At 39.2% G+C, this 472,975-nt stretch overlaps 5 protein-coding genes and 1 long non-coding RNA gene across 9 annotated transcripts; 3 read left to right on the top strand and 3 right to left on the bottom strand.

Moving 5' to 3' along the window:
• The first annotated feature begins 20,275 nt into the window (after positions 1–20,275).
• Positions 20,276–278,763, top strand: TNNI3K (TNNI3 interacting kinase). Its single transcript, XM_010989036.3, has 25 exons — positions 20,276–20,776; positions 21,370–21,478; positions 31,907–31,992; positions 33,095–33,192; positions 50,119–50,229; positions 101,256–101,354; positions 105,155–105,293; positions 111,000–111,144; positions 111,231–111,335; positions 113,285–113,379; positions 113,996–114,145; positions 126,784–126,870; positions 127,807–127,863; positions 128,811–128,903; positions 128,987–129,044; positions 129,167–129,361; positions 130,086–130,190; positions 181,750–181,802; positions 182,127–182,179; positions 186,014–186,146; positions 199,144–199,253; positions 223,578–223,637; positions 226,676–226,845; positions 274,958–275,037; positions 278,240–278,763. The coding sequence occupies exons 1-25, from the start codon at positions 20,737–20,739 to the stop codon at positions 278,314–278,316; spliced, it is 2,508 nt and encodes an 835-aa protein (XP_010987338.1). The 5' UTR covers positions 20,276–20,736; the 3' UTR covers positions 278,317–278,763.
• Positions 155,027–166,506, top strand: LOC116156927 (uncharacterized). Its single transcript, XR_004140881.2, has 3 exons — positions 155,027–156,527; positions 166,161–166,181; positions 166,271–166,506. It is a non-coding gene; the product is annotated as an uncharacterized LOC116156927 (long non-coding RNA).
• On the bottom strand, positions 204,347–218,087 carry LRRC53 (leucine rich repeat containing 53). Its single transcript, XM_031465398.2, is given in 5 exon segments — positions 204,347–204,567; positions 204,570–206,714; positions 209,356–209,871; positions 214,747–215,562; positions 217,929–218,087. Coding segments are annotated over 5 exon segments (3,759 nt in total). The 5' UTR covers positions 218,017–218,087; the 3' UTR covers positions 204,347–204,373.
• A 16,938-nt stretch (positions 278,764–295,701) lies between the features above and the next one.
• On the bottom strand, positions 295,702–400,595 carry ERICH3 (glutamate rich 3). Of its 2 annotated transcripts, XM_064493450.1 has the most exons (16): positions 400,432–400,595; positions 371,254–371,347; positions 368,620–368,745; positions 364,900–364,971; positions 362,925–363,053; positions 361,415–361,471; positions 358,122–358,280; positions 353,623–353,841; positions 343,490–343,670; positions 335,987–336,173; positions 330,002–330,303; positions 322,910–323,101; positions 314,354–314,803; positions 305,166–305,294; positions 298,578–300,941; positions 295,702–297,889 (listed from the first exon to the last, which is right to left on the bottom strand). In XM_064493450.1, exons 3-15 carry the CDS (start codon positions 368,692–368,694, stop codon positions 298,594–298,596), a joined length of 4,500 nt encoding a protein of 1,499 aa, XP_064349520.1. In that variant the 5' UTR covers positions 368,695–368,745; positions 371,254–371,347; positions 400,432–400,595; the 3' UTR covers positions 295,702–297,889; positions 298,578–298,593. The 2 variants fall into 2 exon arrangements, with proteins under 2 accessions (XP_064349520.1, XP_031321252.2); XM_031465392.2 differs by lacking the exons at positions 361,415–361,471; positions 400,432–400,595 and adding an exon at positions 399,998–400,152.
• A 32,765-nt stretch (positions 400,596–433,360) lies between these two features.
• CRYZ (crystallin zeta) lies at positions 433,361–455,328 on the bottom strand. 2 transcript variants are annotated; one of them, XM_031465401.2, is made up of 10 exons: positions 455,218–455,328; positions 450,513–450,543; positions 449,945–450,068; positions 448,753–448,905; positions 445,141–445,304; positions 440,646–440,697; positions 436,555–436,704; positions 435,110–435,211; positions 434,919–435,014; positions 433,361–434,468 (listed from the first exon to the last, which is right to left on the bottom strand). In XM_031465401.2, exons 3-10 carry the CDS (start codon positions 450,053–450,055, stop codon positions 434,304–434,306), a joined length of 993 nt encoding a protein of 330 aa, XP_031321261.1. In that variant the 5' UTR covers positions 450,056–450,068; positions 450,513–450,543; positions 455,218–455,328; the 3' UTR covers positions 433,361–434,303. The 2 variants fall into 2 exon arrangements, with proteins under 2 accessions (XP_031321261.1, XP_031321259.1); XM_031465399.2 differs by lacking the exon at positions 450,513–450,543.
• A 19-nt stretch (positions 455,329–455,347) lies between these two features.
• Positions 455,348–469,620, top strand: TYW3 (tRNA-yW synthesizing protein 3 homolog). Of its 2 annotated transcripts, none has more exons than XM_010989040.3 (6): positions 455,348–455,615; positions 458,037–458,117; positions 459,469–459,567; positions 459,785–459,856; positions 462,156–462,289; positions 469,049–469,620. In XM_010989040.3, the coding sequence occupies exons 1-6, from the start codon at positions 455,442–455,444 to the stop codon at positions 469,275–469,277; spliced, it is 789 nt and encodes a 262-aa protein (XP_010987342.3). In that variant the 5' UTR covers positions 455,348–455,441; the 3' UTR covers positions 469,278–469,620. The 2 variants fall into 2 exon arrangements, with proteins under 2 accessions (XP_010987342.3, XP_064349519.1); XM_064493449.1 differs by lacking the exon at positions 455,348–455,615 and adding an exon at positions 455,687–455,759.
• The last annotated feature ends 3,355 nt before the right edge of the window (positions 469,621–472,975 follow it).

The following is a 472,975-nucleotide window of genomic DNA, read 5'->3' as shown; positions in this document are numbered from 1 at the left end:
CAAAAATCTGTTGCCTTTCTATATACTATTAACAAACTATCAGATAAATTAAGAAAACAATTCCACTTATATCAAAAAGAAGAAAATGTCTAGGAATAAATTTAACCAAGGGGATAAAAGGCCTGTATATTTAAAACTATAAGACATTGATGAAAGAAATTAAAGAAGACAAAAATAAATGGAAAGATTCTGTGCTTACAGATTGGAAGAATTAATATTGTTAAATTGTCCATACTACCCAAAGCAATCTACAGGTTCTGTGCAATCCCTATCAAAATTCCAAAGCCATTTTTTACTGGAATAACAGAACAAACAATCCTAAATAGAACAACCAATCCTAAAACTTGTATAGCACCCCAAAAGATCCCAAAAAGTCAAAGCAATCTTGAGAAAGAACAAAGTTGGAGGCATCACAGTCTCTGATTTCAAACTATATTACAAATCTCTAGTAATTAAAATACCATTGTAGTGACATAAAAGCAAGCACATAGGTCAATGGAATAGAATAGAGAGCCCAGAAATAAAATCACATATATGTTTGATTAATTTATGAAACAGAGCCAAGAGTATACCAGTGAGAAAAGAACAGCCTCTTTAATAAACCATATTGGGAAAACTGGACAGCAACATGCAAAAGAATGAAAGTACTCCAGTATCTTACATTATACACAAAAATTAACTCCAAATGGATTAAAGACTTGAAGTAATACCTGAACCCATAAAACTCCTGGAAGAAAACACAGGCAGTAATCTTGACATACATCTTGGTGATGTTGTTTTAAATCTGACACCAGAAACAAAAGCAACAAAAGCAAAAATGAACAGTCAGGACGACATGCAACTAAAAAAGCTTCGGCACAGCAAAGGGAACCATCAGCAAAATGAAAAGGCGACCTACTGAACAGGAGAAAATATTTGCAAATCATATATCTGATGAGGGGCTAAAATCCAGAATATATGAAGAACTCATAAAGCTCAGTACCAAAAAAATCCCTGATGATTTGATTAAAAAATAAGCAGAAGATCTGAGTAGGTATTTTTTCCAGATAAGACATTCAGATGGCTAAAAGGTACATGAAAAGATGCTCAACATCATTAATCATCAAGGAATTACAAATCAGCACCTCAATGAGCTATCACCTTTTCCTGTTAGAATGGCTATTGTCATAAAGAATGTGAATAATCAGTGTTGGAGATGTGGAGAAAAGGTAACTCCTGTGCATCTTTAGGAATATAAGTCAGTGCAGCCACTATGGAAAAGCAGTATGAAGATTCCTCAAAAATTAAAAATAGAACTACCGCGTGATTCAACAATTCCTCTTAGGGATATTTATCCAAAGAGAATGAAAACATAAATTCAAAAAGATATATGTACTCCCATGCACATTTCAGTATTATTTACAATAGCCAAGATATACAAATAACTTAAGTCTTCATTCATGGATGAATGGATAAATTTAGATTTATATATAAAATGGAATACAAAATTGAATAATGTGGAATACAAAACAATAACAACAAACAACAAAAACCCAAACCAACAACAGCAAAAAAAAACCCAAAAGAAAACCAAGCTCTTAGATACAGAGAACATATTGGTCGTTTTCAAAGGTGGAAAGTGATGGGTGGACCGCATGGGTGAATAGAGTCAAAAGGCACAGGCTTCCAGTTATAAAATAAATGTCATGGGGATGGAATGTACAGCATGACAACTGTAATTAATAATAGTGTATTGCATATTTGAAAATTGCTAAGAAAATAGATCTTTAAAGTTCTCATCACAAGAAAAAATACATAACCATGTGTAGTGATATGTATTAACTGGACTTATTGTAGTGATTATTTTGCAATATATACAAATTTAAAATCATCATACTGTCTAACTGAAACTGATATAATGTTGTATGTCTATCATACTTAAATAAAAATGCACAAAAATGGAATAAAGGAGTAATAAATGCTGCTGATTTCCTACTGCATTGATATTGCAAGGACAGGGAGTTGAGGGGGAAAATGTCTGTGAATTAGTCATTGTTATCATCCACCTGTAACGCAGCTTGATTATTGACATTTGTGTTTAAAGATGTTCAACCCAAGGGCATTATTGCTCATGCAAAGTAAATGACTGAAACTAACAGACTTAATGTTTCCTTCTGGGCTGACTGGACAAATAGTCTATCTTTTGAAGCCTCCGGCTGCAGGAATCTAGTAGCCTTCCAAAGTATAAAGTTCAATCATTCAAACAGAGCAATTCATCTCTGATTATTGCAGACTGATGCAATCCATCTGCTACTGTCATTTCCTAGCTCTCTGTGCCAAAATTATATTTCTTCAATTGCGTTTCAGTGCATCGCTGAAACAATCAAAACTCTAATGTCTATATTCTTTGGGCACTGTTTTATGGTGTGTTACCGATCTGCTTGTTGAATCTCCAGCCTCCTTAAAGGCTCTTAAAATCTTTGCTACAACCAACATTTTGTGGCTAAGTAATGTGAATGATTTTTAAATTTCTTTTCTTCGCTAGCATCAACTCTTCTCTCTGCTGATCATTCAGATGATTCAAATTAGTTTTCATTTACTGCTTCATTGTAAGAGAGTATCATGTTGCCCTGGAAAGAATTAAAGCATTTACATATTGAGGCAAAAGTCTTTCAAACACAACTTTGGAAATCAAATCGTTTCATTTGCAGGTTGAGAAGTGTTGTACTACTCAATGAAGTTTTACATGATTGGTTTCTTTTCTATTATTTTTAGCCCTGGGGTTTAGAAAAGTAGATTATATTCACCAATGTGCTGTTCTTCAGAGAAATTTAAAACATTTTTAATAAAATCTACAACTGGAAAACTTTTACTTCACAAAGAAATAATTATGATCATAGCAAGTGGTCCAAGTGCAGATTTTAAATGTACAGGTGCACCGACAAGGTCATAAATTAACTTATGAAATTCACTGCTTATGTATCACAGGGATCAATTTTTAATGAAATTTAATAATAAAGATCACCACTCATTATAATTGCTTAAAGTTAATGGGGTTTCTAATTAACCATTATCCAGTCAAATAAAAAACTGTCTATGGAAGCCAGTCTATGAGAAAAGGAGAAAGTGTAGAAATTCTTTTTTATTTGTTGCAGCTGCTAATATTTAAATACAAAAGAAATATTGCGATGGTTTCAGTAGAGAAGGAGCAATTTGCAAATTTATACATTTTTCTTGTATCTGAAATCTATCTCCATATCTTTAGACTACAACCATGCTGTAATTTCCCCAAAAATAAAAATTAAGAAATAAACAACAAATCAGAACTTTTTAAGCCATATTATTTCATTGGGATACAGTCTATTTTATATTTTCTTTACAGTGATTCTGAAGTTTCTTCTACTAGCCATCATAATATATTCAACACCAAATTCTATATTTGTATATCTACCTGCCTATTTCATATCTCTTCATCACTGAAAGATATTCAATAGGCATCTCTATTTAGGGAACTATTATCAATCCTGATGATATATTCCATCTAGATAATATCACAATCACTAAACAGATTGCTCAAGGCAAAAACCTAGAAGTCATCTGTGACTCACATCTTTCCCTCATCCTTTTCACCCAATTCTTTAGTAAGCAACAGTCTACACATTGAAAACATAATCAAAATCCATCCACTTCTCTCGACCTTTATTTAAGCTACCATCCACTGTGACCTAGGCTAATGCAGTATAGCATCTTTTCTCTGTGCTATAAAATAAACCATCATCTGATTTTTATAGTTGTGCATCAAGGCAAAGTTGCAGACAGCCTGCAAAAGAGATATTTTTAAAGATCAGGCATTGAAAGGAAAAAGAATATTGTTACCATCTCAACCTTGCTACATTGATTTGATCTGTATTTATATCTCATTTTGCCTTTTAGGATGATTCATACTACTTTCTAATATTCTATGCTTCTTTTTCTGTGAAATATTGCTCAGTTCTAGTATGCAGTCTTTACACCACACACATTGCTGTTTTTTGTCTTTTGTATATTTACTGCATGTAATCAGATGTCAGCTGGAATTTTGCATCCTCTTTAGATAAGACAATATCAGCTTAACCATTCTAAGCCCCATAAATGTCCAAACCTTCTCCCAAATATCTGAATTTTTGGAGAGTATATATTTTCATGATCACCTTTGGCCTTAAGCTTCCACTTCTAGTGACTTAGTTCTGTTTGGAATGTGATTTTCTCATGGTTTTATGAGTTAATTGACTCTTTTTTTTTTTTTTACTATGTAATTCATTTTTAGTCTCAGACTTTCCCTCTTTCCCATACCTACCATCTCACCCTACCCCTCCAGAAAAAAAAAAATTGACACACAAGTTGTACATTTAGCAAATCTCTCTGATGATTGTGGCTATAGTGGGAGTGATGTGAGGAAGGAGAATAAATATCAGACCAATTAAAACACCAAATTCAATAACTGTTCTTGTTGTTAGAAGTCCTTTGGCATCTTCATCACCAAGAATTTCTTACTGGCTATTTTATTGAATCTAAAATTATCTCTTTGACAGTTCTCTCTCTGTTCCTGGAACAATCCCTTGCCAGTCACTATATATGTATATGAATTGCATAGATTATCTCTGGGAAGTTGAATCTTTTTCATTCTAGTAGGCTGCCCAGTTCTGCTCTCTTCCAGACCATGCTCCAAACACAAAGCTGATCTTCACATATTCAGACACATAAGGCCCTTTCATTACCAAGATACTTTCATTAGAAAGCTTTATAGATACAAATTTCCCCCTGTTATACATGTTCTTTGTTTAACTTTGAAAAGTCAAGCATTAGAGGAACTAGTACAACCAAAAGTATCCCTGTTATTGGTGACTGACTGGCCACATGCCATTACTGTAACTGTTTTCTAAATAATGGCCTCTAATGTTGTATATTATTGAATGATGATTCCTGTGGTTGTGGCAGGAGGCTAAACCTAAAGGATGCTATGAATAGTATCATATGGAAGAGTTTTTGTCTTTAGAAACTGAGATACCTTACTCTCATCAACTGAACGTGAAGCGTTTTATTGCCTACTCTCATGAAATCCGAATGCTCTGTAAGGCTCTGAATCTTGTCTGGTCTTTGCTTCAGTATTCTAGTGACTCCAGAGAAGCTACAAGTTCTGAAGTGGGTTCTAGGAATATACTAGATTATTCCTGAAGTTGCCTACCCTCAAATAAGCATATACTTTGAGTTTTCTAAATCACCATCATTCAGCAATCAGATCATTAAAATGTGATTTCTTTGTAACTTTGCATTCTTACAAACAAGGATACTTGTCAAGCAATTCTCTCTTTTGTATGAACAGTTTTCCCCCTCTACTGGGTCATTCTCATCAGTACACAAAAATGCTATTATTTTCTAACTAAAAAAAAAATTCTTTCTTGACTCCACTTCTTTTAACTTTTACTTTGTTTCTCTGCTACCTTTACACTAAAATTCCTAGATTAAATTATCTAAAGTTTAATTCTTTAGTACTATTTCTCCCATTCACTCTTCAGTCTAGTTCAGTCTCTACTTCCCTACTTCCACTCCACTGGACTTGTTCTTTTGCAGATTTCTAGTGCTCCTACTATTGATAAACCCAGTAATATCTTTGTATGATGAAAGATGGTAACTAGATTCATCATGGTGATCATTTTGTATTGAATCACTTTATCATACACCAGGAACTATCAGTGCTATGTAAGTCCATTATACTTCAAAAAAAAAACAAGCAAACAAACTGATTATATATAAAAATCCTAAGAGTTCTCATCATGGGGAAAAAATATTTTTCCTTCTATGTTGTATCTATATGAGATGATGGATGTTCACTAAACTTATTGTAATCATCATTTCATGATATATGTAAGTCAAATCATTATGTGTTGCACCTTAAACTTATACTTTGATGTATGGCAATTATATCTGAATAAAACTGAAAGAAAAACAATGCAGTATTCTTTCTCGTTCTCATCTTCATTCCCATTCAGCAGCATTTGTCTTAAGTGCTCACTCCTTCTTTGAAATGTATTCGTCCTTTGGCTTCAAGGAACCGCACACTACTAATCCTTTTCCTAACTCATTGATCCTTCTTTTCAAGTCTCCTTAACTCGCTCCTCATCATCATTCTTACCTCATTCGTACCACTGGAAGGTCACAGATCTTTGTGTTTAGATTTCTCTACCCACATTCACTCCTTTGGGGTATCATTCATTATCATATCATCTATGTGCTATCAACTATCCAATCACATTTCCGATTATCAAATTATAATTCTCAAAAATGTTAAAAATGTAATCCTATAAATTGTGAGCATGTATCAGAATGCCATTTAATTCACTGATGATTAATTCGGTAGAATGATAAAGTTATTGTTTCAGATGTTGCAAGGATGAAAGTGTTTATACAATATTAGAAATGGCTTTGCTCGATAATAGAGTGAATTGTCTTATGAGATAATAAGCCTCCTAATACTTGAAGCAGTGAGAAAAGTGACTGGAAGACAGTTTCCCAAGAAGTTCTTGTTTTAGGTAAGAGGTAGGATTAGATAATGCCTGCTTGTTTAGTGTCCTGGAAAGCAGATGCTGAGAGGGACTTTATAGAGTGCAGTACATTTTTTAAGGAGTGCCCTTGGGACCAATTGTGCAAGGAAGGGAACAGAAGCAAGACTGAACAGAAAGGGAAAGTCAAGCTGTAATGCAGGCCCAATGACCATCTTGATTGATTAATCCCAGGAGGAGTTGTGGTGTTAGAATGGCACTTTAGTGCTAGCCTGATTTGAACCTGAGAACTCCTGATTTATTTTACACATCAATTGTCATTGGATACGGCCATCATGGAAAGGAGTATTTTGGGCAAGACAGCTCTCTGTAACTGAGGCAATCTGTGAATGGGGCTGACAGTCAAAAGCCACCTACTGACAACACTCCCAGGAGCTTAGGTAGTAAGTCCTTCCCTGAAGAAAAGTGTGGGTGCCTCATCACAGTGTCCACTACAGTAACCCATAAAGTCCAACCCAATGCCAAGATTCTCTTTTTATATGCAACTATTTTAATAAAACATTGCACTAATTCATGTTGAATTATGATGACTTCCAAACTAAGCATGCAACATTATACACAACTTAAGTGGGCTCAATCAATGATGAAAGAAATAAACTATGCTTTAGTAGATATGTCAATCATTGATTTATAGCAGCAAATTTTTTATACTGTATGTCACAAATCTACATGATAATCCCAAGTGCCAGATTTTACTTTTGACTAGCTGAGCAAGCTAAAATATTCATAAATTCATATGAAGCCAGATGGCTTCCCACTGAATATGCATTTGAATGATTCCTGTACATTATTTATTCCAAGAGGTGCACAAAATACACTATCATCATAGCAGGGACTCCTAATAAGTTTGTTTCAGAAAGAAATCAAGGAATAACAGATGTCCAAAGTTAACCATATTTTGGGTTGAGCTTTGAGTCCATGTGTTTTTGAGGATTACTAAGAGCAAAATAAATATAGTTACTTTCTAGCAATCTCTGAAGTATCAGGAGGTTTCAGCAAAAGTGGCTTGCATTAGGTGAAGAGAGTTAAATTTTGCAAAGATTTTTAAAAATAATTTGCTTAGGTGACTAAAACTTCGAATATATAACATTTAATAAAATTGTTAACCAGTTAATATTAAATTGATCAATATATTTGAAGGGCATATATATTTTTCTTTTCAGCTTGAAATATCAAATGTGAATTTAAAATGAAAACACAATTTAGTCATTGTTTCTTGAAAATATTTTAGGAAAAATGAAGTGAAAAATTTCTGATTTTTTTCTTATTTTTTTAATTTATAGAGTTTTCTTTTCATTGATGTCTGCTTTTCTCTTTTCAGAGTTTCCTATTCTCTAGAGAGATAGTTATCATTGTCATCTCTCTCATACTGCTACTCTCTCTTTTTCCTTTAAATACGGTAAGCAAGCACAGTTGTTCTGTAAACTGTGTTTGGTAATTCCGCTAGCTGAAGTCAGTGGAGATCTACTTCTGATGCTTGTGTTTCAGCTCATGTTACCATGCTTTCTAGTATGTCTGATTAACTTTGATTGTTCGCTACTCATTGTCCTTGGTAAAGTATCCGTGGAGCTTCCCCATGGCCTAAGATGAATGGAACCTCCTTCAGGGGCTTTGCATTTGCTTCTGTCAGGAGACTGCAGAAGCATTACCAATTAGTAACAATCTTAAACTAAGTTCAACTGGAGTTCTTTAGCCTGCCACAGTCTGCATACCCACAGGGCAAATCTATAGTAGAGAGCATATTTGTGGCCATAATTTCTCAGGGACCTAATTTTACTTTCTTTCTGTTTTCTCCTGTTTGGTTCCATGCCAAAGCTGTCTGTTCCACAATTCTTTTGGTCTGGAATAGGGTATGACATATTTACTTCTAGTTGATCCTTAATCTGAAGGCATATTTTTGGGTGCGTTCCAGCTTAATATACCAAAGATCACCTATAAAAATCATCAACATGTGGGAACCCTGAGCCATCTCTGATTATTTGGAACCTAAGACCAAATGTATGTTTTTGGCAAATTCCTCAAGGCAAAAACTTATTCCTTATTCCACTTATATTCTGGGGTTCAAGCTTTTCCCTAAAATGGTTTGTATAGTCTCTGTTATTATTTTTATTTCTTCAATGTTTTGTGATTATTATTTTTATATTTTATTTAGAATTTAAAAATCAGTTATCTATTCTCATTTATATGAAACACAAATTATAAGTATTTTATTGGCTTATTATTCAACGTTTTCCCTACTGATGGTATATTTTTGTTAGTAGAAGGCATGGTGTATTAGTGGAGGAGATGGTACCGGTGATGATATATTTTTATAATGGATGTTATGATCATAGAATGTAATGATCATGGAAGTGCTAAATTTAGGAAGAGAAAAAAGGTATACATTTAAAACCTCATCCATTTTAGTCCACATTAAAGAAATCATATAATGAGGTAAACAACCCAGCACCTAGCATAATGCCTGGTATGGAGATGGTAACCCATTTTAAATCTTTTACAGAGGAATTCAGAGAATGCATAAGCAGACAGGAGGTATGTCCAATGTATATGCTTTGAAGTAGGAAATGCACTGACATAGTTCCCTAAAAAGCAAGGTTATAGTTTCAAACAAATAATATAGAGCACTGGTAAACCTGCTGTGATTTCAAATTATCAAACGTGTTGAATGTTAACTACGTGTCAGGGCCTTTGCTAAACACTGGGTATATTTTTCCTTGCTCTTAGGGTTTTCCAGTCTAGCAAATGATAAGATAGGGAAAAAAGCCATTGCAATAACTTGTGATCAGAGGAGCTACAATAAGCAAACTACAGGGTATGATGGGAGCAGTCAGCATAAGGCACTAACAAAGCTACGTGATCAGGAGTGGCCTCTCTGGGAAAGTGACATTTATACTGAGACCTAGAGGAAGAATAAGAACGGCCTGTTTATGTTTCTTTGGTTGTTTCTGTGGTGGGTAGAGGAGAGAAAGAGAATGTACTTTAGCAGTAGGAACAGTGTTTTTGTATATTGGCAGGAGAGAGTGCCTGAGCATAGGAGGGTCTCAAAGAGGCCCAGTCAGAAGTGTGTGTGTGAGAGTGAGAGTGGCTTGAAGGAATGTCTAAGCTTTAGGTTAAGTAACAGTCTTTTTTTTTTTTCTAATATTTTTATTGAAGTATAGTCAGTTTACAATGTTGTGTCAATTTCTGGTGTACAGCACAGTGCTTCAGTCATACAGGAACATACATATGTTTGTTTTCATATTCTTTTTCACCATAAGTTACTACAAGATATTGAATATAGCTCCCTGTGCTATGCTATACAGTATGAACTTCCTGTTAATTTTATATATATTAGTCAGTATCTGTAAATCTCAAACTCCCAAAGTATCCCTTTCACCCTCTTTCCTCTCTGGTACCTGTAAGTTTGTTTTCTGTCTGTGAGTCTGTTTCTGTTGTGTAAATAAGTTCACTTGTCCTTTTTTTTTTTTTAGATTCCACATATAAGTGATATCATATTTATAAAAATGTCCAGGCACCTTCTTAGAAATAAAATGCTGGCCAAAAATACGATCGATGATCTCTTTCAGAGAAGACAGGAAGTGATGTATTAGCAGCAGCAGCAGCAGTGGTGATGTGTGTGATGGAGGAGGGCAATTGTCCCGATATTTGGCTACCTACTGACAAAGCTGACTCTAGACTCTGTTAGAACATTAAAAAATAGAGAAGTAAGAAAACATGGTGTCTCCCCACAGATCATTTCCTAGTAAAACACTATAAATTAAGGGAAAGTGGTGATTCATGTGACAAATGTGCTTAACCATAAGTAACACATATTGAACTGTGTACAGTTGCAGCAAGAAAAAACTGGGAAAAAGGAAGTTCACAAGCAAATTAACACAGTACAAAGTTTCACAGAAGCATATTAACTTTAAACCTGAAAAAAGGTAATATTAATTTCAAAACTTTAGTTTTGTTTTTTTTTTGGTGGAGATGCTGGGGAATCAAAACTTGAGTTTTTAATCCATATTTTATATTCTCTTTAAACACGTATTTCTGGGAAATGTCTTTATTTAGACATGAATAAGCTACATTTTGTCTTTACAAGACTTTATTATCATCTGTGCTGAACCAAAATTCAGGTGACTTTCTTATTGATACAGAGATGACACCACATATGATGTTATTATATCAATCTGATTTAAAAAGCAAAAAGAATGTGTTTATGTAGTTAGCTACGCAGTAGAAAAATAACATCAGTAACAACCAAAGTACTTATATAAATGCATATTTTATAGCCTGTAATCAGACATTTGCTAAAGCACTGAAACAATCTTGAAAGTTTTCCAGTAAGTAAAAACAGAATATAATTTTCTAGCTAAGCATAGAGCTCAATATATGGCAAAGTATAAAAACTGGACAGTGTTTTAGCTTGGTTCCCAGCGCTACCGCTAACTCACTGTGATCTGCATTAAGCCAAACGTTAAAATACATGAACACCAAAGGCCACTGGGCGATGTAAGTGTGCAATGCTTTGATAAAAATTACTAGCAAGTCTTTTGCAAATGTCAATTAGAAAACACTTCATAAATGGGTAAAAATGTGCTGCCTGTTCAATTATGATGTCTAGAAAAATTTCATGGAGTTATTAAAGGAACATTTAGAGAATATGTACAATTCCTATCTTGAGCCACGGCAAATATATTTCATAATCCACTTCTGTATTTCCAAGAAAAGTTTTCTTTCTTTGATCGTTATTTCTTTCATTAATGAGGTAGGTGTCCAGCATTGAACACTACATTTCAAATGTAACCTCAAGAGACTTACAACATGCAAAATTGTTATCATCCTCATTATAAAATGATGCTTGTATTTAACCCACTCACTTTCCTTGGTGTTTCTTGCCATAATATACCATGAATACCTACATGGTTTGCATATTCCTCTCACGATAGACACAAGCTTTTGCCACTCCCCAGGTGCTCCTCTCCTCTGATAATTATTGTTTTCTTAGCTTTTCTAAGTTCTCTTGGTTAGACTTTTTGTTTTCCTTTTGAAACTCTTTTTAGCTATCTGATTTGTATTTTCCATCACGGCTACCACATACTTTCTCTGACATTTGTTATTTATGACTTTGCCTAGCTTAATCTCATCAACTGTTAGTCTCAAAAAAAATCAAGATTACGTTTAAATTACTTTGATCCCATCAGTTTTGTTTAATTTGTTTTACTGTGTAGAGCAATAATGATTTTAATGAACATCATTTTAATAATTTCTCTGAATTCTCTCAAGTGATATAGTGATTTAAATTGTGTCCATGCTCTCAATTTATCATGTGCTCAAGCTTAAATAGTTATTTATATTACAAGATTTTTAAAATTCCACAAGAAACAAGACCTATTTAAGTCATGCTATGTTCAAAAATCCTTCTGGATCCAGCCCAATGTAACCCTTTCCTCTTCTTAACTTATATAGCAGTGTGTTTTTGCACCATTCATTGACACTCATCAAAAGCTACTTTATAGGGTAAGTGATACTTTTGAATGTAAAATTAGGTTATATTCAGCAGATACACACACACACACACACACACACACACACACACCAAGCAGATACCCTGCTGCATATTTATGTTGTAGACAAGCTGTATCTAAATCACTTTTGGAGTTTTGATTTTCTTCTAATTCAAGGGCCTAACCCCAGTCGGTTCTGATTTAGTTGACCATAAATAGATCCTAGTAATTACAGTTTTTTTTTTTTTAATAAAAGCTCCTTGAAATTTTGGCTTGTATATTATTGCTAGAGCATCACCTACCTTGTATAAAAGATTAATGCTAGTAACTCCAAGTAGTGCAAAAGCTTCTTACAAATTAGGTTAATTTTTAAAGGGAAGATGAAGAAAATAAAGAGATTAAAAATTGTTGAAATTATCTTTGCATGGAATTTAAAAATGCTTTAGTGTTTTATGTACAGAATTGGCAATGGTTTCATCTGTACTCCCTTTACTTCTGTTCCAGACTCAAGCAATGTTTCCCTTAGTGAAGGGATTGATTCTACTCAATTTAGTTGGTTCAATCCAATTCAGTTTCGTTCAGTTTATCTCAGTTCAATTCAATCCAAAACAATTTAATTTATATCTATATCTTTCAGACACAGTGCTAGGCTGTTGGGAATGCAAAACTGAATATGACATAATTCCTTCTCTTAAGTTTCTCACAGCCTAATAGGAGAGGCAAATGTATTAATTCTATCTTCTGTAATAGTTGCTTTAATAGAAACAGATGTTGCATTCATATAGGCTTAACTTAGAGTAAGATTTAATGTTATCATTTTGTTTTATCATTGCTCTTGAAATATATAATGTATGTATATAACATTTGCATATATTAGTATATATAATCTGTATGTACACACATATATAATTGTTGTACATACTTGCCAAATATACATACATTTGACCATCAAAAAAAGGTATAACAACCACCTTTAATAACATTAAAGAATGTAGCCCTAATATTTCATCTTAAGATGATTTTGTGAATTAGTACACGTCCAGACTCAATAGAAATAAATGAGAATTACAGAATAGTTCAATGATAGGAAATGTGGGCTTTAAAGGATCCATAGATGACTATTGTGATTAGTTAGTAACTTAACCATTATGTAGCTAAGTGAGATAGAGGCCTTTCAGCATCATGGGAAATAGAAATTTCAAAAAAAAAAAAAAACTGTGGAATTAGTTTGTTAAACCCCAATTGATAGCATGCATTCATCTCTCACTCTGGTATACCTAAGGCCCTCACAAGTTCCAAATGCTTCATAACCCTTCAAGACAGGCTCCGTCATGTTTTCCCTGGCTGCATATATGAGGCAGGGAACTATGGGGACAATTTTAGGTAACTATTTGTGTAGTCAAACCTAGACCTCAACTTGGAAAACTCTGGACAGCAGTTAGAAAATGGTGTCACATAATAAGCCAGCTTAACAATTAGACTCAAGACTTGGAATTTAAACCTAGTATATTCCACCATGACTTAACAAACCTAAGCATGTAAGACTCCCAAGGGACATCATTTGCTTTATATCTCAGGAGGTTGTGATTTTATTTATTTTTTAACACTTTTTTTTTATCGAGTTATAGTCATTTTACAATGTGTCAAATTCCAGTGTAGAGCACAATTTTTCAGTTATACATGAACATACGTATATTCATTGTCACATTTTTTTAGGAGATTGTAATTTTAAATGGTAAGGTTTGATTGTGATAAGAGTGGGGATCCTTGGCCATGATGGAGGAGGTGCTTCTAATAATTTCTACACTTTATAATTTGGCAAAAACCTCTCTAGAATTGTTGAAAAAAATTTAAGGATTTTGTGCTGAGCTAAATCTACTAATTCACCCCCCTCCCCCGCCACACACACACACACACATACACACACACACACTTTAGTATGGGGCTCAAGTGAACACAATTGTGTGTTCAGGAGACAAAGCAGAGTACTAGATGCAATGAGAACAAGGAGAAGGTGGCATGAATAGTTTATGATGTTGTAAACACTACTTTGGCAAGGTGCTAACACCTAAATTGAATCCTGAAGTGGGAATACAATTTTTTCATGGGAAATATGGGTAAGAATGCTAGAGGTAATCACTCTCCATATTACCGAACTGGGAAAGTACAATACACACTTATTCAAATGTATCGGTAACTTCTAAAAATGACTTTACATGAAAAAAAATCGTCCTGAAGTTTACAATTATAGTCTATTAATAACCCATATTAAAGAGAGGAGTAAAATTGTGAAGAAAACACAAGTAACTTGTTCACAAATTCTAACTGAAAATACAAAATTTTATACATAGTTAGATTATTAAACTTGAATACTGGATGGGAAAGATGTATGATTTGGATGCCAATAAAATAAGATATAAATTGATTAGTATATATGTTGAGTATATAAAATTAGAAAGACTTAACTGAAATTTATTATCAAAAGTCTTCTTGGCAGTAAGGATATACTGAAACATTACATGCTATAAGAAGTCCTCTAATAATTGGCTTCAGAGACAGTAGCCCCTGCAAGAAGAAGTCGGAAAAGTGTGTGGACTTACAGTGACTTTCTGTTAATTCACCCAATCAAATCCATTAATGGAGCTGTGGGTAAAAGTTGACTTATTGGTACCCCCAACAGTTTTATGCTAATTTAACCATTGCACTCCTTTTAATTTATATTCAGGACATTCAAGATTTATATATATATATATATAAATGTTATATATATATAACATTTCAGCTGTGAAGGGAGCCAGCCTAATTCCACAACTGTAGTACAACATGGATGGAATACATTTTACAATTGTGTCAGTGGCAGTTCTGATTGGTAGGATACTGAGCTGGACTTTGTGAACAGAAGGGAGATCAAGAACCTTTGAGTATATATCCAAAATTTGATGCCATTTCTGACACTCACATGATATCGTATGGGAAGGAGTGGGGCATGAGATTCTATGGCATAATAACCATTATCATTATTCTTCCGCTGGGAAGATATATGGGGAGATGTAACAAAAATGATGATAACTATGCGTGGACAGACTGCTAACTGAGATTGTTTCTGTTTGGAGGGACTAAGCAAGGAACTGGTCATGTGGAATTACTCAGCGGGCTCTCTAACAACCACAGATCCATTTCTTTGAAGTAATTTGTCCCACCTACATCAAATTAGTTTTCTTTTCACTTTGAGGAACAGTAGATATTTTATAAGTAAACAGAAAACTAACTCAATTAAGTAGAAGTAACTACTTTGTTTCCCTTCTCCACCTGTTTTCCTCTTTGTTTTTAAATGACAAACCTCAGACATAGAAATGTTATTTGCTCAAAGACAATAATTAATTATTAATTGAATTATAATTACAACACAATGTTAGTTCCTTAGCAGGCCAGCTGACTCTTAGGAGGAGAGAAAGAAGAATGAAGAAGGAATGGACGTGGCCTGAGTCATGAAGTTTAGATTATTCTGATGATTTTAATGCTCAAAGAAAATTTTCCCAATTGAATCTAGGCTTTATTGGATATACCTTCTCATTATGAATCATTTATGTTTCTATTATAGGACAGATACAGTTGCCTATTTACTTGCTTATCCCTGGCCGCTGGGAACTCTTTGGAGTACTTAGTACAGTGCATGCTTATTGAATGAATAAATGAATCAGTCAGCCAGTGAAGAGCTGAACTGAAAATTGAAAGAAGCCCTATCAATTTGGGAAGGAAAGTTTTAGCCAATGACAGAGATATTACTCATTGCTGCTTAATTTATATTCATTAATAGACTTTACCACGCGTTCCCCCAGTAACAAAGGAAGGTGCAGGAAAGATTAAGATCTTTGCATTTTCAGTTGTAGTATTTGGAACAAAAATAGCAATTTTTTTCTTTCTTTAATATACTCTCACAGAGATATTGAGAAAACCTATTTAAATCACTTTATTGTTGATTTTTTTCACATTCACTTTCACTATTATATATTCTTAAGTCCCATTCATTTTTGAAGATTAATCTGAATATTACAACCAATGTTCAGATTCATAATGGTGATTTTTAGTTTTATCCAACATAGTATAAATTTAGATATTCTAGTGGAAAAGAAAGAAAACTTGTTTGACAAATAAGATTTTTACAAATTATGCTTGTCTAAATACAAAAATATATTGTTTAAAAAGAAATTAAAGAAAGTTTTTAATTGAGTAGGTGTAGACATCTTAGTGCTCAATTTTTCTTTTAGATGACATTTTTTCAATATAAGTAATTTAATGTTTATTAAAAAGAAGGAAAAAACTAAATATATAATAATTAGTAATTCTGGCTTATTGTATGTAAAGCAATGATTCTTTTAATTGCTTGTCAATCAGATGCAACACATCAAAAATTTAAACTTCCCTTAAACTTGGGCACATCTTAATAAGAACTCATACACAATGGAAGAGTGGTCTAGGTCTTAAATATAAATGGATTCACACTCTTACATGTGATAAGAGTTGTTCTAGGTGTATCAGTTTGATTTCATGGGATACATGTTCTTTATAGTTTCTCTGTTGGAATCATAACAGTAGAAGTGTCAAGGTCAAATTTGTATTTTTCATCTTGAAAGCATCCTTTTAAATATTTATTAAGAGACTAATATAAAATATAAATAGCAGATGCGCAAGTGTAGATTGGGATAAATAAATCATACAAACTGAAAATAAAGAAAGTCAAAAAGAATATAAACAGGCTTATTGAAGGGAGTATAGAACATACCTATGTATGTGCTGAAGTGGTCTGATAAATCAGTCGAAGAGAGGAAGGGATTAACATTAGATTTAGGCAATTCAGTAGAACACAAAGGCTGGTTGAAAAGGAACAGTTGAAGAAATAAGGCAATTACTAAATCTACCCTGACATTTTGAATGAAAAAAAAATACAAAAGCAAGTATAAAAGAAAAAGTATTTACTATTAGTTATGTATTGCTTAGAGAAGGCTTTTCCTTATAAGTTACAAATATTCCTTGAAAAGCACAAGTGGTCTTATTAAGGAATTACTATTCTTGGTATTATTTATTTATTATTTTTCATTTTCTTAATTTTAAAAAATTAATAGACCTTTTTGTTAAAACACTTTTAGATTTACAGGAAACCTAAGCAGAAAGTATGAAGAGTTTCCAATAACTCCTCCCACTGCCTACAGTTTCTCCTATCAACATCTTACTGTGATTTGGTACATTTGTTACCACTGATGAGCCAATACATTATTATTAACTAAAGTTCATAGTTTACATTAATGTTTTAAGGTTCTGTGGGGTTTTCTGAACCAGTACAGTACATACAGAATAATTTCACTATCCTAAAGATTCCCTGTGCTCCACCTATTTATCCCCCACCTTCTCCCTGCTACCCCTGGCAACCACTCATCTTTTTACTGTCTCCATAGTTTTCCCTTTCCCAAAATGTTGTGTGGTTGGAATCGTATAGTATGTAGCCTTATCTGACTGGCTCTTCCACTTAGCAATATCATTTAAGTTTCTTCCATGACTTTTCTTGGCTTGGTAGCTCCTTTAGTTTATTGCTGAATGAATTTCCATTTTTTGAATGTACATGCACATTTGTTTTTTATCCATTCACCTGTGAAAAGACAGCTTGGTTGCTTCCACTTCTGTGATTAACATTTACAAAATGAGACTATGCACGCACAGCCCAGTCTTTTATTGCCCCAGTGATTACCATAGGATAGAACCCTTTGAGAATCTGAAACCATCTTTTTCTCTTTATTTCAGTTTTCTCTTCTCTCTTCTGTTACATGGAATTCAAAGGATCAAAAACCTTCTGGTAAGTAGGCATCTTACTTTAAGCCATCTTAAAACAGTGCTCCTCGAATATGTTTCATGTAGCATTCACATTAGAATTATTAAAGGTGCCTGTTAAAATTCAGATTCCTAGGCCCTAATCCTGAGTTACTGAATCAGAATTTCTGGGTATGGTGCCCTGGTTTCTACTTTTTTTCACAAGCCTCCTCAGGTAACATCTACTCTCACTAAACTTTCTGAAGGTAAGCACTTTTGTAATTAGGTTGTATTTTTGATAACATATGAGATAACATGCTTTCTACACTTCTGGAACTCTCAGAACTGGGAAGAGTATGATTCAATTTAGAGCATGTGAACAACTCAAGGTAGAGAGAAGTAATTTTTACAGAAATGTGCTGAGTTGAGGGGGGGAATATTTCCTGCTTCCACGTGGATTCCCTCCAGCATTCTTTAGGAAAGAAAAGCAAGGTCGTTACCCTGGATTATTTACTTACCCCAGCTTTTTCCTCACCCAGGAGGCACCCAGGAGGATTACTTGCCCTCAACCCATGACCTAGACCCACATTCATAAAAAGGGCTTATAGATAGTGTTCCTTTGGAATTAGGAAATGCAATGACATTTAATATTTTAGGTATTGAGATATGCATTTTCCACATTTGTATATCGTTATCTACCTTTTTTAGCAAAATATATTCCCTTGGGGTCAACTGAGTTACTGATTGGATTTTCAAACTCATAGTAGAAATTATAGTTTTAAAGTCAAAGCCTTCAGTTGTAAGAGCCAGCCTTTCTGAGAGGATAAAAAGATTTTTGAAAATTAAAAGGAAAATCTTAAAAATCCATACATTAAACTTACATATCAAAGAGGAAATTGGAAAGACAGTGCAAGATGATATAAGAACTAGCTATTCCTTCATTGATAGGGGCAACACACAGACACACACACACACACACACACACACACACACACACTGGTGCAGGATCTGAAATAGTAGAGAGAAAAAAGAAAGAAGATTAGGGAAAATAGGCAGATTTAGATGTCCTCAAGAAGGAATAGAGCCCTGACTCCCATCCCTGTCCCTCCGGATTCAAGGTGTAAAAACCATGAATTTTAGGGATGTCTGAGAGAAGGGAGAGCTTATGCCTTACCTCCCAAGATATACCCCTGAGGGACTGCAAGCCTCTTAAAAAAAGACTATCCAGTATGATCTTCAGGACTGTACCGACTACTTGGTCTTAGTACCAAGCACTGAGGAAGTCAAGTGCCTTGGCCGATGGGCCTGAAGGCAGCATGTCTGGGGAAAGCAAAGACTTTCCAACCTGAAGGGACAGAGATCATACAAGTGCCGAGAGAAAGCTGGTGTGGTAGAAGATATCTGGCCTTCAAACAAGGAAAATGTAGAGTTCATGGGTCAAGTAGCCAAAGGCCCCCACAATGTAGCAGACATCAAGGGCCATGGCAGCATATACTGAGGAGTGGTAAGGAGAGTTAATTCCAGGGAAGGACAGAGATGTCCACCAAGTCAGGTACCTACTTCTCTGACTATGTCTGATCAGTATGGGGACCCTCCCTCTGGAACTTGGATTAACTTTGCTGAGAAAAAGTTGGGGGGAAGACTAAATTTGTTGAAGCATTTGCTTAAAAAAGAAACAGTTCTTTGAACATTCAACTATATATGAATGTGAAATCTATACCTACCATTACATTAAAACTATACCTCTGGAGTTGCATCTCAAGATTGAAATGTATATATTCTAGGTATAATTACATTATCCAGAAGAACTATATAGTTAAAAATCAAGATAACTTTTCTTTGGGAGTTTTCCATTTATTCTCCATCATATTCTGAGTTTATTTATATCACTAGAAATACACATATACAAAGAGAAATGACCCTGTGAAGTAAGTGGAAGGTGAATGAAAGAGAAATTATGGGAGATTTATCAGTAATAATATATAACTTGGACTTTAAAATCATATAGACTCAAAACTAATTCCAGATTCCTCCACATACTAGCAAATCTGGATTTTCTCATCCATAATATGGGAACAATATATTCCTTGCAGGATTGTATGAGGTAAAAATGACAAAATGCATATAAAGCACTTAGTCTAGTGTCTGGCACACTGTAAGCATTCATCTTATTGTTTGTAATCTTATTGTTTTTGTCTGTTATTTTATGAATTGCTATTTGAAGAACTCTGAGTCTTAAATTCTGATCAATGATTCTTATGGTCAGTATGTTCAACAAGTAGTATAAATTAATTATGGTCTATGTTGAGAATTTCTTCTTACAGACATAATTTTATAGCTCTAATATATGCCAAATTTACATTCATTCGTAGCATGCCATAGGATGTGGGTTTCCATTATTTACCTACTATAGAGACAGATTCTGTCACTGGTCACTCTTTTCCAACGGCCATTACTTTGGCTCGGGAGAAAATAATCCTGAAAGAAGATCTAGGTGGTTTTCATAGCTCTTTGTGAACCTCAGATGTAACTGAATCACCTTTTCGGTTTACCGATTAAAGAAATGTCCCGTGAAAGTATGTAAGAGTAGATAATCAATTGATGGAGTCAAACAATCCTATGGAAACATTTACTATTTATTTTTGGTACAGCTCTTTTAAACAGACTGATTAGTTCCCTTTATGATTTCACCCTTGAAAGCACAAACTATTTTGTTCCTTGTCATTGTTGCATGACATTCCATTTGGCAGTCAGCTTATTTTTAGCCAGACTATCAAAGTATTTTTCAACTGGATTGTCACTGCACTTGAACTTGGAATCTTGTAACCTGAGGAATTGCACTGGGGAAAAGAAGAAACTTCTAACAAATGGGAAATTATAAATCTAGACCAACTCAAACTTGCACTGGTAATTATTTTTATATCTTTAAATATAATATAGTTCAGTAGTAGTTATAGATAATTAACATGTCATTAGAATATCTGTTAATTTTTACACAGAGGATAAGACAACATATATGAAAGTGTTGAGATTATCTCAAATTATTTTTCTCTGAAAGATCTTTAGAAAAAACAGAAAATTTCTTATAATAGTATATTAGTTCCTAGGTATAATGTTATAGAAAAAATTTTGGAATGCTGCTGAATATAGGGATTTTAAGATTACATCTTAAGTATCTAGTATTTAAAATCTAAAAACTCTTATCTAGCAACCAGAGATTGCTATAATTATAATGCAATAAAATCAAATGAAATAAGTCAAATATATTCTTCCATGTAAATATATTATCCAATATCAAATGGGTTTTTAATTACTACAATTCAATATGATTGCATTTTAAATATAAGCATCTGCATTTTAAACTCACAATCAGTAATTTAAATAAAGTGTTATAAAATTCAGAGTAAAAAACAGCATTTTAATTACTTGTATGTTATGATCTGTGTCTACATTTTACAAAGCTCAGCTATGAATCAATCCCATTTGTTTCTCTCTGCTAGATGAATGGAAGAAGAAAGTCAGTGAATCTTATGTTACTGTGATAGAAAGATTAGAAGATGACCTGCAGATCAAAGAAAAAGAACTTACAGAACTAAGGCATATATTTGGGTAAAGTTGTCAGAGTTATTATTTCTTTGTATAAGTGTCTTCATTGTTGATCTACTTTTTAGATATATCTGTATTTAAAAACACAACCCATATAAACTCAGGTATAAATGGTCATGTTCTAAGCCTTAGAATGTAAGGTTTTCCCTTCTTGATCATTCATATAGCCCCTAAAATGCAAATATCTTCTCTCCTCAAAATATGACTTCCATGTTCCCATCACTGAAGTTTAAAAAGAGGAACCTAAGAGCTAGCCTTTAAATACAAACTGTTGATCTGAGTAATCTTGTCTAGAATTAGATCATTCTTGCAAGCCATGCCAGCAACAAATAATTAGACTTCTCTTCCCAGATGTTGGTAGAATACTGGCCACATCTTTCTTCTTGGACTGCTAGGGTAAGTCTGATTTTAACAAGCCCTTTGGTCTTTTTGACATTGAAAGGCTGTCCCTTAATGAAACTGAGTATCATTCTGCCCCTGAACAATCATGTAACAGTGTGTAACACTGGCTTCAGGCTTTTGGTGAGTTTTGTTCCATGATAGCAAGATAAAAATAATCTGGCATAGTGTGACAACCTTGTAAGACACAAAATGTTCAGAAAAGTGGGGCAGGGCCTCATATATACAAGCAACCTTCTGGAGAAATTGAATCTGTCATGAGAAACTAGATGTGTTTTGGAGGGTCGATTCAAGCTAGCTGCCTCACTAAGAGAAGAAGTTCCACGCGGCCATTTAGCCATGTCCACTTGCAGCTGTGCCATTCACGTAATGTGCTTACGACAAAGAACCCTCTCTGTTTCACTTGGAAAGTAAGTGTAAAGCAATGACCAAATGGTATCATATTTTTCAAAACAAATTTCAGATATAGTAAACGTGCAAAGCTTCTATACCTGGCAAATAAAATTATTCATGTATAATATAGTTTTTAATGAAATTTTCCAGTGGATTAATAAGGCCTTCATAAGTATTCAACTTACCATTTGGGAAATGGTTAATTCTCTGTGTTGTTTTGCCCAAAGTGATTAACTCAGCTTTGACACTTGTGATGAGATACCCTGGGCTGACTTGCAAGTATGATCACATGCCCACTTATGGGAAAACATTTGAAATTCCTGTGGAGGTATGACTGCTACTTTGGTATAATAGATTTATATATATATATATACAAATTAATTTTGCTGGGCAAGAGATATGAATGTAAAAGTGAACCATAAACCCTCCAGCTCTTATTGACTTACATAAATATGGTGGATGAAGTGTGATTAAACTGAAGAGATTTCCCTCATTTATAAAGTTAAAACCTTATTTATTTATTTATTTTTAATTTGGGCAGTATCGTGTGAATATGTCAAGACTAATTTAAACAGACATATCCTTTTAAGAATTAAGCTGGAGATGTTTCTTCTCATATCACATCAACAACAAGCAGCCGTTCTACAGGTCCTACTATACTACTTACTATTTGTGACAGATGTGACCTCCTTTTTGCTGATTAGTATTGGGGGTGAGAGGCAGGAATCAGTGTCAGGGAGATTATAGTTCAGAATGTGTTGTGCCAACTATATTCAAGGTGTTACTCCAGACACATCAAATACAAAACATTGTTTAATCCTCACCATGACCCTCTGTGATAGATAATATTAATTCTGGTGGGTAATAAACTAAGGTGTAGAGACAGTCAGATCTTGTCAAGATCATATAGTCAGTGAGTGCTGGAACTGTGACTGGTACTGAGGTCTGCCCGACTCCCTAGAAAGAGCTCTTCCTACTACACCCTGGTTCTTGCTCCAAGAGTTCACAATCTGCTTGAGGGGAAACATATATAAATAACTCATAAAAGACAGTATATGACAAGTGCTAAGTGGAAGGAAATGCAGGATGGTTTTCAAATATAAAAAAAGAAGATTTGATATCTTAATTTATTCATTGGTTTTGTAAAACATTCCAAATAAAAGTCATAATTAAGTAAAGATATATAAGCAAGAATGGATGAGGACCATGGAAAGTCTACTGGAAGCAAGAAAAAGTAATGACCATTTTATCTAAATTGAGTAAGAAAGCTATGTCAGTCAGTGTAAGGGTTTTGCAGTCATACATAGTTTTAAATTTGGTTTCTTTTATTTACAAATGATGTATGTATCTTTGTATTTACTACTGAATCTCTTTGAGCCTCATTTGTAGCTGTAAAATGAGGTTAATAATAGCAACCTCACAGTACATTTGAAAAATGATGTCAAGTGCTGTGTAGAGGACCTAACACACAGTAGGTACTGAGAAATTGGAGCTTCTATTATCATGATTGATTGGATTAAAAGGCAGTTTGAAAGATTTAAGACCTTATTATCAAGTAGGAGTAACAAATAGTTTATTAAAAATTAAGAAGTGAGGTTAGAATAAAGTCTTTTACATCAGGGACTTTTTTTTTAAATGTAAAATGTTTGAACAATTCAAAGATGATGTCAAAATCTGAAATATAACTTCTAAAGATTGTGGTGAAGAGGGATTTGAAGAATTTTCAGACAAGACTATTAGGAGGCTCATCAAAATAGATGTCAAATTCCCTGAGAATAATGGCAGACATTTTGAGGAGACGGGTAGCTTGGTGCTAAAATCATTGAGAAAGCTGCAGAAATGTCTCATTAGCAAGAAACGATAATTAAGGAGGCTGAGGAAAGGTTTACCCACAGCCTAGAATCACGTTTCTCCAAGGGCTGAGGATCTCCTACAGTAAAGTAGCCAGCAATTCATGCCGACATTTTAGACTCCAGGATCCCACCCTGTATCAGATGAAATCAGGATCTCTGGGGATGATTTCTAGAAACCTGAATTTTTAACAAGCTCCCTAGGTAATACTTTTGCATGCTAAAAAATGATACTTCAGCTAAAGTTTGAAAACTACACTTCTAGAAAGATATCTCAGTTGCACTGAGAACTCTGCCTGAGGTGATATCAGTGAACATGAGAACAGAAAGCAGGCAAAGGGTATGGTCTAGAGAGTCAAGGGAACAAAACAAACAGCCCAAACCAGAGCACGCTGCCTTGTCTGACTCCATCAAGGCCGACAGCATCCCCGGGAAAGAAAGTCAGTCCTGCCTAGGGCAAACTTCTGAGGGTTTTCTTTTCTGAAGGATAAAATGATGGATGACAAGGAAAGAAAAGAATGGAGCACTGAGAATATAAATTGTCCTACTCATTGGCTTACATACCAAAATTTAAAGAGTAGTTGGGAACTTTAAACCTAGTACTATATGAGATCACATTTAATTGAATATCTACATTTTAGGTGTTAAATACATCTTAGAATCTTTCTTTTTCATTTTTATTCATGCCTTATATAGTGTATGGAGTACTTCAATGATGACAAACTGTGTCATGCTGCTTGACGTCAGGCTTTCCCTGAACGTGTAGACAGCGAGGAAACAGTATAAAATGCCTAAAAAGAAGCATTTAATATTGGGGTCACAGGTAGAGGATCACTAGTGCAAACATAGGTTTGTCTGTTTTGTTTTGTAGTTTTGTTGTTGTTGTTATTGTTTTTGATTGTTGGCAAGTTTCTTTATGGCATTCATGCTGGATACTAATCCCATTCATTAAAAGAGATTTCATGTAGACATCATGAAGCAAGGCTTATACCTCCTCAAATACACAATCTTCTGGTACAGATTTCATCCACAGCATAGCTCAGGAACAACAGAAGTACTAAACTTAAAAAAGACAAAAAGCACTAAACTGTTATCTTGCTTATACCAATTTACAGCAGTTTTGAAATAAGAGCTTGATATGGCAATGTGGAGGAATAGAAATTGAATGTTGCTTCCTCTTCCACAATAAAGTCACATTCACTCATAACTGGGTATTTGTTGAGGTAATGAATAGGAGACTGAAAGAGATGAAAAATAGAGAAGCCTGAAGAAGGAAAGACAGAATTGCTACATTGGAATACACTGTGTGACTTTTTTCCTCCTCTGGGCTGTCTTTGATCATCATGATTATCAATATAATAAAACTTACTACCTGGTACCGGCTTTATCCATTTACAGGTCTTTCTATACCACTAGTATATGTGTTCCCTAGAGTCTTTGTCAATTTAGCTTTATTTATATTTGCATTTATTTGTAATATGTATTTCTATAGCACTTGAAAGGAAAACAGATTAGCTACTTAGTGCCTACCATATGCCAGGCATGAGACTAGGTGTTTTAATATGCATTAGCTCATATAATCTGAAGTGTACATATGTAAAGTGCTTAAGCACAGTGACTGTCACATGGTAAATACTCAAAAATGTTAGTTAAAAACTGATCATCATTGTTTATGTTAACAACCTTCTGGGGTACCTATTGCAATTGCCATTTTATACCTGCAGAAAATGATGCTAATCAAATTAAACTGGCTTGAGCTGGTTAAATTAAATGGCTTATATAGTTCGGCTGGGATTGTACCCAGCTGTACTTAATTTCAAAATGTGTTTGATCTTCATGATCTTAGTTCTCTCAAACTGGGAGGGGGAAAGAAGGGTGGATAAAAATTATCTTTGAAAATGTTTGTTTTCCCCACACCACTCTGCAGTCTTGCCATGTTCTTTTCATTAGCACTGTCCATAGGTATGGGCATTGGAGAATATGTTTTGCACTCTCACTCCCACCCCTTGGTGATACATGTACCTTTCCGTGATCTCTGACAACCACTTACACGATGACTCTCCACATCCAACTTTTAAAAGGCTTCCAATTAAATTATTTTATTTCAATATGTTTTAATTCTTAAGAAACTTTAAGAACTATGTTTTGCTCATTTCGTTGTCAAGCCTACTTTTTATCTGTTTAATCTGTAATATGAAATTTAAACCTCTATGAGTAGATTCCAAAGAAGTTATACTTTTTCAATGACGTGACTTCAACATAATCAAAAGAACCCTATTTTTTTTTGTCAATTTTAATCTATTTTAGCATTGAGAAGAAATATCTTGGTCCCTAAGACTAATATCTCACTTTGAAATTGATTAGATTTCATACGTGAACAAAGATAGTCAAAAGAATGCTCTGTTCCATGGCAAGGCAGTTGCAATATTTAGATGAACTGAAGAAAAGAGAAAAAAAAAAGAAAAAAAGAAAGAAAACAATGAGGGAGGTTTTCTGAGATGTACCTTCCTGCTTATTTTCTCCCTGAAGTTCCTCTGGGCCCAGCAGCCATCCACTGTACTTATTCTCCAAATGAAACATCTTCTAAAAAAATCTGCATTTTTCAGAACCAGTTGTGAAATTTAGTTATTATAAAATGAATAGCTCCAGAAGCACTGGAGGCTGACCTTACCTAAGAAGAGTGAACTTCTCTATCAAGGTGCTAAGTAGAATATTGAGGGAAGACATTTCATCTCACAAAATGAAAACTGAATGAAAATATTATTTGGCATGTTTGATTAGTGCATTGCGCTAATTAGCAATACTACAAAAAACAAATAGCAATATCAACAAAAAGACTTCAAACCAAAAAGCAGAGAATTCACCTTGCACCAAGACTGTCTGTCTCTCTGTTTCTTTTCTTGCTTGTCTAGGTAAAACTAGTTATGAATAATAATTTTACAGGAATATCTTGTAAAAAACCTTATGAAGCAGCTTGATTGCCACCTCTCTCTGTCGCTGTCTCCATTTCTCTCTCTGTGTGTCTCAGCCCCTCTCCTCTCTTGCTCCCCCTATCTCTCCCTTTCTATCCTCCCTCTGTTCTTCCCTCCCATCCCATTATGCTTTCATCTTTTTTTTCTACTTTCTTATCCCCCTTCTCAAATGCAAAGCAAAACAATGAAAAAGCTAAAATCATCAATATCAATGCTTTCATAAAAATAATTATTATAGCAGCTAATATTTACAAAAGTCTTACAAGTTCTTACCCATTTAAACCTCACAATAACCCTATGAGATCAGAATTATTATTGTCCCAATTTTACGATCCTTAATTATTCTGACTCTCCCTGCCTCCGTATCTCAGTAATTGTTTACAGTATGAATGAAAGAATGAGTATACTTCATGTTGTTAATTTGCATATTTGATTTGGGAGATATTGGACAAATATGTTTCTAGACACTTCCTAGGGATATAGCTTGGGAATAGATCTTATTGAAGATTTTTTTCTATTTCTATTATTTGAGGGGAAATCAGCAACAGCTATCAAGAGCTACACAAAAAGTTACAACCAGCCATTTGAAACCTAAATTATCAGTTTGGGAAACTAGATGATCTATAACAAATCCTTACCTTCTTTTACCTCTTTGGTCTTTACCTAAATTTCAGCCAGTGAATTAACTTAAAAAATATTATCTACCTATCTGAACATTTTGGACAGAAGTGTGTTATTCTTTGGCCAAATGCTCACATGCTATGTTTTAACCAATTTCCATTTGTGATCATGTCAGATATCTTCTTAAAAGGATGAGGTCATGAGAAGCTTAATTGGATCACAAAACTGCATACTTTTCTGGATAAAAGGTAGAGGCTAAGAAAAGAGTTCATTACGCTACAAGAAATAAAGTAACCTTTGGGTACAAAACTACCATTTTTAATGATTAAGGACAGAATTTACTATTAGAAATATCTTCATAATAGTGACTTCATTTTAATTAGGATCTTTATTCATGCTCCAGCAAGCACTATGAACTCATTAGGATATGTTAAGTTACAATATGACATGGCAGGTGATGAAAAATGTAAGGGAAAATTAAAAAATAAATTGAGCTTAGGGTATTAGAATACGTAAGTGATGTTCATTTGGCAGTGAATTTGACATACACAGTTCCTTTAGAAGAGGCAAAAGAAGAGAAAATGAAATCTCTCTCCTAGGAATGATTGCTTTAAAATCTTGTCTATTTTAATTGCATGTATCAAAACAGAAACATTTGACTAGAAGTCAACAGGAAGTGAGAATTAGGATTCAAATATAGCTCCAAAGTAACTTTTATTTAAAAATTGCATTCCAGTTATTAAAGTTAAGATAAAAAACTGTTACTATTAAAATTGCACTTGACTGCCAAGCATTGTGGGAATCTATTCTCTATTCATTTTGTTGGCATTAATAGAAGTTGCATGTGTTCAAGGAGAATAGAATTCAAGAGGAGAACATAAGTAAAGACTGCAGTTCAGTTTTGACAAGGAGTTCTTTAGGGCTGTGTACTGATTCACTTATGAATAATGGTCAAGTCTAGCATAAGATTCAGAGAACAAAGGAATTGTTAAATAAAACGTCTCTAATATAATTTATGCTTTCTATTTTATTTGTATAAACAATAGACATTCATTTAGTATCATTTTTAATAAAGCTGTGAACTTTAACATCATATATATATATATATTTTTTTTTTATTCAGTGTTTACTTTCTTTGGAAAACTGATTGGGACATTAGAGATCAGGACTAATGCTAAGGCCAGTTGTAGGATTGCATCTAGCATGCATAGTCCTAAGACTGACACACTTGCAGGATCTAGGAACAATGAATAGTTTATAGCAAGTAGTTCGTTGAAAACAACTTGAAATGAGCATTAAGAACAGAGGTGGACCACACAGTTGGTATTCTGTAGGTGGTGTGTGCCACACTGAATGTATCATCAAACTTAGATCATGGAATGAGAAAGCAATTGAGTCCACCATCTGAATAAAATGATTTTCAAACAATCTTTTTTCCCCCTTTGCATTTGTTGTTCTTTTAATACCTCCAATGTTGAAAATCAGTTCCCCATAGTAATGATGCTGCTGACCTTGTATTACAGAACTGTGATTCTAGCAGTTGCTGTCAATCAATGATAGGTGCCAGGTGTCACAACAGTGAACTTGGTGGCCATTTTTAAAAATATGTAAAGAAAAGACATTTTCTAGGCACCTGAGTCACTGTCAGCGTAAAACGTGTGTATCTATAGAATTGGTTGTCAAAATCAGGACATTTTACAGAGTATCAATTGTGAAAGGCCAAAAAAAGTCAAACGTGGTTTAAAAATTGTGCTAAAATTCTCTTAAGAATTAGACTACAAAAGGCAAGTTGTACCTTAACAGTGAATTTGGTAATGACAGCAGTGTTAACATAACACGTGCCATGTACTGTCATAAGCGCTTAACCTCATTTATTCTTCACAACAATACAATGTCATATGTATCATTTTAATCATTTTACAACTAAAGAAATAAGGCCTGAAGAGGTTAAACAACTATCCCAAATTGGAGGGGGAAAAAAATTACTTAAAAGGCAGAAAGCAGAATAGGATTTCAATCCTGGTGCAAATACAAGGACCAAATTTTAAGAATAACCTACATGGCTGAAATGATTTTTTCCACTTTTGAAACATTAGGACATGGCAGGTACTGCAGTATAATATCAGAGATACACATTGAAAAACTACTTTTCCTCAAGGGTTTATTGCTACAGAGGTGCTCCCAAGCTTTTTCTTCTTTCTGCATTTGCCATTCAGTTCATTATAGATACCTCAAAAGAAAGTACTTCCTTCTCTCTTTTTCTCTTAGGCTAAAGGTTAAGTAATTCTTTACATTTAACAGAAGGCTTCCCTCTCCTGCCCCATTCCAAGACTTTGTTTTCTGCCTTGTGTTCTGACAGTGTGTTTCATTTGCTGGACAATGAAAGGACCAAGTAAGAAAAGCCAAAGCAGCTCAGAACTTCTGAGTCACTGCCAATCACCAGCCTCAATTGCTAGTTACAATTTTCTTCCTCTTTTTATTTATGCATGCTAATTTCCTACAAACCTGAAGAGAAAAATCCAATCTACCTAGTTCCAAAAGCAGAATTCAGCTCTTCAGAAAACCTGTACTGTTTGAAATCATAACCACGGAGAAGACCGCTGTGAATGCACTTCCAAGTCCGGGCTGCCGAGTGCACTTGGTTTAGCACTGCCTATTTAGTTTAATTTCTCCAAGACACCTATAATACAATTTGACTTTGAGAGTTTAGAAGCCGGGCTCAGGCAAAGGCCACATATTTCCAAGAACTGTGTTATTTTATAAAATTAATGCACATACCATAAAATAGCTGTATCATTTACAATTAGGCTTATTTTAGGTAGACATTTAAAAACGGCATTTTCATTAGACTCATTTTTTTCCATTGTTCTCTGAGCTAGAGGAAAGTGCAGACAGAAATGGATCAAATTCTTAACTATTTTTCATGAAGTCCTGGGCTCCTTGATACATTATATTATCATCATTTGTAAAAAAAAAATAATAATAATAACCTGTTGAAGTCTATTGTACTTCTGCCTGTGGCATTCCAAAGCAAGTGAAGGTATGTTTCTCAATAAGCATAGGCTATGGACTTTGCTACAGGGAAGCTGAACCTGGAGAGCAAGAGGGTGGGAAAGTTCTGGAATATTCCCAAGCCTGTGGAAACAAACCACTGTACTTGCCATTGCTAATGAAAGCATTTCACTGAGATCCTTCCAGAGCCCTAGATTTAGAGGGGTTTGTTTTTAGCAGCACCCTGGAGAATAGTACCTTTCCTTTTCCTATTTTAAAATTCTAATAGCTTTTGAAGTTCTTAACTGGGTGCGTTGATGATAATGTTCTGAATTTATAGTACCTTTCAAGAGTAAGTACTTTACAAATGAGATGAAGGCTCATTCACCAAAGGTGGTGCTATCTCACGAAAGCTGCTGGAGATTTAAATAGGCAGGAGGCAGCTTGAAATTAACCTGGGAAGCCAAAGATATGATCGCATTTCTACTGAAATATGTCCTGGGAGTACCCATGACCTCAAGAGGTCAAGAATTTTAGCTGTACATTCTTTTTCAAAGGCTACCTATGGCTCTCTAGGGCCCTCCTGGGGCAATGGTCTTTGTTCAGACAAAAGCAAGGATTTTATTAATTGAATCACTAACATTCCTTTTCTTCTCACCTGGGACTGTATCACAGTACCGTATCAGAGTTGAGACCTTCTTTATCTGTGAAATCTGACCCAGTCAGAGTAAGAGGAAGCTTTGCTTCAGGCAGAATTTGTAATGCAGGGATTGTATTCCTTTTTCCCAGTCTCTTATCAATTGCTACTAATTTTTTTTTTTGGAGATAATTTCTTGAATTTTTCCATAAATATTATATGAGATTTTGATTGTGAGGAAAATGAGTTTACTTTCAAATATCTGTTTTCTATTTCTATATAAATTATAATTCTCAAGGTGCCCAGAAAAGTTCCAGTTATACATAGAACATAGAACTTGTATGAGTATTTAATTTAAACTTGGTCTCTCAAACTTTTAATATTATTTTCTCTTGATTTTAATCTTCGTCTAGAGGTATATTCAAAATTATTTTCTAGGTACCAAAGAATCCTAGAAGAGATGTATTTCTGAATTTGTAGTAACTAGATTTCCTATTATAATTTTTCAAATGAAAAATGATAAACTAAAAGATGGAATTTGTGATCATCTGTAAAATATTTTTTTCAGCTCTGATGATGCCTTCAGTAAAGTCAATTTAAATTACCGCACAGAAAATGGTCTGTCTCTACTTCATTTATGTTGCATTTGTGGAGGTGAGTGCTTGAAACTCAATACTTTATAAACTAGTTATATGTATATATGGTTAGTGATTTGAGCTGCTTAGTAGTCTATGAAAGAATTCTGTTCATACTCAATTTTCTCTTTTGCTTTGCCCCTGGACCCTGATAACCTTCAGTTGAAGAAGTAACTACCAGGCAGATATTCCAATTGATTTAGCTCTGAATTTAAGTTTTATTGTACTCCTACCTTGAACCGAGTTCCTTAGTTTGCTTGGAAAAAATTTTTTAAAGCATTTTTCAGTATTGGGCGTGCCAGTCAGGGACTAGGTTAAATACAGAAGCACTGAAAGCATTCCTCAAAATATCATCAAGCAATTGCTTCACAATCTGCAATAAAATATGTGGAAGGTAAAAAATGCCAAAGATAAAATCTCAAAGTGAAGACTGATAAAAGTGAAGATTAAGAGTTTAATTTACCTCATATCTTGTTCTGTTTTGTTCATTAATATATCTCAGGTATTTAGGATGGTGCCTGGCATATAGTAGGTACTCAATAAATATATGGAATTAATGAATGGGTTTTTATTGTTGTTATTAATCCAAGCTGGTATCCTTTAAACTCAGTTTTTAAAAGAACACTAACATTTAAGTATTGACTCTAAACATATCCTTTAACCACTCCTCCCAAACTAAGCAAACTCTGCTTAACATGTCTTCCTCCCAAATTTAAACATGCCTTCCCAACCTTAGCCATTTCCTCCAGATTCCTCTACTGTAAATAAGCTGAGGAATCCTGTGCAACTAGATGTTTATCTAAGCTTTTTTCACAAATAGTTTATTAAGGTGAATTTTTTCATGTTTTTTTCTGTTTTTTAAGCATGATGAGAGCATCAGATAAAAAATGTAACACAAATGCATTGAAATACACAGCACTGATACAAAGCTTTATGAGTGTCATAAAATGCTCACTATTACATAAGGCTGTCAATGATTTAAAAAACTTTACAAATGGCAAGCAGACCAGGAGTCTGATATTTTTATGTATCAGTATGACATTTATCATTAAGCTAAAGAGAGATTTTTAAGTCACTTAGTCTATCCCAACAATTTAACTTTTTTTCATCTTCTCTCTAAGGCAACAAGTCACATGTTAGAACCCTTATGTTAAAAGGTCTCCGCCCATCTCGACTGACAAGAAATGGATTTACAGCCTTGCACTTGGCAGTTTACAAGGTACAACAATTTTGTAGTGGAACCAAGGATGCTGTAAATGTTGTCTTTTTTTTTTTTTTTTTTTTGAGAATTAGTAATCATGGGAAATATTCAGAGTGATCAGAGCATTATATTCCTAGATAGACTTCTAGCTAACTCTTTGTTGAGCAGGTATTATCAGAACACATCCTTTTTATTGCTTTCTATATTTATCTGATTTAATTCTCAGAAGAACTCTGTGAACGAATAGTATTATTGTCTGCAAGATTACGTGGTCAGCTAGTGGTCAGCCAGAATTTAAGACCTGGCGGATTGGTACTTTTTCCAGAGCTCCTTCCATGACGAAGCTGCCCCTGTGCAAGAGATGAGGTTGCATTTGAGGAGGAAAGAAGCACATTGAAGCTGCATTTTTCCACATGTTTTCCTTAATAAAAACATCTCTAGAGTTCCCTTTAGTTTCCTTTTATTTCTCCTACTTTTGCTTCTATTGTTTGTTTCCTTGCATTAATCCCTAGTTTCAATATAATCTCAGTATCTATCAGAGAGTAAATATAAAAGTGGATTGGAAAAGCTGGGGCACTCGGTGTTACAATAGATCCTTGAAGTTGTCACAAATATACATTTATATAATATATAAATTATATATTATATAAATGTTCATTTTCTAATCAAAGTAGGTTTCTACTTACTCTGCACTTATTAAAAGCTAAGTATCACACGAGGTTTTATATACATTATTTCTTAAACCATTAAAATAACTTAGTGAGTTGCATATTAGTGTTGATAGAAAAGGAAATTGAAGATTAAGGTTGGATTTCTAGTAAATGTTAGAATAATAATTGGAATCAAGCACAGTTGGCTCTTGTTATATTGCGTATTTCGTTCCTTCTCAATCTCATGAATCTGTAACAGGATTTTATTTCAGTTTTATATATTCAAGTGTGATGGTGGCAAGGGCGGGGGTGGGGGCAGCTGTTCGCTTGTATATGGATGGCTTTTACTTTGCACTCCAACCCTCCCCCAACCTTTAGAGAGTTTATCATTGTGGGGAAGAGAGCCACGTTTTCCTGTGGTTCAGTTTCACATATTCCTGTGATTCATCATGCAAATATTCTAATGCTCATCCTTTTCCAAGCCCAGTCAATACCTAGTCAATTTTTCTGATTCCTTCTGAGAGAAAGAGTCAGGGTAAGTGCTAAATTGTCTTTAAAACCTACTAATCATCCTACAAAACTTGAATGGAGGCTGAGTTCAGGGTGTAGCACACAGTGTCTGATGCTGGCTTTTCTGCTGGATGGCAGGAGGTGAAAGCAGACGAGCCCCAGGGAATAGGAAGCTGGTGATGGGTAGTCACGGCAGTACTGTGAAACCATGAATTCTGAATTGGACTGTCGAGAAGATTCTTTCTATATTAATCCATTTTCCTAAGACTTTGCGTGACACAGCCACACAAATGGGTTCTGAATGATTTAGTGCTACAATCTTTAGGGAATTTATTTCTACCATCTCTGTTTATCAAAACAAAATTTCCACTTTTAGAGTTCCCTTTGCTCTAGTTCTTCTGTTTTGTTGTATTTTACAGGAGGATAGATGGACTATAACTTTTTTTAATAGCAAGTTTAAACAAATTTAGAATCTTAGGACACAAGGTGGGTAAAAATCCTTAAGAAGCGGTAATAGAATGCATGATTACTCTATTTCTTAACAAAGATAAAAACAAATTAAGTACATCACTTCACTTTAAACACAGAAACAATACAGCCATTTATCCTACCATTGGATTCGTTCTAGTTCTAACTGTCCCTTCCGGGACAACTGCAACAGGCATCTGGTTCATTTTGAGCTGCAGTTCTGTTCTCCCACATATTTTAATGACTTTCAATTTTAATATTTCAAACAACAAATTTCCAGACTCTTACAAAAAACTCCTATGTACACTTTATCTAGATTTACTGATTGTTTACATTTTGTTCCATCTCTGTTATCACTCTATTTATTTTCTGAATCATTTGAAAGTAAACTGAAGACAGCATTCCCTATTGCTACTAAATACTTCTATCTTTATTCCTTAAAAAAAATGAAATTCACTTACATAATCATAATATAATTATCAAAATCAGAAAATGTAACATTGATACAATATTATTTATCTAATCCACAGTCCAAATTCAAGTTTGGTCAGTTGTCCCAGCAGTGTCATTTACAACTGTTTTGTTGTTATTGTTGCTGTTTAGCATTTAATCCAGAGTCATACTTTCAGTTTTCTTGTCTCTATAATCTCCTTTAATCTGAAGGAGTTACTCTGCCTTTCTTGCCTTTCTTAATCTTAATATTTTTGACACAAACAGAAATTATTTATATATAATGAATAATGTAATTTCACATCTTTTTTTTTTTTTTTTTTTTTTTTGGCCACATTCAATTACACACCCTCAAATGCTGGGCCTGCCTCAGAGCTGAGTATTTTTACCAGTGGGGGCATCCCTGCTTTCATTAGTAAGAACAGAGCAAGTGTTTAGCTTTTCAGTGCCATGTGGATGGTTAGCTCTCATACTTCTTTGGTTTTTTGATGTTTTTGTTTTATTTCTTCTTAACGGGTTAGATTAATTGAGGTATAATTTATACATAACAGAATTAACAATTTTAAGTGTACAATTTGAAGACTTTTGAAAATGTATGTAGTCACATACCATCATTGGTATCATGATATAAGACTTTTCTGTCATATACAGAAGTTCCCTCATATCTTCTTGCAATCAGTTCCCTCCTCCATCCTACCTGGCCTCTGGAAACCACTGATGTTTTTTCTATTCCTATAGTTTCCTCCTTTCCAGAATTTTATATGAATGCAATCCATTCCATTTTCTTTTCTTTTATAAATGATTTCTCCTAGCTATAATGCTATTGTTAATGTGTTTAGTAATTAATTTCTTTTATTGGAAAGTTGTATTCCCTTATAAAGATATGCCGCAATTTGTTTTACCATTCATTTGTTGATGGACACGTGAGTGTTTTTAGTTTTAACTGTTATATATAAAATTACTATTAACATTCTTGTACAAATCTTTGTTTGAACATATGTTTTCATTTCTCTTGGGCAATATCTAGGAGTGGAATTGCTGGATCATATCATAAATGCATATTTAATTTTAATAAGAAAATGCCAAACTCTTTATTTACCAAAATGGCTATATAATTTTCCATTCGCATTAGCAATGCATGAGAATTCCAGTTGTTCCACATCTTTGCCAACACTTGGCATACCTATTACTCTAGGACATGGTCCTCATTTCTGAATATGGTTCTTATTTCTAAGGCATGTATTGTTGGAATCCTACCTGAATGCCCAAGTTATTCAATAAAGTCTCTCCATTCTGGCTGGCTGAAATTCTAAAATCTCCTAGTACTACATGGCCTCTGATATCATAACCATTCACATTTCAGCCATAAATCAGGTGATCTTTTCTCCATCCTATTAAGTCTCTGTCTATGTCTATACAAATCAAAGTAAGAACCTATATTGAATCTCCATGCAGACTTTAACAGTTTTCTCTCTGTGAAGCTTCTTTTTTATGCTCTGTTACCTTATTCTTCAAATTGCAACCATTTTGTAATCACAGAAAGCTGATCTCCATTGTCAACTCAATTAGACTGCCCTTCCACCTTCTCCTCTGTGACAGAAAACTATCTCAGGCAGAAAGCCAGGGAAATCATGGAATACAGTGGGGGCTTGCATTGTATCTTTCCCTCCTCCCAAGGTCACAGTTCTGTCTTCATGTTCTTCACTACCTGGGACTGTTTATGTTATATATTTTGTTCCATTTTATAGACTTGACTTGTCAGTAGGGAAGATGCATACAAGTTATCCTGTTGTGCTTCCATCTATTTTTAGATTGCTTCTAAAATGATCTGCATAAGACACAAATCTATGAAGTCAATGTTCATTTAAAACCTTCTATTGTCACCCATTGCCTATGTAATAAAATTCAAACTCCTAAATAAGATTAAAGATTCCCTAGTTCACAGTTTTGCTGGACTCACCTTCCAGACTCTTTTCATGCTGTCTCTGACCTCCCAAACCTAATGGTTTTCAAATTTAGTAAACATGAGAATCATGTGGTAACTACGTATTTAAAATGAATACGTCCCTCTCCACCTCACTCCAGTCTAATTTGGTACATCTTGGATAGGCTGGGAAGGTAAGTTTTTAGCAATCAGCCTGGACAATTCTGATGCAAGCAGTCTAAGGCTACATGCTGAGGACCACTGTTCAAGTCTTGCACTCCAATTGTGGCCGGAAGATCAAAAGCATCTGCCTCAGTTGAGAGATTCTTAGGACTGAAGAGTCCCACTTCCCATTCAACCAGAATGTACTTTTTTTTTTTAAATTTTTTTTAACCCCAGATGACAGGTTTGCAGGCTAAAGTTTGAAAGGCACTGTTCTAGATTACTCCAGTCTTTAGGTTGAGCACTTTCATAATTCAGTATTTTATTCAGTATTTCATAATTCGTAATTTTATTCTTATAATTTCTTCTGCTTAAATATCTTTTTCTTTCTTTTCCTGATAGGAAAGTATTACTTACTTAAAACCAAGATAAATTGAACCTTCTTGAGCTTTCTTGAATTCCCAAACAGATTTTATTGTACTCTCTTTGGGGTTTCAATTACAAATTCACATTCTTTTTTTATTTCAGCACTTAAAATTTTTTGTATTTTGGGTTTTTTTTTGGATATTTAACATGTTAGTCCGTGAACTTTGAACATTGGAAGTAAGTCTTTTTTTTTTTTTTTCATTTTGATTCCTCAGTCTATAGGACCTGTAAAAGATTTTTGATAAACACTCTTGAGAAATTGAGTATCCAAACATTTGTACAAACAATGCTTGATCTTTACTGATACAATGAGCCTTAATAAAGACCTGCTAGCTTAGAAGCTAGACTACTCATGCTCTGTCTCAGCCCTGAGCCTTAACAGCTGTACATCTTTACGCAAGTTGCTCTCTCCCTCTCTCTCTCTGAAATGGAGCAAATAGAATCACCTCTTTCATTGGGTGGTTTACAGTTTTAAAAAGGACAAACCATATGCAGTAATTAGCAAAATACCTAGCACATACTTAATAAAAGCTAGCTATTATTGTTGAACTTTTATTGTAAGAGACATTTATTGGAGAAACCTAATGTGTCAGTCATTTTACCCAGAAAAACTAAAAGAAAAGGACCGTGTCCTCTCGGTTATTGTGTTCTGAAGAGATGAGAATATGTAATTCTAACAATGTCAAAGCAGTGAAATCTGTACTTAGACCAATGGACTCCAAACATTTTTTACCATGTGCCGTATAAAATTAACACCTCAATATGCATATATTTGTTTATAAATTGTAATCACAACAAAAATCATCAGAAAATAGCTCAAGGCAAGGTACACTCTTTGACAGTGTTAAACTTTGTGGATATAAATCGATACTTCAAATATCGTGTTTTATAATATAAAAAATATTTTGACAAATTTATATTCAAAGATAATTAGATTGTCATTAGGTTTACCTAGAATTTAGCTTACACAAAACTCAGATAAGTAGAAATAAAAATGACAGTTCTTCCATTTTTCTTTTCTTCTTCTTCCATTAGTAATATATACTTGATCTGTTGTTTCATCACAGGTATTTTTTGAAGACAACCTGCCAATATTTTAAGGATCAATTCAGTTAGAGTTAGATATTAAAATCTGTAAATTCACTGAATGTGGCTCACATATGCTATAATGTACCCTCATATACTAAATGCTAAAAAACAGTGAGGGGCCACTCTCAACTTCTCTCCCTTTGGAATTCCAAGTATTGATTTATTATACTTTGGATACTGTATGTAACAGATAACTAGCTTATATAATCACTGAGAGCACACTGCAAATTTCATGTTAAATATTAGCACAATTTTTATTATCTTTATATATAAATAAATATAAATGGAATTTCTAGTATTTTCTTCTTGTGCCCTAATGAATTTCCTTACAAGATTTCTTATATTTGTTATATTTGCATTCCACTTTGGGGCACACTTCTTTAGATGGTATCTAAATTGTACTCCTGAAATGGAACACAAGCTTTGTAGGGAAAAATGAGATTTTTATGGTTTCAAATATCTTAAATAAGAATGTCAATGACCAAAATAGTATTAGACCATCTAATTTAACCTCACACATACCTCTCCTTCAACATACAGACAACCACTTGATGAAGTTTCTTCAATGAATGAAAAGTAGCATTTTGACTAGTCAACTTTTGTTTTAGCATTTCGTATGATAAATGCAGATGTTGAATAGTCACTATTCCATCTTACACGTTTCTGGCAAGATCTCATTCCAATCATTCAGAAGAAGTCATTTTATATATTTATTACAAAGGGGAAGGGCAAGGAAGGAGGGAGAATTTAATTCAAGCTTATGTCTGTCTGGATCACTAGACCTCGGTTCTTATTGCTACATATCATGCCTATCAGAAAATTCTATTTTCTATTACTGGTGATTCATACCCTGGAAACCACTATATGTTTTCTCCTGACTTTTTCCTTTCTTAGCATATGTGTCTGATTGCAAAGTTGAGCTTTTTTTCAACTATCCTAAAGTCCAGGACCCAAAGCATGTGTTTCATAGTTTCTAAATTCTCTATTTAGATCAAATTTTGCTACTGGTACTTTTGAATCAGACAGTTCCTTGTCGTGGGGGGTTTTGTGTATTAGAAGGTGTTTGGCAGCATTTCTAGCCTCTTTTCTCTAGATGCCAGCAGCCACTTCTCCCAGCCCCAACTGTTTCGCCAAAAATGTCTTCAGACATTGCCCCTGGGAGCTATCATCCCCATTTGATAACTGCTAATTTACAGGATAAAGTAAATTGATATATATTTTTAAATTCAAGTAGCCTTTTTATTTGAACAAATAAAGTGTCTTCATATAAGATTGCATTTTCCCCAAATGGGAATTTGTCAAGATAATAAATTAAAAAAAAAAAACTATTCCCCAAAAAGTCTCACTTTTTGCATACTTAACTTCCAGTTGCACTGCAACTTTTAAACACTGTTTAATAATTGATCCTAAATTTAAGGAACTAGGGATCATTTATACCCACAAATTAGAGCAATTACTAAGATGGATTATTTTTTTATATACTCACATTTCTTCTTAGTAACCAAATATTTCATAATCTCTTTCTAAATTAACATGTTCTCAATGAAAAGCTAATGGGATACTCACTAAAGATGTTAATTTATCCTTCAGTTCTATATTGGACAGCACTATTTCTTGGCGAACCTTCCCTGACCCCTCTCAAGTCTGGATTAGATACCCCTCCAATGTACTCTCTTAGCATCCTGTACTTACCTTATTGTACTGTGACTGACTATTTCATTACCTCATTATTTTGTTATATCTTCCTCTAGATTAGGGGTCACGATCTCCACATGCTTCTAGGAATGAGGCAGGTAACATAAATGAGTAAATGTGTTAGATAATACAGCAAAGTTAAATGGGAACTAGCGCTCAGACTTAGTGACAAAAAGTTGTGAATATTGTAGCAAATTAGAGAACTTATACCTCATGTAAGGGGAGTAGTCAATATTCTGCTAATCATTGCTGTATAGGAATGTTAGCCCAGTAATGCCCCAAATTTCGGAGAATCAGAAATTATGTGAAGTTTCCTGATATTTATTCATTGGCCATTAATTCAGATTTTAGTTGTAAATACATGCACACATGTACAGTACAAACCATGTACATCTTTTCCTGTTGAAGCTTGTTTGTAATCGCTGATAGACATTATGAGCACTGCCAAGTCAGGGACTGGATCCAAATTGCTTATCATCTTATTTTGAGCACTTAGAACAACTCCTGGTGTATGTTCATCATAATCCTATTGCACAAATAAATGAATGAAGTTATAATTCCATGGTGACTAGGAAGAAGAAAAGTACTTCAAAGAAAGAATCATGTTGACACTGGACAAAATATTGTCCTATTTTGGCCATTAAATTGAAAATTAAGAAATTGTCAGATATCTCTGTAAAGGGATATTTTAGTGAATTTGTGGGAGTAGAAAGTATAAAAATAGATTGAAAATAAACAGACTTAAAATGGAAGGAGTGATTATTAATTGCTCTTTCAAAAGACAAAAGATTGGGCAGTGTCTTGATAAGTGGCAGGATCACAGAATGATTTCTATAATGATGTTTTTCAATCTTTTTTTGAGGTCTTAACACTTGGATAAACATAAAAATTCAGTCTGTTTAAATATTTTTCAGTTAAAAACATAAAATCTAAGTGAAAGCAAATTAAAGAAATTTTTTCAATTTGCTTTTTCAAACAACACAGATTTGCCTTTTCCCCAACTCTCAGAGATTCTGATTAGAGCCTCCCTGTTAAATCACCACTATATTACTGAAAGAGAGAGCAAGTACATTCAAAGGGCAACTGGAAGCATCCCGCAGGAGGAAAGTGATTATGGGAAACTGGAAAAGGATCACAGAGTTGATGAGAAAAAAACAGGTCAAAAGCAAAATTGGAGACATTACTCTGGGAAAAATACCTGTACTGAGTGTACTCCTTCTCTCTCTTCTTTCTTTTTTTCAAAATTTCAAGGAAAGTCAAGTATTTCCATCACACTGAGATCTTTAATAATTGATATCTTTTGTGATGATAAATTCAGAATTATTTCAGCAAGAGGCATGTAGGTGTGAGCTTTCATGAGCAGTTATTTTTATACTGACTAATGGATCCTTTCATTGGAGATGTCTATGACTCATGAGGCAGCTCTAGTCCATTAAATTTTTATGCCTGGAACTAAATACATTTCACGCTGAAGCCCCATGGAGTCCCTTGTCCTAGAAGAAACCTTAATGTTCTTTGAAGACTACAAAACTGCTTATGTTACTTCTTTTCTTTACAAACACAAACAGGCTGTAAAAATTGCTGTGCTGGGTTAATTGGGTTGATGAAGAAAAAACTACTTAGATAAGCACATTATTAAAATGTTTATTTATACATCTCTATTTTCATACTCAGAAATTCGTCGTCTTTCCAAACCAATTTCAATTCTGCCTTGGAGCTTGATGTGACACTTCAGGGAACACTAGAATATCAGAGTTGGATAGACTTTACAGAAAACAGTTTAGCCCAACTCTGAAATCTTATAGGTGAAGAAATTGAGGTATTTCATGATTCAACATTTTTGGGGACAGAGTAGACTAAGGAATAAGGTGAATATTCTCATAGTTAGGTCAGTCTTGGAGGCAATACATTTAACATAAATATATAAAATTATACTTGCAAGGATATGGGGGTGATGAACATTTGCACATACATTATCACATTTTATCCTCATTGCAGTTCTGTAAGACAGACACAGCAGGTAGTAGATTCTGTGAAGGGCTTGCACATGAAAGGCAAAAAATTGGGAGTAGAAGGGTAGTTGGGGATGGAGGGTAACATATCTTATTGAGAAATGCGTTAGACTCAGTCAGAAGACCCACGTTCAAATCCCAGCACAGCTTTGATTCTAATGTACACTGGAAGAAAACATTTTATGATATGGTGTACCAGTTTAGTTCTTGAAAAGCAGGCTCTGATAGGGATTTATGTGGAAGTGATATGGTGAAAGGAAGAGGAAGGAAGTAGGGTTGGTCAGGAGGAGCTGTCAGACCACAGTGCAGCCTGGCTCAAATCTCTGCTGCCCAGTAGGAGCTCCAGAGCAAAAAGTGCCTATCAGAAGAGTGTCACATTGAGTGGAAATGGCTAAGCCTTTTACCACCCTCTTTCTCAGTCACGGACTGAGAGCCACTCTGAGAAAATGGTAGTCTCAGCTCTCATAGTGCAGTGAATCCTGAAAAAGCTAGTTGAGGGAGGCAGCCAGCTCACCACACTCCTGGCACACTCGTCTCGAGGGGAGATATGAGTGACATGTCTCTACATCTGCCAAACATGGGCAAATGCTCATGATTTTATATTAAATGAAAAAGGGAGATTACTTGCCTCTATGTGCAGTATGAGCTCAACTGTGTACCTGATCAGTGATAATAAAAATTGTGTCAAACATTGTGCTAAATTCATTACATTATTTGATTTAATACTCACAACTCTATGAGACTGATACTATTATTAACTTCATTTTATTAGAGAAAAAGAACTCACAGAGCAAGAGGTTGAGAAACATGTTCCAAATGTAGGAAGTGGCCATCCGCATGCAAATACAGGTTTGCTTTGCTGTGCTAGTCTGTGCTCTACTTTTATGAAGGCACATACCTGGGAAAAAGAATGACAGGAAATAAACACACACATAAATGATAATAGTGATTATATGGTAAGACTATGGGTTATTAAATTGATTTATTCCTTTATTTTCTGCATTTTCTGCTATGAGGTATTTTGGTTATCTATTGAGGCATAACAGACTACCCCAAACTTAGTCCTCTGATACAGCAATCATTTTGTTATTCTCATAGATTCCCCTTTCAGAAATTCAGACAAGACACGGTGGGGATGGCTTAATTTTGCTCCATCATGTTTAAGGCCTCAGCTGAGAAGACATGAATGACTCGGAGTTACTCCATCAGCTGGGGAACTGGAATCCTCAGGAGGATTTACACGTCTGGTGCCTGGGCTGGGGTGACTGTAAGGCTGGTCTTAGCTGAGTCATTTGATCGGAGAATCTTTATGTGCTATGAACCCTCTTCATGTGGCCTGGGTTTCCTTATAGCATGGCTGCCTCAGGTTAGTCCGACTTCTGACATTGTAGCTCAGAGCAAGTTTATCAGAAAATAAGGAGGAAGCCATGTGAACTAGCCTTGGAAAAAGACAGCTCATTTCAGCCATATTCTTTTGGCCACAACCCACCCAGATGCAAGGGGAAGGGACATAGATTTCACATCTAAATGGGAGAATTGTAAAGGAATATTTGCCATGTTTTAAAACTTCTGGAGGATGTATTTCCATAATCAAAAGAAAGTGTATTTTATTTTATTTTATTTTATTTTATTTTATTTTATTTTATTTTTTACATTTTTATTGAGTTATAGTCATTTTACAATGTTGTGTCAAATTCCAGTGTAGAGCACAATTTTTCAGTTATGCATGAACATATATATATACATTGTCACATTTTTTTTCACTGTGAGCTACCACAAGATCTTGTATATATTTCCCTGTGCTATACAATATAATCTTGCTTATCTGTTCTACATATGCCTGTCAGTATCTACAAATTTTGAAATCCCAGTCTGTCCCTTCCCACGCCCCACCCCCTTGGCAACCACAAGTTTGTATTCTATGTCTATGAGTCTGTTTCTGTTTTGTATTTATGCTTTGTTTGTTTGTTTGTTTGTTTTTGTTTTGTTTTTTTAGATTCCACATATGAGCGATCTCATATGGTATTTTTCTTTCTCTTTCTGGCTTACTTCACTTAGAATGACATTCTCCAGAAACATCCATGTTGCTGCAAATGACATTATGTTGTTGGTTTTTATGGCTGAATAGTATTCTGTTGTATAAATATACCACGTCTTCTTTATACAGTCATCTGTTGATGGACATTTAGGCTGTATTTTAGACATTATACAATCCCAGTTTAATCTTTTATTCTGGAAAAGAATTGGCAAAAAACCCTTGTGTGTAAATATGTGTATATACATATATACATATGTGTGTGTGTGTGTGTGTGTGTGTGTGTATATATATATAATATATATTAATATATATATATATATTAATGTATGTTTTTTGGTGGTAGAGAATCTGAGCTCTCTGACACTAATAGTTACTTATCCTGGCTTAATCTGTAGTAACAATCACAGAGCTAACAACAGGCAGATAGTAGAGCTGTATTAGAGTTTTATGCATAGGGCAAAGTCAGAGTTACTACCACTACAAAAATTTTTCATCCATTACATAAATCTTCAGAGGTCTATTGTACTCCCAATTCTATCTTTTCAAGGAGATAGCTGGACTGATTTTTTTTTCTCCAATCCTCACTCTTCCACACAAGGATTTTCTTTTGTTTGAAAATAATAAATATTGTATACATTAATGCATTATTGAGGCTTACTTACCCCACACTTTAGAATCCTTCTATGTTTCCCACTGAATAATAACATTGCAAAGTTGGTTAGATGGGGAAAACCTGTCAGTTCCCCAGAATACTGTCTAATGCAAATGTCTTTAAAAAAAAGTGTTCAAAAGTCTTTAAAAAAAAAAAACTTGCCCTTAGACACTTTTTATATATTGTGGAGTACAAGCAATAAGTGAGATCAGCTTTATAATATTTAAAATTTGCCTAATATCTTTATTTTCTATAAATTTCCTTTCCAGGAGATATGTCCTGTATTACTGATTTTTAAAATTGTTCCATTAAAGTATAATATTCCTGTAGGGTAGGGGAGAAATATTTGGGACTTGTCAGTTAAATACAACAAAATACAAAAAAAACAAAAAGTATATTCTCTCAACTATTTCCTTGGGATTTGAACCAAGAAGAGATCAGTGAAAGCACTATAGAAAGTCAAAAGTGAAGCATGGAGTCAAACAGACCTAAGTCTGTATGTAGCTCCAACACTTATAGCATGGCTGCCTCATGTGCCTCCAACACTTACAAACTTTTTAAGGTTCTGTAAGTACTTTAAATTCTTGAGCCTGACCATCATCAACTATAAAAATAGAGCTAATATTTTTCTCATAGGTCAATTGTAAAGCTTGAAAGAAATTATGTAGATAAAACATTTTATATGGTACATAGCCCACAGTAAATAATTTATAAGTAGCAATCATTGTTTTGATATATTTTAGCATAGCTTGGTAAGGTAAGAGTTCTATTTTTATAGTAGTTAATAAAAATATATTTAGATCAATCAGAGGTCAACTTGAGAAGTCCAATCAAGATATTTTAGTATCTAGTTTCAGGATAATTTAGTACTTTTTACTTTTGATCACACTATTTGCCTATTCTGAAGGAATACTTTCTCTTGAGTTCCACAAATTCTGGCTAAATAAGAAAAAATACAGACAATTGAGGAAAGGATGAATGTGTGTTTATAAGAATCTGCCTGACAGATAAATATTTCGTATGCTCCATGATTTTTATATATTTTTTAAAATTTAGCCTAGTATGGTGCTTATCATAAGGTAGATATTCATTAATAAATATTTGTTGAATTAAAGAGTATCCATCTTTCTACTGATTTGTACAAGTTCTTCATATATTAAATATACAAACCACTTGTCAGTTTTATACATTGTGAATATTTCTCCAATTTGTCGTTTATCTTATAATACTGTGTTTTTCTAATACTTTCATTTGCTCAAATTTATCATATTTCCCTATATTTAAAAAAATTATTTTATGCTTAAAAATATTTCTTCACCTCCTTGCATTTAAAAACCTGTCCATCTGCAGGGAAAAATGTTTTAGGATGATGTCTTTCCCATTTATCTCAGAGACTACTCATATCTTTAGCCCTCACCATTCAAATTAAAGGTTATTCATGAGGTTGGAGTAAATTCCTGTGAATTGCTTATTTCTGGAGAAGGCAGAACTAGTAGACATTTCCTAATTTCCAGTACTGGTTCAGAGTTTTCCTATGTTTTATTCCTTTGATTATTTCCATGGGTAACTAGCAAAGCAGACGTCAAGTATGTGGAGGAGGTAAAGTAAAATGAGAAAGATAAGAGAGTCATCTTATTTGGAAGTTTCCACTCACACTGAGCCCCAGACTCCCATGTCCATTGGTAATGAGCTTATTGAGTATTGTTTGGGCAGGTACCTTTTAAGTGCTGTGTATGCTTTATCACAACAATTGTGGATATACAGTTTATATTTTTTTTCGAATTGGGTGGATATGGTTTTTGTTCCCTTTTTTGATAACCAAAGAAATTAGTGTAAAGGAGTTATGTAACTTGCCCTAGTTTACATAGTCCTTAACAGAGCTGGGACTCTAACTAGGGAGGCTAATTCTGGTACGCACAGTCTTAACCTTGCACTATAAGTATCTCAACTTTAACATGGAGAAACAAAACATTTTAATCCTACCTCAGAACCTATCTTTTCCTGATTCTTTTCTATCTCAGTATCATGTCATTCTCCTGCAAAATATTGCACTTGGAAAAATTTGAACACCCAATACAATGCCTGCAAAGCCCTACCAAGTCGGGTATCTCTGACCTCATCTTGCACATTACTTTTCTTTTTTTTTTTTTAATCCTTATACTCAATGCTAGCCTTAAATACACTAAGCTTATTTCCATTTTAGGACTATTACACTAGCTACTCCCTGTCCTTTAATGCTCATCCTTGAAAATGTGACTTGGACTTCCCCTTTTTGGTATTTATCATTTTTCTCAAAGTCCACCTCCTCAGTGAAGCTTTCCCTGACTACTCAATCCATGTTATCATTTGCCTGTTTCATCTTAAAACCATTGGTACTTTATGACACTATAATATTTTCTTATTTGTTTATTTTCTCTCTCTCCTATCACTTATACACACATAAGTTCCATGAAAGCAGGGCTTTAACTATCTTACTGCAGTGTCCCCACTGCTCAATGTTTCACAAACATATGATATGAGTATATTTATATACTCAAGAAGTATTTGTTGAGTACATCAAAGGCTTACTGAAAAGTAGAATGATGTGGTCAAAACTGTGTGTAATAAAATGTATCTAATAGCAGTGTGGAGGAGGGACTGCCATGAAAAAAGGCTTAGTCACCTTGCCTAATTAGGAGGCTATGTAAAATGGAGGGTGATGTTAGAAATAAGAAGAAATATGAGAGGTACTAATGAGTTCAACCCAGCAGAATTTTGATACTGACTGAGTTGAAGGGATTCAAGGTCATTTGGAACAAGAAAGCACCATTAATATAAATAAGGAATGCTAGGAGATGACAGATCACACTGGGAAAATTATGAATAGTATTTACAAGAGCAATTTTTAATTTTTAATTTGGGATGCCATTGATATATGGGGTTTGGACTTAGCAGAGAAGTCAGGACCAAAGATAAAGTTACCAGATTGTGTAAGAATTACCAAAGGGGGCTTTTAGAATGAGAAAATGACTTAGGGCTAAACTAAATGACCCAATTTTTGGAGACAAACAGAAACAAAGGAGAGGAAAAGAGAGGGAAACCAGGAATATATGTTTTAGGAAAGCAAAAGAGACATGGATTTCAAGAAGAAAGAGATGATCTGACTATACAGAGGGGGAAGATGATTGACATTGGGTTTGGTAAACAGAGGTTACCTTCTGAAACTCAGGAGGTGATTTCTGAGTAGTGGTGAGACTTATGTCTCAGATGATTTCTTTTAATAATATAAGGCAAGGAAAAGGGGAATAAATGGTCCTTACTGTGAAGGGATAGTGTTAGAAAAAGCAAGTTCCAGTGTTTAAGGAGTATGATCAACTTAGTTGGAATTTATGCAAGATTTGGGTGTATGTACCTAGAGATTACTAAAGAAATGAGGTCAGAGCTGTCAGCAGTGAGTGTCAACAACTTTTTCTACAAACTTTGAAAATGAAGACAAGGATATAGATAAAATTAGCTTTGCTTCAGTGGGGAAAAAAAATGGCATTTTTTTTAGAACGGAGGAAACCGAAATCTCTAGACTGAGCAGAAGGAGCCAATGAAACAGTAAAGGAAGATGAAATCATTATTTAACTTTCTTGCTAGAGCAGGTATACATAGGGGAAGATTTGGAAACTATAACATTAATTTTGCTATTTGAAGTTCTTTGCCGAAGTTTTTTTTAGCCTTTACAACTTCTCCTAGACCTTAACTTATGTGCAACGGTGTTAAGAAATCAAACTTTGCTTTTTATGGGAGGACTTTTTTAACCAATAGTAATTTAAATTATACACACACACATACATACATATATATATACGTATATATATGCATAAATGCAATGCCTACCCCATGAATATGACTTTTTTGCAACTGGGTGTGTTTGAGATGTTGATGGGCCAAGTGTTATAGAAGTTGTGGTTTGAATTCTTCCTTTGAGGGAGAGAGTTAAATATGAAGACCTTTCTTTGTATTCCAGTTAAAATCTGGAGTTTTGTGAATACATGACCCTCCACATTACTCTTTTGAGTGTTCTGATTTATAAAATGAGGTTTATAATAGTATTTTTTCATAGGATTGGTTAGAGGAATATTTTATTTTTTATTTGTCTTTTATTTATCAATAACTATTTTTGAAGTCCTGCCATATGCCAGGTTTAAGTAAGTCAATGCTCATGAAAGGTTAATTACATTATAAAAATTCAGTGGATGCTAATTTCTATCAATATGATTAAAAAGTTCCATGTCTCTGCAAAGACAGAAATATAACACAAATAATAGTATGAAGAAAGTAAGGGTTACTTTGGTCATTAATTCTAACTTAAATGCTCAAATAGTGCTTCAAAGATTTTCATGGAGTGATAACATTTTAACAAATCACCTTGAGAAAGATACCACCAATTAATTATGTTTAGGGCCCATGACACTATGTGTCATTAATTATGTATAGAACCCATGACTCATATGTATTAGAGAAGCAGTTCCTGAACTCTACCATGAAATGGTCCACTACAGCCAGTTCAATACTGCAGCTGCTGGAGATAGTACACTCATTGGAGTGACCTACGTCTAAGAGTGACTTGAGTTTGCAAGAGCCTCACCACAGGTAAATGCCCTTTCTGTCTTTCATGATCAAGTGCTGAAGGGTTGACTGTAACTGTGCAGCCTGTCATGTGTTTCAGTCATCTGAGAGCTGCTTTCTGCTATCTCATGCGTACTTACACCAGAAATCACACTTAAGTTTTCTGTGAGCGCCTAAACTGACTGCCAGTCAGGGAATCAATACATCTTGTTGCACAGTGTTCAAACCTCCTATTAAGAGAAAAGTAACACTGAAGATGTGTTTCCTTACAGGATAGTGCAGAACTGATCACTTCCCTGCTTCACAGTGGAGCTGACATACAGCAGGTTGGATATGGTGGCCTCACTGCTCTGCATATTGCTACCATAGCTGGTCACCTGGAGGTAAGTCACACCTTGGTCCCCTGAGAAAACAAATTTGCCGCTTTGGATTCTCTTTTCCAACTGTTTTCAAATGCTGGCTTTTGAGATCCTAAGAGTTGATTTAATTTTTAACTACTGAATGCGCACATTTCTTTGGGGCATCAAATAAAGCTATACAAATGTCTTTTGGTAGTCAAGTCAGTCTGTTTTGTAACAGTGTAATCAGACATCAATTGATGGACACAGAGACCATATAGCAGTGATTAAGAGCATAGATTCTGGAGACAGGCAGTCCAGTTTCCTCCACTTGCTATGTTTACCTCAAGAAGTTACTATACCTTCTGATATCTCTGTTTACTCCATTTAGAAAATAGTAATAGTAATAAGCCTATTGTATGATTAAATTAGATAATCCATAGGAAGCACTTTGCAGATTGCTTCAGAGTAAGAACTCAGTGAAAGATTATTCATTCATTCACTCATGCATTATTTGATTTTTTAAGCATCCGTTGTGTACCAGTTACTGCATAGTTGCTGAGCTAACAGTAGCAGATAAGATAGGTAATTTTTTCTTTTAGTTTAGTAGACGAGAATGAGACAGACAATAAGGAAAAACTATCATATAATGTCAATAATAAGTATTACAAAAATAATGAAATGAGGTAAAATAAAAATAGCAAAAATGGGCACAATTTTAAATAACCTATATAGTAAAACTATGTATAATATATATAACAGCACATGCAAAGGCCCTGAGGCAGAAGATAGCTAAGTGTATTTGAGAGGCATGAGTGAGCCAAAGTCATTAATGTGGTTTGAGCTAGAGGTGTAGTGGTAGAGATGTGGTCAGATGGGTGGTTACAAACCAGACTGCAGAGTGCTTTAAAGGCCATGGGAAGGACTCTGGATCTTATCTTAATTTTAAATTGTTGAAATATTAATTTCATATATGTAAAGCACTTTAATTTGTGTTATTTAATTTAATTCACAAATACTCATGAAATAATTTTTATTATCACTGCCCTTAATAGATATAAAACCAAGGCTCTTGTACATTAATTGTCTTTACAAATTACAAAGTCATTGAGGAAAAAAGGCCACATCTGGAATCCTGGTCATTTTACTCAAAATTCTATGATTTTCACACTCTATTATACTAACCACATGTAAGCTCAACAGTATGGTAAATGAGAAGTCTTATTAAGTATCTATTTCTCCCTTTTAGTCATGTTGCAAGTTAAATTGTACTTTCTTCACTAACACACATGCACATATACACATATGCACACAACTGTGAACAAGTAAGGCTGCATACAAAATCATACATAAAACCTATAAAACAAGTGTGGATCATCACTTTTAACAGTGTCACTTCAAGGGGCTCTTACGTTCAATAAATGTTAACATATCTCAGTGAGAGTGAAATAGTTTCCATCATGTTAACATTTTCACCCTTTACTTTATCATCTTATTTCCCAGAAAATAAATCTTTTGATGATATTCCTTATAAATATAAGTGAATTTATCTTACTTATGAGGAGAGGAGTTACTAAATGTGTTACTAAATCCTATTAGAATCGCTTAAGTATAGATGTTTTCCAAAAAAAGGAACCAACTAAAGTCAGTGATAAAGCAAATGAAAGGTAAACATTAGAAAGTAGAAGAATTGATGAGGTAGATATTAAGTACCAGTGAAACACATTCAATCTCTTAATGCCAGGAAAATCATAGAATGTGTTTTGCAACACTTTTTGTCTAATGCTAAGCTGGTTACATTTGTGAGTGATAGAATCACAGCAGGGCCAAAAGCAAGATGGTTAATAGATTGGTCTCTTCATCTCCTGTTCAAATAACTGCTTTCTTGCTTTGTAAATCATAGTATGGAAGGAACTATCATATCCATTCTACCAGCCTCGGGGCAAACTTTTCAAAAATAATTCCAACTTGTTCTCTACTCTTGTCTTGCCCTTCTCCATGGGTTCGTTAACATACTTCATTAACTGTGGTGTAACATTTAATGACTTTTGTAGTCAGTCATGGATATAGCATAAAACAGGTGCATATCCATTAGCCTTTTTATCTTCTTATCTAATGAACTAATTAAGTTACAGATCAAACCATAAAGGAAAATGGTATCCAAAAAACTAGAAACATCATATTCAAAATGCAGATTTTTTCTTTGAATTATTTATTTCAAAGCTATTGATTGCAACAAATATACACTTTTAATATAGTTTTCCGTCACATTCATTCATCCATTTAATAAATATTTTTGAGTCTCTCCTTTTTCCATAGTATTATGTTAGAACATGGAAGTGATACAAGAAAATGTGAAACAGTTTTCCCCACTGAAGGCTTTAGAGTGTAGCTGGACACACAAAATGAACACACAGAAAAATTTATATAACCAATTCAAAAGTAAAATAGCAATATATTCCTAAGTATGAAAGAGGAAAGAGTCAAAGATCAGAACGGGTTTGATAATTAGGAATAATTAGAAATGCGATAACTACATAGCAAGGAATGGCAAAGAACACAAAATTAGAAGTGTTAGGATTTCACTCGGAATTGAGATCAATGTGAACTAGAAGAGTTAGGGAAGGATTTATGAGAGGTGGTTTGAAATTGGGCTGAAGTTTGAGGAGTGGTAAGAACTAGACAGAGAATAGAAGAGGAATCATGTCCAAAAAAGAAAAGGAGAAATTAGCTGAGCACGTTTAGGAGAGAGTGAAAGAATAACAGCATGAATCAGATTGTGAAGAGTGCCTGTAGGATCTGAGTATTAGGAATGGACCAGACTAAGGAGATTGAAAACAGAAGTCCAAGGAGTTCAATTCAGTAAGCAACTGTTACAGTTGACAGTGTATGCCACACAAGACTAGGTGGTGTGGTAGATAAACAGATAAGAATACGGAAGTTCTCACTCTTTAAAGACACTTACAGCCAATGGGATTTTTTTCCAATAAGAAATGAGGAACCATTGAGACGTTTTGAGCAAGAGAATGATTGGAGACATGATAAATAACATGTTGAAGTAAATTTCTTTGACCTCAATATTTAGTATGGATTCCAGAGTGATGATATGATGATTAAACAGACAAAAATAAAGGATTGGACAAAGGATTCAATTTTGAGGAAAAATCAATTAGCTCCAGACATGTTTATTTGCTGATAACATCCAAATTTTCAACTGGAGATGTTTGTTACTTGTTTAGGAATATGCAACTAGCATTCAGTGGAGAGGTTGGGACTTAATGTTAGTTTTTTTTGAAATTATATGTGATATTTGAAACCATAACAATAGCTGAAATTTGTAAATTGGGTCTAATACATGTCCAGAGACTAAACTCAAGAGAGCATCCACAGAGACTTTAGGAATTACTGAACAGCCGCTGAGGAGACGAAGAATTGGTCAGAGTGGTATGAGGGAAACAAGGATTTTGTAGTACCACTATAATTAGGGGTATAGAGAATTTCAGTAGATAAAGGATTCTGGGTATCAAATGGTGCAGAAAGGTTGAGTACAATAGAGTGAAGTACACATATAGTATTTACTCACTGTACCAAAAACTCAGATGCTTTTTCCAGTCCTACCTTTTACTCTTGATTAGCAGAGATGGTGGCAATGGATCAGTGGGAGTTTCCTTTTATTAGTAGTCACTTTCACTGCCCACCTTTTCCTGTGAAACAATAAAGGATGCTAACTCTGACAGGCCTCTTTGTCTACACATATCAAATTCAGACCCTCCATTAGTGTCACAAGTGTTTGTCCTCCCATAATTGTGAATTCTGTTATGCAATTTTACAATAAAATTTACATTGACTAGGCAGCTGTCTCCTTCAATAATGGAAGAGAACATGTGCTGTGGACTCCTAGACATGCTGACTGCAGTGTGAGACTCAGATTTAGATTTACTGTGCTTTAAAAAGCAGGCAAATATTGGTTGTCCTGGGTCTCTCTACTTCTCCCTGGCTGATTTATCCATCTATCAGCACATACGCATATGCTGCTTTATACAAGGGCTGACATCCTGTCAGCAATCAATAAATGTGCATTAAAGCCTTCTCTCCCCTTTGAGTCCAGAGGGCACATGAGTCATATGCTCCCTCACGCATGGAAAATGAAAAAATATTAGCTAACATTTGGTAGTTCTCTATCATTCACATGCATTCGGCATTTGGTTCTCCTGTGAGGTGGTTGCCATTAGACTCAGTTTCACAATGAGGAAACTGAGGATTAAGAAACTGAATGGCTTTTACAGGACCACACAAATAATAAATAAATGAAATGGATACAGTTCAAACCTGGTTATCTGACTTCAAATCTGCAATCTTGTAAATCAAAGAACAATTACTCCCTTATGACTTTTATATGTATTGCTAAAATAGGGCTTACAGCCATAAGATGCAGAACAATATTCAGAAACCAAACAGAAACAGAATGTGTTACTATCTAAGGCCCAGATATAGCTACAGATAACAATTAAAGCAACATTAAATGATTCAAGTATAACTTTATATGACACGTAGTATCTGGGCATCAGAACCCACGGAGATACAATGCATGTATGTGAGCTCAGTACATACACACACACACACGCAAGCACCCCCAAGTGTACAGCACTTCATATTTAGTCAAATAAGTTTAAAAAGCTGTTAAGCTTTGGTGTTTCATGCAGTAGCCTCTACTGTTATCAGAAGACAAATCAATTATCTGTAGCTTTAGACAACTGACTAGCAAAGAGAAAAGCATGTCTGAGATGATGTGATATATACTGTGTAGGGGTTGTGGAGTTTTATTTTTCACAGAAAGGCATAGTTTCATAGACACTTTGTGCAGGTGATAACATTATTTTCATAGTTGAATTTTTTTCTATCCTCCCTTACCCATTTTCAGATTGTAAACACTTATCCAAGCACTGTTTCAGAAATGCTTCCCAGTAATTTCAGAATTTATCTCCAATTTCAAGGAAATGTTGATGTTGTTCCAGTTCATTCTTAACTAAATCATCTGAATGTTTCAGGATAGAGTTTTGTTTACCAAGAAGCTTCTGACTCTTAAGTTATTTCTTTTAAAATAGCTTGAGTTTTTTTTCCCCAAAGGCACAAACAAGTGAATCCTTGGAATTATAAAATGTGGTTTCCTTCTCTTTATTTTTTAAAGAGGTAGTGGAGAGGGTATAGCTCAAGTGGTAGAGCACATGCTTAGCATACACAAGGTCCAGGGTTCAGTCCCCAGTACCTCCTCTAAAAATAAATAAAGAAGTAAACCTAACTACCCCCCCAAAAGTAAATAAAGAGCTAATGTGCTCATACTTTTTATGACTAACAGGGATCAGATCTGCCTCCAATTTATGAATAGACAGTAATCCCTTATGAACCTCATTTGGAATCAGACAATTGACTTAATCCTCATTTGGATTTTAATCCTCCTTTTCCAGATGAAAAAAAAAATTGAGGTCCAGAGAAGTTAAGTAACTTGTCCAAGGTGACAAAGCTAATAAATGGTAGAGCAGGTGTTTATATGCTGTCCAGTGTTGGATCCAGCTCTCACTCACAGTGCTACAGTGCCCTTCTCCTAATCCAGACAACAACCTCGCAGCTCACCTGACCAGAATTTAAGTTGTGGAAATGGTAGATAGAAGCTTAGAATTTAAATATCAGGGAAACATGCTCTAGTCTCAGCTCTGAATTATCTCAAAGACTAAGCAAATCAAGATATTCTGTGTGCCTCTTTATATGAACCCCATTCTTCTAAACTCTAATCTTTAGCTCTGGTGTTTATGGATTATATTTTTAAACAGCTCTGTTGAGATAAAATTCATATGCCACATAATTCACCCATTTAAAAGAAACAGTTCGATGTTTTTTAGCTAATTCACAGTTGTGTAATCATTACCAAAATCTAATTTTAGAACATTTTAGAACATGTCACCCGAAAAGGAAACCCAATATCCAATAGCCATCAGCCCCATCCACCCTTCACCCAGACCTAGGTAACTACTAATCTGCTGTCCATCTCTATAGATTTGTCTACTCCAGACCTTTCATATAAATGGAATCATATAATATGTGTTTTGTGTTTGGCTTCTTAGCATAATGTTTGCAAGGTTTATCTGTTTCAGTAGAGTCGGTTTATATCAGGATTATGTTATAATTATATGTGCCTTTATTTAGCAAAACAGCAAAATGTATATAGTTCAACCAGTTGTGTAACTGCAGTTCTTTTCAGCTGTTTCTCTATTTTCATTATGAATTGATGCTGGAAGAAAATTTTCAACTAAAACATCAGGTTCTCAAACTATATTATGTAGTCACAAGCGTGTGCTCTAATTGTCAGTTTAGAAACATTTCCATTAAAGAAAGTGGCCAAGTAGGGCCTGTTCCTGAATGGGAGTACCACCTCTTACATGGGCGCTAGACAAGACCCCGGTTCAAAATGATCAATTCCCCTGACTATCGTAGGCTCATGCTTCAGATTTAAAAGCAGTTATAAATTTTAAGGCTCCTCTGTGAAAATGCAAAATGCCCTGGTACCTGAGGTTAGCTCTTGTGGTTAAAATCTTAGCAATCAGTTCATATCCTAAAACTTTCTTAATTGAAATATGATCCACTGACCAGCAATGTAGGATCATCAGGGAGCTAGTTAAAAAATAGAATCTCAGAAAAAAAAAAAAAAAATCTCAGGTCCTACCTCAGACCTACCTAAAATCAGCGTTTTAACAAGATTCCCAGGTAATTGATATACATATTCAAATTTAAGAAGCACTTCCCTAAAAAGGAGTTAGGAGAAATTAGATTTAAAGGAGATAACTAGGAGAAAGCAAGCTTGAAAATATGAATGAATAATTAGAAAGAGATGCCCTTCATTTGTTTTATAGTTTTGCTTTTGGCTGACCCTTATTCAAATGTTTTAGTAACTTTTAAAGCAGCATTCAGGACTTACTCTAGAGCTCAGGATTGTTATCACTCACTCTGCATAATATATGCCTAGTACTATGTCACATAGTAGGCACTCCATGTATATTAACCTCTCTTTTCCTTTCTGAGGAGCAGTATTTAACATAAGAAGATAAATTTAAATGTAATGGAGAGACAACATAATAATTATAAATAACCTTGTTAAAAAATAGACTAAGGATTTGAATTGACATTTCCCCAAAGAAGACATACAAATGGCCAATAAATACATGAGAAGATGTCCATCATTAGTCATTAGGGGAAAGCAAGTCAAAACCACAGTGAGACACCAGTTCCTATCCAGTAGGATAGATAAAATAGAAAGACGATAACAAGGGTTGGTGAAGATATGAAGAAATTAGAACCCTCATACATTGCTGGTGGGAATATAAAATGGTGCAGCTGCTTTGCAGTTTAACAATTCCTCAAGAAGTGAAACATAGAGTTCGTATAGGACCCAGTAATTCCACTCTACGTGTATACTCAAGACAGATAAAAACTTGTACATGAATGTCCATACCATTATTATTGGTAATAACCAAAAAGTGGAAACAAATGTACATCAACCAATGAGTGAATAAATAAAATTTGGTATATCCATACTATAGCAATAAGAAGGAACGAAGTACTGATAACATGCTACAACATAGATGAAACCTAAAAATGCCACTGGCCTGTGAATACTGGTAGGAGGGGTGCAGTGGACTTAACTATCTTTGAAATCCATGATTATTCATGTTTATATGTGTAAGTGGGCAAAAGAGTATGTGAATCTTATATTTTGATAATTATTTTCAAAAAGCCTTTCAAAAAGTGGATTTGCTTACCTTTTACAGTTTGAATACCTGCTTTCTTTTGCATAAAATAGCAACATCTATTTTCTTCACCAATTTAAAGAAATAATGAGATCTTGTTAAATATCAGGGATTGGGTTTTTTTAATTGATAAGCTATTGATTCTTTATATGCCTTATCTTATAGACTGCCTATTTTTGTATTAATTTTTTTTCTTACTGACTTGGAAGAGATCTTTGTATATTGAGGAATTAGGCTTTGTCATATCATGGCAGATTATATTTTATTAGTTTCCTCTTTATGTATTTTTTATATATGTCTTCAAATTTATGTGGCCAGATTTTCAGTTTTTTGCTTTGTCTGCTTAGAAAGACTACTTGGTCCTTTAAAGACTGTGTAAAAAGACATCACAAATACGTACTTCAAGTACTTTTAATTTTGTGCTCCCCCCATATATAGATTGTATCTGGAATGTCTCTCAGTATAAAAGATGAAGCAGGAATCCAGTTTTTATTTTTATTCCTGAAAGGTTCTCCAAGTGTTTAAACAAAATGCATTGACTACTTTATGTTTTCCCCTCTGTCTTCTATGTAGGTCTATCTGTGTATTCCCATGCTAATAGCAAACCCACCTCTTTTACTAGTTAGTGTATATTTTGGTTAGTTTTAATATCTAACAGTGAAAATACTCCCTTGGCACTTTTTTTCTTTTTTCTTTTTTCAGAACATCCTTGACTCTTCTCCCATTTTTAATCTTTATATGAACTTCAGAGACACAGTAGTAACAAGTATGGACTACAAAGCCAGACTTTCTGCATTTAAAGCCTAGAAAACATCTACCATTACTAGCTGTATGCCACTGTGAAAGTCACTTATCCTGTCTGGTTCTCAGTTTTCTAATTTTAGAAAGTGAATTATATTATTGCTCATCTTATTGGCTGTTTTTGTGCATATGTGTGTGTATTAAGTGACAACATATGTTAAGTCTTAGGCACTGCCTAGAACACAAGTGCGAAGAAAGTTAGCTAACATTTTTTAATTTATTCTATTTTATTTCTAGTTTTACTGTTATTTGGTTTTTTTTCCTAAAGAAAACAATGTGGTGGTATCCTAACTAGGATAAATTCTAATTTATAGATTAATTTAGGCAAAATTAATGACCCCATTATATTGGGTCTCCCTATTCAAGAGCAATGTATTTCTTTCTGTTTATTTAAGCTTATTTTTAGGTCTTTCTGCAGAATATTCTCCTCATGGGTTTATTAAAATTTATTCCTAGATATTTTATCTTTTTGCCACTAAAGCAAATGACAATGTATTTTTTTAATTTGCTGTAGTTTGTATATAGAAAACTTACTGATTATTGATTTTAAATTTTATAACCATTGAACTTACTGATTTACCTTATTGCTTCTAGTAGATATCTTAGGTGAATCTTTTGGGTATCCCTGGTTGACAATTAAATTTCTGAGATGTGGTCATTATTTTGCTTCCTTCCAATAACTAAACATCTTGTTTTTCTATTTCCTAATTGCACTGGCTGATGCTTCCAGAACAGTTGTCATTCTTCTGTTGAATGGTCTTGTACTCCTAGAATGACACAGTTGGTCATGGCACTATTCTCTTAGCTTGCTACTGAACTTGTTTTGCTAATATTCATAGTGAGGAAAGTCTATGTTTTTCTTTTTTATATTATTACATTAGTTTGCTAGGGCTTGCATAATAAAATACCACAGACTAGATAGCTTAATAGCAATTTCCCTTCTCCACTTTAGAAGCTTAAAGTTCAAGCTCAAGGTGTAGGCAGGTTTTCTTTCTTCTGAAGCTTCTCTCCTTGACTTGCAGGTGGCCGCCTTTTTGCTGTGTTTGCACGTGGCTGTATCTCTGTGCGAACATATCTGGTGACTCGCTCTGTGTGTCCTAATCTCCTCTTCTTATAAGGATGCCAGTTGTATTGGATTTAGGGACCACCCTAACTTAATTAAGTCTTTGAAGATCCTACCTTCAAATGTAATCACACTTTGAGGTCCTAAGGTTTAGGGTGTCAACATATGGACTTGGTGGGGTTCAGGAGGGATCCCATTCAGTCCATAGCAACTTGTCGGTTTTTGGAATAAATGCTGTGCTGTATTTGTAAATAGAGCTTAGAGACTCTCTCTCTCTCTCTCTTTGTCTGTCTGTCTCTTTCTGTGAGATTCTGTTGTATAACTCTGTATGATTTCACAGTATGTAGCCCTGCTGTTACCTTATTTCTGTTTTCTCCAAAATTTTGCCAGCAGACAAACAAATCCTATGTGAACATCATGGGCTACCACAATTCAGATAAAAATCACAGCAAGGGCCAAATATACAGGTCAGTGCACATCGTTGTAAATCACTGCTCACACATTGCTCCAGTGATTGCCATCAATGGCTGATGGGTAGTCTTATCACCACTTGTTGGCATTAACGTTAAACTTGGTCTGAATGGTCATCTGCAGTTCCATGATGCCAAAGTTTGAGAAAGCTTCAGGTCAAATGTTTAAGTCTGAAATTAAACATACAGTCTTAAATAATTGAAACATGATTAGGAACATTACCTCTTCTGTGGCATTCAAAAGTGGTTTTCTCAGAAGTTGAAATCAGAAACTCTATGCTCCAGTTACTGAATATGCCCTGTGTTACAGAATACTGTTTGTTAAAGGCAAGGCAGCAGTCTTTTCCTGTCTAGGCTTCTAGTCTGGAGATTGAGATAAGATCATAGATCATGCATCATAATCAATAAATTTATGGTCTCAGAAGCAAAACCCTAAGCATGTATCAGTTATAAGAGTGATGTAAGGAGACACTGGATGAGTGTCACTTTTTTGGCACTCAAGTCTCTGCCATAGATTCTATTAGCTATTATTAAGCATTAAGTATTGCTTTGGGGGTAAGGTAAAAAAGCATAAGCAGGAAAAGCTTTATAGGCTAGTAAAAATGTAAATGAGATGTTCATCAGCTTGCTGGAAAATGATGAAAGAAACATTACTTGAGAAATTAGATTCAAAGATTATTATTAATCAAATCAATCTGAATTAGATATCCATTTGCCTTGATGCCATCACTTCTATGCACTGAATTGATTTCAGCACCCTAGGTTCTTCATACAGTAAGATACATAGATAGATAGATAGATAGATAGATAGATAGATAGAGATAGATATAAAGATATATATAGATATGTATAATGATTTTATATATCATATATCATTTATATACAAATTATGTTATGCAATGTGTCAGCTAGGCAAAAATAATTTCTCCATTAGTTATTTGTAACAGTTGATAAGAAACAACTATATATTTTGATGCTTCTGCACCTAACTCTCATTTTCTTGCTACACTCCCTACTAGGTATTTGAAGGCTGAGTTATGAATCATGGTTTCCATAGTTTGTTCAAGTCACATCCCCAAGAGTTTCAGAGCTTCCAAGCTTCCTATGTCTGAGGAAATTATTACTCTTCTTCCCGTAAATTAGGAAGACATTGGAAGATCACTGTTTTCTACCTGACCTTCGAATCCAGTAATACATAGATAGCAGTAGACTGTGGATGCCACTTTCTCTCAGGGATGATTCATTCTGGATTGGTATTTAGGAAGTAGCTCCCTTTAAGTATTTTATCTTCTCTGAACATTGTGTGAGTTATTCTCTTTGATGGCTCCCTTTGGTGGGTCTCCAAAAAGACCTTTACAAACTTGCTAAGGTTGGGGCAGTGGGAGCGAGAGGCTAGAACTTCCACGATTGGTCCTAAGCAGCTGCCATCTCTCATAGCATCTCTTTTCTGAGGTGCCCCTTAAAGGCACTCAGCATCTCTGCCTCTTATCACATGTTCTTGCACAATTGAGTATCAGACCAATATAGCTATTAACCATGGGTCAATTAAGGAAGGCACATAAAGCCTTCTATTGGTACTCTGAGACACAATTCACGTGTAATCCCTTGAAGCATCTTTTAACCTTGCTCCTTCTTCCTTTTTCCTGTGCCCAGAAGCAGGCTACTAACTAACTCCCTTATCTCTACACTGAGCGTAATTACTGCAGATCTCCACACCTGGACAGGTCCTGACAGAAGATGAAGAATCATTCTTGTAATCCTTTCCTGAAAATGTACACATTGACTGTCCAGGAAACATACGGAAAATTCTAAACTAAATAAGATAAAGGGCAACGGATGCAAAATCTTTGGTCTAGAATTATCAAGGATATTCCTAGGAGTGGTCAATGTGTTGCTTCAGGTTTGTCTGCATTCACACTGTCATTATCCTCCTGGCTCCCCTGTAATAGGATCCTGATTTATAAGGCTGTCTCCCAATCTTTTACAGTGCATTTCATCCTAAACACTCGTGAGAAGGTCCTGGGTGCTCCAAAGCATGACTTTGTTAAGAAAAGTTGTTCCTCTGACCAAGAAATTTGATGATTCCACAATACACCCAACAAGGGATTAAGTGGCAACGACCCAGCTCTCCTAACTTTCCACCATGGGTCCTCGTATTCTTCGTTTTGAAACCCATGCTCTAAATTAAATTAAACGCCCCATTTATATGCCCTGTGCTTTTTAACATACCATAGTCTCTTTATAGTGTGCCTCTCTTTCCCATCTGCAAGGTTCAGATGAAAAGCCTCCTTCATCAAACTAATGGGTTCCTCAAGCTTAAGGTGTTTCCATGCTCTCAACAAACAGCGCTTTATACCTTTCTCATGGGTTTAATGCTGCCTCTTTTATAAAGTTGTTTTATTTGATCATTGTTTATATTTTCTGGAGCATAGGAACTGCATGTTAAAATCTTTATAGCCCTCACAGGGTCAAATTTTGTACTTTTGCATATAGTATAGGTTTTTAATAAATGTTTGTTTCATGGCTAAATTAATGATTATCCAAGTTTTGTTTTAGAAATTATACAGAATGAGTAAAATTATTTCTCCTCTCAATAAATGCAGAAGAGATTATAATGATACCTTTCATGAGGAAAGTAGCTTACAAAATCACGGGCGATTTTCCTGAATACCTTCATACAAATCACTCTTACAAGATCTATAAAATGAAGTAAGTAGACAGCCTATGCAAACGAAATGAATGATCCAGTTTTGTCTCTAAATTTTTTCTCTGCCCATTCAATATATCTTTTGGCATATTTAAAATATAAAGGAGGAATTTGGACTTAACCTAATGATGAAGCTTGACCCTAGTAAAATTGAGTAGTAGAGTTTAAATTTAATTCTACTCCACAAAACCAAAATCCAACATACTCATAAGGGAGTATTCATTGTTAGATCTGCATGTGTCTCTCGATGACTTGGCTGAATTTTCCTAATCTCCATTCTAATCAATAATGTTGTCTCCAATCTAACATGAGAATTGTGCTCTCTGGCATAAAATCAGTTACTGACTCACAACCCTGCACTGTCACACTGATAGTTTGTGATCTATTTATGATCTGTCAAGATAAACAAAGATCTTTGGATTATTTATATCTGCTTTCCACCCCCTCCCCACTAATCTCATACTTAGAGAATTACTATACATCTAGTTCCTTTCTAGTTTGATTTTACATCTTTCAGTACAATTGGTTGCCAAACTGAATACACAACTTCTACACTGATGATGCTGAAAAGGATTGAAATGTTTTGTTCCGATAAGGGAACAGTCAGTTGGTTTACATGGTGGCACCCCCATGAGCAAGTGTGGTAACACAATCCTGGAAAATCCATTCAACAAGCTCTGGAATTATAACATTTTATTGTAAAAGGCTCTGGATTTTTTTTTTTTTTTTTTTAGCTTGTTGTCTTATTCTTTCTATCAGATAGTTGCTTCTAACTTTTCTGGGTACCTCCTGTGAGGCTCCTGTGAATCAGGCTAACTTAGAATTTCCAGCTAAGTAAGCACTTTTTGAGCACTTCCACAAATGAGCTATATACCAGGTATGAGGTTAGAGGGACGCACAGGATGCATTCTTTGCTTAGGATATTTTGCCATCCTACATTCCTTTCTTTTTGTGAGAGATCAAGTCTGAGCCCTTACTGGGGCTTCTGGAATTGTTGGCATTGTGTAATTTAGGTAACTAAGCCTTTCAAATCTCTGTGAGCTTACATAGCATTTGTAACTGAACAAAATCCAGTACTGATATATGAGTAATAAATTTGCCTTTGAAATACTGCTGTCAAATCATGATGAAAACTTTCTGCATTTTAGGCCATACAATTTTGCATATGTTATGATCCAGCAAATCCATTTCTAGAAATGTATTTTATGGAAATAATAAGAAATTGAATTGCAAGGGTAGTCATGCAAAATGAGTAAAACAATCCAAATGCCCGGCAATAAACACTGATTAAATAAAAAATGCATATGGACACAATGGGATACTATGCAGTCCTTAAACATGACATTGTATAAGATTACACATTGACATGGAAAGAGGTAAACAAGGGCTTGTGAAACATATAATGTTATTTAAATTTAACTTACTGCATTTAAGTGAAACACTTAAATTAAATTTTAAAAAATTCTTTTTAGTTTATTACTAGAGTAGATACATTTTCTTAAAAAGTAAATCTTTACAGAGATGGCTACACAATTAATGATTACACAGGTCTCCCCACTCATTGTTACCCAAAGGTAACTGCTATTGATATTTTGATGAATATTCTTCCAGATTTTTTCATATATTTTTTTTCTAAAAAATGGAATCACACTAAATGCTTCTAAAGCATCTTTTGCTTATTTAAAAAATACTTTAGACATCTTTCCAACTATGAAATAGATTCTTTCACTGTTTTAATTTTATTTTTTTATTGAGAAAAATATCACGCACATAAAAATATATATATAAACATATAAGAGCTTCTTCATAAGAGCTTTGTGTGACCTTCTGGTTTCATCTCCTTTCCCTGGAGCAATCACTCTCTCTCTTCGACTTACGATAGTCATGTACATGATATCTGTTATGATAAATATTCTCTTGCTTTCCTAGACATTATGTATGTGTATGTGTAAAACATCATGAATTATATTGTTTTTAATTTTTTGTGCTCTTGAACATTATGTAAATGGAATCACACTCATAAAATTTTTGAACTTTATTTTGTTCAACATTAAATTTGTAAAGTTCATGCTAATTTGTATGGCTGTGATTTATTTATTTTCCTACAATTTATTTATCCAATTTACTCTCGATGGATATTTGAGTTGCTTTGCTATTTTAGACAATGTTGTATGTTAATTTTTATAATGTTTCCTGGAGTATTATCACAAGATCTTCCCTGGGATATAAGATCAGAATTGTTAGGTTGTAGAGTATGTGAACATGCAAGGAATTGAGCTAGTTTGCAGTCCCACCCAGTGGATGACTGAATGTATGAGCGTTCTCTTGCTTCACACTCTCACCAGCACTTGTATAGTAGACTTGTTTTTTTCCCCCACGCTTGTGGGTGTGGAATACTTATTACATTTTTATTTTAATTTGCATTTATCTGATTAGTTATGAGATTGAACGGTTCTTATATGTATGTGGCTATTGGAGTTTGTATCTTTTTGTGAAGTGCCTTTTTGTATTTTTCTATTGAATTGTTAGTCTACTTTAATTGATTCATAGGAATTATTTTCAATGTATTATGAGTAATAGCAATAACATTTATGCATATATAAAGGGCTTATTATGTGCCAGGAAATATTCTAAGCACATTGCACAAATTATCTTGTTTTGTCTAGGATCGCCATTATTATTAGTTTTGTTCTGCAGATTAGGAAAACTGAGATACAGGCAGGTTAAATAACTTGACGTAGGTCACACAGCTAGTAAGTGATGTAGGTGATACTCAGTTCGAGGTTATATGACTTCACATCCATGGTTTTAAGCACTGTTCTACACTGCCTCTCCTTTCTCCTTTTGGGTTATATGTGCTACAAATGGCTTCTCCTAATTTATGGTTAATGCTTGCATATAGTGTTCAAGTGCCACCCCCAGGCCCAATTTCATGAAGCTGTTATCTCATATTTTCTTCTTAAAGTTTTGTGGTTTGCGTTAATATTAAATGTTTCACCCATCCAAAATTGATTCCAGTTTATGATGTGAGATATGAGTCCAACTTACCTTTTTTCTATGTGCAGTTGTCTCAGCATAATTTATTGAAAAGCTTACATTTTCCTTATTGATGATCTACAATACTAACTGTGATATATTAAGTATCCATTTAATTGTGTGTCAGTTTTCGGATCTTTATTCTGTTCAGTTGGTCTGTTTGTCTATTCGTGGAACATTATAATATTATCTTAATTGCTAGCTATATAAAAAGTCTTAAACATTCTAGCCAACTGTTCAAACATCATACAAAATTGCTGGTAATGTTTTTACTTTTCTAAAGCATCCATAGTGGTATAGTATGTTCTTTTTCATTCCTGATAATAGTTATTTTGTTCTCTCTTTTTACTTGCAGTCTTATCAGAAATTTAGCAATTTTAAGTCTTTCCAAAGAATCAACTTCTGGCTTTGTTGATTTTCTCTATTAAATGTTTGTTTTCTTTTTCAACAGTTTCTGCTCTTCCCTTTCTTATTTTACTTTCAGATTTATTTGAGTTAATTTTTGCTATTTGCTTTCCAATTCTTTAAGATAGATGCATAGCTTAACTCACTGAGTTTTACCCTTTTTTCTAATACCTTTTAAGGCTATACATTTCAATATTCTATTTTGACTATATTGTTCAGGCTTTGATAAGTCATATTTTATTATTATTTAGTTCAAAATATTTTTTAATTCAACTCTGAATTCTTTTTGACCCACGTGTTATTTGTTTTCTGTTGTTGTTGTTTATTTTTTATGAGCAGGAGTAATTAGGTTTATTTATTTATATTTGGAGGAGGTACTGGGGATGGAACCCCGGACCTCGTGCGTGCTAAGCATGTGCTCTACCACTTCAGCTATATCCTCCCCCCTTGAGCCACCCATTATTTGGAAGTAAGTTTCCAACTTTACAAATGGTACTTTTTTAATATTAAGTAATTATAGTTTATTTTGGATGTACTATTTTACAAAGAGAATCTTTATCTTTTGGAGACAAATGCAGATTTTTTTTAATTTTTATTTTTTATTGAGGTATAGTTAGTTTACAATTTTGTGTTAATTTCTGATGTACAGCATAATGATCCAGTTATACATATATATATATATATGTATATTTCTTTTCATACTCTTTTTCATTATAGGCTACTATAAGATATTGAATATAGTTCCCTGTGCTATACAGTAGGACCTTGTTGTTTATCTATTTTGTATATAGCAGTTAGTATCTAGAAATCCCAAACTCCCAATTTATCCCCCTTTTCTCCCCTGGTAACCATAATTTTGTTTTCTATGTGTATGAGTCTGTTTCTGATTTGTAAATATGTTCATTTGTCTCTTTTTTTAGATTCCACATATATGTGATATCATATGGTATTTTTCTTTCTTTTTCTGGCTTACTTCACTTAGTATGACAATCTCCATGTCCACCCATGTTGCTGCAAATGGCATTATTTTATTCTTTTTTTTTTTTTTTACCTGAGTAGTATTCCATTGTATTTATATACCACTACTTCTTTATCCAGTCATCTGCTGATAGACATTTAGATTGCTTCCATGTCTCGGCTGTTGTATATAATGCTGTGATGAACATTGGAATGCAGGTGTCTTTTGAATTAGAGTTCCCTCTGGATACATATCCAGGAGTGAGGTTGTTGGATCATAGGGTACATCTATGTTTAGTTTTTTAAGGAATGTCCATACTGTTTTCCATAATGGCTGCACCAAACTACAGTCCCACTAACAGTGTAGGAGGGTTCTCTTTTCTCCACACCCTCTCCAGCATTTGTCATTTGTGGACTTTTTAATGATGGCCATTCTGACTGGTGTGAGGTGATACCTCATTGTAGTTTTGATTTGTATTTCTCTGATAATTAGTGATACTGAGCTTTTTTTCATGTGCCTATTGGCCATTTGTATGTCTTCATTGGAGAAATGTTTGTTTAGGTCTTCTGTCCATTTTTTTTTTTACTGAGTTCTTTGCTTTTTGCTATTGAGTTGTATGAGCTGTTTATATATTCTGACACAAACAAATGGTACTTTTAATTTACCTTTCTTATTGATTAAGTTAATTTGCACTGTGGTCAGAGAGTTTCATCATTAGGTTCCCAGTATTTGAAATAATACTAAGTGTTGCCACATGGACCAGTATATGGTGAATGTTGTGAATATTTCATGTGTTCTGTAAGTGAATTTGCATCCTGGAGTTGTTTGTTATATGTTTTGTATGTGCCAGTTAGGTCAAGTGTTTGTGTTCTTCATATATTTTATATCCTTTTTTTTTTTTTGGCTTATTCTATTAACAACCTATTAAAATATCCCACCATTATTGTGCATCTGTTTCTTAACATGCTTATAGTTTCCTGGGGAAATGACCCTTTCATTATAGTGAATTGAACTATGTCTCCAGAAATTCTTTGCTTTACCCATGAAGTCTAATTTTTCTCATACCAATATAGCAATACCAATGTTTCCTGCTTAGAATTTACTGGGCATGACTTTTTTATCCTTTTATTTTAAGCCTTTACAAATATTATATTTTAGAGGTATCTGTTATAAATAGCATATACTTGAATTTTATTTTATCCTACTCAGATATGCATTAATTTAAAGAATAATCCATTTGAACTGAGTGTTATTACTTACACATTCAGCATTAAATCAATGTATATGTTTTGTACTTCCATTTGTTCCATCTTGTTTTATGCCAAAAATCAGTTGTCTGTATTTGTGACAGTGTTTCTCTATTTTGTCCTACTGTTCTATTTGTTTCTTGTATGTCAAAACCACTATGTCTTCATTGCTGATATTTTATAATGAGTTTTGATATCCAGGAGTATAAATGTGATCATCTTTTTCTCAAGACTTTTCTTTGCCACTTGTGGCCTTTTACATCCATTATAAACTTAAAAATCAGATTATCAATTTCTGTGATGCTGCCTCCGTGGGTTTCTTTCATTTGTTTACTTTAATCTCATATTCAGAATATACTCACCAATATATACTCCTCCAATTTCCCTGTAGAAACCATATTTCATTTCTACATCATGCTCAGATTCCAGGATCCCATCAAATAAATCAGATCCAAGTGTGAAGGAGGTGCCTTGAGTTTAGTGTCTCTACTATGATTTATCTCAATCTGAATTCCTGTGAACTAAAGAGACACGTTATCTGCCTTTCATACACCTAGCACACAGTGGTGAACTAGGCAGAGATGATCACAATAGACATACCTGCTTAAAAAAGTAGAAAATGGAGGCACACAGAAGGTAACCAGATATTGGTGTCCCAAAGACTCAAACACCACAACACAGGCAGGGAGAGCAAAGAGTAATGAGTGACTGTAGTGAGCTGTGAGAGCTCTTGGTCATTTATAAAGTTTTGAAGGTAAACATTAAAGTAATTGTCATGCACATGTGTGTGTATGTTGCGTTTACATATAAATGCACAACTGCAAATTGATTATTATAACTTTTTTCATGCTACATATTAGCTAATTTTTTTGTCGTTCTATTTTGGGAGTTAAATCGTCTAAGTTTTTAGAAGTATCATAAATCTGGAATAGATCAGGTCCTAGGTATTTGGCTAAATCATCTTCCACTGTAGGTTTCCTTTAAATCCTCAAGTCATATCATAATTTTATACTTATCAAGTCTGAGCTATGAAAACTGAGGCTCTTCTCCCCTATGCTATATAGAACATGCTTCCCTGTACTTTATATGGGAGATGCATAAGGGAATAATACCTAAGATCATCAAAAAAATAGATAACTCATGGCTAATGAAATTCCATAAAATATTTTCATTGTTTTCATTTTAATTCTGAAGGAATCAGAAAGTGCCCATCTTGGCTAATAAAAGAACATCAGTATCTCTTCTAACAGTGACATAAATAAGACAGCAACTGGCAGATTTATTATTGATCTATGTTTAATTTAAACTTGTTTTTGGAATATAGGAAAAGCAGTGAAAGGAAACTGACAGCTTCGAAGAGATATATGGTCTGAAACTCTGTACTACATCATTTATTTTAAATTAAGACTTGATATTATTCTTTCTGAATTATATCAGAGTGAAGTCCTGTTCTTCAGAGGGGGACGGGGAAACAGAAATAAGAAACCTCTTGAATTACTGATTTGTGAAACATGTCACAGTATTTGCCACCACAAACGCATCAGCCTCTAACCTGAGGTGTGCTGACTGGCAACGGTCTTATGTGTTAGGATGCTTATGGTTACTGGCTTTTGCACTTCTGTGAGAGAATGTTGAAGTTTTTTTTTCATTTAGATAATTTATCAATGTATATGTGTATAATCCTGTTTATCTTGCTATTTTATCATGCTGCATGTGTGAGCCTAATATTTTACAAAGTTACCAATCATATCAGTAGACTTTAGCAATTTTGAAAGAAAATTTTGATACATTTCCATCCTAAAAATACGTCATTAGCTAAACTACTGGAAAGTAAACCCAGATTAAATCACCAGTCTATGAAACAACTTTCATTGAGTGCTTTCAAAATACCAATTATTTTCTAAGCACTTTACATGGATTATCTATTTATATTCTCATAATAACTCTTCAAGACAGGTGATATTATTATCCTCATTTTATAGATGTGGAAACTAAGTCACCCTATTTGATGTGGGAACATCTAAAGTGGAAGAAACAGTATAAACAAAGTTACAGAGGCAAGAAATCTCATGGTGTATGTGGGGGAATACAAGCAGTTCTGTTTCTAGACTTAGAAGTTTAAGATAAGGAGATTCGGAAAGATGCTGCTGGAGAGATGGGCAGTGGCTCCTTTATGGTGAGACTCCTTTGTCATCTTATGGGGTGGGAAGCCAGTATTCATATTGTAATAAATTGAATTATGTGCTGATACTGACATATAAATAAATATATTGAGTTAAAAAAGTACCAAGTGACAAACAGAAAAATTTTATTATTTTTCTTCACATTCCAAAAGCTTCCCATACTTTCTAGCTATTTTTATAATTTAGAATATTTGTTTCCATTTTGAGTTCACTCTTGTGGCTGTAGAACTATCTTTTTACCTCTTTACCTAATAAATTTTGTGGGCAGGATTAAATTGAATCTGTTATAATTTATAAGAAACAAAAACCTAAGCAACTTATTGGACATCTAGGAACATGATAAGAAACAGAAACATTTCAGAAAAGACTTACTTGGCCAGAGATGCATTAAATCCAGCTCTGGACCACAACAATTGCTTTTGTATGAAAAATCAACTTTAAAAAGACCTAGAACATGCATGAATTTATATATTTCAGAGCATATTTAAATAGCTATATAATTATCTCAAGTTTCTAAGGGTTTTTCTTTAAATACAACGCATAGTTGACCTCTAGTAAATGTTAGTTACTATTCCTGATGGAAATTCCTTGAGTGGAATTGCAGAGTTATCATTCAGTATTAGATCTGAAGATTGAGTCACATAAAGGATTTGTCAGAGGGCAAAGAAAAGTCAGGAGAGTGCCTGGAGAGGAACCTAGAGCACTAAAATCTTCAACCCAAAGCCTTGGAGCCCTGTGTCTAGTAAAGACCATACTTCTACTAAGAAAGGACATTAGAACTGAGCATGATTATTCATAATTCCTATCCCAGTTTCTGGCAGACACCAGTCATAAGGCAGTATACTGTTGGTTAAAAGTGTGGGTATGCTCTGGAGACAAACAAACTTAGATTTAAGTCTCAATTTCACTTTTTACCACCTGGTTGGCCTTGGATGGGGAGAGGTGTGGGTGACTGCTTTACCTCTAATGCTTGATTTCTTTCTCTCTAACCTAATCATAATTTCAGGATATTTACTTTTTATGTGGTGAGGAATAAATGTAACTAAAGAGCCTAGTACCATAACTGGCATTGATATATGCAGGTTCTATTTCCTTTATTCAATATAAATACACTGAAAAAGTGTGGTTGTGCTTTTCAGTGGAGATGTATATAGGAATTCTGTTAAAGATATGACACTCTGTACAATACACACATACTCCGTTTGTTTTGTTTTGTTTGTAAGAATACTTAAACATGAGAACCTCCCTCTTAACAAATTTTGAAGTGCACAAGACCATATTGTTAACTATAGGCGCTATATTGTACAGCAAATTTCTAGAATCTGTTTATCTAGCATAACTGAAACTTTAGATCTAATGAACAACTAACTCCCCATTTCCCTCACCCACTGGCCCCTGGCAACCACTATTGTGTTCTCTACTTGTTAGAGTTAACTTTTTAGATACCTCATATAAGAAAAATTATGCAATATTTGTCCTTTTGTCCTTCTGGTTTATTTCACTTAGCATGATATCATCCAGGTTCATGCATGTCGTTGGAAATGGCAAATTCTCTTTCTTTTTTAAGGCTGAATAATATTCCATTGCATGTGTATACCAAAATTTTTTTTAATCCATTCATCTCTTGATGAACACTTGACTAGTTTCCATATATTGGCTATTTTGAATAGTGCTGCAATGAATATGGGAGTGATAGTATCTCTTTGAGTACTGATTTCAGTTCTTTTGGCTGCATATCCAGAAGTAGGATTGCTGAATCATACAGTACTTCCATTTTAATTTTTGAGGAATATTCATACTTCCATAGCTACTCTGCATTTTATATTTCTGCCAACAGTATACAAAGGTTCCTGTTTTTCCACAACCTCACCAACACTTGCTACATATTTTTTTTTTTAATAATAGCCATCCTAACAGGTTTCCTAACAGTCTCGTTGTGGTTTTCATTTGCATTTCCCTGATAATATTTAGCAATTTTTATATTTCTGTTGTCTGTTTGTATGTCTTCTTTGGAGAAATGTCTGTTCAAGTCCTTTGCCAATTTTTTTAATTAAACCGTTTGTGTTTTTGCTATTGAGTTGAGTTCCTTGCATATTTTGGAAATTAGTCCCTTATCAGGTATATGGTTATTTTCTCCCATTCCACAGGTTGCATTTTAATTCTGTTGTTAATTCTGTTGTTTCCTTTGCTGTGCAGAAGCTTTTTAGTTTGATGTAGTGCCACTTGCCTGTTTGTGCTTTTGTTGCCTGTGCTTTTGGTGTCTTATTCAGGAAACTCTAGGAAGTCTCAGGTATTTTATTGCCTGATTGTGGTGATGATACCGTGAGTGCATATGTCCAAACTCATCAAATTATACACATTAAATATACACAATTCTTTGTATATAAATTATACTTCAATAAAACTGCTTCAAAAATAAATTATGTATACATTTCTCTCTTGTCTGTGTTAGTAAAGAGTGATACAGAAAATCGAGAGTAACCTAGATAGTTCTAGAAAAGGTAAGAATAGAAAAGAGATCATCAGCATCAGTCATATTGAATGCTCAAGTGGAGAAAAGTTCTAACAGAGGTGAGTTCAAATTCACAGAATAGTCACAAGTTCCCAAAACAGAGTCGAAATTGAGTGCAGAGAATTGACCTTCTGTGTTCTGGGAGATGAAGTCTTTGGATGACCCTAGTCTGGCAGAGCTACTCACCAAAATCTATGTTCTTTCCTTCTTCCTGGATGTTCAGGAAGACTGCATTTCCCTGTCTCTCTTGCAGTTTGGTTTGACCTCACAACTGAGCACTCAATGAAAGTACACCATTTCCAGGTGTGGCCTCCAGAAACCTCCTTAGCTGCTCCTCCATACACATTTCTCCTTTCTGTTGGCTAGAATGAAGTCAGCTCTCAGAGGAACCTTGGAAACCGTTTAGTGAAAATAGCATAAACTTCTAAACTATGTAAAGAGGTCTATTATGCCAATTTGTTTACCTGTTGATTATTGGTAAATGATCAAGAAATGAACTTCTGTTGGGTTTGAGACATAAATTTGTGGATCCATTTATTACAGTAGCTAGTGTTACTGTTTCGTAGTTACTAATTATAATGATATGGTAATGAGATATAAGGAAAGTTACAGTATACTGAATTAAGACATCTGTTGTTCATTTTTGTGGGCCTCCACAAGAGGAAGCGTGGAGAAAGGAGTTGAAAGTGGTAAAGTGATGGAAAAAAGTTGAGGACTGTACCTCTGGATTGTGTTTAAGTCAGATCGTCATCTTTGACATCGGTTCTCAGGCAGGATACAAGTGGTTAGATGTTCTTTGAGAGCCAGATTAAAGTGAAAGCGCAGTAGAAGTCTACTGCAGGACTCGCGGGAAGCAGACTCACACATTAAAGATCAGGATGTTTATTGGAGCATGCTTTCGGGATCAACACCTACAGAGAAGGGGAAAAAGTAGGACTGAGCTGGGGAGAAACTAGACTGTGATACAGTCCCAACCAAAGCTCAGTCAGTCCCACAGAGAGCTCTGAAGCTGGGATGATCTTTGAGAGTTTTTCAAGTTGGAGGTAGGATGCTGAGCTTTTATACTGGCAAGGTAACCAATCATTAGATTCCAGTTACAAGGCAGCTCTCTTTAGCCCAGAGAAATCTCCAGAGGGGACAGACAGCTGAGGGCTATGCTGTTGGCGCAGCTGATTTCCCAGCAGCTTGGGTAATATATTCCTCAGACATTACAAAGCTTCTTATCTCAAGTGATCAAGACCCTGTTTAATAGATTAATTGAAAAATCATTAGTAAAAAGAAAGAACTTACATTAAAATGCATACCACAGTTGAACATTTTGTTTTAATTTAACATATAAATACAGATTTGTTCATCATTCTTTTGGTATGAAATCTTTACTTGAAATGCAAAATACCAACTCTTTTTCCTGCTTAAACAACACTTGTAATGGATCAGCTATAATTTATTGTTTTAATTTCTTTTGAATGAAGTAAGAATTTAAAGACACATGCAATTTTGTGAGAAACTACCAAACTGTCTTCCAGAGTGGCCATGCAATTTTGTATTCCTGACCACAGTGTATGAGAGTTCCTGTTGCTTTACATTCTCACCAGCATTTGGTGGTGGTTTTGGCCATTCTAATAGGTGTGTACTAGTATCTCGTATTAGTTTACATTTCCCTAATGACATATGATATGGGGTATCTTTTCATATGCTTATTTTATGTCTGTGTATCTTCTTTGGTGAGGTGCCTGTTAAGGTCTTTGGCCATTTTTTAATTAATGGTTCATTTCCCTATTGTTGGGACTTGTGCCCTTTCTATATTTTGGATTAAAGTTCTTTATCATATTTTTTATTTGCAAATATTTTCTCACAGTCTGTACATTGTCTTTTAATTCTCTTTATATTGCCTTTCACAGAGAAGTTTTCCATTTTAATGAAGTCCAGTCCTTTTTCATAGATTGTATCTTTGGTGTTGTATCTAAAAAGGAATCTTTATACTCAGGGTTATCTAGATTTGTTCCTAGGTTATCTTCTAAGAACTTTATAATTTTATTTTTATTTGTTAAATAATAAATTCATTTTTAGTTAATTTTGTAAAGGATATAAGGTATGTGTCAAGATTAGTCTTATTTTGCAAGTGAATGTCTGTTGTTCCAGAACTATTTGTTGAAAAGATCATCTTTGTTCTATAGTATTTTCTTTGCTCTTTTGTCAAAGATCATTTAAGTATATTTATGTCTATCTGTATTTGGGCTCTCTATTCTGTTCCATTGAACAGAATATTTTTCTATTCTATTTGTCTATTCTTTTGCCAATAACATACTGTCTTTTTTATGGAAGTGTAGTTGGTTTACAATGTTGTGTTAATTTCTGGTGTACAGCATAGTGATTCATAGTTATATACATATAATTGAATATATATTCCTTTTCATATTCTTTTTCATTATAGGCTATCACAAGGTATTGAATCCAGTCCCCTGTGCTATGTAGTAGGACCTTGTTGTTCATCTAGCTTATGTATAGTAGTTAGTATCTGCAAATCCTGAACTCCCACTTTAACCCTCCTCTCCCCCCATTTCCTCCACTGGTAACCATAAGTTTTTTTTTTTTTTTCTATGTCTATGAGTCTGTTTCTGTTTTGTAAAGAAGTTCATTTGTGTTATTTTTTTAAGATTCCATATATAAGTGATATCATATGGTATTTTTCTTTCTCTCTTAATATGACAATCTCCAGGTCCAACCATGTTGCTGCAAATGGCATTATTTTATTCTTTTTATGACTGAATAGTATTCCACTGTGTGTGTGTGTGTGTGTGTGTGTGTGTGTGTTTATACCACAACTTCTTTATTCAATCATCTGTTGGTGGACATTTAGGTTGCTTCCATGTCTTTGCTATTGTAAATAGTGCTGCTAATACCACACTGTCATGATTACTATACTTTATGGAAAGTCTTAAAGTTGAGTAGCATCAATCTTCTAACTTTGTTCTTCAGTATTGTGCTGGCTATTCTGGGTCTTTTGCTTCTCTATATAAACTTTAAAATCAGTGTGTTGATATCCATAAAATAATTTACTGAGATTTGATTGGAATTACATTAAATCTGTAGATGAAGTTGAGAAGAACTGGTATCTTGACATATTGAGATTCCTATCCATGAACATGGAATATCTCTCCATTCACTCCATTTATTTAGTTCTTTAATTTTTCTCATCAGAGTTTTGTAGCTTTCCTCATATATTTGTATATTTTTCGACTTATACCTAAGTATTTCATTTTTGATGCTAATGTAAATGGTACTATGTTTTAAATTTCAAATTGCATTTGTTTATTATTGGTATATAGGAAAGCAATTGATTTTGTGCATTGGCTAGTATTCTGCAACCTTGCATAATTGTTTATTAGTTTCAGGACTTTTTTGTTGATTTTTTTAGAATTTCTATTTAGATGATCATGTCATCTGCAAACAAAGAGAGCTTTTTGTCCTCCTTCCCAAACTGTACACTTTTATACCTCTCCTTTTTTTTTTTTTTTTCTTACTGTATTAGCAAGGACTTTCAGTACAATGTTGAAAGGAATGGTGAGAGGGGACATTATTGCCTTGTAACTGATCTTAGTAGGAAAACTTTGATTTTCTCACCATTAATATGATGTTAGCTGTAGATTTTTTTTGTGGATAGTCATTATCAAGTTGAGAAAGATCCCCTCTATTCTGAATTTCCTAAGAGTTTTTTGTCATAAATGGGTACTGAGTTTTGTCAAATTCTTTTTCTACATCTCTTAGTATAATCAAGTGGTTTTTCTTTTTCAGTCTGTTGCTGTGATGGGCTACATTAATCGATTTTCAAATTTTGAACCCAACTTGCTTATCTGGGACAAGTCCTACTTGGTTGTGGTGTATAATTCTCTTTATGTTTCTTTGGATTTGTTTTGATAATATTCTTTGAGGACTCTCTTTTTGAGATATGTTGGTCTATAGTTTTCTTTTGTCTTTTTTTTGGTAATATCTTTGGTTTTGATATTAAGGTAATGCAGCCCTCATAGAATGAGTTAGGAAGTATTCCCTTTGCTTCTATTCTCTGAAAGAGATTGTAGAGAATTGGTATAATTTCTTCCTTAAATTTTTATAAAATTCACCAGTGAACCCACCTGGCTCTGGTGCTTTCTGATTTGGAAGGTTATTAATTATTGACTCAACTTCTTTACTAGATATAGACCTATTGAGATGATCTATTTCTTCTTGTTTGAGTTTTGGCAGATTTTATCTGCTAAGCAATTGGTCCATTTCATCTAGGTTATCAATTCTTTTAGCATAGAGTTGTTTATATTATTTCTTTATTATTATTTTAATGTCCAAGGGATCTGTAATGATGTCCCATCTTTCATTTCTGATATTAGTAATTTGTACCCTCTTTTTTTCTCAGTTAGTCTGGCTATGATTTTATTGATAATATTGATCTTTTCAAGCAAATAGCTTTTGGTTTTATTGATTTTTCTTCATTGCTTTCCTGTTTTCAATTTCATTTATTTTGTTCTGATTTTTGTTATTTCTTTTCTTCTATTTACTTTGGATTTAATTTGTTCCTTTTTTAAGTTTCTAAGGTAGAGTTTTTTAATCCATTCAGCCACTTAATATATTTTACTTGGATAATTTATTTATATTTAATTATTGATAGGTAAGGATTTACTATTACTATTTTATTAATTTTTTTCTGGCTATTTTGTAGTTCTTTTATTCCTTTCTTTGTCTTTTGCTCTACTCCTTTGTGATTTGATTATTTTCTGTAGTGGTATACTTCAGTTACTTTCTCTTTATCATATGTGTATTCACTATAGAATTTTGTTTTATGGTTACCATAAGACGTACATAAAACATTTTATAGTTATAATTATCTATTTCCAGTGATAACAATTCAACTTTGGTCACATACAAAAACTGTACCCTTTTACTCTTCTTGCTTCACATTTTATGTGTTTTGATGGCATGATTTACTCCTTTTATATTGTGTATCCATTAACAAATATTCATAGCTATTGTTATTTTTAATATTTATGTCTTTTTACATTTATACTAGAGTTATAATTGAATAACATGCCATCATTATAGTAATCAGAGTATCCTGTATTTGACTATAGACTTACCTTTACAAATGAGTTTTTTACTTTCATATTTTTCATGTTACTAATTATTGTCCTTTCATTTCCACTTGAAGAGCTCCTTTTAACAATTATTTTAAGGCAAGTCTGTTGGTGATGAACTCCCTCAGCTCTTGTTTTGTTTTGAAATTCTTTATCTCTCACTTCTGAAAGACACTTTTTCTTGGTAAAGTATTTTTGATTTGCAATTTTTTTCCTTTGAGTATTTTGAATATATATCATTCCACTCTCTCCTGGCTGAGAAAATTTCTGCTGAGAAACCTTCTAATAATCTTATGGGGGTTCCCTTATATAAGTTGGGTTTCTTTTCTCTTGATGCTGTCAAAATGCTCTCTTTGTGTTTGATTTTTGACAGTTTTATTAGAATATGTTTTAGTGAAGTATTCTTTGTGTTGAGTATGTTTGAAGGCCTCTGAGCTTCGTGTACCTAGATGCAAATATTTCTCCCCAGATTTGGGAATTTTTCAGCCACTATGTATTTAAATAAGTTTTCTGCTTTTTTCTTTCTCTCTTCTCCTTCTGAAACTCCCATAATGTGAGCATTGTTTCATTGGTTTTTCTGATGGTGTCCCATAAATCCCATTTCCTCATTCTGTTTTGTTCTTTTTGTTGTTGTTCCTAACTAGGTAATTTCAAATTATCTTTCTTCATAGTCACGTATTTTTTCTTCTACTTGATCAAGCCTTCTGTGGATGCTCTCTATTGCATTTTTCATTTTATTCACTGTGTTCTTCAGCTCCAACTTCTGTTTGGTTCTTTTTTTTATAAGTTTAGTCTCTTTGTTGAACTTCTTATTTTGTCCATGTATTATTTTCCTTATTTCGTTGAGTTGCTTATCTATGTTCTTATAGCTTGCTGATCTTCCTTAAAATGATTTTTTAATTTTATTTTTATTGAAGTATAGTTGAATATAGTTCCCTGTGCTATATAGTAGGTCCTTGTTGTTTATCTATTTTATATATAGTAAAATGGTTTTTTAAAAATGTTTGTCTGGAAATTCATAAATCTCCATTTCTTTGGAGTCAGTTACTGGAAAATTATTGTGTTCCTTTGATTAGCAAATGTTTCCTGTAGCTTTGCATTGATGTGTGAACATTTGATGGAGCAGTCACTTTTTCCAGAAATTATGGGATACTTTTGGTGGAGAAAGATCTTCATCCACCAGCAAGTGTGAGGGTGCCAGCTGGATGTAGTGTGGCAGTTCCAGCTCTAAGGAGGGCTCATCAGTGTATTCTCATTTCAGCTCTGTCAGCTAAGGTAAAAACTGATGAAGTTTATAGGGATTCTCTGCAGCCAGTATTGCGGGTGTCCACGGTAGTGGTAATAACCATTGGGGTCTTTGTTGGCAGAGGCTGCTGGGGTCCTCTTGATCTCTTTTTCTCCCATGGGAAAAATTTGTGGCCAGGGATCTCCTTCTTGGTATCAGTTCTGGCTCATGGGTGCACTTATGGTTACAGTGGCATGTCTGATGTGTAGACACCTGTAGGGCAGCCACAGAGCTGGGATCTGGAGCCTGGGAGCCCATGGAGTGACAGTGGAGCTGTGGTCTGGAACTCAGGTAACAAGGAGCTGATAGCAGCTCTAAGACCTGGGATATGAGCCTTCTAGTTCTGGCAGTGACTCTGCTGTCCTAGCAGAGCAACAGGTGCTTACATAGTGGCCATAAAATTTGGCTAGAGATAGCCATAGTTGCTAGGCATGTGCCAAGCAACTATGGCTCTGGGGTTCAGAGTGCAGACACACCTGCTGTGGCTGTGGCCTTGGAGTCTGAGGCACAGGTGTGTATGGTGCTGCCACAGGACTGGAGTGCAGGTGTGTGTAGAGTAGCTGCAGCTCTCGAGTCCAGAGCATGTGCAGGATTGATGAGAGTGGCCATCCCAGTCCACAGGGGTGCAGCGGAAGCTCCTTATTGGCCGGTATGTAGCAACTTCTTCTCCAGGGATCTTCAGTGACAATAGCTGTTGGGTACCTCAGTAACAAAAGCTGCTGATGTCCTCTGTGGAGCAGGCTGCTGGGTCCACGCCAGTGAACACTGTGGGGTCCTCCACTGTAAAAGCCCTGGGGGATCTGTGGCTGCCATCTGCTGTAGAGGATACTGTCTTCAGAGCAAAGGCTCCTGGGATCCTCTACAGTGCAGGTCACTGAGGACCATGGTGGCACTCACTGTGTGGCTGCCATAGCCCTCACCCTTCTTTGTTCCTAGCCATCTCCAGATATCTCAGCTATCCCTATCTTCTCAGAAATCCTTTGTGTGTGATTATTCTCCATTTTTTGCTCCATTATGTTGCTGCAGGTTCTTTATTGGACTCTTGGACCCTCCCAGGGCTATATTCCTTCATGGATAGAAGTTGAATTGTTGTCTTATTGTTGGTTGGACAAAGGCTGGTGCCTCCTACTCTACCATCTTGCTGTTATCACTCTCAGATGCTTGTTTACTATGCTGATTCTGCCTTACCTCTAAGGATATAGCTGACTACCTGTAGCATGATGGGAAATCAGTTCCTTCCTGTGTAGCTCACAAGTATCTGCCATGCCTCCTATTTGAATTTTGTGACATGACACCCCTTGCTCACTTAGTTTCAGTGGTGGAGTACCTCATTCTGGCCAAGTGCAATAATCACTATACTTCACTGCACTTTCCCCTTGGTACTTAAAACAGGGCTAACTTTTAGACAGCTCTAAGTCACTTGTTCCCCGGTTAAACATTATTTCTTTTCAGAGTAGAGATTTCAAATTATAGATCCACTTATTGCTGGATAAGTTTAATTTTTTTCCACAATTAACCTTGAGATGTAAGATTCATTGCCTTTGAACTGTACTATATGGTAAAGTTAGAGCTGTTTGATATTTGAAAACATAATTTTTAATTACTTCTTCCACAAATGAGGAGCAATTTAGGAGTTAAAGTGAGTTACACTAACAAGTTTTCAATTTTCATAACCAGACAAATTAATTCAGAACTTGTAGGTTTCTAGCTGTCAGGAATAAAAATCTGTCACATACAATGGAGGGTTTTTAAATTATTAATTAATTTTCCTCTTAGTGAAAAAAGTGGTTAGTCCAATTTTAAGTCCCCTTGGTTGCAGTGAAGTAGGATTAGATATGCTACACCCCCTATTTTTATGTGAAAATAACTAGAAATATACTAACGCAGAAGAATATAACACCTGAAACATGGCAAAAGTAGATGCAAGCCCTTCTTTCCACAGTAGACTCCCAGGGTACTTTTTATGAAGGTATCAACAGCAGTAAATTGTTTTTAGTATGATTAGGAGATGTCTGTCATCTGGACCAAATTTGAGATTTCTTTGTTTTAGGGACATTTTATCATGTGAATGGGAGTGAGTCTTGCCATAGGTCTGAAAATGAAATTTTGGTCTCTTTGTTTGAGCCTCTCCCTTGAATACTGAAGTTTTGTGTGTAGAAAATCCCTTGCTTCTTATCTAAAGTTCTTTGCCAAGTAACAAGTACCATTTATTTTGTGCAGGTAGTATGTATTGTGAAGGAATTTACAAACTTCACAGCCTTCTGACCTAGTCATGAGTATCTAAAACACAAACTGTAAATATTTGTATGTTGCCTCTCTGTAACTTTGTAAAATTAACAGCCTTTGATAACCTCTGTAATTTCCATTTCATATGGTAAGTATTAACATCCTGTGAGTTTCCTGTTTTCTTGCTCTTTTAAAAGACGAACAGCTTTTCTGGGGATAGTGGATTATTATACTTCTTGGGTTGGAATTTACATATGTTTATTAATCCATATATTTTTTAAATTCATGAAGCATATGGTCATAAAAATGAAATCTGGGGAGAGATATAAATGCAGAAAAATTGTGGAACTTCTCTTTTATAGATTATTTAAAAATAGGATAAATTACCATCAATCTCACTTGTTGTAAGCAGTCACCTGCTTAAGAAGCCAGCAACTGGAGGTCTTTCTGGCTTCTCAGTGATTGTCTATCCTGAGACATACATGTACTACAGTGTATGGCACTGGCTGGGTTTGAATCCAGACAAACACATTTGTATAAGATAAAAAGCTTATCATAGAATATAATCATGGGGTTGCCACAGAGATGAGTTAAGGGCAAACAAAACATAAGGGGGGAAAAAGGATGTCTTGTACTGAGGTTATTTATGACTTGTCTTTGCAGGCTCACTAGAAGATGATGATGAGGTTTTTTTCATTTTCAATCCAAATAAACACAAGGAATTTAAATTAGGCAATAAGGAGGGATTAGATCAAGAGGTCAATTCCTGATTATTCTGGACTATTTTCTAATTGGTAAGGTGTCCAAGCTAACCCTTACCAAATGATCTTTTTAGCCATTTCTATCTTCCTCATCATCTTAATTGGAAGGTTAGGAAAAGAATAGATCATGACATCTGGCCTCTTCACTAGTCAGTGATTAAATGTTCCATATAGAGGAGAAGGGGAGAATCTTAATTAAAATGAGAGTCAAGGATCCTGGTATATTTCTCAACTGTGCTACTATCTCCTCTATTATTTTTCCTGTTCCCCTTGCCCCAGTTTCTTACCTTCAACCTTCCTAGTTCATCCCATTGTGCAACCTGCGCTCTCTTTGGAAGACTCAGTTTTGCTCTAGGACCAATCAGGTCCTAAGCAGACAGTATTCAGACAGCCTCAGCCACATTTTACCTGATCCCTTCCTGTGACATTGAGAATGGTTCACTGTCCTGACTGTAGAGCCTGGGATTCCTCTAGCCTTTATATGTTTGGAACTTCTTTCACCCTTCCTTTGGATAGCTCCTATGCAGTCTTCTAAGCAATATTTTAATACATTATCTTTTGTCTCTTCTTTTGCCTCATAACACTAAATTTCTCTCTAGCATACTTACTCTCATTATGTTAATATCATATATTTATTTGTCTCTCACCCAAGACAATAAATTCATCAATTCCAGGACCAGGCATCTCTCTCTGTCTCCTATGTTTGGCACAGAGTAAGCATTAGATGCTTGTAAATAAATAACTGGTTGACTCAGTCTGAAGTGCCCTGGAGTCAGTTTCCTCACACCATTCCCATGTCTGGCCTTCTGTTTAGACTCCTCCTTTCCCATATTCATCTTGTCAGACTTCTTCCTAAGCCTGGTGTCCTGGCTGCTAGAGGCTCACTGAGGTTAACAGATTGCCCAAAGGATAGCCATCTGCCTGCTGGACTGTATTAGTGCACTCAAGACTCCCAACTACTGGGCTTTCTCCACAGATTCTGTCCTCAGAGTTGCCCCATTGGAGCTAAACTTCCCTTGCCTTTAGACATGGCACCAGGCGTGATTTGGATCCACTGCCACTTCACAGCCTGTACTGTCCGGGTAGGAAACTGCTCTTTCTACACTGTTGATAGGGTTGATGCTCTAAACAGAATGCTGGAAAAATGAACACTTATGAAGGATTTACTTTAGTCAGGTCTTTTGCTTATTTTATTATTACACCATCTAATTTAATTCTTACATAACTTTATTGATGAGGAAACTGAAGCTCAACGAGATGAACTAATTTGCACCAAATCATACAGCTATTAAGTATCAGAGTCTAACATCTATCCCAGGCTGTTCGACTCCAAAGACTGAGTTCTTAGATCAATTTTCTGTAGAGCCAAAGAGGGAAGACCTTTGGAAAGATTATCTCAGGGAAGCTAACAAGAGAAAGTCTGTTGCTTATGTATATTCTTCAAGATGTCTACTTCTAAATGTGGCTCTTTTTTGAAGATTGTTCTCAAGATTCCTCATCAGTAAGGTAAATCTTTTGAACATTATCCTTCCTATTTTTTATCTGTTTTTGGTGAAAGGATAGAATGTTAAGTTAAGGGTGTATTTCAAAGAGACTATGGAAAAATAAAACACCTTGTTTTTCAAAACATTTCAAGGTGTTTTCTTGATTGATTCTGATTGGGTCTCATTTTTCTATAGCACTCAATTTTTTTAACTTAGTAACAAAGAAAATTTTGTTAAAAATATTTGCAACATTTTGTCAATTTTTTGGTCTCATTTGTTGCTTTATCATTTGCTTCAGCTGCTGTCTTGGTATCTAAAATTTTCTTCTTCTATACATTGCTTTCTTCTTTGTTCAAAAATTTTATATTATTGCTCTGTTTAAAGATTAGACTAGTCAATTTTTTTCATATCTTTACTAACTACATAATTTTTAGGTCTCAGTGGAAAAAAAAAACTGTGGAGTCCCTTGTTGAAAAATAGGAATAATTTCAAGATAGCAACAGTAAATCATTAAAACAAGCATAGGATCATTTTAAGCATGGGGTCCCATGTGACTATATAGGTTGTACACCAAGATGTTGGCCCTACTTCTCATACAATTTCATAAATATTGATGAAAATGCTTTAGCAGGAAAATTATCAAAATCATAATTAAATGGAAGACGGAGAGTGGAAATTTTCATATAGAATTGTTTCTGTTCTCCCTAATTTGATTAGAATTGAGGGGGGAGAAGCATATTTAGTTAAGTAGCAATAATGATACTCCACAGCCTCTCAAGCTGTGTGTTGTATTTTGCTAGAGCTTAGAAAAATTATTTGGGTCACTTGGTTTATACTTGGAAGATAAGAACAATGAAAGCAATTTTAAATTTGTGTTTTAAGCCTCTACTTCATTGCGTGTCCAATCATGAAAGAGTCACAAGATGTCTTCTACTAAACCCCCACTATCTGTGACCAAAACAGAAGCATATGGAAGGATATTTCTGGAAAGAAGGCACAACTCAGTGAAACGTCTCTCTTAGATGAATGCTGCGTATACTCCATGATTTGCATACAAAGTGTTTATGGAAAGAAATTAGGTTTTGTTTTGATTTGGTACTGGGAACTTGTCACATAGTGAAAGAGAGTGCATAACAGCAATTTTACAAATAAAGGTGTCTTTAGAAAAGAAAATGTAATCAGAGACAGTGAAGACTCCATTATTGGCCTAGTTTAAATACTATTCCTAAACCTGGTGTTTAAAAATTTCAGCCCTGCAAAGAACCACTAGAGAATGAATAATGTATTTAGTGTGTATTTAAAATGTATCAAGTATTCCCAAACAAAATATATTGTTATTGTATATTTCAGTCAACTAATTAATGCATACATTTGTACATTGCAGTGTTGGTAAACTGGACTGAGACTTGATTGGTATATACTGTAGCTTTGACTTTCTCAGTATATTTTTGACAAATATGACCAAGTTTTAGTTTCTTTTTTTAATTGGATCTGTAAGAAAACAGGATGGCTTGCCCCATTATTATTGCTTTCCTAGAGGCAATTTTGAAGCTATGATTATGAATAAACTTCTATTATTAAGTTTTATTTCCCAGAAGTCGAGGAAAAAATCCATCATTGGTTCTCCCTTGTGTGAATTTCATAGTTTCTGGCAATATGTAAACCTTAAGAGTTCATGTTCCCTGTTTAGACATTTTAAGGCTTATCTTGACTTTTCATTTGCTATTCTACAGATTTTTCTTCAAGGATATTTATAGTACAGAAAATGAAAAAATTGACTAGGAAAGAACAAATCTAGTCAGTAAATGCTTATTGAACATTTACACACAAGAATATAGGCGAGTTGTGACAGAAATTGAAAGAAGTATAAAATATAGCTTTGAATGTTATGTAGGAGCTTGAAATCAGTTAAAGAAATTTTTAAAAATGGAATATAATAATATATATTCATTCTTTCCTCCAATCAGTCAACAAATATTTATTGAGGGACTAACAGTTTCCAAGACCTGTGGTCGACACTGGTAATTTAATAATGAGTAAAATTACATACAGTTCCTAGCTTTACAGAGCTTACAGTCTGATGGAAAACACAGGCAATCAAAGAATCACACAGACATAAAATTGCCACTCTGATAAGAGCTATGATGGTCAACAGGGTTCTATTCCTAAAAGAAGGTGGTTTGGTCTCCCTTCTTCTTCCCTTCCCCCTCAGCCTATTCTGACAAGGCAGGCTGAGTGAGCCTTTTAAAGTGTATTTCATTTAGAATTTGGAAAACTGTAGTTTTCACTCTTTTCTTATTTATTCTTTTCAACCTTAAATTCCTCAGACATACCAGACATGCTCTTGCCTCTGGGCCTTGGCACTACTCTTTTCTCTGCCTCTTTCTTAGTAACTGAATATCTTACTTCTTTATCTTAAGATCCTGGTTGAAATGTAATTTTATTCAACAAGGTATTCCTAGATGTTCTTATTTTAAATGAAACATCAAATCTCTGGTACTTTCTCTAATCTGTTTCCTTTTTTATTTCTCTCCAGCACTGATCACTATATAACAGCATATCATTTGTCTACTTTGCTTTACTGTCTCCTGTGCTAAAATAGAAGTTCAGCCAAGACACAGCCTTTGTTATTGTTGTTCTTCTCTCTCCATTGTCCTCAGTTCCTAGCACAGGGCCTGGCCAGTATGTAGTGGACACACAATTAGTATTTGTTAAATGAGTTTGTCCGTAGTCATGGAAGTTGAGAGAGAATCTTCAAGGGACTGATAATTCGGCTTATAACTTAAGGACCTAAGTAAATGTTAACCAAGTAAAGAGAAGAAGAAATAATGATGGTAGCAGTGGTAGTAATAATGCTTAGCTATGTACCAAGTGTTTTACATACATTAAATCTTAATCCTTAAAACAGCCCTTCAAGGTAGATATTATTATCTCCACTTTATGGATGAGAAGTTGAGACACACAGAGAGCTTTCCAGGCAGAGGAAATAGTTGTGTAAAAGCATTCTAACTGTAGGGAATAACAATGAGAAGACAGTAAAAGAGTATGTGGATGGAGCTGAGAGAGCTAGCGGATGTGGTGGAAAAGGAAGAACGTGGAGAAAATGGTTAGGGGCTGGATGACCAATGGACTTATTTGTAGGGTGACAGTGAATTTTGACTCCTCAGGAAAGTCCCAGTTTATGCCTGCTGGCCTGGTGTAATCATGTGAACCCCCTTTTACCCTCAGAATCTCCCTGGGTTGGATGATGGACTGAGTTAAGAAGTTCTGTCTCTCTTGTAAAAGCGATGAGAAGCCAATAAGAAGTGGTAATGTGGTCAGATTTCCATTTGGATAAAATAACTCTAGTCACAATGTTAGAAACAAACTGAATTAGAAGAATTTACACAGGCAGATATATTTGGAGGCAATAATCTATAATGATTGCCTGGGTGTCGGTGGTATTAGTAAAAATGGAGAGACGAGAACAAATTCACAAAATATTTAGATCGTAAAATTAATTAATTTGGTGATGGGTTATATACGAGTGGGACGTTAGGAGAACATGGTATCAACAAACACTTCTAGGTTTCTGATGTCAGCAGCTGGATAAAGGATTTCTAGTTCATTGTCATAGGGAACAATGGAAGAATATCTTCTCTGTATGTGTGTGTAGAATGGGAGGTGGAGGGTTGAAGAACAATAAATATGAAAATTTTAAATGTTACTTACAAGATAAATGATTAACTAAAATGTCTAGTCAGTGAGTAGGATCTCATTGTTTGGATATGCCACAGTATTTATCCACCTATTGATGGACGTTTGAGTTGTGGATTTCCAGTTTTGGGTGATTATAAGCAAAGCTACAATGAAGATTTCCATACAAGTCTTTGTATAGACATGTGCTTTTATTTATCTTGGGCAGATATCTAAGAGTGGAAGGAATGGCTGGATCATTTGGTAGGTTTATATATAAATTTTTGAGAAATTGACAAACTATTTCCAAAGCGTTTATACTTTGACAAACAGTTGTACTATTTCACATTCCTACCAGCAGTGCATAAGGGTTTCGATTACTCCATATCCTCACTAACACTTGGTATATTCAATCTTTTTCATTTTAATCATTCTAATAGGGAATGAGTAGTGTCTCATGGTGCTCTTAATGTACATTTCCCTAGTGGCCAATGAGTTAAGCATCTTTTCCTATGCTTATTTGCCCTTTGCATATCTTCTTTGGTGGAGTGTCTGTTCAGATGTTTTGTCCATAAATGTTATTTGGATGAAAAAGACTTTATTTCACGATTGTGTTTAGAAGATATTCTCACTATAGTTCTAAGTTACAGGTTTTTTTTTAATTTTAGTACTTTAAAACTATTACTCTACTGTCTTCTTACTTGCATTACCTCTGACAAGAAATCTGTCCTTTTTATTTTTCTCCCTTAGTGCATAATGTGCATTTTTTTCTCTGACTGCTTTTAAGATTTTCTCTTTATCACTGATTTTGACCAGTTTAATTAAGATTTTGTCTTAGCATAATTTTCTTATTCCCTGTGTTCAGGGTCTATTGAGTTTCTTGCACCTGTGAGTTTGTAGTTTTAATTAACTTTGGAAAATTTTCTGCCATTATTTCTTTAAGTATTTTTTTCTGTCTCCCCTCCACTTACATGCACATTAGGCTTTTGGGTGTTGCCCAAAACCTCAGTGATGCTCTTTTCATTTTTAAAAATTCTATTTTCTCTCCATATTTCGTTTTGTAGAGCTTCCATTGCTACATCTTCAAGTTTACTAACCTTTTCTTCTGTAATAGCTAATATACTGCCAATCCCATTAAGTGGATTTTTATCTTTCGTATTATAGCTTCTATACCTAGAAATTTGATTTTGGTCATTTTTATATCTTTTGTGCCTCTACTTAACTTTCTAAACATATGGAATACCGTATTGATAACTATTTAATTATCCTTGTTTGAAAATTCTAGCATCTGTATTAACTTGGGGTCAGTTTTGATTGATTACTTTTTCTCTTCATTATGTTATATTTTCCTGCCTCTTCACATTCCTATTAATTTTTTATTGGATTCCAGATAGTATTAATTTTATTTTGTTAGGTGCTAAATATTTTGAATTTCTGTGAATAGTCCTTAGACAACCTTTACATCCCTACTGGAATGCTGTTAATTTACTTAGAAACAATATACTCCTGTTCGGTCTAGCTTTTAAGATTTGTTTGATGGGAATAGAGCAGTGCTCGGTGCAAGGCTAATAGTGAACTACCGAGGGAAGTCTCTCGTGTGTGTTTTACCCACAGCCGCATGAATCATAAGGTTTTCCAGTCTGGGTGGTGAGAACAGGCATTATCTCTGGACTTGTGTGAGCACTGGGCATTATTATCATTACTCCCTTTGTTGGTTCTTTTCCTAGTCAGCAGTAGACGTTTCCTCATAAATGCACACTGATCAGTGCTCAGCTTTATCCTCTAGGGGGTCCTCTGCAGATCTTTGTATTTCTCTCTGTGTGGCCCTCTTATCTCTGGTACTCTGTCTTATGATCTCTAGCCGCCTTAGCACCTCTGGACTAATCTTTTTTACTCTATATTGGATGCAACAGGGAGTGTCTAAGAAGTTGTTTTTTTTTTTTAATGCAGATTTGTAGTATCTAGAGGTTTTGATTCAGTAATTCTGAGGAGGGTATCTGTAATAAATTCTTCTTATAAGCCTCAGTGTGACTCTAAAGCTATCAAGATATTTAATCACTTGTCCCAGGGATTAGTTCAGTAAACCTACAGGTCTAAAAAGATTGCATGAGGTGAGTAGACTTTGAATGAGATTTTAAGAAATAGTAGAATTTGGCAAGGATGCTTTGCACTGGGCATGGATTGGATGATCAAATATATCTGAGGTATGAATGAATTGATTGATCTTTCCTTTTCTGCTTAGCAAACTTCTACTTCAGTTTCCAAGGACACTCCCCCTCTATAGGTTTCTCTATCTTTTCCAGACCAAATTTATAACTTATACCCTCTTTGTTTAGTTACAGTAGCCCATATATTATTTCCATCAAGTCCATGTTTACTTTATATAGTTATTTTGTTTTGTTTCTTCCACTAACCTGTATATTCCTTTTGAGCAATTGATTTTGATCCCCAGAACCTACCACAGTGCTTAGAAAACCTGGGTGCTCAAAAATTTTTGCTGATTTGACCTGCTGCTCCTCCTTTAATATTCACAAGTGGGCAGTAGGTAACTATTTTACTGTAAAGTCAGTTGTGACCTGGATCTTTTTAGTAATAAACTGAAAGGCACAGCAGTATATTTAGCTAACTTTTATGGCATAAAAAATTACCCCAGGACTTTGTGGCTTAAAACAATAAACACACATAATCTTGCCAGTTCTGTATCTCAGGAATCTCAGGATGCCGTAGCTGGTTCCCCTAGCGTAGGGTCTCTCACAAGGTTTCAAGTGGGGCCGTAGTCATCTCAAGGGCTGAAATGGAGACAGTCCACTTTTGTGCTCACTCATGTAGCTGTTGGCAGGTCCTCTCTGGCTGTTATCCAGAGACATCAGTGCCTTGCCGTGTGATCCTATCCGTAAGACATCTGGCTTCCATCAGAGAGAGTGATGGAGAGATCAGGGGAGGGCAAGTAAGATGAAGTCACAGTCTTTTTGTAACCTAATCTTGGAAGTGACATTCCATAACTTCTGCCATATTCTATTAAGGAGAGGTGAGTCATGTCAGGCCCACACTCAAAGGAACTACTTAGCTTCATGTATATCAATACCACTTGTATTTTTATCAAAGACAGTAACAAATATAGAGAGAGATGGATTTATACAAGGATTATGTGTTATGTCTGAAAGATACAGGCTCTGTTAACCCAGGAAACTTGGCACGATGCTAATAATGGTGTTTGGCCCAGTCTTTTCTTAGAAGCAAAGAGGATCTAGCAAGTAGGTGTGGTGGCAACTCTATTCTCCAAGAACTAACAACTCTCTTTTGTTGAACAGTGATTTCCAGTACACGTTCTCTGGTTGTGTAGCATTCCAGTGGTGACTCAGAGGTCATTCAGGGAGAAAGGAGAGAGTACCGAGTCCACGCCCCCTACAACTAGGTGCCATCCAACCCAATTCCATCATAGTGCTTATACTGAGTACTTATGACGAGTTCATCAAGTAAAAGTTTGAAAAACTGTTTGAAATGTTTGAAAAATTGGGTTCCTAGAACAGTGGTTTTTGGCTCTAGTGGTATATGGCATAGTCGTCAGGCGTGTGGGCTCTGGAACATGCCAGCCTGGGTTTCTTTTATCCAGGTTCTGCCATTTCCTACCCACATGAAGGCATTTAAAAGTCTGGGCTTGAGTCCCATGCAGTTATTCCTTGGCTGTATCCACTTCTGAAGCCAAAACTACTTGGGCAGATTTGATAGTGTGTTTCCTTTCATTTTCATTGGTAGGCTTCTATTATTAGTTACCCTACATTTATCTTAGTTTAACATGACCCATGGAGTGGTTAATACATTTACCACCATCATTCCTACTGTTTTCTGTCCTGATAAAAGGTCTCTGACTGGATGGTGTGTGTTCTTCTTTTAATAAGCTTCTTATCTAGAAAGAAAGGCATCTACAATTGATTACTACACCTGTCAAGGCCTAGTGTTTCACAGTCAGTTAAAATATTTTTACAATGGTAGATTTACCAATATCATTGTGTCAGTTTTTCCAAGTTATTGCAGACTAAGGTTTTCAATTATGTTGTTAAATAAAGAGCCCTAGGATATAACTGATTCTCTACATCAGCTGTTCTAAAATGAATTAAGGTAGTGTCTTGCAGTTCATCAAATAGTGAGTTTTCTGGCTTAATTAATGAGGAAGCTCAAAAAGGGGAACACTAAATATTCTATATATTGTGTTTATAACAGAACTAACCTTTGAGTCTGAGCCTTAACTGTTGATGTTGTCTTTTAATTCTAGTTGCTGAAAATTAATTGACCATTGAAATAATTTTTTAGTATTCTTATTATCTATTCTTATCTAAGAACTAAAATCTTTATGTATTCCATCTTATGTTCTGTTAGTTGACTACACCTCACCTTCAAAGTGTAATTTAGAAGTTGATTTTTTTCAAGTAGAGACCAATCACTTGTTTTCCACAGGTGATTTGGGCTGGAGAACAAGAATCAGGGGAAAACCCTTTGTCAGATGGTACTTGCAGCCCTCCATAATTCTGCTGTCCAAGGTGTGTGCAGTGTGCAGAGAAACATTGATAAGAGGGAGCCTAACTCCTACTACAATTTTCAAGTCCCTACAACTGCAATAAAGTGAAAAATCTTGGGCCTTTGGCAAGCTATAAAAATATATCTCATAAGAAAAAAAAATTGTGGCTTTTGAAATGCATAGAACATGATGTATTCATAACACAGTGAACATTGAAAACCTGTTTTCTCAGCCAAGGATTTTAAAATAAGATCCTCACATAAGGAAATGCTGCAAAAAAGTATATCTATATGGAAAAAAATAGCACAGCAAGATGATGATTTGCTAGAAGGCTTAGAAAAATTTGCCCCTCTTTTCTTAAAAATTTTTCTTCCATAGACTTCCTTAATAGGCATCCTTTTGTTCTCTTTTTCCTTCTTGGATGACTTCTCTTCTCCCTTGCTGACACCCCTTTCTTCCCAGTTTTAGCCATGAATATCCCACAAATATCAGCTCTTACCTTACAGAGGTGATATTATCTCCTTGCTTCAATTATTACTTCTAAAAAAATGATACCACTTGTATCTCCAGCCTTGACCTCACAGCTTCTCATCACTCTTCTTCATCCACCAGTTTTCCTACTTAACATTCTCGTTTCCTAAGAAGTGATACATTTCTATAATCATGGGAATTCTTTTATTATATGCATACAAGTTGATATATTGTTAAGCTCTATTTCTACAACTTAAGAATATGGAGCATCCCTTTAATTTTGATATTATCTTGTGGAATCTTTTTCTGAGTAATTTTCAGACATGAGATAATTTAATTTTAACATGAGATAATAAGCAAAAGATCACATAAGAGAACCTCATTTCTGTGACAGCCTGAAGAAACTATTTTCCAATAAGTTTTTGTACTCAAGTATTTAATTAGAGCTATGTCAGGTTAAAAAAAAAAAGTTATTACAAAAGTATTCAGCCAGTGTTTCAAGTAAAAACCTCTGTAACTACATGATAGAGAGTTTTCATCTAACAATTGTAATGGGTTTCAAGAAGTGAGTATATATACATACTTAAAAATAAAAAATTCTACAGAAAATAGAGCATAAAATCAAAAGATGTGCTTATTAAATCCAGAGCAAGTTCTTCCATCTAAAATGCTAAGTAATATAAGCCCTGAATACAAATAGATATGCAATTGTTGGTATTTCTAATTGGCATAGCTGTTGGTTGTTGTTTGAAAACTTGAGAATTATGTTCACATCTTGATTGAGGGCTTGGCCCCAACTGAAACAGCTTTGGTGTTGGATAAGATCACAGTGAATGACCAAGGGGAACTGGAAGAAACTAGGCGATGTTCCTACTTCCTAAATTCATGAAGTAGACAAAATTTGGTCCTCATACTCACTTTCCCTTATAGACTTCCTCTTTTACAGTCCTCATTTGTTGATAACTTTCATCATCTCTCCCCATCCCCGGTCCTCCAACGTGCTGAGTCATGTGATTCTACCATCTTAATGTCTCTAAAACCCATTCACCATCTCCAGGCTGCTACTTCTATCTCAGATCATTTTTATCCTTCTCTCTTTCTTTTTAGTTTACTATGAGACCCTGCCACCTGATCACTGCTCTTCCGGTCTTGCTCTGTCTTCAGTCCACTTGCTATACTATCACTAGAAGGCTCTTTTTAAGATTCAAATCAAAATATACTTTACTCCTACTAAAAATCTCTTAGTGAATCCCCATATGGAAAAAATTTAGGAAAAAGTCCTAAACTTCTTCTCATAATATGTAAGGCTCTTCAAGATCCCTAACATACAACTTCTACTTGGAATAAGTTTTATCTTTATTTTTTTCAGTCATCTGCAAACAATTACAGTCTTACTGTTATACTGCCTATATAGCTGTCCTTGAAAAATCCTTGAAGAGCAATGTCAACCAAGAGCTACATCTTGTACAAGACTATCTGAGATGGCAAGAAGTAGCTAGCTGGCCCCAGATAACACACAAAAAGAATAAAAACAGGATGGGGTAGTAGTGTGCTTTGGACTCCCATAGATCTGAGTTTAAACTTCACTGCCTTTTCCTAAAGCACCTGTGTAATTCTTAACTTTATTGTTCCTATTTTTTAATGGGGCTAATAATAATTCCATGGGATTGTTGTGAACATTAAATGAGATATTTTCCTTTAGCTCGTAGATATTCTCAAAGTACACATTCAAAAAATATTAGTTCCCTTTGCCTTCTAATGCTTCATTCGAAAGAATAAAAATCAAAGGGCAAGTGATATAGATGAGATCAATGTAGGGAACTATATAAACCCAGGGTAAACATAGTTGGGAAATAGAAAAGAAATGTATAATTGGACTGTCAGTTGCCAAATAACAGAGCCGGTACTGGAGGAAGTCTGGGAAAAATACTTGTATCTGGAGAGGGAGGTGTGCATGTGTGTGTGTGTGTGTGTGTGTGTGTGTGTTGTAGCAATAGCAGCAGCTGTAGTAACAGTTGTAATAGAATCAACTAGCGGATGTATAAGCCAAGGTAGCTGATAACCACCACTTACTGAACACTTACCCTTCTGTGCCAAGCACTGTGCTGCTTTACATGTATTATCTTAATTATACAAGAGAATTAAAGCAGACAAAGGAGATCAAAAGGAAACACAAGTGAGGAAAAGGCAACACTTAAGAAGCAGTTAAGAGGTGAACAGAGTCTCCTCTGCAGAGGAGAAATAAGAAATCTGCAGAGAGGTAGCAATCACATTCAGTGGGCGTCAGTCAGTCTAAGGGAAGATAGGATCTTAAGGAGCAGACAAACAGTAACAAATACTGGAGAGATATTAAAATAAGGAAAAGGCCAAAAGTGTCCAATGGAATGGGCAGTTAGGAGACTTTTGATATCATTTTCCAGAGAAATTTCCCTGGAGTGGTGAGGCTTGAAGCCAGAGTGTAGTGGGTTGAGGAGTGAATAGAAGGTGAGGGCATGTGGACAAAAGGTGTAGACTATCTCAGAAGAAGATCATCTGGAAAGTTTAAGAGAGAGGGCGATGGTTTGAGTGAGGGGACGCAATTGAGAACTAGTTATTAAAAATCAGAACTGATAATAACTGAAAAATATCCAATCTACATCAACTTGCATGTTAACATCTTTGGGATCATTTTGAATTCATGAGGCATAAACTTTGGAAAACATTTTCCTTTAAAAGTTTGCTAATACAGATTTCCCACTGAATGGAAACGGGTATTATCCCCAGATAGCTTCCCTTTCTGCTCGCTTTAAGTCTCAATAATAAACATTAGATAAAAACATACAGAAGAGAAAACTCTGGCTTTATGCAAACTATGAACCCTAAGGGAGACATCAGTATGAATTTGAGGAAGACTCCAAAGAAGTCACAGGAAATGAGATATCACTTAAAGCAAAGAAAAATTTAATTTCAAAGTGTAGATGTTTGTTGAAGGTCTACTAAGTATAAGACACTATATTTAATTTTGGTAATTTCAACTTAGATTGATTGCCGTCTTATTCCATGTAGAATTTACCTTATTCTATTTTTCTTCCATGGGACATTTAGTTCCTATTGATAATGGTCATTTTTTTCTTCTTCATCACTGCCAATGATTTTCATAAGATGAAGGTCAGAGTGGGAGCTAAATGGGACCAAGTCAATAAATTAAAGTCATCCTTTAGGAGAAACATTCAGCCTGCGAGGACAATTTGGGTCTTTCCTCTTCTAGGCATTGCTTTCTAAATCTCTGGAATTTTAAATGATAAGGTCTGACTATTTCAGTTGGAAGTATTAAATCCCAGTGCCTCAGGTGAAAAATCTTTTTAGCTGGAGTGAAAACTTCTCACCCTTCATTGAGACAAGTCTAAAACATGAAAAAAAAATGTTTAAAACTTTATGTAATACCAGTTTACTTACAGTGATAATTAATGCAAAGATTGAATTGTGAGGACAAATAGTATAAGCATTTAGAGAAAGAAGTGATCAATACTCTAAAGTATTTGTGGAAGATTCTCAAAGAGAACCAGAACAGAGCTTGGCCTTGAGGCTGGGATGTTGTAGGCAGAGAAAGAGAACAGAGGCTTTCTAGGAAGTAAAAACAGAATGTGTGTGAATACATGTTTAAATTACAACCTGGAAACTGAAGAGACTCTGGTTCTTTTCATGAGTCAACTGGCAAATAAAAATACCTTTAAAGGGTAATGTAATAGTAATAGTAATTCCCTGCCATCAAAATAAAGATCTCTGATCCATTTTGTGTTCCTAAAACAACCACTTGAGGGATGGCACTTTGTGGTGCTTATCATTCCATCAATAAAAGATATCAAGGTACCAGCCCATATTTGAATCTTCTTTCTTTAATAATAATAATAATACTGATATATATGTCAGCATACAAATCTAAGTATGATATAGACAAAACAAAAAGACAGCCTACAGAATGGGAGAAAATATTTGCAAACAATGCAACTGACAAGGGATTAATTTCCAAAATATACAAGCAGCTCACACAGCTCAATATCAAAAAACAACCCAATCAAAGAATGGGCAGAAGATCTAAATGGACATTTCTCTAAAGAAGACATACAGATGGCCAACAGGCACTTGAAAAGATACAACATCACGAATTATTTGAGAAACACAAATCAAAACTATAATGAGGTATCACCTCACACTGGCCAGAATGGCCATCACCAAAAAGTCTACAAACAATAAATGCTGGGGAAGGTGTGGAGAAACAGGAACCCTCTTAGCCCTGTTGATGAGAATGTAAATTGGTGGGGCTACTATGGAGAACAGTATAGAGGTTCCTTAAAAACCCAATAATAAAGTTACTGTATGATCCATTAATCCCACTCCTGGGCATATATCTGGAGAAAACTCCAATTTGAAAAGACACATGCACCCCGATGTTCACAGCAGCACTGTTTACAATAGTCAAGACATGGAAGCAACCTAAATGTCCATTGGCAGATGAATGGATAAAGAAAATGTGGTATGTGGAATACTACTCAGCCATAAAAAGGAATGAAATAATGTCATTTGTAGCAACATGAGTGGACCTAGAGATTATCATACTAAGTGAAGTAAGTCAGTCAGAGATAGACAAATATCATATGATATCACATATGTGTGAAATCTAAAAAAAAGTGACACAAACAAACTTATATACAAAACAGAAAGAGATTCATAGACATAAAAAACAAACTTATGATTACCAGAGGGGAAAGAAGGGAGGAAGGATAAACTGAGAGTTTGTGATTGGCTGATACAAACTACTATTTTCAGATAAGATAAACAACAAGCCCCTACTGTATATACTGTATAGCACAGAGAACTGTATTCAATGGTTTGTAATAACCTGTAATAAAAAAGAAAATGTATATATATATGTATATATATATGACTGTATATATATGTGTGACTGAATATGTATGCTGTACACCAGAAACTAATGCAACATTGAAAAAAAACATGAAAATAAAGTGAAAAGTATACAAAGAATTCTAAGTATGATAAAGTTCATTTCTTTAAAGAGTTTAAAGATTATTAAAATATCCTTTTTGTGATAAGACTTGTTCCTGGTATACAATTTCACTAGTAGTTTTGTTATTGTTTTTGAGGCAAAGAATCAGAGCTATGTATTTACTCAAAAAATTTAAAACAATAAAACTTTATGTCCTGTAAAAATCTTAAGGAGCTAATGTAAGTAAAACTCCAGCCACAGATCCTGGCATGGAACAGGCCCTTGGGATTTGCTAAAGGTTAATTTGAAATGAATAATCAAAAGCATTTGTTGAATTGAATTGTTTAAAATTTCTATCACATAATTAGATCCCTACTATTTTTTTTTTTTTACCATTTAAGCCATTTTTATTTTTCTGGATTTATTTTTTTATTGACATATAGTTGATTTATAACGTGTTAGTTTCCAGTACACAGCAAAGTGATTCAGTTCTCTCTCGCGCTGTATATGTAAAGAGAGACACATATATGTATTGTTTTTCGTATTCTTTTCCATTATGGTATATCCTAATTATTAATGTTTAAATTCCCTGATGATTGATGGTAGAGATATAATCCTATTATTTTTTAACTAGAAATACAGTCAAATTCAATAATTACTTGAATGCCTATTATGTACCTAGCATAGTGGTGCGTAAAATAGACAGTTTGTGACATCATGGGGCTTTGTGTAGTGGAAAGCATGTGAAGTTGATTGGGAGTTGGGATTGGAATTGCTGGGAGTTTGGGATTGGAGCTGAGCCTCCAGTTCCATCAGCTCTTTCAGGTTCTGTAGTGGGGGAAGCATGGTTAAAATGATCTGATAGACATAGGTTCCAGCCTAAACATTAATATGAGTCCATTGTCTTAGCCACATGACAGGCACATTGGTACATCACAAGCATTCCATTATAGTCCTGTAAGATTGCTAGGGAACACACTCCCCATCGTGACTCCAAATATCATAAGAATGAATAAATGCATTCAACTCATATAAGTAACATGTGAAATTATTCAGATAATTCCAGTGAACATTGCTCTCAATGGTTAAATATTTCCTTGAATTTTAAAACAAACTAAATAAAGCCTACAGTTCAATAATGACTCTGTGTGGTTTCATTAAAACTTAAATTTTGACAGTTTCTCGGAAGGCCAACACTTCATAATTAATGAATGCTCAGCCAAAGGATTGACCTTCTGAACGACTGGATAAGTGCAAATTTAGGAGGGAAAAAAAAATTGCTTTGGACTATTTGTTGAAGCCTAAGGGTCGTTATCTTTGAGAATGAAAGTAAGTTCTGGAACCAAGCCTAAGAAATTGGCTCTCTGTGTTAACATTTGAGAGTCATTTTTACAATAAAAAGGCATGCTGTCTACTTTGTTTTATGCTATATTTAAAATGAGAGAAATTGTAAAAAGCTTCATTTACCTTGATCGTTTGTGACCTCCTTTAAAGGTTCCTAAGATTGAACTCCCAGGCACGTGACGTTTAAGATACCAGGCGTTTGATATAAATGGCTCCAGCGTTCATTTCTGAGCTCAGTCTACAAAGCTTCTACTGACAGAAAGTTCCTTCTTACCTGAGATTGAGGCAGTTAGTTCATTTACTTAAAGGTTAGTGTTAATGAGATCAAGGTCACAGGAGAGGCCTGATGGAAACTTCAAGTCAAACAGACCTAAATTTGAATTCCAGTTCTGCTTCTTACTAGTTGTATGACCTCAAATAAGCTACATAGCCTCCCCGAGGCTCAGTTTCTTCACCTTTAAAATGGGAAAGTAACACCTACCTTTCTGTGTTTTGGGGTGAGACAGAGACACTCCAGTTATTTATGCAGTTGGTTCAAGGACTGATGCGTAATATGCCCTCAATAATGTTTTTTTGTTTTAGTTTTTTAATAGAAAAACAACTCACTGTACACATTGTGTATTCTATTGATCGTTAGTCAGCAATATCCAAATATCGGCAAAAGCATTGTACGGAATGCATATAAACCTATACACCTGCTTATTATACTTTTGAGCCCACCAGAAATTCAGATATTACAACAAGAATTCCTTGTCTCTTTGATAATTGTATGACAATTACAGTCAGTTCTAATGCGATCCCAGTGACTGAATAAATTGTGAGAATAAGCATGTAAAATAACATAGTTTTAGCTCACATGTGCTCAATAAATTGTGTGCTGGTACATGGATACATGGATGACTGAATGAATGGACTATTTAAAACTGTGGAGCACTCAGAAACAAAGCTTGAGGTAAGAGACTAGGGATTTACTTCCCCGCCGACACTGACTTGCTCCATCACTTTGAGAAATGTCTTAATTCCTCTGATTCTCAAATTCTTCTTAAAAACCTAGTAGTTTGTTGTGTGTCCATGAGCTGCTCCATTTCTGAAGGGCTATGATTTAAACAGGCAAGAAAAGTTGATTTAGGAGGCAGTTTGTGTACAGGAACAGAAGAGGTGTTCCCTGAGCTCTTAGATCCCGTCCTCACGTTTTCTCTTCTAAGTCTATCAGACTTTTGAAAAGTTTCCCAAATGTAGGTTATTTTATCAACTGAAGAATAGAGAATGCATTAGGAAATTATTTCAATCAGTTTTCCAGAGAAGAGGGACTTAGAGATGGGAAATCTGAAGGGTCAGTCAATAGCTCCTGGTAGGTTTTTTTCTTTTCTTCCCCACTTGTTCATTCATTCATGCAACAAGTGCTTATTGAATAATTACTGTTTCCATGGCAACATGCCAGGGTAGGATTGTAAAGACGAATTTGATATTCTCTTTATCCTTAAAGAATTTGTTCTTTAGGGGGGATGGAAAAGCATGCACGTACATGTTAAGTGTTCTAAATGGCATGAAAGTTATATGAGATTTAAAAAGAAGGTAGACTTAATTTCAGCAACTTGGTTGGCAACAGAGGAAGGAAAATTAAAGAAATCTTGGAGGAGATGGCATTTAGCTTGGGTTTGGACATCCGTAGATTGGGCAGAAGAGAAATTCTGACAGAGGAAATAATGAACAAAGACTCAGAACAGCAGGAAATGGAGTGCAGTTCAATCATACAATTGGCTTTATGAAAGAGAGTTATGGGAAATCCATTTAAAAGGATGCCATCAGATTGAGAGGGCCTTGAATGCCATAGTAAGGGGGTTGGTTTTTATTTTCTAGGCCAAAGCAAGCCATTGCAATTTTCAGAGACGGGAGAGGGAAGAAAATTGTGTTGTAGGATGTGACTCCCAAAGAACAGCTGTGCATTATGGTTGTAAAATGAACTTCGATGGGCAGATGTCCCCGGTGAGTCTCCTAACCCAACTCTCGTTCTTGTCCAGGCTGCTGACGTGCTGCTGCAACATGGAGCTAATGTCAACGTTCAAGACGCAGTGTTTTTCACTCCGCTGCACATCGCAGCACACTATGGGCACGAACAGGTAAGTCAGTAGCATTTCCAAAGCCTGGGGGATTACTTAAGTGCTCTAGGCTTTTCTTGAACTGTCCTAGCTTCAAAGAAAGGATATTTAAGGTATCTTTTGAATTATTTTTGCCGTCTTCCTCATCAGTTCCACCCTTGTGGAGCTTTTGCAGATCCACAGAAACATTGCAGCTGCTGAGTTATTCATTTTTACTGACAAAGTACACAAGAGGCAGGAGAGTATACTGCTAAGTGTGCAGCCGTAAGAATCAGCCTGAATTTGAAAAAAATGTCTAGCTTTTTGACCATGTGTATGTTGTATAATATCCCTGACCCTCAGTTTCTTGATATATAAAGTGGAGAAAACATTAATAGTACCTATCTCATAGGGTTGCTGTTACCATGAGATATTAAAATTAAAATGTTTGGCAAGTTGCTCAATAAATGTAATGAATGCCACTGTGATGATGCTAATGACAGTAACAATAGAACAAATCATAAAGGCCATTCCAAAAGTTCTCTGAAAAGAAATGACTTTCAGAATCTAGGTTTCTTCTTTTCTGCTAATCTGGGATGTGGTAGGCTAAAAAATGTCTACCAAAATATGTTTGCATTCTAATCTGTGGAACCTGTGAATGTGACCTTAAAAGAGACGTTGTAGATGTGACCAAGTTAAAGATCTTGAAATGGAGAGATTATCCTAGATTATCTGGGTGGACCTGATGAAATGACAAGGGTCCATAAAATCGGAGTGAGTAATAGGAAATATGACAATGGAAGCAAGAGATTAAAACGATGCAAGAAGGCACCACAACCTAAGGAATGCAGGTGGCCAGCAGAAGCTGGAAGAGTAAGAAATGAAAGCCTCCAGAGGGAATGTAACCTGCCAACACTTTGATTTTAGACTTCTGACCTCCAGAACCGTGAGATAAGAACAATGTTGTTTTTTTTTTTTTTAACAATGTTGTTTTAATCCAGTAATTTTGTGGTAATTGCTACAGTGGTAATGAGGAGCTAATATATGGAATAACCTAGATAAACTGAAAAATAATCACTAAGTGTGCTTTAAATATATAATTTGCTTTAAATATATAGTTGGACAATAGGTACATATTTATAAAATTTGATAATCTGTAATAAAATGATAACATGTATAGAACACTTTTAAGTCAACAATATATCTTTATTCAATAAATAATTTCATTTGACCTTCATGACAACCTTATGAGCTTAGTAAGAGTTACCACATGAGTGAGCTCACATTATGGGACAGGCACTGTGTTAAGACCTTTATGTGGACTTCTTTTTTTCCCTAAGTTTGCCGCAGTCCTAAAATTAGCTGTTATTTGCCCCTCCTTATCAGCGTTGCGCACTGATAAGCACATTGAGCTTACTCAGGTCAGGTAGCATGCCAGAGTCACGCAGCCAGAAAGGAGAAGAGCTGGAATACGTAGTCAGGTCTGTCTGATCCCAAAGCCTGTATTCATTCTGTTGTACCAAAGAGCCTTTTATTATCCCTCTTCTACCAGTGAGACAGATCATGAAGTCCAGGCCATTTACTTAAGTGGTGGAGCTAGAATTCAAGGGCAGGTGCTATCATCCCAAAGTCCATTGATTTTAAGCATCAACATATTGAAAGACAAGATCTTTGTGTGCTGCTTTCAAACACCATCTTTTAGCTGTACCCAAGGAACTCGATAGGACCAAATAAAACAGAAATACAAATGCAATTGGAGAACCAAAACTTAGCTGCTCTTTTAACATCTCTTTTTCACTCTTCCTCATTTAATATCTCTAGATCTCTAGTCTCACTCAGTTGTGCAGTAGAATCACACCTTTTTACCTTCGTAGAGGTCATGCCGTTGCACTGCCTGAGGATCCCAGGTTGAAAATCAAACTTGCTTGTGTCTCTGTGCTGTTCTCGTCATTGTGCCTTTATTTCTTTGCTGACTGGCATATGCCCGGACACTCTCAGACCTGTGAAGCGTGACCTATGGCTAGGGAAGATTGCTCATTTCATTGATGTGCTGCTCAGAGTGCACTGGAGTGCACTGGAGAGCTGTGCACTGAAAGTGCTTTTGAAAGTACGGAGTCCAAAAAGCTCAGGTGATGAAAAAACTCCCAACTTTCCTGACTTCAGGCACAGACAGGATGTGCCCAATGCATGTGATTCGTAGTGTCATCCTCTTGGATGATTAACCTCATCACCCAGCAGAAACATAGAGCGTCTATGCATGTGGTGTGGAGTGCTAAATTTGTTTGCTTTCCCTGAGCTTATAGTCACAGTCTTGTAAAATTATGCTAAACTGTGGAGGGCCCTTTTATGATAAGAGACTCACTTTCTGTGCGCAGAGGCAGCATGGAAGTAATTTGTGGTCGCTATTGTCATTGGCTGAAATATGCTGACAGGAGAATGGTGCATTCGATATAGAAATGTGCCTAATGTGCCAGGTTCCTTGCCGTTTGTTTATTTACTTATTTTTAAGTGGAAGAGTAGATGTCTCGTACCGAGAGCAATATTTCCTAGGTATATGATAATAGTGCTTAATAGACAATCGATTTCAAAGATAGTTTAAATCTGTCCATTATAAAGTCACATAATCAGAATTTATGAAGTCTGTAAGTGGAAATATCTGCTTAGGAGTGCAAAGTTCTTGAGACTAAATGTCTACTGTTCAGATTTCTCCTGAATTAAGTATCGGTCTGTCCATTAGTCGACCAAGGGGTAAAATGCACATTTTCCACGTTGGTGCTACCACTTCTGCCATCGTTTATTGAGGATCAGGCACTTTTCTAAATGCTTCATGTGTGATAACTTATTTAATTCTCATGAAAACTCTGTGAGGTAGAACTAATATCATTCCCATCTTAACAACAAAGAAACTGAATTTCAAGAGGCCAAATGATTTATTCAAGATGACATTACCAATAAGTAGAAGCCTGATTTCCAATCCTTGTTCTTTACCGACGACACTCAATAGGACGCCTCCCCACATTCCACCCAACTAATTTTTTGCCTAGAATTGCTATCAAATGTATGCCACGTTCTTGAAAGGTTTTTCCCCATGATATATTTATTTGCTGCCACCTTAATGCTGAAACCTCAGTGGTCAAGACATTTGAAGCGTCCTCCCATAGCTGTTGTTTTAATGGTACAAGTGCATCCTAACTTATCTCTTGGGATCCCTGTGATGACTTCTGAAATTCCCAGGGGAGGCAATGTCAGGTTTAGAGAAATTATTTGGAAGGCTCCTAAGGGAATAGGTAAATATTTTGAAGAAATCCCGTAAATTACCTGAAACAACCCCTGCAAGCTCCTAAGTTGTGGATTACTTCATTTCTCTCTGGCCTTTTGGATGTGAATCTCCGCTGGTTTGGGAAAATGCTCAGGGCTAGTGAAGCTATATCCCATTTACTCACAAATCCAGAAAAGGACCCAGAACGCCAGTAGCAAGATGGCAGTTGGTGACCTATGCATGGAGTTGCTGTGAAGATCAGTAATCTAGGAAACAGTGCTGGCTTTGGCCAGAAGGAGACTTTAGAAAAGATTGTTCAGAGAAGATTATGGATGACTTCAGAGAAGACTATTTATGTACACTGAAGACCCAAACCTGAAATTGTCCCGGTTTTGGATTTCTTGTTAGTTGACATAAAAATAAATTCCTTATTGTTTAGGCTGGCAGAGTTAGGATTTTCTGTTATTTTCAGGCAAAAGTTATCTAAGATAAGGACTTAATGACATGTCTTCTTCCATATTGCTAAAAGTATTGCCTTATTGTTTGACATTTGTTACTAATTTCAAATGAATGGATCCTTTAGGTAACCCGCCTCCTTTTGAAATTTGGTGCTGATGTGAATGTAAGTGGTGAAGTTGGAGATAGGCCCCTCCACCTAGCATCTGCAAAGGGATTCTTTCAGATTGCAAAACTCCTGGTGGAAGAAGGCCACAAAGCAGATGGTAAGATTATGGTAGAAGAACTTTGCTGTCTCTCAATTTATATATACTTTTTACTTCTACTTAACTTGTTTACTAGAGGATAATCTTTAAGCTGATTAATCCTGTACTCATATACTAACTTGTTCCACAAGTTATAATTTATTATTTTTAATGTATTAATTAAACGTGTATGTTAACCCTTCTTTACATAGTTTAGCTCAACTCTTACTGTATTGGGTGCTCCAGTAAAAGTAAAGGGGTTTTATTAAATTATTCCCACTTGTTGTTATTCACTAATCTTTTTTTTTTTAATTGTGGTAAAATTTACATATAGCAAAATTTTCGAATCTGAATGAATATTGACTTAAGTGAATATTTACTTGTGGATACACCTTTGTAAAAGCCACCTAGATGAAGATACAGAATATTTTCATCTGGAAAGTTGAAAATATTTTATCTGGAAAGTTGAACTCTGGAAATTCCTTTGTGCCCACTTTAGTAAATAGCTTTCACCACCAAGGTAGTCAGTATCCTGGCTTCTGTTGCCAGAGGTTAGTTTTTTCTGTTATTAAAGTTAATATAATTTTGCAACTGCCTTCTTTTGATCAACAAGATGATTTTGACTTTTATCCATGTTGTTGCATGAATCATAATTTGCTCTTTTTTTTTTTTTACTACTGAAGATTATGTGAATTTTCCATAATTTGTTTATCCATCCTCCCTTTAATGGAAGTTTGAATGTTTCTAGTATTTGACTTTTGTGAATATAGCTGCCAGAAGCATTCTTATTCAATTCTTTTTGAGGATATATGTCCTAATCTCTCTCGGGGGAGTGTGTAGGGGGTATATAGCTGGATCAAAGGGTATGCTCATGTATAACTTTTTTAGGAAATTTCAGATAGTTTTCCAAAATATAATTTTTCACTCCCACAGCTACACATGAGAGTTCCTGTTGCTCCCCACATCCTACTTAGTATTTGATATTACTGTTATTTTTAATGGAAATAGCGCTTAGAGTGATCTGGTTGAGGGAAAAAATAAACTGTAGAAAACACAGATTTTAGATGCAGTTAATAGAATAGGATTTCCTGCAACTTTTTGTTTTTTTTAATTATAAAATGAATTTTGGAAAATTGATTGAAAGTATTGAAAAAGAATTCCTTTCTCTTTTTTTCCCTCTCTTTTTCACAAACTTTATTTTTTGACACAGATTCACTCAGAGTTACATCTTGTCGTTAAATTCTCTCAGGCATATCCAGCATTCTTCCGTTGACCCCCAAGAGACCTAATTAAAAGCCCAGCTGTAAGAGCTGCTGGCCTTTGCAGCAGAAATGATGCACATTTCCAAAAGCACGAGGTTGTCAAAGCTCTAGAACTGACATTGCCTTGCTTCAAAATTTAGATTGATACTCAGTTAATAAAACTAATCAATATTTTCACCGACATGTAAGGAGAACACAAAGGCTCCCAGAGACAACAATGGCAAGAGGCTAGGACATTTCTGTTACCATGTTGGAAACAGAGCCATCTTATTTGGTAATGTTTGACAAACACAGTTTGTATCATTTTCTGAGCCAGTATGCGATAACTCAGGAACCTTCTCTATGGTATTATCATAAATAACCTGTGTTGTCAGGATGCAAGGAACGCTGTTCCTCGGACCTTGTTTAAGCAGTCTCTTTGATTCTGTTGGTTTAGAATAGGCAGAGGTACACCCATTTGAATCACCGAACACATAATTGTTTTTGAAACTGCCTCGCTCTTCCAAGGGGTCAAGAACTAGTCACATTTTCCCTTTATTATCAGTGTCAACCCCAGCTTTTTATTCCTCTGCACAACTCCAAAGCTCAGTGGTGTCAAAATGAGTGTCATTTATGATCAGCATGTCTCCAGGATCAAAGGACTCTTCTACAAAAGGCACTGAAATGTGTACTGTGCCCGTATTCCCCATACACACCAGCCTCATATGATACAATTTTTAACATTTTCTTTCTGACTCACACAAGCACTATGTGCCTCCTGCTCAATCATGTAAAAATCAAGAGACAACATGACTCAGATTTTTAAGTATTTTTATTTTCTTCCAATACACATTTGATACTGAAGTCCCTCTTGCACTTCAGCCAATTGCAGAGGATAAACCAGAATATCTTTTGTGCTAATGGACACTGCACAAGATTTATTACCAGTGAGTTCACTTATTCCAAAATGTAGCTAAGCCTCCAGATGATTTATTTTAGATCTGGACCTTGCCTGTGGTTAATGGACACAAGGGTAAGAGTAAATGAATGACCCCAGAAGAGCACAATTTGAAATCTAGAATTTATTGTATGTTTCCGTGGTAACAGAATGTCACAAATGAAAATAAATTCGGGTTACAGAATTAGCCAAAATGGGATTCTGAAAGCATGTTCAGCGTGCTCGGGAGACTGACCTATTTAGTCATGTATGTTTTAAGTCTCTAGTCTTCTTCCTTGTACATCACAGGGCAATGAAAAAGGAGAAATGTGATGCTTTTTGAATGAGATTGAAAAGGTCAAAATATTCCTAGACTCCACAAGAAGAAACTAGAGATACAGTTCTTACAATTTATGATTTTAATAAAGTTAAAAATGGAAAATTTTAAATTCAAAACTTATTAATGTTTGTCACCTGAATGTTGAATACTGTAATTATTTTAATGTGGAATGAGGTATTAGAGAAAGTCACAAAAATTTCTAGGGCACGGTCAGTAAGGAGAAGTAATTTATTTTTTAAAATATGTCTTATCAGATCTATCACGCAGATTTGTTATTGAAAGGTTTATTTAAGACACGCTTGGGAGTTGTTTTAGAGAGCTAGTGGGATGTGCTTACATTGCTGAGTTAATATGGAAATGTTTATTTTATCTTTAAGAGCAATAAGCAGAAAGAAACAAGAAGTAGCACCCATCTACCTACCCACTCTTCCAATCTTTCTTTCAAAAGACATTACTGAACACATACTCTCTTCAAAGTAGAAGACTAATCACCATGTATTTTCTGATAATGACTTACATGTATTCCTTTGCTTGAAGTTCTCTCTTATTTAAATCTCTCAATAAGGTATTAAGTTAGAGCAAATAGAATATCATTCATACATTCAATTTTCCTCAGATAAGATACATGATAATGCATACATTTTTTTCTTTGCAAATTGGCCCAAGGCAAAAGCAAGATATCACAAGGACTGAAGCAGAAATACAGATGTATATATGTAAACCCCATGTCTGATCCAGATTTTTCCTGGCTTGTCACTTTGGTTGATATTTATATCTTCTTTGATGGGAAGAATATCTAGGCCACTGCAGGTAATTCACCAAGTAAATAATCTACTTTGAAGTGTATTGATTCAACTAGAGAAGAGTAATGTTGGGTGGGGTCAGGGACGGCCAAAGGAAAATTATGAATTAATGGAATATTGTGCTGCATTCTGCTTTACAATGTCTCCTCTGAACCTCAAGAACTCTTACGTGACCTCCTGATGCCCTGGGCTCCCGACTATTCTCAAGCATTGACTCATGCTATTGACTTTCCCTGGCTTTCAACAGAATGTGAACAAAGGAAAAGTATCTTTAAAAGGAAGACAATCAAAACAACCAGGCGCATTCTTCTGAAGGAAGTGTGTCCTTCTGAGCCACTCATTAATAGAAAAGATTCAAAGGTTTATTTTTCAGTAACAGCCTTGGGAGGAGGAGTTCAGTAACTTTGTTAAAGATTTCCCTTTGGCTTAAGATCTTGCAGGATAGTAAAATAATAATCATTGTCTACAAATATAGTGGTTATAAAGCCTAAATCAATTTTCATTAAATGCTAAATGATGATTATATTTGCATTTTTAAAAATAAACTATTATCTTGCTTTTTTCCCCCTTCCTATTCATCATTTAAGAAAAATTATTTCCTTCAATTCTTTTGTGTCTATGGGTAATTTCTGTTACAGCTATATTTAAGAATGAGAATTAATGGGGCTTGTTAAGGACTATTATTTTCTATTTTGAATAATGCACCCTGTACAGATGGACAAAGTAATAATGTAAACAAACAGCTATAGAGCAGTTGATCCAGTTATTTTTAGCTTTAAAAATTGTGCTAAAGCAGATCCAGAATACACCAGTTTGGTGTTCATTTATTACTACTCCAGGCCTATAATTATTGACTATTCAACTAGGTTGTAAATCATCTGAGGGTGTAGACTCTATGCATTTGTAGCTTATTGGCCTTAGCACTTAGCAAATTTCTAAGAGGGAAATTAGAAAAAAGGGAGGGTAGACTGCTTTATTAAGTGTCTACTATGTGACAGGCATCACGCTGGGTACTTTCCAGAAATGATCTCCTTCAAATCCTTTCAGCATTCCTGCAGCAACAATAATATTGTTACATTCATTGTTACTGATAAGAAGTCAGTATCTCTAGTACTGAGCACGGTGCTTGGTGCAAACTGATCATTTAGCAGTTGTCAAGGAATGACTATGTGTCAGTCAAGTGTTCTTATTTGTGAGAATTGAAAACTAAATCCTGCTAATGTAAGGACAAAAGGGATGTATTAAAGGATGTCAGTAAGCACACGGACTCTTCCCTAGGACAGGGTAGAAAGCTGGGTTTGGAATTCTCACAGCAAGAAATGATGTCCAAAAATTACACAGCAAAACTAGTCCTTCGAAGACACTCCTGCTAGGCACACACACACACACACACACACACAACCCAATACTTGTGTTTCTGGCATCCAGTCTGTTCCTGGAATCACTACCACTGGAATTGAGTTGGAGCTACTCCACCACTGCTGTGTTGCCAAGATTGGACAGACTCAGCCTTTGTGTGTCATCAGATCTGACATTAGAGTCTGATATAATGTGTCAGTTGGAGGAGCCGATAGGAAAGTGTCCAACCAGGCACTGTCAAAAGTGAAAGGGCCCTGCTAAGAACTCTGCTAGGATAACAAGCCAAAACTGGAATGCATGGTCACCCTCTACTAATGCTGTGCTCTAACTGCAAAGGAGGCTTGGGAAGCACATTGGCAGCCTCAGTGAGAGGACGTGATCTTGGCCTCTAGTCAGCACTTTCAGTATAGGGATTGTCAGAAGAGGTTCTAAGGCTGGATGGGACAGAGAAGGTCAAATGTCCACTCCGGAGTGAACAACGGGATGTTAGATCACTGTCTAAGGTAATACAATGAGCGGGGTCTGCCTCACTCTAAAGCTTGTCATTTCATAGTGCCTAGTAGGACATTTCTCAGGTTGGGGGATGTCAGAACCTCCTAACTAGCGTTGTAAACACACAGAGTGCTAGGCCCCACCCTAAACTATTGAGCCCAGATTGGGGGTGAATTGTGCTCTGTCCAGCATCTGAAATTTTTAATATCTTCTGGGGGAGATCACTTTGAAAGGAGATACTTGTGGAAATAAGGCCATGAGTACCTTTTACATACTTCATGGTTTCCTGAACTATTCCATTGTGCAAGGCAGATTTGACTAGATGCATTCTATAGATTTATGGGAGCTAGAAGAAAGCCTGCTTAATGTGGTAAATGGCTATAGAATAGAATTATAACTTTTTAAATTGTTGTGCTTAATTTCATTTATTATTATCATTAATTGGCAAGTTCCAGGAGTCTCTGAGGCACTTAGAAAAATCCCTGATACTACACATGAGAAGGCAGAGAGAGAGGATTTCAGATAGCATACCTTTTCCTTTCTTGCTGATGGCAGTGAATGCTCAGGACAATGAAGATCACGTCCCACTCCACTTCTGTTCTCGCTTCGGGCACCACGATATTGTGAAGTACCTGCTCCAGACCGATTTAGAAGTTCAGCCACATGTTGTTAATATCTATGGAGACACCCCTTTGCACCTGTGAGTATTATATGCAGTTCCACGGGGACTCCAGTTATACTGTGTATACCTTCTTACTATGCTCAAAATATTTTCTTTACCTCTAGGGCATGCTACAATGGCAAATTTGAAGTCGCCAAGGAAATCATCCAAATATCAGGAATAGAAAGTCTGACTAAAGAAAACATCTTCAGTGAGACAGCTTTTCACAGGTAAAAGAATATTTAAGTGCAATGGCCACTAAACTTAGCTAACACCCTACGACACCTGCAGTTGTGTACATGAAGCAAGAATGAATAGTGGCAGATGTTACAATCAGAGAGCAAGAGCAGAGGGGAGGCAGAGGACAAGGAGCCTAAGCTAGATGCACAGAAGAAAAGGTAGAGGCAGATGCTGCAGTCAGTACAACAGATGGGGCCAGAGCCAGATGCTGCCTTCCTGGCAGCAGCCACAGAGACAGGGACTGATGTTGCCAAGGCAACGAGCACATCAACATCTGTAAGCATATTGCTTCTATTCCACTTCACTCTGCAGAAAGCTGCCAAAAGGGGCAGTGCCCATAATCCTCCTCCGACAAGAATCTCATTACCAGAATTCATCAACATCAAATGTGACATTTTTTCCTTACCACTTAAACCTTATGTACAAATGTATCTACCTATCTAAGACATCCATCTGTCAGCCTGTAACAGCTTAGTCAGGGTGGCCACTGAGATACCTAAGAAGGCATTTGCTCCTTGCTAGGAATCCATGAGAGTCCTTTACAGTGTGCTCTGGAAAAGCACACTGAAGGAGCAGCTGGGTTTGGAAAAGTTGCAACAAAGAAAGAAGGAGAGAGGCAGAGACAGAGAGACAGGGAGAGAGAGAGAGAATGGTAGAAAGGAAGAAAGAGGGAAAATTTTGCTAGAAGCTCAGAGGCATGACTCCCTAAAATGTCCAAGAAGAAGGCAGATGTTTCATCAAATTTAAAACTCTCACTTTTAACAGATTGTTTTGCTTATAAAAGTAAAAATATAGTAAACCTTGAATGTAAGACCATTTACCCATCATATTACAGATTTTTTGGCTAGTTTGCAACCTCTAAAAATGTAGTCAAGACTAACATGTTGTTTATGCAGTGTTTGCACTGCCCTGGTAAATAATAGAAATGAGGGTCTCATTTTTTTTTTCATACTGAACTAAAATTAAGCCTGTGCTTCTGTATCAGGCGTCAACTTGTCAAATTTTACTTGGATTTCCATATTTTTCTTATCAACCAAAAAGGTCAGCCAAAAGGGAGATGAAGTAAACTACCACTTTTGGAGCAGCAAATATATGCTGGATGATTGGCATCCATTATCGCATTTACTCCTCATAACCATTTTATGAAGTTGGATTTACTATCCCTCTTTTACCAATGAGAAAATTGAGGCTCCAGAAAACTAAGTAACTTGCCAAAGAGTCTTATGGCTAGAAAATCATGTATTAAACACCCAACTAATTCCACATCCTGTTTATATACATCTTCATGTTCTAGTACCAAAATATTTTGTCTGTTTTCTATGCACTCTGTTACAGAACAAATGCAAGAACTCTTCAGATCATGCCCCCAGTCAAAGTGGATGAGTGGAATTCGTCCCTGAGGGGGACAATTGGAAGAACTGATATGTGCGGTTACTAAGTGTCCTCTTTCCCCATTAGGTCATGCTTGTTAAGGCTGACCCCTCAGGCTAGTTTTCAAATCTTTTTACTACTCTGTGCACACAGATTGAAACCAACTATAATCAGAGGGTTATTGTCACCTCCAGAAGATTGTCTATATGAGAGGATTAGTGAAATGAAGTTCTGAAGGGTGGAAATCCAAGGTCAAGGTGTCAGGTTTGGGTTCTTCTGATGCCTTTCTCTTCGGATTGCAGATGGCTACCTTCTCCTGTCTTCACTGGATTGTCCCTCTGTGCATCTGTGTACTAATCTTCCCTTCGCATTAGGATACCAGTCACATTTGATTAGGGCTCACCCTAGTCATTCCATTTTAACTTAATTACCTCTGTAAATTGTACCTCTTTAAAATATAGTCACATTGTAAGGTTATGGGACTTAGGGCTTCAACCTATTAATTTGAGGGACAAACATTCAGCCCATAACAGAGGTTCTCTAATTTCCCTATGTTGTATTTTTCCAGTGCTTGTACCTATGGTAAGAGCATTGACCTGGTTAAATTTCTTCTTGATCAGAATGTCATAAGCGTCAACCACCAAGGAAGGGATGGGCACACAGGTAAGACTGTGATGAGAGCGTCACCATTTTCTGATGCATAGCAGTGCTCAAGAATAGTCGTGTGCTCAAAGGGCGGGGGTGGGGGGTGTCAGTGGGAGTAGTCAACCCCAGTGAGGAGGAATATTTTATCAGTGACATGGTTTAGAATTCATAGTGCATGGTGACAATAAAAAGCAGAGTGACTTTGGTCAGTTTCATTATTGTGCTAAATTATCTATAGTCTGTGCATCCACGATGGTCTTTACCAGGAACAGACTGACCACACTGCCTTGCCCTTGGTTCGCTGCTCAAGAAAAACACGTGTTTGTGGTCTTTGTTCTTTGATTTGTGCAAAGATGCTAACATTTCTTCTCATAATTGCAGTGGATGTAGAAATACTAGAAGTTGTATTAAGCAAAAAGTAGTCTATATAGAAGATCAGCTAGAATAGGATACTTCTTTTCCTTAAAGAAAGTCTTGTTTGCTCAAAGATAGAATTAATTATTTGTCCAAGAAATCAACCCTCGCTTTATATGTCTGGCAACAATGTTATTATGTGGTAATGACTGTCTTTTGAAAATGGGGGTTCAGTTTTCCTCTTTTCTCCTTTCACACTTTTCATTCTACTCTATTATAGGATTGCACTCTGCTTGCTACCATGGTCACATTCGCTTGGTTCAGTTCCTCCTGGATAATGGAGCCGATATGAATCTGGTAGCTTGTGATCCAAGCAGGTCTAGTGGTGAAAAAGATGAGCAGACATGTTTGATGTGGGCTTACGAAAAAGGTATGTTTTTCATCATTGCATCTCTGCGGTGATAACATTGAACTGTGTGCACAGATTTTATCCAAACATCAATAAGTTTTTTGCTTGCATGACTTGCACCCTCCCATTTCCTCTAGAGATTGTATCTGAGTCACTGGGGACTTGGATCAAAGAGTACAGTAGACCATCAGTAGGGAAGGCAACTCCTGGGCTGCAGGTGAGCTGAAGGCGTTCTTGGCATTGGCGTTTTGAGAAGAGAAGGAGCTATCACAGTTCTAGGCACTGGAGAAACAAATTGTGATAGGTAATGATGGTTACTTCCTTACAGTAAATGTCTTTACCTCTTAGATAGAAGTCTTTACCTCTCAGAAGAACCTTGATGTGGATTCAAAATGTTTACAAACAAACATAGTGCAAAGAAAGAAAGGGAATATTTATCAGCTCTAACCCTGCTAACAACGCCTGCAATAGAAACAGGAATGGAGCCAATCTTTAGTGCTTAAGTATGAATCTACTTGAGCTCAAAGTGGTGAAAACTTGGGCTCTGACATGAGAACACCTGGGTTTAGATCAAGCCGTGTTGTTTGATCTTAGGCAAGTTATTTCTTCTTGCTGAACTTGAGTTGCTTCATCAGAAAAATGAGGGCAATACCATCTCTTACTTCATAAGACTGTAAAGAACAAATGAGACAGTGCATGCAAATTTCTTACTATAGTGGCTGGCACAAAATAAATACCTGATAACTGGCATTTCAGCATTAATAGCAGTAGTTCAGAAATAACTATTATTAATAATAAGCTCTTTATTTTAAGGGAAAGGAAACCAGAGACAATCAGAAGGTAAAACAGCATCTGTGTCACTGTTACTAAGCTATGTCACACCTTTAAGTGAGCTCTCCATAAACACAGGAACTCCAACAGAATTTAAATCTGCAGGTGACATGGAGCAGTATGCATTGCCATTGAAATCAGAGAGTTGCAACTACACGTGCTAAAATGTATCAGATTTTGTTGCCTGTGTTGTCTTATTAGGAAGTTTAAAGTATGTGAAGAAGTATTCTTATCTCTTTAAATGCTAGAATCTTAGAAGACCATACTTAAAAGGAGTAATTACTAAACTGGAAGATTTCTTAGGCTACCAAGCTGATCTAAAAGGTTTTCTGCCTGCAGTAGTACGTGAAAGTCCATTAATGAAAGGAGAGATGAAGTTTGATGGATAGAAATAAAGAGCTAAGTAGACAAGGAAAAAGAAAAAAAACGTACAGGTCTGAAGACTGCCAGTGAAGAAATGATATAGGAGTTACTTTACTAGAGACAGTGAACAGACATGGAATAGCAAGGAATGAGCTAGATACAGGCCTGTTACGTTTTTTGCTTTTTACTTGAGTATTGTATAAACACACACACACACACACACGTTTGCACATTGTAGCTGAATGAGTTTTCGTAAACTGAATTCACTCAGCATCCTAATGAAGAAACTGAGCTTGGTTGGTCAGCACCCAAAAGCCCCACTTACGTTGTCTTCCAATCACTCCCCAAAGAGGGCACTGCGTTCTTGGGGCACAGACTACCTTTGCCTCTTTCTGACTTTAAATAAATGAAATGTTGTGGTATGTATGTCTTTCTGTCTGGCCTCTTTTGACCAACAGTTTGTGAGATTCATTCATATTGTTGCAGGTAGTTGTAGATCGTTCATTCTTGTGTGGTATTATGTTTTTAATTATGTCATGATTTATTTATTTATTCTACGGTTTCAGGGCACTTGGATCATTTTCAGTTGGGGATTACTAGAAATACTGTTTGTAATAACCATCACGTGAATATCTTCTGATGAATATCTGTATGCATTTCTGTGACACATACATGCCTTCTAGTCTATATAAAAGAAAGTCCAGGTGGTTTTATAGTTGCATATCAGTTGGAGAATCTTAACATATTCTAAAGCCTCAGGAGGCCTTACTAAGTTCTAGTTACATTGCATTTATCCAAGTGATGCTCAGACAGCGTCTCTCAAGAAATCTTGAGTTTCAGAGAAAGACTGTTTATAAAGCATTAGTCTTCTGGAAGACAGCTCAGAAGTAGCTGCTACAGCTTGCTCTTCACAGGGGTCGGCTTTGTTTGTTTTTAGTTGATTGAGAGTGATAGTTGAAAACTGGTTTTACTTTTTTTTTTTTTTTTGTGGAATTCCACACTTTATAAAACAGTAAATCATTGTGTAAGCTACTAAGACTTCCTACCAGACGACAATAACAGAAATCCTTTGGCTTAGAGGACTTACCCGCTGGTCTCTGCAACATATGCCATGCTTGTCGGCCTTATTTGTTCAGCTAATGTGCCAGGCATCAGTGCCGCATTTCATTATTACTATGAATTTTAACAAATTGAGTGTTACTACTCAGGAGACAGATGGATGTTTTGCATATGTTCTAGGGCAGAGCAAGTCAAACCAACGAAATAAAATTGTTGCTGTTTTCTCTTGCTAGAGAAATGTTGCATTGTTTTCCTGTGTTCAGGGAGGATTGAAATGGCCTTGTTAAAATGTTGCCAGCAGGGCACTGTCTCTATTTCCCTTAGATAAATAAATGCTTTTCTTTCTCCTTCAGAGAGGGAGCCACCAAATTAACTGATGTGGCATACTAAGGATTTTCCTGGGCAACTAGGAGATGGAGTTGAGGATGCACTGAAACCTTACTTGGAGTTTCTTTCTTTATGGAATAGAGATGCTGTAGACATGGCCCTGTCATGGTTTACCCTGTGCACTACCCAATCCTAGGTGAGAAAGAGCAGAGAGAGCTTCACAACCAGGGTCAGCTGATTTGAAAAGGAATACTTTAGGATGTGCCCCAAAGCTCATCCTAGTCTACCCTCTAAATAGAAAACCTAAAGGCTTTCATAACAGCACTCATCTTTGAATGATTCTAAGGCAATTTTTTTTCCATCCCAAAAAAAATGTTTAGCTGACACTAGCAGCTTTTCTGATGCAGCACGTTCAGAAGTGCTTTGGAATTCTCAAAGAGTTATCTACTCTCTTTTGAAATACCATTGGAAAAGAGTTTCCTCACTATGGCTCCCTGTGGGATCAGGTATGAAGAATACTTCCCATTTACATAGCCTTTTTAACCCAAAGATATCACAGTCAGTCCTGGAAATAATTTTCCTGGTGACCCTGCTTCTATGCAGAAGCCTACTGGTGAAGTTTCAATATTTTTCTGCTAGACTGCTCAGAGCTCCAATTTTACAATACTTAGAGCATTCCCTCTGCCCAGTCTGTCCTCCCTCTTCTTTTCTACTATTCCGTCTGAGAGTAGCCATAGCTGTCTCACTCACTTGGATTTATTCTGCCCTTTCCCTGGGGTACAAAGGACTTGTATGAATCAATTTAAATTGGCCAGAAGAAATAGCCAGCAGCCTGCTTATGTTCAAATCCTCTGCCCTAATCACCAGTATGGAAAACCCACTGAAAAGATCTACACGTAATCTTACATCCACTGCATTAAAGATGAAACTGCCAGATTGAAAAGATCTCAGCCAATTAGAATTGAACACATAGCTCAATAGTGTGTCTGGCAGTTAGATTTGAAAAGGCTGCCTTTGATAAAGAAAAGCACTCCTTTATGTCAGGCTATTTAGGGTCAGAAAATAACCCAAACTAGAAACAGAACTAAAAACTTCTTATTTGCTTCAGTACTGACACCAGTTAAAGTAATTTACAGAGGCTCCTATCCCAATATCTAATTACCCAGAATACAATATTTGTATACAGCAGAACCATTCTAATTCACAGTGACAGGGAGCTGCAGTTGGAGAATTAGTGAGTAAGTGAGCAAAAACAATAAAAATCAAGGCTTCTGTACCATGATATATACTTTGTTCATTCCTTTTGACAAGTGTAGTGTGGTGTGAATTATTTATAGTAAACGCACCATAGTGTATTGTCTGAAAGTAATGAACTCTTACAGTTGTAAGTTTCTACAGTTTCCAGCCAGTAAAAAATAACTAAGTGATAAGGGTGAGGGAGGAGTAGAAGGAAGAAGAGGTGGCTTCATTAAATCTTCTGATAAATCTTCATGGATTATAAACTCCCAAGCTTCTCCTGTATTGACTTCTTATCTGTTGGGAGCTTAGTTGCTTAGTTTAATGAACCTAGTTTAGTGTGCTAGAGGGGAGTAGAGGGGAACAAACAAAAGATTTAGATGGTATTTCAAAATCTGTGTGTAATTTTGTGTATTTTGGTTACCTTTCTACATGGTAATTAATGCTCTTTTTTAAAAACAAATAAAATAATACTAATTCTTTTTAGAATGGGAAGAACTTTTATTCTTATAGGGGGATAACACAAAAATATTTTTGAGACATAACTGTGTAATAAGCTACACACATTAGCATAGTAAAAGAGAACTTCCATTTATTGATCACCTATTACGTATGCATATGAATATGTATATGATTTAATTATCAAAAATAACCCTTTAAATTGGTACTACCTTTTGACTACTGATAAAAAGTCTGAGACTTAGAGGCACTAAGTCACACTAGCCCCACACACAGCTCTTAAGTGGAGAATTGGTACCACAAAGAGGTCTGTCTCACTGCAGAGTTCAGCCTCTTACCACCTCACTCTAGAATCAGATAGATCTAAGTTCCAATTCCGTCCTTACTACTTAATGACCTTGGGCAAGTTATTCAACCTCTGTAAGCCTTAATCTTCAAATTTAAAATCAGTAAATTAATAACCACTTTACAGAATTCTGTTGAGGGTTAGGGATAAGGTGAAAATGTCTGTAACATAGATTCTCAATAAAAATGGCGGTATTTGTTATTAAATGCCTACCAGAGGTCCCATCATGCTCCACATAACTCCAAATCTCACAGTCTTTCCTAATTTACAACATGCTTTAGTCTCCAGTAAGAAATATGACCATACTGACATATTAGGATAATGGGCACCCTCTATAAACCTCCTAGTGAAACATTTTGTTCCTGCCAAACACCACTGGACGAGCCCAGAATATAGAAAAGCTTGTGTTCTTTTGTTGTATTTATACTTCTTATTTATAACTTAAGTAATACCATTCATTTTAAAGCTTCAGGATTGCAGCAAGATCAATGAAGTTTTGAAAATCACTAATCAAAATATTATGAAAGCAATTTAAAATCTTTGTTCTAATCTGTATGGTTGCATGCAAATGTGTGACACAATATTTTAAAATTTTAGTACAAATTTCCGAGTCTCGTTATTACAACAGGGTTTCCCCCCTCAGTCACAGAGATGTATCAAAGGTACAGTGGCCATGTTTTCAAGTCACCAGACCAGCTGACGTGCTGGATCCCTTTACTTGGAGCTCTGAGGAGTCTATAAAACTCAGCAAGTCCAAAATGGGACTTAAGCTCTTTATCGTCCTCATCATTCAGTTTCTCCTATCATATCCCTTATTTATTATGTCATTTAATGGCATTGCCATTCCCTTAGTCACTTGAATCAGAAATCTGCACTGATATTTGACTATTTTTTTCCCTCAACCTCCCTTCCCCCATATCCATGCAATCAAAAAGTTTGGTTATTTTACTTCATACTTCCCTTAAGAATCTATCCTTTCTTCCTTATTTTTCCTATCACTATTTCAGTTCATAACCCTATCATCTTTCTCCTGATTTGTTTTAATAACCTCATAACTACTTTTTTTTTTTTTTTGTCTTCAGCATCTTGTCTTCAGCATCCGTTTTCCAACTGTAATCTGAAAGATCTATCCAGGGTGTCAATAGGGCCACATCAGTCCCCAGCTTAAAATCCTTCACTGACACACGATCACCTCAAGGAAAAAAGTCTCAGTTTATGATCCTGGCACACTCTGTGCCCTTCCTACCTCTCAAACTTCATTATCTAGTCACTCCTGTCACATGAGTGACCCCGCATGCTATGATCATCATCACATTCATGAGCTCACTAACCTTCACTGGGAGTTCCCTCTTGTGCCAGGCATGTTCTAAATGCTTCATAAGCATTAACTCATCAAATCTATACAATAACCCTGTAGGGCAGTTACATGATATGTGACGTGATAGTTATACAAAGTCACTGGCTCCTCCCTACACATATCATATTATTCCGTGTTTCCAAGCCCTTTCTCCTGCAGCCCTCTGTTTCTCTGCATCCTCCCATCCTCCCTACCCAACTCTGCTCTTTAAATTTCTGATTCCTACTTAGGCCTGCAAGACTCAGTTTATGGATCCCCTCTTCCAGAAAGTCTCCCCTGACATCCCAGCCTAGCCTTTCTTTATGTTTTGTGGTGCCGCATATGCATCCATATCTCCGTGTTTACCACCTCACGGTGACACACTCTCTCCTCTACCAAACTTTAAACCTTTTGAGAACACACATTTGAGCTATTAATCTTTTGACTTCCAAAAATTTAATTCAGTGGCTTATTCCTAATAGATTCCCCATTTGTTGAAGTGAATTAGAGAATGAGCAGATATTTCAGTCATAACATCCTATTCCTTGTCTCACTAAACGGCATCTGATCCGTCATAATATAGTTGATCTTTTCAAGAATACTAATTACCACTAGAAAACAGAATTTTTCTCTGTAGGGATTTTTTTAAATATCATAGGTTTCTTATTAACAGAACAATCCTGATACTCAAATTAGTAGACGGAAGATTTTAAAGGATGCCCTAAATAAAGTTCTTCTTTCTAGCCACTGGAACTGCGAAAATTTTCCTGCTGGCTGGAATGCTTTTCTTCTCCTTTTCCTCTTAATCAACCCATGCTCATCTTTCAAGTTCAGCTTAAAAGACAATTCTTCAAGGGACTCTTCCCTGACTCCTCCAGCCTACTGTAGAATAGAAGCATTATGCACATTCACAGCATCCTCTACCTTTCCTTCCTAGAGCTTGGGTAAATAAAACTTGAGTGAATATTTACATATATTTTTTTTTCTTTTCTACTAGACAGCAGTCATTACAAGAGTAAAGAGCATTTGTTTCAACATTATACTCGTACATTGTACCATTCATTCATTCAAAAAATGTATTACAAACCTAATGCGTGTTAGACACTACGCTAGAAACTGAGGTAAAATAGTGAGTGAAACAGACCGTGTCTCCCTGCTCTTAAAAAGCTTGCATTTCTAGCAGAAGAGACAGGTCATAAGCAAGGAAACAAATAGGCACTATCAGATGATAATGAGTTCTATAAATAAAAATAAAAAGGAAACACAATGGCGAGTGAAAAGTTCAAGAACGCTATTTAATACCAAGTCTCAGAGGGCTTCCCTGGGAACATGTTGCTTGAGCTGGGCTCTAATGGGCACTCAGTAAATATTTGTGGAAGAGAAGGGAAGGGAAAATACAGGCCAAACAGGAAGGGAGGAAAGGAGGAAAGAGGAGTGCTAAATGACTTGGTTTGTATATCATGTCCCTTTGACATAAACATTCATCCTTGTGGGATTCTGACCTCAAGATGAAGGAGGACTGGACACCTTCCTGTCTGGGCCTGGTGATCAGGGAGAAGAATCATGCGGGAAGGGGGAGGTATGTTCCCTTTCTTGTGATATGAAATTAAAGCATCTCTCAGATTTAAGTCCTGAGAAGATGTAGCAAGTCTGGGATTTTTGTTGCCTCTGATTTAATTGACAGCGTGTGGGAGCAGGACTGTCAGAAGTAAAGTGAGCCATGGAAGGGCAAATATCAGGGGCCCTCCTCTGATCCCACTTTTCAGTGCTTCTGGAAAGTGGATTGTAACATGATAGAAAGGGAAGATAGCACTATATTGAGCAAAGTCTCATCTGTGTCATTGCTGTGAAAGTTTTGTTCTTTGAGGCAGGTGTAAAGAATGGCCCAGACTGCTTCTCTGATGACCTGGGCATGTGGTACACGTGAAATCAATAAGAATTTCTTGGCTTCTGTGATTGAGACCAAATCTCCTGTTCTCTACTTAATAATCTTGGACCCAGAGGGCCTCAGGGTCACAAAGTCTGGAGATCTTAGAACTGATGTCATTCACCATTAATCTCAAGCAAGTTTTCTTCTATGTTCTTAAAGTAACTTCTCACAGCAATGAACAGCATTCATTGTTTCTAAGATGCAACAGTGGGGACTGAGAGATAACCTTAGAGGGAAATAATGAAATTTGCACATTTCCTGCTTGAATAATCAAGAGTCCTCTGTTGTGTACATGACCACAACGTAGATAGTAAACTGTCCACGTGACAGCCTTTGGATGGACTTGCAGACTTGAAGAATAACCTAGGTTTTAAAATAAGGAGCTATTCAGAAAGTTGAAACCAAGGAGGTTGGTGGGGTGGGAACCACTTCAGATGTTAAGGAGTAAAGGAACACAAGAAGAAGACAAGTTAAAGGGAAAGCGTAGGCTCTGGGGGAATACAGACAGGCCTGGAGGAATGAGGATCAGGAAATGCAAGTGACATCAGGCCAGCAGGAGAGTCCTATTTGCCAAAACCCTCAGGGGCACCAATAAATCATACTCTGAGAGTGCAAATCCTTATAATAACTGCATTAGGCAACCTCCTATTTGGATAAAATACTTGGATGTAGCAAGTAAATTCTTAGATAAAGGAAGACACTGTATTTAATTAGTAGAAGTTTGATTATCTCTGGATGTGTTCCATTACTGTGCCTTGGTTATCTGGGTATATCCATCATCAAGAGTTTGGCTTAAAAGTCCATTTAGTGAGTCCTTGCAAAGCATTTTGCTGCTTAGCCCCTCACAGCCAAGTATCAGGAGGCTGGGCCCTGGTGGTTTACAGGTTTCTTTGCATACACTGGTAGTTTGTCAGAGCAGCAACAGCAGAGGAGAATTTCCCAGACATGTGCGTCTCAGCCGGTAGTTAGCAGGAGGTGGGAAATCAGGCGGAGATGCCTTCCAGAGCCGAGGGGGCCTCTTGGCATTTCCCTGGCAGCCTCATGCTTATCATCAGCCAGAACCCGGCACTCATTAGGCTCGTGATGAAAAGCATCCTAAAGAAAATGCCAGCAAATTGTGCCACAGTACTGGCAGGAAATTAAAACTGCTCAGAGCAAGTGGAGCCAAGAGAGCTGTTGAAATGAAAGGTAACATCAAGGGTGTGATCACCGACTCACACAGGCGCTCAGGATTCAAGATGCGGCTTTCTGCTTCACTCAGGAAAGCAGGAAGCCCTCTCAGCTGTCAGCCACAGTCAGTCCAGCAGAGGGGCTGAGGCAGGCGGGGAGGTGCGTTCTGTGAATTAAGCTTTGTTGTGTTTGGGTAAATTTGGGTAAATGCTTGCGGTTTGGGTTATATTGTTCCCCCAAAGGAACTTACAAGAAAAACGGAAATAAGAAAAAAAAAAAAAGGTTTCTTTCTTCCTTCCTTCCTTCCTTCCTTCCTTTCTTTCCCTTTCTTCCTTTCTTTCTTTCTTTCCCTTTCTTTCTTTCTTCCTTCCTTCCTTCCTTTCTTTCCCTTTCTTTCTTTCCCTTTCTTTCTTTCTTTCTTCCTTTCTTCCTTCCTTCCTTCCTTCTTCCTTTCTTTCTTTCTTTCTTTCTTTCTTTCTTATCACAAACAAAGATCAAATTAAGTAAAAGAACAAGTCCCGAGGCACCACAGGTCCTGCTGAAGTCGGGGCAGACTGTATGGAGAGGAGTGGACAAAACCTTAGAACCTAAGCGTCTCAGGGCATTTTAACTCCAGAGGAAACTCTCGTCGGTGGTGCTGGTTTATCCTGAGGCTAAGACGGCATCAGCAATGGGGAAGAAAGAGGACCAGCACCAACAAGCAAGCAAAGCACACTGAAATGTTCATGCCAAATGACGGTAGTAGGCAGGGTGACGGCCCTCACAGAGGCCCAGGTCCTAGTCCCAGAAGCTGTGAGCATGCTGCCTTACATGGCAAGTAGCAGAGGGGCATTACGGCTGCTGAGCATCTGAAGTAAGAGAGAGAGACCATCCTGGATTATCCACATGGGCCTGTTTAATGACAGAGGTCCTTAAATGTGGAGAAGAAAGCAGGAGCAGAAGCCAGGGTGACACCACATGAGAAGGACTCAGCCAGCTAGTGATGGCTTGGAAGTTATAGAAAGGGGGCTTCAAGCCAAGGAAGGTCAGTGGCCTCTAGAAGTCGGAAAAGGCAAGGAAACCAATGTTTCTCTAGAACCTCTAGAAGGAATGCAGCCCTGTCAACACCTTGATTTTTAGCCCAGTGAGAACCATGGTGGACTTCTGACCCCCAGAACTACAAGATAATAAAGTTGAACTGTCTAGTCCACTAAATTTGTGGTAATTAACAATAGCAACACTAGAAACTGAATATATCGGTATTTCGAAAATTTATCTGAAGTTCCAAAAAGGAGTTTCCACGTTTGTTTACAATTCTTGGGGCAAAATAGTAAGACAAGAAAGCAGTGAAAATACCCAAAACTATCCACGTATCTATGTGTTAGGATGGTTAGGCACGTTACATACATAATCTCACTTAATCTTCGCAACATTCTTATGAGGATGCATCATTAGTTCTAATCTGTAAACAAGCGTATTTTTAAACAGTGAAAACAAATCATGTCCTTCAATTCATTGAACTCCTCTAGTAGTCCCCATTATCATCTGGGGGGGGACAAAAGCCAAGCTCCTCATCCTAACCTGTAACACTGTGAAGCCCCATGCCAGTAGTGTCGGTGTGGACTGCCGGTCAGCATCATCCGGGGCTTTGTTAGAACAGCGTTTCTCAGGTCCCACTGCAGACCTTTTCAGTCAGACTCTCTGGGAATAAGGCTTAGGAATCTGTGCTCCAACATGCACTCCAGGAGATTCTGACACACACAGTAAAATTTGAGGAGCACTACTGTGCATGATGTGCACTTACTTCTCCAGCCAAGTCTGGTACCACTCAGCCTTGCCCGTGATGATCTAGCTACACTGGCCATCTCTCATTTTCTAAGCATGTCATGTTTTCTCCCATTTGGGGATCTTGACATTATCCCTTTATGCCTGTTAGGCTCTCTTACTTTAGAAATATACCTGTTGGCTTACGTCGTTCCTGTTTTGAGGTTTCCCTGATTGTGAGCACGTCAAGAGTCCAGCGAAAGAGTACTGATAGGTTTGGCTCCCCATTATTTCATCATAACCTACGTCCATGATATGAGAAAATCACAGATCCACCAGTCATAAATAGAAAGCTATAGATGATAAGAAAATGGACACTAGTTGTTAACTCTGTAGATTTAAGTTTTGCTACAGGTTTTAACAATTTTAATCACAATTCTTTTGGTTTTTTTTTGAGGGATCGAGACTTGGAATGTTACATTTGAAAAAGCTCTTAGTGCTGACACGTATCTCAATTATTCCATCTTATGATTTTGCATGGCTGTATTAATTTTAATTCTTTTTTGAAGGGAGGATTTAATAAGTAGGCACAACTCTCAGTGTATACTCTATACATTAGCCAAGTTTATTTGCAACAAAAAAAAAATATCTTTGAATCCTTTGTGACTGATAAGCACTTACACTCTTTCGATTTCTAAAGTTTGCCATTTTTACAATGAATTCTGTTGCATTTCACAAGTCTCTTGGCAGGGTCTTTAAGTTGACTTTGCTTTCCTCTTGTATAAATTAGCTACACTTAGATTATTTTCACAGTTTAAGCATAAAATAGTATCAAAGTTTAGTTCTATTGAAAATCTTTGTCTCCTCAGAGGAGCATTTAGCATTTTTATTCTTCACAATAATAAGCTGCAACTGCAGTTAACAAACTCCCAAAATTTGGTGGTGTTATGTAATAGAAATTTATTTCTCAGTCATGTAACAGTCCAGGTTGGCGTGTCTGGTTGGTGGATGGCTTTCTCTCTTCCCATAGCACCTCAGAGCCCTCACTATCCAGCCAGCAGATGCAGAGAGTAGAAAAAACTCACCTGTTTCCCGGAGTCCACTCCTGGAAGTGACTTTTGCCCCTCTTTCCTTGATGAGAATTTGTCCCAAGGCCACAGCTGGATGCAAGCGGGAAAGGGAATTGTTGCCCTGGGTGGGCAGCCATTCTCAGTGACAGAATCACTCTGTGAATGGGAAGTACAACTACTGGTAGGCAGCCAGTGGTCTCCTGCCACAAAAACCAGTGTAAATTATCTTGATGTCCTGCTCTACTGCACTTGCCAACCAAATGTAATGCTGAATCACAGCAAACACATCTCTCCTTCCTGGCTATCATATGTGCTTTTCGTCCTTTTAATGATGCCCTTATATGCTCCCATAACACTTGATATTTACTAATTTACAAATTCTTGTCGTTCTTATTATTTGTTCAACTACTATAATTGTCTTAAGAGTAGGGCCACAGTTGCCTTGTTCATTGTATGCCCCATACCCAACATAGTGCCTAGATAATGCCTCACATACAGTAGAGTCTTTTTTTTTTTTATTGAAGTGTAATTGACTTACAATATATTAGTTTCAGGTGTACAATTGAGTGATTTCATATTTTTATACATTACAAAATGATAGTAGAGTCTTAATGAATTATTTTGACTGAATGAATGAATGAATGAATGAAGGCTGTTCCTATTGCAACCTATTACCTTTAAGATTCATTTTATGTTTCAAGCTACCTCTGGTTATTTTTGGATTAGGCTGTAAGCTGAATAAGTCAAATGAAAATTAAGACCCTTTGTCCTCTTTTTCTTTTCATAAAGGACATGATGCAATTGTCACACTCCTGAAGCATTATAAGAGACCTCAGGATGAATTGCCGTGTAATGAGTATTCTCAGCCTGGAGGAGGTACCCCCTTTCTTATTCAATTATCATTGTTAGTTCAATATTGTGCCTAAGGTAAACCCGTGTTTCTATTACCATCGTTCTGGAGTTAGGGGGAAGGGCATGTCGTATTAGCTTTACTTTAAGAAAATTTATGTCTGGGTGAGTCTGAGAATAAACACACCTCCATTAGGTTACTTTCTAATTCGCCAATCTGCAGCTCCCCCAAGTGTCACACTGCCTGGGCTAGTTGTTTTTGAGGCTGGTGCATGACTGGGAGGGTCTGGGTAAGCTGAGCGCAGTCATTTTCCATTTCAGTAATCTATTAAAGCCAGACACAGAATACTCACATACAGACACAAATTAAATCTCCTGGAGTCTGCCAGACCTTAGGCTTTTATTTTTAATCATTTTAAGTACTCTCTAAATAAACACTTGCTGTACTGTTTGAGTATCCAGAGGAAGACCTGGACTTAAACTATAGTCTCAGTTTATCCCTTCCCACCCCCTCCCCCCACTGGTAACCATAAGTTTGTTTTCTATGTCTGTGAGTCTGTTTCTGTTTTGTAAATAAGTTCGTTTGTCTTTTTTTTCTTTTTGGAGTTTGAAATTTGCAGATACTAATATATATAAAATAGATAAATAACAAGTTCATACTGTATAGCACAGGGAATTGTATTCAATATCTTGTAGTAACTTATGGTGGAAAAGAATATGAAAATGAATATATGTATGTTCATGTATGACTGAAGCATCATGTGTACACGAGAAATTAACACATTGTAAACTGACTATATACTTCAATAAAAATATATATACAAAACAAAGCAAAAAAACTATAGTCTCATTTGGTTTTCTTAGCAATTTTATTTTGTCACCTGCTTCTCTTTATAATGTTTAACTTTTATGCAGAAAAAAATGTTTGCTACTTTTAACTCTATAATATAATTTGATTTCTAGATGGCTCCTATGTGTCTGTTCCCTCCCCTTTGGGGAAGATTAAGAGCATGACAAAAGGTATTTAATATGGGACAATTGTTATAGTTTATTACTAAGAATACTACCTCAAATATGATAACTTACAATTTTGTTTTATATACTATAAATGATGACTATTTTGCTAGCATAAACAATACTATTAATAGACCATTTTTTCTATAATTAACCTCATTTGCTATGCTATTTTTCACATGCCCTCTCAGTTCATGAAGGTATAACAGTGAAAATTTCATATGGGTATTAAAAGATCAAATTCTCATAGACATTTTTATTTTTATTGAAATATAAATTATAATTATAAATATCTTTTAGAATTGGCAATATATTTGTCTTAGGGGAAAAATCTGAAAAATAAATTATTTTTTGAAAGATCTCAAATAAGAAATACTTTGGGAACTTTTTTGAATGTATGCTACATGTAGAAATTAATACTGTTATATCAAGAAAGTAAAAAAAATGGTTCAACTGTAAATTTGTATTTAACTATTTGGAATTTGAAGTTTTAATAAATTATTTTTGGATTTGGATGTTTCTTCTGAACGATTTTTAGGCTTATTTCCTAACTGGCATCTCTTTGAGGTTTAGTTTATGATATTCAGTTAAGCCTATTGCGATAGGTTGCAGGGAATGACCAGACAAGACTCTTTATCATGATGCGATATGGACTAGATTCCAGGGTTGCCACATCCTACAGACAAGCTACTTGTTGATCAGATAGGAACAGACCCTTAGCCCTGATAACAAAAATCAGGTAACAGAGACAGAGAACTAACTTTTAAGGCAGACGGATAGGGATCATTTGTGATGAGGGTTTAGTATGTCTAAGTAGCCAGTGACAGTTGGAAAGTTAAACGTTACTAAGGAATGGTGTTTTCGGTTAAGTAAAGTATAAATATGTGTGTGCATGTGTGCACATCCACGTGTGTGCTTTTTATCTTAAAAAATACAACAATTCCTGTTCGCAGAGAAGGCGGATGTGCTCCTCCTAAGGGCTGGGTTGCCCTCACATTTCCATCTCCAGCTCTCAGAGATTGAGTTCCATGAGATCATCGGCTCAGGTAACCAAAGAAGACGCTCGTCTGTTTTAGTTTAATGAGCTCAAGATAATGTGTGTTTATTTATTTCTCTTAAACAATTTCAGGTTCTTTTGGGAAAGTATATAAAGGACGATGCAGAAATAAGATAGTGGCTATAAAACGGTAAGCAAGCAAACAAGAAATTTGAGCATCCGAGTAGAGTTGTGAATTTTGAGAAGCATATGCATGGTGAGTCCCCTGTTCTGGTTCATCTGTTGAAGATTTCCTGTTGCTGCCATTTCCAGTTACCGAGCCAACACCTACTGCTCCAAGTCGGATGTGGATATGTTTTGCCGAGAGGTGTCCATTCTCTGCCGGCTCAATCATCCCTGTGTCATTCAGTTTGTGGGTGCTTGCCTGAATGATCCCAGCCAGTTTGCCATCGTCACTCAGTACATATCAGGGGGCTCTCTGTTCTCCCTCCTTCATGAACAGAAGAGGTATGGCCCCTGGCTCGTCATTTTACATGTCAACACCTCATAGGCTGTCTGCTTAGATGAGCCTTATCCTGCAGAAATCTCTGAGTGCTAGGAAACATGGTGCCTTAAAGATGGGTAATAATTTATGCCCAGTAATTATGTTTTAATGAATAGAAATACTTCTGTGCTTTTTAAAAAGGAATTCAGTTAAAGATAACAAACTTAAGGAATTTAAATTAGTAACTGAGCTTATATAATAATTAGGCTAAATTTGACATAGTAGTAAAGCCAATATGTGTAAGTGCAGAATAAAATAGTTACCAGGAGGTCACAGTATTTACTTATAAAAGTTTTAAGAAAGAGGGGTCTAGCACAAGTCTAATTTGAATTCACTTCCTAGATCTATGCATAAAATAATTGGAATGTGTTTTTTACTTAGTGATGAAAGTAGATTCCATTTTTATGTTGTCACAAAGATAAGTATGATATTACAACATTATAAAATCAAGTAGAATATTTAAATAAGAGGGACTGATATCTGAATTGATCTATAATTAAGCATTATCTGATGTGGAAAAGCTGTTTTTCCAGATTTGTTGAATTTCTAGCTTAACCTTCAATAAAGCAGAAAAAAAGGCTGAAATGATACAGAATAACATATCACACACGCTATTGATTTCTTTTAGAAAGATACGGTATTGGCTTTGACCATTTCATCCTCATTAAATCTATTTTTAAATTCTAGGACTCTTGATTTGCAGTCTAAATTAATTATTGCGGTAGACGTTGCCAAAGGTATGGAGTACCTTCACAACTTGACACAGCCAATTATACACCGTGACTTAAACAGGTATTCCCCCCCCCCTTTAAAATAATGAGCTTGTAATTGTGTAACTGTCTAGGAGCCTAAGACAGATTTTAGTGAAGATATATTTTAGATTTATTGCAGATCAGAGTTTTCTACACTGTGGGTAAGGGGACAGGCTACCATAAGCCTAGGCGATAGAAAGTTTTGTCATTGTCTTTTACAGAAATAGAAAGCAGTTTAACTGCCTCTCAGGGATCTTTCAAATCTATGAAAAATGTCCAGAAAGATAGTGATGTCTGTAAGATTCGCCAGCCAGCTAGCTCTCACGTCAGTAAAGTCAGATCAAGGATTGAGATCAATTACTGTTACAGAATGTCATGTCTCATACAAAGTCAAGTATTACGGGGGGACCTAATATAAAATTATCTGAAACGCTACTTTTGTGCTAACATTTTAGTATTTTTCTGATAATAATAAACTCAGCCAAAACACAGCAGCTCAATTTACCTGCTAATCATGTGAAGATGTTTTCATGTGGAATAGAGACTTGAAACAAATACAGAATGGAATGTTTCAATGGAGAAACCCCAAGGGTTTTCTTTTTTTAAAAAATAGTGAATGCTTTCTCTAAGCAAAGTCTTACAGGAAGGCCAGTATACAAACTGGAGCAGCTTTGGGTGAAGACAGAGTATAGGGTAGAGAATTCTGTTCATTTACCATTTCCCACTGACAAAGAGAGAGATCCTTGGGCCATCTCTCTGGAATCCCAAAGGTGCTGAGGAGAACAGCTAGAAATCCACTGATCTGATAAACCACTAGTTTATGAAACAAGCCAGTTAATCAAAATCAATAACTTCCATTTCATGATTGTCAGTAAGGTTTGTGTAGGTCCCATATATGGTCCTATATACAAAGTCCACAGTTTTGAAACTACTAAATATTGATTAATTGCTCCATTAAGTCATTTGTATGACAACTACTTGGGCATCTGCTAGGTTTAAAGCCTTTAAACATGGCACAAAGCTTGCAAAGTGGAGCTGCCATAGACTCCATTCTCGAGGAGCTTTCAGACTCCGCTGGAGGAGAAAGATACCTAAATATATTTTAGGTATGAAATAACAAGTTCTATTAAGGAATTAGTGAAATTTTTTCTACAGAATTTCGGAGAGAAGAACAGTAATTACTTCTGAGGTATTTAGAAACAACTTCATGGCGGAGGTGACATTCGAGCTTGATCTTAAAAGATCAATAGAATTTGGAAGAGTGTCCTAGGCTTAGGGAAGACAGTAAGAAAATAGAGATTGGAAGTTAAAGGTGTATGTAGCAACAATGAAGAGTTTCACTTTAGTGCATGAAATGTGTAAGTGTATGTAGTGTATGAAGCGGATTATTGGGAAAGACATTCAGAAAAATAAATTAGAACGAGAGCACAGAAATTAGTGAATGCTACAGGAAGGTAGTTTAGACTTGGTTCTGTACGCACGAGGGAGGCACTGAGGATGTGTGAGTGAGGAACCACAAATCCAGAACTGTGTCATGGAACGATTAACCCAGCACCTTTGTAAAGGATCAGCTTGAAGCAAGGACGAGAAACTGGTGAAGCAGTTGTTAAGGCAATCTAGACGAGTAATGAAAAGCAGAATTTCTCTAGTGGCAGTGGAAATGAAAGGAAGAGACAGATATGAAAGACAGGAGAAATAAAATAAATTAGGTATCAGATATGTGGTTAAATCTTAGATATTGAACATAAACATACATAGGACTCAATCTTGATAGTTTTTAAATAAAATTCATTTCTTTCCTGTTATTATTTATTTTCTTTATGTCTCTTTTAAAGATATTTATGTTAACAAACGTATTTTTTCCTTTGGGTTTCAGTAACAGTATGTAGGAAGCAGATTTAGGTGATAAACTAGCATAATTCAAACTGGTGATTTGTGAGTTTTAGGAGCATTAGTTTGTCTTCCCAACCATCTTTGCCTGTGGTATTCAAACAAATGAGTGATCACTGAAAGTTTTCTCTAGCGCAGCTCTTCATCTGTGGAGCAGTTGAATGTGTGTTCTGTTGCCCTGTGAGTAAGTGTAAGTTGTTACTGCCAAGTTATAAAGCAGGACCAAACATATAAATGTTGATTAAAGTGAAAATAGAGCATTTACTGTATAACAGATTTAAGTTTATATTTACCATTTTTTCTGTCTCTAATCCAACCTAAATGTTTAAATTGTATCAAAAAGACTTCAATTTTTTATGAAACACTTTTTCCTAGGTGCCTTCCATATAATAGAGTACCAAACTAGTGCATTTATTATTTCTGGGCTATTTTTTACTGATCTTTAATCTGACAATAAAAATTCAGTTTTTCAGGTTAACACAAATACATCATGCCTATTGCCCAAAGGAATGAAAAGTCTTTCTCCTCAGAGGGCTTTCTGCAATCTGGTTAGGTATAGAAAACATATGCCCAGGAAGCAATTTAATTGCCATTTAAGGTAGAAAATGATTAAGGGCCAAAATGATTAATCAGCAGTTTTCAAAAGCTTTCAAGTAAATCAAAGATCAAAGTAGAGTGGAAAAGCTTCCTGGAGGATATAGAGCTAAAACTAGACTTTGAAGAATAGGCATGTATCTTTTCTCAGCCTTCTCATAGCGTACTAATCCTTGCATTTGCACGATGCTTGCCAAGTCCCACTGAAAGAGGTAGAGGGAAAGATGAACATAAGGGGATGGGGGGTAGGAACTCAGACACTGCATTTGTATTGAAATGACCTGTTTCCATGTTTCTCTCCCGGGCTAGTCTGGCCATGTCAGGGCTTCAGAGCAGAGATCCTGCTCTCTTCATCTCAGAGTTTCAGAACTGAACCTAATATCTCACACTGAGGTGTTTAATCAGTGCATTTTTAACCGAACCAAATTTTTGAGGCATTTCTATGAATGTCACTTCAGAAAGCAGTGCCCTATTTGGTACAAGTATGGCTGTTTGTAGATAGAGTCTGACTAACTTACCCAGTACCTTCTATAGTTCTAAAGGGAAAAGGCTGTTTGGGTTTACAGATCAGCCCACAGGAAGGGGACACTTCTCTCTTTGGTGTTATGGTTGTTGATTTATTTGAGTGAAAGGGGAAAGTCTCTGCCTTTTCCCTTGTAAGTTTCTTGCCATGTAAATCTGCAAGTTAATCTCGATCTTCAGTGTATACTGAAGAGAGGTTCAAGGAATAATTAAAGGAGTGCTTCTTTCCAGTGACGAGGATGAGAATTTATTTAGTGCTTACCATGTGAAATAAGCCTTGTTGTGCACGCTCTCATTTAATTTCAGAACAATTCTATATACAGTTGTTATTATCTCCATTTTACTGTAAGGAAACTGACTAAAGCGATGAAGTTCACAGCTACATCCTTACAGTGTTATTAACACTGTGTTAGGCTGGCCCAACACCAACAAAACCAAGTCAGCACAGAGAGATAGAAGGAGGCTGGTGATATTGGATGAGCATCAGCCATATTGATCAGCCTTGCTCTTTGTGCTTCAGTCCTTATCAGGTTCAAACCATTTCTCATATCATCTCCTTGTGCTTCTGTGTTTCTGCTTTATTTCTTTTTCTACACCCCAGGTTCTGCTAGTATGAAGCAGAGGTTGCATGTGAGGCACATAGATATGTTTACTTTGGCCCACAGTGTTTAAATATTTTTTTAAAATGTATATCGCTTTAGGCAGAAATGTACTTTTCAATTTGTCACAGACCCCACCACCTACCAACTTACCAGTTTACACCTGGTCCAATTTGTATTTTCATTTTGTGGCACTGAAGCTTGCAAAGCTTGGTTTTACAGCTAAACACTCTTCACACTTTTTACTTAATATTAGCAGCTATCTGTGTTTTCTTGAGAAAGTACAGTTTCTGAATTATTTGACATTGAAACCAAAACATTGTTGCAAACATACATGGATCAAATAAATGGTCTTTCCCCTGTAGAAGTATGTAGTATGACAACACTGTGAGCAATGAAATAGTGATGATTCCAACAGAGTGGCTCTGGCACTCCCAAGAGTCATGTAAATGAAAGCATCTTGTAAACTGCAAAGCACCATACAAATACCATTTGTTACTGCTCTTAATCCCTCACTTGTTCCTTTATATGTCAGGAATGAAAAAATACCCCACAATATTCTCATACGTACAGGTATTTCTTTTTATATAACATAACGAATTAATTGGGGGTCTAGGTCTAGGTCTAGATATAGAAGGACTGTTTTTGAGTATCAGCTTATTCGAGTGACTTTAAAGAAAATCATTAGTGATAATTTTTAAAAAGCCAACTTACTGATGATGAGTGACAGATAATTTAAAATGACAACACTGGGCTAAGGGCTAAAAGAATTTTGATTTTGTATATGGCTTTAAATTAGTGAGGATTTCAGAAAGTATCAAAGAAAAAAATTGATTATAATTTTTAATAATTGTTTATAAGTTGATACATGCATTTCACCACCCAACTCATCCTCGTCTTCTCTGATAGGAAATCCACCCTTGCTTCCCAGTTCCCCAGGGGCCAGCTTTGTCCCACATGTTGTTTGGTTCAGGTTCCTCACCCTGAACCAAAACAGCAGGTCCCCCGCCCTCACTTACTCTCCTAACGTCTCTGAGTCCTGCATTGTCCTTTGTACTCTAGTGGAAATAGCTGAAGTTTCTTTCCTCCCAGGCCCAGTTAAAATGTTCTTCCTCTGTCAGCTGCCTCCATTAGAACGTCTCATTTAATTTTGGCTGCATCCACTAATTCTAAAAATAGTGCTCTTACTTAACACCCCATTAAGTAAATTCCCTTAGACACATACTCCCTTTAAATTAAAACAGGTACATTTAAATCAGAGGGAAACGTTCATTCTGCCCACACTGTCATATTGCTCGCACAGACCTAGTGACACCTGCCATCTCTCACGGTAAGTTCCACCAGAATCTTTGCCTCAGTCGTCCCAGTCAGACAGATCCCTGAATCTCCCATTTTAGAGGTAGATTCTAAGCCACTATATGCCATTTGAAACAGTGTGCAAAATAAATGTATTTGTATGTAAAGAGAACATAGAAAGTCAGGGTTTGGCCCCAAACAGGAATATTCTGTGATACCAAATTCACCTCTGATTTGACATAAAAAAACTACTGCTTCACACCAGAACCTGGCCTCAGGCTTTCTTATTCCAGTGATTTTTGTGGTGAAGCGGTTCACTCTGCTGCCTCTCTCCTCCGTACAACGCAGCCACACCCTAGGAATTCCCAAAGCCAGAGGCAGGACTGCTTTCCCTGTGGCGGGGTTGCCCTCTCTCACCCCAGGGTGGAGCTTGGCGGGGGAGTGATGCCCACCTTGACCGGCTACAGCCTTTCCAGGGCTCCCCTGTGACTGGTAGCGAACTTGCTGGCCTGCAACCTTCTACTGTTGCTGGCTCCCCACATTGTCATTTTCCGTCCTTCAGGGATACGGCCTGTATAAAGTCAGCTTTCGAAGATGTCAGCAAAGGCTTTTCTCTGTTCAACCTCATTTCTCCTCTGCTCTCATTTCTTGGAAGGCACTGCCAGTGCTCCACTTGGCACCTTGTCGATTTCCTAAGCAACTAACCTTTCAGTAATGACGTGAATGCTTCCTTGTGGTTATCTGTGCATTTCTCAGTTCATCATGTTCAATCTTTGCTTGCTGAGATTCATTTATGTTGTTGTGTTCTTAAAATCCTGGAGTTTAATAGAGTGCAGCCTGACTAGGGACCCAGAGCCAGAATTTCTAGCTAATAAATGAGGAACAATCTTAATAAGTGGATATTTATTTTTCCACTGATTGAATTTGCAACAGCTCTACCTTGAATTGGGCCTCGATAAAAAAGAGTTGCAGATAATTGTAAACTTTCCTGCCTTGTTTAATATTTTCCATTTCTTAATCCTCCTTGTCAGCCTTGGGAGGAAGCAACTTTTCCAATAATGTTAGTCTTCTTTCGGGCTTGCAGCATGGACAGCTCTGGGAATCTGTGGTGTGGGTCACCACCCTACTGGAAGGTCCCAGGATGAACCAACTGAGGTTGCAGGCTATGGAGCCAGACCATACAGATTCACACGCCAACTCTATCACATCTTCCCTCTGTCCTTCGGCAATTTGTTTATAAATCAGTTTCCTAATTTGCAAGATGGCAATAATAATCCTTACTGGGTTTAATTAAATATGAAAATACATTAGTTATTATTGTCTTTTCTTCTCTTCTTTATTTTTCTGAAGGAATATATTCACTACTTAATTTTCTTGGGTGCCCAAGTTTCTTTACTGAATTGTTTCTAAAGGCCTGTCTCTCCTTTTGGTTGTATTATCACAAGCATTATTTATAATATCTCAGATGGCTAATTTCTTGTCATAAAGATCTAAGAGCTAACTGGATTGTTTCACTGGAGATCTCTTTATATGTGTGTGTGTATATATATATATATATATAGAGAGAGAGAGAGAGAGAGAGAGAGAGAGAGAGGGAGAGACGGCCCATGGAATTCTAATCTTGTATTACTGCCTTCATTGAGACCTCTCTACATGGCTCAAATTTGCAGCAGTGATTCAGTGTGATGCTCTCATTGGGTTGATGCAGATCTAGAACAGCACTGGGATAAAAACATAGCTGAGGGTTCGTAGGGTTATTTGATTATCCAAGATCCTTCTGAGTGATTATTCTTCCTAGGGCTCCTTCACAAAACTTAAGCATACAATTTAAACACCTGCCATTCAATCATTCAGTGATCATTTTTGTGGAACATAGTGGCAGAGAAGGGGAAGCATCATTTAGAGGCATATCCCAGAGTTCACGCCATGTAAAAAGTCAAGTAGGAGAAGCCCTAGTTTTGCAGAGGATGTGTGGAGCATCTGTGTAGTTAGGCATGTTTCCTTCCTGGTGCCCAGTTAGCTCACCCAGCTACTCAGCTCGGAAATTGACCTTCTCACTATAAGGAGCAGGGAAGAGTGTTTTCAAAGTTAGCATTGAGAAAGTTGCCGCCTGCTCCTCCTTCAACATTCAGAGAAAAGAAAGAATCACATCATACCTTCTCGATTCCCAAGAGGTGACCATTTTTCTCATTTCTGTTTCTGTTCTCATGGTGTCACTGTTACTATACCACTTGACTTCTTTCTGCCTCAGGTTCCTCATTTGCAAGTGGGGATAATGATGTCCATGTCTACCTGTCCATAGAGCTATCCTTGCAATTAGTAGGGGTGTCAGGACAAAGGTACATGGACCACTTTAGAGAAAGACTCTGCATGAGAAATCAGTATATCATTTATATTAATCACGTGGAACCGAGTTGCCAGGGAGTCTCGGAATAAGCTTCTTTCTGTATCCAGCTGCTGGGTCTGTGCTACTTGTAGAGCGGTCTGAATTTTCTCCCTCCCACTAAAAGCAAAAGGTGTCGTAGTTACCAAACGGCATGGGCACAACCCACTCCTTTTCTGAAGGGCTTACCATTCCCTTGACCAGCCTGGAGAGAAGAGCATGCAAGCTTCCCGGAATGATTAGAACTCTTTGATCCTGGAGCCACGGTCTTTGTATCAATTACATTTAAAGGCTTGTATGTGAAGAGCTGTATTCCGTGGCTAAGCCCTCTTTTAATGGCTTTAACAACCTACAGAAAGCCAGTGAAAAGCATGCCTGGAGCCACAGATGAAACAGCGTTAGAGCGCTGATGATGTCTGGCGGCTTTTCTTTGGGGAGGGAATTCCCCTTCTAAATTCTTAAAATAGCAATTGGCTTTCATTAAACCTATTCAGAGTTAAGGGTCTGAGGATCTCGAGTGACCCCTTCCTCTGGGAATGGAGCACATTTTCATAGGCTTTTTCCTGCCTGTGGTCCCTGAAAGATTTAGCCGCTGGCAGGCCACCTGAATCGCTGGGATTTGTAAAGGAAAGGATTGATTACATGCTCCATCTAATTCTTTCTCTTTCTTTGATTTCTTTTTTTTCCCATTTCATACAAAGAATGAGAAGGATATTCTGAGTTTCCTTCTACTGAGACATGGTTGGCCTTAAGGGCAGACGTTTTCGCATTGAACTTTCATTAACCTCGTCTGGGCTTGACAAAGTTTCTTCTATTTTGCTTCCTAAATATGAGCCTAAAGAGCTATTGTTTGCCAAACTTGTTCCCCAGCACTGTAAGCAGGAGAGAGAAAACAAAAGTTTGGGTGTTTCTGTTTTGTTTTGTTTGGCTTTCTCCACAGAATTGCATCTGTAGTCTCTATCTGAAAAGGTAAATTTAGCATAGGCCTAAACACGTGCGATTCATTCTGATGGGAACAGCCACCGCTGCCACACTTCCCTCCCTTCCCTCCTCCAGTGTCACTTTTCTCCTGGCTAATTCTCAGTCCTTCTTCCGAGAAGCACTCCTCTGTGTTTCCACAGCACACCGTGCTCCTGCTTATCTCAGGACAGCACTCTTCAAATTGCTCGTGTCTTTGAATACATTCCCTGCCACTCACTCAGGACAGGGGCTGTGGATTTTGCACTTTATTTCCAAGTGTTTAGCACAGTGACTGGGTCCTAGTAAAAATTCAAGTAAAAGTTGTCAAAGGCATGAATGAATTAATAACATCTCAAGGAACATAAGAGTATCATATATTGTTTCTTTGTGCCAGGCATTGAGCTTAGTGTTTTCATGTAGTAGCTTATTAAATACTCATAACTCTGTATGATAGCCTTTTTAAAAAGATAAAGTGCAGAAAGGCTTAAAGAGACTAAGCAAATTATCAAGGTAATACAGCTGGTAAGTGACAGACTGAGATTATTACCCACACTATCTATTCATAGAGTCCACGTCATAGAAATATATAGGCGTTTAGTCCTGCAGACCAGGAGCAGCTCTGATTGAACTGCAAAGCAGTACTTGAAAGAGTTGCCTTACCAGGGGAGGTGTAGTTTGTAGAATTCATAACAGAAATGAGAAGGTAGTTTTTACTTAATATTGAACAATTCAGTAGCATTTAATAATATGAAAGTCTTTCTTTTGCTTAATTAAGACTGCTATTCCACAAGTCACTTTCCCTGGCTGTTTTGTGCTCTGGATGATTCTTTGCATGCTAGTCACTACAGCCTGTCCAAAAAAAAAAAAACAGTGGAGACAGCGAGAAAAGAAAATATAATCAGTTGTTTGACTGCTCTGATTTCCTAATTTACACAGGTGAAAAGTTAGCCAAACAAACTGATTTTGCCGTGTAGACAAAGCCAAAGACTATCTGAGGATTCTCAAGAAAAATACAATCCCCTGAAATTCTAGTGATTTCTAGTCACTACTGACCATGTAGATTTGAACCAATGCCTGCTTTTTTCTGAATTGATTGATTTTCCTTCTCACAGGCAACATTTTATTTTCTAACCTGCAGCATTTCTGTGCCTGACTGGAATATTTTTGCATTTGATTAATGTTTTCATTTGACTTTCAATGAGGTCTCAAAACAGTTTGGCTTGTCACAGTCAAATTATTTAAATATCCTCTGAAAAGAGTATGTGGGAACTAAAATCAGATTCATGTGAACCTGAAAAACCAGTGGCGACATTTCCTGAACTTGTTATATTTTTATCTCTAAATTAATCATTTCACAATTTGTTTTATGTTGATGCTCAGCTTCTTAAATATAGTGATTATTGGATCCCTTAATGGAAAAGTTTTAATTTTTAACTGACCTGAAGTTACTCTCTGGCAAGGATTTGTGTTCTTTGTTTGAATAGTCCTTTTGATTTCAGCAGCACAAATATTTATGCCTTATACTTATATTAAGATTTCTTTCCTTTGGGTTTTTTTTTTTTAAACACAAATACCTAAGTCATCCTTTTCACTTCTCAATTACTCTTTGATCCCAGTTGATTGGAATTGTCCCAACTATGGGTTCAAATACAGTCAGCACGCTCTGTCTATGTTTAACTTATGCCATGGGAAGGAAGGCACACTTAAGAGTACATACCATCAGATTTCATTTATGTGCAGTTTTAGAAAATGCAAACTAATCTCCAGTGTCAAAAAGCAGATCAGTGGTTACCTAGGGCTGGGATAAGAGAGGAGTGAACAGCGAGGAAAGTGAGGAATTCTATTGCGGTGACAGATATGTTTTGTACCTTGACTGAGACAGTGGTTTCACAGGAGTATGTATCTCTTAAAACTCACTGAAGTGTCATCTTTAAAAAGATGTGTTCTTCCTTCTAATGTGAATACAAATAAATTGTCTAATATAGGTCGTAAATATTAAAAGTTCAATCCTTAGAAAGAGATAGGCAAAGACATATGAATCGGAGCCTTTCTAATCATGAACAAAAGGTATTTATTTGCCCTTTTTTAAACCTAAAAAGAAGAAATAAACATTTGTCAAATAATCTCACTGAGGATATCAAAACCAATTCTAGCTAAAGGAGAAGAATCAACATAACCTAACTGGAAGAAAAAGGGTTTACTCAGAGGCCATCACTGAATACAAATCTGTATCACACTAAGGTCGAGTTAGCTGTCTGCAGATGTTAGCGTTCAGTCTAAGGATGGCAGACATTGACAGGAAGGGAGCTGAAAGAGTGTCTTTGAGACTCTGCACTTACCCTCTATTCACTCTTGCCAGTTCTGGTCTGATGCAAATGATATTCAATACCAGAATTTACTCCTCAGCTGAATGTGAAAGTGCATACATTGAGTGGCAAAGAAAAGGCCCAGAGTGTCTATATATCATCAGAAAAACTGGCGGGTTGAAGATATTAGATCTCAAAAATTGCAAACTGACAGTTACAACATCTGGAAAGAAAAAACTACCCTAAGCTCATTAAAAGCACGTGCTGCTAGATGTGAAGCATGAAACTATGGATCACAGGGACGCAGCCTGAATGGCTTCTTTGGTTTTCAAAATGTCATTTATGACAGAAGACATCTATGGAATCTATGAAAATTGATGCTGTGATTCAGAAAAGATACAATGAAAGAATTAATTTGCAAAGATCATGGAAGTGACATTACATAAACAACATAAATCATGTGCAAGAAATATAAAATCAGACTTCTTGAAAATTAGAATTGTAGAACACTTCTATCTGAGTGTCAACAAAGGAAAAAGTATTTGCTGAATAACTGGTTAGTGAAAAATGTTGCCACGTACACTCTAATCTAAGGTCAGCGTAGCCCAAATTCAGAAAACTGGATTGAACAATTCAGAATTAGTTGGGAGAAGGAAAAGAGCAGTGTGAACGTTCAAGCTTCTACAGTGAACACAATGAAGGTGTTTGTGATAAACTGAATATTCTCGTTATGACTATAAATGTATATTTTTCTATTTTTGCTTCATATTTTTCAGAGTATTTTAAGGAAAAATAAGGGTTTTTTTTAAACTTTTTTTGGTAAATAAAACCTATTACAGTAGGAACTAAGAGAATATACTCTGAGTGAGAAGAACACCCCCAAAAAGAAAATTAATTAATTAATCTAATTAAAATTTTTATTTTGAGCATTTGATCATGAAGTGCTGTTAAAGCCATAGATTGGTCAAATGCTTGTATAACCAGCAAGTTTACACAACTTTAAGCACAAGAAGTTTCTGCTCTGGAGGCCAACACTCAGAACTGGGATTTGCTGCAAAAAGAAGACCTTTGAGACTTCTCAAATTAAAGCTCTTCTCTCAAAAGTTGGGCTTGGCTTGCACATACTAGCTTTCAGTATCATTTCTTATATATATATAAAAAATTTACTATAGGTTTGGGCCAAAAATACAGAGGCTAAAACTTAAGGTGGCAGTTTTAAGAACAGTTTAGTATCAAAGAGATCCTATATCTCAGGTAAGGCAGAAAGACTGTGCAGTTTCAAGCCAGAAATATCAAGGCTTAATCTGCCATTTCCTAATGCTGTAATGGTTAACAAGTTATTTCTAAATATCAGTTTCTTCATTTATAAAACAGGGAAAGTAGCTACCTTACAGCAATATCTGGCCACAGTAGACATTAAATAAATTTCAGCTCTTGGCCTTTTACCTAAAGTGGTTCCAGAAGTAATTTACTTCCATGTATGTTTACCAAAGTTCCAACGCTTATATATTTAAGACAGATAAGAGTTACAGAGAATACCTCTAAAGAAAAACACTTAGTAATTATTTCTCTGCCTTCTCACTCTCCCTGTCCCACCCAACCAAAATTTCTGATGATCATAACAGTGCTTTGCTCTGCACTCATCAGAGAGAGGGAGGGAAGGGAGAGGAAGAAAAATAAAGTTAAAACATCCCAGGCCAGAAGTAATGAGGGTCTGAACTGAAGTAACAGCAATGAGAAAGCAAAGGAAGGTAAGAATTAATGATCTATAGTAGAGGTGAAATTGACTGTACCTGGTAACTGATCTCAAATGAGGGTGAGGAGGAGGAAGGATTGAAAGATATCAAGATTTCAGCCTGGGTGGCTGGGTACATGGTGAGTCGCACATTAAGATGCAAAGATATTGAAAATGACTCCAGCCATGTATGTTTGAAATGCCAGTGAAATAATCAATTTCACTTTATATAAAATTCCGAGGAATGTGGTTTAGGGCATTTAGAAATTGCCTGAGTGTTTCTTCCCTCCAGACACCTTCTCTGATCCACATCTCCTCTCCGATCAGGTTGGGTGCTTCTTTCTGTGCTCCAGTGGCACATGTTTCCTTCCTTATCTTAGCACTTCCTTCCTTTGGAATTGCCTTTTTCATCCTGCCACCTCTGTTAGACTGTAGTCTTGGCGTGGGCAGAGACCATGGCCATTTTGCTCATCTTAGTGCCGTTATACCAAGCGTAGAGCCTAATAAGAAAATACCCCAAGACTGTTTGTTGAATGATTAGTAGCGCTTGGAATCTTTGGAAGTTATAAAGGCACAGTTGTACATTTCAAAGAGGCAATAGCTGTGGCTATAGGACTAATTGACTTTATTGTCGGTAAAGAGTCCAAATAGAAATAGCAACAGGAATAAGACCTGAGGTAGGATGAGAAGCCACTACAGAGGGAGAGGAATAGTCACAGAGATAAAGGTAAAAGGGAAAAAAAATTAGAAGTTGTCAGAAATGTCAGGTACCTCAAAAAGTCCAGAATGTCTGGACAGAGATCAATGACACTGGAGACCTTTGAAAGGTAATGGTCGGTGGAAAGCATTGACAGAGAAAAAAAATTAAGCATGTCTATTATTATTTCAAAACTAAGAAGGACAAGTTTAAAAAGAATGCAGAGGACATCGTAATGATCCCTACAATCACTGGATTTTTTTAATTCAGTGTCTTCCTAAACGATATTGATCAGAATTCTAGTTAAATGAGGTATGCCTTAGAAAAAGGCTCTGATAAAAGAACTGTGGGTAAAGTTGAGTATTATCTCCCACTTTTAGAGATGCAGAAAATACGTTAGAAGTTCTGTAGTGATTGTTCAATTTCAACAAAGCATTTCATCAACTTCTTTGACAACTTACAACATACTTATTAACATTCCAGATGAAATAATATTCCATGGAATGCAGTTTGAAATATGCTGCTTTGATTGTGTGACTGCACACAGGTTTATATTCTCTAATTTTGAAAGGTATAATAGTGGATACTGTCAGTGTTTAAGTCAGAAATCTGAGTGGTTCAGCTGACTCTGTGAAAGTGTTGTATTTGAATTCCATTGAACCGCATCTTGTAGATGACATTGTACACTGACATTCCATTGTACATTGACTGTGTACCTGCTGAGTAGCTCAGTGCTCAGTGCTGAAGATATAGGATTAAACAAGATGGCAAAGGTTCCTGGTCTCATGAAGCACATAGTGCAGGGATGTGGGTGTGGAGGTGGGTAGGCAGGAGGACACAGTAAAATAAATAAGCGAGATAATTTCAGATAATGATAAGCACAATAAAACGTGTAGATGTGATAGAAAGATAACAGAAGTGGAGAGACTAATTTTGATTGTTGGTCACGGTAGACCTCTGTGAGAAGGTTATATATTGAGCTGAGATCTGAAAAACACAAAGGAGCTAGCCTAGTGAAGATATGAGTGGAATATGAATCAGAGAAAAAAAACAAGTTTTAGCAAGTGAAAAATTCCTAAGTAGGAATTTTAAAACTGTTATATATATGTGTGTGTGTGTTTGTGTTATAGATACATATTTATGTTGCAAATATATATTTTATATATAATGTTATACTACACGTTATATATACATGGAGTAGTAGAAGATAAAATCTGTGTTTCACTAAAGCCGGATGGTGTATGGTCTTATGGGCCATTTGGAAGTTGAAATCTTATTTTGAATGTGATAGTAAGCCACTGAGATACTCAAGCAGGAAAGAAATGTGATCTGATATATTTGCTTATTCATTCAACAAATATTTACTGAGTGTATACTGTGTGCCAACTCTTTTGGCAGGGGATACTGCAGTTACCAAAACAGATCCTGCCTTTATAATGTTTACGTTTTGGTAGATGAATGCTTTTAACGTAGAATATTCTAAATGTGTTGTGGAGAATGGAGCGAGAGTGGAAGCAAGGAGAGCGGTTAGGAGTCTACAGCAGTGTTCCAGGTGGGACATGAAAGTGAATGGGGCTAAAAGACTAACAGTGGAGATGGACGGAGGGAAGTCAGTAGATTTGGTATGTTTTTGCAGGTAGAGTCTACTAGAGGTTGCTGTTGGATACCTATGGGAGGTGGGAGAAGAGAAACAGTTGGTAGACACAGATGCCATTTTTTGAGATGTTAGTTGTAACGTTAGTTGCAAAATAGCATTTGGGGAGCAGAACCCAAGAGGTCTTTGTGGCCATTTATACTTAGGGCGCTACTTAAGAAAAGACCTTAAGAAGGCAGTTGCAAATGCAAATCTAAAGCTCAAGAAGAGATCAGTACTTTGGATATTTATTTGAGAGTCTCAGCAAATAGAAGTTTTGTTTTGTTTTGTTTTTTAAGCTGTGGGAATTGATGAGATCCTCTAAGGAGAGAAAAGGGAAGAAAAAAAAAAAAAAAAGGAGAAGAGGGCCTGAGACAGAGGAATAGGTGCTATCAGAGAAGGCTGGAAAGGCCTGCCAAAGAGTAGATGGAAAACTCAAGAATAGAGTGTCATGGGAGCCAAGGAAAGGGCTTGCTTCAATTAGGAGGAAGCTACCAGATGTTGAATGCAACTGAAAATTTAAGTAAGATGAGAACCAACTAGTGACCGCTGGATTTGTCAGGATGGGAGTCACAGGAATACATGCCAAGAACAGTTTTTATTGATTGGTAAGGACCTATAATAATAAATGCTACCATTTACACAGTGTTTACTGTGTGTCAGCTTCCACCCAAGTGCCTTATATGTTTTACTTAATAGTAACAACAATAACTATGAGTTAGATGCAGTTTTTATTTCATTTTACCATGGAGGAAACTGAGGCACAAAGACATCAAATAACCTGCCTCGTAGTTACTAAGTGACTGTGCTGGGACTTGAACCCAGGCAGGCTGACTCTAGCATCTGTGTCATTTCTACTTTACTAGATTACTTCCCTAAAACCTCATTAAAGTGGCTTGCGAGTGATAATGGAAGGCAGAGCAGTAGAGATAGACTTTTCAAGAAGTTTTGAAGTGGGAAATTGAGCAATTGGATCATAATTGGACAGTTCTGTAGGTGAGGGAGGGTTTTTGGAGATGGGAGCCAGCAGAGCATGTGTGCATGCGGATGGAAAAAATCTGATAAAATAAAACTCGTCATTTGGATAAAAGCATCTAATTGTGTGAACAGAGTCCTGTCATTTGGCTCAGGGGCTGGCAGAGTCAGGGGCTCAGTACAAGTCTCCTGAATTACAATAAGTTACTTAAACCTGGCGAGTAACAGAACTGGGATTTAACCCCCATCTCTGACTCCTGGTCTGGTTCTCAGGCCACCAGACCATGCTGTCTCAGAGCCCTTAGTCCAGTCTTCTTCCCATCTAAAAAGTCATTTTCCTCTGATGCTGTCAGTAGTCTCACTGTTTTAGATGCAGAAGTCCCTGTTTCAATTTCTTGCTGGAATGGATTCTCCACAAATAAGGATAATCCTCCATTTCATGTTTACTCACTTGGTTGACCTCCTGTATTCCAAGCGCTTCCCACAACAGGCTTTGCCGTTTGTATTTTCTGAGACTTTCAAGTAACTGGGAGTTGGTATTATGACCAAGTTACCTCCTGAAATGCATAATTTTCCTCCTTTATCAATTTTGAAACAAACAGATGAATTGCAAAGGAGCTACATTAATGAGATGTTTAATTCAAGGTTTTAATTTTGTGAGTGTTGGGAAGCATAATTAAGGTTCAGGCAGTACATAAGTGTCTTCAGAAATACAGGAAATAAACTATATTCTGTATCTGGAATTTTGGGAACATTTTCTGCTCAAATACAAATCTCTTATAGCTATCTTCCTTTGTTATACAGGCACCCTGGGCAGAATAAGCAGAACCTGTACTCCTCACAGAGGAGGAAATAGATAAATAGCGTGGTTGTTATTGTACCAATTAGCAGAAAACAGTATGCTGGGGGAGAGGTAGAGGTGCAAGTGAGCGGGCACTGATTTTATACTTCTTCTATTCTCAGAATTGCAGGGCAATTTTCTTTAATTTCATTTTAGATGATATCTCAGATAATTCATGCAGTGAGGAGAGAAAGGAATAATGAATTAGAAGGGGATACAAATAGGATGGTAAAGACTTCTGGGGAAAATGTGAGCACAGAAAAGATTGGAAAGCTTAAGAAAAGTTATTTGTAAGCATTTCTCTGGATCAGCATATCACACAATTATTAAAAAAAAAGAAACAAAACTTTACAGAGACGTGGTGCATCCATCAAGATGGATGAGGGAAAGAAAGTACATTTATTTTAGATGGTGGAGAAAGAGCTACTGGTGTTCAAGCTTCCAGAATGGCTACTTCACATCAAGAAATGCAAATGCAAGTTTCCAATGTAATTTCTGTCTCTTAGGTGATGTCTAGCACACAAGCCAATTAGAACAAAATTAAAATGAGTCAAATAACCAATACTCACAAACTTGCCTATTTCTACTTTTAGAATAGTATTTTATAGCTTCAGGATAAAAACAGTAAAAATATATTGATTGATTGAGTGAGTGATGCATTCATTCAATAAATATTTATTGGGCTTCTGTTAGGTTGAACCATATGAAATTGCCCCTTTTTTGGTCAAAATGGTTGCAAATCAACAATATCATATGATTCAAGGTAATATTATCTTTAAACTAATGGAGAAAATTTCTTTTATGATTGAAATCAACCAATATGCATTTACTAAACATGGATTATAGATTCAGGACTGCATCAGATGTTCCAAATCAGTGGTAACAAAGATATTGAGTATGAGAATCCCTTTTAGTATTAAAAGTTAGCCCTCAAAGGGTGCTGTTCTATCTTTAGAGTTCATCAAGTGAGAAAACGCATAACCAAGCTAGCATAAAGTTAACAGCACTTACAGACACTTTTTCTTTGTTTTATTTGTTATAGTAGTGTTGCATATACTTGAAAAATAGTAGCATACATATATATACACATATATATGTAAACAGTACATTTATATACATATATGTACATGCGTGGTATATATTATTAATCTCTAGACTAAGTTTAGGACAAATTTGTATCATTAATCTGTATTAGACAGACTTTTTAAAGTTGCATTTTGCAAAAAACCCGACTCAAACTGACTTAAGCAAAACAGAAAATGATTTATGCTTACATAACTGAAAAGGCCCAGAATAGATGTGTTTTAAGCATGAATTTCAAACGGTATCATCAAACTTGTTTTTTCTCCATCTGTAGGCTTTTTTTTTTCTCATTGGTTTAATTATTCTTGGATTTATTCTTGATCTTCACCTAATGGCCACAACTGCACTGTGGAGCCGTCCTCGATTTCCACATTCCCAATGCATGTCCTAGAATCGTGCATCCTTGACTCTGATTGACCTTGCTTTGGACTCATGCTTATTTCTGAGCCAATCACTGTAGATGGGAGAGTGTTGATCTAATCGGTCAGGTAATTCATAAATCACTCCTAGAATCTTAGATGTATGTACTCTCATGAACTAAAAGGCAGCAGAGAGAAATTCTTCAAGGAAAATAAAGAAGTGTGAGTGTATGCTGACCAAGCAAAACCAACAGTTTTCCAACTGTGTGACCCCTATGAAATGACTTCACTGCCACTAGAGACCGTGGCACATGAGTGTGACATCACTGCTCTAAAGATTATACAATGAAAGATGTATAACCTTGCCTTATTCTTACAGGTAATTGGCTTATTCACTTATCCAGCAAGAATTAATTGAGAGTCTGTTGTGTATTATGTTTTGTACCAAGGGATTCAAATTTGATTATGACATAGTTTCTGTTTTCAAGGAGCCTTGACAAAACTGATGAGTGATAAACCAAGTCTTGTGAAAGTACAGAAGAAAATGTAACCAACTTTGTACAGAGAATGTGAAAGAGTGCACAGGCACAGTGATGCTTGAGCTGGGACTCGAAGGAATAGGAGTTTTCAGCCAGAACAAAAGGAGAAAATAAAACAGCAGTAATGAAAATAGCCAGGATAGCATAGTGCCTAAAAGGGATACCTAGATGATTATTGCTATATGAGTTGAGAGAAGGTGGTGCATGAGGGTCAGGAGGGGAAACTGAGTGCTCATATCATCTACACTGCAGTGTGTCACGCAAACACCAGTGGGGTGAGGAGGGTCGGGAGCAGTTTAAAACATTATGGGGACTTGGAGAAAAATCCTGTACAACATCTCAGACCGCTGCTTGATAGTGCAGCTTTTCTCAAGAGCTGTTTAGCAGTAGAGAAGCCAATTAGAAGGAGAGGAGACAGGGGTTCACCAGCGCCCTTTGATGAGAGAGAGAGAGAAATGGGGAGAAATTCAGATTATTGCAGCAATGTCTTTGGGAGCAGAGAACTGAACCGTCTTAGTTTCTCAGTTTATAAGGAAAGGAGAAAACATCAGAAAAGTTTTGCGTGATTTTGGTAATCTAAAAGAGAGCTGACCTTGATAGCACTTAGAAATAGGAAGTCAAGAATATTGAAAAGTTTTTAAAAGTCTTAAATTCAAGATTCACTTTCTTACTTTTCAAGGTTGGTGATGAACCTTATACTAAAAGTCAGTTTTTAAGAAGCTGTTCCGAACTGGCAAAGGGACTGAGTGAGCAGAGCCCCTGTGGGGGTTTTCCTTTGATACAGCTGTGATAGAGAAGATACATTTCCTTCTATTCCGCATTCAAATCCATATGCACACCCACATATGATGCACTGAATGCCATATTTGTTGATTTTCCAGGTCACAGCAGTTCTGGTACTTTGTACACTTCTTTGTGATGAACTAAAAAAAGATTTTTTAAATGCATTTCCAGTGTCAAGAACTTTTTTTAACTTTTTATTTACCGGTTTTAATACTTAACCATGTAATTCAGCCCTTTGTTATTCACAAGTGGTATTCAATCTTTAATAACACTATCAATGAGAAGGCATGTACCTGTCTGCATTTTGTAACAAAAAGGAAAATATATAAATAGCTTGCCATTGTTTGGTAAATTCTACTGCTTAGTTATGGGAAAGCTGAATAATCCATACTCCATGTGAACAAGTTAGAAAAGAGCATTTAATGAGCTACAGAGGGAAGTGTTTTCAGAGTACAGCACTCATTTTCATAAATGTTGCTGGAGAGGCAATTGCTCAAATATAATTCTCCCATTAGGAGGTTAAGAGAGATAATAATGGCTTAACACAGAAGGAGATAACAAAAGAAATAAGATGTCAAATATGATCAGATCTGTCTTTGCCGTATGAATTCAAACAATAAAATTGCTATATAATTATTGTAAAACTCTGCTTATTTTATTTTTCAATATTAAATTCTTTAAGCAAGGATCTGCAAAATATATCTGGACTTTGGATCATCCATAATATTTGCGTTTGGAGGCGAGCTTGTTAAACAGGAAAAAAATGCAATTTTGCATCTATCCTTATTAATACCATCCTAAATCATATTAATAGAAATGATACAAAGTTCAGATTGGTATGTATTGAACATTGAATGATAAACTCAAATTGGAATAATCTGAGTGTTCTCATCCTTCATAGTTTTGGGTTTCTTTGTTTTTTGAATAGCTAACTTCTGTTCCATCATAAAGAGTTATCCAAGAATAGATAAATGAAAATAGCGCTGGGTTGTGTGACCTGACTCCTTATGTCAAATCTTGACAGTCATTATGTGACTCTTGGAAGTGATAGAATGGGGCAGGATTAAGAGGATATTTCAGTAGGCAACCCAGGAAGCCTACAGCCTGCCTTGATGGTGACTTTATTGCTCTTTCTTAAGAAGTCCTGGGGAAAGTTTAGTACAGAGAACTCTGACAAAGCAAGGAAGAGTAAGGAATTATTAGCTCAGAATTTGGCGCCCAAACCCACTGAAAACTTCTTTTTCTTGTCTGGATCATAAGGAAAACTCATTTTCTGCCGATTCTAGAGATACACTGAAGTCTTAAACCGTAGTGGGTCAGATCCAAATCTGAACCCCAGTCATAACCCCTTTCCTGCTCCATGGATTAGTCTTGCCCCTTTTTTAGCTTTATATGTTAGACTCATAGACACATTTTTACATCTGGCTTCTTTAGTGCAATGTTCTTTTTGTGAATTCATCCACTTAAAATATAGTATTCTGTTCTACAAATACACTTATTTTTCCATTTTACTGTTGATAGATAACTGGGCTATGCCATAGTGTAATATGCTTCTCTGAACATCTTTTACTTGTCTTTTGGTGGTCATACGCATGCACTTCTGTTGGTTATTTATTTAGGAATAGAACGGGAAAATCCCCAAAGGAGGAAACTGACCTCACAATTCTAGGCTCACGTCTCTGGGTTTCCTTCTCCTCCTGATCTTAGCCCCTTATTCCTGCACTGGTATTTTTATTTTTTAGCTGTTTGTGCCTTCAAATAGATTTTTTTTGATGTTTTGTATAGCTCCTCTCAGAACAAAGTTTGATGTGCTATTACCACAAGTGGAACTCTCAAGGCACATCCTCTTTTAATTTATTTGATTAAAAAAATTTTTTTAATTTTAATTTATTTTAATTTTTAAAATTGTCTTATTGAAGTATAGTTGATGAACAGTAATATTATGTAACATACAGGTGAACAATATAAGGATTCACAAGTTTTTAAAGTTATTCTCTATAGTTATGATTTTAACTTGTCAACATCAAGTTTCAGGTTCAATTCCATATAGCAAATAGGATTATATTTTGTTCTGAATTTTCTTGGTTCTGAAGTAACATTTGTTTCTCTCCACTTCTGTATTACTGACACATTTTTGGATATCTCATTGCTAATTTAGTTAGGCATTGCCAAATGTATAGTGGGATTCAATAGCCACTTGATCAATAGATTGAAAACAATAGCAAGTTACCCCGGGGTGGGAGGGAAGAACACTGTCCTGGCTGTAGCTATCAAAACACCTGCATGACAAGTGACAATGAAGCAGTAGCTTTGTTTACACGATGCCAAATATTTAGATTTCGGGAAATTCCTAAATAATCTGCTGGGTTTTCATTCTTATATGAGTCTTTGGCATCACATACAAACCACATGGAAATAGTGTTTCTTCTTAAGAAGTCTTGTGCATAGTTAACGAGGAATGTAGTTGAAAGACTTGGCTGAAGTCCATGCTAATTACATTACTGAGGATGATGAAAAGTTAGCCGAGTATTTGTTTTTAAAGTGCCACTTCTTTTGCTTCATTTTGCCTGCATCCTATTCTCATTACCATCTTTAGGGTAAGGAACTGAAAACTGTTCAGTCTTCGTTACATGTTACCTACTTAGGAGTGTATGTCGGTTAAGAAGCTGGTCCCCGTCCCAATATTCTACTATTTGAACTAGATTGGCCACTTCCTACCCATGCTTACACCTTAGTTCTGGTTCTAAGTCAGGCTATTTGGATAAGGATTATAATAAGCTAATGCCTCTCAGCTAGGAACAGAGGTAATACGTATCTGAGTCACCTGGAAAGACTTTATTAAATATGAATTATTACTCCCATCTCTTTTGTCACTCCCGAGGATGTATCAGAGTCTATACCTCCCATTGCCACTAACCTACTGAGATCTGCTGCTTTAGGAAAATATTGCCTCAATATTGTGATCTTACTTGCTTTTCTCCCCCCCCTAACTATTGCTCTATCTCTCTATACCTGTTCAATTCCATCAGGATCGATAGCTTAACTTTTCATATCCAGTGTCTTTTAACTTTACCTTTTCTTTCTAGAAACTTGATCTCTCAGATATTTGACAGTGCTTGTGAAAATCCAAGTGCCTTGTCTAATTCTCTCAGCCTAAACCAGCGGTTCTCAGACTGCCGTCTGGAGGGCTTATTAAATCACTGCTCCCCGGGTTCCATCCCCACGGGCTCCAGTGCAGTAAGTCTGGGTTAGGGCAGAAACACTGCATTTCTAACAAGTTTCCAGGTGAGACTGATGCTGCTAGTTTAGGTCTCACACTTTGAGAGCACCGAATCCTAACCACTAGACCACCAGGGAGCGTCTGGGCTCACACTTTGAGAACCCTTGGCCTCTGTTGACCCCCTGACTTTGATTCACTCTAGCAAAGTTCAGTTCCCTACAGTTCATCCCCTGTATGACTCTCTTATCTGTGTTTATAGCCCACTGTGCTCCTGCTAACCAAACTCCTGATTCTGACTTGGGTTTTTCCAGGCCCTGAAGAGCAACCAGAGCTCTGTTAACCTAATTTGATTGATTTATTCATTCATTCACTCACATTTATTTATTCATTCATTCACCCCATCATTCATTACATTTTATTTAATGCCTAGTATGTGACATTGTTTATACGTGAGCAAAATACATCTTTTATTATTAATGAAAGTTAGGGTTTAAGAAGGAGAGATCATTGAATAAGCTAATAATGTCAGTACAATAAGTTTTATGATAATAAGCATTGGGTTCTACAAAAACATGCAGAGGAGATCTCACCCTGACTTCACAGGAGCAGAGGAGGCTTTGGGAGAGAGAAGGGGCCTAGGCTGAGCCTTGGGGGAAGAGTTCGAGTTACCCAGTTGATCAGTAAAGTCAAGGCACCCAGAGAGGGTGGGACATATATAAATAACTGGGAAACACTTAAGAATCTCAATGTGGTTGGTCAAAGGGTAATAGATATGAGTCTGAAAAAGAACATGAGACTGAAGAATTAAGCAAGGGCCAAAATGCACAGGATTGTTTAAGCCAAGTAAACTAGTATAGAGCTGTGGGGAGTCACTGAAGGATTTTAAGCAGGTAAGTGATCTGGTCTATGTTAGAATTAGAAAGTGATGAAAAATACTACCCTTAGGGAAATAACCAATGATCTAAGTGAATAATGATGAGAAAATAAACCAAAATAGTGAAAACTGATATGTAGTGAACCAGAGAGATTTTGTTTAAAACTGTTGATGAAATAGCACTTCTACAACTTCATGACATAAAGAAGTGGTAAGGACGATCCCACTGTCTTACGGCAGAACCAGTTGGAACACCAGGAGGGAAAACCGAAGAGGTTAGCTAGACAAAAGAATGAGGGTTAAAGAAGTTTTCATAGGAACGGAAAGAAGGAAACATGATTTCTTATGATCAACTATCGGGTTCCCTATAACCATTTTTGAGTGATGTTAGAATAAACCAGCTGAGGTGGTATTATTCCCTCATGATTTTCAGAAAGTCAGTTGAGTGCTAGTCTGAATTTTTTACATCTGAAAAATGACCTTTTGCTTATATGCGCATCTTCACAGTTAGTTATATTCATTCATTAATTTCTGCTAATTAGTTGCTGCTGTAACAAACAACCACAAATTTAGCAACTTAAAACAATGTAAACATATTACCTCACAGTTCTATAGGTAAAAATCTGGGTTGTTTTGGCTGTTTGTGGGGACAAAAATATCAAGGTGTTGATCAGTCATGCTTTTACTGGGAGACTCTGGGAAGAACCCACTTCCAAGGTCATCCAGGTTGTTGCCTGTGGTTGTAGGACTGAAGTCCCTGTTTACTTGCTGTGTATCAGTTGGGAGCTTCCATTAGCCCCTAGAGACCTCTCCCCAGAACTTGCATGTTGGCCACTACATCTCAGAGCCAGCAAGGTACGTTGAATCCTTCTCATGCTCGGTATCTCTCTGACTTTCTCTTCTGCCTCCAGGCAAGGAAAATTCTGTACTTTTAAGGGCTCAGGTGATTAAATTGAGCCCTCCAAGTTCGTCCAGGATCATATACCTGTTTTGAGGTCTATAACCTTAATTACATCTGGAAAATCCTTTTTGTTGCATATAGTTAACATATGCACAATTAAGGGGATTTAGGGTGTAAACATCTTGGGTAGCTGTTCTGCCTACCGCAATTCCTGTTAGGCCTTTCCATTTATTAAAATAAGCAGAAATCATAGTCCAGTATGATTGACCTATGCCATTTCCCATTTTCATTGTAGCATTTCTCTGCTTCTCCCCTCACTGGCACAAAGAACTTCGAGCAATAAGCCATATCAAGCTAAGTGCTTTAAAATTTCCTTTCTTTCTTTGTTTCTCCTCCTCTTCCATCACTCTGTTAGTCAAAGATAGCATCTTTAGTATCAGTGAAAATGCGTTTCTGTCAGAGCTATCCATAATAAATCAGTGTTGAGCTGAGCTCTTTTTAAGCTAATGAACACACAAGACTAGCATGTGTATTTGAAGACATGATACTTGATGAAAGCCGAAGTTAATGAGATTATCAGTGAAGATTATTTTGTTCATATTTTTGCCATCCCCTCCCAACTGAAAGTCAATATTGCATGACAAATAATTCAGCTATTGATGATGTGGTTAATATACATTAGCAAATCCACCGGGGCTTCTAAACATGCTGTTAATGCAGAACTCCTTGGAAGATGTAATTGTATAATATCCTTTATTGCAGTTATTATGCTACTTTGCCTTCCAGCAGGGATTTCTGCTGTATCAGATCCACAGAAGTGTAATTCTGATACCTAATGTGAAAAGGAAATGTGATGGCAGGTATCAATAAGAAATTAAGTTAGTATTAACTTTTACTAAAATTTTGCTGAGGGAACCATTTTTTTAGGTCTTATGATTAAAGATTTGCATTTTTGCAGTTGGTGCAATCACAGGTTTTATTGTTATTTTGTTTTTCTAGAAGTACCTATTGGAGCAGACTTTAGCTGGATTCTTATGCCTTCTCCTCCAGACATACACACTTTCTTCATTTTGAAATACCTGGATTGTCATGTGTTATTTTCTTTTAGTGTTACAGAAAAGATGGAAGCACAAGCCACAATCCTTGGTGATTTGGAAAAATTCAGTAAGACAAATGATTGTCAGGATAGTTCACCCGCCTTTGTTGCCTTTTTCTAGTTCAGTTTTTTTTTTAATTTGCAGAAAAGAAGAAGAAATTTATTTTCTGTAAGCCTAAATCCTGTGGTGTCAGATGCCAGGGGGATGAAAACTGCTATGCCCAACATGAAAAAAGCACTGCACTCTTAAGTATAGAGAATGTAACATTGCAAGTGGAGATGATGCCTTCTGATACCTGACAACTCTCTGGTCTTGAACCTCTGTCCCCTTTCTGTATTATGAATTATACAGGATGGGACAAAATTCTTAGTTCTCAGCCAGAGACGATGTTGTGGCGTTTGGCTTCTCTAGATCTGCTAGAAGCTAATGTGAGGAGACACCATGTATGATGCCTAAATAAGAATAATAGAACTTCGGCAGCCACCTGCTCCTTCTGTAGGCTCTGCTGGTGTGTGCCCATGCTTATCACCAAGTTTCTTCCCTCTCAGTCACTCATCTTCTTAGATCTCACTCCTGAATGTGGACGACTTTACTCTCTGCTTCAGTCAGTGTCTGTACCACTGCTGCCACCCCTTGGCCAGTGTAATAGCCATCCTTCTTCACAAAATCCCCAGATTTCTAGAAACCCCTCCTCCATCCCTTAAAGAACACGATGTTTTTCTCTCAACCTTGCCACACCTATAACAGCTAGATGTGAGAGCCTCAAACTTCACAACAACCAGTCAGCCCTGCTTCCTACCACAAAGTCCCATAGGTATGTGGGTGGGATTCTGAATGCAAAGCTGATGACAATTTTTCATTGTGAGCAGCCTTTCTTATGAAGTACTGGCCTTAGAAAGGACCTTGGCGATCACCAAAACTCTTTACCTCTGCCACCTAGTAGCTCATGGACAAGATCAGCATTCCATTTTATTCACCCTGGCTTTCTTCTTCCATAAAAACTGAAATTAATATTGCCATTTGCACAGCGTTCCTGTTCCTATGAAGACTGGATGAGGATATGTTTCTGAGGTGCCTTTCACACTGCCAGGTGTGTAGCAGACATATGACAAATATTAGTCTCCCTTCTTTCTTGCTCTTGTCAGGTTCACATTCTTCTTTTCCCAGTCATTCCTTCTCTCTGGGCCATCTCCATGTACGTGACACATCTTATCCTCCCACAAACCAAGTTCATGAAAGAGAGACACCCTAACTCTGTGTTCCCTGTTAATCAGGTTAACTCAGGTTAGTCACAGGTCGTAAGCATAGAATGTTAAATCCTTCTTTATTTAGTGTGTCTTGGTAAACAGATCAAAAGTCCCTGCTTCAAATCCAAATGCAACATGGTATTGTATTTTTTAAGTCCTTCAGACTAAGGTTACAGTTTGACATTCAACTTGACGGTTTCATAACGCAAATCTGTATAAGATATTTGCGGTATTATACTTTTTGTAGAAAACCTGTTTCAACTCATCACACATACCCCTTAATTAGAAAAATCTTTCTCTTCCTTACATGTACTTGTAGAAAGATGACACTGATCTAATGCCTCCATATAGCCAGAAGAACAAAGGCTCTTCTTAGCACCAGAATTAGCTGCTACTCCATCAAATAGAATTGCATTGGCACAGCACTTCGCAATTTATAAATACTTTACTCATCTGACCTTCTCAACAACCTGTAAGATAGAAAAGACCCTTTTATCACCAATTTGCATTTGCAGTGAGGAAATTGAGGCTAAGTAAGGTTATGTTGCTTGCCCAAGGTCATGTAATTAGGAATTCCAGGTGTCAGTGTTCAAACCCCTAGTTTGACTAAGGATAAAACCTGAGATCCTCACTGTTATGACAAAGAGTCACCCCAATCTCCTTACTCAGTGTGCAGTGTGTTTTGCTCTAATTCATGTTGCCCTTTATATTTGGAGGGGGTTTTAAGGCATGAAATATGATGAAGAGTTGTTTATTGCTTTGATTTTGCTTGAAGCTCTATGCGTAACACCTTGAACATATCCTGCAATATATATATAAACTATTTTATTTCCTATTTCTGACTGTATTTGTATATAGCTTAAGTTTAAATGTAAATCATGTAGAGATTTTTTAAGTAATTTTTAAAATTATTTTTTTTATTACTGGCACTTGGATAGTATAGGAGCTTTACTGAGAAGGTCATTGAGTGAAGGTGTACCAACCTCCCAGCTGATTCAGTGGTTATTCCTAGACATTCTAAGAAACACAGTTTCTACAGAAATACCTTAACCCCTGACTTCTGCTAAAGATGCCCAGGCAAAAAGTTGTCTGAGCAGAAGTAATTTAAAGCACACATTAAAAAAAAAAAAACAACTTTGTTTTAAAATAATCCTTGACTGACGAATATAGTAATGGGATTCTATATGATGAATTAATTCTGATAAAATATATTAGAGGACCCAGGCTCCTAATCACATCAGTGAAGGCAGTTTCTACTCTTTAATTGTATATTCCCATTTATAGAATCTTGCCTTAAAATATATAATTAAAGTGACTATTAACTTCTAATTCCATTATTTAAAAATTGTATAGCTTAAGACTCCCTAGAGAGGCTATATTAATTTCCCCCAAATCACACAGCAAGTTAATGGTAAATGGAGATTAAAACTCTGCCTAACTCTGACTATTAATCCTAGTTCTCTTTCCACTACTCTAGTCTCCCTCAATAGTTGAATCTCCAAAATTTTGTGAGGTCCCTTGTATCCCTTAAGAAACAGAAAAGTATACTTAATTTCTAACAGAATAAGAAATTTCTATTTTTATCTGCATTTCACCATTGACCTCCAGTTATACTGCTGTTCTTTCATCAACCTGGTTTCAGACCTTGTCCTGTATTTCTCCTAAGGCTCACCAGCTATAAAATCAAGCCATGAAAGGCCAGACATAAACTTGACATCTAAGAGGAGAATGGAAAAAAAAAAAAAGAAATCTAGTATTCCTTCCAAGATACAATAGTATAATAGCCAAGATGATGAGATAACTGTCAAAAGCCAATAGGGATCTTGAATTGAGATTTATTCTTTGAAGTCCTAACTATGCTCTTAGGGTGCTCTCAAAATCACTAGTGTCTTATGAGTGATCACAGCCTGAGACTGGCTTTGAATGATCTCAGTAAGAGTTTCAAACAGACTGATTTCTTTCAGTGCTCACTCATGTCCTGTGGCGATTAAGAGATCGTTGAAAAGAAAAGGTTTCTCTCCTTGACAAATGGTGGGTTATTGTGGAAGGAACTTTTTTTTTTTTTTTTTTTTTTGGTCTTTATGTAGTTGTACCTTAGAGCATACATTGCATGCTAAGTTTCAGGGATGGAAAATACTAATGGCCTTCCACGCTTCAACTTTATAACATAAAATTGAAGTTTCTGGCAAAATGCATAGCATCACTAACTCTATCAGCTCCTAGGTTTTTTATGATATCTATATACCGTAGGTTTTTATATTTGAAGATTTCTCAATGAAGGATAATAGCATGACCGTTCCATTAAATAATAAGCGTGGCTGTAAGGCCCCAGAACAGGTAAGGTTCTATTTAAATGCTAATTATCATCATTATAAACCATTTGGGATGCAACTAAGTGTGGACACCCTGAGATAAAAACTTTTTATCTAAAAAAGACGATAACCGTGAGTAAAACTCGCTGGCTCTTGTAGGAATCAACCCGAGACAACCCTCAATTAGAAATTCTCTTAGTACAAATGCCGCAAATAGAAGTCTAATGAGTATGTCAGCTAGACAGCAAACATCATGGTGTGCACTGAAGGAAAACCTCCCCTCACCCCACACACACATATGCACGCACCTCTTGTCCAGAAATAATGGCTTTGAAGAACTCTGACGGAAGCCTGAAATTCTGCCAACACATCTATTCACTAAACCTTTCTTGATTGCCTATTATGCTTCTTGCACTGAGGGAATAGAAAAATGAATATGAAACAATCACTGCTCTCAAGAAGATAGTAGAATAGGTAGAGAAAGGACATTCAAAAGAAAGAAGAATATAAGGGATACAGATAAAGTAGGAAGCTGTTAACATCTGACTGTTGGAAGAGTGGGCATGGGGGAAGAATTAATACTGAAAGTGTGTTTGAATCTGCCCTTGAAGGATGGGCAGGATTTGGACACATAGAAGCATGGAGAATGGTCATTTCAGGTTCAGAGAAATTAGAGAACTGTTTCCTGTTAATGTCCAAATGCCTCTTGAGTGTGTTCCTATCAGTTGATGGCAGGTGGCTAAGATTAATTTACTAGATTAAACAGTACGACAGGTAGATGAGCCAAGGAGGGATGGTAACTTCTACATCTTTCTCTCTTCAAGTTTCTGCCTGGGAGAATATTTTTTTAATGTTCACATTTTTCCTGTCTTTATAGAATTAGCAAACAGCAGACAAACAAGCTCATTGATTCCACTTTTCCTTTCGGTTTTCACAGTAGGTCTCTCCCCATCACAGGCAAGCTTCTGACAAAAGTTGGAGATGCTGAGCCATTTCTATTTCTTCTCCCATTCCCTATGTTACACTCATTAATCTGAATTTCTACCTTGATTATCCCATTGCAGTGTTTTTTTTTCCAAAACCTTGACTTTAGTTTTGATCTCAGATTTTTATCTTTGGTACAAACCTCCGAGCTCAAGACCTAAATATCCAACTACATGTTTGACCTCCTCACTTGGATAACTAAAAGGACCCTCCAGCCCAAAGTATCCAGCACCAAACCTGTGATCACAGCATTGTTCTTAGCCAATTTTTTTTTTCAGAAATGGTACCACTGTTTACCCATGTGCACATACCAGAAACTATTGTCATCCCGCAGAATTCCTTCTCTTTACTCCCATATCCAATCATACAAGTCCTTTGACTTTAACTCGCAGCTTCCAGATGCACTTGCTGTCCTCTATCACATTGCCATCCTCTTTGTTTTAGCTACTAATATCTCTCCCTTAGTGGCTGAAATAGGCTCTGAACAGGCCTTCCCAAACTTTATCTTCCTCCCATCTAATCAGTTCTCTACTTTGTGTCTGGGCTATTGCAGAATATATAATCAATTCTATTACTCATGGGATATTGTTATATTAATCCCACTACACTCCAATGAATCATGCCTCCTGGGTATCCATATCCCTGTGTGGTCTGTTCTTACCCCAGTTCAAAGCTTGGACAAGTGACTGGGTTTGGCCAAAAGGGAATCCGGAAGCATGACACAAGCAGAAGTTTGATATGTACTTACTCCTTGAGACTTGCCCTCTGGAACACTGCCGTTACTGTGTGAAGAAACACATAATTATTGTTGAGATTATTGAGCTAATCTCAGTAGCTCAGGCTGGCTTGTTCCAGCCCACCTTATCAGAGTCATAAACCCCACCGCCCTTTACAGACCCTAAACTTCTTACCTCATCTACAGCCAATCAGAGACTTGTACACAAGCCGATCAGGCACCTTGTGACCCGACCTTATAAAAGACCCCAACAACCAGCCCTCAGTGCTCACACAGGCACCTCTCGTCATTGGGGCCTTCTGTAAACTGTGCTGGGAATAGGGCAGAGGAGGTGGATGCAGCCAGTGTGGGAGGTACTCAAGATTCCTACTAAATACTGTCTCACCTTGATTCAATAATAACAGGCCACATAATTTTGTACTCTTGGTCACATTCAGTCTCAATTCCCTGTTACCCAAATATATAGGCCATGAGTTCTGAGTGGGCCAGGTAAAGAACTGTAAGCAACTCAGGAAAAGACAGTCATTATGGCTAGAAAAACAATTTAATGCAAATGTTACAACAGTGATGTCCAATTAACAATGCCACCTTGATTAATCGGCTAGTCACTTAACCCATTCATTCATTCATCTGTTTATTCTTTCACTTGTATAGTAACCATCTAATTAAACATTAAATGTTTGCCATATGTCAGGCATTGTAGGAGCAGAGAAAAGAGTAAGACAGACTCTTCTAAAAAGCATTAAATAACAAGTAGATAGGCATTTTGGTTACATTCATAACTGTGTTAGATCCAGAGGAAAGTCCTAGATCTTTGTATAAAGCAGGCACTAGAAGATGTGATTAGTTTGACTTTTCTAGCCTCTTCCCAATATAACATCATACATTTCACTACATACACTATATTTAATACTTGATCCTAAACAATTCCAGGCTATATTAAGAAAGCCATAGTAGTTTCTAAAATAGTGGTAATCAATTATAAAGGAGTGGTCACAGGAGAGTCACATATATTTCCTAAACTTCAAGAGTATTTTAAGGTCTGACTTGTTGATGTTCAGGAAATTAACTGATCTCCTCTGATGAAATATCTTTCATGCAAACTATACATGTTTTACACCTTTAATGTAATTTACACATTTAATGTAATTTTAAAAATTCAACTTTCATGGAAGTTAATTGGAAGCCCTTTAAGCTCTGTATGAAGAACACTGAGAGCTCTGCCCAATTTGAATGCAAGGAAGTACCAAAAAATACGTCTATAGTAGGGTACTACATTACACTTGGCTTTTTAGTATGCATCCAAATAATTTTACTTTTTAGTGTTATTTCCTAAAAATGCTCAAGATGTCCTTCAAAGAGAATAGAAAAAGAATGTGTAAAGCTGGAGCAGTGTATAAATTACAGTGAAATCAGTTGCAGTCAGTTCTTTCAGCTGCATGATGGCAGGGCACTTAAAGTTAATATATTTACTTGCATTTAGAACGTTTTAAGATACATATTATCTGTTGGATTGCATATCCTTTTCAATGGCGATTTGCTGTGTGGTAGAATAGGAGCATTCTGCAAGTTTTAGTTTCATCAAAATCTACTGTAAAAATGTTGAATTAGTGGATCATTGAGTGCATCAAGAGTAACGACTTTATAATTGAGCTGTTGTGTTTATTATTATTGTACTTGTAGCATCTGAATTGACTACGTATTAAAAGTCCTTTGAAGTTTTAACTTGAAAAAGTTCCAGCCACACACAACAATTAATGCTGGTTATCTTACAACTTTGATTATATAGTACCAAATGTATTGTGCCTTTTCTCCAAAATTTACCTTTTGACATTATGATGTAAGAATCTAATAGCAGTTCATTTTAAAGAATAAAATATGCATGGAGTTTTGCATGAAGAAATTATCACAACGAATGAGACATAATGGCCATTTGGTCTAGCACACGAATCTTAGCCCTTCTTCCAGTCGTACCTCAGATTGTTATTCTGCTCATGATCTTACGTGCAGTAATGGGCTGAGAATTCTTGAATGATGTTAAGTACATTTTACATTGTTCTGCTACTATTACCATTCCACAGAGCTCATTTTTAAATATCTGTCTATAGAAATTAAATTTAGTTTAAAAAATACTGATTGCTTGTTATAGGGCAAATACTATGTTAGTGTAAAGGAGCTAAGCTGAATAATACATTTATTGTGTCACCATGGAACTTAAAGTCTTATAAGGAAGACAAACAAGCAAGTCAAGAAGTGCAAAAGGCATCTAACCAATCTGGAAATTCTGTCAACTCTCCCTTGAACCCACGGTCAGAACTGGCCATTGCTCACTCTGTGCACCGCTAGCATCCTGATCCCAACTGCTCTTATGCCTCACTTGGACTATCAGAGTAAATCTCTAATTCATCTTCCTCTTTCCATTCTTGGTCCCCTCAACTCTTCATTCTATTTTCAACAGAGCAAAAAAAAGGCATTTTTTTAAAAGCCAGATCATGTCACTTCTATTCTCAGAATGTTCTAGTGGCTCCCCAGATCACTTGCAATAAAAGTCAAAATGCAGTGGGCTAAAAGGCCCATCCTCTGATCCCTGCTAATGCTCTGACATGAACTCTTAATGCTCTCGTCCTGGTTTACTCCATTCCAGTCACAATGACCTTACTGTTCCTTGAACACTCCAACCATGCTCACCTTCAGCCCTTTGCACTTGCTGCTTCATTTTCCCAAAACATTCTCCTCCCCCTCTCCCCCACCATCCCCGTGGGATCATCCTCACTTCCATTCACACTCAAATCTCACCTCACCTGTGAGGCCTTCCCTGACCATCCTAGTCAAGTAGCAACTCCTGCCCCTTGCAGCTCTCCTGCTTTCCTTACCCTGCTGTGTTTTTCTACACATCCTTCCTCACTCTTTTATTTGTTTAAAAAATGATTTGTTTAAATGTTAACTTACTTGTCCTCCTTACATAAGTTTATGAGTGTAGGAATTTATCTGTTTTGTTCACTGCTAAACGATTGCTTGATACAAAGTCTGTTTTTGCTGGCTTTTTTATCTAATAAATCTTTCCTTACTTTAAAAAAATCTTTTTGTAAAAATCTTTGTCTTTTAATATTGGTCTTAAATACAGTCACATTTATTGTCATAATTATTATTAGGTTTTACTACTTTCTAGTTTTATACTTTTTTTTCCACTTTACTGATGTCTTTTTTTACATTTCTTTGCTACATAAATATCTTTATGTCTTTTGTGTACAGACCAAACTTCCTTTATTTTTCTTTTCCCCAGAGATTTGAACAATATACACCCTGTTCTTGGTTCTAGGTTGCGGTTTTCTTTACATTTTTACAAACCACTGTTGAACCTTTTTTCTCTGTTTATTATGAGGTAGGTGGAAGTCCTAGCTCTTGGCCAAGGACTTGGTGTGCAGCCATTTCTGGCTTTCCTTTCAGGAGAGACCGTACTTTGGTTGGCTTGAAGAGTTCTGTATGTAGAAGGAGAACAAAGAATCATCTGTGTGGAAAGAGGAGATGCATAGATCTCAGTCTGGTCCCAGACTCCTTCAAGCCTCAGTTCTAAAATCTTTGGCAGAAGGAGCTCTACATCAGAGTAGCAGTTACTCTTTTCACAGCAGCCTGCCCGATTCTCAAACGTCCAAATATGGCACGTATCTGGGGAGAGGGAATTTTTCCCAATTTGACAGGAAGTGCAGTGCAGCATTGGATTTCAAAGACCAGAGGAATTCAAAGAGCTGGGTCTGTTTTTCACTGCAAGATGTGCAGCAACCTCTGGTGATAATCACCTTGGATGTCATGGTGGGTCCTACCAAATGAGACGGTGGCACGGCGCCATGGAAGGGCTGCGCTAATGATAAAGCATGATGAGCAGAGCTGGAGCAGCAGGGGCCGCTGAACTGGTGTGGGGCAACTGAAAAGAAGTATTTGTTAGCACGTACGACACAGTGCTGAGCACCCTAGGAATTATCAACGTAGACTCTTCCAGGAGATAAAGATCTTAAATTAGTAGGTGTGGTTGTGGAAAGAGAGCTTAGATAGTTAAATCCGATAACCATATTAGAACATTGGACTCCCCTAATTGAAAGCAAGCACTTGAATGTGCTTTTATTTTTCCACTCCATATTTTCTAATATAATTTGAAATGAGATACATGGATTTTTATTAATACCCTTTCATATTTTTATTAAATATCTTGTCTTCCAAGAAACATTTTAACTCTTGCAATTTAATTTTGTTGCATTTACCACTCACATTTGAAAAGAAAACAAAAAACTACCTATTTGACTGGTAGCAATGTTCTCTGGAGTTCTGTTACGCTACAATTTCTCCATTTCTGTCTTTTTCTTTGCTGTTCACTTCTTCTAGAGCATACCTTTGTGTAAGACCCCATGATGTGTGTATTAATTTGAGCCTTTGAATATCTGATAATTCCCTCCCAGTACTTTTCGATACTAATAAAGGTTTGGCTAGGTTGTCTCTACCTTTTTGAACTCCAGGAGCTTATAGCTAACTGCCTACTAGTTATCGCCACTTGAACATTTAAAAGAGATCTCAGAATACATCAGATAATGCAATTGTGTCAGCATGAAATTCCAGGGTCGTAAAATGGCACTGTGGTTATGTAGGAGAATATTTCTGTTCTTAGGAGATACATAATGAAGCATCAGATGTTACAGCAACTATGAGAACGTGCCACTCAGATCTTCTACTGTGGGGAGCGAAGCTGACTATTCCAGCTGCGGCTCTTCCTGATCCACCCCCTGTTCAAGCCAAGAACACACTCCCTGTAGGCTTCTCCCACCCCTGACTGTGCACAGTCGCGGTGTTAATGCCAGCCCTTTTCTGCGAGGGGTGGACTCTTTAACAGGCAGCTTTGGCTCGAGGACTTTTCATGGGCTGGCTGAATCTTTCTTAGAACTGTGCTCGCTTCTGAGTTACTCCCCGATCCTCCATCCTTCTTCTTTTTCGCAGGAGTCTTAGGTCTCACCCTGCTTTACCTGGCTTCTTGCTCCTTCCACTTTTATCTGTCAAAGGTTTCATATAGATAGATGATATAGTTATAGGTATAGAAATAGAGAGGTGGAGGATGGAGAGAAAGGGAGGGAAAGGGAGAGGGAGGGAGTAAAGGAAAAAGACTAAATCTCTCAACACATTAACAACTGGAAAGCCTAGCCGAATATTAAGTGGGGGTTCATTGCACAATTCTTGTGAAGATTTGAAATATTCTTTAAGTAAAAATTCGGTAAAAAATAAAAGACTACTAAAAAAGATATCTTAAGTTCAACATATTTGTTGAAGAGACAACTGTTGGTCTATTTCAATATCTACTCTCTCCATTCTTCTCAGTGCAGATCCTTGATTTTATTTGGGGCACAACGCATCAGCTCAGACTTTCATTTCAATTAAACTGTCATCTAATCTCTACATTCTAGCCATTGAAATGCACATGTATGGTATGTGGGGCTTATGGGCAGTCTTCCTGAAAGGCACCAGGTGCTCCGTCTTTCTCCTCCTTCTTCACGGCTTCCTGAACTGTGTACAGGATGACTGGGGCTCAAGCAGGCATCTTAGACCATGAGGCAACACATCAGAGGGGGCAAAGCAGCAAGACGTGTCTGCAGTCAGCACAAGAGCCCTAGGTCTTCTACCTCCAGGATTCTTTAACAACAGAGGAAATCAGACTCCTATCTAGGTAAAGATGTTGTTATTTGTTGTTTTTATTTAGACAGCTAATTTAAACGAATCTAACACCCCAAACTGAAGACTTGATTTCCATCCCTCCACCCAAATCAACATTCTCCCTAGTCCATTCTTCTAGATGCTTAGGGGGAAAAAAACTTATAAAACTTATAAAAATCTGTATTTATTTTCTTTTTACTGAAGTATAATTGATTTACAGTATTGTGTTACTTCAGGTGTACAACATAGTAATTCAATATTTTTACAGAGTATACTCTATTTAAAGTGATAACAAAATAATGACTACATTTCCCTGGGCTGTACAATATGTCCTTATTGCTTTTTTATTTTATACACAGTAGTTAGTATTTTTTAAACCCTTACTCCAACCTTTTCCCTCCCCCTTTCTCTCTCCCTGCTGGTAACCACGAGTTTGTTCTCTATATTTGTCTCTGTTTCTATTTTGTTATATAAATTCATTAGTTTTATTTTTTAGATTCCACATATTAGTGATAACATACAGTATTTGTCTTTCTTAGTCTGAGTTATTTCAGTAGCATAATATTGTCTAGGTCCATCTGTGTTGTAGCTAATGGCAGAATTTCATTCTTTTTTATGACTGAGTAATATTCCTGTGTGTGTGTGTGTGTGTGTGTGTGTGTGTGTGTGTGTGTGTGTGTTGCGTCTAGTATGGTTTTCACTTCAGTTACTGTATCCATCAGTTCTGACTGGCTCTTTTTTATATTTCCCAGTTCCTCATTAAATTCTCATTGTATTTATCTCTCCTTTTCTCTAATTCAGTTAGCATTCCTATTAGTGATGCTTTGAATTCTTTGTCTGGTAAATTGTTTATTCCTGTTTCATTAGTTGTTTTTTCAAGGGTTTTCTCTTGCTCTCTTTATTGAGGCAAATTTCTCTGTCTTCCTATTTTCCTTAACCTTATCTCTATGAAATTAGGTGAAACAGTTATCTCTTGTGGTCTTGAAGGGATGTCCTTATGAGAGAGCAACCCTTATATTTAAAGGCGTAAAACCGCAAGTAAACATTTGCTAGATGTTTTCTATGGTTAAATTTATACACTTAAACACTGCTGTTTGAAAATAAGCATTTTAGACTTCACACGTTCCAGCCTATGCATCTAATTGCTCAAACAAAAGGAGGAAAAGAACAATAAAGGATTCTAGCAAGACTGCCAGAGGCAGGTGCTGGGATTTGCTTCCATGAAATGTCTTCCTTGACTGTCACTTTACCTTTGAGGACAGGCACAGGGCTTGAGGAATACTTCAAAGAAGTTTTCTAGCCAGCTATGTTTTGCCAAGCTGTCGTAGCTTTCTCAGAGCTTTCAAAATTATCAAATACCAACACATATCTCCAACACTATTACTTTATCAGCAAAGGACACTGCAAGCAGCATCGCAACTTTCCAAATTCTTTATCATGTCATGGAGCAGCTGCAGTCAAACTGCAACGCCTCTACTCAGGCTATAACAAGGCAACGTTGGCATTAAGATGTAATGATCCGCAGATCCCACTGTTAGCAATAGCTGTAATAAGTGTCAGAGGAAACGTTATCATGTGGGAACTCTTTCAAGCCAGGAATATGATGCTTACCAATCTTTGAAAGTAATTGTTTGGCTTCAAGTTTGAAACGGGTGAAAAAATGGTTTGTACTTACTTGTACGGTCCATAATTTTAGTTAGCTTTGCTCTTTTTCTTGTCTTGAATATATTTTACCTCCATCCATAGGCATAATCAGTTACCTATTAGCTTCTAAAAGGGAGGAGAGATTACTAGGCTTTGCCTAAGAGTTCCTGTGAAGTTTAAAGGCTCTTTCTGTATTTGACAACCCCCAAACACTGCCAGCATGATCTACTGAATGTCAAATGTGCAGAAAAAACAAAACCTTCACCAACTTCTAATCTTTGAAGATGCAGAGACATAAAAAGGAAGACTCATGCTTTCAGGGGCATACAGCTGAATGAAGGGTGCAGAAATACACATAAATGATGAGTGGTTACATTTATATAGTGTTTTGCACATTACTAAAGTCATACAGATTTATTTTTATCCTTAACCAGAACCAGACAAGATAGCTCTTAAAGATAAGAGAATTTCAGCTAACATAAATAATTTGAATATATATATATTTTAAAAGACTCTTTATTGGGAGAGCTGGACTAGAGACAGAAGTCTTATTTCTCTAAATCCTGTGTTATTTCTACTACACTATAGTGGTAAGAGTTTAAACTAGAAAGAGAGATGACTGTATAATGAGGAAATTGGTAGAGACATCACCAGGAGAGGTGACTTGGTATGATGATGATGGATAAGAGGACTGACATCGCCTGAAAAGCTGGCGGGAATAAAGACACAAGTCATGTCACAGAGATGGGACCTGCCGGGCCTCCTCGGGCCTGCTCTCTAGATTCCCACTCACCGTGAGCACTCTCGCACACAACGTCATCCTGATCAACAAGCTCTCTATTTGACAACCTCTGAAAACTCCTTTCCCAGTTGAGCAAAGTCTGAAAAACCAAGAGTAACATGCAAGTCAGGGAAAAAAACAATTGACCAGGATTGTTTTGCTTTTTAATTTATTCAGGGCAATAGGTTCTCCTTAGGACCTCCCTTTCCTCAGAAAGAGTTTTCTAAATTTGGGGGTTAAATCAACCCTTTTGAGATATGTATTCAGTTGTAATATTTGGAACCATAATGTGTTAGTTACCACACCTTTTAGAAGACCTAATGCTCTAAGGTTATTTGTTCTTTTGCTCACTATTTTAAATTGTTCACACTCTCATTCACATGTCAGAAAGTGAGGATATATGGATTTTTTCTTTTATTCTATGAAGAATGTATCATGTGTTTGTGTTATCATTTTTGGTCTCTTTTATGAGAAACCAACTAATTAATTCTCTGATGTTGGCATCTAATTTCCTTTATTTAGTTTTTTATTGAGAAAATACTATGTGTCAGATTTATGTTACATGAATTTTTTCAAAATTATTATTTCGTGTAATCTTTATTTAAAAAAAAAATCCACACACCTCACAATCCTAAAGGAGAGAAACTTGAAGTTTAGTAAATTAATTTCTTCCCCAGAAGTCACTCAGTTGACTAAATGGAGCTGATATTTGAACCCAACTGCTCTGACTCCCATCCTTTACTCATTCCATGTTCCATAAACAATTCTCTAACCAACCCTCAAGGGCCTGGGTCTGGGGCCACTCGGACTCATTCTGTCCTCTAGAGATCAGACACTCAGACTGATGTCTGCATTTGTTTTCTTGACCACACAGGGTGTGTGGGGAATGTTTATAAGATCGTTGTTTCCATCAACATTAAGTTAAATAGAAGAGCGATACACAAATCAAAACCGAAGACAAAAACAAAAAACAAACAACCAAAAAGAAAAAAAAAAAACAAAAAACACTAAATACTTTAGGAACAAAATGTTCTGCAGTGCTGAGTAAGTGCGGAATACAAAGTATCCACAACGTGCTGGATAGCTTGTAGACATTTTTAGAATAGTAATCACTTGTCACGTCCATGCTACATGCAGGTCTGGGTAGATGTTAGTAAACTTGAATAAAATCACTGGGTATCTTTTGGCTTTGTTTCAGCTGGCAGATTCATCAGTAACCAGTCACATAAGGCCAACATCATGAAATATGCATGTTGTTGAACTCTTTAGTCACATAAGAAATTTTCTAACACATTCTCATTGGATTTCCTAAACACTATCAAGGCAGTTCATCCTTGCATGCATGCTCCAGCTTAGCTCCTCCTTCCAGTCCCATAGGTCCCTTCTGCCACCACCCCTACCCCAAATCCTCCACCCCACCGCTCCCACACCTCGGCTCTCTCCTCTGTTTGGTCCCTTTTTTTCTTCCCTTTCCACATCCAGCCTTTTCTCCTTAGTCATCATTTCCTTTACTGCACTTACATTCCTTAGAGATGTCATTATTTTAGCATTCATCCTCTTTGCCTTCATTAAAAACAATATTCAAAATAAATGTTCCTAAATTAATGCAACAGATTAGAACTTTAGGCTGTACCTTCCAGTTTCACTTTTCTTAAACTGTTTTCTGTAACCCTGTCAAAGTACATATGGAAGAAAGTTTGAAGCCAATTAGATGTGGATTCTAATCATAATTTTGACACTACCAAAGGCATGGCCTTAAGGAAAATTATTTTAAGCTTCTCAGCCTCAATTCCTCAGCTATAAGATGAAATATTAATACCATCATATAAGACTACTATGGAGACTGAATGAAATGAGGAATTCAAAGTACCTAGCTATGTTACCTTAGGGAAGTTGCTTAACCTTTCTGCGATTCAATTTCATGTTTAAAATGGTATGGGTATTATACTTAGCTCATTGGGTTGTGTGACAATTAGACAGGTTAACATATATTGCTTAGAACTAATGATATTTAAGTGTAACTTATTGTCGTTACCTTGTATCTAACACCATGCCTAACACTGAAAGATCTCCTATGGGTAGTTCTTTTCCACAAATGGGGTGCCAGTAAACATATTCTTAGGTTATTGACTTGTCCAAAGGAGTAACTGAACAATGTCTAGAAGACCTAACTGGACAGATGAAGAACATCCTAGAAAGGCAGAGTTGATAGGACATGGTGACTGATTTTACGAAGGGCTTGAAGGACAGGGAGGAATCAAGTTTGGTTCCCCAGGTTTTATTTGGGTCATTCAATTCATGGTGATATCCTGCACTAAGAGAAGCTTTGGCCAAGAAGAAGGAGGGCTCAGGATAGCATATGGTACAAGGACTAACAGCCCATGGCATTTAGCAAAGCAGAAGTTCAAGTTGGAAAGGTTTCCTGGAGCGGCAGGATAAAAGTAAGACTAGTGCATTGAAAACGGCACGGTCAGTAAAGAAGCAGAAGCAGTAAATTTTAAGAAAACACTTCAAGAATATTGACTATAAAGAGGAGGCGAGAAATAGGAAGTTGTCCAGAGGGTCACTTTGAAAAAGGCAGGATGTTGTCTCAGTAGCTACACTGATTATTCACAACCATAATGTTTCTTGAGATGCTACAGTTTGCCAAGTCCTAGGGGGCAAGGTACAATAAAACGGTTTAAGAATAGTTTTAATCTATCTGGGGGAAATAAGAGATACATAGGAAAAGAGGGAATAAGAAAAGAGAGCATATACTAAGTACCATATATGTAGAACTGAAAATAGTGTTACAGGCATTCCGTTTCGGAGCATTGACGTGGGCTAGACTGGAGGTGGGGACTCAGGTGGTCAGGAAAGGCCTGCGGGGAGGGGGCCGTGGAATGAATAGAGCTTCAGGCAGAGCAGCCAGTGATCAGAGGGGTGAAGTGAGACGCGTTTATTCAGCTCATCTCCTTATCTTTAATGGAAAGGTGGGTTTGTTCTAAAGCTTTCTCTGTGTTCAGCAGCATAGGAGATGCCAAATAAATATTAACCAAATGTTTGTTGAGTAAATACTGGTTATGTAGGAAGCTGACAGATAAGAATTTGCCTCGAATGAGGCTAAACAGGGGAAATTAAGGTCTTCAGTCTCAGAGAATTTATTCTGAGTCACATATTTGGGTCTGTTATTGAAAATAGCAAACAAAAATTTGGCCAGAGTAACGACAGAATTCAGTTCTATGGAGTTTGGAAAAAGTCACTGCTGAATATGACCACTCCATAAAATCCCCCATCATTCTAATTCTTTCTTTACCTTTACTTTTCTGGGATCAAGAAGAAAATTTAATTCAGTAAGAGTTTATGGATCAACAATAACTTCCCTGGCTTGTGGGTCTTACTCCTGGGGAGTTTATAATCATAATGGGGACAAGCGCTGTGAAAGCCAGACGAAGAAATCCGAAGAAGTGGGGATAATTATTTAGAGGAAAAGTTGGAGGTGAATTCAAACTTGGAGGAGACAACAGGGACAAAGTGAAGGAGAGAGGCGGGAAGGAGCCAGGGGGTATGGTGGGGACAGTCACACAGCATTGGCAAAGGGTTAGAACCAAGACAGCCCTAAACCGTCATGGTTGATCACTTACATTTCTGTGACTAATACTTCTATCCCATAGGGATGGACCATCTAGTGTCTTGAAAAAAAAAAAAAAACTAACAGCTCCTCTTCTCAGCAACTGAAGAGATGCTGAACGATTCAGCAAGTTTAAAAAAAAATAGACCCATGCATTTCTTTTGAATTTTCAAAGTGTCCTTGAAAGAAGGCATGCAGGATTAAGTCCATTTTTAACCTGCCCTTTTGCAGAGACACAGGGACTTTGTCTCCCTGTGCCCACTAAGTGGGGAAGGAGATACCGCAGTAAAAGCTGCAGTTTCAGAAGAGTCCCACAGGTAAGCGGCTTCCTTTCCTGAGTTACCTGCAAACCCCTGCCTCCTGCAGGACAGCAGACGGATTCCCTCGAAGCCATCCTTTTCTAAACACTCATCTTTGGCTCATCCTGAGAGTTAGAAGGAGAGGTTCCTCAGAGGTCGGGCTCTGTAGGAGCACAGCCTCTGTCTGTGGGAGACAGTCCCAAGTCTAAGGCCGCACTGATCAGTGCAGGAGATGTCATTTGTTGATGCAGCCCAGCTCTCAGCTGTTATCTTTGAGCTCAGCCCCGCTCTGCTCCACACACGTTCACCTACGGTGGGGTCTTTCAACCGGAAACTTGGCACACACAGTATCAGTGGTGCCTGTCATGCCGAGCTCAGAGATCTCTCATCTCTGCCTTATTTTTCACATATTTCTGCTCTTATTCTCTCCTATCTCTGGCCTTTTCTTTTTCCCCATTAGTGTCTAGGATTTAATTTTAACATGCAGAGATAGAAGCTTTATCACAGACCTTTTGTGTCTGAATCTTAAATAGATTCTCAGAAGGCCCAGAGTTAGTATTAGATCTGCTCTCTCTCTTTTATATATATATGTTTTCATTTAATTGTTTTTTTAGTGGGGAGTAATCAGGTTTATTTATCTATTTATTTTGACTGAGGGACTGAGGACTGAACCCAGGACCTCGTGCATGCTAAGCATGCACTCTACCACTGAGCTATCCCCTCCCTGCCAGATCTGCTCACTTAAACACGCGTGAGAAGAGTCCTCTTACACTTCTGGTGCAGGTGGATAGTCTGTAGTTGGTGCCCTTAGCATCTGCATCTATGTACTTACCATGGGCTGGAGACAAGCTTGGATCCTCAGAGATCAGGGAGAATGAAGTAAGGCAGGAAAACGAGCGGTTACCAGTCAGGAGATCTAATAGTGACCTTGGACAAAAACAGAGTTCTTCAAATTCTTCCTTTATAAGTAGATATTTTGATAATTTCTAACATCCTTTCAAATTCTAAAATATTGCTTGCTGTATCTCCTGTTTAAGTCCCCCGAGTTTCTGCCTCATAGATTTTCATACTATTTTCTTTGTTTTGTTTCTGCAGACTCCCATTCCCTCCTCGCAGGTAAATGCCCTGTGCATTTCAGGGCTTACATACAAAGCAGGGTTTGCATAAGAATCTTGCAGGTTTGGATATTTTTTTTAAATTAGTGTTCAGAAAAGTAAGCAGGAAGTAGTATTTAGATGATAGTGGAAGTAGCAAATGGTGGAAACTTTTTTGCTGCTTTTGGTTTTGTGAGTTTATTTTGGTAATCAAGCTAGTTAATTATTACTTTTCTACACTTTGTTGTCACATATCTTTGCCATTGTCATCCTTCCTTAAAGTTTTGACTATGGGCTTTGTGGGAAAAACTTTTCCCCGCTGTCCTCCTGTGACCTCCCTCACCGAAAGTTTCACAACCAACTGTCTGAAGTTGAAACCCTCTGCTCATCCATGGTCCCAATGCATTAGAAAAATGTTAGCCCCCGTGAAGGAAATACAGTCAATATGATGTTTTCCAAGATCCTTCTCCCTTTTTCCATTTTAAGTTAAAATGAATGATATATAATGAATGCATATCTGTTGATGTCTGTGATGTCATCTTGATGGTCACTTTCTCATTCCAAAAGGTTCTGTTTTGCAGTTTGGGTACCTGAGATTCATGATAAGATTATGTCCTGTTAAGAAGGATAAGCAATAACTCCGGCCATACCTAGAAAGGGAAATGATACTCGCTTGTTGCTTCCAGGGCACTGGCTCGCAGAAGGCTCACGATCGACATGTATGCGTGGTTAGATTTATTCAGTCATTATCACTGCTCCCCTCGCAGTTCACGGTGCTGAGCAAATAGTGAGTGAAGACTAGGGTGTTTTTTCACATTACCCACAATAAGTGGGTTTAACCACAATACAAATCTGATAATCCACCTCTTCAATCCCACTGGCAATGGGACAAATCCGGCAGCTTTAGAAGTAAGCCTTCAAATATACTTCTCCTGACAGACTGGAGTTTGTTTTAAGAAAAGTCAAGGTTCTGCAGTCCTTTGCATTTATTGGAGTTTTCTGTTTCCATGGTTTCCAAGCGTTCACTGAAATTAGGCTTCCAGTGTTTAGAAGTTCACGATACGGGACTTTGGTAAATTCCTCTCTCTTACCTGGGTTATGTCTAAGATCAGTATATTGCTATTCCTGAATGAGTTTGGGGCAGGCGGATGTACTGTTCTGTGGACGTGGTTGCTTCCCCTGCAGGCCTTTTCAAAGAACCAAGGGTAGATGCAAGTCAGTCTGTATGAAGCCAAACCAAGGTCACTTTCCGGCAGCATGAAAAAATAAAATTACAGTTCCTATTCTGAGCAAAGAACTACCTTCAAAGAGATTAATAGAGAAATCTAGGCTTGCGCTTCTCTGGCCTTTGGCAAAGAGCGTGGCCTGATAAAATAAAAACTCAAAACTCAGTTCCAGTGGTTTCACATTTCTTGCAGAAGAACAACAACAAAACTTCCTGGTGGTGGTAGGCACCCTGGAGAAGTTTATGTTGAGCTCCAAGGTAGAAAGGAGGAGTCATCAAGGATACAGGTAGAGGCTTTATTTGGCTGTGAAGCAGAGTGTGTGATTTCTGATGTTACTGCACAATTGTTACGAGGTTTTTATGTGCAGCACAAATTGTGAGAGACCCTCAAGGGGTTGCTGACAGTCCAGTCACCACATTACATATGAAATCAGTAAGTAACAATAAGTTATCTGAACCCAAATGTGCTATCTCCATTATTCGGGCCTTAAACCCAGGACCTCCAGCAGTTACCCCTCATGAAGATAATGAGGTTTTGATTAGTTTTCGTTACCTAATGAAGTAAGAAGCAGAGATGGGGGAAAAAATCAAAGGCAGAAATACCAGAAAAGGGAGACTATGAGAATATGTCTAAAAGAGAAGTAGCTAATCTGGGTGACTTGGAAGTACTTTTTAGGAAAGGGTACAAAGCTCCAAAGCAAGTAGACGTGAGTTGCACTGCATTTCAGGGGTCTAGTTAGCACCTTGGATAACACTTGAAGCAAATTGGAAGCAGTTCAAGGTATGGGGATCACCTGCTCAGAGGTAGGGAAGCTGCATTGAATTTGGCAGTGGTGAGAGTTCCAGAGGGGTTCTCAGGATGGCTGGAGAGGAGAGAATAGTGTAGTTGCCTCTGCTGGAGGTCGAGCAGGCCGTACTCCCCAGGGAGGCGTCTGCAGCGTCAGGCAGCATCACCGTCCCACTGGCGAACGTGGCAGCAGGCAGAGGCAGGACTCCTCAGCTTTGGGTCTGAGTGATTGCTTGTCAGGCAGATGTGTTTGTAAACTAATGACTTTCACAGTGTGATGAGATTGAAAATGAAGCCTAATTGCTTCCACTGATTTAACCCTTGGAATGCTTCCAGGCATGCCGATAGCCATGTGTCTTTAATCATGTCAGTTAATCACCTTCAGGCACATACCGGGAAACAGTGGCTTATAGGAAGTCTGGGAAGCATTGCTGTTCAGTTACGAGGTTTACAGTCTGGGGCTGTCATCTCTTCAAATAAGGACACTGAGAAGTTGGCCATGGTGCCCTTAAAGTAGTGTTTGTTAGTAGCAACTGACACAGGCAATTACATGGTTCTATAATTCAGAAAAAAAAAAAAGAATTAATATTTATGTGGGTTTTTTTAAGTGGCTTAAAAAAAACTCTTAATGGTAGTGGAGTGCAGGTAGCAAGTCACCTTGATCCATCTACAGCCACCATGAACTTCAGTCTGGCTCTGGAAGAAAGTCCGAATTGGAAAATGGTCTAATACAGGCTGGTCTGATTAACAGTGACAATTAGTACTGGACTATAGTGCGTGACCAACTGATTATGACTCATCTGAGCACTTTAGGTAAATTTTCAATACAGGCAATTAAAATGAAAAGGCTTGTGATGCTTACATAATGACTTCATTAAATTAATTCAGTTCTGAGGTTGGAAAATTTTTTCTTTTGTCGCAAGAAGCCAGCAGAATTTAAATTCCATTCACTTTTGTTCAAAAAAAAAAACTTTTAAGTGAGAAAACACTTAAAAGATATAAACACATACACACGTACACACACAGCCCACGTTGAAAACAGCTTATTCTTTTCCGAAAGCGGACTGTGCTACTGTGGAAGACGGAACTGAAGGTCAGAGCATGGGTTGTATTCGCATCACTTATTTGGACGAAGTAGATCTTACCCTCAGTTATATTCTGTATTCTGCTAAGTGCATGCATTGTTAAGGTTAAAAGAACTTTATTGTGGAGCAATCTGTAAGGGACAGACACTTCAGAGAGATAAATATTCAGTTCTGTTACATAAACAATTGGCCCAAATCATTTGCTTCATGATAAAAGACAAAGCTGGAGCCAAGTCCAAACACCGCAGTACCAGTGCAGCCAGGGGAACAAGATTCCTTTCGGTGAAATGCAGTCATTCAATCAAAGCCGCAATCTCTTTGTAGCATTAGACAATGGGAATGGAAGAAGAAGAGACTCTCTAGGGCCAAGAGTGAGTTGAAATATTCCATAAAAAAGTCGGTTTCTATTGTGGGTCTTGATTCAGGACTCGTCACTGAATACCTGACATGTACACAGCTGTCTAGCTCAGATTTACATTTACATTGCATTTACGTTGTACAGGTGCTCTGTAAGCTAGGTCTTATGTGTATTAATAATAACCAACACCTCGTTAGCAGTTCACAGCTCGCAAAATTCCATATGTTATGTCTTTTAATTTCCTTAATTCCTCTCACAATTTTTAAAGAAAGGAAGACTCAAAAATATTAAGTATTATAATTTGTCCAGAATCACAGGACTAGAACCAGTAGAAACCAGGTGTTCTGACTTTCGGTCCTTGCCTTGCATACCCTCTCCTGTCCCTCCTGTACTACTTTATTAATGATCTTTTTCAGTATTCTCATGTTCACTGTATTCTTCTCTAGGTCACTCACCATGGAAACCACTTTAAATTCTAGCTTATGTATGGTAAAGTCTCTTCCTTTTAGTTTGCATTTCATCCCCACCCCCCGTCAGACTGTGTTCTCTCTGAAGGCAGGCGCTGCAGTTTGTAGCACAAAACTAGGCCCTCACAGCTGGAAGAGTAAACCTGAGCAGCCCTCACAGGGGCCTCATCGCAGCGTATCCTTTCCCTGGCCCTGCAGGACGACCAAAGGCAGCCGGAAAGCCCTCGGAGCTGCTGGTGCCGCTCGGATGACCCGACGCACTCACCAGCCGAGCAACTTGCTTCTGAGCTGACGCCTCATTTGACACAGCAAAATCTCAAGTTAGCAAATAGCACAGGCTTTCAGAATCCCACTCATCCAGATTGAATCAAAATGTTAAATCCAGAAATACCAAAAATTACTGTGAGAATTAAGGACTTGTTGACCATTAGGACCTTTAACGTCTGTTCATGGTTTCACCAAACTCCTCGGTGGCACTTCACCCTGAACCATGTGTCTGGAGGGTTTGGAAGGCAAGCGTGTGTGATGTGGGCGTGCACGCAGTTTTGTGTGTACGTGTTGGTGTATTACAGTAGCTGGTCTCCATTTCCTCCTCCCTCTCAGGGCAGCCTCTCTCATCTCCAGCCCTTCACCTCTCCCGGGTTCCTCTCCCAGGTCATAGGACTTGGACTAAGGCGCAGCTCTGACAATCACTGACGGATTTGCTTGCCTGTCAAATTCATGCTTCCACCATGTGTTATCATGTGCATGAAGCTGCTCTGTAAAGCACCGTATGTGACAGCAGACCGCCTCTCCCCAGAATCTTACACAAAAGCAAAGAGATAAAAAATGAGCCTCCAGAGTGGTCTTCCAGGGGAGTGTAAGTCTCAGGATTCCCATCACCTTTCTTTTATTTCTCTCTTCTGAGCTTGATGATAGTCTCCCAGGCACTGAGACTCTTCCTGTGCCTGGCTTCCTTCCCAGCTTGGACTGCAAGTACCCTGTTCACAGTGAGCGTGCTTCGTTCCCTGCACACGACACATCCATCACACTCTGGAACAGAGTGTCAGTGTCTCTCGGTGGAACAGAGGTCGGTTAGATCAATTTCCATGCAGACTGTCGACTTCAGTCTCACTGCCTTACAGTCATGCACTGAACGCAGGTATGTGGTGCACTAGCTGGTAGACTTCTCTTTCCCCAGCAACATTTCTGGAATTTCTGCCCAAGACATCTGTTGGACTAAGGTTTTGGTCCAATAGTTTTGGCTCCTCAGGGCCTGTCTAGAACATGCAGGGGTCACCTTCTCCTAAACAGGCAGGCTTTGGAGACTGAAATTTGGCTGCTGGCTTCACTTCTTACCAGCTGTGATACTGGCCACCTTATGTAACCACTCTGAGCCTCAGTTCTCCATCGTGCAATACTAACCACATGGTGGCTCCATGAGGAATGGGAGAATCTCGAAAGCACCAGTGCCGGCCCACCGGAGGCTCTCATGCAATATTTCATCACTTCTCTCTTTACTGCCACCTTTTTTGTTACTGCCAGACCACGCCCACAATTTTCATTATTCTCACTCTTCTCAAAATTTTCAGTTCAATATATCTCAGTAATGAACTCTTAAACTCATCACTAATGTTATCCTTGCTGGCTTCAACTCCATGGTTATCTCTTTCCCTGAGAACTGACTCTGATGCTCATGACCCTTCAGATGACCTCTCTGACCCTGGCAGACACCCACTTGGAGGCACTGGTCCTGTCACTGATTGGCACAGATTCGTCTGTGTCATCCCTACCTGTCCCCCTCCATTTATTTCACTCCAGACAAGAAATATGGCTTAGCACTAACCAAAAAGATGAATGGATGAATCTTAGAGGTAGTTCTAAAAATTTGTTTTCTTTGTTACTGTGTGTTTAGAGAAGGAGTGGACAAACCCAAAAGACTGTGGGTGAAAAGAACATTGCATTTTATTCCAGCACTTCCCAAAATGCTCTCGCTCTGCTATGTCATTTTCTTAGCATCCTTCTTGACATTTGGACCCATTTGCTGCTATGAACTCATATTGTCTTTATGTTCCTAAGTTGTCACTGCATCTTTGTTCTGTTTAATTTGTTATTGTTTGTTAAGGACACAAGAGTTCACTATGAATGTTATTTCAGTTTGATGAAAATAATCATTATTTATCTGGTGAGTCCAATCTTGCCAAACACAACAATGACTTTTTTTTTTGCTTTTATTTATCTAGTTTATTTACAAATTTTAAATAAGGTATAATTTACTTAAAGAAAATTCACCCTTTTTGCTGTGCAGTTCTGTGATTTTTGACAAATGTATAAAGTCATGTAATCACCACCATAATTAAGACACAGGACATTTCATCACCCCCCCAAATTTCCAGGTGCCCCTTTGTCGTCAACCCTCCCCCAACCCCATCCCCTGGACACCTCCGATTTGTGGCTTTCTGTCCCTAAAGTTTTGCGTTTTCTGGAATTATCATGTAAATCTAATCATCTGTTTCATAGCTTTTTTGATTTTGGCTTTTTTTTTCCACTTAGTGAATGCATTTGCCCTTCACCCATGGTACTGTAATGTGTAATAGCTCATTCCTTTTTATTGCCAAGTAATATTCCATTGTAGGGAAGAAGTACTTTTTTTACCCATTCCCCATTAAAGAACATTTGAGATGTTTCCAGCTTTAGGCAATTTGAATTATGTCCGTATAAGCATTTTTCATTTGAACTTCCAGAGAGTTCTTGATGCTGCAGAGTTCTTTAACATGACAGCGTCATTCTCATAGCATGTATTAATTGGTGACTTACAGTTAAAGAGAACATCTTGGAGGTTTTTCCTTTGACATCCTCAATTACTTCTACAGTGGGCTCTTCCAAGCAAAGTGACCTTGAACACATTCTACAGTTTCAGTAGTTGAAAAGAGGATTAGGTGTATGGCACAAAAGTAAAATTCAATAATGATGGAGATAAGGGAAGTTCAAGAGCAATCTTCTTATAATGCTTAACTCAGCACCTGAAAGTGCGTATATAAAAGATTGAGTATCATACTGGAATTATTCGGACTAGAAAATGACTTTTAAAAATTTCCTTTTTTAATCACGAAACAAAAATGAGGATAGAATGGATAAATAAATATAGCGTGGCTTTTGTGCACTAAAACAAATCCAGTGGGAGGTCTCCTAATGCTGAAGTGACTTGTTTAGAAGCCAAATGTGAAATGAGCATAAAGCAAGGCATTCAGTAAGAAGCGCCCAGAGACCCTCTTGGGTCACAGTATGTTTGTCCATAAGATATCTCAGGACTCAGTTCACCGCTATGTGGGAGAAATGACCCCTCTTTGGACTGCCCCAGCCTTGATTTACTTCTTGAAGAGGACGGTCTTAATCTAACTTGAGTTCTGGTTTAGAAAGGAGGCTTTGATGACCTTTATATGTCTTCCTCCTCAAGACTTGAAAAAGCAGTTTAGCTGGACTCATTTCACAGGCCTTAAAACATTCCTTTGTCCTGGGATTATAGCCAGGACATACTGACTAAGACGCTGTCCATCAAGAGTCCTTTTACTAAGTTCGTGTCAGACCCTGCCTTGGGCTGTCCTTGTGCCTAGGGTTCCAGCAAGCTGTTCCCTTGCTCTGATCTAAGACACTCTCAGATACCTTTTACCGTTGCCTGTAACCAAAGTTTGTTAGCAAATCAACTCCAAGGAGCTGAAAAACTTATCTTCAGCTAATGAGTCTTCTGACAAGTTTAAAGCTTTATCTAAAGTAGAATACTCTATATACTTTCAAAGTCAGGTATGAGATGATCACATTTTATAAATATTCCTTTTGAATTAGCAAAACTAAGAAAATCAGACTCACTAATCTGAAGTGCCTGTTAGCCTTTTGGGACTTGTTTAGCCTCCAGGGTGAACAAATGATGATTATTGTCCTCTTCCTTGAGAGGCCATTCAGATTAGGAAATAGTAAAGTTGACTCAAAATCTACTTTTTTTTTTTTTTTTACAGTCACAATATTCTCCTCTATGAAGATGGGCATGCTGTGGTGGCAGATTTTGGAGGTGAGATTCCATGAATAATACCTCCAAATGACATGCTTCTTTCTTCACCCCTCGTTGGCCGATACTAGATGAGGAATCTGAAAGCAGATTTCACACCGAGGGCTATACTTCTCCAAATCATCCAAATTTCAGTGACCCTGAATTTTAAAAGGCTATCATTTATTTTGAGTTTTTCCTCTTTCATATATATCTTCAGCTAAAAGAAAGGAAGTGAGAATTTAAGTATGATACAGGTTTCTTGGGGTTTCAAAATTTTAGCTGTAATCTTCAACCTTGGTTTTAAAATACTTCCTTTGACATGAGTTTGTTTTCTGCTTCCCTCAGAATCAAGATTTCTACAGTCTGTGGATGAAGACAACATGACAAAACAACCCGGGGTTTGCCACTGCTCATGTTCCCAATAATTACGAAACAATTAAAATGTGTAAAGTCAGCAGGAGAGGCAGGGCCATGAGAGCAGCTTTAACGAAGAAACGTCCTTGTCCCGAGATAATGTTTTATGTTTTTATTTTTAGTAAGCCCCCAAAAGAATAATTTCAAGGTTCTGTTAGAGAAATAGAGTAGATATGTATTTGGAAAACGGTACAGAAAAAAATAACGTAATTCGTTTCAAAAATAATTGAAAAGTACATAGTGGGCATGGATAATTGGCTTTCATGTTTAGATCTCCTTATTAAGTGGCAGAGTTAGCATTTAATAGGTAACCATCAAATTCACAGTGCATCTGCACCCATTAATGATTCATAGTTTTCCACTTTAACATCATAAGGCAATAGGCGGTATAGTCAAATATTAATATTTAAGGAAAATACAAATCACAACATCTGGAGCAAGCCTAATTGTGCAAGAAGTGTCTGCCTTCAGATTGGCCATCTGCCTTCTCCTGTCCCCTCCCTAAAAAAAAGTGCACTTTTCTTTCCAAACCAGCTGTGTCACTCACTCACCCAAGCTTACTTTTCCTGCTTCTGCTCACACCGCACTTACTCACTTTCTCCATTTCTGTTTCTCTTCTTTTTTAAAGCCCATCTCAAACTCTCATTTACCACTACTTCATTCCGGGTCCGTCCTCTTTATCTCGTCTGGACCATTGTTCTAGGCTTCTAACTCCATTCCTCTCTTCCAGTTCATTCTTTGCAACATCAGCCAAGTGCTGTATTCTAACAACTCACCTCTTCCTGTAAATTACCAATGATGCTTGAAGTGTTATGCCTCCCCCCCAAGTCCCCACCCACGAATCCAGCCCCAAGGCTCCTCTGGGACCTCCTCTCCCACTGCCCATTCTCTCAAGTCCCCTGTGTCCCAGCACACAGGCCGTCTGGCTATTCCCCAAGCATGCCATCACTGTCACAGCCCCGTGACTTTGCTGGTGTCATATTCTCTGCCTGCAGAGCCCTTCACTGCACCCCAACTGGAGGAAGTCTACTCACCTTGCATGGCCCAGGAAATTTTATCCATTTTAAGTACCTTCCCTCCTGCAAACTAACCCCTCTCCTGCCTCCTCCCCATACACTTTTTCTCTCTGTGCTTTTGTAGCACTTTGCACTGCTAGATGGCACTCTTAATCTTTCAGCAAACACATATCGAGGGTATCAGGCATTGTACAAAGGGCCAGGAAATCAAAATGCAAATAAAAACTTAGTCCTTGATCTCAAGTAACTCATTTTGTACTGGGGAAAACATGTAATAAGCAGGTAAGATTTAAAGCCATGTGGACATTCAGTGATGGGGAAGTGACGAAGCATACTGGGAGTTCTGGTGGAATGAACAGGAATAAGTCAAAATCGGGGAGAATGGAAGGGGGCTGTCCGGCAGAGAACAGCGTGAGCAAAGCCACAGGGGAGGATGAGAAACACCAAGACTTCCCAGGGGACTTCAAACAGCTCAACATTGTTGGTACACTGTGTGAGGAAGAGAATGTGAGAGATGAGTTAGAGAGGAAGGCAGAAACCACACCATGGACCACGTTGCATTGTAAGTAGGATTGAGCATGCTGCTTCCCCAATTAGATTTCACTCTTTCTTTCAACAAGTGCTTATGGAACACCTCCCAGATGCCAGACATTCTTCGAGGAACTGGGGATACTGTAGTGAATAAAATAAGGTTCTTGTGTTTATGGAGCTAAAAATTCCAATAGAAGAAGGTAAACATTGAACAAAATAACAAAATATGTATCAAGTGGTGATAAGTGTTGTGAAGAAAAAGCAAAGCAGAGTATATAAATAGAGGGTGATGGGCATGCCATTCAGATGAGTGAAATGAAAGACACATTTGGTAAGAGGCCTATGCCAGAGTTATCCATGAAAGAGAAGAGCAGTGTAGAAGGGTTAACAGTAAGTGCAAAGGCCCCGAGGCAGGAGAGTGCTTTGTGTGTTCAAAGCCAGAGTGACTGGAGTAGAATAAGCAAAGAGGAGAATGGTAGGATGTGAGGGAGGTGGGAAGAGTGAGTCTTTTTTTTTTTTTTTTTTTTTTTTTATTTGACAGGACACACAGACCTTATCTAGTACACGGGACATGCAGATAGCTAACTCAGTGGTTCTCAAGCACAGCCGCACATCGAAGTCACTTTGGAAACTTTGTAAAAGCATCCATCCTGAATCCAGCCCCCAGAATTTCTGATCTCAGTAGCCTGGGTTTGACCTTGGGTCCGTGTGTCTTTTAAAAGTTCCCCCAGATGATTCTAAAATGCAGCCAGTTGAGATTCTCTGACTAAGTAAACTTTTGCTGAATGAAATTGGGTTGATTTTCACCAGTGTCACCAGCAATGTTCTCTTATCCTGGCTGTGGAGTCTTTCAGCACCATTCGAGGTTTATGTTGAAGGCTATTTAGCTTCTTACTAGTTCTGTGGCCTTATGGAAGTTTGCTAATTACTCTCTTACCTCCCTGTGAAAAAACGGGAATCCTGTATGCCTGCTCCCACTTACGCAGTGCTGTGACACAACACAGAATCAGCTGTGTAAACGGAGGCTATTTGGAACGTGAAAGCTCATGTGGGAGAATTGCATACAAGCACCATAATCGGAATAAAGATATTCTTGGAAAGCTGTAATTATACATGATTTCAAACTGATGTAGACACTTCAGAAGAATTATCAGCAGGCAGCACTATGCACAGAATTTCAGTAAGAGTAATAAAAGAATACCAGTTTCCTTCCGTAGAGATACAAAGAAAGAAGATATTTGGCAAAGTTTATTGATATGATTATGAAGCCATGAGGTTGGAGAGGCTGGAAGGGCCTGCCTCCTCCGTTTTGCCCTTGAGGAATCTGAGGTCCAGGATGTGTAAGAGACTTGCCCAGAGCTGCTCAAATAGTCAGTGGTAGGTCCAGAACTAGAATTCTCATCTCCTAACTCAAAATCTGGTGCTTTTTTTCCCCCCCAAACCACAAATAAATTTATGCATTTGCATCCCAGAATGGAAACTTACATTTAAAAATGAAAAATATATAACTGCAAGTGAAAAGAATGTAAGTAATGCCATTAAGACATGAGGATAGAACTTTGTACAGAGAACTTTGTGAAGTTTTATGGCCTTGCTTTCTGGAATATTGTACAAACAGCATTCAGAAATAACACAACTGGGTGGACAAAGGAAATATGACAAGCCTGATCCTGCCAGTGAGGAATCTGCTCTGTAGAAATATTTGGGCACTCCCCGTGGCCCTTTCTCTCCTCAGTCATGTGGGCACTATTTACAGGTCTAATTCAGTGACTTCCTAAATCACAACCTGGAAGTCTAAAGGAAGGAAGCCTCCTCCCACAATGTGTGATTCGCCCCCAGGGAGGCATAGAGTTCCTGGATGAATCCACGGATGGCTACTCAGAAGCCTTTAAGGCTTCCCAGGGAAAGATGCTCAGAGATAAATAAATTTTTTTTAATGCTGCTGCTGTGACCACCATTTTATAAGAGGCAGGGTTATTTGATGATTAATATTGTTGCAATGTTTTTGGAAGAATTACGGATTTCATGATTTTCCAATGATTAAAAAAAAAAAGCCCTTAGGAATACTAAACAGCAGCAGTAAACACGCTGTTTATGCATAAACACGCCCATTTACTGCACGCACTGAGGGCACTATCAACGTCACTTTACGTTTACATTTTTGAGAACATAGAGAGAACACTTAATAAATCCTCACTAAGAAGAACACGATCCCACAGTAGCAGAACTAAATGCTTGCTGAATGACTTGTGGATGTTTTTTGCCCTGCAGAACCTCCGCTGGATGGCTCCTGAGGTGTTCACACAGTGCACACGCTACACCATCAAAGCTGACGTCTTCAGCTACGCTCTGTGTCTGTGGGAACTTCTTACCGGCGAAATTCCATTCGCTCATCTCAAGCCAGGTAAGCCATTAAAGTTGCTCTGTTTTCCAGAGTTCTGTGCATTTTCACAGACGCGAGAAACATTTTTTTTCCCCAAAAATGCCTATTCTTGGTGGGTTGATAAGGTAAGAGGTAAGGAAGAAGTCTCAAATTGTTTTAAGGTGTGTGCCCAATCCGAATTTAATGACCTATGTGATTTTAGACACAGGCATACAGAAGTGTAGGCAGTAGATTTTATTATTCAAGTTGAGGGCTTTGATTTATCTGTTGTTAGTAAAACAAGCAAATGACTGTGGCCATGTGGTGCAAATAATGTGGACAATGCAATGTTTATTTTTTGAGATTAGATGTTAGAAGTGCCTTTTTTAGTGTGTATATAGTGTGTATATCGGGGTGAACTGAACATAGCAGCATATAAAAATAACCTATCAGGATGACTTTCTGCTTGTCTCATATTATGCAAAAGAAAATCACTTTGTAATATATATATATATATATATATGTATTTGTAATATATATTACAAATATTGATACATTCCAAACACGGTGCTTTGTGAGCTTATAATGTTGCTGTTGATATTTTGTTGATAATATATGTTATACTCTGCGTATATGTAGAAAGTGGCAATGGGGAATCTAATCACAGGGAAAATGTACAAATATTTGAGGTTTAAGGTAAGTTTTATTTGCATCTCTCCACTTTATTTGGGTTTCTCTCCTGTCTTGTCACACTGCTACCTACTTGTATCCACTGTGAGACTGGAAACTCCTTAAGGACTTCGCATCCCCAGAACCTAGCATATGTGCTTGAAAAGTAGTTGTCAAATTAAGTCATAAATAAATTTTAAATGAATTATATGGTGAGCTCCTTAGGTGGCCACCCTATTACAATATATCAGAAGGATCAAGTCAAAAGGGAAGTTAGGGAAAGATAAATCTTACAAGTGCAGATACTCACAAATTAAAAGTCTTAACTAAAGTCACGATATTTTTTTAGTACTCATGTCCAGAGTGAAAGCCGTATCTCATACTTTTCAAAGTATTTTTCCCCCTAATAACCATATGGTCTTTAATTACACTCTGCATAATGTGTAACAGAGTGCTTTTTGTAAATTATATATACTGTACATAGTTATTGAGCACAATGATTATTTAATCACCCTAATCTTTCTTTATATGCTTTCATAGTTTTAAGTGATGGGATTTGGCCCTCATTATAGTGTGGATGCAAGGACTCCGTTCTGAACTGAACCAACACTGCTCTTTCTAATATCTTGCTTTGGTGTTCTGCTATCTCTCTACTTCTTAGAATTTGCTTTCTGGTAAGACTGATAAGTATATTTTTAAAAATCCACTATAATTCTAGACTTATTATAGCATTTTCATAAGAGAAAGATATATCTCCCTTCCTCTCATCTCCTGTGTCAATCCATTCAACTTTTTCTGTGGATTTTATATCCTAAGTACATCTTGGACTTTTTCACTACGTACCATCATCCACAATCATCTGAGCTCAAGCTTTCTCATTTAAACTCATTTAAACTATTGCAATTTCTCATTTAAACTATTGCAATTATATTTTTTTAATCAGGTTTATTGAGGTATAAATTATATAGTACAATTTACCATTTTAGGCTAACAGTCTGATGAGTTTTAACAAATATATTCAGTTCTATAATCACAACTGCAATCATGATACAGAGCACTTCCATCACTCTAAAAAGTTCCCTGGTGCTTCTTTGAAGTCAATTCACTTTTCCCACCTCCAGCCCCTTTTAACCACTGATCTGATTTATCTCCCTGTAAGTTTGTTTGCCTTTTCCAGAATGACATGTAAATGGAGTTGTGTTACTGTGTTTATCAGTAATTTATTCTTTTTCATTCCTGTGTAATACTCCATTGTGTTGATGTACCGTTTATTTATTCATTCACAAGTTGATGATTCTTTGAGTTATTCTCACTTTGGGATAATTATGAATAAAATTGCCAAAACCACTTAGGTCTTTATGTGGATGTTTTTATTACTCTAGGATAAATACATAAGAGGTAATTACTAGATCTTACAGTAAGAGTTTTTCCAAGGTGTTTGTACCATTATGAATTCCCACCAGCAATATATGAGAATTTCGGTTGTTTCATATCCTTGCTAGGACTTTTTATTGTCTATTTAAAATGAAATGTTAGCCATTCAAGTATATAATGGCATATGTGGATATATAATAAATGTGGTATTTTTTATATTTCTCTCATAACTAATGATGTTGATAATCTTTTCATGTATTTATTCGCTGTTCATATCTCTTTCTTTGGTGAAGTATTAATTCAAATTATCTTATTTACTTAGAAGAGTCTTTAGATTTTAGGTAAAATCTTTCATCTGCTTTATGTTTTACAACTGTTTTTCTCTAGTCTGTAGCTTGCCTTTTCATATTTTTATCAATGTCTTTCAAAGAGCAGAAGTTTTTCATTTCAATGAAGTTTACCTTATCAAATTTTAAATCAAATATGTTATGTATCCTATCTAAAATATTCTTGACTCCCTCAAGGCCAGAAAGATTTTCTCCTGTTTTTTCTTATAGAAATCTTATAGGTTTTGGTTTTATATTTATAAGACCTATTTGAGTTATTTTTTCTAATGGTACAAAGTAAGGGTTGAATTTGTTATTCTTTTATTAATATATTTATTTACTTTTTAACAAAATTTTTCAGCCTGACGTGTTGGAAAAAAATACCTTTACTTTTTCCATTATTTTGGTAATGTTGTCAAAAATTAAATGACCATGTAAGTGTGTATCTATTTATGGACTCTGTTCCACTGATATAAGTCTACCCTTATACCAATACCACACTGTATTGATAAGTTATAGTTAGACTTGAAATCAGGTGATATGAATCCTCCAACTTAGCTCTTTCTTGTTAAAATTACTTTGGCTATTCTAGGGTTTTTGCTTTTCCATATAAATTTTAAAATCAGCTTGTCTATTTCTATTTAAAAAAAAAAAAAAGCCTGCTGGAATTTTGATTGAATCACACTGGATCTGTTGAGCAATTTGGGAAGAATTGACAAGTTGTGCATATTGACTCTTTCAATTGATAAACACAGTAGCTCTCTCCCTTGCTTTAGGTCTTTGATTTCTGTCATCAGTGTGCTTGTAGTTTTCATCAAAGAAACCCTGCACTTATTTTTTAGAATCATTCCTATGTATTTTGTGTTTCTTGATACTATTATAATTTTTTTTAATTTCAGTGTCCAATGGTTCCTTGCTAGAATAGAGATATAATTTACTTTTAAATAACAACCTAGTACCCTACAGATTTGCTAAATTAACTTACTGGTTCAAGTAGCTTCATTCTTTGGGATTTTTCATGTAGATGATTATGTCATCTGTGAATAAAGAAATTTTTGTTTCTTTCTTTCAAATATGTATGTCTTTTATATTTTTTTCTTGCCTTCTCACACAGGCAAGGACCTCTAGTACAAAGCTCTATAGAAGTGGTGAGATATATACCTCTGTCTGTGTCTAAAGTTTTACCCACCCCAGTAGTTCAAACTGCCATCTTTATCTGTTTAACTACCGCAATGGCTCTTTGACCATTCTCCCTTTATTCTTGTCCCCACCTTCCTCTCCAATCCCTACACATCTACTAAGATGATATTTTAGAAATGCAAACCTCATTATGTCACCATTGCTTAAAATCATCCTATGGCTTCCTGTGTTCTTGGAATGAACTCTCAAAATTCTTAATATGTCCTGCAAGATGCTACACGATTCAGTATCTCTGACCCCGCTCCTATCATTTCACTTTCTCTGCTCCAGCCACTCAAACCTTCTTTTGCTTCCTTGACTTTGTTGCATTTCCTCTGGCCTCTAGGCCTTTTCACAAGCTCAGTTTCCTCAGTAAAGGCAGTTAATGATGATTCCACAGAGATTACTGTGAGGATCAAATGAGATGATTTTGTGAGTAAACTCTGTAATTGAAAACTCCCTGCAACTGGAAGATGAAAGCAGGGCCAAGTGTAATACAAGGTCAAGGCTTCCTGTGATTCTGTGCTTGAGTGGGACTCTCATTCTCCAGGAAGCCCATATAAAAGCTTCAAAGTCCCCCTTGAATCTTCTCTTTCGTCCTTCCTTCTTTTCTTTTTTCACTTATTATTTTCAATCCCACTTTCTAAATCTCTCTCAAATCTTACCTCCCTCTCCACTGCTCCCTGTTTACTTCACAAGTGGAATATGGCACAGTATCTTACATGGTACCCTTGTCTCTGGTTTTGCTCACCATCTTTTTTTCACCATTTGCCATACTAGAGCTAGATTTAGCTTCTAAACACTTCAATTTGATCATCTGGCTTCCTTCACTTTAAGTCTTCAATGTGTTTCTTTTGTTCTTAAGATTAAAAAAAAAAATTCTTAAAATAAGGCACAAAGGCCCCTTAATTATGTTTCTTCTTTCCTCCCAGGTCTACCGTTTGCCACTTGCAGACCCTCATCTATGTTGCAGCCACAGGGAATGATTTCACTCCCTCAGTGTGACGTTTTTCCTCTCTCTTCCATGTCTTTGCACACATTAGTCATTTGTCAGAGACACTCCTCCCCACTTTTCATCATACTAACTCCAATTTACTTTTAGGTCTGAGCTTAAATATCACTTCTTCCAAAAACGTCTTCCTTAATTCCTCAATATTGAGTGAAGTGCCATCTCCTCCATGCTCTAAGTTATCATTTTTTCTCACACAGTTTTATCATAGTATTTATCACATTTTCCTCATACATTTTTACAATTTTCTCTACTCTGTTATCCTTTGCTAATTATAAACTCAGTATTTTAAAAAGATAAAGATTCCCTCTCTCATGGGCTCCCCAGAAATATTTGCTCTTTTCAAGGGAGAATATAATATAATAAAACAGTTAAAAGTCTTACCTAAGAATAAGTTGATTTCAATATCCCAGGTATTAGAATTTATGTTACGGAAAGAGTTTGTTTATGATGGATGCTGAATATTTTTAAGTTGGACAGTGACCATGCATCAAGAAATGAGATTGTTAATATCATAGCAGTGGTTAGGCAATCTAGCAAATGTTCAGCAATAAATTATGTGAAGGATCGGATTCAATATAAGCTACATATTAGCCATTTACAGTGAGGAACAAATCCATGACTACAATGTGGGACAACGTTATCAATTATCAGAGTAGCAACATTACACATGGCTCATCCTCCTGGATTTAGCAGATTCCTATTTCCTGGGAGAAATATAGAAATAGAATGCAGATACTAGTGTTGACTCCTATGCAAGTGCACTCAGAAGAACTTGAGGTTGGGGTCTCTTACATAGTATATGTTCAAATTAACCTTGTAATCTCCAGTTTAGAAAGAACTGAAGAAGCTATCCCATCCAGCATCCCAATGGTCACATGATCAAGCGCGCAAAGGGGTCAGGGGAAGCAGGAAAATGCTTGATGCAGGACAACATGATGAACAGGAACCCCACGCTCTGACTCAAGGGGATGGCTGTTACCCAGCTTTAGCCGAACAGTGCCATGCAGGGAACAGAGGGATGCCTGCTCACTGTTGCTGTGTCAACTAATTTTGGTGGGATTGTTTAGAAATCTGAAGGTTTTTAAATATTGGCAATTAACTTAATTTTTAAGAAAACATTTTTTTCAGGCTAAAGAGACTTGGCATAAGTGTAAGAGCAGGAGTCTTGCAACCTTATGCAAGCTACTTAACCAAGCGACACTTTCGTACTTCAGGGTCTCTATTTTTTAAATGGGCGAAATAGTAGGACCTGCCTCAAAGGGTTGGAATGATGGCTGGAAATAGTAAGAACTCAGCAAATATTAGCTATTATGTTATCTGAAACCATCTTTGAGTGTTCCTCTGGCCAGCAACTATGCTAGAGTAAGAGGAAAACAAAGAAGAATAGGGCATTGCCCAGACCCTTAGTGCAGAGGGGGCGTGAGAAAAGTATACTCAGCAGAGGAAATCCTAACTAGAGAGAAGCACAGAGTGCGAAGAATGCCCCCTGGTGGGAGCTTCTGCCCGGACTGGTGGCGGAAAGGGGTATCGGGGAAGGGTTCTTAGAGCAGATGATACCTGAGCTGCATCTTAAAAAGGTGAGTACTAATTAATAGGTAAATTGTGGGGAGGTGCAGAAGGTGTCCTGGCAGAAAGCAGCATGGGCAAGGCACAGAGGTCTGAGAGATTCACAGACAATTCAGTAGGGGTGATTCAGAGAATATAAGGGAATCAGTAGCAAGACACATGCTGTAAATGTAAAGCTGGAGCTACATGGTGTGTACATGGCCTTGTGGGTCAACAATGGAAGTCACTGCGGGACTTTAAGCAGGACAACAGTGCAACTCTGTTATGTTAGAATGCTTCCTCTGGCTGCAGAGCAAAGGCTGGATTGGAGAAGTCTGAAACAGAGGCAAGGAAACCAGGTAATCTAGAAGAGAATGTATAAAAGCTAGAAGAGAATGTATAAAATCTTGACTAACGTAGTGGCTTTGAAAGAGAAAGGAAAGGCTGGTTTTGAGAGATTTTAATAGGACTTGCCAACAGATTGAGGTGAGAGCACATGGGAGAGGGGGAAGTCCAGAATGACTTCCAGGCTTCTGGATTAGCCAGCAGGAGGATGTTGGAAATAGGAAGACAGCAGGTTTGTGAGAGAAATGATGAGATTAAGAGCAGAAGGAGCCAAGGTATGAAGCCAAGCAGGCAGAGAAAAACCAGGCAAGATGAAAAAGGAGCTGGTATGACTTGGCAAATAAGACCTGTCATGGATACATTTTAAAGAAAGAAATCAACACCTGCTTCCCAGATTTTATTTCTCCCTTGGACATCTCTCCTGATAGATCATGAAAAACTGAAGAAGAAACCTGGGATGAATGCATCCATCAATCTGTATTTTATCCCATCCCGTCCCCTTACAACCAGGCACCAAATTTTGTGGATCACTTTAAGGTTACAGTCTGGCGCCAAAGAAGAGAGCCTCTGATCTTCCTTTTGGTTTGCTTGTGGGGGTGCCATCTGGTTCACAGGGAGACTGAACTCGGTGTCCTGGGATTCCTAATGCCAGGCTCTAAGTCTGGGATGTGACAGCAAATTAAGAACATCTGCCAATTTATTTTAGCCAGGTTTTGGTGAAACTTCACATTGAGGCTTTACCTCAGTTGCAAAATGCAGTCCAGGAGCCAAATATGATTTGCAGACTTTTTGCATGTCACATATGATTTAAAAAATATATGAATTAATGTAATTTAGAGATACAATTATGTCACAGGCCTCATATTTGTAGACATCTGCATTTTCTACTCCTGCTTAATAGTAGATGATTATGTTCTGCTTCATATGTGATTAGGATCCTAAAGCATCTTAAATATGATAACCTCAAAGGTTATAAGCACATTGATGATGTGGACTGCGCTTTGACAAGTGACAGGAAAATACAAGTGAACTGAAGTTCTGAAATCCTATGTTGACTATGCTAATCCTTATCAGTTTATCACTGAGAAGAGTAGAGCCAGCCAGTCACACACAGATCACTGAAAAGATCAGATGGATTCAGTGGATGGTGATATTCCTATGAGTATAGCTGATATTAACATTCCAATACTTCATTACACTGACAAAGATTGCAATGAGAACAGACAATGGTGCAAATTAATCTATTCTTCTGACAGTCTGTAATGAGAATGGGATGTGGTTTAAAAAATTAAGCCATTCTTAGTACAATCTCAAGATTGCAATCTCATGGTCTCTCTCAGACGCTGTAAGCTCGGGTGATAAATCATTGAGAAGTGTCAGTTTAACAGAACGTGTCTTAGCTCTTGCTGGGATGGTAGAACACATTTGCTTTGTCTCATCACAGCCCTGCCCATTAAAAAACAATGCAGAAGAATCAGTTGCGTTTTTTAAAACACACATAGACACAATCCAGGAAAAAAAATTCTGGCAATTTCATCTTAGTCAAAACTTACAAACAAAATATACTTTATTGCTCATTTTTTTATACAAATGCCTAGATTTACTTTTATAAAACATAAGAGAGGAAGTGACAGGTTACTTTAGGAATTCAAAATCTAGTACCAATTTACTCGTAAGCAATGTGAAGCTAATTAAATTCATCGTGGAGAGCTGCATGGTCATCCTCTCCAACGGCTGGATTGCATTATGAGCTGGGGCTGATGACAGATGGGATGGCTTTCAGTCTTGTGATCTGAAGAAACTCAATGCAATATTTCACGTGGTGACCATACTCAAAGAAAACCTCAAAAGGAACTAAGGTTTCTGGTCTAAACACAACAGAAAATATACAATATTATAGATATCTGGTTCTCTAGGTTCACACTAAAAGGAATCAGTAAGAGCCTTAGGTCTGTAGATCAGAGTTATAGTAACAATGAACTACCACTCATTGAGAACCAACAATGCGATGGATGCTCTCTGTAGACTCTAATTCTAACAATAACCTATGGTTTAGGTTGTATTAGGGTAAAAATTTGTGTTCAATGTTGTATGCTAGTAAGAGGTATAGTCAAGACTTAAATTCGTGGCTTCCTGTCCCCAAAGCCCATGCTTGTCACCATTACATGGTGCCCTCACTGCTTCATCTTACATTTAGAGAAATTAATACTCATGGAGGCAAATTGGCTTAATTAGGATCTCCCAGAGAGTTAAAAGCCAACCCAGACTGTAAATTAGGTCTCCAGATATCCTAGTTAACAGCATTTCTTAATATTCATACTGCTTTAGTTTATTGAAACCCTCTCCAAAAGTATTTTGAACAAAAGATAATATTATGGACTAAATATGCCACCAGATCTCAATAATTCATCTAAGTATGTTTTAATTTAAAATTAAACTAAATATTGTATTCATTCTACAATGTTTCTTAATGGCTAGATATTGTGCTGTGTCCTAAAAACCTAACAATGAGCAACATACTAATTAGCATTAATCCATCATCTTCATTCATTTGAGTCCTTATACTATGTTCTATATTATTTCCATTAAAATCATATTTTGAACTATCTCATTTGTTGACTCATTCAGTGCATAGCTACTGAATGCCTACTAACTGCCAGTCATTGTGCTAGGTACAGGAGATACTATGGTGAGAAGACACAGTCCCTGACTTCAAGGAGCTTGTGATCCATTTGCAGAGACAAACAAATAAATAGGAAATTAAGTTTAGTATAATACATGCTATTGTAGTACTGAAAGTTATGAGAGTCCATAGAAGGGCACCCAGAGTTCATCTTAGCTAAGATCTAAATGATAATAGATGTAATGCAGGAAAAAAGGGTAGGAAAAAAGGAATCACAGGCAGAAAGGATCACATTTCAGAACTTGTGACTGAACCATGAAACCAGTGAAAAAATCTAGTAATTCATTTATTTATTATTATCCATTCATTTACCAAATTTTATTGGAAAATATAACATTTCTTTTTTTCTTGCCCATTATAACTCACATAGAATGTTCAATACATTTCGAATAAATGAATGAAGGTTAACGCATGTTGTACTGCATGCCTGCTCTATTGTTTTTTGGCTTCTCTCTTCCGAGAGACAACGCTCACAACCTCCGTTCATAGCTTTTCTTTTCTTGACAAAGTATTAATAATGAAGAAATTGCATCCACAAATCAACACCATGGTTATGTAGACCCTTGAGGCTGACTCACAAAATTGTGTTTAATTTGTCTCATTCAGGATAGTGGGAGCTGTGCCCTAGGATTGTGCTGTCCAATATGGAAGCCACTAGACACACATGGCTATTTAAATATAAATGTATATTAATTGAAGTTAAATACAATTAAAAATTCAGTTTCTCAGTCACACTTGCCACATTTTAAGTGCTTCATAGCCATATGCTACCATACTGAACAGGGCAAGAACATTTTTATCATTGCGGAGAGTTCTGGACAGTCCTACTCTAGAATCTAGATCTTAAACTTTCCTAAACCCTTGATAATTATCTCAGAGTAGCACTGAAGAAATAATAGGCACTCAACAAACAGTTACTGATATTTTCAAATGTAACCTATTCTCTTTTAATAGCAAAGTTTCGGCTGTGAAAGTAGAAACCAACATTTACATAAAGCATTTCACATATTTTGTGTAGCAATCAAGGTAAAAATTTGATTAATGGGCTAACGGTCTGTTTCCTGAATCTGGAAAATCAGAAAACTTCCCAGCTGTTAGTGCAGCATGGCCACTTAAGCAAGACTGACCAAAAAAAAAAAAAAAATCTCAAAGGTGACAAATTTCAATTCCATGACCCTTCATCTTGCGCTGCCCACTTTCTGGCGGAGGCGCTAATGAGTGGCACCACTGCCAAGAGTGCAGAAAGCAAAAGGGAGAAGGCGATGCCAAGGCCTCGCAGAATTGACTCTGAATAATGCAGAATTAAATAGCGTTCTTCTTAAACTGATTTTTCAAACACAGGGCCAGGAAGCAAACAAGTAACTTTATATACTTGATATGAGAGTCTAGAAAGAGTTTCAGAGGAGACGTTTGGCACCTGCATCTGAGTTTAACTCACTTTATGAATAGTCCCTCCCTGCCCATTAGGATATGTATAATTAGTTTAAATGTGTTCACTACACTGGTTTATGTGCTTGTAGCTGCACCAGCTCAACAATATCTAAACGATCATAAGGTGAAAAAGCAGAGTTAGAAGATCCATGATCATTAAGCATCAGTTTATTTGTTTGCTTATTTATTTACTTCACTCCAAAAAGAATTAAAAATAGTCCAGAGTAACCACTGAAAGGAACCTGAGAAGCCTATTTTGTGTGTGTAGTGACACAAAAGACGTATTTTATACGTTGTGTTAAGTGTGCTAAATGTATTTTGACCACTCTTTTGTTTCTTTGTTTTCTTAGTGTCAGCGACTGTAATTCTACTTGATAGTGACTAGAAGTGGTTGGAAAATGTGACAATGCAAATATATGACAGAGGGCATTGAAGACAAAAGCAGGAATGAAATTCCTGACTCTGCCCTCAGCCTGAACCTTTGTACAATTAGATGGCTGTTGCAAGGAAATATTGAAATTCCAGGTGGGCATAGGGCATGAACTTAAGATTTTAAATACAAATAAATTCCATAAGTATCTAGGAAAATATTAAGCCTCACTACTTATCAAAGAACAAAATTTAAACAACAACAAATGAGCTAATATATTTACCTTTCATATTAGCAAAATCTTTTAAGTAATGAGAAAACCTAATTCTGATGCAGGTAAAATAACAACCCTTTCTGTTGACAGTATAAGTTATTATAACTGTTTAAGAAGAGAGCTCATCAGTATGTATCAAAAGTCTTTAGAGTAGTTATGCCCTCTGACATATTAATTTTACTCCTCAAAATACCATAAATGACCTGTGAAATTGGGGAAGCTGTATTGGGAAACATATTCTTTGAAGAGTTTACACCCAAGTTTGAACAGCCTAAAACTGAGAAATAATTAAGTAAATCACACTAGATGCAGAGTCATTAAAAATATGTTAACAAGAATTTCAATAATGTGGGAAAATGCTTTTTAAGGGAAGAAGTGTTACATAATTTATATTGGACATGAGCTCAATAACATGAAGAATATATAAGAAATGTTCAAAATATTTTAACAATTGTTTGCTCTGAATAATAAGATTTTATTTTTTTTCTAATTGTCCTCATTTTCTAAACTTCTATGAAAAATGAGTATTAATTTTACATCTGGCAAAATTTTCTAGTAATTCTGAATCCATAAAGCAAAATGTTAAGTTGCACTGCATAGAATTTCACTACATCTGCTGGATGTAGATCTATAGACAGAGTGTAGTTGGGGGAACTTTGGTGGAAGAGAGGGAGTGGTCGTGGGTCATATGTCGAAAGTCATTAAGATACAGACAGATGCTTGTGACATCACAACCTAGAAGACAGGAAGCAGCCTCCTGGAACGTGAGCCTCCCATGGGTGCAGAGCAATTTTTAAGAGGAACAGAAGAGGTTCATGTGTTGCTTACAAAGTATTTTCAATGTGAAGGGGCTGAAGAGAGCATGACATCTGAAAAAAGAGGCTGCACCAACTACTGGTTCTATGATATTTTTTTATAAATTAAAAACTAGTTACATGCAACACACACAAACACAGGTAACAATAAACACCTACCTTGCGTGGTTTGGGAGGATTGAAAGAGCTTGTGTATGTACTTAGCGTGATAACCTGATACAAAACATGCTCAGTGAAAGTAGCTATCAGCTTGGTTTCTAAGGGAATATAGGAATTACTGGTTACTGAACAGAAAAATAATGAGCAATCAGGAATCTACAAGGAAGTCCCAAGGATCACAACACGGCGATGAGGAGTTTGAGATGAGCGATGTCCAGACATCCATGCAGGCAGACAATACTAGGGCATTCATTCCATGAGTAATAGTAGCTAAAATGATGGATTTGAAGTATCCAGCAGAGTTGTGCAAATAATAACCATTTTATAAATACTAAAAATTAAAATTCCTACACTCTTGTGACCAGATTTAACCTTAAAAAATGATCTGTTTTGCCCAAGTGATACAAGTGCTCTCAGGGGTGCAAAGTTCAGTGGTACCCTACCTGGCTTTGTGTGCTATAAGCTCATTAGCCTGGGATGTACATGGCATCGTATAGGTTGGTCCAATATGCCTGTCAGTCTTTACTTCCTAAAATACCACATACATACTCTATACTGCTTGTGATTCATGTGCTCCTTTGTCTGTTTCTTTGCTTTTTGTGTAAATCCCCCTGCTCAGTATTTGTTGAATGAACTACTGAATGAATGAACAACTGTAAAGATAAACTTATAGTATCAAGTTATCCACCATTTTGCTTATGCATTAAAAAAAAAAACAAAAACAGCATAAAACTGCCTCTTTGAATCTCTGCTGCTGTTGCACAGATTGATTTTTAATGATTTTTGGTTGTCTGTTCACACGCATCTTGAAATAAACATGTGAGTTTCAAAACTGACATTGACCATTTGGTTTGCAGCGGCTGCCGCAGCAGACATGGCTTACCACCACATCAGACCTCCCATCGGCTATTCCATTCCCCAGCCCATATCTTCTCTGCTGATGCGAGGGTGGAACGCGTGTCCCGAAGTGAGTAATTTTTTTATTTCCTCTTAGAAAATGTGTGATGGTCAAAATCTGTCACAAAGAGTGCAGCTCCAGAGTCTACTTTCAGCGTGTATTTTAAGACTGCCAAGGCAGGAAGACTGATTTGCCTTCTGCTCTTTAGTCTCTAATTGCCTCAAGAAGTCTGAGTGTCTCATATTCCTCTGCTGCTGCTCTCTGATTTTGAAATGTTTCTCACAACTGATTAGTAGAAGAGAGACCAGGGGATGACAGATGACTCAGTCTCATCTCAGCTGCAATTTTATTAACCACGCTTGAGCGGCACTTAAGTCATTTTCTGAAGAAAGGAGTTTGGCACGAGATGGATTTGCGTGGGCTTTTCACCCTGAGGCCAAGGCCCCTTGGCCAGTGGTCTGAGAAGCACAGGCTCAAGCAGGAGGCAGGAGACCTGGCCCCAGTCCTCTCTCCGAGTGGCTATGTGATAATGCAATTAAGAGTATAGATGTAGAGTCCAAATGGAAGGATCAATATCGTGGAAGGAATAAGTGAAGCAGGAAATGTAAACAGTGAAAAGAAATTTTAATAGGATCACAGATCTAAGAGCGTAGACGGGGATAGTCACATGATCCCAGAATGAAATCCCAGACCATCTGTCCCCAGGAAAGAGTTCGCAGCCGTACCAGACAGATTGGCGTCTGCTTTGTTCTCACAGATTGACAAAGGAGGAGGGTCCACAGCTTCTCTGTTGACAACAGTTTTGTACAGTGTCTGAGAACCTCCCTGCCAGTATGTTTGTTGCCTATTGAAATCCTCGTGTTTTGACACCAGCCCTCATTGACTCTTGGGCTCTAAGTGGAGAGAATTAGTCCACACAGGACGTCCTCATAAAGGCCACGTGGCCCTCACCTGTCCAGTCCAAACCGTCCCAATTATTGTTGTCCTTTTCTTACACGACCTGGATGCCAGTCCTTCCCACATACTTTGTCTCTCTTCAACAAGGGAGTGGATGAAGTAGGCTGTTGGCATCTCACCAAAGGAGAAATAGAATAAGGCTCAGCCCAGATGTTTGGAAGCAGAAAGCAAATTTCCCTTTCTTTTTCTAAAGGCAAAACCCAGACCACATCATTACCCAGTCCCATGAAAACTCTTATGAAGAAAAATGAAGATTATTATGGGACATGGACTAAGTATGTCAGAAGAAATAACTTCTTCCTCTGACCCTTTAATCCACCAGATTATATATTTATTTGTGTGGACTCTTCTCTCACTGCCGGAATATTAGCTCCATGTGCTTTCATGGGGGGGGGGGATTTTTTTGTTTGTTCATTTTGCTTTGTTTGCTATTGTGACCCCTTCACCTAGAACTGTACCTGCTAGATGCTCAAAAATATTCTTTGAGTAAGTGAATGAATATCACTATTGCTTATCAATGCCTCCAATCCCCTTATCTGGAATTCAATGTTTAGAAAAAATTGTCTTGAAAATGACATGACTTAAAAAAGCTCTCTTTGTCTTTCAACTTGAACTTCAGGCATGTTTTCTAGGAATAACTGTGTCAAGCACCTAATCCAGAATTTCCCTCTCAACCTGTTGTGTGAACTATTCTAAAGTATAACATAACAATCAAGGGAATCCCTTTTGCTTTTATTAACTGACTCTTCAGGATTATAGATAAGGGACATAAGGAAGTTTTAATTTGGAATAAAAGCAAGTCATTGATGCTTCTAAAAGCATTTTGGGGGTCGGATGGATGCCACAAATAACAGTCTGGAAAATGAGGAAGAGAAACCAGAATAGGGCCAGATGAGAATACTACTAAAGATTAAAAATGAAAATATTAAGAGGCCAAAACTTGAGTGCTTAGTAGAAAAGTCTTATTGCTAAACAGGGAAGCCTGTGAGCACAGGGTCTGGGCCCTGGGGATGAGGTGCCCAGAGGTGGATGGAGAGAAAGCACAGGAGGAAAGCCAGGCCTCTGACCAGCTGGCGGTAGCCGGGCTTGTCAGTCCGGGGGCCTGGTTTGGCCGTGGCACTCGTGTCAGCATCACACATTTGAGCTGCTTCTCTAAGTGACGCGCCTCAGTCATCACCGCATCGCCCAGTGACGCCTTCACCACGTCAACAGGCTAAGTGGTGAAATGGAGCAATGGGCTAGTTTTCACTCTTTTCTTAAATAATTATTTATTGAGACTCCTACTACACACAACCCCAGGGACAGGTGAGGAGATTCCATGCGGACGTGCCCTTAATGGCGCTGAATGCCCAGCCCATCATCTGGAGATTAACAGAATAAACACATGGATGTATTGATAGCTAAAAACCAAGCTGAAGGAAAGTAAGACTAGATGAGAATGGATACTAAAGGAATACCAGCCAGTGGGGGACAAAGAGCTGGGTCAAGAAAGGCTTCTTGGAAGAAGTGACCCTTGAACTGAGATTATAAGCATAAATAGGAGTTTGCTGAATGAATGGGGTTGGTGAGAGAGAACATGTGCAAATGCACTGTGAGAAAGGACACAAGGGAGAGACTTACTGGTTATCAGAGCATCATAGCTGCTGAGCGGCTATCCCAGACCCTCGTTCCAAACAAATTCAGCTTTAGATATAAGACAGTAACATCATGCTGCCTGGTCATTATTTCCTAGGTTATCCCCTCCACTTCTCATTCTTTGCTTTGCTTTGCTTCATTCCTTAAATTTGAAGCACATTTTTGTCTCCTATGCATGTCTTGTTAGTCAAGACGAACAAAGGTAGAACATAGTCGAGACCCACAGAAGACCGAAGAGGAAAGTGAGAACACTAGCCTATCAGAGACAGGAGACGCTTGTTGGAAAACAGTGGGGGGGAGGGGAGAAATCCTGATAATTAGATGGGATCAGATTTTGGAAAGCTTGGGAAACCAGAATAGAGAATTTGGACATGAAAATATAGGCAATTACATTTTTGTCTCCAGTGAAAAATATGATAAAGGAAATTTTCTGGAAAGTTCCTCTGAGTTTGATATGAAGCACTCATTCAGTTAAAGAATTGTATGTAGTTTCTATGGTTAGGCGGGCGGTGAATTATCTCCTCATGTGTACGGAACAGCGAAGCATGGTTTCTTAATATAGGCTGTATGTTCTGTGCTCCAGATTACCCCAGGATGTTTGTTAAAATGAAGCTTCTGGGGCCCTGTTCTAAATCTACTGAATCAAAATCTCCAAGATGGAGCCTGGGCCTTTGCGTTTTAACATGCACCCGCGGTGAAATGTGCCCAGTAAGGGCAGAGAACTGGTGGGCTGAAACAGAAGCGGAAGACGCTGAAGTCAGAGCCTCCAGCTGGGCCTGCTACTGTGGCGGTGATCCAGTGATTACAACACAGAGACCACAGGGCTACCAGGGGGATTCTGGAGCAGGGCTAAACCTGAGAACTACTTCAAAGGAAACAGAACACAGGAGGTAGAAGTCTGGATTTAGGAAATGGATGAGAGGAAAGGGTCTAGGAGAACTGTCATCGCTGCCTCCTGAGTGGAAGCTAGTGACCAGAGCACTCTGAGGGCCCTGATCTCAGGGACACTGTTGGCAGTGAGAGGAGAGCAAAGCTGAGGGCTGTGCTTTAAAAAATAGGAAAAGGGAAGAGAAAGATAGCTATGGAGAGTAAGAGTAACCTGCCCTACAAAACTGAGGGCGCTGGCAATTAGAATACAGGAGACTTACTGTCCAAGAAGTTGGCATCCACGCTCTTCTCACCTTCAAGGTGCTTAACAAAACGAAGCGGGATCAGGCAGGCAGACAGATGGCGGAGGAGGCGAGCTCAAGCAGGGAAGCCAAACAAAAATCGAGAGGAGAGGAGTTGGAGTTAAAAGCAAGAAAGATTTGAATCCAGGGAGAAAAGAGAAAGAAGAAAGACAATAAATTTATGGACTTTTCAAATTATAAAAGTTGTCATTTGCCAGCAATTCTGAATAGGAAAGAAAACAGAAGACAGGTGGGGCATGTAAGCAAAATTTATATTGCTCTGATAGTCCTTAAAGCTTTATCACCTTGCCACATATAAATATAAGACTTAGGGACTGGGGAAGAGAAAGTTAGTTGCCTTTGCAACCTTTTTCCCCCACGAGGAAGTGTGAAATATTATAGTATTCTATACCATGAAAGTATGCTTTCAACATTTGACTACGGTATCCCTAGTAAAATTGTTTGAGTATATCTCTCTTTCAAATAAGTGTGGCTTTGAATAAGAGATGCTCATTCTACCACTGCTTTTCAGTCCAACATTTATAAAGATATTTAATTCCTGTGCACACGGAGGAGTAGTCACAGCAAACGACAGTGGCACGCTAAACTCAGGAGCTCAAGCCTTGAAAGCTTACCTGCTCAAGGGTTATTTAGTTTTCACAATCTTAAGTTAGTAACAATTGGCAATAAAGCTTGTTAAAATTCCTTTTGTTCTGGATCTATTGTGTTGGTTTTGAAGCCCCATTTGTTCCAAAATGATTGAAGCCGACATCTCCACCTAGTGGGCTGATAGAATTTTACAGCTTTTATAGAAATGGCCTACTACCTCTCTGGAAATCCTTAATTTTTTTCCTCTTTGAGAAATAGCAGGTTTTAAAGCCTTCTACTTAGGATCTAGCATAATTGTCAACAGAACAGTTGCGAATGGTTGAAATATGCCAATATGCATATCAGCTAGACTACAGTTAACAAACAAAGCTCAATTTTTATTTTCATACCGTAATTAGGAAAACAGATCAGGCACAAATATGAATATGTAATCATCTGGGTAGAAAGCAATATTGTAATACCCACTAATTGAGATGTGTATAGTCATTTCCATAAAATAAACATCGAGTGTAAATCTGCTCAAGTACTTTTTTCTTATTTACTTCTTGTTTGCTTAAGGCTTTTTTTTTTTTAATGTTTGCTTTCTTTTCCAGAATGAGGCCCAACTCTGCCTTCTCGTTTCCCCATTCCTTAGAGAAGCAAACTCAAATAATGGGGTCAAACATATTTTGTGGCTCTATCTTAGATATTTGCATTATATTCAACCGTGTACTTTTACGTTATTGATAACAAAGAGTTACTGAGGATTTTTCCTCCGAAATAAAGCATTTGAAACGCATGCAACGGCTGGGGGCTATTTGTGTGTCCTTTTGAAGAAAGCTAGAGTTCAAATGGCCTATTATTTGAGTTATTTTGTTCACTTTGTTCTGCCTCTAAAGGTGGTGAATTAACATATTCAGCAGACGGTGGATACCGTGTAGGGTTAGGAGCAGAGTTTTCAGCTTCATTTATTCCTCTGGGAATTAGAGGCATCTCATTTTCTGCCTCAAAACTAATGTCTTTTAACTCTGGCGGAGGGGAAGGGCTTTATGCGTCTCCCCTGTGACCTCACCTTCCTTATGTGCACTGTTACCTTTATCTGGTTGAAAATTTTGAACTTCTCTCAAATCATGCATATTACTGTTAATTTTAAGATCTATTTCACTACAAGGTAGTCTATTTTCGGCTTCCTTCGTGGTACTCAAATCCTTAGCTGTGGTAGTCTCCTCAACAGAGCTTGAATCATGTAATGTATGTTTTTCATTTTTTCCAGTTTCCCAAATTGGTTGCTTTCCTTCTGCAGTGCCATTTGAGGTCATCTGCGTGGTTCTAATTAACATACTACAATTTGCCTTGCTTTCATGGAGCGTATTTTTCTCTTCTCTCCCTGCTATTTTTACCTCCGGTGCTTCAGTGCCGTCATCTCTGGGCAATGCATTTGTGCCGTCAATTCCTTTTTCACTACTGTTGGTTAGAGGCCAAATGGCTTGAGTACTAAGAGAGGTACTTATATCCTTTGGACCCTCTGCTCTATTTTGGTGTGGAAGAGAATTTGTCTTCCAAAATGTTAGCTTGCCCTTGGATTGTGTCTGGGGAATGAGAGAGGAATCATAAGTTTCTGTTTTGGGAAGTTTCTTTTCTATGTCATTTCCCTCATCCCTAACGCAACTTTCCACAATTGGATGTGATATTTTGGGTCTTGTCATTAATGTTTTTTCTTCATTTCCAAGTTGTTCATGACTTGAGAGTTGTTCCGCATGTTGTGCAGTTTGATTTTGATCTAAAGTACGTTCCTTGTAGGTGTCAGGCCTGCGGATTTGATTCTCCAGGGACAAAGAAAACTGGCTTAGCTCACTAGTCTTTGATTTGTCCTGCTCTGTGTGCTCTGTGGGCTCTGTTGCTCCTTGGTCAGTAACCTCCTTGGAATGGCAGGATGGTAAATCATCCCTTCCTGTTACTTCCAGAGTAGCTGGTAAATAACTAGGAACATCCAATGCCAGATGAGCTGCACCTCCCACTGGCTCAGCCGAGAACTGAGAATGCCTGTGTTCAGCCACCATGGGCGTGGGCTGAGGCAACGGTGATGGGTTTCCAGCAGGAATATGACCAGTAGGGTGACACCTGCCTTCCACTGAGCTCTGGCTAACTACAGATGAGTTGTGAGCACTGAGCGGAGGAGCCTTTTTAATGTGTTTTTTGTAATATGAGGTCTGCTTTGGTGCATGTTTGAGAGGCAGCCTTTTTGCGGTGAATTTAACATAATTGTTACTCTCTGGCTGTTGGCAAAAATCTGCAGAGGATTCAAAGTTTACTTTGGCTTCTTTCTCAGATTCTTTGGATAGTTTATTTGAAGATGACAATACTTGCTTGTGTTTCTTTGGGAGTTCTGGCAAGGATTTTTCTGGATGCACTCGGACTTTGCTAAAAGGGTGTAAATTTAACTTTATGCTTAAATTTTTTCCTTTAATTTTTCCTTTGAAGTCAGATTGATTGGTTCTCTTCTTTTTCAGAATTTGTGGATCAGTAAGCCACTTTTCTCCTTTGTGTCTCTCCTGAGGATTGCTACATTTCTTGAGATCCAAGTTGGTCAGGTGTTTACTTTGATTTTTCTGCCGTTTCCAGTGGCTTGATGTTTTGGATGACATCATCAAACTATTTTTTTCTAGTAAATCAGGATCATGGAAGCTAACCCTCTTAGGCGAATATGTTTTCGTGATTTTTGTTGATAACCCTGATAACTCTGTGTTGTCCTCACTCATAAGGAATTTTTCTACTGCACTGTTAATTTGGATCTGCTCTTTCTCAGGCTTTGAATGTTCTCGCCGATTTGGCTTTTTTTCTTTCACATAATCTTGAAATTGATCGCAGGGCACATATTTACAGATAAGAGAACTGTTTGGCTGAAAACACCCAGGCCTGCTCCGTTTTAACAGTCCACAAGGATCATCACATTTTGATCTATGTGTTTGTAAGATCTTTCGTACGTAGTGTTCCTCAGGCTCACGGGGCTTGGATGGTGAGCCTGTAATAAAACGTCTCTGCCTGTGAGGTTGTAAGCCATTGTCTCCTTTTTCTATTGGAGGCTGCCATGATTCATTTGTTAAATGCTCTTCAAGACTTTCTCTTGCCAAATCTGAAGCGGATGTTGCATATCTTCTACTAAATGTGTCACTGCTGATATCTGCTGAATAATAAATGCAGGAATTTAGCGCTGAGCAGAGTGGTATTACCCCAACCAAACAGATGCCTGTAAACCTTATGAGAGGTTTACAAAAAGGACTCCTCTGATTATGGCAATTCTTGAATATTTCCTAATTTTTAACCAAACTGGCAAGGGACACTTGGCAGTTTGGTGTTTGCAATGACACTCTTTATGGCTACATTTTCATCAGTTGTGATGCTGATGCAAAAGTTATGGAATTAGAAATAAAAACATTCATAGTTGTAAAGCTTTAGATTAGTTGTTGGTTAGGTGAGCTTTAAATATGAATACTATCTAAATTATTTTCAAATGGCTATAGTAATTTTTTTTTCTGAATTCATTTCCTACTTGAAACTAAATATTAGGGAGAATATGATACAGTTTGAATAGTGTTCAGGTTTGAGGCAGTGAATAACCTTAACAACAAATGAGAAATACTTGTGATACTATTGGCTCTATTAAAACAGAGACCATATCTGTTTTATCTGCCATCACTTAACACATTAAAATAGTCATTAAATATTTGTTAAGTGAGTATGTATTTTGGAATATGGCCTGGTCTGTGTTGCAGGAATTTCTGTCTTTAAAATGGTGCATGTTAATATAACATCAGTGATACATGCTAAATAATATTAACAACAAAGATTATAGTAATATTTATCATTAATTGAGCATATACTCAGAGCCAGGTATTGTGCTAAATACTGCACATTTATTATCCCATTTAAGATCCATTAAACAAGTCCTGTTATCTTACCACATTTGCAGATGAAGACACCAGTTTAGAGAGGTTGACTGTTTTCCCCAGTCACATGTCAGCTACATGATGTGGGCAGAACTTGACCCCGGTCTGTCTAACATTACACCCTGTCCTCTTAACCACAATGCATATTAAGTTTAAAATTACATCTCATCAGCATACTTTCTCTTGTTTTGTAAAATTGTTTTGTCCAAAGGAAGAAAGAAATATTTCTTTTAGTGATAGAAAGAAAGAGGTGAACTAGGTCCCAGTTTGCATTTAATTCTAATTTAAGATCTGCCTTCAACTCTCTGGGTGACCTTGGAGAAGCCACTTACTCACGGGATATCAGGAGATTAGACGAGAGGGGAACTTTATGTGGTATAAAATTATTCTGGGAAAAGAATACGTAGCCTTCATCATATTCTAATGAAGGCTCAAAGATAAATATTAAGAACTATTAGACTAGATCACCTCTAACGTCTCCTGGACCCCTGAGATACTGTAACGCTGTGTTTCCGAATCAGAAGGCATAATCAGAGTGTTCCCCTTACTGACATTTCTGGAGCAGGTGGGACTTGGATGTTTTCTCCCAGATATCTGTCCTTTGCAGCTTCAGTGCAATGCCTGGCTGTAGCAGAATTTCAAGTCTTTCTTAAAAGTAATTGTATTGATTTCACAAACCGGTGTTCTCTGTGTGAATCAAGAGACTGGGTTTTAAATGGTTAAGAGACCAAATTCCCTTTAGTATAGGGGTTACCGGCAGAGAAGTGAAGGCTTTGGACCAAGCTAAAGTGAAAGATCTGCCTAAGGTATGATTCTGTTGAAAGGCTAAGGGCTTAGTTCTTTCTAAAATAAAACCAGTCTGATTGGGTTTCTGTGGCAGATGGTTTCCTCCTTGGCCATTCTTCTTTTCAGTCAAATCATCAGGCCCCAGAAACTATTAAGAACTGAAGTCTGGGGAATGCAATGGCGTAAGTTCACATCCTGCTTTATACTGCGTGTGAAATAACACACAGTTTCATCCTTTTCCAGTTTTCCTCAAGTCCATCCTGAAAGCCAGATCCCCATGGTAAGAATTTCTTGGTACAGCACCTCTGTCATTCACATTCTGAGAGGAAGCTCTGCTTGTTGTAAACCAATTCAAATAAATGACAGGAACCTCTTCACAGAGCGGCTGTCAAAGTTTTCACCGCTGAGCCTGAAAGCATTGCCTTCCTATTCAGGGGGAAAAAAGGAAGACATTTAATTCATTGCCTCCACCTAAATATTGACATCGCCCATGTACAGTGGGTAGATGTCACGGCCAGATTCACTTGGCTCCCAGCGTGGGGCAATGAATTAAGTCCTGACTTTCCCTGAACTGGGAAGTTATCATCCCTGACAGCTCAGCAAGCAAAGTATGTGTCTTGACATCACTCCTGAAATGAATCACCAGTGTTAGAAGGCCCATTCTTCTAACACGTCATGCTCTGGGAAGGTTGCTTACTGCAGAACTGGCATTAAAGCTCGAAGGATGTTGGGAGAGAAGCCGGTACCCAGCCTCCCATAAATCTTAACAGTGCTATTGCTATTTAAAGGACTTCTTTAAAAAAAAAAAAAAAGCAAAAGAACATTGTGAGGTGTCGGGTCATGAAATTTGTTTTCCAGCGGGCACAAGGAGTACTCTCAGCTCCCGAGGGTGCAGCGTGTCCATCTACAGCTCACCCCAAACACACATGCAAGTACAAGACATGCATACACACGTGTAGGACCTTTCGGGGAGGAATGGACTGGTGCTACGGTGATTTCTATGGCATTTCTCTTTTGAGGAAATCAAAGGAGGCTACCCCTTTGGAGGGATTTAAACAGAGTGGGGCTGTCTAGAACACGACCACTCACCTATCGTTCTTGTTACGTGCTGCTGCAGGGATGGAGGCTGGACTTCCGCAGGCTCAAGATTCCTTAGCTTTTCGGCTCTCTCTGGACAGTGCCTTGTAAGTAAGCCTGCTTCGTGAAAGGCTGCCGTATTCCCGGGAGGCTCTGGACATCCCGACCGCAGCATTCTGCCACCAAGGCAGAAGAAGGTTCTGTCTGCCCCGGGGCCCTGCCCGCTCAGGTTTCTGAACGATCCGTCAGGGGCTGTGGACTCCGAGGCCAGCACTGCTTCATGGCTGTTTTCCTGTAAAAGTGGCATTTCCTTTCTGGACCCCACAATGGACATGACCTTTATCTCGTTTTCCTGAGCTAAGTGGCAGTTACAGTATCCCTTAGCGTGGTAATTTCTCGCCTCACGATCACACAGGGATTCACCGAAGGTTCTGCAAGGAAGGTTTTCTGATGTGTGTTCATTTGCTTTGCCTTGTTGGAGTTTCCAGTTAAATACAACTAAACCTAGGCAAGTGAGACCAACAGCTCCTGTGACAAATAGAGAGACTATTAAAAGATAACATCACGGGAAGAAACATATAAATTGCCAAATGTGAAATCCACAGATATCAAGGTTAATGGCTTTAAAGGGCATTGGAATGGGTGGGAAATCTGTCACAATGTGGAAAAAAATATTAATTCAGACAGAGGCTATTTAATTGACATTGTTCTGCTCTCTAATTTGGATCTTTTTGGTATCTATTAAAAATTATAAGAAACAATACCATCTGGAATTTCTTTGATAGAAGGAGTTTTTTTATGGACTGAAATTCTTTCAAGATAAAATAAGATAATTCCTGCATGAAAATTCTTTTTCTGCCTAGGGGAAATGAAATTTCCTGTTTCTTAATCCCATAGTCAATAAAAATAGACCCTATTTAGCATATACCCTGAAATTCTCATATACAAAAACTCCCTCCCCCAAAGAAAAAAACACCCTGCAAGCTATTGCCATATTTTAATCATCCCTAAAGATTCATCCCCTACTTCAGAACACATCATCGGGTTCCTATTAACATAAAGGTCAAACTCCTTGGCATTCAAGACTTGGTGCGATCTGGCCATAACCTTCCTTCCTAGGCTTATTTTTCCAGTTATTTACCACATTTAAATACTATGTTTCAAATTCTTTGATTCTTTAGTCTTACAATGCACCTCTAAGCCTTTGGGTATTCTCTTAGTGATGTTTGTAATACTTTCTCCTACCTTTGCTTATTTGAATTTTATTTATCCTTTAAAATCTAAATCGATGCTTCCCAATTTCTTGACACCGTTGCTACTTTTTCCATCTTGTGAAGATCACTCCCTTCTCAGAGCTACGGCAATAAAATGACTGACCTCTAATCTCAGAGTTCCTGGTGCTGCCATCTCATGTTCTATACAGAGTAGCTTATCCTCTAAATGAAATGGTAAAGGGCAGTGTCTCTCACACTCAAGTACAGAGTCTAACCTGTTTCTACTTCAGGTTGCCCATCTGGACCAATAGCGTCCTCAACTGCTGAGATGTTCAAACCAAAGTCTCAGAGTTACACCCAGCTCTCTCTCTGACACAGTGATTTCCCTTTTTCTTCTCACTCATAACAGTGTAAGATTATTGTGTTCGCTTATTCATTTGCTTGTTCACTGTCTCCACTGTGAGGAAATGGACCTTTCCAGTCTTGCTGGATGTGGTATCTCCAGCACCCACAACCCTGGCACAGAGGAGGCACTCTAGAAATGTTTACTGAATATTCCTAAAGAAACAGAAGGAATTCTGTTTATGGTTTCTAACAGTGAAAAGCGCTGAGGGGTCTAATCTCACAAATCTCCAAAATAATGATCTGGAGAACATGATGTCAGTATAGACTGAGTTTAGAGCTCTGTGCTCTAAGTCCAGCTCTGCCTATAACTTGCTGTGTGACCTTGGGCAAGTCATTTGCCCCAGAAAAGTCAGTTCCCTGACTCTGGAGATGAGGACAGTGAGTGACATGAAATTCGCATTCTAGACTCTTTGATTGACGGCACTATGCCTGGTTCTCTCCACTACAGACAACTTTAATGACAACGTGATGATTTTTTTTAAACTTGAAAGAAAAGAGAAGGTGTCAGGGGTGATTGTTTTATTTTTTTCTATTAAAGACAAAGATTAACCAAATAGAACAGCAGTTTCTGGTAAGAAATCCATCAATCTTTGTGTAGTTCACCAGATCTTAATGCCTTAAGCCCCATTTTAATTTATTTGACAATACATTCTTAGAGAGTGCTCTAACATATTGAAATAATGAAATCTCTATTAAAAACACAGCATTTTTTTTTAAGTAGTAGCATAAGTTAGATCAGAACATTTTAATTGCCAGATGCTAGCATCTGGGTTATTCCAAAGGAGGGTTTTGGTTTTTAAATTTTAAAAACATGAAAGGAATAAAATTTTAGAAACAACTCTGTCTCCCTTACATTGAGTAAGAAAACCCAGGACTCCAGCTCTGCTCTAATACTTCACTTGAGCATGTTTTCTAATCTGTCTGAGCCTCATTTTTCCTCCTCTGTCCCATAGGAATAATTAATACCACTCCAAGATTAAGCGAGAGAGCACATGTGGCATTTCTGATACAGCGCTGTGATACCGTACGATGCAATGAGTGGGCGTTGTTGAATGTTAGTATGGTTGTCGTAGCTGCTGCTGCTGTATAGGTTTTGTATTTTCCTGTTAGGTCCTAGAAGCCTCAGCTGTTAAGGAAAAAAAAATTCAAAAACAAATCATCAAGAGAATACTTTGTATGACTGATGCAGTTACTAAACCAAACAACAAAGGGAAGGAAAATCCCTAAGTTTTCTTGAGCGCAGTGCATCAGCTATTGAAGAGAGTGGACATAATCTGATTATGGGATAAAGTTTCTCCTGTAATTGTGTCTAAATGGTGAGAAACCACTCACTCTCCTGCTGTTGATGGTAAGCTATGTCTGGATCACATTACTGCTAAGGTCTGGTCACCTCCTGCTAATGCAGGGAGCAAAAGCAGAAAACGAAGCTGCTATCAGGAAGACGGCTGAATTTTCATTGCCGTGGACATTGTTGCTATCTTTAAAAAGTGTTCTAGCAATCTTTCTGAGTGGAAAAAAAAATTACAAAATTAATAAGATCTCATTGAAGTCTTGGAATTGTTACAGCTTCATGATAGCTTTCTCTTTTTATCTATCAGTTCACAGAACAGGAAGTTTCAAGATGTTAGGTGTCAAATAACCACTTATTAGTTTTAAATTCACTGAATATTTTATATATTCCTTATATATTATGATAATTTATCTACAGCCAGAGAAGAAAAATGGAATCAGAGGCCAAATTTTAGTTCTAAGTCTTTTCCCTACAATCTTGAAGTATAGATTATTGACCACACCTACTTCACGAGTAGAATCTTAATGGAATAAATTGATATCAAAAGTCAGAGTTTTTTTTTTTAAAGATGAATCTCTCTTAAAACCAGGATCTTTAATAGTTAAATCAATGAGGTACATGGTTATGATAATTCCACGTGCTACAGCTTAACATGTGTGTAATCACACTTATAACTTCTCAGCATATTAAGCTTCCTATCATTTTGACAAAACCATTGGAAGCTTCCAGAATTTTTATCTATCTCTGTACTAATACCGAGTTGTTAACTTTGTAAAAACCTTTTCTAAAAATAGATATAAAAGATATCTAGAAGATACTCTAAAATTACTCTATTGTAGTATTTCCCACATGGTGTCCTGAAAAACGCTAATTCAAGTGAAATCCTCTGTGGAAAAAGGGTTAATGGTCAAATAAATGTGAGAAATGTTCCACATTATATCTTCCTCTCAGTGAGTCAAAATGCTCATTAGAAAAATGAAAGACAATGAAAAATGCTATAGTAAAGAAGCCTATTTCACTTAATTTAATCCAACATTTCCCAGATTTGAACTTCCAACCTATTGCTTATATGTGCATCTGTGTGTGTTTTGATTTGAATATCTACTAATTATATCCTAGAATTCCTATTCTAAGAAACACATTTAAGGATAAACTCTGTTGCCCTATTGCTGTTGTCTTTTGTGGTAAATTATTTCCTAGCACATAAAATTACTGACATGGTCACACATTTTCTAAAACAATGTAGCTTTCTGAGAGGCTTGAATTCACTTCCAAGTGAATCTGATTACTGCTGGTGGCAGTTTCATTGTCGAGACCTGACACTGGTCTCCATGGATCTTGATTAAAAGTATAACTGTCAGGAGTTAAAAATCTGATGTTCAAGTGATTCACTGGAAACCTGCTATGGAATAATTATTTATAGTACGTATTCAAAATAAGTCAGTTCAGTCCTGAATGCCATTTGCAAGCCTCTGGTTTTCCAGTGTTGGGGCACCACTCCCTGCATGCACGCACGCACACACACACACTTCCCATCACCATAGTTACCCACAGGCACAAAGGATTTCACCCAGCACTGCAAGCACACAAACATCTAGGTAGATAACTTGACAAATCTCATGCATATTTGGTCTTCGACTAATGACACCAAACATCACTTTATATCATTCATCCAGAGAGTTGTAATAATAGCTGATGCATAGTTTTTAAAATGGTAGAACTACCATAGGAAAATTAAACAGCTGAATATTATCCGCTCCTTAGTCAGTCCGGGGAGGTATGGGCCAGGTTTATGAACAAGTTAGACAAACAGAAATCGTAAAAGAATTCAAAACCCTCAAGTAGGAGGAAACCAAGGCACAGAGCAGCTAAACAACTTGCCAAGTCACACAGCAAGTAAGAGCAGAGCCAGGTTTCAAACCTGAATAAGCCAGCTGCAGAGCTCATATGCTTAATCCCCCTGCTACACAACCACTGTAGAGTGGGATGCACCTGACTGTCGGCACAGCATCTCCTCGTGCGCTTGGTGAAGCCACAGAGTCCTGCTACACCACGAAGGGGCTCTAGGGTGTGAGTGCCTTGAGGAGAGAGCTATGACTCATCACTTTTTAAATCCTCATCTCCGAGCATCTGGAATGTGCCAGTGCTCCCCGACGAATGGATGACTGATGAAATATAGATACTCTTCCCTCATTACAGACAAGAAAGCTGAAGTCTAAATAGCAGGTTAACTTACTCCAGATCACAGTGCTACTTATACCAGGACTAGAACGCTTGAATTCTGGTTCAAGGCCCTTTCCTCCATGTTAGACAGCTTCTTGGCAACAGGAAATTTTTGCAAACTGTGCCAAATCAGCTGACATCCTCCCACCTGTTCTGACAATCTCTCCGTTCCACAAGCCCTGGCAAGGTTCCCCAGTCGCCTGCGAAAGGCATCGTTTAGTGTACTTCAAGAATGTGATGAGAAGCTGGGCACACTTCTCCCTGGCGTACCTGCAAAGCCAAGGACAGTCAGCAGGGCCACGTCCTGCCCTGGGAAGAAGGGACTTCTGTCCTTTAGAACCAGAGTGAGGTTGGGAGCCTTGGAGTCACAGTTGGTCTCAGACAGCCTTAGCACACTCTTTGCAGGGGCCACAGCGGTGGTGGACGGCTGACAACTTAGGTCCTTGGCGTTCCTGAGCGTGCGAGCAGAAGACTTTATGTAGTTTCTTAAGAACCGGGCAAGGGGGTGGAGATCACAAGTGCAGCTCCACTGGTTCTGATCTAAGCTCAGAAGGGTTAACTGCTTCAGTGGAGTAAAAACATCCGGCATGTGGACCAGCCTATTCCGGGAAAGGTCCACTTCCTGGAGTTGAGGCAGGGACCGGAAGGCATCTTTCCCAATGTAGGAAATGAAATTGTTAGATAAATCCAGATGCCTGAGATGGTGGAGATGTGTGCTTCCAAAAGAACCGTCTGTCAGATTAGTGATCTGATTCCCGTCCAGCTGGAGCCGGGTCAGGCCCCTGGTGTGTCGGAACCAAGACCCTCGCAGGGTGCGGAGAGCGTTGTTGCTAAGCGCCAGCACCTGCAGGCTGCGAAGCTTGCTGAAGGTGTGGTCGGTGAGTGAAGAGCTGGATATCTGGTTGTGCTCCAGCAACAACGTCTGCAACTTTGAAAGGCTGTGCAGGGCGTCTTCCTGAACATCCTCGATGCCATTTCTGCTCAAGGAGAGCAGGGCGAGATTAAACAAGAGGGACAGATTTGTGCTCTCTATAGAGGAGAGCGATCCATCAGTGATGATTAAAACCCTCGTGGTCACAGGGGCTGCTGCGGGGAAGAAAGGCACAGACTAGAAGCAAGTACACCCAGGTGGGAGGGGAGCACAGTGGAGAGCAGAGATAATCAATACCCTCTGAGAAATCTTATCACCTGGGTAAGAACAATAAACAAAATGAAAATGATTCTCTGATTTCTCAGTTGAGGGGCAAGGTAGCTCTTTATCAGAATGATGGATTTTTATATTCTTTGTTACCATGACATGTTTATTGGAGAAACATAAACCCATCTGTTCCTTTAGATGTCAAATTTAACTCATTGTTTGGGATTGTCATCTTTGATTTCTTTTTGTTTGTTTTGAAAGTGGCGTTTCAGGCTTCCTCTCTGTGAGGCTGTGTGCTGACCTGCTCCAGCCCTGCTGGCCCAAGACAGATTCAGTCAAGAGCCAGGCAAGCCCGGGTCTGAGCTTCCTAGCTCGTTTTCCACTAGCCATGTATATTTATGCTGTGAAGTCAGGCATCTTTTCTCTCAAACATAAAGGTGTGGGTTGGGGTGGGGGAAGTGAGAAGGAGGTTGGTTTCTGCTTTTTAGCTCCAGGCTAAAAGTTGGCAACTTGGTAAGGATCTATAGTTTCTCCAGACAACCCGAGGATCTGTCAGTGGGGTTCTCATTATAGTCTGGGCCGTCTTGGCCTCCTGTCTAATATATGAAGTCCATCACGTGATGACAGGTGGTACTCAGGGCTTCCAGCTGCTAAATCCCTTCCCCATGATCACCCCAGACCTATCTCTGCTCTGTCATTAGAAATCAAAGCGTTTTAACTCAATAAAGATGTATTATAATCAGGAGTTATTGTAACACATCTTTATCATGCTAAAATTGTTTTGACTGCAAATGACAGTGTCATGAGGGTGGAAGAGTCCATTGTCCCTGGGAGGTCTACAGGTGATATTAGAACAATCAGCCGTGGGGGAAGCAAATTCCCTTGTGGAGTTCAGACTACATCACCGAAACAAAGAGATTTTTTAAAAGTGAGAGACAAAGGATTTTCACAATGCTTTCTTTCAGAAGAATTGCTCCAGTCTCTGCAGCACAAGCAAGCTTAAGTCTTGGGATTTTTTGTTTGTTTGTTTTGAGGGTATTTTTTTTAGTACTTATTACTGATTATTTTAATTCTATTAAGTCTGGCCAGTTTGGCGTTTTGTTCCTTCCATCATTCTTTTTGATATGGGTTGAAGGAGTTTTGTTTTTATGGATTCCCCTGTCCTGTAGGGATTTCCGACTCTGAGGGAGCTGGCTATTGTTTCTGTTAATCACTTCTTGTCTAGGACCAGATAGGCTCCACTCACAAGTCATCCATTTACTTCTTTGTGTTTATGAAATCTGACTTTACAAATGCGGTGTTCTGTAAATGGATGGAGAAGGAAGAGATGGAGACGCAGCAATGTAGACGAGAAATATTTGTTTCTTACAGACATCAGCTATCTCTGATCAAAACAAACAAACAAACAAACAAACAAACAAACAAAATGTAGTGGAGTCATAAAATCCATTGGACCGGGTGGGAGTTTAGTGTTTTTTAAGTGTTTTTGATACAGATTGGAAACAGTGTACAACCAGCTAACCTCAAAATGGTCTCTCTCCTGTCAGGAATGACAATGCTGTCTACCTCTTAATTCTCATAGAGTCATAGAATTTTAGAAATGAAGGAACTAATTTTCTTCCACTACATCTTAACTCAGACTTATTTCTGAAATTTTTCTATTGGTGGAGCTTATGGCTGTTTATCTCTTCTTGACTATCAGGATGTAAATCACATTCTCCTCAAATTTGTTAATAAGGTGTCTTATTAAATTGTTGACTTAAGCAAGCAATATGTAATGAATACAGGCAGTGTATCTTGTTAGCATTTCTACAGCTCATTTACCACCAATAAAAAAAGACTACACTTTCAAAATTAGATGCACTTTGATAATAATCTGTTTTGCTGGTACATCACTTAATCTTACTAATGTTAAACAATTGCACTTCAGGTTTCTGATTCATTGATATGTCTTTCAGCCTGTGGTAGGGTTCAAATCTGTACAAAATGTGGACAAAACTGTAATTAAAGTGATCCATTTTTTCTTTTATTAAAAAAAAGCATGCAGCTGCATAAAATGGTAATATTCTTTTGTAATAATAGCAAAATATCTCAATTACTTCTGAAGGTCTTAAAATAGTTTGGGTTGAGACCAATAGGAATGAACAGGAAAATAAAATAATATTATCGGTCTTTAGTCACCATGAAAGGCTTGTTCTTTAAACATTTACCTCTTTCAGGCTGAGCCCAGAGGATAGCCAGTACAATGAAAGGCATAGCAACAAATTTGCCAGGAACATTGAGCACTGCTTTTTGGGGTTATTGGTTTTATTACCTACTATATAGGTTAGTTGGTGACAGAGGGTTACATCTTTGGTGCACACCACACATGATGCAGGGCAAGCTGCCACCAGCCGCAGCATGATGGCAAAGAGTATGAGCCATCCACCTGAAAGGAAAGTAGAGGGCAATTCATGTCATAATGCCGGCATTTATTACCCAGGGATTTCAGTATATTCAGCTCATGAGGCATTTTGGGGATTTCTGCGTTTTACTGAACATCTTGAGCTCTCCCATGATGCAGGATAAATGGCTAGAACCCTTGCTTTAAATAGCATTTAAATTGAACTGTTATAAGCAATGAGGATATATTGTACAGCACAGAGAAATATAGCCATTATTTGTAATAACTTTAAATGGAGAACAGTCAATAAAAATACTGAATCACTATGTTGTACACCTGAAACTAATATAATATTGTAAATCAACTACACTTCTAAATATATATATCCACACAAAAAATAAATAAATACATAAATAAATAAACTAAACTGTTAAAGCATTTGATCATAAATTTAGAGAACTCACATCCAAGGCACACTCATTAGTGTATTAAATTATTTTGTAAGACACTTTACAGTTTGTTGAGCTTTTGCATATATGTTAATTTATTTAATTCTTTTAATCCTACAGCTCAATTTGCAGCTGGGAAAACTGAAGCTCAGAATGGTTAATAAACCATCCAAAGTCACACAGCTTGGGTTGTATGGACATTGCAACAATATTAACTCTTCCAATCTGTGAGCATGGAGTAGCTTTCCATTTATTTGTGTCTTCTTCAATTTCCTTCTCAATGACTTATAGTTTTCAGTGTACAGGGTCTTTCACTTCCTTGATTAAATTTACTCTTAGGTATTTTATTCTTTTTTGATGCATTGTAAATGGGATTGTTTTCTTCATTTCTCTTTCTGATAATTCTTTATTAGTGTATAGAAGCACAACAGATTTTTGTTTATTGATTTTGTATCCTGCAACTTTATTGAATTTATTTATTCGTTCTAAAAGTTCCCTTTAGTGGAGTCTTCAGGGTTTTCTATATGTAATATCATGTTATCTGCAAATAGTGAGTTTTACTTCTTCTTTTCAAATTTGGGTGCCTTTTATTTCTTTTTCTTACCCAATTTCTGTGGCTAGGACTTCCAATACTATGTAGAATAAAAGTGGTAAGAGTGGGCATCCTTGTCTTGTTTCTGATCTTAGAGGAAAAGCTTTCAGACTTTCCTTACTGAGTATGATGGTAGCTATGGATTGGCTATTGGGTTGGGAACATATTTTTTAATAGGCAAAGAATAGAAGCAATAAAAGTAATTAGAAGGAAATTATAATTATACAAAAAAGAGGTGATCTTGGTTTAGACATGAGAGGTAGTCAGATTCTGGATAATTTTTTATGATCATGATGCAATTTAATATAAAAAAATTGAGCTCAACTAAGCTATCCTATGTGATGAAACATGCTAGGTATACAGAAGTAAATAGACCTTTGCTTACCCTCAAAGCAAGTTCTAGCTAGTGATATAGATGTGTAAATACCTATGTGTAATACAAGAAAAAGAATGGATTAAATCTAAATAAAGGGGAAAAGTTATTTTGTAAAATCCTTGGACACTTTAAGGAGGATGTGTCTAGTGAGTTGGGCTTGAAGAGGGCAGAGGATTTCCACAGGCAGAGAGTAAGAGATCTTTCCGGTCTGAGAAGACAGTAAGAACAATGTCCTGCACTGGCCAAAAAGTCTCATCTGAGTTCACTTCTCTTAACCTACCCGGGCTGCTTAGAGCCTGCCCTGGGCATTGTGTGGTTCCAAGGTCAGCCAGAGAATCAGGCAGGGTTTATATGCAGGTTCTGGGGCTCCCTCTCCCAGATTCCCTTCTTCCAGGATCTCTGCTCATTTCCTAGCACCTATGTGTGATAAGCAGGATTCTAGGGTGGCCCCCAAGATTCCTGCCCCTGGTGTACATGGCAAGAATAATCCCCTCCCTCTGAGTGTGGGCAGAACCTGTGAATGAGACGAGATATTACTCTCGTCATTATGTTTCCTCCTATAGCAAAACAAAGATTATCCAGAGTAGGTGTGACCTAATCAGATGAGCCCTTTGAAAGCAGAGAATTTTTCTCCAGTTGGTCACAGAGGAGAAAGTTTAGAGAAACATGCCCTTGCTGGCCAGAGAGAAAGCAAATAGCCATGTTGTGAATGCTTATAGGGGCCAGGTGGCAAGGAACTGTGGGCATCTTCTGGAAGCTGAGAGTCACCCCTGAACAAGAGTTGGCAAGAAAACAGGGACCTGAGTCATATGACCACAAGGAAATGAATTCTTCCAATAATGAGTGAGGTTGGAAGAGGCCTCTGAGCCTCAGATGAGAATCGTGGTGCCGGCTGACAACTGTGATTTTAATCTGGTGAGGCCCTGAGCCAAGGATCTGTTTACCCTCTGCTGGCCCATGGAAACTGTGAGATAACAAATGGATGTTGTTTAAAGCCACTAAATTTATGACAATTTGTTACAAAACCACAGCTAATACACTCTACTCTGGTTGCTCTGAATTCTGTCCTCTGGTTCTTCGGAGCAAGAAAAACTGCAGGCTTTCAATCAGAATTTTAATTGCTCCCTAATATGTAGACAGGATCTGCCCTTACAGTACATATTGTAAAAAAATAAAAGATGAGGAATCTACCCCCATGGCCTTCGTTTCTTCTGTATCCTCCTCCCAAATCTGCCTACTTCTGTTCACACTATGCTGCTTTCAGGTTGCTGTCTTTTATATTCTGTTTGGAGTTTACAGTTGTTATCTGGGGAGGGTTGATCCAATATAAATGCTACTTGTCCAGATTCTGGATATATTTTGAAAGCAGAATAAATATGGTTTGCTGGTGGATTAGAAGCAAGAGTGTGACAAAGAGAGAATTAGGAGATTATCCTATGGTTTTTGGCTTCTGCAAGTGAAAGGATGGAGTTGCCATTTACTGAAGCGGAGAAGACGATAAATACAAGAAATTGCCTGTGTGAGCTAGAGTTCAAGAAAGAGTGCTGGGCTGGATATAGGTATTTAGAAGTTTTTTTTTTTAAAGCCATGAGACTGAATTAAACCCTCAACAAATTAACTCTAAATAGAAAAGAGAAGAGACCGAAAGACGGAGGTCTGGTGCAATTTAAAATTTAAAGATAAAGCAGAGACATGAAACCAAAAGAGGAGACTGGGAAATAGCAAGTGAGAGAGGAGGAAAATGATGAGAAAACAGTGACCTTAAATCCAATTGAAGACTGTTTCAGGGACAAAGGAATGATTATTTGCATTTAATGCTGCGCCAAGTAAAATGAGCATTGAATTTAGCAATGAGGAGGTAGGTCTCTGTGTCCTTGACAAGAGGGGTTTCAGCAGGGTATTATAGGAGTAAGTCTGATTGGGGTAGAGAACAAATGGAAGGGAGAGAATAAGAGACTGCAAGTTCAGGCAACTCTTTAGAGCAATTGTGGTAAACAGAGAAATAGAAGAGTAGGTTAAGGAAGAAGCAGAGTCAAGAGGTTTTTTGTTTTATTTTGTTATTTGTTTTTAAGATGAAAGCATTTCTCTGTCTGTACATTGATGAGATTAAACAATAGAAAGGGAACACTGATGATGCAAAAACATAGAGGGGAGAATTACTGCTCAGGCAGCGTCCTTGAGTAGATTACCAAGGATGCAATTTAGTACCCAGTGAAGGAGCTGGCCCCGGATGGAATCAGGTAGCGTGCACCTACAGGAAAGGCAGTGAGGGCGGACTGTGTGCTTTAAGCATAGGTGGGTGGTGGTTGGAGTAGTGGGAACTAGAGGTTTGAGGAAAGAGGAGAAGGTGCGAAACGACCATCTAGAGTGTTGACAGAGTGAATGAGCTAGAAGTAAGCTCTCTAGGACGTACTGAAGGTCCCCTTGAGGTCTGAGGGTAATGATTTTGAAGTAAGACCAGTCAGGATAGATTAATAGAGACTGGGATTTTTTTCAATTTTGTACAAAATGCATGATAAGGCAGAGGAGTAGAGGCTGTGTGGAAGCGAGTGAATATGATTGCCAATGAAATCTAAGCTAATAAGGGAGGAAATGAGGTGAGTGGATGACACTGAAAAGATGGTAGGATAGATAAACAGAACAGTATTAGCAAACATGGTTTTTAAGGCTGAGTGGTATATGCATGGGGATTTATTGTACTATTCTCCTCTGCTGTAGGGTGTATTTGAAAATCTTCACAATAAAAAGCTGGGGTAGGGGGTTTAGTGGTAAGATTGTTTGTGTGGTCAAAGATGATTAGAGTCTGGGTTCTAAAAGAAGTGAGCTAGAAAGAAAACACAGCAGAGCCCAGAGAGTGACCTGATGGAAACCGTGAGGATGGCTAGCACAGAGGAGCTGCAGGCTTTGCGAATAACAGGGTCGAGGGTGTGAATGACCAGGGGGCAAAGTGACTCAGGGAAGGTGGAGGATAAGATCATTGCAGAAGAGGGGATGCAGGAACCCAGAGGTCAGGCCACCTTAATGATGGTCTGCACAGGTAACAGAAGCACTGAGAGTAGTGTCAGTGTGACAGCGAGCCAGACGCTATCACCTTCAAAGAATGAGGGAGGGTAACTCAGTGGAATAGCTTGATAAACTGGTGGTTTTCAGAGGAGAAAGCACCGGAAAGTTGTAATGTCAGTAAGAAAGACACAGAGCCCCACTTACCCACTACTGCTCCACCCACCTAGATGTACAGGGAATAACGTGAGAGAAAACAGCTTCCTCTTGAGAGAGCTTTGGGGGAAGCAGTGTCCTCAGGGGAGGCCTAGATATTAAGGGAGAAATTGTTCTGCTAAGAATCGAAATTAGTTGGTTACTGCACCTGAATGTTAAATTGGGCCATCTACCTCCTGGCAGTGAAAGTTTCATAAAGGGAGAAATGATAGGTTATGTAGTCCTTAGGACCTGACAAAAGGAGGCATATAATTTCTTCTAAAGAGACCAACATTTTCTAAAATTCCAAGAATTTTTTCTACAGATCCATTATCATTTTCATATCCCTAGCAACTAGAACAAAGCTGGGAACAGAATCGGAATACAATCAATGTTTGTTCAACCAGACTCATCTGACTCGGAGGCTCATAATGGACAATATCGTTAATGACAGTTTTCGAAGATAAAAAGCTTATCTTCACCCCTAAAGTAGGGCATAGTCGTGAGGTTTCTATTGATCTTAGTTCTGAATCTGAGATGGCATTTCCAAAAGTGAAGTTATTGTAAAATGAGCCTTAGCAGTTCTTTTCCCACCGACATGTTGCACAGTGTAAGGCACTGACATGGTTAATAGTTCGTAGTATTCACTTTTATTCTTTCATTTTGAAGAGGAAAACCTGCCATTTAAAAGCATGCAAAGCTAATTAAAGCTTTTCCACTATTTCATTATCTGAATGTAGTTGCAAATTCTGACTTAAAACTCTTATCAGAGGAAGACTCAACATCCCTCCCTGAGCAGCAAATGAACATTCAATTAACACTTCAATGCAAGTGTATTTTAAATAAAAATATACTTTATTGTTAATCTCATTCCTTATAAATGCAAATACCCAATTTTAAAATCCAAAGAGAGTTGCTTCCCTTTTATTCTTTGGGGGAGGAAAAAAAAGTATTTTCTTTATTTACAGGGAAGACCGGAATTTTCTGAAGTTGTTACCAAGTTAGAAGAGTGTCTGTGCAACATTGAGGTAAGAACTTTAGCTTCTGAAATCTGTCCATTAAACAGGCTGGAATGTCCGAAGTGGTTGGGGAATGGAGTTAAAGAAAGAAAGTGTGAGAATCCGTAACTCCATTCACATTTTTACCCTGTTAATTAAGTTCCTAGGAGGGAGCAGAATTGACTGCATCTTTAGCGGCAAAGGCAAATTCAGAGTGAATTTGGGCCCTTTCAACAAGTAATGAGGCAGGCAAATGGACATGGGCGTGCAGTTTAAAAAATCGATATGTAAAATTTTGAAAATATAACAAATATGTTAAAAGGTAATTTTTTAAATCAGTTTTTTCTATGCAAAAGTTCCTACATACAATGAAATATTAGCTAAACTGTTAAGCCATTGTCCATTTCTGTTCAATAAGAACAGGAAAAAAATTATTCCTAAAGTTAGTGCATAAATTAACGGGGAGGCAGTGGTTTTATACCACACATGCGTTACGTAAAGTGATATATGTTGGTAATGAGGCTAATGGAAATTTCTTTCCTTAATATCAAGGAGCTGTTTGCTTTAATTTTCTCTGTAATTGCCTTAATTTTCTATACACCTGTTCGGGAGATAGCATTTGAAAATAGGCCAGGGAGCTGAAACATGAGCACTAATTCAAAAATAACAATGTATTCCCAAATGCAAACAAGTGCTGTGGGGGAGAGGGATGGACATGACATATACGTGCATGTGAAGGGAAGGAGCAAAAGTCAGGGGAAACCACATCAGCCTGCACAACTGAATCCCCAAGGGGGACCATCCAAGCAAAGTTTTCTTGCCTTAAAAACAATCTTGACTAAGAGTGACTGGAACCTAATCTTTTGGGAAAGTGTCCCAGGGCTGCAGTTGCTGCCTGTAGTGAGTGGCTCTGTCTCGTGACTCTTTACTGGAACTTATAAAGAGCAATCTTCTTATATAGAAGCTTTAGTCTTTAGACATAGAACTTCCTTCCTCTTCTCTTCAGTCCTGAAACATACAAAGGCGAGAGAAGTAGAAATCTATCTGGTGGGGCTACAGCAGCCCCTACCAACAGGAGCATCTGCCAGACACCTGGGATGTTGAGAGATGCTTTTAAGGCATGAGTTCCAAGTATCCTCTCACTTTGAACCTCTGTGTTTGACAGGACAAGGCTGCTCCAAGCCTCCAAGCCTCCAAGCCTGGGATATATCCAATTTGATCAGAGAGGGAGTTTCAGAAACAGGGACAATAGTAGGATCTGCTAAACTAGCTAGTCTTATTCTATTGACCAAGCCTCTCAGGACAATCTCCCCTGGTGGAGAAATGAATGACTGCAGGCTAGATGCAAAGAGAACTTACTGGACTGTGTTGTGCTAATTAATGGACTAGACTCAGCTTTAAGGGGCTTAACTTGTGGAGTTCCATAAGGCTCTGTCCTCTCTACTCTTCAACATTTTAGTCAATGGTTTAGACCAAGGTCAGGAGGACTCTGCTCATCACATTTGTAGATATAATAAAACGGAGACAACAAGCATTTGAAAGCAGGATTCTAGCATATTTGGGAGGATAAAGTAATAGGGCATGTCTAACAAGAATAAATTCAATAGGGACAAATACAACATCATGCAGTAGAGTCAAAGAAATAATAGTAAAAAGAAAAAAAGTCAAATGGTGGAGATGTGACTTGGGGGCAGCATGAAAGTTAATGGATAATCAGCTCTTGGGAGTTAGAATATGAAGTTATCTGTCTCGCTACAGAATAAAGAACATGATCGTTCCTCTCTCTTCTGAGATGGCCAAACAAAACAGCGGCCAGTTACATCCTTTTAAAGGGATAATTAAAACTGCAACACAAATTTTAGGGACGAGAGATCAGAATGGTGACTAGATTGAAACTCATGCATGTGAGAACCAATGAGAGGAACCAAGGATGCTTGTCCCAGAGAAGAGAAAATTAGGGTGAGTCCAACAGCTGTTTTTAAACATCTGAGGAGCTATCATATGGAAAGGGGTCGGCCTCATTCTCCGTGGACCAACAGATGGAAAAGAAGTACAGTAGCAGGTCTGGTTTTTTATGGGGAAGAACTTTCCGATGGTCAGAGCTGTCCTAAGATAAATGAATGGATCTGGAAGGAGTGGTTTTCCCATCACTGGAGGCTTCCCGTCAGCTTGCAGAGCCAACATGAAAAGGGTGCACAGAACAGATTAAATCATTGAAGAGTGTGAAGGTTCATTTCAACACTGACCTCATATGATTCTCAGAGCTTTACTTAGAAATGCCTTGGCTTGACTACAAAGAGTCTAGAATTTGCATACATTACTTTTTAAAACCGAAATTTCCTGTCTACGTGTCTTACGAAATTATAATGTCAAAAGCACCGATGTTCTCACTTGTGTTAGGTGGAGTGCATAAACAGCAAGGCTGTCAAAAATTCAAGAAAACCGCTCTTCTATTTTTCCTCTTCTCTTTCTCATTTTCTTTCCTCACACTCTTCTATTTTCTAACCATACGGAGCTATTTGTAACTATTTTTAAATGTTCTCTTACAACAACTCTATTTAGTCCTCATGCTTGCCAGGCATTAAAACATCCTTCCTTTATAAAATAGATGTTTTATACATCCATTCCATACTCTTAGAAAAGTGTATAAATCCACTTTATGTAAAGGGAATAATTTCCTGTAAAGGGAATAATTTTAAGCTACAGTTTAAAGGAACTCTGCCACGGGTCTTATTGCCATGGTGAAAAATGTAGAGAATCCTTTCACCATTAAATAATAGCCTTCTATCTATTTTATGAATCTGATTTGAGTCTGCTGTGTTTTCTGAAACATGAGCAGAAGTTTTATGGGCCAGCTTTCAGCATAGAACTGGGTTAGAAAAGTAAATTAAGCGAGCCAAGTGTTGCCTTCAGAGGCTGAAAGGAGAAGCCAGAAACAAGCTTAGATGAGGAGAAATTAAAGTATGAGAAATCCTAGAATAGAAAGTTAAAATAAATCTACATTCTACGCTACGCCTTTAAGCCTGTTGGGTTTATTAAGTGATTGAAATTGCCCCTCCTTCACTCAGCTGATGTCTCCTGCGTCAAGTAACAGCAGTGGGTCTCTCTCACCTTCCTCTTCTTCCGACTGTCTGGCGAGCCGCGGGGGGCCTGGCCGGAGCCACGTGGCAGCTCTGCGCAGCCGCTTTGAATTGGAATACGCTCTAAATGCAAGGTCCTTCGCCGCCTGGTCCCAGAGGTAAGTGATAATCTAAGCAGCAGCCACACAGTCGAGTCAGAGTCCAGAATCTCGTCAAGAAAGTCACCTGATCTGATTAGTATCAACTGGGGATTTACCACCCCTGTGGCAAACTTTGTTAAGAGGAGTTGGGAGCCCATTTTTTTTTCCTTCTAATATTATGACTAAAAATTATAAATTTCATTATCAATGAGTTTAGGTTCTCTGAGCTTCAAGTAACAGTAGTTAACTCTTGATTCAGCAAGAATTTTCTAGCTACAGCAATGAAAGGAATGTACTGGAAGTATTCTGGGCTTTTCTTATGAGTTCAAGGAAGAGTTCCTTGTGTAGGAATCAAGAAATAGCTTAGAGGATCTGGGCACCAAAAATTCAGCATTCTGAGAATTACCATATGACCCAGGAATTCCACCCCTAGGTATATACCCCAACGAACTGAAAAACAGATACTCCAACAAATACTTGTACTCACATGTTTATAGCAGCACCGGTCACAACAGCCAAAAGATGGAAACGACCCAAATATCCATCAGCTGATTAATAGATTAAAATGGTGGTATCCTCACAATAGAATATTATTCAGCTGATAATAAAGAGGAAAGGTGTACTGATTCAGGCTACCCATGGATGAACTTTGAAAACTTGCTAACTGGAAGAAGCCAGGGATAAATATTACATATTGTATGACCCTATTTGTAGGAATATCCAGAATATGTGTATTAGTCCATTTTGGGCTATCATAGCAAAATGCCATAGATTGGATGGTTTACACAACAGAAATTTACTTTCTCACAGTGGAGGCTGGAGGTCTGAGGTCAGGGTGCCAGATGGTTGGGTTCTGGTGGGACTTACAGATGGTCACCTTCTCACTGTACCCTCACGTGGCAGGGAGAGCTCTGGAGTCTTTTTATCTTTTTATAAAGGCACCAGTTCTATGGGATCCAGGGCTCCACTCTCCTGACCTTGTTTAACCTTAATCACTTCCTTAAGGGCCCTATCTCCAGTACAGTCCTACAGGGGTTAGGGCTTCAGCATGGGAAATTGGAGGAAGGGGACACATTCAGGCCATAGCAATAGGTAAATCCATAAAAACAAAAAGTGGATTGGTAGTTGCCAGGGGCTGGGCAGGGAAGGAGGAAATTGGGAGTAACTCTCTAATGGATACATGGTTTTATTTGGGGGGAATGAACATTTTTTTGGAATTAGATAGAGGTGGTGGTTGCAAAATATTGTACATGTGAGTGTACTAAATGCCACTGAATTGTTCACTTTAAAATGGTCAATTCTATGTCATGTGAACTTCACCTCAATGAAAAAGAAAAATCAACCAAAAAAAAAAGAAAAAGTTTAAGCAAAGGGGCAAGTCAGGAAAAAAAGGGAAAAAAAGAAAGAGTTCAGCTTTCTTCTATAGCAAGCTCCGCCACTGACATGCCCCCATTCCCAACAGTCTCGCTGTCTCTCAGTTTAATTGCAAAGTTTCAAGGAGAGATATATCAGCTATCTATTGCCATAATAATCCTATATAAAACCCATACCAAAACTCAAGGGTATACAACCATAAGCATTTATTTTTTGCTAATGTGTCTGTGGACTGGTTTCAGGTGGGCGTGATGCTAAGCTGCAGGTTGTATCCGAGTCAGTTGCACATGTCCCTCCCCCTCCTTTTTTGCCTGTTATTCTCATGGGCGAAGTCTTGGAAGCTAAGAGGACAAGCCCAGCTTCACACACATTGAAAGCCTTTGCTCAAGTGGCATAGATACGAAGTGTGGAATGAGTCAGGAGGAAGTGCAGTCTGCCCTGAGAGAGAATGTGATTGGCCCCTTGGGATCATATGGCCACCTGTGGTCCAAACAGATGTGCATACTGCAACCTATGGAAAATGAAGAAAGACTGGCTTAAAATCCCTGTCCTTCCACATGTGCTCCAGAGCATTTGCACATGAGCCGTTACACATGTGCACTTAGACACACATACATGCACATACATACACTCACACTCTGTCATCAGAGTAAACATTTTTATACTGAAGGCAGGAAAGATTATCCGGAGTGAGCAAGAGATCTTATACCATCTACAAATTGCTACTGTTGCTTTTATAGTGTAGTTATATTCCTAGTCTGACGAAAGAATTGCAGCTGCAGCTAGGAAGAGATAGGACTCTGAATCATGGGGATTTTAATCTATGGAATGTCATAAAATTAAGTATCAGCGAGTTTGATTGATACCAAGGCAAACTGGACACAATTCTTTACTGGATTCCAGTCTCTTACATAATTTTGTAAGGGGCACATAGGCCAAAATTAGATTAGGTTCAGACATAGTATCGTCTTCTAGTTCCATCTCTTCTTCTTCATTACTTGAGGTTTTAAAATTAATTTTCTGAAAAGCCAGATTTTGATATTTCCAAAGCAAGTTACCCGAGGCTTGTCCACTTGAGGCAAATGTTAAGGGGACGAGCAGTGAGGTCAGACACAGCTGAGGTTCGGTCTCAGCTTTGCCTCTTACCAGCTCAGTGACCTTGGGCAAGTTACTTAAGTCTTATATGTAAAAAACAGATAATATCAGCTCTTAGGAGTGTTATTGGGAGGGGCAGTATTGTCACAGGAATAAGTGACTTGTTGAAAAATGCCAACAGAGCCAAGCAAAGGATACAAGTTCCTATCACGTAGGTAAGTCACACGACTTACAATACATTGACAGCTACACAGCATAGGAACACAGCAGACATCCAACTGGACAAGTTGAGGGTGGAAGGAACGCAGCTTCTCTGGCCTTCAGACACCCAGGAATGTATGCCACTACTCCTAAAACTGCCCAAACAGGGTGGCAAAAAAATAATGTTTTTTTTGAGATGCTCTCTTTGATATTCTCATAAGGTTTTTTTATATCCCTCCCTGGCCCTTCACAACAGTTATAGGACTCTGGTAAGTGCTTGTCTGTCTACTTGGTACAAATTTCTCTTAACAGCCCAGCATACCCTGCAAATTTGCTGCGAGGGTGTGCCGGAAGTCAGTCTGTAGTTGTAGTTGTACCATCCTCTGGTAAGTTCAGTCTTCGGACTGCTTGAAATCAAGGGCAAGCATTTAGCTAAGTTGTTAGGTGCACCAAGACAGGAATCACATCTGTTTTATTTGTAACTGTATCCCTAGTAGCTAGCAGTGTGATTGGAATGAAGTCAATATGTAATAAATATTTGTTTCATAGATAAAGAATAGGGTAAATTGGCTCAGTAAATTGTAATTATTCTTAATTTGGAGCACAATCAGTAAATAAACTTTATTTTCTCTCCTCTTTCCATTTAAATAACTACCCCTATTGTACTTCTACTGCACACTGGGCACTATTTTAGACAGTTTGAACAGTTATTTAAGTAAACCTTAGAAAGTAGGTATTCCAATTTTTATAGATGAGGAAACCAAGGCTCAGAAAGGGTAACTTTATTAAATTTATGGAGGTGGAACTTGAATTCTCCCCCAGGACTCCCCTATACCCTCTGAATTTCTCTGGCACAGAGACGTCACTTTTCAGAAGCTTGATATGCTTTTCCAATTGCTGTATTTGCTGGACTTCTTCCAGTTTCTTCTGGAAGTTGGTCAGGGAAAGAATTCAGCTACTCCCCTCCGATCCTATCTTTGTACCCTGTGTATATGAAAGACAGAGCAAAGGAGACCAGAGGTCCACAGGTCCTGAAAGTCAAAGAGCCCAAGGATCCAGCGGGTTCATGAGTTTAACAGCCTGGAAGACAGTGGCTCTCAACTTCGGCTGCACATTAGAATCACCTGGGGAGCTTTTATAAGCACCAGTGCCCAGGACCAATTAACCCAAAATTTATGGGGTGTATTCAGACGTCAGAATCTTTTTAAAGTTTCCCAGGTGAGTCCAATGTACATCCAAGCATGAGAAGCATGCTAGAGGAGATGCTACAATCCAACCTGCTAGTCACTCCGATGCAGCTGATGGGGTAAATGAAAGAGGAACATGAGAACAATGGTAAAACAGCAGCTGTGACCAAGGAGATCATCCTGAAGACTGAATACCGGTGTGGTCTCTCCCAAAAGTCCTTGCAATGTGCTAGCTGCCTCTGATCTAAGAAGCATTCTAATTCATTACAATCACACAAGGTGTAATTTTTAGCCCAGTATTACGTCTTTAAAACATAGGAACTAGATTAGACACATTATTCTGACTAATGTATGTTCCCAATTTGAAGTCTCAGAGCCCTCAACAAAGTCTTAAAAATGGTGCATTTATTTTTCAATTTTTGAGTTATGAAGTTTATAGCCTGTGGTTTTGTAATGTCTGATACAGTGGCGGGGTTTGGTGGTTGTTCGTTTCCACATTTGTTTTTAATTATTATTTTCCTTAATAAAATAAGCACCAAGGTGGGAAATTTTGTCAGATATTTTCTCCACAGATAATAGGCATTCTCTAATTCCTGCTGAAACCACAGATTGGTGAAGTCTGAGTTTGAGAAAGGCACTCCTGAAGTTCTGCCTCTTTTAAAATATTTTGTGTCTCTAGATATATTTGGAAAATGAAGCATGTGGCACTTGCTCCTCCCACAGGGTATGAAATCTCCCATCTTGTACATGGATTACATCATGTAAATTTAGAAACGACAAAGTGATACACAACCTTTCAGATGTGAAAACCAATTAGTGTTTGTGCAGGGCTGGGCTCTGAGAATAGAATGCGATGACCTAAATAGCTGTCCAGGGGAAGAAAACCAGAGATCCAGAGATTGGAGCTGTGAAACAGATTCATTTGGAATTAATTTTCCACATTACAAAAGTGTCCATCAAAGGGGTCCTTTAAATAGAAAGCTTGCCTAGTGCACTTAGGATGCAGTTCAACTTATAAAAATTGAATGTGTTACACAATTTTAATTTATACTTGGTTTGTCCAGAATACAGCAAGTGTGTAAGATGACAGCACCAGGAAACTGATGTTCCTGGGAGGGAAGGAAAAAAAGAGTGGTGAGGGGTCCATTCACTGCTGGGGAGCACGATGTTTTTCAAGAACAAGCCATGGTGTTGCATCCATACCTCTGCAAGTCGAATACTCCGCTTTTTAATATGCCTCCTCTCCTCCGTGTACTCTTTGTTCTGACACTTCCCTCAGGCTCCTTAACTGTTCACTTTTCTTCCAGTCCCTTCTTCATCCCCATTTTTGTCTCTCTTGTCAGCTCACCACAATCTGAAGTTTCAGCACCGTGCTCAGGACCAAGTGAAACTTCCCCCTCCTCACTTCTCTCTTTGTCACTGATTTAATGCAATCCATGGCTTCAACTCCCTTCCCGCCCCCTTCCCTCACAGAGTTAGCCCCCAGTCCATCTGTCCACACGTGGCTGCTGTGTTCCCTTTGTGGCATCTTCACCTTCTCTTCCTGCCATCCAGCTTCCCCATACCCTAATCTCTCAGCCCTCCACTGCCAGCATAGTCTCCCTTCAGTAGAACTCCAATTATAACACTACCTTACTTTAAAACCACCAGTAATTCCTCATTGCCTCTAAAATTCAGTGAAGTTATGTCATCCTGGAATCCAAAATGACCAGTGATACACATTTCCAGTTTCACCTCCCGCTGAACATCAGATGCTCTGGTGGTTCTAGACAGAGAGTAATGCTGTCTCTTCTCATCTCAAAAACGTTGTAGGGTTTTTGGAACTGGGAGGTATTTTTTGGGTAGTCCCAGTGACTAGGGAGGTGCTACTGATATTTCATGAGCTGGAGCCAGAGTGTTGAATTTGGACAATTCCATGAACTAAAGAATTATCTTGCACAAAATAACAATGGCATCCTGGTAACGCACACTGTAGACAAACTAGATGTTCTCCTGTTTTCCATGCACACCCTGCCTTTAGCTGACTGCCAGCCTATTCCCATGTCCTATCTTTTAACCTGGACACCTGCCCCTAATCTTGTCAAAATATTAATCAGCCTACAGTAACATCTCAGTCAGCTTGACCATTATGTCGTGAGAGGGCCTTTTCTGGGTCTAACTCCTCCTCACTCATGCCTTTCCAAAGGCCACAGCAATTTGTGCCACTTTATGTATTTATGATATTTTGTCTGATATTATGGTTATTTATTTTCAATTCCCCATTAGCTCACAAATACTTTAAGGACAGAAATTGCCTTTTCTTTTGTTTTTATTCAGGCACCTACAATATCTCGTTTATAACTGAATTGTGTGCAGTGAATATTAAATAGTTTTATCTATAATAAATTAGAGGAATCATTAGTTGGGCTGTGAATACCATGCTTTGTGCTTCCAAATTGTGAGTAATACTGTGGCCCTCAGAGTTTTTTGACCCTGACATTCCTGTCAAGTTCAAATTTGTTTTTGTCCAAAAATAATGAACCACCAGTTAACTCAAACTGTTTTCCACCCCACCCCCTCACTATTAGGGCATTAATGTTAATCCATTTCTTTTTAATAAACGAATAGAATGTAGGTACATGGCATGAATGACTGACGTATTCATTCCCAGTGTGTCTAAAAATGGAGTGATGGCTTTGAAATGAGGTAAGTTGAGAAAGTTTTCACTGAAGAGAGAGATGATGGGGATACAGTTGAGGTGTAAGGAGAACAGGATGAACAAACATGAAATAATGACTGTGAACTTTCCTGCCCTCCACTTTAAAAGGAACGGTCATCCCTTTCCCAGTGATCTGAACTAGTAGCTCGCTCACGTATCGAGGACTTGCATTTAGACAGATCTGTTTTCAGTTTTTCTATTCTGTTCCCTTGGATGTTTATCCCTGTGTCTGTGGTACACAATTTTAATTACAATAGCGGTCTTAAAGCCTTGAAATCTGATATGGCACATCCCATCCTGACTATTCTTGATTATTCTTGACTTTTTCTCTTCCATATAAATTTTATAATCAGTTTGCATTTTCCACAAAGATGTAAGACTTTGATTATAGATATTTCAAACCTACATATAGATCAGTATGGGAGGATATGACATCTTTATGATATTGAGTCTCCCTTGCCATGAACATAGTGCTTTTTGCATTTATTTAGATGTTCTTTAATATCTTTTAGTTGGTTTTATAATCTTCTCTGTGAGGTTGTTATACCTTTTGTCATATTGTTACATTCATTGTGATTGCTGGAATAATTTGAATTCATTGCTACCATATTATTTTATTCTGTCTGGGTATTTTTCTCCCTCTATCCTTTTCCCTGTTTTCCTTTGGGGTATTTGAACAGGCATTCTGTTTTTCTATTCTTTGGTGGGTGCCCTAGAAACTCTAACATATTATTAAACAATAAATTTTATGTTAAGATGTTTGTCCTACTCCCAAACAAAACAGAGATCTTAGAGCATTTTGGTTTCAAATCATTCCTGAATTATATATTTCTGTCCATTATTTTACTTTCTTCATGATTTTTAAATTCCACAGCTTAGGTATTATTTTATTGTTTTATACAGCTATGGGTTATTTAGACTTATGCATATTTACTGTCTCATTATTCATTATGCTTACATTTTACACCTTCTTCCTAGATCATTTTTCTTTTCCTCAAATGCATCTTTAAAAATTCCTTTAACATGACTGTTAGAAGTAAGCATCTGAAAACACCTTCATTTTCCCTCTTTCTTGAAAGATATTTCAGTGGATATGGGATTTGAGGTGTTTATTTTTTTCTCTTGTATCTTTAAGATGCTTTTCCACATCTTTGTTGTTGTTATAGCTGTTAAAATATCATCTGTGAATCTAATTGTCATTTTTAAAAATTTTCAATCTGCCCTTTCTAAGTGCTATTGGAACTTCTCTCTGTCTTTGCTATTGTGCAGTTTAACTATGTTGTGTATAGATATGGATTTATTTTTATTTATCTTGCTTTGAATTTGTTGAGTGTCCAGAATCTGAAGATTGACATCTTTCATAAATTCTGGATAATTTCTCAGCCACTACCTCTTTTAATATGTCTTTACCCCATCTTCTTTACTCTCTCTTTGTGGAATTTTAATTAGATGTGTTTTAGATCTTCTTGCTCTATTTTCCACATTTCTTAATCTCTCTCTTTTTAAAAATATATTTTCCGCCCTGTACTTTCTTTATTCTGGTAATTTCTTCAAATCCATCTTCCAATACACTATTGTCTTGGTAGCTGGATCTACTATGCTGTTCTGTTCATTACATTTCTAATTCAACTAATTTCTAATATCTATTCCAATTCTAGAAATTGTAGTTTTTGCAATTTGACTAGACTGTTTTGAAAATCCATTTCTTCTACATTCTTTTAAATTATTTCCCTTCTTCACACACATTTATTTTATATTCTTTGTCTGAATATCTGATATTTCTGTATCTGAAGTTTTTGTAGATCTAATTATGTAGTTGGTTATTTCTGATAATTCTTGCTCTTTGTTTCATCCTGTATTTAGAATATATTTGTTTGTATTGTGACTCATGTTCCTTGAAACTTTATTCCTGACAATTTTTTTTTACCCTTATTTGGTGTAAGTTACTTCACAGATGATTTGCTTTTGCTCTTGCTGATTATCTAGGGACACTAAACCACAGGATCACTTTAAACCTTCAACCTGGAGTTTTTCGTAAAACACACGTATTGATAGTTTTGTTTTAAAACTTGCATATGTGTGGACTTGTGGATGGGACCTCTCAGGGTTCACATTTCATTTTATCATTTTACTCACTTTACCTAGAGCCAAGGATGAAATGGAGCAATTATCCTCTGTATCTTCCTGTATAGAATGGATTTTATTATTCCCGGTTCAACCAATCTTAGTGTTGTCCTTTGAAGATGTCAGCTTTATACAGGTGTTTTCTATCTGACCTCCCACCTTGTTGAGCCCATGCTGTTTCTCCCTGTGTAGTCCGATAAAATTCAAGCGTTAGACCCACAAGAATCAGTAGGGGAGCTTCTTCAGAGCATATACATAAGCCTGCAATTAAAGTTTTAGTCAATCACTTACTCTTTTATTGTGAACACGGTGAGAGCATGACCTTCTCTCCTTTTTGGTGCTGTCTCCAGTGCTTACAACAGGGTCTGATAGGTGCTAAATACCTACTTGTGGAAAGAATGAAAGCTCATGATGGGTCCTCACAAACATTATTCCATTTAACCTTCACAAAACAATGTTATGAAATAGGCCTCCAGGTTTCCATTTTTCAGATAAAACAAACTGAGACTCAGACGATTTAAGTAATTGGAATGGAACTGTATAATGGGGAAATGGTAGTTATTGGTCGAATCTGGGCCTGTCTGGCAGCGTTTCCGTTACACTCTGCTGTCTCTGGAGATGGTGCTTGGCCAACATGTTTGAACTATCTGTAAGAAGCAGAAGCTTCTAACCTCTGGTCTGGGCTTTGAGGCGCTGTCTAGAGTACTGAAGTGCCTCCCTCAAAAGCTCTGCCAGGTTCAATGGATCATAGTGCACTCTCAGCCTATGGCCAACACAGCCTTTGAAGGGAAATTTTCCCTTCTCATTCTGACTACTGACACTAGCCACTTTACCTCAGTTAATACCTGCCCATTACATGTCTTTTTAATCAGCTGCCTGCACTGATACAGAACTAACCTGAACACAACAAATTCCACATCTGCTGCCTCATTCACCAGCATGCCATGGCACAACCCTGCCTTCCCTGTCTTTAATCATGTCTCTGGAAGCCAGCCTGACTCCCTGGCCACATTTCTAGACGCAGCAAAAACTAATCAGAACATATAAAAGGATGAACTCCTTGCTTCTAAATATCTGGGGACAGATTTTGAAGACAACTCTCCTTTCGTACGATTTCTTTATCAAATTAAGCACATTGTAAAACCAGACTTTTTTCATCATTAAATGAACTCTCCACTATAGTAGTCAATTGCATTCACTGTATTAAAAAAAAATCTTTTAGGTGACATTTTTGTGCAACAAAAAGTGTATCTAATGATGAGGATTTCATGAGTTGTTTTTAATTCTGGAAATGAAGAGAAACCCTGCCCTTTTACATGCAAACACAGTGAAGGCCCAGAATATTTCTTTAGTAGCTTTTACATAGAATTTATTTTAAGATTTATAAATTTAAGAAAATAATAAAAAGAAAGCATCTTTGGCTGTCTAAACTACATTTTTACTTACTAAACATTGTTAATTTAAAATATCACATCTATAGTGTTTACAAAAGAACTCAGTGTGTATCAGAATATCATAGTAATATCCAGCCCTCAATTCAGCAATGTCTTCTGCGCTTGTACAAGGAGTCACCTAACTCACTTGACATAAGTTCTATGGGCTTTGCGCACACTGTTTCTATAATGAGAGTAAGACATTGCTTGTCCGATCTAGCTTGTCCGAACTTTTTTTTCCTCAGGATAGTAATCACCTCTGGGATGTATAATTTTTGTGGCACTCACTTGCTGAAGGTCAGTTACCAAGCTCATTAAGGGTCTGTGCTAGAAAACTATAAAAGCCAAAGGCGAGCAGCTGGAATCTAAGCAAGTGCCATGATGCCTGTCAGTTGCCTTTTATCTCTTTCTGTTTAAGCTCAAATCTGCCCATAAATTTTTCTAATTAACAAAAGCAGAAAATTCCTTAATGTCATGGGTGTGGGGTTGAGAGAGAAAACACATAGCTATGCATATTGATGTGAGGGTGTGAAAATGCCTGTTATACCTCCTCTTTATGTCCCTGAATGTCATCTGATAAAGAGGGAGAATTAAAGAAAGTGGAAGAGGGTCTTGCAGGAAGTTAAAACGATTTCCATAAAGGTAAAAAAAAAAAAAAAAGAAGCATAGCCATCCATTTGTATTTACACAAAACCTCTTCGCCACAGCTAGGAAGCACTATAGTGCAATCAGAAAACAATTCCCATATGCACAAAAAGTGAAAGGAAGACTGTGAATTGATTGCTGGTGCCCTCTGCATCTCATGCTGCTGATATCCTACAAATTATCAGAAATGGAAATAGTCTGAGCTGAAATACTATAGGGCTCTCCGTAAGAATTTGCTTTCAGCTGATGTGGACCAAGAGCAATCGGGTTAGTGGCTCTGTTCTAGTTGCCTTGCTCTCTAGCGCCACCTAGCAATCAGTTGACAAACCACACTGAGGCCTTCAAGCCCCTCAGACGGCTGTCCTGAGTGTTAGCGATTTCACGCCGAACTGAGGCGTTCAGCCTTAAAGTTAGGAGCATGTGAAAAATGTCAGTCCTCCCCTTCAGCCCCTCGACTTGAAAACCAGCCTTCGTTTGAAACAGCCTTTCTCCATGAAAAATGTAGAAGAAATAACATCAAACAAAGTAATCTGTTCAGAAGAGGAAGTGATGAAAAATGGGAAATGAATAAAAGTGAAAATATGAGAAGACTCCTACGTGTGTAAAATTGGCACCTTCTTCATAAGCTTTAAGGACCTGAATGATTGTCAAACATGAAAGATTTGCATGAAAAGAGTGAGCAAGTGACATATTTAGGTCACAACATGTGCACTTGAGAGGAAGATGCAGCTCTCGCCTCGGCTGTTCTGATGCTCATGATTTCATGTTCTTTCCTATCCTTCAGCAGCGCTTGTTAGCAACCTGAAACAGGTCCCCTCGTAACCCAGGGGGCGAGCCAGAGTGCGCTTCCCTCTTGGAGTGTTTTGTAATACTAATTAACTAATTCCCAGTCACAGGAAGGGAACCTGCAAAGATTCGCCGGAGGCAAACTGCTAAATAAATGGTGACAGATTTCTCAGTTTTCAATTAGACGAAATGACATATTGGGACAACGAATAGCCTGACTTTATAATGATAAGGATTTTATGAGTTTTTCGTTCCTGGAAATGAACAGAAACCCTGGCCCTTTCTCCATTCATAACTGAAAGGCGAGCAGAGACACACTCTTGCCTTCATCAAAGCACACAGATCCTGCCGTTGGCGGCGATGTTCATGGACGACTGATAGTAAGACTTGGTCCAAACATGCTGCTTTTGAGCCTGCTTCTGCTCTACTGAAATGTCTGACAGGACCCAGCCCAGGGACCAAAGGGAACAACCGGCCTAATTAAATCTGTACAGGCAGCACTGTGCTGTTCAGTAGCCATGACTCCGGCCCTGGCCCCACCCCGCTCCCTCCTGACTCTAGCATTTGTGCTTCGAATCTCTGGCTAGCATGGCAACTGTTGCTATGTTTGCAGTAATAAGAAGTGGGTGATGCTGGTGTCTCTAATGATTCAGATACAAGAGCAGTGATTTCTAAACTGATTTCTGAAGCAGCTCTTACAATGGCTCTGCACAATTTAACAAGTTTAATTCCTCATAGATTTTTTTTCTTCTTTTCACCTTTACCATCTTCCAGGTGGACTAAATCTAACCCTCATACAATGCAAAACAGCAGAATCCTTTCTTTTGCTTGCCAGTATTTAGAGTAGGAAATTTCATGTTAAAGAAGGCATTTCACAAGTCATTGTTTCTTTTGTCTCCTTGAAAACCATTAGATTGAGTTTTTCTTAGTATTTATCTAAGTAGCTGAGATAGCCTGAAAAAATCGTGGACTCAGGAAAAACAAATCCTGCATTAATCACAGTGGGATGAAAAGCATCCACCGTTAATATTTGTGATAATAGCTGCTCAACTATTAATTTTCTGTTAACAAGCAGATGTTTCAAAGGCTTCAATTGCAAAGAAATACATAAAGTTCACTAGTGGATATATGTTTACCTTCTGAATCCTTTTCCAAAGAGACAGCAAAAAAAAAAAAAAAGAAAAGAAAAAGAAAAGAAAAGAAAAAGAAAGAAGTCACCCTTTTTGGCCTTAATCAGGCACCGTTTGGCAGCCAGTGTTAACTGGCCCCCTGCACGTCACTGGATGCTAGTGCAGCCTAGGCCCTGGGAGAGAGAGATGATGGAGATAAAGCCTTGTGCACTGATGGCAATATTAACATGGCAAAAAAAGGAAGAGAAGACACAGTGTGTGTTTCGATCACTTACTATGTTCCAGACACTGTTGTGCGTTTCTTTGTATGCCAGTCATACCATTGACTTATCACAGCTCTTCTACAGGCTAGGAGATATTTATCAGTGTTCTACAAATGAGAAAACTGGAGCACAGGAAGGATAAACGACCTGCCCAAGGCTTTGCAGCGAGTAAACAGCAGAGCCAAGATTGAGCCTCCATCAGTCTGACTCTAAAGCTTATGATCTTTTCACTACTTGCCGAGCCGCTGCAGCGTGAGACAGAGGGCTGCTCTCATACTAATCATCTGCGTGGCCTGGGTGAGTCCCTTCCTGCCCTGGGTTTCAAGATTCTGATCTGTTCTGATGCATGTGAACTGGACCTTGCTACTCAGGATGTAACCCAGAGACCAACAGCTTCAGACCACCTAGGTGCTTGTTAGAAATTCAGACTCCCAGGTCCCACTAGGGCCTGTTGAATCACAGTTGGCGTTTTAACAAGATTTTAACAGGTGACTTGTGATTGTACATTAAAGTTTGAGAAGTACGGGACTTGCCAATCTCTGTGGATCTTTCCAGCTCTAGTACATTTAGAATGCTGTCCCCTTTATCTTCATATTTCTAGAATCTACCCTTTCTTCAAGTTGCATCACCTCCCCCTACAGGCATTCCTAATCCCATCCTATACTTGATAGAAAGCTTTTTCTCTCTTCTAAGAAAAGTCTCATTTACCTTAATTCACTCACCACTTTCTGCTTAGTATCATGTCTGTGTTGTGTAAGTTCCTTCATGGGGAGACCCATCCATGTGAAATAATTTTATACTTGCAGTACCAACTGGCATGGTACATTACGCTAGAGAAAATATGTTGAAAGACATCTTGAATGAATCATTATCTTAATTTAGTTATAAATATCATACAGTGCTCTGATTGCAAGATCACCATATTATCCATTATAAATATTTCAAGGCAAGCACACTCCAAGAGTTCTTTAAATATGGGTCCAAAGAAGCTTGCAAACAGCTCACATAGGAACAGTTTTCAAGCTTCCTCACCCTGCCTCCACCTTTTTAGCACACAAATACATGGAAGATGCAATGAAGACCAAGCTCAACTCCAAAGTCACCTCTTCTAGGAAGTCTCCCTTGATACCCTCAACTACTAGATACGCATCATGTTAGTTGCCGTGTTATCCTGTGCATATCCCATCAGAGCACAGAAACTATGTTATAATAATTATAATTATGTCAGCTGCCCCCTACACACAGAATCACACACATTGTACACTCTATGAGGTCAGGACTTGTGCCTTTTATCTTTACAGTCTTAACATTTATCGCAATGCTTGGCACATAGTAAGTGGTAGGTACATGTATTCTGAATGAATGAATGAATGAGTGGCTCAGTCAATGCAAACCTTTTGACTGACGCTAAAGTCTACTTTTTGCTCCACATTAGGGTTCCACTGAAGCTTAGAACATGGGGAAGCACAGTTCTATGGTGAAATTTAAGTGCTTGTTTCAGCCACATTGGCAATCCCTGCCAATATGGCACTTTTATTTAGTGTCACATGAGCTAGTCACCCAGGCATATGAACCTGGAGACATAGGAACTTGAGTGCTTTTGGACACCTAAGGTTGAAAACTGAAGCAATGTTTGTTTATTTCCTCTTAGTAAGTCAGTCATCCATTCATTCAACAAACATTTACTGTGTGCCCATATTGTGCCTGGGGTTCTCCAGGGACTGGAGATGTCAAGAATACATAGTACAATTTTTCCTCCCTCTAAGTAATGTACTATGGAAAATAGACCCCAAATGTATTTATAATACAGTGTGATAGATACAATAATGGGCATGTAACTCAGGTTCTGTAAACAGAAAGGGGTATCCCAGGGAGTGGGGAGACACATGCCATTGGTCTTGAGGTGTGTCCAGTGATCACACATGTGTCCTTCTCTGGAAAGGACAGTGAATTTGGAGAGTAAGAAAACATTAGCTATGGATTGGCAGGCAATGAATCTATACCAAAGAGGAGAGACACTGAAAACATAGGAGAAAATAAGGAATCTGGTGGGGCACAGATTCATTAGTGGCATATGGTATAAATTTAAACAAGATTCATGGGAAATTGGTTGCCAGATGGCAGAGGGAAGACCTTAAGCTCATCTCCTCCCACAAACACACCAAAATTACAACTATTTACAAGCGGCTTTCTATGAGAATGACCTGAAGACTAGCAGAGAAGATTTTCCACAACTAAAATATGTAAAGAAAGAACCATAATGAGATAGGTAGGCAGGGTGGAGACACAGCATTGTCAAGACCCACACGCTTAGGTAGGTGACTGACAAACAGGATGATAATCACAGTTGCAAAGGCTCTCCTCAAGGAGCAAGGGGTCCAAGCTCTACATCAGACTCCCCAGCCCAGGGGTTCTACACTGGAAAGATGAATCACAGAATGTCTTGTTTTGAAAGCCAGTGGGACTTGCACATGGGAGAGCCAGGGGGCTATAGGAAGGACTCCTCTCTCAGAGGGCATATGCAAAATCTCACACTCTGAGTCTCAGTACAGAGGCAGTAATTTAAAAGGAACCTGGGCCAGACCCAATTGCTGATCTTGGAGAGCCTCCTGGAGAAGTAAGAGGCAACTGGGTCTCTTCCTGAGGACAAAGATGCAGGCAGCTGCTATTTTTACAAGCTCATTCTACCATGAGGACACTGGTTATGGCAAGCTTCATTTTGGAGTCCTCCCTCTAGCCTATTAGCATGGGGCTTACCAGCAAGTCAGCACCAGCCCAGGATCCCCCAGGCCACACAGCCATCTGTACTGGGACCCAGCCCTGCCTACCAGTGGGCTGGCAGCCAGTAGGGTCTATGGCAGCCCTACACACTAGTACACCCAGAGCAGTCAGCCCCACCACAGCAGAAGGGCCCATGCAGCCCACATAGAGAGCACCCCTAGAGCATATAGTTCTGGTGGCCAGAGACAAGTGTGCTGCTGAGCCTCATAGGACATCTTGCACATAAGACCACTTCTCCAAGATCAGGAAATGTACTGACTGCCCTAATACATAGAAATAAAATTAGGCAAAATGAGGAGACAGAGAACTATATTCCAAATAAGGGAACAAGACAAAACCTCAGGTAAAGAACAAACAAACAAAAAAAAAGTGCAGATAAGTGATCTACCTGATAAAGAATTCAAGGTAATGATCATAAAGATGCTCAGTGAACTCAGGAGAAGAATGGATGAACACAGTGATAAGTTTAACAAAAAGTAAGAAAATATAAAGAAGAACCAAAGAGAATGGAAGAATATAATAACTGAAATTTAAAAATCCACTAGAAGGAATCAAAAGTAGATTAGATGATGGAGAGGAATGAATCAGTGAACTGGAAGAGAAAATAGTGGAAATCACCCAAGCTGCACAGAAAAAAGAATTTTTAAAGATGAGGATAGTTTAAGAAACCTCTGGGACATCAAACATACTAACATAGGGATCTCAAAGGGAGAAGCAAGAGAGAAATGGGCAGAGAAACTATTTGAAGAAATAATAGCTGAAAACTTCCCTAACCTGGAAAAGGAAACAGACATCCAGGTCCAGAGAGCACAGAGAGTCACAAACAAGATGAACACAAAGAAGTTGTTCACTAAAATGCAGTATAATTAAAATAGAGTAGAGTATAGTAAAGTGCAGTATAGTTAAAATCTCTAAAATTAGAGATAAAGAGAGACTCTTAAAAGCAACAAGAGAAAAGCAACTAGTGACATACAAGGGAAATCCCATTAGACTATCAGCTGACTTTTCAGTAGAAACTTTGCATGCCAGAAGGAAATGACATAATATATTCAAAGGGATGAAAGAAAGAAAGAAAAAGAACTACACTCAAGAATACTCTGCCCATCAAGAGTATCATTCAGATTTGAAGGAGAGAGTTTTACAGACAAACAAAAGCTAAAAATAGTTTGGCACCACTAAGTTGGCTTTTCAAAAAAGGTTAAAGGAACTTATCTAAGCAGAAAAGAAAAACCAAAATTAGAAATATGAAAATTATGAAAGGAAAAGATCTCACTAGTAAAGGCAAACATACAGTAAAGGTTAAATGAACCACTTATAAAGCTAAGAAGCAAGTTAGAAGAGAAAAGTAGTAAAATTATATCCACAATAAGTAGTTCATGGGTACACAAAACAAAAATATGTAAAATATGATGTCAAAGACATTAAACTTTGGGCAGGGGGAGTAAAAAGGCAGGCATGTTAGAATGCAATCAAAATTATAAGATCATCAACCTAATAATAATCACCTATATATATATACATGTATATGTTGTTATATATGACCCTCATGGTCACTATAAACCAAAAACCTATAATATATACACAAACAAAAAAAGACAAAAGTATTCAAACATAGCACTAAAAATAGTCATCAAATCACAAGGGAAGAGAGCAAAAGAAGAAATGAACAAAAATGAACTATAAGAACAACCAGATAACAATTGGCAAAATGACAATAAGTACATACTTATACATGGTTACTTTACATGTAAATGGACTAAATGCTCCAATCAAAAGCAGAGAGTAGCTAATCATATACAAAAGCAAGAACCATATATATGCCGCCCATAGGAGACTGACTTTAAATATAAAACACACACAGACTGAAAGTGAGGGAGATGGAAAAAGTTATTTCCATGCAAATAGAAATAAAAAGGAAGCTGGAGTAGTGATACTTATATCAGGTAAGATAGACTTTAAAACAAAATTGTAACAAGAGACAAAGAAATACAGCCTATGACAATCAAGGGATCAATCCAACAAGAAGATATAACAACTGTAAATATATATATATCCAATATAAGAGAACCTAAATACATAAAGCAAATATTAAAAAATAAAAAGGAAGAAGTTGACAGGAACACAATAATGGTTGAGTTATCTAATACCCTACTTACATCAATGGATAGATTATCCAGACAGAAGATCAGTAAGGAAATACTGGCCTTAAACAACATAGTGGACCAGATGGTTTTAATATATATATTAAATTATATATATATATAATTAATATATAATTAAATTAAATTTATATATATATATAAAACATTCCATCCAAAAGCAACAGAGTACACATTGTTTTTAAGTACACAGGAACAGTTTTCAAAATAGATCACATGCTAGGCCACAAAACAAGCCTCGATAAATTTAAGAAGATTGAAATCTTATCAAGCATCTTTTCTGACCACAAGTGTTTGAAGTCAACTAGAAGGAAAAAAACTAGAAAAAAGTATAAAAATGTGGAGGCTAAAGAATAGGCTACTCAATAACCAAAAGGCTACTGAAGAAATCAAAGAGGAAATCAAAAAATACGTGGAGACAAAAGAAAATGGGCACACAGTGATCCACGGGACACAGCAAAAACAGCTCTCAGAGCAAAGTTTGCAGCAGTACAGGCTTACCTCAGGGAAAAAAAAATAAAACTCAAATAAACAACCTAATCTTACACCTAAAGAAACTAGAAAAAGAAGAACAAACAAAACCCAAAGTTAATAGTGAAGGAGATAATAAAGATCAGAGCAGAAGTAAATAAAATGGAGTGTAAAAAAACAATGGAAAAGATCAATGAAATTAAGAGCTGGTTCTTTGAAAAGATAGACAAAACTGATAAATCTTCAGCCAAATTCATCAAGAAAAAAGACAGAGGGTCTAAATATAGAAAATCAGAAATGAAAAAGAAGTTACAACCAACACTACAAAAATACAAAGGGACATAAGAGATTACCACAAACAATTATATTCCAATAAAATGGGCAATCCAGAAGAAATGGATAAATTCCTAGAAACATACAATATTCCAAGACTGAATCAGGAAGAAATAAAAAATGGGAACAGACATTAATAGTAATGAAATTGAATCAGTAATAAAAAATTTTAAAAAAAAACCTCCCATTTAACAAAAGTTCAGGACCAGATGGCTTCACAGGTGAATTATACTAAACATTTAAAGAAGAGTTAACACCTATCCATCTCAAACTATTCCAAAAAATTGTAGAAGGACTGTTCCTCATTCTACAAGACCAGCACCACCCTGATACCAAAACTAGACAAAAGCACTGCAAAAAAAAAAAAAAATACAGGTGAATACCAATGATAAACATAGATGCAAAAATCCTCAACAAAATATGAGCAAACTGAGTCTGACAACACATTAAAAGAATCATATATCATGATTAAATGGAATTTATCCCAGGGATGCAAGGATGGTTTGTATCTGCAGATAAACCAATGTGATACATCACATTAACAAATTGAAGAATAAAAGTTTTATGATCATCTCAATAGATACAGAAAAAGCTTTTGACAAATTCAACTTCCATTTATGATAAAAACTGTTGATAAAGTGAGAATAGAGGGAGCATACTTCAATGTAATATGTGCTAAATCTACAGCCAACATCCTACTCAATAGGAAAGAGCAGAAATAATTTCCTCTGAGATCAGAAACAAGACAAGGATGCTCACTCTGTCAGCTTTTATTCAACACAATATTAGATGTCCTAGCCACAGCAATCACACAGAAAATGAAATAAAAGGAATCTGAACTGGAAAAGAACAAGTACAACTGTCACTGCAGATGACATGATATGATATATGGAAACTCCTAAATATGACATCCAAAAAAAACCTACCAGAACTAATAAATAAATTCAGTAAAGTTGCAGGATACAAAATCAATACACAGAAATATGTTGCATTTCTATACACTAACAACAAACTAGCAATTAAGAGATATTAAGGGAAAAAATCCCAGTTACAACTGCATTAAAAAGAAAAAAAAAATACCTAGAAATAAATCTAACCAAAGAGATAAAAGCCTCGTACTGGGAAAACTATACAGCACTGATGAAAGAAATTGAAGATGGCACAGACAAATGAAAAGATTATACTATGCTCGTGGATTGGAAGAATTAATATTTTTTTAAATGACCGTACTACCCAAGGCAGTCTACAGATTCAAGGCAATCCCAGTCAAAATTCCAATGGCATTTTTCACAGAACTAGAAAACATAACTCTAAAATTTGTATGGAATCACAAAAAAATCCCACATAGCCAAAACAATCTTGAAAAAGAACAAAGCTGGAGGTATCACACACCCTGATTTCAAACTACACTGCAAAACTACAGTATGGTACTGGCACAAAAACAGACACACAGATCAATGGAACCAAATAGAGAGCCCAGAAATAACCTTATATGGTAAATTCATCTAAAATCAAAACAAAAATAAACAAATGGGACTACATAAAACTAAAAAAGGATTTGCATTGTGAAAGAAACTCAACAAAATGGAAATGCAGCCTATGAATGGGAGAAGATGTTGCAAACAGTATATCCAATAAGGGGTTAATGTCCAAAATATACAAGGAACTTACATAATTCATCATCAGAAAAACAAACAGCCTGTAGGACCTGAATAGATGTCTTTCCAAAGAAGGCACACAAATGGCCAACAGACACATGGAAAGATGCTCAACATTACTAATCATCCTGGAAATTAAAATCAAAACCACAAAGAGCCATCACCCACCCCATACCCATCAGAATGACTGTCTTCTAAAAGACAACAAATAACAAGAGTTGGTGAGGATGTGGAGAAAGGGGAACCCTTGTGCACTGTTGGTGGGAATGTAAATTGGTGCAACCACTGTAGAAAACAATATAAATGTTCCTAAAAAAATTAAGAATAGAACTACCACACAATCCAGCATTCTCATTTCTGGGTATTTACCCAAAGAAAACAAAAAACATTAATTCAAAAAGATACATGCATTCCAATGTTCATTGTAGCATTATTTACAATAGCCATCATGGGGAAGCAACTGAAGCCTCTGTCAATAGGCAAATGAATGAAGAAGACATGGTATACACAATGGCATATTATGCAGCCATTAAATAAATGAAATATTGCCATTTACAACAGCATGAATGAACCGAGAGGGTTTTATAGTAAGTGACATAAGTCAGAGTCAGACAGACATTGCACTATCTCACTTTTATGTGGAATCAAAAACAAAACAAACAAAATGGAAATATACTTATGGATACAGAGAACAAAAGTATGGCTGTACAAGGGAGGGGGTAGGAGTTGGGCAAAGTAGGAAACAAGGATTAAGAGGCACAAGCCTCCAGTTATATAATAAGTAAGTCAGGGATGCGCTAGACAGCGTAAGGAATATGGCCCATAATACTGTGATACCTTTGTATGGGTACAGGTGGTGACTAGACTCATCGTGGTGATCATTCCAGAATGCATGTAGAAGTCAGTCACTATGTAGTACACCTGAAACTAACATAATATGGTATGTCAACTGCATTTCAATAAAAGAAGAAAAAAGAAAAAGAAACAGGACTTCTGGGAGCAAATTACAAACAGAAATGTCCAGGGGCACCATCCCTCGAGTTCATGTTACCCCTCAGAATGGTCTACTCCACAGAAGGAGCCTGTGCTTTTATTCTCTCTGTATTGACCATGTGAGGATGCAGCTTCCCCTCTGTCCTGAGAAAGGCTATGTTTGAAAGGCAAGTCCCTGGAGCTGACCTCTAGGATCTTGGACCTAGGGAGACAGCCCTTTCCTAAAGGGGAAAGAGAAAAAGCTTCTAAAAGGAGAAAGAGAAAAGCCTCAGGACCTGTCAGATTTGTCTCTCCTCAAGATGGTGTCAGGATAAGGAACAGGAAGTGGGAAGGAAGAGAGACCGTGTTACTCCTTGCCTGATCCATACATCATTAGCTACCTGATACCTAGTTAGTCAGCCTTCTGCTCACACTAATGTGTCAGGTAGGAAAGCTCATAGATGAAGGTAACAGAAAACTTGATAGTCGTTTAATAAAGTAGAGGTTCACCTTTCGCACATAACAAGGAGTCTGGAAGGAGACAGTTATGGGCAGTGGTTCTGCTGCTTGGCAGGCCATGGAAGACCCAGGCTAATATTTTTTCTCCTTCATCATCTTCAGCATATTGATCTGTCTTTTTTATGTTTGTGGCTGCTTGGTCACAAAATGACTGCAACAACTCCAGGCATCCTGTCTTCATTTAAAGCAGGCAAAGCGGGCTAGCATGTACCATTGGTGTGATTTTCTGACCTTTATCCTTTTAGCAGGAAATCAAAGGCCTTCTGGGAATACAGACAGCGAGTTAATGGTCAGGAAGCGGCCCGGGGCAGGTGTCAGGTAGGAGAGGCTCGGGAGGAAGGGGGCGATTTGCTGGTAACAGAAGTGGGGGTTGATGTGCTCCACTAGAGAAAGGCCTGCATCTTGGAGCGGTAGACATGTGTCAAATTCCTGTTCTGCCTCCTAAACAGTGTGAACTTGGGCCTGGCTTTACTAAAACAATACTCGTGATATTGCCTTGCCTGGATTTTGCAAGGGTTGGAGAAAATACATGTAAAACACTGCATATCATCCCTGGGAAGGTTGTGTTGTGTGGTTTAAACTTGAGATGATTGTCCACTGTTTCATAGTTCTACCCAGAGACGGATAAACACCTTTCTGAGACTGAGAAGAAAAAGCCTATGTCTGACTGGAGTTCAGAATCCTAATCCAGGCTCTCTCGTCTCCGTTTATCACTTATTCTCTTTGAGATAGTAGAACACTCCTTTTTCTCATTAAATAGCCGCTTTACCCATAAATTTCTCATAGCTTTTCCTCACCTGTCTACACTACTTGTTTGTCAAATTCAACAATGTTGACCATTTCCTAGCCAAGCTGCCATTTGGATTAAAGTCAGTGCTTCTGGATGTTTTCCATCCAGTAGCTATTTACATGAAAATGACAGGAATCAGGGGAAATGACTTTCGAGGATTTCAATTTTTCTCTCTTTGTAATCCCTGAAAAGAAAACTGTAGTTAATTGTAAATGGGCCTGCTAAATGCTAGAGCACAACAAGAAATTGGAAAAGATTTTAAATGCTTTAGAAACAACAAATCTAAATAGACTGCTTTTACCCAAATAAGTGTTTTTCCTTCTGTTAAAAAAAAAATCCTTTATTGTTCAAAGCAAGATGGGACTTTTACCCTTTTCTTCAGTAATATTTTACCAAATTAACACAGAGAAAAAAATTATGGAATCATAAAAGAAGTAAAATATGACACACATTACTATATATAAAATGAATAAACAAGGACCTACTATATAGGACAGGGAACTATATTCAATCTCTTGTAATAACATATAATGGAAAAATGTGAAAAGAAAAAAAATATATATATATAACTGAATCACTTTGCTGTACACCTGAAACTAACATGGTATATCAACTACACTTCAATAAAAAATTAAAAATAAATAAATAAAATAAGTAAAATAAAAATTGATGACAAAACACCATGTTAAAATGTTGGCTGTTTTTGACACATGGCATATGTTAAAAAATAGAATACTTGACTGTGGAAGGTACCAGTGAACTACTACTTGTGGCACTGAGCTGTCTGAACTTCATTTTTTGAAACAACTTTTCTCCCGCTTGTGTATTCTTTGGCTATTTTCCTCCGTTTTAAAGAGTGGACAGTTCTGAGTTGAAAGACTACTTAGAAAAGTTAAAGTACCTTAGTTACCTCCAGATTTTTACTTCCTGAGATCTTTAGCACAAAGGGCAATAAGTTTCTATCCTTTTTCCTATGTCTGGATGGAAGGAGAAAAAAAGAGAAAAATTGAAATGTTATCAAGTTTCTTGTATTTTTTTTTCAATTACTGACCATTGAATTAGGCCAGCACCATATACTATAATAGTCCTAAAGTATAAAGATCTGTGTGTTACATTTGTTTAAATAAACTCTTCTTTATCTTAGAGAAACAGAAACAGGAACTTGAACAGTATACAGAGTTTAACGGAATATGGCTAGAATTGGGAAGTTCGTGGGATTAATCAGTTAACTCATAAGTATGTTCTGAGTTTCTACTGGGTCCACAGAACTGCATCTGACCCTAGCCAAAGAGTCCCCAGTATTTTGATAGCTAATCTTGTATAAAAACTCTTGGCAAACTGAATACATTATCATTTGTTCTATCTTTCCTCTTTGGCTTTCCCTTTTTTTTCTTTATTTATAGGAAGCATTTTACACATAGGTGAGGAAAACCCACTGTGCGTGTCATGTGCCCTGATTACCCTACCCCTTCATCTACCTGATTCTATTGCTCTTTTTTTAGGTTGTGCCACTGGAGATGCATTCATCTAACATTTTCTAAGCATCTGCCATGTGCCAGATCCTGTAGCGGATCCTGGGAATACAAAGGTGGATGGCACGTCTCCCTAGCCCTGAGAGAATTCAGTCTAGTGAGGCTATCAGAGAAGTCACCAGGGGGATGCCAGGTGTGGGGTGTCCTGGGAATCTGGGAGAATCAGCCAAGCAGAGACGGGAAGGAAATAAATAGTAGGGAAAGGAAGCAGCAGGGGCAATAGGGAGATGGGAACCTGTGTGGTACACTTGGGGAACAGCAAAGAGTTGGGTGTGACTAGAGCAGAAGAGATGCACGGAGATGTAAAGTGGGCAGAAGTAGAAATAAAAGAACATGAAGACAAAGGAGTTCAGTATCCAAGGAACGTTGGAAGAAAGGGAGTAGCTTTCCTTTATGAAGCTTCCCCTCCGGACACTAAGACCTCAGACTCTTCAGCCAGACCGTGAGCCTATAAGGCTCTGGATGGGACTAAATACAGCAACCAGTAGTATTTGCTGACACTGCATTGGAGCATGACTCGAAATTCCTAGTGATTCTGAATGAGCATGATTTCTGCAACTCTGTTTAGAATGGGCCCTCAGAAAGATTCAGGGGGGGTAAAGAAAATGGGATACAGCTGAGACATGAGTGACACAGACACAGAACCCAAGAATGGCCCCTGGGATACTGCAGACCCGACAGCACCACAGGGGTGGCTCTTGGCACTCGGCTAATCCTGTATCGATGACACCACGCACATGACCGTCTGTTTATGAGGCTAGCTCTTTATATGGTGAGGAAAGTGAGACAAAGATGTAAGGATCCAGGAATCATGATTTAAAAAAAAAAGAGAGAGAAAGAAATTAACTTACCCAAAGGGTTCACAGCTTGTAGTTTGCTCATCTCTGCACTGAAAGGTGGATGATGAAACTGAGACCTACTGAGTTAACTGCCCAGAGTCTCAGCCATATGCCTTATTCCTCTTTATATGCATCTCCACTCCCACACCACTCCCACCCGCCTTCATCCTTCAGTGCCTACAATAGCACCTGGCACATGGCAGTTCCTCATCAAAAGTTCATTGAGTGAAAGAGCCAACACCCACTGCGGACAGAGCGCTATTTATATTGTGCTGTGTTCCCTGTCGGGAGCTTCCTACTATGGCCTTCTAAATGGGCATTCCGCTGTGAGGTGCCTCGCTGCACAGGGAACACTCTCTTAACAAGCCTTATGACTGGGCAGACGAGAGCTTCCAAACGGCTTTTTCTGCCTCTCTCCTGGGAAAATGGCTCACGGTGGAAAGCCATAGATAACTTTTGCCATCTTACAAGCACTGCTCATGACAAAGCACTTGACACAGAAAACACTCTTGGCTTTTTAATGTTGATGCCAATTTTGGGTGGTCAACAGTGGCTTCGTCAGAAGATTTTGTTGTTAGATCAACCAAGCACACGGGTTGCTCAGTCAATACTCTCTGAGTAGCCTGAGATCACAGCACAGGTGCCTGGGGTGAGGAGCTGGCTGCAGAGAAAGAGTTGGCGTGACCCAGAAGGCCATGTGCGCTTTTCCAGTTTATTCACTTCGCTGACATTTACTGAGAATTTTCAGTGGGATTTGGGACTGTACTTGACTAAGTCCCCGTCCCTTCTCTCAGTGAACAGATAACTGTAATCCAGCACACTGAGTGCTCTTCTCAGAGTCCATGGAAAGCTGGAGTCACAGGGGCTCTGCTGGGAGTTGAGAACCTGGTGGTACCTCTCTTGCAATGCTCCCTCAGGAGAAAATGTTAGTTCAATAGGCACACCCTTCTCCAGAATCCTCCGCATCTGCAGAGAATTTTACATTCTCACTGCAGGAGTAATTCCTTTCCTGTTCCTCCTTTTTCTTTCTTCTCTTCCTCCCTTTTTCTCTAAACCAAACCTAAGCAAGTCTACATTATCCAGAGGCAGCTGGTGCTACAATGTGGGAGTGTTAAATGTTTAACATCTTGTCACTCGCAAAACTGATGGAGTCATCCTTTTTGTTTCAGAGTTTCGTGTTTAGGGGTTGAAAAGCTAGACTGATGAGCAATACCAGAGAGAAATATTTTTTGAGAAGCAAGGGAAGCTGATGACACGTTACTTTACAGGTTAGTGAAATTCAGCAAATCTAATTCTATTATCCTGTCAAAGTTTCACAAAAGGGAGACCTGAAAGCATATTTAAGATGAGTCTTTAAAGATTTCAGAAGCCACAACCACATCTGCAAAAATCAGATGCATCTGGTGCTGACAGACCTTTGTTTCTGTTTTTTTATAGACTAAAGGGAGCAAATAACCTTCCAACAACTAATTAAGTTTAAATAAAGTTATCTTGGTGATGCAGCTCCTGCTTCTTCTCCCTTGAAAAGATTGTCCAGTGTTAAACCATAACCATGTCTGTTTTTTTTTTTAATTCAAAGGCTTTTCAAAGTTTACATAGCCAGATTTACCCAGGAACACTAAAATAGAAACTTCCTTTATGAATCAGAGAACAAAGTACTGAAATGCAGATTTTATAGAGCATTTAAATCCAGATCATTTAGGCCCTTGTTTATTTCCACAATCAAGTATGAAATACGGTCTAATAAATGCATTCTTACCAAAATGTCAGGAGTGATTGTTTTAAAGCAGCTATCCACAACTCTGTGTTTTATTTTGAGGTTCACTAGCTGACAAACTGAAAAGGGTTTATAATGCTTTTGACAGTTGATATGATTGTGTATACACTTGTACTGAAGTGTTCATTATTAAGTCACAGAGAAACATTGATGCAAGGTTCATTTTAAAACAAATTGCCTTTTTTTTCCCTCTAATATGTAACAATCATTCATTAAAGAGGGAAATTCTCAGTAGAATGTATTGAGAATTTATTATGTACTGTACATGCATTATCTCATTTAATGTTCCTAGCTACCTGCCAGGTAGGTATTATCTCCACTTTGAAGAGGACAAAACTGATCAAAACAGGAAAAGCCCTGAGATAGTGAGTAAAGAAGCTGGGGTTGACCTCAGTCTGATTAATATGACTAATCCCAAAGCTCATGTGAACTCTATCCAGGACAGCACAAGAAATTGTTAGGAACTCACGATGAAAACCGCGTCAAGTCTATGGTTAAAAATGTGAGGGGATGTCACAGGTTGAATTGTGTCCCTGGAAAAGATATGTTGAAGTCTTAACCCCCAGCACCTCAGAATGGGATCTTATTTGGAACTAGGGTTGTTGGTTAAGATGAGGTCATACTGGAGTAGGGTGGGCCCTAAATCCAAAATGAGTTGTGTACGTATAAGAAGAGGAGAATGTCATATGAAGACAGTGAGGCACAGGTGATGGCATCTCCCAGCCAGGAACTTTAAGAATTGCCAGCTGGCACCGGAAGCTAGAGACAGGCATGGAACAGACCCTCCCTTACCTCTCTCGGAAGGAACATCTTGATTTCGGACTTCTAGCTTCCAGAATTGTGAGAAAATTAATTTCTGTTATTTTAAGTTTTCCAGTTTGTGGAATTTCATTATAGCAGCCCTAGGAAACTAGCACAGGGATAGGAGCCCTTTGTCAAGCCCAGGAAGGAGCCAAGCCTGGAACTTGAAGTTAGGCTGCTGCCATGTGTGGGAATAACAGTTGCTTATTATTTTTCCTACATCATTTGTGGTTGTACAGAAAACCTACACCCAAATCAATATGAGATTTGAAAGACATTTTTTGGTGACTTCTCAGGAAAAAAAATATAAATATGACTCACCAAAGTTGTGGTTGAATTCTGACATTTTATAATGCCCATACATGTCACAAGGACACTGGAAGACGTGATCTTTAACTGAAGTTTGACTGGTGTCTCTTTGATGGTTGCTGTTGGCAACCAGTCCTACAAGAGGCACAAGTGAAGGCCTAATTAGGGCAGGAGTCAAGAAGAGACTGCAGGTAATTGAGGTCAAACACCACTGAGGTCGGGCAGGTGACTGACATCTGAAGTAGTCAAACTAAGGGGATCAAGGTTTGAGGCAGGCAGACAACAGGTAAGGGCTGGAGCCTGAACACTGATGGAAGTAATTAAATGCCGGATCTGACAAGGACATTCACGCTAGGTCAAACAGTAAATATGATAGAATCTATGGTAAGCCTGAGGTTCTCATCTTCAGAAACCCAGTCTCCCATAACTGGCTCTTTCTCTAGACTGGAGACCTTCAGTTGCTAATAGGACTATACTCCTACCCATGACAGCCTGATGTCCAGTGGAGCCCGTTAACCTCCCTTGTTTCCTCAAGATGCTGATACCCGGCTCGGCTGAGAAGGAGGCACTTGTCTCTGGAAAATGTGGATGGAGAGTACATGTCTTAAGGAACCTCATGGAGACAGGAGAGAGATCTTCCACTTACTCGCTGATGAAGCCATCCTCTGGGGATCTGTGAGCTGGAACTAGGCTAGGAATGTGAAAGTCAAGTGCAACCCATCCATATCTATAATTTTTATTAATGATAATGCTGGTATTTCAAGATTTTTAAAAATCTGGCCATTTCTCTTTGTTCTGAAAGTTCCTGTTATCCAGAAAACAATTTGCTAATGTTGAGAATAGTCAGTGAATGCTGTTATCCACTCATCCGTTCACTCATTTGTTCAAGTATCTTTAGGGGAGTGGAGAGGGGTTTCCTAACCCCCAGATATGTTGATACATGCTGATTCCTTAGTTAGGATGATAACAGTTCGGTCAGGAAGGCATTATCAAGCCCATAGAATACAATGCAATAAGTGCCTATAGTCAAGAGAGCAGTCCTTCCACTGTGGGGATTAGCATGTGAGGGAACCTGAGGAAGTTTATTGGGGGTGGAGCCTACATGAGGCAGACAGCAACAGGTTGGAGAAGTGGACCAGGTCTGCTGCTGGGGCCCTGAGCCCCGGGGCCTCCGCGGTAGGTGGGGTGGTCAGCCTTGTCTTATAGGAAGACCATTTCCACAGCTGTGCTGGGACCTGGGGAAGGGAAGGGGCTGCCGAGTGGCAGAGGGAATTAGTTATAATATTGTCAGAATCAGGCTTTCGTTAATCTTGCTGAGTTTAAAAGAGGAATGACAAGACTTGGGGAGTATTACAGGTTACAAATAACACATTACCTACTTCATATATGAAGATGGCATTACATATTCCCAATCGCCAATTCTAACATTTTATTTCCCCAGTAGTAATGATGGTTATGTGCCCTCTACATCCACACTCTTTCTTCGACCCTTATTGTGACAGGTTAAAGCAGCTTATTCCTGGGATTTGTCCAGTGTTAGAATATTCTTAGATGATATGGCCTTACTGACAAGTCACACAAATGATATCAGTAATTGTTAACCACACTTTAGACAATATTTTCTCTAGCAACCTCTCTCCAAATGCGACAGAAGTCTAAAAGAAATGTTCGCAGTGCATGTTCCCATAAGCAGGATTATGAGGAAACACAGATAACAATTCAAAACAAACAGAAACATTGTTGTCCCCAGCTCTGTTGATGTAGATTATTCATAGCATGTCCCTATTTCGGCAGATGCGGTTCATTATTATGTATCACAGGACTCATTCTCGACATCTGTGGACACTTTTTTATGTGCAGTGTGTCGGTAGAGTAATTCTTTTAAAGGAGGTTAATAACATTAATCCCATTTTACAGATGGGAATAAAAGCAACTGGTTTATCCTATTTTCTCAGGTCAGATAGTAAATCAATGTCTTATTAAACATTCATTAGAATTTTCACTCTATTCAATTTCAAACTAAGCTCCTTCCCTAAGGCACTTAATTAGTATCAAGAATTTCCTGGCATCGACTCTTCACTGGTTCTTCTGTCAGTTGAGCCCATATATGAACAAGGCACTGGGTTAGTGGTACAAGACCTGCCAGGAAATATTCAGTGGGTCAACTGAACTAGCCTGTAGAAAGTGTTTTAGGATCAGGGTAGGGGTAGCCTTTAATAAGAGAAGTTAGCAATAGTGGTGTTTATGGGGGGCTCCATGTGTGATCATTATATATGATCTGCTGTTTATAACTCATAGTGACCACCTCAATTACACCTCGTTTTTAAAAGGAGGAAACAGAGGCTCAGAGACTGACTTGTGTAAGGAATATGGGTAGTAAGCAGAAAGAGGATTTGAGGCTAGACCATCTGAACCCAGAGTTCATGGTCTCAATCACTAAGCTGGTGATTCTCAAATTTTTGTATTCATCAGAATCACCTGGAAGGCTTCTTAAAGCACAGGTTTCTGGGCTCACTCCCGGGGAGTTTATGCTTGGGTCAGTATGACGCAGGGTCAGAATTCTGCATTTCTAACCAGTCCCCAGGGATGCTGAGACTGATGATTGGTTACTACATTGTGAGAACCACTGCTTTAAGCAATACTCAGTATAATCATCTGTGACTGTGCTTAGCACATAGTGGGAAGCCATTCAGAGTTTTTGCACAAGTCATGACCTGGCCAGAGTTCCGCTTTAAAAGATGGATCTGGCAGCTGTGTACAGAGTACTCGAAGACAGGTGGCAGACTAGGAGGTTCCCAGCTAAGGCAAGCAGACAGTCATAAAGGTGGGGAAATATTGCCCCAGTGGAGTGGAGAGGATTTGCTGAGTGGCTGAGGGAGAAGGGGTCATCAGAGGTGGACCTCTACTTTTTGTTCTGCGAGGCTAGAACAACTGTTGCAGCATTAATACAAATGGACAGGACAGGAGGCAGATCTACCCTTATGTATTTCATCTGTTTCCACGTAGCTGCTACCACTTGCTGCCTTCATTTACTGTTTTTGTCTATAAGATTTCCAAAGCATTTTCCGTCTCTTTCCCTATGGGACCAGTGTATCCAAACTGCAGCTAAAGACTTGCTCTCCTCTGAGATGTCACTCATCACCGGAGCACCTCTGATTCTCCCACTGTCCCATCAGCTCCTCTTTCTAGTGTGGCAGCGCAGCTCACACTCTGCCCAGGGATCTCAGTGGATTCTTCTCATCATGACTGAGTTTGTGGTTTCTGTGCTTTCCCCGAAGCCTATCCTGGGAATTCACTGTCAGTGACAGAGGCCTCCTAATTCATCATAAACGGTGTATGAAAAAATAATATCTGTGTTTTTAAGTTCAAATTTGTTATATTGGGTTTTTTTGGTCTCATATTTTGCATTTATGTCATTTCTTTTCCATAAATAAAGAGTGCATTTTTAAAACCCCATTTCCAAATATGCAAACTTGAGGGAGTATTTAATCTTCAATTTAAAATAAATTATTTTACCTTAAAAGTACAATTTAAAAAAAAATTTTTTTTAATTGAAGTATAGTCAGTTCACAATGTTGCATGAGTTTCTGGTATACAGCATAATGTTTCAGTCATACATACACATGCATATATTCCTCTTCAAAGTCCTTAAATTAATTTTTCTAAACTAATAGGGAAGTTATAATGATAGGAAAGAAAATTTCTGAGACTCTCTTTATAAAGAAAATGGTTTTACAGAACAATCCCACAGCTTGTTGGTTTTTTAAAGTTGTAACACATCCATTCTGATGTGAGGACAGGAAGTGTAACCAAACCCTGTGGGGCCTTCCCAGGACAGCCCCTCCCCCATGCCCTCTGCCTACCTCCTGTTTGTAGAAAAGCTAAAGCTATAGTCTCCCAGACCTTCCCTGAGTCACAAAGGTCTGGCTCAAGAATTAATGATCCAAGGATGTGAACATGTAGTGACAAAAATAGCAGTTGGGCCAGGAGAACTGTTGCTTTACAGGTGCTCAGGGCTTTAATCTGCTCAGCGGTGAACAGTGGTGATGTGGGAGCAGAGCTAAAGAGATGTTTGGAGAGTCCCCAGCAGTCCCAGGGCGGTTTTGGGTTCCTGTCTATGAGAGCGCAGATCGACTTCCGCTGTGCTCTGGGGGTGCTGACTCAACAGTGTTCTTACAGATATTTCTCCTTTGGGCAACAGCTCAACCCCGCAACTTCAATTTCAGAGCATTTTTAGAAAATGTCCTCTCTCCATCACCACAGCGGTTTGCAGAGGTGAAATGATGATATAAATGGCAGGTGTATATAGTAGTGATTAAGAGCAGGCTCTCCCGGTCAGACTGGCTGGGTTCACATTCTGGCAATAACATTTCCTATGTGTGTTATTGGCCATTTACCTCTTTCTAAATGCTTCCTCATCTGTGAAATGAGAAAATAATACTACTTCATGATTATTGTGAGGGTGAAGTGAAACAATCTATGTAAGTCCCTTAAAACATCGTCTGGCATATAGTTACTGCTCAATTCACATTAGCTTTTACATGAAATATATATTTTAATATAATAAATTTCTACTTTATATATACATGCACACACACATATATTCCATATTAAATGCTACTATTTCCATAAAGCCTTTTTCCCTTCCTTCCTTCATTCCTTTGTTTAGCAAATCGTTGGTAAGGACCCACTATATTCCAGGCGCGGGGGATACAGTGATCAGCAAGATGAACGCAGTCCCTGGCCTGCAGAGTTAGTGAGGGAGCCATTTCAGCAAAGCATGATACATTTTATGATAAGAGGGCCCAGGGTCCAATAAGTGAATACATGAATGAATGAATAAATGAGTGAATGAATGTTTCTTGCTATTTTTACTTAAATATTATGTGTTTTGATCCCTGACAATAAGTAAAACTGTCACACCTGTGCTAGTCTATGCTTAGTGCCATTTCGACTATGAATTGTAACTCCTCCAAAGCCCAGAGTGATCCTCTGCATCCAACTGTTGTTAATCTTCTAAACAGGTAGCTGGGGTCTGGGCAGAGCAAGAAGTCCAGATGAGGGAGATATTTCAATATCCTTCCAAAGACAGACAGTCGGAAGTTCCTGTTATCTGTCTCAGTTCCTACCCCTCTCACGTTTCCAACTCTCTCATGCTGAGATTCACTGGCCAAGGATTGTTCCTTTTTTAAAAATCTGGTTCAGGCTCTAGGGGAAATTTTTACATAGCAGGTAAAGCATTCGGGCCCGTGATGAATCGGGGCCAGACACAAATAGAAGGCTGTGGACTCCAGGGCTTCAAAGAGAGACATTTAGGGCAGTTCTGCGCTGGGAGCTGCTGCTTGCACTTGCTAAGAGCCGGATTCCAAAGCAGGCGGCTGCTGCAAATGCGGATCAATAAAGGGAGCGTGTTCCCGGCGTTCCTATGGGAACCTGCGGCTGCTCGGATTACCCGGTCCCCAGACACGGTTTCCTTTCAGCCTGGTGTCTCACATTACAAGGTAGACCAAGGGGTGCACTTTCAGAGTGGAGCTTGGGGGATATGTGTAGTGGAAGTTGCATGACTAATTCTCCCAACACAGTATAGGAGATTTATTCCTGAAGATATTAGATATTTTGAAAAGGAGCGTGAAAAAGGGGGAATCTGTCTTTTTTCTACATATTCCAAAAATATAAGTGATTGTTTTTCTAAGTCCCTAAAGTGTGCAAGTGTGTGGGTGTGGGTGTGGGTGTGGGTGTGACATATCTAAGGAAGTAATCCCAGAATAACATTATTCATGTTCTGATTGGGAGATTGATGGTGTGATTCAAATCTGGATTAAAATTAGTGGTTTTTTTCAAGTTCAAAATCTGTCGTCTTTTTCCCTCAGCCCCTGACTTTAGTGGCAGCTTTGCCTGTAAGATCCGACTGTGAACACAGCAGACCCAGCACTGTGTGATCCGCGGCTTCAGTAGGTTCATGACCAGAAGCCCACATTTCTAACACCAAGCCTGGTTGTCCACTGGCAGTTGAAAAATCCAAATTGCTAATGAGAGGAAGAACCCCCGGAGTATTCACTTCACTCCGGCAGGTCACGAGGCTCTCTCTAATGCGGAGACACTGGGGAGCAGAGAAACAAGGAACCGCTGCGTGCGGTCTGGTCTGCCTCCTCCCTATCACTGGCCAGGTCACTCACCTCAGGCGAATGACCTGACCTTTCCACCCTTCAGATTCTTCAGATAATAATAATGATACTACTAATAAATAAAACCCACCCCACATGGCTGATGAAATGAGAAAGTCTGTATCTGAAATGGATGTTCTGAGACTTACGATTTTAATACTTTTATCCTCATCACCCTAGTCGATACCCCTGAGAAACTTCATGGCTTTGTAAAGACACGTATCGCAGCACTGTGGGTATGACATTTGTGTTCTGCTGTATTCTCTCTGTCACGTGTCTGAGAGAACAAGGCCACTCTCCCAAGCCATGGTCCCAAAAGCAGGTCCTTTCACCCGAGAAGTGTCTGCAAAACTTCGGTGTTTGGCAACAGCCCCGCTGTGACCAGCTACAAACACACTCAAGTAATTTGTGCTGCAGTGTCCACAAAGGCTTCAGTGAATTCTTCCATGTGAAAAGTCTTTAAAACACACAGTAACTATGTGGCACTTGGCATTAATAGTATTTGGAAGCATTCAAAAGAGCCTGTTGGGTATTTCAAGAGCCTGGTCTCTGCCCCGTTCAGCTGGTTATGGAAACCTGCAGAGAGGTCGCCTCTGTGGGCCTGCGTGGAGCAGAGGGGGGTTGGCCCTTCCCATAATGAGGTGCGGGCCCTCTGCACCTGGCACCGTTTAGACTCCAGGGCTGCTGCCTCGTCCCACTGGCTGTGGCCAGAGCTGGGGTACGGCCAACTGGGAACCCCCTGCAGGGCTTCCATGCAACCCTTTCTTATACAAAAATTGTACAGGAAAATGCATTTACAAAAGGCCTCATAAATTTTTTTCCAGGAAGAATTTCATACGAGATTTTCCATTTGTCTCAGTTCTAAGTTCTTTGATTTAATTTGATCATTCATTTAGCAAATATTTATCCGGGGCTTAGATTTCTAGGTTCTGTGGATACTACAGCAAATAATACAAACAAAATAACCCCTTCCTTCAGCGGGCTCTTACTCGAGTGGGGTAGAAGCGTGACAGACGCTTTTTTAAAGTAAGTGGGTGTAGTATATTAAAGCGGGGTTAGGGGACAGAGAGAGAGAAAGAGGTGTGGTCTGCAAGTTTAAATAGTATGATCGGGGCAGGCCTCACCCAGGAGGTGACACTGGAGCAGAGCCATGAACAGAGAGAACATGAAAACCACAGGCCCCCAGGGAAGAGCGTTCCAGACTGTGGGAACAGCAAGTACAGATTCCTTGAGGCAGGATCACTTCTGGGAATTCAAGAAACAGGCGGGAAGCCAGAAGGAGCAAAATGATCATAGGGAAGAGTAATAAAAGACAGCGCAGAGAAGGAATGGGGCCAGGCCTGAGGGAGGTGCATACAGGCCGTTGGGAGGACTTGGGCATTTTCTCAGTCTGAGAGGCGTGCCAGTGCGGGGGTGGGGCAGAGAAGCGACGTGATTAGGCTCCTTCTTAAAAAGATCATCCTACCTGACATACTTTACGGCACTGAGAGGAATGGTGGTCAGTTAATCTGCTCTTTTTAATTTTTTTCGATTGGGTTATAGTTGATTTACAATGTTATGTTAGTTTCAGGTGTACAGCAAAGTGATTCACTTATACGTGTATATTCTTTTTCAGATTCTTTTCCATTATAGGTTATTACCAGATACTGAGTATAGCTCCCTGTGCTTTACAGTCAGTCCTTGTTGTTTATCTGTCTTATATACAGTACTCTATGTATGTTAATCCCAGACTCTTAATTTATCCCTTCACCCCTTTTGGTAACCACAGATTTGTTTTCTGTGTCTGTGAATGTGTTTCTGTTTTGTAAATAAGATCACTTGTATTATTTTTTAGATTCCACATATAAGTGATGTCATTTACTATTGGTCTTTTTCCTTCTGACTTCACTTATTATGATAATCTCTAGGTCCATCCATGTTGCTGCAAATGGCAATATTTCATGCTTTTCTTTATGGCTGAGTGGTATTCCATTGTGTATATACACCACATCTTCTGTATCCAGTCATCTGTTGCTTTATCCAGACACTGAGGTTGCTTCCATGTCTTGGTTGTTGTAAATAGTGCTGCTATGAATTGAGATGTGCCTGTCTTTTCAAATTAGAGTTTTCATCTTTTCCAGATGTGTGCCCAGGAGTGGGATTTCTTCATCATATGGTAACCTATTTTTATTTTTTTAAGGAAACTCCATATTATTTTTGATAGTGGCTATAATTAATTTGCTCTTTTAAATCTACTTTCCATTCATACAATTGTTTAATAAATAATTTATTTAGCACAGGCTGTGGGCTGGGTACTAGGGGAGACAGACAAGTTTAAAAAGCAGTGAGGAACAATGTGGTCAATCCCCTACCAAAGCTACTTGGCAGCTAACCAAGTGCTGGGGGGAGGAGGGCCAGGCTGACAGCTGAGCAGCACTGTCCATTAGAGGAGAGGGAGGAGAGAATGCTGTGGGCAGAAGTGGTGAGGGGGATGAGGACCATACATGTTAGGGATTCTTCTACCTACTTCACAGGTCTACTGTCATATAATCCACACGCAGAGCCAGTGAACATGACAGTTACTGTTAGCATCCTCCATCGTACAGAGGGAAAGTGAGCACAGGACGGTTAAGTTACTTCCTCAGAGGCCACAGCTAGGAAGTGGAGGTGCCCGGACGGGAAACCCCACTCTGTCTGACTTGGACCTCACGCCCCTGACCACTCGGCCAGCCCGCACAGAGCACTGAGGCTGAGAGGAGGCGAAGCTGGAGAAGTGACCAGGCATTCAGGTCTACCAAATTCATTTCTAAAATATGTGTTGAAAGCGGACGCTGTGCCAGACCCCACATGCCAGGGCAGCAGAGAGAAGTAACAAGGCATGGCTCCTGCTCTGAAGGAGCGTGCCGTCTGGTGGGCCACCTATCAGGCTTAATAAATACCAGTGTGAAGTTGGCCACGCAGGTCTCACTGTGCAGAAGGCCACAGAGCACTTCGTACAGAATCCAGTCATGTTCCTGCCAACACAGAAGGCAGGAGCGATGGGCAGCCCAGCAGGACGTGTCGAACCCCGCGCTGCCCCAGGATTCAAAGACACATCACCGCACATCTCAGCAGAGTGGGATAAGAGCCCCCACATTCCTGGTGGGAGAGAGCTTTTCAGTGAAAACAAGGCACCCTAGCAACCTAACGCTATTTTGTTATTCAGGGTCTGACAGCAAAGAATACACAGAGGAGGGGAGCAAAGCTTTGGTGGTGTGTGATGAGGCAAGAGGTCCCAGAGGTTCGGTATACACTCACTTAAAACAAAACCAAACCAAAGAAAAATTGCTTGTAATTTTGTAACCTCCTTAAGGTGTTTCAAATGGTTTGTGAAGATCAATGTTCTGCATGTTCAAAGAGTTTAGGGAGTTTTAAAATCTTCCCATTCAGACTGGCCTGTCATAAAGAACAAAGGAACATGGAATTTCTTGCAGGGATCTGACTTCATACAACAGATCCTCGAGGTGTAAAATCAACAAAGATGTCCTTTGAACTTCCCTCAATCCAACAGGGGAAAAGAACATGTACTGCTCTGTAGGTTCCTATGTGCTTCCTGCTTTTATCTTCCATCAGTAAAATTGGGTTTGTAATTTTTATTTACGTAGCCACCTAGTGGCCCTTATTATAAAGTAGTGGTTCAAAGCGTAGGCTCAGATGGACCTGAGTTCAAATTCAAGTTCGACCCCTTAGAAGCTGTGTGACCTTGGGCAAGTTAGTAGAGCTCTCTGAGCCTCAAATGTCTCATCTACAGGATGAAAATAGGAATATCACCTTCTTCATAGGGTTGCAAAATGAGGATTAAGTGAGAATACAATTTGTATGTGTCTGATATATGGTAAACACTGAATAAATGTGAACTATGTTTTTTTTTTCTGTTTTGCCATTAGCTCATGTATTTTAGTCTTTATTCTTCTTCTAGGAAAAACTATTAAAATGAAAGATGGATGGAAGTCCTGCTTTCACTGAGATTGTATTGTTTGGCCCAAAGGTGGAAGGCAGCTTAGGGAAGCAACACATATAGGGTTTATCTATTGCTCTAAAGCAGAGGTTAATAAACTAAGACCCTCAGGCCAAATCCAATTCCCTGCCCGTTTTTGTAAAGTTTTGGTGGAACGCTGTCCTATTTACCTCTTACGTATCGCCTTTGTCTGCTTTTGTGCTACAACAGCAGCAGTTGTTAAACAGTTGCAACAGAAACTGTACGGTCTGCAAAGCCTGCAATATTTAGTATCTGGCTCTTTACAGGCAAAATTTTCTGGCCCTTACTTTAGAAACATAAAACATTCAATTTTTCCAGGTCACATAGCTTTGAAACTGCATGCATTGGCAACTCATCTCCATGGAAAAATCTAAAGGCTCCCTTCAAGAAGTTAACACACTTCCTTCAACGCATCAATGCCAGGTGCTGTCTGAGGCCCCAAGGGACACAAAGACTCATAAGGCAGGGTCCTTCCCCATGAAGAACCCACAGTACAGTTGGGGATCAGGTGAAGATGCAATGAGCCAAATTCTTTGCCAACGATGAGAGCAAATGGCTGGGGTGACCCTGAGGCCACTGTGGTTCATTCTTCCCTTCCATACGGCCATCAGCCCTATCCCAGAAGAGGTGAATTTTGAACAGGGGCTCTCTATTGTCCTCCAGCTCACCCTCCTATCTGTAAGGGTGTGCTGAGAACCACTGCAAGGATGAGGGCTACCGTAAAGGAGAATCATTCTCAGATCTCGCTGGCAATGATGTGGAGGTGGAAGGGGCCGGGCAGGGAATAAGAATCAGAAGTCTTCTTTAGGAGTCACTGCTCTGATGCATGAACTGTCAGAGGAATGCAGTTCATTTCTGAGTAGTATCTAAAAATATAGAAGGAGGTTGACCGATGAATTAGAGGTCAGCAAACAAAAAGAAACATGGAGGGGAGGGTCTAGCTCAGTGGTAGAGCACATGCTTTGCATGCACAAGGTCCTAGTTTCAATCCCCAGCACCTCCATTACAAAAATAATAATAATAAATAAACAAATAAAAAATAAATAAACCTAATGGTCTTCCCCTGCCAAAAAAAATTAAGTGTTAAAAAATTTTAATGAAAAAGGAAAGAAAAAAAAATATCCTTACAGTAAAAAACAAACAAAAAAACAAAGATAAACATGAATGAAGCTGTGAGGGAAGAATCATTATTCATTCAGTCAGTCATTTACTGGGTGTCTAGAACATGACAGTTAGTTTAAGGCACTGGGGACTGAGACGCAGTGGTAAAGGAATCCCAGTAGCAGACAAATCCCAGCACTCGGCTCCGAGCTGTGCCCCATGTGATGCATGGGTTCCAGTCACTGCCGATGGGCTGCCTGCCCACATGCACACCCGCCTTACTGCTCTCATGTTCCAGCTTCTCCACACCAGGCCCCTTCCTGTGCAGGGAGGTCTGTGCAGGAAAGGTATCCTTTAGAACATGTACCGTGTGCTCAGGCATTGAAGTTCACCTGCACATGCCTACATTTCTGTTTACCCGAGACGGCAGAGTCCGTGTTCATCACACTCACATCTGTATTCCTAGCACTTAGCACCTGGCATTGTGCTTGACAAACAACCATGGAGAGAGGGAGAGAGACAAGGTTACAGGTGTAAATTTGGGAAACATTTCTAGAGCCAACAAGGTTAAGTGGGAACAGCAAGAGACTTGGATACTGCCTCGCCTAGGTCTGAATGACAGCTGTGTGATCCTGGGCAAGACTTAGACTCTCTGAGCCTTGATTTCCTCCCATATAAAATGGATTGTTAGGTGGAGCAAAGGTAATAAAATCTGTAAGGCACCTAGTTGAGTTCCTGGCACGTAGCAGGTACACATGCAACAAACTTTAGTTTCCCCTTTCACTTGTAAGTAAGAATAAAAACTATCGAAGAGCACTAGAAGCTTAGAACTCCAGCTCACATAGATTTTTTTCACTATAACCTTACTGTATGAGCTTGGATATGTTATTTTACTTTACAAGGCTTCAATTTCCTCCTCAATAAAATAGAAGGGGAAATGGAGGAGTGAGGAGTGGGTTTTATGACATCATACAACCAAAATCTCATAGTTCTAAAATATAACAAGCTTTCCCTTTTTTGGTTGATGGTGGGTACAGCGAAGGACAGGAAAGATTCTGCCATGTTTAAAGGATGCTCCTCAGTTTTAGTTTAGGGTGCAAAGTCCACCTCCTGATAAATTATACAATTGACTCATTTATACCTACTTACAGCAGAGGTAAACTGAGAGTTGGTGACGGGGTTAGGTTACTGTTGAGCACATTAACAATTTAGGAACCATCAAGGAATTCACACACACTTTCAGTTCTCACTGCATTTCTCCTTATTCATAATTCTTTGCCTAATTGCTTTTTCCTTTAAAAAAGGGGGCGCTGAGACCTTGGATATTTGCCTAATGGCTCAAACAGAGCCATGACCCATTGCCAGAGTCTTTCAGTCCTTTTATAGCCTGGGGACATTTGCCACTGAAAGAAAGCTGATGGGTTTGATTTTCCTGAAAGAGATATTTTGCACAGACCTTTGGCCCCATTAAATACTTTGGCCATTGCCCATTCACTATAATGGGTGCGATAAATTTGTTTTAGTTTGGGACATTATCAAGTAGAGAATATTGTCAAAGACAAAATAATGTTTTGAAAACAGCCAGGATGAAATCATGAATAAATAAATACGTTGAATTTAGCTGATAAATTAACAAAGGCTTATTCATCGGCATCTGACTGGACCATTTCAAAGTTAGGCCAAAGGTGATTCCATTTCTAATAGAAATGCCGTCTTCCTCTTTAGGCCAAAGCAAAGGTGGGCTGCGTAAACAGACATCGCAGAGTGTAGAAAGGCATTTATCCCTTCTGCAGATCTGGTTTAAATAGGTCTGTTTGTTTTCAGCAAAATGCCAAAAGAAATGGCCAGCTGACTCTAGTCGCCTTTTCAATGGCGAGGCATTTGTTTTGTGTAAACACCTTTATGAGGGATCTCAGCAGGCCTTTCTCCACCTTTTCTTTGTATTTGTCCCTTAGATTAGTGTCAAAGGACTGAAATTCTGGTTAAATATTACCTGTGTTTCCTTTTGAGTGAAAGAAAGGACTCCTAAATTGGATATACTCCTCTCGAGGAAGGGGACAAGGGTGAGCACGGCGTTGACCCACGCGCTGGTATTCATATACAGGTAACCCTATTGTGAGAGGGCAGAAAGCTCCAACAAGCCACGGAGTGTATTTGCAAAGCTGTGAGGCCTTGGATGGTGTTGTTTTATGCAAAGTGCAAATGGCTTAATCTTCCAGGTTGCAGGTAGTCCGAGGGCATTTTGAGCTGCATAAAAACTAATTGGGACAACTTGAATAGAGGAAAATGTGGCCTGAAGTCTTCAATCACACTGGTACCTAATTGTTTTCCGTTCAATTTAGAGCAGTGTTTAGGAAGATGACTGCACACCACAGCTTGGGAAACCTTTCACGTGCTCGGAGAGTCTGGCAGCATCATAAACTTCTCATTTGGAACGTCTAGCGTGTAAATCTCCTGTTTTGACTTCACTGTTCAGGGATAGGAAACCCATTGTTAGACTAGCGGAAGTATAGGTTTTTTTTAAGTTCTAACAAGGCAAGACACGAGAAAGCTGATTCTGGTTTCTCTCTGATGGTGAGGGACATTTCTCTGTGAGGAATTTATTCACACTTTATATGCAAAGGGTCCAAAACCCTGTGACTCATGACTAATTCAGTGAGCTCCTCAGATGGTAACACACCGACGGTTTGACATGTGCTGCTGTTAAATGAAGTGTATTTTAAAAGAGAGAGCACGGACTGGAAGTCTGAAGACCTTTCATTCACGTTCTGGTCCTGTCTCTTGCTGGCTCTGTAAGTTTATGCAGGTTATTCAAACTTTCTGAGCCTGACTTGCCACCTGCATAGAATTAGTATCGTCTCAGATGCCTCATGGGAGTTTTGTAAAAATTCTTTAAGCTCATCAGCAGAAAAGTTTGTGCAAGCTATAAAGACCTCGTCAAGTTTAAGAAACGATTACTGTGTCATTGTGATAGAACTGGACGTTCTAGGTCACTTTGTGTTTTTTGGAGGGGGTTTGTTTTCATTTCACTCTTGCTTTTAAACCACGTAGACTATATGCATTTGCTGTAATTCATCAAATCAAAGTCCCCAACTCTGCAAAAGCTACACTTGGAAGAATGTGATAAAAAAAAAAAAATGGTTTCTTTCGGACTGTCTGCCCATCTGAAGTCTGCTGCGGAATGGAACTCGGTCAGGAGCAGTTACGGCACTAGCAAATGCTCTGAGAACTCCTGAAATCCCACCGCCAAAACCATGATTCGCTGCTTCAGTACCAAAAGCATTTGGCAGGCTGTAGTTTGGAAGCCATGGTACTGGCTGCTTCTGAGACTAAGTGGGGGCGGTTTGCCCCACGGTGGCACTGCCTGCTCCCACCATCTGGGACAGATGGTGCCAAAATTTCCTACCGTCAGACAGTATTTTTCCTTATTTCCTCTTGGGCTTTCCTTGACAATATACTTTTCTGGATTAAGAGAGAACATAGTGTTTTAGGGTTTTTCCCCACCCTTCAGACATTGCAACATGAGTATTCTACAAATTTATCTTATCTAAAAGCCTTTATGAAGTAGTTCCGAATTTTCCAGTACCAGCCTTGCACAACCTGTCATTCAAATTCTTGATGATGGGTTTATGTGAAAGTGGTTTCTCCACACTTCTCTTTGCTTCATCTAGGATGGCAGCGTGGTTCTTTGAAAAAGGGCTCTCAAGGAGATGGTTCCTTCAGGCAAATAGCATGGTTCTGTTACTATAGCAAATGAAATGTATATGGACAAAAACCACAAACACCAGCTTGAGGAGGAGTGGTCATGCATAGACAGGTGTGCTGTGGCATGTGTGGGACTCGGACATTCAGCCCTGACCAAACGTCAGGCAGTGCAGATCAGGAAGATGAAAATCTTCTGCCTTCATAGGAACCATGGAATCTCTGCCTTTCCAGCTTAGCAACGCTAGTTTCACAAGATCTATGTTGTACACAAACACCTAAAGAGTCATCAAATGTAAGCAGTAGAGGGACCTGGGATGTCCAGTCATGTGACCTCCGGGTAGACACCTGAATCCCTCTGTAGCACCCAGTGCCACAAGGTGCTCCAGCCACAGCCTGAATACGTCCAGGGATGGGACACTAATCCTTTCCAGAACAACACAATCTATTTTTGGACAATTCTAATTTTAGGAAGTGTGCTATTTTGTTTGTGACTATTCCCAGTGTTTAAGTCTCAACATAACCCTTATGGGGAATGTCACCTATCTGAGGTCTGTATCTGTTCTGGATATTCAACCAGTAACAATCCAATGTAACCAGTCTTCACCCAGTGCAGATCTCCCCATGTTCCTTACACAGATCTCCCCCTGTTACTTACAAAGTAATCAGGAGAAACTCTGCCCTTTACCTGCAGGGATCCAGGTGTATGTTCTAGCCTTTAAATTTACCCTTACCAAAAAGAAATAAGGCAAATCTAGTATGATTTTTTTTTTCTTACTGAAGTCATGTGAGCTTCTAGTAATCAGAACTTTTTTAAGTGTACAGAATTCTCTGTTTTAATATTCCTTTTTGGAGTTTGGCCTAGAATGTACATCAACCCCCTAGTTTAGTTTGTAAACTCTGCCTAACTCCTTTGAAGGATTAAAGCTACATTTGGATATATTCTATCTGCTAGTACTTTTCCCCTTCTTCATAATTCCTCTGTAATCTTACATATATAATTTACTTTTCATTGGCTAATATTTACGCTTAATGTACTTGTCATGAGTGTCATTATCTCTGCATTCATTTCAGCTTACCTAGCCTCAGATTTTAGTTTTGGGTCCTCTTTTTGTCTTTGCTCAGGGTGCATGAGTGACTATTTGCAAACAGGCTATTTTGTGCTGACAAGCCGTAGTCTGAATGGCGTGCACACACAAAAATACAGATTGCATGTTTTGGATCTGAGTATGAACTGGCCTCATTAGCAGCCAGTCTACTAAGTACGCTATACCCATAAAGCATAGATTGAGAAGCAAAAAATATTTTCTGAATTTTGGTTCTGCTCATCTTTCTCGGTAAATGATTCATTCCCTAGTGCACCTTTGTAAGAGAAAATGTCTGATGATTACGCTTATCTTGACGTACACATCACAGAGCTAATATGAACCATTTAGCCTAACAGGACTGAACCTCTTTTAGCACGAAAATAAGATCTGTTAATATAATGCTGTAGTATGCAAAAACTACCCTAAGGACTGTCTCGTCCTCTTTAAAAGAAAATTTCATTTCATTCTTATAAAAAGTATACATAAAACCACCGTTATAATATTGCATACCAGTCACATGTATGCCTACATAGGGTATGTATCATCCTTTTAGCATAAAGCAAGCTACCTAGGTGACCAGTAATAGGAAACCCTGCAAAATTGAATGCTTTCCTTACCTGCCATTAGTTCCCACTTACTTTCATTGAATTCATAGGGCAGCTGCATCCTGGAAATGCCTATTTTCACTGACCATAACTTCAGCAAACAGAGGTCCTGGTGTGTCTCTCAAACTCCGGGCTTCTGCTGAAGTCTGGATACACACGGGCTGAGGGCAACTAGTTCCACTGATCAGGGTCTGGTTTCTTCTGCTTTGTTTAACTTGGTTGTGCTTAGCTTCCATCTGTCTGTCATCCTAGAACAGCGGCCAGAGACAGCCTACGTGGTATCTCTTGGGCAGAAAGGTTAAGTCCCCTGGCATGAATTGCATTCAGCAGCTGGGTAAATAAGACAGCTTGGAGATGGGCTTTTATTCATAGGAAACCAGATAGCCTTTTTGATGATGAAATATTTATTCCCTATTATCTTCTTGTTGCCAAGACTACTGCTTTTGGCACATTTCTTAAAAGGAGCTAGAGGTTACAGGACTTAGTAGGGTAGATTTTATTTTGAAAAATATCTTGAATGATACAATATTGTCCAGAACCGAGTATGGTTTGCCATTTAATGTTAATTGAGATCACATCATGTCCCCCACTTTAAGTCAATCCTTTTTCTTCTTTTTAATCATTGCTTTCCTCTAAGAAACAACATCTTCACTTTATAGCTTAAGAAAGTGAGGCCAAACATGCAGTCACTTTCAAGGCAGCTAAGCGAATTAATCCATGTGAGTTCATGTGAGTGCTTAGAAAAATCTAACATGTCCAAATGAACATTTTGTAATAACTTAGCTTTATTGAACACACTTTTTATTATTTTAACTGTTTACAAAGTACCAGCTAAGCCCCGTAGGAGACCCAAAGGTGTTAGACAGGACGTCTGACCTGCAGGAACGTTCTGTTCAGTGGGTATTAGTATACCAATGCAGATCCATCTACACCACGGCAGAGGCGGACAAGCACTGTGGTAGGAGCACAGAGGACTCGCGGGACATGGAATTCTGACTGGGGGTGTCCAAGAGGACTTTGAGGAAATACTGTCTCTGAGTTGGAATTTGACAAATAATAAAAGTAGGTAGCATTTATTGAGTACTTACTAAATGTCAGCACTGTTCAAAGTACTTTAAACTTATTAATTCTTTTAATTTTCATGATTAACCTTCTAAGCGAAGTCTTGTTATGATTCCCATTTTACAGTTGCACAAACTGAGGCATAGAGCAGTTAAAATAATTTGCCAAAGGTCATAGAGCTAGAAAGCGACGGAGTGAAGATTCAAATTCAAGGAGTCTTGCACCAGCATGTTCACCCTTGGCCACGCTGCCTTACCACTTCCTGTCACGATTAAATGAGGTGTCACCAAGCAGATTCGAGTAGTGGGAACAGCTCAGCCACAACCTTGGAGAAGGGAAAATTCGGGAATGTTTGAAACATCTAAAGTTTATTAGTGTGACCTGAACTTGGAGGGAAAAAAAGAGGCTGGTGGTGGAATTGAGACACTGGAGAATACGAGATACACAGGATGCAAGGGGGAAGGAGGGCTGGATTGCAGGGTTTAGAGTGTTGGTCTGAGGAACTGCAGTGCAGAGCAGGGGAGCGCCCCGGTGAGATTTTTATCACAGGAGGACCTTGTGGAGGGGAGGATTGAATGGTGAAAGAAAAAGACATCATTTAGGGATTATTAATTAAATCAACCACAAACTAATTTCTGAGCTTCTCCTACATGCCAGGCAGTGTTCTGAGTGCAGGGAATACGGGAGACAAGACAGACAAGGCTTCCAGTTTCATTGTTTGAAAGAATATGGAAAAAAATGGATGAAATAGCAAGACAATTTTTTTAGTTCTGAAAGAAAGAAATAGGTTGATGTGATGTGACAGAAAGTGATGAGGGGCAGGGGAACGGCCACTTAGGAATGGTGGTCAGGGAAGGCCTATCTGAGCAGATGACATTCCAAGTGAGGCCTAAGCGATGGAGGAGCCAGTCATGGGGAAGGCAGAGGAAGAGTTCAGCAAAACAGGATTTGGTTTCATTAAGAAAAGCATTCCGTGCAGAGTTAACAAAATGCAAAAGCTCTGGACTGAAGAAGATCAGAAAGTTCAAAGGACAGAAAGAATACTAAAAGAAGTACTTAGCGAAAGGAGAGGAGAGGGGTGCGCGTTGAGATTGGAGAGGTAGGCGGGGCCAGGGCCTCATAGGTGAGGTAAAGTATGTATGTTTTATTCTACAGGAACTGGGAAGCCACTGGATGATTTTAAGTATGCTTTAAGTAGGTGAATGGCCTATTCTTTTCATATTTTGAAAAGATCACTCTGCATAATATATGGAGAAAGGACTATAAGGGGATGGAAGTGAATGCAGGAAAATCAATTAGGAGGCAAATTGCAGAGGTCCAGACAAGAATGAGATTATATGGCCCAGACCTTGAAGGAGGAGAGATAGATGGATTAGGGTTACATTTGGGAGGCAAAGTCAAAAAGATTTGAATTCTATGAGAGATGTGAGAAAAAGAAAGATATCAAGGATCATTCCAAGAATCTTGGCTTAAGTATTTGAATGATGCGGCACCAGTAATTTAGATGGCTTGTGGGGAGTTAAGAATTCTACTGTGGACACAGTGAGGGCAGTTCTGGGGTAACCAGGGTAGCCTGATGGAAGATGCTTAAGTATGCGTGAGAGAGATGGATGCAGGAGGAATTAGGACATACAATTAACTGACAGGTGTGATTAGATATTAGGGTGAGGGTTTTGAGAACTTCAGGTTTTGAGTCTGAAGAGGTGGAAAGGAAGCAATTCCATGAACCAAAGTTGTAGAAGAGCGGGAGAAGTTTGGCACAGAGAAGGATTAATGAATGCCAGGAATCATGAAGAAATTCCCATCTGAACGGTGGATAAGGGTACAGGCTTTGGAATCTGAAAGACTTGGGTTTGAATCCTAGATGAGCCATTTGCCCAACCTGTCCCAAGCGGCTTTACTGCTCCAGCCTCAGTTTCTAGTCTATAAAATGAGAAAAATGATTTGGTAATGACAAGATAGTTATGAAGATCAAATGAAATGATAGATGTGAATGCTTAATACATAGAAATCAGTCACTAATCATTATTATCACTATCTCTTATAATTACCATTATAATAATAGCAAAGTAATAATAATAATACATCTTGGGATGCGTTTCATTTATATGGATTATTACTAAGATAATAATGTTCTGGTTATTAGTTCCTTTTAAGTAAGGCTTGCAAGGATATTAACCCAGTATTTAGACTCAATACTTTTTTTTTCTATATTTAACTATCAAAACAAATTGCAAATTATTTACTTTTCCCACTTTGCAGATCAATAAACTTAGGTTCAGAAAGGGTAACATGTTCAAGGTGACACAGCTAGGAACTGTAGTCTACCTGGAAGAGCCAGGACTCACACGTAGATCAGACTTGCTTGGAATAATTCTGAACTCTTCCCCACCAGTCATGAGTAAGATAAAAACACCTTTGCATCACTGTGCCAGTTTTCTGGGATCTGTGCTGAGTGAATAAATGCTGTTTTATAAAAATGTTATTAGCAAACCACCACCATGGTTATCAAAGTATCTCATGGAATTTTCCAGTGCCGGACAATGTTCTGCCCAAGGCCTGTCTTTGGAGGACGTGAGGAGAAGCCTTCAGTTCTCACCCATTGACAAATACGGTAAGTGTACAGATTCTTCAGATGGATTCAGGAGACTACCCCTAGGAAGGTGGTATCTATCTGATAAGGAGGAAAAGAAGATTCTATTTTGTGGTAACTAGAAATGAAGGATGCTTTATGAATATTATATTATAAAAGTGCGAACTTTAATTTTGTAAGTCATCTAAGTGTACATTTATTTACCTTTGTGCTGAATAATGTGTGCATAAGTGTGTAAGTCTACATGCAAGTATATAAGAGTGTGTGTGCACATGGAAAAAACGTACAGCTCTTTTTTGATGATAATCTCTTGCATCTCATGATATTCCAAACACCTTGTTGCTGCCTTATTGAGTCCACTGCCTCTAAGCCGCACCTTGCGGGGCACATAGGGAGGGAAGAGAAGAGATGTATCTCCACAGTTACATCGTTATCCTGGGGGAGCACTTCCTCTTTAGCAAGTACGTGAGAGTATAATGTAACCCTGGTTATTCACTCAAAAAAGCTGGAGAGGAGGTGAGGGTATCACGGATGGGATCCGTTTTGCACAGGACTGCTTTAGAAAGAATCAGTAAATCTCTTTGAAATCGTAACACAGTTACTATGTTCCCTCCTGGAAGCCAGAGGAGGGCCACCCCCCTTATCATCAGCTGCCATATTCATGTGCCAGGCTTGTGATGTCCTTTCTCCAGTCTCTAAGACAGAGAGGTTCTGTATTTAATTAGAATTTTAGTACAATGAGCTCATTTATTCATGGGAACTTCCTTTAACAATATAGAGGACTGAAAAAAAGTATGTCTGTTAAAGAGATCAGATTTATTACAAGAACTGGGTTTGTGGAAGAATAAATTGGATGGTGTGTTCCCAGTTCTCTTATATAGATGGCAATAGACCTCACAGCTTTGCACCTGTCCGCAGAGTATCGTTACCTAAGGCATTAGGAAATCTTTAAGAAAGAAGAAAAAAAATTGTTCTGGATAGATACAACAAGCTACTTGGAAACTTTAAAGAAAGGAAACTCTATGCTTCTGACTCCCAGTACGTGTCCAGGATGCAGCCGAGTGCTTTTTATCATCAGGTTTACAACGTAATTGGCCGGTCCAGTAACAGGGGAAAATGTGCTCAAAGTGTCACATCATCACATTTTTTATAGATATAATATCATTTTTCCAAGCCTTTACAGATGTGACCGCACAACCACAAAATATAGGGCACCCTTTGAAATGTGTGCTTTGACCAGAAGTCTTCCCTTTCATGATGGAGTTTCAAGATGAAGCATTTCTTTAACTTAACGATCTGTTTCTTAATAGGATAAGACTTTTAGCAGAATTCCTCAAGATGGAGAAATTAGGAAAAAATGATGCAATAATACAAAAGTAGGTTTTCCTATGCATAGCTGTACCAGGAGTTCAAGAAAACACTAGGGTGTTTGAATGGAGTGAGAGCCCCAACAGGCAAAGAAGATATGTTCCATATCTCCCACTAGGACCATCTCATCGCACAAGAAAGAATCCTTTAATTGCCCTTCATTTCCGTCCCATAAACCAGTTGTGGTATAACAGCAACTTTATGAACTGTTTCTTATTTTTTCTCCCCCAGAGAGCAGGGCTGGAGAACGAATTAAAAATTAAGTACATAGCTGTACTTTAGACCTTTCATCCTGAAGTACCAAAAAAGGTGCAGACATGGTTCAGTCTTTCCTTGAAGGGTGTGGTCGTATTTCACTTGTCCCTCTTAAGCTGAGTGGCTGCACAAAGACAATGCGTTTGTCCTTCAGCTCTGGAGATGATGGCACCCACGACAAATGTCAGCATCCATGCCCTGCTGATTCTGCTACCCATCCTGAAAGGAGACCCGCCAACCCTGGAGGGACATAGGCTCACAGTAAGGTTTCCATTGGAGACCTTTGGGGAGAGGCAGGGAGCACCTGAGGCCAGTAAAATTGCATGTCATACATTAGAAGGTTGCGTATGGTAATGAAAGGATGACGAGCTTATTAAAGCATCTATCTATGCCCAGGAGAAAGTTGCAGTTTCGGGCTGGACAAAGGGAGTATTTCTGCTCTAAGATGTAGGTTGTTTTTGTTCACCCAGAATTAGGATTCGGTAATGTGTATCCTGCTTCCCCATATCTCAGCCTCCCCCCACCACAACCTTCCTCACTTCCGACCAGGGCCAGCCCTGCTTGCCAGCAACAGAGGACAGTGGGCAGCAGTGGCGCCCCCTCCTGGAGAGTTTATGTGCTGCCTAAGAGATTCTGACAGAGACCTTTCTGATGAAAATAAATACGCCCATCGAGCTGCATATTGCTAGATGTCATGATGAAAATGTGGATGGCTGAGTTGGTTCGGAAAACTCAGCTATCAAAGGGGAGCAAAAGCAGCAGTAGTTATTGACAAATGCGCCCATTTTCCCAGTAGAGATGAGCAGCCTCCTTACTCAGAGAGGGAAGGCTTCCCTGCCCGTGTGCAGCGTTCTCTAGGACAGCGGCCAGATCCCAAGGCACCCGCTCAGTTCTTTGGACACACCCAGGGCTAGTGCTTCAATCAGTATCAAACGCCACTAGGATTCAGACCTAAGCACCGATGTACGCTCAAGAATTGGACTCTCAGAGGGGCTTAAAAAAAAAAACCCAGCCAGAGCCCACCTGCTTTAGAGAGTACTCCCTCCTTTGTCTCTCTCACCATCTCCACCTTCCTTTTACAGCCATCATTTGCTTCCCACCCACTCTGTGTCAGACACTGTGCTGATTGTCTTATGTGTGTTTCCAGCCTTATAACTGAGGACTTTTATTTTTCCCATTTACAAATGACGACACTGAGGCTTAGAAAGGTTAACAAAAGTCACAGAACTGGCAAGTAATGACGCAGGCTTTAAACCCAGACTTGCCCGACACGAAGCCCACGCTTTTAGCCATCGTGATAAAGCGCCTTCCTGAACTGCACCCTTCTTTACTCCACACTCAAAATGTCACCTGGCCAGCTTGGGTTCAAATCAGACACCCATCATTGCTGTTCCTCTGGTCTCAGCGCTCTGTTTCCGTTTTAAATTTTGCTTTTGTTTTACAGTTGATTGCCCGCAACTCTGGTCCGGGCTCTCTGTTCCCAGGAGCCTGGGGGAGATGCCTGGCCGCTGTGCATTGTACTGGGTGAGGCTGGCTGAGAAAAATGGGGAGGTGGGCTGAAAGGCCAGTAAGTAACAGCTGAACTTCTTTCCTAATGCAGGCTACGTGTCTGATCCCCTGAGCCCAATGCATTTTCATCCTTGCCGGAATAGTGGCAGCTTTGAGGACAGCGGCTGACAGCATTCTGCATCTACCTATGGAGAGTTTTCCCCCAGACTGACAGCAACAATTCCAGTCATGGCAGGCTTGCTTCCAATTATAATATTTTACCCTCTAAGGTCTACTTAAATTGGCTTGTTTATACTGGTCCTGTTTAATTCCCTCCTACGAGTGGGGCTTTGGATTTGCAGCTAAGGAAAGAAATGCAAAAGAACCTAAACAGGATATATTTGAAGAATTGTTTTTACTTTTGTAAATAAAAACATAAATTTATGCTGTTGCTTGGAGATGAGGCCTCAGTCTGTAGTAGGGACTTAACAATTATGTTTTCCTAGACTGGATCATGTAGACTTGTGTCAGAGAGCCACACGTTTGATTTCTCAGAATATTGTTCATTTTCTTGTCTCATGATGTTACTTCTAGTGTCCAGCTCTGTGATTAAAGATTCTTTAGTGACATACAAAATTGATTCAGAAGTGTATTTCATTCCAACCAGACTTCTACTCAGAATATACCTGCTTGCAGACATATTGGTAAAAAGAAATAATGACCTTCAGATCAAGAAGCTTGCAGAAGTACAGCACTTAATTATTTGGCCTCTTCTGTATGTTGTCCCAAGTGCTCTGTGCTCTGCCTGGGTAGCCTGCTGCTGTCAGCACCAAGGTGTCACAAACGCCGTCGCTACCATTATGAAACCACCCCACGAATGCAAACCTGCCATTCATACCAGGTAGCTCAGGTGCCTGCTGCCTTCAGAAAATGAGAAACCTGCCCTCCATGCTCATCCCAACCAGGAAGACAGGGACGCTTCCGCCAAACAGAATACTTTTGCCATTGAAAGACAGACCTGGAAAAGCAGGCAGGGAGCCATGAAAATTCAGTGTCATAATCACTACTTTTAACCTTGGTAAGAGAAATAACATTAGTAAAGGAAGATTGGGCACCCTCCAAATCAAGGTTTCTGGATCGGCACCGTGGACAGTTTGGAGGGAATCACTCTTTGTGGGGCTGTCCTACGCACTGTAGGATGTTTAATAGCTTCCTGGCTTCTACCCCCACCCCACCCCCAGAGCCAGTAACAGCTCCCTAAATCACAACAATCAGAAATATCTCCAGACATTTCCAAATGTACTCTGGGGGTACAATCACCCCATGTTGAGAACCACTGTCCTAAATCCTGAGAGAACAAGTAGGGCCCCGAAGAGGAAGGGAAGGAATATAGAGCCAGACAGAGTGGCTGTATTTGGGCAAAACCTCTCTGTCCTCCTCACTGACGCGAACTCATATACAAACAGGACTGAAGAAGAGATGGAAAGACTGCTCCTCCGATGTCTGTGACAAGCTCCTCCATCGTCCCCTCTCCCCTACCAATTAGAAACTGTTTCCTGTGGGCAATTCTATCAGAACAGCAACCCCACCTCTAAATCCTTCTGAGCCTTTTCTTATGACCTGTGGTCATAAAGTTGAAAGTCCCCCCTAGTGCTCTGAATAGCTTGGCGACAGCCCAGTGCAAATGCAGAGGTAGAAGTTAAAACCCTGGTGCTTCCCATTAGATTTATCCTTTTTTAAGCCTCCAGCCTTTTCATGTCCCCACCCAATTATTCAGAGTCACAGATACTCTATTCCCACCAAGCCAGTTGCCAAGGGACTTAATAATAAGCAGGACCAAGGAGCCTGAAGTGGCCATACAGGCAAAAAGCCTTCTGGCAAAGACAGAAAAAAGGGGGCTGGTTCAGGAGCACCTGTCTCTCTGCGGCTCTCTGTCTAGCCCTCTGCTCCCGCTGCTTTAGGAAATGAGCCAGCACCAGCCTGGGATACTTTGAGGCTTAGTCATTTTATGAGTTGAGTTGAAAGGAATACCTTAGAAAGTTAAAAAAATTTTAAAATACATACATACACACCAATTTTAACTAAAAATTTCACAGTAGGTGTAATGCCTAACATGTGTCTGATCAGGAGAGCACGGGGTAAAGCAGGCGTCCTTCCAGGCGCCTTGAATGGAGGGCCCTGAATGACTGTTTGCCTCTGAAATACCCCTCTTTTAGAGAAGGCTTTTCTAGAACAAATCTGTCGAGCTCCCTTTCTTTGTTTCCTTTCATTAACCACCTACTCTCTCCACACTGGGTTTCCTTATGTTGCTGCTTCCTTCTGGCTCTTGTCTTGTCAAATACCTGCAAATAATGAGACTAATGTGTCTTGATGCCTGAGAAGGGGAACCTTTTCACAGATGCCAACCTACAGCTCACAAGCCCTATTCATTACTGCACATTTAATGGGGCCCAGGGATCTCCATCTTAGAGCTTGTCTCCAGACCGTGGGGGGCAGGGGAGGGCTGGGTGTTTTTTTTTTTTCCCCTCTCCTTGCTGAAAAAATGTCTCACTAATTACTTTCTTTTTCTGCTGGTAAAAAAATGAACTTCTCTGATCATGTTTTTGCATGCTTAGCACATTCAATGTCTTTTCCACGTGCGTGCAGCACTGAGCTCACTTAGAAGATGTTCAATTAGCTATAATTGTAAGCCAAATTACAGCAGCACCAGGAGAGAGTTATTCCAACAGAGTGATTATCTGGGTTAAATTATTTCCAAAGCTGACATTTCCCTGGGAAGAGGAAAAAATAGGTACCAGTAGTGCTAGTCAATCCATCTGAAATGAAGGGCCTGATTTCTTTCTCTCTCTTGCTCTCTGTCTTTCCTTCTTTAATTTCTTCTTTCTTTCCTTTCTTCCATCCTTCCTTGCTCCTTCTCTCCCTCCAACAATAAGCATTAACCCTGGAGTCACTCTAACCTTAGACAGCAGTTGTGTGATCTTGGGCGAGTCACTTAACCTATCTGAGCTCCAGTTTATTATCTGTAAGATGGTGATAACAAAAATTATGTTATAAAGTTGCTGTGAGAATTGAAAATGATGCAAAGTGCATTGTACAGTTCCTGGGACACCACAGTAGATACTGTAAATGTTACTGTTCATTGTTACACTGCATCACCATGGAGCCAAAGAGCTGTTCTACAGGGGCGCAGGAGGAGGGTAGAGATCTTTTCCTCTCTTCTGTAAATAGCCATCAACATCCCTAAATACCCCACCTTTGCCAACAGCAAACTGCCAAGCTTATGCTTCTGAGGCAGTTTGAGCCAAGAGCCATCAGGTAGTGATGTCTTATGCACATCTGAAATAAAATCTGAAGAGAAATCAAATCCTTTAAATCAAATGCAAGAACCAGAAAGAACTTCCCAAACAAAGGGGATGCTAATTAAAAACAGAAGGAAAACACATTTATTGAGCATCTACTGTGTGGCCGGAACTGATTTAGACGATTTTAAGTGCATTATTCCATTCAGTTCTCTGAATAGCTCTGGAAAGGGAGAATGCTCTTCCTTATTGGTAAAGTGAGTATAGTAAGGAAGCCAAGCTAGTATAGGATGGAGCCAGGTTTCACTAGCTTGTCTTGCACTACTATCCATGATTTTTTCACTACACAGTACTGCCGCCACTGGGATAGAGAAAAAGGATTAAAAATAGCAAACCCTCACAGTCCAGAATTGTGGTAAAAGCAAGCAAACCTGCAGTTCCACAGTGCTGCAAGTCCTGAGGAAAATTTGGGAATTACCCAGGAGAAGTTCTAGGGGCAAAAACAAAAACAAAAACACCAAACCATTCCTGATTACTGTGGCTTGTGATTGTAAAGTAACTGCCCCCCCCCCCCCAAAATCATCATCATTTTCTCTGTTTTAATTATGGGGAAAAAAAGGGGGACTGGAATAATCTCCAGGCTCAAAAAACACACATTGTTATTTTCTAGGCAGAAAGAACCAGAAATGATTGACAGAAGCAAGACTCTCACCGTGATAATCAGGAACAAAAAAGTTATGAGGGCAAAGCATAGCAATTAGGGGAGCCACAGAGTTTCACATTTTCCTCTGCTCATTAGCACACCGGATAGGGAAAGTGAGGAGAGATGGCGTAGCCATTACCAGTCGGATCTGAATACCTTATTCCTTCCTGGTTTTGTGTTGCTTGCAGTTACTCAAGCATGCAGACTACAGCACTCCCCTGATCAATTCTCTTCCATATTTCAAGAGCCGCAAGGGCAACGATGAGCCATTTGACATTTGCAATCCGTTCATAGGGCAGCGGCTGAAGGCTCAGCTGTTTCAGGAACAGACTGTGGACCAAGACTGTCAGCTCAATTAGCAGCATACGCGAAACATGATGGAGAAGCCAGTTCCTCTCGCTCCTTGGACATCCTAACTTTTAGAAGGCTAACTAGGTATAAAAAGAGCAGGGGTTGCACATTTCTCCTTAGGCCAGACATCCAAGGCGGCGCAGCACCCGACCCAGTGGCAGGGTGTTAATTAAATTAGGCTTCTTGAGTTAAAACACTGCCACGGGGGCCAGGCCCTGCTGATGAGGACAGGTCTCCCAAGCACTCTTGGTCCAGCTTTATGTTTAAGTAGTGAGATAAAAAGAACACTGTCTCAAGTATCTATCTTTAAGCGATGAACTCATACGCAGGAGAAAGGTATCTTCACCATCTTTAAAGAAGGTTCTGAAGCTCACTAATTTCACTAACCTCCATGTCTTCTTTTATCTCAACTAATCAGGAAAGGGTAAAATTCCAGTAAGACCACGAAACACAATAAAAGTCACCTGAATGTTGGTTTAACCTTTAGTTTTTTTCTGATAATAATTCATGGTCTACGTAACACCACTTTAATAGTTAATCTACTATGGAGAATACCAGGTTCTTCTTTCAGAGATTTTTTTTTGTTTGTTAGTTTTTTGTTTTTTGTTTTTGTTTTTCCCTTTCCCTAAACTCAAATGAGTCAATGGAAAAGAATCAATGTCAAGACTGAGGATAATCTGAGGTGAGCAGAATAAAAATGAATGGGACACTGGTTGGCGTTATGTTTATCCTAGACCAGGTAGGAGACAGCAGGAGGCAAAACAGAAAGGAGCAGTTCTGAAACTCTAGCGAGTGTCAGAATCACTGGAGGGATCATTCACATGCAGCTTGCTCGCCTCATCTCAGGTTCTAGAATCAGAAGTTTTGGAGTGGGGCCCAAAAATGTGTATTTCCAACAAGTCCCCAGGAGACCTAATGCTGCTGGTCCCGGGACCACATTTTGAGAAGCACCGGCATAGTGGTTAAGGGCATGAGCTTTTGAGTCAGGCTTGGGTGAAAATCTGTCCCTGTGTGACTTTCCATGGGCAAGTTACTCAGCCTCTCTGATCCTCAGGTTCCCCATCTGTAAAGAGGAGATCATGATCCTTACATCATAGAGGGGATTAAGTAAGATAATGCATGAAAACCACATGTCACAGGGATACAGGCAAAAATGGAGCATCAGAGGATGGACGTGACCCAGGTCTTTTGTTGAGTCTCTGGGAAGCGCCCTGCCAAGTGAGGATCCTTGGCTTCACCCAGGAAAGGATTCAAGAGCAAGCCACAGCTGAGTAAAACTAGATTTATTCAGAGAGATACATATTCCATAGACAGAGTGCAAGCCACCTCAGAAGGCCAGGGAGGCCACAAGGCACGAGGGTGCGTGCTTAGTTTAAAGTAAAACTAGATCACACTCCATAGACAGAGTGTGGGCCATCTTGGAAGGTGAGGGAGCGAGAGGCCGTGAGGCACGGTGTTGCTAGTTTTTATGGGCTCGGTAGCGTCACAGGCTAACAAGTGGGAGGATTATTTCAGCTACTTCGGGGAAGGGGCTGGGATTACCAAGAACTGGGCCACCGGCCACTTTTTGACCTTTTGTGATTAGCCTGAGAACTTTATGGCACCTGTGGAAGTGCCATTTACCATGCTAATATATTACAATGAATGTATAACGAAGCTCAAGGCCTACTGAGAGTCAAATCTCCCACCACCCTGGGCCTCAAGGTCTATTGGGAGTCGCCTTCTCGCCATCTTGGTGCTAACTGCTATGTCATTCCTTTCATGACTGTGCCCTGCCCCCTTCCTTCCTGTCTCAATGGTGCCAGGCACGTGATCAATGTCCCATAGCATTCAACCAGGCTTGATATAGCACGACTGAGAGAGGAATCAGACAAACACCAAGGGCTATTTCCTGGATGCTAATGAAAGGATTATCGTTTGAGAAAATTTAAGTGTTTGTAAGACGGATAGACCCTAAGTTAGCATCCTGCAATTGAGGCTATATAACAAAAAGAATATGAGAATAACGTAAAAAGCACAACATGGATAAAATTATAACCAAATTTGCAGTGCAGTAGAGTTAAATATAGTTAATTACTAATGTCTCCAAGGAACGTGTATTAGGTACCTCTTTTATGCCACCTCAAACCTTCTTGGTCTCACCCATGCCATTGGCCATTGAGTCACCCACCATCACCATAACCAACTTCCTTCCATATCGGGCCTGGTCCCTGCTGCCTTGTGCCCCACCTACCACCCCAGATCACTGCCATAGGGTGTCGCTATTGCCTTGAGGAGAGATGTCCCAGGTTCTGGCGGCCTTTGCAGCTCAACCAGATAGTTAACACTTGTGAACGTATGGAGTAAATCTTTGACCAGTAGAGATCAGGGCCAGGGGATACATACCCTCTTCTCTACCACATAGCAAATGTCTTGAGGCACAGTCATTCTTAGAGCCTCAGAAGGCAGCTCAGTAAGACTGACAGTCAGTTGCCCTTGATACCAAACAGCGTCCAGCTCAACACCACACTGGCAGTTGTGCTCTGCCTCCTCCCTTCCTCACTCCCTCTGTCCTCGTTCCTGCTTCCACGGGCTTGCACTCCCTGAAGAAGTAGCAGCACGTGAGCTTTGGCTCCAGCTCTGCTTTCTAGTGAGACCAAGCTAGGACAGACAGTACGCAGATGAGTTTAATTTTACCAGTAGTTCCTCCTTAGTAAGGAGTGGTTTGCGGAGTGAAGGAGTGAGCGATTGGATAATTAAATAGGAGCAAGGATGAATTAACAAAGGAGTAAGGGATTCTGTAGACTGCTAGGCTGGGATCATCATTTTAGCCTCATTTCTTTCAGCCCCTTTTGACTCTCCTGTTGTCTCTGTTAAAAGATTAACTGAGGCATATTAAACATTTTAAGAATTTATTTGAGCAAATAGGCAGTGCCAAATAGGAAGTGGTTAGGTGCATTCTACCTGCAGGAACCAGGGGTGAGACTTTTAAGGAGAAGAAACAGAAACAAAGCAATTATTTGATTGGCTATAGCTTAAAGGGTTGCTGCCTTGGGAAAGCCCACTTGGCTGTTTGTGATTGGCTGTCCTTAGGTTGTGACTTCTTAACCCTGAGGCTGTTGCAAGTTTAGGATTTGGTTTGCTTATACAGGCTGCGAAGGAGTTAGAACCACCTTAGCCTAACGGCCTCCTTGTTTAGTTAGTTCAACACGATCTCCGCTTTTTCTCGGTGTGTTCTGTGCAGGATGTTGAACTCAGCGCTCCTACGCCTGGTTATGCCCTTTGTAAGTAGCCTTATCGCCAGTAACAGTAGCACTGTGTTACTATGAATCTGCTCCCTTTGCTCTAAATTTCTGAATTTTTTTCCTCTCTGTTTTTTTGATTGTTGTGATTTCTCTCTACCAATCTGCTTACTCATTTTTCTACTTTATTCGTATATTCCTATTTAGCCTTCTCTTCATTTCGGGTATTCTTTTTCCTGCCTAGTTGCGTGTTCAGAGCCTGTCTGCAAGTTGGCTGTGACTTTTCACGTGCCCTTCAGGAAATTCTGTCATTTGCATGAAAACGACCAGCTTCCTCGCATTGCCAGGAGGCGGTACTAACCCCCTCAAAGTCTGTCTCTATGGTGCTTCTCGTTCTTTCAGTTTAATCAAACGTCCCCCCTTTCTTGGAGGTCTAAAGAATGAAATGCTCTGTCATGGCTTTTGCTTTTAACTCTTCAATGCTCATTAAACATGGGCTTCAGGAATTTTTTTTCAGTACTAAAAGAATAAGGATGAAAAGCTCAAGTTTGGTTATAGCAGAGCCCCACCTACAATGTTATAATTCCTCCTTAGAGTAATTGCCTGCCTATCCTTCAAGCCATAGTTCTTCACAAAGAGAACAAGGAAGCTAAACTTTGAAATGAACAAAAGAGGGCTGGTTTGGTAAAGCACCAAGTTGAAGGCAAAGACGAGGATGAAAAGCAATGGAGTAAAGTCACGCACGGGGTTGTCAGTCTACTACTCGGCACTGCAGAACCCCAAATGTCTCCGTTTTTTGGCATCCACGTATTCACCAAAAACATTCCATCTCCTGTATTCCAAAGTCAATGCATTTTGGGGGCAAGTTCAACTGGTCAAATCTATGCAAAGCAAGCACATTTTAAAAGATTCTAGCAATTAAAATAATTGGCCAGCTAAGAAAAGGCTGTCCTAGTTAATTTGTCTCCACTGAAAGAAACATTAGGCTTTAGGGAAAAATGTATGTTTAATAGAAGTAATAAGTTATTAATACAAATGGAAATTCTGCAAAATGTAAAATAGTGAGTAGTGAAAACTGTTCAAGTTGCTTCCTGAAGCTAAATTAGTTTGTTCCTTTCTCCCACACTATCCATTAAGTTGTTAATTGATTTAAAATATTAATACAATTCAAGAGTCACAGAGAAACACCTCCTTATTTGCAATTTTTCTGTCAGATGTCTTACTACTGTATCAAAAATGATTATTCATAGTGTAAGCATATGTTGCAATTAATCAAAGACATATTGCACAACAAGCAAGAGTATTTACAAATGTTCTCAGTGTTCTCAGCCTGGTTAAAAAACAGATCCTCTATTCCCCGTATAATTTTAAATAGTCTGCCTTAGAAGTCATGTTTTCTCTTATTTTTATACACTCCATAGTTCATGTTCCTGTGGTGCTAATTTATGGTGTTTATTTGTCAACCTGGCATTAATAACTATTTAAAAAAAAAAAAAACCCACCAGGCATTTAAAGGGGGCTATTAGTTGTGTCTCCGGGGAGAAGATGAATGGTTTTCTGTGCCCGCATACAGATGCCGGTCACCCTGCTGGGTGGCTGAGGGATTTCATAATAGAGTATTCAGCAGGCAACGAATGTTTGTTATCATCAGTTAGGGCTTTGTTGCACAATGCCTTTGGAGAACTAAGATAAACCAGGAGTGTGTCACACAGAGCCCCTTTTTCCCACTCTTTTAAGACCCGGTCAGAGAGAGGAACTGCCTGCTTCATCCTCCCTTGCCTCTAGGCCTTCCCGTAGTTTCCACTTTGCTGTATATATATATATTTAATTTTAGATCATGATCAATTCGCAGGAATTTGCAGAATCGTGTATAGAGAGGTCCTGTGTATTCGTCACCCCGTCTCCCCCATAGAACATCTTGTATAACTACAGTGCAACCTCGGAAACCCGGAAATTGACATTGGTCTGCTCCCTCTTTTTAAAGGGGCTTGTTACTTAACTCTACATAGAAGGGAGTCCCCGAGTGCGTCGTATTTTACCAGCTGCTGTGAACAAATTACAAGAGAGTGAAAAAAATTGAAAAATGAGGTACTCAGAATATAGAACGCTTAACTTCTTTGCTTCTCTACTCAAAAGTTTCATACAACCTAGTTGTTTCCTTGACCCATATGTGAACTCTTCCTTGGGGTTGGAATAAGGGAAGAAATGCCACTAAAAAGAGCATTACAATGTTAAATGCCAATAACAAGAGCATCGCAATTTAAAAATCTCTTCAAAGCATTTTAAGACAATTGTGTTAAACCATCATTTAAGACACTTTAGTTGTGGAGAAATGGTCTCCATTGCTAGTATCCTCACAGTCAATCCAAACCTTATTCGTGGGTATTTGGAGCGATGATTGTTTGAAAAAAATGTATTCTCTTACTTTACAATTAAATGATGTAATTACTTTGAAGATTATGTCAAAAGTCTGCCTTTTGTAATACAAGGACTTGATACTTTGAAGGGCTTTCCCACTGCAAGTAGAACCTGCATAAAATTAAAATTTTTACTTTGTTGCTGAACTTGTAAGGAATAAGGAAAGACTTAGAAAAAAAAAAAAGGTGTGCTAAAACTATCAATGATCAGGTGAGCACAAGGGAAAAGCAAGGCTGCCCTGAGGGCAATGGGATATTAATACTGAAACTGGAGACTAAGCCTTCCATCAACGATAAAGGGAAAATTCATTAAAGAACTAACACATTAAACTGGATCCTGAAAGGATTTTCACAAACTGAAATTAACTCAATACTCACAAACAAGTGAGAAACAAACCCCCATGAATGAAGTCAGCAGAAATCACAAGCTGCAGATCCAGACCACCGAAGCTATCAGGTGTTAGAAGACGAGGTTTCAGAATAATCAGCCACATATAAAGAACTTAAAGAAATTGTAAAAAAAAAAAAAAAAGTCACAAAGTAGGAAAAAATTGGCAAGCAGCACAGGACCATCAAAAATGAGCAAATATATTTGCAGTTTTGTAGTTAAAGGAAGGGGTGTTGGAGTACTTAATACAATCACATGCCTGGTAGCACAGTGAAGAAATAGATATAATGTCGGTAGGACTGGGAGTCTGGTGGGTCAGGAGATGTGCTGAGTAATAAGTGAAAATACAGCATCACTGTGCATCTCTCTTTTCATACACGTTTAAATTTGTTTTGCTTTTACAAGAGAGTTTGCTGTCTTAATACTATTGGCGATAATTGCTACTGTTGTATTATCCTCCTTGGTTCATTGTGGAGCCTGATAGACCCTTTCTTCACTCTAAATGCTGATAGAAGTGATACAGGTACATATACCTTAGGTTTTTGGCACAGTTTAGAAATTCAGTTTAGCTTCTGTATAAGTAGTTTTCATACTTCAGTTCCCCCCACCATAGTCAATTAGTTTTCATTCTTATTTTATACCTATTACAGTAAAATGTCAAAAAGTTTTTGTGGATACCAGTGACATACTAAATAGTAAGTTTTAACAATTTTATATCACTTTTTAGCCATATTTAGCTTAACTATTAATTCATTTTAAATATTTCAAAATCAATATTGAATTATTATATTTCAATATTCAATTTGCTTCTTAACTCTCTAGGGATCCGTTTTCTCCCAGCCTGAATTCTCAGGGCACACCGTTGCTGAGTAACTGCAGTGTGTTGCAGCTTAACCCTTTGTATATTGGGATGATGAGAAACACACACTTTTTTGTTCTCTTTGTTTACATTGTACACTTGAAACTTATATAATTTATAAATCAATGTTACCTCAATAAAAAAATACAGTCATCTCTTAGTATCTGAGGGGCATTGGTTGCAGGAGCCCCCCTCGGATACCGAAGTCCAAGGATGCTCAAGTCCCTTATATAAAACGGTGTTGTGTTTGCATGTAACCTACGCGCACACCCCCGTATGCTTGAAATCATCTCTAGATTACTTATAATATCTAATACAATGTAAATGCTAGGTAAATATTTGTAAATAAAATGTAAATGCTATGTAAATAGTTGCCACTGCTTGGCAAACTCAAATTTTGCTTTTTGAAACTGGAATTTTTAAAAATATGTATTTTCTATCTGCGTTGGTTAAATCTGCAGATGCAGAACCCATGGATACAGAGGGCCAACTGTACCTGCGCTATCGTCCTGTTTGCAACTAGATTCCACCTCATAAGAACAATGCAAGGTGCGTGTGATAATAATGTGTAAGTGGAAAAGAACCACTACTATATCAGCAAGGTGTAATGGAGATTGCCTCTGGCCCTTTCCACCCCTTTCCCTCAGGCTGTCCTTATCTAATTTATTTTTCTCTTCCTCGCTTCTTTTCAAATAATTCTTGTTTCTGTACGCTGATTTTTCCTGGACATTAACTCTGGGGGGGCAAGGTAAAAACAGACTGTGATTTAGCCCCTCCCAACCCCTTGGGATCGACATAGGCGCCTGTTTTCCAGGCATGAACTGGACAAGTATAGAGTTGTTAGGTAGTTAGATAAGGGAGCCCTGAGCAGATAAGGTGGAGGAGACAGAAGATGATCCAGAAGATGGCACCATGCCTGCCTTCAGCATAAAGGGCTTTACTTCCTCTAAATGAGTGCCAGCAAGAAGCCTCCTCAGGGCAATTCTTGTATGCAACCAGATTTGAGAACCAGTGGTTTAGATTTGAGTTTGTTAAGCCCATTTGTATATGCTTAGATAGATTTGTGATTTGTTGAATTCTACTGGAAAGTTCTGTGCTAAGGAGGGAGCCACTAACATTATGATTCATTCAGTGGGGAGAGTTTCCATTCATTCTCAAAAGTTTTTCCTTTCTTTAAATTAATTAACTCTGTGTGTGTGTGTAGTAAAATAACTAGTATGTGGAATTTCTGCAGTCTCTAACCACAAACCTTTGCATTCTCAGTGGGGATTACAAACAGGCAATGACAAACCTCGGCACATCTGTAATTCAGACAACTAAAATGTTTCACTTAAGCCTCATTTAAAAACTTGTATTTCAGTGTTTGCAAAGCAAGAACAAAATTAGCTGTTCTTAAAAACCAAACCAAAAAAAAAAAACAAAAAAAAACCCACCAAGTTTTGGAGAGTGCATTTGATGAGAAATTGCTGTTCTGTAACTCTAAAAAGAAAATCTGGCTAATGAGAAGCCGCATTGTGAAGTGAAATAAACTCTAAAAATAGGAGTTGCACTCCTGCGTTGTCCCTAACCGGTGTGTAGCCTATTCCTCAGACCCTCTGGGTCTCTGCTTTCTCAGTCAGACAGCCACAGAGGTGCTGGGGATCTCTGACCTCTGGTGTCCCTATTTTATGAAAATAACTGTCACTCTCTCTGCAGTCCGCAAAGCCAGCTACTCGATGCATCCTATCAACACCAATTCAATTTAGGCTTAAAAAATTCAGAACAACATATAACAATATCACCTTTGCATTTTAGTTCTTGTAATCATTCTTTTACCAGATATTTATTGTTCTTGGCACAGGGAATTGAACAGGGGCTCGAACGGACCACATCTCTTCTCTCAGGGAGCTGACATTTTATTGCAGAACGAGTCAGCCTGTGTTCCATGAAATGTAATTGTCAGAACTCTACAGTTCCTTTTCCCGTCTTCACAACATCTCACATTTGCGTTCTAGCAGATGCACCAGAGGAGATGGTGGCAGTGTGGCAGGAGGGACTGAAAACCTGGCTAAAAGGAAGCTTTGTAGTAATAGTCTTGAAAGGGGAGAAACATTGCAGTAAATCATCTTACTCCACCAAGGGGTAAAAGCGCAATTTGTTCCTTTGTGCTAGTTTTTCCCAAACGGTTGTGATTAGGCATATTTTGGAAAACTGAAAAGTCGGTGGCATACGGGGCAAGGGGGGTGGGGCGTGAGGATTAGTTTACACGGTTATACAAGTTGATTGCTTTTTAAAACCTCAGGTTGGCAAACTATAGTCCTCAGGCAAAATCTGGCACTCCACCTTTGTAAATAAAGTTTTACTGGAACACAGATACAGACACTTGTTTAAGTATTGTCTGTGGCTGCTTTTGCCCTAAAATACTCAGGATTGAGTATTTTTGAGTGTATGTCCTGCAAAACCTAAAATATATACTGTCTGGTTGCTCCTTTGTGGAACAAGTGTGCTGACCCCTGCTCTTCAGCCCTGGGTTGCTGTGTGAGCACAGCTGTTGACTGCCCTGATTGTGTACCCAGACACACTCAAAGGGCACACTTCCCTCCCTAGAGACAGCTAGACATTGTGCTGGGGTTCTGACTTCCTCCTTGAGGCATCCACAAGCTGTGGGGCCCGCTCATTTACTTTCCTGACGGGCCTCACTGTCATAGTATGCAGCCCAAATAAGTTTTATACATTAATAAAAACTTTTGCACTCCCTTGGGATAGCTGCCATGCCTCGCAGCTCGAGAAAGCTGCTCTCCTTGTCCATTACACCAGTGCGCTGCAGATACTCTTGCTCCCTTGCCGCTGAGAGAGCTTTGAAACACTGTCGGTGCACGCACACATTTTTACCCCGACATCTACACATTTTCGTACGTTTAAATAGTCGTTACGGATGTAATTTCTAGCATGTTATAAAGTGGAATGATTTAAGAGAAAATGGTTATATCTCTTTCCTAAATGTATCCCCCCAAGTTGAAATGCCATCTCAATTTGATATCACTCTTACCCGGGTAATGGATGCTGCTGCGTGACAGCCCGATACGATACTCCCTTTACAGCTGACATTCATGCTGCCCGGAGTGGGGTCTGCTGCTGGTGCACATCTGAGTCTCTCCACAGGAGGTGCTTTTGACTGAAGGGAGCTGCCTAGTCAAAGGTTAGGCCCCCTCTGTGGAAGGCAGCCAATGTCCAGTGGCTGGTCTATCGTGGGGACTCAGAGACCTGGCCCCCTCGCCTTCATTCTGCCATGAGCGCTCCAGAGCTCCCCCTTGGGGGGACGCAGGCTCGAGGGCAGCTGCCTCCCAGCCCACCTTCTCTCACCCCATTTCTGCTTCCCTCCGCGTCCCCCACAGGGCTATTCCTGAGAAAGCAGAAATCTAGCTAACATAACTAATAATTCCCTGATGCTAAGGCTATTTACTGATTCATTTTGACACATCTTGTTTTTCTTTTTTGTTGTTGTTAACTCTCTCAATTGCTTTGCTAAGATAGCCCCCAACCTTCCCTATACATTCTCTAACCCAGAAACTGTTTCCCATAAACTAAGACCTCAGAAGAATGGACAGACCTGCCGCCAGCTGGACTTACCAAGATTAAGAAGAAGGCAGCACCACAAACTGCCCCTGATTATCACTCTTCTGCTCCATCCAGTTTTACTATAAAACCCCAAGACCCCAACTCCAAGATGGGGTCACAGTCTCTAAGGCTGTGACTCTCCTTTGTCTAGCAAAGCAACAAAGCTGCTCTTTTCTGATACTCCCAAAACCCTGTCTCCTAGTCTGAAATCGTCTTTTGGGACACAGAGGCTGGTTTTTTGGCAATGTTCCCAAGAGCACACACCAATAAATGTGGGTAAAAACCTCTATTCTGGAGTGTTTCCTGAGGTGCCTGACCATTTTCAAACACACGTGACTCAACTCTTCTTTAGCATTAGGAAATCTCACTTTTTTTTCCCTTAATAAACTTATAGTTTCATTCCAGTTTGCCGACAGAATTTTATCCTCCTGCAGTGCATTTTTATGCTTGAAAGTCTTTTATTGATCACCCTATCATACTCCTCTGCAGCTAAATCATTATATAAATTAAAATTTGATTTTAAAAATTTCTTCTGACTATGAGGTTCTATATGGCGAATTTCTTCCGGATTGAGCTACCCGTGCAATAATTAGGAATCTACATTTGATCACAGCAACATACATGGATTACAAATTTTGATACACCTTACACATGAAAAGTAGAAACACATCTTTCAGACAGTGATGACCATTTTTAATTAGTTTGCGTATCTGTGAGCAAATATTATTTCCTGCTAGAATGAGAGTGTCCAACATCAGTGCTAGTCCCTTTTCTGTTTCATTTGTGCGGATGTACAAGCACCACACTTGTGCATTTCTCATAAATAAGCAGATGGGAATGGAAGTAGTTTGGTTCTGCTGGGCAGCAATGCTCTACTTTGAACTCTCAGCGATTTACCAAAAGTCACAAACTGATAAAATACCAAAAACGATTTAAGTGGCTTATCAGTTGACAAGTCAATTAGGTCCTCATCTGTTTTTTTTTTTGGAAAACAAAGAATTGAAAACCACTTGACTTGCAGAAGGATTTATTAACCAGTCATTTAAGGTCATTCCCTTTTCTCAATACCTACACTATATTTCAAATGGTTTCTTTGTTGCTTGTGACATCCCTGAGACAACACAGTAAAACTATTAAATGGATGAAAAGTTGGCCTCTATTATGAAGAGAAAGTGGGGAATTGGCAAAAGGAAAGATCTTGACTGCAGGCTAACTCTCACACAAGTCTATTTTATGACAAAACATGCATTGAGGTTGACATCTGCGAAGTAGCCTTGCCAGTGAATCTCTTGAAAAACTTCATCTCCCCTCAGGGGTACGACCTACACAAGCTTGAGGGTCTCTGTATCACATTAGTACCAAGCTCCTGAACAACCTCGAGATTTCTCTTATAAATGTTTCCATCATTTGGCCTTTAATTATAATCGGATAGTTAATAAGACTAAGAAACATTTGACAAAGGTCTTCTATAGAATTTGGTACCCATGTATCTGTCTCAGGAACCTCTGTGTACCTCATTTTCCCTGATTAAAAAATGGGGATTCTCATCGTTCCAAAATATGGCATGTGTTGCACAGATTATTAAACAGCCTGAGACTTCTGATAGGAATTTCAAAGGGAATGTGCATTCTCAAACATGCAGCATGTTATCATAGAGTTTGTGTTTTCTGTTACTTTGAAAAGCATGGTTTTATACAGGGCATGAGATTAGAAGGAAGTAAAAAACACAACAAAAAAAAAAAAAGGGTGAGTTTGAGGGGAACTTTTAAAGAATTTCAACTGTATTTATTCCCTGTTCTCTTGTACCTCTTGCTGCTGGCCATGGTATCTGGGAACACCTTTCAAATGATAAAATCAGGTGGTAAGAAGACCAAAAGAAAATATTACCCAAGGTCAGAAGTGTCCTCGCCTGGGCTGTCCCTGAAGCCGGTGGAATATTTCACATGCTAGATGAACCTTTTTTACAGCTTTCTTTTCTTTTCTCAAATAATCATTTCCAATGGCAATAATTGTGGCCAAATTATTGATCTTAGGTGTTTTAAGGAACTCAAGTATAATTGTAATCTACAACACCAAAACTTACAAAGTCATAGATAAGGTTTAACTCAAGGAATTCAAGTAACCTAACTCTGCCTATCTGTAATTTGGTTGTCTATTTGTCTCTTGAATTATTTAAATAATCTACCGTATTCTTTGACACTGGCTGGAAATATACCCCTCTTCTTAATACAGGGTATAATAATGAGATTTGATTTTACCTTCTACAAGTAAACAAAAATACATAGAGATTCACATAAAGTATCTTAGTATCTATTTACCTACTTAATATTCCTCTTCCTGGAAGAAAGTGTATGTGATTAAAAAAAAAAGTCAGAGTTTGGAGTGAGATCTGAGATTGCCCATGATTTTAGACAAGCTACTTAACTGAGCTTCTATTTACTTATCTAAGAAATGGTGATAACAGTTTTCCCCTCTGATATTATTCCATGTATATGAAAGACCTAGATGAATGCAAACAGTCAATATAAACACATATACTAAAAAATACAGCCCAATGAAAATAATTCTCTCTGCTCTACTCTATGGAGTTTAGCTTTTGTAAGGAAAGGACAAAAAAGATTTTAAAAGTCCAATCTTACTTATGAAGGACCGTTCATGTCTTATCTTTAAGCATATGGTCTACTTATGCTTTTAATAATGAAACTAGGGGGAAAAAACCAGTTCAGCTGAACATACAAATAGTTTCATCAACATAGTATTTGCAGAGAAAGAATTCACTTCACGAAAATATCACAACACTGAATTTCACATAAACTCGCATGCAGATTGTAGAATTATTTTACAGAATGTTTTGATAGAATATGTTAAATATAAGAATAATCCAATGCAATTTCCATTTAACACATTGTACAAAACTCATTCTTCAATAGAATTAATAAGTTTACAATCTTTCCCGTAAGGTGCTATGTATTCAAAGTGCATTGTAGCAATGAGGTTGAGATCAGCGAAAAAATACTGTAGAACTCCATTAATGCAGCTCAGTAATAAATGAAGTTGGATCTAATGTAGATGAAATCCACTCATAAAACAGAAGACAGATAACAGAGCTCTGTGATGTGCCGTGAGTGATGCTCGTCCTCAGCAGGGGTTGGGGCTGAAGGAATTCATACATACGTCATTACTGTCACGATGAAAATGAGTTTAAAGTTGAGGTCATCACTTTTATAGTGAGTACCACCTCTCAGAGAAAAATGAAAAAGAGAGACAAAGAGACGGATGGAGAGAGACAGAAAGTGTACACTTCTGCAATCCATTTTCTGCTGAGACTAATCCTCAAAATAATCAATAGTCCGTGACAGCAGTTTTCAGACCATAGTGTACATCAGCATTACCCAGAGGGCTTGTTAAATCACCAATTGCTAGGCCCCACGCACAGGGTTTCTAATTTAATAGGTACGGGATGAGGGCAGGAATTTGTATTTGGACAAGTGCTAGATGATGCTGATATTCTAATCAAGGGACCACATTTTGAGAACCACTGGTCCATTATAGCTTCAATCGTTGAATGACTCCTTTATTTATTAAAATGAAACAGGCCTATATAGCTAATACAGAGTCCCTAGGGACATACGGCAGCCAGCATGGATGGTATTAATGATCAGGGCAGCGGTTCTCAATTTTGGCTGCACAGTAGAATCAACTGAAGAATGAAAAAACAAAACAAAACAAAAACTGATGGCTTACACCCATCTAAAACTAATCAGATCCAAATTCCTGGGGTGGGGCCAGGGGTTGAATCAATCATTAAAGTGCCCCATGAAAGGCTAATGTGTAGTGTGACTGGAGAATCACTGCTTTAGAATATCTTCTTTCACTTCCTCACGTGAAGAAAAGATGGCCAAATAGACGTGCCCTTCGGGTACTGGTATAGGAACAATGATGTCACAAGGAAATCAAAATCCCACAGGCGCACTGATGCACAACTACTCCTGGTGATACGGGGGAGGGGGTGATTTGGAAAATGATTGTGACTGTTGTTTTGCAACGCAATGCAAGGTTAATTTACAGGTTTGAAATAACAGAACTCGGGAAGGTGAGTAGCATGCTAACTTAATCCAAGTTTCTTTTCCATTGAATGACATCAGCCAAAGAGCCTAGAGTCTAGAATGTTGGCATCTGGGCTGATGTGCAATGTTTACCTGCTATAATGACTGTTACTCATTTTACTCAGCTGAATTATTGACTATGTTGATTTAAGTTTGAGTGGCCGCATAAATAAGGTGCCCAGGGGTGAAGTGCCACAAACATTTACCAGTCTACCTCAGAAGGCAAGACTATGGAAACACACAAAGACAAAAGATTAACACTTAGAATTAGTCATCTGGCACAGACAGAAAGAATGACTATTTCTAACTGTAAGTGAGTAGACATGCCATGGAATCCTTTTCTGGAAAGACTCACAGGTCTGGAGCAATCTTTAGTATGTAGAAGGACTTTTCACAGACAAAACTACAGATTTTTAAATAAAACTCTCATGAATGAAACTGGGACTAATATATGATTATAAATAAAAAGGAATTTAAACAAACCCTAGATGTCAGGACTGAGCCTTTCAGGTACTCTTTGGTAAAAGTCAAACATTTGAAAACTATCAATTTGATTTGAACACAGACATGTTAACTATGCTGAATACGTAGCAGCCTCGCAGTGCTTCCTTAGGAGCCTGTGCCCCAATGAGGGTCTGCACAAATCTTCTCAAGGGGCTCACTGTGCTGCAGACCAGCACTGGCAGATTGGGAAACGGCCTAGACAAGCACAGGGGTTTTTTTTTCCCTAAGATTAAAATCTAAAGTCCAGGAGAGATGCTCATGCTCAGGTGAATCCTTCTCTGCTCTTTAAGTCTTCCAGAAGACATCTTGAAAATATCCTGAAAAATAATAAAATAGAACTATGAATATAATCGCTTAGGGGAGTAGAAACCAGGCATTAAGGTTAGGACGGCATCAAAGAAATAGCAGGAACACAAGGAAATGCTAGAAATAATTTTGGTCTTTTGCTACAATCTTCAATATTTTACATATATACATATATTTTAATACACTTTAAATATTTTAGTATATTTATTATATATATATATAAAACTTCACTAAACTAAGGAATAGTGTCCATTCAAGGGCAAATAATCATAGCCATCCTTTTATACACTAAAAGGGAAATGAATTCTGGAATCAAGTTTGATCATTTCCTTCTGTCCCGGTGGCACTTTCTCCTCTGTATTCCATCTTCCAGGCCCTGTACGGGAGATGGGGATCTCGCTGCTTCGGAGAGCTGTGCTTGGAAAGACAGAGGATATGACTTAGAGTTGCCAAGGGAATAGAAGAGGGTCCTTGTGTGGCTCTGTTCCCACCCCCACCCTCTACCCACTGGTGTCCACTCCTTCCCCTCCTTGAGCTTGAGGTTCAGCAGCCCAAAATTGGAGAGAGAGAGAGAGTGTGCGCATGCATGTGTGTGTTTGGGTGTGTAAGGACTGATAAAAGGACCAGCCAGCCCAAATGAGAGGGGACTTCAGGAGGGGTGTCTGTTTAATCCTGCAAACAGGTTAGGCTTCAACTCACCATCAGCCAAGGTCTCTTAGGCCTTCCTGTTGTCGTTCAGGGAAACATCTGGGTTCTCACTTTCTCTTTGCTTCTCTTGGGTTCCTGGACAATCGGGCTTTGCAGGGTGTGTTTCCATGTCCTGCCGACTCTCTCTCCCGGGCTCTGCCCTGCTGTCTTGGGATAATCCTAGTCTGAATTCTTCAGCTGCACCCCTCTCCTGCCCGCCAGCACGGCTCCCCTTCCCTGCCTCCTCTCCCAGCGACTCTGCCCCCTGTGTGCTTTCAGCCTCCCCTCCCTCTTGATCCGGCCAAGGCTGTGGGGTCTTTTCTTCCAGGTCTGAAGGCTCCCCTGGAGCCTCGACCTCAGCCTCCGGAGCCCAAGTCCCTGTCACCTCCTCCACCGCTGGCGCCTGCTCCCTGCCCAGCGCTGCTTCCTCTGCAGCCGCCTTCCCTGCAGCTGCCGTTTTTCCTAGCAACTCACCCACTTTGTGCCAAGTTTCTTCCCCAGCAACATCTGAAAAGGAGGCTGTACTTGCTTCTGTTTTGCCCTCGGCTGTCGTGGAATCTGCCAGCGCCTCCCTCTCTGCGACCGTTTCTGCCACTCCTCCTGCTCCGAGACCTTCCTCAGCCACAACTGCTGCTCGCAAGCTCCCGGCGCGCTCTGCGTCCCCGTCCTTCATCACCCCTGTCCCCAGAGGGCACTCTTTATCCGCCTCCTCCCCGAGATGCGCATCCGTCACTTCTTCACTCAACGTGTCTGCCATCGTGGTATCTCCCTGGAGCACATCTTGGGTCCTCGCTGTGACCGCCACTCCGCCTGGCCCCTGCGAAGGCCCTTCTTCATCCGTCCCCTCCCGGCCCGCCAGGCCGTCTGCACCTTCGGCCGCACACCCCCGGGCCTGGTCTGCAGCCGTGAGCGCGGCCGGAGGCGCCCGCGCCTCCCCTGCGGGCGGGCTTCCGGGGGCTCCGAGGGCGCCCCCCGCTTCCGGGCCCGGCCCCCCGTCCCGCTGTGCGGGGGCCTCGTTCTCCCCGGAGAGCGGCTCTGCTCTGCCTCTGCGCTCTGCGCCTGGGGCTCCTCCCAGTCTGTCCCCTTCTCCCTCTTTCCTCAGAACCATGACGTTTTCACATCCAGGGGCTGCTTCAAACATGGTCGCCTCTCTCCCTCCCAGTGGCTCTTCACCTTGGGGCCGTGTGTCTTCCGTTCGTTCAGGTGCCCCGGGGGCTGCTTCATCCGCAGGGTGACATCCTACTCCATCCCGGGGGGGCTGCGTCGCCTCCTCGGGTCCTGCTTCCTTCGCGGGTCCCCCTTCTTTCCCTTTCAACTTTTGCTCTCCTTCTAAAGTGCCTCCATCCTGAAGCTCCCGGGCCCAGGTCACCTCTTCTCTCTCAGGTTCCACTCTCCCCCGCGGCGTTTTCGGCCTCTCAGCTTTCCTCCTCTCCCCTGCTACGTCTAATTCCTCGGGTAACAGGTCTTCCCCGTCATCCTCCTTGCTAGATTCTGCCGCGGGCCGAGCCTCCTCCCTTCCCACATCATCCTTACGAAGTTCTTCCAGGCTGTGCTCCGAAACGCCCATCCGAGTTGCCTGGGCTTTCCCGCAGGTCCAGGAGCTCCCAGGTGCTCCCGTGCCCCTAACGGCCTTCCTCTCTCTGGCTGGTGCCTCCCCCCTGAGTACTGCCTCTTCTAAACCATCCTCTCTCTCGGATGCAGCGTCTTCCACGGGTCCCACGTCCTCTAGGTCTGTGGACACTTCCTCTTCGCTGTCCTCCACACCTGGCTTTTCAGACCCGGCCTCACTCACAGCCTCCCCTCTCTCAGACTCCTCTTTCTCCGGCCTTGCTGCCTCTCTGGGGGCTGCTGCCTCCTGGACAGGCTCTAAGGTCATTGCTGCTGCCTCGCTTGTGAGCACGGCCTTCCCCCAAACCTGCTCCCCTTCAGAAGCTGCCTTCTCCGTCTCCAGCGCTGTCTGCCTCCACGCCTGCTCCTCAGGGGCCGCCCCTTGCTCCAGGCCTCCAGAGCCTCTTGCTGCTTCTCGCCCTCTGGGGCTTAACCCCTCTTTATCCAGCCTTCCATGCCCCTCTGCTTCCGCCTCAGCCCCACCTGCCCTGCCCTCAGGGATCTCTCTTTCCTCTATAAACTGTTCTACTAATCCTGGCAGCTCTGCTGTTGGCTTCCACTGCCCCAGGGGACTCTCACTAGCCCCTGCTTTCTCCCACTGCACCATGTCCCCTATTTCTTCTGGGTCAGCATCCCTGGGTTGGGGAACTTCATCTTCCTCCACCGCTTCCTTCTTCTCCAGTGTACACGCCTGTGACACAACTTGCTTGGATTCCTTGTTTGAGCTGAATGCCGCCCTTTCCTCCACCACTAAATTCCTATTTGGTGCTATAAAACAAGGTTAGAAAACAAGGTTACTTTAATCAAAGTGCAGGGAGGAAAGATATTACATATAATCTTATATAAGAGATATTTATATATAATATCAAGGGGCTACTGATATTATATATAAACATCCTCAATTCTATGCCATTGACTGTAACATGCACCGTGATTTAATAACAGCTTTTCGTGAGGAAAGAAGTGCTATCGAATTTAACGGACACATTGATAGTCAAGGAAAACTGATCATCAGAAATGTTAAAAACAAACAAAAACTTCATGTCTTGGAATAATAACATCATTCTCTCCCCTCTCACCTTCTACACACACACACATGCACACACGCACGCACACACACATCCCTCCTACTTTCATTTGAAATATTAGAACTTGCAGGAGAATTATGCACTAAGGAAAATAGTGAGTGCTTCTTAGACATCATTGCTCCCTGTAGCACCATAATATGCCTGTTCTCAACCTATGTTTCTTGACTCATGTGGGCATTTAGCAGCATAATCATAATACAGTGTGAGCTGATCATTATCCCATACATGACTCCCACATTTTAAAGCTGCTATATCTAGATTTAGTCATCAAAGAACATTGGAGCTCAAGGTAAGACTTCTTACTAAAGACACAAATTTGTATTATCGGTCAGAATACTTGCCATCTATGTTCAGAAGCTGATTTGCCTTTGGCAAAACAGGATCACAGAGCAAGACAGGACTTTGTAGTCAGGGATAACTTTCAACATAAATAAACTTCTTGAAGTATTTCATAAGTTCTCCTCCATAATTTCCTGCAAATCTGGGTGTACTAGCAATCCTACTTCAATGAATACAAGTTCAAAATGTTTCTTAAAAGACTTCAGATGGAGTTCTTATTATTTAGCAAATACATGCATTTCTGTTGCAATGATCCATGCAAAATAAATAAAGGCATGTCAGGCCAAATAACCAAAGAATTTATATTTCCCAACTGCAGAATCATACTTAGGAAGGTAAAAGCTTCTAAATGGTCATCTCGATACTATTAATTTAATCTTTTTTATTTATAGAAGACACAGACTAGGTGCTATAAAATAAGTTATCATACCACTGTGTCAACCTCCAAATTATATAAACTTACACATTGTCTTCCTCATGTGTTTTTCTCTGGCTTCCCTTTTAGACTAGCCATCTCAGCCCCGCCCCATCACCAACAATCTCCCAGAAACCTAGAGCCTTGATCCTACTCACTTCGTCCCTATTCTGACACTCCATCCAGGACTGTCTTGTCACTCCCGTTCCCCTCCTTAACACCACACGTGGCTGTCCTTTCTTGCCCTCCCCTGGCCTCTTGCCAGCTATTATAAGCCATTTTGAAGTAAGACAATAACAGCTGATACTAGATTTCCCTTAAAAAATGTATTTGAAAGGTAACTTTTGATGCCTTCTTTCAAAGGAGTAACAGACATTTCAGGTCTATCAGTGGGGTTGGTGTTGACTTTTTTTTTCCACTGCAATTATAATTCATGTTTATTAAAAGGACTATACAATGGAATACTACTCAGTCATAAAAAATAATAAAATAATGCCATTTGCAGCAACATGGATGAAACTGGAGATTGTCATTCTAAGTGAGGTAAGCCAGAAAGAGAAAGAAAAATACCATATGATATCACTTACATGTGGAATCTTAAAAAAAAAAGACAAATGAACTTATTTACAAAACAGAAACAGACTCACAGACACAGAAAACAAACTTATGGTTACTAGGGGGGAAGGGAGTGGGAAGGGATAAATTGGGAGTTCGAGATTTGCAGATACTAACTACTATGTATAAAATAGAGAAACAACAAGTTCATACTGGATAGCACAGGGAACTATATTCAATATCTTTTAGTAACCTATAATGAAAAAGAATATGAAAACGAATATATGTATGCCTATGTATGACTGAACTATTATGCCGTACACCAGAAATTGACACAACATTGTAAACTGACTATACTTCAACTAGAAAAAAAAGACCATACAGACAAATGAGTGTGTAGGGTTGAGTAGCTGTCTGATAGACTACATCAGTGTAGGTAAAGCGTTTGGTTTTTCAGATTTCACACAAACTTCATGCCATTCACTAAAGGCAATTTTACCTAAATCATCTCAATACCCAATTTTTCAATGATTAAATTAATTTCAGTTGGTGTTGACTTTCATACGTGGTCCTCAGCATTCCACAGCAGTTATTTACTAAATGTAGAACCAAATGCTCCTCAAAGAACATGTAGCCAGTTCATCTGAAAGAATGTGGTTCATTTTATCTCATTACAGATTATTATTGGATTTAAAAGAAAATTAAATTAAAACAATGAGAAACAACATGTGTCTAGTCTCTTTAATAGTGTAGCTGTTGCTGTTCAAATTCCCACATGAAAGTATATTAAAAAGGTGTCAGTTATGAAAAACATTTAAAGGAAGTCCTCTGATTTACTGAGCTGGCCTCTAAATTTACAGATTCATTAAAGAACATTCAGGAAAATAGAGTAATAAAATTGCCTAGTCACCGTGTAGTAATAGATGTATTATTATGTGTCCTAGGAGAGAAAGTACTATGGCCTCTGGCTGAGCTATTACACACACACACACACACACACACACACACACACACAACACATACACAACACACACACATACACAACACACACATACACACATGTACACACACACAGGTAGGAGGTCAGACATGATTTTCCAGACTTGGGAGAAAGAGAAACTGAAGCTCTTCTAAGAAACATCAGTACCAATACATGACATATTTTTTTATAGCAACCTCATGGGCTTTTGCAAACCCATAATGGATGTAAGAGAGTGAGCAGTATTCACAAACAGGGGCAATCTGATTTACTGGAACGAGTGTGTACTCGGGAGTCAGACAGAGCTGGGTAAGAACGCCAGCTCTGCCACTTATTAGTTGTATGAACTTGGGAAATGACTCTTGCCTAAGCCTTTATTCTCTTATCCATAAAATGGGAAGAGCAATGCAGGGCTCACAGAATCCTTGTGAGAACGAAGCACAAAATACGTAACAGAGTGCCTGGCACACAGAAAGCCCTAACAAAGCTCACTTCCACTCTCCCTTCCCACTGCGTCCAGTGTGTTATATTTTGTTGCTTGAATCGGATGTGACAGACAACAAGTACTTTACCCAAGTTGCAGGAGGTCGGGGAGGTACACTAGAACTCCTCTGGTTACATGTCCGCTACGAAAGATGAGGATTCTCTAAGCTCAGGGTCCTTCTGCAGTTCAGCCTGCTGCACTGCGCTCAAGGGTCACCCAGCTCTCTCCACGTTGCCCAGGGGGAACTGGAGCTTAGGCAACTGGCACAAGCACAAATCATCTAGCTACTGCTATTTGTTGTGAGTAATGAAGCCCTTTCTCTCTGATCTACGAGTCTTGTGTCTTCTGGCGCATCTGTGACACTGTGGCTGGCTAACTCGAAGCTTGCTCGAAAATAGAGTGAAATTTCAAATACCTCACAGGGCTTGGTGCCTGTCATTAAAAATTGGAGGTGGGGGTAATGTGACCGTATGATGAGTAAAATGAATAACCCTCCTCCAGTATCGCCACACACACATACATGTATTCAAATCAGGGTGTTTTTAAAAAGTCATCCATTAAATATAGGGAAACTTGATTTCAAGGACACAGGATGTTTGACCACATCTGTATGAGTCATGGTCTGTTGAGTCACTCTAATTGGCACTCTTGCAGCTGGAATACTCATCTCCAGGAGCCAGGTCATATGCTGATGGCAATGAATTCTTCCCTTATTTTAAAAAATGAGTTTAAATAAATCATCATGAAACATGCCTGGGCTCTCCATGTCTCCAATCTGTCAGTTAAGCAAATCCACCCACCTGGTCAACTAACTGGGACACAGACTACAAATAAGACTGGTCTGAAAACCCCTACCAGTATTTTTTATTATCTGAAGTCCTTTTCTTTTTTTCTTTTTTCTTTTTCATTCTAGGTACCAACATATTCAAAAAGGAATAATAACTTTCATATCTGATATCAGCTCTAAAGCTCCCCTTAAGGCCCCTCGCCCACCTCCTGCCATCATATACATTAGCTGGAAAGAAAAGGTGGTAAAAGGAGGAAGCAAGGACAGGAAGATGAAGGATGGAAATGGCGCTGTCTGTTGCAGAGGATTTCTGCAGGTCTTCCCCAGGTAATAATGTGCCCTCACCTGCACCTGTGCCAGCCTCCAGCTTCCCTGAGCGCGTCTCTCCTTCGTCTGCACTGCTCACACCAGACTCAGAGTCATAGCGGCAGGGGTGGTCAGGCTCCACAGCTTCGGCCGTCGTTACCCGTCCAACTGAATGGAGATCATGTAAAATACCAAAAGGTATAAAAACAGGTCATGAGAACTCTGCAAGTGGAACACGAGCAAGCGGGGTTAATTTAAAAGCACTGACATTAAAGTGTGACCTTTGTTTTTAAAATCTATTAAGATCAAACAGCTTGTGAACTATGATTTAAAAAGAAAACACAATAGGAGATCACAAAATAAAGAAATCCATGCAAAGAAAATACTTGATTTAAGAAAAGGGCAACAACCAGAAGCAGGGACAGATTTGCCAAATGCGCACGCAATGAAATAAATGATTGAAAGGGAGTTTAGTTGCCTTTTCCTTCCTAGAAACACGTGTGATGGCTTTTGTAGCCCCACTCATCACTGAGTGTTCTTCTTGATTTCTAAAATTACCAGAACTGACTATACCATAAGCATTCCATCCATTAGTAGATTTTAGTGATTTGACCCCAAGACTCACTCCACGTGGACCGAGCAAAAAACCTATTGCATGATTCCCACAAATTTGACGGTAAAGGCTGTTGTAGAGATTCCTGCTTACCGGCACTGACCTTTAGGAACGCAAAGACCTAATTTCAAGTCCCATACTTCATGCTAACTGTGTCACCTTGGGTAAGTTCTTTGGCCAAAGCTTAAGCCTCAAGCTCAGTTTACACATTTGTCAAAAAAAGATATCAACTCAATGCTATATTGGGAGGAGTAAGTGAAATAATATATGTAGAACATGCGTATATTTCACGTATTAGCAGGTGCTTGAGCACCTGATAAATGGTAGCTGTGATGATGGCAAGGATGACATGTCTATTGTAAGTATCACCACCCAGTCTGACATGATTCTAGGCAAACTGTGTTATCACTTAAGCTGGTCTTTAGTTTCCAACATGTCCCTGTCTATGTGTCTTGCTTATCATCTGATGACTTGTGTCCTTAAGATCCCTGACATCTACCATCATGCCTTCCTCCTAGTTAACAACAGCTCACTCAAATAACACTAGACTTAGACTTGTCTGCCTAGACAAGGACACTGCATCTCCAAAACACCCTTTCTTCCTTTCCCTCTTTATCTCTTCCTCCTTCTCTCTTTATCTCTCCCTCCCTTCTCTCACTTTCTTGCTTTCTTTCCTCTCAGATTTTCTGACTCAGTTGGATCCAAAGACCGTATCTCAAGAAAAACAGAACTAGAATGTGATCAGTTTAAGATAAACGGCTAAGAGTTAGTTACTTACTGATCCCTCTGTGTTTGGAAATAAATAGTGAAATATCTGTCTCATGTGACTTTGGGGGAAAAAAATGGAATGACTTAACTATATTAATCTTAAGAGACCAAACATGGAAATGAAAAGAGGTGCAACCTATAGGTCTAATGTATTCTCTTTACCAAAATATTGAATATCAGTTTTCCTCATTCATCCAATATGCCAAATAAATTTTTTTTACAATAATATAGTTTAGAGATGACATCAACTCATGACAATTAGGTTATGGTCGAGTTATTTTAATCAAGTCAACCTTTATTTTAGTAACTTTATAAATATAGCAAATATAAGTTAAATATCATCTTACCCACTATACTAATTAATTCTAACACTGTACAACTAGAGAGTTTAAATAAACAGTGTTTTAGGTCTTTGCATATAAATCTTCTAGGCTGGCTAAATAATAGAAACCCCAAGGATGACAGGACAGGAGGGTGGGAGGAAGTCTGATTTGGTAGCATAGCAATTACTTGAAGCCTTGTTTCATCAGAGCTGACAGGGCACTAGGTTTTTTCCCAGGCTATAAAGAAATATGGTGTATTATACAAATACCGAATCATTATGTTGCACACCTGAAATTAATATAATATATGTCAATTATACCTCAATAATATTTTAATATAGTTTACAATAATAATTAAAATAAACAATTAGCAGCTATTGAACCAAAAGACTATTCTAAGAAGCCAAATGGTACTAGCATAATCTGAAAATTACAACTCACTCAGAATTAACTGAAGCATGTGGTCCTTCTGTCTCAGGACTGTAATCACCACTTGCCCATGGCAGCTGGCTTGCCCCTGGAGGGTTGGGCTTTGGATGTCGATGAGAGCCTGTACAGTTAGGTGCTGCCTGCTTCAGACTCAGCAGGAACGGGACCCTGGCCTGAGCATCAAGGACTTATTAGGTGTGAGATCAGAAAGGGCCTCACTTGGTCATTTTTTCCTCAGATGTTCTTCTGAAACTGAAACTTAAAAGCAAGAACTTGGCCAGTGTCTAACCTTGACCGTTCTTCACCTACAGTAAAGAAGGACTGTGCGTCCCGAGACTCCTGTGCCAGCCATGTGACACATCACCTTGTTTCCTCCATCCATTTAGCCCATCATCCCTCAGGGCTCCAATCCTCCACTTCTCCATAGAGAGGGCCATTAAAAGCAAAGGGCATTATCAGTTCCCACAGCATTCGCAGCAAAATGGAAGAGAATTTCATACAGAGAATTTCTTAGGAAAACACCTTTTCCACTCAAATGCTGTAGGATATTTTAAGATTTCTTTTTAAATACCAAAATATTGTTATATTACAATGTTAGCTTTTTTATTATGAAAACAAACATATTTTAAAATAATACATATTGCACTTTTTCTAAATATGAAAATAGTACATGTTCACTATCTAAAGCTTGAAAAAATTAAAAAGTACCAAGAAGGCAACAAAAATTATTCTAGTTTCACCACTCAGAAACAACTACTAGTTAACATTTTGGTGGATTTCTAAGTATTCTTTACTCTGCTTTTATGACAGATAGCATTTTGTATCCCATTTTATTCATTTAGCAACGTATTATGACTATTTCCACGTATCATTAAATAAGAACCATTCTTCAATGACTGCACAGAATGTTCCAATAAGGTTTGGCTAAAACTTGGTTGACCAATGCCTAGTGCTAGATATTGAATTATTTCTTTTTGTTTGTTTGTTTTATTTTTATTATAAAGCTACTTTAAATACCACTTAAAATTATTTTGGTTACTTGTTTCTGACTATTGCCTTAGGACAGATTCCTGGATTGGAATTTCTGTGTCAAAGAGAGTATTTTTAGAAGCTTTTGATATATGCTTCTCTGTTCTTCAAAAAAGGAGGCATTAATTAACAATTTCACCTAAAATGATGAAAGGCCTTATTTTCCTATACTGTTGCCAACAGTGTCTCAATTTCCACCAATTCTTTCTAAATAAAATAATTTAGCAATTGAAAAGTGGTAGCAAGAATATAGTTTTCAATATTAGTAAGCAAGCTTTCTAAATTCATTCCCTCTCCTCTGCTTGTTTTGAAACTAAACAAACTGTTTCCACCTTAAAACATGCTAAGAATCCTGAGCAGTCTATATCGGAAGAAAGTCTTGCCAAGAACTTTTTATCTGAATTTTAAGAGCATAAGAAGACCATAAAAGCAGAGTAAATACAGGGCCCAGTTTATTCTAAGTTCCCGGTCACCTTCAAAACTATGCCTGTTCTTTGATCATTCTTTGTGTAGCCAATCAATTATCTTCCCAACAACCCACCATGACAAAATTCATGACTAACATCATCTACCTACACAGTAAAGATGTTCCTGTGTTACCTTTGGCATTGAAACATGGCTTACAAAAACCCAGGATTAATTACAACTCAAGACCACAGCTGTTGGAAGGCAACAGTTTTAGGAAGCTAAAGTCTGTCCTCCACAGAAGCGAGAATAATCTTTTCAAAACTTTCAACTCATGTCACTGGTATGCTCTGATTCTTCCAATGGCTCCCTATCCCAGAATAAGATAAAAGCCTCCCCACAGCACCTCAGTTTCTCCCTCTGGCCTCGTCGCCTACCACTCTCTGGCTTGTCCATTCTGCCCTCGTCACACCGGCCTCCTTTCCAAACCCCCCATGCAACAACTGTACTCCTAATTCAGAGTCTTTTCATGTGCTGTTCCCTGTGCTTCCTGTGCTCCTTTTTCAGATGGCAGAGTGGCTCAGCCCTGCACGTCATTCAGGTCTCTGCTCAAACATCCCCTCCTTGAGAGAGGCCAGCCCTACAATACCACCCCCTCCTCAAACCATCACTCCATCTTACCTGATCTTCCTTTCTGCTAGGACTTAGCTCAGATGCCCCACTGCATGTTCATTTTTCACCTGTTAGGCATATCTCCCTGTAGAATATTAACTCCAGTACAGGCAAGGACTTCGTTATGCTCACACCGAGAACAGTGGGCATAAGGCAGATACCTAACAAATATTCATTGACAGAAGAAATCTATTTACAATTCATTCAGAAATTGTATTTAGACTATAACTCATAATATGTGGTTTTCTTATCCTTTCATCAAGACCCATTCTATCCTGCCCGCACGCTGATCAAATTGCATTTTACTTCAGTCCTAACATGGTTTAGTCTTATACTACCTGGCCAAGCATTAGGGCTCCTCCTAAGTCATAGGTAAAGGTATAAAATGCTTATTTCTATATGCGTTTTACATTATACTTTACATTCCAATACTTTATTCTTACATTTTATTTATATTCATAATGTATACATTATTTTAACTTCACAAATTAACGCGCCTGAATTGTTCCACCATTAGCACACCATGTGCCCCAAAGTGTTAAGACAGCTTAAACTGAAAATAACAGAGAAACATAAACACATTAAGGTAGGACAATGCCTCATAATACAAAATTAACTCCCAAGGACACTGTCTCATTGTAGCTAGCAACTATGACCTTTTACTTTATCCACTTCACTGCATACAACGTGTCTTTTACATAAATTCACCTGATTTGTTGGTGGACTGGACAAAGCCCAACTAAGTGCGACATACTACACAATGATGAGAAAGAAGCTCTCGCTTTTTGCTATCAACCTGAAAGGTAGGAAGGCACTGAATATAGTACTTTACAGATTTATCCATTGCTATGGGATAAGTGAAAACAATTCAGATTAAGTTGTATTAGCTTAGACACTACAAAACATTGTCTGTGATTTTTAAGCCCAGAAGCTTATTCTTAACACAATCGCAATTTTTATTCTAAGCCTAATTGAAAGTGATTAATTCAGCACTATAAAAATATGAGATAGGATCTTTTACATATTATCTCAGCCCCCATTTCATTTCAACCTAAGATTCTAATCAGGGATCTACGTAAAATGTACACATTGCAACCTGCACCAGCCCTCTGGCCTGATTTTATATGAGCTGTGTTTTGCAGCATAATCACCTAAATGACTTGCATTTCAAGCTTATAACTTTGGTTCCATCCCTCTCGCCCTCAGCCATCTAACTGAAGATCCAGGCTAAGAGGAGGAAGCAGCCTCTTTGCTTGGCGTCAGTATCAATATAATGAACGATGCATTCAAGACCTGGTTTATTTTATCTGAAATTTTCTTAGGAATGTTTATTCATAGAAAGAATTTTGAGAATATCTGTCACTTCCTTTAATCTATTATTTCAAATATTTATAAGTTTATTGCATCATTTCCATGAGTATATTTTAAAAAATCAGCACCCAACTGTTCTAATCTACTAATCCTTAGGTTTTGAGAGCATAATCTTCCCACATCATTCTGAATATTTCACATGGCCTTCATTTTCTTTTGCTTATTAATGTCTTATTTTCCACTGTACTTTATTCTCTCTGCCTCTGGTCCTCTGTAACCAAGAAATTTTGTTATTTTGTGGAAGATGAACCACAGAACAAATCTGCCAGTTCTTACACAAAAGGCAACATATTTTAAGGAAAATATGCAAAATTATAAAATACTAAGGCAATATAATGCATACCATGTTCATTAAAGAAGAATGAAGTATTATATGTGCTGATGTAAGATATTCAAGATAGTGTCAAGTGAAAAAGAACAAGTTTTAAATAAAATGTATCATGTTTCCATCTGTATATAAAAATAACATTTGAATATATAATATATGAATACATGTATATACGTATATATAGAGAGAGGAAAAATTTTCTGGAATCATACACATACAAAAAAAATCTTATCTACAGTTGTCTCTCTATCTCTCAGGAAAGAGAGTAGAGTTAGGGCAAGGAAGATTTTAGCTTTAATTTTATTCCCAACTGTCTGTATTGTATAAACTTTTCAACCAATTTTTTGTAATAAAAAAATTTTTTTTCAAAAACCTTAAAATGTCTATTACCTTTGATCCAGAAATTAAACTTCTTGGAACCTAGCTTAAGAAAATAAATATTAATTTTAAATTAACTTAGGCAATAAATTACTAGAGTACTATTAATAATAGTGAAAGTAGAAAAAAATAGATAAATGATTAAATTATGAGAAAAGCCACAGAATGGAATAATACACAGATATTAAGCATAGTCATGAAAATTACATAGTAACATAAAAATGCTTCTGGTATAATGTTAAGAATGAAAAGCAAAATACACCATTTTCTAGAAATAGGACAACATTGTGAAGTCTAAGTTTAGAAATAAAAAGCCTGACCAAATGTTGAAAGTGATTTTTTTGTGTGATAAATCTATAATTTCTTAAGACCACTTTTCTCTGTTTTCTAAATGTTATTTCATAAGCTGATAATGAAAAATAAACACTGATACAGAGTTTTGGTACGTATATTAGAGTTTAAGAAAGATAAACAGTCGTAAACCTCGCCCTAGCATTAAACCCACCTCAATGAAGAAATAGTAACAAAAAGTTTTAAAATTATAGATGTTATCAAGTCAAGAACACAGGTTTCCCATATCTGAGAAAAATAATAAATCTATACACTTTTCATTTCACAAATCCAGAGGGGAAAAAACCACTCTCTTCCAAGTGACACGATCCCGGTCGAACGTCTGTTACTCTGTCCATCACCTAATTACAGCCCACATCATGTGCACCTAATTTTACAACAAGATGTTTACTTACATAAATCCAGGTAAGCAATCTAGATTTCTGAAGTGGAAACAATAATAGTAATAATAATTAATAATAATAATAATAATAGTCAATGTTGTTACTGAACTTTTAACATCTCTACCTTTTTGGTCAGCAGCTTAATGAATTGAACACATTTTCCAAATTATACATTATATGAACTAGAATTGAAGAATGAAATCCAAGATCAAAGATTTGAATTATTTTATAAAAAGGTTTCAAGTATATTTTAGTAAGAATCTTAACTCACGTATGGTAAAACTCTTTTTATAATGTTGAGGATCTTTGTGTTATAGTTCAAGGGCAGCAGTTGGCAAACTTCTTCTGTAAAGGACCAGAGAGTGAATCCTCAGGGCTTTGTGGGTCATAGGATCTTTGCTGCAGCTACTTAACTCTGCCCCTGCAGGGCAAAAGCAGCCCTGAGAATGTGTAAACAAATGAGCATGGCCCTCTTCCATTAAAACTTTATTTTCTGGCACTGAAATGTGAATTTAACATGATTTTCACATGTGACCAGACATTGTTCTTCTTTTGATTTTTTTTTCCAATCAGTTAAAATTAAAAAAAAAAAAATTCTTAGCTCATAGGCAATACAGAAAGAACAAAACAGCAGGCCAGATTTGACCTGTAGGCTGAAGTTTGCAAACTGGTTACTCTGGAGTGTTTGTTTACCTTGTTCAAAGCCCTTGCTGCTTTCTGCTGTTTGGCATGTTTCTGTCCTCCTCCATTCCACCTTCAAAATCTTATCTAACCTCTAAAGCCCTCCTTAAACAAGTCCTTGATGAAAACGTTCAAGGTGTCCATCTAATGGGAATTCCTTTGAAACCCCGTAGCATTTGTACTTTCTCTGGTTTTACATATGACTACTGAACCTTGTCCAGCTCTTGGCGCGCCTAGCCTTCCTCTTAACGTTTTACGGAAGGAGCCCTGTCTTACATATTTCTTATTGACCATGGTGCCCTGCACACAGTAAGAAGATCAGTAATAATGTTTGAATGGAAAGATAACCATGACGTCCTCAATTCCTAGACGTGGGCCCCCGTGGTTTAATAACAGCCTTTAAGTTCCTAACATACATATGACAGACATTGTAAGTATTCATAAGTTTCAGAACACAGATGGATTTCAGTAGCATTAAAATATGAAACTAAGTTTTACCTTGGAGTCAAAAAGAATGCCCACCATGTTGGCAGGGGAGACAGCAGGGAAAGGGCAGGGAAAGGACAAGCGGTGCGGGTTACAGGGCGCAGTCTGCCGGCATAACCCGCTGTCTGCAGGACACAGCTCAGTCCTGTAACTGTCTTCCAAAAGTTGAGAAAAGTATCAGACTTCCCATGTGTCTAAGGTACTGGAACCTGATTACCCTGGGCCACTCTTCAAGACTTTCTGTGTCAAATGGAACTGTCCTACACACCCAGGAAACCCCTGGATCAGAAATTCACCCAGTTTCAGAGAACTCAAGTGAAGACTGTAGTTTTCTATGAAATTTTCATAGTTTTAATCTAACTCTAAATTCCTATTGCACAGAAAAATGAGAAATCTTTAGAAACTGCAGCCATTCTCCCTGAATTCAAATCCTAGGAATGCTTCTTATCAGCTGTATGATCCTTGACGCCTTACTTAACCTCTCCAAGCCACAGTTTTGTCACCCATGAAAAAGAGATGATAATAACAGAACCTAACTCGTGGGGATACTGGGCTGTTGTAAGGATTAGGTGAGTTTATACATGCACGTGTTTAGCACTGGCACGTAGGAAGCACCTATCAATGTTAGCTGTGTATACATGTCACTGCTTATTTGGCTAAGAACAAATCGCATCGCCAATATTAAATAACCTCTAACAAGCCGCAGATAGCCTTGCCTTCAGACATATGTTGTGTTTTATTTGATTCTTGAGATAGAATTACCATGGGAAGAAATTCACAGAAAATAGGAAACAGGCTAGAATTATCGAGTAATTTTTAAAATGCAATAGAAGGAAAACAGCAAGCTGAAAATACATGTATGATTATGTGGCATAGAAAGAAATAGGAAAAAAATTGAATTCCTGTGGCATTACCACAATTGTATTTCCCAAGCTTGAGCAGAACGTGATGACCAAAATCAGCTTCCATGCATGGGGACAACGGCAGGCCAACTCAATAGCCACACTTACCGCCTTTATCCACCCTGCGGGGACCCGCCTCTTTGCCCTTCACCTTAGCAGTGCTTCCTTCCCAAAGTTTACTCCTCTCCTTCTCCTTTTCTTCCTTGGAAACACGATCCCTGGACTTCTCAGATAAGCCTTCTGCAATCACCTGGGTTCCTTTCTCCGTTTCTTCTTCAAGACCACTCTTCAAGTTCTCCTGTATTGGCAGAGGCTTGGTCTCCACCTCTGCTTTTATGATTTCTTGCTCTTCAGTTTCAGTTTCTAGGGAATCCTCAGTTGGAAGGTGGAATTTCTCCAGCTCATCATTTTCACTCAACTCCTGAGAGGACAAGCTTCTGGCACTTTCATTTGGACTGTTTCGGGCATGGTCTTCCCTGTCCCCCACCGAAGATTCATCTTCACTGCAACTAGAATACGTGTGACTTCTGGATGAGGGCGATGAAGTAGTTTTTATATCTACAAAAAATAAAGAAGATGACTTCATTGTTTTTCCAGAAAGCGAAATTTAATAATAATAATTGTGGGAATTATGTTAGAAATGAATCATACTAAATTTTTAATATAGTTTAGTAGATTTGATACTCTTTTCCCAAATATTTCACATAACTGTCATGATAAAGAAAAACCTACGTAATCTGTGAATCTACAGAAGTTTTCGATAGGAAGTCACATTTAACTGAAAACCAATTATATTTATTTAGTTTTAGGAAAGCCATTTTAATGGAAAACCTTTGTATGTATCTATTTTTGTTATAGAAGAAATTGAATAATCTTTTACTTGTTCAGCAAGAGCACTCATTTTGTTATCATCTTGGATAGCCACAGTATTCTCTGTGCATAAAATTTAAATTTTTATCTACTGTAACACCCCCCAAACTAGTATACCCTGGTCGCTGGGTATGGTAAGAAGATCTATGCATTTGCATGGTAACGAGACACTTAATAAATATTCGAGGTAAAGCTTGTGTGTGCGTGTAGAAGGAGATACTGTCTTTTTCCAGGTTCCCCAGAAGCAGACGCTGAGATGAAGATTCACATGCAAGTGATGTTCTAAGGATATGCTCCAGGAGAAAGTCTTCTGGGTGCAGGGGAAGCAGGGCAGGGAAGGGAAGAAGCCAATCAAGGGAGCTATTTCAAGCAACATCTCAGCCTCAGCCTGATCCCATGGGAACCTGTGAAGTCTGAATTATATTCGAATTTTTCCTCCCTTGAGGAAGAAGTTGGGCTTTTATAGGCTGCTCCAGTAAGATGGGGCTGCAGGCCACGCTGTGGGGCATAAACTCCTTGGCACTTCCGCGATCCTTGTGCCTGAGGGTGAAGCAACTCCAGGAGCCCAAGGCCATCCTCTGAAGAAGACAGAGGCTGCAGACACTGGGAGATGGGTGTACAGAATCAGTTAAAAAAAAAGATTCTAGGCGATCTAGGCAGTACACTGACATGATGCTACAGATATGCCGTCTAGAAACTTACCAGAGCCAAATGGTTTAGTACTTACTACCCACAAAAACATTAAAAATCTCCAAGAAAGTAACACACATACTGAATCTCTAGAAGGAAGATGCCACCTGAAAGTCACCGCCTCCACTGCCATGGGTCAAAGAAACACTAACTTGCTTTTGATTTTTTAACCTAATAGATCTGTATTTATAATTGTTTTTTATAACATTTATTTTTCAAATGAAATAGCCCACACTGACAAGCTGCCTAGCTTTCTTGTTTTCTCTTCTCTGTGTGCTCCTGACTCTTTTTTCTGTTTTTTTTTTGTTTGTTTGTTTTGTTTTGTTTTGTTTTTTTCCTGCTTGGCCTCTACACAGATGGCTGTAGCAGCTGATGCAGAATTTAAGGGAAGAAATACCTGTCTTTCCTCTTATTCTCTTCCCTCCAGCCCCAACGGCTCTCCGTGACAGGGCTTAGCATTTTAAGTACAGTCACTGAGACGTATCAGAGTTTCGACAAAGATTTGAGAGATGCTACACAGCAGTAAAAAACAAACTTAAAAAGCCTTTAAGGAACAGAACCCCTTAAGTACCATTCCATTCCTTCTTATCTCCCAACTACCTTGACAGGCACCAGATGACCAGTTTCCCAAGGGAATCATGCACGTGCTTTAGCCACTCATTCTTTCTCTCTGCCTTATGAAACCTGAATGTGCTCTCTGCGGAGCACATAGCAGATCAAGGACAGTCGTCCTCTCTCTTGTTCGTACTAGTTCAGAAAACTCAGGGACTAGGATCTCCACCTCTCTCAAACATCTCACATTTGTTTTTCTAAAAAAGAAAAAACAACTCCTGTTTGCTAGTGGTCTGGGCAGTGGTTTTCGTTAATTGCGCACTTAGCTGGGACGCAATGTTACACTTGCTCTGTGCTTCCAAAAATATCCGTATCTACCATCTGAATGTGGACATGTGGACTCTCACTTTTGGCTCTGAGAGTTGTTCACATTAAAAAAATAAATAAATAAAAGAATGCTCCTCTTTCTTTAGTAGCTTCTATTAATTGTATTACTTTATTTCAAAAGGATGAAACATGCTCTGGTTCAATTTTGAGTCCGTCCTTAAAAGAAGAAAGCGGGGAATGAAGTGAATGGCCTCCAAGTGGTGAGGGTACATGGCCCTCTCATATAAACTCATTTCAGTTTTTAAATTTCTCTCTAACCTTACTGTATAATTTCATTTAACTCTCATTTCTTATTCTCATTTTCATAAAGACACTGGGGCAAGATTTTGCTACAAAAAAACTCAAACTGCTTTAGGGCCATGGAATGGGATTCTCAACACTAATTTTATTTGTTCTCTTAGAAATAAAGTTTTTATATAAAAACTTTTATATAAAGGAAATTTGGGGCAGATGTGTAAATTGTAAATTGTTTTTCATCATTAGGAGGGAAAAAGTTGCCTTAGAGGCATGTTAGGAAAAAACTCTGCCCCCTATCCAATTCTACCTGTCTCTCCAGTCCTACCTCCAGGTACTGATGGTAAAGAATCTACTCTTGGTCTTTGTGGTAAGGACATGATCTCACACATTGCCTGAGTGCTTGGCAAAAGCCAGCATGTTTGGTGCCCTGGTGCCACATCCTAAGCACAATCTCTGACTTTTCTCTCTCCACAGTCAGTCAGACTCCAAATCCTCCACTGTCTTCTCTTTCCGTGTCATTGATAACACCCCACTAACATCATTGGACAGGTCTTCCAGACAGAAAATCAATAAGGCAACAGAGATAATAAATGACACAATACAGTAGTTGGATTTGGTTGATATTTTTAGGACATTACATCCCCCAAAACCAGAATATACATTCTTTTCAAGTGCTCATGGAACACTCTCTAGGATCGACCACATACTTGGGCACAAAAGAAGCCTCAACAAATTTAAGAGGATAGAAATTATTCCAAGCATCTTCTCTGAACACAGTGCCATGAAACTAGATATCAACTATAGAAAAACAAATGAGAAAAAAACGACAGCATGGAGACTAAACAACATGCTACTAAAAAACCAATGGGTCTATAATAAAATCAAAGAAGAAATTAAAAAATACCTTGAGATAAACGACAATGAAAACACAACCACACAAAATCTATGAGATCCAGCAAAAGCAGTCCTAAGAGGGAAGTTCATAGTGATACAGGCCATCCTCAAAAAAGAACAATCTCAAATCAACAACCTAACCTACCATACTGTTATATTTCATGTGCTATATGCATACCATGCTGATATTTCATACTGTTATTTTAATGGCATAAGGACTTGCATTTATTGCATTCAGGTGGGAGTCAGGCTGGTGGTCAGAAAGCGTCTGCAGAGTACCAAATCATTATGCTGAAAGACATGCAAAACCATCCCATCAACATTCACAAGATTCTGATCCTATTACAACTGCTCTGCAAGCAATTTCCACGTTTATGGGTTTAACAAAAGCTCAGTGTTGTAAATGTCGCTGCCTTCAGCTACAACTAAAAACATTTCAGTAAACCTATTTTTGACTGAAAAAAAAAAATTAAAATGTGACTAATTATGCAAAAAGAAAATCACAGATACAGATTCTGACCAAAAAAAATCCTTACATCTTCCCCTAATCCTCTCTGGTCCAAGGAGCAGTCAAGCTAAACCGGAGTCCACAGAGTGTGGTTCGCAGCATGCACAATTTCAACTCAGAATGAGCAGCTTTCCCTCGTATGTGCCTGTTCAAGCTCATAGTCAGGCCAAGAAAGGACAAGTGAGATTCTTGAGGTCAGTAAGCCAAGTAAACAAAGTATTTTTGCGACTCTGAGATTTTAAAAGTCTGTAAGACCTACTTCTTCAATTTAGTGGAAAATAGCACAAGTAAAATATTAATCTTTCTTAATAGAAAAAATTTTGCTTAAATTCTTATGTTATTTTCTTTATATTCTGGAAACAGATATTTCTCTCTCTCCCTTTTTCTCTCCCTCTCTCCCTCCCTCTGTCCTTTTTCTCATAAGGAGCTACTTAGTTGTCACCTCTTACTCATAGGCACTATCATCCAAATTGTCCATAAAAGTCTATTCTCAGCGACATGTCACTTTCCCCTCAACCTTATAACATTCATCTGTGACGATCTATTTTCAACTGGTGAATCAGCGCCTGGGGTTGCCAACACAAACACAGAGAAAAAGAAGCTGTCACTCTTTTTAAACGATGGGAAGCCTCACACATCATTCCTAAAGCAGGGTCCTCTCTTAGTCGGTGCTCAGTCCCTGGCACTCCATCACTCGCGGGCTGCTCAGCACAGTGTATTCATCAAGGCGGGCCGATGCAGTTGTTAGCTGGCAGTTTAAATGGGGCCGACTTGTCACCAGAGTGACAGCCTGGGCAATTGTTTGCCCTCTGGGAACAGGTGCAGGCAGGTTCAAATGAAACACATCCAAATACTAACAGCAAGATCCTTAATCATGTCAATAAAAAGGATGTACTGGTGTCTAGGATTCAGTGGTCACAATATGCCTCTTACACTTTTGAAGATGAAATGCTGTCTGGCTTTTCAATAGAGTGTTCCAAGGGATCTATCCTGCCATTATCACTTTTCATACACACTTCTTGTTTGCTGGATGAAATCTGTAATTCTGATACTCCGCATGCTAAAAAGCATGTTTTTGAATAACAAGGGGTCAGGTTATCAAAATAAAGGGATGGCAAATAAAAGAGCCTGGATGGAGGTGGAGGAAAGAAACAGTAATAAGCAATGAGATTTTATTTCAGAATAATGGCAAAGTTTTAATGTAAATATCAAGGACGCAAAGGAACTCTTAAAAAGGATTGTTGAATAATGTCATTTTTGAAAGCACAAAATAAAAGAGTTAGCCAATTTAATTTTTGGTTCTTAAACTTCCCAACATTGTGGACTAGATTTTATATATTCTGATAGCTTTCATTACATGTCTATTTAAAATATTATATATTCTGCAGCCACATAGTGCAGCTCTCTATGATGTTTTGAATAAAATTCCAATAATCATCATATAGTGTAAATGTAACTAGATATCGTAGCACTAGCAAAAGTATCTTCATATTCTTAATGTTAAACAATCATGTAAGTGCTTAATATTCACAAAATATCTTTTAAGACATTACCTCTGTGAGGAATCACAGAGACAATGTACAGTCCTAGCTTTTATAGTATAATTAATTTGTGTGTTATTAACTTGTGCAATTAATTTAAGGTGCAAAATGTAACACGAATGAAGCAATAAGTGAAAAATGAACTACTGAATGACAGAGTTTAATAATTTAAAGAGCTCAGGGGAGGCTGCTGACGGAGGATAGTCTTGTGGAGGAGGAGAGGGTGAGCTGGAACTGAGCAAAAGGCCTGGGAGTGGAAGGGGAAGCCCATCCAGGGAGGAGAAAGGTCAATTTGGGTAGAATTAGAAAATGTCCATTTTAATTTCCTCTGTTTAAAAACCAAATGAATCAAAAAAAAGAAAAAAGATGTTAAAAAATAGGATAAGATGAAGAATTCAAGATAAATGCTTCTAAATTATACATTCTTTTTTTAACTCATTTTTTATTGACGTATAGTTGATTTATGATGTTAGTTTCAGCTGCACAGCAAAGTGATTCAGTTATACATATACAGATACATATTATAACAGACACACAGTACTGTATATAAAATAAACAACAGGGACCTACTGTATAGCACAGGGGACTATGTTTAATTTCTTGTAATGAGCTGTAATCAAAAAGAATCGAAAAAATGTGTGCGTATATGTATAACTAAACTGTGCATTCTTAAGGAAACAAAATCCTCTTATTGGGGGGATTTGCTTTAATTCTAAATAAGAGAATAGTTTCTGATTTGAAGTAATGTTACACTGTTTCTCCAAAATCCAGGCTCTGAAGTCTGCATCTTGGCCCCACCATTTTCTGGCTATGTGAGTTACTTCATCTCACCACTTCCAAGTTTCTTTATTTATAAGATGAAGATAAAAAGAAAAAGTACCTGCTTTTTAAGGTTGTTTGAGGTTAATCAGATAATTCATGTAAAATATTTAGCACAGTGCTTAGCACAAAATTGAGTCTTAATAAACAATACCTATAGGATGTTTTTCTAAACACAGGATTCCAATTATTCAAATGCAAGCAGAATTCACTGTTAAAGCTTATCTATCACTGTCAGTTATTCAATAATTACAGGTCTAAATGATTAAAGCTTTCCCTCCAAGTAACATCCAAGTACTGCCTACATCTTTGTCTGTTTGAACATAAAAAATAACTCTGTCTTGGAAAATATCGACTTGATCCCAAAAAAGCAAGTTGAATACGGAGTATAAAGATAATCCCCAGATGACCATGTATTGAAATAATGTACTGACTCTTCATGAACTCAATACTTGGTCATTCCCCACCATTATTGAAGAAATGAAAAATTGAGTTCTTTGTGTTCTGAGCCAGTTATAATTATATGCAAACACTTGCAATCCTTTCCCAGGTTCAAGTCATTTATATAGTCTCTTTAAAATTTGATTCAGGTGACATGACTTTTCCATAGAATTCTTTAGCTTTTTCTATACCATACAGTAGGAATATAAACTTAAATTCAATATTGGCATTCAAATTGAGAAAAAAGCTTATATGTTGGGCATGTCCGGAAACATAAAATGTAAGTATTAAGAGAAATTATAGAAAAGGCCTAATTTAAAACTTCACAAAAACATTTCAAAGCCTGTTCATTAATATTGACTAGTTCTTTCAACTATATTAAAAATGGCAACAAATCTTATTTTCAAATGTACTGAAAGTTAACATCATTCTAATTTTTCACATTGTGCTTCGCTCCTTACTTTGACTGTCAGGAAGCACAACTAAAATTTTAGTTGGAGTGCAGTCATGGTCTCACGGACAGTTATCTAGTAGAATTCTCTTCTCTCTTACTCTAAACAATTTCTGTTCTTTTCTTTTACTGCCTTGTGTATGTGTGCATGAAATTTTAGAATAGGTTTCCTTGAATTCTTTCTTGAAGGGAATGTACTATAAATATTTGCTCTTGTGATTACTTGATTACTTTATTTACTCTTGTTTTGCACTATCCTAATATATTCCTTGAAATAAAATTTTAAGATTTTATACAGAAAAAATTTAAGAGGTGAAAAAACTAGGGAAATAAATAGCAATTCAAAAAGTCAACATAATATGACCTCATTCTCTAGTCTAAAGCAGACTACAAAAGACATACACTTACTTAAATATAAGAGAGTTATTGTACTGTAGTTACTGTATTGTACTACTGGTAAATGCCAGGAATGTACCAGGAAAGATCTCTGATTTACTAAGAAACACATAGCCTTGGCCAAATTCTCTTACAGGACAAAGCTGGAAATGGGTTCCTTCTTTGGACCTTAGTTTGATAACTTCAGATTTTTTAAAAAGTCTTAAAAATTTAAGTTATGCCTCAGATGATGACGGTTTTTGTTTTGTTTGTTTCTTTGTTTTTTCTTTTTTTATCTATCTGAAAAGCTCGATATTTTCCCTGTGAACATTGAGTCATTTTAGGCTTGAAGACTGTGAGGGGTGCAAAGTTGCCAAGAGTGGTAATCCTTCCACAAGCTAAAATGCCAGCATTCGGTGTTCAAGGTAAGTTAAGATAAATAAAGGAAGGAAGGAAGGAAGGAGGAATTTTCAATTTTTCCTTTAATTGAATGGGAGCTACTTCTCATTTTTCCAAAACCACAAAAATGGTGTGTGTGTGTGTGTGTGTATGTATGTATATATGTGTATATAAGAGGAGATAGTTTGAGGTTTTTTTTAAAGTAGGAACTTTCTAAGTAAACAGAAGATGTGTCACTACAAGCTTTACCGGACCCCCTGCTGAAAAACCCCAGCAAACTAAGGAAAGAGGAAGGGGTAAGGAGTGACCCCTGACTTGGGTATCTACGGAAGACCAGCTGATGAGCGGCCTCTGGTGAGGGAACCAGGCTCTAAACATTCCTTGAGAAAGGATGACCTCATTAAGTAAAAGGAAAAGTAATGAGTACACTGTGTCACGTGATAAGCTAGGCAGCCTGCCCTGTTGCTTCTCCTCCAGTTCACTCCCAGAGAATCCGTCACCTTCATCTTTCACGTTGTCGTCAGCATCTGGTGCCTTCGGCGACGAGGTTTCGCTCTCCTTCTCAGGGTCTAAGAGACCCGTTTCATCATCTGAGGGTGGCTCTGACATTCCACTCGTTCGACCGTCCGCCTGTCCGCCTTCATTAGCTGTCTCATCTCGTTTCTCCTCAACTTCGAAATCTTCTTCATATTCTGAGAAAAGAAAATCTCCACTATGACAAGGAAAACAGAATCCCTAATGCTCAACCCATGTCACTCTAATGAGAACTTTGACTCCATTCTCCTCTCCTCTCTGGGTCCTTTCTTCGCTTCTTTTTCACACAATTAGTGAACATGCAAAACTAATAGCAAATGATCAAAGACTGCAGTCAGTTACACAGACAAGAGCACCAAAGAAATGATGCTCCAAATGGCAAGCCTGAAACCTAATAACAGTTCATTTACAAATGGACGTCGTCATCTCCAATAACCAAAGTGGACAAGAGAAGAACTTGGTAGAAAACAATACATTAGAAATAAATTAAAAATGAAGAGAACAGGGTTATAATATTGAAAGTTAATTTGGAGATCCAGTGAGGTCATATTTCACAGGATGAATGTTCAAAATATTTGGATATCAAGTTAATGAATAGTGAAGTGGAAGAAATTCAATTAATCAAGTCCAAAAGTCTTGGGAAGTAACACCGTGAATAGCATAATCTTTGAGAGGGACAAATGGACAGCAAGAAAAGGCATTATGAAGGAGTCTCTACCTCGGCCAGAATGGAAACCCTATGCTATTCATCCCTACAATCAATAAAATAATTACACTCCAAGGATAAAAATTCTCATCAAACAGAACATTCCTGTCACAGTCATGAATTTGCTTCATTCCCTACAGAAGTGCAACACATCTGTAGCAGAAAAAGGGAACTGTCACATCAGATAAACGCCAGCTGTCCCCCGTGGTTATAATTTTTCACCTTTCATATTTAATTGTTTCCCTTTTTCTTCCCCCCAAAACTAAAAATCTTGAAGTGACAACATGCCAAGGATAGAAAGCAGAAGGATTTCATGCAGAACCAATTAGGTAAGTAAACAATTATCTTTAAAATAAAAATTACAAGGAAAAGAAAGGTTTCCCTGTTCTGTGTGTTTTAGGAATTAGTCTGGTTTCTTCAGCAGTGGGGGCCTCTCAGGTAATTACTTGAGAGCTGTCCACTTTGCCACAATGAAAGAAACTTAATTTAGAAATACATGCCCTAGTGGGGAGGGTATATGGTATACTGCATGCTTAGCATGCAGGATGTTGTAGGCTCAATCCCCAGTCCCTCCATCAAAATAAATAGATAAATAACCTAATTGCCTCCCCCACAAAAAATAAAAAAATAAAATGCATGCCCTGTGCATATGAGGAAAGCTCTGTTAATGCAGAGAATGTATGAGGGCGATGTGTGAAGAAAAGTGAAATCAGAAACTGTAATGGAAAAAGGCAAACAGAACTCATCACCAGAAATTTTTCATGAAAGAGGTTTAATATGGAGAAAGAGAAATGTGAACGATTATCGATAAAACAGTATTACAAAATAAGCAAGAAGATGAAGAATTTGGTTTATGACATGATGCAAACAGGAAATGCTCAAAAACACAAATATTTTGATCTGAATATCTCAGGCCACGTAATAGGACAGTTCCTCACTTGACCCCATTAGCCGTCAATCAACAAGCCTTTACTGAGAACCTTCTATGTGGGAAAGGATGAAATTGCCAGATAAGGACATTACACTAACACAACCCCTGCCATTAAGAAATCTCCAATTTTTGTTGAGGAAATAAGACATAGGTACACAAGAAATACTGTACTCATGTTACAGTAGTTTTTATATGTGGCCCCCAGTAATGTTAGTCTTAACACTATTGGGCTCGATTGCAATGGATTTTTCGATAGGACTCATGATCAATCATGTGAAGTAGTTTCAAATAAGTGGAAGAGAATCAAACAAGGGTGGAAAGTCATTTGGAGATTGTGGAAGATTTCCTAGAAGAAGCAGTTGAGGTTAGCCACAGAATACACACACACAGAGGAACACCTCCACGTATCACTTTACAGATACTTGCTACTGGTCACAAGATAAGCAGGGGCCAGGCAGCACGTGGGTAAATTGCCGCAGTTTCACAGACAGTATGACACAGTGATGAAATCTGAGGGATTTGGAGTCGGGCAGTCATGTGCCCAAGTACCATTTAAAACACTCAGCCATGTGACCTTTGTCAATTTCCTTAACATCTTTAAACTTCAGTTTCTTCATCTGTGACACAAAGCCGTGGTGAATACTAAAAGCAATAATCCCCCAAATATGCATACTACAGTGCCACGGACAGCGGGTACCTAACAGATGTCAGAGGCTGGTAGTTACCATGACTGATGGGGCAGGCGGGGCGTGGAGGAGGCTGGTTGTAGAACAGGAGAAATCACACACAATAGGTGCTTTATGGACAGCAATGCACTATAGTGGAGGTACCTGATTAAAATCAGAGAAGTGTCCACAACTGACACACAATTATAGCTCCATTACTGAAGCAGAGCACAAAATGGAAGGACCATGCAGTGAACCACAAAGACCAATCCCCACATCCTATTTGGCAGAAGCTTCAATGTTTTCTCTCAAAATAGGAAATTCAGGGCTGCCCTGGCTTTGTTCCACCCACCACTATCATCATACTTAAATCTTAGCCTCTATGAGCCACGAGCGAGCACTGTGCTAGCATCACGGCTCAGAGCACAGCCCCTCTGGGTCATCTCCTCGAGTTTTCAATATGAATGAACTAGCGGCATGCCTTCTAGATTCCTTTTCATAATTTCTTCTATTTCCCCAGCTCATCTTCCTTCTTCCAGAGAATGTAATTAGCTTGTTGTTTACCATCCCCACTAATGAGGAAGCAAGTCAACGTGAGGTCAACCTCAATCCAGCTGCAACGCGCCCTGGCTGACCTCCACACAGGCTTCTCACTGCCCTGACCATCACCGACTATTCTACAGAGAGCTGAAGACTTGCTGCTGCTGTTTCTTCTTCTTTTTCAATGAAAATGGGCATTTAAAGTTCATGAACGAGACACAGAACGAGACACAGAAGAAGAATCTTGGAAAAAACTGTATTATATGCATAAAGTATGTTACTCACAGCCCTCGCCATCTTGGTTTAAGGAAAAAAAAACGCCCCAAATGGAAAGCCTCTATTGCACATGGTCCCGATAAACCTACCTACATGTCCTGAGAATTAAAACACATCCCATTTGTTCATCTCTCTGCTGCTGCTATCTATAGATACTTCAAATTTTCAGTGTAAAATCATAATAAAGACTAGAAAGGGTCATGGAGACAGGTAAACTGGGTCAAAGTGAAATCTTTTTTAGATAATCACACTGTTTCAGTAATAAACAAAGTACAGTGCTATAGTAACCCTGTAATTATCCTCTTGGATTTCTGAAAACACTGGGCAGCAACTTGGTAAGGCCAGGAAGAAGAGACCTAGGATCTGCCCCTTTCCAGATGCCAGCCTTTCCACGGTCATCCCAGTCCTTCTGAGGTCATCCCAGTCCTTCCACGGTCATCCCAGCCCTTCCATGGTCATCCCAGCCCTTCCGCGGTCATCCCAGTCCTTCCACGGTCATCCCAGCCCTTCCATGGTCATCCCAGTCCTTCCACGGTCATCCCAGTCCTTCCACGGTCATCCCAGCCCTTCCACGGTCATCCCAGTCCTTCCACGGTCATCCCAGCCCTTCCACGGTCATCCCAGCCCTTCCATGGTCATCCCAGCCCTTCCACGGTCATCCCAGCCCTTCCGCGGTCATCCCAGCCCTTCCGCGGTCATCCCAGCCCTTCCGCGGTCATCCCAGCCCTTCCACGGTCATCCCAGCCCTTCCGCGGTCATCCCAGCCCTTCCGCGGTCATCCCAGCCCTTCCGCGGTCATCCCAGCCCTTCCACGGTCATCCCAGCCCTTCCACGGTCATCCCAGCCCTTCCGCGGTCATCCCAGCCCTTCCGCGGTCATCCCAGCCCTTCTGCGGTCATCCCAGTCCTTCTGCGGTCATCCCAGCCCTTCTGCGGTCATCCCAGCCCTTCTGCGGTCATCCCAGCCCTTCTGCGGTCATCCCAGCCCTTCCATGGTCATCCCAGCCCTTCCGCGGTCATCCCAGTCCTTCTGCGGTCATCCCAGCCCTTCCGCGGTCATCCCAGTCCTTCTGCGGTCATCCCAGCCCTTCCGCGGTCATCCCAGCCCTTCCGCGGTCATCCCAGCCCTTCCGCGGTCATCCCAGCCCTTCCGCGGTCATCCCAGCCCTTCCGCGGTCATCCCAGCCCTTCCGCGGTCATCCCAGCCCTTCTGCGGTCATCCCAGCCCTTCCGCGGTCATCCCAGCCCTTCTGCGGTCATCCCAGCCCTTCCATGGTCATCCCAGCCCTTCCGCGGTCATCCCAGCCCTTCCGCGGTCATCCCAGTCCTTCTGAGGTCATCCCAGTCCTTCCACGGTCATCCCAGCCCTTCCATGGTCATCCCAGCCCTTCCGCGGTCATCCCAGTCCTTCCACGGTCATCCCAGCCCTTCCATGGTCATCCCAGTCCTTCCACGGTCATCCCAGTCCTTCCACGGTCATCCCAGCCCTTCCACGGTCATCCCAGTCCTTCCACGGTCATCCCAGCCCTTCCATGGTCATCCCAGCCCTTCCATGGTCATCCCAGCCCTTCCGCGGTCATCCCAGCCCTTCCGCGGTCATCCCAGCCCTTCCGCGGTCATCCCAGCCCTTCCGCGGTCATCCCAGCCCTTCCGCGGTCATCCCAGCCCTTCCGCGGTCATCCCAGCCCTTCCGCGGTCATCCCAGCCCTTCCGCGGTCATCCCAGCCCTTCCGCGGTCATCCCAGTCCTTCTGCGGTCATCCCAGCCCTTCTGCGGTCATCCCAGCCCTTCTGCGGTCATCCCAGCCCTTCCATGGTCATCCCAGCCCTTCCGCGGTCATCCCAGCCCTTCCGCGGTCATCCCAGTCCTTCTGCGGTCATCCCAGCCCTTCCGCGGTCATCCCAGTCCTTCTGCGGTCATCCCAGCCCTTCCATGGTCATCCCAGCCCTTCCGCGGTCATCCCAGTCCTTCCACGGTCATCCCAGCCCTTCCATGGTCATCCCAGCCCTTCCGCGGTCATCCCAGCCCTTCTGCGGTCATCCCAGCCCTTCCGCGGTCATCCCAGTCCTTCTGCGGTCATCCCAGCCCTTCTGCGGTCATCCCAGCCCTTCCATGGTCATCCCAGCCCTTCCGCGGTCATCCCAGCCCTTCCGCGGTCATCCCAGTCCTTCTGAGGTCATCCCAGTCCTTCCACGGTCATCCCAGCCCTTCCATGGTCATCCCAGCCCTTCCATGGTCATCCCAGTCCTTCCACGGTCATCCCAGTCCTTCCACGGTCATCCCAGCCCTTCCGCGGTCATCCCAGTCCTTCTGAGGTCATCCCAGTCCTTCCACGGTCATCCCAGCCCTTCCGCGGTCATCCCAGCCCTTCCATGGTCATCCCAGCCCTTCCGCGGTCATCCCAGCCCTTCTGCGGTCATCCCAGTCCTTCCAAGAGTCATCCTAGTCCATGGTTATTGCTCCTCTAATCTGGGCTTTGTCCCACAATGTAAGAAAGGCACTCAGGCAGCATTCCCTTTCTGATTCTTTGGACATATTGCCCACAACCAGGTGGCATCAAGGATAGCTTATACAAACTAGCAGGTTGTATGCACAGTGGTTGAAAGTTTGGGCTTTAGAATTAGAGTACCCCAGGTATTGAAGGCTAGCAGAGTCTGCCACCCCAAACCACCACTTCGGCATAAGGATTATTTTGAGCTGAAGGCAGTTCAGAAGAAGTAAATGTAAGAAAAGCTCTCTGCCCTCCCCCTAGTTCCCTAAAAGCAGGATATACATTTTTGAAGGTGTCTGTGTCTCCCCTCCCCTCTCTCCCAGGAAGGACAGAAGTTAATCATAAGGGACAACTCTGGATCCTTATCAGCCCAGAGATGGCACCAGAGGAATCAACGCAACAAACATCACTAAAACCAGCACTTATCTACCATGAATTTCCTCTTATATCTACCTTCCCACAATCTGCTGCCCCTAGAAGCTCAGAGTCCTTTTCCTTTGCCTTTTCCTTTTTGAAAAATGCACTTCTGTTTTGTTAAGATGCCATGTAAGCCCAAGTTTTAACCACCCCTTGGAGTTACTGAGCTCTGAGCGCTCCCATGTGCATGCACGGTGCACCTGCTCAGAGACTTCTGTTTGCTTTTCCCTTTCTAATCTCTTTTGTTGATCTAATTTACAGCTAATGAACCTAAGATGGATAGGGAGAACACAGTTTTTCCTTTCCGATCATGTGAATCCTATTTCTGCTTCTTTCTTTCTGTATGTCTGTGCCTCAGTTTCTTAACCTGTAAAATGGAGAGAGTAATATCTACCAAATCAAAAGGTGAGGATAAGATGAAATCGTGTGTGAACTTTTATTATTGTTATTATTATGTGTGTGAGTGTGTGTATGTGTGTTTAGAGGTGGGGAGAAAGAAAAAGAAGAGGGGGAGAAGGAGGCAGAGAAGGAGGAAGAAGGAGAGGAGGGAAGGAAGCAAGAGAAGAATAAGAAAACAAGAAAGTCAGGCAGGGTCCAGGACCGCAGGGTCCAGGACCCCAGGCTCACGGGCACTGTTTTTAGTTTTGGAATATTTTATCACCACATAATCATGTAGGCTGTGCCTACCTGATGCCACAGCAAATACATTCAAATACTTTTAAAACATAGGCAAAATTCTATTTGGTGAAAATGGTCTCTCCCTGCAGAAGTGAACAGAGCCTCTGGCTCACTCAGACACAAAGCCCCCGCCCCGCCTCCCCCACAAGCACCTTCAACCCTTGGGGGTCAGGCCCGCCCTCCTCTCAGGCAGGCGACGCAGAACGCCTTGCATGTAACAGCGTTGTCTGATGATCAGAACTGAGCACCATCATTCAATGCAGAGTTACTTTTGCAAATTTTTATAATCACATTTTAAAGACGTAAAAAAAAACAGCAACACCAATGACAAAAACAACCCTGTGTTGTTCATTACCGTATTTAAGTATGTTTTCTCGGTCTTCTTCCCAAGCATCTTGCCCTTGTTCCCCTTTCCGTTCCATTTCTTCCACAGCGGTTCTCACTTCGTCGACCCCCATGTTTAGTTCTTGAGCTGAAAAAATGACGGAAGCAGAGGCTTTGCTCCCTTCCGTCTCTTTCCTTCTTGGTATCAGGTACTCTCTCTCCTTCCTCAGTTTCCCTTCACCTTTCTTCGGTTCCTCTCTTCTCTCAATACTCTTCTCTTTCCTCGGTTTTGGTGAGGTTGTTTTCTTGTCAAGGCCCATTGCAATAATGCACCTGTGACAAACATTGACGCAAAGGGTTTATTAACCAGGACAGACAGCACAGGGGACTGCGAAGCTCTTTCAAGCGCTTCTCTCTCCTTCCAGTAAGAAATGTCACAAGAAACATTTTTATTACCATATACATCGTTCATTAAAATACACTACTTTCTCTGTATTAATACTAAAATCTTGTAAACACAACAAATTCTTCAGTTTCACCCACAGTAATAAACGAGAGAAAAAGGCAACTTAACAGCTAAGAATGATAGTCTCAAACTAAACTTTTCGCATTAAAGTATACTTTTGACTTATAACAGGGTCATATATATACATATTTGTGTATATATATATATATATAATTTAAATCTTACATAAGAATTATGTGATAAAACAATATTCAGGTTTATAAATAAAAGGAACCTGAGATAAAAAAACATCACCAGAAGAAAGATGCCACTCAGTCTTCGATAATTTATTATTCCAACAACACAACAACAAAAAGACTTACACACAAGGTTGAATCTAATTAATTATGATTGATTTTTTTAAGAAACACGGACAGTCAAATATTGTTGTGCCCTTTAAATAAACACTTCAGAAGCCTGAACGCTTATTTTAATAGAACTGTCATTATTACTTGTAGAATGGCCTTTTAAACCCTGTACCACAATTTTTTGGTGATTTTTGCCACAAATAAACTTCTGTTCTTTGAAAATGGCAATAATCTGTAGAGGTCATAAAGTTATTCTAAGTCAAATCTGGTGGGCCAGGAGATGATCTGAATGTATTAAGACATTAAAGAATGTTTTTTAAAATCTGTTATAACAAAAGTAACATGAATAAGTTCTCCTATAGCTTTTTTTCGTGCTCTCCAGTTAATATCAAAATAGGAATTCCAATGATGATAATACATACGTTAATAAAAATGATGATTATGATAATAGCAATGAGCTCTCCCTGAGTGCCAGGCTGTTTGCTGGGAACTTTATATACGTTGTCGTACAGGAGACATTACCCCACAGGCCAGTAAGTTAGGAACTAGCATCACCACTTTGCAAATTAGGAGACTGAGGCTTAAAGAGCTCCATGACTTGCCCAAGTCCAGCCAGCAGGTTAGTGACGGCGCTGGATTCCGGCTCACCACCTCACGCTGAAGCACAGCCATGTTGCTAGGTCACAGGTGCACCCGCTCGGATGACTCGTCACACAGACGGACGCTGCACTGCTGGGCTGACCGCCAGGCCAGGCGCTCACCCTCTCCCCACCAGAGACTAACACAACCTGAGATGTTGTCGCCGAGGCCTAGACACAAACCCTGACCTGAAAGAGGTGCTTGGCAGTTACCAGTCTCCACACTCCTCTCCCCTAGAACATCCCACGTCCCCGCCTCTCCACATCACGTGAGTAGGTGAGAGGCGATCACAATGCAGTTAAGACCTGCCACTCCAGGAAGAACAGAAACAATGTGTAAAATCTGAAAACAGCCTCGTGGTGACTCAAATCCAACGGCAATCTCTTCAACGGAAGGTTTCACTACATCTCAGCCGTCCCTAGACTGGCAACGGCACAGGAACCGAGCTTAGTTCTGCCAACGAGCAAATACGAGAGCTTAGTTCCCCGCTTGCCCTTTCACTACCTCCTCATAAAGTAAAACTAAAGGGACTGGCACTCAGAGTAACTACCAGCTGTGAAAAACGGGAGGGAAAGAACACGCTCACTTCACCTATATTAAGAATGATAAGTATTTCTTGACTATAATGACAATGTACTTAGCACATTGCTTTCCTTGGAATAAAGGTGTCATGAATCTTCAGAGACTATCACTACTAGCACTGCCTTCTGTTCAAGCTGTTCCTCCCTTATCAATGGCAACACCAAACCCATCGATTTGGAGCCTCTGATACGCTGTTGCGTTTAGTTTATGTGATGACTGTGTGGAGGCTTTGATGCCTCCCTACTGCATGCGCAGACTTTTTATTGCCCATCTGCTTAAGGGAATTGGACAAAGTGGGTAACATCTGTGCTCTCCTCGTCACTGACTACCTATTTGACTTCGGAGTATAATTCGAGGTGTTGATTCTGATTACTAAAGCTCAGAGCAGTCTGCATTCTACTTGGCTAGGCAATTCTTCTTCCTGTGTTTCGCTCTAGCAACGGAAAATGACAACCATGCCTCTCCAAATGGTTCCCATGATTGAGGGACCAGTACGAGGGTGGGACCTCCACACTCTGGAAGGGACCACTGCTGAGCTCTCCTGGTTTCCTGCTTTAAACAAGTAATTCCAAACCAATCTTTAGAAATATAATTCTCTATTGGTTTATTCTACCATGCCCTCCTTTTCATAAGAAGAGCTCTAGGAGCCAATATTTTTAAATGAATTAAAATTAATTTAATTTTAACAAGTTGGGGAAATGAATGCCTACCCCTCTAAATAACTAAAGAAAAGTATTATTATGGATGTGACTCCAAAAAAAGTTATGTAAGTGATAGCAGTCTCCTTAGAGATAGTTTTCAACCTTCACTAGAGTGCTGCAATGTTGGTGTTTCTGGAGTAGTCAGAGTTGTCTCAGGTAGGGCAGGTAGGGCAGAGCCAAACAGGCAAGGTTCTCACCTGCCCATCCCTGTCCCGTTTGAAACAGTCTGCCTCGATTTCCACCTGATGGGCAGTAGGGAGACATCAAATGACACCACTCCATTCTACCCTGGACATTCACAGATTATATTTGAAGAAATGGTTATAAAGTTAACAAAAATTGAAAACCAATGTCCTATGAGAATTGTGCACTTTAGTTGAGGGTAACAGAACTTACTCTGAAGTATCACAACCATTTTGTTTTTATTTTTGAAAAGATCAAAAAGAGAAGCTAGAGGGAACCAAGTGAAATCATATGAAGAATTGTACGGAAGCTAGTAAGTGTTGGATAGGAGAGTAGATGTCATCAACTGGCAGATTTTGGTACTGATGATTAAACCTCCAAAAAAGTGTTTAGGACCAAACATCGACAGTTTGGATTTATAGAGTAATTCCCAAAGAATGAAATGTGCTCACACACGGATGGATTGTGTATAAACTCATTAGATTTCTTGGGAGGTAAACAGAAATCTGGGAAATGACTTGCCCACAAATATGGAGAATGCATATTTGACTTGGGAGAGAAAAGCAACTTCAGGTGGGTCCTACGTACATCTGGGCATTCCTACCACATTGCCCTAGACCATTCACTGTCCCACTTGCTGGATGACTCTTTCACACTTCTTCTCTCTCCTAAAATTTCCATGTCCCTCCTCCCTCAGCCTTAACCTTGGCTGATGAATTCTTATTTGACTGGAAAATAGAAACAATCAGCAGGGAACTTCCAGATGGTCCCAATACGTCCACCAACTTACCTGTCTCTCTCTGCTCTATGCCGCCTTTCTTCCTGTTACTATAGAAAAATGTTTCTCCTCATCTAAGACTGACACCTCCATTCAAGCCCTCGATCCCATCTCCTCTAGTCTACTCAAGCACTTTGCTCCAGCAATTTCTCTCTCTGTGCCATGCTTGAGAATTTTTTTTTTCTTTTCTAGGATACCAATCCTATCTCTCAGCATATAACCATATTATAATATTTCCCATCTTAAAAAAGAATATGCCCCCTTGGACCCCTATATCCTTCATTCTGGCTGCCACCCAATTTCCATCCTTTTTAGCAAAACGGCTTAATAAGAGTTATCTATCACCTCTGGCCTTAGCTCTTCCCCAATTACTTCTCAAACCCACTCCAATCAAGCTTGCATTCCCACCACAACACTGTAATAACCTGGGCCAAGATCACCAATAACCAACACATTGCCGAGTCATGCTCCACCCTCAGTCTACGTTGGCTTCACCTGTCCACACATTCGACCCAGGTGATCATGCCCTTATTCTTTACACACTTGGTGCATTTCCAGGACATTGCATTCTCTGGATTCTCTGTCTAATCACTGGCTTTCCTTCCTAGGCTTTTTCCTGGCTCCTCTTTATCGCCCTCACCTTTGAACTGAAGTGACCTGGAGCTCATTATTCAGACATCTTCTCTTTCTGCATTCCATCCTTAAACAATCTCATCTCATCTTATGACTTTAAATGCCATCCATATATAAATCCTTCTCAAATTTGTATCTCCAGACTGGATCTCTGACTAGACCCCAGATTCACAGATCCAACTGCCTCCTCAACATCTCTTGCTTGCACATCTCATGAATGCCTCAAACTTAGTGTGTCCAAACCCCAAATCCCCTCACTTAGCTCCCAAAACTGCATCTTCCACAGTCTTCCACATCTCCGTACATGTCAGCTGGACATCTTTCCAGCTGTTCAGGCCAGTAACTTTTCAATCATCTTTGACTTTGCTCTTTATTTCATGCCCTGCATCCACTCCATAAATAAATTTTATAATCCCTAACTTCAAAATGCATCTAGAACCCAATCACTTGTAACTCTTCCCACCATTCCCTCTCTTCTCTGGATTAAGGTAGTTTCTCCCCTTCCCCTACCCTCCCTGGTATATTATCCCCATAGGTGTTACTGTCAGATCATGACAGGCCATTGCCCTGAACCCACCATAGAGGCTTCCCATCCCCCTCAGAAGAAAAGTCAAAGTCTTTGCAATGACCTAGGGAATCCGTATGACTTGACCCTACTGTCTTTCTGCCCTCAGCCTCTATCACTGTCCCATTGTTTACTTTTGTTCCAACCACACTAGTTTACATACATCAAGCATAATCCTGCCTCACACCCTTTATACATATGTCTCCTCTACCTGAAAAACTATTTGGAAAAGGAGACATTTTGCCTGGTTTCTGCTAGAAAAGCATCTTATCAGAGAGGCTTTTACAGACTATTGTACATACAATAATACTGACCTCTGACCCTTGTCTCCAGTCCTCCCACTATCTCTCATCCCCTGTTTGTATGCACCATGTTCATTACCATCTGACATACATTAATTGGTTGGTTTATTACTGGTGTATTGGTATATTATTTGCCTTTCTCCTATCAGAAGAGGCTCCATGGGGACAGGTTCTTTGGATGGTTCACTCCCATGTTCTGGCTTGGCAAAGAGTCAATTCTCCATGAGTATTGTAGGAAAAACTTAAAGAAAGCCTTCAAGCAAATCCTGATTTCAAACAGAATGTCCAATATGAAAGCTGATAAATAATAGTCATAAACAACCTTTTATCACGTGTTTTGTTATGCTTGAGACTGACATCAGAGGCAATGAGAGTGAGGATTGGGCCACACCATAATGCAGGCACATCTCTAATGTGCATAACTTATAACATCCAACTGTGTACACCAGATGCTTGACACATGTTTGGGGGCTCAGCCCAAAACCAGTTATTAAGAGGAATAAGAAAAAATAATCTTTCTCATTCCCTGCAGAAACAGAACTTAAAGCATTATGAGGAAAGGAAGAGATAGAGAAGAAACAAAATTTGAAACACTACCAGTTTTTAGCCTCACTATATAATAAATCTGGAAATCTAATGTATATCTTATGATTTAGGTACAACACACAAGATTGTGATAAACAAATTTTAACTTAGAAATCTTAGGCTCATCTCCACTGATATCTTTCTTAACAAATTATGCTGAGATATACATCAGTAAAGCAAAAAAAGAAAAATGTAGCAAAGCTCGCCCTCTACCAAAGGACATGCGTTTCCATACTTGTAGCAAGGAGACGATCTCTCGACACACACAAACCCAAAGTAGCCTCGTTTGCCTCCAAGTCTGGAACCTTTTCGATGCTTATATTCACAGCAGGAACTTAACCTGTTCACCTGTATCCCATTCAGGAAAAAGGTGAGACTGAAGGGGAAACCGTGGTGCCTTTTGGAAATAAACTGGAAGGTCTCTGGAATTTAAAAAGGAAATATGTTAGTAAAAGCAACTGAATTTGTTTGAAATGTTCTAAATCACATTTTTCTATAAGTACAATATTATGCTCTAGATCTCCTTTTTAACTTGAGGACAATTTTTCAATCATAAAAGCATACTCAATTACCTTTATATATAATAAATACTCCAAGGCATTATAAAAACTGTTTGATTTGTAATAAAATAATAATACCTAAAATTCTATGAGCATTTACAATGGCCAGGCATTATGCCTGATTATCTTGGGTGTGTTATTCCTCAACAACCATGTGAAGTGCGAATATTACTGTCACTAGTTTCTATAACACAGAAGGAAACTTAGGTTTAGAGGAATTCAGTAATTTATCCAAGATCATACAGTAAATAGGAGAGTGAGTGTTTGAATCCAGATTCCATGCCTCCATCTTGCTATGTTATCCACCAATAAAGTACACGACAAAAGGCTACTGTGAGCTCAGAAGTGCTTTTAAATAATTTTTTATTTTTAGCTGTGACTTGGAACATCCTAATACATATATGGATGAGGCAGAATTATTCCATCTCCAATCCATTCTCAGTTCTGCCTGGATTAGGGGCCCTTCTTGCTCCCCCACCTACCCCAATGTCCCACAATAAATTAGAAACCACTGCTTGCAATTAACAATTTTCAATCAGGCCAAATCTCTAAAATGCTCTTTGAAGAAGTCTCAGCCTAGACACCCCAAACCCCAACTTGGAGAAGCGCTTTTTATAGAGTGACTCAGAACCCTACTTCTCATCATACTTCTAATGTCACGTCCCACAAAGGAAGTCTCCCTGGACTCTTCCACTTCCACCAAAAATAGACTTATTATTTTTGCCTCTCTGCTAAGTATGCATTTCCTATTGTTGCATTTATTACAATATATTAAAACATGGTTACACACAGTAGTTCTTAAGCTTTAGTGTGCATCAAAATCACCTGAAAAGCTTATTAACACACAGATTGCTGGGCCTCACCCCAGAATTTCTGATTCCATAGGGCCCCAGAATTTGCATTTCTATCAAGATGTGAGGTGATGTTTACACTGCTGGTCCAGGGACCACACTTTGAGAACCCTGATCTAGATATTTGCTGCCCTGCTGTTTGTGAAATCCATGAGGGCTGAAACTGATCTAATTCATCTTTGTTTCCCCAGATCCCAGGACAGTGACATAAGAGGCCCCTGGTAAATAATTAGTAAATCATTATTTTAACTTACTTCTTTCATAAGTCACCTAGAAATACTATGGTTATATCATATTATGCCTCTAAACAAAATCTAAATCAGAGGCAATTTGTACTAAAGAACAGACTTACTGAAAAGGTAATTCTATCATTTATACCTTAGTATCTGTGATGTGAAATTGGGGAAACAAAGATACAACAGATTTAGTAATCCACTTGTCTTAATGATATATGGACTCAAGTGATAACTAGAAAGCTAGTTTGACTGCTTTTATGACAGAAACTTGAATGGGATATTCACATAGGATGATCCATTTTGCTGTAGCATCACACCCCCGAACTCCCTAAGTACCCTGCCCAGGGAAGAGTAGAGCCAGGAAATGCTGAGAATGGGCACAGCAGATCAACTTCTAGACACGACTGCCCTTCCATTTGGTACCCACGTGGCTGGAGAGCACATCCATCTATTATTCTATTTCTTTCATGGTTTTTCAAAATTACTGAACAAAAAATGACACTCTACCTTTATTCCTTTGTCACGTGTTTTATAATTTTATATTTTAAAATGTAGTAACACTTCCAAAACCTGACTTGATGGTTTCTGCATGGAATAGTACAAAGAATACAGACTAGAAAATCAGAACATTTTGGTCCACATTCCATTCTTCACTTACTACTTAAGTGTGCCTTGGTAAGACATTTAACTCTGTTACACTTCAGAATTCTCATTTATAAAATGAGGATGACAGGGAAGTGGATGAGGAAGGTGGTGACCCAGTTTACCCACTCCACAGAGCAATCTTAAAGACTATATAATGCACAGTAATAGAAAGCATTCTAGAATATTTGTGAAATGTAGGTATTTATTATTGTTGACTGACAGTGATAACTGTTTTAGGCACTAAAGAGAAATACAGATACTGAAGACATATCAAACATGTTCTCCTCCCTCAAGAAGTTACAATTTAGCAAGAGAGACAAAATCAATGTACTAGACTTCTAGAGTGATGTCACCAAACCTGCTTCCCTTAAAATTTTGTCTCTGAAAATGACCAAAGACTTAAAATGAACTGAGCAGCAGTTAGTCATGAAAAAGTAGTGAACTTTTGGCAGGAGCAGTGGGAATCTGTGGCATTCTTGCCTGGGGCTGCTCCCACCACCCTCTGCTGCCACTAGTTCATCATCGTAGTTCTAGTAGAGAAGGGCAGGCCATAAATAACAGCCACTTCACTGGCAGTGGGGGCTGATTTGATTTGGAGCAGAAAACAAACAAAAAAATCTTGGTCAGTGGTACTACCAGGAGTAAGCAGCAATCTCAGAAGCAAACCAACAGTGAAGGTCAGAGGTTCTGCTAGCCCAAGACTATAGTTACAACTAGGACAAGCCACAGGTCAGTGCACTAGCCACTCCAAAAATTCATGACCACCCAGAATCTCACAATGTGACTTTATTTGGAAATAGGGTCTTTGTAGATATAATCAGGGAAGGATTGAGATGATTTTCTCCTAGATTTGTTTTGTCCTAATCCAATGACTGATGTCCTTATAAGAAGAGGAGAGGACACACACACACACACACACAGATGCCCAGAGAAGAATGACATGTGAGGACAGAAGCATAGGCTGAAGTGGTGGAGCCACATGCCAAGGAACACCAAGGATTGCTAGGAATCACCAGAACGTTGGAAGAGGCAAGGTAAAATTCTCGTCTAGAGCTTTTAGAGGAAGCATGGCCCTGTTAAGATCTTGATTTTAGACTTATGGCCTCCAGATCTGTGAGACAGTAATTTTCTGTTGTTTTTAAACCACCAATTTTGGGGACATTTGTTATGTCAGCCCCAGGAAATGAATACACTCACAAACAGAATCACCGGTAGAAGATGGAGGCTGTACTGGCTCAAAGTGCTTGAACACAACCTCTGACAAATCATTGGGTGATCACTAAACTATGAAAACACTGAGACAACCCTAAGAGATTAGTCTAAAAAAATGAAAACAGAACTAAAAAAAAAAAAAATGAGCAGAGATATCACTGGCTGTATACCAAGGAGACGCAGCATGAATTTCACAGATTTGTTCCAGATAAGGTCCTAAACAAAAAGATAATACAAAACAGCAAGAATAACATTCTAGAGGGAGAAAGTTGGAATCCAGAATCCACAGTTGCTCAAATACATGATCTAAAATATCCAGTTTTCAGCAAAAAAACAGAAAGATACATAAAGAAACAGAATAAGTTGTGACCCATATTCAGGGGGGAAAAGCCATTAAATCCACTCCTAGGAGTCTGCTCAAGAGAAATGAAAGTATTGTCTACACAAAACCCTGTCTTTGTATATTCATTACAGCATGATCCATAATAGTCCCAAATTGGAAACAATACAAATGTCCATCAATTGAAGGTAGATAAATAAAATGTGGCACAGCCATGAAATGGAATATATTCAGTGATATAAGAAGAGAGCAACTATTGATAGATGCCACAAATCAATAACTCTTAAAAACACTATGGTAAGTGAAAGAACTAAGACACAAAATGCTACCTATTGTGTGATTTCATTTACAAGAAATATCCAGAAAAGGCAAATCTGTAGAGACTGAAAGCAGATCAGTGGTTGCCTGGGGCTGGCTAGGAGAGTGAGGATTAACTGTCAATGCGTGGGCACAAAGGAACTGTTTGAAGTGATGGAGATGTTCTACAACTGTGATAATGGCTGTACAGCCCTATAAAATTCCTAAAAATCAGCAAATTGTACACTTACAATGGATGAATTTTATGGAATGCAAGTTACACCTCAATAAGGCTACTTTTAAAACCTAAAAAAAAAAAAAATCAACATGTGAAAAGGAGTAAAAAATAAACAGTCAATATTGAGACAGGAGGGAATGGGGCAGAGCACAACTATTAAAAAGAATGACGCAGCAATTGAGGATGGGACATAAACTGGTTAGAACCAACTCAGCCCAAGATGGCAGAAGATGCAACTTCCAGTAGACCTTGAGCTTCATTGTACTCTCACTGTAATATATTAGCATGCTAAATGATACACCCACAGGCACCATGACAGTTCCTAGGTTGACCATAAAAGGCAAAAAGGTGGGCAGGGACCAATTCCTGGAAATCTTTGCCCCTCACCTAAAATACTTGGAATAATCTTCCCACTTGTTCACATATGAAATTACAGAGCCCCTAAAAATGAAACCCCCACCCCACCCGAGAGAACCCCGTTTTCCAGGACTCTCTTGCCTTCCAAGACAGCCCACACTCTGTCTGCGGAGTGTGTTTCTCCCTTAATAAACATGCTTTCACTTTACTATGGCTCACTCTTAAATTCTTTTCTGTGCAAGACAGGGACCCTCACTTAGCAGAGCACGTCCCAGGGACGTGCCCAAGACCTGGGACAAGACTATCTTCTTGTGATCCATTTTCCTGCAACAAAACAAATGACAGTACGGTGAAATGCTTCCATCTCAGGTGTAGACTAAGAGCCAAAGCCATCAAGAGAGGGATAACACAGAACAGATGTCAGCTGAGAAAGCTTCACAGCCTTAACCTGAATCTTCAAAGATGGGTAAGATTTGAATCTAAAATACTATTTTGAATTTAAAATCCTTTGTCCTGTTGCAGACAAAGGAAATAGCACAGGAAAAGACAAGAGATCAGCATGGGGCTGGGGGCAGGAGGCAGGGGTACAGTGGGGCAGCAGCTGTGCACGTGAGGGAGTAATGAGGAGTGCACAGATCGGAACAACAGTGCACAAATGGAAATACAAGAAAATGGAGCAGAACGGGAAGAGGTTATAAGAGAGCCAGAAAAAAGTTACTTTGTTCTCTGTATCCACACGAACCCAGGAGGCCAAGGTTTGCCTTGTTTGAAAGGATGAATGGTAAATAAAAATGCCTGTGAAGAAATGGACTCTTTACAATTTGCAGAAATAATAAACAATCAGTCTGTGGCCTGACATCTAAAATCAAACCACAAGACATCATGAATTACTATGACAATAAAAGATGCACTTGCCATGTTCCTAAATAATTAATTGTATTGTTATTCTCATCCCAAAGCAAGGCAAATTAACAGAGGCCACATTTTTAATGAGTTTACTGCTCCTAGCCTAATGTTAAAAGCCCATTTTTTTAAAAAACAGAAATCTTAAAAACCTACTCACAATGCACTGAATCATGCACACTTTGCTTTGTAAGAAGGGCAGATTCTTTTCAGTCCAGCTAAGTTGCTAAGACTGTTGAACCCCGAGTCAACTCTGAGCCAACCAACTTTTCAATTTTGAACAATTACTTTCCTGGCAATCAAGGGCAAGCTGAGACAAAATTATTGTGTGGACAGGATTCAATTATTTAAGTCCCTATTCCATCGTATTATTCAAGACTGTCCAATGACATAACAAAAAGTCAGTCCCAGGATCAATATGCATGCAAAGTAACACACAGTCAAGCTACACCCTCCCATAACCTTTGGTTCTGCAATCTTATCACAGAGTGTATATCATCTCCCAGAAAGTCATTAAGTCTTGTTCTTTTCTCATTCGGATGTACCACATTTTCCAGCAGTCAAATAGACATTATATATGCATTTTGTTGAAAAAAGCATGATCTAAGACCCAGGAAAAGTTTCATTATGTTAACTTCAATCTCAGTCTATAGCTAATTTCAGCAATTCTTCTAAATTAATAGTTGAAAGTGACACTTCTATAAAAACAAGTGTATCTCATCACTATCATTAGGGGTTTCATGCCCCTTATATTATGAAAATACAGGAAACCCTCTGTTACTGAGAACAGCTACTTGGGGCTGCGTAGTACTAAACAGGGTCTTGCACCGCCTCAGGGGGCCAGGATCTGCTCTGGACCCGGCCCAGACAGCGCTGAACATGTGACCTTGGGAAGCCACTGTACTCAGATTCCTCCCATTTACAAAATGGAATGAACAAACTCTCAAATGCTATGAGAAAATGAAACAAAGAAGATTACATTCTAGCCAAATATATACAACGGGAAAAAATAGTTTCTAGCATTATTGAGCATGATTTTTTTAAAGAAATTTAATATTTTTATAAAGAAAAATGTTTTTTTACTATAATATATACAATTCATTAAATAATTCTCTCTATATATATATCATTATAATATATAATATTTTACTTTAAGACCAACATTCAAGTTGGTCTTATGCTGGAAAGTTTTAAATATCTTATCTCTAAATATATATAGTTCTTCTCAAGTATTTTAATTTTTTTTAATTAATAGCCACTGTTTTTGATTGATGAGAGAAATCAGAAAAGCTAAAAGTAACAACTTTCGTTGTGAAAAATGTTTTTTAACAAACAACTCCATGTATGCCCCCAACTCCTGCCTTAACCTCTAAGTCTATATCAAGATTACTCAAATATAAATATTTCTTTTAACTAGTAAAATCACTATTACTTTCCAGAGTTTCTTAAGCAAGGAAATGCCAAACGTAATCCTGTAAGCTTTCTTCCTTTTATTGTTCTTCCACAGAACTAAATATTGACAAAAAAACCCACTTTGGTATAATATGTGAAACCCTGTATTGGATATAAAAATTATCTTATGCTAACAAACATGAATTTATGATCAAATAAAAGTGAAAGTGTACTAAAAGCATTTAGCCAAATTTTGGACCGCATTATTTAGGTGTGATTCACCCTGAAGCTTATTGGTTTTGTGATTTTATCTCAGCATACTTCTAAAGAACAAATTACCAATCTGGCATTTTTCTCTTAGAATAATGTGTGATATAATTCACTATGGCAAGTCAAATAGTTAACTTGTAATTTGGGGGACAGTTTATTCGGGCAACATTTTAATGATCATATATCTCTATCTCAAAATTAATCTGTTACTCGGTTAAATCACTCCAAATTCTTTCTTCTGCAATCTGCAAGAATAATTGCTGCTTCAGTTTCAATCATGGAGCAGTAAATCTGGATTTACTTTTAGGCAGCTGGTTTATAAGTCCCTGGTTATGCATAATTTCATAGTGATTGAAGTCATTTTGATATTATATCAACAATAGCTTATCCGTAGCATCAACTGCAAGCAATTAAAAAAATTCACATTTTATGTGTACCTTTTTCAAGTAGCTTGCCTTTGTAGACGCACAGGTTTTCCCCACCACAGTGCTGCTGATAAACTTTTATTTCATCACGGAAGTCTGAGTGATCATAAGCTAGGTGCACATTTTTCCCCAAATAGATCATTGTAATAGCTGCATTACTATGCAGTGGTGTTTTATGAATCCTTCTTGAATCCTAGAATAAACAACAAAAAAGGGGGGACTTATTAACTAATTACCTTCTAATCAGAGTGAGATGACATTGTAATACAAAGAGTAGAAAAGGCAATTTTCATGTACCTCGTGACAAGACCTTTATAAAACGTCAATCCATACAGTGCACAGAAAGCCAAGCCCGTTACAAAACACATTCCTTCAACAACTAGAGCATTTATATGTTTTGGCTTTGTATTTTTGATATAAATGCTAGGGGTCTGGATAAAGTTTGTCACCTACTGTTTACGTGTGTGTGTGTGTTCTATATACAACAGAAAGACCAATGACGTCCAGAGGAGACTACCCTTGGATCTTTGAGCTGGTTCTCAAAACAAAAATTCAAATCAAATAATTAAATAAACATTGGGGACATGATTTTGTTCTAATTCGAGTGGACATGAACTGTGACTTGGCAACTGTTTTTGTAATTGAGTGTTTGATCTTCACACGCGAGCACTGACAACACCTCCTTCCCTGGGCTTATTCTACGTGAGAGGGAGATGCGTACACCTGAGTCCTTCGACGGCCCCTCTGAGGAACAGGAACAACGTATGCCATGTACCCGGGATTAGCCAGTTCCACAGGAGGCATTTAGTTCAATGAAAAAACAACATTATTGATATGATTTTTAATATTAAACAATATATACCCAACAAAAAATCACCTCATAAACCTATCTGATATTCTATGGCATTGACCAATTTAAATTATTTATAAAATAAACAAAAACTTACATGCCAGGGACTAAATGTCCAATGCCTTGCCTCCTAGGTGATATTCTGGTGTTTGCACAGTAGTGAATGAGCAGCGTTTGCCTAACATTTAAGAGGAAGACAAGGAAAGAGAAGCCGGAAATGGAAGAGGAAGAGGAGGCAGAGAAGAAAGAATGGCTCCTTGAGATACTTCTCGAGGGCCCAGGAAGACTGCTGTAGATTTCCAGAACCAAACAGAGGCCAGGAATTACTTTTAATCTACTTCACTTTTCTAAAAATCAATTTTTAGCTAAATGAAAAATGTGAAGAGACTAACTTTCAGTGAATCCAAGGCAATTATTTGAGTTTGAGTTCATTGAATTACATACGCCTTAGAAGCATGCATTTTATTAAGAATGACAAAGCTGAAAAAAAATTCTGAAGGAACTACTAAAATATTTCCCTCTCCAAACCCATCCCCTTCCACTTCAGAGGATTTTTTCTCATTCGATTCTATTCCTCTGAAGCAAAAACAGAGAAAGTAAATCTGATGAAACGAAAATCTGCAAATGACCGTCCAAAAAGGGTAAATTGGTGGGAAAGCCTGAGATTTAAAATCTGAGCAAATTGTCCTGCCTATAGACAAACAGAGCTCCCAAGTAGAGAGATAATCAAGAGAAAAGTTTCAGGGGCAACAGGAGCCATGAAGGCAAACCAGCAAGCTGGGTAAGTCTTTGCAGATTAGCAACATCGCCCTGAGTCATAGTTGAAGGCAAAGGGTTGATGGGAGGCCTGGCTCCTAGTTGCAAAATCACCCCATGTTTCCTCTTGCCTGAGCAGCTGAGGAGCCGTGACACACACATGTGCAGCCCAACGCACAGTCACCAGCCTAAGGCAAATCCAGCTCCGAGCCCCCACTAGAACATTTAATGCTATGATGGATTAAGTAAAAGCATCCCACTTTGTTAAGCAATTCTTTCTAAAGTGCTGTGGATTCAGAGATAGCCCTGCGAGCTTCTGGGGGATAAGCAGCATATAAATACAAGGTAATAGTGGGATTAAGGTAGAGGAAAGGCCTGTCTCCTATGCAAAATGAAAAACTGGAACGAAGAAAAGCTTTAAAAACAAAATAAAGGAAATGACAGCTCTTCACCCTTTTCATTTACTCTTAGTTCCTTTTTTTTTTTTCCTGCTTAAGTGCATTCCTGAAAGCAACATCTCTTTTCTCTTGGGTCTGACTGCTTCATTCCTTTTAAAAATATTCTCCAATTATTGCCACCAAGTAACCTTTTCTGGGTTCTGATAGGAGTGACAGCTCATGATTAAATACAGGCACTAAGAAACAAACAATTGTTTCTTTCAGTTGACTAAACTGCCTCTATACTTACCATCTTCCAAGGTTATAATGACCCCAGACTGCTGAAACTTTAGCAAGGTTTCACGGCCCTTTCTACTGTCCTCAAGCGAGTATCAAAACCTTCCAAGCAAATTCATTTGCATTGTAAGATCAGGAGCGAGGCTCCTGCCCCTGCACAACTGAGGACCAACTCTTTTACTTCCTTGACCAGTTGCTTACGACTTTCCTTCTCATTTTTCGGATTTCTCAGGCAAGTACAATCTGAGATGGCAAATTAACAGCAAGCCTACTGAATGGTTAAGCATTCAGCCATTACATATTTGTAACACGTAGCATTCAATTGACTTTTCACTGCCCAGGCCTGTGTGAGAGGGGGTTTAAGAGGCTGTAGGTGTCAAAGCACCTGTTCTTGCTGACAGTGTTGGACAGCAACTCCTCTGAATCTTCTTAGCCAAGCCCTGATGAACTCTGGACATCATAAAGTCTTAACCGCAACCACTGCAGTAAATTCCTAGTCAGCATGCTATAAAAAAGAGCATGAATTTGAACTGTTTCAGGAAAGCTGGGGTGTACGGTCACCCTACTAGCTGGTCTTTGCACTTCTAGCCCGGTGTCCTTCAAAAATCTCCTGCCTCCTGTCACTAAATAGATCATGTGACTCTCCTGCTTAAAGTCCCCCAGTATCCATAGGATAAGATCCAACATTCCTCAGACAACAAGGAAAAAAGTCTTCTATTCTCTAACCCTACCTTTTCAACAATTGCAATTTCTTGTGTTACATTTAAAGGTCCAGCAACTGAATTAATTGTAGTGGCCAGAGTATGACCACCATGTTTTTAATCTCGAGATAGGTATAGCTGTAAGTCACGTGGCATTGACACTACTTCCTTTTACTCCTCTCTCTCAGTAGAAAAGGACAGTGTTTTACCAATCTTTATGCCCCGTGTCAGCCAGTGCTGACACCTAGTAAGGGCTGGACACAGACATGCAACAATTCCACATTCTGTCCTTTGTTGAGACAAAAGCAACAGTAGGTTGACCCCATGCTAAATCAGAACTTTTCTACCTTTGCAGGAACTCAGTGAATTGGTCCCAGAACATGAAAACTGGTTCACCAGCATCCTATTCAACAAAACACCACCTTTGTTGGTTTAGCCTTGATACAGACTGATAAGAAGCCTGGCCCATGAAGAGTGGCAGACAGTCCCCATGTTGACTCTGATTCAGTCTCAGGGAGAGGAAATTCTGACACGAGCCAGAAGAAGAGACTGTTCACATCCTAAAGGCGCAGGAAGCCACTGGTTTTGATGGAAACCTGTCCTCACTATACTCAATTGGTTCTGCTCTTTCTTGCTGTTTTCTCCTGTTCTCGCCTCCTCCCTCCTTTGCTTTTATTATGTGTCTTCTTTTCACTTTCCTCTTGCCCATTTTTTTATTTTTGTTACCGTGTAACCCATATCTCAGTACTTATTCAGGACATGCCCCCAGATGTCTCCAGCCTTCTGGAGGTATCTGAGCTCCAGAATTTGAGGATGCTGGGTTAACATGCGAGACTTCCCTTCCTCATCTCCCTCAACAGGATGGATTCCTTGATTCTGTTAAGAGCTGGAAATTATCCAGCTGGATTTGGCTTTTGGTGAGAAGTCCCCCAAATCGGATCCCCTTAATACAGCGGTCTGCCCTGACACCCAGGAGCATTTTTGGTTTTTCCTTTCTTCTAGGGTTTTGTTCCACAATCCACAATGCCAGCTGTTAAGATATTTTGATTGTTGAATGGACTTTGAAAATGTTTCTTAAGTTCTTTTTAGTTATGTAGTTACCAAACTGCAATGCTAATTTTAAGCAAAAACATTGTTTAAAGGAAAACGTTTGCCTAAAATAAATCAAGCCTACCATGAGATACGTTGAACTACCATATATCAAAATCATGCTAATGTTTTCCTTTTTCATTCTTAAATCTGAGTCTACTGGTGAGAAAAACCAAGAGGAAAAAAATATCAAGATAATGCACTGACTAGAAAGAAAATTTTTAAAAATTCCTTAAATTAAGTCAAACAAGAGAAATATGCAATCTTTCAAAGCTAATATTTGTTAGGCTTTATTCATGGTTGGAGAAAAGGGAGCTATATCTGAAAGGCATAATTGACACCCATAATATTTTCTTATGCTAAAAAGTATAATTAAAAGTTTAATTTTTGCAATTTCTGTGCAGATAAGAAAGCAACATCCATTTATGAACACATTACTAATAAGCATTTGATTAAAGCTAAATAAAAGCAAATGCCTGCCCTCAACAGCCTTCATGATCTGAGAGTAGCAGTGAGAAATAATAAAGGTACATGAGTATTTGTGCTAAGCAGAATATCATAATGGATGTAAGAAAAGTAACAAAGGCTTCTTACAGGGAGGAAGAGCAGGGATCCTACTACGATGCAGAGAAGTGCACTGTAGAGCGTGATGCCTTTGAGCCCAGGGAAGGGCGGGTATGGAGACACACTCTTCTCTCTCAGGCACTCACGGGCACCTCATAGAAAAAGAATTTCTGGGAGAAAGTAATTTAAAAAAAAAAAGCATAGACCTGAGATGGGGAAGTGGTGGACCAACCAACTGAGGGTATAGAAAGGAGTTCAGTTTGGCTCGGCTAGGAGCAGAGAGAACGCTGGAAAGGGGCCAACATCTGAAAGCCCTTGAACGCTAGGACACTAAGCACGTCCTTTTATTCTGATGTTTTGAGATTCTGGTCCTTACCGGCCCTGGGACACTGCCCCTCCCAGGACTAACCAGTTCCTAGAGATAGTAATGACTTGCTGGGGAGAATGTTTTTTGCGTGCAAACCAACCAACAGAGAGCCCACATCCACTCCCCCAGCCTCTCACACTCTGGGCCAAGATTCCCTGGCCCTGGACCAGGTCCCAGGCCGCTCGGGACGGCCCCAACACCCCAGAGCCAGCTAAAATCATTCACAGTGCTCAGTCCTAAATCTGCTTACCTGCCTCACCCATTCCTTCCCTCAGAAACCACAACAGAGGCTCTTTCCCACCCCCTCCTCCCACGTGCACCCCTGACAATCTTGGTGCTTCCCTGTGTGGCCCTGCATGGGCTGGTGTGATGGTTCATTTTATCTATCCACTTAGTTGAGCCAACAGAGCTCAGATACGTGGTCATGCAATATTCTGGATGGAACCTTGACTAATATATATGGGCATGTTCCTTCCTCTTGAGAACTGTCAGTGACAAACTGTCTTTTCAATGACAACTGTCTCCTGATCTACAAGTCTCGACATACCTGAATAATAAGAAAATCTACATTTTAAAACAGCCAGGCAGAAGAACATACTTACTTTCTTTAGGAAAGGAGAAGCTAGTGAAGGTTTCAAGCAGGGGAGAAACATGCTGGGAGCTATTCTACAAAGTTTACTTTAACATCATTCTGTAGAATCTACTACTGAAATGGACTCTGCTTCTTCTCTTTTTCCCCTTCTGCCTTTAATCCTCTGCTCCCTGATTCTATCTGCTAACTTCCTACCCGTTGTTCAGGCATCTGTAATTACACAAGGCTTATCTGGAGACTGGGAGGTGGATGGGGGCCTCAGTCAGACATGGGGAAAGCCTGGACTAGTTCATGCCTGGAGAAGTTCTTTGCCCTCTCTTTCACAAAACATATAAAAAAATAAAACACAGTGTGTTTTATTTTTTTAATTGATTCACATAATGGTTAAGTGGGTTCTTATTTGAAAGCCTGGATTTTCACACCTGTAGTCACTATTTATAGGACCTCCCTCATTTTCAGCAGGCTGCTGTGTAGAGTGGGTGACTTCAGTCCTGAGTGGGAACACGAAAATCTGCAGATGGGTGAGGTAGACCTCAGAGCAAAATCTAACTAGTCTCGCAGGTTCTGTGAAAGTGTTGTAAAGCTCTGCAGGTATCGTATCCCCGCATTAGAACGCAACAGGGTGCAGAAGCAATGTGGTGGGCTGGGCACTCTCCACACAGTCTTCGGCCTCATGGATCATGACCTTGAGACACAGGTCACAGAAACCTGGGACCTGCTGTACACATTCTCAGAGGAACAGGTTGTGGGCCACCAGCAAGCCCTGTTTCTTTGCCTCTTTCTTCCTTTTACTTCTTTCTTTCCTTTTAAGAGCATTTGAAGGATGCTTTGGGCTAGTAGTCACAAAAGGAAAGAATGAATTTAATACGTAATAGTCATGAGAGCCACCTCTCCTTAAATGACTCTTTCTAGGTCAAAATAAAATATACCTAAATACTAAAGTAAAAGTGCATGATTTACCCCACTGTGCCAATTTTATTCTAAACCCCAGGACCTAGGCACAAGTGACAAATCCAAGAGCCAGCTAGAAAGCTACCGAAGCCATGTAGAATGGAAGATGACCACATTCTGAATAGACAAATGAGTGTCAAGGTCTAAGCCCACGGTGATGGCAAGGTTTAGGGCTGAAGATGAAAGAGACACAAAGGAACAAGACAAGAGGCAAAAGGAGAGACCAAAGAACCAGGAAAGCAGAATTCTGTGGAGGCAAGAGAGGGAAGTTTCAAGGAAGAGGCAATAACAGCATAAAATGCTACAATCAAAGAAAAACCATGGTGAGTAAAAAATGCAAAATAAGGTAGGAGAAGGAAGTCTAAATATACCACCAAAGAAAATAATGTCATCAGACTAAACTCACTCATTAAAGGAAAGGAGATTCTCAGATTGAAATAAACACAAAGCACCCAAATGCTGCATAAACACGTTTAAAGCCTAGAGCTTAAAGCTAAAGACATTGAAAGACTGAACGTAAAAGGAATACACATATATTCCTTTATATAGGATACACATAAAATCTAAAGAAAATAAGGGGTTTTATTAGACAAAATAAATTTGAAGGCCAAAAGTTGTAAGCGATAAAGAGGATCATTTTTTTTTAATAACAAAGAATCACTTCACCCGGAGGATAGAGTACCCTATCTTAGAGCATATAACCAGGTTTTCTCAACATTGACAAAGCAGAACCTGACATAATTACCAGGAGAAACTTGACAAATCCACAAACTACAGAGAAGAATTATCACTAGGACTCAAGAACTGAGAGAACAAGCAGTTAGAAAAGAATGCTAAGGATATAAAAATAAGAATGGCATAATTGGCATTTCTTGTCTTTTGGACATTTATAGAACTCGGCTCCCAACAATTAGTGAATCACATTCTTTACAAAACTTGAGCATATATTAGCCCACAAAGCTAGTTTTCACAGGTACCAAAGAACCAAACCATACAGAACAAGAATAAGACACTTTCTAAAAGTAACATTTGGTGAACATGAAAGGAGTTCTAGGAATTAAAACATGGCAGGAAAAGAAAAATGTCAGTGGAATGTGTGCAAGATAAAACTGAAGAAATCTCTCAGCAAGTAGAGCAAAGAGGCAAAGAAGTAGAAACAGGAGAGAAAAGCTAAGAATATTAGAGCATCCATCTAGTAGTTCCAACATTCCTCAAATAGGGATTCCAAACAAGAGAGAAGTTCTTTTTTTTAAAAAAAAAAAAAAAAAAGACCAAGTCAGACTGAAAGCTTGTGAACTCAAGAGCCAGACATGCCAAGGTCTGTCAGAGCCAGGATACCTGCTGACACCTGCTGTGTTTCTAACCTGAATGCAGAACGCCCAGGGGAGGCCAGCTCAGATGCTTATCCATGCTTCACCTGTCATGACTACAGGTTGGAGAAGTTGCTGCTCTCTCCTCTGTGCCCAGCTACAGAAGCCTGTTCGCCTGACCATATTCCTGCTGAACAGCCAGTGTCTGGCCCACATGAGGCCCTGGCCTTGGTGGGCCCCCTTTTACTAGGGCACACTCACAACCTGTCCTCTCTCACTTCCCCACAAGAGGGTCTTAAAACTGTCAAGGGACCAAACCTAAATCAAAATCAAACCAAAGGCTCTATTCAGCTTCTTTACTCCTGTAAGTGTTATCGTTTCATTACAATGCTAGGTTTGAGATTATTCCTGAAGTTTTTATGCATGTAAGTACTAGAACTCCAGAGAAAATCAGGGACCCAGTTAACATGGGTATCAGTATGGTGGTTGCTCTGGGAAGGAGTAGAGGATGTGACAGGGCACAAAACAGAGAGCTCTTCATGTGACAAGTGCTCCACTTTGTTGAGAAAAATAGTGTGTCCATGAGTGTTTGTTGTTTTTTAACTTACACATACAGATTTTACATACTCTTTGGTTTATATGACACTTAAACTTTCTTTAAAAATATGAGCTGGTGGAGTTTATCCCAGTAATATATTTTAACATCAGAAAATAAAATGCTGCCACCAGATAAGGATAATGAGAAAGTCATTGTTTATGTAAGTGGGGGCCATGACCTTCAAGAGAGCATGTGTGTTGGCCTGGGGGACCAATGCCAGCAGACAGAGTTCAAAGGAACTCAGTGGATATGGCAGATTCTATCATTGCTCCAAACATTCACTGCCCTTCACTGTGAGAAGATACTTCCCACTCCACTGTGGTCAGGCTTTGGCAATGGAATTCAGGTGTGACATGGAATCTTAAAAGGGTTCCATGACTCTTCCATCCACAAGGCCAACATAGCCAAGACAGGGACTGCTCCTCCCATCTGGGTCCCTGAATTGCAGCTGACCAGCAACAGACAGTAATGAGAAAAAGAAATAAACCTTTGTGGTTGGAAGCCGAGTTGCCTGGGGTTGTTTGTTACTGTAGGCAACAGCAAACTGCCTTTCAGAGAACTTTCCAGTCGGACAGGAGGAAACAGGAGTCTCAGGCTACAGAATGTGAGGAAAGGACTTGGTTACTCTCTGTAAGACCTGGGTATGCTGAGGGACAGAGACAAATATTAGAGGAAGGAATGAAAGTCCACATTAGAGAGGAGAGTGACAGATGACGCAAGGTGTCATAGGCAGCGGAAAAGGAAAAGATCAAGGAGCAGGGTGGAGGGTGGGCCTCAGGGATGAGGGCTACAGTGCTCTGTCAGAGACCGGAACAAAGGAAGGGGATTGGGAACAGGTGATTTGAAAGGAAAGGATCTGAACAAGCACGAGGAAAACAGTCCCAATTTTTCGAGAAGGTTATTGGTGAGGAAACTCACTGGTGGGGACAGCTGCTGGAAGTGAGATGTGGACAAGGGGTAAATAAAGGTTGGCTTTGAGGAGCCAGCATGCCGTCCACAGGCATGGTCAGCACGTCACCCCCTGATTCTCCATCACTGACATGTTGACCCAGACATCTGCTAAGAGTCAGAAAAATTACATATACTTGCTCTTAGTTGTATTCTTACACCATAAAAATTGGGAGCTCTGTTGCCTTCATACTGGCCTATAAGTGTATAAAGTGACCTTAATGCTATTTCTTCGTCAGTATTTTGAAGAGATAATTACAAAAAACTACAGTATTTTTAGGAACACTGAAAAGAAAATTTTTCTAAATATCATACAGTAATTTGCCAAAAATTGTTAACAGTGAGCTTTAATAATTATTTTACATGGTACATTGTGCTTTTTGATATATTTAAGCTCCTGAGTTTTCACAAATTAAATGTTAGAATACTTTCTGATAACATGTGATTGAATGGGCAGATTAAAGGAAATAAATGATTTGGAAATGGGTATAGTACAAATTAAATTTGAGCACAAAATTTACTGGATATTTTTATCAATTATGATAAGTTACTCAGCTGAACTACTCAAATATTTGGTTTCCGATTCATTCATCTTACAATCACTACGCTTATAAAATTATTACATTCCCTCTGCAAGGCATTTTGCATTTGATTTCCCTGGATTATTTTACTACATACCTAGCAGTCTAACAGTGCAATGTCATCGGCGCTAACTTAATAAAAGAAAACTTGATTCCGTACTCACCCTGGTAAAGAGAGGTTCTAAGCCATTTGGAGCAGTGGTTGGACGGAATCTTCTCCTTCTCCACGTTTCAGGTCTGTTTTCCCTTGCGAGTCTTCCACTGGGGGCAGGAGGAGGAGGCGGAATAGGCATCATGTAACTGTTAATGTTCGGAGGTTGATATCGATGCATTCCCTGGGAATTGTCCACAGCGCTCCTGAACTTCATCACTGCCTTCTTGCCCTGTAATCACATTTCATGACAATAAGAACCAGGGAAATAGAAGTGCTGCCCAGCATAACCCAGAACTAAAGACGAGACTGTGTGACTGCCACTGCATGCAGACACAACTGATATCAACAGGCAAACTCAAGACACTCCAATCTGTCAAAAAATGGCATTTTTTTTTAGTAACCATAGCAAGTTAAATTTTCCTGAATTTCTCACCTTATTTAAGCATCTTTTTAAACCAAACACAGAGTGATGGCATTTCTATTGTGCTTTCAGGATATTTCCCTCGACTATCCATTAAATAAATGGTGCATTTAAACAATTTAAAATGAAAAGGTTTGAAGTGTTGTACTTTGAAGTAGTGTTGGCTAGTCCACTTAACAATGGGGTATTTGCACTTTTTTACATTGATTTCACCCATTCAGATGTTATAACATTCCTTGATAACATGATTTCAAGGAACCAAAGACCCAGACTCTGACCCAAAGACTCTATTCAGCTAATTTTTTCCTAGAAATTCAACTTGTAGGAATGAATTTCACCCAGAGAACTACATGAGTACACTTACATAAATGTGTATAAGGGTACACACACACATATGTATAACACTTTAGTTGAACCAGTAAGGCCGTCAATAGGAGAATATTTAGCTAAATTTTGCTTTGTTCTTAGAATAGAGTCTCACCAGGCTTTAAAGAGAATAGTGTGAATCTATTCGTCTTGAGCCCTGACATAAAAATGTCCATGCAGTGTGAGCACACATTTAAATAACTTATATGTGAATCTTGAGAAAACCAGAGATGACTGGAAGACTTTTGGGATTTGGGCCATTCAAAAATATACCATTTTCCATTTTCCATATCTTTGTGTTATTTGAAAGTCTGGTCAACATGTATTACCTTAATGATGAAAAAGCACCAAAGGTATAATCAATAATTATATTATATTTTTCAGGTACATTTGTGTCTCTGGACTTTTCCCAAATTGATAATTTTTGTATATCTGAGGTATTTTCCCCAACTTTAAGGTACTGTTCATCATTTTAATCCATTTTTTATCAATTGACTTGGTGTGTTTTTAAATTCATTTTCAGACAATGCATTCTTTATTTTGAGATGTTTAACTCGTGAAAAGCTACTTTTAAGAAAAGGAAGTCATCCTCCAAATACGCCTCATTGCTGAATAAGCAAAACCAGGTGAAACAGAGGCATGTGTAGCCCATGTTTTGATTGAAAACCATGTTTACACGAACAGAAAGGGATTTAAATAGGTATTTACAGAGGAGTTTAGAATTATTAGAATGCTGGATGTCACAGGTGTTCTTTACATTCTCATTTTTCTTTTCCTACCTTTTCCAATTTTCCTGTGATGGTGTGCCTTGACATTGTAATAACAAACAAATTAATGAAGTGATAAGATAATAAGAACAATAAAATCAATGAATCCAGAACTTTTGTGGGCTGGAGATTTTTTAAACATTTCTAAATAGTTATCAATCAATGGCATGCCTTATTTGGAAATGGTTTAGTAAATCAAAACAAAATTAACCTTCTGTTCCTTATTTTGCCTTTTTTTAGCCCAAAGCATCTTGGACATCTTACCATGGCAGTACAAATAATTTTACCTTATTTTTAACATACTTTAATATACTACAACATTCTTAAACAATGAATTCTTAGGTGTCTTCCAACTGTTCACTATTGCAAATATTATAGTACTAAATATTGCTGAATCGAATTCTTTCCGCAATGTGTGTGTTCCTAGGATAAATTCCTATATGTTAAAATGCTTGAGCATGTTCATTTAAAATGCTGATAGATAGCCCCATATTGCCTTCACAAATAGTTGTACCAATTTCTACACATGTCAATAGTGTATAAGAGGCTCTCATTCTAAGGCAAATCATTTTCAATCAAGTCATTATTTTTACTCAACTGCATCTCAGCCAGCCTGTTTTGACCAAATTGCTTTTGCCTAAATCAAAGATCCTCACTCCTGATATTTAGAAATTTCAACCTGCATAAATCTGTTTAAACTTCAAACAACTCCCATGTGCACATTCTCTACTCTTTGATGGGTGCTCACTACGTACTCAGCAATCATGCAGACTGCTGTTCTTTAGGAATTTCTTGTCTGGTTTTATATTAAGTAATTTTCATCACCAATGCCACTGAAAACATTGCAAGTCTTTCCTGGCAGTATATTTTGCCTATGTGCATCACAGTGTCAGCTCTAATAGGTTAGAGATTTTATCTGTTTTGATAATTGATGTACCACCAATGCCTGGCGCATTGTGCCCAATAAATTTCACTGGATGACAAGTGTGATTCACTAGCTAACATTAACATGGAATTGGTCTCAATCTTTGCAGCACAAGTGAGCCACCATTAAGTACTTATCCCTCCCTCACACCCTGAAACTTGGAAATAGTAAAATAAAAGGCCCTGTGCAGGTTTAATTAATAAATCCACCCAGCAGCATAGAGCAGATTTGGAAAATCACCTGAAAGGAAAATCGTTCCCTAGCCAGAACTTGAATATTACCTGATTGATGGTGTCCACATACCTAAGAGAAAAATGTGTCCAATCAAGCAGAGTTAATAGATATAGGAGCTTAGAAAAGAATATAATCACCTTGGCAAACGTGGAAAGTGCCCATCTGAGTACTATCTAGGGGAGAGGACATCCCACCCATTTGAATATTTCCAGTCCTAAAGGCAAAGTTATCTCTGGAGGATAGAGAGGGTTTTAGCCGAAGACCTTTGAGCTTTCTGGTACCTTTGGCAAGCCCATTCCTAAGATGAGACAGATGTATCAGGCCATCTTAGCCTGATGCCAGTAACGTTCCATTCTACCATATCCCCTCATTCTGATTCCACACTCACCAGGCAACCTTCTTATTGTGACCTGGTAGTCCACCTGCAGGGGAAAATGTCCTGCTTCTACAAGTTGGATTTATTTGACAGCTGGTGAGTTCATGGCCCCTAATTTTGGTTTGATTCCCTATTTTGATTTACTATAGTGAGAAAAATGGACATGTCATGTGTTATTTTAGTTAGCCTGAGACAACCTTTTGGGTACCTGACCATTCCTGGACCCTAGCTTGAAATGGGAAATCTCTGGACCTTCAAAGTGGAGACTAGGTCCCAGAAAGTGTCAACCTAATTGGCTCATGACCCAGCAAGTTCCTGCCTAGCTCTAAGCAGTTTTCCCAGTCTTCCCTAGACACATGCCACTGCTTTTGGTTTCATTTTTCCTGCCTTCTGAGAAACTACTATTAAAGTAAGGTTTGTGAAAAGTGCTTCACAAGCTGGAAATACATTTTAAAAGGATTAAAATATTATTTACCATTTTAGGGATATATTTAGACTTTTACTGTGGAATACAATCATTTACTTGAATTAATTTCTTAGTGTCAAGGTTATCTGTCAATTTTGGTTAAAATATCTTCATTTCATATGTCTGATTTTTCCCAATAGTGAATGGAATGAGATTCACCTATTTGAACATAATTACAAGTATACTCGTGACACAGCTTCTTTCTTAAGCTGGCAAATGGTTCTTCTTGGTCCTAGAAATGCAAACAATACTGATTGTCCCAATTATCCTTCCCTCTCTAAGTAACTCATATCTTATGGCTACCATCCTTCCTTCCTATTCTCTCCTAAAATAAGTGACAATTGACTGAGACATAACCTTGAGAAGGAAGCAGAGTCAAGCTTCTGTGTGTGATTAAATTCAGGATTTTTTTAAAAGATGGACATTCTTTTCCTTCTTTAGCCAGCCTTCTCTAGAGTCAAACTTGAAGCAATTTCATACACTGATGGTAAAGTAAGTCGGCATGTAAATGCAAACCTGTCCTTGGAAAGTGTCATTTTCTAGGTCTCATGCATTTAAAATTTGGAAGCAGTCAACACTGGTTCTATTCTTATAGAAGTCATAGTTAGCTATTAAAAAGTCCCTCTTTGTTTTTCATACAAACTTTCAAATTAATGAGAGATCACCTTATATACTATAGAACTATTCTTTGCTCTTTGCCCAGTAACACAGAAATTACAGGCCTTCCAATTAAAGTTAGACATAATTGCACTCTGGTTTCTCTTCAGATGACATAAATCTTTGACCTTTTACTAAAATAAGACATAATTAAACAGAAGTACATAGTAAGTGCCTAATAAGTGCACAATATAAATTTCACTGAGTAGATTAATTGAATCTAGCATTGTAAAGGCTGTGATAATCCAATACTCGAATCAAGAAAAAAAAGATAATCCTTGAAGACATAACATTTACCCCAATGGGAAACGGAGCTTCATTTTCCAGCAGTGAGGTTTTTGATCTGGACCCCGAAGTTATCTTTGGAACAGTTCCTACTGCAATATTACTGGGAAGAGGTTGTAATCGAATTGGAGGCTGCATATTTCCCGGGGCAGTGTATGGTCGAGGAGTTGTCTAGACAATTAAGGGAAAAAAAATTCCATTTAAATTAGTATCTTGACATGTTTCCAGAGCCAATTAATAACTCAGCAAATTGCCTAGAGTAATTAATGGTGCCTTCTCACTGAACAGATTAAACTTTAATTATGTCCTTCCATTATACATACACTTATGACCCAAAGTATTTGTTAAAACATACGGTATGGAAGTCCTCTACATACCTAAATGCCACAATTATAGGGCATTTTAGATAAAGGAGATGTTCTCTGTTAGGCTCCTGTATTTTATTTGCACTGAAAACTCACTGACAATTCCTAATTGATGTTGTACATAGAATGGCTTTGCTCAATTGAATGTTAAGTTGAGTAATGTTCCTATCTTAGAGATCTAAAGGGATATGATTAGAATGAACTCATTTCTGTTTAAATGTTTTCAACATCAACTCTAGCATGAGTCCTTTAAGTCTTAAGATTGGTGCTGAAGTAAATGCAAATAATATGATTCAGAAAGAGGGAAGGAAGATGCTTAACTCTAACCCATCACCATTTATTCAACCTCTTCCTTGAAATATTAAGAAAACAAAAATAAAAAAATAGTAACTGGTGACTTCAGAAAACACTGTATAAGTGGAGATGTTTTCCAGGCTGGATATTTTCCATCGGCCCCTCTTCTTTGTCTTTTCTGTTCTGCTCTGGCTGTGGGGATTCATTCCTTTATTAAGGACCACATCAACTAACCCCAGGATTCCAGTTGGATTTGGCCAATGAAAGACACTAGCAGGAGATCAAAAGACTGGAGGGAAGGAGATTGGGGTCTTAATGCTCCTCGATCTTTCCCACTAAGGTCATGATGGGACAGCTGGTCCCTCCACCAAGGTCCACAGCTCCTGTCAGGAAGTCCTCTCCAAGCTGACAGGTACTGCCTGCTGGTTCCAGTAACTAATCCCTTCTTCTCCCCCTCAGGCCTAGGTGGTGTGGTTTCCCATCTTGCTCACCCCAGCATGCTTTACATCCCTTGTTGGTTTTCCTTAACCTTGCCTGCATCTTTGTAAACAGTTTCTTTATTAAACCCTTCCTAATTACCCTATTTGTATAAGCCATCTGTTTCCTGCTGAGACCCTGACTGATGCATTTTCTAATCAAGAATGTACTGCAGAGAATACCAAAAGTGCCAGTTCGGAGCATAAGACGTGCCTTTTGGGGCACTGATAGAACATTGTAACTTTAGTATAAAGACCAACAATGTTTCAAAAATGGAAAAAAAACGGCTTTGGGCCCAGTGGTTCTATTACAATACAATAGTAGAAAGCCTGTTAAGAATAATACATGCAGATCTGGGCAAGAGAGTGTGAGAAGGATGGTATATAAATGATTCATGAATAAGGTTTATTACACTGACACTAAAGATTGGTGACAACAAATATTCAACTCTGGAAATGTGTTGTATAAATACATACAAAATGGCAATGGGGAAGCTCCCACCACCAAAAATTGGTTTGGGTACCATCTTGACAAGCATGTCACATGTTGTTAAATCTCGGATTCTGTTAAGTCAACACTGGATTCCAACTCTAGTCACTATGAGGAGATTAAAAAGTAATTTTTAACATCTAATGGCGATGCAAGACAATTAGTGCCAAATGAAGCACACAGACATTGCCAAAGGGACAATAACAGCAAAATACTAGAGAACTAACAGAACTGAGAACTGAAAGCTATTTGAAATAAGTCAATGAGACCAGTAAAAATTAAAGTTTCACAAAAGCAGTTCTATTTTATCCTAATGTACGAGTAAGAGAAGAAAACGGACGAGTAGAAAAGAGGAATGGTACACTTGCACATCCACGTCTGAAGAGCCAGTTGTGAGCCAGACGCGGGAAGGGTAGCAAAGACAATATTCCCCAATGTCTATTTTCCTTTCTTCACGGAATAGAATGTTTATCCAGAACATTGCTCTCCCGAATAAAGACTATATTTCCCAGCATCTCTTGCAACTCTGTCTAGATGTATGCCTCAGTTTTGGCCAGTAAGATGTGAACAGAAGTTATACCAGAACTTCTAGATCATGCCCTGAGAAGGAAGAGCTGTGTCCTCACTGTCCACTTATCTCCTTCTCTCTGGCTGGAATAGCCACAGAGTGATATTCAATTGTGGCTCACGTGGATGAAGGCAACAGACTAAATTTAGTAGATCACTGGCACAAAAGGAGTCTGAGATTTTAATGACTTCTAGAGCAGAAATGGCACACGAGCTGAGACACATGTGTGTGGGTATAGGGAGTGCATCCTTATGTTAAAGTCCTAACTGTGGGCTCAGTACACAAACCTTCACAGGAAGCCAAGGGGATGGACTAGAGCAGCATTTGATCTAAAGAAACAGGACATAAGCCTACATAAGCCAAAGGGTGAAAGGTCTCAACACCTACAAAGAAAAATCAAACTAGAAGTTTTCTGAACAAGGGAATTAGATCACCCAAAAGAATTCTTCTGATCTCTGGAAAACAAATATGCCTTAAGGCTCTCTCCTGTCAAAAAATCCAACTGAACACAAAAACACTGAACGTAAGATTCAGAAAGCAGGTTGCCATAAACTGGAACATGATCTGTTGGCTGCTGTGCTCTAAACTTTACTTCCCCACATTTGCACACAGATATCATTCAGTCCGATGAATGTGGCAGTCAAATGTTTAACTGATTACATTTATCTCCAGAAACAAATCTGCACCATTCAGCTAACAGCTGTGAGCTACAAACTGTTGTGGTTCACATCAGAAGCCACCTTAAATTTGCTACATTTTAAACTGTTCGTAGTATATTTTCTCAGAATAAATATGGCACTGTAGCTTAACATTTTCAAAATTGTACCAGAATGTGAATTGCAATTGACGACCTGGTGATTACTCAGCTTAGCTGAGCATTTCTAATTCTCAGTAGAAGATCTCTGGGGGTGAATTTTCCAAGCATGTACGAAATTAGCTGAAAGACTTTCCACAGTTTTAATGAAACGGTGCAGCTAAAAACCTAGCTGCTATTTTGAAAGTTTAGGTGCAATTAGTGACCAAGAGCAACAACTATTCACCGTATGCTTTCTTACTCACTCAAGAAAGTTAAAAGAGAAAAATGGAGGGCAATATCCCAAAAGGGTTATTACCTTCATCTCGGTGGCACCTGGAGGTCGGGAGTCAAATTTAGAGGATCTGTAACCAAGCTGGGAAAACAAAAAGAAGGACTTGAATTTCTGTAAAACGGGAACTGCAATGCCAAGGCCACAGTCAGCATCCCTTATGGTGCAGAAGCGCCACGGCGGGTGAGCCCGTGAAGCCTCCTGGCTTCCCAGATAGAAAGGCGTCTGAAGTGCTGGTGTCAGTGTTTCCTGTCATTTTAAAATTACTTTCTCACTCCTGCCACATTAAGATCTCCTGGATGTATCATAAACTACTTATTGAGGGTGTTCAGCTGGAAAATTGAAAAGAAAGCCTTTCAAGGGTTCTTTCCTCTCTGAAACAGGTGGGAAGATAGAAAACGGCACTTGATGGTTTCTTTTGTTTCACCCAGGAAAAGCTTTTGAGAGTCTAGTGAATTTGCCGCCCAATAAAAGAATTATTTGTGTACATATACATTTAAATGAAGCCTGGAAATAGGGTAACAACAAAGGGAAGACGGTTGCTTTTCATAACTTGAGCTGTTCATCGGGAAACATCAAAACATATTTACCTTTTGAAAGTGTCAAAGCTTAACGCTATATGTGATGAACCTACTTCAACAATCTGTGAAAGCATTGCAATTCCTCTATAAATATTGTGCAATCCAAAAAAAAATCATGCTAACAAAGAAATAGATTAGGCCACACAAAGCGAGAAGAAATGTAATCAAGTGGTTCATTTACAACTGAAACCATCAACCTCCAGCACATATTTTGCAAATCTTTTCCTGTATCTGCATTGTTTCAAGCTACCTCACCTTCCTTCAAGCAAATACCACTCCTAGGTTATAAATGAATTGAACTGGAATGAAATGTCAGTGTGCAATTTCTTTAAATAGACTTTCCATGCATTTAATTATTTTTATCTTAGAGGATGTGCATATACTTTTCATAAAAGAAGTTCAAGTATCTGGCCCAACATGATGGGCAGCACCACTGAATCTCTGTGCATAAAGAGGCTTTACAGACAAGGTGAGAGTAGAGGGAACAGCAAGAACAAAATCCAGAGGTCAGAAAATACAGAACACGTGCGGAACAACCAGCAGTTCAATTCTGCTGCACCGTAGGGTGCTAAAGGGTAATCGTGGAGAAAAGTATTGGGCTAGCTAAATTGATGTCATGTGGCTTGGGGTCTTAAATGTCAGGTCAAGAACCTGGGCTTTCCTATAGGTGATGCAGAGCCAGTGAAGGCATCCAGGCATGTAAGTGACGTAAGTAATCTGCACTTCAAGAAAACCAATCTAACAGTAAGACAATGGATATGGCAGGGATGATACTGATGGGAGGTGGGACATTCAGTAGAGACAGAGTTGAATGGAGACAAGACTATGTTTTCATTCAGTAGGATGTGCGGGGTTATACAGCCACGTACCCAGAGAGCACGCTTTCTGAGAGTAATAAGGAATCATAAGTTAATCAGTTGGCTTGGTGCCTCATCAGAGTGCTTAGTATGACTCACCGGTGTTACTGGGCCACAATGTCCTCCATCAACCAGAACACTATGGCCTTGGTTAGTCTTTGGGCCAACTGGGGGGCGGGGAGACAGGACTGGCCTGTTATTCTCTATAGTCCATCTCATGTGCTCTCCCTAAGAATAAGAAAGTGAATGAACAAATTGATGCAGAATTAGTCATGTGGGTTAAGTTAGTGCCCATCAAATAAGAGATGTTTTATGACTAAAGAAGTCCTTTCTCATTCTTTTCAAAAGTGTTCCTTCTGAGGACTATCGCGGTAGTCGGGAGACGGTTCCACAGCTGTACTGGGTGTGGTGGTGAGAGGCAGGTCACAGAATAAGCTTTCTCCAAAGAAATAGCTGTGCCCAAATGCAGTGTATCCTTGGTTTTAGCAATAACAGTCATTAATCCACTTTAAGCAGATCACTATGAGAAGCACAACGTTCCTCACTACTCTGATCGGTAGAAACTCCCAGAACGTATTACTTTTCTGCCTTAAAAAATAATTACATAATGCCATTAGCACAGGGTTACATATTACATAAAGAGGACCTAAAATATAGGTCTTTCCCCAAGTGCAGTCATAAAGTGAAAACTGTTACAAGTTAAAACCGTACAGGGAGGAACTAGAGTGTCTCTCACGAACTTCTGCCAATGCCAAAACATGCCATGCACCTCATGAGCGTGTCTGGCATTCTGGGCGAGAGTGAACAGAGGACTACTTCAGGCCGTGCTGGTCACTCTTTACCTCCAGTGAACATTTTCTCCAACCACATACAGAGAAATTACAGAATCCGTAACTCAGCCCTTGATATAGGTCATTTCTGGCAAAGTTGACTTAACCACAAATCGCTACAAACCAACTTTCCTGATCTTGAGAAACAACCTATCTTCTGTTATTAAACAACACTTTTATAACAAGAATATCTTTTGACCAAGATAAAATAGACAGATTTGAGTCTATCAGGCAAGAGGGAAAATTACTGTTTCCTATGGCAAGTTATTCTACAGAAGCTTTACGAATATTCATCAGTTTGTGAAATGTGTCTTAATCCCCACACTTGTAATACGACACAAAATGAAGAACAACATTTGGGTTTGAATGGCTCAAGAAATTGAGTAAAACTGCCAACCTAAACTGAAACCTCTCAAACATGCCTAATTGAATCTCTCAGCTCTTGATTTAAATGTATACATCTCATAAGTTCACTGCAAAGAAGGAATATCAAATACAAAAGTAGAAAACGAGGGATTTTTAAATGCCTTCACAAAATGTCTAAATCTTATGCTTTCCTACCATATATTTTCAAGGGCCTTGATCACATGAAAATGTGCCATTGGATGGATAATTCTTAAAGTGCCGTGCTTTCCGTCACATTGGGAACATCACAGTCTATTTTTACCTTCTTATGACAAACAAATCTTTTGGCCTCTATCACAAATCAATCAAGAAAATACAAAAGCAAAATTTCAAACTTGAGAAGAATGTTTTCAGGTTTTTCTTGGAATGATCTGTGCTTCATACGATTTTTTTATGTTTTCTTTTTAACTGAAGCATAGTTGATTTACAATGTGTTAATTTTGATGTACAGCATGGTGATTCATTTATATATATATATATTCCTTTTCATATTCTTCTTCATTATAGGCCATTACAAGGTATTGAATATAGTCCTCATGCTATAAAGTATGTCCTTGTTTTTTATCTTTTTTATATATAGTAGTTAGTATCTACAAGTCCCGAACTCCCAATTTATCCCTCCACACCCCCTTAAATAATTTATCTCACACAGAAGCTCCTATTTTGTCATGATCTTCCATAACAGAGGTGGCCAAGATTTAAGCTTGGTGGAACGATCATTTGACCTCAGTTATGAGTTACCCCCAAATAAAGTGCCCCAAGGTACTCCAATGATAGTACCACTGGCCTTCAAAAGCATGAAATAATATTATGAAGTAGAAGTTATGTCAACTCCTTACCTTAAATCTCTGCATTCGCTCCTTCCTAGCTAAGGTCTCCAGCTTCTTCTTAATTTCAAGCTGATGGTAACGCTAAGCATACAGGAGGAAAGAATCATATCAGTTATAGCAAATAATTTTTAGAGGAAAATAATCCCACCAGCTAACTGGATTCTCAATTACCCCTCCTGTCGTTGAGATGGAGAAGAATCACCTGCATAAGTGTGCAAGTGGGGATATAAATTGGTACAACTCTTTGGAAAGCCAATTCCTAAAATACATTAGGCAGTTAAAAGTGTTCCTACTCTCTAACTGATAAATTTCATGTCTACACGTAGGGGAAAATCTGAATAATAAAAAAAAAATGTTTTATGCACAAAGATGCTGTCTGAAAGGTTTTATTTTCTCTCAAAGCAGAAATTCAGAAGCAATATAAACTTTCAAGAGAGTGGTGAAGTTTTTGGCATATCCACATAACAGAATAGAAAATAATTATTAAAATAAGATTCATAAAGCAGGGGAGGGTGTAGCTCAGTGGTAGCGTGTGTGCTTAGCATGCATGAGGTCCTGGGTTCAGTCCCAATACCTCCATTAAATAAACAAAAAAAAAAACAAAACTAATTCCCCTCCCCCCAAACAATAAATAAACAAATAAATAAATAAATACAAATTTAAAAATAAGATTCATAAAGATTGTGTTTCAAAAAGTGGAAAATGCAAGAGCTGCAGATAAAAGTAGGATGCAGCACAGAAATACAGCTGGTCAAGCTCACACCGTGTGCCTGTCCCTGTCCTGGGAAAGAGCTGTTTGTCCATCGTCTCTCCACAAACAAGTCCAATTGCTACACAGCCTCATTTTACAAATGAAGAAACCGAGGCAGAGGACCTGAACTGGCCCTAGGTCACACATCCGGTCAGCGGTGAAGCTGTAATTTGAATCTTGGTCTATCTGACACTAATTGCCTGTTAGGCTTTTTTTTTTTTTTTTTTTTTTTTTTTTTTCAAAAACACCATGCTCCTCTCACAACGTAGCATGCTTTTATTAATGTATAAATATGAACAGGAGAGAGACTAAGATGGAGTGTGAGGATGTTAGCAGCAGTTATCTCTGAGGGGAGGGATGTGTGCTTATGGATGGTGATTTTCCTTTCTTATGGTTTCTTGTGATTCCCAAATTGTCAGTAATATATTCATTATAGAATTTTTAAATAAACCTCATGTAAAAATAATCTGCTCACAATCTGATTTGAAATCATTCAGATACATCTGAGAGTGTCTGACTGACGAGTCCTTTTAAAAAAGTGGGGTTTTTTCTCTGTTCTTGATCCCCTCCTACTGCCGCTGGGACCCTGCAGCCTCAATCATCAATCCTCTTCTTGAAACCTTTCTTCTCTCCCTCTTATCTCACCCACTTACCGCTGAACTTTATTAAATTCACTACCAACCATTTTCCATCTTCCATTTATTCTCCGCTCACTGCAGTCACCCACTCCCACCCCGACTTTACCATCTGAAACTAGTTTCCCCAAGGCCACTGATGTCTTCATCCTCTGGGTCAAATGTAATTTCTCTTTTTTTTTTTTCACCCTAGTAGTCACCTTATTTAACCATTTGGCAGCTGGTGAGACCCTCCTGGCTCCCAGGACAACACTCTCTCGGGCACGTTTTTCCACCACTGGAAGGTTCTTTTCTAGCCCGTGTTGTTTTTCCTGATGGCCCATGAGGCACACACCACCAAACTAGAAGCCCTGGAGTTGCTCTGAGTGCCTCCTTTCCTCCTTGTGCAGTCAGTGTGGTCTCTCTCCCCAGATCTCTGCAGACAGCTGCATCTCCCCGGCATCTTTGACTGCGTTAGCCCACACCCTCTGGCAACAGCTTCCTAATTGACCTCCCACCTCCAATCTTTTCCAGCTCATTAATCCATCTTCCACATTTTTAGCAACATCATCTTTCTAAAACAGCTCTGCTCATTTATTTCACCCCCTGCTGAAAAAGGTTTCATCGCCTCATCACCTACACTCCAGACCTAGCTGGGAATTGAAGGCCGCCAGAAACTGGGCCCCAACTTATTGGGGAGAGTCACTTCCTGCCACTCTTTCAACCAATGCCCAGTGCAGTCTGGCCGCAGCGAGCCTTCCTTTCCATCCACCATGTCCCTTCGCACCCTGCAGCCTCACACCTGCCATCTTCACTTTCTGGGACGCTCTGCTCGTGTTTTCCCGTGAGTCTCAGGCCAGGTTCAGTTCAAACAGCGGGACCTCTGTTCAGCTCCCCCTGACTCTCACAGGGGCAAGTCATCCTTCCCTTCTTTCTGAGCTCAGTCTGCTTGTTCCTCTCTTCTAGCATTTGATCACTTTCTTTAGCATTTTTTACAAAATTATATCTCACAGCTACATCACATAGCCCCATATTGGTACACTGTAAGCCTGCAATTAACATTTGTTTGCATGAATGAATACATGAATATTAATACAACAATATTAGTAAACAGCATCAGCAGAAACTAAATGTGAAATAAATGTGACAATTTAGAAATATTTTATTTTTAAATTATATATATTATATAAAATTATATATTACATATTAACATTTGTCTAAGATATTTACTCCAAACTTAGAATACATGAAGTCTTCTTTAAAAACAGCATATTTAACAGTTACAGTGTGGCAGGAATATGAAATTTTGGAAAACCAAAGTTCAAGGATCAAGACTAAAACAGAGCTTGGTGCCTATTAAGTTTGAAATTATGTACAGATTAATTTTACACACTACTATTTTTTTAACATTAATTGTAAAATTCCAACTAGTTCTTTTATAAGCAGGTGAATTTGGGGTCACAAACAATGACTCCATGTAGTTTATGCACATAATATAAATCACAAAATGAATTTCTACATGAACAGATCATATACATCTGAAGTGAATGCAACACTTGCTCAGTTTAATAGTAGCATAATAATACGTATTTTCAGTGGCACTGCTATTACTGCTGGTTTACTGATGACTCTGTCGCTGTTCATAAATGTTTACTGCACCCACGGATCAACGGTTTTACAAGCCAAGATTTCTGATTTACTGCTACATGGTTAAGCCAAGAAGTGACGTGCTTTTTCACAGACTTTAAACGGTGTTGATGCTTGACTACAAGTTCCGTGGAGCAAGGCTAAAATGGTTCATCAAGTTAGCTAGCCTACTAAAAATGCCTTGTCAGACTTAAGAAACAAAAGTTGTTGGCGCTTGGTTAGTGAATGTATGCTGACCAATGTGGCCTAAAGTGGGAGGGACAGCAGATGTTTCAGTGCCTGTTCCTTGAGATTTAGCATAAGGCTGAGCTTCAGAGCCTTGAAAGAATAACAAATCTGAAAAAAAAAATCATGGCAGTGGAATTACTGATATTTAAACAGATGCCACTTTTTTCTTAGCAAATGGAAATTTAGGTACAGATGGTGAGGGCTAGTATGTTTTAGAGTAGCCATTATGGATTAAAAATCTACATTTGTTAAATTAAATATCACAAAACATGAAATGATGTCCATGTTTCCCCCTAACTGGGATGTAGAAGGGCTTACTTAGTGTCTTGTCTCCTCACTACCTAGAGGGATATAATTTCTCAGGTCACCTTGTTCCATTCCTTTTTTAATAAAATATAGGAAGAAGTCTCCTGCTTCTGGGTACAGAAGGCATCACTAGTTATCATATTAGAAAGTGTCAACTGTAAAGCAAACAGTTAATACTTGTACCTCCAGATCAAGAACCTTATGGAAAATCGCCTGGGCCAAGCACTCCCGGATATATTTCTGGTGATCCCTCCTCATGATATTTAGTTTGTATTCCTTTTCAGAAAGTATTCTTCCACTTCTTGTGATCTGCCATGAATAAATAAAACATACAGAGAAACACAAAGCCAAAAATGTACTATCAGTTACGCAAAAAGACAGGGAGACAAACAGTCGGTCAATCAGACAGACAGAGAACGCGGCAGTGTCTTTTAAGCCTAAGGGAGTCTAGTACTATGGTTGATAAGCTTTCACCTTTAATAAATATTTCATCAGGCAAAAAAAAGAGAAAGGCTTTCTCATAGACCCATCATTGTGAAAACACACACAGGTGGTGCACTTGACGTTTAAAACAAGATTTTCATTAGAGTAACAATTCTCCCTTGATGGAACCCAGGTGTTCTTTTCATGTCTTTTTTTTTTTTTTTAACACATTTAGGAGGAAGGGGTGGGGGCTACCTTGAAACAATGAAATAGGAGCGGTGATCACAGGACTGATGATCTCACAGGAAATACTCTGAAGGGCAAAACATGTAAGCTACAGGCGCTCATCAGTTTGTTTTCAAAATAATTGGTTTCATTACTTTGTTTTCACACTGCTTTTCTTCTTCCACTCTCCAGCCCAGAATGTAATTTGATTTGTAGTGATGCAGGTATTTTCGGGTTATGCCGTGCTGCAGGTTTAAAGTATTTCGGTTTGGTTCCAAGTGCCATCATTAAAAGTCCCAGGAGTGGCAGTTTCTGATTTTTACTTACTTGTTTTTCTTTTCTTTTATTCCCTCCCTTGGGCATATCTGTTGTATTTTACTTTGTCTTCTTTAAGCAGAGGATGTTATCCTTCCTGGAGTGTTCATCTTCTTCCTTTCCACTTATTTAAACCCTGCTCTTCTTTTCGTATCTAATTCAAGTCCACATATTTCTTAATTTTGAGGACTAGTTTTTTAGCACGACTGTTGCGACATACTGGACTGTGGAGATCAGTTAGAGTTGTGCTACAAGTGACTGCTTCTTGATACTCTTTCTTTTATGAATGTATTTTCCGATGGAAGAAAAGGGTGTGGTTATAGAAAGTGTGCTTGGAATTACGAATAACTCAGTGACAGTCTTTGAGATGTGCTGTCCATGGGATATCACGTCCTGTCTATCCAACGGGGGAACATTTGTTGAGAACGCCCTGCACTGCCGCTCCCTTAGCAGTTAGCCTGTCATTGCCATCTCTCCTCTGGGAGCATCTAGTCGCCCCAACTATACTGGAAGCTCCTATAGGGCAGAAGTTCTTAAACTTGAGCCACCACCTGAAGAATCACCTGGAAGGCAAGTTGAAACAGATTGATGGACCCCACCCCACATTTTCTGACTCAACAGATCGGGGGGGGGGGGCGGGGGGCTCTAGAATTTGCATTTTCTGACAAGTTCCCAGGTGGTGCTGAAAACCGCTGATGATTCGGGGACTCTGTATAAACCACTGCTCTAGAGAAAGGGCTGTGTCTTCCTAATTTGAGCTGCCAGGCTCATAATCAGTGTTCAGTGAATGCCAGTTCATGATATTGATAAGTAAATACAAAGTCCATCCCATTTATGTATGAAGCTCACAGACCGTTATCTGAAGAAGTAGTGTTAATAGTAACCATGGTAATTACAACAACCATTTATTACACGTCTCTAATTGCCACAACCATCCTGAGGGCTGACTGTCATTGTCTTCATTTTACCATTTTGAGAAAGCTGGAGCTGAGAAAGTTAAGTAAGTGATTTGCTGAAGAGTCTGTCTGGTAAATGGCAGAGCCAGCTTTCAGCCAGGTCTGTCTGATAACAAAGCCCCAGGAGACAGAAAGCAAGCTCTCTGAGATCTACCCAGACAGAGTGCCAAGCACATAAACAACAATTAGAAATGCAATGCAGCTCCTTCCAACACCATGGCAACAACAGTTAAGGAAACCTACTGTGTTTGAGGAATTTAAACAGCTAAAATCAAAATCGTTAGTCACACTTTCTAAAACCACACCCCTTACTTCCAGTGGAAAACTATAGTGTTTTTAAAACGTTTTCACATTATAAACATTTGGAGAAACGAAAATTTTGTGGAAATGAAAGTTTTGGAGTGAATGAAAGACCCTAATGTATCAATAAACCATTACAGGAAATGAAAGAGTTTTTAAAAATTTAAGGGAAGAATTTGAACTGTTCATGTCTTTCACACCATATCCTGTGATTATTAAAAACCATATTTTTCTTCCTGAAGACAGTGAAGTCCTCTCTGTCCTTAACTCCCTAACAGTTCCTGGTTTATACAATGTGTTCAATAAATACGTGTTGAATAAATGAATGAGTAAACAAATGAAATCAGCTGTTGGAAACTCATAGGGATTTTCCTCAATAATTTATAAGTTGCTTCAGCAGTCATTGTGACCTCTCTTCCTATCCTTGAAACACAGCCTCAAATAGATAAATCAGAGTTTTGGAAAGGAAGTAATTTTTCTAAGATGAGGGAAGGGAAAAGATGTCACTGATAAGCTCAAAGTGGAAACCAGAAAAGATAGGGAATTATCAGGCATAATGAAACAAGGGGGCAGGGAGAAAGTAAACCAAATCTCTTACCAGCCCTGATCTTAAGAGATGCCGCCTTATTCTTGTATTGTTAAAATATCCAGCCAGGTGTTTATCCGTAAGGCTATTATATGCTGCAAGTAATCTGGAACAGAAAAATGAAACCATTAAGGTTTTATGAAGTGTTGCTTGATAACCAAGGCAATTCTGGGCTCTCTCATCCCCAAACTGCATCATCACTCGCTCAGCCAGCCAGACATTCACGTGTGTGTTTAATAAACAGGTATTGAGCACCTACTGTTTTCTAGTTTTGATGCTGAGAACCGGGCGGCAGCCCTGCTGCTGTTTTATCCCACAGACAAGGATGGAAATCAGACATGAACAACGAAACTGGTTGTGAAAAATCCAGTAATAGAAATATGCGAAAACATCGTGGGGACATGGAGAAGGAGATAGCCAACCCTAGCTGTCAGGGAAGTCTTCACAGAGGAAGCCTGATGGAAGGAACAGCAGGGCCTCCTCGGCTCCCCGTCACACCCTAAATCCTAGGAACCCAAACTTCTTTGCACTCCCTTGCCTTATTCTCTCAGGTCTTCGGGACACAGGTGACAGTCCCTCCCGGGGGAAGGCTCTTCCCTCACCAGGTGTTAGCTAATGGAGGACACCTGTGACGCACAACCATCTCCTCCCAGGAAACCTTCCCTGATACACAGGCAGTGCTGCGTTCCCTGCCACTCCACCTCTGAGGCCTTGATGCATGTGTCCCGTCACGTAGTATGTTGTTATTCCTTAGCCTACTCTTGTGGGTTCACAAACCGGCCCCCATCTGTGGAGGGCAAGGGGAGAGTGAAGGAAGAGGCAGACCAGTCCAGATGGATAGGTGGCAGGCTTAACAAGCAAGGGAACTGACTTAGGAGGCTTGTCGTGGGCGGTTGCAAGACGAGTAGGTCTCCGCACCTGCCCGCCAGAATCTTAAAAGTTTACCTAAAGGCTTTAACTGGGTTCAGTCAGGTATGAGGTCCAGATGGTCTCAACAACACGTTGCTCTCTCAAGTCTGCATCCTTGAAAACGGTTCCCCCTGTGAGAACGGGGTGGAGGGCAGAACTTTACATTGCAAGGACAGGGAAGGGGGCGAGGAGCTTCTGATTGTCTGGATGCAGCCTGGGGCACTCGCGGCCTTTGAATGCCCTCCCCCAATGCCTCTGCTGGACTTGAAGGCCGAGATAGCTCACTCTCGGTGTCCCTATTCGTGTTGTTTACCACGTACCTAAACAATGATGTGGTCAACACATGAAGACACAACTTTATCTGGGACTCATTCTTACCAGTGTAAATTTCTAAGTTTATTTTCAGCCGTTTAGAAGTGTTAACTTCCACATGTATATCAAGACAATTTCACTAATTCCACATCCGGAACCAAAAACACGTTCATTGATTACTGTTGATTTTTAGGGTCTTTCATTTTTAAGAGCAAAAAGAGGATACATTGGTTCCTTGGTTCCTTGGTATATTGTGGTCGATGGTCAATATGAGTCTATCAACAAAAGTTTGAACCTATTTTTTCTAAGTTTGAACCTAGCTTTTATTCATTACTACTATCTTACAAAAGCAGGTATAAATACACATGTACACGTATGTATAATGTATGCATGCATGTGCAACCCTCATATATACATGTACATAAAGGTGAGTGCATGTGCATAGACACAGACACAGAAAGACAGAGAGACAGAAGCAGAGAAAGAGAACATACAAGCCTAAACACAGACCTAACATTACGTTGTCCTAAAAAAAATCCACACCCCATTGCCTGCAACCAAGATTTATAATCTCTACATTTCTTTACTGAAGTATAGGCAGTTTACAACGTTGTGTCAATTTCTAGTGACAGCATAATGTTTCAGTCACACAAGTACATACGTATATTCCTTTCCATATTCTTTTTCATTATAGGTCACTACAAGATATTGACTATAGTTCCCTGTGCTCTGCAGTAGAAACTTGTTTATCTATTTTATACCTTTTTAACAGCAGCTGACCCTTCACTTATTCTGAGACCAGAGCAGAGACTCATATTATAGAATCAAGTAAATACCATTAGCAACGATTTTGTTTAGCTATTTGCACTGCTTTAATTACATGGAGATGGTATTGGTGACCTTTTCCTGTCTCTTTCCTCCTTAATGCCCATCTCAGGAGAGTTCCATGCTGTCAGTGGTGAGGAAGGTTTAATTTTGCCCACAAAAGAGACAAAAGCTGTTCTGAAGCCCAGAAGCCAAGGTTCCACAAGAGAGTTGCAGACACATGAACACTGCGGAAACCATTATTTTTGCTGGGTTTTCTTAAAAAGACAACCTGAGGGCTTCAGTAACGCACATACAAAACCAGCCTCGGATAATGCTTAGAAACCATCTTTTAAATGAACTGTCTTGGCGTCCTATAGTTCATCAAAGGTTTCCTGTCTCCAAAAGGTCAACGTTGTATCCCTTACCCTTTCTGAATCTCAGAGTACCTTTTAAGCAACTCATTTCAGAAAGGTGAGCAGGTGTCTCTCAGGCCTAACAATCATGATTCCACAGTTCACAGATTCTTAAGATAAATCATTAGACTGCTATCATATATAGCCTTCTGTCTTTTTTTCGGGCTCAAGTTTTAGAAAAATCAATAGTTTTGGAATAGTTACAAGGGCTAAAACCCTGATTAAATGTAGCAGGGTCAAAATGTCAGGATAACATGGACCTCCACTTCCCTGTTGACTGTAACACGTCCCGTTCTTTTAATTCAGACTTTGAAACTTTTTTAATATTTAGGTCCTTGTAACAAAGCTCAGCCAGCTCCGGCACCACCTCATTCTAGTTCTGCTCTCTCGGGCTCCTGCTGAATGAGCATGTATATGTAACACCTCTCCAGGCTTACAGACACGTGGAACAGACCCAGCTGAGTTGAAATTTTTGCACACATTGGGTTTCTCACCTTGCCTCATTTAGGAGAATGAGGGTCCCTGGCTGGGATGCTGTTTGTAAAGCATCTTTTTCCATGACTACCATCACATGGCTGGCCTTGGCAGGACAGCTGAATAATGACCAGCGGGCTCCACCCCAGCTCATCATTTCTTTTTCAGACAATGCCTTAAACTTTTTAACTGAAACTTTAGATTAATGAATTGTTTTATAAGAAGAAACTAGACTAGAGTAAATTATATACAGATTTAGTAAAATGATCGTTATGGGTTGAATGTTTATTCCCTCCCAAAATTCATAGGCTGAAACCCTATCCCCCACTGGCACGGTAGTTGGAGGTGGAGCCTTTGGGAGGTGATTACATCAGGCGAAAGGGATCAGCACGCTATAAGAGAGCCCCCAGAGAGCTCCAGTGTCCCTTCCACCATGTGAGGACACAGCAAGGAAATGGCTGTCTCTGAGCCAGGAAGGGGGTTCTCACCAGACACTGGGTCTGCTGGTGCCTTGACTTTGAACTGACCAGCCTCCAGAGCCGTGAGAAATAAAGTTCTGTGGGTTAAGCCACCTAGTCTGTGGCGTTCTGTTACAGCAGGCTGAAAAACTGAGTGAGACAGCAGCTAATGCAGACATCTCCACCGTATACATGTCCACGTCACCTCCTTCTGACCACCAAGCCTCCTCCACTGGGAGATGGTAGTGATCCTGTGTCTCAGCCACAACCACGGGCCGTCGCATCCTTTCCGCTCTGCAGCCTCCCTCTGCCTGTACTCAGTTACCAGAGCTTTACTGACCCGGCTCTTCTGATGTTTCTGCCTTTGTCCTCTCCTCTCACTGCCACTGTCTCTCCCCTCCACACACATTTCCTTCCTGCACTCAGCACAGCCCTGGGCCACAGATGAGGTCACCTCTCCCAGGCTTGGCATCATGCCGCACCTTCAGCACTCACTCCCTTTGTAAGGTGCTGTCTGCATCTGTGGTCAAAGCTGGACTTCCTGGTCATGCTGCCTCAGCCCTGTGATCCTCTCCTGCTCCCATCCATAAGATCAACAACTGCATTGGTCACAGCGACCCCAGGCCCTGTGCCCACATCACTCAAAAACCCGCTGTTCACACAAAGGCCCAGAAGTAACTGGTCAGACCAGTCTAACTCGTTGACTTCTTTACATGATGGACAAGACTGTTTACCTACCCGCTGCTCACTGGGTGGAGAACAACCCACTTTCCAGCTCAGGGCACTGGGGAAAACGGTCCCCCAGGAAACAAAGCAGCCCTGTCTCTATGATGGTTCCTGTCTCCTCCACTCAGTCCACACCTCCCCCTCCTTGCCGAGCCTGAGCATCGAGGAGTAGCTGCTGAGTCACTGGGAGTGCCACCGTCCCAGCTACAGCCTTTCAGTGCTTGAGCCTTGAACCCCTGTCTCCCACTGTGCAGAGGATGTAAGCGGGGCTCTGAACTAGCAAGATCAATTCCTATCCATCCCTCCGTCCCCCGAAGAGACTCTGCCCCATGAGAACCCAGACTAAAAGGAAAGGCACTGTAATATTAATCACCAAACTTTACTGAGTACTGACTATTTTTAGGGCATTCAGTACGGCACCGGGGACCCGGAACAGCACAGACACTGCACTCAAGAGCCCCCAGTCCAGTGGGCAGGTGCGTGTGCACATACACTGTGTGTGTGTGTGTGTGCACTTGACTTCTTCCTGTGTCACAGGCTAATCCCCAGGGTCTGAGGGGCCCCATGTCAGACACTGTGCCCTCAGCTGGGGAAGGAATGCAGTGTCTCTGTCCCATTCTGCAGGTTACAAAGCACTTCCACATACATAGTCTCATCTGTTGTCTCTGAAGCCTCTGGAACATGAGCGATCTCTAACTATTAGAGTCCTTCTGTCTTCCTAAAATGGAAAAGCTCCGAAACAAGATCACAGCGTAATGTGAGTGAGTCCTAGGCAAACCTGGCCAGGGTAAGGTATCGCGGCGCACACTGAGAGAGGAGTGCCTCCGGGCCAGCAGCGCGCTCGAACCTCAACCTCCCCCACCCCGGCTCCCCCGGCGCACCCGGCCCCACGCTGCCCACCTCCATGAGGGACAGGGGTGCAGTGGCTGAGACGCCGGCTCCAGTCCCCTCCTGGCTTCACCACCACCATCACTGGCTTCATACCTGGGAGCAAGTGACTTCACTTCCCTTCACCTCGGTTGTTGTGCCTTCCACAAAGTACTAAAACCTAACATGATTCAGCCAAGTGCTTTGCCACTCTGTACCAAGGATCAGCTTCCTCCAGTTGCCAGTAGCATATTCTTCATTTCTGTCTGAGACTTGATGAATGGTCCTTACCCTCTAGATTTCTATCAATGTTCTGTACAGGGTGTACTGTGTAAGAAGATGTTCCCTCTCCAGTTCTCTTTTCTACGAGTCCTCCCCAGCATCACCTTTATAAGTCCCTTCAGGAGAAAATACTTTCAAACCATATATCTGATAAGGGGTTAGTATCCTAAATACATAAAGAATTCATACAACTCAATAGTAAAAATAAGAACAAAACAAAAATCAAAAAGGTATATAATCATATTAGAAATGGATAGAGGACCTGAACAGACATTTTTCCAAAGAAGATACACAAATGGTCAACAGCTACATGAAAAGGTGCTTAGCATTATCAGCTATCAGGAAAATGCAAATCAAAACCACAATGAAGTATTCCCTCACACCCGTTAGGATGGCTATTATCAAAAAGACATGAGGGAACATGTCTTGCCAAGGATGTGGAGCAAAGGAAATCCTTAGGCATTGTTGGTAGGAATGAAAATTAGTGCAGCCACTATGGAAAACAGTATGGAGGTTTCTCAAAAACTTTAAAATGGAACTCCCATGTGATCAAGCATCCTGCTTCTGGGTACATATTCAAAAGAAATAGAATCACTATCTCAATAAAAGTATCTGTACCCCCATGTTCACTGCAGTACTATTCACAGTAACCAAGACACAGAGACAACTTAAGTATCCAACAGATAAATGGGTAAAGAAAATGTGATGCACACAAAATACACACACCACACACAGAGGAATATTATTCAGCCACAAAAAATGAGGAAATCATGCCATTTATGACATGCATGGACCGTGAAGGCATTCTGCCAAGTGAAATAAGTCAGATTGTGAAAGACAAACATTGTATGATCCCATTTGTATGTGGAATCTAAAAATTCTAAGCATAGAAACAGAGAATAGAATGGTGGTTGCCAAGGGCTCAGGGGCGGGAGAAATGAGGAGATGTTGATCAAAAGGTACAAACTTCTGATTATAAGATGGGTAAGTTCTGGGAAACTAACGTACAACACAGTGACTTCAGTTAACAATACTGTATTGCATACTTGTATGTTGTTAAGAAAGCAGATCTTAAATGATCTCACCACAAAAGAATTGGTAATTATTTGAGGTGATGGAAGCATTAACTAAACTTACTATGGAAATCACTTTGCTGTATATACGTGTATTGAATCATCCCATTGTACACCTTAAACTTGCACAACGCTGTATGTCAAGTATGTCTCAATAAAGCTGGGAAAAAAGATCTGACATCTTAAAACTTGTCCATCCTCTGCCCATTACCTGTTCCAAAGCTGCTCCCACATTTTTTTGGTATTTATTATAGCAGCACCCTGTTTCTTGGTACCAATTTCTGCCTTAGTCTGTTCAGGCTTTGTAACAGAATAGACTGGGTGGCTTAAACAACAAGCATTTATTTCTCACAGTTCTGGAGGCTGGAAGTCTGAGATCAGGGTGCCAGCATGGTCGGGGTCTTGTTGAAGACCCTCTTCCTGGTTTACAGACGGCCCCATCTTCTCACGTGTTCACATGGCAGACAGAAGGGGAGAGGCAACCTCTCTGACGTCTCTTCTTATAAGGGGACTGATCCCAACACAAGGTCTCATCCTCATGGTCTGTTTCCCAAAAGCCCCTTTTCCAAATACCATTATACTGGGATCTGTGATTTCAACACACAAACATGAGGCCATAACAGAAGGCATAACTGTCTCTATTTTTGAGCAAGAGGAAAACAAGACTTAGGTTGTCATGTGTTGACTGAAATAAATGCACAGCCTAAAAGTTGAGAATTATGTTTTATTTGGCAGACATTTTTTTATGACTCTAGCCCCTTCGAACCCTGGATGACAGCCTCTCAGATCGCTCTGAGGGACTGCTCAGAAGAGGTAGGGGAGGAGCTGGGATATATAGGAGCTTTACAACAAAGACCAGGTACATTAAAAGATTACTTGTTAACTAAAGAAAACCGGACATCTCAAGTTAAAGAATTTAGCACTTTTCTGTGGATGGGAGGAAGCAAACATTTGGGCTCATTGAATTCATTCCTTCGACAAGCACCCAGCTATCTAGGGCCAGCATGCTGTCCTTTCTTATTCTGAGTTCCCTCAGAGTGCACCATTGTGAGTGGCTGCAGAGGCCAGGCTGCAGGCTGGTCTTCACTGGGGGGTGGCAGCAGCCACTGATGACTTGATGGCTTCAGCATTCTTTGTTCACTGATATGGTTTGCAGTATTTTTCATTCACACATGTCCCTGGCCAAAGATTATGTTACCTAAATCTTGTTCCTGATAATATATACAAAATCACAGTGAAACATTCATAAGGGCTTGCTAAGGTGGGGCCAGGATGCTAAGTATAATAATGGAAAAATGTGAATCATTAAATATTCACAGAGAGATGCAGCTCTACCAGTTTCTAGTATGGAGGTAGGAAAACTTTAAATAAAAATTATTCAGATGAAAATTAACAAATATGTAACTTTAATTTATAATTAGCCATATAATTAGCATAAAAACAATGCAATGAAATCTTTAAATCATCTTAGTCTCTTACACATATATATTTCTGTGATATATTTTACACTGTAACTGAGCAGGACCCTGTGGGGTCTTCCAGGGTCAGATCCCTCCCCTATACCCTCTGCTGTAGCTCCCCTCTGAAGTACCCAGATAATAGTATCTCATGTATATTTCCTGAGTTTTTCAGATGCTAAAAACCACCAAAGGGAAGAAATTAACTACTTGATGATCCAGACTTTCTGGTGCCTAGGGGTTGATAGTGTTGATGCCCTGTGACCTCAACATCAACCAATCAGAGAACTGTGCATGAGCTGATCATGTGCCCTGCAACGCCCTTCCCTCACCTGGACCTTAAGTATGCTTTGCTGAAACCCTTCAGGGAATTCGGAGTTTTCTTGGGCAGGAGCCACCCTGTCCCCCTTGATCGGCCCTGCAATAAACCTTTCTCTGCTCCAGACTCCAATGTTTCAGTTTGTTTGGCCTCACGGTACAGCAGGCACACAAACTTGCCTTCAGTGACAACACTACAAATTTCCCAGCAAACTTGTTCAGAGAGAACATAAAGAATGTTTTTAGCACAGCACCGCAGGTTTTATTTAGCTCAAGTTGTGACTTAGCCCATCTGAATTAATGAAAAAATTTGTATCAGTTTACTATTGCTGCTGTACCAAACTATCACATGCTAGTAAATTAAAACAACGCAAATTTATTATCTTACAGTTCTGGATGTCAGAAGTCCAATATAGGACTCACTGGGTTAAAATTAAGGTATCAGCAAGGCTGCATCCTTCTGGAGGTTCTAAGCTTTCCTTTCCCACCTTCTAGAGGCTGCTCACATTCCCCACCCACATTCCTTGGCTCCTGACCCCCTTCTATTGCCAAAGCCAGTCAAGAATTTCTCATGATGCTGTCTGTGATTCTGGCTCCTCTGTCTCCCTCTATCCCACTCAGGGGACACCTGTGCTTACTTACTTCAGGTCCACCCAGATTAATCCCGAATAATCTTATTTTAAGAAGAATATTCACATGTCTGAGGATTAAGACATGGGCATCTTTTAGGGGCCAGTATTCTGCCTAACACCAAGTTTTCCTATACACCAAATAGGAGGGAGCAGAAACATTGGGCATGGAATGTGATAGCAACCAGGCTATGATTACACTGTCCAGTGATTGATCATGCCAGTGATCCCCACTTTCAAAAAATGCACTTCCCAGATGGAGGGAGGCATTTCTTGGCACCACACCAGGATGTACAAAACAAGTTGGAGCCTACTTTGCTGATCTAATTTTGATGTGCCAAATGTAAGCACTAAGACAAAAGAATAAGAGGTACACCAAGGAGCATTTCAAACAATTTACATTTTTTCTTCATAAGGATAATATAGAGGTAATGTGCTTTAGTGAATCTAATATGTGAAAAGACAGATTAGCCCAAAGGATGTAATTATATTCATGTTAAAAACCATTTATTCAGCACTTAACATATTTCATTAAATTGAAATAATTATTATATAGAACACTAAGAAAGAAGAAAGTTTTACCCATTACTCTATACCATACCATTGGTTGTAACTTGCAAATGATTTCAGTAATGTGAAAAAATCATCTTAGTATTAATGAAATAGATTACCATGCTTGTTTATTACTATACATATATAGACACATCTGGCGAAGAGAAAAAAGAAAGCATATAGAGGACTATGGCAGGGTTCCTACCATTAAGAGCCTCTAAATGAGGTTGGAGAGAAGGATTTTCTGCATAAAACAATTAGAAAGCATATAGAAGTGTACTTAAAAAGCACTAATAGTGGTGTGTTGGAGCCTGTTCATACTGGCTCTCATGAGATAACTGTTAAAATTTTCAGGAACTTTGCAAGCCATTGTTAGCTGGAAATTTGGCCATCATGGGAGTATTTACACCACAGAAATGGGCAAACACTACAAATCAGGGCTCTTTTTTCTTTCTGAAAAGCCAGTTTACCAGCACACCACTAACTAAAGTTAGGAATAAGTGACAAGGTATGTCATATGGGATAAATAAAATGATTCATTATATAAATTCACATACAGAAGTATGCTTCTGTTATGCAATTTATCTCTTTACATTACCACAAATGGAAAGGTTCAACTCACCTACCAATCTGAAGAAACTGATTACACCATTTTACACTCAACAGAATCAAGTGAGACTTAGGTGAATCAGCACCATTTTTTTCACAAAACTTGAAAAGCCTAATTGAGAGGTGCTAGCATTTCAGAGGTCACCAAATCTGCAATTTGTAGAGTCTGATAGTGTTTAAGGAGGGCCTACATCAAATCTCCACTGTCTGGGTAGGCTTCTAGCCAGATATATATTTCTGCACCTCAACGTGTAAGTGCTTGTAGTGGAAAAGCAAGTTAAAAAAATCACAGGATACTGTGGCTTGATTGCTTTTATGTTCTAGTTCACAAGTATCGGAACTCCATCCACTGACTCAAATGCCTCTCTTACTGTGTCCATCAGAAAAGATTTGCAAGAAGCCACTGAATTCCCACTCCATGAAGAAACTCATCACATACAAGCCATCCAACCATGTTTAAGATTTTGAATCTCAGCAAGTCTTAGCAAAGTTAACAAAATCTAAATTGAACAAATTCCCCAAATAAAATATCCAAAAGTAGCGCCAAAAACCAGAAAAATAAAGCAAAAGTAAACTATTTAGCTTTTTATCACTAAAAACTCATGTCTGTTATTTGAGTTAAGAGGATTTAGGAAATATGTGACCAGACACCTTGACGCCTGAGAGGTGTAATGATTTTCCTGTAATTATTTAAGGCAAATAAATCTTGATCAAACACCTCCTGCCCAAAGTAAATTTGATGAGATTTTAAAAGGATGGGATTTGGAGCTAGAAGGTTTGAGGTCAAATTCTAACTCTACACTTTAAAAGATGCATGACCCTGGAGAATTCAGTCTTCTCTCCTCTACAATTATCACCATGAAGTAAAATGTTGTGACTGTTTCCTGAAGTGGATGATCTCTATTTACTACTCTGGAAATGCATTTACCTGGAGCTGTCACATCACTGGCTTATAGAAATTCACACGTGGAAAGGTCTAGCTGACTCCCTCATTTTATATTCAGGAAACTGAGGTTCTAAAAGTAGGCATAATTCATCAGTAGACTTGTAGTAGGCAAGAACAAATCTGACTCCATATTAGATCTGTTCCTTTAGCTCTAATCCTGTGCTCTGTTTCCTGTGCTTAGTCATGCTGGTTCTGCACCTTTTGTAAAAAAATGTTGCCTAGATCCTGAAATAGACAGGATAGGCTATTCTCAAGGCTCTGACCTTTAAGGGTATAACACTTTCCCATTCATATAAAGATAAGAAGTTGCAGAATAGAAAATAACATATGTCTTGTTGGAGGTTTACAGGGACACCATGACCCAACCCACACGGATAGCTGCAAGAACAAAGGATTCCAACACCAAAAAGTCTGCAACAACCAACTACACCCCCTTCCCCTTTATAGTACAAAAGGAGCCTGAATTCCGACTTGAGTAAGATGGTTCTCCAGGACATTAGTCTGCCATCTTCTTGGTCTGCTGGCTTTCTAAATAAAGCTGTTATTCCTTGCCCCAACACTTCTCCCGATTTATTGCCCTGTCCTGAGGCTAGCAGAAGAAGTTTGGACTCAGTAACAAATCCAGATCAAAGGCGTCACACAGAAGATGGTGAATATCACAGGAATTCTCATAGAATTGTACCCATCCCTTTCTTAGGGTCTTCGTCTCACTGCCTTCAACCAGAATTTTCTTTATCCACGTTTAATTACTGTTTAGATTCATGTAAGATTCTTCCCTGTATCCCTCTCACAAGTTGTAGTATGGAGCCAAGCCCACAGTAAACACTCAGCCAAAATTTGCTATATCAATCAATCAATCAGCTAATAGAAAGAAAATACATTGGCCCAGTTCCTTGACACATATCCTTTAAAAAAAACATTGTGTTAAGAATCACATTTCTTCTGCTTCAGGATAATAACCAAAAACAGTCTATAACAAAAGAGATTCAAAAGCCTGCTTTCGGTATTTGGGCTTTCTTTAATGTAGAATGCTTAGGGTGGATGATCTTGCTGACAGTGTTAGTTTTGTTGTCAAATAAGTGCCTTTGCAGTGTGCTACAAAATTGCATTAGAAGAAGAAGTTTCCAGGGAAGCAGGGGGAAAAAAAAACCTTTTGAGGAAACTAGAAGAAAGACCAATACAGAAGAGCAATTGACATAAGGGTCAATTATTTTCCAGCCCTTTATAAGAAAACTCTTTGCCAACTAAAATTAAACCATGAGTCTCTGCTGCCTGCCACTTTATAGAGGGTGATTGAACTGATACCGTATAAATGGTTTTATATTACATTCTCCATCCTTTTTTATTTGCATCCAAACCTGCCAGATCTCAGCAATTATGCTAAATATTGATTTACAATTTCTCTCAGTTTATTCTAATGATGCAGCCAGATGAGAACCATAGTATTATTTTATTTATGGCCTTAATATGATGGTTTGGAGTGACTAGTAAAAACAAAACTAGTCTCCAAATGATGCTGACTGCTGGCAGGACAGTTTTGCAATGTTCACAAGTGAGGCAGTAGGAGAGCGGGGCGTGGGGAGTCAGCGTGCCTGGGACACCCTAAGGTTGACTAGTTCTCTGTAAGAGCTGGGTTAAGCCTCCATGCTTCTCTCTGAAGACTTAAGAATTCTACATCTTTGAACAAAAAAAGAAAATGTGGCCACTTAAAAAAAATGTTCATTAATAGAAAAACGACATCTGGACTAAGGGAGAGAGTGAGGTTATTCGGAAGAAAGGAGACCAGCCAGTATTGATCACTTACTTTTTTTGTGATTAAACACTCTATATAACATGCACTATATATTTTAACTCTCAAAACAACCATGCAAAGTGCTATTATTCTCCCGTTTCATGGATGAGTAAACTGAGACATGGAGTAGTTAGACAACTACCTCACAACCAGTGAACGGCAGATTCAGGATTCAGATCAGGGACTGTTCTGCTTTAATCGCTAAACCGAATTGTGTTCTACGAGGTACAAAGGTCCCTCGGAGCCCAGCCTGGAGAAGAAAAGACGCACAGGATGACAGGTAAATAAATGGTAGAGCTGTGAAAGATGCTAAGGAGTCAGGAGCATCACAAATGCTGAGTTAAAGTTCAGGGAGGATATTTTGGCTCAGTAAAAGGGAAATTGTTTAAAAATAAAAGGAGGAGCCTGTAAGATGGTGTGCCCATGCTCCTGGGACTGGATGGTTTTGTGACAAGCAGTGAAGGGTTTTAAGCAGGGAAATGGTACAACCAGATTATTCCAACTCCCCTTTTAACACCAAAATGCTCCTGCTGTGTCTTGAAGAGGCAGAGTGTGGTAGTTGAGAGTTTGACCTCTCTAGTCTGGTTTCCTGAGTATGAATCTTAACTAGTATTTAGCAGGTTGGCAATCAGGGGCAAGGTACTTAACTTCCCTGTGCTTTATATCTTCCTCTGAAAATGGAAATATATAGTGCTACTTCAGAAACTCATTTAGGGCATTGAAAGGGTCAATATATATGAAGCATTTAGCAATTTACCTAGCACATAGTAAATGCTCAATGAATATGAGAAGTTATCATTGAGTGTACACCTTCCTCCCATCATCACTTTAAACCCAAACTGAAATAATGGTATGGGGTAAAACTAACTAATTTTTTTCCCCAATTGTCTGAAACTTATTTATTTACTTATAATTTTTTTAATTGAAATATAGTTGACTTACAATGTTGTATTACTTTCTGGTGTACAGCATAGTGATTCAGTTTATACATGTATATATACATATATATACACATACATATTCTTTTTCATTTTCTTTTTCATTGCAGGTTACTACAAGCCATTGAATATAGCTCCCTGTGCTATACAGTAGGACCTTGTTGTTTATCTATTCTGTACATAGCAGTTTGTATCAGCCAATCCCAAACTCCTAATTTATCCCTTTCTTCCCCCTTTTCCCCTGGTAACCATAAGTTTGTTTTCTATGTTTATGAGTCTCTTTCCATTTTATAAATAAGTTCAAAACTAACTACTTCTTAAAGACATCCACTATAAGTACTTTTTCCTCATATTTAACCTCCCCCATTGGAAGAAAACCTTCCTCAAGGAGGCTACACTTAAAATCTATTTCTCCCTATTAGTTCCTCAAAAAGTGGTTAGTCATCCTCTTAGGAAGAGGCTCACATAAACCTGAACACTATCTTTTTAAAGTTAGAAAGCCAGGTTCCTTAATTGTCTTTTTTCTAGATTATAAACTCCATGAGGGCATTAAATTTGTCCTACTCTCTAAGGTCTGGTGTTCCAGCTACACAGAAAAATGGAACCTATTTTTTGAATTATGAGAATAAGTAAATATTGTTCCTTTTGAAGATCCTCAAATTCTTTTCTAGTTGTCAATATCCGTTTTGCATTAACAAATCAGAAAACTGCAGTCTTTCAGAGAGGATGTGAAAACCCTCCATGTTAGTCTACTTATATAAGAATCAGAAACCCAAGTCAAAGAGGTAACTTTGGAGAATAGGGAATACTTTTCATAAAGATCCTTCAATATTTCATAAAGATCTTACTTGCTTTAACCACACTAATACCAAACATGGAGGAGATTCATACAATTATTTTATACAAGAAATATAAAGTGCTTATTAGGTAATAGGTCCTGTACTATTGAAAGGTTACAAAGTTCCTACCCTCGAAGTACTTAAAATCCAACTGAAGAAATACAGGCATACCTCAGAGATATTGCAGGTTTGGTTCCAGATCACTGTAATAAGGCAAATGTTGCAACAAAGCAAATGTCGTAATAAAGTGAACCGCAGGAATTTTTTGCTTTCTCAGTGCATAAAAAAGTTGTGTTTACACTATACTGTAGTCTGTTAGTGTGCAATAGCATTATATAAAAAAAATAATGTCTTAATTAAAGATACTTTATTGCTAAAAAATATGTTAACCATAATCTGAGCCTTCAGAGAATCATAATCTTTTGGCTGGTGGAGGGTCTTGCTTTGATGTCAATAGCTGCTGACTGCAGGGTGGTGGTTGCTGAAGGTTGGGGTGGCTGCTGCAACAAAGAAGTTTGCCACATCTATTGACTCTTTCTTTCATGAGCAGTTTCTCTGCAGTATGCGATGCTGTTTGATAGCATTTTGCCCACAGAACTTCTTTCAAAATTGGAGTCATTCCCCTCAAAACTTGCCACTTCTTTATCAATTGTTTATGTACTAATCTACATTCTTTCTTGTGAACAATCTTCACAGCATCTTCACCAGGAATAGATTCCATCTCAAGAAACCACTTTCTTTGCTCATACATAAAAAGCAACTCTTCATCCATTAAAATTTTATCATGAGATCGCAGCAATTCAGGCACATCTTCAGACTCCACTTCTAATTCCAGTTTTCTTGCTGTTTCCACCTCATCTGCAGTTACTTCCTCCACTGAAGTCTTGAACTCCTCAACGCCATCCACAAGGGTTGGAATCAACTTCTTCCAAACTCCTGTTCATGTTGATATTTTGACCTCTTCCCATGAATCATGAATGTTTTTAACCGCATCTAGAATGGTGAATTCTTTCCAGAGGTTTTCAACTGCCTTTGCCCAGATTCATCAGAGGAATCACTATCTGTGGCAGCTGTAGCCTTACAAAATGTATTTCTTCAATGATAAGACTTGAAAGACAAAATTATCCCTTGATCCATGGACTGCAGAATGGAGGTTGTGTTAGCAGGCATGAAAACAACAGGAATCTCATTGTACATCTCCATCTTGGTCACTCAGGAGCTCTTGGGTGACCAGGTGCACTGTCTGAGAATAGTCATATTTTGAAAGGAGTCTTTTTTCTGAGCAGTCTCAACAGTGGGCTTAAAATATTCAGTAAACCATGTTGTAAACAGATGTGCTAACACCCGGGCTTTGTTGTTCCATTTACAGAGCACATGCAGAGTAGATTTTGCATAATTCTTAAGGGCCCTAGGATCCTCCGAATGGTAAATGAGCACTGGCTTCAACTGAAAGTCACCAGCTGCATTAGCCCCTAACAAGAGAGCTGGCCTATCCTTTGAAGCTTTGAAGCCAGGCATTGACTTCTCCACTCCAGCTATGGAAGTCCTAGATGGCATCTTCTTCCAATACAAAGCTATTTTCTCTACATTGAAAACCCATTGTTTGGTGTAGTCACCTTCATGGAGGACCTCAGCTAGATCTGGAGAACTTGCTGCAGCTTCCACAGCAGCACTTGCTTCAGCTTGTATTTTTATGTTATGGAGACGACTTCCTTCCCTAAACCTCATGAACCAACCTCTGCAAGCTTCAGACTTTTCTTCTGCAGCTTCTTTACCTCTCAATCTTCATATAAGTGAAGAGAGTTAGAACCTTGCTCTGGATTAGGCTTTGGCTGAAAGGATTGTTGTATTTGGTTTGATCTTCTATTCAGACCACTAAAACTCTCCATGTCGGCAATAAGGCTGATTCACTTTCTTACCATTCATGTGTTCACTGGAGGAGCATTTTTGATTTCCTTCAAGAATTTGTCCTCTGCATTCACAACTTGGTTAACTGTTTGGTACAAGACGCCTAGCTTCAGCCCATCTCAGCTTTTGACCTACCTTTCTCACTAAGCTCAGTCATTTCTGGCTTTTGATTTAAAGTGGGAGATATGAGACTCTCCCTTTCACTTGAACATTTAGAGGCCACTGTAGGGTTATTAATTGGTCAACTTTCAACATTGCTGTGTCTCAAGGAATAGGAAGGCCCAAGAAGAGGGAGGGAGGTAGGGGAAGGCTGATCGGTACAGCAGTTGGAACACACACAACATTTATCATCTAAAATGGGCCAGTTCCTGGTACCTGAAAACAATTACAATAGTAACATCAAAAATCACTGATCACAGATCACAATAACAAATATAATAATAATAATAATTATTATTATTATTATTATTAAAATATTGCAAGAATTACCAAAACGTGACATAGACAGATGAAGTGAGCAAATGTTGTTGGAAAAATGATGTCAATGAAGTTGCTCCACAAAGAGTTGCTACAAACCTTCAATTTGTAAAAAGCACAACATCCTCGAAACGCAGTAAGGGTGAAGGGCAGTAAAATGAGGCACGTCAGAAATGGCAGGACAGCCTGAAGTGCTACCATCATAGCAGCTACCATTTATCATGCACAGCATGTGTGCTCTCATTCAACCTTCAAAACACCCTATTTGTCAGATTTTAGCCCCATTTCACAAATAAGTGAACTAGGCCCACAGAGGATGGGTATCCCAGAAGAACTGAAATCTGAACTGCGTCTCGAATGACAAGTTAAGTGTTGAGGGAGGGAGTAAAACGTGGATGGGGGATGATGGGCCAGAGGTGCTATCCAGACTCATATAAGAAGTGGGAACATCATATGCAAAATGTCCCAGAGAGAGAGCGTGAATTCCTGGTATTCTAGTTGAAACTTGTTCATTATTTACCATAGAATTAGTACAACCAAAGAGAGTCGCGTTCTGCACTAAGTCATCGATTAAGGCGATTATATATGGTAAGTCAAGTAGGCTTTAATGCATTGTCTTGACTTAGAAACCTGATCACTATTTATACTTGATCTTGGAATACAGTCTCTTACAGATGTTAAGAGCCCACTTTAAAAACAAAAGCAAATAACCCAGCCACTAAAGAGGGGGACACCAATAAAACTACCATGTGTGTTGGGTGGGAAAGGTTAATACAATTAACCCCTTTAAAAACGTTTTCATTCTCCTAAAATGTAATTCTTATGTGTGGTAGTGAGAATTAAAATAGTGAGGACATCTGGTCAAAAGTTAAGGAGGTTAACTAAATTTTAAATGATCAATCATTTAAAAAAAGTACCCATAACATTTCACCAGTCCTTCTAACATTTGTCAATGTCAAAGTAATGATGCAGTTTCCTCAGTTTGTCCTGAATTCTTGAATTAGACAAGAAAAGTGGGTATTCTGGAGAAGTATAAATGCTCTGGGTCATAGTTTCCATTTTTATTGGAATTCTCAGTTGTCCAGATCATGGTTTCTTTAAAGGGGCAACCTCATTTTGGGGGTTATGAATAGGTGGGTCAGTGCTAATTTTCATTGTGAAAATTCATGAATTTAAGAACAGGTTACCATTTGCAATAAATTCATTTAATTGAATAAGAAAGTGACTTATGGACTAGAAATACATTCTTCATCTTCCCTCCCAATTAGACTATCTCTGCTTATTTTGAGCTGTATATTTTATGTATTTTGGTTGATGTACTTTAAGGATTAAATTCTAAAGACTTAAGGATGTGTTAACTAACCTTATTGTAGTAATCATTTCATAACATTTACATATATAAAATCATCACCATTGTACATCTTAAACTTACACAGTGTTGTCAATTATATCTCAATAAGGCTGGAAAAAATAAAACTAGAGAAAAAACAAACAAAAAAAGACTCAAGCAACATGCTTTGCACAAAGATCAAAGTAAGTAGTTACCATTCATTGAGTCTCTAATATGTGCCAATATTCCTCAAAGGAGGTATTTATTGGCCCCATTTTTTGAAAGAGGAAAGTGAGACACAGGGAAATTAACTTTTATAAGTACACATAAGGCTCAACTGAAATTCAAACCTGTATCTGACTCCAAAAATGTTCCTCTCTCTACTGGAGCATGCTTATCTCATATTTTTTAAATGAAACATTGATTTTCCTTTTGAAATATCATTTTTTTTCATTTAGAAGAACACAAGAAATAAGGACAATTTTCAAACAGCTCCAACCCTGCAGACACGTCAAGCCCTTGTTTGCATCCCCTTTGAAATTCCCTAGCCTTCTGCCCACACTCCCCACTGCAATTTCCTACCCGCCTTGGGTCCCGTCTCCTAGCTTTCTCCTTGAGCTCCCCTGCTGCCTGTCATAGGACTTTGGGATCCGGTTCATGCTCCTCACTCTCGCATTTGGTCTCGAAACTTCAGACATCATTTTTAGTTCCTTGAGTCAAAATCCTCAACCAAGGACTGAAACTTCAAACTGCAGCCTGAGATCAGCCCCACCCACTCCCTAAGTTTGCTGTCAATTCTGAAAGATTCCAGCCAAGGTCAAACTCTAAGTCTCAAGTTGGACTGAGGGAAAAGGAGAATTTGTAGGAAAGAATTTAACAGTGATAACCTTATGTAAATCCCCATGAATTGTGGTGAAATAGTCATCTCCTGGCTGTTCAAGACAAAGATTCCAATTTCAAGGAGAGTATTCAAACTCAGGTTTTGGAGATGAACAGAAATACATCTGAAATTAATTTCTGAATTAGAATTGAAGGCAAAGATCTTCCAGTTAAAAAGAAAAACCATAATGTGTACACTTGGCGTTGTATCTGAGGTTCCAAAAAATGAGCAAGAGAGAGTAAATGGAAGTTAAAGACAAAATCAAAAATTTGAGCTATTGACTTCTCAGGGCAGGCCAGCTTTTGCTTGTTGTTACAACATCCTTGCCTGCTCCTAAGATCATGTCAACTAAATAAACAAGCAATGCTGCTATGTTGTTGCCTTCTCTTATTCATGATGATTGTGATTACAATACTATGTTTTTAGAGAGTACTTATTTTTTTTAAATGTGCCCAAATATATTATTTTATGTTTCTCCCCTCTTTCAAAACTCTTCTCCAAAATTAATCTCTCCAGGATGCCTTGTCTAATTAATCCAACTCTACATCTAGCAAAGGATTAGGTATGGAAGTTCTCCTACAGAAATCTGGGCTTACTCATGTGTGTTCTACCTAAGTCACCAGTCACTTAACTACCATGCCAGGCACTGTGCTAGACGCTTTGAATATTTCATTCAAGCATCACAACAACCTACAAAGCTGACATATTTTCCACAAGGAGAAAAAAACAAAACAACAAGAATCAGAAAGATGACAGAGAATGGATATAGGCTCACACAGCAGCTATGTGGCAAATCCAAAGACGGACTGTCTACATCTGGAGCCAGACAGCTCATCACTAAAGCTCTGAGCTGGACACTGCTGACTGGCTACCGGAAGCCAGTCCCAAACCCTTCTCCCCTGCCTGTCTCCCGCAGAAGTTAGGACAGTCAAATCTATTCTTTCCCACTCTCTCTTGTAACGAGGCATGTTCTGGGCAACAAGATTTAAAGGAAAGTCTACTGAAAAGTTCTGGAAATGTTTCCTCCCTCATTAAAAAAAAAAGTCCTTTTTTCATCCATCTTTTTTCCTTTCTGTTTGGGATGGTTTTATAAAGATATTGTGTGTGACTCTAGGGTGATCATCTCACTACAGTAAGGAAAAGACCAAGAAGGCTAGAGATGAGGACTCTGATATTACAGTAAAATAGAATCACTCACCTCCAGACTGCTTGTGAAATAAATAATACGCGTTGCTATGGTTTAAGCCTCTGTTTGTTTGGCTGAACATACTCCTGACTGAAACCTACTAAGCACCCTGCTGCCAGTGGATAGCAAAACTCAATAAAGTTCAGTGACTTTTAAACCTTTTTTTTAAATCACACTATCCAGGTTTTTTCAAGAACTCAGGTGAATTTCTGAACAGAGTAAGTGCTGAATATGGTAACTCAATGACTAGCACATAGTAGGCACTCAGTAAATATTAACTGAATGAATCAGCAAATGTACTTTTGGGATTTATCATCAGTGATCACTCAAATAAGTGACATACATCAGCAATTACTGAGCTAAGTCCTGGGGATACATGGACAAGCAAAAGATGTAGAGAGGGGTGGTGTGCACCCACAAGGAGCCTGCGGTTTATAAGGGGATGCCAAGAGGGAAGTGCCTACCTGCAGGGTTCCTGCTGGTGTAACTTTAAAACAGTACAGTAAGTTTTAGACACAGCTTTTCAAACAGCAGAGCTTTTCCAGTATAGCGTTAAAAACAGGAATCATCCACAGGACGACGGAGAAGAAAGAAAATGACCAAAATGCTAACTACGATTATTTATGGGTGGTAGGACTTCAAGCGATTTTTATTTTCCTTTTCAAATGTTTTTGCTCCAAGTAGAAAATTTTCAAAATACAGATAATTACAAGGAGGATGATAAGAAATCTCTCGTGTTGCTAATACCCAGAGATTTGAGATTCCCATCTATTATTCTAATTTAAAGCAGATTATTCTTATTTGAATCTAAACAACAGAAACAATATTATTGTAAATATCCTGGAGCAAGCTATGAGAAGAGACAACTTCTTAAAATGAGAGCCACGTAATATTCACAAATATGAAATATTACAATCCGTGGCAAATTGAGAATGTCAAATTAACTGCCACTATAAAACATTATGATTCAATTCAATTTAAAATACTTAGTTTTTAATGCTGTTTCGTAACTACTATGTGCAATTTATACTGTCTGTTTAGTTCCCTGCTGTGTCTTCCCTTGCTTCAATATTTTGCCCTAAGAATTTTCATTAATTTATAAATGTTTATTACTATTATAAGAAAATAACAACAGTCACAGAAAAATGGATCACCAGCTCAGAATGTTCAGTTTTCTATCCCAAGTCAGACACTGAGAAGTGGGGGGTAATTTGATTACTAATCAGACCTAACAAAAGAAAAGCTCAGTGCTTAGCAGTAGAGATCATTGACTTATAGCCTTAATTATGTCTCCTCACTAGTCTTTTAATCATATCTTCTGTTTGCTTTGATTTTTATCTCCCTTTTGAACTTCTGGCTTCCAATCTCCACTCCCTATGGCCCTCATATTGTTACATCATTTATTTTCAGTGACTCTGCATTTCTCTTAAAAATCATCTTTGGCTTCACCAAGGCCAAGTTGAAAAAAAAAAGCACCAGGAGTTGCAAACAGGCTGTGTTATGTGCTAGGGCTGCAGAAACGAAGTACTGCAGGCTGGCTGGCATAAATGGAGACGCACTGTCTCACGGTGCTGGAGGCTGGCCGTCCAGCGTCAAGCTGTCATCAGGGCTGGTATCTTCCAAGGGCCATGAGCGAGGAATCTGGTCCAGCCCCTCTCTCTGGCTTACAGATCGCCATCTTCTCCCTGTTCCTCCTCACAGTCTTCTCTCTGTATGTACATGTCTGTGTCCCAGTCTCTTCTCCTTATAAGGACACCAGTCATATTGGATTAGGGCCCAACCGCACTGACCTCATTTAACTTTAATGAACTCTTTAAAGACCCGATCTCCAAATACAGCCACGTCTGAAGCACTGGATGTGAGGACGTCAACACATGAATTTGGGGGAAAGGAGGAGAGACACAGTTCAGACCAAAACACAAGTATAACCAGAAGGGGGCCCAATTTAACTATATAACATGAACTGAGACAAAAGTAACAAAGAACATGTTTCCTGGACACAAAGAAACTCAAGCTGCTGCACTTTGAATGATCTGTGCTGCCAAGCAGGTAAGGATCACTGATGACCCATCAGAATAGGGAATAGATACCTTCTGGATCCCACCACATCTAGGCAGGCAGTTGGGATGAGTGAGGAGAGGAGGATGAAACTCTCCAAAGACAGCCCCCAGAGCACGGGGCAGAAGAAGAAACTGCACCGCACAGTAACCTGCCCATAGATCATGAAAGAGTTAACCATACAGAATGGCCAGGAGACAAGACAGTGAGAGGCAACTCACCAGAGAGCCAGGAATTATTCAGGAATCCAGATCGACACATCTACACTTCGAAATGTTTCTCACTTTTAAGCTAGGTTTCCTGTGGCTCACTCTAAAAGCAATGATTTGACAACAATTCTGAAAAAACTTTAATCCTAACACCGACAGAATCTCTGCTAAGGCACGATTTTTCAAGCTGTGTCTACTGAACTTGTCACATCTTTTCTTCTTTTCTCCAGAAAGACATTAATCCAGAAAGGCAAGCTCTGAGGTGAATTACTTTAATCCAAATACATTTTCCGATACAACAATTCGCAGCAATGATGTTGTCAGTGAAGGATGTGTTCCCTAATTGGGATCCCTGCAAAAGGAGTGATTTTGAGCTTCTGGTTAGTGAAAGAACCAAGTGGCTTCTGCTCAGCTGGAAACCAAGGTACAGTGGAATACTATCTTACATCTGGGTTGATTCTGCAGTCTTCACGAGATGCAAATGTACTATACAGTAAAAAGTATCCTTAAAAATCATTAGTTTAATTCATAGAGTACAATACACATGGTTTTGTGTATACCACACTATTCAGTAATTTCTTGTATGCTTAAGTTTGAGAACCATGGAGCTAGGCCAAAGCAAGGAACTAAAGCAAAATCAAAATACAATGTCTATACACTCAAACAATTCTCTTTTGAGAGCACCACCCAAGTCTTGTTCAATGCAATCAGGAGCAGTAACAGATCACTTAAAAAAATAAGTTTATGAGATAAGTACATACATTTGCCTTAGTTTAACTGAAAGCATAAATGTGCATCTTTTCATTATTTTTTTATAGTGCCAAGGATTTGACTCTGAATGATTCAACTATCCTTGTTCTTTGTCCTTTTTTTTAAAAATGTAAATCATAGTCATAGTATATCATTTGAGATTTCAAGTTTAGAGAAGTGACAAAAAACACTTGCAAACCAAAATGAATGTGGAACCCTAATTTTTTTTCTTTTTCACAAATTTTACCCTCACCTAAGTTAACAGTTTATTTTAAACTGATGGACATTTATGGAGTCATTCCAAAGCATACACAATTTTCAATTATTTGCATGGGGGAACTGAGTAAGACTTTCGAGAGAAAGATCCAAAAATTCAATCTTCTGTATACTACTTCTCTTGGTCTGTACCAAAATTAACAACTAAAGTTTAAAAGATTATTATATTCCGGAATCTGAAGTTTTCATTGGAAAGGGTACCCCTGGAAACTTAGAGTCTTGAAAACACATAAACACTCCAGGTCAAGATTATTTGAAGCTGATTTTATAATTGAAAATTGGATCAGACAAGTTTTGTTTTTTTATCTCCCTGAAAAACTTTTAATAGTTATTAACTTGACATTGTTATTGTTAATTATATTATGTATAATACATAATTAATTGTATATTAACTTCAAATTAATAAAGATTAATAGAGAAATCATCAAAATAAGTTGGGGAATCTCTAGTTCTTACAGTTAGAGATGATTTTCTTCAGCAGAGACTGGGAGAAAGGAAGTGTGGACTGCTAGGGCAGCCTGCATTTGACAGAACCCTGTTTTGTAAACTAAAGGTTTATGAACTAGGATATACCTACCCCTGGGATACCCCAAAACCCAGGTAAGGATTGTTTTAAGGGAATCAGTTTTCTCTGTACTCTCCTAAAACTGGTCTGCTTAAAATGCACTTCCAAGTCATGTTGATCTACACCGCCCTCCTTTCCATTTCACAAGCATCTTTCTATTTTCACAAAAGAAAGGCACATGTCTTACCATCTGGTGTCTTATTAGGGAATATTGAACTTAGAAAAGCACCTGTGAAACAAGGGGATAATGTGAAGGATTGTGTGGATGTTGACACAATAAAGTGGTTTACATGACTGGGCAACAGATATGCAAGTTGCTTCCAGTCCTCTGCTTCCAACATAGTTGAAGGAGGACCTAACTGAGTTGTCGTTTGAAAGATCATTGAAAACATTTTTTGGTGATAGATCACTGTGTGATTATTGGCATATAACTGTGGGAAAATCCAAAGAATTGAGTGACATTGTCTAACAAATTCCTTTCCATTCCCATCTACTTAGCAGGTTTGTTAAGTAAAGGAATAAGAGAAGACATCCCATCTATTAAAAAAAAAAAAAAAAGCAGACTCTAACAAAATGATCAAAGTTTTGATCACATCAAGGCAAATGAGAATATTCAATTCTTAGTTAACCAGAAACAATTTACTTGTTGAAGTAAAATTGTTCATATTTAATAGTTTGGGGAATAGAAACTACTCAATTCGAATTCAAATATTTAATGAATCCACGTCTAAAATTCTGTGTTACAAATACTTTTAGTCGTAGGAGTGAGTGGTGAGCAACAAACTCAAATGTTACTATGCATACATACAAAGTACTACACTGTTTGCTAAGAAGGCAGACACTGTAAGTCTAATTAATATTCATCACAAATAGTTACAAACTGTGTGTGCATGTGAGAGAGAGAGAGAAATGAGAATTTTTAAGATCTATTCCCTTAGCCACCTTTAAATTTAAAATACAGTATTATTAACTATTGTCACCATGATATACATTACACCATCATGATTTATTTATTCTATAACTAGAAGTTTGTACCTTCTGACCTCCTCCATCCATTCTTCAAACCCCCATCCCCACCCCTAGCCACTACCAATTTGTTCTCTGCATCTGTGGGTTCATTTTGTTATTGTTGTTGTTTTAGAGTCCACATATAAGTGAGATCACTTGGTATGTGTAGTGTTTATTTTGCAGCATATACAAATATCAAATCATTATGTTGTACACTTGCAACTAATACAATGTTATATGTTATTATATTTCGGTTTTTAAAAAATAGAATAAAAAATACCATGTTGGATTAAAAAAAGAAGACGGCAGAGACAAAGTGCAATGAACATTCCAACTGTAAATGATGTGGCGGGTTTATCATTTTTTGTCACTTTGGGATACACCTATCCACTATCCAGATATTGACAATTTTACTTCCAGCATTTTGTACTCTGCCTTTGATGAAAAAAGGACTGAGTTATCAGGGAGTGCTAAGGATGTGATCATTCTTTCTATACCACATTTCAGTATGCTCTGTCACTACAGAAACACTTCTTTACATTAAAAAGCATAAATTAATAAGTCTAAACCAAAAAAAAAAGTTTTCTAAACTTTGGAACAATCTTTCCAAACGTACAACATCTCCTGCCTTTCTTCTCGTCATAAACTATAATGCTCCCATTCTTCCAGTTCCTCAAAGCAAATTTACAGATGAGTGTGACTATCTCTACTTAGAGCCAAGTGCATCTTTCACACAGGGAGCCAACTGCACATGGGTTGAGTGATGAGCCTTTGGAGGACTCCAAAGAGCCGTATCATTTAATCCTCATGCATGACTGAGGGGTATAAAATCCCCATTTCACCTCGAGGACTAGTGCACAACCCCCAAACACCCACACCAACAAACAGCGACTCAGGATGAGATTTAGCAAACCAGAGGGTCTATCAACTGAAATTTTCCACTCTAAAACAATTTCATTAGAGATGTCAGTGCCAGACACGGTATTTTATAGCTGACTTCCCCCAAATTACAATGCAGCTCAGAATCTAAGTCTCTATTATAATCTTTGGCAGAAGTTTTTAAGACCATTTTTATTTACTCCAAACTTTATTTGAACAAAGTCAGCACGGGCCCTTTGCAATCTTTATGTCAAGTGTTTCATGCTGTATGTAATTAAGGAAGCAGTGGAATTCAAAGGAAGCACCTAGAGAAAGAATCAGGGCATCCCACACTGATTGGTGGAACTTTAAGGATTTAAAATTTCTGTTTTGTTGTACAATTGCACTTTATTACCACTTTGTTCTTAAAATGTAATAAATACGAACTGCTTCAGTAGTGATGAGAAAGCTTCCTCAGCTTTAATGCACCCTTTTATTTGCTACTGAAACTTTTATTATCTCCAAATGGTAGCAAAGACAAGAAAAATAATGATTACTTATTTTGAGGCAAAATGAGCAATTTGAAAATTTTTTTTCTTGGGTGAATTTTGAGGCATTTAGAGTTGTTATAATTATGTTTATCGTTTTCATTTATTTTTGATGAACTAAAAACAAAAAAATACATATAGACACTATCACAAAATTATTTCCTACTTATATATCAAAATACTAGATAGCGACATACAGGTATCATCTGTCAGAGGTTGGTCTGATCTGGATAAAAACTTCTACGTGCTCAAGGCCCCCACACCTCTCAGATGTAGCCCACGAGAGGCAGTGCAGAGTAAGGGTGAACCACACACGCTCTGCAGCCAGACGCTCCTTGGCTCTTTATTCCAGCCCTGATTCCTTGAAATTCCTTATCCGTGAAACCTCTGGAAACTTCTCCATCCTCAGTTTCCTCATCTGTGAAAGTAAGGGTGACTAGAATCTGCCTCGTGGAGTGGGTGGGAAGAGTAATGAGGTAGGCATTCCTTGTAAAACAACAGACTTGAGCCTGCCACAGGGCGAGCACTTGATAAATGTTTAGCTCTAATAGGGTTTTCTTTTGTGAATCCACCCACCTCTAGACTGCATGCCCGGTATGAGATTACCGTTTGTTGAGCATTCCTGTACACAAGACACTGTCCTAGGCAGAGGGGGCACAAAAATGAATGAGATACAGTGCCTACAATTTTCGTGCAAGATTATCATTGCATCTTCTTGTCTTCCTTGCAGAGTACCATGAAGCATACTCTTTCATTACATGGCACCTTTTCCTTTTTTTTCCATGTGCTTGGAACCAATGGAGCTTCAAAAGAATTTCACTTCAGTTTCTGAAATCTTAATCATGCACAATTTAATAAGCAGCTACAGGTTTTTCCACATTTGAAAATAGATGATTAAATGGTCTAATCAGATTCTAACTTAGCCAAAAACTTGAAAAACATAGGAAGACAACCATGACTGACACATTCATTTTCCTGAAAGTAGACATACTGCAAACAGCAGCTGCAGAAACACAGTGCCATTTACATCCCACTGACCCACAGCAACTAAAACTGCACAGAAGATCAGCATCAAAGCATTAAAGTACCTAAAATAAATTCAATTTGAGATAAAATGAGAAGCTGGTCTAGGCACAGCTATCTCATTTTCCAAAAAGTTCTCAAACTGACTTCCAATATGGCACCCTTACATGCCTTTAGTTTTTTCAAACATTTCATTTATGTCTTGCACTCAGAAAATTCATTAAAAGTAAAATCTTTAAGCTTGACTATAAATCCAAAGCCCAACGACTAATGGGGTATTTCAGACATCACAAAACTCCGAATTATCTTAAATATGTTGTCCTCTGCTAATTTGCTGCTCTTGAAAATGTGCAATAAATTCAATTAAAAAGGAAAGCATCTTCAAATCAGTTGCAAGATCAACCAGGATATTATCTGCTTACTCGATGTATCATAATAAAAAACCATATAATATGCATTACATTGTTTAATTCTGAAGGAAATTGGATATTCTCTCTTCCAATAAAAGGACCCAGACCATTTAGGGGTTGTTTTTTGCTGTTGTTTTGTTTTTGTTTTTAAACAATCATAATGACTGTGTTAACTTTCTAAAATAGATCGAATAATTGCCAAAATATGTCTTCTGCGGAGTCACCCTGCCCGAAGGGACGGGAGCTCCTGTGTAAACACGCAGACACACAGCTTCTGCTTTCCCTCCTGCGTCACATCACCTCCCAGGGTCACAATACTTTTAAAATACCCACTATGATCCTATGATCCTTTCGAGATTGGGCAGATAAAAATCCTGAAATAAGGGGCACCCCTCTCCCCCTGAAACCTCCCTCAATGTTAAATCAACTCACACCTCATTTGGATGCAAGACGCCAGAGTGAGAATTTATCTCTAAGCCCCAATTCTCCAAATGAATGCCTATTTTGGTGACCTCTACTTTTGCATTTCAACACATGTTCCACAGCAACAGGAGCCTCTTGATCCCAGCTAACATCCCTGCTTAATGCATGCGTTTTTCACAACCATTTTTTTTTAATCCTTTCAGAGTGAAGCTTTCAAAGAGGGCGAACGTCGGTGAAAGAAGTGAGGAAAGGGAGGGAGGAGATTGGAAACCTGGGAATTCTGCCATTCTTGCTGTAACCCAGAATCCGGATTATTTTTCTCCTCTCTCCAGCCCCACCTCTCTCCCCGCCTCGCCCCTTCCCTCCGCAGCGGGAGGGGGGGCGGCGGGGCTGCTGGCTGAAGCCGCCACCTGCCGCGGCGTGGAAAAGCTCCAGTTGTCACTTACCCAGCGGGGTGAGAACAGCTCATTTTTGCAGGATCCCTTTTGGACCCGCGGCAGGTGCGGAGGGTGGGTGCGTGGGGCCCGTGCACGCTGACGCCGCGACAGTCGCGCTCGCGGGGTGGCTCCGCACTGCGGTCTCCCGTGCGCGGGGCGCCTGAGCTGCGCGCAGCCTCCCGGCCCCCACCCGCCCGCGGTATCCACAGCCTCGCGGTTGCTAAGGCTGCGGGGAAGGCGAGCGCTCAGGTTCTGGGGAAGCCCTGGCGCTGCTGGAACGGAGCTTGGGGAAGCTGGAAGTGAGGTTAAGCTTCCAGCCCTTTTTCTGGGCCCAGATGGGGGAGGAGACCGCGGCCCATGCTCTGTTGTTCTGCGGCACGGTTTCTCTAGGCACCTGAGATCCGAAAACACACACAAACACACACACACACACAAACACTCACTCCTGTTTAGGCTGGTATGCTTCCTGCTAAGCCCTAGGGAAGGAAGGGCTGGCTGGTGGCTGAGGGTAAGGTAATGAAAAACAGGAAGCAGCTACATTGTGATGCCTTGGTTTCCAGTTGTAAAACAGCCCCTAGATTGCAAGTTGGAGGGAAAGAAAGAAGTTTTGGGTTTGGATTTTGTTTCTGCATCAAGAGATTGCAATTGGTGGATTTCCTCCTTGGAAAACCCCTATCCTTGCTCCCAGCACACAGTCCTGACATTCAGCAGGTGGGAAAGATGTGACTACTCCAGGAAGTATGCTGGAACTTGTACTTGCATCCAGCAGGGAGAGTGCAGGGCTCAGTGAAGAAGCCTGGATTGACATGAAAAGGCCTTGGTGTGGAGGGAGTTTAAAGCGCTGAGTTCAAATGAGCTCTTCCTAGTCCTGTTTTTGCTTTGTCATGTTGTTTGCTGGGTGATTTGCTGTCTGGCCTCAGGTTTCTCACAGATAAGTGAAGGGTTGGGCACATCCATGGTGACTGGGCTCTCTCTGTGGAGCTCAGTGCTAGCTCAGTCACACTTACAGGTGGGAAGGGTGTCCTCTCATGAATGGCATTCTGCTTTCCCACACATCACAAAGGCCCACAAGCATGTCAGAGTCCAATCTCCTTCACGTAACATTCAAGGCCCTTCATCATCTGTCCCCAGCACCCTTCAACAGCCTCACTGTGACCACTTTCTCCACCTCTGCTACCCTAAACTCTAGCAAAACCAAATCTTGCAGTATCCCTCTCATGAGAATGTGTTTCCATCCTGTCTACCTGACAGACTCCTACTCATCCTTCAATATTTACTTCAAACCCTACTTTCCTTCAAGTTCCCAGCTGTGCTGGTGACTCCCACCACTGGGGGCCCATGCTGCCTGGGCATACCCTCTGTTTTACACTCACTCATGGACCTGTGGTGGCCTTTTCTATTTGATCATGAGCTTCTCTACTTCATATTGTATACCTATTTTATTTTTCTGCATTCTTACAAGCAAAGAGCAGTTCAACAAATGTTTGGAGTATAAAGGAAGGAAAAAAAGAGAAAAAATTCTTCAAAGTGGTAGCATTTTTATTGGGGACTTACTAAATGCTCTGCTCAGTCTTTTATGGAGCACTTACTAACTGCTCATTATCTCATTTAACCCTCACCTCTACTCTCAGGAGTAGGTTTTCACCTCCATTTCATAAGACAAACTAAGACACAGAGAAGTTAATTATTTTGCCTGAAGCTCCTAAGTGGAAAAAGCAGGATTCAAATACAAATCTGTCTGATTCCCAAGCCCCTTGGTGGTTTTAACAATTACAAATTCCTTTTCCAGTAACTCTTGTGAATTGCTACAGAAGCCAAATGTTCTATATACTATCAGAGTTTCCTGACCTGAAAGACCAAGAGCCACCCCAGTGGAGACAAAAAAGGGTTCTAGCTCAATAGCTTAGATCCTGAGACTGAGGACTCAAGCCTGCTTTGACTCCCACTCCTGGGCACATATCCGGAGGAAGCCCTAATTTGAAAAGATACATGCGCCCCAATGTTCATAGCAGCACTATTTATGATAGTTCACATATGGAAGCAACCTAAGTGTCCATCAACAGACGCATGGAAAAAGAAGTTGTGATACACACATACACACACACACACATATTTATATATGCAATGGAATACTACTCAACCATAAAAAAGACTAAAATGATGCCATTTGCAGCAGTATGGGTGGACCTGGAGACTGTCATATTAAGTGAAATAAGCCAGAGAGAGAAAGAAAAAAAAAAATCACATGATATCACTTACGTGTGGAATCTAAAAAAATGACACAAATGAACTTATTTACAAAACAGAAGCAGACTCACAGACATAGAGAACAAGCTTGTGGTTACCAGGGGGAACGGGGAGGGGGCAGAGAGGTAAATTGGGAGTTCAGAATTTGCATATACTAACTACTATATATAAAATAGACAACAAGGTCCTAGTGTCTAGCACATGGAGCTATATCCAGTACCTTGTAATAGCTTATAATGAAAAGGAATATAGATGTATGTATAACTGAGCCACGTCAGAAACTAACACAACATTGCAAACTGACTATATGTCAATTAAAAAAAAAAAAGCCAGCACAAACATTTTTTTAAAAGGCTACTTTGGGGAGTAGATGGTTAGAGGAGCTAAAGAGAGGCAGAGGTCATCAAAGAAGGAAGATGTGAGATGTGAACATGGCACCTTCTGCCTAAACAAAGTAGCCTTATAGGTACCTACTGGCTCCTGCCCCTATAAGCTTACCCCCACTGCCTGTGGTTGCCGTTGGAGGGTGTCCTTAATGCTTTGTAACTAGATTTCGCCTGGATAAAAATTTGGAGGGAGGGAGAAGGGACTAAAAAGAGACATAATTTTCCCAAGTGCTACCAACCCCTAAGGATGGTGTAAATAATATAATCTTATATAAGTACTAGTTGTTATGTATTAATTCATTTGTGCAAATAGAAAACGGTATTCTCACACTGGTGGAATGAGAAAAGAAATTAAAATACACTATTTAGAGACTCGGGGTTCTGTAGAAAAGAATCCCTGGCACTCAGCAGACAGCAAGGTACCGTCAGCAGCGTGTATTAATTCGTAAATGGGGTTTGAGTTCTCCACCCCTGTGAGCCGCACAATTTCACCTCCCTGATGAAAACTGCAAGGAAGCTACTAATTTTCACTTCAGAAAATGCTCACTGTGAAAATGCATTGGGAATTTAGCCAGAAGGAATTTTTATGTTAATTTCTAGTATGGAGATAGGAAAAGAGAAAAAAGAAAAAGAAAAAAAATGTAAATTAAACTGTTTCAGAGACCAAATATTCACTGGAGTCATTTTCATTTTCTCACAGGAAAACAAGTCCTCAGATGTCCACAGTAGTATCATAAATTTATAAAAAGACTCTGTTTTGTAGAAAGACTCATGGAGTTGGGGTTTGGGGGCAGGAGATTGACAGAAGCAGGAGAAAAGAAAAGAGAAGGATTACTCCCACAGTGCTCATTGGATCACTGCTTTGGTTGAACAGGAGCTAGACTTAGGGATCACAGAGCTAAACCATCAGCGACCGACGGTCCGGGGTAGGAAGTCTATGGCTCAAGAGTCAAATCCAGGCCACTGCCTATTTTTGTAGTCCACAAGCTAAGAATGATTGCTACATTTGTAAATGGCTGAAAAAAAAATCAAAAAAGAGCATCTTTATATGATACATGAAAATTACATGAAATTCACAATCAAAATCCATTAAGTTCTGTTGGAACACGGCCACACATTTGTTTATAAATCTCCTGTGGCTGCTTGGTGCTACAAAGGCAGAACTGAGTAGTTACCACAGTGCCATTATGACTTGTAAAATCTAAAATATTTACTACCTGGCCCTTTACAGAAGAAGCTTGTCGACCCCCGGCTTAGATTATCACTGCAATCAGAGTCAGAGAGATCATGTACCCTCTTGGACTTTGAGAACAGATACCACATTGTTCACCTTGTATCACCAGCACCTACCACAGTGCCACTCACAGAGTACGTGCTCAATAAACAAACAAAGGAACGAATAAACAGTTGGGAGTAATAAGTTTTCCCACGGGTTTATCTTTCTCCCACAAATAAAGATCAAGTCATCAAGATTTTCTCCTCAGATGTAACAGACATGCATGATGATCTGATGTGACCCCAGGGCTCCCTTCTTTTATCAGCACCATATAAAACCCCAGTCGGAAGTAGGTAATGTACGCATTTCAACAGGACACCATCGTCAGATGGTTAAGTTTACAAGAGAGCTTCCTAATACTTTACATCCTCCAGCATTAGCGTGGGTCCTTCAATGCTGTAGCACTGAGAAGCTGGAGAAGGATTTAACATCAAACCCAGCTTTCCCTGATAAGCTTCCCTAATTAGTTAATTCCAGCGAGCCTTTTAGTGAAGCACAGTGTTGGGTATAGGAAAGGCTGAGAGGGCTCGTGCAATGGATAGAGTGACAATCTCAAGGGACATTCCTAATTTAGAGTTCTGAGTAACCCAGATAGGCATGATGTCTCCAGATCTATCTACCCCTACTTCTGAGCTGCAGGGAATCTGCAGACAGATCAGTTAGAATGGAGCTGTCAATGTGTAACCAAGCAGGACCCTGTTGTCATCATCAGTGACCATCTGATGTCTGTAATGGTGTTTGTAACTGCTTCATTGTATAATGGTTTAAAGGATTTTTCTCATGCTCTTCCTGACCAGCATTGGGCTGGACAGGAGCGGGGTTTGGGTGGTTCACCCAACCCTCTCATGGTGCTGTGTACAGAGATCATGCTCGGTGTCCTGCTCTTGTCCACAGGGTGCTCCTCTTTGACCCCTTATGGTTTCCTTGTATCTTGTTGTTTGAGCTGCAGGCCTCAGCCTGCAGCAGGAGGTCCCAGGCCTTAGCCAGCTTAAAAGGCTAAAAGCATTTATCAACCTGACTACATAGCTTTTCTCTAGAGCTCTTTTCCTTGAAAATCCTTCCTATGCATCCTTTGTTCTAGGTACAAGAATATTAATAAAATCTCAAAGCTGGAGGTGAACTTCACACCCAGCAGAGGGAGGGGGACCAATGCATTCGCAAAAACAAGAACAACTTTGCAACAATTTGTTACCCTGTATGTGATCTCTATGGAAACTAGCCTCATCCCACCCTTGAATTCTTGAACTTTTACTACAAAACCCCCTGCTTTCTTTCCCCAGTAGGCTCACGGTCTTAGAGACATTAGTCCACTGTGATCTCCTTTGCCTGGCAAAGAAATAAAGCTGCCTGCCTTTTCTACTTCATCCAAAACTCTGTCCTTGAGTCTCAGTTCAGTAAGTGGGGTACAGAGGCCATGTTTCAGCAACAAGTGGACTTATTTAGTGGCCCGGGGAAATCAATGGTATTTACTATGCTTGAGGTCTCAAAGATGAACAGGGCTCCTGTCTGCCCTTAAGCTTGAAGTCTGTTAGCTACATAGACATGCAGACAAAGAATGACAAAGTAAAGTGTAGTTGATGGAAGTACGTATAAGGTGCAATACAGAGGTGCCTTCTGACTAACGTTCCTGTCCTACCCTTACCCGCCACCATTTCCAGCCATGTACCCACTCTTTGTGGTGCTGCACACCAGTTCTCACTGCTCACATTATTATTTCATCTAGCCTTGACACCCTGGTTGTTCCTCACAATCTCTCCCAGGGATTCTACACCAGGAGAGGGAAGAGACTGGCCATGATAGGGGAGAAGACAGAAACATCGAGGCCGTTGGGGAGGCATAACTTACTGACCTGGGTTCTTGGACTCCAGTCAATAGAAATTGGTAAGAGGCCGGACAAGAAATTCTGGTAAGGCTTTATTGGGATTCGTGCTACAGCACGACAGAGCAAAAACAAATAACAGACTCCCTTGCTTGCTCCCTGAGTGGGGGGGGGGGGGGCAGCTGGTCCCTTAAAATGAGGTGATAGTGGTGGCAGACCCATGGGTTGGGCCAGAGGAGTGGCTTAGATGGTCTGCCTACCCCCTTGGTGGTGCCATGTGCAGGGATCACGAGCAGTACCCTGCTTTTGCTCCCAACACCTCAGAAGTGGCAGTTGGGTTTCAGTCTTTTTGTATCTTGTTGCTGATAGTTTGCCCCAACTCTGCACGTGTGCAGGCATTTTTGGTCCCTTATAGTTTCTTTGTATTCTGTTGCTCCAGGAGACACTAGTCCAGGTGCAAGCACTGCAGCAAAAGGTCCCGGGTCCCAGGCCTGTCTCATGACCACCAAGAGATCAGCAAGGATAACAAAGGATACTTGTTTTTCAATTGTTTTCAAATAATTCTATTACTGGTAAATACACTCCATATCCCCACCCCAAAAAGCTTGTCTAAGAAAGTCAGGGAAGGAGTCACAGGGGAGGCAGTGCTTAAGATGAGCCTTCAAAGATTTATAGGAGTTGGCCAGGTAGATGGAGCTTAAGGGGAAGAGACGTGTCTTCCCCAAGCCAAGACCTCCCTGTTTAAGGCTCTTAAGCTGACAATGGACTCAGCCAGTGTCTGTCGACCCTGCCCTGACTTATGCACCTAAACATTAATGGAGGTTGTTACCTGGAACAGGAAAAAGGAATAGGTGGAAAAGAAGATGTAGGAGATGAACGCTTCGTCAGGGAAATGGGCACTGAAGAGGGCTCAGGCGTGTCAAACCCTCTGCTGCGGGGCACCTCCTCTTCCCACAGGACGTCTGTCCCACTCTTGCTGCACACGCACGTACTGTGTTTGCACGCAGGTCTTATCTCCTCCAACAACAGGCTAAGTTCTGCTCTCTCCTTCGGTGCCACCCAAACTGCCATTAATTTAGGAAGCATTTAATAAGTGCTTGTTGAATAAGCGATATAAGGAGTGTAATCCACGTTTTCCCGAACACTCCATTTGGAGGAGAGGATACGAAGCAGGTGATATAGTAAAAGTCATAAATAACTATTTCTCTGCCTCTGGCTCCACCCATGTGTCAGTCAATCTGTTACAGGTTAACGAGCTTGCTATGTCTGTGATTATCCACCATTAGCCAAAAATGCTTTCCAAGTCACACGCACTGGATCTGGGGAGGGACACTGAGCAGAGCCGTCACAATGACCTGATGCAATGGGAGGCTAGGTCTGCTTACTCGATCCAACGTTAGATGGTTGACATTACTGTCTGCTGTGAAACAGAGTGCATATGCCGAGAACATGGAGCTCCACGTAGGCTCCACTCAGCCTAATACCAGAGACTATGCACTGACTGTCCTTGGTACCAGGTGCTATGCTAAGGGCTTCACTCTTGAAATCCTCACAACTGTCAGGTAGGTGTTATTTTTATTCCTATTTTACAGATGAAGAAACCGAGATTCAGATAAGTTAATTATCACCTATTAAGTGGCACAAGTGAGACTCAAATTCCATTTTCCATGATCCCGGCTACACTTTTAAATAATTTGCTCTCTTCCCTCCCGCTTCCCAGAGGCGAGGGAACGTGACCACACGTGGGGAGGGCTCTAAATGTAAGGCCACTGATCTTAGTGCAAGTTGTGCTCGGTGGTCCCAGACTTTCTCCCAACTTCCCCACGTGCGGCGGCTCAGTGATGCTGCTGGTGAAGCGAAATCAAAAACCAGCAGTTTCACCTTTTACCGCACATCTGTTTTCTGACAAATAAGTAGAATGTTCCACGTCCTCTAACCCTTACAAGCAACCATCCCTAAAGTTTTACATCTTCATTTGGTTTAAACCGCACTGGCCTTGGCTCTCCCATGGCAGCAAACAGCACTGATCTTCAAGCATGCTGGGATCATAAACTGCTGACTAAACGGTCCTGTTATCCAGCCAGAAGGAAAGAGGGGATGTGTACACTCTATACAATGAAGCTGATTGCATAGGAAAAAACACAGCACCTCTTAAAATCAGGTGAGAAGTAGCTTCGTGGAAATGAGCAGAAGACTGAGATTATTCTTATGGGACATAATCAAGCTCATGAAACAAACCATCTGAATCACAGTGCCTATTTTTAAATAAAAACACAGCTTTATTACTTACATTACTTACAAATTAATATTATAACTCAAACAAAATTAAGGTTTTAAGATTAAGGTCTTAAAATCAAGGTGCTACGTGATAAAGTCCTTGAGAAACAAATACTGACTGAAGATTTTTTTTTTTTGGTAATAACATATCAGTTTCATCTAAATAAGCACCCCAAAGGAGTTTGAATATGCCTTCACTAATAATTGCTCAGCCAGCACTTTCTCTCTAAAAGCAGAAAGGTTAAAAAAAGTTTTGTCATTGTCAGAGTGATCACGGATTCTGAATTAATGACTTTCCTATCACAATGAAAGAAATGGACATGTGGACCTAACATCAACCGACATACAAAAGGGAAAACACCGTTCTGGACTGGGAGCTGGAGACAGAGATGGTCCACCAGTCAACTGTAGGAAACCCCCAACAGTGAAAATAAATCAATAGGTAGGCAGAAACAGCAAAGCCATGAGCTCTTGAGCTCTGCAAATTCATCTGGAATGAAAAATCTGGTGATCCCTTGAGATATGGACAGTTCTGTAATACAAGCCCACAACTGACCCAAAGTCAGAATTGTGGGGTTTCTCCCTTCCTGTAAGTTTCCTTTTTGAGCAACCTTTCCTTTCATTCAGTAAAGGCCACTTCAGATTCCACAATGTGGTGGAGGAGGAGGAATCATGACTACAAGGTTTGTTGTCTGCACCTCTGCAGGGCTGTCACCACAGCAAGTTTTAATCCCTGAGCTAAGGTTGGTCAGGCGGGGACGCGGAAGGAGGGCTCTGATGGGCTGGAGTGCCACATCATGGGACAAGGAAGCAGGAAGTGTCGTGGCTTTGTCCATCTGACATGTTCTACAGGCTCACACAGCCTCAGCTGAATGCCAAAGGGGAAGAAAGCGAAACTTTGTGGTGTGGAGACATTTTGGCAAGCAGGGAAGAGCAGTCAAGCAGAGAAACACAGCTTTACTGACTTAAAAGGCAATAAATGACAAAGAAAGAGGCAGCGTCTTAAATGGAAGGTACTTTCGCAGTTTCAATTATCCACAGTCACAAAAAGTAAGAACCATATAAATCCCCTTCACTTAGCTTGGCATCACGTCTTTGCACTTAGACTTGAGTGGTTATGCTTGTGTGATGTTTAGACTGTGAGAATTGTCTTCAGAGGTACTGATGAGGCCATGTTATAAAGAACTGGTTGGAGAAGAGGTGAGAGTGTCTGGCTCTCCTATTTCACCCAAATGTGAATCAGAGACCTGAGTTTGAGGGGGAATCCTGTCACTGTGGAAGGTGCACGTATTCACCAACTATCTGCTGCTTCTCCACTTCAGGTCGGGCTGGCAGGTCTCCGTCACCTTGAAGTAAGCACGACCGTAGGACTCGTTCTAGCCAATGAAATTTGAGTGAAAAACGCTATGTGTCACTTTGAGGGCAGAGTCATTTGAGGGCTCCTGCAGGAGCCTCCATTTAATCCCCCAGGTCCAGCAATCGGTGACATTCTGGACGCCGGTGCTTTCCTCAGCCTGTCGTTCCGAGTGAGGAGAGCATAGAACAGAGCCCCCGCAAACTCATGATGGACATGAACACAAACAAGGAACAAACCTTTGCTCCTTAAAGCCACTGAGATCTGGGGTTATTGGCTATCCCGGCCAAGCTGGCCCATAGTAACCAATACAGCCAGAGGGTGGCTGTGTGACCTAGAAAAGCTAATGACAGGCTCCCGTTTTCCCATCAGAAAATGAAGAGGGCCTGGTACACAGGAAGCTTTCAGAAAATGGAAGCTGGCTCATCCTCATGATAAGGGCCAGACTGTCGTAACTCCCCGCTCCGTGCCGGTCACTGCCTTCTCTTTACACACATTAGCTCATCCTCACTCCAGCCTTACAACTGAGGTGTTACTGATCTTTCCATAAAGGATGAAACCAAGCCTCAGAGAAGTTTACCAGCTTCATGAAGGTCAACCAGCCTGTAAGTAAAAGAACCAGATCTTTCCAATCAGCGCTCTTACTTTTCCCACCATGCCTCTTCCCCTAAATGTAGCTAATTCATCTGTAAAAAAGTAAGAACTTAGTTACAATGTACTAGTAATTAAGATAAACATCTTGACATTAAAGGAACACATAAAAAGAGAATAAATTACATAGATTTTTAAATCATCACCTTCTTCTGTATCCATGACACCTTTCTCACTAAAGACTTGGCTTTGATGATTCCTTCTAAAGCTATACCTAGCAATTCCTAATCTGAGGTTGCAAACTGCTAAGGGTTTAATAAAGTAATAATATGGGTCTGCAAGTTATTCTCAGGATTTCCACAAGCCTATGTGGAAATAATGAACTTGCAGAGGGTACTATCACCAAGCGAAATAAAAATAGTTGTCTTTCTTTTTCTTTTTTTTATCAGAATTTATGGGTCATCTCAGTATGGTACATTTGGCTTTCTCATAGGAAGGCAATATTTGTTATCACTCCTGAATAAAAGTGCAGGCTTTTTCAGAACATTAAGTTTATGATGATTTAAAAAATAGTATACAAGGAGCTCTTGCTTATCAAAAGGTTGTTAAACAGTATTATATCCCAAACCTCACATTTTGGCTAGGACAAGCCTAAATTTACTTTTTTCCCCATGTTTTTTGCAACTTAGCTCCTAATAACCCAGATTATCCCCTAAGTCCAGAGAGGTGCTGAGAGGCTGCACAGCAGGACACATAGCTGACACCAAGGGAGAACGGCAGACACCACAGCGTTAGTAGGGGGACCAGCAAGGGAGTGAATTCAGAGGAACCCACGGGGGAAGCAACTCTTCTGTAGTTAATTTGATAAAAGGAAGAGCTGATGGATGAAATGAAAGGGACAGAATCATAGGAGCATGTCACTTTAGGGGACATGGCCAGGACACACCTAGAATTTGGGGGAAGATGCATCTCGGAGGAACTGGCAAGAGATCTTTGCAGGAAACGTGAGTCAAAGTGAATGAGACACAGTCAAACGGCATTCTGTGGCCACTCTTCCCTCCACCTCCCCCTGCTGGAAATCGGCTACTCGTTTTCAGACTGACTGTGTTAAAGATGCTCCAGGTGTCACAGGAGCAAGCACAGGGGTCAAGTGTTTCAAAGAGACCTTTTGTCCAGATTTCCAGAGGACACTTATAGGTCTTGTCATCAAATAAGCCTCTCTACTATAGCTGCAGCTGCAGTAATGACAATTAAAGGAAAAATTACTGAATATATGACAAGTGCCAGGTTCTGTGCTAAATACTGTAAGTGCCATGTTTCATGGTATGCTCAAAGGCTATTAATTCCGCTCCTCCCCTTTAATAGAGAAAGGTAATGAGAAGCAGGGAATTGAAGTAATTTGCCCAAGTCACAGGCTCGTAAGTGGCGACACCTCCATAGCAATGGCTCTCAGCCCCCATGTCCCACTGTCCCCGGCAGGATGGCTGGGCAGGAGCAGAACCACACGTGGATGGTGTCATCAAGAAGGCAGAAGGAAACCAGCATTTATCATGTGCACCAATGTGCTAACGATCCCCATACACTATCCCATTAAATCCCCACCGTTCTGGGGGTGGGGGTGTTGTTATTCTCAGGTACAGATGAGAACATTGCGGCTTAGAGAGATGAACAGATTGTCCCAATGAGACAAGGTAAGTCACAACCCCAGTTATTCTAGATTTACACTTAATGATGCTGCCTCTGTCACAAGTTGATTCTGATTTAGCCTCAAAGACGTTATTTGCCCCTATAAAATATCAAGATATCAGACCAAATTGCAGTTCATCGGAGAAAGACCTGGATATTTGGTTGGAAACTCAATCTAAAGCCATTTTATGAGATGGCAACTAAAAACGTCAATGTGATACTGGTTTACACTCTCAGATGTACAAGTTCTGTGTTTTGCATTGATCTGATCACGTCTGGAACACTGTCTGTGTGGTGGAGTTATATCTCAAGGCACATATCCGTCACTGCAACCTCTGAGTCGTGTTCAGAAAGCCCTCTTCATTCAGTTTAAGGTAAGGGAAAGCACTCCCTCTCACCCATGGGAGGTAGTTGTGGAAACCAAGAGAAATCAACTATTTATAGTTTCCTTCAATGAAATCTTCACCAACAACTTCTTCCTCTTTGCAAGGAATTGTCTTTTTTATTATACCTTGGTAGTGAGTGAGGGACGGGCTGATGCACATCTTATATGTGTGCCTGGCACTTCTCTCTAAGGAGTGTCTGGACATCATGTAGGGTCATGAAGGCTGTGCACAGCATGCACAACCCAAAAGTGTGCTGTCCACAGACCATGATGCGAATGGTGCCCTCTGCAGTTGTGCAACTTGGCAGCCCTATTGGCACCTATTGTTTTATTTCTCCGTCGATGGGACCTCTGCTTAAATTAAGATACAGGAAGACTGTTTCACTTACTTCTGGGTATTACATTCAATATTCCAAAATAAAAGAGTTGCATTTTAAATTGCAATATCAAGGATACATGTATTAAAATGGTGAATATTCTGGAAACCATTTCATAGGAGAAACCACTGAAATAATGGGTGATATCTAAATTAAACCTGATAGGGCTATGGAAATCATCAGTGTCACCAAATATGTGAAAGGATTTCATGCAGAGGATGGAAGAGACAGACAAGTTTCCTGGGAGGTAATTAGGAGAAGAATTTATACGATGATTTTTGGCTCAGTAAAAGAAAGAACTTTCCAGAACCAAGCAACAATTAGAAACCCAATTGCAACAATCCTAGGAGTATGGGCACACTTAATGCCCATGTTATGGAAGATGTGTCCAAAAATGGAGTGGGCAATGGCTGACAGTAGAGAGCTCATTATCTCTAGAAATAATCCAGAATGAGAATCCGAAATGTTCTACAGGAGATCTTCACGTGGAGTTGCATTGTACTAAATGGATTGTAAGGTTTCTTATAGGAAATCTTTAAAGTCTGTAAATGCGTGATGGTGACAATTCCCTATGAACTTCCAGCCCTCCATCCCAGAGGAAGGAAATCCCTTCACCTCCCTCCTGGAAGGAGGTTGAGGCCTTAGGTAAAATGCTTGCTCCAACCCTGTATGTGGCAATTTCAAAGTTTCTGTCAGGTCTCATGAAACTAAGCAAACAGCCACAGGGAGTATATGGTTTAGTGAAGGACCTATACTTTTTCATTCCTGGAAGACCCAAGAATCACAAAAGAGAGTGGGAAGAGAAATAAGGAACCTAACACGTCTCTGTGTATCAATGAGTCCTGCCAACTCCGCTGTATTTAATCTAGAATGTTTTCCTTCCTCCTTATGGTCTTAAACCAGGAGTCAAAAGCCCAAAAGCGGAAGAAAAACATGAGACACTAGGGAGTGGCAGGAGCGTAGCAGGCGAGATGACACGGCGTGTCTAGAGCTGGGCTCTGGGGCGCAGTCGTTCGGTGCCTTCTAGAAGTGCCTTCTGGAATTGCCACATCTTCTTTTTCCAAGGAAGTTAAAAAGTCAGACATGTTTTGGTGAAATTTTCTCATTTTCTGAACCTTAGGCAAACCAAACAAAAATGATCTGTGGGTGGAATTCTGCCCCCTGGTTTCCGGTTTATGACAGCTGATGAGAACTCAGCTGTCTCCAGACAGGAGGGCTGGTACTTCAGAGGAGGGTGGGAGGGAAGCCCATGCCCGCATTTCTGTCTCCAGGTGAGCCAGCAGACGTCTACTGGGCAGCTGAAGGTAAGGCGGCGTATGACCAGCTGTACTGGGGGGGGGGGGGGGATCTAAAGATACACCGTCAGGGCGACTCCCCCGACCGGAGACTGCTCTGCGGGACCCGATGGGAGGACCAGAGGCCGCCCTGCACCGACCCGCTGGAGCTCCCGGCCGTTCCTCTCTCCACTGAGTAGTGAACTTGAGGTCACTGGACCCTCAGGCAAGTCCAGCCCCTGTAGGTAGGGAGTAGTTTTTCCCCAAAGGGTACATGAACATTCTCAAAGCCAAGTTTGAAGAGAAAACCGTTCTTAGGAAGAAGCAGAAATCTTAGGAAGTTCAGCAAAGACTGAAACTGGGGACGACCACCAGGAGACCCTCGAGACTTTTAATTCCTTGGATGTTTTCCCCTGAGGCTGGGGGAAAAGTCATATTTACCATGTAATTTTAAATGTCTTTCCCTGACTAAGGTATAACATTTTAGTTCACAGCACATCTGATTTCAGCCCTGTTTTTAGAGGTAAGCTCCGACAGCTTGTTCATATGGAGTTTAGTTTTAGTTTTGATAGAAGTTTGGTTAAACAACAGAGCACTAGAAGCACCAAAAAAGTGACAGGCACAGAATACTTGTTTCCCTGTGAGGGGGAACGTGTTTTAAAAAGAGTAAATGGAGAAAGAGCAGAATTTGAAATATGATTAGATTGTAAAGGTAACAGATATAATATACAGATATTATAATAATATTTTTTTTCTAGTCATGTGTGTTCCCTAAAATTACAGACAAGTCCTGGAGAGGCAGACCTCGGTTTTCCAGATGAGAGGAAACGTGGGGCGTAACTCCAGGCCTTAGACATTGTTTTTCATTTACCTAGCGAAGCTCCGCTCGGCACACTCAGCTAATCAGAGAAATCCATCAGCGTGGAGAGGCAGCAGCCCCGTGATGGAGCGGCCGGCCAAGTCAGGCCAGATGGCGTCCCGCCTGAACCGCCCCCTGCACACAAATGGGTGTCAGACAAGGTCGTCAGCAGGCCCTAAGCCATCCTGCTTTTCCTGTGCTGGGATGATCAGTGATGCAACAAGAATCGTGAACATCTGGGTGAGACGTGCTGCTGCGCCTCCCCGGAGCTCTCTGAGCTCATCAGACAGCTGGCCTCCACCAGTGTCTTTGGGGCAGGCCAGCCCTGAGTGACTGAGTGCTAATGACTATGAACTGGAGAGTCATACCCCTGAGGAGATATATATATATCTGTATATGTATATGTATATATATGTATATATATATGTATGTATGTCTGGTTGTCAATCATTTCTCAAATTTGGCACCATGGCACAGGTTGACAATTAGCCTGAATAAAACTAAGGTGTTTTTAGTTGCCCCAGGCAAATCGGGCAAGCAACCAAAAATTATCATCAATGGCGTGGAGTTAAAAGTCACACCAATTCCCACCGCCTGTGTAGTCGGCTTGCTATCTAATAACAGGTCCTCTGCTTTGCTTTTCCGGGACTCTTTGAACAGCCACCAATAGCGGAGCTCATTATCGGAACAAGGAGTAACAACCCATATTAATAAATCCAGCTTATTTGGGGGAACTTGACAGACGGGATTTGTGGTGATGAAGCATCTGATTACAGACAAAGACCAAAGCGCAAGACTGCCCTGCTGTCCAGTCTCCTCTGTGGATGTGAAATTTAGTTCATTACCATTGCCTCCTAGAACAACATTAATTCCACTCCATACAAAACATCAAATGGCCGCACTGGTAACCTTGTCAGGAATAGAGCTACTAATCGGCAATTGAAAGAAGATTTGACCTGCCTTTTTAGTAACTGGCAACAGTTTCAGTTCAACAGCCATGGAAATAATGAAGTTTTGCAGAAGTGCACAAGAAAATCTTTGGAAGTTATAATCCATTGCATAGATTGCTAATATTCTAACAGTGTTTATGTAATACTGATTCAAATTTCTACAATTTGGGGGGAGAATTGAATTTCCCGCACTATTTGGTTTCTTTTAACAGCAAAATAACTCAAATGTAAACTATATAAAAGCTAAGAACAAATAAAAGAGGAGACTGCTAGGATTGAATTGAGGACATAAACTGCTGTAGGGCTTGCTTTCTGCACCTTAAGGTGAATAAAATCTTGGCATTTCCTTTCTCTCTTTCGCTATTTTATTTTTTGCTACTTCTTTTTCACCAAGCCCATGTGCAGTTCATTAGAATAATAACACTTCTTGATTCCAATGCATCTAAAAGTATGCACTGTCAAGAAAACATATTTTGCCTCTCCAAACCCAATTATTTCTGGGATGGAAATCACAAACTACTAAACAACTTATAATCTTGTGCATGTATTGAAATCAATAACCTTAGAAATATGGATTGCTAATACTGCCAGATAAAGAGACTAACCTTAATTTAGTAAACATTTGTTGAGAGCATATCTGGGGAAAGGTTATTCCTGTCATTCCAAAGTGCCATCTTCCAAATTGGTTTTGTTACTGAGTCCAAACTCCTGCTCGCTGCACAATGGGCCAATAAATCAGGAGACGTGGTGTTGGGGCAAGGACTAACAACTTTATCTGGAAAGCCAGCAGGCCAAGAAGACGGCAGACTAATGTCCTGCAGAACCATCTTCCCCAAGTCAGAATTCAGGCTCCTTCTATACTAAAAAGGGGAGGGGCTGTGGTTGGTTGTTGCAAACTTCTTGGTGTTGGAAATCTTTGTTCTTGCAGCTGTCCGCGGAGATCAGATCACGATGTTCCTGTAAACCTCCAACAAGACAAATATTATTTTCTGTTTTGCAACTTTTATTCTCCATGTAAGTAGGAAAGTGTTATACCTGTAAAGATCAGAGCCTTAAGAATGGGCTCTCCTGTGTATTTCAGGCTATAGTCCACATTCTTTTACAAAAGGAGCAGAGTAAGCATGACTAAGCCCAGGAAACAGCGCACAGGGTTAGAGCGAAAGGAACAGATCCAATACGGAGTCAGGTTTGTTCTTTTCTATTACAGTTTTACCCTGTAATAGAAGAGACTTTTTAATGAAAAAAAAAGTCTCATCTGTCTACCTGAAAATGTCTAAGAGGTATATGTGATCCTGATCTGATGACAAATTCTTTCACATCTTTATCTTTCAAAAGAAAGCTTCAATCAGGAATTTGTTGGCAAACACATCCAGAGCTTCCTTAGAAGCAGTAATTATAACTGCCCACTACCACAAGGCAGCCGGAAGCTGAGAGCTGCCAGGTCTGATAAAGCTCACCCTTCATGAAGATCCTTCAATGCTGACGAATGGGTAGGAATATCTACAATTTCTGTACCTGAGATATGTGTATGGAAACATGGAGATGGCCAAGAGGAAAAGAGGGAGCTGTGTTTGCAGTTCATTGACTAGGGGAGGCTCTGGCCCATTGGAAGAAATCAGAGATATTTTTATGTCAAGTGCCCCCTGGGACTTACCTGCCCCAAGGGAGATGCTCAACCACTGTTGCCTTCACTTTTCTCCTCTAAGACTGTTCTATGTTGATACAGCATTTTAAGGAACAAGAAGAGTATTTACATGCATTATCTTATTTGACACTCACAATACCATTTGGATATCAGCTTTATTTTATGTTTGAAAATAGGTTCTGAGGACAGATCTGTACAGCTCCGGGTCCCACAGCCAGTCTTAGGCTCCATCATCTTGGTCTTCGGATCCCAAGACTCTCTCTCCTTTACTGCTCCGAGCAGCAAGTATTTGGTGATGTGTACCTGGCCAATTTCTATCTTACTTTTAAAATTCTCTTCACTGTATGTCTTATACTTTCAAGGATCATTTATCACCTCCTCTGTTTCCTTTCCTGTTTATTTCTCCGTTCCCCTAGTTCTCGGGTTGTAAAAGTTTTACATACATAATGTTGGGAGGTCCATGATTGAAAGTTCTTTATGCAGCATCCTGAGCTCTTCAAAGTTAAAAACATCCTACAAACAAGGCCCATTTTATACTGAGCCTTGATTTTTCCGTTAAGCACTTTTGTTCAAGTACCAAACACAATTGGCGGCGTTTCGCTTGTCAGAGGGGAAGAAAACAGCTACGTGGCTATAGCTGATACTGTGCCATCACCATTCTGAGGTGTCAATTCTGGGCGTCACGTTTTTCCTGTGTTCTTAGCTTGATGTCCTATCTTGAATTTTTATTTCACTCGAATCATTTTTTTTTAAATTCAAAGGCTTCTTTTTACTGCAGCAATTTCAGTTGGAACACTATGTTTGAAAAAAAAATTCACAGAAAAACTGAAGGTTAAATCAGTTTTATTCTGTAAACAGTGCCTAAATTATCATCTTCTTCCCATAACAACCCAATTAATATGTTAGAGCAAAGAGGAAAAGCCAAAAAGTGCGCTGAAATCGTAGAGCTAGTGCGACACCTTCTGGTGAGAAACGAACTGCGTTTTTGTTAGCAGCCCCAAAAGCTACTTCAGACAATGGTCCTCCCAGACAGATTTTAACAGATTTTATTCCGACAAACTGATCTTTGTGACTACTGGTATGCCTCAGGCTCTGTGATAGGCACCGGAACCACTGATAGGGCAAGATAAGATCCTTACATTCAATAGTCTAACCGCCTACTATGGAACAAATAGCTCTATCTACACACCTATCTATAGAGAGACTGCAACCAAGTGCCAGCACTGTTGTTGGGTTGGGTACACAGAAGATGCTGCAGAAGCCCGCGGAAGCAACTTACTCTCTCAGATCAGGGAGGGCTTCACAGAGGTGGTGATGCTGAAGTCTCTAAGGATAAGTTGATCATTTGAGACAATTTCTGACTAGGGCCAGTGTAAGATCCCAGAGGTTGATTCGCAAATCAAGCTCCTTTTTTTTTTTTTTTTTTTTTTTTTGGTGGGGGCTGGGGCTGGAAGAATTAGGTTTGGTTATTTATTGTTAGTTTTTTAATGGCGGGACTGGGGATTGAACCCAGGACCTCCTGCATGCTAAGCACACGCTCTACGACTGAGCTATGTCCTCCTCCCCCCAAATCAAGCTACTTTGATTTGCATCTAAGACGTGACTTTTCTAAGAGAAATAAGTGGGTGGGAGGTTGGTTGCTTGTTTTTCTACCTAACTCGGGTCAGGGAGGGGTGTCTATTTTTTTTTATAATATCTTGGGTTTTGTTTTTTAATTAACATTTCCTTTTGGCCTTGAATTTTTACTCAATTCCCTTCTGACTTAAAAATCTTGTTTCTACTCTCAGAATTTGAAATCTCAGTACTTAATGTTATACCAGTTTTTCCAAAGAGTCCAAACCACTGTAACACCAGAACCTGGTCAACAATTTGCAGCCATTCAAGCAAGGTAGGAAGTAGGGCGTGCAGAGGGGAAAATGCCACACACTGGAAGTCAGAAATCATTTCAGTCCATCTGGGGCCAGGAGGGAGATGTGTCTGGAGAGGTGAGGAGGCCCCAACCTCAAAGGGCTTTGAAAGCTCAGCTAAGGAGTGTGGGTTCACGATCTAGGCTTCAGGGACCCACTGGAAGATGCAAGCATGACAGTGATATGATCAGATTTTCCCATGAGAAAAGTCACTCTGGCTACAGAGTGGAGGGCGGGGTGGGGGTGATGCTAGTGGAGGCCAGACAGAAGCAGAAAGCTGTGAAAAGCGGTCTGGAGATAGGAAGCCTGAATTGGGGCAGGGCATGGCAGGATGGGCGGAGTCGAGGGTGTTTCGGGGAAGAGTATCAGCCAGTGTTAGAGGAAGTCTGGATATGAACTCGAGAAAGAAGGATTTTTAAAGATCTTTTATGCTTCTCTGTCTAAAAAGAAAAGGAACATTTCTCTTCCTTGAAGAGAGAAAGCCCCGTCTCTTAATGCAGAGCTCCTGTTCTTCGTATGTGGTATGAGGAGAGAGTGAATACATTCTCATCATGCGAGAGCATAACTGCTCCACAAGCCAAGCGTGCAATTTTACAAACTAAATTTGGAGACTTTCAAAAAATATTGATCGCACCTGAAAACATCTAACGACTGCAGCTTGGAAACAAGGGCCCAGAGATGCCAATTTGTATTAACGGTGCTTAAGTATGCCCATAAAAAAAACACACCCAGGATTTTGGGGAAATTTGGATCACCATAGTACTTTTCAATTTCTTTGAGTACTATGTATACTAGATACGCATTTTTAAAATTGTTTCACTTAATACATTTTGTGGTTCCACAAGAATCATCATACTAGACAGTATTCTTTTCAAAACAGGTATGTATTGGGTATATTAAAAGCAGCACAAAGGAGAGTAAAAATTCCCAACATAAAGTGTCTTAATGTGGCCAAGTAATGTGGTTACAACCATCACCTGTGAATACGTATTCTACAGGAACTAAACAGCAAGCTGAATTATTTTACCCATAAAAATGTTTGATCAAAAAATTCAAAAATTGTGTCTATTATGAAGTCTATTTTTTGAATCATTTGCTGAATATCTACAGATGTTCTGCAGGTGATCTGGGTGTGTCGTGCTTCAGATGTTAATTTAAATGTCATCGGGTGGCATTTAGTCATACTTCGCGATTTTATATCAATCAAAGTGAATTTCAAGAATTGAAAAACGAAACTCCAAGTTTCTTACAAAAAAAGCAGCTTTGGCTACATTCTCTGATTTCTTTATCGGAATGTTTATCACCTCCTGATCTATAAAACGATGAGCCGTCACAAGGGTCAGATAAATAAGCAATGTTGCCAAATGTACAAGGTGCTTTGGTCTCTGCCAGGCCTGTGAGGGAGTAATTGTCCACAACCAGCTTTCCCTCAGGCTTGACATGCTTTACATGTAGCCAGGTGAATTCAAAGTAAAGGATAAACTGACTTCTCTTTGATGTTAATGAATGAAAGAAAACTACTTTAAATCTGTAGAAATCTTTGGATGGATATAACCATCATAAGCAAGATGATTTTTTAATTTTTAAATTTACAATGTTGTATTAATTTCTGGTGTACAGCATAGTGATCCAGTTATACACACATATGTATATTCTTTTTCATGTTCTTTTTCACTACAGTTTACTACAAGCTATTGAATATAGTTCCCTGTGCTGTGTTCCCTGTCTATTCTGTACATAGTTTTTATCAGCCAATCCCAAACTCCCAATTTATCCCTCCCTCCCATCTTCCCTTCCTGGTAACCATAAGTTTGTTTTCTTTGTCTATCGGTCTCTTTCTGTTCTATAAATAAGTTCATTTGTGTCATTTTTTTAGATTCCACATTTAAGTCATATCATATGGTATTTGTCTTTGTCTGACTTACTTCACTTAGTATGATAATCTCTAGGTCCATCCACGTTGCTGCAAATGACATTATTTCATTCCTTTTTATGGCTGAGTACTACTCCATTGTGTGTGTGTGTGTGTGTGTACATATACACATATATACACACACACCATATTAAGCTGTGATTCATATAGCCACATGCATTTCACTGTTGGTTTTACAGAAATGTTTAGTCAGTTTTCAATAAGATCACACAGGTCTATTTCCTCAAGATTTCAAGATGCAATCTGTTTTGTTGTGAAATACATAAACTGTTGAATGAACGAAGGAATGAAGGAATGGCATCAGTTCAATGAGTGAGTAGAACTAGATTATAACATTACTTCTAACACAAGATTACACCAAAACACCATCATCTCTCACTGGATCGTAGTAATGGCCTCCTCAGTGGTCTTCCACTGTATACCGTCTACAGGGCAGCCAGAGTGGTCTTGTTGAAGCAGCTCAGGGCATGTATTTCCTTGACTTCTTCCTGTGGCTGCCAGCAGTGGATAGTAGGTGAGTTGCCAGGAACTACATCTCAGCATCTACTGGGGCCTCCTCCTAGTCTGCCACCCTGTGTTGCAAATGTCAGAAAGACAAGTTTTGTGATAAAATTAAGTTCTCCCATTACAGGCACCCATACCAGATTTGAACGCAGAAGTTAAGCATCTTCCTGCAACACTGGGCCATTGCACTGGTGAGCAGCATCTGGGACACCTCAGGTTTTTCTGCGTCCCTGCTCTGATGGCCAGTCACCCACTCTCTAGGTGGCGAGAAATGGATTTGGTGTGGCTGCTGGTTCACTAATCCCTGGATTGCAGCTAACTCCTGCTCTTCTTGATGGGAGCAGAGATAGCACCTCCACTTGGCTGGCCCTCAAAGGCTTGTTCTGGTGGAGGTCCAGTCTAGACCGTATCCCTCTGTCTTTTCCAGTGATGTTCAAGCACTTATTCCCCATATAAACCACTTTCTGCTTTACAAAGTGTTTTTATTTCTCTAGCCAAACCCTAATGGATACGATTCTAACTGAGATTAAAAATCTAACTATTTCCACTGATCTCCAAGGCTCCCCATTCCCGTGCTCATGTCTCCCTCTCCCTCATCCACCCCTGTCACAGCTCCCTGGTCTTCCCGACACACACCACACGCTCCTTCCTCGGGGCTCTGGCACTCGTCCTTCCCTCTGCCCTGCAAGCTCTACATCCAGGCATCATACCTGCATGCTTGACTCCCTCATGTCTTCTAGGTCTCTTGTTCAAATAGCGCCTTCATGGGAGGTATTCCTGACCACACTACACAAAATAGCATTTGCTCCCCACGCTGTCTTGCCCCTTACTCTGCTTTGTTTTTCTGCAATGTTCCACGTACTTACATGTCTATTTGCGGTTCACAGTCTCTCTCCCCTAAAATGCAAATGCTGTAACACCAGAGACTCTCGCTGACGGTTATAACCTGCCTGTAAGCAATGCCTGGCTCAGAGTAGGTGCTTAACACATATTTGTTAAATAAAAGATGTTTATTTGAAGTGGTTACGGAAGGTTGTAGTCATCAGGCGGGCAAGCTAGAGGTTTTCACAATTTGCCAACCACTTACTATGTGGTAAGTACTGGTCTCTGTACCTTACATGAGACAGATGACCACCAACCCATCCCTGGACAAATGACAGCAGTGGGAGTCAGACAAGTCCATAGATAACTATAGTCACTTCTACCCCCATAAAGCTGGAAAAAGTGGATCATTGGAATCCATTCATTCAACCAACATATGTTTATTGAGCACTAAATAGAAGGGAGCTAAAATTTTTCACAGGCTTTCTATGTGCCAAGGCATTATAAGATTTACCTAGTATCTTTTTATAGCAACCCAATTAGGTAAGTAACTGTTATCCCCGACTTAAAACTTGAGAAACTTGAGGCCCACTAAGGCCCAAGGTTGCCCCACTATTGAAAGATAAAGACTAGACCCTGGTCTGTCTGACTCTATATTGTTATTCTGCTTAAAGGAACATGGTGCAAAGCCATTTAACCTGTTAGTGGGATCAGAGCAGGCTTCCAAGTAGAACCTCCAAAAGTAATATGCTGAGTTAGGCAGAGACTGGAGGGGAGGGCACGCTGGGCTGAGTGAATAGCATGTGTGACATATCGCGATGCTGTACCTCCCATACAGACAGAAACATGGGTCTTCTGGGCTTCTGTTTCCATTAATAAAGTAGGTTAAATCTGGTCCTCTGAATTACAATAAAACACACACACACACACACACACACACACACACCCTGTTACAAACAATGGCAAAATCAGTTTGATATGTGATGTAACTCAATCATGCAATGCAAATAATCAGCATGAAGGAATTACACATAAAGACAAGACTGAGGAGGATGTAGCATTCCAGATTTTAACAAAAGAGATGTGATTGCTTATAAACAACATTTTCCATTTATAGCATATAATTAAATAACTTACATGGCAATTAAATTACATGCCAATTATATAGAATTGCAAGCTTTAATAAAACAAGTTAAAAACAAGTGGAAGTTATTACCGAAGCACATCAATTGCTTTGTTTTCTAAGTTGAACTGACATTTAAAAAAATTAATGCTGACCTATGTTAAGCACTTTCTGTATTTGGAGTATAAGTTTAAGGGTAAGACTGCTAAACGTTATGAAGGTAAAAATTAAATAAGATTTAGAAGGTTACATGCTTGTTTCACCCAAAGAAAATAAAAAAGGAAAATAAGTATTTTGATGGATTGGTTTCGCTTTTTTTTTTAAAGAATGTCATTTTTCCCTCTTTCTTAACCATCCAAAATGAGGTTTTCTTTGAAGTAAGATGGCAAGAGCTGAGCTTTGATAGCACATAAGGTCAGTTTTTTCATACTTTATCCAAATGTCAATTTTGTAATTTATAGTTAATGTATATACATATATACATACCTTTGTGTGTTCTACTGTGACACAACTCAAACTTCAAATTAAATATATATACATAATACACATTGTGTGTGTGTGTGTGAGAGAGAGAGAGAGAGAGAGACTTGAGATAGAACATTTTACAGGTAGGAAAACCTAGCCCACCTTTATAGTCCTCCCCTCCTCAAATATTCCAGGGCTCACACTCTAAGTCGTATTCCTCACCTCAGGAAGCTTAAGTTCTCCTGCAAGAAAGTTAAACTGAAAGATGAAAATATTCACTCCTCCTGGTTTAGCAGCTGCTTCTCATGCTAAGCTGCAACCATTCCATCTTCTTTCCTATTGTCTTTCTAAAATGTATAGAAATTGCTTCCACCCATGGTTTGAGTGGCGTCTGACGAAGAGCGGCTCCCACACCCCACCCACCTCCCAGAGGGAAAGACGCCCCGCTCATCTGCTGAATACTGCACACGGGAACACATCCAAGTCATCCTAAAGTTGATCAAGTGATTACGTTCCAGATTTACCTGGAGAAAGGATTATAAACGGGGAATAAATGGCACGGACAGGAGCAAAGGCGGGGAAGTTGCAAGCGTGAAGGGCGATCAGAGCGGGGAAGGCGGGGCGGCACGCGCCGCACTGGACTGGCTGAAGCTGACGCAGATGAAGGGAGGTGCTGAAACCAGGCTGGAAACTGGTTGCAGGTTTGGTCTAGGGGCAGGTTTCACTGAGTGGCTTCTGGAGGACAGTGGTTCAAGGTCGTTGAGGGTATTCTAGTGAGCAGCCTAGGCTTGATGGAACATGAGCGCTGGTTAAGGCGGTGGTCTGAGGAGCAATGGGGGATCCAGCGACTGAAGGGACTGGATCAAGTCGAAGAGGAGGTATCGTTAAAGTAAGGGGAAAGGATTCTAAACTACCTCTGCTCTGCAAGCTGACTTCTCCCAGTGTTAAAATTTCCCAGTCCTCACCACCTGTGGGTTGGACGTGAGGCAGATGAGGTCACAGAAATAGAAAAAACACAAATTCTATGATTTCCAGTATCTGGCTAGGGGCATCCAGCTCCCTGAAGAATCTCCCCCCAGGTATTTCTGGGGGACCCAGGGCTGTCTAGATCAGGTCTGTTTTCCAAGATCCTGAGTGCTGCTGCTTTCCTACTGTTCACCCCAGCCCCCAAGTCTGCCTCTGATCACCCGCCCCCAGGAAAAATGGGCACAGTTCTAGGTCCCACCTGGTTGCAGATTTCCTGTTCCTTGGTAAAATCATAGTCCTCTGAATTTTTACGTTTAAAATGCATTGTGAGTACATTCTGATGCGGAAATTAAAACACACTCCACAAATCGGTGCGTAATAAATATTTACTAGTGTATTCAGCAGACATTTGCTCAGTTCCTTCTACCTGTGAGGCACAGAGATGGGTTTAGTGAATAAAGGAGAGAGGCTCTGCACTCAAGGAATTTATACCGCTCTGGTCAGCGAGGCAGGCCAATAAAAGAGTAGGTTGCAGTAGTGTAAGGTGTGCTTGTTTGTTTCCCTGTTTGCGGTGTGTGTGTAGCCCCATCTTCTTCCCCAAAGAATCTAACACCTTGGGCAGGGTGGCAAGTGTTCAGCTTTACTCTAGGAGCACAGAGGAAGGGAGCTTAAATCTGACCAGGGGTGGTCAAGGGAGACTTTCTCCAGGAGTTTATCACATTGTAAGACCTGCAATTCCGTGTGCTGCCTTGACCTTCTTGAGCCTCACAAGGTCCTAAAGTCTTAGCTGTTGGGTTCCTCTTCTCTTGCCTGCTGCACCCCTACTGGACAGGAAAGGCTCGCTACCCAGCTAGTTCCTATCAGCTGGACTGGCTGCAACTCATCCTGTCCTCAAGTTAATATCTTCCCTCTCTGCCAGCCTGCGAAGTTCTTAAAACGAACCCATCACATTCCCTGGTGGAAATCAGGTTGTACACTGCCCTCTTGTGACTACAAAGCCTGCCTCCCTCAACCCCTCCTGGTTGATTCTGCCCCCAAGTACACCCCCCGCCATGTGGTCCTGCGTGGCATTCAGTGCCCTCCTCCCCGGGCTGTGAGTATATGTGACTCACGCCAATCTCATCTAACCAGTGTTAGGTGTTGTGTTTGGCCATCTCACACTATTTAGGGCAAGACATCCTTCCTTCACCAATGGGGTGACTAGAAGGTGATGAGAACAGTCGTGTCAGTTAAGCTTTGAAGAATGAGTAAGATTTAGGTAGGTGGAGAAACGGAGGAAAGCATGTCAGCACAGAGGTAGACAGGAGCATGGTGCATTGTGGGAACTACAAGTAGGCTGGTAGGATGGGTCTGTGGTGAAGGCTGAGGCTAACGAGGCAAGGTCCTTCGTGCAAAGCTAAGGAGCTCATCGTTTTTCTCTAAAACACCTTAAGGGATTTTAGCCAGACATTTTACAAAGAATACTCTGGCAGTGTGTGGCCAATGGATTTAAAGTAGGGCAAGAATCAAGGTCGAGCAGGCAGTGAGAACACCAAGACGGAACTCCAAGCAGGAAGCAACGAGGGTTCAGACCACAGTGCTGGCAGTGAGTCAGGTTCTGGAGGTACAAAGAGAATGGAATTCGTTCAGCTTGGTGGCCAACTGGAAGCAGGACTGGCGACATTGGAGAGAGCAGAGAGAGAATGACTGCCGGCCTTGGGTCACCAGGGACAAGTTGTCTTCATGCCCTGAGATAGGAAATACAAAAAGAGGACCAGGTTTGTGACTGGAAAGTATTCACTTCTGGACATACTGATTCTGAGAGGTTTGTGAAACATCCAAGTGGTTTCCATTTGGGGGAGGGGGGTCCACATATGGGCCTCAGGGCAGGTTGGAGATGAAGTTTGAAGAGTTATCAGCTCAGTGGTGATACTAGTTCCTGGGTTCAGCGTAAGGGATGAATGGAGAGAAGCGGGGATGCAGGTCACAGGTGACGCATACAGAAAAAAGTCACATCAACATTCAAGAGGTGAGTGGAAGTAGGGTCGTTCGCAAATAAAACTGAGGAGGGTCCAGCGGTATCGGGAGAATGATGTTCTGGAAGTCCACGTGGGAAAGAAACAGAGGTGTTGATATTTTTAGCTAGATAATGAAGGTACCCGACTGAGGGGATAACTGACAGAACAAAGTTCATGAAGGGGCCAGAGCAATGGGATTCAGAGAAAAGAGAGAGAAATTACGCTTAATACAGGGAATCATCACTTCCAGTGAAAGAGGAAATAAAGACAAAAGGATACACGTAAATTTGTAAGTGTGAATAAACAGGGTTAGTATTTTCTTCACTGTGAAAAAAAAAAATCCAGCTAAATTGCCTACCATTGGGTGGAATAAAACTCTGGAAAACAGTGTTTCTCATTTGGTTAACCAGCAGGCTGACGATAAAGAGGCAAAGCATTCCAACAACTTGAGAGTTTTCATTTATGTGGAAATGGAGTTTGATAGACATAAAAGGAACATAATCTGAGACATACTTAGAAGCTAGTGATAGGTCTATAAACTAGACTACGTGAAGCCAGCTAATAAACTCAAAACCTACTCTAAGATGAAAGAAACTGCAAAACATGTAAAAAAAAATTCAAATTACGTGGATAAACTGTGAAATAGAATTACAGTGTTAATTCGTAAGCAAAATAATAGTTCACCAAGTAATACAAGGGTACGATTTTGCTGAAACACGTTTGTCACACTTACTAAAACTGCTTTGATTAGAAGTGATGCTTTCAGTTGGATTTCAAATGTGATGCTGCAATCAAAATAAACATCCAAAACAAATTGATGAGCCCAAGTTCATCTTGGGTTCTATATTAGCCATGAGTGAAGTATGCAAGTTCATTACTAGGAATGTAAACACAGTTTTCCTAAGATCAGATAGTTCTTATCACCTGAAGAATACTTTATCTTTTTAAAAGAAAATGGAATATTCTCAGAGGACAATTTGTTATTTCAAAAACAAGAGTAAAATAAATAAATCATTTTGATCCACTTAGTGCAAGTTTAATACAAATTCACTATAATTTTTTATAGAGCATGTCACAAGAATAAATCGTGAATTATCAGCACAGGTGAGAACTAATTCCAAATGTGCAGACATACAATTACAGAGAATTCAAGGTAAGATAAATGTGTATGCTCTGAGATGCAATAAGTCATTTACTTTGATTTTTGATATTAAACTCTTTAGAGCTTGTTAATATTTATCATTTTAGAAAGCATTTCGCTTCAATAGAATTTAGCTACTGATTTGTCAGAAATAACTTTTTGTTATAAAAAAATATTTGAAATGTTATTTCAAAATACTTGAAAAATATAAATGTTCGGGGGAAATATTTATAGCCCCACCACTTAAACAAAACATTTTGATAAATACTTAACCAGGTATTTATTGCAATGCATAAGTAAACACAGACAACTAGATAGAAGTGGAATTATATTATGCATATTCTGTGCCTGATTTTTAAACTTAATATTTGTAATACTAGCCCTGAACATCTTCCCAGGCTGGTAACTAGAGATCTACATGGTCCTTGTAATTACATTATGTTGCACGGTATGAGTGTATTAGCTTTTTAATCACTCAATTGACGAAAATGCAAGTTGTTTCTGATATTTTACTATGATAAGCAATGCTGCAATAAAAACAATTCTTGAAATATGTCTCTACAGACATGTCTGTCTCTTAAGGATAAATTCCTGTAGTGCAATGAATGGATTAAAGAGGATCCACATTTTAGAAACATTGCCTTTCTGTTCTCCGCAACAGAGATGATTCTATACTCCCATCAGTAGTCCTCAAGCACCCATCTCCTGCATTACTAATGAGGTTGAACCACTCGTTCCATGAGTTTGCTGGCTCCGTGTATCAGTTCTTGTGTGGATTGTCTACTTGTGACCACCTCTTGTAGGGTGTTCATCATTTACTAGTTAATTTGAAGAATTCTTTTTTAAAGGCTATAAATCTTTATCTGTTATTGAAGATCTTTTTTTCTACTTTTCCTAACGTGCTCTTCTTTTTTAATTTGGGCTTTTGAGTAATAGTATAAGGAACTTTTCACTTCTCAAGACTATAAAAATGTTCTATCGTGTCTTTGTTTTATATAATTTCACTTATTACTTTTTAAAGGTTCGAACCATCTTAAAGTCTTCTGATGTTATGTCAAGTCAGATTGTAGTTTTTTTTAAAATGAGTAGTCAGCTCTCTTATTGAGTAACTTTTTCCCCCACTGAAAAGCCATTTTTATCGCACACAAAAGTGAGAAGTATTTTTAGATTCTGTTTTGTTCCACTGATCTATAGTTATTCTTGGACTAATGTCTCTACTTGAGTAACTCTAACTTGGGAAAAAAATTTCATGTCTCCTGATACTTGTTCCAATTCTTTTTTTCTGAAAACTTCTGGCTATCTTCCCGTCCCTTCCTTCCTACAAAACAAAAACAAAAACAAAAACAAAAACAAACAAAAAAACAACTTTAGAAACATTTTTTTCTGGTTCCTAAAAAGTCCTATTGAGATTTTAGTATGAATTACTTTGAATTTCTAGCGTATGAGAGGAAGGAAAATCTTTACATGAATCTGACCAAGAATTCTTTCTTTGAATGTTCTTCTGTGTCACCCAGGGAGAGTTTTATAGTTTTCTTTTTAAAAATCCTGTATATTTCTTGCAGGTCACTTATATTTCACCACTTTCTAAATTAGTAACAGCTGTACTGCTGTGGTGACTGAGAACTGTTCCCACACTGGTTTCTAACTGATCAACTGATTTATATTAACTTTTGTGTATTTATTATGCAATCAGCCACCTTGCTGGACTCACTGATAGTTTCTTCCATTGGCTCACTTGCATTCTTCAGGTTTTGAATAACAGAACTGTAAAAAATGATTCTTCTGCACCCTCCTTTCCAATATCTAATTATGTGAAACTAAAAATTTAAAGGGTATACTTACTGCTAGTAGTTTTCATTAATTTTGCATAGACTATCAGTTAATAAATTTAGCTCTTTTGGTTAGCTCAGGAAAGTTTTCCTTAATTACTACTTCTTTCATTTTTCTGGTTTTATTTTTTTTGGAGGCGGCATACTTACAATTCAGAGGTTGGATTTATATAATTTTTTGTTTCCTCTATCTTATTTTTTTCCCTCATCCCCTTTCTCTACATTTTTGGAGAGGGGCAGAATTTACCCACATGACCAGTGAAATTTTCTGTATTCAGTAATGCTGATTCCTCCCTTCTGTGGGGAATTTGCATTTGGGGTTTCATTTTTTGCCTACTTCAGGATGCTCCCTCTTTATTCCTTCCCTTTTCCTCAACTTATTCTTTCTTTACAGCTAATAAAAGTGAGATTATTTAGACACTTCTTTGTGCAAGACAGAGTGCTGAGTACTTCACAGACATTATCATGTTTGATTTGTACAAACTCTAAGGTCGATATTATTACCATATGACATGTAAGGAATCTGAGACTCCAAGATCACTAGGGAACTTGCCCAGGACTCCTGAGCTGGTCAGTGGTTGAGCCAGGATTTAAAGCCAGGTCTTCTGCCTCCATAATCCATGCTCTTAACAACCCTACCAGAGGGTTGCATATGCCCTTCGTTCTCCTCCCTGCTCATAAAGGAGCTCAGTGCTTGCCGGATCTACACCTGGAGTGAGGTGGCCTCCTAAGAGCCTGTGTCAGGTCCAGTGCCTGCTCAGCTAAGGCCAGTGCATCTTCAGTTCCGATTCTTAGTCTGGCTTTACTCGAGTCAGACAAATGTTCTCTTTACGAGTGTTGTACACGCTCCAGCATTTGCTGCAATCCAGGAACCCTCCACTCTCCACCCATCTGCAAGGCTTTCTCTGGGGTGACTGAACATCAAGGAATGCAAAGCCCTCCTTCCTCTTGAATCTGCAGTTGTACCCAAAATTGAAACCTAAGGTCTTGAAAATGCAGATGAAAGCAAGATGAGGGATACTGAGAGACGAGCAGACATCACTAGCTAGCTCAGACAATTTCTGGGTAATAAGGGGTTTGGTTTTCTAGGCAGTGCAGCTCTTGTGGCCTGCTTCAGGGGCAATCACTGAGTTGAGGCTACTTCTTACCTACTCTGCAGCTAATTTGGGACAAGAAATCAAATGACTGACACTGGAGTTAGTGTAAATTCCCAACAGATACTGGCACCGGGGTTCCTCTTACCTTTAGTTTCCAGCATCATTGCTGTCTTTGTGGGTATTTTTACATGAATCAGGGAAAGAATAAATTGAGGACTGCTAACCTGTGGTCGTGTCTAACATGTTTACTGAGCATCACGCAATTGGCTTGGGGTCAGTGTTCGACTCCCTCTTAAAGGAGGTATGTAGACTGTCCCCATCGACACCCAGCAGTCACTGACACAGGCCAGAGTGAATCTAGGTGCCTTTCTATGACGCATTTCCTAGGCTCTTCCCTTGTAGGAAGTTCCCACAATATGAGCTGTTCCTAAAGCCCTATGGATTCGTAAAATTGTCTTGTGACAATTTTCAAATCACATTAAAAAAAAAACAGCCCCCCCCCCAAAAGGGTAGTGTTGGAGAGAGAATTAAGGACTGAGCTGAGGTGTTTTCCTGTCTGAGAGACATGGCTGAAGAGGCTGAGAGAACCAGGTCAAAGTGACCTGACAGTTTTTTCTTGAGAGTTATCTTGTACAGAAAAAAAGCTTTTTACACTGTGAATTGTGGAAGCCCCTTGGCACACAGAGGATTTCTTGCCTCAATAAAGCGGAGCTAAGGACGTTATAAAATGCTACTTGATTTTTTTTTTTTTTCCCTTTCAGAAGCATCCAAGTTATTCTGCACTTCTATGGCCAAAGCTACAATGGACAGAAGGAGCTAAGAAATGTGTTGAGAGATAAAATGTGTAACTGGAAATCCCACGCTGCACTAGGTGCCCCTCATCTGTGTCCCTGCCACCCCTTGTGATGGTCAGTTTTGTGTCAACATCATGTTTTATGTGTTTACAAAGGGTCACCGGTTGATTCTAAGTACTTAACATAACCCTCAATAATGCCGGTGGGCCTCATTCAATCCGCTGAAAAGTCTCAAGGGCAAAATCTGAGGTTTCCCAAAGAACCCTGCCTTAAAACTTCAAAATAGAAACTGCTGGCCCAGCCTATATATTTACACTTCTCAGGCCCCCATAATTATGATAAAATTCCTTAAAATAAATCTTTTTATACATACAGACATTTTACTCTATGTTAAGCGTTTTACTTGGCTCTTCCCCCAACTCTAAGCTCAAGGATGTGGACTCTGTCTTACACATCCCTGTATCCTCAACATCCAGCAAGATGCCTTCTCAAACTCTAAGTACTCAAGAAATATTCTGAACTAATGGATAAACAGAATAATCCCTTCATAAAAGACTGTTGAATCAGGAGACGGGTAACAACTGAAGCAAGGGTGATTAACAGGGTCAGGAAATAGGGATCTTGGGCAAAATGAGGCTGGAAAGCAGGCAGCTCAACTCCTACAGTAGCCAGAGGTGCAAGCCAGCACACCAAAAGCCTGGAAGTTAAAACTCAGGGCTTTATATCAAAAGCCCACTTAAAAAAAAAAAAGTCAGCTGGGCCTGACTCTTCTCATTGTGTGGCCTCTGGCATGTTGCTTCCCCGTCTTAGGTTCAGGGTGGCTGATCCATTTGATCTCCTTTAACACATTATATGATTCAGAACAAATATGATTCTAAGGTCAAAGCAAACAGGAACAGAAACTGAGATGGTTGAAATGTGAAATAATGCATGTGGAGCCTATAGGTCATTCTCTCCCTCGTGTCAGGGGCAGCACTGGTCACTGGGGTGGGAGCCCTTGGGCCACAGGCACCAACGCTGCAGTGAATATAGTTTGCTGAAAAGTGGGACAAGAACAGAATGAGAACGACAAGGAGATTCGTGCAGGGAACATGTCCAGTGCAGCACGATGGTAACTGTGGTAGTTAGTGCGGGAAGTCTGGCTAGTTTTGCTTCTGAGATTAATTGAACTGCATCAATGGGCTGGACGGTGTGGAGTCAGCACTATGCTCTGGCTCAGCTACGGATGAGGCAACGTGAAAACAGATGAAACTGGCTTTCACAGAATGACTGTTCCCTTATCTTTCTGTATGGGAAGGAACCCTCCATTTGGGGATGGATATAAAATGCTAGTTTCCAAATTCATGACATTGTTTTTCTTGACAATTTCTTCAAACATGTCATTTCATTCCACAAGACTCTAACCTCTGAAAGAAACAGTGAATAAACTTGGAAAATGTTTTAACAGCAAGAACACTTCAGCCACGGCACAGAGCCAGAAGCCGATGACACCCCTCAGTTATGAAAGTTAGCAGTGCTCTCTGTTTGCAAAGCAGGATTCCGCGCTCAAATTAGAAACTGTCATTCTGCAGAACAAATCCGGTCAAGAGATTACCCCACATAATGCAACAGATAGGAAGCTGTGTTCATATTAAAAAAAATAAGAACAAAAACAACAATCAAACCTCATTTCCTTGGACATAATATCGATGGCAAGAGGTACATCCCTTTTATTTAGTTTAGATAAAGTCTTCCAGCACGGAACACTGTTAGGAAGTAACCATTTGGTGCTATGTAAAAGTGAAGTAAGGCAAGTACTATATATAAGATAAACCAGGAAGATATAGTTTCTAGTTTCCTATAGAATTTACTGCAGTTACCATGCTATAACAAAAGCAGATCATTCTTAGTGTGTTAAATTCATTTATTAATTTAAAGAAAAATATATGATCCGCATCACAAAAACAGATCATTCTAAATCTTCTTTGAAGCTGAATCAATCAAAAAGCATCTATTTGGAAACTATGTACCCAGTATCATATTATATCAAAGATAAGGCGGCTGTCCTCACAGAAGATATGGATCATTGGTAATCAATCATTAACCTAGTCAATGTTCTACTATTTTGGAAACTATTGGAAAACTAACACATTTCTCTGGACATGGTTATCTTGCCCTTCTGAGTCTTGTAGATCTAGATGAGATTAGTGTTGAAAAGTGGGTCTCATTTAGTCCAGAAAATTTCAGAGTCCAATATAATTCTGGGCTAATCAGAGACTAAAGAACCTGTAAAAGGAGACATAGGCTTGGAAATCAAGCAGTGTTATTTTGAATTAGCAGGTTTTAGTCAAAGGTACGGAATTAATGATCACACATCAATTAGGTATTTCTGCAATGCACTCCAATGCCAAGTGACCACTAACATTCTATTTCCTACTCTGATGCCTCCCTGATGAGAGGTAGAGGCTTAAAGAATACTGCCAGCTATAAAATAAAACATACCCTAATGCCTATAGTCTCTAAAGATAAATCTTTTTTTTTTTAATATAAGAAACTTACTAAATCAAATGAATGCTAATTAAAGCAAAGACAATGTAAGAAACTTCTAATAGGAAATCCATGAAAGGATCAATCATTTTAAGAGAAGAACCATTTTTCCAGCAGCTCCACTGCTGTGAGTGAGATCCTCATGAGCCTGGGCCACCTTCTCCAGCGGGTACTGGGAACCTATTACAGGTCTCAACCAACCGATTTCCATTCCAGCTTGAAGGGCTGCTGCAAACTGCTGAAATTCCTCCTAAGGGAAAGAAAAAGATGTGTTTTTTTGTTTGTTTGTTTGTTTGTTTGTTTTGGTAGAGGAAGATATGACTTAATTTTCAGAAGCATTAAAAACTTTCAGAATCTAAGATAGCATTAAGACTTTCTCACAGATGCGTGGCTTTTGTCAAGTTGTTCAGAACTACAGACCAAGTGATTCTCTATAGGGAACCATCAGTGCAATTTGTCTGTGGCAGCCTCAGTTTACAAAATACCTACTGTCCTGGAGTAATTAGTAATAGTATCTCCTGTCTCTTTCACACGTGTCCTGGCTTGGAAAATAAACTATATTTGTCATCCTAGTTATCTTCTAGGGATTAATTATTAAACTACTTAGTGAAATAACTAAGTTTAACATCTGCTTGAACTTTCAGTAGGCAAACCATATCACTGTTTAAGTCTGCAAAATCAGAATCATTTCTTTTCCTACCTTGGTTGATGAAAAGAGAGTAACTCCTTTTATGCTAGATTCCTTTGCCATGGTGTCCCGTGGATTTATTTCAATAGGACCTTTGCTGCCAACAATCTAGTATGAAGAACATGTCTGTAGTTACAGATTACTGTGAAATAGTGTTAAATTATGGTAAAACTTCAAAGTGGTTAAAAAAATGAAATACTTACTATTACTCGTCCTCCTTGGGACAAAAGATTCAGATCGTTGCTAAGATTTACATTAGCTAACATTTCAATAATCACATCAATTCCTTTTTCACCAACAGATTTCTAAATATAAAAGAACGCAGAGTAGATTAGAAAACAAGTTAAAAAAACCTGTTATCACAGTCCCATAGATTACAGCAATGTGTTTCAAATGACAAAAAATGCTACATTTCTAAGACTAATAATGCAAATTTTAAGATAATTTAATTACAACGTTGTGACACAGTTCCAGGGTTCTAGTCATAACATCTAAAATGATAAAGACTTGTATAAATTGCTATAATGAAACAAAATTTGGTTAGAATTTTCAGGTGCTTAGATTCAATTTGACTATAAAATACTTTTTCCTTAGTTGAAAATTTTCTATCTTCAAAATATATTTTAATAGAGAAAGAAACAACAAATCAAAAATCCTAACCTGCAACGGGGCTCCCATTTTTATTAAAAAATAGAAAACAAAAGAAAAAATTATTGGCTTAGTGTTGTAGGATTGTGTGTGTGTGTGTGTGTGCGCGCATGTGCGTGCATTCAGTTTTGTTCTAAGTGGTCTACAGTCAGCTTGGCACACTACTTTTGTGCTCTCAGATGTCAGTTCCCAACATCTAAAACTGGCTCTTAACTAAGCTATACATACCTACCTCATATACATTTTAACAAAAAAATGAATATTGTGTCAGACATTGCGCTAGGTACTAGGAGTGCCAAAAAGTTACTACTCTGATCACCTGTATAGGTCAGAGAAAATTCCCCCGAGACGATGACCTGGCCCTGAGGGATGAGGAGGAGTTCTTTAAGGACAGCAGAAGGAAGGTGAGCAAGGGGAAACTAGACAGGAGGCAGTCAGTCTGGACAGAAGAAGCAGAACAGCAAAGATGTAGGGACGGAGAGCAGAAGCTGCAACTGGAAAGCAGCCCAGCAGAGCTGGAGTCCGTATTTGGGCAGGTGGTGGGCGTGGGGGGGTGGGGGGGGTTTGGAGAGGAAGAGGCAGGAGACAGGAGATGGCAAATTGGTTCAGATTGTGAAAACACACTGAATACCGCGTTAAAAGATATGGACTTTTAGGGGGGCAAGTGTTCAATCACTAATTCTTGTGCCAGGCACTGTTTTCAGGCACTGCAGGTACAGAGATGGAAATTCCGATTCTTGTTGAGCTCTCATTTCATTTATTTCTGAAGTCTTTTTTTTTTTTTTTCAAAACAGAGACCCAAATAACTCTTGTGATAGTAGAGAAGACAGAAGGGACACTAGCTCAGCTGTGAAAAATGGTCAAAGCTGGAGAAGGTAAGAACTAAACGAAGTCACAACAGTGACGGGAAAAGAGAGTTGATAAAAGAACTTAGCAAAAGAACTTGTAAGTCTCCCAAGAAACAACATTTTACTTTTATAAAATTATAGAACAATTTTACCTTAATTTTGTCAATGTAATTATCTTCTCTGTGATTAAAGACTTCATGGGCTCCATTCTGCAAAACAACTCTTTGTCCTTCCTCAGTACCGGCCGTGCCCAAAACCTTTAAGCCATAAGCTCTAGCAATCTGGCACGCTGCTAGTCCAACCTGAAAAACACAACAGAGCCCAGCGGTTTTAGATTCTTTGCATCCTTGCAAACAACTTATTACACATATATAATGAGCTTAAGGTTCTTCTAGGTCCTGGCTTATTATTAAGAAATTTAAGAGTCTAAACAAAGAAATAAGAAGAATGACAGCTAACTTTTGTTGAGCATTTATGATACGCCAGGTATCACACTGAATACTTTTCTATGGATTGCTTCATTTCCTCCTCACAATAATATGAAGTAGGTAGTGTTATTGTGTCTGGTCCACAGATGAGGAAACAGAAACTTCTATAGGTGGAAACAGGAGCTGGACCAAGTCGGACTGGAGAGCTTGAGTTGGTAGCCAATGCACTAGATGTTTACTTAGCATCTGCTTTGTGCAGAAGACATGGGGTTTAAAGATGATCCAAATATGCTGACTTATACTCTAACTGTACATATAAAATACTATACAATAAACATAAGGCCTCTACCATTTAAGTGGAAGAGACAGGTCCATACATGGGCAAATTAATTTGTTCATTAATATGATGAACATTTATTGTTTACTACATGCTAGACATGGTTCTTCATGCAAGAAACAGTCTATGGAAGGGGGAAGATAATCAGCACGTGAACAAATCAATGAATAAAGTAAATTCAGAAAATGAAAAGTACTTGAAAAAAAATAAAACAGCCTACGCGGTTATAAAGAGACAGAAAAGGGGCCCAGTTAGTCATCAGGAAGGGCCAGGCCACTCTGAGGAGATGGCACTGGGACAAAGTGAGGGACAAGTGCGTGGAGGTCTGGAGAAGGCTGTGGGCAGAGTGGTCGTGGACCCGGAGAAGCGGGCGTGAGCCTGGGGCGTTCAGTCAGAAAGGCGCCTAGAGGGTGGAGGGTGGGGCGCGGGGCGAGCGTGAGAGAAGATGAGGCCAGGGGGGCGGAGAGGCAGAGGCACACAGGGCCTTGGAGGCTCTGGATCATATTTAAGAGCTAATGCAGAACTACTGGAGGGTTTTAGCAAGAGTGGTGTGATCTGAATTAGGCTTTTAAAAGAACACTCCAATTACATGAGAAGCAAAAAGAAGGTGGGGGAAAATGGGAGCAGGAAAACCAGGCCTTCGTCAGAGACTGAAGGTGGGGGGTGAGGGAAAGGGGAGGGTCTTTGACCAGATTAACGGAGACGAGGAAGATTCCAGGGGATCAAGTCTGTGAGCGCGTCAGGAATTGACTTGAACACGCTGAGCTGCAGGCTGCTCACTTAGCTGAAGCTGCTCAGTCATCAGCTGAATGTGGGTATGGGCTTGAAAGGGCTCAGGAGTGGAAACATGAATTTGCAATTCATCAGTTAGAGACGGTATTTACAGCCACAGGACTGGATGAATTCACTGGATCGCTAGATAAATGTGCTTAGTATAAAGGAGAAATAGAACTATTTTAGGAATATAGATAAAAGCAATTACTTAAGTTGCAATACTAGGAAATATGCGTTTGATCACATGCCAAACGAATAGCACAGATAAGTGTCACATACATTTAGAGCAAGCTTTCTCAAAACCTGGCACTGTTAGGCTGGGTAACACTTCGCTGTGGGGACTACTCTACGCATTGAAGGATGTTTAGCAGCATGCCCAGTTTCCATCCATGGGACACCAGACCCCTTACTCCAGTTGTGACGGCCAAAAATGTCCCCAGACAACATCAAATGTCCCCAACAGGGAGGAGAGATGATAGAAAGTCACCCCTTGTTGATTACCACTGATTTAAAGGAAAGCAAAATCATTATGGATTGGGTGTGATAGAAATGAATCAGAATGAAAAATGATGACAGAAACTAATTAAAATTGCAACAGAATCACAGACTCCCAGGCTGGAAATAGACCTGAAAGACTGTATGGCGTATGGGAGCGATGAGCCCGAACCCAGTTGGGTTATGGTGAGGATTTGTTTGATTCAACCAAAAACATGGAACGCACTGTCTACTAAGTGAGAGAGGCACTCGGTTCCACGGAGTAAAAATACACTGCAGGGTTAGCACAACTGATTTTTGCTACTTTAATTTTCAGTTTAAAAAAAAAGGAGGGCCTCTAATAAAACCACATTTTAACCTAAGAGTTGATGTAAATATATCTCTTCATGCACTGACTACTTTAAGGGGTCACTCAATAGCCATTTAAAAGGCGCTGTTTATTCTATTCTTGTCAACAATTATACTAACACTATTCCTTCAATAGATTATATACCGTTACGTGTCAACTATTTTTCCCCTCTTTATTTCGCTGACACTAAAATTGGGCACTCCCCACCAACATATCTGGATAATAGCTGTGTCCATAAATTCCACACCATTTTAAATACACAACATAATCCCAAAGGAATGTGATTCAAATGAGGGCGGAAAGTACAAACAGAAGCAAGGCAAAACCCAGGACTGTTTCCCTTCGATAGGGCAGAGAGGATCAGAAGCGCTTCACACACCAGGTCGCCAGCCTATCCCCGCCAACCAAGGATTTAACAAACTCAGCCAGCAGAGAATAGTGTGGATTTTGCCTTTTGAAAAAAATTATGGTGAAGCGACCCGGCTTTTTACCAGAGGGTGAAGGGAATAAAAAGAGATTTCCTTTCAACTCCTCTCTCCCCTTCCTACTGAAATCCGTCCCTTTGATACAGAGCAGGAGGTTAGCTCTCTGAAAGCCAAAGCAATTTAAATAAATGCATGTTTGACAGATCTTTTAGTTATTTAGGGTTAAATTAAATTTAACCCCAAAATAGCCTCTTCTGTGAAGCTAAACAGTAGGAGCTTCTGACAAGGTGTATCTGTCACATTTTCTCAAGCCCCACAAAGATAACCTTGGTATTTCTCAGTAAATACCCTGATCTGTGGCATCCCCTCAGAACTGGTCTGTTGGAGCTACACAGGAAGCTGGCGTGAAAGCTGTTTGGTTTCATATGCATCCATGTAAAGTAACGAACACAGGAGTCTGAATTCTCTGCTTGCATTATCTGGCCACCTGTAGAGGTAAATTCAGTTTTCAGGATGCCTCTCATTATTCCAGGGACAACGTGCCATTAATAGGTTAGTTCTTCTCATCTACTCTCTGGATGCACAGGGCTCTGAAAGGGTTAACCAGCTTCCTCAGGTAAGCCATCCAGCCCTAGGCCCTGTATTTTAAAAAAGCGAACTCTTGTCTCCAAAATTTCTAAAGCCTCTGCGTGCAGGATAGAGGTCATGGGGATTTCTTGTTAAATTCCAACCTCAGAGCTCTAACTTTTCCTCTAAGCTCCTCAGAGGTGGATTGACAGCCAGTTTCTCGAAGAGGTTTTCTGACAGCCCTGCGTTGGGTGATTTCACCGAAGGGCTGATTTTATAAGTTCTGAGTCCCCTCACCACTCCCAATCCCCCATTAGCATTTTAAGCTGTGGGTTGTGGTGTTAAGGACACAGTCATATACTGTGCACTCCACGAACTGTCATCAAAGCGCAGCAGGCGAGTGGCGGAAGGGAGCTAGGAAGGACGAGAACTCACAGTGCGGCTTCACAGTGCTGTCTGAGGCAACGGAGGTAAAGCTTTAATGAGCCTTAGTTTCCTTATCTAAGGGAATATGGAATTTATATGGACCTTAAAGAACTGCTTAAAATTCTAAATAAATATTCTGAGAACATTTGCTACTTGGAGAGAAAAACAAAGCCAGCTTATCTTGGTCCACACCCAACCCAGGTGGAAAACCTAATATATACCCTTTTGATGGGGTAATCTGTTGGATTTATTAACCAAGAAATGCTAATGACGAGGAATCACCTTCAGAAGACAGAATTTAAAGAAGCTTCGCTACAAAAAGAAAAAAAGCATCCTTGACTATATTTATAAATTTGGCTTTTAAAAACAACTTAAAGAAATATAGTATAAAACCCAAAAATGTAAGCTCTTTAAAAAATAAACTTAAAAATAAAATACTTACTCCTCCACTAGCTCCGTGAACCAGAACACTTTCTCCAGCTTTCGCGCAGGCACTGAAAAAGAGAGCATAGGTTCGTCACCTTACTCTAGAGCTAATTAAGCTCGATGTTTGTCATACTCCTTAAGGAAATTCTACCCTCAGTTCAGCTAACACTTCCCCAGAGAGGAATCCCATTCTGCCATACAACCCAAGATATTCTGTAAGCACCACAGGATCAAACAATGGTTCATCAGAGCCATAGAGCGAAGAAAACCTTCAATTCATTTATTCATTCAAAAGTGTTTACTGGGAGTCTGTTAGGAGCCAGGCACCGTGCTGGATGCCAGGACCACACTCTGGTGCCACATTCTAAGAGGACTCGTAGGTACATGAAGTGGAATTGCTTAACCTAGAGGAACTGGAGTCTCTCATTCATTCACCCAGAAAGTGTCTCAAAACAGGGTTATCACAGCTCAGTCTTCACTCCGTGCTCCAGAGTCACACCCAGGTAGGTACAGCAGCTCCCCTTTCCTTCCCCATGCCTTTGAGCATCTGGCTGCACAGCCTCGAAGCCTCATTTCGGAAAGCAGTGCTGAGTTAGCGATGGTAAGAGAGTGAGAAATACAGTAAATCCTGTCACCCAGGTTCCCGTCACCCCTGAAATGTCCAGAGCCTCTGGTAAATGACGTATCCTTTTTACCTCTGGTTCACACGACGACTCTTCTATTACACTGAAAACAAGGAACGTGCAGCCAGCAGAGAGGGGACGCTGCGTCGTTCCAGATGGACCAGTGCTGGTGGCACAAGCCGGCAGAGGCTGTGTGGTCCAGGTGTGACTCTCAGGGAGGATCCTCACTGACTAGGACGGGCAGGGGTGGCCACCCTGGATGGACATTACGCTCAATGTGGGAGTGAGAACACAGTCACCTGGGGTCCCGCGCAAGGCCGGGTGCCAACAGCTGACAACCGCCCATTGTTTGAGTGAGGAAACGAAGTTTCTCCAACACACTTGCATGGAGGCAGGGGTAGATGGCAATGAGTTAAACAGGATTTGGAACGGTCAGCTGTGATAGCTATTACCAAAACACTGACATTTAAAGAAGTAAAATACAAATGTAAGGAACAGGACCACTAATGGTAGCCTATGGAATAGAAAATACCTCCTAATGATTTTTTTTTTCAAATCTAAAATGACCCTTCAAACACTAAGCACATTCTCCTGCAGTGGGTGGAGAAGAAGCTGACTAACCCTCTCCCCAGTTGCCTCGGCTATGATGCCTCTATCCTTGGGTAGAGTCACTATGATGGCTAATTTTATGTGTGAGCTTGGCTGAGCCATGGTGCCAGATATGGGTCAAGCTTTCTTGATGAAGGTGCTTTCTGGATAAGATGGACATTTATGCCAGTAGACTTTGAGAAAAGTGGATAATCTTCCATAATGTGGATGGGCCTCGCCCAATCAGTTGAAGGCCTTAATAGAACAAAGATGGACTCCTGGAGCAAGAAGGGATTCTGCCAGTAGACTGACCCCAACTCCTCTTGGGCTCTCCATCCTGCCGGTCTATCCCCTCAGATTTTACACTCACTGAGTCTCCACAAATCAGTCCATCAATGCACATCTTCTGCTGGTTCTGTTTCTCCAGAGAACTGTGACTGTCACCTCCCCCTGGGACTCAGGGCAGCCGTCGGGCATCTGGCCCGGCCTCCTGTGCTGCTGGAGTACCCTCTCCTGTCACCCAAGACTGGGACCCAGCCCGTAGGCTTTCTCTTCCACCCCAAACCAGCCCCAGTCTGGAGATTTCCACATGCACAGACGACAACCTCGTAGCACAATTCCTGGATTCTCCCCCACTTTTACTGCTCTCTCCCCGGGCTCCACCTGGTAACCACCCCAACCATTCCACTGTCAGACACTGGTAACTAGTATTATGACAGTAATCTCCTGTCCTGACTCTAAGCCCATTTTCCTCAAAACCTTCCTTCCACGTCCCAGAGGTCACTGTCTCCCGATGGCTCTGTTTCTGCCCTCTCACCCTCCTGGTCCCACGCCCTTCCCAGCCAGCCCACGCCCCACGGCACACTGCCCCTACTTCTCTCCCTCCCTGTCTCCAGCACTCTCATTTCCTTTGCACTATTTCATTTTGCCAGTAATATTCCAGCCCTGGATCAATATGAAAGTCTAACTTCCTTGATAATTTATCCAAATGGCTGAGTGCTATAGAAAAAAATCACACGACCATGCATTTTGTTGCCACTCCCATTCCGACTCTCAGGAGATCTCTTTGCCTCCTATTTAACTATGAAAAGTGAGGCAATCACATCTGAGTTCCCTCGACCCCACACCTCCCAACCCACAATCTTTCCATAATTATACCATCTTCACCTCTTCCAGGTTTAACAGATGAGCTCTCCTTTCGTTGTCTGAAGCCAGTCTTTCTACGTAGGTCCTGAGCCCTCTGCCTCTTGCCTTTGCAGGATCCTGTTCCGTCCGCCACTCTGCCCTTGCTTCCAAACCTTCTATCCCCCCCTCTCTGCTAGATCCTCTCTCAGCTACAAAAATGTCCAAGTCCTGTCCATCCTTAAAAAACATCCTTTTGTTCCCACACTCTCCTCAAGTACTCTTCCACCCACTCCTTCCCATCTCCCCCACTGTTTAAGGGTTGTCTCCATTCAAGAATCAATTTCCAGAGGAAGGATATAGCACATGCTTAGCATGCACAAGGGCCTGGGTTCAATCCCCAAGTACCTCCATCAAAAAATAAATAAGTAAACCGAATTACCGCCCCCTCTAAAAGAACACATTTCCTTTTCCTTCCTCAATCCACTCCCTCAAGTTCACCACTCTACTGAAAATGATCTGACAAAAGCCACCAATGACCTCCAAATTGCAAAGCCCAACTGCTATTTTTTTTTTCCCAAACAGACCTCACTGATGCAAGTGACAGCTAGCTTTCCTCCTCAGTAGCAACATCATCACGACCCCCGGCCACTGTCCACAGTGACTGAGCACTTCCCTGTGCCAGGCTCAGACAAGAGCTTTACGTACATGACCTCAGTAATTCCCACCACATCCCTATGAGGTACGTGCTGTTCTGATCCATGGTTTTCAGATCAGTAAACTACAGCTGAGATAGGAAAGTAACTTGAGCAGTAGCTGGGGAAGATGGTACTCCAACCCGGGTCTCCTGTCTTCAATGCCCATGAGCTTAACAGATGTTCAACAGACACCACGACCGCTAGACTCTCCTGGCCTTGGGATCCACTTGGGATCTCCAACCTTCAAGCACCAGACTCTCATCCAACAGGGAGCTGGATGTCTTAGATTCACTACCATGTCTTAGACTCACGTCCAAAACTGCACTCAGTTTCCCTGTGAAACTTCTTCCTCCTTCTCTTTGTCAAGGTAAACATCACACACGTTACTGTAAGTATTCTTAAAGCTCTTCCTCTTCCTCACTCTCCACATGCAAACAGTCACCAAGTAGTTCTGGTTTTGCTCCCTAAATATTTGCCCTTTCCACTCTACCTCTTCTCCCATGACCCCTACTCTGGCCCTTAAGTCTCTGGCCTAGAGGGTACTTCTGTAGGACCCTCCCATCTCCTTCCCCATTCCTGTCATCAAATCCACCCTCCACAAGGCAGGCAGGTGGCCTTAAGAAAACACAAATATGACACTATCACTCTCCTGCATTAAGCATTTCATGACCCCCAATCCCTTACAGAACAACGTGTGAGCTCTATAGTCCAGCGTGTTATAACCTGCAGCCCACCTACTTGATAATGACAGCTAACACTTCTTGAGAGATTACTATTTTCCAACCTTATTCTTCACTCTTTGCCTTGAAATCTTCTATCCAACAAAACCAAACTGCCAGAGCTCTCCTCAGGTATCACACTCCGCCCCCACCGACACCAGCAATTCCCATGGTCTAGGATGCCCTCCTCAGTCCCAGCTGACTCCCCAAGATAACCCCCTCTGACCCTTTGCAGATACCTAGAGAATTCAACGAAAGTACAGATACCAGCCATGGAATCTGACCAGCGCGTCTAGGGTAGGGCCCTGTGCTGTACTTTCACGTTGCAGCAATTAGCTTCTACTGCCAAATAACAAGATTTTTGAACCACGGCTTTAAAATAATGCAAGTCTTACATCGTGTAAGGAAGCTCTACCTCATCCCCACAGCCACATCCCTTGCGACCCCATAAACCCCTATGCACATCTCTTCCACTGTCCTGCCCACATCATACATCAATATTACTACCCTTGCTAGACTGTGAGCACTTTGAAGGTGAAGACAGTGTTCTGCTCTTCTTTGTATCTTCAGTGATTAGAACAATCTCCCAAATTAGAACCATTTCTACTCCATAATGCTTAACGGTAACTGAATGGTAACCAAAAATGACTGACAGATGGGTGGACAGGTAGCACGAAGGATAATAAATTATATATTATCCTCCTCCAACTGACACTGCCCTCCTCTGGCGCTGGTTATAAAGCTGACCGAGTGTGCATTACCTGTGGAGCAGAGCGCGATAGGCCGTGAAGTATGGGACGCCGATGGCAGCTCCTTGCTGGAAGTCCAGCTTCTCCGGCAGCTTGTAAACGGTGTGATCGGCGGCCAGCGCGTACTCGGCATAGCCGCCCGAGACCGTGCTGGTGGTGAAGACTCTGTCACCTTTCTGGGGAGAGCAGTAAGGCAGTAAATGCTTCAGGGATTAGAAATGATGTCCACATGGGCACCATTCTTTATAGTGCAACCTTTAGAACAAGAAATAAGTATTTATGTATGGTTTTCTGCATCGTAAGGTCTCATAAAAATTATTTCAAAATACTGAACATTTTTAAGTGTTTTATTAATGGGAACTAGTAAGAAGAAAAATCAAGGGAAGGAGGGAAAACAAGAAAAGAGAGAACCTGCCGGACGGCATACCGACAACAGAGCCTCACCTCCCCCGAGGGCTTGCTGGGCAGGTGCGGCAGTAATGCCTCCTATCACCTGATTTATCTTCACAACAGCCTCTGAGGCTGGAACTTCTATTATCTCCCTTAGATAATCCCACAATACAGATGAGGCACATGCAAGTTCAGTAATTGGCTCAGATCAAGCAGTTAGTAAATGGCAGTTAATATAGAACATTTTTCTTTTTTTTTTTTTTTGGTCGAAAGTACTAGGGAAAAGAAATATAATGTAAGGTTTCTTCCACACACCAAACACCTGTTCTAAATCCTTTTCACAGATTTCTTCCTGCATTTCTCTCACTTTTCATGCATACACCAAAAAGCAGGCCATTCTGCCCAAATCCTGACAGCAAAGATCAGCCAGGACAGGCATCTTCGCTCATCCCCGCACCAGCAACACAACAAACTCTAGTAAACGCCTGCTGGGTCCTTGCTATTGAAAAGCAGATGGGCAGCTGAGGGAGGGAAGTCACCACACCGGCACCACAGGCCTGCGCGATGTGCCTGCGCGCTAGGGAAGTTAGGCCGCCCAGTACAGACACGTCCTCCAACTCCTCCTTCTTGAAAAAAGAAAAGTGAATATTCCTTGGACTAAGCAAAACATTAAGACAGCAACTCTCCATATACTTAAATTTGTCCTACAATAAAACACGATGTGGTGGGCTAAAGATAAGAAAGATTCATAAGGCATCTTGGAGTCAAAGACAACCATCCCTGTTTAACGGCGTTGCCTGCAAGTCGTCAAACGTGACTGTGTTAAGATTAATCCTGTTTTTACAGCTTAAAAACACATTGCAGTGATTTCAGTATAACTCAAACGTGTTCTAAGACTCCTCTGTGGAAAGCAGTACTTTGAGTTCCGTGGTGGATATTTATAGCAAGACACTCTCCCTAATCTCAAGCTTCTTAAACTCCAGGAGAGAGAAGAGAAGGATGGGAATAATTACAAAGCAAGGCAAAGATGAGGAAGCATCAAAGATAGGTAGAAGGAAAGGAAAGGAATTGTTTCTAAGCTGAAGGCATCAAGAATAGCCTCACTGAGAAGCTAGCATCTGAGGCAGGCCTTGCAGGACGGGACAAGATTCTGAAAACTAAAGCTGGGAAGAGTCCTTATGGGCGAAGGAACGAAAGTGAGAAAAGGAACAGTGGCAGGAAGAAGTGCTGAGAGATCACCGGCGTTCACTCCCGATGAGTAAGTGGCCTGATGCGTGGACTGTAATAGTTTCAAGAGATAAAATGAAAAGAAATTAAAGCTGGAGGATAAAATCCCTTGAATCCATATTTATGTTTCAGTTTAATTCTGCCAAGAAGAACCAATACAAACAAAGACACAGCTATGAAGGAGCATAGGATGTGCAAGGGAAGAACCAACAGTTATTACTAAAGAATAAGCCACAAGTTGAGAGGGGATGGGAGATAAAGGATGGAGAGAGAGGTGGGAGAGAGCGCGCAAAACCGTCTTCCTTCACAACAGGAGCCGCCTCAACAACACCCAGAAATCTACAAGGAATTAACGCAAGAACTAAAAGAGAGGTGTGAAACAATCAGAATTACACTTGAGAAAATCACTGCTTATAGAGCAAGAACAGACTCGAGGGGGAAGGAGGGCGGGTGGAAAGGTGAGTGTCTATCGCCGAAATCCAGGGGAGAGGCTGTGGAAGAGAACCTGTACTCAGCTACAGGCAGTGAGGAGGGAAGGGGGCAGGACGCAGTCCTGGAAAGGGAGAGGTGGGCAAGGGAGAGCGACGAGATGAGCCTCAAACCCCAGATGTCACCGAGGCAGTCACAGGAGACAGCAGCAGATCTGAGGTGAGAAAAGAGAGGCTCAGTTTTGGTCACGGGGAGTCAGAGGTCCCTGGAGACAGACTGCGTGGGTCCCGTGCTCTCCAGCGCAGCTCTGTGTGATGAGGCTGGCGCTCCACATCTGCACTGTCCAGTGGGGCAGCCACCAGACACATGGGTCTGTTAAGCACCTGAGGTGTTGCTAGCATGACTGAGGAACTGAGTTTTTAATTTCAATTGAATTTGAATTTTAAATAGCCACGCGCGGCTAGTGGCTACTGTATTGGGCAGCACAGGTCCAGAGCTTAGAAGAGTCTAAATCTCTAGTGATACTTAGTATCATGGTGACAATGGAAACCACGGGGACGAGACCATCACGAAGAAGGTGTAGAATATAAAACGCAGAGTCTAATTAGGCACGGTGTACACAGCAACACCAAGATGTGAGGCGCATCCAGAGAAAAAAAAGAAAGGGTGCCCAGAGAGGAAGGAGGCGAGAGAATGGGGGAAAATGAGGTCACAGAAGCTGAAGGAAAAGTTTTTTTTTAAAGAAAAAGTAAGTGGCTGAGTGTCAGGTGTCACAGAGAAGTCAAGAGAGATAATGACATAAAAGGGCCCCTTGACTCCAGCAATACAGAGGCCATTAGCGACATTAACAAGCCTCGTTTCCACGGAGCGCAGGGGGCAGAAGCCAGATTGCCGCGGGCGGAGGAGAGGAAAGCCGCAGGAATTCGCCCGTCTTCCTGGGCAGGGGCCACGTTCATCTTCTCCGTCTCAGTCCAATTTTGGTAAATGTGCTGCCAAAGTTGAGCAGGTCAAGGAACGACGAGGAAAGATGCCAGAATGTGAATATACGATCTCCGTTGTTTATGTCGTTTGGCACATAAATAACACAAGCCCGGATCATAACGTTTTCATTGACTCAGTCACCTTGGTCTGAGTCACAGCTCTAAAAATGTATAGTTGATCTCGCATTTTTTCATCTTTTACTTATTATTCAAAAGAATTAGCCTTCCCTTTATTCCGTGAAGCTAAATTTATATAAAAATAAAAACGTATGTTGGCTGTGCACTAGCAGGTTAGGAAATAGTACAATTTCCTTGCTTGTTCTTTTTTCCTTCCACATTTCTGTGAAATCAAAGGATCACAGTTCAATTCTAAGCAGATGTGAAGATGCAGAAATTACCCAGGACTGACTCCCAACAATGCAAACAAGCAAGGCCTCTGGATAAAAGGTAATTTCTTTTTTGACTAGAGGAGCCCCCCAGTGGCAGAAATTGTGTAATGGGCCTTTTAAAGACAAATACAGACATATTTTAAAGCTATGCTAAAATGTTTAACAAAATATATACTAAGCCAAAAGAGACAAAATGAAAAATGTAATACCTTGAAAGCAGATACACGCTCTCCAACAGCTTCTATCAGCCCAGCCACATCTAAACCAGGAGTATAGGGGAGGCGCGGCTTCCTACTGTAGGTACCAGAGCGAATATATGTGTCCACTGGGTTCACACCACAGGCTTGCACTTTGATTAGAACCTGCAACGACAGTGTACTTGAGTTCACACAGAGCATTTAGACACTCACTCAGCACTATGCTAGGCCTGCAGTGATCCTGGGACCTGTAAAACCGGAGAGGAAAATCTTGCCTTCAATGAGCTCACATTCCAGTGTTAACAAACCAACATATATAAGTAAGACAGAATGGCTTATGTGCTATATTAAAAACATTTGGGGAAAACAGTGGTGGCAACGTGTCTGAGGGGGTGGGTAGCAGAGACCTCTGTGTGCTCCTCAGACCTGTCTCCTTCTCCTCCTGGGTATGGAGGAAGACCACGCCCTCGTTGTTGCTCCTTTACGGTTATGAGCAGCTGGATGACTGCGTTCCAGCCGGTGGAACATGAACAGAAGGGAAGCGGGCTGCCTTCACGCCTGGCCCAGAGACCTTCCCAGGCAACGCACATGGTGTTCCCACCCTTTTACAGAGACCCCAGAAGCAAGGAGCTGAAGGCAACAGACACATGACGGAAGACACCTGGGTCCCTAAATCTGCTGGAGAATCCACCGACATTTTAGACTTTTGGAATTCAGGGAATGAGAAATGATTTTCTACGGTTGAACCGCTGAGATTTTGAGGCTCCATCTACTATGGAAGTTAATTTGACCTCAATTAATACAGAAACTCTACATTCAAATTCTCTCATGTATGAGAAAGCATGTCTACAGAAGAAAATAGTTTTCCCACCATGTACAAAATAAAGATCATGAAAGTTTGTGATAGAATAACTTGTTCAAAACTACTGTGACTCCATTCAGGAAAATCCGATTACTACACTGCATAGGTGATTCTCTACTGCAAAAATTTTCTTATAAGCAGTTATTCCTTTTCATACATTCACTTCACTAATTAGGAAGATGTCATTTTTGTCAGCGCTTACAGATGAAAACAGTGTAAACGCTGTCCTAATTCAACGTCTTTATAAATCAGTGTGAGTCTGCTTCCTTTGAACACTAACTTGATGTGCTAGAGACTCAGACTCAGTGTAATTACTGCCTGTTTTTAAGTAATGATTTCCACCTGATGTTCTTCTGGAATCGGTACAGCAACATCCGACTGGAGTTTCAGCACTTCTGGTCCACCAAATTCAGAAACTCGAATCGCTCTCATCAACCTCTGTCCAGTTGCCATAGTGATCTAGATACTAAGAAAAAAAAAGTTAATGTATTGTCATGTTGTATCTAGGCTATCAGGATGTTTTTTACCCTGGAGGGGAAGATCAAACAATTTCTCAAACAACAATTTAAATCATGAGCTTACCACTGATCTCATTTCATGTTTAAGGACCTTTCATCTTACAAATCCTTCAGCTACAAAGTAAAATACTTCATTTTACTTCCTGTAGGGATTCAGTGCCTTCAACAAGGGAATCAAATATACAAACAAAAACATCTGGATAGACATAGCATGATACAATATCTTACATTTCCTTTTGTATAAGCTTGGGCTGCAACATCTTGGCAATTTTAGGAGCTACATGTTATCTAATGTTAAGAAATGTAAGTTTCCTTAGATAAATAGATTTTCTTTTGTTAGATTATGTGATATTTCAAATAGAGAGAGAATAAAGAATATAATAAACATTTACCTGCCACCCAGCTTTAACAAATCTTCAAACACTGTAAAAACGTAAAACACAGATGTAACTGAAGCCTCCTGCACCCGTCCCCAAACCTAGTTCTGTCCCCAAACCCACTTCTGTCCCACGCTTTTAAGAGCTGACTGTTCTATACACTCAGTGCTCATCCCTCTCAGGCACGCTGTAATGCCACTGCCCACATGCGTCTGCATTAGCAAACAATGTGTGCTATTGTTCTGCAGGTTTTCAGGCTTTATCTAGATCAGGTCACATTGTGCTGAATCCTGCAACTTCCTTTTTCCTCTCCGCATTAGGTTTTAGAGATTTATCATTGTTGAAACACTTGGCTTTATGAAGCTCATGCATTTTAACAAAGGAAGAAAAGCATTAGAGACTAAAAACACTGCTTTGAATAATCTGTAAATCACAAGGGGAATTTACAGTTCAGCTTTCTCTCCTACCATGGCTAATAGTACAATGAAAAGAAAACTTTGAGTTAAAATAAACTCTAAGAAAAGGTAAAGAACATTTAAATATAGAATCAGATAACTTTAGAAATCTTCTGTAATGTAACGAAAGGGTTCTGAGTGATATCCATAACTTTATTTGGGCACTATCCCAATTTCTTGAAATTAAGCAAAGCAAACATTGCTGGACTTTGCCACCACCAAGAACATCTTTGCTAACTTCTGGAATAATCATATTCACCAGCCACGAGCAGCTGAAATATCAAAAAGAATTGCAGAAACTAGGACTTGAGATGAAAGAATTCAGACTTTTATTGTATTGAAGCTCAACACTGGACTCCCCAGAACGGAGCACAGGCTAACTATAAAATGGCCTTCCATGTGTGTGGGGAGATCAAAGCACTTTGATGGTGTTATTAATGGGAAGTTCGTGATAGAGTTCATCAAAAATTGTGTCATTTAAAAATTTTTATTTAAAATACTTAATATGCACCTAGCACAGAGAAGAAAGTAAACTCTCCACTGCTAAAAGGTTGTTTAGCAATGATATAACCTGAAGGGCAGCTCTCTTACTAGGAAAGTGGGCAGAAGCAGGCAGAAAGCACACTGCACAGCAGAGCAGCTGAGCAATCCCCGGGGTGAGAAGCCCCAGGACCAGGAAAAGAGCAGCTCCCATCACGCCTACCTGCCCAGCGGTCTCACTACTGCGTTTCTATTTGGGTCTCGGCTCAAGCTGAGTATTGCTTAGACAAGAAAGTGAAAATACAAAGAAAATAAAACAGAAATAGAAAAGGTTGCCTAGGTCAGAGTTTTCCATTCTGAAAATAAGAACACCAGTTTTTCTTTCTTTTTTTGTCTTTAGCATGGTGTTGTGGAAAGAGTGTGGGTTTTGGAATCTGACAGCTCTCAGCATGAATCCCAGATCTATCACTTACTAGCCGCCTTGGGCAAGGCAGTCAACTTTTTTGAGCCTCTTCATCTGAAAACTGAGTTCCCACTCAGGGTTACTGTGCCAGAGACAGGGCAAGTATCAGACACGGCACCTGGCAAATGTCTACTCCTATATATAGTGATCTCACAACTCCTCTCCCATCTCCTTTCTCCTTTCCAATTTCTTACTCATTAAAATATTCTTGGTTCTGTAATTCTATAATCATCTTTGATTTAATTTAACACATTTGCAGGACTCTGATTATAAAACCAAGTCCTTAGCCTCAAAGAGTTCACTGTCCAGAGAATCATTTAAACAAAACACTAATACCAAACACTGGTTGTTATTCATTCAACATGTATTTTTGGAACATTAACTCTGAGGTCACTGTGCAGAACTAGAGGGCATAGAGGGCCAGGGGAACCAGCCCAGCCCCTCCCCAGCTCCTGCTCACTCTGTGCGCCCACCTCCCCTACAAGCACCAGGTAAGAGGAGGAGCTCTTTGCCCATTTTCAATATCTAACTACTTACTACCTATTTATTTCTTTCAAGCTCTTGCATCTATCTTTTCACCACAAGACATTACTATTATCCTCAAAAAACTGTAGCAATAATAAAGGCAAAATTACCTTGAAATAGGATCTGTCAAAAATATCTAGCACATACATTTTTTCCGTTGCATTTTGACATTTGCTAAATTGGGAGAAAAGAACATAGGAAGGAGGAGACTCATCCTTAATCCTGGCTTTAGGAGAACCCGCTGCCCTGCCCAGTACCACACCTCGTCCTACTGAGCCTCTAAGGAAATGGAGCGTGCCCTTCACAGCTCTCTTCTATTTTGCTTCTGGGACTCTTATTTCCAACCAAGCCTTTGCCACTATGACTGATCAGGCTCCAATCTGCACTCATTGCCTTGAACCCCAACTACCCACAGGACCATCATCCGCTTCATATTACAGGTGCAATATTTAAAAAAATAATAAAAAGAATAAATTAACACAACACACAAACAATAATTATGATCATTGCTGAACCCCTGAACTACCCGATTTCCTCTAAAAAGTGTATCTTTCACATCCACTGTCATAATTTTCACAATAGGTAAAGAAGCAACAGTTATTAAAACCACTGTTTAATTGTATGCAGAAGTGGAAGTAAAATCACCATCCATTTTATGGATGAGGAAACATTCAAGGGGTTAAGACACTCCCCAGGGTCACACTGAAGCAGAGTTGGAACCCAAGTCTGACACCTTAAATGTCGTTAGGTATTTTTTTCCTTTACTGTACAATCCCTTTCATCTCATCCTTTGAAATGTTGGCATAGAGGACCTCTAATTTCTTAGAGATAGAATTTATAATGATGATAGTGAGACAGACTGAGCTAGAAATATGAAATTCAACACATCTGTAGGTAGCATTACATATTTTATGATTTAGGTAACTGCTTTGAGTTTGAAATGTTTCAAATGTCCGTAAGTTAAGGGATCTACCAGAGAAACACAGGATGCAAATTCTATTAGGAAAACTAATAATCTCCTTATCTGTAAAATGGGGCCACTACTCCCCAGCATAGAATCCTTGTGAAGATGAGTTGCAGCAGCACATGGCGAGGGCTTCAGAGCACGCCGGCACTGGCAGGCTGTAAGCTCTGTTATTCAGAGTACAGCATTTGCAGTCAGCAGCAGGCTTGGCACACTGCTTGTGTTTTTTAATTAAGCTGTACTTCAAATAGGTTTTTCTATTTATCAAATATAACCTTTAAAGAATTGTTTGGAGGACCTAGCTTTAATGTTTGGTTTTACTTTTTACCTATGAAAGGTTGCCAACCATACTTTGCAAATGAAGGAAATACAGAATTTAAAATTCTTCTTCAAACAGTGATCTTTTCCAAGATACATCTGAAATCACTTGGTTTAAATGAAAATCAAAAGGGATAGGGGAAATGTTGGAAATATATTTTAACATAGAATGAACAGATCAATTCACATGCAAAGGCACATTATGAGAGAAAAGAAGACATTCTTTAGTAGGAAATTCTTAAACAATTCTTAAATAAGAATTTCTGGCAAGAAAAAAATACTTGGAAAGAGAATCAATCATTATAAAATGTGTTGCTGTTGATCAAGAATGGCTCGTGTAAGTATATTATTTATTACTTTAACCCAGAAAAAAAAATTTTAAATTTAAAGTGGCCAAAGAAAAGTCTCTTCCTGGTTGTGTTACCTTGTCAGGTTCCTTCAATGGCCTGGATCTTAGTACTCACTTTAAACAAAACAATTATTTATTTTATTTTATTTATTTTTGAAGGGGGTAGGTACTTAGGTTTATTTATTTACCTGTTTTTTAAATGGAGGTACTGGGTTTTGAACCCAGGACCTCGTGCATGCTAAGCATGTACTCTATCACTGAGCTATACCCTCCCCTCTTAGCACCCACTTCTGATAAGAAGGGGCGGAGGAAGAGTTGAATAGTTATTCTAAAGCCCTCCAGGTTCCCTGATGAAAAGTTTGGATGAAACTGGTCACGCGGCTCTCCAGTGTCGGGTGACCAGGGCTCGGTGGGATTTACTTCTGCTGACCAGACACTCATGCAGCGATCCAGTGGCTTCCGTGGGGATCACATAGCCACTTCCACTAGCTGCGGACAACAGTCCGAACTTTAGCCTTTAAATGGTTCAATCATTAACACACCTTCCTTGCTCACGGAGATTAAGTCTCCTTTAGGATCTGTGTAAATATCCAACGATGTGTCAACAGGGTGTTTTGTCTTTTCTTTTGAAGATTCTTCTAGGTGGGGACCACGGAGGTGGGGCGGGGAGGTGAAACAAAAACCTACATTTCCCTCCCAAAGTAAGACGGTAACTCTGATAGCAAAGCCAGACAGAAAGAGCCCTGGGAACCCTGCAGCTGCAAGAACCTGAAAGGAGAAATGGGCTCCTCCAGCTGGCTGTGGGCGGGGGTCCGGAGCCCAGGCCCCGCCGCAGGGAAATCCAGTCGGGGGCAGCAGCGGGGCGGGGGAGCGGGTGGGAGGGGAGGTACCCACCGGAGCCCCGCGGTGGGACCCGGAACGCTGACCCCGCTAGACAGCAAAGCGAGCTCTTAGGACTAGCAGGTAAAACTGCCCTGGGGATTTACGGACAATCAACTTGCATTCCCTGGAGGGGAAGGACTTCGGCCACGAGCTCCTTATTCACTAGTTCTTGTTGAGGACGGGAACGCAGAACAGGAGCGCAGCCAAAATCCAGCTCGGTTCCTTTTGGACGAGCGGTGGGGAGGCCCCTGCCTGAACTCTGGGGGCTTTTCGAAACCACTCACCCGGTTCTAGACTGGGAAATCAAAATCACGAGGGCTCGCCCAGATTTCACGGGAAAAGGGACGCGCCAGGCCGATCTCAGCGATTTCTAGGCTCCGCCTCGCCCCTCCTTCGGGGGCGGGCACGAGTAAGTTTGGACTTTCGCGGCCACCACCGGCTTCAACATGGCTGCGCCCAGGGAAAGGCGAGGCTAACGGGGAAGTGCAGACCCTGGCCCCCTCGTCGCATGGATCGTAACGCAGAATTCAGGAGATGGAAGGCGCAGTGTCTGAGCAAAGCGGATCTCAGCCGGAAGGGCAGTGTGGACGAGGATGTGGTAGGGCTTGTGCAGCTTCTGAATGGTCGAGAACAGTTTTTCACCACCAGTTCCTGCGCTGGCCGCATCATCCTCCTAGACGGGGTGAGGATCCTTGGTGCCCTTCCAGCGCCTGCCCGGTAGTGTGCAACATCAGGAGCCCTATGCCCACCCTATACAATCCCAGCCCAGCCTGTGTTTCCCCTTCTGATGGGTGATCTCGGTTTCTTTATCTGCGAAACTAATAGGGTAACTTAGACTAATGCTTCTAAAATTTCAATGTGTCTGTTAATCACTTAGAGATATTTTAAAGTACAGATTCTCATTCTTTAGGTCTAGGGTGGGGCCTAGTCTGCATTTCTGACAAGCCCTGAGTGACGCTGAAACTACTAGCCTGAGAATGATGTTGAGTTGCTAGGGTTAGAGTATTTCACCTTAATACTAAGGGAATTTAAAAACTTTCCAGCCTGGCGAGGTGGGTGTCTTCTCTTCAACCGCTCTACCAAATCATTGTTAACTACTTTATGGAAGATCGCCATGGTTATAGGGCGTTTACTGCCTCCTAGTGGCCCAGTCCGTTATTAAAGCTCTGGTAATTTTTACATTATCTGAGAAAGAGTATGGTAGTATACAGTCAGAGTGATCAATCCCTCAGGCTTTGGAGTGATACTGCCAGATTCTAAACTAGATACGGGAATTGGCTTTGTGACTTAAGGGAAAGCTAATGAAACAGCCCCTCCCTGTTCCATGTACTAAGGATAATAAAGAGTGTCCATTTCATAGGAGTTTTATGTGGAGGAAATAAGATAATTTTGAAACCTTTAGCATCGTGTCTGACCCATATTAAGTATGCTATAAAAGCGAGCTTTGTGTTAACTTTAACATTAGGACTGAATTCAGAACATGAAAGACAGCGCACTCATAAACTCATTCTTCAGATCCCCCACTGATCATCGCTGGTCTCCCAGGCTGCATTCTTACATTGCTTCCAGTGCCTCCTAAGCACTGGCACTCTTGCTTGGCCTGTTCCCTCTCTCTTCCCCCATTTCCATTGCCCTATCTTCCCTGGATTTCTGCAGTGGTTTCCTAGCAGGGCACTGGACTACCAGTCTCTCTACCCCAAACCATGTTACACATTTAACAGAGTCACCTTTCTAAAGCACAGTTCTGTGCATGTCACTCATCTGTGCTGAAATACTCCAGTATACCTTTCAGCTCTGTTTTCCACTACGGGTCTTCATCTTAATCTGTTTACTGAAACTGAACTATTCTCTTTTTCCTCTTATATCTACCTGCCTTTCCCTTTGCTCATGTTTGTTTTTCCAGAAATGTTTTCTCCCATCCTTGCATGTCTGAGGCATACCTCCCCACACTCCCCTCCTCCACCTGAACGCAAACACACACATCCACTGGGAGACAATGACTACTTCTCCTGAACTGACTTGGGACTTTTTCTGAACCTCTTTTCATGTTATGTATTATATTTTGTCTTGTATTGTATTTATTTCCACTTTGCCTTATTTCAAAAAGGATTTTGATCAACTTACAAAGAGGCAAAACAAGAGGAAAATTAAAAGTGGGAAAATCTGGATAAAGGGAATATAGATAAGATGAAGCAGAGATGGCATTAGTTCTCAAAACATACCACTAGACTGTACATTTGCTAGAGGTGGGCCACACATTTGGCTGTAAGATTTAGAGCAGCCAGCATAAAATCAGATACATAAGTCATTGAGGTCATTCGTGAAAACAAATCAGTTATTTAGGACAAGCAAAGCTCTTCTTTCTGAAGCCAGACAGCAAAGCCTCGTGTACCCATTGTATAAATAGTTATGACGTAGAAGTCCAGTGATTTAAAAGTGCATGTGGTTTCCTGTATCCTCTTTCCAGTGTCCTTGAGGGTAGGATCTGTTTATATCCAGAGTACCTAATAGAACTTTGCAAATAAACATTTTTCCAGTTAATAGGCAAAAAATGCATTTAATATATTTGCCTTCTTGAAATTTTGACCTTTTAATCCTAGCTCTGCCTTTTGGGACTACATATAAAGTCTAAGCCAGAGGTCACAAACTTATGCCTGTAGCGTCTAGGGACATATTATAACAGGTATGAACAGATCAAGTGTCAGTAAAAAGTGGTAGGCCCTTTGTGGAATTGGGAGAGTGCTTTCAAATTTTTTTTAAAAATATCATGCTAATCATAGAAAACAGCTGGAATACAACTTAGGGGCTACTAGTGTACAACCCCTTGTAATAATGCCTTTTCTTCTGACAAAATCATGACTGTATTTCAGAAAATATTTATTATGTTCTTTTACCTTAATACACAAGTTATTGTCTTTCTCTCTCAGGTAATTTGGTTTCATTTTGTTTTACATTAACTTTACCCAAAACAGTATTGAATTATTCTCCATAATACTTAAAATCACCACCTGGGATTATTAATTTAAGAAAGCCTAAAATGTGCTATACATTGTACTTATTATTTTGTATTTTATGATTAAATTATGTTATTTTTAAATTTTAGGGTATAAATGGTTTTGAGGTTCAGAAACAAAACTGTTGCTGGCTACTGGTTACACACAAACCTTGTGTGAAAGACGATGTGGTAAGTTTTTATATATAAATTTAGAAATAAACTTTAATTCCCAGTCACTTTAAATACATCTGAAAAGAATAGAAAATTCAAGATGATTTGTATAATAATTATAATAACATAAATAACATAATTACAATGACTGAAAATTTTAATGCCTAAAGAGAGTTCATAACAATGGCTTTTTTTAGTTGTGGGAGATAAAATTTTGTGTGCAGGCATTACTTACGGCTGCTCAACAGAACACATCCTCTTGGACACAGCAGAGAGTTCATGGACATTGGACACATATTGGATCCAAATTCTGAATTTCAATCCTGTCATTTGGTAGCTTTGTAACCTGGAACAAATTATAGGAGAAGGCAGCTAGGAGAAAGGAATTGGCACTACCTGCGTGTAACCAGCACACTGATACAAATAGATTACACATTACTTACCTGGATTGCTTCTTTAAAAATCTTCCTGTCTGTGCTGGGTTATTTAGTTTCCTAAATTAAAATGTTTAAATAAGTTCATATAAGTTTGTATTAGTCAGGCATTTGACATTACTGGCTCAGGTTCTTAAAGCTGTCTTCAAAGTACTCAGTCGCTGTCTCCTTCCTTGGGTACTGGTTCTCTTTGTATGTTTGCCCTACTTCTCTTCTGCTTCAGATAATCTTCGTGGCAGGAAAGATAGTTGCCAGCAACACCAGCAGAATAAGACTTCTTTTTAAGATCCATGTATCATTTTCAAAGAAGGAACCTCAGTCCCCCTGCGTGGTTAGGTGTTCTCCCCCTGAGATCAGTTCTTTTTTGCCAGTAGAATGAAGTGCTGTCCTTGATCAGACCTCGGCACTTGGCATCTCTGATATTATGATGATGGGAGTTATGAGTGACAGGGTCACAATTGACAGTCCCACCAGAATCAAAGGATGTAAAGGAGGGAGGTTGGTGCAGGGACCCTAGGCAGACAGCAGTAACAATAGATTCTAGCTCAGACATGATAGTACATGTGTCTCAAACCTCAGTCTAACAACAAAGCGTTTAAACAGACCTAGTGCAGTCTTTATATACCGTATTCCTTAATGAAACATCTGTTATTGAATTAGATAGAGTAGTAATTTACTTTGTTAAGGTATGGTTGGAAAGAATGACACAGAGGGTTTATGGGAGAATTAGCAATCAGGTCTGTGAAAAGAATAAGCAGATTAGTAAGTTTTTGGAGAAAGAGGGCCAAGAGAGCAGAGTGAAAAGTTACTGTGGAAGGAGGATGCAGAGTGAGTCTGCAAGTTCCTCTGAAAAACTGAAGTTACATAGGATAAAGGGTCAGCAGAGAACAGGATCATATATTGGTATCTGATCCTAACTTTTTTCATTCATTTAGATGGTAGCTCTGAAGAAAGCAGACGGTGATGCCATTTTGAAATTTGAACCACTTGTTCTCCATGTGCAATGTCGACAGTTGCAGGACGCACAGCTGCTGGTAAAATTTTGTGATTATACTTGAATGTATAGGTATGTGAGTAGGTTTAACTTTAAACTTTACATCTTCTATCAAAATTATAGCAATGTTAGTTTAATCAACTAGTTTTTTATTTAATTGTAAGTTTAGAGTTATATATGTTTCTGCAGTTTGTAGAGCTAAAGTGTTTATCTGACTAGCCAGATTCTCAGAATTTAACAAATTTATTTTCTTCCAGCATTCAGTGGCAATGGATTCTGGTTTCAGGAACTCTGGCATAACAGTGGGAAAGAGAGGAAAGACTATGTTGGTAAGATACTTTGGGGCAAAAAGCAATGCTTTGAGCATGCACTTATCCACATGATTAAATAACCTTCTACTCAAATCTTCTTACCATTCCCTGCTCAGAAACTTGCAGTGGCTTACTTTTTCCTACAGGGCAAAGTCCAGACTGGTTAGATTTACATTTGTGATCTTATTTTATAGCATTCCCCTCCACTTATTTTTAACCTAATTCTCTCTATCCTCATCCTCAATAGTTGAGGCCCAATTTAATCAGTTCCATGATGTTGTGGAGAGATGCACAGACAGAGGGTCTGAAGTCCTCTATGCGGATCCAGCAGGGGCTGAATTTTCTCGGCCACATCAGGGCTCTAGTGAACTTCTGCCGTAGCACCAAATTCAGCCCACAGCGGGGCCCGTTCCAGTAAATCCATTTGATGAATTACTGTCTAAGGTTGCGTATGTGCTGCAGCGGCAAAACTGAGTAGTTGTGACAGGTATTAGATGGCCCACAAAGGTGAAAATACTTACTGTCTATCCTTTTACAGAAAAAGTTTGCTGATCCCGGACTAGGTGATCTTTAAGGCTCCTTCTGAGTCCCACAGCCTCTCTGAGTCCTTTCCTGGCCAAGCCAACCCATGGCGACTTGGCCCTGATCTCCTGTGGCAGTTACTGTTTGTATTTACTGTTTGACCTGGTGTATGTTGTTTGCCTTTGAACTATTTCAGGTTGTCCCCTACTCTAGCTCCCTAGACTTTTCCTATTTTCTATCTCTTTTTAACAAACACCCTATTTCCCCCAAAGAGGTGACGTTTTACAAAAGAAGACACCTGTAAAGCTAAATAGAATAGAACTAAACAGAAAATCAAAACTCATGGTACTGATTTGTGTCCCCATCTCACTCCTCACTACGTCTGTGGCCCGAGAGCAAGGACAGAGCCACTCCCTCACCATCCTTTCCTTTGTCCTCCGTGTTCCGTTAGTTACAAGTCCCTGCACATCTCCCTCCGATTTCTCACGCCGGCTCCGCCTCTTCACGCCCTGTGCCGCCGCCCCTACACGGTCCCTCATTGTCTCTCACCCTCGTCTGTACAGTGGTCTCCTGACTTGTCTTCCTGCTGCTTGTCTTCTCCTTCAGTCCTTCCAGCCAATACTGTCCGAATTCCCCTTTTAAAGAAGTCAGGTGTCCAGGGGTTTTCTCTGATTTTCAGGGCCTCATATAAACTATTTTGCATCTACCTTACTTATGCTCGCCTTCCGCTAGCGCTCTCCCCTCCAGCCAGATAGAAAGCTGTTGGTTGTCTTCCGAATGTGTCATGCTTTTCCTGTCCCCAGGACTATAGAAAAGTTGTTCCTCTGGCTGGAATGCTCCCCAGCCCCCCTGTTTACATCTGGTGACATTTTACTTTAAAATCCCAACTCAAATGCCACCTTTCCCATAAAGCTGAGACCTCAGTCTCAGTTAGTTGCTCCTCCTCTGTATTTCCTTAGCAGTGTGTTTTTATGTGGGTGTGTGTGTGTGCAGCGCGCACGCACGTGCACATGAACTCATGCACATGTACACGTGTGTGTTTCTCTTGTCCTGGCACCTATGTTGTGCTGATGTGATTTTTTTTGTTCACTTGTTTATTTCCTGTTCTGAAATGTGAGCACGAAAAGGCGGGGGCCGTGTTATGCTCATCCTGTATCTTCACACCTTATGTGGGGCCCAGAAATGACAGATGCTCAGTAAGGTTTCGCTGAGTGAATTTTTAGCCTTTATAATAGTTTTTATTGTGTTCTTAACCTGTGGCCAGTGTTAGAATTTGTTTGGAACACGTTGACTGTTTCCTCAACAGGGCTACTACAATTGGCAACCCTAAAGCATCGAGAAAGCCACCACTGTGGGAGGTAGAGCAGAAGCGGTTTATTCCCGGAACCCCGTCGCTCAAGCAGCGCCAAGAGGCTCTTTAGCGTCCAGTCCGTTTTGATTTTCCCTTGAAACTTCTGTTGAGGTTTCATTGATTTCTTTTCCTTAGATAGTGTATTAGAGCTTTCTTAGCTTTAGTGAGATTGATACTGTTAAGTTTATTGGATTCTTTGATAATACCTGCTTCTCTGTAAGACAATGTATAAAATGCCTTTCTTTACAAATGACTTTATATGATGAGAAAATCTGTTTAATCTCCTTTGATTCAACTCTATTTAACTAAATTATATCAAAGCATGAACTTAAATGCTGTAATGGAGCTAATCTATATTTAAACACAGCGCCGCCTGCGACTTTTCTTTAGTTACCTTCTATGTCTCTAGCACATAAGTCATCACATCTAAATTGTTCCCTGCAGGCTGTCCGGAGCACACATGGCTTAGAAGTTCCATTAAGCCAGAAAGGAAAACTGATGGTGACAGAAGAGTATATCGACTTCCTATTAAAGATAGCAAATCAAAAAATGGAGGAAAACAAGAAGAGAATTGAAAGGTATATGAATTAGACTTTGTCATGTTATTCTTACATGCCTAGGTCGTTTCTGAAAACATTCACACACACCGTCTTCAGTTTATACTCCCAAATGCTTTTCTATTTGTAGCCTTATCGTGAATAATTAAAATGATGAGAGTAGTGGATGGGAGTAAGCCAGACTGTAATGGGTGTCATACAGAGCTGAGCGAGGAGGCTCCAGGGAGGACGGTGGGACACGTGACTGCCAGCAGCTGCATTAGGGAGAGGATGGTCACTCCGGTAAGAGCCCAACAACCACAGGGACCACAGCTGGTGAGGCTGAAGGCGGTCAGGGAAGAGGCGCACCCTGCCCTCTGAACGGGATCTGCTGAGATTACCAAGACTCTCCTTTTGAGGAGAACAGCCTGGTTAATTTTAGTCTGATAAATATTTTATACCTCTGGTGGTTCAAAACCCAGCTCCCAGCATGGATTAGATTTGAACTGGTGTAACTGTCCCAGGTGGAAGGATTAGGGCTGTCAGTTCACATCTTTGCATTTCCCTTGTTCTTAAACTTCACCTCCCTATAGATTAATTTTACATTACTTTCTTTTTCAACTTTTTCCTAAGAATAGGGTTTTTGATTCAAAGAAGTGACTGTTATACTGCCTTCGTATAAGAGATAACGCTGCTGATCTGTCATCAGTAAGATGCGTATTTCTGAGTTATTTAAGGAGTGATGGTCAGCTTGTTGTCGTTTGTAATTTCCTTTTTGCCTTCTCCCCACCCCCGGTCACCCCACAGCCCGTCAGTCACTGCCTGAATAGCTCCTGAGCCCTGCTTTTCTCCCCCTCTCACTGCCACGCCCTCCCTCCGGACCACTGCAGAGCCTTGTCAGCTGCTCTCATAGTAGAGCCCTTCCGGTGCGTCTCTCTGCTAGGCCATTCTCCGTATCTCCAGCCTCCTGTCTGTAAAGTGTAAAGGAATCCTATTGCTTAACTTGCCTGCTTAAAATTCTGTAATATCAAGAATTGTTTATGAAGCAGCTAAGTCCAGAAGTGCCAATGGCAGCAGTGTGGCTTCCTGGAAAGAGGCAGAACTGGACTCCAGAGACAGAACTGGGTTCAAATCCAGCTTCCCCCACAGCTTACTCAACTCTCTTGGCTTTTTTGTCTTATATCTAATGTGGGGGAAATCCCTATCTCAGAGAACAATTTCAGTATACGTGAGGCAGCATACGTGTAGTGCCAGTCATGGATTCTTAGGACGGGATAGCCTTTCTCCTTCTTCACTGGCTCACACGGAGGATAAACCTGTTATCACATCAGTACCACCATCCAGGCTTTCTCAACCAGGGCTCCTCTTCATTTGAACCACAGAATTAACAAAATTATTCAAGTGACTACTTCTGAGTTCTCCCAACTGTGCTTAGAACCTGTACAATCTAGATACATTGGCGAGAAGTTCATTCATGACATACAGTGGATGGCTGAGGGCAGCAGGGCTTCTCTTCCAGCAGAACCCTGGCTGGAAAAAGCCGAGAGTTTACCTGGCCACAAGGTGCTTTGAGCAAACATTCTAAAAAGAGTGATGATTTCAGGTAAACAGCTGAAGAGCCACTCCACCCGACTACAGAGTTCGCACTGTTGTAGGTACTTACTGGTACCATTCTAAAAGCTGACTACATTTACACAGTGTTACACAGTGCTCTAGTGAGACTGTTGGCTGAAATGTAGGAGGTAGCAAATGGGTTTCTCTGTTTCCTTACTTGAATTTCAACAAGATTATAAATATAGCCCAAGATCAACTAACTATACACCTGGTGAAGTTAATTGAACCACGTTCACCAACTATAAAATCAAATTATGCTTTAAATCTTTTGACTGAAAAATATGTTCTGAGATTATAGTGTGCATGCTGCTATCAAGAGAGTCATGCTCATCATATAAAATCAGTGAAAAATTAAAGAAGGATAAAAAGTGTCTTAAGATACTGATTAGAAGATTACATGTGAATTCAGAAAGGGTGAGCCAATTAGGGCGCTCCTTTGGAAACAGCTGTACATTCAACCAAATGCAGAGAAAGAGTTACTCTTCTGATGTTGAAAAGAGAAAAAATAATAAACACTGGAGGTGATGAGTTCTGCAATCAGACACTGAGTACTAAAGTTGGTTTGTCATAGGACTAAAGTTTCACAATTCACATAGCTAAAATAAGAGAAGTTTTAAAAGTTAAAATCCTAATGAGTAACATTCCAGCATCAAGAAATATTCTTGAAATGTGAAAATCAAAAGGTAAAATGATTTTAATAGAAGAAAGGTCTCTTTTGTAAAAGACAATTCCCAAGCCTACTTAGAAAAGTCAGATGATTTCATATGTAATGATTTCCAGGTGAAAAATATGAAGTTTGGAAGTCTGTTTACCAATTATAAGAGGAAGGCCATCTTTGCAGCTATTAGTAAGAGATCTGACTTGGGTTGGATGAAATTAGCTATGTTCTTCTCACCAACTGTGTACTAAGAAAATAAATGTTAAATAAAATGTAAAATAAAAGGGCCAAATGTATGGTGTGAAGTATTGATAAAAATAAGGCAAATTGGAGTGAAAAAGTAAATGGATCTATTTCTGATGGTTGGTTTTTCCCTTTTTCACTTTTCTTTATTGTGGTATAATACATATAACATAAAATGTATAATTCTATCCATCGTACAGTTCATTGGCATTAGGTGCATTCACATTGCTATGCAGCCACCACTATCACGGTTGTTCATCTCCAGAAACTTTTCATTATTCCCAGCTGAAACTTGATGCTAATTAAACGATAATTGATTTGCATTTCCCTGATGATTAGTGACACTGAGCATTTTTTCATAAACCTGTTGGTAAGAATTTCTGTTCCCTCACTTTGCTGCTCTCATTCCTGTTTGTGGTGCTTCTTAGCTTCCTCTGGATTTCTCTTATTATTCTACCTGTTGGTTAAATATTATTTTTCTCCAGGATTCCCTCCCTGGCTCACTGCTTCAGCAAATTCCCTAGATACTGGCAGACTTTCCAGATCTCTCCTGAGTCCTGGGCCCATCTATCCAATGGCCTATTGAACACATCCAACTGAAAAGCCTTTCCTTAGTATCTTTTTGTCTTTGTCTCAACCTCTTTTAGCCATTTCCTTGGTTCAGATTCTTGTTATCACTTACCAGTATTATTACAATTTACCCCTCAGTGCAAAACAGAAGTGTGAACCATGCTGAATTACAATTATTTAATTGCATGTATGTCTTTTTTCCCCCACTACAACATGGTCACGTTGAAAACAGGACTGACTTTCCCCCCACCAACCAAACACACACACATACACTAAGTATCTTTTACCCTAAACCTTACAGAGTGTCTGCCTCACAGTCGAAACCCAGTAAATGTTTATCGAATTAATCATAAACAATAAAGGAACTAAAAGTTAACACATCATATTTAGTTCCCCAAAGGCAAACACAGCTTCTTATCATTATTTTCTGAGTGTCTGACAGGAGAACAGTGGCTAATGTTTGAAATGTTTGCTGAATTTAGTTAATAGACGCTTCCTATCAATAGTGCTAATTTAATTTGATGGTGTCAAAGCCTTAGGGTGGTTATTCTGGAGGACGTGTAAGATGGCTTATTGATGGGGTGAGCAGGAGGAGGCTCTGGCTGCACAGTCCAGGCAGGAAGTAACAGGATCCGAGTAACAAGATGAATGGGGGTGACCCTGCAGAACATAACCCGATGTGGCAGCAGAGAGAGATGGGGAGGAGAGGAGGAGTCGAGTCTTAACATTTAAAAATGGAACTGAAGCTGGCAAATAAATAACTCACACATTTCCTTATGTACTTACAATCAAAGAAGTAAATAATATATAGTGAAAATACATTTTTTGAGAATTCCTCCATGAGTGTCCTCTCAATTTTCCTCTCATAATTCTTCTACCTTCACCCAGCCAGCTTCCATTCGCCCTTGCCGTTCAGCCCAGTGTTGGAGTTTTTTCCCAAGGAGTTGTTGACGATCTCGCTTGGAGCACTGTGCCCTCAGCACGCTCCTACTTTATCTCAGCTTTTTCATGGCACATTGAACGTATCCACAGCTCTGCCGCTCCCATTAAGCCCTGAGCTCGCTGCCGGCACAGACCTCATCTCTTACCTGTTTCTAGCAGGTGTCATATACATATTTTTTAGTAAAAATGCTCTTGAGCTTAAAATCAGTCAAAATCCAAATACATAATGTATGAAAACAGCCTTCTTTTATTTGTGAATAATGGAAGCCTGAAAGGGTATGAAGTTGTGCCTAGATTTCATTAACTTTATGTTCCTATTTCAGAAGTCAAGAAATATCAGCTTTTTATTGCACATGGTCCTCTAACTGACCTGAAAAACAAGAATCCATTTTCCCAGGGCTGGTCTGAAAAGTTCTCTCATGAAGAGAGCTCTATACAGGTTGCCCTATGTCATGATAATCTTGACTACAGAGGTAGAAAAACTGAAGACAACTTGATTTTCTTCTGAGGGGGAGAAAATCAGTTGCCTGAGCAATACATTTCTTTTTACACTCTGAGCTCTTTTTGTTGCCCGTGAGAGCTGAGAAAATTACACTTTGAGAATTGGGCTTTAGAACGCTGTTTAGAGGGTCATAGCATGAGACGGGAACGTGTAATTGGAAAACAAATTTCTGACTTACTGAGTAAGTTAGTTTACCAAAGGGCATCTTAAAAGTTCCCTTAACAAAGGAAAAGAAGAAAGTCGTCGGAGTTTTATTCTTGGCTTTCAGCACAGAAAGGTCTTTGTTCCATTTTACCAGTTGTTTTTCAGTACCCCAAGGAGGTAGCTTAGGTTGTTTCATGGACGATTGAAGTAAGGCCCCTGTTCCTCTTTAATTACCTTTTTTATGTGATTGAGAAGGTATTTTACACAAGCTGTTAATTCTCTGTGGTCATAAAAGGGGAGTTTAATCTTACCTTTAATTTTCTAGGAATCGAGTAGAAACCAGAGAAAAGCCTTGGTTAGCTAAGTTTAAAGAGCAGCATTGGGTAGAGGAAGATAGAAGATGAAGTTGCCTCTCATGAATGAATAGCCTCTCATGAGTCACACCCTTTGTGGGGTACTTGGATTTATGTTTTAGATAAAATGAGTCATCCTCCTGGGCCGTGTTATTAAGCCATTCTAAATAGGCAATGTGGAAGGTGGGAAGAAAGCCAGTCACTGAAGTCATCTAGGGTGATGGCAAGACCTGGAGACAAAGGGCCAGCCAAGCGTAGAAGTTTTCATGAATGTAAAAGACAACAGAATATCGGTAGATGACCTGCGGGGTGGATGAAGGAGTCTAGCCTGGTGAAGTGTCGGTGAGGCAGGTGAACTCTGACCTTATGTCAACTCTGTGGGAGGCAGGAGTGAAGAAGCAGTCTCCACTTGAGAGGAAGGCAGGGCAGTGGTGTCTGCAGGGGAGCCAGGTTTCAGTTAAGTAAGGATATAAAGGATGCATTAAAAGAAAAGGCTGTTACCACGAAATGGGGTATTTGGGAATAGGTGAATATCTTGGGGTTTTTTAGGTCAGTTTTAGAACTTTTGTGTAGAACTTAGCCTGTTCATCAGATTAACTCAAGAAGAAAATTGGTCCAAACAGCAATCTGTTCTGTAGCTGTCAGAAATTTCCTGTCATAGTCTCCCATTATAAAGGGATGTAAAACCGCGATGAGATCTCTACAGTGGCAAAGGAGTTCTCAACTTTTAGGTCATTCTAATCTGGAACCTGGGCTAATACATCCATATTCACTTTTTTTTTTCGGTAGTTATTTATTCACTTATTTGCCATATTTTTACCAAGTGTGGCAGCACCCTATGCCATTCTAAGAATATAACAGAAACCAAGATGGTCTCATGGAGTCTATGTTCTGCAAAACATTGTCATTATTGAGAACTTACGTGGTGGCAGGCACTGTGCGGGGTACTTACATCTATCTCCCTGCAAGGTACAAGATAGTAACCAGTTTTGTAAGTGAGGAGACTGAGATGCAGTGAGGCTGGGACTCGCCGGCCCCAGCTCTCCCAGGGGAAGGCTGGTGTGGAGCACGTGGGGCTCCCCCGAGCCCCGGTGCGGCCTTCCAACATACGCTGAAAATGAACACTGAAACCACATGGCATGATGTTATGCACCATTAAAAAGCATTATTTTATAGTTCATTTGGTGATATGGAAAATGTTTTCAATATTAAATATTAAATTCGGAAAAACAATGTAAAACTTTATCTGTAATATCACGATTGTATAAAAGACAGTAGGTGTATGTATATGTGTACAAATGTATTAATTCAGAATATAGTAATAAGCAGGAAAGAATCCAAATGTCCAGAGTAGTTATTTCTAGGTAGTTATACAGAGGGGATCTGTATTTGTAACTTTATATATCTTCCCAAATTCTCTAAAGTGAACCTGTATTACATTTATGATTTTTTTTTTTTAGAAAAATATTTCTGTTCTTTTTTTTTAACCTTCTTTGTTTGACTCCTACATCTGGAATAGAAATTAAGGTAGGATAGGGGTTGTCCAGAGGTGATTCCAACCCAGTTTTCAGGGCTGTTCTTAAAGAACTAAAAACACATTTCTTGTCCTAATTAAACAATCATAAAAGCAAAAAGCATATTATTTCTGTGACTTATATTTTAAGGTTAATATGAGACATAAGATTGACGTAATGCTTAAGTTCTAGGTGTACTTCAGTCATTTTGTTTCAGTTCAGAACGCACAGACATAACAGCAGTACTTTATTTCTTTACAGGTTTTACAACTGCCTACAACATGCTTTGGAAAAAGAAAGTGTTACAACTGACTCACAGCCCAAAGAGAAATTCAGAGCGAAAAATAACTCACCACACACTCATAAGAAGAAAAGAAACCCAGAAAAAGCACGTGGCAAATACATTACTGAAGAAAATGATAAAGGACTTGAAAATGATGATAATGATGATCCAGGAATCGGTGCTACCATCTTCCCTGAAGATTACTGAGATTTGGCTCTCAAGTGTCTGGAATAACGTTTCTAGTAGATATTATAAAGCTGCTCTTTATAAGAGTATTTTAGTTTGTTGAGTGTATCAGCCTTTCAGAGACGCAAGATTTAAGTTTTCTTTATATTTTAGAGAAACCTTTACCTTTGTTAAATAGCTGTGTATAATTTTCCCTCTTAAATACCATCTTTTTTAGTCACACAATTATTGCAAAAATAAAATTATGATTTTCAATGCCTTTCTCTGTAAGCTTCAGCTTCCACTTCTACAAAACAGGAGAACGCTAATGCCCTTTCAAGAGAAACTTAACATTAGGAATATCTGAGTAAAAATTATGACAACATTCTACTTATTTTTAACTTTGAAATGTTCAGCCTTTGAGGGAGTCAGTGTGTTTCTTGCTGCCATGGAGTCCAAGGGCAAGTTTTTTCCTCTCTTCTGACCTTGTGGATAAAACAACTGACCCCCTTTTTGTTCAGGACAAAACCCCTGAACCTCCCTTTCCCTGTTATTTCTCATAACCCAGAGCCTGTCACTGGCACAGTCTCTGTGAAACAGGTGGGTGTCTTTTTTCCACTAAGCCTGGTCAGAAATGATAACTTAAGACACAGGAATCTCATTAGAACAAACGTGCCATGACAAATTGCAAGGAATCAGAAGCCTTGGGTGTGAGTTCTGACTGCTGCACAGGAGCTGGAGGTCTTTAAGCAAGTCATGTAATTTCCAAGGGCTTCCATTTCCTCTTCTGCCAAATAGTAATTCTAATCCCTCCCATATTTATGCCACAGGAGTGTTGACAGGATCAAGTTAAATAAAAATGTGAAAGCACTTAATAGACCATTTTGCATATGTTACTATTTACTTTATTATTTATATTCATTATAAATTGAAGATGTTTCACAATGTATTTTCAGAGTATCAAGTCATTAAAAAGTACACATTTAAAGAGAAATTACTAGACAGTCAAAGAACCAACAAACTGTAAGACAAAAACACCAGGACGTCAAGTAAGAAAAATTATAGGAGGTAATAAACACTGAGTTGTGATTTTTTGACATTTCCTAATATTTTTATAATTTGTCTAAGTCTTTATATAAATTGTGATTTGCATCCCAGATGGTTGCCTTTTGACAAATAGCATTTTGTACTCTCGCTTTTAAAGTAGATTGACTTCATAGGTATCTGTGGTCCTCACGTTCATCAGGGATGGTGTCCAGGAAGTTCCAAAATTGCTGTGAGATTTTTTTCTTTACTCCTTTTTTTCTATCATAGCTCTGAACTCCTCTTGGCCTTTGAAGTGAGATACTAATATTTACTTTCCTAATTTCTTTTAATATTCCCACATTTAGGAAATCTTCAGTCTTCCGTCTCACTGTTCAGAAGGAATCTCTTTTGAGTTCTCCATCTCTTTGCCGTCCTGCAGCGCTTGGCTCTGCTAACACTCTCACACCCGGGAATCTGCCCTTCCATCCGTGTGCTGAATGCTTGCTTCTCAGTAATTTCCCTGTTTATAGCAAAGCCTTCTCAGTTCTGTTTTTTCTCCAACCCTCTAACAGTTTTCAGTGTTTACTGCACCTTAGCATCATCTTTAGAACCTTGAAAAAAGTACAGAAAAGACTCAAGAATCTCCAGGGAGGGACAGTAAGCATGTGTATTTTTTTTTTAAAACCTCCCAAGTTGTTCTCTAGTTGGAAACCAGAGGGTAAAAATGCTGTAGGCATTCCCAAGTTTCTGTCTTTGGCCTTCATCTTGCATTGCTGTCTTCACCCCAGCTAACTTCATCCAGTCCAGTAGCCTTAAACCCCTGAGACACTGACTCCCACCCCTCCTGTCCTGACCTGCCTCCCACGCTCCGGCTAACCACTGGGCCTCTCCAGCAGGGCTGTTACTTTCCAAAAGTTTTCTCTTGTTTGATTGTTTCATGCTTCTTTGGCTAGAGAGAGCAGGCTTTTGTTGGTTTTGTTGGGGCTTTTTTTTTTTTTTTTTTCTCCCCCATCTAAGCCTATTGGCATTTCTGGGTTACTGGCTTTTCCAGTGCCCCGTCTGGGAACTGTGAGGTAAAAAGAAAATGCAGGGAACTCAGGACTGTGTTGTTCTTTAGGTCCCAAGATCCCTAGCTGGTCGGCCTTCCCCTTGTCACCTCTCAGAGTCATATGCAGCGTCCAGAGTTTCTAACTGCACTTAAGTGGAAGGAATAGAAAGTGTATCTACTCCATCTTCCAGAATCAGAAGTCTAGTATATTTTTTTTAAATTGTTGGTGACATCAGGACATCGGGGAACCGTCGAAGACGCCTTTGGAGCCGTCCCGATGGCCACCGCCCCCTCCACCCCGCGCGGAACCCTGTCTCCCCGTTTAGGTGCTTTGCCGTTCTTGCCTGGGCTGCTGGAGCCCCTTCGTTGTAAGATGGAGAAGACGCAGCCTGGAAGCCTGTTTCCGGTCCTCTACCCCCCACCCTCACTACACGCACCCTCACTGTCCCACAGCCAATAATGACAAGCACAGAGCTTCAAAAGACAATTCTGCTGCCCAGAAATGGGATAAACTCAGATGTGCAATTGTCATTTAAGCTCCCAGCAGCATCAGGCTTGAGGCTTGGACTTCGCCTGAATCCTATCATGTTTTTCCCACTCCCTTACCCGTTTCTCCTGGGAGCTCCTGCTTAATAAATCACTTGCACTAGAACGCTGTCCTCTACAAGGACCCGACCTAAGACAGGTATTGAGATTACTTTGGCTGTATGTCTAAAATACAGTGATGGCACACATTTAGTATAAAGAGTTGGTGTTTAATGTGCTAGAAATTATATTATGGGTAATGATTTAAACTGATGATGCAAATAGATTTTTGATGTTAAGCACAGAGTTCTAAAAATTCTTCAGGGGAAGGTATCTAAGCCAACTGTTTCTGAGGATCATGTCTATAGTGTTACAAGAACCTAGAGGCAGGAATAATTGATTCTAGGCGAGGGGGGACTGCAAGTCCAGTTCAAGGGGGATACCATTTCGTTTAGGTCTTAAAGGCCAAGAAACAAGTTCACTTGACAGAAAAATCCAAGAAAAAATTTTGCAGACAGAAGGAATGTGTAAATATAATCGAGGCACCAGAGAGCTGTTCAGTGATGGTGACTATTCCATTAAAGCTGAAATATGACACACGGTATGAAAGATCAAGTTGGTTGAAGTGCAACTGTGAAGGGCCTTGTGGTCCAGTGTGGAGGTAGACCAGTGTCTGCCAGCACGGCTGGGCAGCAGAATTACCCGGTCTGGGGCTGGGCACGCAGGGCTGCTTCCTAAAACACTGACTCCCAGGCCCTACTCTAGACACCTCCAGCCAGAATCTTCAATCTGGAGTCTGGAAATCTTAATTTTTTTAAAACAATTCATCCAAAGGATTCTGATAAAAATCAGTCCAGTCCTTTTAGAATCCACTGGTAACAGACTTAATCCTGAAGGCATTGGAGAAGAATTAAAGATTTTTTAACGAATAAAGAAAAAGTAACATGATCAGGTGTTGCAACATACCTGTGTTATGGATTTTGTGTCTATATGTGACAGGATGGTAAGCAGTGTATTAGTCAGGTCACTGTCCTTATCCTTAGGTCTAAGGCAGCTGCCAGGAGGAACAGCGACACGTCCAGCTGTGTCAGTTGAACGCTGTTTGGCTGCAGGAGGAGGAGCTGTCCCCCACAGGTAACAG

The sequence above is a fragment of the Camelus dromedarius genome, chromosome 14 (assembly GCF_036321535.1).
Source record: "Camelus dromedarius isolate mCamDro1 chromosome 14, mCamDro1.pat, whole genome shotgun sequence".
In the NCBI taxonomy this organism is placed as follows: domain Eukaryota; kingdom Metazoa; phylum Chordata; class Mammalia; order Artiodactyla; family Camelidae; genus Camelus; species Camelus dromedarius.
Note: the sequence above shows the minus strand (reverse complement) of the source record. Positions and strands in the feature narration are given on the sequence as shown.

Excerpts from the sequence above, each read along its gene's own strand:
- TNNI3K (XM_010989036.3), top strand. The coding sequence starts at position 20,737 with ATGGGAAATTATAAATCTAGACCAACTCAAACTTGCACTG. Across the intron at positions 20,777-21,369 it reads ACCAACTCAAACTTGCACTG|ATGAATGGAAGAAGAAAGTC; the intron begins GTAATTATTTTT and ends TCTCTCTGCTAG. Across the intron at positions 186,147-199,143 it reads ATTCGCTCATCTCAAGCCAG|CGGCTGCCGCAGCAGACATG; the intron begins GTAAGCCATTAA and ends TTTGGTTTGCAG.
- ERICH3 (XM_031465392.2), bottom strand. The coding sequence starts at position 400,020 with ATGAGCTGTTCTCACCCCGCTGG. Across the intron at positions 371,348-399,997 it reads AGCTGTTCTCACCCCGCTGG|ATTACTTGCAGCATATAATA; the intron begins GTAAGTGACAAC and ends TTTCTGTTCCAG. Across the intron at positions 364,972-368,619 it reads ATAAGGTTCTTGATCTGGAG|CGTTACCATCAGCTTGAAAT; the intron begins GTACAAGTATTA and ends CTGTATGCTTAG.
- CRYZ (XM_031465401.2), bottom strand. The coding sequence starts at position 450,055 with ATGGCAACTGGACAGAGGTTGATGAGAGCGATTCGAGTTTCTGAATTT. Across the intron at positions 445,305-448,752 it reads AGCGTGTATCTGCTTTCAAG|AAAGGTGACAGAGTCTTCAC; the intron begins GTATTACATTTT and ends TGCTCTCCCCAG. Across the intron at positions 440,698-445,140 it reads TATCGCGCTCTGCTCCACAG|TGCCTGCGCGAAAGCTGGAG; the intron begins GTAATGCACACT and ends TCTCTTTTTCAG.
- TYW3 (XM_010989040.3), top strand. The coding sequence starts at position 455,442 with ATGGATCGTAACGCAGAATTCAGGAGATGGAAGGCGCAGTGTCTGAGC. Across the intron at positions 455,616-458,036 it reads GCATCATCCTCCTAGACGGG|GGTATAAATGGTTTTGAGGT; the intron begins GTGAGGATCCTT and ends TTTAAATTTTAG. Across the intron at positions 459,568-459,784 it reads TGCAGGACGCACAGCTGCTG|CATTCAGTGGCAATGGATTC; the intron begins GTAAAATTTTGT and ends ATTTTCTTCCAG.